Source organism: Anas acuta, chromosome 11, assembly GCF_963932015.1.
Source record: "Anas acuta chromosome 11, bAnaAcu1.1, whole genome shotgun sequence".
Taxonomy (NCBI): domain Eukaryota; kingdom Metazoa; phylum Chordata; class Aves; order Anseriformes; family Anatidae; genus Anas; species Anas acuta.
The window spans coordinates 11621857-12193270 of NC_088989.1; the positions used below are offsets into that span (position 1 = coordinate 11621857).

Below are 571414 nucleotides of genomic sequence, written 5' to 3' on the forward strand. Positions count from 1 at the left end.
CATGGTCAAACAAACAGTGGAGATGGCACCTTCCCACGGAACAGCTCGCAGGCGCTGTGTGTTGACAGACTCGTCTGCTCGGGGTGACACTGAGCTGTTCTCTCTTGCTGTGGGCAGCCTGCTGAAGCCTGTCGCAGCTCGGGGAGCTGGATTGTGTCTGGGCTCGGTTTTTAAGGATGAGCGGCTCCTGCTGGGGCTGGCGGCGGAAAGCGAAGGCTTGGCTTGGTTCTCTGCTCGCGGGGTGTGTTGGCAGAGCCGGTTTTTATTTTACCTTCTAAGCTAAAACAGATTTGACATAACAAATTTATTAAGATAAGAGAGGCCACGGTGGCAAGCCATTTGTCATAGTTGGGGCCTGTTTGGAATAAAGGTGGCGGGGCTGCGTGCCTTGAAGAAGCACCAGGGGAGGAGGGCAGTGAACTCCTCCGGGGTTACGGATGTTTTGGGGGTTTCAGGTTGGAAATTGGCAGGGGGTTACTGCCAATAACCAAGGCGAGGTTGCCTCTGCAGGGAGGCAAGCTTAAAGCTAAGTGTGATTGGCGTCTGGGGAAGGCGTGTACGTGCCTTCCGCTTTTCCTGGCCGTGGTTAACTTCGTAAGCCCGCAGGTTTCAGGCGAGGTTTGAAGGGCACTTCAGGAGACGAAAGCAAGCCTTTGGAAGAGGATCAGTACCATGCAAAGAGCTAACCCTGGTCTCGAGGGTCTGGTTGCTCAGTTCCCAAAATAAGTTCTGAGAAATGAGTGTGAGAGCTTTCCTCTCCCTCCTCCTGTTGCTGGCAGAGCAAGCTCGAGGGGAAAGAGAGCGGGATTGGAAAATGCCATCTGCTCCAGGGCTGCTCCCTCCTGACTGCAGCTTGTGTGGTTTTCTGACAAATCGTCCCGGGGGGCCTGCTTTGCTCCCTGCTCTCTTTGCTGGTGTGGCAAGACATGAGGCCATCGCTTTGGCACGGTGTGGTAAGCAAGAGGAAAATTGGGGAACGCTGTGGCAGGGCCAGATGTGCTGGTTCGTGGGCTCGGGTGGAGCTGGCTTCTTTTTAAGGAAAGCCAGAGCAGTGATGTAGCTTTCCTGTGGAAAGAAACTGAGCTGGTCTGTGTTGTGCTGGTGTCATTACAACCCTGGTAGGAAGAAATGCCTCCCTCTTTAATCTTTTGTCCTGTTGCTTCTTTGCTAGCCGGGGTCATCCCAACACCATTCGTGCGAGGCTGTGACAGTGATGAATTGTGCAGGGCTGTGCTGAGACCTGCTCTAGAGGGAAGGAAAGTAAATACGTTAGTTACCACTCCTTGAGATATGCTTTTGGAGATGAAGGCTGATCTTTCATATCAAGGCTAAGATGACATTATATCTCTCCCTTCTGCTCAGAAGGTTTTATGCTAACACATTCTTGGCACGGCACAGCAGAACCACCAATATTTCTATGAATTTTATTAAGCTTGCTTCCATAACGGGAGCCAGCAATCTGCTCTCTCTAACTCCTTCCACCCTCCTCCTCCCTGGAAGTAAAACTGAACTTTTATCCAGGAGTTTTTAAACCAAGTTTGTTGGCGGCAAGTTCAACCTCTTTCAAATTCCCCAAAGCTCTTGTTAAGAAGCTGGGAATGCCTCGGGCAAATTGTCCAGAAAGATTTTCCTTCCGAGATGCTTCCCCTTGAGCGTGGCATCTTCACAGCCATTCAGGGCATGGGCTCTGTCCTGCTCCTCCTGGGGTGACTGCTCCTTCCCTCCCCGATGCCTGGAGGAGATGGCGTTTCTTTATTCCCAATGTTACTTCTGATCACGCATGCAATCCGACAGCCTTTTCGGTCTGCAGGCACACAAGTGGAAAGTGTTTCTCTTGCTCTGCTGGCTGGAGGACTTTCACTGTGCTAAGAGGGCAGCCCAGGCGTGCGTGCAAACTTTTGGCATTCTCTGGGGGCCGGGGGCTTGCCAGTCACGCGAGTGCCCCCGTGCTGGGTTAGGATGCAGTGGGGGACGCGCACGCGCTCGGCACGGGAATAGTGGGCTTGGTGTTCGAAGTGCATGGGCTGGAAGCTGGAAGCTGGGCTCTGCTGGCGCTTTTGATGTGGCCAGCACAAGGGCAGCCCTGTGCTGCGGGCAGGATGCTTGTCGCCTTCGCTCCAGCACAAAGCTGACCCCGCAACCCATGGTGAGGGAACATCCTTGTTTTTGCTCTGGATTGGGAAGCAGAGCTGTCTGCATCCAGCCCGTGCACCCCGCCAGCTTCAGGGTTTGTTTTGCTGGCCTGAGCAGAGCTCTGCTGGTGCTGCCAGTGTGTTTTTTGTTGAGATAAAGACAAGGCTGTGGAAGGAGAGCTGCTGGCCTTGGGAAGGCTGGAGAGCTCTGCTTTTCCTGGGGCTCTGCCCTGCGGTCAGCCAGGGGATGGCTGTGGGCCCTTCCTATGCTGCTGCAGGAAAGGTACCACTCATCCTTCCCACCTGAGCTCCACTGCTTCCCCTCTGTGTGTTATCTCTCAGGACAGCACAAATGTTTTCCATGCTGGACATCCTGTCCTCCCCTCCGCTCCACCCCAGGCCAGGCAGGTCCCTCTGCCAAGTTTCCCTTGCTCACACATCAGCGCGACCCATCCCAGCTCCTCATTGATCCCATAGGAATTGTTTTGCATCCAAATTCCTGGAGTGCTTCCAGGCACTGAAGAGCTTCCCCTGCTTGCCCTGGTCCATGCAGGGCAGGGATGGGCTCTGCTGTCCCCCTTTCCTGCGGGGTCACAGCAGAGGCTGGGGGACGCCTGCCCAGCCCGGAGAGGAGCCGCCAGCTCAGGGCAGCACAAGGCCTGGCACGGGCTGGGGGAACAGGAGCAAAGCCTCAGCCTCCTGCTGGCCTGTGGGGTCGGGCCACGAGCACGTGCTAAAAACAGCAAGGCCACCCACGGCCGTGACAGATCGCTGCGCCCCGGGTGGTCGTGTGGAAACGCTGGGTAAGACGCACTGCCAGAAAGGAGGATGAGGATGATGAAGGGCGATGGACTGGGCACCAGTACCTGCAGGGAGAGGATTCCTGCACCAGGGCACCCTGAATGCACCAAACTGAAGCTGGGCTGGCCAAGCTCTCACCCGCTCTGGGCACTGCCTGGTAGCTGGCGAGGGGCTGGCCCCGCTCCCCGGCCCTCTTTGGACTCACAGCCGGGGACACGAGGTGGCATTTACCCTGCTGCTCCGCCTGGCCGCGGTGCACATGCCTCCTGTTCCAACTGGGCACATTTCAGGACAGAAATAATATTTTAACGGGCTTGTGGAAGTGTGGGAGCAGGTCTCAAAGCAGGCTGAGCTTGTCTGACATCGCAGGCTCTTCCGTCAGCTCCGGACCCCTGTCCCATGTGGGGCAGGAGAAGCACACAAGGAAGCACTGCTGCAGTGCCCTGGTGGCTCCTGTTGGGCTGCTCCGGGCTACAGCAAACAGCAGCACAGGGCTTCCAAAAAAAACAACTTTCGAGCAGAAAGGCAACCTCTGACCCAGACCCCCTGGTCCATGGTGGCTGGGGAGCAAGCACCGGCCACAGCGGCAATGCCCAGGGGCTGCAGGTGCCCCTCCACAAGCTGGGTTTAATATCTCTGTGCCTCTCCCTTCTCACCCTCCAGAGACACGGTGGTTATAAATGATGCTCTCAAACACGCTCCGCTCAGAAAACATAACTTTATTATTAGTTGCAATATACCTTGTATTCCTTTAAGAATTCTAAACTCGTATATGGTTTCCCACTGAAAATACGTGTATGTATATACGCTTTTATATATGTATATATATATATATAAATGTATTTTATTGAACTGGGACACAACGGAACAAGAGAGACAAGCTTGGAAATTACTTGGAAAAATAAATGTGATCTCCATGGATTTGTGCTGGCAGTGTGCTAAGGTAAGTGGTGTAAAAAGAACAGGCGAAATAGGAAATGTGATGGGTTGGGCGGAGGGGAATGGTCTCCCAGTGCTACAGGAGGTGGGTGACACAGGTGGGAGTTGCACGGTGCTATTGCTCGGTCACGGGTGCCACCGATTCTCCAAGGCAGACCAGTTTCCAGCACGTCTCTGCACAGCAATGCTCGTGAGGCCGGCCGTGCTCCCTGCAAACAGTACCTGCCGCTTGGAAATGGAGTTTAATTACATTTCCCCTGGCAGCAGCTCTGCTCATTACTAATCTGGTCAGCAAAGGGAGGAGGGTTCCTCCGGGGCACGGTGAAACCAAACTGGGTCAATGTAAAGTAGTTTATGGGCAGGGGAAGGGAGCAGCAGGGAGCTGGAGTGTGCGGGCTGAGAGCTGCAGCTGGTGCAAACCAGCCTCAGCTGATCCACGTGCATCTGCTCCTGACTCCCTCTGGCCCTACTGGCTTCCCCACCCGAAAATCTCCACTCACCGACCTGCCTGGAGGCAGGCAACATTGGGGCTTTTTGGGGTAGGTTTCCCCGTGTTAATTCCTTCAGAAGATAATTCAGCAAAGTGGCCGAGGGTAGCAGCGATACCTGCTGTGCCAAGGTTTGGGGCTAGTTTGGCTTTTTGTTGTTCGTTTTTAACCAAGCTACGGTTTTGTTTGCTGACCTGATTTTCAATTGCAGCTTCCCCCGGCCGCTGTCACTGAGCTTAGCCAGACAGAGGGACAAGTCTTCCCTAGATGCAGATAATTGCCTGCCTTTTATTTCTTCTGGGCTGCAGATGTGTCGTGGGCGGAAGACGCGCTCTGCCAAGGCACTGCCCGCAGCCCCAAGCCAGGCTGGAGGGAGCAGACGGGCTCTGACCTTCCTGCTGCAGGGTCACTTCCCTCCGCCCCGCAAAGTGCTTGTCAATTTGGGATGAAATGAATGTGGGCATCGATCTGCTCCTCCTGACTTCCTCGGGAAAAGTGCTTTCGAAAAATCCCATCCTCAAGTCCTCGTCTTGCTCCGACCCCCGCAACATCTGTCACCGCCGCATCACGCCCACTTGATTCCTGCTCGGGCTGAAGAAGCAGGTGAGCCTCGTCACCGCTGCAGCGCTTCAGTTCTTGCTCTCCTTCCCCAACAGCATCTGGCAAGGAGGGACCTCGCTCGGGGAAAGAAGTTGCAACGAGGCAGGCTGCTGGAAGGCGCAGAGCGGGCACCCTGCGCGTCGCCTCATTCCCGGTGCTGCTGCAGGTTTAGCAGGGGTGGGTGGGAGCACTTGATTGCATGGGAATAATGTTTTAAGCAGAAGCTGGGAGAAGCCCAGCCGGTTCCTCTTTTTCAAGGCAGGAAAAAAAAAGTGGAAAAGTGCCTGCATCAAATTCAATAAAAGAGCTTTCCTGACTTGGGCCCCTTAGGGCAATTGCAAGGACCCAACCTGCACCCACAGGGCCTTCATCCCTGCACGCTGATGGTGTCGGGCCCTGGTTCTGGCTGCTATTGCACAGAGGTCCCTTTCCTGAATGTTGCCAGAAGTGGCTCCGAAGGCAGGAGAGGTGGGGGAGACCCCGGGGCTGCCACGGGCAGGATCCAGCCCCGGGGGCAGCAGCGCACAGGGCAGCTGCTGCCAGGGAGGGCAGTGGGGTTTGTCCCCATGGGAGATGCCCCGTTATCTCCTCCTGGAGCATTTGCAGGCTGCTGCAGCACTGCAGGGAGAGGGTTGGGTTAAAGCCCTTCCCTTTGGCTGCTGCCAAGAGGCATGTCAGTAATTAGGGCTATCTCCCTGGACAAACTGACCCACACGGCCATGCTGTGATCGCTGCACTGCTTCTGCTGTCTCGATACGATTCCTCTGCTCCATGTTGGGGTCTGAAGCCTTTCTTCCCTCCCTGCTGCTACCAGAGACCCAGACAGCTCTGGGGTTTGGCTTATCTGCACCACTGGAGCGCTTCGCAAGCTGCTCCCTGGATGCTGGATGTACGATTGCACCCTGTCCTCTGCCCTCGCTCCCCACCTTGTCCCCAGGGGTGAGCTCTTCCCCGGTGTCCTGTGGGCCCCAGAGGTGGCTGTGCTGCTCAGGAGGAGATGGGCAAGAGCTTGGCCGGGATCTCTGCTCACGCTGTGGGTCTCCTGCCAAACCGGTGGACCATGAGGACACCCGCTGCTAATCCCCACCCACCAGATGCTCTGCGCTTCTCTCGAGCATTCTTTTCAGGACATTTTCCAACTGATGAAGGAAAACAACAGATTATGACTGTAAAGTTATGGTGAGAGGACTGGATCCTGGTAGGACAACATTACTCCTTGCCAAGAGAATTAACCCTTCTTTAGACTCTCTTCCCATTTCTTCCCTAGCTCCCAGCCACCTCTATATACATCATATATTATATTACTATATTCTCATATAACTCTGACTTTACTTTTTCAGTTTCAGTAGCGCAAGTGATTAACTCCAAGAGGAAAAAAAAAAAAAAAAGAAGGAAAAAAAGCAGCCCCTAGGAATATTTACAGAATAGTTCATCTTGGAGAGGAGAAGGGGGTTTGGCCTTGGGAATAGCATGGTTTGTGAATGTGCTACGTGGGCTTGAATCTACATTCGTCCTCTCCCCTTTGGGATTCTGCTCTGGTGGTGATGACATCTGAAGGTTTGCTCAGCATGCCTTCCCCCAGCGCAGACTCACGGGAGACTCTTTATTCTCCCCCTGGGCCCGACCTGCTATCAGAGGTAGCAGCCAAAGGGGTCTGACCTCAAAAACCAGCCTTTTGCTTCCGAGCCAGAGCCTCTTCCCACCGCCCCCATCAGCTCCATCTTTGGCCTCTCCTCGTTACCCAGCACCTTCATTACCGCTCACCTCTCGGGGCCCAGGCTGTAAAGGGACCGGATGCTGGGGACAGGGAGGGGACTGTATGCACCTGGAATCAAAACTGTAAAGTGGAAGATACTGACTTTTCTAACATACCAAAAATTATTGCAGTATAAATAAACCCCCGTCACCCCGGCAAAAGCAGAGAAGAGGAAGTGATGGAGGAAGCTCGTTGGCTGAGGGACATCTCGGCAACATCATCGGACCTGGAAAGCTTTGACGGCTGCTCCCACAGCTATCAATGCTTTCTCAGGTTATGGCAACGGCCATTTACATCACCAAGTAACACCCCACTCTGTGCCTCTTCCCCCACCCTCCCTTACACTGTGCATGGCAAAATATCCCACGAGCCCCTCCACGTTAGATCTTTTCCAGAGAGACTTCTATTAAGAAAAGCGTCTATTCCCAGAAACCCCCAGTAAGAGCTGCAAAAACATCTGCTCTTAGGTATGGCTGGTTTCTCCAGCTGCTGAGACCTTCTGGCCAACCCACGTAAGTATTTCCGTGAAGACGGAGGTAGTGACCTCGGGCAGCTCTTTGTGGAGGGCATGGTAGGCTTCCTCATACACCTGCAACCAGGGAGAGAGAGGAGATTAGCACAGAAAAAAAACATCCTCGCGAACAGAGCCTTCAGTCGCCTCTTGTCAACACCCACAGGTCCAACGCGTCCTGCCCACACCTTGTCAGGTTTTTCTCCTAGATGTGGCAGGTTATCAAATCGAGCTAGGTTACCAAGAGATGCCATCGGCATTGGCAGGCCCTTCTTCAAAAAGGGATCCCACTGCCCACTGCCAGCTTCTGTGCTGACAGACGCAGCTCTGGGTTCTGCTGCTGCTGCTTCTCTTCCACCCTCCCACCTTCCCCACACACTGCCCTGTCCTCTCCCTGCCGCTGCCCCTCCGCAAGCAGGAAGGTGTTGGCACTGCAGCTCGACCCGAGCACCCTGCTGCACGTGAGGAAGACGACACATGTCCCAACATCAGGCATTTCTCTCCTTCTCCCAGTAAGAACAGGGAAATGCTTATCGTGCCCCTGGAGGCTAAAGGCCAATGGGGGATGTTCCCGTCATGCCTTGTGCAGTTTTACTCCTTTCATGCCCAGGCTACCCAGTTATTTTTCTGCTGACAAAAGCTTTTCCTTGGTCTCCCTGTCTCTCTTTCAGGCTCGTTCATGTGCTAACAATCGGTTAATCAGCTGTGGCTCTCTTGAAATGAGCAGATGTGAAGTGGCTTTTGTTGTGCAGCGCTTTGGGAAGGCCCCCCCCTGTACCCTTATGGGCTGGGGCGTGAGGTGGGCTCGGCACTGACATGGTTGGCGTTGTTCAGAAGAGTTTCAGGGTCACCACTTCACCTGGTTATGAGCCTCAGTGCGCTTGTATGGCAAGCAGCTTCATGTCCAAGTGGCCCAGGGGGTGTACAGCCACCCAGGGTAAGGCCTTGAGGTCAGCCACCACACCCCTCACAGAGGCCACTCAGGCCAACGCTGACAGGCCAATACCCTAAAAACCAAGAAAATAAGCTGACCTTGAGGGTTTTGTCCTGACTCTGCACTGTATCCATCAGTAAATGGGACCCTCTGATATCACAGAGCTTGTCGGAAGAGCCGTGTAGCACCAGGATGGGTAAAGTCAGCTTGGGCAGAGCTCGCTCAATTCTGGCAATGGCGTTCATCAGCTGGATGACGAAGGACACCTTCATGCCACCGTGGTAGACCAGGGGATCGGATGTGTAGGACTCCATCTGGCAGGAAGAAAGAGGTAATTTAAGGTTAGCAGTATTTCATGCAGAAAAGACAAAGCAGGTGGGCTGGGCAGTGAGGAGTCTCTTCCCTTGGCTCGTGCGTGTATTTCCTACTCAGTCAGGATTTCCTGCTGTCAGAGTCAAGGTCGAGGCCTTCACTGTGGCTCCCCAGAATTGCTCACACAACACATCTTGCTCCATGCTGTGTTTTTCTCTCTTCCACCACTAGAAAATATTCAAGCCAAAGCTCTGTCTGCAGGCGAACAACCAGCACAGGACAAAGGCTGTTCCTGGGGGGCACCTGCTTGCATTTTTCTGCTCTGCCATGTCCCTCTGTCACTCAAAGGTGACAGTCTCCTCTGCAAAGTGTTCTTTAACCTGTGTTACTTCACGGCTGGTATTGTCCAGGTCCTTATCCTGCTCTGCTGAGGGCTCAGGTGTTTTTCTCTCTTTCATCTTCCCTCTCTGAGGATGAAGACCATGCCCTACACCTACAGGCAGCTGACACATCCAGCTCCAAAGCACTCTTACACTGAGGGTCTGTTCCAGGTGAAAAGGGTGCAGAGAGAAGGCAGCAAAAGATGATATTAGGTGGTAGGCAAAAAAAAATCAACAATTTGCTCAGCCAGACTGTGAAAGGATAAAAACGCACAAGAGCTGGTGCAGAAAGTCTCTAGGAATGAGTAGTTACTGCAGCAGGCAAATCTACAGTAAATATTTGTATACTGTACATGGAGACGGCCCACACAGCCGCTGCCATCTCAATATTTGCCAGAACGCTTTGATTACGGCCTGGTCTCTGGCACAGCCTCCAGTTCCTCCCAACCCTGGCAGATGTTTATAGAAACGACGATTATTTATAGGTTAGCCAAAAACAGCCTCCTCCTCTCATCACGAGCGTGGAGGTCTGCTCAAATTCTCATTCTGCAGAAAGGTGAGGTTATGCTGTTTCTGCATGTACCTGCACTGAGGGCCATGGGCGGGAGATAACCCACGAGGCCACCCCAGGGACCTGCAGCTTTGTGGAGGTGAAGGCACAGCCTGCCTGTACCCCACCGAGGTGTCAGAATGTCTTTGGAGGGGGTTCTGCTCCCATCTCTCCATAAAATGAGATTATCAGTGGCCGGAGGACACCTGTGGTGGGGCTTTCCCAGCTGAGGGGAATTAATTCGTTAGAGGGAAGTGTAGCTGGCTTCCTGGGGAGCTGGCTTCCTTCCTTGTTGTCTGCAATGTGTTGGGGCACAATGCATTAGAAATGGAGCTGGCAAGAAGGCATGGTGGTGCACAGAACTCTTTCTCTATCACCTTCTTCCTTTATGGTGTTTTGTCAGCATTTTGAGCAAATCCACCAAGCTGCACTACTTGCTTCAGCTGAATCCAGATCTGTGTCAGTGCTGCGCTAAAGCAATGCAGCTTTGAGGTATTTTATTTTTTTCTTTTTCTTTTCTTTTTTCTTTTTTTTTTTTCTTTTTAATTGAAGGCAACACTTGAAGGACCTTGGGGGTGCTGGAATCAGGAGAGGTAGGTGGATGGATTGACTGAAGTTCATTTCCCATGGAGTAAAACAATGTTGATGAATTCACGTGTGCTGGCCCCCTCCCCAGCACCATAAATGCTAGGAGAATGACCTAATGGGTTTCATTCTCTTGTTCTCTTCTTGTAGAATAGGGATTTTTTTAGGTACTGAGCAACCAATAAATATTTTTGTATAGATGATGGGAGGAGAAAAAATAATAGCTTAATCCCAACCTAAATTGATCAGCAGTGAGTGGGAGGATCCTCTTGCTGGTGAATGAGCAAAATCTTTGTCAGAAAGTTAATGCTCAGAGCATGGGGTGAGGGCAAAGCAGAAGCTCATGGGGGAAAAGAGGAAGATAAAGGGAATGGATTTTATATTCCAGTGGGAGGTGACACCAACAGGAAAGACTTGTGCAGTGGAGCAGCTTTGGATGGGGAAAAAAAAAAAAAAGATTAAAGAACTGTTATCTGCATCATTTGCTGTGTTAAGCTAGCTGTAGGGAAGGCTCAGTGAACACAAGGGTGACCCACAGCACCCTGCAGGCCTTCCCATTTCCCTGTCTCCTGTTACTAGACCTCTTCCCGATCTACCTTTCTGTGCAGTCCACTTTGCCTCTGGGTGCAAGATACAACCATCAGGGCTCCTGCTTCCAGCTTAGAATTTTGTATTTTCCTATTGCAGAACAATAAATTCTTTGTAAGGCATATTTCTTTGCATGCACATATGAAAAAAAAAAAAAAAAAAAAAACACCCAAAAACTAAAACAAAAAATTTTGCATCTTCCTTTTGCGTTTTGCAGAATAAATTCTTTATAAGGTAATTACAGTCCCATTCCCTGTGCACTCTACAGGAGCAAGAGTAAAGTCAGTGGGACTATTCAACCAAATTCAATGGCAGCTAACAAAGATTTACGGGGTAAAAGAGCCTGCCCCTGTGATGTTATTCACCTTGTAAGCAGGAGTGGGTTTTTGAGGTTACATCTTGCTCTCTTTTGTGTCTCTTGCATTTGATATAGCAAGCAGATCAAATAAGCATCTCCATGCCCTCCTGTGTTTCAGTCCCTCCACCCTGAGGACAGCCTGCTGGGAACACAAGCTCATCAGGAAACTCTTGGATGACGTCCCAAAAACATTTCTAGAGAATAGAAAAGTTGGTCTGGCAGAAGAATATGTTTAACATATAAATAATGGATGTTTCCAGCACATTGTGTGCTGCGAAGCTCTGCGTCTTGAGTCCAAAAGGAGGATGGAGTGTGCGGTGGTGGCAGCCAGAGGACTGAGATGCTGTGTCATTTTTGGTAAGTGCCTGGAGCCTCAAAGGCTGGTGTCTGAAGCTGGTCAGGAAAGCACTTCATGTTGCAGTCCACAGCTGCTATATCAGCTGTGTGTTCATCTGCAGGTGCACAGGCAGCAGAGTAAGGAGGGGGTGATTGTCTCTTACTGAAGACTACTCCATTAAGAGCAGCCTCTAATGACGCAGACCTACATTTTCATCCACTGCCAAAGGCTTTCCCTTCCTCCACGGAAAGGGCAGAGGAAGAACACCACCCACAGGAAGCTCTGGAGATTTGGAACATCACAGGGCAATGGGAGTGGCAGCAAATATTTGGGTAGAAACAAAACCCACAATAGCATTTTTTATAAGCTATGCCCAGGGAATATGGAAATAACCGGATAATATTGTGCAGCCAGTTAAGGGAGTTCCACTGGCGCTTCTATAAATGTGTTACAGTCAGGACTTCTCCCATCAGCGCTTTTCTCTTGTAATGCTATTTAGTGCAGCACTGGTGCCTTCCAGCTGTTGGAAGCAGGTGTGTTTAAAAATGCCATCCTTAAAGAGTGCCACATAATGAACAAGTGCAGGGCCTGGCAGAGACCCACGTCTTCCAGCCACACTCACTGCTCGGGTAGGGGCTAACATCAAATTCCCCTCCTCCTCCATGACACTGACTGCTTTCATCCTCCAGATACAAATGCAGAATTGAAAACTTTCCTCCATGTGATTTTAGTGAATTAGTTCTTTAATTTAAACCTTTTCTCTGAACTACATGCAGCATGTTGGCAGCTGAGTGTAATTAGGAACAGGTTTCTACAGCTGGACTGGAATCAGCCTTTCTCAAGCATGTGTTTTGAGCAGCCTCACACTGTACTTTGGGACTCATGTCGTATGGTGCATCAGTGCACAGCAGATGCCCATTAACTCGCCTCATGCTAGTCCCAACAGATTCCTACAACTTGCTTTGTCTTTCTTTTCTCATCTCCTTGAATCTTCCTGCTTTCAGTCCAGGGAAATGCTATGCTTGCTTCACAGGTAAGTAAACTGAAAATCATTTGATCAAAACACTCTTTGGCAGGGGCAAAACCCACCCTGAAAACCTCGTGGCTATTCCACGAGTCTCCTTTGCTTTGCAGTTTCCTAGGTGGGTGAGACAAGAGAAGGAATATTCTGAGGCTGATGGCATTGCCCTCGCACAACCACTGGTATTGTCTTTGCTCCTGATCCTCTCAGCTTCAGTTCTAACACTGGTCAAGCTGCCTCCCTAGAGGAAGGCAATTTATTAGCTTCTATTAAGATAGGAAGCATTGCATGAATAGCAGAAGTGACAGCATCTGTCAGTGGGATGTGAGCTGACACAGGAGCAGGGAAACAACTGGCTGCTACAGCAGTGAGCTCTCCTGCTTTGCAGACGCCCTTGGGTACCGTGTTCTGTCTTTCAAGCTGCTTCCTGAAATGCACCAGGATCTGGGTCGTTCCTCTCCCCAAACCAAGCGACTTCACTCACAGACTGTGCCTCCTTCCTTTCACTCCTCCTGCCTCTCTGAGAAGCAAAACACCTTGTGGTGTGTTGCAGCAGCGGTTGCAAGAGCACCTGGCTTTGCCAGTGATGGCACGAACAGGCTGCAACGGTTATTACTGGGAGTGGGTATGAATGGGAGAAGAGGCTCAAACTATGGCAACATTGACAAAAATTCACCCTGGAACCGCTCCATTCACAGTCACGGTGGTGGAGCTGGAATTAGGTTGTTACAAAGGCTGCTTCAATTGCAGCTCATTTAAGTATTATTCTCAGGCCCAGAAAGAATACATCATTTGTTCGGAAAGGCTGTAGCAGAGCCAGCGTGTAATCCAGGAGACCTTGTAGCAAGGTCTTTGGGGCAAGCATGCTCTTCCCCTGGCTGAATGCGATCAGCACAATGCCATCCTGGTTTGTGAGCAGGAATACCAGCCTGCGGGACTGTAGCATTTTGCACTGCTTCACTGCAAAGAGCACAGCTGGAAAAGGAGACTTCAGCAGCATTTGCAACCTGCCTGAGCTGGTTTTGCCACTGTAGTGAGATGCAGGGCTGCGGCAGAGACCTGTGTGTTCTCCACCCCAGCTGTAGCACCGGGCTCTGCTACGCCTGGTACCCAGAGCAGCTGCGGGTGCAAGAGGCACGCAGGGATGAGGAGCTGGTTTCCCACGGTGAGCTGTGTTTTCTGCTCTGTGTAAGAGGGCACAGTTCCACTGACCTCAGGGATGCCTCAGCCTTTTACACCAGCATAAATCTTGCCCTAGCGATTTAGCTATTTATTTATTTAAGAAAGAAATGACAGGATTGGGACAAGATACCGGCTATGCAATGACTTTAAATGGCATTAAGGTTCTCACCTCTTTCTTGTTCCGGGAAACTGCATTTGGATCTATCGATCCCAGTGACAGGTTTGGGAGAACGAGGTTGAGCACTTTTGCTGCAAAAACCTGCGGGAGAGGAAAATAAGTAGTTAAAGAGATAGTTGGAGCAAGAGAGAATATAGAGGACCGAATCCTTAGCTGGTGGGAACCAGCACAGAAGTTAAACAGTAGAGAAATGTCAGCTGACACTGGAGAAAGATCTGTCCTATATTTAAAACATCTTTCTTAAAGGGAAAATGTTCAAACTGCTCCTGGGATTGGGGTGTGCTGGTCTGAAGTGCATTGGCTGTCTGTCTACAACATCACAACTTTGTCATCTATTCCCTTTTTCTCACTCTCAAGTTAATTTACAAAAAAGGCCTCAGGAAAAATGCCTTGATAGGAAAAAGCTGTTTCCATTCGACGGTGGAGCTGTTTTTTTGTGGTTGCTACTGCCCTTTCCTGCTGCCACAGCTCCGATTTCAGGCTGCAGTGCATACGTGATATTCTGTGCAATTTGCACTAGTTGCCTAGGCTGCACTCTTTCTGATAAGCAGATTCTCAGGGGAAGCTGTAAATAAACAACAGCAAAATGTGCATGCATTGGCTAAGGAAATCTATTGCTCACTTGTCTCCTGGGAATGCAACACAAAAGCATTCAGCAGCCCAGGCTTGAAACCACTGGCAGAAGAAAGGGTAATATCTTTCGTTTGAGTTGTGCTCTGATCTTTGATAGCCGTCCTTAATTAAGTGATTGCCACTTAAGTCAGAAAATACACCATTAGTGTTTGCTGGTCTATTTATGGCCCTTCTGTGTCCACAGCTGATAGCTGCGGGTGGGCTGTCACCTATGTTCTCTGTGCTTATATTTAATCACTTCTGAAGCACTCTCTGACATTTCAGATCACGGATGATACATGACAGAGTAATTATGGTATTAGAGGAATAACGCAAGGTTGAAGTCAAAGTCATCCAAGAGTGACAAGTAGTCAAGACTCACAGCAGATCTGAGAATACCTGAGTACTTTGGGATGGATATGACTAGGAAACAGCATCACCATTTACTCATACGTTGAGTGTCTCACTGGCTATGGCATTGTGTCAGCAAAATTTACTTCTACTGGGGTCTCTGGAGTTGGACCACTAAAAAATACCTCCACGCAGATACAAGTGTAAGCTTATGATGCTAATGAGCGGGAATGGGGTTGTCTTTTGTGTTAATCCCAGGCTGTGATGATTTGAGGAAAAACACCTTCATGAATTCTAGGCAAGACTACGGACTGTGTGTACTGACAATGTGATAACAGTTTTGCTTCTCTCAAGCCACTTATGTTGACCCAGATATATGTCAAGTAACTGTAGATACCTAGCTGAGGTATTTAATTTAGAAATGTAATTGTCCAAGGCTTTCTTTACAGAGTAAGGAGAGTGAGGGGAAAAAGAAAAAGCAATAACAAAAACAACAAAACACATTTGAGATCTGAATAATGGTTTGCAAGTGCCTGTCTCTGAACATCATCGTGATAACCTAAGGCAATTAGGCTGCCCTAAAACTGGAGCCTGAGTTAAGTGCTAGAGTGAGTTCCTATCGTTAATGATTGCTTAGTTGAGAGGAAAGTCCTTGGCATAAGAAGTTTGTTGATGCTCTCTCCAGATCTATTTAGAATACTGTCCACAAGATGCAGCTATTATTAAGGCCGTAGATATTAAGGTCCAAGTCTGCATATAAAAGAGAGAAAGGGGAACTCTCCTCAGCGTTAAAAGGAAGTTAGTTGATGTCCTCTAAAATTACTGAAGAAGCTGTTCTTTTTATGGGGATACTTGTTTGTGTCTGCTTGTACATGTAAATATTTATGTTCCCAAGGAAAAGCAACAGGGTTTTTCCAGAAGGAGCGTAAATTCAAATCTTCCCCTCACATGAGCAAAAATGCACCAGCCCGGTGACATTTGGCAGGCAAGGAAGGTATGACAAGGTGTAGGAGAACTACACACACCCCTTGCTCTCAGGCTGTGCCTTGCTGGTGACAAGCTAAACATGCTTTTGTCATATTCAGTATGGGCATTTTCTGTTCTAATGACCCTGCTCATCTTCACAGCCCCACCGCCTGCCAATGACCTCGCCTCTGTGACGTGCTTTGGAAATGTTCTTGAAGTTTCTGTGCGTATCCGGAGTTTTGCCAAATGGAGTCGTGAGCTGCCTGCTGCACTGCTACGAAACGCGGCTGGCTCCTGGCCCCAAGGACAGCAGCACCTACCAGCCGGTAAGTGGTGTCAGCGCGGTCATTTCTGGTGTTCAGCTGCACAGGGGAAGTACCAGACCCTGCAGATGACATGTCAGATGTACCTACACATACATGTATGCTCACTGTGTGCGTAAGAACTCTTATTTACACATAAGCAGAACCAATCTTGGTCTAAAGGAGTCATTGGGAAAGGGCTCTGCCACTGACCTTTGAAGGGTCTTCTGATCTGCAGGAGGCACTTCGTTTCCTCCAGCGTGTAATACACCCTTAAAATTTGGATGTAATTTTGATGATTCTTGGAGTCAAGACAAGCCAGCAGAGAAATCAAGTTTTGTGTTATAATCAAAAAGTCAGAGGGCTCCCCTGGGCCTTCAGCGAGTTTGTGAGCACAGTCATACAGTCTGTGACAAGCTGGACTTTAATTAAAAGCCATCCTGTTGAAGGGCTGGCTGGGTTTGATACATGAAGAGCTTACATCCCTGTTGGTTTGGTGTGGCAATGTTAGTTCTTGAGAGAAAGCTCCCAAATGACCAAGAATGGGTACAGCAATGAGGGGGATATTACTGGCTGGGCTGAGGATGACACTGTGGAGCTGTGGTTATTTGAGCTGCTCAAGGCCACTGCAAGTGTATGAAATACTAATGCTGAGAAATATCTCAGAATAAGATTGAAATAGATGGTTCTTGGCCATCTTAGACAATCTTGGACATCAATAGACAGTGCCTCTTGGCTGAAGTGTGACTCAAAGCTGTTTTTGTCATTTTGCATTGGTTTAACTGCATGGATGCTTTGTAATGTAGACACTTCTGAGTGGAGCAATTCCTGTTCCCTGCATACCTCTACATGCTTATTTCTCTCTCCCATGATCTCTGCTTGTCACACTGCTTGTGTGAATGCTTTTTAGTTCATTTCAGCTACAAAAGAGACAGACAAACAAAACAGTGCTGTATGAGCTCTATATACTAGCCAGGCTCATTTGGCTGAGCAGAAAACTCTCTGGAAGAGACACTGTGATGAGCTACCAAGATCAGGCTGAAAGCAACTGGAACAGTGCTGTCAGGGAGATGTGCCATCAGGGATATGACATGATATATGATCAAGGAGATATCAGATCTGGTATCTCAGATCTGACACCAAACGGAAAACACAAAGAGGATGTGGTGTACTGAGCCTGTAAGGGATAGGCTGGAGGGTACCTTACAATTAGTTGTTAGGGATTATTTTCTAAGAGATTGTGCTGCCCACCCTATTTCACATCATTCAACAGCAGACATTTAGTGGGATATACTCTCTTACTCTGCTCTTTGTCAACGTGTGATTCCTGTCTCTTTGCGTCCTTTGAAATTTTGGAGGCTCAGAGCCGAGTTTGGTCCAAATGAACTAAGAAGGGAAAAGCTGCAAGATCCAGCTTTCCTCACTGGGTGTGGAACTGGTAGGTAGGTTTCTATCAGGAGACAGAATTTACAGGGCACTGATAAAATTGTGTTTCTGTAAAGAGCAGAATTTGATTCTCCTGTGTGGAGCCTGCAAATGCACTGGGTTTTTCCTGACACCAACTAAAGGACCCAGCACGTCCTCTGGGCTGCTATTGTTGCTGCCTTGAGCCCTCATTTGTTTAACCAAGGTAAATTCTTGCTCAACTGGAAACTGCCCCAGCAAAGGGATGAATGCAGTGGTCCCTGGGAAATGGCTCAGGGCCTGGAAATCACACCAGTTCCAGGGGAAAACGGAAGCCTTTGTGCCACAGGGGCACTGGCACCAATGCAACGTCTTTTGACAATCAGAGGAAAAAAAGCACACAAGAGTTTTCAGCTCAGCTTTCTGGGAAATTGCAGCTTTTGCATGAGTACTCTGATTGCTTTCACTCCTTCCTTTTGTGAATATCTTTTTAGAGATATTTCAGAAATAATTATTTTCTGTCCATTTGGAGAAGCAACAATAGATTTGAAAGGGAAAGAAACCCACTGTAAACTTATTATTGCATTCAAGGCACTATCTAGGAATGAGACCCTATAAACACCTCTGCACCACTTTAGTTAAGAGGTTAGGATTTCCTGCACTGATATAAGCAACTATCTGCTACTGACATGCAAGAAACCAGGCTACAGTAACTAGTTTCCACAGAGCTGGTTTGTCCTTATTTCAGAAAGGATTCAACACCTAGGAAAATGTGTAGTTCTAGAAGAAAGAAAAACATTCTGTATTTTCCTTGAATCGTCTAGAAATAGAAGGCTAACAGTGTGTCTCAGACCCTATGCTATTTTTTAAATATTTATTCCTTTTCCCTCTCCAAAGAAAGAAAAGACAGGAGCACTGATGCCCAAGGGACCTTCATGGTATTTCAGATATTGCCTCACCTGTGAGGAATTGGCTACCAGACTCCTAAATGCACCCTTTGTTGCTCTGACTCGTATTTAAATAAATTTTCCTAGTCTAGAGTTCAGGATTCACTTCCCTTCCGAAAAGCAGGTGGGACTGTGGGGGAGGCACTCAGAAGAGCAGCACCGACTGGCGTCCAGGTGGTGCAGCTCTCAGCAGGGTTTTGCATTTTAGGGCTGAAGGTCTCAATATGTTTCTGTCTATGGAAGAGCAAGGTGGTTAACAATCACCCTGTGGTGCCTGTAATCTTGTTTTGTGGGGTCAGTAGATGGCTAAGGTACAGGAGATGGTGTGACAGGATTATACTGAAAGCTGAGGCAATCTGTTTCCTTTCTCTCAGGAGGAAAAAAAAAAAAAAAGAGGAATAGCTTAGAAGTAGATTAAAATGAGAAGTTAGCCCTAGGAGAAGAGTCTAGGGAGAAAGATTAAAGGAACAAGGACTGTGGGAATTAGATGTTCTGTCATTCCTGCTGGCTTAGCTGGTCCTTCCCTTTGCTTATGGCTTCTCAGAGGGTTGTTATTTATTCTTTGAAACATTCAGAACGGAGGGGAGAGCGGAGAGTTGGCTGCCTCGCAAAGCCTCCCTGGGGAAGGGCAGGTCGGGCAGTGCAAATTAGGGTCAGAAATAACTCAGGGAGGGAGACATGAACGGGACAGGGTGAAGCCTAACTGCAGACTGAAGGAGATGTTTGTCTGGACAAGAACCAGCCGAGGTACCAAGCCAAACGGGCTGCTGCTGGGGCAGTGATGCTTTAGCTGAAAGCCTTCGCTGAGGCTCATGGACTCCTCGGAGTCATGAGCTCTAGGTTTGTTTAGACATCGGTCATCCCCCAGTCATCAAAAATAACCCTGGCCCAACTTAGCCAGCAGCCTGTGTTGCAACCATACCAGACTCTGCATGAGTCAGGGAGAAAACTGTAAGAGAGGAAGGGAAAGGACGGCGCTGCGTGGGCTGCCGCAGGGCGTGGTGAAGGAAGCACAGCCTGCTGCCACCTCCCAAGGTAGCATCGCTCTCTGGCTCTCATCTAAATCAGTTTTTCTGGACGAGTGCAGGATTCACTTCCCCTCTGGAAAGTGTGTGGGACTGTGGGGGAGGCACTCCTGAGATGAGCATTGACTGTCACGCAGGTGGTGTGGATCTCAGCAGGGCTTTGCATTTAAAGGCTGGAGGTCTCAAGGCATTTCCTTCAATAAGCAGGAGGTGACCAGGTGCAACACGTGTTTGCTCTTACCTTGATGGGGGTGGCGACTTCTGGGCTGGCCACCACTAAAGGAGAGATTAACACCATGCCCGAAAAGTCACCGAGTCTCTCGCTAGCTGTCAGAATGGAGATGGCTCCCCCCTGCAACGCAAAATAACATCCCACAGCTTAATACAGAGGTCAACGTCTCATTCACATAGTAATCCTATTGCTGGAAGGGGTTTAGGCCAAACAAGCAAACAATTTCTGCCCCAGCAAGAGTGCATTGTGGTCAGCAAGGAAGGCTGGAGGCGTGAGTTACTGCAAGTGGCTGATTTTTGTCTTTCTGCTCTCATGCTGCAGACCCTCACATCGCACTGAACTCAGCCCTCTGTGCCACGGCAGCCAGCTCGCTGGGATGCCTTATGTCCTCCTCAGTTAAAATGACTAAGAAGGAAATACCTGACTTCTGGTAGTTTGGGTGGGACTTGAGAAGTGAGTTGGGGCTCTGTAAACGTGGCAGACTGGTGCTGCATGGAGAAAGGGAAGGGAAACCAGGCGGGCTCCGTGCTCGTGGCACTGGTAACCCGGGTAACAGGGATGCTGTCAGCTGGCACACAAAAATCTTCATTAATTACTGGAAGTTAAATATTCTCCTCTTCAGTGCCGCTGTCCCCTCCAGCCCCACAACCTGGTGGCTGACACCTGGCGCTTCGTTTTGAGCTGAACACCGGCCAGGCTGAGCCCTCCTGCACGAGGACAGCGGCTGATGGCGAGAGGGGTGGGGGACAGAGGGACTTGGCTGGCTTGCTCGGGAAAGTTCGCAGAGGATTAGTTGCCAAGGGAAATATTTGGTGAACTTCCATGCTGCCGGAGAAGCAGGGGCTTGTTAAATGGAGCAGCAGCGAGAAGCATCTCAAAGACCTCACTGGGAAATTAGCTCCTTGTTAAAGCAGCTTTGGAGCGCAGCGAGCACTTCAGAGCATGCCATGCGTTCTTATGCAAGAACACTCGTTTATCTGAGCATGGGCTGAATCCCAAAGTACTTATTCATTTTTCTCTCCTCCGGGAAGGCAGGGGGAGAAGATCAATGACATCAATGGGAATATTGCTAGCTTGAATAACGGGATTTGGCCCGTGCTGTCAGGACCAGACTTCAGATCTGTTCACCAAATCAGCGCCTTTGTTTTTGCAGCCCTAATCCTTGGTACATTTTCCTGTAAGGTTGTTTAACAGAATGAGGCTACAGGGTGTTTTCGTGCTTCATCCCCTAGCTGCTCACAAAGCTTTGGAGGGCTTAACCGCCTGGTTACTGGGTAAAATGAAAGGAGAAGCCCAGTGCAGCAGGGAGGTGGTGGGATTTATCAGCTACCCGGTGTGCTGGAATGGTCCCAGTAACAAATAGGCCCATTGTTGTAAATGGCACCAATTAGAGCCATGATCCAGGTGGAAAAGTTAAGGACTGACTATATTCGAGGCAGATCTGGTGGGGTAAGGCATGCTGGCAATCAGTCAGTGAATGAAATGGAAGGGATGCTCGCACGTAGTTGTGTTTCTCCCGCTGTGGGCTGAGTTATTTCCCGCTGCCTGCAGTTTTACCCCCGTGCTGCAGCACACACCCTGGACACTGCCAGGAGGGAAAGGGGATGATGCTTACCATGGAATGTCCCAGGATGAAAACGGGCAGCCCGGGGTGATCTTTCTTCATGAGATCAATGTGCTGCAAGCTGTCCCTGATGAAGACGTGGAAATCTGAGACAACCATACGATCCCCCTCGCTCTGCCCATGGCCAACTGTAGAGGAAAAAGAGAGCATGTGTCCAAGTCATTCACAGCAAGGGTTGCAGTCCAGAAAGGCTTCATCAGAAACAAGCCTGTTGGGCTGTTGCTGTCCTAACCTAACCTCCTGCAGTCAATTAGAGAGGCTGTGAAGATCTCCCTCCTTGGAGATCTTCAAAAACTGCCTGGACGTAGTTCTGGGCAACCTGCTCTAGGTGTCTCTGCTTGAGCAGGAGAGTTGAACCAGATGGGCTGCAGAGATCCCTTCCAGCCTCAACCACTCTGTGATTCAGTGATCTTTCAACAGAAGGGGTGCTGCAGACATACAAAGGAAGCTACACAAGAACAGTTTAATAAGTGTTGTATTTTTCGTGACCTGGCTAAAAGAATGCTATATTCCTCTGTGTTTTTACATGCTCTGCAAAACTGCACCCTGGGAAATTGTTGTTTGCCCTAGAGGTCATAGCTGCTGGAGTCTGATAGTAGAGCAAGAACTGCTGTGTGTGGAGTCTTGCCAAGAAATGGAAAAAATCCTGAAGGCTGGATATGGTCGTTATAAACTTAATGGGCCTTGGATGTAGCCTTTTCCAATGCGTGGCTGTGTATGAGCTATGCATGAGCTTTGCAGAGTCCTGCTTTCCTCTGGGCTGCCCGGGAGCAGTAGGTGAGCTGGAAACCTTCCCTGCTATGAGTTGTAGAGCTCTTTGTGGAGAGAAAAAGTGATGGTGGTGGCGACAGCCCCCAGTGGGAATGTCTCGAGTGGCGTGCTCCTCCCAAACACATGCTCGTGCAAACTGTGCTGCACCTGGCTGCCTCAGCTCTTTCCATATCTGGGAAATATCTTGTCTGATCAAAGGGAAGGGAATGGCTAAAACTGGAGATGATGAGTTGCTATGGAAACAGGGGATCCCTGGCAGAGGTGGAGCCAGCAGACCCATGAACGTGGTCCCAGGCAATTCGGAGCCTGCAGAGGCTTGAAATTATTGCCACCCAGGGAAGCGGTTTCAAGTCTGCCTGACCACACAGACATGTTGGTACCCATCAAGGAGACGAATCTTCCTTAAAAACAGTTTCCTCTTTATTTCTACTCCATGCACATTGGTAAGGAAAACAGAAGGGAAAAACACTACGCAAAACACTTCTGTATGGATAAGGGGTAGGGAATCTCAAACACAGCTCCCTCCTCCCCTGGGCCTTCCCCAGTGGGACCAGACAGCAGGGAGAGAAATTGCAAGGCACAAAGGGCAGTGACTTGTCAAAGGATGTTAAGTGCCTGCTAATTGTTTACATGCTGGATGGCACCCCCTATAGTGATCACCAAAGAGAGGCATTGCCTACCCAGCCTGAAAGGTGAATCTGCTGGTGAAAGTCATACCAGAAGAAATCAGCATGTCTGAATTGACTTTCTGGCAAACCATCCAGAAAATCACCTCCCAAATGAAGCAATACTTCTAATAAAGAGCTGGACTAAATACACCCCGTCTAAGAAAACCTGAGCTCCAAACTTGCTCTTCTTTTACCCTCCCAGGTGGTCTCCAGAGCTGGGCCTCATGGCAGTGAGTTACTGGTGATGCTTTCCATGCACACACTCCAAGTCCTGCCAAAACACGATACTGCAAGCATTTACCATGGATCATTGACCAAAAACAGATCAAAGAGCCAATTAAGAGATCCAATAATCTACAGACAAGAAGTGGGTCTAGTGGATCCATTTAAAATGATTTTTATTGCAGATAGAAAGTGATCTTTTCCCAGCCTTTATACACAGAGCTTCACCACTTTGTGGAGCTCTAATGTGTTCTCTGCCTAATAATCAAACCGCAGATTTAGCAAGTTAATATGAGTTGAGCAGTCCAGGGAGAGGAACTTTTTCTCCCAGCAGAGCTCTGCACTTCTTTTTCCTCTGGTGCTGCCTGCACTTGCTTCTGGTATCTCTTTCTCTGCAGAGCCTGTGTAAGACAGCTGAGCAAGCAGAAATAGCAAAATCCCCATGGCCCAGGTCTGTGTATGGGCCGTGACTCTCTGTTGTGGGGCTGTGAGGCTTTGCTCTATTTTTGGATAGACAGAGGCAGGTCTGGAAGGTTTCCTTCATCACTGGTCCCACTGCAAAACGCTGATACTGCTCATAGCAGTGAGAGTTGTGATTGTGAGAAGCCAAGAAATGCCTGTGCAAGCACGTCACTGGAGTTCTCCAGGTTTGTGTTTCTTTTTTTTTTTAATTATTTTTATTGATTACTTAATGAACCTGCCATTTGAACCTAATTTCAACTACTAAACTACCGTTCCCCACTGAGATGGCACAGCAGTGCTCGGGGCGCTGTCTGGCTGCCTGTATGGTAAAGGAAGGCCATGCAAGTCTGCATCAATGCCCTCCCTGCCCCTTGCTCAGGGTTACCTGATGGCATTGCTAGGTTGCCTTCTTTTATTTTATTCCTTTACTCTCTTCACCTCCAAGAAACCAAACTCGTTCCTCCAGAGCATGAGTTTATTGAAAGTTCAAATATCCCAGCTGAGAAAGCTTCAGGGCGAGGAACTAAAATGAAAGGCATGTGTACAACCAAACATCAATACAGTCAAGAGTATTGACATATTCTTCTCTGATCTTTTGCCTTTGGAGCTATTAAGAATGAAAGGTCAGGTTCATCCTTGATGTGAAGGTATTTGCTTTGGGTTTTGCTGGGAAAGAACCTGACACAGTGGTTCCACAGTGCCTGTGGCAAGGCACTCAGTGCAGGAGGAGGGGACCTGTCCGCAGCTGGGAACTGGAACTAACCAGGGGCTGCTCAGCACCCACGTGAGACAACAGCTGGCCAGAAAAGTGTCACGGGAGTCTCAGCTCTGTGAGTTCCCACCACAAATCTCCTCCTTGGGTTTCAGAGGGATGTCTTAACCAGCTTTTTTGAGACGCGCATCTCCAAAGAGTTGTAATTGCCCATGCACTTCTGCATGGCACACTGGGCTTCAAAACCTTTCAAATAGGTTTCAGGTTTTCATACCCAACTTGCATGGCTCACTGCTGATATCGTTAATCTGCAGTAGCTCTGTGACTGACTATTTCAGGTGGCAGGCACTGAGGTAGTTGTGGGTACCCTTGCCTAAATACGGGCTTTTAAAAAAAGAATCCACAACTTGTTTTCAAATTGGCAATCTAGGATTAGGTCTAAGCCTCCATTTCCAACCAAACTCCTCACTGCAAAATAGCTTACTTTGCTCAAAGTCCGAATAAAGGCTGCAGTGATGTAATAGATATATAATAGATATTAAGGTCTGCCCTCTGTATTTTCTGTAAAAGCTTGTTCAGGCTGCAGCTCTGCCACCACAGGGACAAGAACAGCGACTCGTGACAGTCATCAATCAAGTCTGAAACCATGACCTCAGACCGTGATTTCTCCTATGGCTATGGATCCTCCAAAGCTCCACACCTCTCCGGGTGGATCAGCAATGGAATATTTGATGGTGGATGGTGTAAGGGCTCTGGGGACTGAGTTATCACTGCATAGGTATCGCTGCCTGCATGGAGGAACCTCTCGGGCTGGATAGGCTCAGCAGCATTGCTCATCTCAAAAAGAGCTGGAGCCTCACCCAGGGTGAAAGCAAGGGAGAAGCTGCTGAGCAGCTCCTCTGCTGAGAGAAAAACAGAGGGGCCTTTTTTTCAGATCGCAAAATTAGGTGGCAGCACAAACAAGATGGTGCTTTGACAACTTGTGTCTTCTCAGCATCACACTGCATTCCCTCTGGAGTGGGAGGGAGCTTCAGATCCTCATCAAATCACACTGAGCAGTGATGATCCCCTCCGGGCACCCCACTGCATCACACCTTAGCAGAGACTTGTCCTCAGGCTTTTATGTAAGCTACAGGCTATTGGTATTTCTTTCTCCTTTTAGTGCCAGAGCCTCACAACAAAGGCCCAGCCCAACCCTGTGTGCTCAGGTGTGGCACGAACTTCTCAAAGCTCCAGCTGGAATGTTTGGCTGCAGAAGATGAGGTGACACAGAAAATGCAGGGTCAAATGCTGATTCCAGCTATGCTGCTGTAAATTTACTGATTTCGGTGGTGTCCCTTAAAGCATACAGTCATGGGAGAGTAGAAATTATGGTCTACGTTGTTTTTTCAGCCTTTGCTCCCTATTTATTATGGAAAAGACATAAAACACAGAGAGAGGACATGAGAAATCTGCCTGGGGAGCAGTAATTCTCCAGGCAGAATCTGGATCTTGACTTTCTGCATATTTGGAGGCTTCCAACTTAGGGGGAAAGGGAATGGTTTGGATCCATTGTTATTGTAGTGAGGACAGCACCACAGGCATCAGCGAGGTGAAATGCTATCTCTTGCCAGCTGAAGATAGAAACAATGAGGAGGAACTCATGGCTTGACCCCTGCCTCAGGATCTATCACACCGTGTGTTTGTTTTCCTCTCTAGAAGCCTAACTCCAAGATTATAAAGAGGGAGAGCCACTGACAGAGGGCTGGGAGAGGTTTGGGCATCCCAGACTTGCTGCTTTCAGAGTATAAACACATTTCACATTGCACTGGCACTAACAAAGGAGCGCGGATGCAGGAGATCTCAGCAGCAGCTAAATGCGAGACCTGCCACCACCGAGACGTCAGTGATTAACCAGCCCCAGCTGAGGAGCTGCTCCTGCACTGCAGAATCCCACACCGAAAGGACACTTCCTAATTATGTCAGAGGGGGCCATCAGCAAAGCTTGGTGCTGATTTAATAAGCCGGAGCACGGATGTGATTCCATTCCCAACGAGGCCTTTGGAGGCCAGAAAAGGTGATCTTACTGCTCCAGCACTGGCTCGGCAGCAGCAGCACGTTTCAGCACACCCACCGCTGTGCTGGGCAGCAGTAAAGGCAGGATTTCTGCAAGAGCCCCTCTTCTTTCACTGCCTCCTTGATCAGTAAGCATTTTGGAGTAATCTGGAGACTGACAAGTCCATTTGAAACAAAAGCCTAAATGACTTTTGGAGGAGGCATTTAGATGAGCATTTTGTGCTTATGAACTTTATCAAAGATTTGCTTTATTCTTGAAGGCCTCAGGTTTCTGCCCCAAAATGGAGTAGAGATGGGCTTCTTGCTGGTGTATGTGGTTCTGGACACTGCAGCACATGAAAGGGTGGTGTGATTTTTAGATTTTAAAAAAATTGGTTTTGAATTAATGATAACAAAGAGATCCTACAGATGCTTTGACTCTGGTGGCCTAAACAGACCTGGAGCCTGTGAGAGGCAGAAGCTGATGACAGCCATTTGGATGGCTCTTTCTGTGTCCAAGGAGAAAATGTTCCAACTTCATCCTCTGCTGCAACCCTTCTGAGCAGCACCACGTGGCAGCTGGCTCAGGTGGGGCCGTCCTGTGAGCAGCCCTGCGATCCTGCTGCTGTGGAGGGGACTCCTTGTGATATCCAGCCCCCTGGCTGGGGGACAGCAGCCCTGCCAGCCTCTGCCTTCCTCTCTGCCCCACACAAAATGCATTCAGAACTGGAGGTAAAAGCAGTCACGTTGGCCCTGCATCGATACAACTGTAATGCCATGGACCTACTAGGATGCCGTGATTTAGCCAGTGCTTACAGTTAAGGTATAAAATGAAGCAGATGAGGTTTTCAGGAGCGTTCCAGTTTTGGAAGTCAGTCTAGCAGTTAATTAAGTGGTGTCACAAGGCACTACGGCTGATGCCTGTATTTATGAGATCTATTTAAACTCGTCTGAGCAAGGACTGCTTTTTGGTGCACTTGTACAGCACCCAGCACTGTGGGGCATCATCACAGACCTTGGTCCAAGATACTCCAAGATCTTAATGTAATAATTAACTCTAATCCTGAATTCTAAGGCAGCACATTTTTGCAGAGGAGGAGATGGGAGGAAGCACATAGATGGAGAATGTGGGTGATACAATACACAAAACGACACTAATAATGGGTGTGCGTAGCAAATGTTGTATGAAGCCTTGATTTTCTGCTTGGGTGTTTTTTCAAGGTTTAATGAAAAAAATATTAATGAACTAGTAAACACTTCAAATTGTCAGAACAGTTCACTACTGAACAAACTATACTTGTTTTGTAATGAATCAAGTACACATCTTTTTCATCAAGCGAGCAAAGCTCATTAATTAGACATGCTGGGTTTCAAAGCTCTCAATGTTTAATTATTTGTTTAACAAGCACTACATCTAACCCACCGTTCAGACACACAAACAACTAAAGCAACAGGAAGAAGCTTCAAAGCAGGACAATCAACATCTGGAAAAGTCAACAGACTGTTCCTTTATTGTCAGGAACATGTAAAGCAAATGTTCCACTCGCAGAACAAATACACACAGGAAGCACCTCAGATTCCATCAGAAAGATTCCTACTCAACAAAGCAGCTTCCTTGCCCTGAGAACACCCTTGTCACAGCGAGGGAGCTGGTTCTGCTCCCCCGTGCAACCTTTTTCAATTTCCTAACCAAACAAAGTCTGAGGCACAGAGGGCACTCAGTGGTGTCTGCCCACCACGCACCCATACTCTTCATTTTGTGTGAGAGGCAGGATGGAGACACCTGAGCCAGCCAAGAAGCACCGTAAGCTGTACCAGGATGTGCCATGCTACCATGCCTCTGCTCAAGTTGCCACAGGTCAGCTGGTGTGCTGCAGTGCATTTTGTAGGTAAACTTTTGTAGGTGAGCTTTTCAACATTAGTCTGACCAAGCTTTAGCTGTGCACCACCTTATCCTCTTCCACAGCCCTGGCTTCCCCAAGAAGAAAAAGGTTAGACTGCAAGGGAGCTATGGAGGGCTCCAGCTCAGCCACCTGGACCACCAGGAGCCAGGACCTTGGGGCACACTGCAAAGTAAGCCTGCTCTGCAGAACTGACGAGCTTCAGACTGACAGTGTTTGCCACAAGCCTACTATCTAAGACTTTCCCAGGAGGGCTACAGATGGGAAGCATTAGGGACTAAAAGGAAAAGGGCTCACCCTAACCACTGGTTCCGTCTTTATCTCAAGGATCTGAAATATATTTCGACACATGCTTATCGTTAGTAACTTTCATCCACTCTACTCTGTCTTGGCAGCCCTCAGCATCCCTTCTTTTGTATGACCTGCATAGATGCAGTGAACACGCTGGGTTTCCCGTGACAATAGCCACATTATAAAACCATTAGTTATGGTGCCCAGCAGTATCTCTACACCCTTGGTGTTTTACGTGTTGAGCATTTACCTGAGAATTACAGATGGATTCTGCTGCTCTCTTATCAAAGGGGAGTCTTACCCTCAATAGGCAAGTGCAGCATCTTCCCTTTTCCTTCTCAAGATTAGGAAAATCATTTTTCTTTCAGCCTTTGCTGGATACTTTTTATTCACTTGCCTCACACAAAGAGTGCAGCAAACTGAAAGCCTTCTCCTCCCACATCAGAGACACATTTGCAGAGCCGAGATATTTTTAGAATAGTGCACACACAGAGTTATATTGTTTGTTGTCTTGGTTAGGGGAAAAAAAAAAGAAACAGGCAATTTTCTATACTAAAATTATTTGTGCCTTATTGCTGGGGAGTAGAGAACTAGTCATCTTGCTGAAGCCATTTCAAATCTTTTCTGCACTCTAAAGATGACAAACAAAATGACCTGGAACATATCAGAGCAGTCATTAATTCTGTCCAACAAGGCAAACTGTTTCTGCCAATGTTAAGAGCCAATTCATCTCTAATGGATACAGGCACGGTTCTTTCAGCTTTCGAAGACTTGCCCATTTCTTATGCTGTTGCAGAGTTTGGCTCTGAATTGCACTTTCTTAAAAGTCTTCCTGGAACATCACGCTGCTCATGAAAACATGCTGAAAAAAAAAAAAAATCTGAGTGTTTGTGTTACAAAATAAGAAGTCAGTGTGGCCAGACTGGAGATACAAGCATCTCTCGGGATGTCAAGTAACAAAGGGAGGTGAGACAGGCTGAAAGCCTGCTCACACCACAGCCAGCTCCTGCACAGCCAGGACTTGGGCAGCTTTGTCACTCCTGCCACAAATACAGGACGCTGGTGAGGTAAGGCCCAGGGAAGAGGAATGCAGAGCCCATTCTCTTTTTCATGAAGCTCATACGCAGCAAGATCCTACTTTATTCTTTAGCCCCTTCTGTGATGCCACCTCCTCAAGAATACTAAAGCAAAGGAGAGGTGAAGCGAATGTCCTTCTCGACCATGCGACTGGGACCCATGATTGGAAAATGCTGCACAAAGCTGATGTGGATGGTTGAGCAGCTTTTTGAGTTCCACTGCAAAAGGAGTTTCTCATGGTGATGGGTGAAGCGGGTTCTATCTTGTCTCTTTTCCCATGGGATGAAAATCCCAATACAAATATAAGGCATACAATTAGCGAGGCATACCATATGCTTTTTATAACCAGGCAATTAGTGGTTTTACTTAAGTCCCTATAATAATTTCTAATTGTTATTCTTGTAGTGTTGCACTGAGATTTCTCTCTCTTTCCTGACGAGCAGATCATTTACAGATGTATAGAAGGGGTGACTATTTAACAACAGATTTGGTCCTCCGAGACTTATTCTGGGGTGACATAAAACCAGTATCAGCTCTCAGGTATTGCAGAAAAAATCCATGGACTTTGCTGGAGCTAATCTAGGCTCTCATTGCTTCATTTGATTACTATGCCACTGGTCTTTGTTGTAGGGCCTCTGTTCTGCTCTTCACATATGACTCAGGATACACTAATGGTAGCCAGAGTTCCACACTCACTGGGCAAGGAGGAACCACCTTTGTAGCAGCCAAGGAAAATCTTTCTGCTATTTTAAGTTAATTTTTAAAGCATTTATCTATCTATTTATTTATTCTTTTGCTTTAGTGCCATAAAATCCAATAAAGGGTGCAAACTTTATTTCCAGATGACAAGAAGGCTGCAAGTCCACTTTCCTTTACTTTCTGATCCAATTTCCAGCTTTAAGATGCTCTAAAATAGCTGGGGCACCAATTCAAAATGTCAGGGTGTTCAATGAAAAAGCCGGTGCTGCGGTGGAACTGCACACTCCCCTTCCCATTCCCTGCCCATTTATTCCAGAGCACTGCTGGCATGTGGGCTGGCTCTCCAACACGCACATGCTATTAAGTCCTAAATGACAGCTTGTTTAACTAGAAAACATTTCCATTTTTTCCTTAACAAAGGCCATTCATTTCTTGCTCTTCTATTTGCTTAAAGACGGTTTCATTTGCCCTGCCTGAGAGTTTGCACAGCCCTCCTGATTGTTCCCCTCCAAATAGCGCTGCAAGTTAATGACCCACCTCTTGATCCCTGAGCAGGGAGCCCTGCCCAGCACGCTGCGGGCGCATCAGCCTGCTACTCACATTGAAAACCCATACGTGTGCCTCGAATATTTTTATGCTTGAGAAAACAATCAAATCAATTCATCTCAGGGAAGACAGTCCTAATTCTTCCCTGCTAACACTAGATTAAACATCGAGAAGAAAAAGAGATGAAAGCTGGAACATGCAGTAACTCCCTCCGTGCTGCTGACTGATGTCTTGGGGGACAGGCACGGCTTCCTTTCAAGCCGTCTTCAAAAGGTTGCCCTCCATACAGACCACCCATAGGGAACCCACATCAATAACAACAACAAAAAAAAAAGAATGTAAAAGAGCCATTTTTCACCCAATTTATTTACATGTTAAAATAAACACGAGTTCCCATATAGAACAAGGGCTCCCGGTGGGTTCTGTTTAGTCTGTGAGATTCCTGGCACTGGAGTACAGCATTTCTTAGTCCAAAGCAATCTTGGCATAGCTAGTTGGTTATATAATTATTTTTTTTCAGCAACTGGCAAATGGGTAATAACAAAAGTGCCTCTTAAAACTGGAAATTGTGTTTGAAGACACCAGCAAGGTGCTGCACCAATTCATCTGCCAGAAGGTTGTTTGCAAACCAGAGCTCCCAAATTCTTGTGTTCAGGATCTGTTCTCCCCACAGCCGACCTGGCTGAAGGGGGCTTGGAACAACATCAGTTCCGCAGCGTTAGGGAGGTTTTTGCTTTTTGCTTCGCTCCTCTGCACTGCCACACAGCCGCAGTTTCACGGCCAGGCAGTGCCACCCTCATTAGGCTGGATTTGTCCCCGTTTCTGACAAGGCATGAAGGAAATAGTACTCTTCCAGCACTGGCAGTTTTTTGTATCCACTTTGCATAAGCTCAGTGATTATACCATGTGAGCAGCAGGTGGATTATTTGAAATAAGGACAGCCTTTGTTTGTGGATTTTTTTTTTTTTAGTTTTTTATTTTTTTTTTAACAGTGTACATCCACACAGAGCTAGAGCTGACCCAAACCCTACCAGACCTGACTGCAACCCACTTTTCCCATTCACACAATTAAGAAAAGCCCTTCTGATTAAGCAGGTCTGCTGGGGAGCGTGCGGACAGCCCTGCCCAGTGTGCCAGGACAGTCCCAGGGGTGCCAGCTGGCTGCAGGCTGCCTGGTGGTGAGATGGTGCATGGGGAAAGTAGCATGGCAGAAAATAATGCTACTAAATTCATCTTGCAGCAAAACTGCTGTCCTTTCTTGGTACGGGCTGATTTCAGTGTGGTTGCTTCAGCTGCTTTTTGGCAGCCAATACCCTTTCCTCTGTAACTCTCCTCCCTGAAACTCCGAAATCCTCACCACCTATATATTTACCAAGCAGGTCAGGATCAAACAGGCAGGTTGTTGCTTTCTGTGCTCTGTTGCTCATTTCAAACCACGCTTGGCTGACAGCAGACAATGAATACTAGCTGGCAGCCTGCACTTCGGTCACCAACACACCAGTGCAAATGTTGAGCTACTGAAGACTGGGAACCTGTATGCTGCTTCTGGGCCATGCAAGGTACTTTTCAACCAGTCAGTGCATGAAAATAGCAGGTAGGATCAGAAGGACTCAGTTCAGAAAAGCCCCAGCCTCCTCTCCCTGCTGCCTGCTGTTGCTGAACTGAACATAAGCTCAGCAACACCAGGCTGCAGACTCCTTAGCTTGAGATAAATTACCAGGGTCTCCCAGCAAGTCTTGCCTTTGATAAATTCAGAACCGGAAAATAAATGTGGTGTGGAGAATGGCAGTTTTAAGGGATTTGGGTTGGGAGCATTATTCTTTGTACCATCTACAATTCAGCATTTTATTTATTTTTTAAGCTGAACAAGGATTCTCAAACTAGGGAGAACTGCCAAGCCTTGAATAAATCTCAGCATTAGAGATGCTGTGGGTATAACAGCTTTCCCCATGAACCAAGTCTGCAGACAGTACCTTTGGAGAGATTAACCCTTGAGTGCCACAAGACAGGCTCTCAGTTTTGATGCACAAAGAAATCTCACCTAGGGAGACTTAAAGCAGGTTATTCCCACTCGTGGGGCAATACTGAAGGAGGGTGGAGTACAGCATAGGCTTTTCTGCTTTGTTTGTGAAGTGGTCAAGTTTCCAGACCCAATTCTGAACACAAATTCAGCCAAAGATTGTGTAACTACCAAAATAGTCAACCAGCATGTATCTATCTGATGTACAATTATTTCCTCTTACCCTGCGACCAGAACTAAAGCTATGTGAAATCAGCAGAATGCTGAGCAAAAAAGCTTTTCTGTTCGGGTCACTAAAATGAATTTGGCCACAGCTGGCACAGACCAAAACCTGTTACCATCCGAGGAAAGGCTGTTGCTTACAGAAATGGGTTGGACTTGTTCTGGTTTGATGTCTTGGTGAACAGATTGGTGCATTACAAAACCAAAACACCTCCACTGTAACCGGCTCCCTGACCGCCAGCCTGCACAGAAGACTTCACAGTGGGTGCACACACCTTCAGATAAGACTATTTCCAGATGGCCATAGGTTCTGTGAGATCTTTTGCAATACTCGTTTTGTTTTTATAATGAAAATGCTCAAGGCTGAAAGGAATGTTACTGTGGTGCTGGAAAATCTCATCTGGGTTGGAAAGTGAACCAGAGGCTAACCAGATGTTCTACTCCGCTTTGCTAATGGGCTAAGAAACAAAGAGGATAACACTGCCAGAGGCTTTCAATTATGATGATTATTTTTTTTAAATTCTGAAATAGTTTTCCTGAATGACCAACCGTGTTTGTCACAGTTCCCTGTACATCTCTTTATCAGCTAAAACAATATTTTATTCTCTGAAATAATAGCCCAAGAAGTATTAGCTTCTCACTAAAATAGCAAAAACAACCTTAAAACTCATGAGTCAAGTCTTGGCCCCAGTGAAGTTAGTGACATTTAGCTACAGCCTTCAGAGAGTGCAAGTGTGTACTCTGTGTGTAGAGACACAGAGCTCAAGCAATTAAGAAATAACTCCTTCCAAACCATGTAAGAATCACATTAGGAATGTGGCTTTAAATTGTAGGCATTCTGAAATTAAAAAGAAGCTGCAGTGCTGAACTGGGACCATTCCTACCAGAGCAAGAGGCGATGCCGAGGGCATCTGGCATGTACAAGGTCTCCCCAGTGCCCCAGAGAAGGAAGGAAAGGCAGAACCAGGAAAAGTCCAAGGGTTATGTGGTACAGCAGGGAGAGACATCAGTCAATGCTAATGCAATGCCAGGCCCTGCAGATAAGGTGTGAGACCGTAAGAGATGTGCTCTTAACAAACATGTTGTGGGTAAGTAACAGATGGAGAAGAGAGAAAAATATTGGCACTGAAATACGTAGCCCTAAAGTGGGCAGAAAGACACTGAGACAAAAAGTGAGAAGTGCATTTCGGAGAGTCAGAGGTCCAAGAGCCTGGAGCAGCCTGCTCAGTAGGAGCAGTGTTTGCTAACAACCAAACTTGGTTAAAACCCGAGCTTTGACCATATGTGAGAAAGACGCGGGGATGCTATCTGCAGGAACAAAACACTAAGTGATCCAGGGAGTGTCTTCCTGTCTGTGCTCCTAATAAGAGCATGTTTTAATAAACAAAGAAATGTTTTTTCTGTTTCACATTCAAAATGGATGTGCAATAGGAGGAACATGATTCACTGAAAGCACTAAGCACTGTAACAAAATATGTTTCTCTGCAACACTCAGACTAATTAAAAAGGGAAGAATCTGAAGATGTGAATCTAAAAAGGATGAAATTTCCCTTCTTTCTTTGTCTATTTTGCTTCTGGGGCTTGTTGCTGCAATATTCAATGTCTTGTTTGCAGCCACTGGTAGAGAACATTTTGGTTTTAAAAAAAAGTTTCTGTATCTTTTTTAAAAAAGAAAAATATCAGTTTTAGAACTTGTGAGAACAGTTGGTTAAAAGGGCTCGTGGTCTGTAACAAACAAAGCTACTCCCAGGAAAATCAACACTGCTAGTTAGTTATGGGGAAGATCCACCCATTTGACACAGGCCTATGAGCAAAGTCTGAGAAGGTGCAGGGAACTGTTGCCTAATTTGTTTATACCCTGTTATTTAGTCATTTGCAAAATAGGTAGGGTACAATTAGGATGTAATTAAGATGAAAATGCAGCTATAGACCATTAAGATGAAATGGCAGCTATAAACCATTCATCGACTGGTAATACTTTTTACTTCGTAAAGCTACCCGTCCCTCACCTTTGTTCAGTGCAAATAAGAGCTTTCTCTGAGTACTAAACTCCCTAATAATCCTGTTCCTACAGGTTAGCACTGAGCCAGACACCAGTCTTAGATGGACCGTGCTCCCTTGAGTGCTGTTATCTGTCTAAACAGGGACTGAAGGAAGTCAGACTGTTTTAATCCAACAGGAGTTATACACACAAAATACCTTTTCTTCTGTACTTTTCCAATGGTGTTCAGTAACTTAGAACAGCTATTTGTATCTCAATAGGATAACAAACTCCACATTTGCATGAGAATACATTTATAGGTGAGGAATCGTCAGTGATTAGCTTCTGAAACAACCTCCTCCAAATTAGATACATCTGACAAACAATAGAAAAGTTAGTCACGTTAATGAAATGCTGTTGCTATGGAACAAAAGTGTCCCTGTAAAGGTGAAAATAAACACATGCTTCCTTTTACTCGTGAAAAGTCATCAAGAAGCATCTCCCTGAAGCTAAAGCTGTTCCTAACTGTCAAAGTGTGCTTTTAAATGTGCCATTTCTTCCCATTTCCAAAACCTCCTGTGCTGTAACTTTGGAAGAAGCATCCCAAATGCTATCAGTTAGGATGTTCTTTAGCTCATAAGGTCATAGACTTACTGAGATTGTCTAGTTCAAGGCCCTGCTGAATGTGCTTCCTATTAGATCAGGTTGTTCAGGGCCTTGTCAACTTGAACTTTAAATATCTCCAGGGCTAGGGATTGCCTCACTTCTCTGGGTCCTGCTCCAGCATTTGACTGCCCTCATGGTGAAAACATTTTTCCTTCTATCCAGTTGGAATTTCTCGAGCTGTGACTTGTGTCAGTTCCCTCATCCCATCACCATGCACTTCCAAGAAGAGTCTGGTTCTGCTGTCTCCATGCCCTCACTCTGGGTACTCATAGAGAGCAATAAGATCTCCTCACGGCCTTCTTTTCTAAAGCCAAACAAACCCATTTTTATCAGCCTCTCCTTGTACGTCTTGTTCTCCAGTACCCTAATTGTTTTGACAGCCTTCCACTGGCCTTGCTCCAGTATGTTAATGTTTTCCTTGTACTGGGGAGCAAATTGGACCCAGTGCTTCAGATGTGGTCCCAAAAATGCTCAGTGAAAGAGACTAATCACTTCTCCCGAGTTGCTGGCTTTAATCTTTCCAATACAGCCCAGTGTGTGGTGGCCTTCTTCACTACAGGGTCACACTGTTGACCCATGTTCAACTTGTCTGCAAGGATCTCCAAGTCCTTTGCTTCAAAGCTGCTTTCTATTCACTCAGTGCCTAACCTTTCCTGCTGCATGGGGTTATTCCACCCCAGATGCAGGACCTCACAAGTGCCTTTGTTGAAACTCCACGAGGTTCCTGCCAGTTCATTTCTTCAGCCTGTCAAGGTCCCTGTAAATAGCAGCCTTCCAGCATATGCTTGCTTTCCGCAACTTGGTATCCCTGTACACTTGCTGTAAGTGCTTTCTATCCCATCATCCACATCTTTAATGAGAAAGTTCCACTGAGGGTTTATGCAACATCTATTTATTATTTTTCCTCTGTAAGACATAGATTATTCCAAATAGCTTCTTGAGGCCAATGTTCTTGCTGATATGAACTAATGTCCTGCCATGGAAGTCAGTAAATGAAATGATCCCTGGAATAAATTCTGAAGCATGTCTGATGTCTGTCCAATAGCTCCAGATAGCAGACATAGCTCATAGCAAGAAATGATCTGTTCTCTTAGCTTAAGCTCTTTAATAAACATCTGGTCCTTCTCCTTTCACCCTCAACCATCTTGCACACAGACGTACTCCTACAGCTAGCGAAGCTGGTTATGGGAGGGCAAGAAAGCTGTTGAAAACATTACGAGAGGTTGTCAACTTTCCTTCACTAATAGGAAATGTCGTTACAAGTTACATGCCTGAACCTGCTTTCTGGCACAGTGACAGAGTTATCCTGAAGCTCCCTGAGCAGATGTGAAAGCAGAATTTGACCCGTATTGGGAGGATTGATTTATATATGTAAAGACTGAGTACAGATGACAATTCCACAGATCTTTGAGACTGCAGAAGCTAGAAAATACGTTGAAAAACAAAACGAGCTAATTCAGTCAAGGCTGTTTCCTCTTCAGTTTCCATTATTGACCGCAGTGAGCCATGTGTCTGAATAAACGATGTGCTATTCCTGAGTATCAGGACCACTTGTCTAAAACTCCTCTCACTCGGTGCCAGCATTATCTGCACTCCACACAAATTTAAGGGTCCACTCCTCTTTATCACAAAGGGTAATCACAGAAGGCAAGCCAGAAGGACTTAACCTTCGGAGGAAGAAGGAAGCCTTTTAACTTTGCTGAATGAACGACAAGTCTTTCCTCCATCACACAGCCCGCCTGTTAGCAGTTAACAGTGGCAGGTTGAGGAGCAGGGCCTGGAAGGTGGCCAGTGCCGACAGCTCCACGCTCAGAGTTGTTGTGGTAAAAAGGGAGCATTCTGTTCTCTCTATCACTGTTTCCCCTCGCACTAGGGCCCGTTGTTACAGCCTCACGCCTCCTTGTGTGAAGGCCAACAGCGAGGCTTTGTTCAAGAAGCAGCTGCGGAGAAGATGTACTATCTCAGGGAATGACCTACTGACATTGCTCCCTCTGCTCATTAGTAAGCAGGGAATAATTAGGAGAACTGGGGCAGACCGCATGGCCTGCTTCTTTCGGAGTAAGAAGCCAGCTCCTCAGATCCCAGTGTGTCCCAAAAGGGATTCCCTCATACCGTGGGCTTGCTGCAAGGCCAGGGGAGCTGGCTCTGCATCACCTCCTTCTCATCACCAGGCTGTGTGAGGGAAGAACAGGTCGTGCTTGAAGCTGGACAGGGCAAGGCAGTAGCACGGGGTGTTCCAGCTCCGGGCAGGCTCGGAGCTCAGATCCACACCTCCCCCTGTTCACCTCAGCTGCATCAAGAGCAAACTCGGCTCAGCCAGGAACCGAGCCAAGGATCCTGCTCAACTGGGTGCAATGTTGTTGTTTATTCAGTAATCCATCATTACAGGGTGGATCTACAGCAGTGAGGAAATGTCTGAGCGGTTGGAAGTAGCAGAGTAACTGGGGGAAGATAGAAAGCCATGCCTACTCTTTTGCAATCTTACTGCAATCCAACATGATCAGCTAGTGATGTGCACATCCAGGGGCAATGAGGAAGTTTTATCTGCATTGCCTTCCCCCCAGCCCAAATAATGCCTGGATCCAGCTCTGAGCTATCACATGGAAATTGTCTGCCTGCTTTCTGTCAGTGTTTAAAATCACAATTAAATCTGACTTTAAAAAAAATGGTCAGATAAACGAATAGATTGGTTTGAGCCACCCAGGTTTGGTTTGGCATGTTTTCAGAGCACACATTAGATGACACTGCACATCTAATTTCAGGTGCTCAGCTCTCACTTGTGTCTGTACTAAAGGTGCATCCAGTCCTCACAATTTCCCAACTTCCTTGACTAAAAGACAGAGTCAAGTTTTCCCTACATTTACATCAGCATGGCTCCCGCATTACTCTCAGTAAGTCCATGACACACAGAAAGTCTCAGCCCCAGAGTGGAGGGGAAATATCTCTGCATATCCCTTGTTTCTTCCCAAACCCAAATATTTTAAGCAAAACGTTTCACTGTGGCTGATGTGTGCACTGCCTGACACACTAGCCACACACAGCCTCATTGTCTCCTTATTTTTATTTTGCTGTGGTCTAGCTGCTTCCTGGCTTGACAATGTTGTTTCATCTGCCTTCACAAGACAAACAAAAGCTGTGCTTCCATTTCCAAGTTTCAGCCTGTGGCCTTCTCTAGAGTGTGAGACACTGTAGGTATTTGCTTTCATGATCCACCTAGTGTTTTCTTGCTGTTGTGTAGTTGCTCTCCTCAAACAAAACCACTGCTCACTGCCCAGAAAGATGCCATGTGGTGCAGGCAGAGATGTGGGACTGCATGATCCCAATGTGAATGCAGGGCTAGCACTGAAGTGACAGGATTGCTCCTGGGATGGCTTCACCAGAGCAAGACTGGGCTGCAGATGTCTGTAACAAGCTGCTTAAAGATAACAATAGTAGTGTGACGTTTCTGTTCAATAAAACCCATCTCAAAGTCTTTATAATTGCCTGTTACACCTCAGGAGGCTGGGCTACCCTGTATCCTGGTACAATTTCTGCATCCCTGTACTGTAAGAGGTGTATACAGAGCACTTTTTTTCCTCTGGGACTATCCCTGCCACCAAGAGAGCCCACCTCCATGCAGCAGTCTGGGAGAAAGCAAGAGAAAATAAACTATCCCTTTGAAAGAGTGCATTCAAGAGCATGGAGAAAGTTGGACCTGTTAGCAGCGTGAATCATTTTGCCTGCAATTTCAAAGAGGCTCAGACTGAATGACCTTAACAAGCTGTCACTGCTGCTTCGAGATGCAGGGCTACAAGAGCAGTGGTCAATTGCCAGAAGAGCTGGAGGTGAGGAGCAGCTGCTTTCACTTTGGCTGGAGCTCACTGGTGGCAGGCAGACCGTCCTCCCTGTTCGTCTTGAGTTAATCTTGCTTTTTGTTTGGCAGCTTTCTAGTACATCTGTGTTGGGTGAAGTGCACATGGTAACTCCCTCTATGAGGGTCATTATCCACTTCACATGAGCATCCCCACAGCCAAAACAGAGTTAGAAAAGGCTGGCAGGAATAAGTTTACTCATTAGCTGCTTGTTTTATAGGAAGACTTTGCTCCAGGTTCTTACAGAGTTTTCTCATGGTCTAAAGAATTACGTGGTGTACTGCAGTATCTGACCTCTCACCCTGTATTGAGCCCTGTGGTTTTACCTCCTGTGTGCCCTGTGCGTGCTAAGCATTCCTCACTGCTGCCCTGGGGGGCAGATAAGCCTGACTGCTATCTTCCTTCAACATCTGAGAAGGGAAGGCGAGGGAGAGCTAGTCAGGCTTGGGTCTGTACCGAATCAAGAGTCAAAACAGGGATGAAATGTCTCTGTCTGTAATGTGCCAGCTGAGCCAAACAGCCATCCTTCTTAGGCTCCTGTTAACTTACAGAGGATGGATGCCTGAAAGAGAAAAGCTGAGTGGTGGGGCAGGCTGGCGTGGCTCTTCCCTGGTATATCCCCTGCTATCTCTGCCCACGTGCCACGCAGCAGACATTATTGCCTGCTTTTCACGTCACAGCAGTGTTTATGACTCAATCATCCCCCGGGTTAAAAGGGGAGAACAGATGAGTCCAGCAGGGTCCATATGACACTTAAGGTGGATCAAGGGTCAAAGAATCATTTAAGAGTTCTCTTATATTCCTGTTAGTCTTGCTCCGTCATGAGCTTTTGGTCTGGCTGTTTTCAGGGCAATATGCACAAAGATTTATGTCCACACACTTGTATCATGGCAGGACAGATTAATCACCCCTTAGCAGCTCCCTCTCCAATCCAAACGAATGATCCTAAAATACTGAAAGATGGACAAGTAGAGATAATTTGAAGAACAAAAGGGCTAATTTCCCCATAGGGAATGTACTTGCAAAATTTAATCTGAAGGTCTGAAGAATTTTGTTTTACTTCTTTGCTTGGCAATTTTAAGGAGCTAACAGCAGCAAAAGTCCCTGCAGCAGTCCTTATCTGACAAACAAGGATGCGCTAGGAACCTTCAGTTTGGGACCATTAGTAAAAATATTAAAAGAAAAAGCTTTCAAGATTTGTGAAGAGCGGGGCTTTATGCAGAAGAAATACACAGGAAGGGAGGGGAGCTCACCCTGGCAGCTGTGCTCTCCTGCCCCTGCAATCACCACCCCAGCCTGTGAACTCTAACAGTTTCTACCCCTCTGTGACACTTCTCTGTGGGAAACACTCTGGCTTTGCAGAACTGCAGAGCTCATTTCCTCCCAGCCATGTTAGCCTACAGCAGGAGCTCTGCCTAGGGTAGGTGTAGGAACCCTGTGTTCACACACGGAGCTGGACAGCACTGTGAATTTCTCCTAGGTGAACAACTGTCATGAATTCGGAAGAAGCTCAAAAGAGGATGTGACAATATAGTTACACAGCTAGTGCTATGCTCTTTTTCCTAGCCAGGGAGCATCTGTCTAAGGATGGGCACATCAGTAGCAGCCCAGCTGCTCAGAGCACCGCTGCTGCTGTACCTCAGGTAGTGCAACTTGGCAGTGCAAGTAAATCCCAATTCTTTGTTGAGAGTCTTCCTGCTGAGCGGAGCACAAATGGGATCAGGATTCATAGGGAGAACAGTCATTTTGTACTCCTGCAAGTGCTAATGTTTCCAGACCCATGGTTATTTCCAGTAGTGCCTATGGAAGATTTTATTTCCCAGCTATGTTCAAATATCATGCTGAAGGCTGGGAGACCTTCTCTGAAAAAAATTAAATGCCCACAACCCATTCTACACCTCCTGTCAAAAGAGATACAAACAATGTGTGCCACTCTTTCCTATATCTCTGCAGAAAAGCAGTTACACTTTTTCTGCTCTGGTGAGATAGGCTCACTGGGAGGAAGCAGAAAGAGAACAGATTGCTGTTGATAACTGGGCCCTCACCCAGCCTCGCTCATCCTCACCAAGGAGCAGTTGTGCTGCTCTGTGCTCAGCCAGCCCCACACAAAGCTTGCCAGGGCTTTCCTAACTCCATCCCTGGAGATCCCCCCAAAGCCTGCCTGATCACAGCGTTGGGGAGCACTGCTCTCCAGGGGCATTCCCTCGCTCTGGTGTGCATGATCTCTTCTTCTCACTCATGGTTCTATCCTAATTCTTATTAATGTTCTTATTAATGCTGACATTCGTAGTCATTTCCCCCCTCCCAGTTTGTCTGTGTTTAGTTCTTTTTAACCTTTCTGTGTTGATCAATCCTTCCCAGTCCTATGAATAAATAAAAGCCTTCTGTTCTCATCAACAAAATGGTCTTTTAACGGTTGCAAGAACAACACAGCAATCACTTGAAAAAAAAACAACAACCAATATTTGAAGCATTTAAGAACCTCCAGCTCCAGCTATTTTCTACCTTTTAAAAATGAGTGCTTTGTTAAATAGAGAAAACATAATGAAATTAATGGGGGGCACAAGCAGCAGTAGGTGTCTGAGAGGGACCTGCTAACCCATCAGAAATGCTCACCACACACAAAGTAGCAGTGGGACTAAAAAGCAAAGCTGAACTTCAGTTAGAAACATCTAAGGAATATGAATCAGCTGTTAAAGCTGCAGCCTTTCCCTTTGCTTTGATCTGATGTCACACGTAACTTATGAGTTGGAAATTGAACAGCTTCAAAGACTGTAAGAGAGTCAGGGCTCTCCATGCACAGGGACAGGTAGAGGTTTGATTCTGCATGGAGAGAGAAGGTATTTTGATGGGCTGTCCTCAAACAAGTGCGAGGTCTTGGAACTACTGACTGGTTAGGGCAAGGTAATTCACATTCCTCATCTTCTCTTCAGATGGCCACATTACCCATAAGTAGCACCAGCACGTCTGAGTGAAAAAGACAGCCTGTGCCACTATCGTTAAAAAGTCTAAGAGATAAGCTAATACATTTTTGTGGCCCTTGGATCTTGGAAATGCTTTTGTAACTGATGTACTTTTGAAGGTGAAACTGTGGTTGTTCTGGGCTCAGGCCACGTAATGAAACCATAGAAAATAAGATCTCAGCAAATGAGATGTTATAAGAAGTGAGATGAGGAAAGCTGGAACATTATGTGCTTTACCAACTGGAAATGCTTGGTATGAGAAAACAAAGCCACATTTTCTGTCTTTTATTCTCATTTTCCTTGGCTCTCAGCTTTACAGTTCCCTAAAAATACTGCATTATAGCTAAAGGAGCTGCAATCTGTCTGCAGCTTAATGAAGAATTACAATATCACTCCAGTTTGATGAATCTCCCACGAGTATTCCTTCTAAGAGGGCTTTCCTAAATTGATTGCCAATAACCTGTTTGTCTCTTTTTCTGTCATCAGAATGTTGACATAATAAAATAATACTAATATAGGAAGGAAATTGAAAAGTGAAATTTCATTTCAACAAAGCTAAAGCTTACAGACATACATAGCAAGGTCATCCTGGCAGCCTTAACTCTGCCTTCATGAAGCTGCACTCCGAGTATGCTCAGAAATCATGGGAAACTGTTACCTGCCTATTAAAAACACGAGAGACCACAGAACCAAATGTGACTTTACAAAGAAAAAAACCATTTTCCTCTTCCATGAGATTGATATGAAACAATGTTAGGTGTAAAGGAGAGCTAAAAGGTCTTCTGGAATTAAATTTTCACCACCACCCTGGACAGTTTCTAATACATAGCTCTGAGGTAGAGCAGTCTTGAGGTTGCTATGAAATACCTGAAAGAGCAAATGCACAAATAATATATCCTGAGACACTGAGAGAGCTGGCCAGTGCTAGCTCTCCATCGTCAGTAGGAAGTCACAAATTTGGGTGAACACTGTTACACTGAGAAGTGCCATCTTTTTTTGCTGCAGCCTCTCATAACATGAAACAGTGCAAAGCAGCCTTCAGCAAGATTTAGAGCTCATGTATAAGCTCTTACAGAATCAGCAGTATAAATGGAAATTATTTTTCCTTCTTTTGACTGAAGGTTAGACACCATATAAATCAGTCAAGTCACACATACTAGAGCCCTACCAACTTCCCAACTCATCTGGGAAATCATGCTAGCCACACTGTGGAACTGCATTAATAATTTCATGCCTGAAATGGGAAACGTATCCATGAGTATTCCAGAACAAGAATAAATGTCCAGGTCAGGAAATTATGCCAAACTCATAAGATTTACTGTAAGACATGAGGAAGAGAAAGCAATTATTTTGCTAATGCAGTTGAATAATTAATATTACACAAAGATATCCAAAGGATGGGACACAAACAGGGAACACACTGGTGAGGTGATTTGGAATAGGCAAAATGGTAGGGGAAAGCTATAAAACTCCGTTTAGCTTGGGCAGTTTTGGCAAGGGAGAAAAGTATGCCCTTCAGCTCTCACTGGTGTCTACTCAGGCTGTAACCTGTATTCTGCCAGACAAGGTCTGTCCTCACTGCTCGGCACTTTAGGTGCAATGATTATTTTACAGAGCCTAAAATATGTTAATTGTCTTTGTGGCTTAGTGAATCTAGTCTCATTTAGATTAGCTCTTTGAGTAACACAATTGCGTGCCCAGTGTTCTGCTTTCAGGTTCCTCTTTGCTTCTCCCCTTTGCTGATGAAGAAAACCAAAAGGAGTTTACAAAGATTCCTGTAGGCCTGACAGGGAGCATGAACTCTTAAAGCAGCCTGAGCAACCAGAAATGCGTTAAATGAAGTAAACTGATCAATTCAGCAACATCCATCTATAGGGGAAAACACAAACATGTCTATGCTTCTCTAGACAAAAAGAAATTAAAGAAAAAAGAGAGAAAATAACTGTACGATAAACACCTGTCGGGGTCTTCACTTCCAAAGCCCTGTTCCATCTACAGAAAAGCCATTCTGTGTATCAAATCCATGCAATAAGTACAATGCTTTATCACTGCTTCTAGGTTCGTTGCTTCAAATATTGCTATTTTAACTCTACTTCTTAAAACCACTATCAGGTTTTAAAAGAATGAGGAACTAAGGCCCGCTCAGCATGCACAGTGAGAAACCACAGGCCTGCAGCGCTGGGCTCTGGCATTTAACACATCACTTGTGTGTCCTGGAGTTCACTAACTTTCTGTATACGGTGTCTGTGATCTACTAACAGCAGCTGCAGGGTGGACAACACGTGGTCTGTCCCATCTCCTTTCTCATGAACTTTGTGCCACATAGATAACGAAAGAGGAATGGGGACAATTTCTGCTGGTTTTACTGCACGTTCCCACTACCTTGTGTCTAAATCATTAGGAAGTAGATTGAAGTGAATGAGCCCTCACTTACAAATTTTGTGCCTGCATAAGGAGAAACATGCCCCTGGGGTCAGCAACGATACTTTTGCACAGGTTGACTGTCTTTGTAAATGCCAGTATATGGCATGTGGTCAGCTGTTTGGAAAATCACGCTTTTTATTTATTTTCATTGTGAGCTGTTCTGAGGGCTGGATATTCTCTTTGTCAAGGAAAATATCGGGTTAATTTCTGCACACCCAGTGCAGTGCTGTGAGTGAAAAGGAGTCATGAGAGCAGAAGCAAGGGGAAGCTTTGGTTACTTGGGTTTGGTAAGGCTTTGCTTTTCCTCTTGCAGACTAAATGGTGCAATGTCTCACATGCTCTAAATTCTACAGCTTTAGCAAGTTCAAATTCAGCATCCCTGCCTTTGAGGAGATCTAGAGTCTCAGTTTCAGCCAAGTACATTGCAGTACACTTTCCATTGCACTGTGGTATACTTTGCAATGTCAATGGCAGATCTGCCAGAAGGAGATCAGAATAACACTGAGATTCATCCCATTTCAGCTATCAGCTCAGAATTTGGCCTTGCTTTTTGTCTACTGCCATTATTAACCACATTGATCCGTTTTACTCATGTCTAGAGTGATTCTTGCTGGGATGCAGCAATCTGCAAGGATTTTAAAAAAAAAACAAAAAACAAAAAAAAAAGATTTCCTGGCACAAGGCAGTCATGAAGCTGCAAGGCTCAGGTGTGAGAGGATGCTACCAAAAGAGCACAACGGGTGATTCAGATATGTTCACAGTATGTCCCAACTGATTTGCTTCAGGAGATCTGTTGACACCCAGCATATCTATGTCATGGAATGGAGCAGAGCAGAGATCCTCAAGGCAGAAGAGGCAGGGACAGTAAGTCTACATGGCACAGCATTGCCCAGGTGTCTGCAGCCAGCCCTGATGTTTCTGCAGGGCTGTCGAGGTGTGTCTGAACAAACCTCTGTGATGTCTCCATGCCTGTCCATGGCCCAGGGGTGCAGCTGTCTGGTTGTACTGGTGTATGAAAGCTGTGCTGTCATTTCATTCTCTCCCCCCGGATTATTTAGGACAAGTATGAATCCAGCAAAAATGGCACCTAGTCCTACTCTCATGGTGGACAATCCCTCCTCACACCCCAAGAGGCAGGTGAAAGAGAAATAGTCCCTTACATAGAGATTAAAAGACCATCAGCAGTAATGTCAATGGCAAGGTTGAGGAAAAGTCTCAGTAATGGGGTCGCTGTCTTATAGATTCAACATGCAGATCTTTACAAAGCTTCAGATAGCCCTTTTCTCATTTACACTGATGTGTAAATATTTTATTGACTTTTCTCTCACTGCTGAGTAGCTTTAATGGCATTTGCCTCAGTAAAGTCCTGAGCTGCTGTAAATCAAATACTGTTCAAGGCTACTCACCATGGTCATGGGCAAATACAAACAAGTTAAGTTCTGTCAGCCTCTGGGCCAAGTCATCGTAACGGCCGCAGTGTTCCCCAGCGCCGTGAGCGATAAACACGAGGGCCCTAAATGGAGCATTAAGGTATAAATCATTAACTTGGCAATCAGCGCACAAAGGCTTCAGAGCTGCAAGCAACAATGGCACATTCAATTTAGCAACAGCATTTCAGGCATCAGCAAGTACAAGGCAAGCAAATAATGGCTGCGGTGGGTTTTAACATGGGAAAGCAGCTTGCTACCCTGACCTACCATCGACCTGATCTTCACCAGGTTGTAGCAGGACAGTCCACATGGAGGTCAGCTGCACATGGGACAAACTTACTGATTTGTTTGCCACCGTGGTCTTCTACAGGTTGGAGATGCAGATGTCTAACGCTACTGAACCCTCCTAAAGATGAAATTATAGCTAAACAAGTCTCAAGCAGAGCCCAGAACTCTGGTTAGAGTTTGGGATTTTATCTTTTGACCCCAATTCTGGTAATCTTACCATTGCAGTTTCTACCCCAAAACAGTTACTTCACTTTTGCAATTAAAGTGACCTTTACATAGCCACTGTACGACTACAGCCAGGGATCAAGAAAATAACCAGTCTAATAGACATTTATTTTTGAAAGATGCTATACAAATATTTATCTTCAAATATTCCAGTTGTACCAGTGATGCTTTATTTTCACTGGAATGGCATCAAATGTGACTAAAGTTGAACGAACCTTCCCAGTGTTTTTAATGGGCAAAGTTTGTGCGGAGTTGGACTAAAAATACAGCAGAAGTAGCAATGTGATTACATAAGTTTTTGTTGAATTTGACAAGTGACTTTCCAAAATCTGGCTTTAGCAACATAAACAGAACTTGTTCGTTTACAAGTACTGCCTGTCACTGGAACATCAGCAACCACTAAACAGTCTGAGGGCTACAGGTTAGACATTTTCAGTACATTAATAGAGAAGCATTAGACGAACTGACAACACAAAGCAATGACAGCAGTTTACAGCTAGTGAATTCCACAACTTTATTTTGATTGAGGTTTTGAATACATTTTTAGACAGTGTATTCACTGCAATAAGCTGCTTTGATCTTTATATATTTAAACTTTAAAAAGATGTGAGTGATGTAGAAACTCCAGCTCTAGCTCTTTGATTAGCACCTGCTTCAAAGTATTTTCTCATGCTAGACAACTTGAAAGCACCCATCGAAACCAAAAGAATTTTTACAGAGCAAACCTGCTAACACCAAAAAAAGCAATGCAATGATGCTCTGGTATCTAACAGTAATTAGCAAGGGTGGGGTTAGGCCGTGTAGCATATTTAACTTCCTGTGCCTTACAAATGTTCTTTAGTGTCACTGAAGGTTTCAAAACAATTAGTGTGGAGCAGTCATTTTGTCCCCTGTCACCCTCCCTTGTCAATAGATTTGTCAAGTTATCAATGGACTTGCCAGGCAGACTGATTTTCAGAGTGCAACACCTGTAGTTATAGAACCAAACGCCGAAGAGATGGAAAGACTGCTCCTTCCACAGTGAAGAATACTAACTTTCTGCAGCAGAGGCATCATAGCTTTATATGTCTCATCTCTCCTAGACACAGGAAGCCCAGCAGAGACTCCCGCCAGTGCTGGGACAGTGAATCACTATTCTATATGTGTCCCTGAAAATTGCAGTCCCCGTTTAAATGCTTCTGCCTCCACCTAGGCATAAAGGTCTGAGATCTCAGCTCTGGTTCTGGGTGACCTGAAGAGACCGCACACCACAGACCCCATGTCTGGGGCTGACGGATCTGTCAGACATTCAGGAGCAGAGCAGCAAAGCATGAAGCAAAGCTGGGCTGATAACCTGCATGCTCTGGGCTCTGCAATACGACAAGCAATGGCACTGCATGCCCAGGACTCTGATGGAGAAATTAAGGAAATGTGAGAGAAGATTCTTATATACCCATCACTTCGACATCCAACAGAATCAGTCAGGCTAAGTCTCTTTGCTGTGTATCTCCTGCTACCTGGCTCTTGGCAGCTTTTCTCCTCAGGGTTTTATTTAAGCCCTCTGTTACTCTTTACAGGATCTACTTTTTTTTTTTTTCTTTTTTTTCTTTTTTTTTTTTTTTCTGCTGACTAGGCACAGGGAGTAAGGTGCAGCTTGGCTGAGTTCGTATGGCCCTTCATTTCTCAGAGAAATATGATTTGAATATATGCACTGAAATGCATCAAGTGAATGAAACCTAATGGGAAGCTGGTGAAAAGAACTCTGCCAGGGAATGCTTTCTGCTATTTCATCACCCTGACAGCAAAGCCCTAATTTTGCTCTCATTCACACTGCTGCAGCACCACGACTTTGCCTGACAGCATCCTGCTAAGATGCTCAGCCCCCTCATCTTCTGTGAGAAAAGAAAGAACTCCATTCCTCAAAGCAGCAAGGTGTTCCTGCAACCTCTCCTCTCATTCCAGCATGAAAAATGTCAGGCATTACAGAATTGAGCAAAATACTGAATAAAATTCCTGAGATTGCCTGTGCCTTAAGATCCCTAATGGCAGAAGCTGTCAAGATGACTTAGGTGCTTTTAAAAGTTTTATCCTATGAAAACGTGGTGTCATAAATGTGGAGTGAAATTTCCAAACTGTTATGTCCACACAGACGTAGCTTGTTTTGCTGGTGTGTAATGAAAAGTAGGAGATGTACTGACTAAAACCCAGGTTACTTCTACACAGGTCTCTGGGGCCAGCTTCAGGGTCTATGTGCACAGGGGTCATGCATTTTACACAGTGACCTGGAAAACTGAAGTTAGTCTGAGCATCATCAGAGCCAGGATTGTAGGATTTAGCTCTTTCCCCTAATCTTCCATTTTCCATTGCAAAACAAGTCTAGATTTGGCAGAGAATACCTGAAGGCAGTATAACAAATACGTGGTGCACATATTTTCACTGGCAAGCTGGCATGGAAATACAGCGAGTGATTAGTTTGACTGACAGCAGTTCTTTACTGTATGTAAACATTTTTGCAGACACCCCTGCTCTTGAATCGCAGTGTGCTCCTTCCTTTTGCAATGGCTGGGAAGAAAGAAACACGAAATATCAGAGATTGCTTTCAGCAGAGGTGTTTCTGCAAGTCATTTAAAATTAATATAGAAACCCAGCAGGTTTTAAGGTGTGGTGTGGCTTTGTTGTTGTTGTTTGTTTTGTTTTGTGTTTTTTTTTTTTTTGTGACTGCAGTGCCTTTGTAAGTTTTGTTTAAGCAAGGCTTGTGTGTTGGTCTTGTATCAAATTGATCCCAGGGAGAAATTTCTTCACCTCCAGCTCTTGCAATTTCACCAGTGAAATCCTTGCAAACACACACATCTCAGGTAGAAAACATCGTTCACACTCTGCGATTCTTGTAAAGACTGACCTGTGCCTGAACCCATGAATTCGTCTCTAACCGCAGGCAGGGCCACCTGACACATCTTTGGATGCTCCAGCTGGCTTTGGCTGAGGGAACTGAATTCCTAAATATCTCAAAATGCTGCCAAAACATTGTTTTGAATTCTGCTCATGAAAGCACCTAGTGTGCACCTGATCACACAAGAGCACAATTTCCCCACACTCCACAGGTGTGTCTTCACACAAAGCCAAGGTGTAACCTGGAGCATGAGTAAGCATTCGTGTTGCAGTAAGCAACCAGTGGAGTAGCAATTATGGATATTAAACGAAACCAGCTTTATTGACTGTTTGCAAAAGCAACCTTTTTCACAGATCCCTGCCCTTCCCATAGCCTCCTTCTCCTAGCTCAGGAGGAGGAAACCTGCAAGTTTCTGTCTCCTGGTACCGCACAGCTTGGCAAACAGATGTGGTTACTTAGCACAACAAGCAGGCAGGATGATATTTGTCTTTTTTCACCATTCAGTTCAATTACGGGCTGTGTTTATTGATCTTCCATCAGGGGGTAATGGTGTATACCAGAGACCAGCCCCTGCTCCCACATCTCCACTGGGCCAGTCATGCACCACTGCTATCAGTCCTCCTGTGCTGCAGCAGCTCCTTGCTGAGCAAGCAGCACCCAGAGGTGCCCTGTGTGCAGGACACATGCAGACACACTTTGCTGCACCAGGGAGGAAAGTAGAAAGTAGCAGTGGTAGAGCTCAGGCTATGGCACAAAGAAAGGCAGTGTGAGCAGCATCAGAGGAATGCATTGTTTTTCCATCTTGCTTCTCAGAGAGGTCACCAGCTGATCTGAGCTTTAAGCTGCTTTTGATCCTTGTGAATTTATCACTGTTACCACACACCTTCCAATATTTGCCTTCTTGCGTGGGGAGCAGCCCTTGCAGGGCAGGGATTCAGGCATAGGTGCAAGAGCAGAACCAGTTGTAGTGGATCCCACCTTTACTGCTGGGCACGTTGCCACCTCTGCTTAGCCCTGTTGCAACAGTACAAATGTTTATAGATGTAATTCCACAGTCAATTGCAGAAGAAGAATTGAGAGAAAAACAAATGGTGGCACAGAGCTTACACAACTGAGCAAGAGCTCTCTTAAAGCAGGGCTCAATAGAGAAAACAAAACTTAAAACTAAACTCAGACAGCTGATGTGCTATGGCATCTGTGGGCCATGAACAAAACTCAGGGCTGGGGTCCTGCTAGGGTGCAAGACACACGTTCTTGCTTATTCTTGGTTGAGACAGGGCCACAAAAATGGTGTGGAAGCTAAACTAGATATGGAAGGTTGTGAGCAGGATGCTATGATCTTAACATCGTGTCCTCTGGGGACCGAAACATTTCTGTGGGACCCCACGAATGCTCCTTTATTGCCAGAAAATAACCCAGAACACTGAGACTAGACCAAAGAAATGAAGACAAGCTTCCTGTGACTGCATATAGAAAAAATTCAATCTTTTCCACCCCATTCCAAAACATCCCTCTTCAGAACAATATTTAAGTACTTTCTTAACCTCAGGAAACTCCCTTCGACTCATGAAAGTCAGTGGGACTTACAACGTACAAGATTGAACTTTAAAAAAAGGATTTATAAATGCTGTTCTGAGTTAGGACTGATTTAGTCACATGCGGAAGTGATTTCCTGAACCAGGCCCTCACAACCTAACCTAATACCATGTTATTCTATGTAAGGCAACCATGCATTCATTTGATATTATGTATGTTTTTGCTAGAAGCAGATCAACTCTAACAAAGAACATCTGATATTTACAGTTTTGAATACTTGACACCAAATTCCTAAAGTAATTTTTTTTTTTTTAAATTAACTGATAGGAAAGCTCTGAGTCAGTGAGGCTGCCAGAAAATCACTGGCTTACTGAAAGTGAGCATTAGGTTTGGTTGTCTTGTTCCAACTGATTTATTAGCTCCCTTGTAGCCAGCATCAGCCTGAGTCTTAGAAATACGGCAAACAATGAACACTTATTTATCAAAAACATTTCACTGGTGACATTTTTGGACAAGGGACAGAATAGTTGATCACAAACCTTTTAAAGTTATTAAAAATTTAGTGTTGTTTATGTTGATTTTGCTTCTACAGGATATTGTCAAGAAAATCTATTATAGGTATGCACACTTGTGTTAGCTGGGTTAGTAGTCCTCACTGATTATGAAGATTTATATATATATAAATCCTTTCCTTTTCCGTCCCTATAATAGAATTATGCACTCAGCAGATTGCAATTTTGTCAAGATTTAACCGTAATTCCAATTTTCTACCCTTGGTATTCAGTTAAAGATGACCTCTTTCTTGGAAACTTCCAGCTAATCATTTCCAAGAACATGTAATGAAGAATGAATTTCGTTCACTGGAAAAGACATGGGTCATCTCTCCTCTGGAGGTCTCTAGAGCCTCTTGCTTTGGGTGTAGACCTGAAGTCTCTGTCATTTTAGTCAGCTTTTGCACCTTTTTTTTTTTCCTTTTTTTTTTTCTTTTTTTTTTTTTTTTTTTCCCCCCTGAGGTGATCTGCAGCCCTACGAGACCCTGGCAGAACTTGGCAGTGGGCAGGGGTTACAAAAAGTTATGGGAGTTTCTCTCATATTGTGCGCACTTGTGACCTACACAGTTAGCCAAATATTCAGGCTGGTGACTCTGGTTAGACAGGAAAATTTATGTTGGAGTCAGGTGTGTCCCTTCTTGCTGTTCTTCTGTCTCCAGGAAACTCGCTGAGTTATGTCCCTCTGAAGGCACAAGAGGCAATGACCTTGCTCCTAATTCCAGCCCATGTTTCAAGGAGGCATGTTTCATTAAGCTCAAGTGCTTTGCTTGCTCTTTTGCTCAACTTTTTAGAGAAACACGTTCTTAGCCTTTGCTCTGCTGGCCTACATAGGTCCATGATCTGGGCAGTCACCTCTTTTCAGCTGTCATTGGAGTTTAATGATGTTACCTTACACTAGCAGTTCTACTGGTACTTTTCCCACCTCAAGAAAAGAAGAAAAAAAAAAAAAAAAGCAAGTCAGAATAGCAATAGTCTGGAGTCAAGCCCACATTGACCTTCTCTAAATACCACAGACATTGTAGCATGACTGGAGTCTCCCTCTTTGGAGATCTTCAAAAGCCATCTGTGATCAGCACAGATACCTCCCCGGGATCTAAATTTGGAGGAACCTTTGCCTCTTCCAGACAGACTGAGGCAAGCAGTAGCTCAAGACTGTAGCAGTTCAGCCTGTGAAACACCTCCAAGTGCCAGAGGCTGTGTTGAAGGACTGTGTGCTGTGGTTGCACTACAACGTTTCTGCTTGATTTTGTAGGGCTTGTGGGGATTTAGGATTCTGCACATTTCTGTTTGATGTACTTTGACTTAGTCTAGTAGAATCAGTGGCTTCACTCCAGTCCAGATCCTAAACAGACAATTTAAAAATAGACCCCTCCAGCAAACTACCTCCTCCCGTTCCCCCATTTACCCAGGCTTGGGAGTTCCCATTCAAGCCTGCCCAGAGGTGCTGCTGTTAGTTTGGGCAGCATCCTACTGCTTAACATCATGGAGACTCACGGCTCAGTCTTAACATCTGTGCCTGCTTCCGTGAGCAACGCTCTTGCCTTCAGCAGCTGTTCACATGCATGTCTGCAAGCCAGGCTCACAATGCAGTTCAAAATCACAACAATGGGGTTAGGAGGAGATTTGAGAACTGCCATGACCTCCAGGAGAAGTACCATGGCTATTCAACAAAGAGCAGAAAGTATAGATACCATAAATCAAGAGAGAAGAGACAGAACCGGTCAGTACAGACATATTTCAAAACAAAAGGCTCAACAGGATCTAGCCAGAGCCAGCACAAAACAATGTGGAGAAACAGCTTATGCTGATTTATTGGAGCTCCTTGAAAAGCACGCCCCTGCCGCAAATAACTCATGAATGGTCTAATATAGGGAAAAGAGATGAAGGAAACTTCAGGAGAGGTGGGAAGGAATTATTTGAACCTTACAACTGCATAGCTCCGGACAGATCTCTGCAAAGTTAACATTTCTGACCAGCTGCATTCTGTTTCAAGGAAGCTTTGAAGTAGTATTTTAGGGTACACAAGGCTGAGATCAGAGATGAAGTGTGTGGTGTGTAATTTGAAATTCATAGGCAGGATCTTCCCACCCCTTTTTGAATAAAACCGAAGTGAATGGATCCTAGGTTTATGGGGATTGCCTCAGGGGGACACTCCCCCGCTTTGATATCAGAGATGGGATTGTTCCTGGCAGACCCGCTGCTCTGAGTGTGTGAGACAGGCAAGCACTCTGGTCTGGAGCTGCGCTTTCCTCCTGCTGCTGCCCTTCTACAGAGTGCAGGAATCCTTGAAAGATGAATTAGGCCTTCTATTTCCAAAGAGTCATGTGAGCGATGCCTTCACTTGTCTGAGGCAGGGATCACTTGAGGTGAGCCCTGGCACAACTGCTGCTGGGCCTGGCTGGGAGAAAGGCTGGGATCAGACAGCCCAGTGCTGTACTTCGCTCTGCTTCAGCCCGTCTGCAGTGCAAAGGGTAGCCCCATGCACGTCCTTGTGCACAGGGGAGATAAAATGGAGGTCATATCTTCCAAGGGGAGCTACAAGGATGAATGCACAAAGTATTCGGTGTCTTGCTCAGAAGACTCTGCAAAGCATTATTCAAAGTGGAGACATCAGCTGCAAAATTCAAGTCAATCTGAAGTCACACCTGGAATATATAGATGACTTTTAAGGTGTGAATGGGGAATATTTCCTGGGCTTGCACTGAGCCTCTACTGATTTGCAAAGGGACAAAAATTACAGTTTAGCCAGTCTTGTGCAAGTTTCTTGTTGAAATCAAAATGCTTGGTGATATGAACCCTTGGAAAAAGAAAGGCTTGTGTAATTAAGCAGACTGTCCTTCCAAAGCACAAGAGCTGCAATTAAAGGCCAGAAGATTCCTACTGCGCACTTGCTACTGCTTAAACTCAGCTCCACTCACCACTTGAGCACTAAACTTGTTCACTGAACAAAAAGGTTTTTCTGTATAAAGGTATGACTGGCTCAGAGTAGCTGTGTAGAAACTGTTCTTTGTTACTGAGCTCACTTAGAGTTGGGGCATATCCAAAGCACTGGTCCAACAGTTCCAGTGGCAGTGCAAGTCGCTCCTTACTGATGCTCTGAGCTTGTAGCTTGACACATCCTACTCAACCCGGAAAGACAAAGCAGGCTTTCTAGAAGGAAAGGTGTGCTTAATTAAGACATCAATTCAGGCCGTGCAAGAATGTTCTTGATGTTACAACCAAGCCTGACAATTTAATCTCACCTTTTTACGTAAGCACAGGAGATAGGGTTAGATTGCAGTATTCCTGTATCAAGGTGAGGGCTTCTGGTTGAGCCAGGAGTTGGACATCATTTGTGGTCTGAACCTGGGCTCATGTGAGCAAGGGGCTCTTCATTGCCAGTCTCCCCACAGAATCAGTGGCTCTTAAAAATGGGATCATCCATGTCTAAGACTCTAGCCGTAGCTCTAATCATCTCTCGTCTCAAACTGTTATTTCAGGGAGTGGATGGAGCAGAAAACTCATGACAAATAATAATGAAACAGTTATTAGAGGAAGGATTCAGGTCATTACACTGGCACCTGTACAGGGAAGAAACAGAAAAGTGCACACTTGGCACAAGAGGATCAGAGTGTTTCCAAGCCACTTCTTGTAACAAAAACTGCACACACAAAGTACTTTGATTGGGTATTTTGGGCTTACTTGGGTAAATCTTCCACTAGCTTTGAAGAAATCTGTGAATAAGTAGGGAGCAAGAAAGGCGATGAGACTGTAGCTGTCCTGTGACCCTGAGACAGCGTGCTATTATTACTTTCTAATAAAGCCCTGACTGTACAAATCCCACATGTGGCCATGGTCTAAAGCAAAATGTAAAACTTCAGTTCCCTGAAATGCTTAGACCTGATAGCATGGCTTGTACCAGGCAATACCACCATAATGTGCTCAGGAGCTCTTGATTACTTCCTGCACACTTACAAAATTCCAGTTTGGATGTCAGAGATAACATGAGTCTCCAAATAACCAGCTGTTTTCTGTGTGATTTTCCAAAAGTCAGCGTGGAATTAGCCCATAAACTCAGAGACAGAAACTCAAGGATTGATTTCTTAATCAGAAAGCAGTTACATATATTTTAGCATACTTTGAGATTAAGCACATTAATTTCCAATGAATAATCCTCTCTCAGCACATCCCAGAGCTGCACTCCAGCCCTGCCAAGCTATGAGAAGAACCTTTGCAGAGAGAGGTTTTACAGGCTCTGTCAAAATCAATATCAGGAACTATTCCTCTGGGAAATTAGCAATGTCACAGGCAAAGCGTTTGCCAAGGCTTTGAGCATGTTCCAATTAATTTAGTATTCCACATTTGCCGTAGACCTGAGGTATGAAAGAAAGTTGAAAGTAAACAGCTAAACGTGACACACAGTAATCCTGCTAAGGCAGTGATTGCTGGAACATGTGCTTTAAAAGCCGAAACATTTATTCATGCCTCGAACCAATGTAAATTTGAAACGCAGCTGAGGTGCAATGGTTTACCTACGGATGATTTACAAGCTAACAAACGGAAAGAAACTTCTGCCTACAGTTGCCAAATCCAGGTCTGTGTTATTTCTTGGTCATACAGAGCTAACATGTTTGTCCAAAGAATTTAGTTATGTTAGGTTTGTTTTCTGAAGTGCTCTTTTGTTTCCAGCTCCCAGGCAGTGTCCCTATGGCAGGGAGGGCTGCCACACCAATGTAGATAAGGAACTGCTTGCCACCAGATCTAAATATTGTCTTGTTGATTTGCTCTCAAAAAGTAGCCAGACGTAATAGCTTTAAACTCCAGAAGTTGAAGAAGGACCTGGACAACTTGGGGTGCAACTGCTGAAATAAGGATGACTGATAACACTGAAATGAAGAGGTATTTAGTCAGATATATCCTTGGCTGCAATCGCTTTAGGTAGAGGCAAAGAAAGCTAAAGGCATGTGGGATGCCTTTTCTGCAGAAAAGCTTAAAATAGAAAAGGAAATCAATACTCATTTACAGTATCTGGCAGTCACTGAACCAAAACATACATGTACACCTACAGCAAAGCAGAAATAACAACATTTATTTAAACCACAAGCTGTTATTCTGCTGTGGGAACGCTCTGTTTTCTGTGGATGGCTTCACCAGAAACAGAAAAGTACCACGTATTTGGGACCATTTCTTGAAAGCCTCAACAATACCAAGACCAAACACTGTTAACACCAGAATTATTAACCCAACACTGCTAGTCTGGCTCCATCTCCTCTGGATTGCTGGCAAAGGAAGAAACAGAGGTGATGGGGGAGAGAACAGCAGGGAAAGTGCTCTGTCTTCTCCCCTGAGCTTCCCTTCTGCCAACTTCCAAGCCACCATTTGTGGGATCACAAGGCGTGCATCTGCTCCAGTCTGCAGCGGGACCAGGCAGAGCTTTATCAGCTGCATCACCACAGGTGTGAGAGACGTGGGGTCTCAGATGAGGGTCAAGCTTTTGCATGTGGGGTCATGGCAAGGGAGGGAGACCTCAGCTCCGTTCAGGTGGGTTCTCCAACTACCCGTGTGGCTGGGGAGGGCAGGAAAATAACGGGCATGTCTGAAAACCTTTGGAGTTTAGCAAAACTCAAACAAGACCTGATGTTACGTTTAGGTGTGCTGAGTGATGGGATCACCTCTCCTAAAGCATCAGGAAAATGCACAGACCAAGAAGCAAAGCTTTGAAGGTCAGAACCCTTACAAAAGAGACATGGATACTAATGCCTAGGAGTGATGCAATGTTTCTACAGGCTGAGGAAAACTAGGGGCTTTAGGGGAAGGAGTAGTGTTTAGCAAATTAACATTCTCCAAACACAGAAAGTGAAATTGAATATAAACAAAGTGAATCTGCTGATTGATTTTTTTTTTCCATCCCTCAGCTCAGAGAAATGTGACCAGTAAATAAACAGCATAAATAATAACAACAGCTGGCTTTTGTACAACACTCCTCATTCATAAAACCCAGAATTCTTTACAAAGGGTGCAGCTATGCCTGTTGTAGAGCCATGTAACGCTGTGTTGAACGGGACCCTCCAGAGGTCCTCTCGCCTGCAACCCTGCCCCAAGCAAGGGCCGACCCTTCCTACCAAGTGCCACGTAAACCGAGCACAAGAGGTGAAAAGCCTTGCTCACAGCAACACAGCATGCCAGAGCAGGGATGGGCACACTGTGTGTCAAAACCTGACCCTACAGCAGTCAGTGGGAACTCAGCAGCAGAGCCAAAGTGTTCCCATGCTTTCCCTGACCCCCAGTCCTGTGCTACACGCCCAACAACATGGTGAACCTGGAAGGAGATCGACAATTTTAAAAAAGCTTTCTGTCCTAATGAACCTGTGGGCAGATAATCATGTCAGAAAGACGATCTGTGCATTTTCAGGTCAGCCTGGTTTTAGATGCTTGGTGCTCCTCCCTAAAACCATTTGGAGAGGGCCAGATGATGACTGAAGGCTGACCCTTGACTATCCTTTTAATAAAATGAGATTATGAATGCTGCTTGTGCTGCTCAGAACACAGTTTTTATTACTCCAAGTATTGTGGACTAGCTCTCCCACAAAACTAAAAAAAAAAAAAAAAAGAAGAAAAAGCTTAACCATTAAGTCAGCTAGATGTTATCACCAACGCAATTTAATTACTTACTGCTTCCTCATCACTCCTCGCTCCTTTAGCCCAGCAAATTAAGCTACTGCAGATTTCTGGATTTTGACAAGTGAATTTGAAACCTCGCTGAGATTGTTTTGAATAAGAAAAGTAAAAAATATGTTGGAGAATAATAAAAATAAACCCGTCTTTCTGGCTGGTGAACTAGCTAACCTGCTGTCACTTAGAGAAAATTTAACCAACTTTCTGCTCTATAAAGGGCCAAAGGTTTAATTTTTTTTTCCCTCACTCTGCAGTCCTCAAGCTTGAACAAGGAAGAGACAAAAAATACAGAGCAAACTCTTTTTAGCATAGGACACATATGTGGCTGAAAAAGCTCAGTAATCTTTCTCGTTTATTAACTCTATAGTAGTTTGTGCATTTTCTCCTTGCCTATCTATACACGATATTGCAGCAAGTGATCACTACCTTGTTACCACTGAATGGCTGGCTCTAGACCAGTTGTCAATATTTTGTTCCTTTTTTTTTTTTTTTTTTTCCCTCACTTGTCTCACTTGTCTTTTTTTTTAGTGGATTGCTGCTGAGGCAATTTAGTCGTAGCTGAAAAGCCGAGAACAACTAATGCATCACTTAGTAGACTTTTTAAATCTCTTTTCAAACATCAATCACTCTTCAACCACCAAACCTCAATGAATAATCTACTCTCTCTAGCACCAATCTGTCACCTTGCTTACATCATTAACCTGTATGACTATACCCAATTTTAGATGAGGAAATGAAAGCACAGAGAAATTAAGAGTCCAATTATTTAAATTTATGGTCATTGTGCCATTGGCAATTGAGAGTCTTGACTGTGTTTTTTGCCTGTTCTCTGCTCCTCGTTGACTTCTGTATTCTGTTTTCTGATACTAAATTTTCTAGGTCCAGCAATCTGCCTTTGCCATCACTTTCAGATTCAGAGGATTCAGAGTCTCGCTCCCATCATCAAGTGAGGGTATGCCACGCAGAAATGAAGACAGATCCTGATTGGAGAGCAAATGCCTATTATGCAGAAGGGGAATCTCTGTCATTCCAGTGTAAGTACTCTAGAAGTATGGTTTTACTCGAGGTATTAATATCATCAGAAAATTTAGCCTGGTGCTGGTAATTTCCTCCCTGTAGGTTAATAAACCGTACAGATAGAGTGTCACAGCATTGGTGCTGGCAGAGTAGGGGCAGGGATGTATGGGTATAGTCAAGGGTGTAACTCTGGGTTGTGAGGAGGCAAGGGATCAGCCTAATCATAACTTAAGGAATCTATGAGTAGGATGGAACAGTGTTTCTTTGGATACTTTAGGGTAAGGAGAATCAGCCATTTGCTGTCAGAGTTTTGTCACATCTTTTGGATAAGCAACAATGGAAGGTTGTTAAACACTAATGGCTCCATTCAAGTGAAAACACATTAGGACAATGGGATGCCTGGACCTAGGAAGGCAACTCAGCCAAATGTGTCTGCAGGGACAGCTCTTAGAACAATGCAATTTCCCTAGAAGAACAAAAAGATCAGATGCTGGCTCTGAAAAGCACAAAGGCACCGCAGCTTGAAGGGAACTTCCAAGGAGACACAGCCAACTCCTCTGCAACTGGCATCCAGAAAAATACCCTCTTCTAGCCAATACATCTCTACCAGCCAACTCTTGTAGATGTGTTTGTGATGATCTAGAAAAGCTGCTTTGTGTTCCCAAGGGATGTTCAAGAGTACTGAAGAAATTGAGGCAAGGAACTGTGTGCAACTGCCTGTATTACTTTATCTAAACCTATATATTTCGTGGGCTCTTGCATCTGGAAGCCTGATAGAGTTGATGAGTTTGTCAAGTTCGACTATGGCACCACCCTTAAAACTTAACTGGCTTAAAGTGCTCCCAGTTTGATGCCATGAAGGAAATTTATGCAACAGAGGCTAAGCAGAGAGCCAGTGCAGGGCCTGGCCTGCTTGGGCTAGAGACCTGGAGGGACAGGTAGGGCATCTATTGGGTCATAGTACAAAGCCAGTACTGGTCACCACACTCGTAATCCAATTTAAATGAATTTAATTACTTGCACCAGAGGAGCAACATTTGCTCAGACTTCAGTGCCTGGCAGAATAATGAGCAGAAAGTTAGGTTCTCAGCACAATCTCAAGATCATTTTTCTTCTTTTCCTCTACCTCTACATCTGACATTGGATGTGTTGGATAGCACAGTTTCCAAGGATTCATCAGGTTAGTGGCAGAGAGAACCAGAATTGTTGTGTCAGGAACAGGATGACATTTTAATGAAATTTTAGAGATTCACCACAAGGAACTCCTAAAGTCACCTTGTTCCCACACACCAGCATGCAAGTAGTTGCACTGTACTGCAGGAAGTTGCACATTTGTGCTTAGAAACTGATCCTAACAGTGCAATGACTAAAAGTGGCAGTTTAATAACCACTGTTATTCTCTTTGTTATTTGCCTTTTTCCTTGGATTCCATGGAAAAAACAAAAGCAGATTTGCTTCTGTCAGATATTCCTGTAGGGACTGAAAAAAACCTATCCTATTAAGAAAAGCTGCTGGAAGCACCCACAGCAAGAACCAGAGCTGCTCTCCTACCTGTCAAAGCGTCCCTCTTAGGCAAAGCTGGTTTATTAATTTGCCCACCCCCTGGAAATGGACAAGAAATCATGAAAGCTTGCCCCCATTCACAGTGAATAAGACAGTCATATAGAGCAAAGAGAACATAAGAATTTAAGGAACACATAGAGCTGATGAATTGGAAAAGGGAGGCTTTAGAAACTCAGGCGATTGCAATATAGCACAAAAAGCCTGGAATGTTGGTTCGACAATGATAATCGTTAAGCAAAAAGCTCTTATTTCCCCTGAGCACTGTGTATGATGTGATCAGACACACAGAGAGCTCGATTCATCCTACGATAGATGATGCTGACATCAGTCACTTTGCACCACACAAATTTGGCCCTTATGCATTAGTTTGAAGTTGACCTCATTAGCAGAAACAAAAGTGTTCTTCCAGAGTGGCACTGAATTAGAAATTCCCGCAAGTATTTCTAGAGACTAGCACAGTATAATTAGAGACATTACAATTAGTGACTCCGTTTCCTTTGCTTTGACTTCACTTCAGTTTATTTATTTCTTTAGTCATTTTGGAAGGGTCTGAAAGTCAAATTCAGCCTTGTCATCTGCTCATGCTGGGAGCAGTGCTGTTCTTCTGGAAATGCCATGGAAATGCTGATAACGAGGTGCCAAAATCAGCAAGCAATATTCCCAATTTAAGGGCCAGTTCAGATATAAAGGCAGTTTGTATTTCTGCACCACAGGCACTTCTGCAAAGTCCTTCGGGAAGAGAGAAATATATTTTCTCCTTATTGGCTTGCTCTTTTATTGCTAGCAAGTCGAAAGAATGACAGGCATTTCTGAGAGGAAAAAAAAAAAAAAAAAGCAGATAGAAAAGAGGGTGGTTTTTGTTTGTTTCATTTTGTGTTTTTAATCACACTTTGCATGTTTAGAACTGAGATAACTCCAACAAATACAGTGTTTAGTCCAACAATTACACTCCATCCACCTAAACCATGGTCACAATGTCTAAGGTTGAGCCACAGCATTTCACTGTACATTAACAATCAGCCAGGAAAACATATGTGGCCTGCACATGTGTCTCGGCTTCAGGCAGCCTCCTCGGGCAGTGTACTTCAATTGCCAGCAATCATCTAAGTGCACCCGGAGACCCCTACGTGGGGAGGCACACAAGCATCGCGCTAACTAGCCAGATAATGATTTCTGTTTGACTGATGAGGAAGCTCAGATACGAGGATGTCTGGATATTGAGGATATCTTCTAACTGTAAGCACCTCAAGCATCGAGCATCCAACCTAGAGCAACTGGTTTGTGCTTATTTATAGGGTGAGCACTGAGCATCGCTGTCTCTGCTTGAAGTCAACGGTGGCTGCAGGCTATCAGCACCTTTCAAAAACTAAGCTGGGTCAACAAATCTCACAGGGTTTATTTGAGGTCACACAGAGGGGCTGATAGTGCCCCAGCACAAACTGTTTATACTTATCTAGGCAGCGATTCAGCTGAAGCATCCAGACAAGGCTACGAGGATACAGAGCAGAGAGGAAAAGATGGTCATCTCTGACCTTCTCCAAGCCCTTCTGGGGCCTCAAAGGAAATATCTTGACTTCTCCTGACTTTCCTTCCCCTTCCTCATCCCACCTCTATTCTTAGCAGCTTTGTCTGAGAGCTGGGAACAGAGCGCGGTTCTTAATTCCTCACCTCCTCTTACCTCATGTTTTGACTCAGATGGCTCAGGGTGGTGGCAGGGGTTTTAACCTTGCATGGAGCTGTTGTTTTTGTTTACACAAAAACGTGTTTCCATTAAGTAGGATTTCCTCAGCAACCGGGACACGCCACAGGCATGAGATCAGCCTGTTTTGGTACCACCGATTTAGTTCCTCCAAACAGCATTACACGGTCCTGAAAACTTTCTGCCTCCCCAGACCCTAAGCTCTGCCTCACCAGTGAGCACCAGTTACCTGCTGTCATGCTCCACAAACCTTGCTCTTGGCACAACTGAAGAAAACTACACCAGAACATAACCACATATTCCTCCCGGCCGCATTCAGCATGACCACTTAATTACATTTTCGGCTGAAACTGGCCCAACAAGAAGGGTAGCTTGCAGGGCTGCTGGCCAGGGAAGCTGCACCTGCATTGCCGCCAGCAAGCAGTACAAGACACCCTGTCCGTGGCTCTCCTCTTGGGAGTGACTTCCCACCCCAAAAAGAAGTAAAAACACTGTCGCTCCCCTTCCTTAGTCCCATTAATATCTACTCTATCTACCCCATCTAATCACTGTGACATCTGAGTGCCTTTGTGTGTCAGCTTCCTGCGAAGTAATCACCTAAATCCCCCTCTGAAACAAAGCAGACCCTGCTGAGGAACTCACAATAGGTGCCTTTCACACACACCACAACCTTGGCCTCGGTGGCACTTACAACAAAGCATCCATATGTGCACCAGCATGGGCTGATCAGTCGGATCAACACCACGCAGGATCAGAGCCTGGATATTTGTGCCCACGAAGCAAAAGAGCCTTACAAAATTTCCCATCTTCCTGACAAACCTTTTTTTTTTTTTTTTTTTTCCTTTAAAGCACATTAGTCCGGCACAGCCTTTATCCACCTTTGTGTGCCCGTTTGAGGAGATAAAAGAGAAGCACCAGCTCTGAAGGGCAATGTCTGCTGGCTGGCCCCACTCTCAGAGAGCATCTAGCCATTGTTTGCTCTTCAACCCCAGGCTAGTGCTACTTTTTAATTTTTCCTTTGGCAGATATCCCGTTTTTTTTTTCTCCCCGGGGGGTGGATCAAGGATGGTAAGTTCTGTTCTAATTGAAGCCAAGTCAATGATAACCTTTGGGCATCTGCAGTGAAAAGGTATTTCTGCAGCCCTGGCTGGGACTAGATGCATAATGGATCAATGCAAGATCCCACCGTTTGACTGCTATAGCATCATTCATTAGTGTTAAGATTTCAACCCGAATCAACAATTGAGTTAGAAGATTGAAAGAATTACCTTCAGTATTTGAAATAGAATAATTGTAACAGGCCAGTAAAAGTCCCCTGAGGTGTCTCTCTCTCCCTCTACATATATATAGATCATTTTTGCTGAACATTTAAAATTAGATGAAAGTTGCCAAGCTTCTACATATGAAGCAGAAAAAAAGCTGAGCTGCTTCTCAAAAGTGAGAGGGAAAAAATGTATTTTTGGTTTGCCTATCAAAGCACTTCGGGAGCATTCTTGACTGTAGAATCCAGGCACTAACTTGCTGCTCAGTCACTTCCAATCTCTCTCGTACATAACAATGCCAAAAGAGCTAATAATAAACAGCACGCCTCCTCCTTAAACACAAACACGCAAACACACACAGACACACACACATACATGCACTTAGGAACCACTTGTAAATGAGCAACACTGATCCCATCTACTTTTGTTGTTACAAAACTAGGGCAGGCTCTCTCAATTAACTGCTTGGTGCACAGAGCCCTAAAAAAATTAACTACCCAGAGGACTTAGACACCAAGTTTTAACTCTCAGTTCTTTATCAGCCTTTCATTTCTTGATCAAAGACCCCTCCACTCACTACTAATTTGCTAAGAAATTAAACATGAAAAGAGAAAGCAATTCCACTACTGGGTGAAGAACATTGTGGGCAGTTAATGATTAATTAGCATTACAATATGAGACAGCCTGATTTCACAGTAGAAGCTTGTTTTGATAGCTTTTTTTTTTTTTTTTCCTCTCTAGTAGAGGAAATCTTCAGGCTGGTGCAAAGGATATGTAAAACACCAGTGCCAAAAACTTTCCTCTCTGTTTCTGAAAGGCAGTGATTAGAGGTTACTATAAAATGCATTGTGGACCTGATGATCTTAAGCCAAGTCCCATGTCCTAAAGCCCAAGAAGTGCAACAAGAGCTACAGGGGGGTGGCTGCACAGTGCTGCTCCCTGGGGACAAGGTGGCAGCGTACACTGCTTAGGTGCTCGCCACCACCCATCTGTAAGCCACTCATGTTGCCCCTTCGGTTGGCAGGCACAAGTTGTCTGACTTACTGGGTGGTCAAGGAAAAGGTGGGACTCCTGAACCGCTTGAACCACTTTTCCTGCAACTGTTTATTAGTTGTTTAAACTTAAATTTAAAAAGATCAACATAGCTTTTCCTGTTGGCCTGAACTAAAAGAAAACAATAAAACAACATCCAGACTTTTATAAAGTAGCTACCTATACAACTAGTGGTAGTAAAACACACGTCAAGCAGATACTGGCAGAAAGAGGAACGATCATAAATAACTATGGGAGAAACACAAATAGCTTTCTATAGCAGACCACAATCAGCATGTAATAAGCACAGAAAGCCATTACAGTAAGGGGATTATGTAAATTATGAAAAAAAGACATTATTTACATTTCTCTATCTCAGTCCTTGTCTATGTTTATTACTGAGTTTAGTTTTGAAATCACAGACAGTTTCCAGTGAGAGGTCCTTAAATCATTCGTTAACCATAAATTAAAAAAAAAGAAAAAAAAGCAGTCAAGAAGCAGTGTAGTCAAACCAAATCCTGCCTGTTGCTCTGAGATTTGTGCTATTACTGTTCAAACTGAAGTCAGATGCTGCTGTTTTATTTGTTGACAGTAAGAAAATTAAGAAGAGTAGACATCAGTAAGCCATCATCTCATCCCTCCCTGATTGCCTGTGCTATTAGTTTGGAGACACTTGTTCATTGCTGGTAGGCACCAGCCACCTGCGTGTGCCACCCGGTAGCATACTGAAGCTGCCAACCAAGCCAGCTGTGCTCAAGTAACTCTAGTTCACATCTGTAGGGCAAACTTGAGGGAGTAAAGGTTTGGGGAATACACTCATCACAGCAGGAGCTCTCTCAGATGAGAGGCATCTCTTCTCAGCGGCTCTGTAAAGCTCTATGCACACAGCCCTGGCATGCCAGCCAAGCTAAAAATAATAATCACATGAAGAGAGGCTTATTTACTGATAGTCAAAAAGGGCATTTGCTTGGAAGTGCTCACCTGGCAGCTGTTGCTGGCTTCCAGTACCTGCAGAAGAGATGCTGCCCGTCAGCATTGATGATGTGGGGCAGGTCTTTGTACGGGATGTTTTGAGGACTCCGCTTTGGCGAACTTTCCTCTGGCATTCTGGAGGAATGACCTGCAAGGTGTTAGAAGAAACAAGAGAGACTTTAAGACAGGTGAAGGCAAGACAGAGGCTGATGGGCTTGGTAGCCACGGACATTCAGGAAAGTAAGGCAAGCACCACTGTTGGAAGTCTTCCTCCAAAGCCCCATCCGGACAGCCCCCCAAATCTTTCCTGCTTTAAACTGAAACAGAGCATTTTTGTTCAGAAAATTTGGGGGGGGGAGGACACTGAAGGGAGGGGGGGAAAGAAGGAAGATCAATCCACCATTACTACTTCAGTACAGCTTTCCCTCTCCCACTTCTCCCATCTGTGTTTATTTGTGAAACGGATCTTAAAAAGAATATTTTAGCTGCAATCAAGTGCAGATTGTACGGCAACCGCCACAGCTATGAAAAGACAGCTGCATAAAAGATTTATCTCTGTCTCAACATCTCCGAAGAAGAGCGGAGGGCTCGCAGCAGCAGAGGGCTCTGCTTCATCATGAAGATCTTCTCCGGCATCTCCAACAGCAAGGTGGTGGCGGTGGGGAGCGCAACATTTCCCAACAGAAATGGAAACGAACCTGTTTTCATCCTGTGCAAGGCTTGGCATTCTAGTGGGAAGCCGGCATGGCGAGGCAAACAGCTGAGGCTTTTCGCATCTCGCTGCGGAGCCGCTCTCACAGCCCCCCGAGCACGCAGCCCCCCCCGGGGGGCTCCGGTGCCGGGCGGGCTGCTCGGGGCTCGCCGCCGCTCCTCTCGCCGCTTTGCTCTCTCTCTTTGAGAAAAGTCGCTTGGGTAATTTCACCACTTCTTGTTCATTTCATCACTTTTTTTTTTTTTTTTTTTTCCTCTCCCTCTTCCCCCCCCCCCTCCCCTTCCCCTCCCCTCCCCTCCCCTTCAAACAAATCGCGTGTGCGGGCTGAAGTGGCGGCTGAAGTGGGAGGGGAAGGGTGGGGAGAGGGAGGGCTGGCGGGTGGGAAAAGCTGCAGCCCGCTTTCCAGAAGCTGCTGCACACATCAAAGGCACCTTGAACGCACGCAGCTGGAGCAGCGCGCAAAGTTCCTGCGGCCGCAGGTTGTTTGCAACTTTCCTGCCTGCTGCCGCCGGCGGGGTCGCGGCCCCGGCGGCGGGGGGAGCCGAGGGATGGAGGGACGGGGGTTTAGGGGGGGGGGAATCCTTTTATCCCGGCGAGCCCCGCCGCCAAGCAGCCTCGGGTGCAGCCCAACTTGCCCACAGGGAGGGAGGAGGAGGAGGAGGAGGAAGGGGAGAGGAGGAGGAGAAGAAAGAGGAGGAGGAAGAAAGGGGAGGAGGAGAAAAGGAGGAGGAGGAGGAGGAGGAAGGATTCGAGCACCCACTCCAGCTCAGGTCTTTCTCGTCTCGGCTCGCTGCCCTAGCACCCCACCAGGAGCGGAGCAGCACGATGGGCACCGGTGGCTGTACCCCGCTTTCCCCCCCTTTTTCCATTCCCTCGGTTTCCCCCCCGGCTCCCCAGGGGCTGCCCAGCCCGGGGGGCTCCTCACCGGCTCGGCCTCCCCCGCCGGGGCTCCTCCTGCCCCTGCCCCTCCCGGGCATCCCCAGCCCGGACCTCCCTTTGTGGTCCCCAAGCCAAATTTTGGGGTCAGATGGGACACGCAGGGAAGCTCGGGTCTTCCAGGCTCGGAGGAGCACCCCAGCACCTTGGTTTGCACCCTTGGTGCTTAAAAGTGATTTAACAATCCAACATTTACCCAGATGTAGTGCGGGTAATTACCAGAGCTCATACTCAATACATATGTTACAGCTGTATAATTGGAGATATATTTTATGGCACATGACATTTGCTTATGAAAATTGTCGCAGCAAGGTTCCCCGCAGTTGAAATAGCTTCCCAGCCCAAAGGCATCCAGATACTGAGTTTTGTCATTTAATACTGGTAAGTGCTTAGCGTTTATTGAGTGCTTTCAATTTGTTTGTATTAAGAGCACAGATTCAGGCCTTTTATGTTTCATCACGCTAATAATATAAACTTTAATTTTTAGATGCCTACATATAATTACAGGTCTCAGGGCTTTTTAAGAAGAGGCAGCTCTTTGCAATATTTCTTAAAGCTAGGCAATGTGCTCAGTAAGTCCAAACCTCTGAACAAAGGCTGAGGGAAGGAAAGAAATATATGCAAACAATAATAACAATAAATGCAAAACCTCTGAGATGACCATACAAAAAAATAAAAAGGAAATCAAAAGCAGATTTTTTCCTCTTTCAGTGTCATTTATATTAAATGCCCTAGAGGGGGCTTTAGTTATAAACTGCAAAAGAAAAATTACATATTCCTGTAAGTGCCATTGTTTAACAAAAAACGTTTATGGCTGCTTATAATGAGCAAGATTTAGGTCAGATGGGGTCTTGGCCAGAGTCCTGGGTGCTGTACTTGGAGGTGTATAATTTGCTAGGCCAGCTACCGGCTGCGCAGGGGTGGGTGGTATTAAAGAGCTATCGCCAGTCAGCTCCAGAGCTGGGAGAATCAAGGGCACGTTTGTTTATTTAAAGGAGGCAGATCAGATAATAACTGGATTAAAAAGAGAAGAAAGAAGGGAAGACCCCTCTTCCCCAGCTCACACAGTTTATCAGCCAGGAACACTTTATGCTTCCCTACAGCGGTCCGTGAAACCTGATTCGAGGGGCAGGCTCCTCTCCCGCTGTGGTGCTGGGAATATCCGAGTTCCCAGGGCCACAGAGAGGTGGGGGAGACGAGGAAAAATCTCTGCCCATAATTCAAGATAAAAATAGCATCTGAAAGCAAATGACCTTTGCTGGGACACGAGGATGGGATACTGCCTTTGAGAGCCTGCCCTGGTCAGCCCGGATGCGTGACCCGCTTGCCATGCAGCCAGCCTCTGCGTAATGGCAGCAGGGCTGTGGTCCAGCCTGCGCTCTCTGCCAGGCCCAGGGTCTCACTGTCACACAGGAGTGGACGAGTGGAGCATGAACCAACCCATCCGTTCCTTCTCTCCATCCTTCTTGAGCCCACAGGAATCTGGGGACATTTCTTTGCACAGATAGCACACACCTCCCTCCCGTCTTGTGATAACATCATAAAAATGAATGAGATGCAAGCGACGACTACGTGCATTCTATTCATGGGGAGTTTAAGCTGTGAATGAAAATCCACCTGAGAAAACTGTATTGAATCTGAAGGATTCACCCAGCAGATATCAAAACAATACACAAGGCTTGAGCAGGGCGTTTATTGCATACTGGGATCCTGGTGAGAAATCAAAGGAATGTGTGAGCATGCAGTATTTAAGAGCCTATAACAACTTCTCTTGTCTCTGTGGAGTGAAATACATTTTGGAAATACAGTTTAAGCTAAACCAACTTCTTAATAAAAAGTAGAAACACACTTGGTGAATCTTTACACTAACTCAGTAATCACACTTTGAAGAGAAAGGTGTTTGTTTTATTAAAGACTGAACCCTGCTTAATTTAAGCAAATCCATTGATGTCTAAGGAGTACAAAGAAAAAGATTAGGCCTTCAAATGAGGCAAATTTTAGGAAAAGAATCAGTTTATGGAAAGATAGGGAAAAAAAAAACTGTCATGAGAAGATTTTATGACAACAAGGGGAGACAGAAGAAAGGGGAGCCCTGGATGGATGGGAGACATCATGGAGGGCTGGAATTTAATTCTGATTGTGGGGCAGGGGAATGAGAGAGAATTTTGTCATTAGGCTTTCATTCACAAAATGGGTCATAACTTGTTGGAATGCAGAGGTAAGTAGACTTCATGAGTTCCCTCTGCTTTGGTTGACAGTATCACACTCCTAAATTGTGAAGGAATATTGCCTGTGAGGGGGATTTGATGGTGTGCGGGTGCTACACCATGTGTGATTCTGCTGAACAGTACCTCAAGGAGAACTTTTGATGATGAAAAGGAGTAAAAAAATAATAGAGGAAGATGCAATGACAAAATACCTAAGTAGTACATGGTTGTGGAAGAATCCCCTCCAACAGAAAAATGCTTGAATTTACAGTAAGCAGGGAGCAGCTGGAGAGCAGCAGACAGCACAAGAGGGAGCACATGGGAAACAGGGAGAGATGAAGCATGAAGAGGAAGAATTCAAATCAAGTGAAAAGCAAAGAACCCGATGTCACTAAAGCTGTCAGTGCAGTCATTCTTCTGGTTTTGCCCTTCTTTTTGGCTATTTGTTTTATTTATCCCTAGACAGAGTCCAGTCAGTCATCTTTACTTACTGGTGCGATCTGCCTTGGCTTGCCTGTTGGTATCCCGAGTAAGACATACATGTATCCAGGAGTGGGCATTGAAACCAACTCTTTCTGTTTTCCTATAAAATATCTATTTTAATGCATCGAGGCCAAAAACTAAACTTGGTGTCAGGCAAACCAGACTGAGGAAGAAAATGTTAAAGGACAGTGTTTTATTGATCAAGTTGAGCTTAATGATATCAACAGAAATTATAATGAGCCTGGCATTGGTCTGCAATTCTACAGTGCCATGTACCTCTTCCCAAACTATTGCTAAGTGAGATGGAGAAAGGTTGAAGGGTTAGCACGGGAATATGTGAGTACCACAGAGACAGCTTGCAGGCTTCCATCAGTTTGTTGCTTATCAGTAATTTCTTTTTCTGTTTTCATTTGCTCTAATCACAGAGGGAATAGAATTATTAGAGGAAGCTGCAAGTGGTTTAATACCTCTAGATGCTAACTACAGTGAAGTAATAAAGTATTTTTATCATGTAAATGAAAATAATTAGAGATAAATATAGCACTAATTTTTTGTAGGTAATAGAGGTAATAAAAATACTGCAAATCCTGCTGTCATTAGAAGTCACTTATAAATTTGTGACTGCAAACAGTAGCTATATGAGTGAAGTGATTGGTATTCTGCCTGTGCTACTAATTTGACAGGACCAAAAATATCCACTTAAAAATACACTGCTTGGATATAGGTTTCAGTCCTTTAAACTGATGTATAGAGAATGACCCATCCTACATACATGCTAATTTCAGAGCCAGTTGCTTTTAATTACAGAAGCAATACATGTTCTGTTTGGTGGTTGATTTGTTGATTTTTTAATTAAAAAACAAACAAACAAAGCCCACCAAGAATATTAATACCAGATTCTGAGACATTCTTAGTAAGAAAAAAATTAACAGGCATCCTCCAAAGGTAGCAAATTCAAAATGAAAGGGTGAAACTCACCCTAAAGTTTTGTCTGTAGAGGGAAAATCACCAGAGTTATTCTAGCAACTCTCTGCTTGAGTATAAGTATGATTTTTTTGTTTGTTTGTTTGCTTGTTTTTTAAATTCTCGTGTAACCTCAGCGGTGCCCCAAGGGAAAGGGCCTGGGTAGGTGCTGCAGATAAGAGCTCCCTGCTCCGATTTCCCGGTGCTGAAGCCCGGGGCTGTGCAGGCGTTGCAGCGAGGAGTGCAGCTCGCCGGCACTAGAGGGCACAGCAACAGCTCCTCTGGAGCCCCTGGACACGCTAACCCTAACAAATCCGGCTCCCTAATTAGTGTGGGTGAGTTTTTAAAGCTTTTTTTTTTTTTTTTTTTTTTTTTTTTTTTTTTTTTTTTTCACTTTATCATTAGAGGGTTTACTCTAAAACATATATCCCTTTTTATCTCTCTGGCCCGGTGGAGGTTTCTAAATAAAAGTTTCCTGTAAAGAAACACAATTACTCATTTTCCCTCTGGATTTACACACATCAGGAGAATAAACTCCAGTGTCTGATACCCTAGACAAGCACACTGCTGCAACACTTGAAGGGAAATCCTGTCCTTGTCATGGTGAGGACAGAGAGATTAACGAGTCTGCTACGGGATGGCATTTCCTATTTTACTGCATGTAGCCATGTTACTGCTGATACAGTGTTGGTCACCTCTATAGGACGAGGATTTTATGACAGAAAATATAATTAAAAGGTGTTCTAAAGGAAAATACTCTTAACTTTGAATTTTAATATGCATAAAAATCAGCTCTAAAATAATCTTGTATTTTTTCTACTGCTGGAATTTTGGGAAGTACCTGCCCATTCCTTTTCTCATTTCCATGACAAACGATGGCTGCATATTCCACTTTACCAACCCAACATCATTGTATCAGGACAAAATAATACAGCAAAAAGCTACAGCTATTCTGTCGTGGTTAGAGTGGTGCTTTATTTTGGTAGCCAAACTGGAAGCACTGACTGGAGAAGAGTTATTATTGTGCCGCCTGGTTTTCTTGCTGCTTTGCAATTGACAAAGCATCATTTATCATGCTTTGCATTCCAATTTTTCTTTGCATGTTTTCCAGCTCATCATAACATAATTATGTTTCTGTTTCTTCCAGCCAGGGGCCGATACTTTCTTTTACTAAGACAACAGCTGCACTGCACAACCTTGATGAATCCCCATAAGGGTAAATGTGTCTGTGGTGCTTGTTTCTGCCTTGGCAACCCAAATGTTCAAGATCTTTTTTATGACAAATGTTGTTTTAAAAAAGCACCCAACGCTGGTGCTTTCATAGCATTTTTCAAAGTTAGGTTTTATGTTGTAATTTAGATTTGAAATATTAAATGTCCTGGCGGGTTTGCAATTTTAAGGCTTCTCTTCTAACATTTCTTTTTTGTAGCGTATAGATTTGTAAATGCTGAGATGGAATTTTATAGGGCCATAATAATTGATATGAAATTTATTTTTTGAATGCAACTGATTTTATGTGTGAGTATCAGCACAACATAGAGGTATGTGTTACGCTCCTAAAAGGCATCGTAAGGCAGCTGTGGTGGTACAGGTGAGTCATGTCCTACCTTGGCCTCCGTTGCTCCAGCCACACTGAAAGGTAAGGGTAAATATATCAGCCTGGTTTATGAACTGCATTAACTACTAGTGTGGAAAATGTCATGGAAGGCATGGTGGTTTTATTATTACTTATTGAGATATATTATTTATCTCTAATTTGGTGCATTGTACCTGAGATTTCGAAGTGATTTCAAAAGGAAGGATATTTTTATTTTGCAAGGGAGAAATCAGAACAGAGACAAATAGGGCTCAATACTGGAGGTCAGCCAAGGGCTGAATCCATTCTTAATGGCTCCCAATTTTGTTTACTCAATTATACAATTACTATTTCCAACCTCATCTCAAAATACAGCATCAGAGTCCCAGGAACAACTCAAGCAGTAACTTTTCAGTCATTAAGGATTCCCTAGATTTACAAGTACAGGGAATACTGTGCCCTGGACAATGTCACGGGACACATGTCTGGACAACTGCATTCTTCAGGGCAAAGTGTTCCCTCCAATTTTGCTTTCTATGCTAATGTCTTGGGTGTTATTACTGCTGCCACCACTGTTTGAAGTTTAACTATATTTCAGGGGTAAAATTACAAACATTTTATACATGAAGGCAAGAGTTTTAGCTTATGATCACTCTTAGTTACATCTTTGTGCTCAGTAAGCTAAGGATGCTTTGGGATGTGTAAGCACAAAAGCATAGGTAGGAATGTTTCAGTTCTGTCCAGCACATTGATTACTGGTGTAATTGGCTGAAGGGCTCTTTGGTGTTGATAGGAAATGTACCTGCTTAGTCAGGGCTAAATTTATCTTCCATCCACAAATCGTGAGTTTTGGCTGTTGCCAGAGAAGGTAGCAGGCTTATTGTTTTGGATATACATTGAACTTATGGATGATGAGAAGAGTTTGCTTTGTGTTATTTCTTCCTTATAACCCCATGGCAAATTCTGGCAGATTCTGCCCATGTATTTTATATATATATATATGTATGTATGTATATTTTCTCATTTATCCTTGGTTTCTCTACTCTGGCCACTCACACACAGTCAACGTAAGGCTGTGTAAGATGTGCATTTTCTTTCTGATTCATGTACAGTAATTACTTCCTAACATCTGCCTAACAGATTTTGTAAGAAAAGTAACTCTGCAAATATTAAAAAAAAAAAAAAATTAATGTATGAAATCTTTGAAATCTCTATTACTGGGTTTTGTTATCCACAGCTGACTGGATTCATTCCCAGCCAGGAAGCTGGTTCAGCAAAACAGCTGCATTAGTTATTTAACTGGAGGCCTGATTCTGCTCTTGCTCACCCTGATGTAAATCAGAAGTAGTACTGGAGAAAGTGAAGAATATCCATCAAGCAAAGAGCATATCAGAGGAGTAGTCAGCATTATGGTATGGAACAACCAGGGGAACTCTAGCATTTATTCTGCTTTCCTGGTACAGGAACTGCATAGTGTCCTACAACAACCTTCCACCAAGCACACAGCTCACTCCTGGCACTATTCTCGTGTACATGCACTGCGGTAGCACCAAGCAGACAAAAAAATAAGGCCATGTTGTGCTCAGTGTTGCAACTCAATACCACAAATTCACATGTAACTTACTCTGTAGTAAACACCATGTTCACTACTGTTTGCATCTGGTTCTTAATTGTTCCCTCTCAGTTATTTGATTTTTACAGTATCTGCTACAAATTACTTTACAGCTCCTAGTGCAGGAAAATATGCTCATTGGTTTTCCTCCTAGGCTGAACTGATGCATACAAAGATTAACCCAAAAGCACACTTTGGGAAAGAGGATGTCAAATGAGAAGCAATACAGTAAAAAAGAGGATAGAACATCCATAAGTACCTGAAGTATTTCATACAATATTGTATCTCAAGACAGCAAAAGATTGGTACCAGAGCCTCATGTGCTTTGGAGATGGACATCTTCAATCCTCCAGGCCTTTAACAGCCTGCCTATTTGATTGTATTGCAAAGTTACAGCATGTGCTGGTAATAACATCCAAAGCTACCGTATTTCGGTGTTCTTCCCCCAGTCCTCAGCCTGCTTCCCCCAGCACAAGATATTTGTAATATCTTGGATACAACCTTTGATTCTCTTGTTTGTTTCTCTTGGTTTTGTTTGTGCTTTGGAGTCCCAAGCATCTGCAGTGGCTGTGGGCTGGTAATATCAGTGCAAATACCCTATGCAGACCTATCAGCAGGGTTCCCTGAACTCCTGTACATAGGAATCTTATAGTTCCCAGCAGTCTGCTTTGACACCAGCACCTGTATTGATTTTACTTGTTGAATTTTCCTGGTACATTACTGAATCTTCTCTGGAGTTACAGCAACTGCCTTTTGTAGAAATCTAAGGTTTGGAGATGCTACCCTTCCAGGCAGGAAGGAAGCACTCGGCTTCTATATGAAGGCACATGCATTAAACACCCTAATTCCCAAACCTTGGAACATTTTGAGGAAGAGGACAGCAGAAGAAAAGCCACAACATGTAGCACCTGAGCCACACCTGTGCCATGATGCCTTTATGAGACATGCTGGGCAAGGCACGTGTCCTGAGTCCCATCCTGAGATCCATACCCAGCACCTGAGCTCCTGCAGTCACGTAGTTACAGCAGTTTAAAACAAGGATAAACTTCCAACCTTTGATGTTGTGGGACTCAGTCTGAAATGTGACAAGGGGAAACCAAGCCAGTGATATCAGCCTGAGACCAAGGTCTCCCTCTTCAGGCAAGTCTCTGCTGTGGCTCTTCTGTTTCCACTTTTGCCCTCCAGTTTCAAGGTTCTCCAGCAATATGTTCTGCAACCAACTGGGATTTCGGGGCAAATTCAGTAAGATTAGAAGTATATCCTGCTGCTGCTTTGCGATCTGTCAACATGAATGATTCATTCAACACTGAACCCCTTGGCCATTCATATCTATATGATGATCAAATATATTTTTAATTATCAATCTGAGGTAATTTTTTTTCTTCATACTAGACAATACCCAACTGTATTGTAAGAGCTGTTGGGAGCAAGCCAGAGAATTTGGCAGCAAGACATGGAACATTTGGGCTTTCGACACTTAGGAGCATATGGAAAGAGGTTTGGAAAGGTGCCACATGGGGTGTTACTTGGAAGATGCTACATTTCTTCATCGTTTTTTGTGGACAGAAGAAATTTCACTTTTTTGAAGGATCCTAATTCCTGTTCGTTTTCTATGATGTACTGCTGCTCTGGAACTAACCACTACGTTCAGTAGCAAATCAGCTGCATGTTTATGGGCAGCTGCAGATGGGTAATTATACAGGTGACAGTATTACAGATCTTCCCAAGTTCTTACCTCCAAATTCATGAGATCCCTCACAGCTGAACACAAAAGGCTACAGTCTGGTGACTCAGACTACGGAGGGAATGAGGATGCGTGGTTCCTGGCCTGAGCCAGGATGTGTGCCTCTTGCTGAGGACAAGGCCCTGTGAGGTGGTCCATTATTCCTGCTCCCCCTGCGGCCAGCTGTCCCCCCATCACCACAACACCCATGGACAGATGGGCACTTTGGGCTGTCCTCCTTTGGCACGTACTTTCATCAGGTGGGAATGGGAGAGAGGAGCCACCTCCAGATGAATGTTGAGGAGTGGACATCCAAGTAGCAGCAGCATCTTTGGGCCACGTTAGGGACAAATGTCTCATGCCTATGACAGGAGAAGTCCACTTCTCTCAGAGTTATTGCCTCTGTTTGTCAGAAAAGCCATGCATACTTTCCTTCATATGTTGGTAATTCATTTGCCATAACTGCTGCTTAGGAACATGTTTTCATGCATTTTTTTGTGGCATAATTGTGCATTAGGTATGGGGCTGAAGCAAAGGCAGAATTTATTGGAATACGCAAACCTACATATGTTGTCTTAATTTGCGCTATTGGCACATGAGCCCTGCAGCTCAATGAATTAATCTCTCCAACTGGTAGGAAAGCTCCATCATCATCTTGGTTCAGCAATGAGGGACAAAGGCCAAGAGATCTGCAGGGGCTTTTAAGAAGTGATAAAGTAACAGCAGTAAGAACTATGGTCCCTGTTTGTGTCCTGAGCAATAAAGCACCCAGCTCTGCCGGGACTACATCTGGACAGCAGGACGGAGGCTCTTCAGGGTTTTTCCCTCAATGCTTGTCCACTGTAGCTCAGACCAGGGCAGGCCACATCTCTTTTTTCCCCGTGTGTGCTCTTGTTTCCTTCCTGGTGCAGGTGTAAGGGTGGTGGGAGGAGGTGTGTGCCCAGCTCCCCTCCAGCCTGGGTGTGTGCTCATATCGGGGAGCTGGGAGCTGCCCTCAGACCCTGAGCTTTGGTTCCAAACTGAGTGTTTCTTGCCCACGTGGCCACTGGTGCTTTTTCACTTGCATTTTCATGTCACAGTTCATTTCAACACAGGACAAGTTCCTGTTATTTCTTTGCTAAAGGCATGCTGGGAGTCACTACAGTATCTCCAGGCTATGAAAGGGATGAGCGAAGGCTAAGAAAGTGACATCCAGGAGCAGGGGCTGAGAGCACGAAGGAATTGGTGACCAGATGGAGGAAGGAGCATTTCCTCTGAAGGAATTCAAAGCCCTGTGGCAATAGCTCTTGAGGATTGACCGTGCAGGTCAGGAGAGCAAAAAAGACAGGAAAAAGCTGAATCATCTGAATGGGATTTATTTTAGAATGAAACCCCTGCATTCCTGAATAAAAGCTGGGACCAATCTGGTGAGTTGGGAGCATTTTTTTAGCCACGTATCCTGTGGCCGTGGCATTTCTGAACCAGCTAAATTCTAACTTACAAGGTTTTTAGTATTTTATTTCTTCTTATAGGACATGTAAGCCTGACAAACATTACAGTTATTTTTTTCTACTCTGTGTGGCCACAATGGCTTCATGTCCTGCTATTCTGGGTATGCAGTTCCCTTCCTGAGTTTCAATTTTTATCTCCATTTAGAAATCTTCTTTTTGACCCTAACATGGTTATGTCCATAATTTTCTTAGCGACACTAAAAGCCTATAAACTAATGTACAGAACAGCATTTCCACAACCCCCATCCAGTTACATGCTTCTTTGCATCTGCATTCCCATCTCTACAGATCTAAGAGAAGAACAAATTCTCTCCTATCAGCCCATTCCTTCTGTCTGATTAACTGGCTGCTATCAGGGGTTTTCCTTTGCACTGCTACAGCTTCATTTCCAGAGAAAGAAACCCGGTGGATGTTAAGCTCCCGGACTGTGGCACCACTGAAAAAAAAAATAAATAATCATCTTTCTGTTTCTACCAAAGGGCTGGCAGTGCGTTCTCAGTCAGGCTGCTCTGAAAATCAGCAGCTATTTGCCTGAAGGCATCAGGCAGTGCAGTGTAACTCAGCAATAACTGCTTGTCGGGGGATCAGGAGGGAAGCCCCACAAGAAAGGCTGTAGGTGCAGGAGCACTGGTGAGCAGTTCAATTCGGGGGCTTTCTGTGGCCTTTTGTTTTTTAAGGTTGCCTGAATTTGTTGAAGGCTCTTTCATTTAGGCGACAGAAAGGCCTACAAATTAAGCAACATCTAGCTCCTAATGTGTGAAACTGCAATTTGCATACATCACGGCAGCTGCTGAGTCGGCCCTTATTACCTCCGCTGGAGTGTTAATTTAGCCTCAACTTTCTCATTTATTTAAATGAGAAAGCAGCGGGTGGCTGGCATGCCACATTATCCATGAGGCAACCTGGGATTCAGGTTGACAGAGCCAGGAAGAGCTTTCAATTCAGAGGGCCTGCAGGGGTGCTGCTCCCTGGGCTGGTGGACACAGGCAAGCCCGGGGTTGCCCTTGCTCTGCTCTAAAGGTCAGCACTAGTCCTAAGGAAAAAATAAATCAGTGTTGTGTTTGGACTGAAAAAAAGAGATAATAGGATTAAAATGGATTCTCTGGTCAAGTAAATCTGTTTTCCCTGTATATATGTATTCAAACTGAGATGGTGTATGTGGATATGATAACCAACACACCATAACTGGCTGTAGCAGAAGGCACACACAACAACCTCCACTTGCAGAGCACCTTGTGAAATGAGGTTCAGCACGGTGATCAGGACCTGAATGCACCCCAGCTCCTCGCCCAGCTTGGAGGATTTTGGAGCCCTCCCTGCCCACCGGGAGGAGGCAGCAGCTGTGTCCCCGAGGTGCCATGGCCAGCCTGCAGGCACTCAGTGCACGGCTGGCACAAGTGGATGAGCTGACATCACAGGACTACTCGCGTGCTGAAAGTAAAGCAAGATACCAGTCCCTGAGTCAGAGGCTGTCTTACACTCCAGGAAAAGAAAATACGTTCTGCACCAGGAAGGAGAGGATTAAGTCCTAGAAACAAGAAATTGGCCATTCCCAACTAATTCTAGGAACAAATGTAAATGTTGGAGCAATATAGAGCTTCTTACTGCCTCACCAGGGGGGGTTGCTGGCTCAATGCCGACATTTTTCCATTTTGCTTGGCACTGAACCCTCCCCAGCCTTGTGCCCATGTGCCTGACACAAGCGCAGGGCTGAGGCACCTGGGGGTGTGGAGAAATGGCTGTGCTGGGGAACACCCACAGGCACAGAGCCATGTGCAAGGGAATGGTTTTGCACCACTGGTTAATGAAGCATCTGTATGCATTTGTCAGCAGAGCCAGGGCAAAATTACAGAACCATGGCGAGAGAGAAAGAGGAGATAAGCTCAGCTCCATGCGTTGGTTGCAGCATTTCAGTCACAACAAAGGAAAACGGTGCCCCGAGCTTAACCAAGCTGATGTAGATCTCTTCTAAAGCTCAGCTCTAATTGACTGTGTCTTGTGTGCCCACACACTGCTAGCCACGATGCAGCCTCGCCTATGGACAATTTGCATGCACACCACATAATTACCCATCAAAACAGGTTTTCTCCTTTTGGATGAGCTGTAAAGGCCATGTATCTGTTCCCAAAATCAAAGCACACCCTTGGAAACTGGCGGGACTTTTGCCTAGCAAGGCAGTGTTTTTCCAGTAGGTTAATTACAGGATGTTGAGATTCAGAATGGGATTTCTTTGTTCATGCAGCTCCAGAAGGTACGGCACGGCTGGTGCCACGCAAAACTTGTTCTAAGACGTTAAGTTCAACATATATTTCCAAAACACCGATATAGTCACATCAAACGTCTCTCACACCTACTTCTTATCATTGTTTTAAAATTTGCTGTTAAAAGATCATGAGTTTGTTGTATTGCCACAGATATTTTCCATTTGCCATTAGCTTAACCTCGTTCAGCAAAACTTTTGTCTTCGCCCACTTCTCAGCCATTCATTTTTGTAAATCAAAATCACCATGACAACAGATAATGATATTAGAACAAAGGGATTGTGACTTAATTACATGAAGAAGGTGGAAACGGGGTTGGCTTACAGCAGAGAAAGCTTCTATTTCCATCAGACCTAGCCCAAGCCTGATTCACCGCTGCGTTACTCCACTTGTGCAGTCAGAAATTGCTCCTGGCAGTGGAGGGTCCCAGGCTGGCTCAGGGCTGCCCATTAATTCAGGGAATTAACAAGAGGAATGTTCAAAGTTTTGTGAACAATAAAAAGGAATTTGTCTTCAAAAGTGCTAGTTAGCATTTTTGTGAAGCAGGCTCATTACATTAGCTGAAGAAATGTACTCATAAAAGAAACATCGTTATTATTATGGTAGCAGAGTGGTTTCGTATAAATAAAATTTATTACATATATGTTCCACGTGAACCATCGTGGTGCTATAAATTGTTCCACCTAACAGGAGAACAATGCAATTTAGGGGATATGGTTCATTTTTATCATAGTTGTGGCATTTCATCAGTTCACTGTTCCACCCTGGCTTCTGTGAAAACTATAGTATCAGATTGGGCATTTTTATTTCTAAGATAAAGCTGAACATTTAATAAGAACAATCTGGGAGTTTAGGCAGTATATATCTTTGTAATCTGATCTATTGAGTTTTCTGACATGAGTAAAGTTTAATCATGTTGATTTTTTCCTTTGTTTTGTAAACAATTTATGTGAAATAGGCTTTTTAAAACAATGTATATCTTAATTTTCACCCTAAAACAAACTAATTGCTCTTAACAATTGAACATTACTGAACACTCCTCTCACCACTTTTGAAAAAGCCCTATAATAAAACCATCAGACTAAAAATCTAGATAAGGAAATACATTTCATTTTCAATTTTCTCAGAAGCTATTATGATCAATCAACCAATTAGTTCAGTGAATAAATAAATTAATGCCATTTAAAAAAGAACATTCTGAAAACCCCTTAATGTCTTTCTCAACTAAAAGTATAGGCTCAACATCAATCAATTTTATAACCCTAATTTTTGCTTAATCTTTTTTCCATCTTTGCTTAAACATATGGAGATATAAATAGTTTATTATGGCCCTCTTGATTCCCCTTTAATTTACGGAGTACAACACTATCGGAAGAGATCTGCAGCTGATGTAAATCAGCGCAGCCCCATTATTCTGGACCAATTTGGTGGGTCTGTTTCTGATTTACATCAGCATAAACAAGAAGACACTCAGGCCTTACGTCTGATTAAAAATATGTAGATAACACTTCTATGCAGTCAGGAATCCTTTCTCCAAAAGCTGTCAGCCTTTGTAGAAAGAAATGCTTGTTTCCCTTGAAAAGTGACATTTTACAAGCAATTCCAGCTCTTAACGAGGAGAAGAAAGTTTGGGGAAAATCCCAGCTGTAGAGATAGTGGTCTTGATTTTGAGTGTGGCTTAAATGGGGTGAGCTAGCAATTTGGTACCCCAAATTCAGCAGTGAACTTGGAGTCACCCTGGCCATTGCCTGTGCTGGCACTGCTCCCTGTACCACGATCAGCTGTGGCACAGCACTGTGCCTGGTGTGGGGATGGGGATAGCATGCAGCAACAAGGAGGATCAGGAGAAGAGAGGAACAGAGCAGGGCTACCAGGCCTACAGGAGCCTCCATGTCTGCAACATCAGCACTGTGAAGGGAGAGGTTTCTTCTCTCAACCTGTGCTGAGTACAAAGAGCCAGATCTCCAATGGATGGATCCCAGGTATATCTGAGGGGGGAATTTAAACTTTCCATATTGTGGGTAAAAAATTGCCTAGATCCAAATAAGGATCTAGGTCTGGGAGGAATCCTGCCCTCTCTCAGTAATGGTAAAGCCCCCCTTTGTGTGTTTTCCTCCAGGGAAGGCTGGGAGAATGGGATAGGTCCACATCCACCACCTGGTCTTCACCATCATCTTCTGCCCCTGCGGCAGGGCAGGAGCTGTACCATTGCACAAGGACCCCTCAGTCTGAGATTGCTGAGTCTGGCCAGCAGCCATCCAGCCAGCACAGGGGCAGGAGAGCAGCATCAGTGCCAGTCGGCTGAGTCCCTGCATGCCCCCGCGCATGACATTTGAGCAGCTCCATGTCCCAGCCAGGAGCCCAGCTCGGTCTATTCATAGCCCCAGCACCTCGCCGTGCACCAGCAGCCCTGCTGCTATGTGCGATTTGTTTCCCTCCCTTTTGAGCCCTGTCTCGCCCACGCAGCCTCACAGACACCTGCCGCTGCCGGCGTCAGAAAGGTACGTGTTAAATCTTTCCCCAGCTCGGAGCAGGATGGAGAAGGAAGCTCGATGCTGATCAGGGTGGGCACCATGGCAATGCCAGGGCTGCTTTGGGCTGCTGGGTGCGTGGGCACTTTGTGGGCAGGAGTGTCTGGGTGTAGGGCTGGGGAAACACATGAGAATGTCAAGTGATGGAGCCTCTGCACAGCAATGCAGGGTCTGCTGCAGGCAGTTGTGTGGCAGGGAGGATGTAGGACCCATTGCTTACTGTCTGGTGGTTCCAGAACTGAAGCCCTCAAAGTATTTTACACCTGCCATCCAGGTCAAAAAGGAGACACGAGATTAAATACAAACAAGGTTAGGATGGGAGCCCACAATCAACATGGGGTGTGCTTGCAGCTAGAAGGGGTTTGCCAGCAGGGTGGAAATAGGGTGCAGGGATCCTGGTCTGTGTCTGGGGTGCTTTGTGCCCCCAAAAGGCTGCAGGCATCTGCCCTTGCTTCCAATAGGAAGCATGGAGAAGGTCCTACCTCTCCCATCACCATATCTATATGTGTCTGGGATTTATCCTTACATCAAGAAGTTGAAAATGTTTCAGAGGGGACTGCAGATTTAGCACGTATCAGATATGTGTGAGTCCAGGGGCCATTTTGGGTCTGTTGCTCCCTTCTTCCCATGGGTTTGCTGTGAACTTTCTTTTCTGTGGGAAAGGACGTACCCAGATACTGGCTTGGTAGTGACTGAAACTGAAACTAGAGAAATTTATGGGAAAGGCTGGATTTGAACAGTAAATAAAGCAGTGCTGATGTCAAGCTCTAAGGGTTTACAACACATAATTTATTTTAATTTCACTATTCAGTGACAGGGATACTAAGGTTTCACATGCTAGTATTTGCTAACTAAACAGACACAAACTTTGGAATTTTATGTAAATATTGGCGATTACAGTTCACAATTTTTCTGCTGTAAAAATACAGATAGAGTTTAGTCTGCACTACATGGTTAAAACGTTTCTTTTAATTGTAATATAGTCCAATCATAAAAGCACAGTATGATGTAATTGTTCCAGAAAGTAAGCCTTTCCTATACTCTCCAGTACGGTTAGAATAAATCAAAGTGAGAAACTTCTAAGACCAGTGCCAGGCTCCTGAAAGAGCTAATAAAATATATTTTAGAAATACATTTCCCTCCTGCTGACCTCTATCATTGAATGCATAAAAAGCTTGTGCATCCTCCTTCTGTGAATGAGCACTGTGCCATTTCAATTAGTTTTGATGTGTAAGAAAATGATTTGCTCATACAAACTCTAAAAGGAAAGGGCCCTATATGTACGTATTTAGTTTCTATTCTTCTTGTGCAATTAATGCACATAATTGCCTCAGGCTGGGGTTTGTTTGTAGGGAGTTGTTTGTGGACAGAGCCACATCCATTTTCTACTTGGATCATGGGATTCTTTTGACTGACTTCACTGAGCTTAGAATCAGATGAAAATTAAGGTCAGGTGAAGGTATATTTGAAAAGATGGCCCATGGGGTCTTTCATTTTCAGCTTCTTTGATTATTATTTTTATATGAATCTACAATGGCTTAAGGAAAAAAAAGCCTAGTATTTGCAAAGATAAGATCAATATTAATCCAATCCCACATCTAGGCCTCTGTCTTGGCAGTAAACGGAGCTCAAATTGACAAATCCTTCTAGAACCATAAACTACACAAGCACTTTGAAAGTTGATCAAAGCATCTTCAGGTCTCTGATGGTCAAACCCACTCCCAAAGAGTATCAGAAGCTTTGCAGGCTGCCTAAAATCTCATTGCTCGGTGTCCAGCCTCTTCTAGCCTGGTGACACTTAAGTCACATTTTATTTTTATTTTAAATGAAGAGCATCAAAATGAGGAAGAAAAGATATAAACTACTGAGAAAAGACCAAGTTGTGTCAGATGTGGCAATGTGAACAGAGATGACTTCAAGTCTGCTGACAGTGGGATGCCTACAGAGCACAGGCACACACCCATGGAACACCACCCTTGCACAACTGTCTGTCTTTGCTGCTCTGAAGTCAGCAGCTTTTCTGCACTGAGAGCTCCCACCTGCAGCACTTGCACACTGTAACCTGCTAGGAAAGCTCTTGCGGGCATGCCCAGCACTGAATTCTTCAGCAGGAGCTGGCTCGTGCTTGGCTATCATAAGACTTCTGATGGCCTTGGCTCAGGCTCCTCTGTATCAGATGGGATGTGAAAACAAATAAGGTGCCACAGGGTCTGAAGGAGAAAAATAGTTAAAATCTCTCTCAGGAGTACTGCCATACTTCATCTCATGAAGGCCAATGGCATGATTTGATCTGCAGTGTTCACGGTTTCAAACCCTTACAGTTCCTTTTTCCCTTCCAGCAATAAATCAGATCAGATTATCTGAAACACACTTGCTATAGGGCTGATCCTGGGAGATGGACAGGGCTGAGCAAAGAGAGTTATTTTTCTGTTATCAGTGGGAAGGAGATCACGTCATCTGGCAAACATTTTCAAGCAAGTTTGGGCTGAAGTTCTCCCATTAAAAATGATGCAGATGCTTTAGTTACGAAATTACAGTGAACTTAAATGGGACTTGGACTTTTAAATTCCTTGGATGCCTTTGAAAACATGGAAATCCTAAATCTCTAGGCAACTAGTGACTAGTAGAATACTGAAAACTTCAGAGAAGGTATCCTGGCTGATGGTAGTTATGGTGGTGTATGAGATGCCTCTAAACACTGTATGCCTAATTGTCACAGGGAAACATTTATTAAGAAATATGTGCCTGTATACGCTCTCAAAAAATATAGACAAATTCTATAAAAAGAATTGGATGTTTTCCCACTTAAATGCTCTTCTACAAGTTCCTATATTTTTATCTGGCCAGAATGGATGGAAATCATTGAAGAAATAATATATAAGTCAAAGCAAGTAGTAAGTGTTCCCTGAAACTGTGAGAGACCTTTTCAGGACAGCTCTCTTGCTATATTTCCCAGTTTGACCACCAATAACGATTATTTAAATGTGCTTTTTCAGCCAGTTGGGCATCTAACTTGCATTGATTTAGTCAGTTGATTTAATCACAATTTGTTTCTAATGATATCATGTGGGATCGTATCAGTAACTTCACTCAAGACAAAGTATCTAATTAATTCTCTATTATCACTAAAAAAAAATAAAAAAAAAATGAAGAAAATAAGATTGGACTGACATAATTTGCTCCTGATAAATAGGTGCTATAGCTGCTTTTATCACCTTATTGCCCTCTGATTGCCTTCTTATAATTCAATTTCTTCCGGCATCTTCCCAGGTATCAGAAATAGGCAAGTTGGTTTATAATTCCCCAGAATCCTCCTTTCAGTGGCTTATTCTTTTTATATATTTTCCCTGTATCAAGATTAGCGTTATTATTTGCTCTTCCTGAGTACTGGGAGGTCTTTTGTGTGGTTCAAAATCTCAATCTTAAATGCCAGCACAGCCTTCACAATTAAGCACCCAGATTATAACATGATTATCATCTGGGTGTTGATTTCTGCCTGGCTGTGGCTGTCAGCCAAATGTCATAATGCACACAATTAGCAGATTTGCTTCCCGGCTCACCGATAACAAAGGAAGCACAAATAATTCATAGGCAGAGGCACCGGTTCTTTGATGTGACTGAACTCTGATCCGCTCAGCACCTGAAGGGAGGCAGGCTGAAGACAGGGCAGCCTCATTAAAGCGGAAAATAATGAAAAAAGGCAAGGAGGAAGAGGAGGAGGCGGGAGTGCCCCATGCCGGGCGCTGTGACCTCTCCTGGGCTGGGTCCCGCAGCTCCCACCCTCCTGCCACGGCATGGGGACAAGCAGATTCCTGGGCACAGAGGGAGAGGCAAGGAAAATCTATGTCCCAGACCAAACCACAGACAAAATAATGTCTCTAATTACAAGGTAGCTTTTTTTTTTTTTTCTTTTTTTTCTTCCCAGAGGTTAAGGGAAATTCCTGATGAGACGCTTCCATCTGGTTTACAGTCCCCTTGCACTGGGGCAGTTCAAAGAGGCTGCAGTGTAACTGAGAATCGAGGACAGCGTTTATTTATAGTCTGATGGCCTCATAAAAGCTGTAGAGCGGAGCTCACAGCAGTGTACTTATTTATGTTTTAAACTACTCATGCAGCACCCTACTGCCTGGCAAAACGCGTGCTGTAGCTCCTGCATAAAATTATATATGGCTCTTTATAAGGTTCATGATATAAAGGTAAAAAAAAAAAAAAAGTGATATTAGACTAACATGAAAATAAAAGTAGCAGCCAGAAGTGGAGGAAAATTAACAGCATGGCTCTAAAGTAAAGTAACATTAAATGAAGATTTGCACCTGAATCCATTTTTCAAAATAGAAGAAAGAAATATCCAAAAACTCTGAAGAAGGCAATAACTCTGTTTTTAGCTCCTGGTGACATTACAAAGGATCTGAGCCTTGCACTGGGGTTGTTATAATGACAACCCAGCCTCTGGCACAATCTCTGTATAGTGTTTCACTGCAAATTATATTTGTATCACATTTATCCTTTCTTTTAATATCAATGTACCATCTCTTTGCTCTGTAACCCAGAGGGGAAAGCAAAGCAGCACCGTTTCATTATTACCCTTTAATAGTCTTTCCAGTGATATACGGGAGAATATTAATATCTTTCCAGTGACCTCACCTAAACACTGCTAAAAGCCAGGAAGGGAGTGACAAGTTTGCAGCTAATGCAGGGGGATGAAATTCTGGTTGATGAAAGGATTTCACCCCTGGGTTTTAATCCTGGTTTCTTTTTAACCTTTTAGCTCCAGTTTCCTCAGGGTGGAGGCTCCTTGCAGCACTCAGCCCAGGGAGGAGGTGGTGGGCACGGGTCAGCCCCAGGAGAGAGGAGGCACAGCAACAACCACACACAGGCTGCATGGGGAGGATGCTTGGGCTCTGCTCCCTCCAGCAGCTTCATGGGCGGTAGAGGAGAGCACCCCGCACCAGGTGCAATGCCCACAGTCACCTGGTGATGGATGTAGGCTTTCTGCCTTATGTAAGCTGTGCCTGAAGTCGTACATGAATGGTGCGAGCTACCCTGTGCTTAAAGACTCCTTTTACTGCTGCCTTACTGGAGGAAGTAATGAGAAAAAAGCTGTAAGCCTGTTGTGCTAGATATCCAAATCACTGTTAAACGAGCACATACAAGTCATAAATCTGCTAAACTGTGTAATCAAAGACAGTGTTGCTCTTAAGAAAGCTAAATTAATGGTGAAAGAAAATTCAAAGTTGACCAGCAAAGGAAGCGAAATTTTAACTCAGTTCTACCCGCTGCTTCTTCCTGATATGTATAAAAGTCTGGAAAAGATGGTGATGATTAATCATCTTCCTTGTTCTTCACATTAGAAATGCACATTTTGTCCATTACAGAGAAGCTGGAGGATGTGTGAAGTTATGGCATCACAAAAGAGAAAGAAGAGAACTTGATCAGTTTGGAGGAAAAAGCTTGGTTAGTTCAGATTGCTAAATCTGATTGGAGTCTTGTCTGTAGTTAACTCTTCAATTGAGTTATAGAATTAATACCCTGGTTAAAACACTACAGCTCATTAGCTTGAGATATGTGTGTTCATGACACATGATCTTTGAGACACAGTGTAGTTTCTTTATCAAAATACAGTGAAAATAAAACACTGCAAAATAATAAAACAGCAAGAGGGGAAAACAACAAAGTGGTCATCTGATTACCACAAAGGATTAAAAACAGAACAGTTTCTGTTTCAGAAAAGGCTTCTATTGACTGTAAAACAAAACACATTCTACATTTTGGAGGTACCATCACTCTATTTTTGTACTAAACTTATTGTCTTTGATTGATTTTAAAGAATACCATAAGAAGAGCTTAGAGCTTGGCCCACATTCAAACCATAAAGTTTGTATTTTGTCTTCCAAAACCATTTTTTAAAGTCTGGTAATATCCCAGATTCATTTCTCAGATGTGTTGCTTCTAGTTCCAAATTTGGAATATGGAAAGAAAAGATAAAATCAAGGAAATGTTAGTCATTAAGCATGCCTGGCTTTTAATTTAGCATTCAAAGTGAGGAATCTATTTAATTTGATAAAACAGAATGATCACTACTTCCAAAAACAACTGAACATCTAAAAGACTAGGTCTGAGATTGATAATATAGCCGCAGATTTCCTTTTCACCTGGAAAATAACTATAATACTTAGGTCTGTAGAAAAAAACGGGACTGCTTGAGAGGTAGATTTCAAAGAATTTCATATAATTATTTTTTATGTTGAATGCATATATCTTTAATAAAAATAAGACTGATCTTTGTGTTTTCAGGATTTGAGAAAGCCAGTTCAACCTGTCGTACGCGATCCTGATCCTGCAAACATCTAAGCTGGTGAGGAATGTTACTCGTTTGAGTGGTCCTATTAGGCGATTCAGACCATGTTGCAAATGTGTTTCAAACATGGTTATACCATGGCTTTAGGACATATCTGTGGGGCAGTGATTCATGACATGGTTCCTTAATGCATTTCTGCAACAGAACTGTCTCATTACCACATTAGAGACAAAAACTGCTAAGGACTGTTATCCCTGAAGTGATGGGTAAGCATTATTCTCTTATTGACAGCTTTACCGCTGCAGCCAGCTAATCTGAAAGCTCATGAGGTTCACTAAAGGGCCCCAAATCCCCGACAGAAATAGGACCGTGAACTTCCTTCTGTTTTCCCCAGTAAATAAAAATAGAGGGAGTATGTAAATAACTGCAATCCAAATAAAATCCCATTTAAGGTTACAGTAAGTGAAACCCAAACTCAGTGAATGTGCAGCACTTCAGCATCCCACTGAAAGACAGGAGAACAGCTGGAAAGCTGGTCCCTGTTTACTGATCCTTTATTTATCCCAAAGCAAGCCAGTAGCAACTCTGTAGAAACCAGTGACCTACACCTTGAGGTGAAAGAGTAACCAACCTGGCTATTTATTTAGATCAAATGGCTTCCTGCCCATCATTCTCCCATATTTCAGGTGTGGAAGCTCTCTGCCCACAACACCTTCTTGACCAAGGTCCTTTCTTGTCTTTAAGGCTGGGGAGGAAGCTACCAGTAAAGCAGGGAGCAATGAGGCGGCTTTGCAGGGCTGTAAGCACCGGGCATTTGAATCAAAACCATTCTGCCCCTGTAAAACTCCAGTGAACTGGGTTGCACTATAGTGGCTTTATTTCCCACCCACTTTGCAGCAATGTAAATGACTGTAAAAAGTATGAGAAAAGTCTAAAGTTCTGGCTTCCTAGTCTTGTAAAAGCCTTTCTTAAAGTCTCAGTTCAGGAAAAACTCCTAATTTGAGAGTAGCTAAACTGAAGAGGCACTGCTTCATTCTCCTGTTGAACCTGAGGGGGATGATGAAAATGTAAGGTACTTGCAGCATCTAACCTGTGGGCTAATTTCTGTCAGGTGCGTGTGAGAATACACAAAAGCTTGAATATCCGAGAGACTGGGGCATGGGGAGAGGGAATATTGAATATTAAAGATAATTTGGAGTACTGATTATTTATTTATTTTTGTCCTGGAGATATTGAGCATGAATTTTTACCATAATTTAACTTACTCTTGTGTATTACTGATTTATGTCACACACCACAGAATGACTTATCTTTAGATATGAACAGCAATATTCTTTTGCGCAAGAATTTGTTGAATAACAGTGCTATTCCTCTAACTCTAGAAACATTCCTGATGAAGGTCCTGGATTCCAAGGAGATTTAAAAAAAAGAGACTTTTGAGATCAACCATGGATTGTAAGACGGAGGAGAAGAGAAAGCAGCACCATAGCTTGACTTTGTTGGAACAAGTAAAGAGAATGAAGGAATCAACAGAGATAGTTGATGTGGTGCTAGTTGCAGAAGGTGAGAAATTCCCCTGCCATAAGGTGGTCCTGGCTGCCTTCAGTCCTTATTTCAAAGCCATGTTTACCTGTGGCTTGGCTGAGTGCACCCAAAGAGAAGTGGTGCTGTATGACATCTCTGCAGAGAGCGTGTCCGTGATACTCCACTACATGTACAGCGCGGATTTGCACCTCACTAACCAGAACGTGCAGACTGTTGCCCTGGCTGCGTATTTCATGCAGATGGAAGAGGTTTGCAATGTGTGTCAGAAGTACATGATGGACCACATGGACGCTTCCAACTGTGTGGGCATCTACTACTTCGCAAATCACATTGGGGCAGAAGATTTATGTGATCAGGCGAAGAAATACCTGTATCAGCACTTTGCTGAGGTGAGCTTACAGGAAGAAATATTAGAGATTGAAGTCCAGCAGCTGTTGTCTCTCATAAAATCAGATGACCTGAATGTTTCCAGGGAGGAGAGCATTCTGGACCTTGTCATTAGATGGGTAAACCACAGCAGAAAGTCACGGGTAGAGTACCTTATCGAGCTCCTGAAACAAGTGAGACTGGTGCTTGTCAGCCCATCCTTTCTCGTGGAAGCCCGCAAAAGGAACACCATGATCCTGTGCAATTCAGAATGTAATGATATGTTTGAGGAAGCGCTGAAAACCATCAAGCTAGTCAGCCAACCTTCTCTCAGCCTGCGATATGGCATGGAGACGACTGATCTCTTACTCTGCATCGGCAACAATTCCCTTGGCATTAGGTCAAGGCATGGGAGCTACGCAGATGCCAGTTTTTGTTATGCTCCTGCAACAAAAAAGACTTATTTCATTTCCTCTCCAAAGTACGGAGAGGGTTTAGGAAGTGTTTGCACTGGTGTTGTCACTGAGAATAATGATATTATTGTGGCAGGAGAGGCCAGCGCCGCCAAAATGTCTAGACAAAAAAACAGGAACATCGAAATTTATAGGTGTGTACCCTCTGTCAGAGAATTTCCCTAAGATTTATAAATTTTATATTGAGCTGATGTTTCTGAGATCAAGAAAAGACCATTAGACAAAATGTTCATTACCTGAAAGTTTTCCCAGAGATTTTGGATACTTTAAGCAATTTGTCACAACTGATCTTCACGGTACAAGGAATTATATATATACAACCAAGTCTTCATGCTTTTTCTCCTGGAAGGAGGAGGGTTTACTGCAGTGGCATCTCTGTGCAAATAGCCTTGATTAGATCCTTCTTCGATGTACATGGATCTTATATTCTCTAACTTAAATCTCAACATTTTCCTAGGATTTTCTTTTCATGGTCATTAGTGGGGGTAAATGAGTCAAGCAAAAGTCCCAAGGAGTCCAGTAAGCTGAAGATAACACTCTTCTCTAAAAATGCCACACCAATGAAAGCTCAGAGATGAAAAGATAATAATCAATAATTTAAAGTTCATTGTATTTTACTCATGTCTTTTTCAGGTTAGCCCATTTTAAAGAAAACCAGAGCTTTTCTGGATTAAAGACAAAATTAAAAAATAACATTTTCAAATATAGGTATCTAAATTTAAGGAAAAAAATCCCTACCAAGATAGACAAAGTGGCCTTATTTTCAGCAGTGTTGAACTCTCACTCTTCCCATCAACTTCAATGGAAATGGTGACTGAACAACACATGCAGAAATAAGGGACTCCTTACCTTAATTAGGGTCAAATATCTTTCAAAAGATGTGTAAAATTAGGATCCCTAATACTAAAGACACTTGATCTTGCAAATATTGGTCTCAGTTCTATAACATGTCTGTGAAGGAGAAAGCTCCTCTTGTAATCATAACACTAAATAAACTTTGGAGGTTGAAGGGGATAACGTTTGAAACAAGCTGGTGGGACATCGATGAGCCAGGGCATTTACAGCTTTGGATTTCCCTACAGATACCACCAGCGAGGAAACCAGTTTTGGCACAGCCTGTGCAGTGCTCAGCTCCGTGAACTCTACGCATTGGGTACTGTCCATAACGATCTCTATGTAATTGGAGGGCAAATGAAAATGAAAAATCAATACCAGGTCACCAACTGTGTGGAGAAATATTCCATGGAGAAAGGTACCTGGAGAAGCACAGCACCTCTGCCGGTACCATTAGCCTGCCATGTGGTGGTGACAATGAAGAATAAGCTGTACGTGCTGGGTGGCTGGACACCACAGGTTAAGAAAAGTGCCTGTTATGTTGCTTTCTTTATGTAATAATGAGCAGAACTATGTTTCCTTTATGTGATGTGTAATTTTATGCTGCTTCTTGCATAGGAGAAGAATAAATCACTCGCGTTCTTTCCATATCTTTTGTAGGAAAACCAAACAGGGTAAAGGGTAAAAATATCCATATTGAGCCATCTTCATCACAGATAATTTCAGGATGGGCAGTTCTTTCATGGAGGTGTGCACAGTGAGCAAGTTTAAAATATATCTTTTGGGTCAATATGAGTTGAACATAGTTTAAATAGCTACTAGGTTAAACACCTAATTTTTGCGAAAATTTGAAATAATTAGGATGATATTTATTTGGCATAATTTGTCATCGTAGGCTATGAAAAATGGATTAATTTCAGACTTTCTTCTCCTTATATACTGTTCTCTACATTTTAAAAGTATCCTTAAATAATGGTGTTTAAATAACACAGAGACTTTTAACTGAGCCTCATCTTCAGAAAACATATACACAGCTAAACTGATTTACATCTGAAATTTAAATTTCACCTCCGTTTCCCAGGAAACTTTCTTGATTAATGTTCATTCATTTATTTTTTATCACATTTTAAATGAAAAGGTGAAACATTCTCTGGAAAAGAGATTCCTGTAATCAGTCCATTTTTTGGTTTCAGTTGCATTGCTTGGCCATGTGAAGTTTTAATGGGAATTTTCAACAAGACCACAACTACCATTTTCAGTAGTACAGTGAATATACAGAATTATGCCATGAGGCAGATGGATGTCAGAAACAGTGCTCGCTCTCTCTACTTGCTCCCAGTGTGAAAAGATCTTTTTTAAGACTGTAGCCTATTCTTATTTACTGCTCAATGCAGTTTAATTTTGGGTATTCAAGAAAGAGCCCCACATTTACTTGACAATCATGTAGAACACCTGTAATCATTATTGCCAGCTACAATATTTTCAGTCTGTCATCACATCTCGTTAGTTTGTGATCCCTTGAAATACTTTGCTGGTTGAAGTGCTTAAGCAAGATTTATTCAGCAAACAGGATTTCCACCTCTTTGGATAATTTGAGTGCAGAAGTCCCCAAAGAAGGCAACAGAAAGATCAGAGAGCATTTCTGATGCTAAAACGGCTGAACAAGGATACCTTGCTATTTAAAGAAATGAATTGTGAGAACACACTGTAGAAAAAATCTGTCCATAGAAAACAAACAAACCAAAAAACTGCAAATATAAGATGTAACAAAATAAATGCAGAAGTCAGACAACGAGCTTCGACCTTCTTCAGTGCTGCAGAGGGTGCTTATTCCTATGGTATCTATCATCTCCTTGCTCCTACCTGCCAGGCGGGTGGTGGTGGATGCGGCTGCCCCAGCTGCACTGCGGGCAAGGAGCCGCCTTTGTGCTCAGGCAGCACTGAATGTTCCCTCAGTCCCTAACAAACACTAACCACACAGCACTGATGGAGTGCTGTGAATGTGTGTGTCCGTTACGGGACACAGATAAATACATGTTCCCTTCCCACTCAGACTTTGCAAGGGGAACAATGCAAGACAAAGTCAAGCCAGGACATGAAGGGACAGCTTGGGAAGGCAAGAAAGAGCTTGACTCGCTGCAGCATCGCTCCATTTCAGCATGGGTCTGTACTCACTCAAATGCAAGGGGATCAAGCTGGGGTAGCTGGAGGCTCTTAAATTGGAAGCAAGCACTGGTGGAAGTCTGAGAGGAAGGATTCAGTCCCGTGGGACAGAGAGTAGGGGCACTGGATGTTATGTTTTCTGTGCATGAAGAGCACAGCGTGTGCTCTGAGGTGGTTCATGTGCACACCACCACAAAGAAAATGAAGTAGGATGTGAATTTAAAGCATGTCAGATGGTGTCTGCTCTTAAGTGCATGCTTATTCTGTATTGAAAATATGCAGTTACCCCCCTCTCAGTGAATAAATCAGTATTTCACACCTATCATGGAGAAAAACGCATTCTCCCAGGCACTTGAATGCAGTAACCGAGGGGTTATTTATCTGTCTAAATTTAATTTGTTTTCTAATATTTAGTCCATTATATCAGTGCTGTAAAGGTCTTTTTGGAAAGTAAAATAGCAAGCAAAGCAAGAACACCTATGCCAACTTTATGAGTATGGAGAGTAGCTCTTTCCTTCTCCTTCTCTCCAAGTGAAACCTTTCATCCTGAAATATTTCAGAATCCTCTCCACACAGCCTACAGCTTACATCCAAAGTGCTGTACCCATAAAACATAATCTGAGCTTCCTGTGTTATACCAGAGGGGGAGAGAAGGGAGAAGAAGATTAGGAAGAACAAGATGAGTAGGAGTGAGTATAAAAAGAATATTGTGGCAGCAAAAGTATAGCAGGGTGTTAGGAGCTTGTCATTAAAAGTATTGAAGGAGAAGTTACTGCAGTCGAACAACTTTACTCTGGCTAGGCTGACTAAATAAATGTACATATGACTTGAGGCTAAGTTTTGTATATAAATAGGCCTGAGCACAGTCAGCTAAGTACCTCACTGGGACTCACAGTATAGTCTGAATAACAGTGGAAGCAAAAATTCAACCGTTAGCAGGGAGAAAAAATATTTTATAGCAAGGTTTTCCTTTTTACCATCATTAGGACTTCACAGCAGCCTTGCAAAAGAGGTTCATTCTGCCAGAACTGGGCCCATGAATGTACTGTTATTACACAAATCCCCATCTTTACTGCTACAGAATATAAATGCTCTCTTATTCATTTGCCTTCTACAACGCACTCCCAGCCACAAGTCATGGATGCTGTTAAGCCGTGGTGTGTGTGCATCACTTCGCAGCTATAATTGATGTGTTTATGTTATTTATCTGCTCCGCTGTCTGCTGTGATTAATTGCATGCAGGCATGTGCGGAGGGCTCCAAATGTTGTATTATTATATGGCTGTCATATTTCATACAGATGGATCTGCCTGACGATGAGCCGGATCGATTAAGTAACAGAACGTTTCAGTACGACCCAGGCCAAGACAAATGGACAGAGCGCGCACCAATGAAGTACTCCAAATACCGCTTCAGCGCTGCCGTGGTCAACAGTGAGATTTATGTCCTGGGTAAGAGGAAACAGATTTTTAACAGATAGCACCATGACTTTGTCTTTTTTCCAGCAATTTGCTTCTGTGAAGTGAAATATCTCACCCTTTGCTAGGTACTGTAGGACAACGTATGTTGGACTGAATGGATAGTTATTTTCAGGATCTATTTTTTCCCCGCATAATTTCTTCCTTCCTTAATTCATGTAGATTAAATTAGGTGAATGTTTAGTGCTCTGGATTAATATAACAAAGATACTTTGCTTTTTAAACTGCTTTTCTTTGGACTACTGGTGTGTGCTATAAATAATAATGAGCTTTAAAAGATGGGTAGAGAAACCTTGTTAGCATCATTTCACAGGTGTACAGTAGGAAGCTAAGTAACATGCTCAGTGCCATGAAGGAAAGGCACAGGGAAAAATAGAATATGGATGTCCTGGACAAAACCAACATTATTTGTGGATTCTGATGAAATTCAGTAAATCATGCTCTTCCATCCAACACAACGCAGTGCATTTTTTGGAAAGCCTGTATCTTTCACTTTGTCATTTTTTAAATTACACTTCTCATTTTTTTGCTTTCAAAACAGTAGTTTGACCAAAAGTTTTAAGAGTTGTGTGGAAGAGTTCAGTAGTCTCCTCCCCCCAGTCTGTTGTCCCCAAACAATCCCTGTCCATATCCCTCATTCTGCAGTTCAGGCATGGGACATTCAGTGAAGGGACAACTCAGAAGTGTGCTCCATAGCAATGCTTGGATTCCCACAAGCATCACTCACTTTTGATATAAAACTTGTCCCTTAAGTAGAGCACCATCTCCAAGGGTTTCCTGCAGTCTGCTCCCATCTAAGAAGATCTGCTGAGGGCAGAGGAAGGAGGGGAAGGAAGGCAAGGTGGAAACAGGGAAATGCAAGATAATATCTTGCAAGGACCAAGCCTTGCTTCCAAAGCTTTACATTTCAAAAAAAAAAAAAAAAAAAAAAGTAATATAGCTTTAGCTGGGTACATAAAGTAGTGCTGCATGTAGATATGACTTATTTCAAGCAACTCTTGGCACATATTTTTAAACTAAGTAAGTTTGTCAGCTCTTTCAGGCAGGATCTCTGTCTTCCTGTACAGTTTGTACAGGTCTCAGCACATTCAGGATTAGGTGGGACTTCAGAACATAAATGAAAAATCACTGCGCAAAGTGTTAATCCTCTCTAATGTCTCTGAGGTATGAATCCAAGTTCTATAATAAATATGAAGCAAAAATCATAGATGAAACACTAGCTGTGAATGACATACAGTGACAGCCTCCTTGGTATACGAGCGTAATGCTAGCTCTCATCCATGTAGGTGTAAATCTGTAGTAAGTAGTCTGCTGATTTCAATTGTGTTGTGTCAGACACGTTTTTTCCCAACCCAGATCAGAATGTGATGCTTAGCCTTTGAAGTGTTAATTTTTGGAAAGTCCTGTTGGCTCAGAACATAGAGTACACAGTCACTGTCCAAAAACCCTTCCCAGCCTAATTGCCAGCTCCAGCGTGTAAAACCCTAATGACTTAAATAGAATTATTCTAGAGTCACACTGATGGAAGGAAAATGAGAAATAGATTAGAGTTTTTTGTCTGAGTAATAGCATTGTTCAGGAATCTGTATCACGTGTCTTAATCAGCAACCCTGCAAGATAATTGTCTGTTTGTTGTGTAATGTTCCTAGAGAATCTTATGCTATTTATATCATGTACATAAACCTTAAAAGCAAATGAACAGCATCTCCTAAGGCTCAAAATCCTTTCTCCTATTCATCCCATTTGACTGGTCTTAGCTCTTTCTCTCCATATTTTCCCAGGAACATAACTATATTCATTGGGAAGCCCAAGAAAGAGCAGTATTGTGTTCTTAATGACAGAGGCAATTGAGATACTTTTGGAAGAAAACCAAATGGGAGGGCTCTATTTAAGGTCATGCATTTTAATCTCTTGCTTAAAAAAATATCCTTTGCTGCTAAGACTCTGAAAACTCATTGCAGCCAATGGATAAATTAGGAAGATTTATATAAATTAATCCATTTGAATTCCATGTTCACTATCGTATAATAAAATGTACTCAGTAGAACGACTGTCTCTAAAATACAGGTCACTGGTAAGAAAATATTGTATCACCATGACAGCTTTAACGACGTGTTGCTTTTATGTTATGTAATTCCTGCTTTATAAATAAGAAATATAGAAGGATTTAAATGAGAAATCCTATTAGTGAAGATTTAAGAATCAAAGAATTTTTGTTTATCTTCTTTAGCCTAGCACCCCATCTCCTTAAAACTTTTTTTTTCTTTGAGTTCTTGCTGAGAGCTTCTTTTAAATGTTTTAAGCAATTAAATGAGGTTCAATTAAACACTGTAGGTCTTAATCACAAAATACTGATTTGAATATGTACTTTGGGGTCTCCCTGGAAAGGAAAGCTTGTGTAGGAGTGACTGGAAGGAGACGTTTTAGCTTTCATGCTTGAGTATTAACCATGCACTTGAATAACACCTTCTTCTAAAATAAACATGTCTATTTATAAATATGCTTTGGACTTCTGACAAGCAGCAGATTATGGGCCTGATTCTGCTCTGTTGTACCTGTGCCACAGTCTCTGAAGTGCCTGTATGTAGGGAGGAATGAAAAAAGCAAAAACTGGTCTGATATATGAGAGGAGAAATGCTCCGTACTCACTTAAGAATTATCAAGAAAATGAGAAAAAGGCTTTAAAGGACCTGAAACCGAAGTGTTGACCATGTTTTGACCATGTTTAGGAAGACAATTGTCTGTCTTTTTTTTTTTTTCAGCCCTGCTTCTAATCCATCTTATTTCCTTGTGTCTTCTACAAACTGCATTACATCATCTGCTTTGCTCTGCGTTAGTAAAAAATGACAGTGCTTCTCATCTTTGGAAGTGCCTGCCAGGGCTAGCTTTATTGCTCCCTTATTTCTCCACGAAACCAGCTATGCAGCCCTGCTCTGCAGAGTGAGAGAGCAGCATAAGTGCTAAGACTCTCAGCTTGAGTGCTGTTAAAGAGTAATGAAGGGAAATGTTACATAAGAGATTAGCGCTATTAAATCCATTGTGCTTTTCAGAGATCAATTTAATAGTGAATTATTTTACATGAGGCAAAGGAGAGCATGAGCTTAGATTTGACTTGCTTGTTGGAGAATTACTGCTTTTTTCACCCATTTCCCACTTTCCTTTGATAAAAATTCACGGAGATGGTAGTAAGAATGAATATTACTCAATATTGTCATCTGAGGACTTAATTATACAGCAAAGAACTCCAGTGGCAGTACCCTGAGGTCTTCATCAGCTTGACCAGCCTCACCTGGGGCTTCTACCTCACCCTCTCTGCCCATAGGTCCACGAGCAGCATTTAAGCCCAGAGCGGGTGTCTCAGCCCCTTCTCATCATCTTCTCCTTGCTTGATGACTGCTGGGCTGTTGGTGGGATACTCTGCAACTGCCTGCTTCTGGGGTCATAGAGCTGTTCCCTGCCGGTGAGCTTATTGCCTGGGACACCTTCCCCTTGGGAACAGCCCTGCTCTTGTTGCTCTGAGGAGTTGATGTGGCTGAGGAATTGTAGGTCTTGTCTAATTTAAACCCCACTCTAAGTAGGGGAGCCAAATTAAATCGTGTAAACTCTGACATTCAGAGGTCCCCAGCTCTTTTCAGACCTACCTAAACCACCATCCACCTTACAGGTGTCACTTAAGTAAGCTGTCCTGTATGTGCACTGAATGATCTAGGTTTGGATCTGGGCAGCTATCCTGGGAAAGAAAACTTGTCCAGGTTGGAGTCAGGCAAATTCAGCTGTATAGGAGCTTAGCGTGAGTGCCTGTTTTTACATGTGCCAATTCTAGTGTCATGGGTGAAATCACTGGGAACTTAACCATGTGTCAGTCTTGCTCTTATAGATATACATAGATGTATATAAGGTATTTATTTCCTTTGCATCTTCAGAACTAATTATTGCTAGTGACTCTCTATCTCACAGCCGTTCCCCCTCGTGCACTGGGAGGGTGTTCTGTTATTAGAACTGATGTGATTCAAATTGCACGCAGCCTTCTCAGATGAGAATGGGACAAGAGGGAGGCAGCTGACCTTAAGCAAGGCAAAATGCTTTGCCTTCAGCCAGCTACGAGCAGTGTGTGGGTACAGTAAGGCACAAAACTGCACCTCATTGAAATTCTAGGGATGTTCTAATCACATCACCTACCCCTGTTTTGCTTTCTTCATCAAAGGCTTGTCTTTTCTGTCATGATTTCTTAATAAAGGTTATGTATCTTATTTGTATATTTATTTTACTAATGGTACTTCATGTTAAATTTAAAGTCCATTATAACCACTGCTTACAGAGTGCCCTTGAAAGTATGTTTGATTGCAGAATCATCCAAGCGTGATATGGAAAGCTCTCAAGCATTAATGGGTTTGGGAACACAAAGGTGGCTTCACTGGCTTTTTTTAGTCCTTCAGTGGCATCTGAAATATCTCCTAGGGAAAGTGAATAATGTAAAAAGCCTAACATGTTGAAAGGGTGTATTTGTAAGGGGTGGGAGGGGTAGGGCTGAGTTCTGGGATTAAATCCTCTTGTGTGATGAATGTGAAAATGACAGAAATGTTCAGATCTCCCGGTGAGAAATCCATCTCTCCCTGCACAAAGGACATGTAATTGGGCTTTATGCAGGGAACTAAGCCAGGTGGTGTTGAATTCACCTGCTCTGTGGTGAGAGGTGAGTGTGGGTTACTGACCCACCCTCTCTAGCATCCACCCCAGTCCGTAGGCATGGCAGTAGCACTTGCTGCCCTTTGGTACACCTGTGGGAACCCCTGTGAGGCTGTGACCACAGCATGGGCTGGTTTAAGGTACAATCACATGTACAGACTTCCAAATACACAGAAATGGCCCCCAGTACCTCAAGCTGCTGCCAGGCCTCTTGTCACAAACCTCCCCGAAGTGACCTACAGCCCTCTGCCCCTATTGCTGCTTGCCCTTACCCTCCTCAAGGGTACCTCCACCTCATGTAGAGGCCCCTATAGGAATCAAACATAAACTCATCTGTTCAGTTCAGCCTTCCTGGTCTTCCTGGTACTGCAATTCCATATGTCTCCACTTGCACTCCTAATGGTTTCATAAATCTGAATGAAGAAGGCAGCAGGACAGGATGATCTGGGGTTGAGTGACTGAGCGTAAAGCAGCATGAATTGCCTGACACAGCAAGTTTATTTTTTTTTTCTGCCCATTTGAAGTCTTTCATGGGATACACATTGTAGGTGATGGATAGCCTGGTTAACATGAGATGCCTCCGCTTGTTTGCAGATGTGGTTTGATTTCACTTTGAGGAATTTCCTTGCTGATTTGTGCATTTAGTTATTTGGGAAGAGACCTGAGACATCAGTGTCTGCAGAGGAAAGACTGCTGTCTCACAAGAGTATTGCTGAACTACCACATCTGGGAAAGGCAAAGCAGTGCTGGTGGAATCTAATATCCTCATATCCCTTTGTTAGCAATATTTCAGAATTAACATTGCTTCAAGAGAAGGTTGTAATTCTTCTGAGTTTGACTTGTTGTTGTTTTTTTTTTTTTAAGCTTGAAAATTAAACTTTATTTATCTCTGATTTTCCTTCTCATTTTCTACTTGCTGAGAACTTAGCTTTGTCCTTGCTATAAATTGAACATGAAATTGGATCTAACTGAAATGGCAAAGGATGTAAATTGGAGATATCTTGTACCTTCAGGACTGTGTCAGGTTATAAGAGGATTAAAGGAGGTCAAATTTAAGTTACCTAAATTGCCTAATGAAGGTTTTTTAAGTGCTTAAAAAATGTGGTACCTCTCAAACTTTTGAAGAGATGCTCTAATAGGCCACTAAATATTACCTCTCTAATAATTATTCAGGGAAAATGCTTGGAGGCTGATGCCCTGAGTTGGCAGCTGATTGTCTTCATTAACTGATAGTGGTTGTGACTTCTTGCAAAAGTCACTGACTGTGCTGTACCTCATTATTTCTGTTGTTTCTAAAGTTACCATGCCCCACAGTTACTGAATTTGGCAGTGACAATAACAATGCACTAAGAAATCAGCGAACAGCAATTATGTTTCTAGAAATGTTCTAGGCACGTGGGGCACTGACCCCCCCAAGAAATGCTGAAGCAATCAAAAATGCTATTCAGTTCTGTGAGTCTGATATGCCCAATGCATGGCCTAACTGGTATCATTTGTCCCTCTGAACAAGATGCTCTTTCATTCCTCAGATGAAGACTTTTCCTGTGGGTGAGTGTCTGTTCTTCAGTGTAGTACCAGTACCACCTGTGCAATTTTAAAACTAGCTTGGAAACCAGCTGCAGTCTCTGGCATCATGAAACTACCTCTTGAACAGATCAGATTAGTCTGTGGGGACCTTTACTATTATTGGGTACCAGTGAAAACTTTCTTGGGCATCTGTGCTACACTGTACTCCATAGACTGTACATATCCTGTTAGCAGTTTCTTGCATGCTGCAGTCTGTGATCCTACCAAAGGATGCTATAGAGTCAGAAATGTTGGTAAGCTATCAACTAAATAATAGCCTTATATGAAAACCTCGTCTGATTAGCCCTTGCCACTTCCCTTGATTAAATTTAGGGGAATATGGAACATTTCTGAAAAGCCTTTAAAGAGCAGTGAAGAATACTGCACAGATGAGGACAATGTTCCTGACATTAGGAACAATATGATAAGTGAATGTTTGAATTTTGAAACTTGTTCGAAGCTCTCTTGTTTCCAGATAGTCCTAAGGAATAGCTCAGACTGAACTATGAGAGTGGCTCAGCATGATGATGTATAGAAGTCCCTTTTTGGATGTGATTAGCCAAATCACTCTCCTGCTCTCTTGGGTTCCTCCTCTGAGGCTTGATTCACTTAGACATTAGTTGTTAGCTTTTCACTGATAAATAAAGCTGTCATCTATCAGAGTTGCTGACAGTAGATGTTGAAGTAAGCACAATATGTACGCACTAGTGCCTGAAAAATTCAAATGTTGGATTGAATCAAGCACTGCAAGTTCAGCTGGAGGAAAACTTGTATAAAGGACACTGAATTTGGTTCTCATTTTGTTGCTCTGATGCAGGCATAAATTATCTTGACTCTGAAATGCTGATCAGGAATATATCGGGTACAAATTTGGAGAACTATGGTCCCCACTTGTGTTCTCTTGGAAATATCTTTGGAGAGTGTTCAAAATGTTGGAAAATATAGCACAGTCCATATGAAGAGGTAGATGGAAAACCATATGCAGGTAAAACTTTGAGCACGAGGGGCTCCTTTCTTCAACAGACAATCTTAGCACTGGCAGGGCAATACGTTTAAAGGCAGCTTCAGTAACCTTGCACAGGTTGTACTTGCAGTCATTCCCCTTTGCAATTATGCAAGGGCATAATTACATGCCATGCCATCCATTTTGGATGCGCACAATTAAATGATCCTATAAGAGTATCTGGAAAGCTAGCCCTTCATGTGGAAATTGCATGCATATTGCAGCCATTTTGTATTTAAAAGTGGTCGCACACACCACATGCACAAAAGAACTGCTTTAGCATGCCATCAGTGCTCATTACGGGGTATTGTGTCCATTGGCACAGATGGAAAACCTGTGAGGGTACGTCAGCATATTAATAGTGGAAAACTGAAGGCTGTGAATTCAAAATCTGGATTTGATCACTGGAAAAGATGTGGAAAGCGTGTGTTTACTCTGTGCTTTCAGTGTACAGTGTTTGCACTGTGCACTGAGATCTTGTATGTGCCTGTAGCCTGTTGCAGTGTGTTCCAGCAAAAGAAAACTGGGATCTCCTTCAATCCTGCACACTGACTTCAGGCATTGTAATTAACTTTTCAACACTCAGGCTTGTCACAAATGACCCCGTTGGTACTTCTGCATATTGAATGTTTTGGTTTTTGAAGCTTGCTTCCATTCAGAAATGAGTATGAACTTTCTCTTACTGAGACAAACCCAAATGACTGTTGGTTAGCAAGTGAGTGTCAAATACACTAAGAGTAATTGCAAAATAATTTTCGATCCACCATGATTTAATGATAGTGATTTGCCCAGCACACAAAACAAGTAATTATGACTGTTTCTACTACATATACAGAAAACAAAATACCTTTGCCTTTTGAAGACATGTTTCTTGTCCTTCCTTTGTTACCAGCCCTCAGAAAGGATCTTGCTTGGATGTCCGTAGATGATGTGTGGTGGCTTCTGCCTTGAGTTTACTTTCTAATGAACTTCTGGAGCTGCAAAAGGGAAAGGAAAAAAGACAGATATGAGGACATGTAAACAAAAGATGACGCAACCAGCCACGTATTTCTCAGCAGAACCTGGGACTGCTATATTTGACCTATGTATTCTTTTTCTGCAGGAGGAATTGGATGCCTTGGTCGTGACAGGGGGCAGACACGGAACTGCCTTGATGCAGTGGAGATTTATAACCCTGATGGAGACTTCTGGAGGGATGGACCTCCTATGCCTTCTCCCCTCCTCTCCTTACGAACAAACTCTAGCTGTGCAGGCTCAGTGGAAGGGAAGCTGTACCTCTGTGGAGGATTTCATGGAGCAGGTACTCAAATGAGTCTAAAATTCTTTGCGTATTTGAAATCAGTTTCACTGTATGCAGCCTGACTTGACTGAATAACTCTGTGAAGTGGCACTGGCATGCCCTGGAACAACAGAGCTGATCCAGCCCTTTGGACTGCTGACTCCTAATGTCAATATGAATGGTGTTCTGTTTGTTCTTTGTTTTTTTTCCTCAAAGCATGAAAAATTAAGGACGTTTCTGATCTGCACTGAACTGTTCCAAACCTGTGCGGAATTCTCCTTGATATACATACAGAGCTACTGAGATCAGGATCTTAATGTATGTTATGGGCATTACAGAACTTGAACATATTTGTTGAAGGTTTAGGCACTATTGATCCGTCTGTAGTTGTGGTAGCTAGCTCTGTTTACTTACGTGATTTCATTTTCAGTGTTGAAAAACCTTGTGTATTTAATGAGTACTCTGGTTAGGGAGGTCAAATTCCAGATCTGGTGATGTGAAATAATCCTAGTCCCATAGCCTAGCCACCTTTCTCCTTTTAAGTCTTCCTTCCGCCAGCTGTGCTTGACTATCTCCAGTACTGCTACTCATTAATTTTAATTATAAATGCAGAATCTCTCAAAACATGCACAGTTCTCCTGCTATAGAGCAGCTGCTACCCCAATCTCATTTCTAGGAGAAAGCAGTAGTACAGATGCACCACTCACTGCTACTAAATGTCGTGTCAGGCTCACTGTTGCCCAGTAACGTCCATATGGTATCACTGGGTCATGTCCTTCATGCCACACTAATAAAGGCTGCATTGGCTTTTACTTGTATTATGAGCTCTAAACTTAGAGCTGCTCTGTTTCAGAATGGTTTTCATCCTTTAGTTCACAACTTACCTTCCCTTCACTTGCTGCTGTCTGAAGAAGCTGCTTTGTGAAAACATTTGTATGGCAGCTCTAACAGGCGTGTTCTTGTGCCACACCTGATGGAAATTGTGACCTCAGAATGATTTTGATTATGATTCCATATGATTTCCAGTGTTTCCATAGGAAATGTGCCATCATTTTTGTCCTCAGCAGTGTAAGGAAAGCCTAAAGTTAGTGGGTACAAACCTCAAAAGGATGATCATCTGCACCAGCACGTGAAGCAGTTACGTTCAAGATGACTAACAGATTAGCATGAAACCTTCTGAATAACTCTGTAAAAAAAAGCCCCGCATTCTGTCACTGAGTTGCATTAGGAGTGGCAGCACAGGGAAAGGTTGAAAGCTCCCCTTTGGGTTTCAAGCTGGCCATCTTTTGTATGCTTGTATAATGCCAGCTCAATGGGGTCCTGACTCCTGAATGTATTATTGCAATCTAGATAATTATGTATAGAGTTCTCCTACGCTAAGTGTTGTTTAGATGGGGAAACAAGGAGTGGAAGTTAGAAAATGCCAGTATTGCGGTTACCTGTGCAACCTGGATTTTGATGCCCTCCATGTGTGCACTTTGTATACCAGAGAAATAGTATGTGATTGTGCTGTTAGCATAATGCCTATTAACAGGGGAGCCAAAATAAGATTCGCAGTCAATTTTAAATCTGATATATCCAAATGTCTGAGGAGTTGAGAGGAAGCTGTGTCTTAAGATAGACTTATTAATGACTTTAAAGTTATTAGAGGGAAAGGTTTTTGTTTGTTTGTTTTTTTGTTTTTTGTTTTTTTTTTTTTATATCTTCATAATAACTTCCAGCTACCACCATCAAGGAATAGATGACTGGAGTCCATTTGCAGAACCTGGAAGTTATGTCACTGGTTTCTCTCCCTGTCCCTGTCTTCTCTGCACACTGGGAAGAGTGCTGCTCTTTGGGGTGAAGGCTGGAGTAAGGGACAGAGGGTTATTACTGTCATGTGGGATCTTGGAGAGAGTGGCTTGACTTTGCTCTTTCACAATTACAGCTGCTCAGCAGATTCAGGATATTCACAGAACAGCATGTGCTGCTGCTGCTTTAGTAGCAGATAGGGTTATTTTAGAATGTGCTTGTTTGGCTTTAGTCTTTTGGGTTTCTTGGCATGCCACTTCAGTTTTTGTGAGGGATGCAACCAAGAGAGGATATTCCAATTTTACAAAACATTGTAATTTAGTTTCAACTGAGTGGAGTTTTTGGAACAAGCTGGTGGCACAGCTGTAGTCTCTGGGTTTTCTGCCTGCTGAACTCTAAAAGGCTGTTGTGAACACTCGAGTACAAGTGCTTCTCAAAAAAAAAAAAGGCAAAGACATTGGCTAAGGCTCTCCAGAGCAGCAATATATATAAGCAGCCAGATATAGGGACTCCCTATATGCAGGAGACTTGTCCCTGACTCCTAGTCTCAACTTGCCTTTGCATTCATTTACATTCTTGATCCAGCAGTAGGAAAGCTGGTGACATAAGGATATTTTTGCATCTTAATTTTGTTTATGCACCATGCTCTGTGTGCCTTTCTGTGTAAGCATAGACCTAAGTGGTTAATCAGAGGCCAGAGATGCTGTACACAAAGCTCAGAAACAGCTGTCAAATGCCCAAAGGGCCTTAATTTTGGATCAAAAGACATTGCCCTTTCAACTGCCATCACTTCTGTGTCCTTTATTACACTCCTTGAAGTTTCCTGATAACAGGATGCCCATCTGATATGTACTGCCTCTAAACCTCTGCTTGGAGAAGGACAAGGACAAGTGGAGTAGCACTTAACAGCATCCCCAGGAGCAGAAGAAGAGAAATTGCAGCTACTTGGTCTCCAGAAGGAAGTCTGTTTGGGCAGCTGGGAGTATCATTTGAGCAATGCAGAATAAAGCCTCTCTAAAGGATGAGTGTACTCCAAAGTGTCCAAACTTCAAGAGAAAGCTTCCCCTGTACTGCAGGAAATGCTGTTTCAAGTTAAGCTATTGGTGTACACTGCTTGTAAGACTTTTCCTGCTGAGGCTTCCTCAGATTAGAAGCTTGTTCAGGGACTGGCTATGAGAGGGGATTAATTCAGCAGAAGTTTAGACTTAACTGAGGGGCCTACATTAAGACCATAGTGACCCTAGACTCCATGCAGCATATGGAGAAGCACAGACTTCCAGAGGGACATTCAGGTCCTTGGTGCTTGAAATTTTCTCTGACAGACCAGAAGGCAATTCAGAACCCTGAGAACCTCTTATCTGTTAATGCTCCGTGTTTCTACCAGGATATGAGCAATCCAGACTTGGCTTACTGAAGGCAAAACTGCCAGGAGCCTGGTGTCTGTGGCTAGATGGTAGAAGCCACTCTGAGACCTCTTATCACTTGGCAACAAATGATGTGCCTTATGATCATAAGTACCCAAAAAATAATTTCTACTTTGAATTCCAGTTTCCTGCTTTAGAATGACTTGCCAGACTTCATCTGCTAGCCCATAGTTTATCCAAATTAGTTCATTTTCTGCTAAAACTATTATTGCAAATAGGAGCCATTAATCTGCTCATCTGACACCCAGCTCCAGCTCACATCGCCTACTGCCATGAGTGTTGCCTGCCTTTTGCCAGCAATGTTACAGCATTCAGCAAGATATTTAGAAATACTTCAAATCCTTGGTTTTATCCATTAGTTTGTAGTTCTGCACAGAGAACACCAGTCATAGTATGAATATTCAGAAGGACCCAATGTGCAGAAGCCAACCAGCTTTCCACTAACTGCTCTAATGTTGCCGCATTTAGTGCTGTAGCTACAGATTTTAAAGCAGCCTTTGTGGATCAAGTGTACAATATTCTTGTTGACACACCTTATTTCCTTTGCCTAGTATTAAACCTGACACCTGCGCAGGCTGACAGCTATTAATGTTAGCCTGGGCATGGCAGGAGTAGGCTCATTAGAGTGCCTTGCTCAAGGAGGGGTGAGCAACCCTTCAGGTATGCAGCACTATACAATTATGAGTGCCTGCCAACTGGGTTCCCTGTTTATTTTCCAGTGAAAATAATGCTATGAAGCAACCAAAAGTATTTATAACAAAGACAAGTGTGCATGCCTTTTTGCTGGGACTTCCCAGCTCATGGAGGCACACATTCATTAACTTTGCTTAGTTGCTTCAAACAAATCTTGCAGCACGTCCCTGGGGGCTGGCGCTGTGGGAACAGTCAGTGGGGGGCTGTTCTCCTGATCTGTGGCTGCGTTTTTAGATTATAGGTGTTGGTCCAACTGTCTGCCTCTGATTTGAATTAATTCAAATTCGGATTTGATTTTTTTAACTTGATTATAATTAGAATGCCATCATTATTGTACACCCATGTGATATTAGCTGATGTGCAAAGTAATCGGGCAACTGCCTCAATTCAAAGAATAAGATACTTAATAGGTCTCCTACTAGCAGCACATCACTTAAAATATTGTGTGATTTTTATCAGCTATTGCACTTGATGTTGAACTGTCATTCTCTGAACTGGCAGTTGTGCCATCTTTCTCCAACACAGTTTACAGCAGAGAAGATAAATTTGCTGCTTTCCTACTATATATATGAAAAAAAAATCTAATATTTAGCATCATGTATGAGATCTGAGCTATTCAACCCAGATCTGTTTACTTATCATCGATATCAAATAGAAATTCATTTTTACTCAAGGGGCACTACTGGCAGTGGGAGAGTCAGAGGAAGGGAGAAGGGAAGAAATGCCTCTGGACTTGGAGCACCCAAATCTAAATTTTGTCTGTAGCTGTTAGCCACGATAGGTGATACAGTAACATTCAGTCCACTAACCATGTAGCTGCTTCTACAGGAAAAAAAAAAAATTGCACACTTACCCCAGGTGCATTTTCTGGACGCTTCTTCCTCATTTGCATAAATTGTAATCCATACATTGGAACAGCAGCAGCACTGCTTGCGGCAGTGCAGAGCCGTGTAGTAATTACTGTATTCCAACTGAGCTAATGAGTTTGTATCTCCACGCCACCCTCTCCTGACAGCGGACTAGCTTAATAGTTATTTATTTTGACTAATCTCCCATAAATGCTGTTCCCCTCAGCCTCATCCATTATGTGATTTAGATGGGGAATCGTTGTAATGCTTGTTTTTTATTATAGTGGTTATGGTACATTACTGGAATCAAATTAAATTTAGATGTATTAAGGAGTCTGGCACAGTAAATACTACACTTGTGAAGTTTGGGGGATGAGGGATCGGAATGAAAGCTGTTTCTCCAGCACCTTCCCATGTTCTCAGCTAAATAAAGCAGAGGGGCAAACCCCGGGCTGCCTATCTGCAGCACTGCTTGTTTCCCTCGGTTAGAATTTACCAGGCAGTGATGAATAATTGAAGTTCTCCTGCCCACAGTTGTTATCGTTTGAATAAATATCCCCACCCATGAAACGGATCCTGGGTCCCTGTCTTGCTCAGCATAGCAGTCTGCCACAGATGCTGCCACATTGCTCCAACCAGCACACCAGGTCCACCCCGAAAAATGCTGCTTAACTTTTTGCCTGTTCCCTGGAAAGCTGCTCTTGGAGACACCTCGCTGGTGTGCTCCCTTCCTCAGGAGGGCTGCCCGCCTGCCCCGTGCTCATTAGCTAGAAACTCAGTGCTGTAAATAAGGCCAGTGCAGGTCAGGGAATCGCTGGTGAGCAGCACCTGCTTGTTTCAGATCTAAATTCAACCCGGTGTCTGACTGTGTTAGTAATCTGGTCATGCCTCTGACTAAGGTTCATTTATAGTTTATAAAGGGTTAATAAATGATTAATAGATATTTTAATGCATTTTAATTAATTGCTAAAGAGGTCAATAGGTTGTTTAGAAACATGGCTTAGAGCCATGTATGACATCTTCTATTGTGTTCATAACTGCCTGTCATGCATACAGTCTAAACATGCTTTATATCATCTATTAATAATGTATTAACCCACTGCAAAGCATTTAGGAACAGTATCCTAGCATGGTCTGAGACCAGTAATTGCCATCCTGCTCTTCCAGCTTTTACTCCCGTGCATGGTGCATTGACTTCAAGAGCACTGATCCTGCTGCTGCTGTAGTTTGTGATCCTGCTATCACCTGCAGCACAAGCAGGATCCGTGCTTGTAAGACTGGAAGAGGCCTTGCCTATGAACAACAGACAACTGGAAAGAGTTAAAATGCTGCAGCAGCTAGATCAATCCCAAGAAAATCAGTTGAAATAACGGAATGAGCAGTTCCTTCCTGTAGACCATTCTTCATACATACATATTTTAATTTTAATACACATTGATTTGTGAGGGAATGAGTGGATCACAAAGTTATGGTTCTGAAGAATTACACAGCAGAGTGGGAGGATAGAAGTCTTGTCTATGAGAGCGAATAGCTTACCTTACTCCATGCAGGTGCTCTGAAAACAATAAGCTGCCACAGCTGTAAAATGAAGCCCCAACCTGCCTCCCAGCTTTCACTGTGTCTGGTGGGAAGCACTGCCTTGGTACTTAACATCCTGAAGGCTGGCCAGCATGTTAAACAGCCAGGCCAAGTTCCCTCTCCTGTGTATTCTGCTTCTGCCCACAGGCACAGATGATGGATGTGCTTGACCCCACGAGGGGTGTTGGCTCTGTTGTCCTAGCGAGGCTGGTGGAGTTAGGGGCAGCTCACATATGCAAATGGGATTGAAGGCCACAGACTTGATGAACTTATTCTGTTTCCTGCCGCACATCAGGAACCAGTACATCTGGTGATAATGATCTAAATGCACTTCCATCCCATTGCAACACAAACGTGAATTCCCAAGTCACTGAACTCTACATCATGTAATTACGAAAGCAGCTATTAGTGGTGAGGAAGATAAGTAGCAGAGGCTAATCCCTTATGTTTAAAGTCATTGTCTGCTCTCTAGTGCAGATAATGGCATGCAAAACCAGTTACAAACTAGCACTGGAGACTGAGCTGCCTCAAGACAGCTCTGGGGTGGCTGTTAGGTGACAAGGATGTGAGAAGCTTGAGCAAGAACCCCCCTGAGTAATGAGTTCTGGGGACTGGCAAGCACCTCGTGATGTTTAAGTGCCTTTTCTTTGGAAAGAACAGGCAGTTAACAGCTCAACCACTAGAGGTTTGGTGGCTTTTTTTCTATATATTGATTAATGGCCAGAGAAGGTGGAGCATGTTAGGGAACTGTGCCAACAGGAAAGGAAAAGGTGCTGTGACAACCTGAGAAGTGCCAGGACTGATCTCAGCAGGAGCTCAGGAAAGTACGGGTGAGGATGTCCCAGGGCAGATGAGGTTCTGTGCTCAGGCACCTGGCCCTGCTCTGAATGAGCCTGCTTGGGTACTGCTGGCAATGTGGCTGTGGCACAGATAAGATGCTGGTGAGCTTATCCAAAGCTACTTTGGATATCTCTGCCCTGCACTGAGTAGGCAGAGGCGTTGCAGTTTATGGAGATACTGAGAGCACGTGCCATAATGCAGCTTTCTTCCTCCATAAGATGGAGGCAAACAGACTGGCTGATGTCAATGGGTTGCTGTAAGAAATTAAGTTCTTGACCACATTTCAGCAAACTTCCATAGGTTTGACTCCAATGAGCTAAAATTCGGCATTTGGGAGGTCAGTGCTCTGGACTCTAAAGCCATGGAGTGAATTTCTTGGTATCATCTTTAGCAACATAACAGCTGTATGGTTAATAGTTCTGTATGAGCTATAGATTTTCTACTTGTTAAGCATATTGCTCAATTCTTCTGTGTCTGCATCCCTTTAACACCTTCCCCCATCCTCCAAATAATAATATTGGAATGCTCGGTTCCAAATAGGAAAGACAAAGCAAAATCAAAAAAGATCAGAAGTGCTATAAATACTGCACTTACAAGGGAAGGTGTCCTTCCTCCTAATATTAAATTACAAGTGGAATGCAGTTTAGAAAAAAAAAGAGGGGGGGGAGACAAAAGCAGATCAAATATTTATAATATTGCCTGCAGTCATACTGTAGGTCTTTCCAAGTATGGTGCATCTTGATTTATGGTCTCTCCTCATTCAAATGACATGACAAAGCATACAATATAAAATGAAGTCTGGCCGTATTTGGGGAGTGGAGTATATCTGAAAATAAACCTGCTGTAGAGAAAACATGATTGTGTCCATGGGGTGCAGGCAATCACTGAAAAACTAATGCTTTTGTGGGGTTTATCTGCATATGTAAAGGAAAACTTCATATCAAAAATTTTGGGACAGTTTTATTCACAGATGAATGCAGAAACTTACTCATTTTGCTTTCAGCCTACTATAATTGAAATATGACTCTAACAATTTTTTTGGTTATAAATCAAGTTCTTTATTACTGGAAAAATATACGTTTGTAGGTTCAGTGTTGGCCTTCAGCCTGCATTTGAATGACAAAAAACAAAACAAAAAAAAAACAACGTAACTGTACCAAGAGTTCTGTGACTTTCTTCTGAAGTACTACAACTTCTAGTGTGGATAAGCTTACGCTAGAATGGATGTTTCTTATGCTGGTTTAGCCCTTTCCTAGATAAGAAAAACACACTGCAGTAAACACTGTACTGCTTTAAAAGTATCTGCATTAGGGTTAGGTTTGTATTACCTGAATGATCCTAATACAAAGGGGTTTAAGGCCCATGTACAAAAATATAAAGCAAGTTTCTTAAGATCTCCTCATGGTTAAACAATGATGTGCAGAATAATACTGCCTCATTTTGTAGGGGAAAAAGCATTTGGAAGGGAGTGAATTCCTTTCATTAGGTGAGGCGTCTGTCTGGTAAATGATGCAGAATAATGCTATGTGCGACAGGGAACTCTGTGCATTGACTTCTTAAAAGGATAATCTGTGTAATACAACCTATTTCTTTCTGTAGACATCTTTATTCTACTTTAAGAAAAATTGACTGCTAAGGTATTGCCTTAAAAGATAACAAAAAAAAAAAAAGATAAACCAATGAGGCAGAATCTGGAATTACTTGCACTGAGGTAAATGTTAGGCTTTAAACATTTTTGGGGGGATTAAAGTCCAAATGAAGAGTAGGGTCTAGAATCCAAAGAGACAAACTGACAAACTTCCAGATTTTTTAACAAACATTACTTTTTCTATTGTCCATACCAGAGGGTGGGTGGGTGCGTCTTCAGAGTTCAGTTGTTTTAACTCATTTCAAAACAAAGGGGGGATGTCATTTTTTGAAGCATAACTACATTGTGAGCAGTGCTTTTCCTCATATGAACTCTCATCCAAAGCATGCTGTTTCCTTTCATATTAAATAAGACAAGACTGGAGAAGTGATTGCTTCCTTTATTTCAACAACAAACCCTTTTTATCTCCCAAGGGTTAAGAGTTAACCAACAGTCCGCGTGCTCGAAAGCAGAATTTGTGGAGTGGAACAAAACCAGCTACATCATCACACAAAAAGGGAAACAAGGGACACCGAAGGTTGTGAGTCACCAGGGTCAGGATAAAACACAGAAAGGCTGGCGAGGAAGGGTGGCTGAATCTGCCTTTGATGTTTTAATTATGATTTTTTCTGAAGTGTTACAGTTGCCCACAGAACATTTCAGACAGTCCCAGTGTTTGATTTTTTCCTCTGATTGTCTCACTTTTGTCATGATCTATGCCAAAGAAAATCCAGGCATAAAAATTTATTGCATAAAGGAGATGATCTAATAATAAATCCAGGGGCTGGAGCCTCCCATGTCACAGCTCAGGTCTGTTTGTCTTCATATTTGTATCTTAGGGAAAACCTGCTCGCTCTTGCAGGGTCATACAAAAGTGAGCTCTTTGGTACTGGCATGTGCTACTTGTTCACAGGTTCAGTTGTGCCTTCTCTTCACAGGTCACTGGGTATTTTAGCAGTTTGTTGTCTTGTCTCATGGATGGTTGTTGCTTGCCTATTATTCTCCTGTACTTAATGAACTACCGAAGTCCAATAAATGAGCCATCAAAACTATCCTTCTCTTTTCTGAGAACAGAGTAAAGGAACAGAACAAGAACTATGCAGATGAGGCCAAATCCTGAAATATTAATTACACTCAAGCTCACAGAGATGTGTGAAGCTCCCATTATCTAGGGCTTGGACCAAGAAAAATGTTTCTTGTACAGCTGAGGGGAAAATGACTATGGGCTGTGGGGTGGAAACATTGTGCTGTTCTCTGGTGAGAGAGGGGTCAGAGATGGTGAATGGTTGGTGAGCTGTTTTCTTAAGTAAATACTTTATAAAAACATGAAAATATTTCCATAAAGCTAAGACTTCCACAATGTGCAGGACCTGCAGTAATAAAGAAGTGCCTCTAAATAGTGCAGTGAGGAAATTGATCCCAAGGGTGGAAGAAGCCTCTTTTCATGTGACCTCCTTGCATCCTGAAGCTATTTGTAGAGGAGCCCCAGGGATGTTTAAATCCCATGGCACTACATCATTGTAACATGGACACAAACTTTCCTCAGTGCCTAAACCACAATAACACTATCTGGGGGGTAGCAAAACCCCAAAGTTGCTGTTTTCTGGAGGAATTTTTGGTCTGTTTCTAATGCAAGAAAATATATGCCTCCAGATGTTCTTTTGTATTTCACTCTTTCCCTTTTTTCAGTACTTCGCTGTTGGCTCCACAGAAGGGCAGTGTCCAAACATGAGATTCAGTTGCTAGACATGAAGGATTGTTTCTGAGGTGACATTAAAAAATAAAATATTACAGAAGAGCTGAATGGGAACCTCAGTCCAGACCCTGTAAAGTTTATCATGTCACGAGTCTTTCAGGAGTCAGAACAGAGATGAGTACTTGTTGTTTCTTGCTGTGATGGCTCTTACCTTCATACCTGTGAAGTGTCTGTGCTTGGCAGTCTTTGAGACCTGACTCCTAATAAATCTACCCAGAGATTCATCAGAAAGAAGGGAAGGAAGCTGACAGCAAAGCACATGCACATCCTCATCTCAAAGTAAGAGTTTAGACTAAGGTTACTGTGAGAAAGCAGCTTTAACATGAAAGAGTGAGCAAAAATGAAAGATGGTTTTTATTTTTAGGAAATAACTTGGCTTTGAGTAATGAAATTGCTGGAGAGTTCAGGCCTTTTGTTAGCAAAGAAAGGCTTTACCTTTTCATGAGAAGTTTAATTCAGCACTGCTGGTTGACAATTGCAGTTCTCTGCTGTGTGGTGATTCTTTCATTATTTTTTGTTAGTCTCAGTAAAAAGCTGTTTGTCTTCAGATTGGCTGTGATTTATTGGCTTTCTTCTGACCCAACTATTCAAGACAAATTCCTCAGTATAAAGTATATTTCAAGCCCTGGAGGTTTCTCTATCTTTATTTGCTATAGTATTGGAGTGCTTCCAGGGGCCTGAGAGCTACAGTTTAGTCTGGGGGAAAGAAAAGACAAGGCAGTGCATGTAGGCCTGCTCATTAGCTCTGTCTCAAAATGAGCATTTGACATTTTGATCGTGTGATGAAATGCCACCTGCATGCTTGTACTGAGGTGGAGTGCTTCATGTTTTTATCTCTGCTGTTCAGAGGTGAGGACTGAATGTCCTGTACAGGTCTCCATCTGCACCAATTAGTTCTCTGTGTGTCGACAAACTTGCGTGCTCCTCAGCGTAGCTGTTGGTACTACAGAAAGCACCTTTTCATTGCTACCTTACAGTAGGCTAGTAACAATGCCTTTGATCCTGTTTGGCTTCACTTCTGGTTCTTCTGTTGCTTCTGTTTTTCAGCTCGTCACGAAGTCATCACCAAGGAGATCCTCGAGCTCGACACGTGGGAGAACCAGTGGAACGTGGTGGCCATCAATGTCCTCATGCACGACAGCTACGATGTCTGCCTCGTTGCAAGGCTGAACCCACGGGATCTTATCCCTCCTCCCCCCGACTTAGTGGACCAATAGAAGTTCAGTGACTCTCTGCATCCAGATTCTGCAGAAATTGAAGAATTTGGAGAGACAAATCGTGTTGGCTCTGGATGACAGCTGAGCCCCATGGAGAGAAGCCTGCAACACATGCTTAGGGACAGAGATGCCTTTGAACTACGCTTCTTGGACAATGCTTAATTTGCGAGTACTTGTACTTGTTGGTGGTGTTTTTGTGATTGAAAGCTGAGGTTGCCATCCTCTGTGTGTCACTTGGGCACACTGTCTCTTGGTCTTCCATTTGGCTGTGCAAGCTGCAGTGTTTGGTGCAGCCTGGGCTTCTGGGACCTCTGCCTTGCCAGCAAGGGGGCAGCCCAGGGCTCACATCATAGCAGAGCACCCCATAGGAAGGAGAGCTCTAGCCAGGGAAAACCCTCTTTTGTTGTTCAACCCACCAAGTTCTTCTGAGCTACCGAGGGGACTAAGAAATATCTGAAGTCAGCTGGCAAAAAAAAAAAAAAAAAAAAAAAAAAACAGTTCAGCTGTACCTCAGTAACAGGCTATTTGGCTGATGTAGGAGTGGAGGGAAGACAGAAAAGGGCATTTGGTTGTTTAAACAAGTAAAAGCATTAGTCAAGGTTTGTAAGCCAAGTACATCAGCTACTGCAAACATTATCTAAACTGCAGCCAGGACAGTCAAGTCATCCTTTCTTTGTCAACAGAGCTGAGTCTGTGCTGGCAGAAAACTGGTCTTCTGGCAACAAGTCACAAATGAGTCTTTCAAAAGAGATGGCCAACTTTTGTACCAAAGAAGAAGAATCCTAAATTTCTGCATAGATTCTACCTGTCATGAGGCAGGACCACCTGGTCTTGTGTGACCAGGACCTTAAAGCTAGAAACCCCTAGCTTTAGCAAGTGCTAAAAGAGTGAACAATAAAATTGCACAAGAATGATCACTGTCAGCAAGAAAGTGCTTTTAAGGTTGTAAAAGCAGTGACAAAACTGGAAGGAAATAATTGGCAAAGAAATGAAGGAATCCATCAGGTAGTTCATCTGTAGTTACTAGCGTGTTTTGCAATTCAGAGCAACTCCATTTTCTTTTTCAATCATTTATTTATTAGGCTGAAACAAAACACTTTTGGTGGTGGTTTTTTTTTGTTTTTTGTTTTTTGTTTTTTTTTGGGGGGGGTGGGGGGGGGGGTTGGTTTTTTGCTTGTAATTCATATGGCAGAGAGGGATGGAGAGGACAGCCCCAAAGCACTTCCTTAGTTCTGACTTTTCTATTCCTGACCTGTTCCCTAGGATATCCAGTGGGAATATTAAACTGCTGTATAAAAACAATTAGCAGGAAGGTCACTAAAGTTTACCTGATAACTGCAGTCCCTTGCTGAGGATTGCCCACACAATAAGGGAGGTAGTGAGGGGGGGGACTAAGGAAAACATGCAGAAAAGGAGTGATCTGTGAGCTGAAAAACTGATCTCTTCTCTCCCTACATGTATTTTACAGGCAGAATGAGTGTCACAGCCTAAATGCATACTCTTCTGTTCATATCAGTTCTGTATTGTGCGGGGTTTTGGTTTTTTCTTCCTTTGATATGTGGGTTGTCATCTGTCTATTGGAGAGTTGTGACAAGCAAGAGCTGAGTGGTGCTCATCAGTGACCAGTTCTTAATCTTAACCTCTCTGGTCACAGAACACTATTGTAGGTGTAAGACTAAGGAGGTGACAATTTTTTTTTTTAAGCAAAACCAGTAGATTGTTTTCCAATTAACCGTGCAACATCAAAAACTCTTTTTTTTAACTTTTAGTTGTTACTGCGAACTAAAGGTAATCCTGTAATTTCTCTGCAGAGCTCTCAAGTCAGCAGGAAGCAATGCTCTTGAGAGGCCGCTCTCAGCTCAGCCAAACTGCTGTTTCCTTCTGATTACTTCAAATTCTGCAATGCATCTACTGATTTTTCTATCACCGTTTTTGTTTTAAGGGAGAATGTTTTAAGGGGTGGGTTTTTTTTTTTGTCTTTGGTCTCTGCTCTGTGTCTATGCCTGATGATTCAAATCCTCCATGGTTCAAAGCCTGAATTAATCTGCTGGATTTCACACTCTGGGTAGTTCAAGTGGGGAAGGAGGCTTTTGCATACTTTCATTTGATGTATTTGAATGTATATGTGGAATACAGCTGAGACTCCTCTGTTAAACCATTATTCCAGTAGTGAGCTGGCCGTTTCCCTCATGCTTGGTATGCTTTGTTTTTAGGGACAATCAGTGAGCAGAGTGAAAAGCATATTCCTCAAAGTCATCTCTCTTGATCACCAAGGAAAGTAATCGCATATGTTTATACGCGGGCATTGCAATCAGATATCTTGAGCCATAGTGGACAATTAATAGATTTTTCTTCACGTGCCACTGGAAAGCTACCTGCTCTTGCTTGCATGGAGCATTGTTTTTCTTGTGTCCATGTGGCCTGGCTCTTAACAGGAACTCTGGTGTGTCCCTCTGTTTCTGTCCATGTCCAGCAGACAGCAGGGCATTGTTTTCTTCTGGATTAAATATCTAGAACGGGGGCAAAGGCAGACTAATTTAGGTTCCAACTTTAAAATTTTGTGAGGGCCCCATTTAGTTCATTGTTTTTCCCTGGGGTGACTACAATTTCTAAGCTAATACTTGGAAATGAAAGCTTGAGGAAAGGAAGGAAGAAGTAGAAAGCATGCTTATTGAGAGGTACAGATCTGAGCCAAAATCCTTCCAAGAGTATGTGAATGTGTCAGCATGTCTGATATGTTCATGGGTAATCTCACATAGCTGGGAAAGTCCTTAAGAGTTTTAATTTCTTCTATTACAAATCCTGATGCAAGCAAATTACAGAATATGCATTCTCCAAGCTTGTGAGCTTTACTGAAATAATAGTTTACTTCAGCCACTTTCTGGCTGAGCCATAGTTAGCTGAGTGTTTAATCAAGGCTGCCTTGACATCGTCCATAATTCTAAAATGTGAACAAAGCAGTGCTGACAAGCTATGGACTATTTAAATGAATGGGGGGATTATTAAGCAAAGGCATGCACTTCAGTTTCACTTGAAGCACTGAAGTACATCAAGAGTTGCCAAATATGAAGAAAAATGTTGGAGAGGTAACTGGTCATGTGGCCCACAGGGAATAAAAAAATAATGAAATGCTCTGAAAAGCTAATTGAGGCTCTTCGTTTTATCCCCAGTTAGCGTTCTATTCTGAAATTGTCCATGCATAACTGATTTCACAAGGATCCCTGTGGATGTCTAATCTGTTTTCATCCGTGTGGTCACAGGAACTGCTCATGTGTGTAAACCATCAGGCACTTGACTACCCATTCTACTATGGTGGCTTGTGGCTCAGTCTCTGCTCATTCCAGGCAAACACACAATTTCCATGTGTGCAATACCGAAATGCAGGGGGCAGTTGCTGGATTGTGTTCCAGCTGTATTCTGCCATTCAGGATTCCTTGACTTGCCAGCAGGAAATCTCCTTGGTGTATATAAAGCTGTCGGATGGCTCCCCCACCAGCACTCCCGGGTATGTTCCAGGCAAGAGGCTGAGGTAGCATCAAAACTGAGACACCAGTAACAAAACTTAGAGCTTCCCAGAATGTTACAATGCACAGAGGAGCCTAGTGAGGCAGAATGATGCTCACATCTCTTCCTAGAGCAAGTTTAATATGTAAAAGGATTGCACCCTAGATGTTAATCATAGTTTTCCTCTACTCAAAGGGTGCGTTGATACCCTTGATCACCTGAAAAGCAACAAAAACAAATGCTAGTGTGTGTATATATATCATTTTAAAATATATTTATGAAGATCTGATTGTTTCTCTGCTGATCTGGAAAATGACATTATTTTAATATGGATTTCCCTAGTGAATGCTGTCTTAGCTACAGGGACGGTCTCTCTCACAGGCTGTTCTCCTAATGGCTTATGTAGTACCTTTAAAAAATTTGTTTCATGAATCATAACTCTTTGAATCACCAGGTCAGAATTTCAGCTGCTCTATTGCACATTTCTGTGACTCTTCCTACAGCTTTTCAAGTGGACTCTAGCTGTAGCTTCAAAGCAAAGCTATTTCACCCCCATTTGTGCTCAGCTGGAACTAGTACATTTGCAATTTACAATAATTTGACATGTTGAGGTTGAAAGCAAAGGAAATATTGGAAAATGGAGAAAATATACACAGGACTTACACAGAGAATGCTTTCCTTCTTTTTCCCTGTGTTTACTGCCCTGCCTGGGTGTCTGATGGAATGATTTAATAACAACCCATGATTGCAGCCATGGCAAAGGCCACGCTGGGACTACATTTGTGCTGCTGGAGCAGAGAACCAGCACGGAGCAGGGATGTGGCTCCTGGCAGACTTGCCTGCCTCGCTAGGAGAAATTACCTTCAAAAAAAAAAAAAAAAATGCATTTAAGTGTTCCAGGATGTATGGTTGTATGTGTTTTATATACATATGTATAACATTATTTTTAGAAGTTCTTTACTGACAGCAGTAGGATCCCTTTTTAACACATACCTGGCAACTCTGTCTTCTGCATATCTCATCAAGTATTTCAAATAAAGTGCTGTTCTTTAAATACATGGAACTCTTCCAGCCTTCAATTCAAAACTAAGCTTAAGTTCCTTGCTGAGTTAAGGGACAACTGGGGAAATCTTTTTGACCTGGCCTATGCCTCCTTCCTTCTCCAAGTCTTTTGCTGGCTCTAGCTCTCCCCTCAGCAGCTCAGAGTCCTCTTCAAGTTTGCACAGGTTTGTTCTGTTTCTTTTTCCCTACTCCTGCCTCAGCCCACTTGCCTAATCAGCCTGTTCACTTCTTCGTCTCCCCAGAAGATGGGAACAGCTACTCAAGGTGTTCACCAGGCTCCAGACTGCTCAGGTGCCTGATGCTCCAGAAAAGAATCAGCTTTGAAGGACTGAGGACAGCCATACCAGCTTCCTGGATTTGAGGACATGTCTCTGAGCAGGTTCAGGTCCCAGACCAAATTCTACTTTTTCTGCTGTGTCACTGGCCTTTTGGCCATGAGCTGGGAGGCAAGGCAAGTGACCCGTGCTCTTCTTACTCTTGCCACTGTCTCGCTGCATGATGCTGTTAAGTTTGATGCTAAATGCCTTGCATACTGTGCGTGCCATAGCTGTAATGATTGCAGGCAGAAGCCATTATCATTATCTCTGACTCTTGAACACTAGTTGCTACAAAAGCTGTCTGAAACACAGAGGGAGGCATCTTCATTATTGCATTATAGATCACGTCTTCAAGCTAGATTTTGTCCTGAAGTTTCAGTCAGGCCAGGTTTCCCTAGAGAACCTCGTCTCTAAGTTATCATATTGAGTATTGTTTTGCTTTATTTTTCTTTGTTTTATCCTTTTCTAATCATTCTTTGCAATAATGTAAGTGACTTCACCAGCTTTTCTATGAAATGCATTAGCCAAACCAGCCTCCTGAGGCCGCTGGCTTTTCATCACCAGGGTCGAAGTACAGTCACTGCAATGACAGTCAGCTGCACTACTTTATTTTCTCATTCAGCATCTTCGTAGTAGAGGAAATGTATTTCATCCATACATACGGTAATGTGAGAGGAAACCACTTCCCACATACACAAATCCCTGACTCATTCTTTTCAGACGTGGCTGAAACAACTGCAAAATCCTAACATAAAAAGCTATGATACCCATTCAGTAGGCTCTCAGGCTTTTCAGCATCAGGAGGAGGAGCACAGGGAGGCGTTGGTTTGTAACTAGAGCACAGATCTGAAATCTGAACCTCTGGGCTTTGTTTCTAGTTCAGTCATTAGACTTGGGCATCTGGTCTCTGTGCCTAGGCTCATCCATGTAAAAATACTTATACCAATACATCCCTACTCATTTTGTGGGACTGCTTTATTGTGTTTTTAGAGGGGGTGATGTCTGTAATGTTATGCTGAGATCCAGAGATCGCAGAATGTTATACAGTGGTAGAATAATAGTGTTATTGCACCTCTGCCATCTCCCTGGTTTTGGTAACACGGTTGTACACACCAATCAAAGCCTTCCTGGGAAAGGAGAGACTGGGTGTCTGCAGCTAATGGTATTTTGTTCATCCCTTCCCTGGAAAACAAAGAGGGATGTTAAACAGTGTAATACATTTAGTAGAAGAAATCTAAGGCTGAGTGCATGTGCCTTCACAGCCAGTCACACTTCTATATAGGCAGAACTAATCTCATAAAATTAAGAGGTCACTAATTGAGGCTGAATTCGAACAGTAGTAATTAGAAGAATGAGTGAACTGTATGTTTCTTAAAGCAGACCTGATTTAATAAATTATGCAGTTTAGATGGACACAATTGCTATCAAGCAGAAAAAAAAGGTGGTTTACAGAAGTGTATCAGATTTACTGGGTAACTGAGACCTGAATTACCTGAATTGATATGAAGGCAGCTGCCTTTAGTCCCTGGGGGTTTCCATAACAAATCTGTAATGCATTTAACTGGCCACTAAAAGGTACTGTTGAATGTAAGAAATTGCCTACAGAATATGCATAAGAGGGTTTTAGGATCTTGTTAATGTGTAAACAATGTGACATCTACTTGCTGACTTACAGAATTTTTACTGGGGATTATGCAGCCCACCAGTGTGCACAAGTAAAAAATCTTAGCTGAATTGACAGGTAATTTATAATACATGAGACCTGAGATTCTAAAAATCTTTCACGTTAAGACAAGTTTTGCAGGGTACGGAACATTTGTTACAAACATTGTTAGTAACAAACAGGGAGATTCACTGGCATTTCCCTGAAGTTAAAAAGCCTCAGCAAAGCAAATAAATAAATGTGGTTATTTTGTTGGACAAGACTGATCAGAAAGCTGCCTAAATGCTTTGTTTTCTTATAGTACACTAGGCTGGAAACCCACTGATTTTTTTTTTTTCTATACAGGGGAGACTGATCTTTCTCCCTACAGGGAGAAACCCTGTGCTTAATCTGGTTCTCAAATGTCATATTGGACATTTCAGTGTCTATCACTTGTCTGCATTTTTCTAAATTCATCCAGAATGACAGGCTAGATGCTCAGACTGATATATCTGTAAGGTAAGCTCTCTCTGAGTAAGGTATTTGACTTCTACTCTTGATTACAATGATAGTCACCCACAACAAGACAGCACCTATAACCATGTCTCCCATAATATATACCCTTCGCATTTCATAGAAGGCAAACCAATGGAAGGACTGATTTTGCTATTATATGCAGAGATGGTTATCGCTGCTCTAATATATACAAAAATAATATCTCTAGTCCTCTTAAATAGCTGAGATTAAAATTGCAGCAGTGACTATTGTACTCTGTGACAGTTTGTGGCGTGGTCTCTGTCTCCCTTTTCTTCATTTAAGAAGGATCACAGCCAATGTCTCTACGTGGACCATGTCCCAGGGAGTCATGCTAAATGGTGTGCTGTTCATAGGATAGGTCTTTCCAGATTGCAGTTAAGTTTAAATTCCAGCTAATAGAATATACAAAGGTTTAAGGATTCTTAACTTCCTTATTCCTTCCAGCATCCCTCAGTAACAATGTTTTAAGGACAAATACCTACTGGAATCAATGGCAAAATTCCTATTGACCACAGTATAACTCATTTTTGTATTCAAGACGTCTGTAATGTTCACGTAATAATTACTTTGAGCTGTGAGATGTGACTTTAAGCTTAATAGATAATGTACACAAGCCAGACGCAATGATTTGCAGTGAAGACTGACCGTCGACCCTAGCAGTTTTGTGATCTCGGGCTGGCTAGAGCAGCCCAGGCTGCGGTGTGCTCACTGCTCTCATTGCTTAGCAGTCTCAGCCGAAGCTAAGATACTTACTCGTGATGCAATTAGAACTCCTAAATGCATATAAAAGAAGCTAAATCTGTAGTTCAGCTGCAGAACTTGAAAAAGTCTTTTGCAGCCAGATCATTTCATAGTCCATGTTGCCATGAAGCTACAAAATTGCCTATACTGGCACAGCACAAAGAGGCATAGAGACGGGAACAAGTGCCTGCTAATGGGCATTTGGTATGGCAGCTGCTTGTGCCAGCACCACCACCACTTGAAAATTCTCTTATCAAACTGTGCCTTAACGCACCAGCATTCACTTCAGCCCTGGAGCTGGCCCTCTGTAAAGCTTGCTCTTTGGAGTGCTTTAAGGGGACAAATAGCCAAAGACCATACAAAGATTGATAATTGCTGCAGAGCCTTGTCATGACGCAGACATTAATAGCTTACTGCTTGATGCCTCATGATCTTGTACAAAGAGGCCAAACAGCATATGAACAAAACCAGAGGATAGGAGGCTCACCCCTTTTCAAGTATTTGTACGTAAAACCTTCCTAAAGGTTTTCGCTCAAGTACATTTCAAAATGAATTAGGAATCCACCCCTGCTCAGCACGGCAGCTTGGAGCAGCCATCTGATGCAGAAAATAGTAGTTATCTTGCCAGGAAGTTTGCTGTACTGGTGTTGCTCTCCTAAGCAGCTCAATCTTTAATCTGATTTATTTGTGCCTTGTTTCAGGTAAGCCAGTGTAACAGAAAGGTTCAGTGAAAACTACTAAGCCACTAGGCAAGTCTATAACACTGGCATATTAACAGTTCTCTTTCTCTTTGCAGTTGGCCATGGTCCTGCTCACTTGCATTTAAGGAGGACTTTAATGTGCTTGTACTAATGCTATTGCACCGATCAGCTTGTAGTTACTGCTTTATTTTCTTAGCTGAGCTGGATAAATCTTGATAAAGACTTTTACGGGTTATTTTTATAAGGAAAGTAAATCTTTATAAACACAAATTCAAAGTGAAGCTGCAGCTTGCTTTTTTTGGAACCATCTGTGCACTGTGTATTTAAATCATATTTCTGTTGTTATTGGATTTACTGGGTACATTTTATAAAGTGCATTAGAAGATCCACAGGGATGTGATCCACTCAGAGGATGTGACCCAGAAGGATTTTTGGCCCATGATTGTAATAGAAGCAGGATCAAACTGACACTGACATCCTGTTAACACTTACAAAAGGTTTCTCTGAGATCAAGAAAAACAGTAATCAAAAGGCAATTAGAAAAAGTGATATGGAATGAGTAATTTATATCGTTTGGTTCCAAACTGCAATGTTTTAAAAGGAAAGATAGTATAAAGAAAACACTTCATACAGCCAATTATGATCCTGAAATTATCCAGCTGCTGAAAGTTACAGTTGTTCCACTGAAAATTAAAGGTGGCTCAATTCTAGAGGAGGAACCAACTACTGGGAATGACATTAAATCCACTGTTGAACCATCCACAAAAACACCTACCTTATTTAAATTATAGTGGTATTTGGAGACGCATTTTTAACAATCGTATAACAAATCTGATGTCAAAAAAAAAAAAAAGTCAAGACAAAGCTAAAGTCAAAGAACAGTGGAAATACAGTTGCCTTAGAACTGCCTACAGTCAAAATGCAGAAGTGCTGGTCACTGGGTTAATGACAGTGAATCCTGTTCATGGTACAGGGAAAGAAAGCCATTAGAAAAACCTACAGAGACATCTAGCTCTATTACCTGACATCTGCAGCTGCCTGCCATACAGTGGTATATTATGGAGATAAGCAAGCATGATAAAAATGTTATAATAACCTTTGAAAATGGAAGACTGGAAATAGAATGCTGGTTTTAATTGCAAAGTGTTTCTTGTGCAAGTGTCCCTGGGAGATGTTTTATAATAAAGTTTGAATGAAATACAATAAAAATCAAATCAAAGCTCATTCATTGCATACCAAATAAAACAGCTCAGGTTTCAGCTTTGGTCTTAAAGCCAGGAAGAGAACTCACTTGATAAATTTCTGCTGCTACTCAGAATTTCAAAAATGAAAAAAAAAAAATCTGAAAAGGTAACTTACAGTTTGGATTTAAAAGCTGACGTTATCAAGAGAGCAAAGCTGAAAGATTCAAAGAATTAGTCGGCAAAATGCAAATATCCATAAAATAAAGAGAATTCAGTCCTGTTCTAGGATGAAAGCCATAATCTTACATGTACAGAGTTTGCTTTTCATGTATGCGTGTGAGAAATACTGCATGCAAAAATATTCATGTATTACATGTTTCTTTTGCATGAAAAAGTTAGGAAATGGAAGCAAAGCGCAGTTACCACTTTCATGCTCCATAACACTGCACATTCATGTGCATATTAAGAGCATAGCTCTCATTGTATGCATGAGGTTCTTCAAATTCAATGTGCAATCATTAATTTGAAAAACAACAGACCACGCAGATGCAGAAGCCCAATGTCCATGTTGTTAGATTTTTTTTTACTACTGTCAGAACATACAAGCTGGAGTAAAGGGATCTAGTATATCCTAAGGTTTGACTTGAAAACCAGACAGCCTCCTCTTATGTGTATTCTCCAGTCCCAAATATAGGTCCAATGTATTTTCAGCATGAAAGGTGTTTTTGTTAATGCCTCACAACATTCTAGAGAAAATTCATGCTCTGTGCCAAGAGCTGTATCTGCAAAGGTGTAAAGGGTCTCTCAGAGGGTTGATTGTGATGATTTCTAGTCCTGGCCAACTTGCATATGGTGACTGTTACAATCAAGCTGGCAATGATTTTTATGTAAATGAGTCAATTATCAGAACTATATGTATCCGGTTATTAGGTTATAGGCACTTGGGGGAAATTCGCATCAATATTTGCAAGACAAGCACTTTTTTTCCTTAATGTTCCAAACATTTATTTTCTCTCTTTTTTTTTTTCTTTTTCTTTTTTTTTTTTTTCTCTCTAAATAATGATTTTAGGTCACCAGTTTGATGATTAAAAAACAGATCATATAAACGAAAGCTCATTCTTAATCCCTAGAAATACGAACGTTTGGGGTAATTAGCTGTATTATAATTTTTTACAGAATCCAGTTAGAGAAGCCACAGTAAAACAAGATGAACATGAAAAATAGCCTAGAGACTTCAGAAACCTTAGAGAAGGCCAGAAAAGAAGATGTGGGAAGCACGTAGATGTTAAAAAGATAGTTTAACCTTGTATGAAGTAGGTCTTTGAAATAATTGTGTTTGTACTATGCTGCGGGCCTTCCAGTCTTGCTGAAATATCCACTTTTTGGTTCAATTTGGAGGCTGTCAGTGGAGAACCAGCCACTATCCGCCCAGTCTGGAGTTCTGTGGCCAGCTGTCACAATGCATGGCCCAATGTCACATCCCTCAGTAAGGATGTAGAACTGCTTCTCGCATGTGTCTAAACGGCCCTTGCTGCGTGTACTGACAGTGGCAAGAATCTGCCTGACCTTGTTTGCTGATCCACATAATTTTAGCATAATTTGTCATAATTTGATTCTTTCATGGCACATTTTAGCAAATAGGCAGTAGCTCTATTACAGAACTTTTTCTGAATCAGTAGCACTGCTATCACTACAAAGCTGCATGTTATGTTTTGTTTCTACTTGAAATATAGAGGTGTCACTTGAAGACAGGATGAAATGCTGTCCCCACTGACGTTTTGTTGTTGGTCTTTGACAAGATCAGGGTTTAGCCATTGTTTTTTTGTGTTACACACAGTGCACATTATATAGAAGTTCTGACTTGCCACAGCCAGAAATCAGGATCCTGGTTATTGGGAAAGCACGGCTATAATAATGCTAGCTAGGAGCACAGGTGATTAAAGTTCCAGTATTATGAAGCATTTTAGATACCTGATTAAGTGTTGCCATAAATGCAGGGAGTAAAATGATGTTCTAAGACTGCCTGGGTGAACAACTTGGAGAAATAAGGTTGTGAGTCATGAGTTCAGGATTAAAAACATTTCATGAAAATGAGTGCAAAGACATACAAGTTAACCTCTCGTGTCCTGATAATGATGTTGGAAATTATTTTGTGCATTGTGGTATTGGACTTATGAGTGATGGGGAAGTACACTTGTACTTCTTTTGATGTACCTAGGGCAACTCTATTTAAACAGTGGTTTGGGTATCATGTTTTAGGTATCTAAATTGGATATTTTTTTATTCTAATAACCACAATTTTATGATCTTCAGGATAGGATCAGATTTTGCATTTCTTATCTTTCTATATTCAGAAGAGAATCTGAATTTCATTCATTATAGAAATGCAGGTTTTATCTTTTAGAATGCATTTCTGTAACTGGAAATCAGCTGGGTTAGAAGGAATTTACATTTTTATAGCTTTTTTTTTTTTTTTAATGAAATAGAGGGTTTTATTGGATAGGGGAAAAAAAAAAAAAGTTTACTAATTTCTTTGTTTCAATTAAGCAGAAAGATCTCTTCACACAGCATCCTCCATTGCCCTGTAATAAAGTGCAAGCTCAAATTTATGTAAGAAAATGTTACTCCACTATTCTTCAACCAGAAATGTGGCTCTCAGCATCCCACCTAGGAAGATTTCTGTCTGCCTCTTGGCATGCTGGTTCGCAGGCAAGCTTGGGAAAAACTCTGCTGAGTGAAGACTCCAAGGGAAACTCTGTTCTGTTGCAATGAATGGAGTTTGGCAGTTGGCCTTAAAGGAGCAAGCAATTAACTCTCCTTTCAGCAGGATAGTAAACAATTTGTTTTAGAAGTGTTGTCTGCTCATGGTTCCCTGAAGGTCTCCCTTACGTCCATACTCACCTGCCACTCAGACCACGAATGCCACTTATGATCTGAATTGTTTCATGCATGCTACAACCTCTGCAACCTGTAACGTATCTATTAAATAATGGTAATAAAACTTGCCTACAGAGTTGTGTGTACTTCATGCAAGCTGAGTTGGCATCATAAGTAAAGCAGTTCTTCCACCTTGTGGTTAAATAGACTACTACTGGCAGCATTTGTGTGTCAAAAATCAGGGACTGCATATGAATATGGCTGTTAAACTGACCCATGCACAAAGCCCTACTCTTACCACATGATCCCTGTGGCAGACCAATGCTATGGATATTAACTAACCCTATTTTGTAAGGTGAATGTCCACATACATGTGTGTGTACACATATATATATATATATATATAAACACGTATGAACAAATAGATTTGATTGCCCTCTAGCGATCTCAGCCCACAGATGCTCTGAAACCTGGTGTAACAACAAAGAGTGTCTCTTTTAGTTTGCTGGGTTTAAAAAGATAACAATAAAAAGCATATTCAAAATAACATGCAAGCTTTGTCACATTGATAACAAGTACTGACATGGGAACAGAGGGTGAGCATGTCACAGATACAAAAAATTGGATCTATTCAAGTAGAGTTTGTGGCCAGTTTCTGCAAGCAATGCTGCTAGAACTAAAAGGAACTCTTTGGAGGCAGTGGAAAATTAATCTATGCTTCTTTCCCTATTTCTACTTTCCACACCTATTTTCTGCTTTTTACCTCTGGCTATTGAAGCAATCATATAGTCTTTGTTGTTTGCATCAGGGTACAATTCAGCATGATTGAGCCCAGCGTCCATAGTCAGTCAGCACACAGTGCACACTGATTTCAAAAGCAGTAATTAAATGTCAATTTTGTACTAATGCAATAGAGATATATTGAGATATATAATTTTGCAGTAAACGCTGAAGATTTGCACTGTGTGAAACAGTGGAACACACTGGCTAACAAACTTCAAAGCCAGTAAGTGAATATTAATGTTTTTAATGGTCCTAAATCACACTATTTCTAAAGCAGGATTAGCTTGATTATATAAGAGCGACTGATTTGGTTCAAAAAGGAATAGCAAGGCATGAAAAGAACAAGCTGTTTAATATCTATGTCTGCTTCTCAGATACTGCTGTTCTCTGAAGAGCTATTTATTAATTATATGCCATCCTCCTCCTCATTCCAGTTGTGCCAGCTGGCACAATTCTAAACTGAGCCCTCTGTAGTAGTAGGTGCATCTCCAAAAGTGTAAAAATCAACCCTAGCGTACCAGATTCAAATTTTGTCACTTAGTTTGTGATTGGCTGCCAAAATAGTTACCAAGATAAACTGTCAAAGTCATATCAGGCTGAAATTTGACCCAGTGTCTCACATAGCATCACAGTAATCATTCTGCAACAACTGTATCTTCGGCTTCTTTTGGTCTTCTGTTCTGCTGAGTGACAGCTGATTATACAAAGAAGCTGACCTTATGTTCTCTCTATTTTCGGTTGTTATTTGTTTTTACGTTAGGTGACAAAAAAGGGGCTTTTCACTGTAGCTTTCTAAGAAAACTAGTTTTCATAAACTATTTATTATACCCAGAATTGAACTGCAGTGGCCAATTTCAGCTGTAGGACTGTATCCTCATATCCCTAATGCAAAATCGTTCAGATCCAGAATGGATAAAATATAGAGAGGTAAGCAAAAACTACTGAGTTTTCAGCTTCCATGTGTAAATAGACAATTCTCTATCTAATTACAAGGTTTATTTTCTTACAGTAGCAAACCAAATTACATTATTGCCTAAAATTATTCTTAAAAATGACAGGAAATCCAGATGCCTGATAGATGGCCCATGCAAATAATCACGTCTTTTTTTTAAAATCTATTTTTATGTTACGGATTTAAAAAAAAAAAAAAAAAAAAAGGCATAATAAACAGGTGTGACTTTGTATCCTGAGAAGCCAATTTTTAAGTACAGAATTAACACTGTGGAGGGGAAATAGAGTGAGACCCTAGAGTCTGACATTATCTATTTGTCAAAAGAGCAATTACAATAGAAGCAGTAGATTGACAAGCTTCCCCTCAGATTCTTTCAAAAATGCCCAAGCTTGATTTGGAGATAACACCTTTGAGAAGACATCTTACACAGATGTGTAAGATAAGTGGAGTCAACATTTCTCCAAAAGTGCTCATCAGCATCTCCGTTGAGCATGGAGTCTAGACAACTACCTAGACATCTGACTTCTAAATGGCTAAAAGCAGATGAGCTGTTTAGATAAGGACAAAGCCATGTTATCCTTTCTAATTTAACAGTGATCTGGCATAGCGATGCTATCAGCATCTCTCACAACAGTTTCCCTTATTTTCATAAATTTGGCAAAATTCTGGCATTTCACTGTTTGCTTCTACCATCAATCCACTGAATCCCTCTTGCTGATTCCTTGCTCAGACTTCCACGAAATTACTGCTAATTCTTCCCTCTCTTCCTCCAGACTTTGGCGAATCAAGTCACTGCCCCTGTAGTAAGCCAAGAAGATCTCACTAAAACAACTCCACATAGAATCATACAATCATTTAGGTTGGAAAAGACCTCTAAGATGACTGAGTCCAACCATTAACAGCAAAAACAGTTGCTTTCTCATTAATTGGAAATGGGCGGGTTAAAACCAGCTTAGATGAACTGGATGTTTTAAAATAAGCTCCATCGGACAAGAACTGACTAAAACATTCTCAGTGCCATCGGTAGATGTCTTTGATAACTCTTAGTAGAGATGCACAGCTCAGAAGCCTTGATCTGGGCAAAGATAATGTTGGGAGGGGGGGAGGAGGGAGCAGGAAAGCAGGAAATGGGTGTGGAAATGGGAATTAGGCCTAGTTATTTTAAAGTTAATCTCAGGAAAGAGGGGATTGACTAATCAAACAAACCATACCTAAGTGCCTGGAAAATAACAAGATTTGTGGAAGCCACTGTGGGTTTCACACTTTATACACTAATTGCTTTGTATCGGTACGTCTATTGGTTTTTCTCTTTCCTCGAACTTCTGTTTACCCTTAGTCTTCAGACAAGGGATAAGTTCCTCTATAAATGCAAATCAGACAAGACAGTATGTTACTATCAGAAACATCTTCAGCAGCAAGTCAATGTGACCGCTTTTCACTTGTTGGCACTCCTGTGTGGCATAGAAGCGCGCTAATGTGCCAGGGCTTCGTGGACATATGGCATGATGTCGCACATTTTTACCAGTGAATTTATATTTTATTAGAGTCCCAGGTTGGCCTGGCTGTGTTAGATCCAGCCTCAGGTGCGCAGCACTGTGTGACACCGCTGGCTGCCATTTTGTGCGGGGGTGCGTGGGGAGTTTCTTAATGCAGGAAAAGGTCTAAAAAAATTATTTTCTGAAGATGTAAAAGCACAAAACACATGAAAAGAGTTTATTCGTGTATTTATTTATCTCTTGGAATCTCTTAAACCAAAGCCAGGATCCCTGGCTGCTGAAACATGCGGTCTTCAACACAACTTGCGACCCCGACGCCTCGCCTCCTACGCGCCACTCTCACACCTCATTAAGATGGCGGCCGGCAGCCGCGAGACTACAACTCCCATCCATCCGCGCGCCCCGCCTCCACCACCCGATTGGTTGCATTGACTTGAAAGGCCCCAATGAGCACCCGCGTTAGCTGGCGGGCAGCTGTACCCCCCGAGCGGTGCATGCTGGGACTTGTAGTCTCCTCGCCGCAGGGTGTGCGGCGGCGCTGTGGGACGCGGCGCGTGGCAGGAAGCGGAAGGGGCAGGGGGCGGCCGGGCTCAGTCCTGACGTGTCCCTGCCGGGCCGCCGCCACCGCGCTCCTCGCTCCCGACCGGGGCCGCCATGGGCAGTGAGTGCCGGGGGTGGGGGCTCGGGGGCAGAGGGATGAGGGGATGAGGGGCTGGGAGGCTCGGGGGTGCGGGCTGAGGGGGCGCAGCGCTGCCCCCGCCAGCCCCCAGGCCGCTGGGCCCGCGGCCAGGCCTCGCTGCCCCGCTCTGGGGGTGCCCCTTGGCTTGGTGGGTTTCTCCTCAGGGGATTTCGCGTTTTCTTCGCTCTCCGGAGTGCCCCGTGCTGCACAGCCTGGCTCTGGCTGGCACAGAGAGGCAGGGATGGGCTGTCAGGTGGGGGCTGGTCATGGTGGTGAGGCCAAGGAGCGGTGCTGTTGTGAGTAGGCAGTCGGGGAGGAAACCCAGGGAATTGAGCTCTGCACCTCTCCTACGAAGAAAGGCTGAGAGAGCTGGGGCTGTGCAGCTATAGAAGGGAAGGCTCCAGAGGGACTTCATTGTGACCTTTCAGTACTTGAAGGGGACTCAAAAAAGACAGAGAGCGACTCTTTTATTAATCGGGTACTGACATGACAATGGGAATGGTTTAAAACTAAAAGAGAGGAGATTTAGATCAGAGGTAGGAGGACATTCCTCACTCAGAGAGGAGTGAGGCACTGGAACAGGTTGTCTGGGAGGTTATGGATGCCCCATCCTTGGAGGTGTTCAAGGCCAGGCTGGATGAGGCCCTGGGCAGCCTGATCTAGTGGCAGGTGTCCCTGCCTATGGCAGGGGGTTGGAACTGGGTGATCTTTGAGGCCCCTTCCAACCCAGGCCATTCTATGAAAGTCTTCCTAGGCTTGTAAGCATGAGGAGGAACATGCTAGCCTCTTGAAAAGCATCTTAAGCAATCTTTATTTATCTGAGGTGTAGGAGAGGCTCACAGCATGGTTAAGGTTTAAAACCACAATCTGGTGTACCTTCTTCAGGCCAGTAATAGTTTGAAATTAAGAAATGCTAAACTTGCTGCCTTCCACAAATAACTAGAAGGTTATTGGTAGTTTCAGTTCCTCTGCGTTGTCTTAAGTGTTTTAATTCAGTCCAAAATGTATGTGCCGTCTTAGGTTTGCCTTGAGAAGTTTAGCATTAACTGTTACGAATCATATCGGAATGCTCGTAGGTGAACTTCTGACATTGCAGATACTGTTCTTTTGTGGTTTGTTGTTTTTTTTTTTTTCTAAGACTGAGACAGATAGCTTTTAGTCTTCTGTTGTAGGAGTATGTCCTTTTAACTAGGAGGAGGTCAGTGCATGTGAACTTCTTGAAAGTAACTGTTACACGTGAACAGTATGTGGGAATTCTTCAGCTGTATGCCCCAAAAATAACCCCTGAATTGAAGCTGTCTCAGGTTTTGTATTTCTCAAATACCAGGGTAGTTGAGAACCTAGTATGAAATGAAAGTTCAAGGGTATTGATAAACGTGTGCAAAAAAAAAGTTTTCTGCTTTTTTCAGCCTACTCAACAAAAGGACAAAACTTTTTTTTTCCTATTTCCAACCCATATTGTACTTATACAGAGGTACAGTTAGTGAAGTATACATGTAGAAAATAAAGTAAGAGATCATTTAAAAACAAACAAACAAAAAAAAGCTTCGTTTGTAACTGCAAGTTTTAACACAGAAAGAATCCAAATTCAGTTTTATTTGAGCTTTTCCCAATGTTCTTTTATCTGTGTATTTATTTTGTCTTTTAACTAATTTCTTTACAGTAAAATTTCTGGAAGTAATCAAGCCCTTCTGTGTTATCCTCCCTGAAATCCAAAAGCCAGAACGGAAGGTAAGTCGGTAACATTTTATTTATAGGTTTCTAATTGTGTAATATAAAATGCTTACAGCTTAGTTTGCTTTTTTTTTTTTTTAACCTGTGGGAAGAATGGCAATTGTAGGTAAAGTTATTCTTAGTGCAGTGCTTGTGCTTGTCACCCTGTACTGTGGATGCTTTTGTGCAGATTTGGTTTTGCCATAGCAGTGAGATGTTGAAAGCAGCGAAGCAGCGTGTATTGGAGCGCAAACTTGAGTCACTTAAAATAGCAACCTGAAAAGCTTTACTCCTTGAGTTCTAATCTAAGATTATTTGTTAAGACAAATTTCTCTATATAGGCATGTTCCCCACCCCAGCCCCTCTCTAGAAGCTCTTTCTTGTGAGAATGTAGGACTTGTGTCTCTCGAAGTACTAGAATTACCTTTCATTTAGATTAAAACTTCGGTAAAGCTTTGGGTTTCTGTAGTGTAAAAGGGATGAACCATTAGTTATTTTATTCAGAAGGCCCTGTACTTTGTCCATTCACAAGAAAATCTTTAATATTTAGTATAATGGTATGAAATACTTAAGTATATTGGTATGAAAGTTTACTGATTGACTAGACCTTGTCATATCAACAGTTATCTTCTTTTTTTTTCCTTTAGATTCAGTTTAAGGAAAAGGTGCTATGGACCGCTATCACACTCTTCATCTTCTTAGTATGCTGTCAGGTATGCCTCTTTCCTGTGGTTTTCAAAAAGAGCTGAAATGTTTAATGGGTGTTATGAGCGCTCTCAATTTAATCCTGTTTTCTTCTGTTGTCTGGTTATTCAGATTCCTTTATTTGGCATCATGTCATCAGACTCAGCAGATCCCTTCTACTGGATGAGAGTGATTTTGGCTTCGAATAGAGGTATGGTCAGTCTTTCTGGAGGGCATTTTTGTAATGTGAACCAAAATGTTTTTGGACTTGTTCTTAATTTGTGGTCTTTTCTAATGATGATGAAAAATGGAACAAAGAGGAAAAAGTTGTTCTGTGTATTATTGTATGAGATTATAAACCACTGTGGCATTGCACAAAGTTGTGCCTTTCCACAAAATGGATTTATGTCTGGCTATATACAATCTATTAAGTGCAAAAACTAAGGACCATTTTGTGGGGAGAATGGGTTAGCAGGGAGACAGTTCTAATTACCTGCATTGCTGCTGGTAATGTTTTCCATGTATCTTCTAAGCTTTTTGAATCATATTTCAAACTGTATTTGCTTGTGTTGTGGTTTTCTGGGTGACGTCCTTGGGTCTGCCTCACAAAATATTAAAATTCTTACCACTTGAATTTATCATAGGGGCCTTTTAATGTGGGTGTTAATTAAGTGTTATAATGAAATGTGTGTATAAGTATGTAACTACAAGCACTCCTGGAAAAAAAAATCTTTTGTGTTTAAAGTTATAAATAAAAAAGTGACTGATCGTCAAAGACAGAAAGCAAATTCCTACCTTCTCTTATTAACAGGAAAGCTGTTCCTGACAGCAGATGTCTTTTTCAGTGAATATAGTTCTTAAAGTACTGAGAAGGACTGCGTTACTTAGCAGTCTGACATTTAACCTGGTTCTGTTATCACTGAAACCTCTTACATTTATGGAGATTTGGAGTTCTATATTGTCTTCATCACGATGCAAGGGGTGGAAAGTCAAACTTTACAAGTAAATATTGGGGTGCACCATCTCCAGGCATCTCTGAAGTTCATTGTGCTGCTTGTGTCTGGCAGGTACGTTGATGGAGCTGGGGATTTCACCTATTGTCACTTCTGGGCTCATCATGCAGCTCTTGGCAGGTGCCAAGATAATTGAAGTTGGTGACACTCCAAAAGACAGAGCTCTCTTCAACGGAGCACAGAAATGTAAGTAACAGCTAGTAGGCCAAGGCAAAATGTTGTAGAGTATCTAACCCTAACAACAGAAACTGCAAACTTAACCTGTGGTGAGCCTGTAGTTAGATGTTTGGGCTTCTGTCATGCTGCGTGTTCACGTTGTGCTACTAATTTATTTATTTCAGCAGTTGTTTATGGGCTGCTGTTTGGCTCGTTAGCTTTTATGTTTCCTTTACAAACCTATTTGAAGCTTATATGTGCAACTGGCACTGGTACTGTAATCTCATAAGCAATATATAGACTGTGTGGACCCAAACTTTGAATCATGTTGGTCAACATTAATAGTAATTTTTTTTAGGTTAAGATGGTAGTTGTAGTTGTTACCTTGCAGTTTCAAGCATGGTTCTTCTTTAGCAATAAGAGAGAAACAGCTTTTAGATAAACATGAATATTCTCTAGCTATTTTGTGTGGCACCACACCTCTTACTGAGCTGTTTACTGGAAAAAAGAATCATAAATAGTAATTTATAGTAGTAATATAGTAATAGTAATAGGTAATGTCTTAATGTTCTCAGAGTTTTCAATAGCTAAAGCCACTTTTAGCAACTTAAAATATTTGCTTCTAAATGTATTTGCTTTTGAAGTCTTTGCGTATTTGTATTTTCAGATATATAGATTTCAGACAAGAAACTTAATTTGCCCTTGAAATCAAATGTCCAGTGACTTATGTATTCCTTCCCAACTTCCACTACTAAGAATTGATTTATATCCCTGGGCAATTAGAGAAATATAAAATCTCCAGGACAAATGCATACTTTCTTTTTTTGTGTTCTACAGTGTTTGGAATGATCATTACCATCGGTCAGTCTATTGTCTATGTAATGACTGGAATGTATGGAGACCCATCTGAGATGGGTGCTGGTATCTGCTTGCTTATCACAATTCAGGTAATTTCTAGTCCTCTTTCCTCTAGTTCTTAGTTTCTTAACAAACAAATAAAATGGGAATGTGAATAATGCTGCTTTGTCATTTTGTTTTTGTGCTGTAGCTTTTTGTTGCTGGATTGATAGTTCTGCTCTTGGATGAGCTCCTGCAGAAAGGATATGGGCTCGGTTCTGGCATCTCCCTCTTCATTGCCACCAATATCTGTGAGACTATTGTGTGGAAAGCATTCAGCCCCACCACCGTGAACACAGGACGAGGTAATATGGCATAGTCTTTTCTTTATTTACATTAGAGTTTAATTATTATATGAAACATAATAAACCAAGTTACTTTCCGCTCTAGTCTTTTAAAATTCCAACTCTATACATTATATAGTATAGTACGGTGGAAAAAAAAACTTTCTTTGAAACAACTTTGTAAATGTCAATATTTTTAGAGAGCTGTAAAATTATCCCATTTGGTCCTTTGATAGCGATTAGTTTCTAGGCTGCTACAGGGGGATTTCCAAAAATTCTTGGAAAGAATACAACTGATGTGAAGAATGACAGTTCCAAAACTCTGTGTCCTCAAGGTGAAAAAGCTTGGGGAAATTAAATTCCACTATCAATCCTGTATTTTGGAAGGATGTCTACTGGGACAAAACGCTGAAGTCTGGAGATAAACCAAGCACGTGTAACTTGATTTTTCTTTTTCTTTCTAAGGCATGGAATTTGAGGGTGCCATCATCGCTCTGTTCCATCTTCTGGCTACTCGTACAGACAAAGTCAGAGCTCTCCGTGAGGCCTTTTACCGTCAGAATCTCCCCAACCTTATGAATCTGATTGCCACCATCTTTGTGTTTGCTATCGTAATTTACTTCCAGGTCAGTTGGAATAAAGAGGACTGTAAAACTGTTTGTATGGGAAAAGATCTGTAACCTGCTTCTTGTTACAAGAAGTTATATTTTCACTTTCAGAAGATTCATTTTTATGTCTGCAACATCTACATGTTCATTTAATAGTACCTTATTTTAATCAGTTTCCATGATTACTGTAGTCATTTGAAAAATGTGAGAGCTGCTGGGGGTGGTGGTAAATGTGTGTGTGTAATGTAGCCTAATGAAACTGCTGTTGCTTTTTTGCTGGAAAATGCTTTGAAGTCTTTAAGTCTGTGTATCAGTTACTTGTTTGTTGCAGGGAGCTACTGGAGAACATCAAAAGTTTTGAGTAGTTTTATGTTTCTTTTCCTTGGCACTATGTTCCATCTTCTTGCAACTTTAGATCTCTTCTGACATCAGTCTTTCATATCTTGTATGAATTTAGACAACCTTGCAGGCTTTCAGGCCCCTTGCAAAAGTGTTTTCACAGATAGCCGTGTGGATAGACTATGTGTACTTGCAAAAACTGATTGCATGTTGTTTTCTATTGCTATCAAAGCTTTGCACAAGCAATTCATCACCTGCAGAATAGGTTCATGTCATCAAGGTATAATGTGGGACTTTCCTTTGGAAACTTTTCAGGGCTTCAGAGTGGATCTTCCTATCAAATCTGCTCGCTACCGTGGCCAGTACAACACGTACCCTATCAAGTTGTTCTATACTTCCAACATTCCCATTATTCTTCAGTCTGCTCTGGTGTCAAACTTGTACGTCATCTCCCAGATGCTTTCTGCACGCTTCAGTGGCAACTTACTGGTTAGCCTGCTGGGCACTTGGTCTGTGAGTATTATTCCTTTTAATCTTGCATACAGCTCTGTAAGAGTGCCGTTAACATGCGTAATTGAAGGGATGGTCTCTGTAAAGATAAAGGCACATTTCTACAGGTGTCATGTACACTGAAGCTCCTAGATAAGTAATTTGTTTAAATTGGTGGAATATGAGACTTGCTGTGATGAGTGTAGATGTTAAGTTTCCATTTAATTAGGGTGGGTATTTTTACTGTTCCTTATTGTTTTGTTTCCACATTGGAAACTGCTTATGGTAGTAAAGGTTTATCGTTGTGTGCTGCTGTAAAGACAGTGATACACAGTGACATGAAGGTGATACATAACTCCAGTCTTAGCTTAATTGCTAAGAAATAGTGAGAAAACTGACTGCTTGCTTCCTTCTTCTAGGACACGTCATCTGGCGGCCCTGCTCGTGCTTATCCTGTTGGTGGACTTTGTTATTATTTGTCACCTCCAGAGTCCTTTTCTTCAGTGTTAGAAGACCCTGTCCATGCAGTTGTTTATATTGTATTTATGTTGGGCTCCTGTGCTTTCTTCTCTAAAACATGGATCGAAGTCTCTGGCTCCTCTGCCAAAGACGTAAGTTTAAAATGACAAATGATGTAAGCCTACATGATGCAAACAGAGAGGCTGTTGTAAAATAAGTGCTGACTTTCTCCTGAAAGAGCTGTTAGGCTGGTAATCACCTTAGTAATATTTATTATTTATATATATAGTGAATTTGATTCTGGATCAGAAAGGGCTTTTTTTTTTTTTAAGTGGGGACGATGGAGGTAGAATGCAGATATTTTTTCCCCCATTTTCTTTACTGTTTTTTTTTTTTCAAAAGCAACAACAGCAATAGACAAATAGTTGTTTTTATTGGCACTAGGAAACTTCTGAGATTGCTTCGTGAATCTGATCAGTGTGAGGAGAGGCCAGGTAACACAGAGACTGAAAACTCTTTAGTGCCAAATGACAGCTGCACTGTGTGCAAGGCAGCTGCCACTTATGGATATTTAAGTTTTACCTGCAAGTTCCTGTCTGGCATGAAAAGTTCTCCATTTGTTTTGGGGAAGGTTAACTGGAAGTTGCTCTTTTTAACTAGAGGGACCTGATAAGACAATGTAGTGCAGGGTACTAATGTACCTGTGACTAGCTTTATAAATTTCCATTTGGTACAAGATATTCAATACTCAGCAACTATATCAGTCAAATTGGATAACAAGATGGGAAATAGTTGTCATCATAGTATGCTTGTATTATGGTTTGGGGTAGGAGATCAAGTTTGACAGCCAGATGGAATGGTTTAATCTATTCTTTAAGAAATATGTGATAGTTGTATAGCTACTGTTAGCAGTATGAATACTCACTCAGCCTTGCATCCAGCTGCTTGTTATCAGATGTGTAGGGAAGCACTCATGGGTAAGTATAGCTAGATTTTCTTTCAGCTTAAACCGGCATACAACTTATAACACTTCAGTATACTTTCTGGGTACAGGAGAAAAGTTATAAACAACATCAAAAATAAAAATTGATAAATCATTACCTACAATTGCAGAAATACAGTTAAAGATTGATGTGCCAAGAAGGGATTCTTTCTCAGTCACTTCATTTCTAATCTGGTCCCACAAATAAATAGTTAGCTCAACTGATTGTGGGAAACTGAACTGTAAGAATGGACACTTCATGGAATGTTTTTACTAACGTCCACTAAATCCTAACTGGGAGATGGTAGGTAGCAAAACAGGAACTGAATTACATGTAGGATAGCCTATTAGTTTCTGCATTTTCCTTTTTTCAATAGGACTAGAATTACCCAAAAAGCGTTGCATAATTGACATCATGGAGAAGTGTCTGTGACTGCAGTCTATCCAAAGTTAAAATACTGGGTATTTTTTAAGTCAGACCAACAATATACAGTAAGATAACGAAAACACCATTTACTTGAAATGTCTTGCTTCTGGTGTCTCATAATATTAGATTCTGTGGCTCTGGCAAATGGCACTAAAGTAACTCATTCTGTTTCTTGATTCAATACAGGTTGCCAAACAATTGAAAGAACAACAAATGGTAATGCGAGGCCACAGAGAAACTTCAATGGTACATGAACTAAACAGGTAAGCTATGCATTTCATTGGTTATTTATGCAAAGCGTTACAGGAAAGCACACTGAAAATTTTGCTTTGAGTTCTGTTTTCTGGACCCCAGAGCATGGCTATTCTTCAAGCTTTGTTGCATGCATGAGACACAGAATACAGCCTCATTAATAGCTGGATTTGCACAACATGCAGCCTTTCAGTTAGAAAATGTGCATGAATAGTGAGGGTTTGTCTATACTGCTTCAAACTGATGAATGGTATTTTGAATGTAATTGTTAATGTCTTGAGGGTACTTTTTTCAGAGTAATCATTTTTAAAATTAGTAGCTACTTAAATACAGTAACTGTAAAAGTAGGCAGTGGTTGATCGCTAGCTTTTTTGATTACAGGGTGGGACCTGTGTGCCCTTCATGTTACAGAAATGTTATTGCAACTTTACCTTTCAGTCATCTGCAAGTGACTTGAAGATCTAGTAGCCATAAATTTATGCTTAATTGTTAGGTAGAATGGAATGCTTTCTTGTCTTAGCTTAGCATGTTTCTCCCTTCCAGTCAGGTTGAATTTTCCTAGTACACTATTGCATGTGCCTTATCTTGGATTGGTGGACCTAGAACAGTAAAGAATATCCTGCCATTGTATTTTTTTCACTTGTCTAATTTGTCTTTTTAAAGCACCTGATTTAGATTATCTATGCAGTCATTTCTCTGTGGGATTGTTTATTTTATGGGAAAAACTAGCCCCTGATTTAGATACCTCCCATAGGATTAGCAGTATATGGAAACTATTACATGTGAAATATCCCGAGCAAGCTCTAAGGGTACCTTTTCTATTCCCACCTTGTTTTACAGGTACATCCCTACAGCTGCTGCATTTGGTGGTCTCTGTATTGGCGCCCTCTCTGTGTTGGCAGACTTCCTTGGGGCAATTGGGTCTGGAACTGGAATCTTGCTCGCTGTCACTATCATTTATCAGTACTTTGAAATTTTTGTAAAGGAACAGAGTGAAGTTGGCAGTATGGGAGCTCTTCTTTTCTAAACCTAGCTTCTCATGGACCCAGGAAAGGGGAGAAACACTCAAAATGTAAACTTGATAATGTCATTCTATAGGAACACGTATTTTAATAATGTTTCCAAAGCGCATTCCCTTATGTTCAAACTTTTCTAGCATACTGTTTGCATTTTATAGATTGCTGGGGGGAAATGTGCAAAAAAATTTTTTTTAAGAAAATTGTTTTTTTAATTATGTATTAAGAGAATCAGCTTTCTGAATTGGATTTCGTTCAATGACTCTTGAATTTTTTCATCCCTTTGAAAATTAGTATACCTGAAGCCTTTTCAGGTTTTAATAAATGATTGTGGGGAGGGTTGAATGTTTGGAAAAGATTTTTTTTTTTTTCCCCCATTAAACATGTATTTGTAGCTCCTTTGCAGTAGTGGTGAGAAATCTCTCCCCCTAATGCTTGAGTTCCATAATTATGGTTGTAAGCACAAACAGTGTTTAAAATGTTCAGTTTTGTGGGGTCTTTTTTGTTCAAATATGGCAGATTTGGGAGGCAGTTGTTTCTTTTCACTAAATGTTATCTGTAATTCCAAATGTCTTGTTGTATAATTACTGAGCTAGACCTTGACAGATGTTGAATATTGGCTTGAGATTGTTGTCAAGTTTTGGTAAGAGATAGGAATGTCATCTTTCTTGTCACCCCTCCTCCATAAGCAGAAAACTCAGGTGAATCGGGATTCTGCCAGAGTCTGTGCCTAGGAGTTGCACCTTTTGAAACTTGGTAATACCGGCAGCTTTGTAAAAACCTTTTAATTAGTTCTCCTTACCATTAACTGTAGTCCTAGTTCTGATGGTAGCTGAAAGAAATGGACGTTATGGCTGATTAGATGCGTATCTGCTTGTACCCTTTGCAAAAGGTAGTTTTCATCGATTTAAATGAAAAAAAAAATGGTCTTGTAGCAATCAGGACATTGATTACTCATATCTAGTGAATTTGGAGTCTCACTCATATCACATAGTGTGAAAGAATGTATGTACTTGTCTCCTTTTTCTATAGTCACATAGGAGGCTTTTCCATCCTATAATCTCATGGACTTGAATGGTACATAAAAAAAATACTTTTTCAGAAGGTATTGGGACTCTGTTCAACATCATACCTTCAAAATGGAGAACTTTATAAAAAGGCTTCAATGGACCAGAATAATCCTTAAGTTTCAATTTTTTTTTTTAGTTTGTCAATACTAATTAGGTGGCTAGGACCAAATGGTAATATTCATGTATGAGTCTTGTAAATATAATTCTCCATCAGTATTGGACAACACAGAAACCAGAGTAAGTTGCAATGTTGGAATGTTTCTCAACACTGCATCCTTCCATGCATAGTTGCATGTTGTGCTGACTGACAGCACATGAATTACTTTTTCTGCTCGGAGTGATGGGACTACTCGGCTATGTACCCAAGGAGCACGGATGACACCTAGAAACCCTTGTTAATGCACTGAGCTCAGATACCAAATGCATGAGAATTCTGCAAATGCAGATGAGATGCACTTCTATGGATAGGTTTAAGTCCTGGGGAAAGGATCACAATTGGAAAAGGAACAGAAGTATTGAGATAAAAATATCTGTGAAATGCTTACTGCCAACTGTTCATTATTAATTCACACTACGTTCTGTAATTTTCCTGTATTTTATAAAATACTGGCGTGCCACAGCACAATTTCAATGTGAAGTCGGGGACAGTTCAAAAGTGGCTTTAAAGGGAGAGGGAGGGAGTATGGTGTGGTTCTTTTTTTTTTTTTTTTTTCAGGAAGCCCAATGTGATTTTTTTGTTGTTGTTATAAAAAGGACTCCACTTCTGGGTATGCAGTTCTGGCTGGGCTGGAGCTGTAGTTATATTTTTGGTCATATCATCTGTTTGAACTGGTTGCAGTTTAGACCATCAGCTCTTGAGTGTCTAAGCAGCACTTGTTCTATGCATCTGTGTTTTTGTTGTCTTGTGCTGGAGTCTTTGTTATCAAGCAGCTATGTCCTCAAAGCAGGACCTGCTGATCATACAGTGGATGTTCACAAAAAGAAATAATGCCTAAACAATCTGCTTTATACTGAAATAAAGTACATCTTTGGAGCTAATGCTTGGCTTTTAGTGCTTTGAATACCCTTACAATTCTAGGAATTGTTGAATGCTGTTACCTGCCCAAAATACCATGAAAGCGATCCCTCTCAAAACCGCTGTTTAGAGTGTCCGTGTAACATAAAGAAAGTTTGTACTTGCTCCAAGACCTTCTCTTAACAATAGCTTGCCAAAATAACAAAGCCTTACGCATTCCTCTGGGCATTCCTGTTCCTGAAGAGAGACATTTCAAAAAGTGCTTCACAAGTAAATAGCAGGAGAGCAAAAAAGGGTACATCGGTTAGCAAGCTCTTTTCGTATCAAACATAGTACCTGTCCTTTTTTTTATATGACATTAATACTAGGGTATTAATTGCAACAAAACTTGAGGGCTGATGATACCTCGGTATTGTTTTGCCCTCTGAGTTTTTGAACTGAAGTTGGAGTAAGTATTAAACAATCAAACACAACAACAACTTCCTGAAGTAGATACCTAAGCTAATTTAAATACCATTTGCAAGAAATGCAGATAAGATTTTGGTCACTTTTGAAGTCATTTTAAACAGTACGTGGGTTTCTCCCATGCTGTTTTTCTATGAAAGTTGCATTAATAACCTGCAAGAATATTATGTGATCACATCTATGATCACAGAAGTAAATGAAGTTAGTGCAGAGGTGATGAGTTACCCACAAGAGAGCTAGTTGAAATACTAATGCTAAAGCAAAATTTGAAATCCTTTCTGCTGGCAGCATTTTAAGTGAAATTCTTTGTGTAGCTTTTTGTTCTTCACAGCAGGTTTCATGTGAAAGATCGTAAAGCTTGTGCTGCTACGTAAGCGATGGATGTTTGATTTCTGTCGCTGTTATTTAGGAAGTTTTAAAAATACTCCAGATTCTTTAGCAGTTCACCTGTTCCTAAGGCCTCTCTCCATGTAGTTTTGAGGCAGGAAAAGGTCCCATTGTTTATCAAGCTCAACTGTTTTTTTGTTGTGGGATTTTTTTTAATCCTTTTTGCTGCAACTGTTAAAGTTGTTGCTTTACTTTGTGGAAGGTTCCATGACTGCATTCCCTAGATTTCTTCCAAGGATAGCCCTGTTCATACACTATATACGTGTGATCATTTGTGAAAATAGATTTAGCAACAAGCTTTCAGTAAAGGAGGAGGCAGAGTAACTTTTTCCCTAATTGTTCTTCATTGCAGCAAAGAATACCAAGCCTTAGGTTGCCTTGATTATTTTTTTTGCTGATTTTTGGGGAGCTTCTCACAAGTTTTTGTAAAGCTACTATGTGCTTACTGACATTGTGTGATATAAATGATGTATCCTGACTGCCCCAAATGCTAAAACACATGTATCCTTGTGTGCTGGCTGAGCTGCTGCGTCATTCCTGCAGCTCGTGCACATCTCCCCAAATGCATGCTGGCTGCTGGGTGTTCTCCCCAACAAAGAAGGGGCTTTCAGAAGAAGTGGCTGGGGAGGGAGACCACTGACATCTCTGAAACTTCTGTTTGGTATGTGGCTCGGATGGCCTGCTGTCTCGGTTTTTCTCTCGCTGTTCTCTCTGCCAGCTTTCTGACATGAAACTCCAGCCTTCGCCTGCTTCCTGCCTGGAAAGGTCACGGTTTGAACCGCGGCCAGCAGCGAGCGGCGGTGCTGGCACCCTCCCAGCTGCACAGGGAGATGTGCAGGTGTTCAAACAATGCCTGCTTGTTAGGGGGGCTCGGGCCTGTGAAACCCGGGCCCCTCCAGCTTCATCAAGCCTCCCTGAAGGACGGGTGCTGGCATGCTGAAGGGGAGCGTTTGCCCGCCTGGTGGCAATGTTACACTGCAATTCAAGGCACCGGGTTCTGCGATTTAGAAGAGAGCAGTAAAATAAGCATTAAATCTGTACCGAATATGTGTTCTCTCTCTCTCTTTTTTTTTTTCCACTTTGCTGCGATGCTGATGGGTGTCATACAGTGTAAAAAGTTTGGGAATAGAGTTCACCAATGTATCTTTGTAGGTTCTAGAATCAGGGCCAAGCTTAAGGTGGTTTTAATCTGAAATGCTAAAAACGATCTCTTCCTTTTACAGCGTTTATAGATACTTAGAATATTGTCTAATATTTTTCAAGCCTTCTAAGTGTCGAAGAGGCGGTGTGTTACAGCTACTTAGTCTGCTCAATATTGCTATACAATTTAAGCCTAGATTGAGACGGTCAATGGGATTGGAAAGAAGGCAAGAAAAGAAGCATTTAAAAACAAAATCAATATTCTAAGCTGGGGACCTAATTAGTCAGCTAGACTTTAAGCTGCTGTTTTATAGCACGCGACTGCATGGATCTGCTAAAATTGAAACTCTTCAGCGGGCCAGGTTCTAACAATCCTCTGGCTATTGCTGATGTGATGCTGGCCAAGCTGGCAGCACTTGGCAGAAAGGAAATACCCTGACAATTGGCACCTCCTTTGGCAGTTGTATGAGAGGGGCTGGAGGCTGAATGAGCACAGACATGATATACTTTGTCATTGCAGAACGGGCTGTCAGAGATGGGATGCCTACTCAGATATTTCTTGTTGGAGAACAAGACGACTGGGCCAGTCAATCTAGCAGCAATATGAATACCTGAGAGCTTACAATAGGAGCAAATAAAACAGAAGAACAGTTAGGATATCATTTTTTTTAAAGCTATATTTCAGATCTTTTTGCATTGCCTTAGAGAAAATCAGGATGCATGGCACATGTATCAGCCCGGATTCCTCTTCTCATAGATTAAGGCTAAGGTAGATGCTTCCAAAACCAGTGTGAGCACTGCTGCAGGAGTATTAGCCATCTGAGATGGCTCTTACCCACTTTAATCCTCAGCATGCCTTTAGCCAGTTGATGTTCTTACAGCTTTGGTGGGTCACTTTTGCATACCTGTGGTGTGAAGCTGTATAAAAGAAAAAGGCAGCTCCAGGCATTCAGAAGCAGGAATCTTAGTGAGAAGAATATTTTACACGATTAGCATCATGATTTAAGTGTGGGTTGTCTTTTTGTTTAAATTGCTTTTTTTTTTTTTTTTTTTTTTGCCAGCAGAACAAGGAATTGCTGCTGCTGGATTCCAAAGGGCTGCAGAGCCGTGCCTGATGCAGCTAGTGCAAAGGCTCACCCTGGCCACAGGTGTAGTCATTTTTATGATGATTTGGGACTGCAGAGCTCAGCTGTGGGGAGCAGGTGGTGCAAGCGGGGTGAGAAGTGATAGCAATGTGAAGGAGCTGTTGGGAGAAGTAACACAGGGACTAAAGCGGTGAGGAGAGAAGATGTGAGGCTGATTTGTGTTGGTGTGATGTCTCTACACGTAGGAGGAGCACCACTAAGAATACTCCTGAGCCCCAGGATTTTGCTGGCAACAAACTGTGAGTGCCTTACGGTGACGAGGGTTAAGGTCATAAAGAGGCATCTGCCTGTTGGATTTCCTCAGTAAGAGAAAGCCATGAATACCTGTGTGCTGTAGAAATTGATGTTTTTTTATTGTTGGTATCCTAGACTGGACTGCTATTTCCTTTCCCATGTAGAAAGTTGTCTTTACTTTCTGTGGCTGTAGAGCTTGTGAGATATGGATATTTATTAAAAACATTCAGAAAACAACTTAATTCTCTAAGGCTTCTCAAGGACAGAGTTTGAACTGGTGATTTTTTTTTTCTCTTAAAAAAAATAACACAAATTTGTGTTACAATTTAATCAGGCCACTCTTGCTCTGCATAGTCCTTGGCTAGAAGAGAGATTTAGAAAGGGCACATTTTGACTTTCTTGGGTAGGTAGATAAAGAACTGTATTTTATTAGCTCAGTTCCTCCTGTTTCTTGAGTAGTATGGGCTGGTGGAAGCAAGCCAATGTTTGGGTGACATCTTACCTCATTTAATGATGATGCCTAAGCCTAACACAACTTTCTCTAAGTGCTGCGGTGCTGCTATTCTTATTTAGTTTTAAACACTTGCATCTGTCCTTCTGTAGTGGATAGTAGGAAGTTTGCATGATCCTTTAAACTGTAATGGCAAAAGGTATCTCATTCCAGTTGTATGGCAAATATACCAAAGGGTTTCTGGTTTTACGAAGTGGATTCTCAGTTGTTTGCATTGAGAGTTGCTTATTCTGCATGGGAGTACACATTTTGTTGGGTGGTGGTTGTAATTACAGCATGAGAGAAATTTTGGCTCTGAAGATTTCAGTCTGAATTTAAAAAAAAATAAAACAAAAAAGTAGGTATGGAAATCAAGTAGTGGTGCAGAGAATGAAGGCTAGAACTTGTCTCTGGTCAGCCAGCTGATTCCTGTAAGAGTCCTGACTCAAATGTGTGTCTGTGCCGTGCTGTTCCTGTACTTGGCTTCCCTTTTCCATTGATGTTGTCCCTCCTTGAAGCACGTGGAAGAAACGCCAACTCTGTAGAAATTGAAACACAGATCCAAACTGCACACATGTATGCATATAGAATAGGTGTCTTTTAAACATAACCATGAGCTTCTAATTAATGAAATAGTGCGCTTCATTGTGTCCTTAAGCCGAAAATCAGTGTGTCAGCAGCGAGCTCAAGCCTGTAGTAAGAAGAGGGTCAGAGAATCAAGTGGTCCGTGTGCCAGCGTGGTCATGCTTTTCTTTGTTCCTGGGGAATTGCTGAGAGATCACAGCCTTGATGTTATTTCATCCTTGTAGAATATCTGTACTTCTCCAGAGAGCGTTTCCGTTATGCATAGTTCATTAAGCAATGGTCAGAGCTTTGAGTGCCTGCAATTCATCAAGTTTAACACTTCACGTTTACTATAAGAGAAGGCAAGACTGTGTTTCTCTGTGTTCTCAGTTCTTAAAAGTACTTACTATAAAATCAACTGGAATCTGTGCCCTCTGGCTAAGCAGAGGTGACAGATTGATGCTGGTGGAGTTCTCAAAGGTGTCATCAAAGAAATAATGAAGTTGCCTGTTCTTGGCTCAATAAACCTGAAGGCTGTTACGTTGCTGCAGCCCTGGGAGCTTTGTATGAGTATAATGAAGTAAAAACGTCCTCTAGGAACAAGCAGGAGTTACGATTCTTTAGTCTGGGCTTCAGCCTATAACTTGAAAATCCCAGGTAAAAGCCTCTGTCCTACTTCAGGCTTTTTATGTGACCAAAGGTAGGTCTGTAGTGGGAGATGCTTGTGTGAAAGGAATTGGTTTTGCATCTCTACACTAACAGAGTTGTGAGGGGATTGGCACAGGGAGATGGGCAAGGATGCGCTCTGTCTCTGCAGTCTCTGCATTGCCCTGTGGTTAGCTATCAGTTATCTCCCTCTGGGTGCCTGCTTACTTTATTTTTCTCATAGTGGGATGGGGGATTTGTTAATGGTAATGATCTGAAGCATTTGCATGGGGAAAAATCCTCACAGAAGAGCAGTGCAGTACACAATGAATCAATCCTATGGATTTTGCCTTTCCTTTCGCTGAGTGTTATTAATAACACTCCTCAAGCTGTCTGCTACCTCGAGTGCTGGGTAGTTTTCTGCTGGCCCATGTGTTTCCTGTGAAATGTTTCACAGATTCATTGGGAACACCCAACCGGATCCAAACTGCCTGTGCTGTGTGCTGAGCGCAGCCCAGGTGTGCTTACAGGAGGCCATACTACAGCATGCAGCCTGCACCCTGCTTTCAAAATGCAACCTGCAGGCCTGTGAGAGTCGAGCACAAGCCTGCAAAAGGCTGGGGGCCTGCACAGAGCTGTCTCTTCACGCTCTCCATCCACCAGCACACACTGGCAGGCAGGCACCCCAGGTTGGTGACACCAGGCTCCGGGAGGGTGCTGCCTCGTGCCTTTATCCTGCAGCTCTGACAGGGCGGCTTTGCCTTTCTCTTGTAAAATCCCCTGGCAGGAGACTGGTGAGGTTCTTGCCAAACGCCTCTGTGAGTGGGAGGAGAGCCCAAGGGGTTTTGTGAACAGGATGGGGAGGTTCTGCTCTGCTTGTAGGTGAGGAAGAGTGTCCAGTATTCCTAAAAACTATTGATGTGTCTGAATACTGCTGGAAAGACCTTGCTTTCTGGATTAGACAAAGTAAATTCATCCTCTGAAAAATCTATCCAGAAGGACAGGGCCCTTTAGGAATATACAGTTATCGGTCTCTCTAATCTTAGGTGCCTATCACCTGTATCCAAGTTAGTGCAATATAGATGTCCAGGGGGGCCGGAGCCGTTCAATAACGCCGCTGCTATGGTTCGTTACATTAATACTGAGCTGGAGCACATCACTCCTGCGGTCAGTGGTCTGGAAACCCATGCGCAGCTCTCGGACTTAGCAAGTGTTGGGGATGATAAAAGAAGGGAGAGGCTGAAGCAGAGCTTGGCATCACCACTTGGGACCCGGAGAGGTGTCTGGTGCTGGGGGATCATCCTGGGCCTCTATGCAGTTAGCGTGGTAGGTCTCAATATCTACCTAAAATGTTTTGGGTTGTTGCTGCTTCTATTCTTTGTGATAAAGAGTTGGGCAAAAGTCCATTGATCAGGCAGTGCTTGCTGTCTGTCTCTGTCTGCCCCTCAAGGGCTTGTGGCTGCAGCGACAGGGCAAAGCTGCTTCATACACCGCACTGGTGCTTTGTGGGAGGGAAAAAGGTGTGATAGCAGCGAGTACAGGCCCTTTTTCCCTTCTTGCTGCATGAATATGCGAATTGCTGTGTGGATGTGGGGAGATGTGTGATGGACTCAGCTGCCTCCCTCCGCTCAAGGGAGCAGCCGTTCAGGCTTGACAGCACGTGGCGTTCAAGCCCAGCATGGGAGGTGGTGACAAGGAAGGTGCTGAATTTAAAAATAAATGTAATAATATTAATAACGGAAAAAAAAAAAAATAAGCCAATGAAGAGTGGAAGGAATCTCATTTTTAGGAGAAAGCTCCTGAGTTTCTCAGGAAAAGTGAAATACCTTCCAGAGCTGTTGCTTGAGCTAAACTGTCTTGGTTTCCTAATGATGAGAAACAGTGGTAGGTGTAATTACAGAGCATAAGGAGAATTGTTATATTTATGAAATAATATTTCTTTTACTGTATTGTATTAAAAATATGGACTGCATTAGAAGTGAAAATGCATTTCATGCAAAGATTCTTGCGCCACAGGAGAAAAGAAATACATTTATCCAGGAGGGAGTAAGATACTGAAAATAAGAAGCATCAATATTGGTAACATGCATACAGAGAAGGTTATATCTTATGGCTCTGAAATAGAATTTAAATATAGACCTAATAGTGCAGATACACACAACTTTGCTTTAGGAGAACTAGCTGTGAAGAAAATGCTGTGAGATTTCGATATAGGCTTATTGAAATTTTGTTAGCAGTGCAGTATTAAAGACTAAGTAAAATTGGCTGGCAATAAGCAGGAATTACAGCTGCCTAGTGTTTTAATGTAAATAATGCAGATTGGAATATTTTAGGGAAAGCTTTTTTCAAATAATGGAATACAGAAGTAATGTGGCTGCTTCAAAATGTAACATGTGTAAAAGCATTTTACAGTGCTTTCCTGAGTACTGTGTCTTAATTTTGCCTTCCCAGCTTCTGGCAACCCTATTCCCACTGCTATGGGGTCTCCTGGCTGGGAGGAGCTGTGGCTGTGCTGGGGAGCTGAGGGAAGAGGGGTGTGAGCGGTGTCCTGGGGCTGGTCACGGGGATGGTCACGGCTAGGATGGGAGCGGGAGCACAAGCCCGTGCCTCCCTGAGATCTCTGCAGGCTTTGGGCACGTCTGCCGCGCATATGCGAGACTCATCAGCCAGCCCGTTGCGTGTGGAAGTCATTAACTTCGCCCAGATGGAAAAGCTGCCTCGTGCTCCCGCTCCAAAGGGAGCCTCCGATGGCTTCCTCCTCATGACGAGCGCACGCGGCGGTGGCCCTACCTGCTGGCCTTCTGCCGCTTCCTCCCCGTCTCCGCTCGGCCCTGCCCCGCTGCTCCCCTCTGTCAGCTCCCATTTGCCATCCCTCACATCTGTGCAGGCCGGGCGCCGGCCCCGTCTGACGGCTCTCACCGTCGGGACGATCAAGGGGAGCTCCGACAATGGGGACGTTGTGGTGCCGAGGGCCCGGAGCCCTCCCGCCCTCTTCCCCGTAGCGGGAGGCCCGTCCATGCTGCCTGGTGGTCGTGGGCCGGGTGATGAGGGTCTGGTGCCGTGGCTGAGGTGTAGGGGAGGCTGTGGTGGGCTGGGTTGTGAGGGGTGTTGGTTAGCGAGGTGACGGAGGGAAGTGCAGCTGCTTGAGGATACGACGGGATAAAAGGGGTGCAGGGTTTGAGGTCCCGTGAGCGTGCTGGTTCGGAAAGCGTGTGGCTGTGGAGGTGTCTCTAATACAAATTGAATGCATGATTTAATTCACAACGTGAAGTAAAACCTCCGTCTGGGATTTTGATGGATTTGCTTCTGTACTCAAACACTTCTTTTCTTTTCTTTTTTTTTTTCTTTTGCTGGCATCAGCTTCCTAGGAAGAGTATTGCCGGGCAGCCTGCTGTGCCCTCTGGGAGTTGCTTGTCTGTCTGGTGCCTTTTCACCTTTCTTCTCTTCCTCTTCATCTCTCTCTGCCTCCTCTGTTCTCTCATAATACACAGCCTTCTGCTAAATGCCATGTCTCTCTTCTGGTTCCCCTCTCTCTTTCTTTGGGATTGCTTCCAGTATACACAGGGATTATTCTCCTCTCTGGTTGTGCTTTCTGCTGCCTTTTGTTAGATTATTTCTGCCTTTCACTTCCCCGTTGTCTAGATTTTCCTTCCTTAAACCTTTTATTTTTTTCTTTCTTTGGTGTGGATTTTCTCTTCTATTCTCTTCCTCCTCTTCTACATGAGATGTCTCTCCTTTATTCATTTAAATATCCTCAGCCTTGCCTTTATGTAAGGTAAGGCTTGGGCTGCTGTTGCCCTGTGAGATGCTGGGTGCTTGGACTGCAGGTTATGAATCGAGGGATTTGGGTAGTACCCAAAGCAAGTCCACATGGGTGGTATCTCAACAGGCAGCTGGAGGTCCTGCCCAGCATCATGGGCAAATAGTGTAATGCCCAGCTCCGAGAGTTGGGCTGCTGACTTTGTATGCCACAAAAGGCCAAATACAGTGTGTTGGCTTTCTCATCTCCCCTCCGAATGGACAGAATGAGTTACACATGAGGTCGCTGGAAATGAAGTCTGCTTTTCCAGCTCTCTCCTTGCACTGGTAGAGGTGGGATGGTGTCTGCTGACACCAACCTGCCCTGCCAGTTCAGAAGAAGCAATGTTAAACTCTGCTCATGCAGCTGTGGTGAAAGCAGGGATGTGGTTTATTTCGCTGGGTGCTCTGTGGTACTTGCACCTATTCCTGTGACCCAGGCAGAGCTCAGCATGCAAGAAATGGTGATGTTCAAGGAAAGATTGCTGCAGGTGCAGGGGTTCTATAGTGGCTTTGCTGAGGACAATCTTCCTTGTCATAAGAAGTGGGAAATGCTCTGGTGTAGCAGTAAGAGCGTAGTGTTGCAAGAGGTGTCGTGGCTATGCCGGGATCCCAAATCGTGGCACTCACAGCCCCGCACATCCTGGTGCTGCTCACTGCAGAGCAAGCCTCCTGAGGGAACACCATTCTTGGCCTTTCAAGCCCAGCACTGGTGGTTCAGGAAGATCTCCACCTTCTGTTCCAGGCTGTATTTTTTTCTGACCTGAGGGGCATTGCCATGCTCCGCAGCCAGCTGTGTCCCCCCAGAGGTGGCGGTGTCCCAGTGACAGCCGGAGCAGAGCAGTTGAAGCACTACGAGGCTGGGCCGCTGTAAAATACTCTTTATCAAAAACAAGCGCTGTGAAGTGCTGTAATTCTTTTGACCCCCTCCCTTTTTGTTTTTCCTTCCCCCCCCAGTAGGAATATATCCGCTATTTAATTAATTTTTTTTAATATCTCTCTTTCCAGACTTTTTATTCCAGCCCCACTGCCTGCGATCCCTGCGGGGCGAGGGGGGGCTGAGTGACAGGCTAATAACCTGCTCCGGCTCCCGCTCCGAGCCCAGTGGCAGGTGTCCCGGCGCCCCTATTGAATGCCACCATCCAAAAAAAAAAAAATTATCAACAATCTTCCTTCAACAATGATTTATTATTGCCATAATTTGCCTTGGTACAATGAGCTGCGGAGCGTATTTCTGCACCCGGCTGACAGGGGTTTGATGGCTCCAGGTTCCTATTTTATTTAGTCTTGAGCCTAATATGATTTGGTTACCCTCGCCCCCTCCCTCTCGTCCCTCTCCTCCCTCCCCACCCAACCTTTTCTCATTTTGTTTTGTTTTCTCCGAGTGTGTGTTTCGCATAACCCTGGGCCGGCTGACAGCGCTTGTAAAAACCAGAAGTCGATCTCGCGGTGGCTTTTCACCATTAATCAAGCTGCCTGGAATTGGAAAGTAACACTGACAGGCTTTTATCTTGGCGAGAAGGAGGATGGCAGATGTATTTTATGGTGGATGAGCCTTCACGGCTTCTATTAGACGGGGACTTCAGCGGTACAAGGTGGTGCTTTGGGGGAGGAGGAGAGGCTGGGGGAAGGAGGGGAGCGAGGGGGAGGAGAAGGCGAGGAGCAGCCTATAGATAAATAGATCCGTCAGTCAGGCGATGTGGGGGTCTCCAGGCGGCCAGCCATTGTAGGTGACAGAAAAGGCAATCAAAGACAAAACAAATCAAAAGGTACATCTTATCAGCAGCAGGCCAGCTGGACTTCCACCGCACTCGGAGGCCCCGCGGAGGGCAGGAGAAATTAATCGTGCTGTCGAGGCCAGAGAAATTGTCGCCGCGGAAGGTCCAAGTTCAGGCGAGCGGAGGTGGCCGGCGTGAAAGGGAGAGGGAGAGCGGGGGGAGAGGAGCGAGGACGCGAGTGCCGCCGTCCCGCCGCGCTCCCCCGGCCGCCGCTGCGGCTCCTGACAAGCGCATTCATCGTGCGATGATAGCTCGGCACCTATGATTGGTACCTTTAATAATATAGCCCTCGCTCAGCTGTCACCCTGAAAGAACAATTTTTTTTTTTTCCTTCCCTCCCGCTCTCCCCGATGCAAAGATACATCCGTAATGAGAAGGGTGACGGAAAGTGGGAGCGCGGGGAGCCGGGGAAAGTTTGGAAGAACATTAATCACAAAGTGAAGCTGGAGGTGATGCCGGCCGTGCTGGCAGGAGATGGGATTGTGCTGCGGGTCTGGAGCTCCTTCGTGTTCCTCACCTTCTTCTGAGCATCTCAGGGGATGGGGAGACCCCTCCCAGCCTGGAGAGGAGCAGCTTTAGGATCCCCTTCCTCCTGTGCAGCAGGGCAGGGGGAGCCGGGAGGCAGCCCTACAGGGAGTCCTTGATGTAAAACCAGCACAGCTCTTATGTGCGATGGATTTGCATCAGAGTGAGAGCAGAGGAGCAGCCTTTTTGCCTCCTCAGCCCACAGAAGGAAACGTGGTTACAAGTCCTGAGAGTTTCCTTGCAGCAGAGATCCTGCTCCGGGCAGTGTGGCTCCAGCCTTTGGATCCAGCCAGCCCCATCCCCTTCCTCAGCAGCACTGTGCAGCCTCGTTCCCCAGAGGAGTTTTGCTTTCCTGGGCACGATGCCCTCCTCTCCAGTGTGTGGTGCTGCCCATCATGTGCTTATTGCTCCCTTTGCATGAAAGATACCTGTGTGTTAGCCCAAAGCCCCAGGTATGGGCTCAGTGGCAGCATGGAAATGCTCCCACGTAGGCACCTGATCTGCATCAGGGGCAGGAGATGTCCTGGGGCTCCTGCATAGCAGAGAAATCACCCCATTATTACTCTTCCCTTTCCTCTGCAGCTCTCAGTGCCATCACTTGGGGATCAACCCCCACTGAGCATCCACACTGGGGAAACGTGGGGCATGCAGCATCTCCCACCCTGCTGCAGATGCTGGTGGCCCGGTGTCCATGGGCTGGGGAGAGCAGCAGGTACGAGGTCTGGGGGAGGTGTGGAGGGGGCTCTGCTCCATCGCATTTAAGGAACACATCTATTTTAATTGAAGGGATAAGCAGCGACGTCCTTGAGTGCAGTTTTCTCCTGTGGTTTCCAGCAGCTTTCCAGGCTGCCTGGCTCCGCGCTGCGGTTGTCTGTCCCTCCCTCAGACAAAGCCCTTGGGCTTGAATTCTTTAGCATTAGCATTTGGCAGTTGGTTCTCTTATTCTGCATATTTGCTCCCTTGTACCTACAACTGATTTGCTAATCTGCATCTGTTTTTGTTTTTATCCTAATAAAAGCGGGGATTATGAGTAAATCTGGATCAAAGGGGTTTGTCTGTAAAAGCGGGGAGTGCCGGTCTCTGCGGCCCGTCATCCCGAGCCCCGTAGGATGAGGAGGAAAGCAGGGAGGGTTAGACAGTGTCTTGGTAAGAAGTATTTTGTTCTGGATGGCTTTCAAAAATTGAATGGTGATTGCTTTCTGCCTTCTCCGTGAAAGCAGATAACTTCTGCAGACAGTAGTTGGCGGCGGCGCAAACCATGTGGCTGTGATAAACGTTGATAATAAGTGGTGGTGAGACCGGTCCTTGAGGAATGGTGCCCTCATCCTCCCAGAAAAGTTGAGCCCGGCAAGCGTAAGGATGGTTCAGCAGGGGGACAGAGCCCTGTCTCCGTGCAGATCTTAGCGAGAAGGCACAGAGGAAGAAATGAGGGCTGGGCGGCTGGCTTGGACCCAGGACATCCAGAGCCCTGCACTTAAAGGATGAACCCATTGTGTGTCCACCGCAAAGATGGCACAGATGCGGTTTTCTGTGCTCAAATGATGAAATAAAGCCTTTCTTGCAGCACTCTCTGAAGTCTCTAGGTGGCATCTCCACAGCCCGGGACTTCTGGAACTCCAATACTGTGTCCATGTTGAAAGCTAAACAGCCCCAGCCTGGGCTTTGTTGAGGCTTGGGCTCCTTCTAGGCACTGTCTTGCCTCGGGAAAACACATACCCAACATCTAAATTCCTTAATTTCTGCTAATCCTACCAATCTCAGCATGGTAATCTGTACATCTGAGGCTTTGTTTTTGCAGTGGTATTGGATGTGTCTTCATTGTAACGTGCCTGTGATACCTGAAACAGTTTCCTAGAATCCATTATTTTGCACAACTTTAACTTAACAGAGTGAGGTAAGGGAGACTGCAGCTTTTCTATGAATAAGCCTCAAAACTGAGGTTCTCGAACACACGGTGGTGCTGACGTGTGATGTAATCGAAGTGCAGGGAAGCTGGGTTTAACACTGTAACATGCTACTTGTAGCTTGGGCAGGTGGAGTGGTGGGGATGCCCAGTGGTCTGAGGCAAAAACGGACAAAATGAAGTTACACCAAGTCCATCCTTCAACCTGTGTAGATCTGCAGCAGCCTCACGACAAGCGAAGCCTGTGTTCACTTAGTAATGCAAATCTGGTCAGTTGTAAACCAAAACAGGTTTCCAAGAGCTTTCTGGGACTGCGGCTGGTCTCTTGCTAACTGTGACTGAAGTACCGCACTGAGGAATTGGGCACGGCACCAAGTCCAAGCAGGGAGGTTGTCACCCTTGCCAAGGCACTTTTAAACATGAGATGAGGTCATGTTTGCATCGTATTTATGGTTATGGCAGAGCACAGATATGTTGCAGTGTTTTGATTGCTTTTGCAGATGGGATCAAATTGTTCCTTAATCGCATTAAAGAAATCAGGTTATGAGCTGGCTGCTGTAGCGCCATTCCACTAAGATGATTATGAACAATTTGGTCCTGTCTGCAAACATCTTAATGAAATGGGGAAACTACTCAACACAGTTGATTTTTGCAGTGTAGAAATGACTCAGTCTTTGCACTTACCACCAGACAACGCTAATCTTCCGGCTCTTACAGCTTCTCAGAGCACTGAGGGTCACAGTACATCAAAACCCTTCCACTCGTGCCATGTGCTGATGCACACCAAGCTCTTCCTCTAACTATGAAACTAACCAAGAAAAAGGCTGGGCTGGACGCAAGGTTACTAGATGGCCTTATTTTTTTCCCACATGCTTCATCTTATCACAGTGCTCTGGGGCTCAAATCATTTCCTACATGTAGGTGATGAGGTTAGGTATGTCACTAGGCCAAATATAATCTGTTGTATGTTCTGAGATGACAACGTGCTTGATACTTGCTGGTTTCACCATTGCTTTCAAGGGGGAATAATAACACAGGACAGAAGTAGCATGATGGGCAGCCGGGGACTAATTACTGCCCCCGAGCACAGCCGTGATGGCCACAAGCCTGCAGCACCCTGTCAGGAGGAGCTGGTGGTGCCCGGGGAGGTCAGCGTGCTGCAGAATTAGCAGCTGCAGGGACAGTGCCTGGGTCCAGGAACTGGGGACAGGCTGGGGACGCTGCTTTTGTCCCTGCTGATGCTGGCTTGACAGAGGTCCTTGCCAGGCAAGTGGCTTCTCCTTCAGGGAGCATGGGCCCCCCTTCCCACTGCATGCAGAACTGGGGCTAAAATCTCAGCTTGTGCCATTCGCTGCTTTTCAGTGCAGGCTCGGGAACGTGAGTTTTTGTTTCCTTAGAAAAGAGAAGGCGCGCGTCATCTGCAGATGCGGAGGCAGATGTGAGCGTGCCGTTTGCTTCCTTGCCTGAATCCAAAATGTGCTGCAGTCACTCCTCTTTCTCTTTGTTGGGCTGGTGTCCCACCAGAAATCTGTTGAGCTCTGTGCTGGCTGCTGGGGCTGGGCTGGGACTGCTGGGCAGAGAGGGGACGGGTCAGGTGAGCAGCGTTAGGGCCTCTCCTCTTGGAAATCTCCAATTGGCACCCTAAAAACAAACACTTGAAGGTTGTTGAAAATGTTACTTGCAATGAAAATAAATTAGTTCTTAGTTTTTGTTGCTTAAAGGGGGGAAAAAAAGTCTGCTCCTTCCCTGGCCTGCTCACTCGATCATATTTTTTCCCAGTCAGTGAATCCTGCCCTTGTAACCTTGTCTGCCCCCAGGTCTCTTTGCTGGGTGTTAGAATACACGTGGTGATGCACGGGCTGTGGAGCCATCACTCAGCAGCTGATACAGCAGTAGTGAACAGAGAGCCCAGGTTGTGTTATACCCAGCTCCTCGAACCAATGCAGAGCTGAGCACTTGCATTTGTTCTCTTTAAATACAAGATGTTAGGCAGGAAAAGCTTGCGTTTGCTTCTGGGCTGTGAGGCTGGACAAGAACAGTGAACCCAAAGTGGTGTTTCCTGCCCCGATTCAGGAGCTGGCGGGGCACAGCAATCCTTCACGGCTGCCTCAGTTTGTCCACGTGTGGACACCCGAGCAGCATGCAGATCACACCAGGACATGCAAGGACTGATGTCTGAACGTCCCCTTCCCTTCCTCCTCTTGTTGGGAGCATCTCCAGCTCCAGACAAGAGATGTTTGGTGCAGCTCTTTGAAGGGGCGCCTGCAGTCTGGGTGCTGGGTAGGTGACGCTGGGTTTTAGTGGCTGTGCTCTGCCCTTCCTGCAAATTTGGGCTTTGTTCTGTGATCACAAAAACAAGCAAACAATCCCCCTGTAACAAAACCAAAGGAAATGCAAATTTAACTTAATTTTGAACTAATTTTTCAAATTTTCCATCGAGGCAGCTTGAACCAGTTTTTGAGATGGAAAGGTTTTAGATAAAGGTTTTAGGATGTGGGGGGTCTTGTTTTGTCTTAACATCAGTGGTCTCCTAGCCAGGTCAGGTCTGCTCGCAGAGCATCTCCTGTTTTCTCATAAAGGTTAAGTGCCTTTGAGATGCTTTTAGCCACAGAGAAACTAAAGACACGACAGTGCCTGACCTCGATATATAACAGAGAGGGGGAATCAACTTTCAGTCTCTAACACACCGTGGCATCTGCATAGGAGGCACGTATACTGGATTTATGGGTGTCCACAGTCTCAGAGCAGGATCTGAGCGTGGCACTACTCCATGGCTGAGAGGAAATCGCAGCTTATAATATTCAACTGGTTACTATAACCCCCACCCAGCCCAGGTTTAATATTAGAACTATTTTTCACGTTGAAACCGAAATAGTACAAAATATGGGCTTGCTGTAATTGTTGTTAGATTATGTGTCACCCTGATAAGATGTAACAAATATTTTCCTACACAGCAAGGCCCGTTTCCCTGCGTGTAATGGATGGAGAAACTTCTCATAGTGTGCAGGCAATCGGTCGTAAAAACTTCGCTTAGAAGATTAATGCAAGAAGTGCAACCTTTGTGGAAAATAGGAAGAAAGGAATTAAAATAATGGTTTGTCTTTTCGCATTTAATATTAATACCCAAACTTCTTTGGTGGGAATGTTTCTTGCCGTATGCGCCTTCCCACTCCGAGGGGCAGCTCTGTCAAATAAGTATTTCTATTTTTTCTCATGATCCTTCATCAATAGCTGTTGTATATGGTGTAGTGATTCTTTCAACAGAACTATTTTTATCAGTAATATGAAAGACTATTTTCATGGGCAAAGCTTTGACACCAATAAGTCAGCTGGACGTCACTTAATAGGCTAGATAAACATTCGCTCACCATTTAGGGTAGAAGGATTTTCCCTTTATATCACAGCTTTATGTCTTTGGTAGACACTTAATGGCTGTTAGAGAGATGGCACGCTCGGGAGAGTCCTCCAGAGCCGGTGTAGAGGCGAGGTAGGGGCTTTCTTGCTGCTCTACAAACACTAACACAAGCAGAAGTGAAAAAGCAGGCCCTCCTCACAACCTGATTTGCACCAAGTCCTTCAGTAGCAGTACTGCGAGTATAAGGAGCACACCAGTGGGTTTGTCCCCTTCTGGGCACACCGTTAGGAGGGCTCCTGCTCCGTTCTGCAGGGCGTTTGATGGGCGTTAAAGACAGCTGAACAGTTGGGAAAAATCCCAATTTAGATTCATTGCTGCTGCTTTTTTATATATATATATTATCTTCCCTATGTGTATTTTGAGATTTATTTTTTTTTTTCTGGCAAAAGTACACTTCTGTTCCTGCAGCTGGTCTCAAGTGACAGGTACCATCAGTCATGGAAGTCAGCTATCAAATTAGGGTCGGATGGCAACTGCTAATTTTCAGTATGTGGCGCAAGGTTCACTTCTTGGGTCTTTGCTTGATACCTGAGGTCTGGTAGGCTATCCAGCTCGAGTTCTACAGAGGCTCCCTTGTTCTACTGCTTGTGAGAACTGATGTTTCCTGCCAGCTTTACAGAGCTTGAATTTTTATAATGAACGTTTTGTGAGCAAAGATATAAGGGGTTTGCCAAAGGAGAAACAGTTTCTGCACTCTCCTGCTGCTGGTTGGCAGGGGGAACAGTGGTCTTAAGGTTTTGGTACTCTGGGAAGCACCACCCTTCACTACCCCAAGGTCTTCTGCTGCCGTGCAAGCAGAGCCCAGAATTTATCAGTGAAAGAGCCAATGCCATCAGACTCTGATTGAGACTTTGAACAGCTCTGTCATTCAGCGTTATTCAGGGCTCAGTCAAACCTCTTTCTAAATTTATCAGTTAGATACTTCAGGAAAAAAATGAAAGAAAAATGGTGCTCATAGCCTTAAATAACAACATCCATCACTGCCAAGAAGGACTTTCAAACTGCAAAAGAAAAAAGTTCACTTTCGACCATGCAGCAGCTTAATCCACTGGGTTTCCTCCGAATGTGCCATAGCAAAAAAAAAAAACAGAACACGTCATCCTGCTGCAATAGAAAGATATTGTAGAAACACTGGAAATTAGTGTGGTGGTGTATTTCCAATCTTTATTCATTTGGACTCAGTAAGAGAGAGGTCTTTTTAGGTGTGAAAGCAGGATTGTTCCTTGGCCAAAAATATTCGCAGATAAACAAAAAAAAACATTCATTAAATATCTCTGTCACTGCTGTTTAGTTGCAGATGTAGAGAAAGGAGTAGATAAGATTATTTAAAGTGCAAAAGCTAATTAGGGTTGGCTGACAGAGTACTGAATTTCACTTTGAAGAATGGGACAGGTTTTTACATGACTGAGATAGCAGAATGTGATCAAAACATTATTAAATCCAAATTATTCAGCTTCTTTCCACTTTTTTTTTTTCCCCAGAAGTCTCTGCTGTCCAGTCCATGGTGGTGTTGTTTTTTTTCTTGCTTTTTAGAACTGAAAAATCATCAACCATTTCAACAAACAGCAATTCAGCACAAGGAAGAGAGAAGCTGCTAGAGCATATGGGAGTGAGGTCAGAGGTTTTTAGCAGCTAGATTCCTTCCATAAAGACAATGAGTTTATGCATTGGTTTTAGAAGGCAGAATACTAAGACTTAACCAGGAAGCTTTGTTATATTTGATACGCTGGAATTAAGCTATGTAAATGAAATGTATACAAACGCGTACCATGGTTGTCATTGTAACATCTCTAACTAACTATCAGGAACTCTTAAAAAAAAAAAACTCTTTGGAAAGCAAGAGCAATAGAGGTGTTTTTTAATTGAAGAGAAAAATGCAATAGCCAGTGCCTGCCTAATGCACTACTACTGAGAGTCGACCAGTGTGAGAAAGGAATGATTTTCTGTGAAGGATTTGTGGAAGGTTTAGTAGCCGTATGCTGGATTTTTGTCAGAGTGCTTCTCATTTAGGAATGTGGATTACATTTTTGATGAACAAGAAGTGTTAACAGAAAATTTATCAAGTTTGCAGTTGCTAAAAAGGAAAAACATTTAAAACTGGGTGCCTGTGGCAAGCTATTATTCCCTCCTCCCCTCTTACCCTAAGAACTACACTTACTTAAATAAGTGTACATAAAATAGTTTAAATCACTAAAGTTTCTAAAAAGAATGTGAGGTTAGTCATGTTACACACATGTATTCATGTTTTCAGAGAAGGAAGCATGCTTCGTGAACAAGAGGCTGTGGTGAGGTTCATAAAAAGTCTGTAGAACAATTTCAAAACTTCAATTGACTATTATTTTCACTCTCTGCTAAATTTCATGTTTATTATACATGAATATTAATGTTCTTAGTCTGCAAATTGTTTTTGATTGTACTTGAGCAAGAAAGTGAAGAAAGAACATAATGCTTCTGTCTTGTTTAACTGTATTTTTCTTTTTTTTTTCAATCTGCTTTAAGAAAACTCAAAGAAAGGATAAGGTACTCCAGAAGAAATGCTTTAAGTTAAGGCCAAGGTAGTAATTATTCTATATTTATGCATTTTCCAAAACAGTCTTCAGAGAATAAAAAAACAAGACCTAGAAAAAGGTCCTTAAAAAGGATACCTTAAGAAAGGTTCTTTTACTGCATCTTTCATCTGCTGTAAGTCTATTTTTGTTGCAGATCCACTTTACCCATATTTCGCTTTAGTGAATTCTAGATTTTTTTTATTTCAACTGTTTCTTTAGGTAGGTGAGCATGCAGGACAAACACAAGCAAACTTCCACTATTCATGAAATATTTTATTATAAATCACTTCAGACAAATTTTTCAAAAAAAACTGTTCATATCTGTAAAAGGAAACTATTTCAAAACAACATCCCTAAAGAAAATACTGTTCTTAAGCATCAACTTCAGTCAGAGCTCTTCTGTAACAAAATCTAACAAACAAAACCGATGGGTCAAGAGCTATTCGTTTCAGATGTACTCATAAAAGGGAGACTAAGATGTTGCACAAATCACAGAGAATCTTTTTGTTGACAATGAAATAGGAACATTTGCTAGTTAATTCTGGCCTGACAAAGCAGCCCAATATTTAAATATTTTCCAGTCCCAAAAGAGACAAACCATTAACATTTCTTATTAATTAAGCCAGTCCTGGGTAAGGGTTAAAGCCACTTCAAAGCATCTAACATAAGCTCTTCATTTCATGTACTTCTCTTGTTGATCAGCCAAGATTTTTGCTGAGGATTTGGCATCATAGAAAAGTTCATTTATTTCTTCAATATGCTCCTTCTCAATGCTGTCTTTCCCATTAATCTTGGCAAGCAGGTTAGCTGGGGTCAGTAACTGCACAGCGTACCTGTGATCAAACAGAGATGGATGAATAATTACAATTCAGTTCATCCCAGTGAATTAAATGTACGTATGGGTGGGAAATTTGTTAGGAAACACACAGCTCCCTCAGCAGTATTTAAAAAAAAAAAAAATCTTTTAGATCCTCTAGCATGTACACTCGTTAAACAAGGGAACAGGAGGATTACCAATCTTTCGTAACATCAACACTGTTCTGAATAAACTGCGTGTTATTGTATGGGAGAGGGCTATCTCACTTCAAAGAGATAATTATCCTACATTGTTTTTAAACCCAGTCATACATAAGATGTAGCAGAAAATCACACTGTGTTCATCTTACCTTAAGGTTGTCTTGGTACCAATTTCCCCTAAATGGTTTAGAGCTTCTTCACTAATATTTATTCCTTCTGTTTGAGCACGAAGTTTTATGATCTGTTGGGATGAACAATTAAGTCAGGTAACAGCCCAGACTATTAGCATGCTATGCTAGCTTAGTTTCTAGAAACCCTGTCAGCTTAGAGATGGGATGTGCTATAAAATGAGATGGTATGGAGTTATCCTCGTGTAATTTACCACAGAACTAGAACAGATTTGTGGAATTCTAAGTCTTTGAATAAGTAAATACAATGTTGAAAAACTTATAAAAAGGCAGGTAAAATAACATATCTGGACTATTTCTTGATAATTTTGTCTGGTTAGCAAGATATAAACTGTGCTTTTCATTCATAGATAAGAACTTAAACAAGGAAAGTGGAAAAGTATGCAGGAAGTAGCAGTGACAGCTAGAGTCTTGTGGACAGCTACATCTGTTCCCAAATTTTGTAGCGTATTGCTGCTGCTACACAGCAGAGCTCTCCTGCAAGCCCTACAAAAAATACACTCTTCCCTTAGGAACTCACAACACACTTTTTATTCAACTGACATTAAGATAGTAAAATAAATCAAAAAGTTACTTTCTAAGATTCACCTATTACTGCAAGAAGAAAAAAATCACTAAGAAGAATCTAATCTTTCAAGAACAGTCTCAGCTCGTACCAGTTTGAAGATCTTTACAAAGTTGGAGAGCAAGATATCACCAATAAGCCTGAGCATATAAAGCTGTAACAAAAGTGGCACAAGTCTCTCGGTAGTCCGTATTACCAGCTGAGTGATAAGGGGCAGACTGGATAATGATGTTGTGTTGTAGTGCTGAGATAACTCTGGAACTGCAAGCCTCATATAATACAGGTATTTTTCACTTTGGCAGCTTTGTAAACAAGATATCAAGAAGCACTCGTTTAAATTAAAGCCATAAAAATGCGCCAGGAGAGTCAGGGTAGGGAACAGAGTAAAAGAGTGGTTTGAAATGGTAGGAAGTTGCGCTAAGATATTAACACTGAATATCAGAAATGCTACTGCAAATTGCAATTTCAAATTGAAGACCTTTTCCATCTTATAGATCACCCAAATATCACTTTCTGTTCACTGAAATACTGCTACTTTATTCTTCTGCTAGAAACAAGACACCTTAAATGCCACGTCTCTAAGAACAACTATTTTAAAAAAAACTTTTTGTCTAGCAACTCTGCAGAATCTTACTGAAGGATCAGGGTCTAAGGCATTAACCCAGCAAATACATATATAAACAAGCTGCTGTGAAATAGGAAAAGTGTTTACCAGGTGAAATACATTATGAACAGAATGTGCCAGTTATTACCTCTATCTGATACAAAGGCAAAACAAAAAAAGATTACCACAATGTCTGACTAGAATATTCTTACAACAGTGAATTTCCTAGGACCATTTTCTCCCTGTTTTGGTTACACTAAGGTAACTGGGTCTTGCTCTCTCACAGCAGAGCTATACAATGGAATTTCTACTGGTTAGGAACAAACTTTTCAGTACAAGGACAATTCTTGCACTGATAAGCACATCAGTTGTGATAAGGCAAGGAGTCTCGCACAGAAACACAACCAGGGAAAACTTCTTCCTAGCATGAAAGAAAAATGGGAGCAAAAATAGAGAAATAAATGGACCTCTTATTTTTACTGTCCTCCCTTACCCGTCCCCCCCCCCCCCGCCTCTCAATTGTATTTAGTTACATTCAAGGGTAATAAACAGCTCCTCCTTCTCTCCCAGGAGAAGTCATTCAAAAGCCTTAATTTAAGGGAAAATGAGATTATCTGACTATGGGAACATGATTTATGAAAAAAGGCTGTATGTATTTTTAGCTTTAGGAAAAGCTACTGTAAACACTTTTTCCCTCATCCCTGCGGAGGGTGGAAACCACAGCGCTTAGCCAGCTCTTCTGAAAAATCAGCAGTTCAGACAATAGCTCTTTAACAGTGTATTATCTGCATGATAATATAGCACACTAGATAAGTATTACTTATACATACTCCTTTCTGTTAAACATGCTATATATAGCTCAGAGTGCATATTCTTGCTACCCTAATTGCACAAAATTCACATACAATACAGGGAAGTTAAGACAACTGTCTTTAACATCTCCAGACTAAGCAGAAATCACGCTTTAATACCTGTTTTGTATGCAGAAAATACATAATCGTGTTATTGAAATCACTGGGCTGCTTCTACTATTATCTGTACTTTAAAGAATTAAAGTATCCTTTTAGGCACAAAAAATCATCCAGAGCATGGTTCAGCTGTACGTGAAAAGCTCCTCAAACCAAATGAAGTGAAGCTTTGCCTCTACGTTTATATTCGATAAATGCCTCAGCTTCACCTTGGCACTTATCCAGCAGCAGGAGACTATTATCTCGTGACAACGCTCTCCTCCATTGACACTATCTCTTAAATAATACAAAGAATTGACATGATAAACTGTAATGTCTTCTGCATTGTGTCACTTCACAGCATTGAGACGCTAATGAGGGGGATCTTTGACACGGTGCATCATAATGGAACCCAAGCATTATAATCGATACACAATACGTTGTGATGGTCCCACAGGAAAGGTTCCAGGCATTCAGAAGCGTATCTCTGCAACATTTACTGTGCTTACATTTCCAAACTTGACTAGGAGCATAAAACTCCTTCCAGTTTCAGGAAACTACTCCAGAAGATTAAAGCTATAGTACAGAGCATGGAGGCAGAAATGCAGTGCATGAAGTTGCGTTCTGTAATCTCTCTCATCTCTCGTGTGGAGGAACAGCCTGAGGAGTGGGACCATTGGTCCTAAAATCTAACACTTCCCCTTGTAACACACAGAAAAAGAGCTACCTCCTGGAACCTGCAAACTCTATGGAAAGCACAGCGGTGCAAGAGAGGTGGTCAGCTAACAATTCATGGCATTTCACGCAAGTGAGATGTCACTTTCAGCTCTAGATGTGTTTACCAATAAAACTCATCAGTGGATGGAAATCCAACAAAAAAGTGCAGGCAGAACCTTAACTGGCTTATTCTCAATGGTTACAGAAGCAGCATGCATTTAGGAAGTGGTAAGCTTTCTGGCACAAACCCTGCTGACCATACAGTTTCAAATAGCTCTATAGCAACAGAAATATACAGAGACATAGCAGTTATCCCAAGAGACTAGAATTCCAGGGACTTTTTAGAAGCTCTTTAAAATGTTTATACCTGCTTCATTTCTTGGGGTGTATACAGCATGGTTCGGATAATCATCACTCTGTCCAGCAGGTCCAGTGGTATTCCATGAGGAGACACTACATCCTCTGTGCCTCTGAAGGAGAAAGCAAACAGAAATGGATCAACTACTGCTCTGAGTTCAGTACCTTGATTTGACTAAAATCAGTAATAGGTGACTACACATCTACTGCTTTACAATTCTTATGTCTTCCCCATACAGGCATGTTCCCCAGACACAGACAGGAAATGGTCTAGTTCATACTGGACAGCCTGAAGGAAACAAATACTATTTCTGGAACTCTTAAAACATCACTCAGAAATAGTTGGTGGTGATGCTTTTTTTCATGTTTCTCTTCGTTGCATCTTATACAATACAGCCTTAGCTAATGTTCCGAAGTATCTTCCAGAAAGGAACAACTCATTCTTACTAAGTTGTTCACCAATGTCAGTAGAAATGATATCCACTACCATTAATTGGGAGAACGTTTTCTCTTGCTCAACAAGCCATTACTTAGTTCAATATTTCCCTCACCCGTACAGCCACCACAGTGGTTTTACATTACATGCTTGCAATCCAGCAAATTGTAAGCAGAGTTGGAGATCTGTGCATGAAGGATAGAGAAGGATCTAGACCCTCAACCATTTTATTTGTTTGGCATAAAGCAGCCAACAGCAAAATCACAGGCACATCTACTCTGTTCTTCCAAGACAACCATGAGTTGCTGTGAAGTCAAGAATGAAAGAGAGCCACATTTCATGAGACCTATGGAGATCACAAGTGAAAATGGTAAAGTGCAACTACATTTCCAATTTCTGTGCCAGCCTTTAAGTATTTCACCTTTTGTTGCAGTCCTCTGTGGGAGACAAATCAAAATGCCCTGCAATCATTTCCTGCTGTACTCTTGAGTAGATGGTGTTGTTTCCTCTGAATCAGTTAATTCTCTTATGATTTAAAAACTCAGCTACAATTAATTTTTTCTTTTTAAGAGCCACCACTAGGTGAATTAGAGCTTCACCAACTATGTGAGATAACAGTATACAGTAAAGACCTTGCTTTTAAGGGATTTAGTTTACCAATACTTGATACAACTATTATATGGAAAACTTCCTTTCTTAAATCACGTGTTCCTGTCAGTCCATGCTGACAGTGCTGTTTGTTCTATTTTTACGAGACAGCCTTTTTATGCCTTTGTAAAAAGAGCACTGCAACATCTACCTCAAACATTTTTGAAGAGCTTATCACCTTAACTTCTAAGTAATGCAAACAAAGAAAGATTAATACCAGATGAGCCAGTAAGAGTGAAAGGAATAGCTGGTTACACAGCTGAATTAAATCAATTTAGAGAGTAGCAATCATTGCTAATGACAGCTTGTTTAGACATAATTTGACCTAGACCACAAATTAGCAGTAAAAGTTCAGGAAGAATCTGAAAGAAGAGCACACTTTTACTGAAAATGCGAAGAATGTGTTGTGTGGGTGCAAAATACTGAAGTAGAGGCACGAACTGGAGTGGAGATGAAAAATAAGTTAGTTGGCAAAGCTGGAGAAACAAAAAAATCCAGCCTAATATAGTAGGAAAGAATGGAGAATGGGGACAGGCTGAACTGTGATATGCTTTAACAGTAAGAACAGGAAGCTGAAGTCTGATGCAAGAAGGATAGCAGTGAAGTTATCCAGAAGGAGGAAACCATGATATTAGAGATTTGTAGCTCTGGTGCTCTGGAAGTCCCTAATGCACAAGCAAGAGATGTGTTAAGGTATCCAAAGAGAAAGGTAAGTGTAATAGAACACCCAGGAAACAGACAATTCAGAGGCTGTTAGAGAAAATGAAGAATTCCATTCTGCTTTAATTCAGTCAGTCTGGCATGAAGTGCTTTTCCCTTCATGAGGCTCATGAGCAGTTCTGGAGCACTAGTGGAGCTTGCAACTCAACTAATGAAACTTGAAAATTCAACTTTAGACATACCTGATAACACAATTTCCTCGATTGGAAGCAAAGATGACAATGGGGGAAATGGAAGACTCCAGTGCTCGGTGCAGGTATGTGAAACATTCAATATCCAGCATGTGAACCTCATCTACAAACAGCACACCCGGGACCAGCTCTGCAATGCCTTGATCAATGTATTTATTTACCACTTTATTTATTTCTCCTCTAAGTTTATCTACAAGAACCAAAAGAAACGGTTAGTTATTCTGCTAGTGAGCTGTATGTCTCTATGAAAGACTTAGAGTAACATTCCCCTTGAAATTTTCATGGGTTGGTTTTTTACTGCCACAAGGTAAATCTTTATGACATCAAAATGATGTGGCATTTAAAACTAAACTAAGATCTGTGATTTCACTGCTATATTGCAGAAACACCTGTGCATCAAACTATTCCTAAACTGAACTTCTGGCACTGAACTGAAGCAGTCTGTTCTCTCTCTCTTACCTTGTGAAACACTACATCAGAGGAAGAAAAGACAGTCAGCTAAACATCGGTTTAAAACATGAAGCTTAACCGAGTTTCCAAGCACGGGTGAAGAGAACATTACGAAAGAATAAAATATTCCTACTGCATTTCAGCAAGGCAGTTCTTTTAACCAATTATATGTGCATGTACATTATATATATGGGGCTATATAAAAATTCTGTCAACATTTGGATCTCAAAGTCATGCAAGATGTTATATGGATAAATCTGACTTCAAAATATGCAAAGTGACCTCTGGAACAGAAGAAAAACTTCAAAAGAGCACCATTCCGGTTAAATACTGAAGACGACTTTGATCTAAATTTAGATAGTCACTTACTGAAACATTTCTTTCAAAGCAAAAAACAGAATAGATCTTTCTGTAGATCTTTTTTCCTTCCATGATCTGTAGGTAGGAAAGCAGCAGTGCACTTAGACCATCAAGTCAAAATGCAGCTGCTATAGAATTGTCAAAACCAAATCAAGGTCTACAGAAGCCTTTTTTCTGCTCCACAGAAATACCGCATAGTTGCTTCATGTAAGAAATAGTCTAAGGTTTTTAGATCTTGGGGGGGAGGGGGGGTCAGTTTGGATCTCAGTGTGGCTGTAGAAAAATATGAACTATGCACTTTCTGGTAGCAGTGTTTTGAGAAGGGGTATGGCACTACCTTTCTGACCTCTTTCTCTCTGAGAAGATGGGTAGAGTACAGTATGTAGTTTGAAACCATCTGTGTGAACCAATAACATGTTGGTACTCTTTCCAGCTATTACAATTGTGGCAGTTTTATCACTGCTCTCTGAAATCTGAACGTTTTTGAGTAAATATTATGAAGGCATTCATTAGAGATGTCACATGAATAACATGATTTTTAATTCTTCTCTAACTAGCAAACATATGGGTTATGTTGGTCAGAAATATGATGAAGGATTCATACCAGTAATTTCAGTTTTCTTAGGCTTCATCAATTGTCCCATCATAGAAAGGATGTCTTGCCCACCCTAGGAAAAGAAAGTTACAGATCAACTATTAAGTCTTCTAGTGAACACATACAAGGAGAATTTTAAAAACTGGGAAGTGGTTAAAGAAGTTGTTTCTTACACTTAACTCAATGCTTTATTTCATCAGTGGTTGGTAACTTGCCAAAGGGTAGGCAACTTTACCACAGTGGTATCCTAATAGATTAATTATCCATGCCCACACTCATTCTTTAGCCTTGCTCATTTGGAGTGCGTAAAATATCAAAATGAGATACCCTCTTTTAAAAACTGTAAAAGAAGCTAATTAAGAACTGAAAACATCATCAAGGAACAGAGACTTGGGATGGCCTGTGCACACTGTAACTGTTCAACCTATCAACACAATTATGCTGAGTTTTAACACTTTTTAATTCCTCAATTTTATCATGTAAATGATTTTGCTGGGAAAAAAAGTATGTTTATTAAAAAACATACTTTTAAAACATACTTTAAAAAAATTAATATACTTTATTAAAAAATATATTATTTTTATTATAGGTTAAGTGGTTGTAGTATCACAGTGTAGGAGTGGCAGCCTTTAAACATGGATACTGTATTGTCAGTGGCTTTTGTTTATGACAGAGATGGAGTTTCCTCAATACTCAGTTTATGTTAAGATACAGTAAAGAGTGTTGTGTTTTTGTTTTTTTTGCTGAAATGCATTCAGAACTCTAGTGAAAGGAAGTTCAACGAGAAGTTATGATATATTTCTGAAGGAAGCAGGGACATTAACAGAATCTACAGCAAAGTCAAAAATACTTTGTGATCATTTATCATAGTGCTTGCAATTTCTATTTCATGGCCACAAAGCCATAGCTACAGAGAAGAAATTAATCTGTGTTCATGACTTTCAATAAAAAAATTATGCAGATCTGGCTGCTGCTACCTCACATCTTTCCTTACAGAGAGAAAGATGTAATCTTTTTCTCTGGTCAAGAGGAGCAGCCCACTCAGCTTTTTCTGCAGTGGATGGGGCACACCAGTATGTGGAAGGAGGGAGGCAGGTCTACATTATGCTTTTACTGTGAAGGTAGCAGATCCCACATGTCCATGTGGAAGTTCCTCTGACAAATATTTGTAAGTGAATCCTATCCAAGCAACCACCTGTTTGACCTGGACAGGAGGGCCAAAGAGGCAGCCAACTACGGTAGGACCTCCCTGCAGAGAGGAGAGGTAGAGTGGCCTTCAAGGTAAGACATGCTGCTCTTCCTATTGAAGGTAATTTAGGATATCTCAAAGCTTTTTGCATCTCCTTGATTATTTTAAAAGCTATCACATCCATGTAAAGTAATTTTCTTGTAAAGACTTCATCTGTGGAGTCAGGTACCTGAGGGCGAGCGTTGGCCACATCCAAGTCATGCAGGGTGACATCCTGAATAATTTCCTTTTTCTTGTGCACATCACCCTTCGGCAAGGGAACGTATTCTTCAGCTTCAAGGTCGAATTCTGTAGCATAGGTATCACACCTGCCTTGCCTCTGGAGAAAGGCAAAGAAGAAAAGCCCAGGTATAGAATTGGTTTCAGTGCCAAAACTTGAGTGACATAAACTTGATAAAGGGCTTGGTTCACAATTACAGTACTGAAAAGCTTCAGTCTGACAATTCAGACACCCCCCTCCCTGACTTAGCAACAGGCATATTGTATCTACTGATCAAAGCTCAAAAACTCTGGTGAAATGCACCTGATATTTTAGCAGTAAGAATATTCCACTTTTCTCTCTCTCCCTTCCCTCTTCTTTTAACTGTATGCAATTCTTGCTAAAGGACAAATCCAGCAGATTAGCTAGAGATTGGGAGAACTGTTCAAGACTCCTTTGTAGGTGGGTGATTTATTATATGATACAAAATATTATGCTCATCCATTAAACAGCAAGTATCGCTGTACACTACTTTCTGAATCAGATATGAAAAGAATGCTAACTAATGCAGTATTCCCTTCTACATGTATATATCTTGTGGAGAAAATACCAGAGCGATAAAAGAAAGATTAAATACACTGCACATGTCAGCCTGAAAATGACTAAAGTTGCTTGGTTTTCTCCCCCCTTCCCTTAAAGATGTTTTGATCTTACAGAAAATAAAGCTCATCCAGGCAGCATCAGTGATAGCTTCCTTGCCAGATGACCTCAATTGTGAACCAGATGACCATGCTCTTTCAGTGCAAGAGATATTTTTCTTTATAGATAAGGAAAACACTAGGCTCTTATTAAAACTTTCACGTAACCATTTCACATCAATTAAGCTTAACAAATTGGAGAGCTTTTTAACAAAGGCAGAGAAAGACCTGCAAGAATACATCCACCTGCATAAAAATGCAGAACTTTTATCTTACCTTGACGGCTCCGCTGTTCGCTTCAATATAAATAACATCTCCAGTTTCCACTCGTTCCTTCTGCAAGCTTTCAAATATGCTTGGGTCCAGCTGGAGACAAACAAACATCACGGTTGGTCAAAACAGTTCCATATTATTATAGTAATGGAGGAAGAGAAGCTTAGACTAAAGCTCACTCCTATCAGGCAAAATTAAACTGTAACCTCCCCCCCCCCCCCCCCAAATACCTTGTAGGATTTTATGAAGCTGTAAGACCTGGAGTACTGGTAGAGTACAACCTTAGTCTCTATTGTAAAATCTGAAAGAAGATGCACAAAACTTACTTCCTTACATAAAAATAACTGTCTGAAGAAAGTGACATTAAGAGCCAAAAACATAATGATTGCAGTAAGAAAGTATACCTTTGTGCAAAGTGACAATATGTTTATACCTAGGATGTGGTGCTTTGTTTGCTTTCTAGCAAAACTTGCACAAAAAAAACTGGCTATTGCACTGGCTTATGCTACTTGATCTCTTGAGTCTGCATACTCTGTGGAGCTGGGTGAAGGAGAGTGGATATGGAATATGTTAGATGCTATTGTTTCTCTTAGTACATATTTATTCATTTTTGCTCTACATTTTCTTGTTTTCAGAGTGAACAAACTGAAGATGATGCTTAACAACAGAGACAGCATTCAGTTCCTTCACACTAACTGACAGGGAAATTAAACAATATGGACAGAGACTTGTACAAGAAAACAAAGGGAAAGTGGGTCTGAGCTGGCAACCTACCAGCTCAATTTCTAGTTCTCTATCACATCTCCACACATAGAAAGAAGGGATGTGACAGAAAGAACGATTTATACTGAAGCAGGCAAAATTTCCCAAAACCATACTCAAAAATTCAATTCCGTATCAGGAAAACAAAAAAAACCATACAAACAAACGAGCTTTCTTGTACATTCGCTGTCATGACCACAAAGTTACAACTGCAATCAGTGTGAGCACATCATAGTCTGAGGCAGGTTGTAGCTCAGATTCTCAGCTAAGCCCATTTTTTCTGTGATGCTAGTAAGGCTGTAAAACTGCATCAGAATCTCTTCCTGTTTAAACTCTCCTTTAGCTCGCTTGAATGTGCATGAGTGTGTGTTGCCAGACAGAAAAATAACAGGAACTGTTGACTGAGTGATAGGATTACCCCTCATTTCAATGGGTAGGAGAAAAGACTAACATCTAAATAATCTCTACAAAAAGCAGATAAACATACATCCTCAGGAGTAGGAAAAAGTTTTCTAGCAAAAATGTCTCCTGGCATTGCTATGCTACACAACTGGGGATCGAGAGCTTAAAATGGAAATAAGAAGTGCTAAAAACAGAAGTTGTAGATATGAAATTGTTAAGGAAATTTTTGAGACTCTACCATCCATACCTTCAACTGTTTGGTTCCCTTTGCAGTTTTGAGTCCTATAATTACATGGCTGATGGTTTTGCCGTAACCCCCCATAGGATTTTCAGTCTCACATGGAGTTAGTTCTGTAACCTCTCCTTCATAAACCTCCTTGGTCTCTTTAATCCTCAATCCTGCAAGAAATTGTTTGGAATAGTACACAAATCAATGGCCATAAACTTGCATAAATTGATTAACAGGTATGTTAGAATCTCATAAAATTAATAAAAGCTTAATGTATCATGTAAAATATTTATCAAGTTAATAGCAAAAGGTGAGCTAGACAAAATTTAACAGAGTTTGCTATGATGCAAACTTAAAACTATTCCAAAAGAGGTGACATTGACATCCTTACTTTGCTGTTTTTCAGATAGTTCAGAAATCATCACGGTATCTGAGTATCTTGTATTCTTGTCACAACTATTGTAATGGACTAACAGTTGTTATAAACAGATAAATAATATGGAGCTGAGGAGTTTTACGGTTAGGCTGTCCCCAAGAAAAAGCACTATCATCACCACCACTACAATTATGCAGATGTTCTAACTACATAAAAGTTCAAAGAGCCCACATCTGAAGAGACTCTATAAAGCATTTTATGAGACACATATGCTGTACCAAAAATAATGAATGGGCTGTAACAAGATATAAGGAAGTCATCCTGCCCAGTCTGAGGCTATTAGGACTTTATAAAACTTTCCTTGTTCCTCAACTTTTCATTTTACTTTGAAATAGATCAGACACTTCACCAGTAATCTTGAGTTGTTGATAGGGAAATAGAAAGAACTGACAAATATGAGTCTGTCTCCCTCTACTGGACCCAAATCAAGAGTAGGATTTGAAATGTGAGAAATAGGTTATTTGTGGACAACGTGATTTCTTGGTACGAAGTATTTGTTTTCTCTTATTTAGCACTATATAAGAAGTTCTATATGAAGTTAATTTTTAACATGTTTTTCTGGTATGCCAAACCATCACATAAAAAAATATTGAACCTTTGAGTTATAAAATTGTCCTAGACAAGGCTGTATCCCATAGGTTACATACGCAAGGAATATGTAGTAATACGGGAAACTGTACTGCAAAACTGTCGGTGGTAAGAAATGGACATTCACAGGCTTGTTTTTCCTTTTTGCTTTGTTTTTAAACTTTCAGCACAAGCACTGCTCTGCTCCCACAAATTGCAAGACATTCATGCTTGCGGTAAGTTTTGTATGTTCCTAAAGTACGTCTTCCAGTTTCACTCTTCTGAAAAGTAGCAGATTCACATGATCAGAATCTGCTCCACAGCACAAACCAGAGCTTGAGCCAGCAAGGATAACCCAGAGACTTGCTTCAAAAGCATGCCTCTAACTTAAACTGATGTGTTCACATAGGTATGTCCATAGAAAATATTTACAGTTTAGCATAATCTGAGCAAAGGTAATCATGTTCTGAATTTGCTGATTATTTTTTGTTTTCAAATCAACCTGCATTTATCAGCTATGAATTTCACTCTTAAATGAGCTCTAATTTAAACAGAGACATCTACTTACAAATTAGAAGCATGAATCTAAGAAAGTTGTAGAATGGTTCATGTTTGGGCTCAGTAGCACTATACGTATGAACTTAGACAATGCTTATTTGATTTACTGGCAGTTACAATTTGGAGATACAGGGAATGGACATGCTGTTCAAGGGGCTATTCTAGTAGTAATTTGTTACTGCGACTGAGCTTGTAACATTAGCTACTGTCATCATCCGTGCCAGCTGCTAATAAGCTCTATACGATATTAATCCCTCTCATCTGAAGTGTTTTTTGTTTTTAAAACCTGTACAATTCCATCTTCTCATTTCCCACTCCATGTTTTTATGTTTCTTACATCTACCTGCTATACACTAGATAGTGCCTGGCCAGTAGAGAATGTCAAGTCTGTTATTAAAAGACTCAACAAAAATTCTGAAAACTCTGAATTGCCCTCTTCCTCGTACAGCAATGTGTTTGAACGTGTCAGATTCTCTTGTTTCCAAGGGAAAAAAAAAAAAAAGGAAAAAAGAAGAAACTGATGTTAACATCCCTGATAATTTTTATAAATAATATAGATGATATATATAGAACCTGCTGGTAAGGTATCATACAAAAAAAAAAATCAGGTATTGATTGACGTAAATTCATTTTTTTTTCTTGCAACCAGTCACAGCAAACAGTGCGTTGTGCATACAAAATCATTTTTTAGAACATGCACCCTTTTAAAGTATTTATTTACCCAGCAGGGGATCTAAAACCTAACTGAGATTTAAACATGATTGGAAAGTGTTCCATTTTGAAAAACAAGGGATACTAGTCCTTTAAAATATTTTTTTACACTGATAAAAACATTCAATAAAGGTTGTGTTATGAAAATGTGACAGAGAATTCAACACAAAGGAATAAAAGAGGTTCCATCTTTCATTAACACCAATATTTGTTTAGAAGTGTCTCTCTACTGCCATTCAGGGAATGCAGGGGACTGACAATGTATCTGGCTGTTAACCTGAGAGAGTTAAAATACTGCTATCTCTGCAACTGACAACACGGATGGCAGAAGTTTCATCTCTTGGTTCAAGTTTCCAAATCTCTGACAGGGAACTTCATCACATCAAGGAAATATTGCAGACTACTCACTCTCTGGCTTCCCTCCCCCAGGCCCTGCCAGACTCATGGTAACTAGAAGACCACAGACTACTGAAAGTTGCTTTCTTATAAAAGTCAATGGACTGCGTTTGTTTGGTTGCAGAGTTGAGAGACATCTTCACTGCCATCAAATACTCTGATGAAGTCAGAGGGGAAACATGGTACAGAAACCAGGAAAATTAACTGTTAGTATGTCCAGTGTTTGGGTTAGGCTATCTTCAGGCAATCCTCAGACAAACAAGGGCCACTTTAACTGCATTTATCAGCTGTCAGCAAAGATCACCTAAGAGATTTTAGATACTTAGTAAGGTTGTATTGTAAATTGGTTAAATTTGCATTGAGCTTGTACAAGCACTCTGGAATTGAGAAGAAAATTGAGGAAGGTATTAAGTTAAGGTATTTATTTTGCTGGCACAGAATCTTCCTCTGGGCTCACTGTTACACTAAATCACGCTAACACTGCCATTTGGGAGTCCCCGAAGAAGGCTGTTTGCTTAATAGCATAAAATCACATAAAAAAAAAAAAAAAGGAGAGACCATTTTGCTGTCTGAAAGTATTTCTGCTAATGTAAGAAACTAAAAATAGGTTTTCTTTTGTATTTATGCAGTCAAAAGCAAAAGGAGATGGACCTGGAGGTTCAGAAGAGACTCTGGGGAAGCAGAGTAAACCAAAAATAACTGTGGGATATAACCATTATATTATGGTTTATGTCCAGAGGGCCTTACCGACTCCACTAAGTATGGGAAGAGATTCACCAAACTAAGATAAACCCAAAAAAAAAAAGAACATACACTGTGATCTCGAAACCACCATGACCACTGAAAAAATCTTCCTTTTCAGATGACTGGAAAAAAACCAACAAAGTAAGTATCATGCAAATACTTAATTATTCTGCTTTTTTGAAACTTACCAATTGCCCGTCGGAAGTTTTCCATTAGAACTTCTGTTTTCTTGATCTCAGTGGAATAGACTTCACTTCCAACCATAGGACAAAAGGGAACTTTACTGCCTAGTTCCTGAGCAATAGCTAAAGCCAAAGCAGTCTTAAAAATAGAAAAATAGAAAAAGACATTATGCATTTAATTTGTTTAGGATTCTTTCTGCACAGAGTTAACTTTCCTTATCTTATCGCTTTCCATCTGTCAACTACCAATTTAATATTAGATCCATTCTGTCTGACAGATATGTCTCACACATAGCAAGCCCCCTCCTCCACAAAACAAATTAGACATTAAGTGACTTTTACCAAAGATACATAGAACACCTTAACAGAACAATACTGGACACTTGAATTTAACATCTGATCTATTTCAGGCTAGTTGCCTGAAATAGCAGGAGGGCAAAAATAAAAGCAAAAACTATCTAGGATGTTATATTAAAATTAATTTTGAAGCCTCTTCTTAAGAAACCACACCACCTATGTGTTTATAATCTACACATGATGTCTTTACGCTAATGATGCCTGAACATACCACTGGATACAGCCAACGTTAATGACATGGCAAAAATCAAAACATAAAGCGGGGAAACACATCAATACCGTAATGAAAAAGAAAATCCGGTAGATGAAAACAATATGTAACCACTACGCCAAAATGGTTTGGGCAAGAAATAAAATGAAAATAGCTCTTGGAATACTTTATAAATAAGGAAAATAATACCTTGCCAGTTCCAGGAGGTCCTGCCAACAGTACAGCTCTACCAGCCATTTTCTTGCTTTTGATTAATTCCACTATAATCCCGCAAGCCTATAAATTAAATAAATATTTACATTGTTAACAATAGTATTGCTGTAATATTTTTCATTCCAGTAACAGTAGACATGTCAAGAAAAATTAGGTCATGTGAACCCACTAAAATAAAGAGGATTACAATTTTATGCATATAAAATAGATGCAAGATCAGAAAAAAAAAATACTTCCCACAATTACTTTATCTAGCACGCTGAAAAAAATTAATCAAATACAGCAAAACTCAAACGTCAGAGCACAGCATCCTTTCCCTCTCTCCGAGCAACAGACATGTATCAGGGTATAAAAATAAAGCAAGAAGCGCGGTTTGGGCCTTCAGAACGACAATTCGCTGAAGCACTCCCCGCGGGCCGGATGCAGGGCTGAAAAGGAAGCCCCAAACCCCACCTGCAGCGCATCTCTGCCTGTTGGCGGCTTTTTGCTGCCTCTGGCACCTTAGTTCTTAAACTCAAGGCGCAGAACAACGCAGCCACTGCGGGGCGAACGAGAAGGAGCCCGGAGCCACAAGCCCAGAGCTACGGGGCCACAAAACCCGGGGGCTGCCGCCCGGCCTCCCCTCACCTCAGGAGGGGCCAGGATCGGGGCCAGGATCGGGGCCAGGATCGGGGCCTTCCCCCCCCCCCCCCCCCCCCAATCTCACCTCCCTCGCGTTCTCCTGTCCCACCAGCCCGGCCCCCGCCGGCTTGGCGGTGCCGCTCTCGTCCAGCCCCAGCCCCTTGACATGGCTGTGGGCGGCGATGCGCTGTGTTTTGGACGTGCTCTTCACCTCCTCGATCTTCATGGCGGCCCCGCTCCCCTCCGCGCCTCACGCGGCCCGCCCGTTGCCAAGGCGCCCGCCCGCCTCGGCTCGGCCCGCCCCCCGGCCGTCGCTATTGGTCCGCCTGCCGCCCGCTCTCGGTGCTGATTGGCTGAGGCGCCTGCCCGTCGCAGTCAGGGGGTGCGTTGGGGTTTAGCGTCCGGCTCGGCGCTTCCCGGTGCGCCGCTCTGAGGGGCCGGCGGCGAGCGGGGGCTGCGGGGAGGGGGGGGCCGGGGGTGAGGCGGCTTCACCTCACCCCGGGGGTTGTGGCCAGGGGGTGGCTGAGGGCTGGGGGCACTGCTTCTCCCCTCGCCACAGGGGGCTCCGGTTTGCTCCCGGTGGTCTCCTGCCCCCGCTGGCAGTGGGTGCAGCTCACAGCTTCTAGCTATTGGTCATGGAAGTAGCAAGGGCAGGCTTGTACCCCCGAGTGTGTCTTCCTAAATTCTTCCAGTTACCTGTGTGACAGCTAAATAACGCCATTTTGTATGTCTAAGGTACTTACGTAAGCACCTGAGGCGTTAATTTGTCTTCCAGTACGCTGTATGTATGATCTAATAGCTTCCTCCTGAGCTTGGGGCTACCAAATTGAGGAATAAACTTCATCTCCTCAGCATCCAGCTTCGTGCCCTCACAGAACTCACCCATGGCTCTCACACCTGTGCCATCCCGTGGCTTGTGGTTCACCTGTTGCATCTTCTGTATGGTGTTTAAATGCTTGAGACGGAGACGTGTGAAATCTCAGAGCACCTCAGAGGTGCCTGTTCCCCTGACTTGTCCTTGCAGATACAGGGATTACTCTCCAAAATGAGAGGACTCTTCCCACTAATGCATCGTGTCTGATAATAAAGCTGTGGCTACGTGTGTGATGCCACAAGGTTAATGGACTAACAGCATGATGCAGGCCTGTTTGTTCAAGGGGATGCTGCTGTCTCAGCTCTGCTACTGCTTGCCAGGCAGAATTACAAAGGTAGTTGTGTGATGACACAAAATAGAGGGGAGCTTTTGGGAAGGGTGGGTGTAGTGGCTGGGGCTGCAGAAGCTTGGTGGGCACGATACGTGCTGTTTGTTCCCTTTTTGTCCAACAGCTTCCGTTAGTTTTGATATGTGTCATTCAGCAAAGACTTGGCTATTTGTTTTTTTCTTTTTCTGCTAACTTGTTCTGTCAGTTTATATTTACATAATCTAGTTTAGAATTGCAATTACAATATAATTGCGCACACATGTAGTTCAACACCTTTGTAAGGGTATCCACTTAGACAACTGTTTTAGCTAAGAATTTTTGAATCCAATAAACACAAGCTATCCCTTAAATAATTAAAAAAGCATGTATACTATTGGATTCTATACGTCCTTTCAGGGTCATATTAGTCACAGAATACAAATGCCTAATATGTACTGAGCTGTAGACATTTTTTGGTAAAAGAGCAAATATACAACTTTGATTTCTCTAGTGTATTGGGCTGCTGCAAGTGTTGTGGGTATGTCTGGTCAGAGTTCAAGTTTCTGCCAGTTCTGAAGGAATAATTAGCAAGTCTTCGAAGAGCTCTGGAGGCAGCGATGTTGTTAGCAATAAGTTCAGGCCAGCTATGGCACTCTTTTAATAAGAGCTAGCAATGGGTGAAATATGTAGTCTTTTGTTAACTTTACTGAAATCTGTCCATATGCTCCGTGTTATCTTGTTTGAAATTGCAGCCAGGCACTTTTTTTTTTTTTAAACTATGGCATTTCAAAGTCTATTTATTAATATTTCCTTATTTTCTTTTGTGAAAGGGTATAGGAACATACACTGAGACAGAAAAATAGAGAATTGCTGTTAATGTTCATTATAATTTAAAGGAAATGTAAAGATTAGCTATACTACATAAGAAATAGTAATTTAACTAGAGATTTTCTGATAAAAATGGGTAGCACATATTTAATGAGAGGAAACAAAACCAGAAGGTTTTTAACTTTTGTATCTACAGCAATAGAACAGAAAAATTCTCAAAAAGTCTCAAAAATAGAATTGGACTGAAACCTAAAACTTCAGGCCGCTAGGAATCATCTCTAGTCAGTACATAAAATCTACTGCCGTGATGAAGGTACAATTTTAGCACTAACCTGCAGAATTCATTATGAAAATGGCTTGGGTTTGTATTTGCAGTAGAAGAGGGTATTCAGTATTAAAAAAAATCCACTAAACAATTGTTTACTTGATGGATGTGAGACTGGTTTCTCCCTCTTACTTGATCAAATGAGCATCACTTAAGGAGTTTTACTGTTACCCTTCAGCTTTGAACGGTTTGGCACATCTCATTGTAAAAAAAAAACTGATCGTTTCACTCATTCCATATGCTTGTAGAGCATCGTACTGAAATTGCAGTTAGAGGGGGGAAAAAGTACATTTGGGTGAAGGAAAACAAACAATAATCCTTTAGACCACACAGGATTAATTGTTTATTTGTCAGAAAGAGAGGAGTATGAGAAGAACTACCGTAAAGTTTATGACTGAACTCAAATAGCTTAGAAGATCTATAATAATTGATGTCTGATGTGATATGATGCATCAGCATGAGGAAATATTGAACCTCAACCTTAACATGGTTTTTGTGGTCTTGGATAGTTAATGCATCCATTAAAGAGGGAGAGTAAAATAATTTTGTTGCAAAGCTTGAGTCTCCTTTGTCCATTCCATGAGATTTAAGTCAGTGTTAGGCCATTCTGCCCATCTCATGTTATAGGTGCTCCGAGTATAATTTAATATTTCACTAGCCAGTTAACCAGAAAAAATAATACCTGTCACTAACGGTCTGAACTGTTATTCCCCAGGTTTAATCAACTCATTTTACCAACATTTCTTTTGCCCCCCTGTTTGAGGTCTCCTGTTTGGCACAGACGTCATGTGATACCCGATGTGGGAGCTGGAGACTTGAGAGCTGTTTTCCTAGACTAAATGTTTGAGGTTACAGGACGTGGCCTAGTTTCACATAAGCTTTCAAATTTCAGTGGGACATGCTGAATCCTGAAACTGTCAAATAGTGTATTATTTTTGGAGTGAGAGAGAGTACGTGTGTGTGAGTGTGTGAATGACCTTTACATTTTTACTCTATCCTGAAAGTCTGACTTCCTGCCCTTTCTCCCATGAGTCCATAAACTTTAGCAATTAAACTGAACACTTTTTAAGGAAGAAATTCAGTACAGAAGAGAAGAACTGGAAAGGGGAATGGTGTATTGAGGACAAAGCAAGGAGAACAGCTAAATGCTATAAACTGGTTGCTTTGTGATGGATGTAGAAAAATATGGAGAAGCTGGGATTCTTTCATTTTGCCATGTTTGCCTCTCCATCTTAGTAAGGTCAAGACCTGTGTGTGTTTTTTGTTTTCTTTCCTGCAAAAGAAGCTGAAAGGTTTTTCCTACTTGTCATCAAAGCAGTAGGAGTGATGACTCGTAACAAATGCCATCGCTTTATTCCCAAATCCTTAATTCTTCAAACTTTGTGAGCAACTACAAAGAACCTCTCTTAATGCTGAATAAAATTGTCCACATGTTTATCAAATATCTCCTCCTTGTTATCAGTGACAAAGTGTATTCATGATACTGCTACCACATGTCCCCCAGTCTTGCAAAAAGCTGTGCATTCAGGTGATACATAGCAAAATCTAATCCACAGGCTATAAATTCCTGTATACAGAGGTATCTGCTGAGTGGTAACAACAGAACTGTGGATGCCGCAGCAAACTTGTATTTTTTTCCCACTGAAGTGCAAGTTGTTTACAAATATTTTCCCTTCTATACGAGGATAAATGCCTTCTCTATCTAGAGAGTTGGAAGTCTTTCCTATGTCTAAAGGAAATAGAATAAGCCCAAGTTCCTACCTAATATCCCCCCTCCTTGTGGGTCATTTAAGAGTATAGCGCTATAAAGGAAATGCCACCATTTGTATGGGATCAGTAGGATTAAATCCATTTCGCTATAGATTTTTATCTTCCTCATTACATCACCTTAGCAAAACCAATTCTTCCCCCCGAGTTCTGTGCAGTATCTCTCTAGTTACGGTCACTGCTCTTTGTTTCATTGGTAAGTTGGCAGTCCAAGCAAAATGGATCACACCTGAGCTCTTGCTGTAGCCTGTTAGGCTGTGTAGGCCATTGAAATGGATGTTTCCTTTATCTCATTGCCAATTTTTACAAGAACTGTAGAAACTTTAAGACCTCTATACCCTGTCAAAGCTTGCTGACAGTGGTGGGTATTTTAGGTGTCTGGAGGACTGTTGGATAATGCCTCTGCTGGTTGGGAATCAGACCTTTTTTCACCTTTCCTTCTGAAGCTGTCTAATAATTAATGTTAAAAGAATTAAATGGTATGTAATACGATGCAGTGATATCTGTGGATTATGATATTGTAGGGCCTTTTCTTGTGGGAATTCAAGTATACTTTCCATTAACTTTGCAAGTATGTATTGATATAACAGATTGAGACGTTCAGGGCAGTGAAATGCACATGAGCTATGAAGCCTTATGATTTCACAGGAAACTATTCAAAGCCTGGGAACTTGGTCTGAAAAGTGACATTATGCTTAATTCAGCTCCCATGACAGAGCTCCCATCAAGCTGAACTATTCTGCTGAAGAAACCTATTAACCAGGCTAGCTCAGTGCATTGGCAGTACTCCTCGTGAGTTTCTTTCTTTCCTTTAGGGATGTAGTTTTCTTTCAAATAGCACTGCATGCTAGGAATGTCTGCTTTTTTTTTTTTTTTTTTTTTTTCTCTTGTGCTACTGACTCATTGACTCTGGCATCTTGACTTCTGCATTTTTTTGGCTAGGAGGGAGGGGTAATTTGTACCCAGATTTAAAGCTCTGTAAACCCTTTCATATTGAAAAGATATGAAGCAACTTTCTTTGTAAGAAAGCCCGGTGTTTAGAGTCTAAAATAAATCCATGATGCTGAAAATAACCTCAGGCAAGTCATCTTACCCTTCTGGCCCAATTTTATGATTAGTTACTGAGCTGTGAATGCTAAATGCTATTAGCAATATATATTATTGTATAAGGTGAGCAAGAGCATTGCTCTCAAAAAAAAAAAATCTGTATAGTGCAGGTCTAGTCTACTTGCACACCTGTGTATGGCCTAAAACAGTTCCAGTATTGTTTTCTTGGCTTGTAAACAGCTGTTATCAGTTGAAATAGTACTTAGGACTACTTAGTAGATGTTACTGAAAATGCAGAGCACATGTCTTCATGCTTGTGTTAAGTGTTGTGACCAGCATTTGGCCCTGTGTGCCTCCTGGGATATCAATAAAGGGATATCAGTAAAGCCAGGTGACTTAAACGAGTGAAATGTGCTCCTGCCCTTATCCTGTTACATGCTCCCAGGCTGCAGATGATTGTCTACCTGGTTGGTGGTGGTTGGTGTTGGTTTGCCAGAGAGCTGTTCAGTACTTGGTTGATTGATCTTGATTATTCTTAATCTCTTCAAGGTATGATTTTTAGGAAGTATCCTACACAAAGGAAGTATACTTGCAGGAGAAGGAATTATGCAACCTCAGAAATCAGTGAATAAAAGTAAAATGAATGATTTTTTTTTTTTTTAAGTGAATTTACAATGTCTATGCAATGTAAACCAAATTTCAGCACCAGACGATGCCCAGGTATCCTTGCAGGCAGGACAAAGTTGTGCTGTGACAGCGAGTGGGCCAGGCTGAGTGGCCCTACAGTGACTAGTTAGCGTGGGCGAGACAGCGGGCAGGGACAATTAGGGAAACCCATCCCCAAGGCCTTCAGCAGGTGCTCATGGCTCCCTCCAGCTGTGGCTAGGCCTGGCCCTGATGAGCCCCAGGCCACCTGAAAAGGGGCCACCAGCTGTTGGGTGTGTGAAGTTATTGGGTTTAATTGCTGCCCCTAGATAAGGAGACACTAGAAGGGGTTGTGGGGTAGCTGTCTGTGGGGTGCCACGAGGTGAGTTAGGGGCTTTTGTTAGGATTTGGGGTGGTTTTCATTGGTATGGGTGTAGTTGGGAGTGGTGGTGCCGTGAGGTGAGTTGGGGTTTTTTGGTGGGATTTGGGTGGCTTTCATCACTTGTGGATGTGGTTGTGACCTATCACGATGCATGCGGCTGCTTCATTGCCTCTCCGGGCCACCCTTTGGCGTGTGTACCACAACCACGACGCCCTCTCAGCTCTTTTACACCACTTTTACTTCACTCCACAGCGGAGGAAGGCTCCCAGCCCGCGCCGGGAGCTGGCTGCGCCTCTCCCCTCTCCGCGTCCACCTCAGCCACCGCGGGGCCGGGCCGGGCTCCGGCCGCGGCTCTCCCCGGGCCGGAGGCCGCGGAACGGCGGCGGCGGTGCCGGCGTTGCCGCAGGGGCGCTGTTGGGACGGACCCTGCCGGCTGCGGAGCCGCCATGGCCGCTTTGCCCCGCGTCCTCAACGTTAACGTGGGCGTCCTGGGCCACATCGACAGCGGCAAGACGGCGCTGGCCAGGGCGCTCAGCACCACCGGCTCCACCGCCGCCTTCGACCGGGCTCCGCAGAGCCGGGCGCGGGGCATCACGTTGGATCTGGGCTTCTCCTGCTTTCGCACCGCCCTGCCTCCTCAGCTCGGCCCGGGGCCCGGAGAGCTCCAGTTCACCCTGGTCGACTGCCCGGGGCACGCCTCCCTCATCCGCACCATCATCGGCGGTAAGGGGCAGCGGGGGCGGCCGCCCCTCCCCGGCCCGGTGCGGCGGGGCTCGGGCTTGGGCTCGGGTCGGGGCTGGCACAGGTTTGGTGGCCTCGGCACCCAGCCCCGGGATCCCTCCAGCACCAGCTCTGTGCTCCGAGGGAGGCTGGCTGGAAAGGGGAGTGGTCCGGTGGTCTTGGCGCAGGCCTGGCCGGTTTGCTTGCAAGCCCTCGGAGAAAAGTTTTTGTTGTGTACAAAGAGTGTTTGTGGTGTGGAAGTGTAATGGTAGCTTGGTTTTCCCCCCTGGTTGAAGCTGCCAGGTTGGTATCCCCGGTGCTGGGAGCTGTGGTGCACCTGGTGGGTGTGCATGTGTGGCAGACCCTGCTGGTGTGGAGGCCGAGGGCTTCTCATGAAAATTGTATGGTTAGAAAGCATCAAGTGGGTTTTGGTCATCTTCCGTTTTAGTCTTCGTTGAGGATACACGGAGATTCATCTGGCTGGCTTTAGAGATCATTTTAGGTTAGCTCACCTTGTTCTGTGAGGAACAGCACCTCCTGCTTCTGACTCTTAAAGTTGAGAGCCTGTTGGTGCCTGACAGGGATTGTGGCAGCAGGCACTGCAAAGTAGTCCCAGGCTGATAAACTGAAGCTATAGGGGCTTCAGAAAATCCAGTTCCCCTGTATTTGCTGTGCTAGTGCCTCCTCAGTGTCTAGGAGGTGGTAGTTTTGTAATGTGATGTACGCGTCCTGGCAGCTATGCTGAGGTTCAGGCCAACTTACTCTTCACGATGTACAAGTTAACCCCCATTTTGAGCAGTCATAATACATGTAAGTGGTATTAGCAGTAATAACATTGTACTGCTTGCATTTCTTTTGGGTAGAATAATAAATACTTCACTTCTTGATTTCTGCAGCACTGTCAGTGCGCGCTCAATAGCTGCAAGAGAGGAGTGGCTGTGTGCCGAATCCCTGAAATCTGTGGTCTTTGAGTCTTTTGTGCTTTACAGTCTGTTACTGGGCTTAAGTAATTGTAAGCACCTGATTATCTTCTGAAGAGCCAAGTTTATTTTGGCAAATGGTAGCTTTTCTTGGACGGGCTGTAGAGTGACTTGCAGATAGACACTCCTTTCTTTAGGAAACAACTAATCTGAGCGGGGTGAGCTTTCTCTGAAGAGGACTCAGGAAGGCCTGGAAAAATAGCTTTTGTTATCACTTATATTGGAGTGGTTATTTGATACATAAACTTCTTATTGCTTCCTACTTACTGCTCTTATGAAGAACTTCACAGCATTTAGTCCCAGCTGTCTAAGTTGGTTGAATAAGTTAATCAAAAAACATTACTGATGGGCCATGCTGGGAGAAGAAAGGATGTGGATTAGACTGGGTGAATGATAATTTTTCTTCCCAGCAAGCATGGTTCTGTACAGGTACCAATTCCGGCACATAAGCTTGTCAAACTCGCTTAGTCCCAATTATACCAGATTACATATTTTAGTGAAAATTTTGATTCGTATGACTTACTGCAATCCTATATATTAAACAGAATTGCAAAGAAAATGCAGTATTGTGTTAATACTCAGAGCTAGAAATTTCATCTGCGTGCTTGATAGCATACACATAAATCTTGGTATGGGATGCTTATTTGTTTTTACTACCAGGTTTAAAAAGTGAGACCTTGTTGTTAAAACCTGATCTATGCTGCTGGGACTATTCAGGGCACTCGCAATTTTAGTATGTTTTGGTGAAACTGAAATATATTGTGTGTAATAGGATACATCCTTCAGTATTTTGATATTGCCACCATTTCCAGTTTTTTGGAAGTGGAAAGCCAGGCCTCCCAGATCACGGTACTTTAAAATTTAGATCTTCATCTTCTTTCTCAGCATAAGCGTTCAGGGTTTGCCATTCCAAGCATTTTCACTGAAAGCAAGAAGGCTACTGCTCTTTTTTAGATGCTATGATTTTCTTCTTACGTTTTCTATTTTTAAGGCTTCTAAATAAAATATCAGAGCAAAATGTTCTATCTTCCTATGTTAATTCTGCACATCAGAGTTCCCCCAGGTCTTGAAAATACCGCTCTCCTGAAATTAAGGCCTGAGATTTCTGCAGCTTGAGTTAACCTACAGAAAAATGGGAGGTGGAGGGGCTCCAATAAAGGGAGCAGGATGTGAGGATTTGGAAGGGGGGTGAGAAGAGGGCAGCTTTCTCTTCTGTGTTATCCTCATCCACGTGCAGCTTTTGCTGTTGGGGCTACAGGTGTGAAAATATGCTGCTGCATGCTCTTGTTTGAAGCTCTTTCATTGAAGGTTGTGTAAACTGGTTGGATCCCCTTTGAATGCCCTGTTGGGGGTTGCTGTCTGCTGTGGCTGGGTAGCAGTGGCTTTATTCAGTTTGCTAAATCTGCCACTGGGCAACTAGCTCAAGAGGCTCCTTCTCAGGAGCTTTTTACTAGCTTCACAAGAGCAATCAGCAGCCTGTCATCCTTTCTAACCAGCATCTTTTCTGTGTTTCCAGAATACTCTAAGGGTTAATTCCTCTCCAGTGCAAGGCTGATAAACCAACTTGCAGATCAGCTGAAACTATTTACTGTTCTCTAACATATTTTTGAATCTGGCTAATTCTTGAAGGGCATTTTTCATGGCTGAATGTAGTATTGCATTTTTGTCATGCTACGCTAGGTAGCACTTGACCTTGCAAATACTTTTCACAGTCACTCACAGGATGCTTATTTAGAGACAATACCTTAGGATTAAGTGAATGCAGAATATTTGAGCAGTAAGCAAATGGAATGGAAAATGAAAGTCATATTTCATTCTCTGTGGCTACATTTTTCTTACAAAGCTTGTCCTTGAAAAGAAAACCTATCGAATGCTAAATCAAGTGTGTTTTGTTTTTTTCTAACCTGCATGCTAGGAATTGGAAATGTTGTGGACAGTTCCACCCAAGTTGCTTTCTTAAAGTTTTATCTGGAAGGTGATAGTCAAGCCTGGAATGGAATAAGTGATGGGCACTTGACTTAGTACATCGTGTTTTCTGTGTGTATTTAAACCATGCTGGTTTATTCTTCTACCACAGACTTCTGTGTCTGATGTCGCAAGAAGGTATTAAGTTACTTTGGATAGTTGCATGGTTCGGACTCTGCTGTGTACTTCATTTATTTGCACTATTCTGAATGGCAGGAACAGAACTTTTTTCCTAGTACTTGATATGAGTTTCAAGACTTCACTTGGCAGTAGCAGGAGGTAGTCTTTCATACAACAAGTGCTGTTTGTATTTACGGCTGTTTGTAGTCAAATTGATAAACAGAAAACAAATCTGAATAACTGATTTTTAATGGTAAATTCTTAGCTTGTCACAAGAAGCACTCCTATCAGCTGTGCTTGCCTTTTGCACTGAATGAATGAGTGCAGAGTGCAGTGCTGCTTTCCTCCATTGCTAGGAGTTAAGAGGTGTCTTGTCAAAATTGCACACGCACTGAGATGAAGTAGTCTCTGTCAGTGCTGTTTTTTTTTTTTTTTTTTTTTTTTTTTTAGCTGCCATCCTTGTATTAGATCTCAGCTCTCCAGGCTTCGGCAAAACTGATGTTAACCAAATCGAAGTAAAACAAGAGTTGCTTTTAGGTTTGTGTGTCACAGACGGTGCATCCAGAATGGTGTCTCCGATGAGTTCAGCAGCAGGGGATGCCTGCAGAGAGGTTATACGAGTTAATCTTCCAGAAGAAATTCAATCCCCATATTTCATTTTAAGACCACTTTGCGTAGCAAAGTAGTCTAACCAGTAGCAGATTTTTTACTTGCTGATGGTTAATTTCATGCCCTACAAAGGGTCAGCACACTAATACAGAAGAACATGATTACCTCACCCCAGCTTCCCCCACACACATGCAGCGAGGGGATCCTGCGGGGTTTGTTTTAGGTGAGCTGTTGTCAGATGCTTTTTCTGTTCAGCTCTGGGATGGGTTCTCAAAAGAGCTTCTACAGAAGAAAGTTATCTTTCTTTTACCCCGTGAAGTTCAAAGGACGGGATAGCCTTATAGGGTTTTAATTGGAAAGCTACTGCTTGACCCTGGTTGTCTAAACCTGTGGGGGAATTCTGGCGAACTTGTAGTTTTGTAATCCTTGTGCCTTGCTGAACCTTTGACCTCTTTACTTTATAACCAGAGCTTCATTGTCACCATTTGTCCCTGCAGTTCCTTTCAAAGAAAACTGCCTTGCAAGTGTCTGTTTCCACTTTGCTGCTGTGTTCCGTTAAGGAAGGGTATTAATTCATACCTGATACATCGGAGGGGCCAAGACTTTTGAACTTGCACAAGAGCTTGGGGAGGGGGAAATGAGCATAGCGAAAGCATGTCTTGCTGATGCAAATGAGTACAATGAAAACAGTCTTGGGAGATCAAGGGGAATGTGGGCTTGCTACCAGCATTCAAAGGCGGTCAGATGCAGATTATTTGTAAGATTAACACAGCGCCAAAAGAAGGTACTTTTATCGCAGATTTGTTGTTTTGATGAAGTTGTTGTAAGGTTTTAAGAGAACTTGTAAACTCAGGGTTACCTTTACATTACTGTCAAGAAAATATACTGCCATCAGTGCCAACCTTTGCTTGTTGACACCTTTGTGAAGATACGACAGTTCTTGTTTTTTTTCTTTTTTTTTTTTAATCCCAGGTGAGAAAGAGCTCTGTACAGTTTTAGAGTGGTATATACATCTTACATTATATATAGGGATTATTGTGAATTTTCATGGAGGCCTCTTGATGTTGGTTGTTGAAGGGAAGCCTGTTTTCTGGAGTACGGAGTGCTTTGTGGTGTTCAACAGCTACTCATCTGGTTAGGAAGGTCACTGGAGGGTTTTGAGGCTTTGCCTGCCATCCTGAAGTGAGAATAACCTAACAAACAACCTCATTTTGCTGAAAATATTAAACTACGAGTCCCATGTAATGTAACTTTTCTTTTTGAGGTTTGATGCAGTGAAAATGCTCACGAGTCAAGAGTTCACCATTTCCAGCTAGCACTCTCTAAACCCTAGTAAACTTGTTGGGTTCATGGTTCAATGTCAGCAATTTCGATTGCTGACATTGCTTTGTGTTAAAAATGCAAATAAACTTTATTTCTGTGAATGAAAAGCCTTTCTCTTGAAATTGCGTGCTGTTTTTAAATTTACGTCAAGGAATTTGCTTGGAGCCTGCTACTTGTGAGACAAAGGACTATTTTTATTGAAATTAACCCCCCTTTTTTTTAATATTAAGTAACTATGTCTAAAGAAGAGGCAGCTGGTATAAAAGCAGTAATGCTCTAAAAAGCCCTCTCCCCAACCCCGTGAAATGCAGCTGTGTCTACAGGACATTTCAGCGCACAAGAGGGCAGTGTTTGCTTGCGATGTAGGATCTCAGTGATAAGTATGTAGGGTAACAGGTCAGCAGGGATGGGGTGACCTTACTTGGAAATGAAACAAAATCAAGTAGAAGATTTAGAACTCAACTGTGGCTTAACTTTCTCCTTCCTAAAGAAAACGACCCCTGTCTTTTAAGGAAGGTTAGTCTGACTTCATTTACAATTTGAATAGCGTTTTTATACCTTAAGCAGTAAAAATGCATAGGGTGTCGTCGTCTATATTTCATGACAGAGGCAGGTAACCCAGATGAGATGAAACAACTGGTTTTCATTGAAGTTGCATGTGGGGGGGATGACACTTCATCCACATAAAGGGTCATTTTTTTTTTTTTAAATTTTATTTTACAACTCTGGAAGATTAGCTAATTTAACCTGTAAAGCAATTGGAAATGCGGGAACCATGAAACTCAGTACACAACTCCTTTATTTTCTTCCCTGTTTTCCCGTGTCATTTAACCCTGTAAAAGCAAGGCAGTTGTACTAAATCCACTCTGAATTGTTTCTGTGCTGTGTAGGGCTGCTTGTACATTAGGAGTAGAATGGAACTTGTTTTTAGGTGTGTGTAGCAGATACTTTAAAACAGAATAGCAGTCTTCGTGGAATTTTAATCTATCCATATTGTAACTTAAATTGTTCTACTCTTCCATTACTTTTCCGTTCCTTCTTATTTTTGTGCATATTAATGCTTTTTTGAGTGTAGTAACAGGCTAATTTACTTGCCTGATATAATTTCTATTTTATGCTCTTCTCTGCTTTTTTTTTTTTAACTTGAAGCTGACTTCCCTATTAGTTGCACAGGTTCAATGTGCTCCTAAAGTACGCATCAACTGTTCAGTAACATCAGAGAGAAAATCAGGAAGAGCCTTTTTGTTCTATGGGTTTAACAGCAAGCCATCATCTTCTGATCTCAAAAGTTATATTGAATAATTACATTCTCTTCTACTCTCTTCAGAGTTCTGTCAAGTTTCTAGTATTCAATTTTTAAAAAGAGTATGTTGTCTGAAGATGTGATTTATAATTTAATTCTCCATCTTAAATGTAGATTGTAAATGAGTGGCTTTATTGAACCGTGTTTGAAAGTTAAATTCTTTTGCTAATATGGGATAATTTTTCTGCAAAGCTTGTGAATGGTTATGTGTGCATACTTACATGCAACAAAATTGTGCTAATTCGCACTTCATTATTTGACATAAAAACTTGACAGCTTCTCAGGAAAACATAATAACCAAGCGCTGTTATGGTGCTGAGTAACTCTGTTTGATCGCTCTCCCTATTGATGTAAAAACAGAATTTCTTTGTTCCATCATACTGTGTGCTAGCATTCATCAAATAACTGCATGCCTTTTCATTTCATTTTTGCGTCATGTTTCTTCTTGCCTGAGATTTTGTAAGCTCTCTGGGAGAGTGGTTGAGCTTTATTAGTCTTTTTTTAGGAGATTTTAAATATTAGATAATACGAAGTCTTAGAATAAATTTTACTCAGGTATTTATAACTTACTGTAAAATGTGAAGCATCTTTATAATTAATTTAGTTTGACAACAGCAATTTTTAAAGCCGACTTTTCCAAGTAGTATTTTTACTGATGATGGATCTTTTTGCTTGCTAAATAGTCCAATTTAGCAATTCACAGTGGTCTACTTATTAAAGCAGTTTGATTAGGTTCTACGGTATTTGTTCTACAGCTTGCTTTGGAAGCTGTCTTCAATTACTAGATGCAAGTTGAATGATATATTGCTTATGTATAAAACTCACTTTTAAAAACTAGTTCAGCTTGATGGAGCCATGAACTTTGCTTCCTTAATAGGTCTGGGGGTTTTTGTGTGTTTTTTACCAGTAGTAATAGCGCATGTTCTTGAATGGCTGTAGTGGTGTTCTTCAAAGCCCTTAGAAAAACAAAATGCAGATGGAAAAATCTAGGGTACGATGCTAAAGCAGACATGCAGCAGATCTTCCAGCTACGAGAGCAAGCCAAATCTGCACATTGTCATTGTTACCGTCCATAAGTGGAATAAATAGCTGTTCCTGCGGTGTGGCAGCTAGTTGTTTTCTGTCTGGGAACCCTGAGGTTGGCCTGGCAAGCAGAAGAGCAAGGACAGATGTTCAGTGGTGGTGACTTCCAGATGGATTCTTGAACACGTTGTATTCTGTGGGTCACAGCTCGTAACAGAGCAAAACTGAGCATGAGCTCCAGCAAAGAAAGACTCGAACAGCTCGTACGATAGCCATGATCGCAAAGATACTGTTCATTCAGTGAGAACGTATTCCCAGTGCTATCTGTACAATTCAGATTAAATAGCCATTCTGAAGTGCTTCCTTTAAACTGTTTGCTTCCAAAAGCGTTGCAGGCTAAGTAAATACCAATAATTCTTACTTCCCATCTCCTTATCAGTTATTCTACCAAAATGTTCTTGCACAGCCTATCTAATCACTTCCAAGTGAACATGAAATGGTTAGTGTTGGCTTCCAATTTGAATTACAATCTCTGTTTCAAACTTAAGCTGATTAATTTTACATTAGATCGTAATTATCAGCTTTACCAGCGCTAGGGGTGGTTGCAGCCAGACTCCGTGTATGAGGAATGTGATCAAGTTGGTGAGTAGTGGAAGAAGAGGAAATAAGAGAGTTTAAACAAAAATGAACTGGTTGTGTTCAGCAGCACTGCAAGGGTAAAGGATGACATGGGAGAGATTAAAAAAAATAATAATCCAAGTTTGGGTTTTGAGATTTATAGAATTTGACCTAGGTGAGAAACCAGGCCGCTCACCCCAGCCTTGAGAGAAGAGATGATTCATTTGGACTTAATGTTTTGTTTGCTTAAAAACTTCTTATTTTCTTTCAATTCTTGCCATAAAAGGATCATGAATGTTGTTTTGTTGACTGTAGCTCTGCTTTTTCTGCAGTGCCAGACAAGTGAATTTAATCCAGTCCCCTGAAGCGTTTTTTTGTCTTCTGTGCCAAAGCTTTCCTTTGTTTTATGTCTTCTTTGGCATGCAACATGTGGTTGGCACGTAGCAGTAGTTGGTGCTCTTAGATCTTGGGCACTCTTCTTAATTGTGGAACTGCACCTCAATTTGTTGTGCAAAGCTTCAACCGTCTTTTATTTCCACTAAATGTATTGTAGAGCAGGTGGGCATATTTTAGAGATGTTTCCTCTATCTGTAAAATTTGAGATGGTCTTTGAGAACCTGTTGGTTAAAGAAAGCTGTAGGAATACTAGAGAATTGTTGATGGTACTGTCCAGTTATATTAACCAGGGTAGGCAAGGGAAAACGTCTTTTGTTGCAGGCGTTTATTCATACTTAAATCTACTTTGGTTATATTAAACACTTCCCTTCCAGCGTTATTGCTTTGGAGAAGAAAGTTTCCAAAGTATGCAAAAGCTGCATTTGGAGAAAGAAACAAAATTATTGTATTTTCTTTTTTTTGGGATCAAGAGGGGGAGGGAAAATGGTTTCCTTGTATTTAACCGTGCCGTTGGATGGAAGACAAAGCTCAGTCTCTCTTGCTGACTAATGTCATCATCGAGGCATTTTTTTCTCCCACGGAGCAATTTTGTCTCCATTGAGACCCCCACAGCCATTGGCAAGACCGTGGCCCGAGATTAAATCTCATGCTTGGGTGAAATTCTAATGACTGTAATTGTTTCCTCTTTTCAAGTCTGTGGTCCCTTCATCAAAGAGTGGTGCGGAAATTATGCATTTATGTTGTGAAAGGGGAGGTCATGATTACCTGAACCTGTGGTTGACTTTGGGGGATTCTGTGTCGTGTTCTGGCAGTGGTTATCCACGCTGACATTCCAGTATGAGAAATGATTTAAAGCGTGGCTTAGACTGTGCGTGTAAATGAACGGGGACAGGTCTCAGCCCTCCGTGGGTTTGGGATGCTCTTGCTTGCTGCCATGCGGGTTGCAACCACTCCAGCAGCAGCGGTGGCAGCTCTGGTGTCTTTTTATCTCAACAGGAGTGAAGGAAAAACAGCATGGCTTGGGGGAGCTTTCTGCACCTGATCCCCTGCAATTCCCAGCGTATTATAGCCATGAAATTGTGCTGGGCTTGTGTCCCCCAAACAGGAGGGCTCCAAACTTAGCAGCTGGGTCACTGTTAACCCTCGTGCTTGGGTAGTCAGTGATGGTATCCAAACCCTTCAGCGTGGGTATGGAGGCTCAGCAGATAAACGTGGGAGTGAGGATACGAGATCATTCCGTGCAGTTTTATAGAGGTGGCTTGCCCAATGCTGCAGGGCTGGAACGTGCACACGTCTGTGTCACAGGATGCTGGAAGGGTTCAGAGAAGTGTCTGTGTTGCCTGACCTTACCATGCAGTTCTACATGTACACAATTTTGGAACCACAGCATCCCTGAACTTCTCTGAAGATTTATGGAAAAAAATCCTATACCGTGCATTAAGCACAAACTTTTGGAGTTTGTACTTAAATAGTTTATGAAGCAGCCTTTAAAGTTTTTTAGAAGAGCTGACCAAGAGATATTTTCTTAGGGAATAAAGAAAATAGTTCAAATGCCATTTAATTTTTTCTAGGCTTCTATCAGAGACTAAAGAAACCCCCGAACATAAAGTCACTTTAAAAAGCATTCAGAATCTTTATGATCTCAGTGAAATTATTCAAAAGCACAACAACAAATCCCACATGCTACCAGTACTGGTCACAGAGGTGACCAGCTTCAGGCATATGACATCAAAACTTCGGCCTGTGTTTGGTGATATTACAACTGGTGATTTTTACTTCTGTCTGGTGATGTAAGGAAAAAAAACAACTGCTTACCATCTTTTCTCCTCTCGTATATATATTAAAAAAAAAAACCACTCCTTAATGCCTGAAAAAAAAATTTAGACCAAAAAGGTGTGTAAATGCGCACACGTATACACACACAATGCACTAAAAAAATGAAGTTTTGCTGATGATATTTATTCTTGCATGTGACATACTTGATATTTCTAAATATTCAAAAGCCATGAATTGGGCATCCCAAAGGAAATTGTTCTGTTCTTTCTGTTTGCTTACTTCATACATTTTACACCTTATGGTGAGGGACCACTATTGCTTGTCCTGAGTGGGCTTTTCACCTACAGCTGAGATCCTCCCATGTTTTCAGGCCTTCTGATGAAGCTGTGTGGTGGTTGGTGATGTTCACCCATGTCTTACGGAGCTTGCCCTTTAGTCTGTGCTGTGTATTAGGACATCCAGTAGTGCTGTCTTCTGTCCAAAGCTGCTTTTTTAACTGGGATCTCTTGTGGAAGAGATACCCTTGTCAGTTTGGAGTGCTCTATTTTACATATAGAGGCAATAAAAAAAATACATTTGGGTTAAATTGACATGTGCCAAACCTTGCGTAGAGAAAGGACTCAAAGGTGAAGGGTAGGAAAGACTTCTGAACTGAAACATATATATTGATTGGTGACTGAAAGTCCAGGTTTCATTAAAATTTCATCTTAAGATGCATGCTTTTGTTACCAAACTGTATTGGCTAACAAGTATTTTTTTCATTTTCTAAATTTTTTAAATTTTATTTGCTGTGTGAAGGACTTGGTTATTCTCGTAATCGCCAGCTCTGAGTTAAGGTGTTAATGGTTTCTTCATTTGTTGTAACTTAAAGCCACTCAAGTCAAACATGAAGATACATTTAACTTTTGTTTCTAAACACAAGCTCCGTTGTCCTTTTCCTAACCCACCCATGCACCAAGAAACCACCGTGTTTATTTTAAAAGAATGTTTTTTAGGAATGTATTCAAATTGATGCAGTGGTTGAATGCTATTTTAATTAACGTGCTTGTTTCTTTTTTCCTTTGAATTTTATTTTTTTTTATTTGTCCTTTTTAAGAGGACTGTAAACCTTAGCTAGGAAAACTGTGGAGCATGTTTAAAGTGATATCAGGTGTATGGAATTTTTTTCCTGTTTTCTTGCATATAATTGAGTCAATCCGAGGTAAATACACAACTGACTAATGTGAAATTTAAATTAGTTGATGGTGTCCTTTCAAAGCTTGCGCATACTGTTTTAAGCCTTCTTGCAATAGCTTATGGGCTCATACGAGAGCAGTTGGAACAAAAAGGGCTATAGGAATGTTTGAGGTTAAGCTGTATATTTATTCTAGCAGTGTATGATAGTATTTCAGCAGCATTTTTGCTTTGTACTGGAGAGCTAACAACTTTGTAGCATCTGAAATGCAGCAATTTTTGCAGTGTTTATTGGATTCTGAAAACTTCCAGGAAACAGAACTGAAACCATCATCTCAAGATGCACGCATTTTGGGGACAGCAACATTCTGTGTGCTGCTGCTGTGCTTTCTGTGAAAGATTTTGTCTTTTTGTCCCAGTCTGTGCAAGCTCCCCTCAATGCGCTGCTTGTTTAGAAGTGGGTTTCTGTTAAGAGGATGCTGAAGCAGGGTTAGATATTGTCCCCTTTCTGCCCTATTTTTTTTTAAGGAGTCAGATGCATAGTACGGCATAGACATGGCAAAAGTAGCCAAGATAGCTCAGCTGAAGTGCTGCATTTGGGAGAACAACTCACAAGAAGCAGAGCACTGCGTAGCACCAGACACGACTGAAATATAGGATGCCTGAGCCGTGGTCTAAAGTTGGCAAACAAGACTTTGTACGAGGTCAGCAAAACACCCCATCACGCTAGTTTTCCAAAATCATGTATATTCTGGTCTGCTGCTAAGTGGTAATGATCATTACAAAATATTCTAAATGCCTGAGCTGCGCTATCTCTACTTCTGTTAGTTCTGAGGAGCCAAAAAAATCGGGTTTTAATCACCAAGGTTGTACTCTTTCTTGTGCTTTCAGCATTTCATTAAGCAGTGATTAGTACTCTTTAATTATGCATTACTTTATCTTAGTGATGCATTGTTGGTTTATTGAATCTGGCTGATGCCTGGCAATTTCAGCAGATTTTTTTTCTTGCTGTGGAAGAACATCTAAGTAAGCAGTAGAGGTGTTTATAGTCTAGGCTCTGTTTTTAATGATAATGTTACCTGTTTTTTGAAGAGAAGTGGAAAACATGAGTTTTTTTTTTTTTTCCTTTTAAGCCTCTCTCAGATGGTGGGGAATAAACCATAGCGGGCTGATCTTGAAGCTTGTAGTTGGAAAGGATTTTTCTCTATGTATATGAGTTGGGCACTTCAACACAAGAATAATGATAAAAAATAAAAAATTAAATGGTGCTGGAGAGGAAAGGGGAAAAGAGGAGGGTCAATGCAGTAGACAATAGCTGAAAAGCAATTTCTTTATACTAATGTCTTTTCCTATAAGAGGAAGAGATGAGAAAAGGATGTCAATACTGTTAAAAACTGGCCTTGTTTGCTTTGTCGTAACTTGGATAAGGAATAAATTTAGGTGGGCACTGGTGGGCTGTCAGGGAGAATGCTTTTTGATAGGGGGTAGGGTTGCTGATATCTCACCCTTGCTATACTTGTGTTTGTTTTATGTTGTCTGTGTGTTTAAAAATGATTACATATTCAGTTTGCTTCCAGGTTTAACAGTATAGAAGCTTGAGTCCTAGTTCAGCAATGCTGCTGAAAAGAAGTGGGCTTCTTCGCCTGCCCAGTGCCACTGCAGAGGGGATAGATTGTCGCTGCTATCTCTTAGTACTGAAAATTTCAAAGCTTTCATTTTGCTGGTAAATCCCTTCCCACAATGCGTGTACTCCGAGATGTTGTGGTTTATTTTTTTCGTGGACGAGCATAACTTTAACTCTTCAGTAAAGAGCAAATTTTCTCATTGTATATTTAACTCCTGTTTTTTCTAAGCTGTGGAGATCATTGCTTGTTTAAAACATGGTGACTACCAGATGAGCAAATGTTTTTACTCCCCCCCCCCCCCCCCCCCCCCATGGTCTAACAGCTTTTCCCCCATAACGTGAATCTAGCTTAACAAGTATTCTACCATTACTTTAGTAAGGGAGAAAAAAAAAAAACAAATGCCTATCTGTGGTGCTTATCTGATTTATTTTTTTTTAATTCCATGTGGACCAGTCATTAAAAACCATTTGACTTGTATTTTTACCTAGATCACTTCTTTTTCTCTTCATACACTATTTCAACTTTATGTTTTTACAATGTAGCAAGGTAATTTTTCCTCGAAGGTAGACAAAATGTGGCGTTTGAAATATAATAAAAAAATTTATTGGGAATACTTTCATGAACTCTTTTAACAAAAATTAATTTTGAAATCTACAGTAAGTTGTCAGTGAAAATATACTGAATAAAGTTTCTTTGTATTTTTATTCTTTTATTATTATGTAGTTCTTCACCAGGACTTGTCTTCACCGTTTGATAGGAATGCCAAAGGGATTAGATAAGAAAAGAAGCATATTTACTTAAGTTAATTTGTAGTTCAACTTGCATGCTGGGTCCTCCATTCCTTGTTCTGTTAATCTGGTTTCTGTTGTCAGGATTGAATTTGGAATCTGTGGTTCTAGAAGACTTGCATGTTAAACAAGGCAAGACCTAATAGATTGTAGAAAGTAGCAATAACATACAAAACCTTGTACAAGGCAGAAGCAGCTAAGCATGGCTCCCTGCAAGGGGAGGAGTGTGAAATCTTTGGGAATTCTTGCTCTGCTTCTGACACTGGTTGGTACCAATTCCTGCTTAGGAATTGCTTCTCTTAATCACCTGAGGACTTGTATCGTGGAGGTGAACTTCTTGAGTGCAGGTGGTTTAGCTGGACTTCTGGGCACTTGATTTCTAGAATCCAGTCCAAGCTCGGTTGTGGTGGCTCCGTGCCTGCAGTTGCTGCTCTTGGAGTTGTTGGTGTGACCAGTGGGGTCTTGAAATGTGCTGGTTACCTCGATCCATTTAAAAACAACTCAAATGTAAATTTACAGGTACAGCATACTCCGGAGTGGAAGCATTACTGCTTTGCAGTCCGTGCTATTTTCTTGTTTATCTAGGATTGTTAGTCCCTTGGGTATTTGCATTAAATACCTCGAGCGGTGCCAGCATTCCAGGGAGGCGGTCACATGAGCAGTGAGTATTCTGAGCAGACGTTGTTTTCTGTAGCCTTTCTTCCCACTTTCTTGGGGATGTTTCCAGCCTCTGTTCTAGCTTTAAAATTTAGTTTGGGGAGAGAAGTCCTTAATTACCAAGTGAAACATAAGAGGGAGAGTGCTTGTGGGGATGAAGAGCTGGGAGACCTGCTGTACTGTTCTGCTGATGGCTGTTCTGGGTCTCAGAAACACAACTGTGGCCTTTTGTAGAAGTTCTGATCTTGATTAGTATTTTACTTAACCGACAGATGTTACTGCTTACAGATGTCACTTACACAAACTGCCACTGCTGCTAGTAAAGTGCCTATATCCTGAGTAAATAATTGGGTTTTATTCAGTTCCCTCATCCCAGAGAAAATGCTGGGGAGGTTGTGCTGAATTATTCTCAAGTATCTATGATATCTTGGTGTGTTCTGTATAGTATTTGAATTGGACTGTAAAATCACTGTGCAGGACTGTGTTGAACCATAGAACCCTTCAAGATTATTCAAAATACATGTACTTGAAATAAAACCTCTTTAATCATGAATTTCTGAGAGATAAGAGGACCTTTTTTGTAAGTTGATGGCTTTAGTATGTTCACCTGACAAGGTAAATGCTTTCCTAGGTATAAAACGTGAAGCAATACAATTCTAAATTTGGTAAGTGTTGTCTAGTTTTATTTACTAATTAAACTTGACTGCTTTCCTCCTTCACAGTGACTATCACCTCCATTATTGCAGTGGATTTTTATGAATTATATGGATGATGCTTTAATGTGAAACAAATGGCATGCAACTTGCAATATCTGGATTGCTTTGTAGTATTGGCAGTTCAGACAGCATATCCAGCGTGAGACTGTAGCTGGGACAAAACAAACAGGGGTGTGAGATTTATGTGACCTTTGGTCACGTGGGACTATTCTGAATGGAGATGTAGATTTCATGCAATCCTTGTCAGAGAAACTTTGATTAAAAATACATACACTGGCAAAAGCATTTCTCCATGACAGAAAGTGTGAAATAGTACCTTATACTTGATAATGGCTTTTTTTTTTTTTTTGAGAAGATCCTCTGGTGCAATCTGATGTGATTTCATGGAATGGCAAGCTATATAGGTCATTAGTGCTCATGATTTGGTACTGAACTGTCAGGCAGGGCCTAATGTCTACCATGGACCAAAGGCCAGAGAGCTGAGCATGGAATAAATCTTTTGTAGGATTTGAGTGTTAAGTCAGAGCCATCTTCTGAAACAAACAGGAGTTTGAGCTTTCGTGAATGTTGAAAACCTTGTTAAGGGAACTCTCTAATAGACCACTGCTTTGAGTTTGTTTTCAAGTGTTGTAAATTCTGAGGTAGTTTTGCAAATAAAACTTACTTGATAATGCAGTATTAACTCTTAAAACATTAGCAAGAGCAATATAAGCTCTTCAACCGCTAGTCTCATCTGAATTTTGTAGTTTGGAAGTGGGGAAAAAAAGCACCTAATATCCAGCATTTCAGCAGGGCTGGTTAAATGACTGCTTACTAGACTATCCAGAAAAATTTAGGTCTTCCAAAATATTTTGTTCACTTTGGCTCTGATTATGTGCACAGTGTAGAGAAGGAAATGATCCTTTTTCCTAAGAATTGGCTTCATTAATTTCTTTGGGACTGATTTGTTTTAAAGACTTATTTCTTCCCATGTGCTATATTACTATGGCTGTGTAGTAATGCAGGTGCTTGAAATAAAACTTAAGTGTGTCTTTCTTGAGGAGCACCCTTTCTATATGAAATTGTTTCTTGATCCAGCTCTGCTGTTCTTGAAAGGGATGTGATTTTGTTGGTATTTGGAGATGGTGAAGGTTTGGAAATGAGTGTTAGCATTAGAAGTCTTATATAATTGTATATCATGAAATTGAATGAATTTCCTGGTTCATGTATTTACGGGGTTGTATGTTGAAGTATGACATAAAGGGTAATAAACCTATTATTTTATTTTTATTTGTTCTATTTGCTAACAAACTAGCTGCAGAAGGGATTCTGACACATCAGTTTTGTGTGTTACTGTTAGAGAAATTAGCATTAAAATAGGGGGTTCACCATGTTCCAAGGTACAGAAGAATCTGAAGACTAAATGAAATACAGTCCTGGGAACTTGAGGTAGCCTTCTTTCTTGCTGTTCTAATTTCCCATTAGATGTCGGTAGCTCTTACAATAATTCTAGATTGAGCTGCTTGACAGAGAGGAGAAGCTTTGCTTAAATGTGAGATGACTGCGTAGGGAATTTAAACTGGAACAGGCACGTTGTATTACCAGGAGTTGTTGAGGGTCTTTTCTTTGTTCCTAGTTTCCCTTCTACATTTAATTCTTAATCATAATGAGATTTGCCCTTCCTCAACTGACATGTTCGCATCGTGTCTGCCCACAGCGTGCCGTCGGAGCCGACGATGCCTGTTCGTAGCCCTGTGGCCTTGCTGTTGTTCCCCTGTGGTGAGCGTGCGGCTCGCTCCGTCGGCTGGGCACAGCATGTGGCTCCTGGTCAAGGCTGGGGTTCCCTTCGAGAAGAACTTCTTGACCCTTTGTATTTCTTTGTACAGGATCCGCCTCGCAGGCGGACTCAAGCCATTGTTTGGAATGCGTATCTAATGCGTTCCACTTGGACCCTCCGTTCCATTCCATAATGTTAGCTTTAATTGGCTGTTTTTAAACTTTCATGTACAATTTGGTTGTACACGGTAAATTACCACCCTCTTCGCCTTCTCCTAAGAGCAAGAAACTAGAATCCAGACCGTGCTTTCCCTTGCTGTCTTTTACTGTTGCCCTTGAGCTCTTTTAGAGGCAGCCCTGGTGGGTAGTGTTTCTGTCAGAGGACAGACCTCTTTTGCTAGTGTTTTTTCCCCTAATCTCCCAAAGACTGTATTTTCAAATGTTATCTTGTGGTTTTGGACCAACTTCTATTTTTAAAAACGTGAAGAATTGCCGCTTTTGTCCAAAGAAGCATCTTCAGTTTAGTAACTCTTCCCAACTCTGCTGAGCGTGGCTAGATATTTAGCATGTCCTCCAAGTTATTTTTTTTAAATACATATTTTAATTTGTTTATTTGTTTCAGTGCAGTATCAGTCATATTTCCAAGGCTTGTGCTTACTATACAAAAATATCTTGCATGCTTCTGAAGTGTCAGAACATCTAGCAGTGGCAGGATGATGATCTATTACATGGGTTTTCATCTGTGCTTAAATACTTGATCTGAGCATCAGCCAAAGCTATTTTTGAGAAAGAGGGATAATTTAGTTATCTGAGGGGGGGAAGTTGGTAGTACTGCATACAAAACAACTCTTGCAGTTGAAGCTCAAAACAGTGATGAGTCTCTTGCTCGTACTTGGTTTGAGCGGGGTAAAACAAAGCCTGCCTTTATCCTCCATCGCTGGCTTATGAGCTCATGTTTCGGCTTTTCCTTTCCCCTCCCTTTCTGACATGGACTCCCTGTTTTTGTCTTTGCTAAACAGACAGTAGCTCTGCACAATATTTTTAATCTCAACAAGACGTCCAGTGGCTGATGATGCTGAAGTGTTGCCTCAACAAGGAGGGATGGCAGCGGGAGCATTCCAGGTCTGGCTTTGGCCAGGGAGCCGCGCAGTGTGGCCACCGATTCCTCCCTGCACAGCATGCTCGCTTGGGGCAGGCGGCTGCGATTCATTGACTCCTGTTGTGTGCCTCCCCGTGCCTTATTTTAGGCTTCCCCCAAAAGTTATGACTGGAGTCTTACGGTTTTAGATGAAAGAGCCTGTTGTCTTGTTGAATTATCTCCTTTCTCCCTGTATGTAAAGCAAAGCTGGCAGGTAAAAAATGATATAATAGAACAAAAGCTCCGTTATAGTAACAACTAAAGCTAGATTAGAATAAAACTGAAAGGATCATCTACTGCAGTGTGTCTTTTCTTTAAAGACTAGTGGCTTACCTGTTGTCCATTGCCCACCTAGCAGTGGAACTGCCCTCAGGTGAGCTCCTGAGCATTCCCACACTGAAATCAATTCATGGAAATTAATCATACGAGATTTCCCCTTTACATACTAAGAATGTCCTTGTACAAAATGCATTTTATGGAATTTTAAAATAATTTGTGTGCAACCGTGGAAATTGAGTAGCCATCAGGATCTTGTACTCCTAGATTTTAAGAGAAAAGAGTTTTAAAATCTTAAAATGGGAAGATATTCAGGTTTTTAATACTCTAACATGTTAAGTTATTGATTTTGTGTAGTTCCTGAAGTGGATATAACTCATGAACTTGTTTGCTGAAAGTATAGCTGCTGGACACTTTTTTCAGCTGGGTTTAAAAACTTTCCCCGTGACAGCTGAACTTCTTGAATCAATACAGAAATCTGCTTAGGTCACATACTTTAGTCTTGCAGCATTGGTTTTATTGTGCAAATAAACGATCAGATACCGATTTATAGGCTAGCTGTGTTTCATAGACGTGCCGATTTGTTATGTACGAGTGTTCCTGTAGCAGTCTGTATCCCTTCACAGCATAAAGCCGACAGATCTCCTCAGTCGTGTCCGTGTGGCTCTTACAACCAGGTACTTCTTTCCATCATGATATTTCCCAATTTAATAAAGGGAAGGTGGGGTAACTTGCCGATTTCTACCTGAATGCATCATTAAACACCGCAAGAGGGGAAATTAGGGCATGGGGGTGGTGTCTTTTCCCCCTTCTTTTGGTAAATCTTATTTTTGATGCAAAGGCAGTTCTGTCGCCAGCCAGTCCAGCGTGCGCAGCCTCTCCCCCCTGCCATAAAACAATGAGCACATTCAGGCAGAACTCGTGTTTTCAGTTATTAAAAAACGGAGCCGTCTGTCTCTGCCTGTGACTTTAATCTTTAAGCCTTTATTCCCTGTACCCCACCCCCTCTTTCTTTCCCCAACCTTTTGTTTGTGAAGTGCAGGGCTACAGGATATGTGGGCCTGGAGTTTCTGAGCGTATTGTACATTCCCTTGGCAATTACAGATGTTTATAACCCTGACTGATGTTATTTCAGTATTGTGGAGGGTGAAGAGAAAATTAAAGAATGCTTTTTTTCTTTGCCCCTAGCAGTCTTTAATTTTTTTTGGGAAAAAAAAAAAAGGAAAAGAAAATGTAAACTCTCTAATTTCTTTTCTTTAAAAAAAAATCTTGTTCAGCAACCTCGGATGAAAAATGCTTGAGAGCTGCGCATGAATCTTCCAGTAGCCTACCATAACTCTCCTGCGGGTACAGCGTGTTTCGGGCTGTGTTGTTATAAGTAGATGGTACTGGATTTTAGTACAAAACAAGCTCCTTGGTGTGGGGTCCGTGACCTCTGGGGTACTTTATTTCAAAGACGGAGACAAGGCAGCTTAGGACTTGAAATACTTTGTTAGAATCACATTAATTTATTCCCAGCTTTACTGGAAAGCAGTTTTGTGTTTGTTTTTAATAGAATGATTTAGAATCTTTGGAGTTAATGGTTGTCTCTTGGACTGGTGACTTGCAGAATTGTTCAAGAAAACTTATTTTTTATTAGTCTCATAGAAATATGCTCTTGATCTGTAAGAGGTCTAAAATCCATTTCTTACTGTTATTTTTTAAACTACCCAAAGCTGCAGGTGCACTGTAAGACAGATGTCCTTGAATTAACAGAGGTGGAGAGAGAGAATCCAGTAACAAGTTTTTGACCGAAATGTTAGATTTGCACATTTCTTGGGGATCCCTGTGCATTTCATGACTTTGAGGGTAGCTGGCCTAAAGTCTTGAATTTTAGAAGAGAACAGTTTATAGGGATTGTGAATTTTTGAGGTTCCTCCTCAGAACCTTAGAGGTGTAGCTTTCATATTGGTGTCTGCTTTCCCACTGCATACAAATTACCATTTATACCTAGTACAACTGCAGAGTTCAGCATAAAAATGTTTACTTGGGTCTGTCTGTGTAGCTCCAGGTAGTGCGTGATGGTAATTCTTACTTTGTGACTGCTGCACAAAGCTGCTGGTTACACTGAGCTTCCAAAGGTGTGGCGGAAGGATGAAGAAATCACAGTGAGGATAGGTGGGACTTTAAGAAGTTATCACTAAAGGTAAAGAAGTCTTACTGTCACCTAATGCTGAGAGTAAGACTTTAGATAAAGTGACTAAAATACGTTTAAAAATTCCAAGAGACGTTTGGAGATGTTCATAATTTAGTAATACTCTTAAGTGCCCAGAGGGAGGCAATAGATGTTCTATGGTAACGATTCTCCAGTCCTTTGGGGGGAAAATATAGTTGGTAATTAACCATAATACATTCTCTTTATCCAAAGATAATCAGGTATTTAAGTTGTGTATTGCTTGTGTAAGGAGTTCTGAAATGTGCTCTTTCTTTTTGCATTGAAACACAGGCACAGATGTGATTGAATCCTAGATATGCTAATGTAACGGTATCATCTTGTAAGAATTCTTAAAGAACTTGAAAAGATGAAGAGCTGAGTATAAAACATTACTGATATGGAATATGACGTACAGAAAACGTATAGGTGCTGTGCAGGTGTCTGGTTTTCCCCTCAGTTCAGTGGTGGGCATGTGTATAATAGTGCATTCAAATGCCTATAGAGAGATGAATAGTTTAAAAAAAAAAAAGATAAAAAGGTTTATTTGTGCTGCTCATGGAAATATTAAAGGTGAAAATAAAATAATTGCCAGAAGCAGCTAACAGGTTTGAAAGAACATGGATGCACGTGAGCAGTGTTTGCCACCTCTCTTCTCCCTTCTGTACAAACTCAGGTTTGTGACTTGTAACTCACAAATGAGGATGCCATACCTTGCTGTAGGCTGAAGCCTTTGGCTCCTGTGGTATCCAGGAGGCAGCAGGTAAACCATGACCTGGAGATTTCCAGGACTGTAGGTGCCACCGAGGCTTTCACACACTGCATCTTCCCACTCCAGCATTTATTGTATTAGTGAAGCATCTCAAAATCCTTGGTGCAACATTTCTGAAACTGGGCACGGAGTTGTGGCCTTGTTCTGGTGGTTTCAGTGATTCTGTAACTCTTCTGGACTTCTAACACCTTTTCTACTCTTTTGCCACTGTTTTCTGTTTTTGATCTTAGAAATAACCTCAAAGGCTCTCTCCTCTCTTGGAGTGAGGGAGTGGGTAGAATGGTCACACCTTTTAGTAATCCCCCCTGTGATACCTTTATGAGATTTTAATATATTTACCTCTTTTTTTCTTTGAAACTTGGTTGGAAATCTTGTAGAGAGCATGCATTAAAGCTGGTATGAGTCAAGACTATAAAAATGCTATTTTTTAATCTCTCTTCCCTCCTGTTCGCTTTTCAGCTTTTACTTTAAAAACTTTATGGCCTATCAGGGACCATTTATGATCAGCTGTGTAAGGCCCAAGGGTGATGTTACGTTATGTTTAATTCACAGAGCCGTCCAAAACCGTGTATGGCCTTGATACCAAAGCAAAATATCTCTAAGAAGTCTGAAACCTGAACTAATCGTTCATCAGGTCACAGAAAAGCTGACTAGGACCCTGAGCACCCACTATCTCCGAGAAGGTTAAAGTGGCGTTTTGAATATTTTTCCCTACACCTTCCTTTTCCACCAAATTATGAATATAGCATTTGCTGTGCAACTTATTGCCACAGTGTTTCAGAGACCTTGTTTCAGGAACTCAGTAACACTGCAGAATAAGCAGCACCTCCTTGCAAACCTCTACCTTTGAGCCTGTGATATCAATCATTGGAATTACAGGTGCCATTTTCTTATGTCACTGGGGGACCCAGAAATCCGACACGACTTTTTCTTGTAGAGATGTTTTATATCCTGGATGCCAAATTAAAGAACTGAACCTTTTTGTACTCTGTGTAATACAAATGCATAGCACCAAAAAAGGTTGCAACGCAAATGGTAACAACCCAATTGCTTTCTTCTCCTGCGCTTTGTTTTGCTTTCAAGTGTTAAGAAATAGCCTTTTTTTTTTTTCCTAGTATATGTCATGGATTGTACTCCAGGAATGATGAGCTGTATAATGGCATTTCGTCTGAAATGTTAGCAAACTTTTACTCTAGTTTTATGCAGTATCATGAATATTTAACTTTCCAGCTTTATTGGTATCTGCATTTGCATATACACATGTATGAATGACACTTTAAAAAGTTAATGTTTGCTAACTAATTCACAATTTATGCACTTCCTTCCTCAAGCCAAGAAAAATTAATGCAGCTGAAATACCACGGTGTTGTGTAATTCAGCAAATGCTAACTTTTTTTGTAGCGGTCATCTGTGTCTACTCAGAATGATTTGTTGGATTTTAAGGTAGGTAGGCTTTTTTTTTTTTTTTTTAACCCACTCCACAGCTGATGTTTTCAGCCTTAAAGTAATAGAGGTCCTTCCTGGTCTCTATCCAGGTTGTGTCTTGCTTGTCAATACAGAAATTCCAATTTGTTAATGTGTTATTACAGAAAAGGACTTTGCTATGTATGGAAGAAGGATGAGGTTTTCTCTCACATGGCTATTTACCTCTGTTTTTATGTGTGCTGCATATTATGGTATTTTTCATTATAATGCAATATTAATGTACTTTCCTGTAGACAGTGTGGGGAGAACATTCATTTGTGATGATTTTGTATTTTTTTCAGTCACTGAAACTTTGAACAGGAATTGAAATGTCAGACCCTAATAGTTACTCATCTAATTTACTACGTTTTCTTTGGATATGGTGAAAGTTTCAGGGGGTCAAAGCAAACAAGTCAATGATAGAATGAAGCGTCCTTTGCTTTAAACTTCATCCTAATGCCTTTTACATGAGATAAAATCAAGCTGTATGTAGCTTAAATCTTAGCTGTGTAAATATCAAATCTGTCTTTTCGTTTGTCTTGAGGCCAAGTGGTACCTACCAGTGCTGAGTCTGAGATTGTGACTTCCCATTGTATAACCGATGGTTCATTCTTAGAGGGGTTTTATTTTCCTCCTCTTACTCAACTTTGTGTGCTTTTGTCATTGTGTGCTGTTAATGTGGATTTTTCTTTGTAAAAAGTTGAGGTACTTACTGCATTTGTCTTGTTTCCTGTTTTTGTTGCCACTTTTATCTTTCAGATTCCTTTTTCAGAAAGGGGCTAGATCTGAGCATAGTATTCAATATTACATTCCTCATGTAGTCTAATACTTCACCATTTTCCACTGCTTCTAAAAATAAAAACAATTTTGCATTGTACAGCATGCGATGTGCCTCAGCAGCTTTCTAAAATACCAGCACTTGTTTTCTGTAAATACATGCACATTCGCTGATGACTTTCTCCAACGCTTCCTTACAACACACTGAGCTTCGAGTTTCCCTGAAGTTCCCCAGGCTGCTGCGTTGTGAACAGCTTGGCTTGCAGCAGCATCCCATCCCTAGTGGCAAGCAGCTTGCCTGTTCCTCTGCTTCTGTCCCCTGTGCTGCTTCTGGCTGCCTGGTCCTGCTGCCTGCAGCTCTCCCCGGATCCCTTCCTGAGCTGGGGCTCTGCTGTTTATCCCCCTCTGAATAAGCAAAGCGCTGGGGAGGTGTTGCTGGAAGCAGGAATTTCTCAGCTCACAGAACTGCAGCTGCTGTGGCCGGGATGTGCTGGAGCGGATGGATGGACGGACGGATGGATGGATGGATGACTTCTCGGTGTGCCCCACGTCACTGATGGCTGTCTGAGTAGCTGACTGTATGCGGATGGAGCAGTGTATTAATGCAATAACTAAATAAAGTATGTGCTTGTCCCAGCCTGAACCTGTGTGTGTAGAAATGCCTTTTGGATTTGTATGCTTTATCTTTTCAATACAAGTAAAGGGAGAAAACTCCTCTTGTGTTTCTAAAGTATGCTTAAAGTCGAGAGGAGCCCTTGCTTGTCTCGAGAATTGTGTATCCTCAGCTGCAGCAGTTCACTGCTTTTGTGTGTATCCTGAGGAAAAGTTAGGTGTGCTTGGCTTCTGTTATGTTGCAGAAGGGAGAAGAAGTGTAGGAAATGATTCCATGTAAACCAAATTAAAAAGATCCGCAGTGATCTCTTTTTTGGTAGTGATTTCTGTTTGGGAGCCTTTGGAGGAAAAACTAAATGTCTCTGTGTGTATGGTGTTTGTTGTTGTATGTGTATGGCATTTTTTGTTGTTTTTTCAAAGCTACATCAAATTTTAATGTTTGGTCAATGAATTTTATCTGGATCATAATGAGAGCTTCCTGTACTTGCCTTGTTTTGGAATGGTCCTTCTTCTATTATAAGCAAACTCCTTTTTACAGAAAACTTTTTTCCTTTATCAGGAGATTAAAAAACAAACCAAAAACACAACCAAAACATTTCAAAATAGCAATTAAAGAAATCTTTCCTTTCTTGAAAGTCTGTTTGCGTTTTATTTTTTTTGACCTTGAATGTTTTTCTTCATTTTGTGCTGCCCTTGACCTCTGTAGCACAGGTCACAGAAAAGGAATGCGGCGTTCAGGAGGTGCTCCAATGCTCTGGTGTTCAGACACTTCTCAGACTGATGCTTTTGATCTCCCTCAGCCAAAGAAAGAAGAGCAAAGAGCTCTGAATCCATCTTCTCTCTAACCACCGCTGCTGGCTGCGCAGTGCGAGCCCATACTGTTTTCTGAATAATTGAGTCACTGAAAGAAATACATAGAGAGATGTCAGGTCAGCAGCTCAATGCTAAACTTCTGTCTGTGTTATGGGGTCAAGTGTACCTTTATCTCTGTTTGCTTTCCAAGTACCTTGCTTTTCAGCTCCTGAGCCTCCTGCACCTGCCTGTTGTGGGCTGAATGCCCTGGCGCTGCCTGTGCCCTGTGGCTCCCAGCTGAAGTCTGGCAGAGTTCAGATGCCCTGTGTGGGACCAGAGTGGGTGCAGTGAGAAAGCTTGTTCAATTTTTTAGTAAGCGTACAACACCCAGAGAGGAGGAGCAAATGGTCTTTAAAGTAATCAGTTCGTAAGTTTCAGGCAGAACAAGTGAGCATATCTTCCTGTAATAATGAATTACTTAGGGCTGGGATCTCCAAACGTCCCTAAAAAATGCATCTGTGTAAGTCTCTTGTTCTATGCTTCTCTTTTTTTTGCCTCCTGTTTTCCACTTCTAGATTTGTTTCCTAATAGAAACCTAATTCAGATGGAAAGGGACCTCCTGAGGTCCTCTGGTTTTGCTCCTGCTCAAAGGTGAGCCAGCTGCCTTCAAGTTGTCCTTCAAGTTGTCACTGTGTCTGGGGTCTGGGGCTACCCGGGTGGCCCAACCTGCAACACTTCCCCGAAGAGGCTGAAGGCAACATGAGACTCCTTACTTTCCATGGAAAGTCTTGCAAAATATCTTGACCTTCTTTCAGCCTGTACTGTAACGCCTCTTTGAGGCTGCCTTCCCTTGCAGTTGTTGTTTCCCAACGCAAGTAATCTGCTTAAAATAAGATTCATATGCACGGTATTGCAACAGCAGGGCCTGTATGTAATCATAAATGGTTAGATGATGTCTCTCAATCCTTCTCATAATTTTCATGGAGAGGTTACTGCTTGTGTTCATGCCTCCTCAGCATGGTCAATCAAGCCTATTGACTTGTTCTAATTCTGTTACTTCCTCCCTTTGGAGAACACAGACGTGTTTCTGACCTGTCAGAGAATATTCAAGCAAGAAAGACCCTTGGCTGATGTGACAAAGAAAAGATTAAGGCTCATGTGCCTTTTAACAGCTTTAGGACAGTGTTGCGCAGTGGTTCATCTGGGAGATGAAATATAAAGTATATTCAGAGTGTATTCTTTTGTTACTTTCTAGCAAAAGAATCCTTGTATTCATTAGTAGCAATTCTCTTCCATTACTTTTTATTGTTGAGTTGAATGTGGATTACAAATAAATAACCAAAAGGTTATTTGGCATATCAGAAATGGACTTCCTAGGAATAGGCTCTTGTGGTCATCCTGCCTTTTTCTTTGTAGCTCTCAGTTTAGGAAAGAGCTTAGTGGCTGGTTTTCATTTAAGGGGGAATTTGTGCAACCAGCGGTTTCTTTATTGTTCAAAAAAAAAAAAAACAAATATGCGTATAATTCTAAGCTTTACTGTGTATTCGGAGAGAAGGCTTGTGGGTTGCTGGTCTGACCCTTGCTATCGGAGATATTCCAAGCTACCCAGAGTTTGAAGCTGCGCAGCTCCCTGTTTGTGTTTCCAGCTGCTGAAGCACTGAGGAATGACGTGCCTGGGAAGTGGTGCTGGGACACTTGAACTCCATGAGTTCCTGTGCTTTTCAAAGTGTTTCCTAACGAAAGTTATGGTATCGGTTTTGATCCGTGATTTGCATCGCTTTACAGAGGGTTTCTTCATGTGTAATTCATGCGCTCCAGTTGCGTGCATGTCTCTCTCCCCCTCAAACCCCCTTTTTCTGTTTAAGTTTTAGAAGATCTCATATCCTGAACAACATCTTCCTTATTCATCACAATGCCTCCCCCAAGGTAACTGGTGAGATCCTGTACAACTTGTAGCATCTCCCAAGCTGTTACTGTATAAGAAAGCAGAGAATAACTTAGTAGTTTCTGAATAAGATCCTTAATAAAAAGGGGGGGCTGGGAAGGGGGAAGTTTAATGCTCACTGCATGATATAGACAATATTTCCTGCGACAGGAGATACTAACCTCAAAGAATTTAAAATAAAACATTGATTTTTTTTTTCTTCTTTTTAAAGGAGAGTAGGGGAGGCAAAAATGGTAGAATAGTCGGTCTTTTTATTCGATGTGCAGATGAAATTGATTAAACCTTAAAAACTCGCCTCAGTCCACCCGGTTTATTAATTGAAGAATTTCCTCTTCCCCAGAATGGGAAGTGCACATTAAAACAGAGCTTTGCCCCTGAGTAGCAATGATACTTGAGAACAGCACGTTTTCTACAATCCTATTTTCTCTTCAGCACTAGAGGAAATCCTAACATGGTAAAAAGCATATTTAAGAAAAAAAAAAAGTATGTTTAAGGAAGTCCTCTTTCATTTCCTTGTAAAGCATGAAATCAAATTACAGCCCATGGCCCACAATTATTTTATTTTTACATTTCAAATTCCATTTTCTGCTTCCTTTCGGTGCCTGTGAACAGGAGTTGTGCTGTTTGTGCAAATTCAGCTAAAAAGATTACCGCAGACAGAGGAGGACACAGTAGCTTAAAGAAGCCCCCAGCCAGTCTGTGCTCATTCTGGGATGGATGTGGAACCTCGCACGATTCACACGGGGACCCCACCTCCTCTTCTTCGTCCCTCCGCTCGCCCAGGTCTTGCTGCGGAGCCACGTCAGCTTTAGATGGCTGGGTTAGGGAACGTAATGCAATACTGAGCTTATGCTTGCCAAAGGAGTAGTAGTTTAAAGTGCTTTAATGTTTTTAATCTGCATTTGTGGAACAGAAAACCATTCAGATTGTCTGTTCATTGAAAATGTCCTTTGGTTCCTCTTTTCAGTGATGCTGAAATTGCCAGGTAGTTTAGTGCTTGCAGTTCATAACATTATTGTTCTGAGAATGGGCACTGTGTGCACGTGTAATAGTGATAAGCTTTTGGAGCTGATAGAATAAAATGAGAGGCTGAAATTGTTTTTTTGGGGAGAGAGAGATGACGTGTGTATGGTTTTTTGATTTTTTTTTTCCTTTCCCCTAGGCCTAATAATAATTTACTTGCAGTAACTGTGCTTTGCAGCATAGGTCCATCTCTGCACAACTCAATGTAGGAGTTTGGGTGTAATTTACAGGTATGCAACAGGTTGCACAAACAGAAGGGGTTGAGTTTATGGACATCCAGAACTGCCCCTGCTTTTGTGATGGAGGTTAACAGTGATTTGCTGTAGGATGTAATAATGTTCTGTCCCAAAATAAACACAGCAGTGACAGGCTGTATTTTTCAAAACGGCAGAGCATTAGGGATTTGGCACTCCTGTGGTGTTTCCCTGTGAATACTGGTAGAACAGATCTAGATTTACTCCCTGTGTCCTTTTGTGTAAAGATAAGAGAGCAACATGTAGAAATTGCAGAGTACTTCAACCTCTACTTCAAAACTTCACAGAATCACAGAATTTCTAGGTTGGAAGAGACCTCAAGATCATCGAGTCCAACCTCTAGCCTAACACTAACAGTCCCCCCCACTTCATCTAGTGTAGTCAGTAACGGCTACTTGGAAAACACTCATGTTTTGGCCTTCAGAACCAGTAAGCTGTTCAAATTGTGCAAACCTTCTTAGGAGTCCACTATGCATGGCCAGACAAGAATGCAGCCTAGTTTGGGGTGTGTGCCTGCAGTCCTCATAGTGTGGATCCTATTCGATCTGCAGGCAGTGGCAGTAAGTTACATCCCTGATGACTGGCCGCAGTCAGATATGCCCAGAATTCAGTACCGAGAGTGGATTGGTCTTGAATATTCAAAGCAGGGATAGACATTTTCTTTCTCTCGTCTGAAAATATTTTCTTAATGTCTCTAAGTTCTGTGATCCTTGCCCCTTTTGTTGGTACGGATGAGTGCTACAGCCCCCAGGTTCAGCTGGCACGCTTGTTTGCAGTCATCCTTCTGATGCTGTGCTGCCGGTCTTGCTGCCTTTCTCCCGTATCTGGCTGTCATCCAGATTCTCACTGTTCATGTGTTATCTTTTGTTTGTTTTTCCTCACTCAGTAGACTGTCTTCTTCTTTACTTTGTTTTTCACTGTGGTTTAGCTTCTTTTCGTGCAATATAATTCCTCTCTCTTCCCTCCCTACCACCTCCCTTGTGTTTTTGGATGATGACTGGTTTGTTTCATTTGCTTTTTACAGGGCTGTAACAGAGCTGTGTGCCATCACAGGAAGGATACCCTGATTATTGGTGATTTTCAGGCTAAGTGAGAAATCCCACTTCAGGAGGACTCTTTCTTGGTGTTCTTGAGCACCTCTTTCATAGAGGAAATAGCTGTAAAAAGATTACACGACTGTTCTTTTTTTTCTGTAGGGGAAATAATTTGGATACCTTAGGTTAGTGTTTTTTCTGGATTGCTGTTTTTTTACATGCAAAGGACAGGTCTGCATATGTGTCTGCTTCATTCAGGTTTGTTTCAAGCTCTGCTGGCCTGCTTTGAGAGCTTGAGTAACATGGAAGAGATGAGTGTTCCTCATCTTGACTGTGTAGGACAATGTCCTGTCCTGTTCTGAGACGAAAAAGTGCTTCATTTCCTTTATTCCATGTCTCAGAAGAGCCTATGGCAGGCCTTCTCTGGTCAAATAGTGCAGGTTTATAGCACTTTTTATTGTCATTCTTGGAGTTTCTGCTTATATAATCCATCCTTACTTCAGCTTTTCTTAGTTAAATCTTATTTTGCCGTAGAAAATTCTTCAGGAACATTGTTCCTTCTGGTGACTGGAATCTAGCATGGTAGTGAGTTGACTAATAACCTGATAGAGATTATTTAAATTGCAAATGTGAAGTAAAACACATTGCAGCTCTTGTAGGGGAAAAACTGCTTGGAAGATGTTTTGTGCTCTGGGGAGGCTATGTGTGTGGGGAAGGCTATGGTTTAGTCCCCTTCTTGCAGGTGACTTGCTCGCTGTCCTGATGAGGAGCTTTTCCCTTGGAATCGCTGCATGCTTGGCTCTGGTCTCCCTGCGTGACTTCACCATGGTGTTAAGGAACTGTTATGTGTGGGTGAAGGGCAACTAAGGAAGTTGGTTATGGAATAAAACAATTTAAAATTTGGCAGAAGATCAAGAGATTTGGAGGGAGAATTGTCAAAGAAGTTTTGTTTAAATATCTCAGAATATTGAGGAACTAATTCTGTGGTGGTTTTCTTGTCTTGTTGCTTGAGGGACCTGTGAACTTGAGCGCTCACCTCTTGCTATGTGTGAGTAGACAAGTACAAAACATCCTCATGCCCTGAGCAGAACACGGTTGAAGTATTTCCATTGCCAGTGTCCTAATCTTTCTATTTGTTTCACCATTTTGTTAAAGCACAGCAGCTTCCTACCCTGTGCAGGTGCCTGCTCTGCCTTTGTGGGTGACGATGCCACAGTGCCCTCTGTGCACCCACAGCATCCCTGTGGCCAGTTAGTTGATGAAGGATTTGGAGGAGGCACAGCAGCTGTACTAAGCCACATTCATTAACTTGAGTGTGTTGTCATTTCCTTGGCTGTAATATATTTTTATCTGTAGTGTTTCGATACATTTTCTGGTGTTTTTGGAGTTTTCCCATGGACTGTACAGTTATTTTTCTTATGTTCATCTTTTCTTTGCTATGAAATGCCCCAAGGTAGGCATTCTTAACCTTCTAGCAACTAAGCTGGTGAGTTTTATGGCTCTTTAAAGGGTTCCTAATAGATTTATAAATACAGCAATTACAAGTGTTTGCTTTATAACAAATGTGTTCAAAGCAGTTAATTTAGCATTTCAAGATAAAGTGGCCCTTGTACTGAAACTTCACATAACTGCTTTGCTGCAGATTTTGTCTCCAGTTGGAGGGAGGAGATGGATACTTAAAGCATCAAATCCGCCACCCTTTTCAAGTCCTGGTTCATCAGATCTGGTTACTTGGGCTTGATTACAGAGCACAGCGATTGCCATCCTCTAGTCGTAACAGACTTAGCTAAAACTTAGGCTGCAAAGTCTACAATGTTATTTCACTGAATGCATGACCCATTTTTTTTTATGGTATTAACAATCGTGTTTAACTTTGTGGTTTTGTTTTAATTATTAATTCCCATTCAATTTAAGGGTGTCATTTGTGTAGTAAGAATTACTGCGTGGTGTAGTTTAATACAAAACCTGGGTGTTAAGTTTTATTTTAAAACAAGACAAACCCTGCTGTATACGTTCACAAAAGTACATGTGTTTTGATTGTTTGATGTGTTGTCCTAGAACAATTTTCGTGCTGTTCACTTGTTGCTGTTCATGCTTCCTGGTCTTTATATATGCGCTGTTGTGTGGTGTCTGAGTCTTTTGTGCAGTCCTAGCGTTGCTTATGCTATAAACAAGTTCTAAATTAATGTAATTCTTGAAACAATAAAAGTTAAAAATACTTTTGGGGACAGAGCCTATCTCTAATTTGTCTTGGAGCATTTTTTGAAATGGCTGGAGAAAAGTCTGCAGGAGCTCTGCAAATGTCATAATTACCCAGCTAGCTTTCTGAAGCATTCATTATTTACATTTAGCATTCATTATTACAAGATGAAAGCATTGGTAGGTTGAAAATAGTCATTTGTAACCATAATTTTTTCTTGTTGTAGTTCCCACCCACTCATTCACCCATGCACTTCAGCCTCAGAATGATTTCCTATCCTGAGAGTTCATGGGAACTATGAACAAGGGTAGCTGTTGTGATAGCAATTATAAAGACTAAAAAAAAAAAAGTGGGTTGGAGAGAGCAAAAGAACAAGGAACAGTTGCATCGATTTCATGTTCTTCTGATCAAAAGCCTAGAGACAGATATTAAAAACTCTTAAATCTGGAATGCTGCAATTTTGCATGTTTTCTTCTTACATCTCTTCTACATTTCTTAAAATGTGTTTTTCCAACATCATTTTCTGCTAGTTCAGCTTTGGATTTGTTTTTCTTATTCATATTTAAGCTTTTTTATTTATTTATTTATTTTAACATTAAACTTTGTTGAACTCTGCCTTTTTGGTATTCAAAGTATTTCGGTTACCTGGAATGAGGCAGGAAAATTCTGAATGTAATTAGTGGAAGGCCCAACATTCATGAAAAGCTTCCTGGAAAATTAAGTTAAATCCATGGAATTAAAGTTGCTTCAGTCAGAGGATTAAGAGCTCGTTGCAACAATGCTTCAAAAAATAAAAATAATTTTATAAAGTTACATCATGAGCGCAATAAGTAGCCTAAAATTTAGGAACCTTTTTATGAAGATCTAAATCTGATCTATTTATGGCTGTGATATGAAGTATACGTTTGAGTAATGTAGATCTGAATTGGAAATGAACATTGCAGGATTTAAATCAGCTTTTCCTCCTGTAGAGAGGCTCTAAGGATTTCTTCAGATTTGTGGTAAACCTGACTCTTATTTTTAAATGCAGTGATAACGTCCTTACACTGTTAATATGGAGGAACATGTAAACAGTCATAGGTTTGCATATTTTTCTATGAACTGATGGGCATGCATAATAGCTTAAACTCAATAAATCGTATTTTTTCAAAAAGCCAGGCATTCCTCTGTTGCTTATGCTGTTTTGTGCTTTGTTCATATTTCTGGACATGTGTACACATACATACAGTTTTTATGGAAGCTATTTGAGAAAATGTTCCTTAATCTCTTTATGCTGCTACAATACTGACTGTGAATTCTTTTCCAGGTGCGCAGATTATTGATTTGATGATGCTCGTAATCGATGTGACAAAAGGGATGCAGACGCAGTCAGCAGAGTGCTTGGTAATTGGGCAAATTGCCTGCCAGAAGATGGTGGTAGTTCTGAACAAAATAGATCTCCTTCCAGAGGGGAAGAGGCAAAGTGCCATTGAGAAGATGACTAAGAAAATGCAGAAGACCTTGGAAAATACAAAGTAAGTTAACAGTAACATTAACAGCTAGCGTGTAACAAAAATACTGCCCACATTTCACTTTCAACATGTTTCTAAATGCAGCTAATCTCATCCCTGCTGGATGAGATATTCACACAGATATAGCTTGCCATGATGATGAGAAGAAAATGGAAAGATTACCAGAAATTCAAATTCAGTTCTGCATTTGCATCTGCAAGTATCGTGTATGGAGAAATATTTGAGTGTAATGAAACTTCTCAGTTTAAAGGACTGCTTTGAGTTCTGATTGAATAAAACAAAGCAAGAAAGGCTGGGTGAAGAACCTTTTTTTGTAACTTTTCTTGTGATCCAGATGTGTTCTATTTCTCTTTTTTTAACTAAAGAAGAAAGAGGACTTCTCCATAACTGAGAGCGAAAGATGTGATCGCCCTAAGTAGGGTGATAAAGCTGCCTTGTAGTTATCTGTGTATGGGACTGATCAGTATTGCCAAGAATCTAATTGATGATGTTCCTGAAGTTTCTGTAATACGATGTGACTCTGTCTAGGCTGGTGTTTGTCAGGCATGTTCTGTTTAATTGACAAAAATGATGGGTGAATGAAAACGTGGCTGTTAGGAGGTGGAAAGATGTGATACAGACACCACACTCCCTCAGTGGTTACAGAAATTGACACACTGCTTATTTTGCCTAGTATTGTACAGGGATGTTGACTCCCGTATTTATAGCTGTTGGGTCACATTTTGATTCTGAGAATCGAAGAAATAAGGTCCAGCGTACAGAGGAGAGAACTTGATGAGGGACAAAAGAGCAAAGCATGGCTGGATATGGCTGTTCTTGCTTAGCTTATTTGTGATGGTAGGGGAATGTCCCTCTTCAACTATGCAACTGCTGCCGTAGAGACTCTGGAGATCTTGCTGTCTTTCCAGCTCATCAGTAACGTGGGTTTGTTTGTTTTACTTGGAATAGTACAGAGGTCACTAAGAATGTCAAATTTCCTCTTGTGAACCTAGTCAGGATTCTACAGCTTTCAATTCTCTCCAGCAGTTGATTTGAGGACAAACAGATAGAGGTGGCTTGTTTTTCCTCTGTGGGTTGTTACATCTTATTTCAGGGGAGGTAGAGGAGAGGGAGGTACCTGCAATATGAAAAACTTTTGGGCATTTTGGAACAACAGTCTTGTATAGGTGTATTTGATCAAGTTCACAGGTAATCCCAGTGGAGAGAGCATTGAGATAATTATCTCTAAAGTTTTCATAACTATGTTACCAAATAAACTTATTATGCCTTTGTGTGGACCGTGAATTAAGTAGCATTGCAATTAATAGTTATTTTGTTTTTCTCATCTAAAATAACCACAGTCTATGCCAAGGAGTTAAAGATTTTGTAATAACTGAGCTTATCTTCATATTCTACTGATTTATTTTGTCCTCCTTTTAAAATTTGTATCTGCATGGCAGTAATTGCTGCTGGAGGTGATACTTCAGTCTTGATTTAGTCCAAGATTGTATTCCATATGTTAAAGGAAAACACTGCTTTTCGAGTTGCATGTTTGTAAAGGGAATACTTAATCTTTGTAAGGAAACTGGTGCTCAGTAATACTTATGTAAGCTGCCTGAATTACACCTTTTCTTTATATCCTGGAGTACAGGTGGAGTACAAGTATGTCTTACAAATTAGCATACTTCCTCAAAACTGAGGGGGAAATGTTTTTGAAACACAGGCCATGTTAGCTGTGAGGTCCTTTCCTGCAGCCTCTTTTTAAAACAAGGATGTGCATCAGCTGATCACAACAGCCCTAAGACCACATGGAGAGAATGGGTCTGTCATAATGTTTTAATTATTCAGTTGAACTCTGGATCCTAGAAATGCTCTTTCATCAGATGTCTGTGTGTTGTTCCCGTAACAAAAATTCCTTTTTTTTTTTTTTTTTTTGCAAGTGTAGTCTGTGCTTTACGATGCTTTGAAAGCTTTGCTGGCCTGGGCTGATTGTAAAGTGCATGTCCCATTGTATGTCAGGCAAGCGTTTTTTCTTCAGTCTTTTCCCACTTGACTTTAAATTTCCAAATGCATGCTTCGTAACTGTTTTTATGTTTCTAAGCTACTTTTATTAAACTACTTTTATTAGCAGGGCATGTGCTGAGTCCATCTGACAGCTGCCTCAGACAATTGTCAATGAGGTGTTTCCCAAGACTAGTTTACTCGCTGAGTATTTCTTTACACACACGTGCATGCACAATACCCTAATACTAAGAAAAAGTGAAGTCTGCTGCAGCTGTAGAGTAGATGTTAACCAGTTTTCAGAGGGAATTCTTGTGGTGTTGTCAGGAGATTCCACAGAGGGTGAAAAAATAGGCAGAGAAAAGCAACTGTTGTATTTGCCTAGATTGACACCTGTAAATTTGACCTAATCAAAACTTGCTTGTTCCACTGATTGATACTGCAAGTAAAAGCAAACTGTCTCAATGTCTCTATTTCTATTGTCATATTTTTTTACACATGCCAGCTTTTATCTTTGCCCAGCAGGGTCTAAATTCTGACAATTAGCATGGTGGAGTAACAGTTTTAATAGGGCCAAATCATGTTTGGAAGTAGCTCCAGTGGCATTGTATGATTACTCTAGTTTGTTCTGGCATATGGGAAAAGGAGTAAGGCATTTGGTTCAGCATGAACTTGAAGTTATTTTAATACATTGCCCTAAAGGGCTTGTGTGAAAATAAACTTCCAAGAGTTTCATGGTTAATCACAGAAATTTTCAGGGCACATTTTTATTACCCTTTGTTCCTAGATGCCTCAGACTTACGGCATATAAACAGAAAAAAAATCTTACGTACTGAATTACAGTTCCATCACTAAATGAGCTCCCTCTACAGAATCTAGCATATTTTTCTTTATCATGGTACTGTCCTTTTTCCTCCACTTCGTTCCCTTTTTGAGATAAAAATCTATGGTTTTGCTGTGGGGAGTCACAAGGATGGCAGCAGTCATGACTTTGCCTGAATCAATTGTGTAAGAATCAAGGATCTGTGAGAACCAACCAGTTATTAGTTTTACTGCTGATTATTATTCCATTGCTTCACGTATATGAATTAACATGGTTAATCCTGAATTTTGCAAAAATGCAGTAACTTGACTTATCTAATTTCCCTTTCTAAAATGTAGGCAAAGCAAGCTATCAGATGAGGTGAACAATAGGTTGTGTTTTAGGGAGCAAATGGTACAAATTCAATCAAGAGGCTTAAAAAAAAGCTGCTGAATAATAAGGGCTTGGAGAATAAAATTCACTGAAAGAGAAAAAGCTAAACTGGGGTCAGAAAAGCTAAACTGGGGTCAGCTGTGGAAGTACTGCTGTTCTCAGAAGCTTTACATGTTTGAGATTTGTTTCATAAATTTTTATTTTAGTCGAATTAGATCTTTCTGCTGTCTGCAGATCTTACAGGCTGTCTGCAGACACAGGCAGATATCATGTGCCATCATACATTTGGCTTCTGTTTTATGGATTATGACTACAGCTAGGATTGTAATTGTTTTAATGAAAGTTAAAACCTGTTAGTCTCCAGGTAAAATGCAAAGTCACTGTGATAAGCCTGAGTAATGGTCCTTGTTTCTGAAATGAAGTCTTACTTTTGACTGCCACTGAAAGTTGAATCTGGCTAATGCTGAACAGCCCGAAAAATTTTATAGGGAAGTCTAATAGTACAAATGACAGTAACTCCAGAAAAAAAATTGTCATCTGTTCACCATGGGGGAAGAACAGAAATCAGAATCTGAGGCAGATTCCCTGCTTTCATTGCCAGGTGAGTCTAATTTACATGTGTAGGAGATCTAACAGTGGGAGTCTTTCTCTTTCAGGTTCTGTGGGTGTCCTATCGTTGCTGTCGCAGCAAAGCCTGGCGGACCAGAAGCCCCAGAGTCTGAGAATCCACTAGGTGTTTCTGAATTAATTGAGGTACCTGCTGAACAAACAATCATGTAAAATCAGCTTGAGCATCTTCAAATCTTTTGGGTTGTAGTGTTAGTATTGAGAGATGAGGAACTCCTGCCTTACTCTCAGCTTTATGTCACCTAATTCTTTGGGGATTTCTTCCAGGGAAAGGAGAAGCTGAGGATGTGTGCCCCAAAAGTGGTTCTCCTTTTTCAACTGCTAGGCTTCAAAGCCTTTGAGTAGCTGTCTTCAGAAACAACTATTACACGTGGTAAAATTTGTTCTGAAGTTGTCAGGAATTACAAAGCATAACAAATAAAAATAACTTCAAAATTCTGCCAAATCATTGGTAGGTGTTAATTACACTGCAGTTAAGAAAACAGTGAAGCTGTGAAGTCAGGCACTCAGATTATGCATATGTGAATGTCTCCTTCATTATGATACAGTGCTTAAATGCGTGATTCTTTATTCTAAATAACCCTTGCCTCCTTCTATGCGCAGGATGCACAAAGCTCAATTACTGAGCAGGCAGTCAGTATTTTGTTTTAATTCTCATTATTCTGTGTGGCCTCATGACTCCATTCAAATACTGCTCTGTGCTCAGAATGATTAATTTCCTCCTGGACTTTTCTTTGGCACTCATCGCTGGACTTGAACACTTGGCAAACAATTAATTTACTTCGAAAAGACCTATAGGAAGTGTAGAGGTGACTTATCCCATATTTAGATTGGGAAGCTGTGGCACAAAGGAGTTAAGTCCAATGAGTTTACTAATTTTGGATGCCACATTTAAGGAAACTAGGAATTCTTCTGGGACACACTTGTTTTCAAATCAGAGTACCTGCCAATTTTGTTTGCAATTGTGAGTGCTTAGCACTCTGTTTATCAAGCTTTGTGGTTTCTGTTTGGACACTCCGAAGTATACAGTCAGTGATTACCTGTGGAAAGTTCCATGCATCATCATTCTCTTAAAAAAAAAAAAAAAAAAGTTCTTGCATAAAGCATATAATCTGTTCTTTAGAGCAACACCAACCTGCCTTCACAATGAATCCATCTTTCTCTGATAGTCTGCCTTGTTTACTGCGTGTCTTGCACTTCTGCTATAGATAAAATGCTTAGCTTGGATTTATCCTGTGCCCTGAATGAGGTCAGGTTTGGAAAAAGCTCAGTGATGGTATATTGGATAATTACATCAAACACGTATGAACAAGAGAAGTGTTAAAGCAAACTAATGCTTCAGAGGTATCCCTAGTTTTAGCTATGCTCAATTTTTATTTTTTTTTGTAAGTAAACTGAGCTTGACGAAAATTAGTTATACGGTAAAAGAAAATGAGCTATATGGTAAGTTATATGGTACAATGCTTAAACTGTGAAGGGCAGGGCACTTAGGATGGCTGTTTGAGATAGATGGCATGTACCAGATTGTCACCCCTGTGAGTAAACATTAGGGAAGAGTGTAGCATGTCTTTGCCCTGGAGGGGTGCTGCAGCTATTTGCAGGCAGCAGATGGGGTCCTAAAACAAAGGCATCATCTTGCCAACATCTGATACGGATCTGTTGGATGCTGCCACCTTTAAAATAAAGGGTAAATTCCTGCAAGCACGAAACTTCGGGTTTCACCAGAAACTTAGGGTTGTCTTGCCTGCAGCAGGTTGGCTGAAAACAGACTCTGCAATATCTAGAGAGCTGGAGATAGGCAAGTCTTTAGTTTTGCCTTCATTAGGTCCAGGTAGATTTACAGGGCCATTCCCCAGGTTTAAAACCTTTGGAGGAAATACCAAGTTGCAGCTATTTGTCAACTCAGAGACATAGTGTTTAGCAGAGCTGGCAAATGCTGTGAGAGCCCTGCCCCTGAGCATTACCCTCTCTCTCCTTGGTAAGAGGCGCCCTCTCCGTTGTTCTGCCATTATGACTTGGGCTTAACCTCCAGTTTTTGACCTTAAAAGCAGATGCTAAAGGCATTGCCAAGTTAATATGCTGATATTGTAACAAAGACAAAGATCAAAAGTGATTTGAGATGGGTGAACCAGTTCCTCTGAACCACTGCTGGGTATGTGACTGCAGTTTTATAATTAGTCTTCTGCCTATGATGATGTGTTTTAAGAAGCATAGTTATTTGTCAGCAAAACAGAAATCCTAAACTTTGATATTTTCTCTAGAAAATGATACTTGCATAGCTATTTTTCTTAGTGGCTTGATCCTCCAAGAAGTGTTAACGTAAATCTGAAGGGGAAGTTGACTTTGAAACTTATCCCGGTGTAATAGTTTTTCTGGGAGGGAGGCAGGGATGGGGCTAATATCTTTATGTAAGTTAATTTGCACTAAATCAAAAAGAGCTGAAGTAGCAAAATACACTGTAAGACTGTACTTTGAGGGTGGGGAGGAGGGGGGAGACGGGTGCAGGATTTTTTTTTCATTTGCTTTGCTACAGTGTTTATATTGAGTTTGGCAGCAACTTTATTGCCAGTGCAGTTCTGCTAACCAAGCTAAATGTGCAGCACCAAATCTTTCTAAGGCAGAAAATCGAACTGTTCCTGCTGCTAAGTGTGCATCTCCTCTATGGCACGCACAGTTAATTTGACATTGGTGCGTTCTAAGCTCGCTGGGAGATGCCTGAAATCAGTAAAACTGCAAGCCTGTTCAATCAATCATCCGCTTGCCTTCCTTTTGCTGTATGGCTGTCATGACTTTTCACCCAGGCATGGTTCTGCTTTTATCTTTCTTTTCTCAGGTCCTGAAGTCTCAGGCGTACCTGCCATCAAGAGACCCCTCGGGAAACTTCCTTATGGCAGTCGACCACTGTTTCTCTATCAAGGGTCAAGGCACGGTGATGACAGGGACTATTCTTTCTGGCTCTGTTAGCCTTGGTGACAATGTGGAGATTCCTGCCCTGAAGGTGAGTCTCTCATTTTCACTCCCCCCAGTTTTCCTGATAGAAAGAGACATTCAACAAAGAAGAGTGTGTTCTGCAGTCTGAAATCGTTCCATTATTTTCAGTGTCATTGCTTTTCTGATACTCTAGTATAAGCTACATTTATAATAGGGAGAAAGAGATTAAGTAACACAGCCAGTAAAGTTACCTGCTCCATTTTAGTTGAATGAAGAAGAGGGAAGGCTGACCTAGATGAGTGTGTTAGATTTTCAACTTCAGAAAAGCAAGGTGGGCATGCTTCCAAAACAGGACATGCCTAAGGAGTGAACAAGGTTTGAGTGAGGTTACTGTTGTTTGAGACATTCTGCCTCAGCAAGAAGGCTTGTAAAAGAATCTGACCCAGGTAGGCTTCCTGAGATGTCTGGAAGTGGAAAGAAGAGTGCGTGGAAATGGCAATAAGAGGACATGGAAATGCTTGATGCACATTATCATTGTTAGCCAGGGGTTTAATTGATGTCAGCATGTTCTGGAAGAGCTGCTGGAATGCGGTGTCTGGCTTGCTGCGGTTGGGATTTTTAGAGAGCCTGTAGAAAGTCAAGAGGACTTTCAGTGGGCTTTGAACTGCTTATCTGGTGCTCCTATTTTATTTACAGAGAAGTGAAAGACCAAGGTAGCAGATAAACAGACATTGACAAAGAGAAGCCAAATCACTTGGCTTTTATGGCATTAACAGTTACCCGCAAAGTTCGTTATTTTCAGTTGCTGTTAATGAACTAGTCCTTCCACAGCCTTCTGTGAGACAGCAGGCATGCCATAGCTCGGAGTGGTAATAGTTGTGAGCAGCATTTTGCTCTTTGCCACGAGCAGCCTGTGAATGTGACTGCTCATAGTGTACAGGTAACCACGGCACGGTTAAAAGGAAGCAACCTTTGTAAGTTTGAATTGTGTGTTGTCCTTACCCCTGCTAGCATCATGCAGAGTTGGGTTAGGATACCTATAAAAGGTCAAACCTTTCTCAGGCCTACAAGGTAATGGAGGAAGCACATTTCACAACACATTGTGGTTTATGACTCTCTCTGACCTTTTTTTGCCCTGACCCTATGGTAACTGAGATTGACAGCTGGTGCCCACTGGGCATTTAGGGACATTACAAACCAGCTGCTTTTTAAATTTGAGGAACCCTCTCACCAAATGAAGTGGCATCACCTTCCAGTTCTACTAATGGACTTCGACATCTTTGACCGCTTGAACCTGCACAAAGGAGGGACACAGCAATTAAAAATAAACAGTGACATTGTCAAACGTCCATGCTTGCTCTGATTGGGGCTGAGAGCACCAGCAGTGCATGGATTCCTTTATGCTGTTGCCTATGTAAATTGCCATCTGGGGTTGATTATCCATACAGCAAAAAGAAAAATTATATATATGTTTTTGGCAAAAAGCTTTGACACAGCAAACAGTTCACTATCCGATTGAGTTAGTACTATTTGCTCACTAGCACTTGAAATCCACCTTGAAGAGCATGAACGTAGGATTTCTGCAGCAAAAACATAGTGTTGGCAGAATTCTGAATGTCCATTAAGATTACTTCGGTGGTCTTTCAATCTCTACAGTCTTCCAGTTTATAAACTGTAACAACTTGTGACATTTTTATTTCTGCTTTATAAAAGTTCCTGGAGTGAAATAGTAAGGATTTTTTTCCCCAGTATAGATTGACTTTACGGTTAAGTTTGGTCCTAATCATTTCAAAATACTGGTCTAAGTACATTATGTTTAGTGACTTTAGTTTGTGAGCATTTCAAATTGTAGAGCTGTTTTTTATAGCATTATTTAATTGAAAAGGGTAAGTTTTTTCAGTGGGGGAGAAGTATCTTTGCCTTCCTTACACAGGTGAAAAGAAAAATAATAGCTTAAGAACAGCATCTACTTACGAAGCCAACACAAAATAGGCAAGAACCATGAATTTTGTTCTTGCTGGTGGTCTTAACGCAAAGAAACAAAGTCCTGTGTGAGAAGTAATGTTAAATGCAGTGTGGAATGTTGTCTTCCTTCTGCCCAGGATTAGTGATTCTGGCTCCGGATTGCACAGTTGCAGACACACTAGAAGTATGGGAAGATTGTATAAAACAGTGATCTGTTAGTATTCCTTTAAAGAGAAGATGTTTTCAGGCACAAAAAGTGTTCCAGGTTAGCTAATAAGAATCACTCTGACTTAAGAGTTGTGAGAGTTCATGGAAGAGGTCATGTTGAACTGAGTCAGGGGGCAGAGACAGATGTTCACTGTAAATGGATATTAAGCCAGGGAGGTAGGCTGAAGTCACTTCGTAGGTATGCTTGTTTCAAAGCAAAGCAGTCGCACCTTGATCTGTCAGTAACATATCTGGTCATCCCCAGAGTGTTAATCCAGCACTGCCTTAGCTGTGAGCAACTGCTGCAGGCATACAGCAGCCACAAAGCATGTTTGTGGCAGCAGGTACAAACACCACTTTTTTCTTTCAGGATTTCCAAGCAGTAAAAATTAACTTGTGCTTTATATTCCCAATCCTAGCTGTTTTTTGTGATGTAGTTACTGATGAATGTTAGAGTAAGCTGATTGCCTGGTGTTTTTTTTCAGCTTATTTTTGCTGTGTGCTGGAGTGGAATAAAGCACTGCTGTAATATAATACGAAGTTTTCTTGTGTAATAAACAAATTCTGGACACCCAGTGATTGGACTGCCCTTGGGAGGTGCCTCTTAGATGTCAGATTTTTTTATCTGCAAGGCACAATTGAGCTGTTATCATCAAAGGGGAAGAGGAATGTTCATACCAAGTCCAGCCCTCATTGTCACTGTTGTTTGTGCAATTTCTGTTACTAATACCAAATGCATCAGTCTCAAAAGTTGCAAGAAGGTTTATGAACTGCTTCTCTTGTAGCTGGAGAACACTCATCCAGGTGCTTTAGTACTTTGGTATACTTTTAAGAGGTCCCCTGAGACATCAAGTATGGAGGAGAAAAATGAGAAACTTTCTTCTGTTTATCTAGTCAAGTCTCTTAGTAAATTAATACCAGTTTAAACCAGTAGTAGTTTTTGTCTTGGCAAGGGCCTATTTGCTATCAAACTACATTGCCTTTATGAACTTGTAAGAAGTGTGTTACACTTACTTTTAAGTGTAACACTTAAAATAGCTTCATGGCTTCATATGCTTCCACCATATGGAAAGAGATCTTTTTTAGCTACCTTGTTGGCTAAATAACCTTGGTCTGTTTTCTGGCCGACATTCTGTAGCCTTTAAGATTCATTGAACAAAGAAGTCCTCCAGTGTCTGATAAAATGGCCTTACAAATACTATTTGGGTTATTACCTTCAAACCACTGTAGCTATTTGAACTCTAACATAGTTCTGCTTGTTCCTGCATGACTGCTTCAATCTATTTGACATGCCAAGACCTCTGATCAGTGAGCTTTAGTATATAAATGTAATAACTAATTCCAATGTATTTCAGGACTTCTAGCAAGATCATATGGAGTTGCACTATTGAAGAGGACATAAATTATGTCAGAGGATGTAAATTTCTGTATTTAAATCTCAGAAAACAAAGTTGGTTAACAAATCCACTGAGTCATATCACAAAGCAACTTGTACGTGGAATTTCATGGTGAAATTTTAATGTTTACTACTTTTCATTTTCCATTTCTTGTTCCTCAAAGTATACCTCTTCCAAAATTCAGGAGATCTTGACAGTATTTTGCTTTGCACTGCAAGTAGAGCCAATGCTAAATTTTCTGAAAGGATACCTGACTGCTGCTTCTGTACCTGTTTTTTCAAGGCTTCTTGGATGCTCCTTACCCAATGGTGCTAAAGCAGCAGTTCAAATACTACAGTTCATTTGCTGGGGAAAGAAGCCTGGCTCACCTAGAACATGGCTTGTTTGTGAAATCTTTTGTTCCCCTTCCTAGGGGTATGTGATAGAAAGATACCTTGTCACTGAGTACAACTTGCTGTGTTAGCAGTTATGTCAAACAATACTACAGAAAGTTACTAAGATTCATTTAAAACTGACCATTTTGTCCCACTGTTCTTCTTGGGAGACTATTTCAGAAGCTAATTTCTGTGATGGCTAGGAATGTCTCAATTTCCACCTTGCTTTTTCCTTTGAAGCCTGGCTGTAACTTACTGTATCGGTACTTCCTTGTTATGATAAACTTTTCAGCCAACTTTTCTTTTCATTGATATGCTGTGAAGAAGGCAGTTCAAAAAGTGTGTGTGGGGGGGGAATAAATTAAATGTAACTGGTAAAATTGTTTCCCGGTGGGAAGACAGTTCATAATACATATTAAAATATGTGGGTAATAAAATATGAGTGTTAAATCCTAAATCAATAAATTAAACGTCCGCATAATGTTATACATGCAGTTTAATTCAGAACAAGTATTAAACTGTTTCTTTAATTGTCTGCCACTTCTAAAGCATGGGTTGTATTTTTTGGAGATTTTCTCCTTTCCTAGAAAACATCAGAGTGAATCCTACTGGTTTTGTATCTGCTGTGGCATTTACTTAAAAGCAAACCATGCAGGATTTGGCTTATATTGGAAAGTATTCTTTCAACATTTGGGGATATTATCAGTTGTTTTGGAAGAATTAAACTCCTCAGCACAGTTCTTTGTGGTTAAGTGAAGGATTAAAGACCTGATCCAGTGCCCATGGAATAAAATTTAGATCTGGCAATAAAAACTTCTCAAATCTTTTTGGCTCGGTCTCTTAAGAGACTAGGAACAGCAGATGCTGAGCTCTTTTAAAGATCAGTTCCCTCGTTTTCAGTGTGTACTTCTGTAACTTCTTACCATTTATCACTCCTTAACGAAAAAGACCACAAAGGAAAGGAATCCATTTTAATTTTGGAAGAAAAAAAATCTAATTAAATTCAGACTTTAAAAAGACTCGTGAGTTCTGTACGCTGCTATTTTTTAGCTACCCGCTACTGATGTACAGTAGCTATAGGTTTGTATCACTTGCCATTTTTATTAAGCATCGTACAGGTAGAGTAAAAAGAGGGAGCAAGATCAGGACTTGCTGTATTAAGCCATATTCTATTCAGGACCAGGGATAAGACATAACAGAGGGAGCTGGATGCTTATCATGGGGTTTTAAGTTTTTCTTTTAGTTCAGAGCAAAAGGGAAGAAAGCCAGGGGGAGAGCAGCCAACGTGAGCGGTGCTAATCCAAACCATGCGCTGTATTTTTGGAGCTTGTATGTCTAATGTGATATTGTAGGCAGAAAAGTGGCCTGGTCAGTGCTGGCTAATTAACTCTTCAAATATTAAGTAAATTGATCTGCATCTTTCTTGAGGATCTAGATTGTACCCTGTGCTCCCTGACAGCTAGCTACGGTTTGGATTCAGATTGCCTTCTAATATATGAGGAAGAATTATCCAAGAAGCCGTACATGTTTCTTCCTACAATGGATCAGAAAAGTAAGGGATTTGTGCTGCATCTGTCCACTTAAGACATCTTTAAATGACTGATGCATGAGAAAGTGCAGCCTTGTTGGTAACTATGATGTTCTCCACGATAGACTTTAACTTCTATGGCATGTCTGTAGTGCTGATTGTTCAAGTTCATCTGCAGCTTTGACTGGTTGTGGTTAATACGTGAGATGACTTAAAATACATTTTTTGTACTACTGCCACAGATAATTTTGTCTTGATAGTTAGAAAGTGCAGAGAGCTATTATTGCCTTAGAGTTGGTACTCTGTTCGGTGGGGTTGAAAATGAAAAAAATGGGGTATCATCTTGACTGTGTCTGAGCAGATGAAATTACATTGAGAGATGAACTTTGTGGTTTTTCCTCAATGTAATGACTGATTTTCTTGGATGAGTGAAATTATATTTCTTCTGTTCAGATTTTAGTAGATCATTTGTCTCATGAGAATTGTTTAAAAAAAAAAAATGGAGAAAGTTGTTACAGAAATACAAGGCAGGAAGGAAACTGAGCTGAAGAAGAGGGAACCCATGGACTGTCAGGAAAATGATACGTGCGGGGCTTTTCTGAGATTGGTCTTGGCACTGAAGTGCAATAGTTTCATTAGTGATTGTTATGGACACAGCTGGTTGCTGTGTTGTCTGTGTTGCTCAGTATTCTGTATCTCCCTGGGGATATCAAGGTACTGGGTTGCTGGATCTGCGGCAAAAGCTCAGTGTCCAAATACGAAAGTGCCACAACTGCAGAAATGGAATATGTTCCTGTACACTGTTAGAGAGAGAGCCAGCTTCAGTACAGCTAGATATGTAACTAATGGGCAGGTTTGTGACAACAGAACAAAGTTGAAAACCAAGCGTCTAAGCTTTTAAGATGATACCTGACATTTAGATTTATCTTTATTGCTTTAACCTCCCTCATGTGCTCATTCCTCTCTTCTTCTGTTTCCATCTCACTTTGTCTCTAGCTGCTTTTCCAGGCTCAAAGTTTGCTCTTCAAGGTGACTGATCTTTTCCACTTTCACCATAGCTTGCTTGAAGAAACTTTCGTTCTCTGTCCTTTTTCTCAGCTGCTGTTGTTGCAGTCTTGGCTTCAAACCTCTGTTTGAAGCCAAGTACCAATCAAGGTCAGATGAGAAACCTTGGGATGGCATTTTTTAACTCCATCGGCTGAAGCTAGAGCAGGTCTGATGAGACAAAGGGGAGAGAAAGGAAAAGACACGATAAATGCTGAATGGTGGTGTCCTCCAAAGGGCACTTTCTGATGATGGATAAGCAGGTTCCGATACCTCCTCTAAAGGATATGCCAGCTATTGATTTCCTAGGGCTGAATGTCTTGCGTTTACTGTTAAAAAGGAGCCATGCAGGTATCCAAAATGGGTACTCTAAGCAACACATATAAGTTCCATACAGGAGGAGAAAAGTCGTAAGATGACTTGAAGCATTGCTTAGATGGAAGTTAGCAAAACCTGCCTGTTATCCTGGGACTTACTAGGTAATGTTTCCTGTAGAACAGTTGCTGGTCCAGTAGTCAAGTGTTGCATCCTTGTGATTTACACTGGGGTTCAAGATGAGTTTGAAACTAAGTCAATGGACGTTGATATAGTAATCACAGACTTCCATACAAATGCCTTTTTGTTTAAACTTTGGTAACTTTGTAAAGCAGAGGATGACTGTTTTGTGTTTGCATAACTTGTTTGCTTAAGCATTGCTGCTGCCAGGTCATTAACTTTACTTTTATTTCTTTTAATTTACCAGGTAGAATTGTTATCAATCCAGTTGAATTGAAAACAGACCCACATGCACGTACACATACCGTTTGAGCAGGAATCTTATTGGAATGCTTGAATAGTAATTGGAAAGGTAACCTCTTGTATGGTAAACATAGCTTTCACATCGCATTCCTGCTGTGAATGTAACTTAGTATGAGCAGGCTTAGTTAGGTCACTGAGTAACTATCATGTTTTAAATATTTAAGTTCAAGTGCTGGAGGCTTTGGCAAAATGTCAGTAACCAGAATGAAGGCAGGGAATGTTGCTTTTTGTTCTTCCTTGGTCATCCATATACAGTACAATTCCACATTTGATCAGGCTGTTAAGAAGTAGAACTGTTCAGCAAGCACAGCGTTAACTAAGCCGTGGTCTGTAAACTATAAAGTTCTGATCAGATACATGCAGTGGGAAAAAAATGGATTTGTGCTTTGGAAATCTTACTTAACCAAGGCTTTGAAGGTGACCTTCTAGATTTGACCAAAAGATAGACCAGTATGGGCTAGTACATAAGTACCTAGGAATCTAAAATCGCTCTCACTGTCGTGCTTTCTTGAAGAAGTGCTGTGGTTTAACCTGGCAGACAGCCTCTTGCTTACTCCCCAGGTGGGATGGGAGAGAGAATAGGAAAGGTGGAAGTGCGAGAAATCACGGGTTAAGATAAAGACAGTTTACTAGGTAGAGCAAAAGCCTTGCACGCAAGCAAAGCAAGGAATTCGTTCAGTACTTAACAGCAGGCGGGTGTCCAGCCACTTCCAGGAAAGCAGGACTCATCATGCGTAACAGTTTCTTGGGAAGATGAAAGCCATCAGCCTGAATGTCCGTCCTCCCGCCCCCACCTTTCTCCTTTCCACTATCTTCTGATGCTGAACATGTCATGTGCTATGGGACATCCCTTTGGCCAGGCTGGCTGTGTCCCCTCCCAGCTCCTCATGCACCCCCAGCCTGCTCGCTGGCAGAGCAATAGAAGCTGAACAGACCTTGGCTCTGTGCAAGCACTGCTCTGCAACAGCTAAAACGTCGGTGTGTTATCACTGCTGTTTTCATCCGAAACCCAAAACAGCATCGTATTAGCCTCCCCAAAGAAGATTAACTCTGTTGCAGCCAAAACCATGAAATGAAATGTTACAACACCATAGGAAGTCCTGTGGATTTCATGCCTTTTCCTGTGTCTTCCCGGGACACCATCCCCCCCATTCATAAAACTAAACTTTATGCTGTTATTGCTGTGAAAATTGCGTGAGAACTGCTATTTTAAAAGTATTCAGCTCATCACCTGAATCTGTTGTTGTATGCCTGTGACAATAACAGGTATTGTTTAAAGTAAATTTAGACACATCTATTCAGCATTCCCATAATACTACATTATAGTAGTTGGTGCACTTTGAAATGAAAGAAAAAGTAATACTGGAGAAAGACAATATTTACAGTATCTGCTGGAATGATATAATTAGGGAAGCTGCACAGATAGTACTGTGATGAACAAGATACAAATGCCTAGATACAGATTTTCATTTGCAGCTGGCTGAAATGAAAACTCTAAACTCCCAGGCTCTTCGTGGTTTTAAATATTAGCTTGAAAGCATATGGTATAAACTAGCTTCTTCTTTTCTCTTTTAATAAATAATCAAGAATAAATGTTTCACACTTTGCAAATCATAACAAAAAGGTCAGCCTTTTTAATGAGTCACTAATAGATCTTTAAATGCTTAACTGTAGACTGAAGTTTTCACAAAGGTCTTACAGTTTAGATCTAGTAGTTGACCTGTTTTCTATCTAGACAACCTGTGTTGTGTTGTTTTTTTTTTTTTGTTTGTTTGTTTTTTTTAACATTCTATAAATAGGGCACATAATAGATTCTGGAAAAAAAAAAAAAATAAGGGGCAGAGATGACCTTACTGCTTGTTCAGTTCAGGTAGCAGAAATCAGCAATGAAAACAGATTAACTCATTGGAAACAAGGATCTTGTTATATGTGAAGACATGGACATCTTTTTCTTCAGTGGAAAAGAGAGGTACTGAAAATGATGCTGAAGTTTACTTGTTCGGTGTAAGGCTTCAGAACCTCTTGAAGTTCTTCTGCTCTTTTCTCAGTCTTGATCTGACCACTTCGTTTTTGTTTTTCAGTTCAGTTGGTATTTGCTTTTTCTTAACGTGTTTACTGTATAAGAAATTTGAATAGACTTCTGTGGTAACCATTCCTAGAAGAGTTTTTTGTCTGATGTGCAATGCCTGGTATTGGTATACTGAACTGCAATAAGTTAAATGGTGGTTTTTGGGGAAAAAAAAAAATTGGTTTGATTTTGAGACATAGGGGTTGTTCACATGATACTTGCTTTGTCTACTAGAAGACACAGATCATGCTTGTGGAGATCAACTGACAATACTCTGAAGTCTTTAGGGAATGAGGAATGTGCAGGTATACCACAAACACGCAAAATGTTTTCTGTGGTTTCCACAGGAAAGAGGATTGTAAGGGGAAACTTGAAAATATGTGTTTTTATTAAAGGACTGGAATAGCCCAATAAGACTAAAAGTGTCCAGTTTGTCATTGAATCAACAGAAACCAAAGCCAGTTAGTTTAATCTAAATGCAAAATAGTATACAAATCTTTGTAAAACAATATCCTACAGAATCCTACCCTGCACTATTGTGCACAACGTTCTAGTCGAGAATTGGAGGCAGGTGGTGATTGACTGGGAATGATGTTTTGTACAATCTAATAGTGGTGCTATTTCAAATATTTCTTCTGTTGTTGACATGATGCTTGTTTGAGGAGAGATTAGGTAAAGACCCTGAAATTAGTGCTTCATTCTAGTCTTGTCAAATGCCACTTGATTGTTTAGGCCGTAGAGGAGCCTTTTAAGTGTGCACATGCCCTGTGTGGCATCCGTTGTCTTTAGTTTGCTATGAGTAGAGGAAAGGCTCTGATGTGGTGGGCTCCTAGCTTGCTCTGAGCCCTTCTGAGAGGCTTACTCTGAGCCTGAGATGCTACATAGGAAGAAAGTTTGATTTATTCTGATGTATTAATATTTATTAATATTTCTTAGGCATGCAGTTTCCTAAATAGGGGGAAAATGATGGAGATGTTCAAGCTGGTAGAAGTCATGTCTGTTCTTCCTTCATGTAGTAGAAGTGAAAAGATTAGTGAAGAGTTTTAAGATAACTCCGTAGTCATTCTGAACAGTACAAACAAATTGAGATCTTTCAAGACTTTCCTACTAGTAGTGTCCCTGCTTTTTCTTCTTTGCTTACACCACCCACCTATCCTTTCTGCCTGGATTGTTAAACTTGTGTTTTTTCAACTCCACTTCGCAGATATGTGATACATTCAGTGCATTCAGATTGCAGATAAATAATTGTCTTCTGTGAGATCACAGGCTTTTTCCCCACTTTTAGAGAAGTTGTCAAAGATTTCAAAATCTCTGAAAATATATTTGATGCAAGCTTCAGGTTGGCTGCTTAGAACAGTAGAAACCAGAGGTAATAGGAATAATAAGAAGGAAAGGGAAGACAACTGTGGCTTGAGTTGTCTCTGTTAATCTATAATCTCTAAAACATGTATAGGCTGAATACTTTTCACTTGGTGGATTACCAGAAGCATTAAGCATGTTTCCATCAACATGGTACTCTCTGGCTTCCTGTACTTTTTTCTTTAAAAGAGGGATATTATTGGGAAGAAGCTAAATATTTTTTTTAACAATGCTCACTCTTTAGTAACATCACACAAACAGGAGTGTGAAGGTAAGGGTTCTGTTCACAGGGGTTGCTGTTTGTTTGTGTGGTATTAGAACATAAGCTTCTTGTGTTAATTTCGATTGGAAAAAGCAAAAGCATGATCAATTTCTTTATTTTTCTGAAGGTCAATTCCAGTTCTCATCCATCAGGTTGCACATAAACTAATTAATACTGTTGATGTTTTAAAGGTTTTTTATGTAGGAAAAGATGGGCAAAGCAATTCATTTTTGTCAGGCTTCAATGAGGGGGAAGCATAAAGAAAAGTTAACACTTAGGCCTAGCTTTGTGGTTATGGTGTGGCTTGCAGGAGAGACCTAGGCCATCTGATACATATGGTAAAAATATATGGTAGTTATTCACAGTATGTAGTGGGCTGAGTTAATATTTGTTTGAGTCCATAATGCTCACGTTACCTGGCACAGTGAGTGTAACTCCGTGAGTCGTTATTGCTTTTTGATTTTTCATTTTATTGTTTCCCTGGTGGACAAGGTGCTTCTGGACTGCTCAGCAGTGAAGTTTTAATCCTGCCTTTCCTTTGTTCACTTCCATCTATTTACAGTGTCTCCAAGCAGTGCTTTTTCCTTGAGTCAGGATTTAGGTAGATTTCATTGGAGAATACAGTGATGTGATACAATTTTTTATAGTTATGCACAGTACTTTAATGTATGCATACTTGTGTTCTTGATGTTTTCCTGTACACAGAAAATTAAAGAAAGATAGATGTGTTAAAATGTGATTTATATTTTAAAGTTTTCCTTGATGTGTCTAAATCTCAAGTTGTGTGGTAGTAATTTTCCCTAAGCAAGCCTTTTTTGAATAGATATATTTTTTGACTCTATTGGGCCTATGCCTGTATTTGAGCATGGCTATGTAAAAATGACTCTTGTATCTTCCTAATATTTCATACAATATTAAAGTTTCTTGAGAGCTTTTATTCATAATTTTAGTTCATTTGATTTGTTTTCAGTTTTTAAAAATAATGGCACTTGTAATGGATACCATAGCTTCAGTCTTAGTCCTGGTGGGAAAACTGCAAACTTTAAATAGCTTTAAAAGGAGCTTGTTGGAAGCTACAGTACCTGTGGTATGTATGCTATGTGAAAAGTGGCTTTTTATATTTTAATTTCAGAAACAGCATACATTAAACATGAATATATATACATTATTATAAATATTATAAAAATGGATATGTGTGTATATATTGAAAAAAGCTATGAAGATGGGCTTTCTTCACTCCTTTGTGTTAAAAAAATGAGCTTTAGGGTCTGGTTCAGATTGTGAGTTAAAGCAGTTAATTTCATTCTGTGTTAAGACTCCCACCCCTCCTAGCAAAGGTAATGGATTCCACCTAATGTTTTTAACCTGTCTGTAAATGAAATGTTAAGTTTTTGGTTGCCTGACACAGAAGCTATGAATGACATGTTAAAAAAAATCTTTACCATTTTTAAAAAGTGGGATTTGTAATGAGAGGCTGACCATGTCTCCCTCATTAATAATTGCTTCTTCAGAGAGCAAGGAAGTATTGAATGTTGGGAGAGTGGTGTTATTGCTTGTTTTGTTTTGGTCAGATTCTCGTTTCCAATATGGGTACTTAGAGTTAGGGTCATAAAGGAAAAAGAGATTCTCACATGAGGAGAGCTCAGTTCCTCTAAATTAGGCTGCTTTTGTTTAATGATTAATTTAGTTTAACCGTTAAATAGACATTTTTAACAGTTAAACTATGAAGTACTGAATCACTGGTTTTATATTTATGCTGTTTAAATGGGTCTGTATTTGATACTTGTTGAAACATTCCCCACCCCCTGATTTAAAATTGAATCTGACTTCTAGGATCTGACTTCTACCTTCTATATTTAAAGAGCACGTTAAATCTATTTCTTGTACATTTTTTTTGTGTGGAAATTCTGTCTAGTTTGAGTCTGTAACATGCTGATAATGATCAGAATTCTGCAATAATGAAAAAAATACATCAGTGCTGCAACAGGCAAGTATTGGGGCTTTTGAACCTTCAGAGCAATTTTTTATCATATTTTTTATTTGTAAATACAAGCTTTAGTTTCTGTGAAGCAGGCGGCTCAGTGAAAATGGGAGAAGCTGAAATCAGCACAGGCAGGTGTTGAGCAAGTGTTTCCAGTGAGCTCTCACAAGGGTAGTGGTATGGATCTTTATTCATTTTATTAGTCTGCACGGAATCTCACTTCTCAGAATTGGACTCAATTGCCGGGTGATTCTGTCACAAACACCCAGATATATACCTGTTGCTTAAAACCAATTGCAGCCAGTCTTCCAAATAACATTTGTTTACCTCTTGTGCATCCCAGGCTCACCCAGGTACCTTCTCAGAGGTGGTTCATTGTTGCTTCTAGATCTTTAACTGATAAAAATACCAGACCAAACAGTTGGATTGTCTAGTTATGCCTTTAGGACCAGACTTAGGAGAATGTGGAAGACATAAATATTTCGAAAGTGTGAACGTTTTCAGGCTCATCAATTATTTTTAATATTAAAAGTCAGCAGATGGAGCCAAAGGCTTGTAGAAAAATTACTTGTTCTGATTAAACCACAAAGCCCACGAAGTTTAATAATGCTTCTGCTTAAACTACAACAGCAAAAATATTTGCTGCTAAACTTCATCATAGTAGCATCCCTTTTTCATAGCCTTGTCTCTGTGCAGAGTGAGAGAGATCTCACTCCTTCAAATACTGGGAAATGGAATGAGACTGAAAAGAGTCGAGTTTCGGAACCTGATTTTCTTTGTAGAGTTACGTCTGTGCAAGGTTTTCTGCAGCATTGTTCACCAGTTAATCAGAAAAATGGTATTATATTTTGTCAATATTTTTACTTCTCCTCTGAGCACAGTAATTGGAATCCACTATTGAGGGTTAGACTGGAATTCATTACAACCTCATTTTCATTATTGCGCAGTTGGTAAGGTACTGAGGTTTCATGTTTTTCCTCTGAAGCAACTGAAATAAGCCTTTGCCTTTACGATAACATGTCAGACTTGATATTCTAATAGGCTAACCCTATGCTTTTGGTAAATGTTAACATCCTTTTGGGGTTTTAAATAGTATCTTTAGAAAAATAAGGGGTTGAAATATTTTCCAAACAGTGTGTAATTTATCCCACTTCAATAAAATAAAAAAACAAAGGCAGTAAGTGGTACCTACCTTTTTCAAGAGAAGAGCAGAAAAAAAGTGATGCAGTTATAAAAGGATATCCAAAGGGAATGGAAGAAACAATGACACTGACTGAACAGAATAATCCAGTGGCTCAGTATTGTTTCACTTTTTAGTAAAAATGGAAAAATGATTATTTTTAGTGACTAATGGCAGCAGTTTCATCAACCTATTAAATTTAATTTCTAAAATTCTTTGTATCCCCAATCTGCTCTTTTGAGAGATTATGAAGTGTACAAATGCTATGCAGAATATAGAGTAAATGGGGATGTAGAAGTATGCTTAAGTACTGTATGTACTTTATTATCTTCATTTGCTGATCCTGGAAGCTAGGTCTCTAGAGTAAGCAGTGACTTTGGAATCTTGGCTTATTCAGAGCATCGTAGAATAGCAGCCAAGTTAACAAAGCTCATCTGTGCGTAAATTACGCTTCTCCCACTCCTTCTGTTGCGACAGAGGGATGAAACTTAAACCGGCTGTACCCACTTGCTGACTTAATTTTCAAATCAACGTTGGCTCTAATAGCAGGAGTTCCTAGCATTGATGTTTTTCTTTTTGAATGATGTGATCAGTTCTTAGTTTCAGATTTGATCCTGACTGTCTATTTCTTTCAGATATCTACCTATGTAGTGTGTGTATGGGGTTGTTCTTGGGCATTCCTCAAACATTTTAAATTGAAATAGTGCATACAATTACGACGTATGTAGTATGTCAAGAGGAAAAGCAATGATGCAGTTTTGCAGTATTTAGGAATTATAATCTCAAAGTTTTGGACTATGTGAGCTGCGAGAGCTCATAACTACAGTGGGGGAAAAACTACAGATGAGGAGATGTGATTATGGAGGAATAATTGTAAATATCTGGAATTTTTAAAACTACACTGGCAAAAATAATATAGTGAATAAGTGACAAAATTGAACTAGTGGATAGGCCAGATAAGCTTTCTTTGGACTGGATCCAGTTTGTCAAATAATTTCTTGTGGCCTGCACATTTTGGATCATACATAATTTCAGCTTTAATTTGAAAAGAAGAGGTTCGTGCTTTCAAGACCGAGGGAGTGACAGTTGCAGCATTACAGCCCCAGCTCTGCAGACGGACGTGCAAAATCTTCTATCTTGGAATGTTCGTTCTGAAGCCTGGTTGTGGTGCTTTGAAATGTCATCGGCCATTTCACTTCAGGTTGTCTTAGCAGGGCGTGGAACAGATGTGAAACCCAAAGGAGAGGAAGAGAGGTTTTGCAAGGAAAGAAGTCTAGCAGAAGAGATGTGCATAGATAGAAAACAGAAACAAAAACGCCATAAAAGCTGGTTTTGTTGTGCCACAATACTGTATAAAGTGCTAAAAGGTTTTTCTTTCCTCTGTGAAATACCTCTACATGCCACGATTGACAATTCCCTCTTTCATAGGCTTTGCTTTGCTCTCTTTGCTCTTACCAAACTTTTTTGACAGTCTGCTTTCAGGTATTTCTGCGCAATGGCTATGGGGACATCTCTGTTACCTGTGCGTGTTGTCACCTCAGGGAGCCTGTTTTTCAGGTCACTTCATGGTCCACATTTTGCTTCTTTTTAAAAGACCCATAATGGATTAAAACAATTTATAAACTTTCATCTGTTTTCTTTCTTCTGACTGATGACCATTTCCTTATCATTGATATGTAAACTCCCAGAGCAGTTATTCCTTGATTTTTTTTAAAAATATTCTAACTGGGTGAACCTATGAAACAAATTAATACAATTAACAACAAAAACAATCCCGTTTTGTTCATAGTCAATGCTGAGCGTTTTGGTAAACATGACATTATCCAGGAAAATCCTGTTGTATGTTCACCCACCATGCCTCGGTGGTATCACTCATCTCTGTGCCAAGTGCTTGTTTCCCCTCTGGGTTGCAACAGTCTTCTTGTGCCTGGGTTTGTTACAGGCACTGGTCGGCCTTGTTCTCCACTACCAAGTATACTTGTTTTGGAAAAAGAAAGTAATCTGCACAGGTGTTTGGAAATAGCAAAATGTGTTGGGGTTAGTTCTGACTTGTTTGGATCTTGAAGGTTTAAAAATCATGTCAGTAGGGCTGCTGCTGCAGAAATGGCTGTGTGTGTGTGTGTAAAACGTAGATGTATTTGTTCACCTCAGACAGCTGAAAGGCTTAGGTAAGTAGAAAGCGTGTTTAAAAGATAATAGTTTGGAGTTCTATTATTTGAATACAGCTCCAGGCTGTCATTGTCAGAATATACTAAGTGTGTTTTACAGTACGTATCAGGACTTCTTTTATACTCCGAGGTTTTTTCAGGTTGGACAGCTCTCCTACAGGAAGTTAACAAATCCTTGCGAGGCAAAGAAGTCACAACTCTACGTCTATTGTAAATGCTTGTCGTATCAGAGGTGAGGGACCCTTTTCAGGAGTTAATCAAAAAGATCTATGCAAACAAGCAAAAGGATTTTTGTCCTCAGTTACAGAGCCTGACATTGTTCGGTGAACCTTCGTGATCTCATAGGCTACTGCGTGCTCTTGTGTGCCAGACCCCTCTTAATAAAAACGTGGGGCACTGGCTACACAAATTCATAGCAGCTGTCACAGCTGGGCTGTGGTGAAGTTTGGTCAAGACCCTTTGAACTTTTTATTTCAAGCTAATCCCATTTAGTGTGATCAATATACAGACCTCCAGCTCCTAGGTCTGTTAATTAGGTGTCAAGTGTTGGGTTGGCTGGTGTCAGGCTGTAAAATACAAACACAGAAGAGACGATCAGTAGGGAAGTGAAGTGTTTATTGTCTAAGAGCCATTGGTCCTGAAAAGTTGCCTTCCTAGTCTGAGATGTCTTTAGGGCTCTTTAGAGTCTTTTGCTTCTCTCAGGTAAATGGATAATTAAGCATTTTACCGAAAATATAGTGATGCTGAGTGTTGTTTAAAAAAATAAATAAAAAATCCAATTGCAATAATTGTGCAGTAAAAAGACCCAATTCTAATAAAGTGGATGTTAGGATAGGAAAAATGAAAGGGGAGGCAAAGGACTTCTTTTTTTGCCTGCTAATAAAAATACCTAATTGCTCTGGTAGCTATTTGCTTTGAGTTGTTTAAGATGGGAGACCTTTCTTCTTTTGTGTAGGTACATCTAAAATGAAGCTTCTCTCAAGACTTCACCAATATTTATTTTAACTCGTGCTTTGTGGCATCCAGGGAATAGGCAGGATAACTTAGATCTTCATTTCCCCACCTCAAAGCGTCTTGGGAGTTTTTTGAACTCCCCCATCTTTTGCTCTCCTTCGTTCAGGGAAGGGTAAATATGTAGAATGATATTTCAGCTTTTGTACATTTTTGGGTTCCTTTATTTCAGTCTTCCAGTGACAGAAAGTACCGGGGAGTTGTGAGCAGTTTGTTTCATCTCCTTTGAAGAAAAACTTAAATTTATATTCCCAGATCAGACCTTACCTATAACTCATGCAACTCATCCTGTTAACTGTTTTAATATATAGCACCACTATTTCATTAAACAACATCCAGGAATAATTAGTTCAGCAACGATGCCTCGGAACAAAAGCCCTTGATTTCGTTTAACTTTATAAGTTGGTCTCTTTTGATCTGCAAGAACACATCTGGGGCCTTTAAGAAGGCAGAAAGAAAAATATTAAATGTTTAGTAAGGCCATTGGTAAAGGTTTCAAAGCACAGTAACCCTTTGGTACCAGCATGTAGCTCAGAGGCACAAAAAAAAAAAAAGAGTGAATTTCTTATTTCTTAAGATAGCATGTGGCACTTCTATGTGGTAGATTCTGGCTTGGCTAGAAAATGACCACTACATTTTGGCTTTATTTCCAATGTCATAAGATAATCTCTTCATTCCTTTCCTCCCCCTGCTGCCTTTTTACCCCTCCTTTTTTCTGCCCTTCTGTCCTCTTTTTTCGCTTAACTGCATATGAATGGATTCATCAGAACCAGTGCTATAAACCTGACTTCTTACAACTTGTATCTGTACATTAAGATTCAGTTTTGCTATATCAGACTTTGCACTGTACTACTTTGTTCCTTTAATACTTTAGAATTATTTGCCAAGGTGGTAAGGATAAATCTGTTTGTTCTTTACTCAACTGCTCAGATTTTGAAAATATGCAATAGAGAGTATATTAATTTACTTGTCAATTTTAATCACTGTTACTGACTGACTTGGACTAAAAATTGCTTTCCAGTCCAACTCTTGAAAATTTACCACCAAAAATTCCTACCTCAAGGAAAAGCGGTAAAGATTTTGTATACCAATCCTTTATAATTTCATAAACTAAAAAGGATTATTTGCAAAAAAACACTTGTATGAATAGTAATTAATCATTTTTTCCTCTCATAGCAGAGGTAGCCTTTGTTTTGTTTGTAGCTAGTACAAGGAATTCACTAGCAGTAGTACCATGTCATTTGATTTGTACTGATGTGCATGCTTGTGTTGCTTCTTGCTGCATTGCACTAGAGTGCTGTTTATATTCCAAGTATTTCATAGAAAATATACAAATCATCACAGTTACTGTTAACATTTGCCACGGCTAATGAAGCCTACTAGATCTCTTAGTAATTACTCATCACTTTTGTTACGTTTTGTGTAAATCATCTTCTATTAATGAGCTTATGTTAGAGGAAGGACAGGAGAATTTTGTTCACGAGAAAGGACTTTGCTCTGTTTTTTCTCACTTGACCTGTCAAAATAGAAGTGAAAAGACCTGAAAATATTATTTTTCATTACAGGTTTTATTTTTAAATGCAGTTTTATGTTCACTCTGTGTTTGTTTTCTTTAGTGAGCCTTTAACTCCAAGGTTATGACCTAATAATGACCTCCTCTTTCCACTCGCAATTGCTTTTGACCTACTCCATTAAGTAAAAAGAAATAACCTAACAGAAGGGTAACCAGATCACTGCTACCACACCAAGGAAACAGGCAGGCTTTGGGATGCTCTTCTTTAATCTCTCTATCCACAGAGCCTTCATTTTAATTTGCAAAATTGAACCCAGATCGAGAGCAGTAAAGCCTGAATACGGTAAATATTCATGCCTCAGTGATCTAGAGTGGCTCCATTACATTTCAGAGATTGGGAGAATTACCTTTTGGATTATGTATATTCATGGGCTGATTTTTATTTGAGATATAATATTACTCACATTGGGCTACATGTCGCACATTCTACCAAAACCAGCCTTCTCACAAAGCTCCAAATGTTCCTTACATGTAAAAGTTTTACTTGTTTAGCCTATAGCTTCCCCCTTTTATGCTTTTCAAAGACTGGTAGTAAACAAATTTCTTTTAAAGAAGAAGGGAAAAAATCCCAGTAGAAGTACTTCCATAAAACCTTCAACCCTGTGTTTACTGTGATATATTCTTTTGCATGTGACTTTGAAGTCTTCAGATAAAAGTATTATTATTGTTCTAAACCTAAATCTATTTGGAGGGGAAAAAAAAAGAATTCAGTTCATTTTGTTGGAAGAAAATTCCAGGCAGCCTTTCTTTAACCTATCATTTTGCACTGGTTTTGAGTTCTTCTTGGATTTTTTTCTTTGAAAAATATTTATTGAAATATATTTTGATAAGTTGCAGAAATTTTAATTGGTATGTAAATTTTAAGCTAATTCCGTGCCATAGTTTTACTGTGGGTCTGATGTTCTCTGTCTAGATACTTAATGGCTAAATTCATTAGTGTTATGTATGCTTTTAAAATTCATACTTTGCCATTTGATTGACAGACAGCACAAGTAGTATCACTTGCACTTAAGGTTACCTGACATCTTAAGACTTCGTTTTTGGATAGAAGAAAACATGAAGAGCTCTTATGTCCTTTCATCTCAAAATGACTACTAGGTGTCTGACTCCTGCTATCTACAGCCCTGCGCATTCAACATGAACAGCTGTTAGGCTCAAGGAATAAAAGGGGTCTGCCTTTCGTTCTTGCTTTTTCTGTCTGCTGGAGTGAACAGGGTACAGAATAGATTGACCCAGATCTAGAGGAGGCAATGCAGAGACAAAATAAAGGCACGGTGGGTCTTGGTGCCCCAGAGCAGAGCGAGTACTGAGGTCTGTAATTGCTGTTACTTTTGTGAAGTTGTGCATGGCATCAGTATTGCCTAATTCAGCTTCTGGTGGTTCCCTTCTGAATCCCAGATGAAGGAGAGGATCTAAGGGATGAAATGAGAAGAACACGAAATCGCTGAGAAATTCTGCAAGGGTTGGTCATGCTTGACCAGCCTGATTGCTTTCCGTGACAAAGTTTAGATATGGAAGAGGCGTGACTTTGAGAGGGATTTTGGGATGGGAGCTGTGGGTTGGGTTTAGCGGTTTCGGCCAAAGTGCGTGAGGTAAATGGGAGCTTTGCTCCCAGCGAATAAAATTGCAATGAAATAATTAAGTACTCTGAAAAATCAGCATTTCACTTTCAAAAACCAAAAAACAGACACTGTGGTATTTCTTGAAGTTGGATCTAATCAAATTATGCAGTCAAACTTCCTATCCGTGGCAGTGAGGAATAATACCACGTTACATCAGAAGGGTGACAAATTCACTGAACTTCACCACGTAACCAAAAATTCCAAAAAATTAGTATACGTGCAATACATGCACTACCGTGTGGGCTTGACGTTTTACTGTAAAGAACAAATTCCCCAGTTCAGTCAGAGGACAAGAAGTAGGGGATAGGTTTTTTTTGTTCAGTGAGGTTTGTTCAGCCTGTGTGTTGGATGGATCAGGCTCTGCTGAAAAAGTTTGAGATTATGTACTTAAGGATTACAGGAGAATGCCTAGGCACAAAAGGTCACTTAACATTATGTGCCAAATCTTAATCTTAACACTTGCTAATTTTTGATTTGTGGTTGTATGCATGAATATAACATGCATGTAATTTAAATTAAAATTATAACATTAAAGCAGAGCAGCATGAGAGTAAGATCACTGACCTGCTTCTTTATTTACTGGGTGCATAGACATATTTTAGATGCTGTGAAAGGAATTAAGCTAAGGGGATTTTCATATCCTCTTTTATATTGCTTTATTCCAATGCTGCAGTGCAGGCTACTCAGGCTATGGTGTTATTTTAACAGGAGGAGGAGTAGATTAAATAAAATCTGATAGCATGTGTGTGGCATTACATAAGTACCACAGCGGTCACATAGTGATGCACTTAAAAGCTTCAGTTAAAAATTAAGGTAAAGGAACCATTCTATGTGAAATATTTTTTCTTCCACATGCTGTATATTCCTTTTCTGTCTGGAAACAAAGTGAGGCGTTGGTCACATAGCAAATTCTATAAATATTCAAGATATTTTAGAAACCTGTCACAGCATCTTGGTGACATAATCAAACTTCTAATTATTTCTCTTTGAGGCTTTTCCTGTTTGTTGTTGGTTCTAGCTGCCCTTGGGATGTTGACTCTGAAGAGATGACTTTCCACACCTTGAGCGTTGGGCAAAATTTCTGTTCAACGATGTGTTATTCCTATTTCATGCTTTTCTGAAGTCCTGGTTGAAGATTTGTGGAACTCTTGTTGTGAGATGTAACATCATAAAATTGCTTAGGTTGGAAGGGACCTTAAAGACCATCTTGTTCCAACCCTCTGCCATAGGTAGGGATGCCACCCATTAGATCAGGTTGACCAGGGTCTTGTCCAACGTGGTCTTGAACACCTTCAGGGGTGGGGCAGCCACAGCTTCTATGGACAACCTGTTCCAGGCTCAGAAAGTTAAGATATTCCATATTGTACCTTTTCAAATAAATGTTGTTGTGGTGGAGGGTATGGATGGAGTAGGGTAAGAGCCTTGACTTGTGATTTCTGAATTCTCATTGTTGTTGTCTTGTCTGTTCACAGCCTTTTGAAGCTTCTTGAGCAGAGTGATTTGTCTTCACTAAAATACTGCTTGCTCTTCTATAGGACTTTGCTTGTAAATGGTCTTCCTTCATTTATGTAGTAATAAATTTAGTATGCTTCATACTTACAATGATAAAACAATCTTTTCAAACCTAAGAACAATCCTGTGCCTGAATTATAGTTTTTACTTAGTTTCAGTACACAGGCTTAGACAGGGATTGGCTGAAAACAAAGTTGTGGTAGCCTTTAGGACAGGTGGGCTGTGTTTTTGACAGTGCAAGGTGATGTCCTGTGACCACCGAGAGATTACCTTTGGGGCAGGAAGGTGAGTGTCTTATTCTTTAGTTGGAGTTGCAGTAGTGCAGTAGGGAGGAAGGCAGTCCTTGCTTTCAAAAGTAGCAGATACAGGATGCATTGTGGTGATTCAGCTGGGCTTTAGGTTCACAGCTTCTCTTCAGGTGCAACCAGGCGCTTTTATTGGATGATATGAAGGTGTTGTCTCTTGTTTTTAGCACCTTATTCAGATGCAAGGTCTCTTTATACCTCTTGAGCTATTACTTTTCTTCACTCTGATTTGAGTCAGGCTTATTCTTGGATTTCTGATCCTGAACCTCAGGAGTGAACCTTTTCATCATTTGAGTTCCTTTCCCCTCTCAGCCATAAGTTTGAAGATGCAGATCTTAGCACTTAGACGCTTAGATGTGACCTTGATTTTAAACTGGTTGGGAGTTGTCTGCTCTTGAAGTGGGGTCCATTTTTGTAATACATGTGTAATACTCCTATAAATGCTGCATTTATAATCCGGTCTTTTTCTCTATTAGATTATCAATGCTAATTATTGTAACTTTGCACTTTCTCATCAGCATTATGTTGAAGTACTGTTACTGTATCTTTCATATCAGAAAGATGCACTTGCAGCATTGGGAGAGGCAGCAGGATGGCTAGGTTCTTATCTAAAGAAGCTATGAGCAATGGCATATGGCTGATAACTTAATGGAACTTGGATAAATAAAGGAAAAGAAGCTCTGACATATCAGGGGAAAAAAGTCATTAATGATCTTTTTCTATATCCTGTTTTCTATTAGTCTGTACTAAACTGCTTTGAAAATCTTGGTGAGCTTTTGCTTTGGTCTTCAAATAACAGGTTCTCTTATACTGCATACGTTTGTTTATCTCAAGGGCTGAACTGTTTGGGTACTTTTGATTTCTGTTTTGCATGTTTTTTATTTAGTGCTCATTTCAAGACAAATTTTCTTCTCACCATTTTTACAGGCCATTACATAATGCTTTAGGAACATTATTGTGATTACAAAAATTTAAAAACAACAACAAAAACCAGTAAACTAAATCCTGTTGCACATGGAAGATTTCAACACGTGGTTCTTGATTTATATGATGATATAATCGATTCCTTCATTCTATTATTAGCAAGCAAAAAGAATGTAGCATGTCGGTGGCATGTTTTACAATGGTGTCCAAATTTTCCATGTTTACCCATTTGTCTGTGTGAAACGTCTGGCATTTTAAAGTTACACTCAGTATCGTTCACTTTCTTCTTGTTTCTAAATGCCTGGACTCCCTGAAAGAGTAAAATAAGTCTCTGTTGAGTGGGTTGTTAGAATGGTCCTTGCTTTATTTTCATAGATGAGGTGGTGTTTTTACAGAGAACGTTTTGCGAACATAAATTGAGTACTTGAAATAAATGTGAAGAAAAGCTGGAGATACTGGTCAGAATTGGTTTAACTTCTGAGTTCCTATTGCTCAGGCCAGAATGCTCCTGAGTAAGTATTTAACTTCAGTCTGTTGGTAGGTGGGTGCATTGAGCGATCTAGCCCCAACCCCTACTAGCAGTTTCTGTTGCTGTAAAGCAAAAGAAAATGTGAAAGTTTAGGGTTGTGTTATAACTTGTGGGTGTGCCTTACATGGGGAAACTAGATACGCATAAGAGAAACAAATCTAATACTCAGGGCCTGTTGCATCCTTCTCAGGTTTGTATTTTAAAGGCCAGACAAAACAAAGATGAATTTTGGTTGTATACTTCAGTGTATTGAAAGAAAAAAAAAAAAGAACAGTAAGCTATGGACGAATGTTTTTGTCAGTTGAATTCAGAGAGAAATCAAGTAAAATACTGTACTGATGTCCATAGTCTGCTCAGAAAACAGGAAGTTAGTGATTTAGAGCTACTTTGGCTCTCGTTATTTGATCCAGTGGGTGCTTATCAGCTCACTGATTCACTTTTCTGCTGGTCCTGTCTGACCTTTTGAAGATGCAATTCCAACTCAGCTCTTGTGTGATCTAATTCCCCTCTCCCCAGTCAGCTCGGCACTGCCCAGCGTTGTTTTGCTTAGGTTTTAATTCCTGCGGGCATTATACTCTTGGAACAGAAGTTATGGTCAGTTAAGGTACTGTGCTGTATAATCCTTTTGCAGTAGATTCCAGTACTGAGAACATGTAGGAAATAAAGGAAAGGAGTTGAACGTGTTCTTGCAGTTCTCTTTTCCTATGACCTCTGATGTGTCTCTAGGAACTTCAGGCACAAGAGCAGAAACCATTGAATATGAGGGGAAAAGTTGTTTGCATGTAACAACAAATATAGATGGGATGATTAAATAGGATGCAAGGTACTAGGTATAGGTCATTGTGAGGTGCTGATTTTCAGTAGGTTGAGTAATGCAGTACTTTTCCCTTTGCATGTCAGAGGATAACCAGAGCTGTCTGAAAACCGGACTCAGCTACAAAGAAACGAGATGGGGGTGAAAGTTTTGGGTGAGCCCAGCAAGGGTGGGGAGCTTGCTTCCCGTGTTGGGAGCAGCACAGATAACCTGTTTGGGTTGGGGTAGAAAAGCTTTGCTTTACATTCTTCTGCAATTTCTCAGTGATTTTTAACTAGGATGCTGTTCTCTGAAAGAGACCCTGAAAGAGAATTATTCACGATCTAAGACTTTTCTCGATCTTGGGTTGGACGCTGGGCTGTCAGCATATGTATTAAGGGAACCGTACTGTTAAATCTCATACAACACTGGAAAATATTCATGTATTGATAGTCCACTGCAAAGTTTCTCCTACATCCAGGAATTGCAGCAAATGTTTGTCATTGAAGTGATATTCAATAAATGTATTTTCCTTTTAATGTAGCTCAGCACTGAAATATCAAAGAAGGCAGCCCGTATTCCGATACAAGCCAGCTTTCTATGCCACAGTTGAGAACTGCAAATGTTATTGGAAAGGGTTAATCACGTGAAATGAATGTTCTAAAAGTACTAATTAATTCTTTCCAGTCATTGTTTATAAGCTGCATGTCAAATACATCTATCCTAAACATTTGAGTTAATTTAGGGGAGCATTTTAACTAGTCATCTGAGTGTTACAATATTTTTAAAAAATACTATAAACCAGAAGATTCATAATAAAATAAAAACCTGTGTGTCTGCATAGATAACTTGTGCATATTTCAATTCCTTTAAGAGGTATAGAAGCTGCTGTAGTTCTTGTTTGTTTATTGTTCACTGTGCATGGTTGTAGAAGACTTAATTATCACGTATTACATCATAGTCTTTCAAATAATCTCTGATACCTTTCATATGGCAATTTCTTTCCTGTTATGCTTGCTTCTTTCTTTGAAACATACTTAGAAAAACTTCTTTAAACAAGTCCTTAACCATTATTTGTGGTATCACCAGTGCTGCAACTGTTGCAGTGTTTGAAACTGAAGAGGGAGAGGCAGGTTATAGTGAAAGAAGGGTGAAAGGGTTTGATTCAACCCCTGACACTTCGAGCCTTCAAAACTACAAGGCTCTAAGTGAACAGAGTGGTAGAGGTGAAAATTGTGAAATTTTCTCTTCTGTCCATGTAGAGAAGGAAGTACTGTCTCAGGTGTTTTTCCAAAGGAATAATGAATATATGCTTGAATATAAAAACATTGAACTAAAATTCTCATAAATACTTAAAATGGCCTCTAAATTCTGTTTTGACATTAGTTAAGATCACACCAAAGTGTTTTGGTCCCGGGTTTCTTCTTGTACATACGCCTAGCTCTTGCTCTCTCTGTTCTTATAATGTCTGTTGGATACCTGGAGAATACACAGGCATCAATGTGATGCTTGATCTGAAAAGTGTTACAATAATTAGCTTGTTATAGTCTGGAAAAGGGTGGGTGTATCTTTTGATTTTGGTTAGCAGCTAGAGATGCAGGGAACCCAAACAGTCTTTGTAGGAGCCATTGTTGTCTGTATAATTACACTTTCAAGAAAAAATGTAGGATTTTTGTTCTTTTCCAGAAGCTGTGTATCTGCTAGTTAGTTTTTTTTTTCTTTTTCTTTTTCAAAGGACCTTTCTGTATATTTCCTGTGATTTTTTTTTTTCCTGGCTTATTTGGAGAGCTTTTATATTTCACCTACTAAAGGTTTTCGTTCAGCTAATAAACTTTTTGCCTAATCTATTCTGATTTAAGTTTCTACAACTTGTTCTCCTATGAGTCTTTTTCTGTCGTATTTTCTACAGTCTTCTCTTAGTATTGCTTATGTTGGTGGTGTTGAGAAGTCGCACAAAGATTTGTATGGAGTCAGGTATTACGCCCTTCAAATAGAGTTGGCAGGCTTTGTAGAAAAGGAAAAGGTGAAAAAAAAAACCACACACTTTATTTTCACTTATGCATTGCATCCAAGGTGCAGGAAAAAAAAGCAGAAATTTTCAGTGCTATTGTGCAAGTAAATAATTCTGGGATTAATAGGGTTAACTTCTCTAGACTGCTCTGAGTAGTCTAACCTAAATGATGTGCTCTAAGTTGTGTGACATACTGAGAATGAACCTCTGATCTGCTGAGTCTGATCGTAACATGCTTGATTTGGGATTCTCTTCATCACTGCTTGTGCATTTTGAGTTCTTACTTTCAGGAATGGAAGATACGATAGGCAAGGATTAGAAGATGGGTTGCTAAAGTATGTGCAGTGGTGGAGGATTAATTTGAGAATAGTTGCAGCTGAGTAAGACATAATAATGGCGTGAATGCTGAAAATTGCACGGTAGCATTTGGCATGAACCTTTTCTTAGTACCAGTTCCACAGCTATCAAAAAGGGAAGAGAGCAGAAAAGAAAATGATACAGAGTGGAGGTCTGCTACTGATTTTATTCTGCGTACGTTCCACAGTATAATCCATTGTATATTGATGAAAACATACTCAAGAAATGATCTCTGGAAAAGCACTTTCCCATGGAGCGTTTGGTTCTTGGATGTGAATTCTGAGGTTTCAGACTTTCAAGAATGTGTGTAAGTTTTCTGTACTGAGGACTCTTGTCCAAATACTTAATATTTATTTAGGAGAGGTATTTTTTGTTGCCAAAAACATCATTTCAGTATTAAAAGCATGGTATCTAATGTAGGTACTTCAGGCAGAGTGGTCAACTATCCAATGCCCATTAGAATAAATGCAACAGGTGGTAACATAAACATATTATCAGAAAAAACTTTTGGTTACACGCAAACCAGAAAAATCTTATTGAAAGATGGTTTACAGAACTGAAAGAAAAGCCAAAATGAAACCTTGTTAAACTAAATTGGCTTGGTCTGACCAAGCAGAGCCAAGACCAATCTTTAAAAGCTTATTTCACTCTTCTCTTTTGCTGAAGAACTCCTTCAAATAAGTAAAAGAACGGCAACCTTATTAAATTTTAATATAGACATATTTTAATAGATTTTAATTTGTGGACAATGCTCTACTTTTCATGTGATAATCATTAACAGGTGGAACCCACAAATTTTAGTGGTGGTGATGCTAGCATACAAATATTTGTAAGCATAAAAATATTTGCAGTAAAAGACTCCGAAGATTTTTTTTCTTCTGTAATATGTAGAATGGAATAGGCTCTGCAATCTTCGTTTTTGGTATTATCAATTAATTTGATGTGATAGTTTAAAAGACTGCATTGTGCTTGGTGTTGTACAAATGCATTATAAGGAAAGAAATACTGTTCTGAACACTTTACAGTTGAGTTTAACCAAGTCAAAAAAGTGAATGAAGAAGTCAGTGAAAGGAGGTGGAAAATCGGTGAGGCAGGTGCATGGATGGATATTGTACTATTACATTTCTGTTGGTACAGGTGCTTGGAGGAGAGTACGTTGAATAAGCTATTCCATGGTGTGGGTATATCTGATTTGTAGATAGTAGGAAGGTATTGCAGCAGAGATGGAGCAAATATCAACGTAATTCTGGCCATGGAAATGCTACAGTTTCATGAACAGAAATAGAACAAGGTAAAACTCAAACCTGCGCTAATTTTAAATGATAGCATCAGGTTCTTAGTCTCTTCACTTTCTGGTTTCTGAATTGTGGACTCTTCTAGAACATCAGCCTCCTTAGAAGTGAGAAGGGTTTGATGTGGCTTTATGCTCGTGACGTGCTTGTGTGCAATTAATTTTTTCCTTTCTTGCTCTTTCATCAATAGGTGACAAAGAAAGTCAAGTCTATGCAGATGTTCCACACTCCTGTGACTTACGCTATGCAGGGTGACAGAGTAGGCATCTGTGTGACGCAGTTTGATCCCAAGCTACTGGAACGAGGGCTGGTTTGTACCCCAGAATCACTTCACACCATCCATGCTGCAATAATTTCCCTGAAGAAAATCCAGTATTTTCGAGGAGCTCTTCAGACCAAGGCTAAGTTCCATATCACCGTTGGTCATGAAACAGTCATGGGAAGAGTGATGTTTTTCAGTCCAGCTCCTGCTGACTTCAATGAAGAAATTCAAGAGAATGCTTTTGATTTTGAAAAAGATTATCTTTATCAAGAAGAATATTTGTCCAAGGACTCAAAATCTTCAGAGGAGAACAAAGAAAATGACCAATCTGGAGAAGTCCAGCTACCAAGACAACAGTGGGCTTTGCTGGAGTTTGAAAAACCCGTCACCTGCCCTAAACTGTGCCTTGTGATCGGCTCCAAGCTGGATACAGATATTCACGCAAACACCTGCAGATTGGCATTCCATGGGGTACTGCTTCAAGGCATGGAAGACAAGAACTACATAGAGACTTTCCTTCCAAAGCTGAAAGTGTACAAGCTGAAGCACAAAGAAGGACAAGTGGAAAGGGTAAGCTGTTTTTTTGATGCTTTACATGGGAGAGGGGAAATCTTTGTTCTGAGTTGCATATATTGGTGTGCAACAGAATTTTCACCACTATATTCCAGAGTCCTTCATATACATTTTCTTATGTTTGTATACTTAATATATTATATATTTCCTGTTTGCGATGAGTCAGAGATGATTGCTTAAAAGTGACAAGTTTATTTAGGTCAATACAGTGTTAAGTAACTCGATACTGTTTTTTCATTGATCCTTTTGATGGTCTAGCCATTGTGTTCTTCCTGCAAACTTGCCTTGTTTGTGTGCCTTCCTAAGTGGGTCATCTGTTCTTTTCAACATAACATATATAGCGGTTGACAAAACTTCCAGCTTTCCACTGATGTGTTTAACACAGTCTGCAGTACATTAAGATGTAAAGATGTATGTCTTCAGATAGAGATGTATGATATATAAATTGAATTGCTTACCCCTAAATGTGCATAGTTGAAAATTTTAGTAAGTGTTTACTTGATAAGTTGGTGTGCTAGGTGTTTTATGAACATCTGGGTAAAGAACTATTAATTTTTATTTTCCTAATCCAAAAGTTGGTTTATTTGAACAAAACATTTAGCATTTTTGCTGCTGCTTCTCAGAATTCCATTGAAGCTGTTTTGAGTACTGAATAAGGTCTCTACTTACTTCACTACAGGAGACTAAACACTCGTCAACATAGCTCGCTGTGTTTGCAATTTATAGTGTAGGCTTCTTGAGTACTTCGATGTTTGTTTTACTAACTTAATAGTAAAAAATAAATGAAGTTCCTTCCAAGGGCATGATTATGCATTAGTGAGATTCCTTTTCCTAAATGCCTCGCTGTATTAATGAAATAGGCAATTCATATTTCTGCCCCTTTCTCTCAGAGGCTTCTGTGTTGGTTTTGCTTTTCCAGAGTTTCTCCTTTGTGTTTCCACTAATGACTTCAGAGGCCATTCTTTGCAAAGGAACTAGAGGACTTTGTGGTGGTGTTTGCTGGTTGTTTTTATGCAAATTATGTCAGTAGGAAGGTAGTGAACAAGAGGGTATCTAACCTTCTGAAAAACTTGTCTTTATGATGAGTCAACAGTCACTCTTCAGAACTGTTAGAAGGTGTCTTGTGTCTTTCCTTTGTTTGAAATGGTCGGCTACCTTTCTTTTTGCCTGATGGTGATGTCAAACTACAATATGGAGTCCAAAATAGTTTGTCTTCTAATCTGCAGAGAAGGTTAGACCAGAAGTGGATGTCTGGATACCAATTCTGCTCATTTTCATCTTCTCACATTTTATTCTTCTGATGCTCTAATGCTATCCAAACTCATTAAACATTTGCCGTTACCTCCACTAAAAATTTACTTGCTTGTGCAGGGCCCATGCTGCTAAAATCCCAAGATGCCTGGCTTACTAAGTCCTTTTGTTTCTTTGTGGCTGTTAGGAATATGAATGAGAACAAAAGGTTTTGTGACCCCCAGAGATGCGTGGCGTTTGATTTTTTGTTTAACTGAAATGAACTGGTCTCAGCTTCTCTCTTTATTTTTGCTCCAATGCATGGCACTTGCGTATGGGCGTTGAAAACTTGCAGAGTGCCAAGTGTGAGAATGTAAATTGTCTGACTGAAGTAACTGGCTCTGCAGAGAGCCTTGGCCATTATTTTATTTTTTTTTAATTTTTATTTAATGGTATTTTTAAGTGCTTTGCTGGTTTACTTGTTCTGCTATTGATTTTACTGTGTAAATAACAGAATAACGTTAATCATATTACTCATATTTGAATTTCTTGTACAGAAAATAACCAATGAATGTAGGGTATTTAATATTTGGCCAGTGCAGTAATTTGCTAGGGTTATATATCAGTGACCTGTTCAGATATAAATCCCAAGCTGGGGAGTTTGTGACATTTGAAGAAGGGATAACAGCGTGCCCCATATATTGGCCTTGATCACTGTCTGTATGAATAGTAATTGGCCCTGTAAATGAACATTTGCCACTGAACCATCAGCCTATCTACGGATTAGGCTTGTCCTCAGGTTCTGGCTCCTGCAGTGATGCAGATGCTCGGAGTTGGTGTTTTCCCTGATGCCTGCCAAAAGGACAGCGGAGCAAACGCTGCCGCAGCACAAGCTCCTGCTGTGAAGTCAGAGGGGCATGCAGGGACTCGGGAGGGCTGGTGGGAAGAGGATTGGTGCCAGTTAGAGGCCTGCTGGGGAAGTACTTAGGGCATTTGTTGAGGTAGCTACTACCAAGCCTGTGCTTTCGCAGAGCGGAGAGCAGCAGGAACAATTGGGTGGTACAGCGACTTTTTTTAGTACACAAAGTCACTGGCTAATAGAAAATCTGAATCAGCTGGACCCACCCTGCTGCTGATGGATGGCTGGAGATTAGGATCGCTGAATTTAGGGTGTCTATTCTTGGCACCGATACAGGAAAATTTCATTCTCTCTGTTGAGCAAGGAAGCTCCCCCCACCTCACCTTCCCTGGGGAGGCATTAAGAATAAATAAAAAATCCGAATTACCTTCATGAGAAGTGAACTTTTCTCCCAGAGAATACTGATGGGGAAAATCAGCTTCAGAGCTTCCTGAGAGGCTGGGAGAGAGGAGGCCGGGTGTGTAACGTCTGCCCACCCTGCTGCGGTGGAGTTGGGCCATAGCAGGCTGTGAAGTGCTGCAGCCCATCGGCTGGGGGCTCTCCCAAACCCCCGTTTGTCGCTAGAATTGGAATAAATTCCCTGCAGTTTAACCACTGGTTTGCCCAGGAGAAATCAGGCATTTACGGTTTGGCTTTTTGTTTCTGTTGGGATTAATTTCAGAGCAATGATGGAGCAGTAAGAATCATGAATTCATTAAGTTTCGGCTTCACAGTGCTTTTTGTGTCTCCTGTGCACAGCACCCCCTAGGTTTTAAGGTTTATTTTCTTAATAAAAGAAGGATATTTATTTCCAAAGATGTTTTTTGGGTCCTCTAAGAGCAACTTTGACATTGCTGTTGTTTCAAATGGAATTCAGATCCATGAACTAGATAAACACCATATTTTTAAAAAGTCCAAATCATACATAAACTAGCCAATGGCCTTGAATTAGTACATTTTATTGGAAACATATGCAGAAGCTCCCTGGATTTTCTTATCTGCTCCACTGGTGGCAAATGTTCTACAAAAATGAAAGTACCCTTCCACTTCTTTTGCACTGCTCCCTTGCCTTTTCGTATCTTGCCTCTCTAACACTGAGCACTGGGACAGAAAGTATGACAGCCCACGGGGATCTTGAAATCTACCTCTTTGCAGCGTATCCTTGAGCCTCCCTCTCACATTTTTGTTCATTTTTGCACTAACTGAAGGGTTTTTAGGTATTTTACTGTAGTATCGGAGAATATTGGCTTCAAAATATTTATTGTTAGTGCTGTCTGAGGCCTTGCATGGTGTAGAAAGCATGCTCTAACCAAGACAGGGCATTTTTGGGGTCTGCACCCATGCTGGAATTACATTTTGGTTATGAAGGAGTCATGCAATTCAAACTAGGGTTGTGATTGTGCTTGATGCAATTAAACTGTTGCAGAAATGTGTGGATGGTTGTGTTTTGCTTTAATACAGATTTGTTTTGGGGTCAGAGTAAATCTTTAGGGATTAGCATTAAGGAAAATCAGAAGAGGGCCTTTGCAAAGGTTCATATTTGCTTAACTTGATTTTAAAATTATATGAAACACTAGTCCAGCTTGCTCATGCAGAGAGGACTTGAGAGGGAAGAAGTACAGTGGAAGGAAGTTTCTGTCAAGAGTGCTTTCTTGCATGGTTATGTGGAGGCAGGCTGTGGCCCTCTGGGTACTTTCTTTTGCAAAACCTTGGCTGCCTGACAAATGTATTTTAAATAGGAAAAAGTGCTAGGCTGGCAACAAGTGGCTTGTACTGATTTAGAAAAAAAAAAAAAAGTGAAAGCAGAGCTGGGAGTGCTATTGTGAACACCAGCGTTGCTTTAAGGATAGTGATGTGGGAGTCTTGGCGGAAAAAATGCAGCAAATGAGATGCTGTGAAGAAAGTTTGGCCACGGAATGGTGGTCGTGAGGGTGGGCTTGCTAAGCTGTAGCAGGTCAGCAGCCCCCGGAGTCAGACAAGCAAATTATGAAGATAAACAGTGTCTGTTGTCCTTGGTCGTGTGCCTCTGGAGACAGGCTGCTCACGTACCAGCCCTGGTCTGTTTTGCGGGGGAGACTTGTGTTAATCCCAACCATCTCTCAAACATCTTCCTCTGATTTTTTCTTTTACTTTTTTACCTCGAAGCAGCATCACAGCTTAATTCCAGCGTGACTCACGAAGCAGTTACTCAGTTCCTGGGATAAATCCTTTATGTTTATCATATTATTTGCTCTCTGGCTTCCATGGACATGCAGGTTGAATGCAGTGAATTTCAACTGAAAAGTGAGCTGTACAAGTGCATCATGCTTTCCTGCATGACTCAGAGATTCTGCCTGTTTTGAGAAGTGTTTGCACAAGCAGGATTTATCTTAGGATGGTTGTTGCAGGGTCCTATTGTTAAGGATGCTCGTAAATCAGTAGTTCTTGGGGAGAAACAAAAAGAGAAGGAAAACTCTGCCTTGTTTGCAGAGCACAAGCTGCACCTTATGCACTTCCAAGCTTGTTAAGTGAAAATAAATGCAAACCTCAATTGTGATTTTTTCCCATTTCAAGCATAACAATGTTTTCTTCTACTAGAATGGGCTTGTCCTTCCTAAAGATGTTTTTTTCTATATTCATCTGACATTAAGAAGAATGAATTCTCTGTGTACTTCACTGTTCTCATGTATTTTCTTCACTATTTGCCTTGCTTTTAGGCTGTGCTTACTTGATGGTAATCAAGTTGCACTTTGTTTCTTCAGCAGTTTCCTTTCATGTGTCATGGCCATGGGCTGTCCTAGTTCTTATTCACAGCCGCGCTGTTCCTGAGTTTTGTGGGTTGCTGGACAGTGAATTTTCTTATTTTCTTCTCATGGGGACTGGGGCCATCCTGTAGCTAGCATGCTCGGTTTCCAGAGGATCACTTATTGCCTAATAACGAGATGTTACTGATTGTTTGAATATTGGTGTGATCTAAGTGTCCCCAAGGAGAAAAGTATTGTTGCAGGAGCAAGATGTGAAAGCAGGGTAAGTTATCAAGATCTTTATCAGAGAGGCAGAGCATCTGAATGGAAGATAAAAAGCTTATCTTTCAGCATCTTTTAAATGTTGCTTGTTTTTTTTTTTTCTCTCACAGTAGGCTAACCAGAGTTGTGTCAGAGCAAATGCATTTCTTGAGTGGCCAAATGAAAGATCTTTGTCACCACCACTTAACAGATCCTTCTGGCCTTTCTGAAGAGGGGATGAGATGAGTAATCGTAAGCAGCTGCAGGAAACTTGTGAGGAAAATATTATTTAAATTTGTTGACTACCAGCCTATGGTATACCCGAACTATGCTTTAGCAAGTTGATGTTTCTGAGCAGACATTTTGAAGTAAAGTGGTTGTGAAAATGACATTTAAAAACTTGAATGGTTATCACCCATATTTTCTTACAGCTCCGTACAGCTTTTTTATGACTGAAAATGCCAACATATAATTTACAGAGTGCATGTCAAGTTCATAATAACTCAGCCACACACTAAACCAAACGGCTGAAGGAGGAAAAATGAATTTGCCCATGAACGAAGGGGGTACATCCAACATGGTTCACGTGAGGCATGAGGCCTAGCTTTGGGGAAGGTTGCTTTTGCTTGGCGATAAAGAAAATTCCTGAGGAGAGGGTCACGTGAGAGCAATTTTGGTGTATTTTTCACTGAATTCTTTCCAGATATCAGTAATACCAGAACTTGTTTCACAGAGTTGTGCCCGTGCACCGCATGTAAACTATTTGTCATGGAAATGCTGTTCCTTGCATTTTCTGTTGCATGGTTGTGGTGCTGCTAGGAACGAGAAATACATTTTATTGGCTCAGGTAGTCGGATTCTTCCATCCGACTTCTAGATAAGGGATGTTTCATTGGCTTACTGGCGCTAATGCTTTGCTGTTTACTTATAGCTGCATGGTAATTCCAGCAGGATAGCAAGTAAAACACTGCATCAGCCAGGCAATGACACTTTGTGCCACAAAATCTGTGTGACTGATGCGGTGTGTGGAGTCATGCAGGCACAGGCAGGCCCGAAGACCAAACCGAACAGTGAAAACTGAAGGAGTGCTGCCTGCAGGCACTGGCAGTGACCTGGGCTGTCCGCAGCACCCCTGTGGCTGTGGCTGGGAGAAGTGGTGGATGTCACCCCATCTACTGTAAACACGCAGACGCCACAATTAATATTTTTCCTGCTTTGAAGTCTGAACGTGAGTTTGTTTGGTTCTGCTTGGCTGCTGATGGTATGCTAAATACAGTAATAATACAGAGATGAAGGCAATCAGGTGAATAAAAGCGCACAGCACATTCACTAGTTAAAATGCACTGTAAAATAGGAATATAAAAGATGCATTTATTTATTGGCTCTTGTTCTGTTTCTGAGTAAGAGGTTTTGTGAAGGAAGCTTAGTGGGGGAAGGGAGGCCTGTATGCTCATTAAACAGAAATACCATTTTTGTTAAACAGCACTAAGAAGAGTGCTGATTTTTACTGACTGACACAACATATGGATTAACAGAGTATAATAAATTTGTCAAAAAAGTGTACCAGCTAAGTCTCAGAATCTGCTTACTCATATGAAAAGCGTGATATTTTGTTCACTCACCAACAAAAGAATGGCATGCTTCACATGACTGGGTAGTAGAGTTTTGCAAGGTTTGAGTAACACCTATGGTTATTATTTATATTATTAAATTTAAAATGCAGACATGCTTTTGGGTCTTACAAGTGTATGGACAGCTGGTCTTGATTTTTCTGAGGTTGTGTAAGAGTCACCTGTGGGGGAATCGGTTTGTCAGCAAGGCAACCAATACACCATTTTATTTATTGGATACAAAAATAAATTAAGAATGTTACTTAGGTTGCAAAATCAAGTACTTGAAAGTTAGGAAATACCAGATTTACAGTTGCCTATGCAACATTAATTCTGTTCCCCTGTGCCTCTGCTCTGTGCACTTAATAAGGCAGGGTTCCTGTGAAATTTTTTTGGATGTGGTCATGTAAAGACTATATCATGGGGCATATCAAAGAGGGACAGGAATAAGGTTGTATGGACATCTGGCATTTCTTAACTTCTTAAGTGCTCAATTCTGCAACTTAAATAACTGAGGTTTTATATAAATGTAATTTCCTAGGCATTTTTAAAGTACAAAGGTAAAGTGAAACTAAAAACACACATTACTGAACTGTAACCATCCCTCTACTCTATGCCTTCGCTAGGATTTGAGTTACAAATGTTCACCAGCGTAGCACAGACTTGTCTGGCTCGATATCGCGAGCTGTGTTAACCAGGCATCGGAAGGAAGCTGCTGTCCAAGAGCAATGACAGGCTGCTGGGCTTGGGGTGGAGGGTCCACGTGCTGGTGGAGCTGCAGAACATCAGGGGAGGGGACAGACTTGGTGTTTGTATGTCCGTGTAGAGTCTTCAGAGCAGGATACGAGCCTGTTGAGTTGGCCCTCTCATCTCTATCACTGCTAATTGCTCTGAGCGACCCTTTGCTGGCCTGTCTTCATTCCCTGCTTAATTTTCTGCGAGGATTTTGTAAGCCTCTGTTCTTTATTCCTCTCTGACCTCCCCAGGTTATATCTGGGCAGTTTTCTGTAGAAACAAATTACTATCACTGTGCTTGTTAACTTATTGCTATGCACCCATTAGGCACTGTCCAAAATGAACTTTACGTTGTCTTGCTGATATTTCCTTTTGAGTCTCTAAAACATCAGAGCCTGAGATGGAAATATTTTAATACAGCAAAGTGGTTGAAGAAAATGTGTCAGTGTTTTTCAGTCATGGAGATACAACCAGAGTCTTTGCGGTTGATCAGAACCATGGCCCAGGAGCCCTCTTCAGTTTGGGAGTCTTCTCTGCATCTTTCCCTCAAGGCCAGGTTGAATTTTAAAAGCTACACAGCAGTCAGTGTTGATGTCTCCAGGCATGCACGGGGTACAAACAGAGCAGTAACATCCTCATATACCTTTACAGTGCATGTTTCCTTCACCTCTTTTTAAATTCAGTCAGGTCTGGTGCGCAGCTGTTACTCCCTTATGGCCAGACTCAGTAATAAAGGCTCCTCTTCCACTACTGCACTGGTTTTAACCAGGTTATGGTGATGGCAGAATGCTCAGGGAAGGGAAGGGTGTTTATGGCTGCCTGTCAGAGATTCTCAAATGAAATTGCACCTTTACAGGGAAAGGAGGCAAAAGGCAAAGAAAGGAAGAGGTTTTTTTGATGTGAGAAAGGCGGGTTGGGGAGAGATGTGGCCATCTGAAAGCCAAAGTCAGTGGATATGTGGAGGTGTCCTTGTGCTGGGTTCTTGCTCTATTAGAAAAGCAGTAATGAGACATGAAGTACGTAAGGAGATGAACTTCTCATCTGTCCTGGGTGGATCTTCAAAGGTAGAAGTGTAGTCTGTTTGCTTGGAAGATGATGAGAAGGTTTTTAGAGCCCAGCATGTAACTAGAAGCTCCTAGTGCTGGAGGGAATTCCAGGAAGAAAACCCTCTAATACTGCTACATTGATGTAAGCTCTTAAGGAAAAGATGTAGCTGACCAAATTTTTCTGTGTACCAAGTCCTTCACCTGTAGGTCTTGGTAATAAACCAAAAACTAGAACAGCTGTTGGAGAATCAAACTGCAAACCCCATTGAAAGTAAACTCCTGTCAGTTGCTTTCTACTTGTGTCGTCATGTACAGCTGTTTTCTAAATTCACAAACCCTTTTTTAAAAGAAGAGTAGGAGTTTGCAGCCTTCAAAATATTCCCATTTCTGACAGAAATGGAAACTGTTCTGAAACTTTTTCTGGAAACAAATGAGCTGTTACTGATCATGATGATGTCTCAAGTGTATTTTTTTAAAGTACAGTAAGGTAATAAAAATACTTACTATTTTCAGTTTTAGTCTTATGTTCTTTTTGTTCCTTCCCCCTCCTATTTTCTGCTTTGATTTCAATGGATTTTTTTTGTTTGCTGAAGATATTCCTCAGGCATGTTTATCACTTTTTAAAATCTTTTTTGCTAATTGAAAACCATCCATAAGTTGAATCAGAAAAGGTTGTTCACTTCTGTCTTTCTAGTATTCAATATTTACATTTTATTACATTTTAATATGACTTAATATTTTACTTTCTCTGAAATCTTATATTTCCCATCTTATTGTAGCGCTGGCTTGTTTGATCTGCAGTTGCGTGCTTCGATTCTGATCCCCATATTTCTTTCCAAAGTAGTGTTAAGATAGGGAGTTATTTGCCCTGAAAATGTGTGATAGATTGTTTGAGAGGATGTTCAGATGACAGTATTTTCTAAGCTTGCTTAAAAATGAGGGTGTTTAACAGGGGAGGCAGCATAGCTTGCTATCCCTGCTCACAGGGAAATCCCACAGTCCTTCCTTGGTGTTATACTGTGGTTTGCACTTGGTGTAACTGCAGTTTTGTGAGCAATGTACTGTATACTAAGCACTGCTGAGTTGGGGAGTGCGAGGAGCTTTATATTTTTCTGTGAACTTCGTGGTATTAGCACAAGTGTTATTTGCCAGAGATGGACGTGCTTCACCTATGGTTATAAAGTGCTATTTACTTTTTTCCCTGCAAACACAAAAGCCAAGTGGGAAGGGATATTTCATAAACTCGGTGCTATTGTGTCCTCTGGTCTAAGCCATAAAACAAGAGTAACAGAGACGTTCCCTTTGAACTTGAAATCCCTTTCTAAGCTGCTGATCTAACCCAAGTGAGAGGGGGAGACTATACCAGCCAGAAATTTCTCTTCTGAGTATTTCTCCCCCTCCCGCCCCCTTTTCTTTTTTAAAGTCCTTAAGTGAGTTTGATGCTGCACCTCTGCCCATAAATTTAAAAAAATATTATCGTAATGTAGGTCAGTGAACTGAAACGCCACTGTACACCATGGGGGATTAAAGTCAGAGAGGCAGCCCTCTCCCACTCCCACTAGGTCATATGACAATATAAACAAGAAATGCAAGGAGCCTTCAGCTTTTTCTTGCCCTAATCCTTTGTTTATGCAGCACTTAAACTGACTTTTGGGGTCGTCTCTGTCTGGCATTAAAGCCCTAAAGCTTTTTGAAGTTTCCCTGAAGTTAATAAAATTAGTCTGCCCTCGTTGCTAGGCCCCTTGCTGCTGCTTCAGAGCAGACTGCGCGTATCCCTTACTGTCTTTGCGGCATTTGGCTTTTTAAGTTAATAATATTTTATAACAAAAAGAAGTGTTTGAGAGAAAAGCAGAGAGATCTCCCAAAAGGCTATTCAGCTAATAGGCAAAGCGATTGCCATTGTAGATGTTCTGAGAACTCAGAGGGGATTAACTTAAAATCCAGCGATTGGAGGTAAATTACTGGTAAAGTAATTGGAAGTGTTGAGTTTCAGTCGGCAAGAACAACACGCGTTTCTGTGGCTTTTTGCAAACAAAGACTAAAAAGTCTATTTTTTCCTGTTATTTTTTATGAAATTGTCTTAAAGCCGAGAAAATGACTTTGCTTTGTAGCAATTATCTCCAGGCTCTACCTCTTCGATTTATTTTCCTGCAGAGAGCGATCAGTTACCTTAGTTCTTGTTCCAGCAGCCATCTCTTGTTATTTAGTCGTCTTCAGGGGTAAACTGGTCATAGGCCGATTTGGGGTGAAGAGATATTATTAAACATATAATAATATCTAGTGCAGGGGACTGAGACCTCAGGATATAAGGGTTTTATTTCCAACAGGCATGCAGGCAAGTTGCTGAGTGCTTTCTATCTCAGCACTGCTAAAGCCCTTGTTTTTCTAATGGCATATAATAAATATAAGGAATAATGGAGGTATGGGCATGATAGTAATGATTGGCTAAAGGAGGGATTGTTTTTGTTTCTGTTATATAATCGTGCATATATTAACTGTAGTTGTCATTACTGGTTTACTCAGAGGTACGTGATGCCTGTAGCATCCACATCCAAAAATCCAGGGGAGGCTGAACTGAGCCGTGCTGGCAGAGTACGGTTGTTCACCCTGCAATGCACTTTTTAATTAAGTTAAATTTAACTTTGAAGCACTCTTGGAAAAATAAAAGATGTTTGTATTGTCTGAAGTTGGCCTCCTGGGCCGTTTTGGGGGATAGCTACAAAAAGCATATATATGGAGGAGCCTCGCTGGAGTGCAAGAGACTGTTTCAGACACAAGGGAAGAAGCGCGTAGCCTGCAGTGGAGGGGAGGGGGTGTTCAGGTCTGAAATTCTTGTTTTAGGCATAAAAGATTTATAGGAAAAAGTAATATTTTTATTTGACCACCTCATACAATTGGAAAAATGATGAATGTTTTGAGAACGTAAGTGCAGCTTCAGGTTGGAATTAACAGCTTCTTTTTCTGATAGTCTGCTACTTCAGACCCAAAGAAAGGCAAGTGTGCCTGAAAGCTTATCTACCCCCCACCTGTATCAGCCGCTTCAGTAAAAAGACATTATTCGGTTTTAAATTTAAGCCAGGGCTTGCCAAGCAGTGATACTACCATTATGGGTTCACAAGCTGCTTTGACGCAGTTTGGTGGTGCGGGGAGAAAGACGGGAAAAAAACAAAGGGAAAAAAATCCCGAACCTTTTGGTAAAAGTCTAGGAGCAGATATTCAGGCAGTGAATGTTGTTGAGGCGTCTGAATGCCTCTGCCTACAGCTTTGACTCCGCTGCCAGTGGAGCTAGTGGGGCTGCTGTTATCTCCAAGTGAAGGAAGGGCTGCAGGCATCTCCATCCTACATGTGCACGGGGTCTGGGGCATGGTGAGGTGCTGCCAGTGCACATTGCAAAGCCATTTCGGGGCTGGTTATGGCTGAGCAAGTAAACCCCATTTCAAACAAAACAAAAATCAAATTTTAGTTTCAGGGTGATATGATGAGCTGAGGTTGTTTGGCATTAACATAAAGGCATACGTATGTAACAATGATATTAATCAAGAAGTACTAGGGGTTTGAATCTGTGTATGCACTCCTGCTTGAGGAATAGGTTTCCAGGGAAGGAGAGTAGCTTAATAAGCCTGCAACACTTGGAGTTGTCATTTAAACAGAATAAAGGGAATGTTCAAAGTCAGATATGATTTTTGACCATTCTAAGTTACTTTAAAATGTTCTGTGTTTAACTAAAAAATTGCTCTCGAGATACGAGGAGCAGCAACTTCTGCCACAAAAAAAAAATCACAGGAAGGTTTAAGTAATACCCGCTTATTTCTTTTGATAAGTAAATAAATGCTCTTGCTGTGGCTATGAGGTAGAGTAACTGCAGACATTAGGTATACAAGGATATTCACACCTACCGGATTAGGCTCACTTGACTGCACCTTATACTTTGTAATGCCTGAGGGAGGGTTGTTTATCTTGCCTTACCCGCCAACCTTGCTGCTTCATGTTCCTGATAGCTTAATTAAGAATCCAGGCTTGGAATGGTTCTTCCCACTGGGTTACAAACCTTGAAATTAAAATTGGATACAATGGTCACAAGGCTTTTAGTTTAACAAATCAGTGTGTATGTAAAGGTGAATATTTAAAAGGCTGCATTTAGAAACTCTGAGAAATTGTCATTTCTTTTAAAGTGTAGCTATTGGAGTGCGGTTCTGGAACTACGAGACAGAAATGTTTATGTTGGAGATAATGTACTTAGCTGTAGGATAAGTAATGGAATAAACTTTGTGAGCATAGGTACTTAAGTGACTTTCATGGAGAGGTTTCAAAGCAGAAAAGAGATCTTTATTAACTGATCTTTGCAGTGGGTTCAGATGCAGGGTTTAGTCTCTCTGTATTAAATGAAAGGAGGTGAAATAAGAAATGTATTAATTCATAGTCTTCTGTAGATTTGGACACTGCCTTAAGTTCAGCAGTTTGGATGACTAATCTAGAGGTTTTTTGTTCATTTGGGGATAAATGGTTTTCCAAGGGCAGGGTGATAGAAGTCACCAGTGTATCTCAGGTATAATTTTTCTTGTGAGGTTGTAGATTGATAGTGCCCTATTTCTTTTGCAGGTCATGGATGATTACAGCGTGATTGGTCGTTCATTGTTTAAAAAGGAAACGAACATCCAGATTTTCGTGGGCCTAAAAGTCAAACTATCTACAGGAGAAGATGGACTAATAGACAGTGGTTTTGGACAAAGTGGCAAATTTAAAATCCGAATTCCAGGTGGGTGCTCAACAGCTGACATATTCTAACCTGTGTTAAGTATAGAAGATCTTTCTATATTGCCAGTCTAAATGTCTCCAAAAATTTCCTGAAGTTTGTGGCACCAGATCCAAACAAGTTGGACCAATTTGGTGGATTTTACTTTTAAGTAAATGATGGTAATTGACTTGCATTATGAGACTTAATGGCCTGAAACCACATCCCCTGTGTTTGAGCAGACTGAGGTCTCAAAATGACTTTTTAAGTGTCAGTACCATAGAAATCATGCACTGCCCAGAAAGGGTTGTGGAAATCTCTCCTCTCAATGTATCTATGGTTTTCTCCAGAACCCTTCTGATCAGAGGAAAACAAACCTGCAATCATTTTTACCTGTAGCTACTTATGAAACAGCAAATACTGGATGCAAGTTCCTTAACTTTTCTCTGTTCTGCATGTTACAACCTATATTGCCTTCAAGCAAAAACTGTAAGCACTTTGATAAATGAGTTCTTAGAGATACTGAGAGGGTTTTTCATTGCTTCTCATCTGGTTTTATGATACTATATAGTACTGTATTTTTCATCCTTGGTGAGTTACACCAAGGATTTATGCCTCCTTAGCTTAGAGCATGGGGAATGATGGGTGCTAGAGTTTATAAGTGTCATTACTATTGCTTTTTTTTTAAAGTAGAAAAGTAGTTCAGAGCCTTTTCAACAGGCAATAATAGGTGCTGCATTTAGCTCAAATCCATGGGCTGAGATTTTAAAGATACTAGTAGTATTTTGTTTCTCTAGTGTTTTCAGCCCATTTGTCACTAGTTAATCCTCAGCCCTTTTTAGGGAGATGAGGATGATGATTCTATTGTACAAGTGGAAAAAAAGTTGTGATGTTTTATGACATGAAAAAGTCACATAAGAAGTGATCTACAGAGTAAACTGCAACGTACTGATTTCTTGCCAAAGATTGACTATTTTTGACTATTTTCAGTTTAACATGATGCACATGCACTAATCTTGACCCCCAGCAAATATCCTTTCGTTTGCCTTGGAACACTTCTGATAAGGCAAAAAAGACTCCCATTTTCTATCCTATCTCTAATTCCAATTTTATCACCAAATGCTAGACTTTGCAAATAGCAATCATGGTGCATATTTAAAGATGTTACGCATGGTGTATATATGCCTAGAGTTTTCTATTCTGGAAAAGCTTTTATGCATTCACTGAAATGGATGCTTTCAGGTAGGTGGTGAAATGATGTATAGATGACCTTAACACTGAAAAGGGTTCAAGTTGAAAACCGAGACGAAAGCTTGCTTAAAAATGTAGTGGTTTTGGTAGCTTTTCCCCCTAAAGGCATAAATATGATGAAAGGGAAGAATAACAGGAGGATGCCATTTACGTTGGCATTTCTACATATTGGATGGAGGAAGCTGTTCTTCATGAGACAAGAGAAGCCTGAGTCTGTTCATCTTTCTGGATGGTAAACAGGAGCTATGGTTGTGAATCAACATTCATGTAAAGAAAATCATACACAGATTTAGAAAGTTACCTTTTGCTGTGCATATTGAGTTAATGTAGGAAGATATGATACCTTTCATCAAGGTATTCATAATCTAATCTTGGTTATACTTTTCTGATGTTTAACAGTAGACTATGAAACAGAGGGCTCTTTATTGTTCTTTCAGTAAGAATATGTGAGCAAAATAGTAGCATTTAGCACCTCTGTAAACAATTGGAATAATTTAGCTTGCTTTTCTTTAGCCTGGGTCAAATATGGATACTGTTGATATCTGGAAAGAGGAAGCAATAAGCGAAATCAGCGCAACCTGAGTATCTCACAAAGTGTGGCTACCACAGAAGAAAACACAGAATTTGGAGGGGTCTAAACTGTTTCTTTAAGAGTTGCAGAGATGTGTGTGTAGGGGGAGGGCTATTGCAGTGATGCTGTTTAAGTCAACTGCAGTTCACATTCCATTGTTAGGTCAGTGTTGCTTTTTTAATGTGTCTGCATCCTGTTTGTGGGTTTTCTAGTCCTTTATTAAATTTAAATGGTCCAATTCTTCTCTCCTTTCTCCCCCATTCTTCAGCTATGCCTCCACTCATATAGTCTGTTACAGTTATATTTTTCAAAGAGCTCCTTTTAATTTTTCTGAAGTTATTTCTCCGTGAAATAACTCTTCTCTTCACAAATGCATCAGGGAGTGGGAGGGAAGGGAAGGAAACGTGCAAGTTGGAAACTGCCTTGAATTGCCTCAGCCTGGCAGTCGGTCAGTCTTGTCTTTAAAACCAGTCTTAACCTCTGGAATTGAACAACTTGTTCAAGGAGTTAACCTTGTGATAGCTGAGGGCTGCCTTTAGAAACAAACCTCTACAAAGCAATAAAAATCAAGTAGATGTATCAGAAACCTGTATCCTGATGGCTTGGGGTAAAAGCAAAGCATGGCACCTTGCAGTGCACTGCATGGACTGCTCTGGTCCTGCTGGTGCCCATGGCCACTAGCACCGTGCCTGCTCATGCAGAGAGGCATTGGGCTCTTCAGACATTGTTTCTTGTCACTTGGAAATGGCTCGCATTCACCTATAGATCACAGCTTGGGAATGTTGTGTTACATCGTCCATGGGCTGAAACTTGGCAGACCTCGCAGCTGGGAATGGCAGAACGTTGATCTGTTTCTTATTCTGGCACCACTTGTGCGTAGCAATAATTAAGATACTTCTATCTGCTTTTCTGTAAAATGGGGATAATTATTATCTATTCTATTAGAAAAAAAAATGAAATCTGATTTAGATTTATTCCAGAATTGAAGCATTAATATTTCTTGAAAAGGCTTAATTATCTTACTTTAGAGCACAAAAAGCACATCTAGAGTACAGTGTTTGCAATTGGAAGTTCCTCAGTCGCTGAAAGATGTCAGCAGTTTGGAAGAAATTCAGGGAAGAACAGCAAGAATGCTGAAGAGGCTGAAGGAATTGATTTATGAGGGAAAGAAGATGAAAAGAAATGCATGAAACTTGGCTAAATGATGTCTAAGTGGGAGATATGATTATCTGCAAGTATTTGAAGAACTTAATGAAGAAGAATCCCTTAGGGTGGTCCAAGAAGGCAGAAGTAAAGCAAGTAACATGAAATAAAGCAAAGCGAGGAGTAACTTGACTATTGAGAGATGTTAGTTGGCAGCTATTTCTTATCCTGCCAAATCATCTTTGTAGGAGAAGGTGATGTAGTTACATTTGGAGAATACACGTGTGTAGATAAGCCTAGCTGTTTGCTAGTGCCTGTTCCAGGTTAAAACAGACAAACAACAAGATGGTGGGAAGTAGCAGGACAATTAGTTTCTCATCTAGTTTCTGTTTTTATCGTTAAGCACACTACTGTTGCCTAAATGACAAGATATAACCTACTTTCTGGACTGCAGTGGTATCTAGTTGGTTGACTTGTGGGTGTTTTGGCTCTTGTGGTTTATTTCTTGTTTGCTTGTTTGTTTTCTTATGATCTTGTTATTTTATCATCCCCCGCGTTTGATGGCAGACCCTCCTGTTCTGGAGGGGTTGGTTGTAGAGCTATTTGTGTTTTAACTGTAAAAAGTTTCAAGGTGTGTTAATCAGTAAGGTGACAATCACACAACCAGTCTTGAAAGTAATCGAGTACCTAAAGAAGAGGAGACTTGTTTAGAGGGAAAGGATTTTTAATCTCGTTAGAGTTTTGTCTAGTTTAACAAGCTGCTTAAAAAGAAGCTGCTTAAAAAGAGGAATTTAAAAGCAAGTTTAAAGTACTGTGCTTTGTAAGTAAAGCAAGAAAGTGTGTGTGTGTGAATGTATGAGTGATCTATTGATGAGGTGCTTCTTGCTGAGGTGGGTGAAGAGTGGCAGCTGTTTTATTTGTTAAGTGGAACACTTATATAGTCAGGGTAAATGAGTGAAAAGTGTTGTTCACTTTTGAAATCAAGAACAAGTTTGGGGAGGCAGGAACTATGTGTTTAAATGCCTTATTCTAAGGAATACAAAAAGCTAACAATGACAGTCTTTGGAAAATGCGTATTTCAACGTACATTGCACCTAGGAATGTCGTGCCAGTCGGTAAGAAATTCAGAGGAAAGTTCAGTGAATCGTTTGAATAACTTATTGCTAATTGTGGATTTTGTTTAACTGTCTCTCACCCAGGAACTGACCCTGTAAAGCTCTACTTGGTTTGCAAAATCATAATGCGGTTTGATAAGTCTCATGACACCTTTTAAGAGATTGTCTCTAGATATGCCCATTTTGTTGGTTCTGACACGTTGTGTTTGTCTTGCTTAATTATTGTGAAATACGGCGACTTCTTGAATCTAATTGGAATGCTGATATCTGTGGCATAGTTCACTTTCCTTTCTGTCTCTCTTGACTGTCTAGTTGCTACTAAAGCGTTCATCTTCTCTGATGCACTGCAGTGTGTTTGACTACAGTTCTTCTCTCTTTGACTCAATACAGTAAAAAGGGCTCTACATGAGATGAATTAAAAGCCACGTTATTTCTTAATGCAAGAGAAGCAGTGCATATCTAAGAAATTCCTAACAGCTGAACACACTTCTGAATTGAGCAAATTTCAGTATAATAAAATGCGTACTCTTCATAAGAAGAGATACAAATGAGAAAATGAGAATACAAGCTTTTTTATTTTGGTGTTCTTTGTACCTGTACCTGATAATGGTAGTTTTAAACCTCTTATAACAGGTAAAGACAAACTTATTTGTGATCATGCCTTTTGTTACCAGTAACTTTTTCTGCCTTTCGTTTTTAAATGTTATTGTATATGAGAGCAAGTCGGTTTTCAGTGTTTCTACTGCTTGCCTCGATAGAAGAGTTGAATGTACCTGAAAATCCTCTCTGAAGTGATAGTATGGATGTGCTCCTTGGTTCAGGAGGCACAATGGCTCTGGGATCCTGCAGTGTTGGTATAAGATGACAAAAAGTGGTAAGAACTAACCAGTGTGCTTTATTCTTGAGAATCACTCATGCTCTTATATGTGAAAGTTAGGGTAGAAATGCTAAATATGTTTCCTCCTTAGTGTATAGTGGAGAATGGTATGCCTTTGTAGTTTGGTGTTTTTATATTTTGCTGCATACTTTGTCTGTTGGATAGGATCCCACTCTGGCTTACCATGTAGTTAAAGCCAACTGGAAAGTCTTGATATAAGAACAGTAGGTGAACAGCAGTGCTCCTCTGCATAATTTTGATTCCTGTTAAAAAGTAGTGTGGGTTTAGAAGTTGGATTGAAGACAGTTATTTTTCATATTCCACTTAAGCAGGGCAATCAGGTAGAGGCTAAATAATATTGGGAAATTGGAATTATGCAAAGATGGAAAAAATACAATAGGAAAATACATAGCACTTGATTTCCCATAATTTCATCTAAATTTTGTTGTGCTTTTATTTTTTATTGAGGTGACGTCTTGCTGTCTTCAGGTAGCTCTCAGCACACCAATGCAGCTGGCACTTGTGGAGCATTAGTTCCAGTTTCTTTTTAAACAGCTGTTGGGGAGGAGTATTAAATAGTCAGCTGTAAATAAATGTCATATTCCCAGCTTTGTAATTTGGAGGGCAGTCCTTACTGACATCAGGGGGAACAGGGCAGGCTAAACCTTTCAATTGTACTGAAAATAATTAAACATCCTGTCACTAAGCAGCATACTTCTTGTGGGAGATCTTGACATTTGGAATTCTTTGCTTGTGTTGCATTAAAATAGGATAATCTTCTCTTAGGCCAAATGAAATTTAGGCACATTTAATGTCCATGTTTGCCCAGCCTGGCTCCTCTTTTAATAAAAGAAAATAAAAAATTGTTGGCTGCAAGGGTCTGGTGGGTTGCCATCCCTGTCAGTATCAGGTGAGGCTGAGCAGGATTTCAGTCAAGAGGAAAAACAAAAGCCCAAGGGCAAAGAAATCTGTGTAGCTGTGTTTTATTTAAAAGCTGGAGATTAGCTCTGCTTGTTCTTTCACAGTCTCTCTTCCCCTACCCTCTAAAACAAACAAAACCTAAAATCCTTGAGGGGTACTTCAAGCATAAATCTCCTTCTTTCCTTTCTGTGGAAGTTGGCTAGTGCAGCATGGACAGAGGCTGCGAGAGGCTTGCTGCCAGGGAAGCATCACTTCCCTCTATGATCCTCTCTTGAGCGGATTAAACTGTAGCAATGTAAAAGTCTTGGTGACCACATAGGAACTGGGAGTTTGTGTTGTGTTTATATAAAAAAAAAAAAAAAAAGTTGGCTTGATGGAATGAAACCTACCTTTTAAGTGGCGACATCCTGCAAAGCCCGTATTGACCTTTGGAGCCGAATATCCAGATTTATTGACCTTTGAGTGTTTTGTGCCGAATCAAAGTCAAGATTTGCACACATTCCTTCAGAATGAAAACAGAAGTCAAGGAAGTGTTAATTTATTAACTGGCTGCCTGCCTCATTGATGTAGTATCAGGAGATCTTGGTCTTGGCTGTAATGACTGAATTTTAGGACCACGTCTCTCATCATAGAGCTTTAAAAGGTGATGTGTTGATTGTAATATCGGTTTGTAGTGTAGTTAGTAATCTATACTAGTATAGATAGGGCACCCAGGGGAGATTAAGACTCATCTTTGAATATCAAATTGCCAGCAGAGTGTTTATTTATCAGGTTGCTCTTCTGGGATCATGCAGACGCTGGTGATGGAGGTATCAGGTACCTGGTGAAATAGCGTGAGTGCTTCTGGGGAAGAAAAAGGTCCAACTCCTGTGTAAGCCGTTGTGCTGGGTATGGTATACGCTACACAACTGTAATATATTTTCCTATCAAATAATTCTACCGCCTGTTTCAAGCTGTGGTGTGCGAGGTAGAGGAGATTAGTTTCTGACTTCTGGATGCTCTGGTGCTGTTACTGGAAAAAATCAGTCCAGCTCTGTGCTCAAGGTTGCCCTCTGCAGATGGAGGCTGTAGAAATATAGCTGCCAAAAATCTTTTCTAAGGGCATGCTCACTGATGTTTTCCTCTATTTTTTTCCTCCTTAAGAATAGCATAGACAGATATAATATCCTAAAATTAAATTTCAGGTCCCTGTTGCAAAGTAGAAAGATGCTACAGTTAGAATTTGTTTATCTTAATTTGAGGATAAAATGTAGATCAGATAATGCGGTCAGAGCTTGGGAGACAATTGTGGGTTTTTACAAGTATTTTGAAACTGAGCAGTTGTTATTTCAGTTGGCAATGACATTGGTAGTCAGCTGTCCAAAGTACTCATAATGGTAAGCCCCCAAAGAATGACTTAAAAAAAAAGAAGAAAAGAAAGAAAAAATTAGGAAAAGATTGACCCAAGTTTATCTAAGAAAAGAAACATATATATGTATAAGATTCTCCTAAGCCACAATAGTTAGATACATAACTTAAACTGAGATTTGCACTCAGTTGCATGTTTTTTAGGATCTGGGATTTCAAAAGAAGTGCACTTATCTGGAGATTTGTGGTAAAACTGAGAGCTGGTAATGCTGCTGCTTATAATAACCCTACTTCTGTGTAAGGTCTCCTGTGGTCACAAGTCTACCCGCTTAATCCAGGCTTTGTTATTTTGGGGGAAAGTAGCTATTGTGAAAAGTTGCACTCCCTAAGAGAAAAGAAGTGCCTTGCATATTTAGGCCTGCTGCTTTGCTGATCTTTGAGTAATTACAACTACTCCTACAAGCTACTTGGACCCTGTTGCGTAGTGTAGATCGTTGGCAGGCTGCTGAGCTCGTGTTTGCCACCATATCACCGCTAACCTAACCGGTGACCTTTCCCAGATTATCTAATATCGTTCTGCTTCATATTGCTGCTGTATAAACTACTACTATCAAACTATCGTACTCTCATGAGCCTTGCCTAGAGTGCTGAGGAAACTCTGTTAAATGGAGTGGGGTTGGCTTTTTTTTTTTTTTTTTTTTTTTTTTTGCTATGGGTTACCTTTTTCAAGGAAAAAAGTGTGGGGGGGGAGAGAACATGTTTCGGGGTGGCAAAATTAAATATTCAAAATCAGAAAATGAACAGGTTTATTTCCCCTGTAAAAGTAATCCTGGCCTATTTTGCTTGTGTAATAGTTGCAAAGTTCCATAAATGGCCAACTACAAAATAAAACTATATTCAAGTTTGAAAACTTGCTGCATTGCTGTTTGAGATACGGTACGCCTTAAGTGGAGAAGCCTTGCTAAAGTAACTGCAGACCAAATATCCTGTTCTTATAGATCAAATTCTGCACTTAATTTTGACCTGGCTGGGTTTAAGCTGCCGAAATTGCAAACAGTTTGTATTAGAACATGGCGTGGAACGTGATCACTCTTATTTCATGAAACACTACAGACGGTTGGTTGTGTACTAGGCACGTAAGCAAGATGCATGTGCTACCTTCTGTTTGTGTTTTTGTTGTCATTTCTAGGTGTTTCATTTTGCAAATTCAATACTCTTTTACTACAATCTCAAGTGCAAAAATATTTTTTTCCTTAGGAATATAGCTAACTTTTTATTATGTGTCTGTACAACTTAGCTAGGCAACCTTGGAGCACCAAAAAATTAAAAATAAAAAGCAATCCTGTAATGTCTTATCTCCTACAGCAAATTAGAGGATCCATTTTATTGTTTAATTTTCATCTAGTTCAACATAAAGAGCCTAATACTTTCCACTACAGGTTTGGGATGCTTCAATGTGTACCTTGGAAAAAGTGCTGAAGGAACCAGGCACAGTTTCTTCAGAAGTGTAACTGAACATGCATGTCTGTTAGAAGTGAAATCGGCATTTCTATTAATTTTGATGGAAGTGCACTGCCACTCAGTGAAGTGTTGTCATTTTGGGAGAGAAAACTCCTTTTCTTGCTCAGTGGATGCCAGTACAGCTAAATGTGAGGGATTCAGAGAATCCCTCTGGATTCAGTTACAAGACTAGTGTCCAGACAGAGGACTGCCAAAAAAACAAGACTTTAAGTGGTTGTTAAACATATCAGATAACATGCGTAGGACTTGCATATTTTGCAATTGCTGCCTCTACTTCTTTAGATGTCTAACGTGAAGTTTTATTTTGAAGGGTTGTGTGTCCTAGTTGAGAGATGACTGTGCAGCACTCCGTGCCGAGGCAGAGCATGGGATTTTGTGGCGAGCTGCTCATAAGGAACTCATTCTGTGCTACCTCAGTTGGCTGAGTTTCCTTGAGACCTTCCTGCTTGCTTACCCAAAGTAAGGAAGTGGAATCCATGAGATCTAGATTGCAATCCCAGGTCTGTAGTTTGTTTATATATGACCAAAGAGGGAATTATTTCCCTCACCTTCTGCTTTCTTGTGTGCAAGATGGGATGCTACCATCTCTGGGCGTTACAGTCCTCACTCGTGGCTTTGCAGTATTTGGGTGGAAAATACTTATATTCCCAATGTTTACATAATTTAACTTTGATCCTGTTAAATATCTCCACAAGGATAGATCACGCATTCAGATTGCTGTCTTACAATGAAATTTCTCTCCTGTTCTGTAAAGTGTTTGTGCTTATTTACTTGATTTTGATCGTTCATCCCTTGGGCCTTTCACCTTCCCTTTCCACCAGTGTTTGTTCTGATATCTTTTTGAAGTCTGAGTAAAAACATGCACCACGAGGGCTTCCTGGAGGCGCAGAGCTTTGTGGTTTGCAGATTGCAGGCTATTTGAAGTATCGACTTGGAACAGTGGCCAGTGCTTAGTGGATTTGAGAACTGGCATGTGACAAGGATGCTAACCTTGAGAGGCTGATCTGTGTTTTGAGTTTGGGGACAAGAAATAGCTTTTCTTAATAGCGTGCATTGATTTCAAGGAAGTCTGTGTAAAGCAGCCTTTGGTTTGTGTTTTCACAAAGGGTTTTCAGTGTTTAATAAAGAGTAGGAAATAACTGGAGCTTCAATAGACCTGCTTTGATAGGGGGTCTGCTGTAACATGATTTTGTGTAATATTGTGCATAAGCGACAAAAGCATTTCCTGCTTCCAGCTACAGTATTATTCTGTTTTTTAAAAAGCCGAAGAAAGTCCTTAATAGCTGGAGTAAAAGGTATATGTAAAGTAGAAAAAAAACGTCATCCTGCCTAGAAAAGATTTTCTCCTAATATCTGAGGTTGTAACTTCAATCACAAAAATTCCATGTTGCGTATATTTGAGCTGGGGGTTTTATCACTTTTTTTTTTTAAACCTCTGAGCCCTCAAATCACCCCACCCCTCTCCCGCTTGTCTTCCCACCTCTTCCAGGTTAGAAAATTAAGATAGTTTGCTAATTCAAAGAACCTTTTCTTCCCTGTTCTAGCTGATAAGCTTCCCAGTTTCGTTTTTCTGATGTTACCCTAATCTCTGTACTTGCTCTCTCTTCCACTCAGTTCCTTCTCCGTTTGGCCACTTACCTCTTCTTACTCCCGTGGTCCCTTCCTGTGCCAACCATCCTTGTCCACACAACGCAGAGCAGCCTCAGCTGCTCTTTGTTTTCATGAAGTAAATATATTAACAACTACAGAACCCTGAACCAAGAAAATGGACCTGTGCCATCCCCTCAATTACTTTGCTGTTTCATCCAAAATTGTCTGTCTTTGTATATAAATGAAGAACGTTGTTTGTATGGTGCAGTCTTCTGCTTGCACCTAAGGATTTCTAATTTAATACTTGGCTTTGCTGCCAGCTATATATTTACTTCTGAACGCATTTGTTTACTTTCTCAGTTTTCAGTCTGAAATAAGAATAACATTCCTTTTTTCTCTTTTGACCAGTTAATGTATGGATGTGTTAGGCTAGGGACTGTTTGTCTGTATAATCCTGAAGTATCAGCTCATCAGGATTGGTATTATAATATGAATGCAATGTGAAGAATATGCATTTGTTTTTCTGATTGCTATGAATTATCTTTTCAAGCGAGCATAATGGTAACATGGGCTACGCCAAGTGGTGTGTGCCATGGAGCACAACTAGCACGAGAGAAAGAAGACATTTTCAAGGACTGAAAATGTGCTAAAGAATGAAAGTTCCTGCTGACAGAAGCAGGCTGTATATCACGAACTGGGGATTTTCTTTTCATGGCTCATTACGATTGACTGTTCTCACAAGTACCTCCTGAGAAGATGTACGGAGATTATAGTCCCTGTGGACTTTGTGTGGAAACTGATGCCTCGTTCCCCAGTCCCTGACTTTTTTCCATGATTTTTCTTGATGTTTTCCTTGTTATGCTCTAAGTAAATATTTTGAGGACATAATGTAATTGGTTTTAGTTGTGTGGTGTTTTTTTTTGTTTTTGTTTTTTTTCTTTTTCTGTCTTGGAAGTTGTGCACATTCAGAGCAGGACTGAAATTCTGCTTGATGGAAAGAAAGGGATTAACAACTGTTACTCCATGGCTGTTCAGAGAGACAAAAGTTTATAAATCAAGCAAAAATAAATAAATAAATAAATAGGCCCACCAGAAAGGCAAATTCATTTATTTCCTGATTTGTCAACAAACTCACATTAATTAAATAAGGTGTTTCTAAGGGGTATGCATAAGGGGAAGCTGCCTTTATGGCAAAGACCAATTTTAAATAGACACAGCTCTTCTCAGCTCTGCTTTCTGTCCTTCAGCACACATATTCCACGCTCTGGATCTTGGCTGTGTGCACTTGTGAGACTGAAAACAGTGTTATGAGACCTGTTTTTGAACAAGGCATTGAGTGACCACAGTGCGCCAGTGCAGCCTTATTGTAAAAGGAAAGTTTTAGGAGTATTTTAGCTGCATCTTTGGATTTTGCCTGGCTAAAGCTGTACAGATGGTGCGTTTGCTGGTGCAGAAGATGCAGCATGGCCTTGGAAAAACTAAACTCCTTCAGTAAATTATTGGTGTTTGTATTTGTTACTTTAAGTGAAACTCAAGCTTGGGTTTAATGACTCAGCCTGTCTTTCTGATTCTCTTTTGCTTTAAAAAAAATTGGAATATTTTAGGAACTTTTTTCCATTGACTCAGCTATGACGAAGGCCAGATAGAAATAAGTTTTTGGAGAGAATACTAAGATATTTATATGTTTTAATACTTGCCAGTTAGTTCCTTTGAAAAAGCAAATGAATTTCTCACACCTGTGAAAATAGAATACCTTGACTATTTCTGTTCACTTGATCATCATGAATTTCACTAGTACTTGCTCTTAAATATATGATTAGGTTTCAGAGTAAACATGCAGGAACAAAAGCAAGAGTGATTCTCATTTAGAACTTGTTTCTTAAAAGTTAGGGGGAAAAATCCATTTTATTTGACATTTGGAAAAAATTTTCAGGTAGATTAACAACAGATTTTAAGTGTCTTTAATAAAGCTCAAAAATCTTAAATAATATTGGTATTCATAAGGAGTTTATGCTATTGACTTTTCTGTTTTGCAAATGAATTTGGTTGAATAACTTTCTCTAATTTTCATGAGGAAAGGAGGAATGTGTAACATACGCAAATGATGACTTCTAGGATGTGGTTAAAGAGACAATTTGTAAGCTTGTGGGGGGGGAGGGTCTGCGTTCAGAATCTGAAATTTTCTGTTTTTGCTTGCTGATGGTTGGGAATCTCCTGTTCGAGACATCTTTGACTCTCTGTACCTTAAGCTTTTATGCATATATTATGTAGATGTGATTTTGACTTCAGGACACACATACATATGAATTATACATAGAGTAAGTAGAAGCATGTTATGTATTCCCTACTGCTTTCACTGAACCAGGTAGTTAAAAGTGTTTTGAGATGGAAAAGGAGAAGATCAGCTGTAAGCAAACTGAAGTCGGGTATTTCAGTCCACCCCTGTTGATTATTTCTAATTGAAATTGTCTGAGCCAGTCTTAATACAATTTAGTTATCGCCAGCCAGAAGGATTTTATTTATGGAACGGGGCCTGTTGGAACTTCCTCCGACCCCGGCGAAGCTGTGAACGGGAGAGGGCTGATCAAGCAGGCATGCCTGGCTAGCGTATGCATTTCTTTAATAAGGCAGGGATTGATGTCTTTTGCAGTTCAGGGGTTAGGTAAACAGCAGTCCCTCAGTTCAAGGCTCTCCATGTTCAGTTGTTTGTTTATACGGATCTCAGAAGGTTAGGTTAGCCTTCTTGATATCTCAGGGGAGCTTTCTTGACCATGGTATAACCTCATCTGCTCCAGAGTTGTACAGGAGGTGTTGCATCCCTTTTTAGGCAAGGTAGGGGCTGAATGGAGCATCTGTATCTGGTACCTGGTCTCTGGGAAAGGTGGATGTAATCAGACGGGATGGAACACTGTGAGTCTGTCTTCAGTGATTCAGAAATACTTTGCACATGTAGTATATGCAACTAATTAGTGTGCTTACATACTCAGGCTTGACTTTTGCACACAGAGATGAGTAGGATGTGTAACTCAGGTTCTTACAGAATTGCAGTTTTGAAAATCAGTACATGACTAATTTCAGCAGAACTTTGAGGTGAATTCTAACTAATTTGTGCTGCTTTTGACTTGGCAGTGGTAGTCCATTAAATCAAATAGGATAAATCCTGAATAAATGAGTAACAATGTTATTTTTTTATTTAAAAATTAGTGATGGTTACATGTTGAACAATGCTGTGAGTTAACGTTTGTCTCGTGGAGTCCATTTCAGTGGCTGTTGCATCTCAGCCTTCCTCTTCCACAGACACTGGTGAGGGTTGCAGGAGAAGTGAGAAGGGAACAGTGCAGATTGATCTGGGTTCTGATGTGTAGAGCTGTTCTGGAATTTGAGAACGACTTTGCTCAGGGTCAGAGGTATGCTTTGTCATGTATGTGACTGGCTGCTTTTAAAATGTGACATGTTATGAAGTTGTCTTAAATCCCTGAATTTGTTGTCTTTGCTGATTTGGTGTCTGGCAGTTTGTACTTCATTTTTCTGCAGCGCTTCCAGTCTAGCCATGAAGGACCCAAATGGGCACCAATAAACTAGCCTCGGTGCTTTTAAATGATTTTTGCATGCGGATTGGGGAAACTGAGGCACAAATGTGTGCTGTGAGTTGCCACTGAATGTTTCTGAGATTTGTACTGGCTGTTCCCATCTCATAATCCCCAGAGTCGTGCTGGTGGACCTGCAGTGTCATTTTTCTTAGGAGAGGTTTGTACCAGACCTAGGGCTTCTCCGGAAACTTGAACTTTGTCCAGTGATCTCAAATAGGAAGGCACTACTAAACTATCCTGTCATGTAAAAATCCATATGGGTGGCATTCTGGCTTAAAGGTGATGTCTTTAGGGTGGGAGGGGGAGGCCATTTCCACACTGGCTGAGGTTTTCAAAGCGCCAAAATATGAACATCTTGTCACTTTTAAATAATGTGTGGGGTCTGACTTAAACGTTGGGTTTCGTATTTAATCAGTATTAATATGATAACAGGAATGTGACAACTGAAGCGAACACAAAGAGATTATCTTCTTAGCCAAATGCATCCATTAGCTAGGAAATATAGGTTTCTATTAAATGAAGCAGACAGATGGGCGATTGGAGGTGACTGAGAACAGGAGGGGGTGGGGGCTAAGAGGTGAAAGTTGAGGTTTAGAAAATCTCTATAAAAATAAAAACAAACCATCCGTCTTGAGGGTTGGCGTTTTACCCTCCCGTTGCACTTTAGGGATGGTGCTCCGATTCCTATCGAGAACATTATGCTGAAACTTAATCTAACAGAGCACTTACTCCTGCCAAACTCTGGCTCAGCGGCTGCTCCGCTCCCCCAGAAAGCAGTGGCCAACGAGGCTTCAAGTGCAGGTCGGTGCTGTGCCACCGTGAGGAACGCTGCTGCCTGGAGATCCCAGGGGAAGGCAGATTGCATCTTCTCGGTCTGGTCTCTTTTTTTTTTCCTTTTTGGTAGAGAAGTAATTTGGGAAAACAAAATCGTGTTACAGTATTTCAAAGCAGTTGTAAAGTAAATTGTGTCTGTGTGCATATATGGATGTGTATGTTATGTATATTAATCCCTATCTAATAACTGTTGCAACAATGTTTATAACCGATGTTTGAAACCCAGATGATAATACTATAAATAATTTTAGATAATGCAGATAACAAGGAGCATAATTAAAAGAATTTTACAAGATGGGCAATTCGCTAAGATGGATGGAGTTACACAATACATAAAAATCTAACGTAATGCAAACATGACACTGGTGACAGGAAACATCTGGCTTGCCAACCATCCCCTGGACTGTCCACAGCCACATGTCTCCACCGCCAGCCTGGGGTTGCGTGTGCTCTGTTGCCTACGTGAACGTCAGACCTCCGCCTTCAGGGTGGCTGGCTCTGCTCTGCCACAAGGTTGGCGTGGTTTTGTTTGTTTGGTTTATTTTTGTTTGCTTTTTTTTTTTTTCTTGGTTTTGTTTTTGTTGCGAGTCTGCATACATTTTACTTGAGAAAGAAATGATACGTTTGGGATGCCTGTGCCTAAGAAGAGTAGAATAACCGGAGAAATTGAAGTTCATTTTTCTGGAAGTTGTTACTAATAAAAGAACCTGGTTATCGTGGAAGCAATTTTGAATGTGTGTGGTGAGGGTCTGGCTGGCTGGAAACAGCCTTTCGTTGGTCACTGGCTCTTATCTTGCATCCTATTTTGATTTAGCTGCCTATGATCATTCTCCCTTGGATTTTTGAGGAAGATGCCAAGCTGCTTCTGGCCTAGCTTTGTGTGTGATTTTAGATTTGGTGATGGTGAGGAGATTGGAAAGGAAAAAATGTGTGGCAGGAGGGAGAAGCATCATCCCTCTTCTGTCTGGAATTGCCAGGCTTCACACAGAGTTTAACAAATGAATTATGTTCTTAAACAAATTCAGTGTCTTTATCTGCATTACCTCAGCTTAATTTTTTTTCCTTCTTCACTGTACAGTCTAAGCATTAACAAAAAAATGGGATGTGTGGAAGCCCAAAGTGCTCTTTTCTTGTTCTTTCACCCTTGTCCTGCTGACCATCTCCCTAAGGCCACCTGAGGGGTGCAAACCCTCTGCTCTTACCACCTCTGGACACCAGGTGTGCTTAGAAATGCTGATTTTACAAGCAGATTTCCTTCCCATTTCCCCATGGTATCCCATATTTACGTATACCGACTTCCCCCACCACTTCCCCAGCAGGTGATAGTTAGAGGGAAGGAGAAGAAGGTCTCGGAGAGGACCAGGAGACGGCTCCCAGAGAATCCCACTCCCTGCTGAGGCGGAGGCCGTGCTGGAGGCAGCAGGGCCTGGAGGCCTGCGTGCCCCGCGAGCCTCAATGAGGGGGCGTGGGAGGCCCAGGGCCATTTTTCAGGCTGCCCTGTCATCCCCGCTCGGGAACCTGACACACGGGCCCGCTTTCTTGCACGTGTTGTTTTTTAGGAGGGAGGGAGGTGACTGAGCGGCTAGCCCCTTGACAGGGCAGTTTTAAAACATTCATAAAACTTTTATTGGGCTGCCACCCTTCCAGATAAATATTTTCTGAGTTTATGGGCTTATTTTAAGGATTGAAGCTTAATAGCAGCTTTGTAGCCCTATCCGTCCCCAAAATAGCCTTTTGGCAAACCCCATCTCAGGAGGCTGCCATGCTTTTCTAGGTCTTTGGAGTTCCTTCATCGCTAAATTATTGCCCTTTTGCCTCCTTCCAGCTCTGTATAACTAAATGGGACCAACTGTTAAATGAGTCTTTTCCCTTCCCCCAGCCTTGCACAGAGCTGAAAGCTGATCTGGTGCACCGTGTTTGGTCATCGTGAAAGGAGAGAGATTGCAGTAGTTATAATTTTATTTCCTTTATTAAATCGGGTTCGTTAGACCTGTTTTATTCCTGTCTTAATGATCAATCTTTCCTTAATGTGGCATGTGATGTGTGGATGTGATTTTAAGATGGCACGGGCTGGTGGCATTTCAGGCATGTGCTGGCACTTTGCAGGCAGTTCCTCAATGTGCTTCCACAAATATAAAAGCTTTACAGTGCGTCTCTGCATTCAGTGGTGAAACCAGTGGGCTTGCAGCCAAGGTTATACAAAGGAATGCTGTATGTAGTGCTCAGAGGAAGATGGAGCTGCAATTTGAACATCCGTGCCTTTTGATTTCACTGCTTTGTGTCCAAAGAGGTTTCATGAATTTCAGTGTGGGCTTTTGTTAAATACTGACCCAAGACTCTGTGTGTGCGTTTTGGCTGCACTTGGGAGAGCTGCGTATGATCCTCATATTTTCCAGATACCGAAAAGTGGTTTTGTTGTTTTTTTGTTTGTTTAGCACCTGACACAGTATTCCATGTTCCTGGCTCTTTTCATCCCTGTGCAGTTGCTCATTTCCCCTGTTTTCTTACCAGGCATGCTTATAATACTTAGAAGGAAAGTGTAGTGTGTTTTTTATTTGCCCAGCTGTGCATTATGATGTTACTTTTGACCACTCATTTCCCAAACAGCAGACTTATGACATATGGGCTTGTACATGGCAACTTCTGTCTCACCCAGGTTTTTCAGGGGCTGAGGCTCTTTCTGAGCAGTGCACAGTGCAGGAACGACTTTCCCAGTATGTGTGAGTGCTGGCCTTGTGGATGTACTCAGGAGAAAATATGGTAGGAAATAAAGCTTTGGAGATTCTTGGGAAAGACTAAACTGTATAAGTGACTAAGATGAAACAGATCTTCAGTAAAACATAAGAGAGTAGAATAAGCTAATTCCTTTAACAGGGTCATTTGGTCCTAACAGATTTTAAAAACAACCAAGCCTGTTTTTCTTTATTTTGGGTGAGGTTCACGAGTCTTTCATAGTCTGGGAACTCCCTTTTCCAGACCAGTCACAGTTTAGCAATACATATGCTGGTTTGTTTTTAGTCCTAAAAATAGAAATATCTATTTTGGTACAAAACAATGCCCTGAGACTTTTGTTTCTGTATTTCCATGACTTCTGTCATTTTTGTCAGAGTGTTTTGGGGCTTGTTCTAAAAATGGAGCTGACGTAATCATCATGGCTCTCTAGACATTTAGATCCTCACTCCTCATGGCTATCTACTTTTTTGTTCGGATGAGGAGATGAATTCTGTGGAACAACTTCTGCAAATGTTATATTGATTTAGAAAAACAAACAACAAGGGTGGCAAAACTGATAATTCTGGACTGTTTTAATTCATTCTTACATTGATGCTTAAATAACTTACCAAGGTCTGTGATTATGCCAGCACAAGGCAAACAAGGTGAAGCTTGGCTTTTTGCAGAAGACTGGCAAAATCTGGAGTTGCATGTAGAGTTCTTGTTTGATATGAGTCTGGGCAAAGCTGGACAGGTTGAAATTTTCTATATTCATATATGAATTTTATTACTCTATTCATTATGAAACAGTTACTATCCATTATATTAATATTTATAAGTCCTTTTTCCAGATATTTTGTAGTGCTCATCTTCTGCTAGTGCCTGAATGTTTCACAAGCAGATGTAGTTTATCCTCTTATTTTTACCCCAGTGAAGGAAGATACTACCTATGTTCCAAGGAGGCAGAGTAGAGATTAAGTAAGTTGCCAGCGGGTTTGTTGCAGTGCAGTGAAGAGCAATGTGGTGTTCTGTTTCACCACTGGTACAAGCTAATCTCCTGGAGCTTTTGCAGTCTGTCTGATTTTAGGTTAGTTATCAGGAAAGCCAGTTAGATGATGGGCCAATGGCCTGTTGTCATTGACTGTTGATAAATAAAGTTTGTCACAGTAGTGTGGTTTGATCCACTGCATTTAGTGTTTGTTGGGGATTCATCTTTGGAAGAAAACTGGTGGTCACGTAAGACTTGGGAAACAGTCTGGTAATGTAACTTGAAATGTACTTTCAGGAAATACCCCATAATATATTGAGATGTTCTCCAGATGACCTAATTCTCCTTAATTTCTGGCAACTCCCAATTGTAGGGGCATGGAAAGATCAAAGTTTTAGCAAACTTAGGTTTTGTTTTTGCTCTCTTTCTGGTAGTTCTTAAGCATGATGTCACGGGACTTTTCCCATTTCAAAGAACTTGATACACATCGGTGTTCCTGCCACAGCAAGGTAATGCAGCTGGCAAAGTTCCACGAGCTATTCTTCATTGCCGTTAGTGATGTTGAGTCTTTGGCTGTAAAGTAGGAGTATCTCACAGGATTGTACTAAGGAAGATGTTCTGTAGAATGTCCTATCATTAATATGTCTATGCATAGCTTGTGCTTGCTTTTCAAGTATCCTGATAGGAAACTTGCATGCTGTCCTGCACTGTATGCTGCTTCCATTTCTCAGGTGCTTCCTAACAGGAGTAGAGCTTGCTCCAGCCATCGGAGGTGCTGTAAAGGTCCACGGCTTCATGGCAGCAAGGTGTAAAGCTGAGGGGCTGTCTGCTCTGATCTGGCAGCTTCATCACTTGCTCCTGTGCTGCAAGTGATGGTTGTGTGGTGATAGTTGGCTTTGGTTTTGTCGTTTTTGGTTAAAAGCCTAAAAGATCAATTCTAACATTTCATGCAATGGAAGTGGCAGTGGTTGACTCCTGTCTCTCATCATTTTATATTGATACTTCTTCCAAAACTAGATGTAATAAGAACGTGGGTACATAAATTGGTTCTAGACATTACTCTTATTTTTTGAAAATATGAAGAATTGTTTTTTAACCAATGACCTTGCAAGAACCACAGTCTAGTGAAGTTGAGAGATGTTTCTGATTTGTAACTGGCTTTTGAACTCCTCTGTTTTCTTTCATTGTAGTTTAAATTTGGCATTGATGGTAAGTTAGTGCTGAAGGTAAGTTACACGCTTGACTCTTGATGGTGTACGGGTGGATTAAGCACTGTGGTTCTGATGGGAAAACTTGAACTGCAGACATGAATTCATAGTCTGAGAGCCGAGAACTTTTCTGAAACAATGAACAAATACGGCTCTAGGGAAGAAAATACACTTCTCGAGTTTTTGTTGTAAAATAATTAGCCTTCTGTGGTAGGCATGGAGGCTGTAGAAAACGGACAGGAGTTGCTTAGTTGCCTGCGATTTGACTTAGTTTATGACCTTGAGTAATGTGCCTGTTCAACAGCACTTAACAAAAGCATATTTGATGAAACATTAAACTCATGAATTACATCTCCAAGAGAAGTCTTTTTTTTTTTTTTTGTAAATTTGAAAAATTGAAAATAAATCACAATCTTCAGACCTCAGTGGAGTTGTTTAAACGTGAAATTAAAAGGAACAGGCTGTTTCATCAACAGTGCTACTTTGTAAACTTAATATATAGCCTTTCTTTACATAAAAAAGGGCTGTATATTTCAAGGCATTGTATAAAGGATTGTTGCTTTCTTAATCTCATAAGTAGGGAGACTGAGACAGATGGAATAATACTGTGAACTAAGTCAAACAAAACTTGCTAGGCCTGTGTTTCTTAATTCCCAACCCAAGCATCTATCCCTTAGGCTATAATATCCCGAGAGCAATGTATCTTTCAGTTTTTGGGCATCAGTAAGGCAGTATTTGTTCTTCAGTTTTCACTGAAATAAGCAACAGTTACTAGTTGAATTGTATTCTCATTTCAGTCATTGAATGTCTAGAGTCCCTCCAGATTTATACACAAAAACAAGTAGGATCCAGTTTACTTATGAGAGAATAAATGTGCTGTCCATGCCACGCGCAGCAGCAAGCGGTGGCATCCCTTGTATAGAGCTGTCAGCCCCAGGGCTGTGTGCAGCATTGGAGAGCCGCCTCTTCCCTCATTGTCCTTTTATTGCTCAATGAACTTTATTTCATTTCTCTGCTTTGGTAAAACATTAAAATCGTTATTTTTTGTTTTAAAAAGTAATTGTTACTCTATGCTAAAACTATAATAGTTCACAAGCAGTTCATTTGTACTAGATGTGACTACCGTATAACAAGAAAAGTAAAATTTTTGCCATCTTGGAGGGTTTTACCATTATTTTTCACCATTGGGGGAATCAGATACGATGTTAATGTAATGGATAAAACATTTTTGTTGAAAACTGGAAATTTCCCTGGAAAGCTGTACAGGTTTTTGGGTCGTAAGAAAGTTTGACATGCACAATGGCTCTGATCATTAACTTTTCACTTCTTGTCCCTGGGATTTTTGAAGAGAGACTTGCATTTTTTTGGCATTGGTCAAGTAGTCTGGTCTTCATAGACTTGCTGTCTGTAGTGTCTTTGTGCTAAGTGTTCCCCCTGGGGCACCTTCTTATGTTTTAATTTGCAGTTTCAGTTGCTGATGTATGGGCTCTTCTGTTAAGTAACTTTTATTTTCTGTGTCATTATGCCTACAGACTTTATTTGATTTGTGTTGCACACCAAGTGTTTTTCCCGTGTTGTATTTGGAGCTGGTTTGTCATAGAGAGTTACTGTTGTAACTGAGTTAATTCCGACTGAAAATTACAACTTTATCAACAAACACAAAGTGCTTGTTTCATTTGAAAATTCTCCCGTCATGAACTATTTATCCATTGTGTGTGGTGTTTTTATCTTTTAAATAAAACAAACCACTACTTCATACATGCTGCGCATTACGAATTATTAGAGATTCAGTGGTATGTAGAGCACTTACTGCTATCAACACAAGTGAAGAGCTTCTGTAAACAATTGATTCAAGATTTCAGAATAACACAAGTGCTGAGAAAACTATTGCTCTCAATTATACTGTCACATTTTCATGGATTAATGAGTTGCTGCTTATCTCGTTGATAGTCACTGAATGCTCAAACCCCATCACAAATGAACTATATGTTCACAATCTCAGATCTCTCTTTAAAATCCCAGTGAGTTCTGTTGTGCATATGATGTACTGAGGAGTGTATTCAGTTACCGAAGCTCAGCTGTTATGCACTAACTTGCTTCTGTGGCTGAGCTCTGAAATGACAAATGGCTGAAAAATATATCCTTTGTGGCAAGATCAGGGATTTCTGCCTCCAGTTGTTGAGTGCTTTAGAGCAATTCAAGGAAATATTCAGATGTCACCTGCATAATACATTAAAACTTCTGACATCTGACTATTCTACCAGTCTGTGACTGTCCCTTTGTCACTAATACTAACAATCTTAGTGTTTTCAGACTTTCAGAGACTCCCTGTGCTCTCTAGTCTCCCAGCCTCTCTTACTCCAATCCAGCTTCACTTGCATCTTCAGTTTGGAGTCACTGTGACATACAACAATATGAAGATAATTCTTGGGCCATTGTATCCTTTACTCAGGTGTACCTGTAGTAAGCATGTAAGTGACATTAATTTGGCTGGGCTTGCAAATTTGGTTGTTGTATTTTCTATGAAGCATGTTGAAACCAGGTAGGTAGCATTGCATTAGCAAATTCTTTTATTAATGTGTTCTTTTGAAAATAAGCCAATCAATTCCAGAAGCCTACTGAATTTTAAAATGCAAGCTGTCCACATTTGGCTTGGTAAGGCTGAAAGCTCCTTCAGTGCATATGAATCCACTGTATGCTAGATAATGTTACGATATTTTGAAATATGTAATGTGCTTTGCGTGCAAAACCATACACATCAGCACTCGCACACTGTGTATATTGTGGCTGCACATCTTCAGCTTGTGTGGTATGATGTACACACTTGTGCACGCCTACACACTAAACCTTTGCAGGTCAAAAAGTGAGGATAAACTTTTGAACCCAGCTGCTTCCAAATTAAGTACATGTGCAGGGACCACCAGAGCTGGGGTTACCGTATTCCAGAAAAGTGCCGGACACTGACACCCACATATTGTACTGCAGGAGACTTCTTGTTCTTCCTTTAGAGCCTGAAGGATGACGCCGTGAAAACACTCTGTCCTCTTTGCCCTTTCCTTGTCACCAGAAAGGACAGGCAGCAGTTTGGTGACTTCTCCCTTCGTTATGGAAATGGGACTGATACAGTAATCAGGATGCCACATATGGAGCTTTTTAAATTACTGCTCTTCAGTCTTTTGTTAGCCTTCATTATTCCTGAAGATTTTTTTTTTCAAGTCACAAAAATGACATTTTTAATATGCAGAATTAAAAAAAGGCAATATGAAGAATACGTTTTTGTCAATAAGCTTTTACCTTTTAAACCAGTTATCTAAGTTTCTGCTCTAGGTATTTTAATTGAAGATTAACTACTGTTAAAGAGTATACAAATTTAGGTAGTATATATTTGGAGTAGTAAAATAGGACTGAATAGAAGGTGGGAATAGAGTGGTCTATCCATTATAATTTTAGATTGCAGAGCACAAACTAACTTTCATTAGAAGTCAGCACAGCCGACTGCAAGGTTCTTCTAATGTTATGGCTATTATTTTTTTTTTTATTTTTTGTTCCAATGAAATTAACTAAAAGTATACTTTGGAGCTGCAAGTTGAGCAGGTCTCACTTGGATATTTCTAATCTCTGGTGTCTTTTTTAGTGAAACATTGTTAGCAGGTCTAAGATGATGCATGTATATGTGAAACATAATCCTAAAAGTATAGTTGCTCTATACTAACCACTTGCTGCAGAAATGATACCAGTGTGCTTTTTACTCAGTTTGTGTTTTTTTGCCCAATACAGGAAATAAGATTGATTCACTCCTTTTTGCAACTGAAGATTTTTATTGCACATAGAGCAGAATGTGGGTATCACACTGGTTGTATTGAATATGTTAGTTTAAGACATGAGGGCTGATTTTTTTTTTTCTTGGGATGGAGTTAAGATGCTGCCCTGATTCTAACCTCTTGCATGATTCTCAGGCAAGGTATCCACTTTCCTTCCAAGAGTCAGACTTGTCTTCCCCAGGTCTCCCATACAGTATTTCTTCAGAAGAAAAAAGTACAACTGTCCTGAGGAAAATCTTGCTAAGACGTATTGTTTAAACCTATTTGGAAGGGAGTGCATCTGTTTTATTTTGTAAAGATTCAGCTTTTCACTTAAGCTTTTCCTTTTATCACATAATTTTTAACTAGAGCTTGAGTTTTAGCAGTTAAAGCATTAATGTAAACTTACTGGAGATCTGTAGCCATGATGAACTGCATGTAAAACATGTTCTCATGTTGTCAATATGCAGGATGAGGAAATGCTGCTGCTGCTTCTGTTTTCATCTGTGATGGCAGAACTAGCACAACAAAGCGTGTGCAGGGGGATTGGCACGTTAACCCTCACGGAGATGTGCTTCCTCGTGGGACCACTTCTTTGGGCATTACCTGAGGTAGCTCTACCCCTCAGGTGCTGCTGTCTGCAGGGAAAGTAGGTCTTTAAAAGGAGAATGTGACTTAATGTTGTAGTGCACTGTAGAGTTCCTTGTCCTCCAATATCCACTGATAAGGAAGGAACCTGAGTAAGGTAGGACCTCAGGCTTGGTGTAACATGGTATAATAGTTCCTATGCTGCTAGTGTTTTGTGAATCAAAACGATTATCAGATCAGGCTGTGTCCTTTATCCATGTGACTTTCCCAGTCTTTCCCTTTTCTTTTTCTTTTTGTTTGTTCTTGTTGTTTTCCTCCTCCTCATGAGGAGGGAGAGTCTGAACCACAGATTTGCCATGATTGTGCTGCAAAATCAGTAACAGCTGTTGGAATTGTAAATGGCTTCTTGGTTGCAGTCACAGAACCTGCAGTTGATCAGCTCTGCCCTGAACAATAAGTGGAGACATCAGGACCACTGAGGCTAACTAGAGAGTAAGGGAGGATGGAATTAAAACCCCGAGGCAGGGGTCTAAATAGAGAACACAGTCACAGATGGGTATTCGAGGGGACACTGTTTCCTTTTGTTGGATGTCTTTGTAGACGTTGCGAAGTGCAGAGTTGACTGGAGCAGTATCATAATGTGAGCAAGGGGAGCTAGTAGGAAAATGGAGAATAAATTTCAGATAAAATGTAATTTGAATGTGAATGTCTTATTTCCTCTCTGTTCCCCTTCAAGAAGTCCAATATTCTAGCAACTCTTTGTCAGGGCAAGCAGGCAAAAGATATTCCATACTTTGGTAGGGTCATTTGCGGGTTACTTAGGTTGATAAGCTAAACTATATTCCTGTGTTGTCTTTGAGTAGGTTAGGATATCACAAACGTTAATATGTTAGCACAAGGAAAATGTTTAACAGCTATTTGTCAAGAAAAATAAATCTTGAGATGTGGGAAATCCTGCTCCTAAAATGGACTGTACTGGAACCCAAACGTAATGAAATCAGCAGTCATCGCACAAGATGCTGCCTTTGTGGTTTTGGTAATGGGGCTAATTTATTTTTAACTTGTTTGTATGTTTTGGCTGGTTATATTATGTCTTTTATAATCTAATTTTCCTCTCCTTCAGTGCTGCCTTTTACTGCACTCCCTGGAAACACTATTTTTTGGGGGAAGGAGTGGGTGTGGGTTTTGCAATGCAAGTCAAGACAAGTTGGGGTTTTTGGAAATGTACAGTAACTCTTCAGATAGGAGGTCAGTATTCCATAGAGCTGAGCTGACTGTCATTAACATCCTTGAAATACTGTAGTTGTGAACCTTTTTCCCTCTCACTACTGGATTTGGATGCAGGCACTGAAGCAGGTTGGCACTGGTAGTAGAAGCCTTCAAAGTTAGGCTTCTGGAACTTGTTCTCTTCCAGCCAGTCACCTGGCATTAGTATGCTTGTTACTGATTTCTGCTTCTGAGCCTTGTGAATTGCCTACATCTTATTCCCAAACATCTGTGGCTGGAAATCTCAGAAAGAAGAGGGGAGTCTTTGAGGGGATGGCTCAGGAAGGCTAATCTGCTTCAAGCTTAAAATCAACTTCCCGTGGACTTGGACAGAAGGTGTACCTGCATTTTCCGATATTTTACTTGACTAGCTTTTAGAACAGCCTGTGCCCCGGGAAGAGTGCGATGAGGAAGGAAACCCAGCCCTTGGGTGCTTGCCTAGAAAAATGGAAGTATCGCTGTGGCATGGGTAGGTGTATGGAGTTCTTAGTATGTGCTCAATCTGCCATTGTCTTGGTACTGCAACTTGGGCAATCTTGATTAAAGTCTTAGTATGTCTGCCCCTTTGTAAGCATCTCACCATGTGGCTGTGTTAGTCTTTGCTGTTTATTTGGAGCCCAAGTATTTGTAAAATAGCTATTAGAAAACATCAGCTGTGGATTCAAAGGCTTATTTCCAGGCTTTGTGATTTGTAAAGAAAAAACATTAAAATGCTGAACTGAAAATCTTGATTTTGAAGAGGTAAATATGAATAACAATTATGCCTTTAAAAAGAATATCCATTTTAAATGTATGAATTTGGAGGACAGAGTGACTTCTAACATTTTTAATATTTTCTGTTAGCTGCTTCAGCATCATTAGAGTTCCTGTTCTGCAAATCTTTTCCACCTGTCCTAATTTCCAGCATCTTCGGCAGATTCATATATGTAAAAGCACTTTAAAATAGTAGCAGTTAAATAACACAAAGAGAATCAGTTAAGGCTCTGGTGCTCAACCAGCATGTGCTGAATGGGGAGAGGCATAGTGTCTTAATTAGAACAAATGCAGCAGACGTAGTTATTGCAAAGTGTTTTTCACTGCTAGAGGATTTGTGGGTAAGTAAGAAATGTATAGACTTGAGTTTTCTGTTAAATAAAAAACAGATACATGTCTTCATCCTTTGCTGGCTTGTTGACTCAATTTACTTGGGTGGAATCTTTCAACATTTAAAACAAATTAAAATTCATGAATCATTTCTGCTTAAAGGCACAAACTTTCATAGATACAACAGTTAAGGCTTCTAACTAGTTGCATACTGTTTTGCACATGCAAATTACGTGCTTGCTTACAAAAAATGCAGAGGAAAGTTTTTAAGTGGAATACAGTAGGCATTACTGGATAAAAGGTTAATATTGTGCTGCAATTCTTTCCCATTTTAGCGTTGCTTTGTCTCTCAGCACCATTTGCTGCAAAAGCAGTGATTTGCTCTAGGACAGATGTGAAGACGACACAGTACCATGGCAGAGGGTGACGACGCACAGCTTTGTGGTTTATGAAGCTGTTCTGCGCTGCCTCGGATGGTCTGCAGTTTCTCAGTACTTGTTGGGAAAGCTCCCTCAGTTTTGTTGTAGTGATCCATATACGCTCTTAAGCTGTGTTAGTTAGGTTGTGATGCTTCTGTGCTTGTATGGTGTGACCCTGTTCAGGAGGGGGAGGTGTCATTTCACCCGGGGTGCACTCAGATTAAGATCAGCATTGTTTTACTTTATAGTAAAGGCAGCACAGTGTGTTTTTTTAATTGTTTTAATTATTGTGGCCAGTTGGATGCTGGTACAGCTAAGTGAGCTGTTTTCACGAGCGCTTTGTAAATGTGGCAGGCATTCTCATGAGGCTTTAATTTGAACTTGCTGGAAGTTTGCTTAAAAAGGAAGAGAGGTGAGCAGTCCATGGAAGTTAACAGAAAATAACAATAATTCCAGATGAAAATATATATTCTTTTTCAAATCTGCTATTTCAAGAATAGTTCAGGTGATTTGATAAAGTTCAGGACTGGCTTAGGATGCTCATGTCTCCACTGCCGCGATATGTGCACATGTACGTAAAGAACTAAAGTTGCATTAGGTCATCAAATTAAAAAGAAGGGAAATTGGGATGCAAAGCAAGAATATGCTTGTCTGGATGTTCCCTGCTGAGGGTGATTAATGCTGTAGTGGACTTTCACTGAAAGCTGTGTTCATTTGCTGCAGACGGTCTTTTTAAGAATATTGCAGTATTTGAGAGTGGATTTCATTCCATGGTCCAAATATTTTGTGTTTGAAGCTTAAGCAGGCTGAGCATCCTGTAACAATAACTGGAAAACATAGTGCCTGCAAAAACAAACCCATCCAGTCACGTCCCCTGGGTGGCCTCTCCTGTACTTTTTATTACACACCCCTTGCCTTTCTCATGCATCCTGCCTCCTGTTTGACTGAGATCCCACCTGGGTATGGCGTTTCAGTCTGGGAACCTCACCCAGGGACCGCACACCCCACGAAGCTGCTACAGCTGGGGGTGTTGGAGCGCTCCATTGCTGTGCTCACCGGTTTCGGTGCGTGCTGTTGGTCTTGGCAGGCTGTGAGAGACGGTTGGAGGGAAATACACTGTGGAGCTGTGAACCTGGAGAGCCATTTTAGGGAAGAAGTCTGTGAATAATAGAAAAACTGGCAAACATTTGAATTAGCCTCGGTAAAATAAAATTACACAAATTTCCAGAGTCCTTTTTTTGTAGAAAGTCATAGAGATGGAATTTATAGGTTATTAAAAGACTGAAAACTTCATAGTAACCCAAGATTCTCATACTGCTTCTTCTACTCCACCTCCCACAACATTATATTTCCCTTGTAGTAATTAGTTTGAACTTTCATCTGTTTCTGTGGATCAAGTAATTTTCGTACAACTTCAGGATTTTTCTCTATACTTTAAATCTTTCTTCTAAATGATGTTTTTTCATAACAAGAAAAAAAAGCCATGAATACATTATAATTTCAATTTTCATGGTGTGTGAAAGATTTCTGCACTAGGTCTTTATTGTTTTTGAAGAATTCATCACCCTAGTTAAGAAGCTTAATATAAATTAAAGAAGGTATTAAGGAACATTAAGACATCAAAATGTGGAGCGTTCTTTTCCTTTCGATTGCTCCAAATGCAAACAAGTTGAATAAAATGCAATCAAAGGGCCTGTTTGGAGAACATTGAGTGGCTTTACAGCTGTGCTGTAGAGAACCTCTGGTAAGAGCATAATTCAAATAAAAAGGCCTTTCTTTCCTCCTCCTAATTCTCTTTGTTGTGGTGACAACAGAGTACAAGCCCGATAAAAATTTAATCACCTTATCTTTTTAAAGCAAATTGCATATTTGTTTACACACAATATACATAACATAAAAAAGAAAAAGCTGCTATCCAATTCCCCTCCCCCTTCTAATCGCATTAAAGGCCCTTGCCTAGAAGTTAATTTTTTTTAAAATGTTTTATTCTTTATTCTGAAGTCCCATTGTTCAGGATTTCTTTATAAAGGCAGCCCAGGGGAAGATGAATATCGCCAAACTTAAACTCTGGACCAGCACTGAGCAGCAGATGCCTGGGATAAGTCAGCAGTGTTGGTCCAGCTTAACTGGCTTCTATGGTGCCTACTCCACATCAAGAGTTGCAAGCAAGATGGGAGGATTACAGACAGGCCTGTGGATCCAGCACTTTGATTTGAAGCTGCTTTGTAATGAATTGCCTTTGATTCTGTGGCAGATCTGCGAACCTGAACTTTTTCCGCATTGTGTGCATTTTTGAAAGGCTGCCGTAGGAGAGATTGTATATTGGTACTGTTTGTTATTGTCGCTGCCTTTTCACTAGGCTGGAGAAATTTTAGTGCCTTTTGTTGAATTCAAAACATGTTTAGTTGCTTCAGAGCATAAGCATGGTTCGTTTAGTTTACCTTCTCTTTCATAGGAACTGACAATAAATCAGTATCTTCCGTGCACTGCTGCATGGCTCTGACCTGACAACTCCCATGCCCGAGTTAAATTTAGTCCCGCCTTGGTAGTCTATGGGGCTCAGAATTATGAAAGTTCCTTTACTCAGTTGTTCCTTGAACTATTTCTAGATAATGTAGCTATATTCTTTGGGACATTTTGATTATTTTCTCCCACTTGATTTGAGGATTTAATTAGCGAGGACCGTGACTATAGTAAAACTTGTGCAAGTGCCTTGGACAGCAGCTGTCTGAGACTCTCCAAGATTTCACTTCCGTTGATGTCTGCATGTTTCTTTCCTTCTCTTGCATCCTGGAAGAGTACTTGTTACAGGTCCAGTAACACAGACGTGCCTGGTTTCCCAGACCAGTAGTAGAAGCCATGTGATGAGAATGAACAGTGCTGGTGAGGTTGTATGTATCCGGGCTCTCGCAAGTGCAACTGGTTAGAGGGCCTGATGAAACAGGGGCTTTTGTCAAGCTGGCTACATGTATGTAGAAGTCTTATGAGAAGTCATGGTTTTATACCATTTTATACTGAGTTCTCCCACCAGGACTCCTGCAAGGGAATGCAAAGTTGTGTGCGAGTACAGAAATGCACTGCAGTGAAGGTCAAGTTTTGGCTCTGTGTAGCCATTTAGCTGTCAATATTTATTGTGCTAATGAAGTCATGTAGGACTGTGATTCTGCAAAAGAGAGGATGGATTTCTTTAAAAGAGAATCTGTCATAAGATCAGCTTCACTTTAGCAGAGTCCTGATCCCCAGGCAGCCTGCGGAGCAGCAAATGTCTGTCATTGCTAGAGATGATGATCAGTTCCAAAAATAAGCAACCATCCTCCCCTCCCGGTCCAAATAACTGATTTTAAGACACTGTTCTGTCTTTGAGTGTTCTGAATAGTCTCGGATGTTTCATGCTGACCTGCCTGTAATTTTTCTATTGTTGAATTGTAATGAGCTACAATTGTCTACACTCCCAGGCTTCCAACTATATTGATGAGAGATCAAGCACATATTGATGATGAGAGAATCGAGTATAGCACTTGGGTGTGATCTCAGTGACTGCAGGCACTTTGAGTGACCATCAAGAGAAAACAGTTTATGAATAATTGCTGGTATAGTAATTCAGCTGGCATAATTGCAGCTGTGTTAAAGCACTGAAAACACATACATAGCCAGTGCAAAAATTACTCTGAAAATCCTTTGAGGCTAATGGGCCGGTGTTGGGTTAGAAGACAAAGATTACATTAGTTGCTGTCTTCTAGCTCTGCAAGTTGATTTATTGTATTGTGTATGCATGTAATTTGTTTAGCTAAAAACCTGTAATCACGGTGCCCTGGAGTCTCTGTAACCTGTGTTAGTGCTTGGCATCAGAAACAAAACTGAGAAGCATACAAGCCATAGCTATGTTCCAGGAGTACAAAGGATGAAGACTTCTTCAGAAGAGTTGCCCTAGAAGAGCTTAGCCAACAGATGGTTGTGGCACTTGATGTAACTACCAGCAGCTGAAATACAGATTGACCTCTAAGATAAGGGCAGGTTTGGTACTCCACCTATGTGTACTGCCAAGTAGCCAAGAAATTCCAATGTCAAGTATCACTTCATTTCAGAGCTGTTATTTGGGGCTTTTGGGTTTGGGTATGTTGGGTTAAGATGTGTTTTGGAAAACCCACAGCAGGAACTGCAAATATCCTGAAGTGTTGAGGGGGTTTGTGTGGTTTACTCAATGAAGAGCAGTGGCACCAGACCGTGGAGATCTGTCAGGTGCAGAAATCTGTCCTGCTACATGGCTTCTGATAACTGTAATCCATTTGTATCTGGTGTTGGATTTTAGTTATAACAAAAAAAAAGAGGTTAAAATGTGGTTACATAATGTAGCTTTTGGAAATCAAGTAACGTATCCTGAGCGTCTTGCTGGAAATGGAGAAATATAAAACTAAATGAATGGCACACGCTCAATGCGATGTGGTATGCTGAGTGTCCTCCACCTAGATGGCAAGTTTAGGACTATGGAGAGGGAGGGATGGGCAAGGCGTGTATAGGGACGTATGGTATTGATAACCATTCAGCTGCTAATAGATTTCGTGTGATACTGGAGCCCGAGCTCCACTTAGCAATATGAAAAATATCAGACTGAAAATCAAGACGCTGACTTCATGCAGGGGGTATGGCAGACTAATTAAACAAAAAAGTCTGTACCAATTGAGCCTATAAAACTCTTCCTGACCTTGAGAAAAGTCCCAGAGAGCTGTGGGAAACTCCAAACCGTCCCCTCTGAACTTTTTTGTGTTGTTGTTTAAATATAGTAACTGCTTTTTTAATTAAAAAGAAAAATTAGATGGCATTTCAAATTGTGTCCATGGTGCCTTGGGGACCTATTACAGTACAAATTACCCTACGCTATTTAGTGAGGGCTTGTTTACTATTGTGTGAAGCAAGGGTTACCAGCGTAAGGATGTAGGACAAGAAGGGCCCTTCTTTGAAAGTCTGGCTCTGCACATGAAAGTGACGCCAGCAATTGGAAGCAATTTGTGGAATTGTTTGATTATATTAATTATGGCACCAGCAAACAGTGCTTGGGAAACAGTTTTGTTTTCTTGCATTCTTTCTTGATTGCTTGCAGCAAAAGCCAAGATACAAAATGTGCCTTTAAGGGCTGCCGGAGAGTGCTGTTCAAGCCATTGTGTAGAGTTGGCACTGAGCTTGAAAGGGTTGTGTCCAGCTTGACGTGAGAGCTTTCCAAATACAGCTTTGGCCCCGACTTCACCTAGGTCAGCCTCTTGAATTAAAACGGCTTCTGTCTTCCTCATCAAGGAAGATTAGCTCTTTCTCTGCTAAGTGGGAGCCCGTAATGAAATCCATGTTATTTCCAGCATTACCACCTCTTGTAATAATGCCTTTCAGTCTGGAAGCCTGTATAAACTTAACAAATTGATACACAAGACTCAGTTCAGTTCACCACTGAACTGCGGCCCTCTGTGATGTGGTGCGGGGCAGCTGTTCCCCAATTTATGGGAAAATGTTTTAGTAGTTAGGGATTTCCAACCAGAGCCTACCAAGCCGGAGTTGCAGGAGCAGCTCTGCAGGCTGGCTGTCACGGTAGCGTTTGGTCAAGGCATGCGGCGGTCTACTTCTGCTCAAAGTGGCTGTAAGATTTATTTTTTTTTCTGGTCTTTGTCATCAAACAATGAATTATGGATATTTTGTATAGATCCCAAGTGCTATGCCGAGGCATTAGTGTAATTCTCATTTGGAAGGAAGGAGTCCACTTCCCGGTCTCCTTGGAGGCTGATTGCTCTCGCTGGCCAACTTCATGCTGTACTTCTATTAATATTCACGAGCCAGGCGAGGTGATAATAGCAGATCTTGTACCAGCCAGAAGGGAAAAATGAATCTACTCTGGAGTTGGAAAATCAGCAGAATATTTCTGAAGAGAGCTGACAAGAGATGTGGGAAAAGGTGGTGGTGTGAATTCAAAATAGAATTAGTGGAGAATTGTGAAGGGATTTACATAAGTAAAGTTCATTGCCTGATCTCTGAAAGTAATTGAAGCTCAAATCCTGAGCTCCTGGGGGTGGCAGCAGCAGGAGTATCCCTTGTTTCTTGAGTGAATCTCTGGTCAACTTTTACATTGAAATTGTCTAGGTAATTACATTAGGCTTGTTATCGTGGTGATGAAGGCCAGGAGTGGAGTAGATCAGCTCCAGTAGGAGCACCGTGCTTAAGTCTTTTGGCTAGAAGGGCTTGTGGTGTAGACCCTGATGTCAGGTAGGGAATTCCTACTTGATCCCAGACTCTAGTTCAGGACCCAGTCTTCATCCCTGCTCTTTCTGAAGCATGATGTATTAACGACAGGCAGATGGGATGCCAAGTTAGATAGGGCCAGCAGTCATCTAGTCCGCTAGCTGTGATATGGAATATCTGATGTTCTCAATACAGGATTTATGGGAAGAGTAATACAGCACTGTTGTTCTTGGAAGGCTTAGAAAGATAGCCTTTTGCTGATCAGCTTGGGTTTACTTTGCTGGGTGTTTGAGGAGAGAAATGACCACCTTAGCTGCAATAAAATCAAAAGTTAAAATTCTGGATATATCTTTAGCAGAGAAGCAGAGTTGCTGCCCAGTAGCACAGTATAAAGAATTCAGGCAGCAGGATGTTACGTTTTCTGTTCTTTCAGGTGTTATGCTGAACTACTGGATTCTGAAGTCCTGCAGTAGCAGCAAGTGCCAGGCATTGCAATAAGCTTTATGAGTGGTGCAGTCTTTTCTCCACTCTGACACAGGCACCCAGCACCAGACTGGGGTGGATGTCTCCATGTGGGGCTCTACTTGCTTCTGATTTTCAGGTCAGCTGGGTTTTGTACTCTGTTAGCTGGAGTGTTGATGCAGGCACACACTCTGTAACTGTGTAATGAGGGTTCAGGCTCTAAGGGTTCAATTTAAGGAAATCCTGAAATTGTGAAAAACAGCTGTTACGAATAATCCATTGTGAGTAAGGATTATCCCCAAACCTTTGCCTCTTTCAAGTTTTGCTCTTTTCTTTCCTTGCCTCAGGAAGAAAGAAAAATGTCTGTCATACTAAAAGGTTACGTTTACCTAGGATAAAAAATATTTTTGACATCAAATGTGCTATGTTAACTTGTTCTCTGATGTTCCATCAATTTTTAACATTTAAATGTTGACAGGTAACAAGAAATTGCAGGTTGTTGAGTCTTTTATCTGCAGCAGTCAAAGGAAGTAAATAGAATATTTAGAGAAGGGAGAAAAGTTCAGTTTCCCATTGAATCTCAGTTCACAAATTCCTGAGTGGAATGGCAGGTTTGGAAACAATATCAGCAGGTCAAGAATAGTTTAGGAATCGAGTGCAAAAAGGAGTGTTTTCTATTCCACTGACTGCTACTGGTGTAGCCTCAATCTTTTTTTCCTAAAAGTGTGACCAACTTGAGCCTTCTCTGGGCCAACGCTTTCTCTGCAAACTGCTGGCACTTGCTGAAGTACATTTACTGGTTTTCTGTTGCTGCTGATAGGATGGAATTGTAATTTTGATCTGGAAGTCAAGTTCTCGTGAACCAAAAATCTTGAAATCTTGTAATTTTCATGCCATTACAATGCTAAACACTGTAAGGAAAATCTGTAATCATCTATGCTAAGTAGTACCTTCATGTTCATCAGCACTACTAGCATGCTTAGCATTTTTTTCTACATGTGTGCATATGAGAAAGGAAGTTGTTGAAGTTCGGCAAAATAAATGATTCTCCTTGGCTGTGCTGGAGAGCATGCCCGGGACCTATATTATTACACCTGTTTTCACTGAAGTGTTTATCAGTTGCTTAAAAATTACTCCCATCTCTGCCTGGGCTACAAGGAGATATTTTATTATCTGGCTTCTCATCTACAATGTGTCTAGCATTCAGTCTTTAAAATCTTCCATTTAAATGTTTCATTATCTTTAAAGGAGATAGGGCTATTCTTAAATATTGGAGAGGAGATGATCTGTAGAAGTAGGAAATAATTTGGAAACAGAAAGTCGGAAAATTGAAGTTGGAAAAGAAAAGAGACAACTGCTGAAATGCAGAATAGCAAGTGGAATTGGGAGTCGGGGAAGAAGGAGCTGGATTTTAGGAGAAATAGCAGAGGCCACCCTTGGCAAACCTTTCAAGGAGCAGAAGCAGCAAAAAAAAAGCCAACAAAGATGACACTTATAAGGAATGACAACATGATGTGAAGTAGAGAAATAATGTAAAATGTAAACTATTACTAAACTTACATTTTTATTTAATCTGTTACCTGTATGTGTGGGGAGGGGGAAGCACAGCAATAGTTTGTCATCCTGCAGTTGGACTAGAAAAAGGAATTAGAAGAAAAGATACTGCACTGGCTTTCTTCCTCTTTCCAGCTGACGTAGTAGTCGTAAAAACAAAACACAAGCAAACCCTGCTGGTTATGGACATTTATGTGCTGTATGTGCGTGTTGTGATTTGTGTTCTGGCTGCCACTTGCCAGCAGTCTGGTATGGAGACGATCCCCTGGGCCTGATGTGGAGACCTCGGCGGTCAGCAGGGGAATGTGTAACACCAGGCTCTGCTGGGACCCTGCTGCAGGGACCCCTGATTGACTTCATCATAGGAAGAACATGGAACATTAGAGAAACCTTAAAACTTGCATAGATTCGCATATCTTCATTTAAGAGAAAAGGGGAAAGCAGTAAAATACAAATTGTTTTCCTGTATTTATACCCAAGAACTCCACAATGTGCAATTTCCATACCAAGCTGCTGGAACGTGCGTGTTTCCATGTAAACTGAACTGGACTTTTTTATGAGTAATTGTAAAACTGCTGGACACAACAATGCCTTCAAATCTGAGATACTGCAAATCATTGAGAAGCTTGACTTATTTGTAAAAGCTGTATAAAATACTGCATTTATCTTGTATTTTGTGTATGTGAAACTGTTCTTAAACTTAGAAAATATTTTTTTCCTGATGATGTATTGCTTTTCATTTGAGTTTGCAAGTTGGCAGGTTTTATTTTTGCATTTCTTAATGACTGTTTGAATTAATCCTTGAGACTGTGATGAGACTGAGAGCCTATATTCTTATTTGGTAATTAGTAGTAGTAATTGAAACTAAAAGAATGAAGTAGATTGAACTGTTTTACTACTAGATTTCCATACATAATATGTGTTAGTATATACAAGTATATTTTACACAAGACCTGGGTGCTTCTTGTTACAGGCATGGTTATGATGGGTGGGAATGAATTTGCTAAGCTTTCAGATCTCTTCTATGCCTCTGAGGACTGCCCATTAATAATATTAATATATAGGTATTTCTCCCTGTTGTATGCAAGGCATTTCTGAGAACTTTGAAGCTAAAGTCTTTTTTAACACACGGACCTTTTCAATTTAATCCATTAGCAACTTGGAAAAATAAAGTAATTGTCCAACAGAGGAAGAAAAAAAAATCTATTAACATTTGCTACAAATCCGAGTAGTACAGGCAGCACTTAATTAATGGAACAGATTTCTCACTATGTATTCAAGCTAACATAGCTATTGTTCAGGAGAGATTAGACCCTTAATGTAAGTAAGTTAAACTAGACCTCCATCTAAAAATATCCGTCATTTCAGCTATTAAAGGTCTGATGTCTTCTTTGGTGACAGATATATTTCCCTTCATTTCCTTGGTTTTGTAAAATGCAAAGCATGCATTGTGTGTAACGCGAGAAATCCGCGGAGGTAGATGAAACCCCGATTATGCCTCCCGCCTGTCTCTCCCTGCCTGCTCCTTTGTGCCGCTCCGTATCGCAGAGCCTCTTCAGCCCTTAGACCTCCTGGCACCAGAGCAGAAAAACAGAAAATGCCATTTGTTAGGGTACGATGCCAGCCACCTAATCTGTTTGCAGAATGAGGGCCGTGGGATCTGATTAGGTAATTTAGATACCTTGTGAATTTAATAATACCTGGGCTGCCTTTGGCTGTCGGCCCATAATTTCACATGTAGGAGCTACCGCATTCTCCCATTTCTGTAAACTTCTTACCAAAGATGCCTTATTTGAATCCAAATGGATGTTTACAGCTGCAGGTGAGGCGTTTTTACTCCCCTGTGTTAGGAAGTGGAACTGATAGGTTGGAGGAGGTGAGATTTGCTTGGTTTTAAGTGTTTTCCCCCATTCACTTCCATGTGCAGTATACGCTATTTTTCTTGAAAAAGACATTTTTTAAGCATTTGTTTAGACACCTAAGAGGATATACTGAGTGTTGGGGCATAATGTTCAAACCACCGGGCAGTCCGAGTGCTCCTTGGCTTCCCTGGAAGCTTTTCAAGCTCAGTTTTATTAGAGGCTCAGTTTTATTATTTCATCCTCGTGGCTGGGACTTTGCCCCCATACTGATGCAGCCCTGGCATGGGGGCATCAGTGCCCGGCAGCCCTACAGCCTGCACGGGAGGATTGCACAGCAGCAGCCGTCTGCTGAGCTCCGGAGACCCACAAGGGAAAACTCTGGCTGCAGTTTTAATGTCACACCTCCTCCCTTCCTCCCTCCTTTCCGTCAATTAGCATTTTTTGAAATTAGTCTCGCGAAGCCTGCTAACGTAAATAGAAGTGTTTTAGGATTTGTTTGCTTTAATTAATTTAAAGTGTGTCTTTCTGAGAGGATTTGGAGTTAAACATCTTTCTTAAACAGCAATGTGCCAGTAACAGCAACGTAGCAGTAGTGATAAGAGCGAGAAAGGGAAACCAAGTAGCGAGCAAAATAAAATGTTTCTTTGTCCAGAGAAGTAAATGGTCTTCCCAGGAAAGTGGAGGAAACACTGTTCAGGGACACTTACAATTAGGTTGGTCAAAACAGTAGAAAGCATACAATAGGAAATAAATCCTGCAAAGGTAGAGAGCAGGGCTGCGTAAGGTCACTCTTTTTTTCTGTTTTTATTTTGGTTTCCTCACTTTTGTCTGTTGTTGTTTTTTCTAGCAGCACCCAAGATGATCTTGGAGCTTTCCAAATAGGAAATAAGTTGCTTTTCATGTAATGGTAAATTATTTTGCATAATGAAGATGGAGTGATTGTAATACTAATGATATTAATGGGTTTGTATGAAAGTGTCCAATTAAAAAAAAAAAAGCTGCATCAAACATGACTGTAAAATGTAATAAAACCATATAATAAGTATGTGGTCAGGCCACACCATATTATCTAGTTTGATTAATTGAACCTTACATGTGCAAAGATAGTCATTATCAGACTTCTCAGCCGTCAAGGAAAAACGCTCTCAATTATTTCCACAATGAAATAATCATTGCTTTCTTGTGTTCGATCTGAAAAGAGAAATCTGCTGCTGCCGTGACTGCGAAACACGAAATCTGCAGAACTCCCCAAATTTGATTCTGCCTTAGGCTGGACTTGTGCGGCCTTGGTGTGAGATAGAGTTGGTTTAGTTATTTCAGTTATATGTGTTGGGTTGTTTTCCTCTCGTGCTCTTGCACGTCTTGCAAGCAGCGAGACCCCTCTGTCTGTGAAAGTCCCCGCACTGCTGTGCTGCAGGGCAAGGCACGAGGGCTGCTGGAAGAAGCTCTGGTTATGCAATGGCAGATGGGCACTTTCCAAGTCTTGCTTCAACACTTCCCTGTTTCCTGCCTTCCCTTCGTGTGGGGCTCGGAACAATTTGCTCCTTGACACAGCAGGACAAGCAGGTGGGCTCTGGTGCCACGTCCCCGTGCAATCAGCTGAAAGTGCTCTCTGGATGTGTCTGGAACAGAGCAAATCACCTGCGCCTGTAGACCTCCTGTCTCCAGTAAATCATAAGCATCTCAATCTTTTTGTCAGGCTGTGATATGAGAATCCACAGCTGAATTTCAATATGAGGGGGGAGAAGCTGATTAAGTGTTTGAGATAAGGTTATGTGACACCGCAGGTTAAAAATACCTGAACTGAATTTGGCCAAGTGCCTGAGAACCACGTTTCAGTGTATTCAGGTGGTGCTGAATAAGCTTCCAAGGAGATTGCTGTCTTCTGCTTTAAGAAAGCAATTCTTCAGGAGTGGCCTTTTAGGAGCTGCATCTCTCCTGTTTTACGGTATTTCTTTGGACTTTGCTATCTTGCATTTCTTCTCTAAAGTGTCACCAATGTGTCAAGTCAAAATAAAATCAGAAAGTTTAAGCGAATTTTATCCATTTAGGAAGAAAAGGGCTGTTTTTTCTGTCTGGGCACAAATATCTGGAGAAAAAATTCAAGTTGGTTTAGATCCCCAGAGTCATACATAGGTTAATTCTGGTTCCCTTAGCAATGAGTTGTAACAGTTAGCTGTGTTTTAGCCCAAAATAAAAATAAAAAAGGGCTGTATCATTTGCTAAAACTAAGCAGTGTGTTTATGGCAAGCCTAGGAGATAGACTATTAGATATTCAAGAACCTTCTCTTTGTATAGGGCTCTATACAATTTCAGTACTTTAGCACTTGTTATTTTTTATTCATGACCTATATTTTTATAAATGCTCTCACTGATGCGAAGAAACTGGGAAATGTGTGTAAATAATAGGAAAGGTCTGCTGAGTAAAAGACCTAGGCTAGGCAAGTTGGCCTGGCTTGTTTAAATTTTTGTCTGCATTTAATAGTTTAAAAGCTGTAGAGAGATGCAGCTTAGGGAAGTCTGTTGCAGGGTGTGCCGGGGAATCGGTCTGGGAATGATCATGTAGGAGACTGCACTGGATTTGGGGTATTGCTGTTGTGAACTATTTCTGAAGGCTTGTCTTACTTTTCACGTAATTTACTGTAGTCCAGAAGTGATACAGAAATGTAACTTTCCTGATGTACTTTACTTCCTTTGGTAGATCGCAGAAGTAAAGTTGCCTATTCATTTTTTCCAGACACACTGAAATATGATGTTGAGCCGTTTTGTCATGCATGTTCTTGGTTTTTACAGATGGGCTGAAGCCAGAAACCAAGACGCTTCTCACTGCTGCCTCCAAGAAAAAATCTAAGGCAGGGAAGGGAGATGCAAACAAAGAGGACGAAAGCAGCAAGAATGATTCAGCCCAACCTGTTACCATCACTCTTCTCTTTAAAAGATACGTCTTTGACACGCAGAAGAAAATGATTCAGTCCTGAGAAAGCAAAGAGGCCTCTGATCGCACTGGAAAGCCCAGACTCTGAATGAATTCGGGTGGAATGTGTTTCTTGCCTGAATGCATTAGACCTGTTCCTTTCTCGCAGGCTGAGCCTGGAAGCTCCTGCTGACTACGTGCCACCTGAAATCTCTGCAGTCTGGTTTTACTCTGTTAGAAGGTGCTTACCTTGTCATCTTTGCAATGTGAATCTTTACGGCCTCTTGGAGAGTGTCACGTGCTGAATGGGGGCATTTGGGTGTGCGTTCTGATAGTGGTGTTCTTCTGGAGAATTGTTTCACATAATTTAAGTTTGCCACCAATATTGATTTAAATGCAGTCAAGATGTGCATTTCATGTGATCTACAAAGTGAAGCTGATTTGTTTAGGTTTACTTCCCAAGCAAAGTATGGGACAAAAAGCACACAATAATAGGTGAAACCTTAAATGAATATTTCACATTCCTTCAGCTGTGACTATGTAAGATGCTATCTAAGAGGTGGTATGGATCTTTGTTATAAATGATTTCTATCTAGAAATGTTTTTCATATTAAACATAATGATGCGTGTAACTGAGAGTCTTAATTGTTCTGTTTGCTGTTCCAAAGTTTCAGAACCTATCTTTGGTAACATTTAATATAGCTTTTCTGAATTTCCTGCTGGTTCTGTGTTGAATCCTATTCCAGAATTGTTTTCTTTTTTTTTTGTAACCGAAATGCCTTTTGTGTTTGAAAGAAAAAGTTGCCTCTGGAAATAGAGGCTTTATTTCATTAAAATAATGATAGAAGATTGCAGCATAAGCCTTGTAAAATGAATATCTCCAAGATGCTTTAGAAACCATTAGTTGTTTAATGGGGATTTCATGGCTGCTTTAGTTCTTCCTCTCAATTTCATGTTCGAGGCTCATAAAAAGGAGGGCATTGGCAGTATCCCTTTTTTGTTATTTACAAAACATAGAACGCCATAACATAAAAGCTATCACTAATTCCACAGGTACGGAAGCTGCAGTCTTGAAGAGAAATCAGGTTTGATAGCATGAAAAGTGTTAGTTCGTGCCTTTTGAATAAAATAAGTACTTCTACTTACTGATGTTAAATTGGAGCCTGCGATACATTCGGTGGAGCCAGCCATGGAAATAACGTAAGTGTGTTAGTTGCACGCAGAAGTAAGTGCAATAGATCACTGTACTCATTTACCAAAGTGTTATTCAAACGTCCATTAATAGGTGTGAATCCATCGTGCTAACATAATCCTGTTTTTTTCCCATTTTTTTCATTTCCTTTTAATTTCCAGGTATTCAAAGTGGACATGAATGGCAAAAATATCAGCTATTGAGAAGATGTTTACAGCTGGACAGTCTTGAGACAGGCATCTTGTGTCTAACTGAGTTGATGGTGTCCCTTTAAATTAGAACAGAATTAGTGCTTTGTGGAATAATCCCAAACAGTTTCTGCTGAGTGAGTCCCAGCAAAGCTTTAGCACATCCCATAAGATTATGGGGTATGCTTTCAGTGTGATCCCAGAGGAATTAGGCAGGCAACTTCAGCTGTGGCTTAATGTGACTTGTGCTGCCAGCCTTGCTGGAAAACGTATCCTTCTATAATGAAAAAAGATGCATTTCACACCTCTGTCACCTCTCCTCCCCTATTACTCTTCTCTTCCCAGACACCCCTAAAGGCAGTCTTTGGAAAGAATATTTATTATGTTATCTTTCTTTTAAGCCTTTATCAAATCCAGTTTTGTATCCTGCACTGTTACCTCTGCTTAAGATACTGCAGTGATGGAAGCTAGAGAAACAAATGACATAGGAGGAATGCCATTATTACCACACCAGGTTAGTCTAAGAATTACTGGTATAAAAAAAAAAACACTCTCATTATAAACAAAAAATCAAAATGAATTATTAAGGATCTGACATTTTTATCTCTATAGTTCTAATGTCCTTGCCAAAATTTAAATGGGTGACTAAAATTCTGCCAACTCTGCTTAGAGTTTTGGAAAGAAAAGGGCACTAATGCTGAAGGGTATCATGCTGTAGGATGTTGTTGGCCGCTCCACAGTTGTGAGCCTTGCACTTGCAGGTCTTTGTCTTTCTTGTTTGAAAGGCATTTTTGAATAGTTCTGGAGAGGAGTCAGTATGTCCTATAAATGTAAATAGTGGTAGCTATTTTTACAAAGCATTATCTGATTAATATTTTTCCTCTCCATTGCTGCCTGCCTGTAGCAGCCTCAGTGACTCAGTTGTTACGGAACTCGATCCATTTGGAAACTCTTTAGTGCTGAACTCTAACAGCTCTGCAGGCCTGTGCTTGGCTGAAAAGTCATCTGGTGTGGAGGGTCCCACAGTTTGTTTGCTTGGGGTACTCCAAGGGAGGAAGCAACAACAGCTTCCGGAGTTGTACCTCCATCCCTTTCTCATCCAGTCTCCTGTAATACCCTTTTTAGTCTTTCCCCCTATTTTTTATATCTTCTTTAGCCTAGAACATGAACTCACCATTGCTCTTCCATCCCCTCGGTCCAAGACCTAACTTTCTTCCCAGTGCTCCCATTTCCCACCTTTGCTTTCTGCTTATCGGTGTTGTGGCTCTGCTCCTGTCTCTGGAGTAGGAGATCTAAATGTGGGTGCTGTCAGGGCTGCCCCAGCAGGCGTTGTGAGCCCAGCCTGGCGAGGAAGGCTCCTATCCTGCAGTTTATCCCACTCCTGTGTGGGGTGAGTAACTGTTCAGGCACTTGGGCTTGGGGCAGAGGTCTTGTGGGCAGTTACTGCTGACCCAGGAGCAGCACACATCCCATATTTCATGACTGCCTTCACCCACCACCGTTTTCTGCCCCAGTGCTTTGTTGTCCTCTGTGTAAAGCCCCTGTTGCAAAGCCCCATCCTTTCATTTTGCTCCCCTCACAGAGATTTGTGTGGGACAGACAGCTGGAGAGGTATCTGTTGAAGGCTGTTTTGTTTTTTCCCCCAATTTTAATTCCAAAAGGAGAACTTAAGTGTGCCCAAGAACTTTGATTATAATGTGCTATTACTGCAGATCTCTGGCTGCTGTCCTGAGGCTGTTGGATACACACTCGAAAAAGGGTGAAATGGTGGAACAAAATGATTATGGGAAAATCAAAGCTTTTAAAGACATTTGTAGGATGAACAGATGTTCAAACATTCTTTTATTTGGTTTCCAGACAGACGTGGAGACTTTCCTTTCATCCTTGTAATCAGTGCATTATGCTGTAATTTGTAAAAATGGCATTAAAAAAATATTAACAGGGTCATATTGTGATCTACTGACTCTGTGTCATTAAGCCGTGAAGTTAAGAACAGCAACTGGGAACAGGGGTTAAATGTTGCAGAATGTAATGTACTAGCAGATATTGTCAGGCTGTGTTATAATGAATCCAAAATGGAATAAAGATGTAAGGAGTTTTTTTAATACTACTAAGGTTGTCAGTGTTGCAAAATTAGAAATTATTATGGTTGTGCAGATGTTCAGTGAGTAATACATCTCTGGGTTGTGGGGAGAGTAGCATTGAGAAAAGCTTTGTTTTTCCAAGCCTGTTTTCTGCTTTTCCTTGGAGCTTATTTTGGTACTGCAGTCTGGCTTGCGATCCTGCCAGAGGTCTTGAGCTGCGAGGGTCAAGGCGTGCAATCATGGTAGCAAGGATTCAGTAGGTGGCATCCTTTGCTTGGAATCAAAGCTAAATCTCCCCACCTAAAAACGGGGCATGTGCTGGCATTGGTAATGAGGACTTGAGATGAAACTTGCAACCCACCTTTCAAAGAAGAGTTTCTACGAAGAGCTGCAGGACATTTAATGGCTGGGGTCGAGCCATTAACTCTGGGCTGTGGACCAAATCCTGAAGCAGAAATGTCCTCTCCTGGTGTGTTTCTTGGTGACCCTCAGCTGAAAGCAGCTCTTCTCCTCACTTTCCACCACTTTTATTAATTCATTGCAAGTACCTCACTACAGAAAAAAATGAGCTAGCTGCTCTGGCAGAGTTCTTGGAGTGTGTAAGGCATCTTTCTGTGGGCAGTAGGCGTTTGACACGCTTGAGCTGTGCAGTCGAACAGCCACAGGGTGGCAGAGCACAAGTGAAAGCCCAGCATGATGAGATAGGAGTTGGAGTGATGCAGTCATGTCCTAGAGCAGCCATGTTTCATCCCAGGACTGTCTGCATGTCACTGCTGGGACAGCAGGCTGTATATTTACATTTGTAAAGAGCCCTGGGATCTTGTGAAACGAAGGATGAAAGGCAGCAGAGGAATGATAGTTATTAGCAGTTTTAAAAACTCTGCGTGTTTTCCTTTTAGTTTAATATCCCCAGTGAGCTGAAAAGCTCTTTATTTACAAACATAAGAGTTTTTAACAAACTCACTAACTGAGTATATAAACAAAATAATTTTAAAATAAAGCCTAGCGTAGGGAGCTAACCTGCTGAGAGAAGGGGAAGAACTGTAGGATTACATGCTGTAGCAAAGTCTTGCTAGATGATGGACGTCCAGAAGAAACTCAAGGGTTTGAGGAGGCTGTGTTTAAAAAAGAGACTGGAAAAGGGGAGTAGCCTACTGCGATTCAAACTCTGCTGTTCTGTACAAAAATAGGTTACAAGAATTGTTTGAGTAGGGTTGTAGCTCCACCATAGGTACTAGATATGAGGACAAAGAGTATGGTGGGTCTGCTAATTTCTTGGTACCAGTGCCAGAATAGGGACTGTCCCACATCTGCTGTGCATGTAGTGCTGTTTATAGTTCCAGTCGTTAGTGGCTTTAGAGTTTAGGATAGTATGGGTTTTCCATTTCTCAGTAAGCATTACAGTTCTTATTTTAATGCCTGAATAAATCTCTTTCCAGGATCAAGGATCAAATCATGTTTTCCCCCCATCAAGATGACTGTAGCTTGTCAAAGATGAAAGCTAGAAGGGACTTCTGTTTCAGAAAGCTACATCTCTTTAATACATTTGTTAGTCTTTGCTAATAAAGGAGAAGAGAGGGACTCACATCTCCTTCTTTTTGGAGCTTGTGCTCAGGATCTGTTATGAGAGGAGCTCATCAAACAGAATTAAAACAAACAAACAACATCAAGATCGCTGGTAAACCTCAGCCTGTTCTTCACTCCAAGGCTCACTCTTCAGGATCTCACTCTTTTGATTATTGAGTTTTTGCTCGGTCCTGTCAGGTATTTGGTTCTAGTCTGTTTATTAACCAGAAGATAATTTGAGGTCTGGATGGAGAGCTGCTAAACAACCCTTGCAGTGACTGAGGTGCTCACTGGCAACATAATGTTGGCATTTTGGCTAAAGCGATCTGACTATTGATGATCTTTTAAGAAATCTAGGCTGTTCATTAGTTCTAGAAAGTTCCGTTTAGGTCAATTTCTTCTTGTTTTCTTTGACTGAAAGTCATGCAGTCATTTTTTGTGTTTTGGTTGCTCATTCTTAGGTTTCTCAAGGGCCTCATTCATGTCAATCAGAGATTCCATCCTCCTTGGACTGCAAAAATTGCATGGCCCCCATTCAGACATGTAGGAACCAGTTCTCTTATACTACTTGTCAGTGAAAACTGATATTTTAGTGCCAATAACTTCAGCCTGACAGTTAGGAGCACTCCATGCCCTTACGGTGAATTCATTCTCAAAACAACATTGTATAAGGATAAGCTGAAACTTACACCCCACATGGTGTTTTTGCCTAAATGTCTTCATTTTAACTAAAACAAGCAACCCATCATGTAGTTCTTAGCTTTGGTTAAAGTTAAGCCTAACCTAGATTCTGCACCCTGTGAGAATATTGTCTCATTGCCCGGAAAGACCAAAGTCTTTTAGAAGCTCTTCCAGGCAGTGTCAAGTTACTCAAAGATTATCTGTGTGTGCCCACCTGCTTCTTCTAGCAAATGTTACTTGAAACGTTACTTTTCTCAGTTTGCTAAAATGGGCACAAGGGTACTCATGGTAGCTTTGTTCAGAATTGATTTGCTTAAAATACTAACATTCATATGATCTATGAAAGAGCAACGGCGACCATCTTCCATTTGTACATAAGGCTTGCTAATCTACAATGTTAGTTTTGCTAGTTAGTGTGTTTTTCCCCCCTTAATTAGAAATTTTAATTACTGCATGCTGTGTATTAAGATGTTAAAGCTTTGACTGGCAGTTTGGAATTGCAGAAGGATCAGCTGTCTCTGTAGGGCTGTAGCACAACAGGGATTAGCTTGCACCCTTCTGCCTGCAGGTGTATTTTGCTTCTTGAGTCGGATCATCAGAAAATGTTCTTCAAGGTAGCATTCATCTTCCCGATCAGACGTTGTGTGTTCCAAGGGACCTGAGTTTAGAGGAGATTTACAGATCCGCTGATCGTGCATAGGGTGATCAAAACTGAATGACAAGTGAATTGCTGGACTGTTTCACCGTGGCATTGGATCAGCCTTGCGTGTTTGCTCCATGTGTGATGCTGCCAGTGTAGGGAGGGTTCTCTGTACCTGTCTTTGGAGATCAGTTACCACATCTGGGCTTTCTGCAGCTCTTGGTTTCAGTCCCATTCAGTAACGTAAAAGGGAGATGTAAAAAATGTAAAAAAAAAAAAAAAAAAAAAAAAAAAAAAAAATGTAAAAAACAGATGTAAAAGGAGTTTTCACCACCTTTTATCTGCAAATGTCAACTGTCTAACACATTATATACAACATATTGCTGAACATGAAGGAACCTTGAGGGCAGACGTGCTTTGTGTTCCTCAAGCTCCCTTACCTCATTTTTCTTCCCTCCTGGTTTAGAGCAGATTCCTGGGAAGATGGGGATAGATTCTAAAACGTGTTTCCAGCATCACACTCCTGGAAAATACAAAAACTTCTGCCGTGGATAATTGTGGAATAACCTGCTTGTAAGGGAACTGTTTTCCCAGACTCCTCACATTTGGTGGATATCTTATGTCCCTTAAGCCTAAAGATTTGTATTTTCATTCTGTCTAGTTTAAGCGTGGGTTTTTCTGTTTCCAGACAAATACCCAATCATTTAAAAAATTGCTGAAACACGTTTTCCAAGATATCTTGTGGCACTATAATCCACAAACTAATTATGAACCTGCAATTTTAATTTATTTTCAGTTAATTTTTTATTCTGCTGGATCAGAAGTATGTGATTTTTCTTTCCTTCCATACTGCTAGTATGTTTACCTTTTTCAGATCTCATCTTACTCATCTGTCTTCAGAAGTGCAAATCTTTGGAGCCTCTGTTGGTATAGAAAGTTATCCATGCTTCAAATGGCTTTATCAAATCAATGTGCTCTTCAAAATGAAGATTGATCAGTGGCATTTTAATAATTTCTGTAATACCTGTCTCTTTTCTAAAGCATCTTAATTCCTGCATCCCCCAGAGCCCCTGCTATGCAGGGTTCATGTTCTATTAAGCTGGTCACAGATGCCCAGATCTTTTATCTTGGATGTTTCTGTTAATATATCAGTGTAGTTCAATTTATTCTTTCTTTGTGGTTACTTTTCACTTGTCAATACTCAATTTCAGCCCAGCTTTTGGTGGTACTTAAGTTCTCCCTCCTCTTCCTACCTGCTAAATTCACTTTGGGCTGTTTGCAAGTCTCACCAAGGTATTGTTCTTTTTTTTTTTTTTTTTTTTAGCACTCTGTTAATCTTTCATTTAGTTAAAGCCTGACTTTTTTTTTTTATCTGTTTCTGGTTTATGACATGATTTCCTTCTCTTCCTGAGCTATAAGGTTTCCACCTTAACATCTTGTGGAGGTCTTCATACACTTCAAGACAGATGGTCCTTGGTAAGCCAGTGGTTTGTGAATATGTGTGGATAATTCCAGTAGAGTAGAGATGCATGATTTTTCTTTGCTTTTTTGAGGCTTAATGTATCTCACCAGGATGGTTAGGCAGCCTGGTTTTGATTGATGCCTCACCAGTTTACCTCATGTTGAACTCAGTTCATTGGTCTGTAATCCCAGGAGATTTTTTTTGGTAGTTGGTTGTAGCAAAGACATGTATTTCTGTTAGCATGCTGCTCTTAATAATATTGTTAGTATTGCAGCTAAGCATTGTAACAGCTGTCTTATGATTGTCCAATTGCTTAGTGGACTTGACCGTATTTATACTAACTGATAGAAGTCAATAAAGATACCCTGCCTGCCTACTTTTAAAACAAACAAAAACTGCTAAAGAGGAAAAAGAATCTTAATATAGTTCAGAAGCATGTTCCTTGTTACTTGCCATAGAGTACTAGATTAACTAGAAACAGCAGTTGGTAATTAGTGGATGCCATCAAGGTTCTCCTCTTTGAGCAGTGCTAGTCCAAAGCTGCTCAGAGAGTTGGCACAAGCATCAGCACAAATTCTTATGTTTTTCACCTGGTTGTGAAAGCATCTTCTGTTTTACATGTGGAAAACTGAAGGTTTCATTATATGTTTGAACTTTAAGCTAGCGCTTTCAGAAAGCACTGTGGAGTAAGTTTTTGCTGGAAGGACTTTTGCAAGTATCACGCAGCTTGAGCCAGGCAACCTTTGAGGAGCAGTTGAGTAAACCCAGCATACCATTCTGCACTACGCTACACCAAGCTTCTTCTGTCCATTGCAGTAACATCTGAGTCCAGCACTTCAATGTTTTGAAAAAGGAACACTGGGAGAGGCTTTGCAGCAAGTAGAAAATGAGCAGTGATGTAGAAAACAGGCCATGATTGAAAAAAGACTGATTTAATTAAATGTTTATGGCTGGGACACTCTGATGTAAACAGCCTGTGGCTCCTGCCTTGCAAATTAGGTGTCTTTCTCTATGGCTAATGTAGCTGTTTGTGCTTGCAGTACCAGAGTTTCTAATCACTCTGAACTCAGAATATCAAATTCAGGTAAGCAACTGTGCACTGTGATGTAGGAGAATTTTTTTGCTTCACCCACAGGTGTGCAGCCTCTTAGAGGGATGGCCAGCACCAGCACACCAAGTTGCAGAGCAGCGTTGCCTCAACCATCCTAGCTTGTGGCACTTCTGTGTTAAGAGGAGGAGCTCTGTTTCATGTGTAATTTGGAAGACAATATGGTAGTGTCTCGTTCTAAGATTGCACCACATCAGATGGCAAGGTTTGAGCATCCAGTGTGTTTATTTGCCTTGAAATCTTATAGCTTTGTCACATCAACTTAGCAGCGATGCTCAAAACAGGAACAGTTACTTTAAAACCAAAAACTTCTCAGTGAATTTTGGGGGGATTGTGTCCAATTAGGATCGCTGTAAAAATATTAAGAAACCATATCCTCTTGTTTTATCTTATGGTGAGATCTCTACTGAGTCTGTCTTTGATAAGTATCTCTTTGTGCCTTCACAGTAAAGAGTTGTCATGTGTTAGATTTATGTAGAATGATGGGCCTAGCACTGCTTGATGGGAAACCAAATGTATGTTGTTATTCTCAGTGTCCAGCTAAGTTTTCTTGGAGATTTTGTCACTGTTACATTGCTTTACTGTTGCTAGGATTGTAAATTTGTGGGAGAAAGAGGATAGGTTCATTTCTTCCAGTATGTTACTTGAATCTTTCAAGTTGCAACGTAAGCCTTTTATTTATTTATTATCCCTATCCACTGTGACACAGAAAAGACTGCCAGTTTTCTCTTTGCAGTGCTCTTTTATGTATCTGAAGACAGATCACATCCATGCTTATCCTCTTTCCTCTGGACTGAATGTTCTTAAGTCTGCGAAGTCTCTCCCCTTTGGGGTTGTGTTTCATAGATCTGGAGTTGTGCCTGTCTTCCTGAGTTTCTCCAAATGGTCCATGTCTCTCCTGAAGTGCATTTCTTTCAGCTAGGTAGTTCTCTAGCTAAGGCCTCGTGAGTACTGAATGGAAGAAGTAGGGTTTTAACTTTGGTTTTGTCTCATGCCATCGTCTTAGTTATGCTTCCCTGTCTGCTAGTTTTGCAGAATCAGGGGGTTTGGTAACTGTGATGTGTGACTCAAGTGTCACAACGCCTCTCTGCAGGTCTGTTGTACGAGCTTTTGTTTTTCCATTCTGCACTTACACATTTCTGTGTAGTATATTACTGCATTCCCTCTTAAATAGCTTCCTATTTTTTCAGACTACTTGCATACTAATTTGTCAGGATGACTTAAATTCCAGTCCTTTCCTCCAGCATGCTTATTTACGCCTGATCTAGCCAGTCCTCAAGACCATTAATGAAAATATCGAACAGTGTTAGCTTGAAGGAAGATGTCTGTGAACCGTGCTTTTAATATATCCACCCAAACAGAGGACCACTGATAACTGCTCTCTTAATGTTCTCTGCACAGCGTCGTGTTCTGGCTGTGATAAGTTTCTCTAGGTCTTTTTTTCCTAGCTAGCTTATGTGAATGTCTTGAAGTTTTTCTAAATCAAGCTATATACAGCTATATTCTGTGTGAGTTTTTTTGCCAATTTTCACTTTGCTTTTACCTGTGTGAAGTTTGCTGTCCAAAAGGCAAGTGGTTTTGGTTTTTATTAGAATCGATTTTTCATAGAAAAGTCAAAGATGGTTTTTTTTGTGCAAAAGGATGCTTGGGCATGTGGACTGCTTTGGTGCAAAATATTGCTATAGGTGGGCATTACATAAGTTTTCCTGCTTTTGTAGGTGCTTCTCAGTCTTGACTTGGAAGACTGTCTTTCACAGCATTGAATTCCTAATTAAAGGATACTGTAGTCAAAACCCTAAATCAGACCTGTCATCAAACACTCAGGTGCCTAGCATCTAAACCCAGACTGGACTGCAGCTTTTCTCTCTCATGTCTAAATTGAGCAAACTTGTGCATATATTTTAGTGCTAAGAAACAGCATATTTTGCAGGTGAATTGAACAATAGCTTGGTGACAGGGATGAATATGAATCCAAAAAGAGTCTGAAGAGTCCTTCAAAGTTGTTTTCATGTAGGAACTGGGAATTTGAGTTGCAGGTGAGTATACTGTGTTGTTTCCAGGTGTGATTAAAATGGTTTTGTTAATATTTAATAATCAAAGAAGACTTTTGACAGTAAATCTTCCTCCTTTACTGGTCTTGTAATAAGCATGTAATAAATTCAACAGCTAATGTCATGAGGAGCTGTTGGATTTAAGCCCATCTGAGCATGTAGATATTAGGACACCTTCTGCACTTTTGTGTGTAACAAATGAATCTCATTTATAAAGTGCAGAACAGCTTCACCCATGTGCGGTGTTAGACAAACAATCCCCAGCAAAAAATGTTTGCTATTGCCTAAGCCCTGGGAAGTGCTCTTTTACTCCATTAGCCTTGCTGCACTTGCTCATTTTTTTCCCCTGCTAACTGAAAAGAGGAGGGAAATGTATCTTTGCAACCACGCAAGCAAGAATTAGCCCGACTGTATTTTACAGGTAAACTAACAAATAAGAGGAGAATCTGAGCAGCCCTCAGGGACCTGAATTTGTTTGCCACTGGGCTGTTCTATCTGCAGCTGGCATCGGCGGAAACCTGAGTGCTCCATTAAAAGTCGACAACCTCTGTTTGCTGGGGCATGGGGCAAACAGAGCCAGCCTGTTCTGCAGACAGACTGACGGCCTTTATCTCCCCTTCCACCCAGCTCGCGATGGGAAATGATGAGACTCTGAAACAAAAAGCTTGAAACTAGGACTCTGTGCTCTTACCCTGCAGCTGTTGTACCAAGGAGCAACGGCAGTTGTTTTTCAGGGGCAATGTGGGAAGCACTGAATACAACACACCAAGTGAGGACTGGGGCTCAGTTGCCCGTACTAAGAGGAATGGAGAATACATAGTGCTGGTGTGCACCCTGTGTAGTAACCAGGGATGTGCACATCTGAAAATCTTTGTCTTGAAATGTCAAGGATTGATCTCAAGTCTTACCCATGCATTCTCAAAGGTAATGGGGGCTCTTTTACAGCATCCATCCTTTCCACTGTGCCTGTGGGTTAAGGACCTAAGCAACTGCTTAGTACTTGCTCACCCACCCTAGGGGGCCCAAGGCAGTGCTCTCCTACAGAATTACCTTGTAGTAAACATGACTGCTAAAATGATGCCTTGATGCTCTGGCTGCTCAGAAAGCAGCAGTACATGTTTGTGTCTCCATGGTGCAACAAGATTAAATTGTACCTGGAACACTTCGGATAATTGATGTCAAAATACATAGAATTAGATGTTTTTGTCTTTTGAAAAGACAACACAACAGCCAAGGGACAGTTTAGCGCACAGGAAGTACACTGAGCTTGATGGTATCATAGCCTGAAGGGAAATTGATGATAGCACTCCAAATGCAAGGGAAGTGGTCTTTCCACTTTGAGTTTGCAGATATTTGAATGGTAGATTCATCAGTTCTCCTGTGCAAGAGAATATACCCTTCCCCTGTCCTTGCTGCTGTCTGTCCCTCGGTTCCATCTACTGGTTTCATCAATAGGGCTCTTTGGTGCGGCCAGGCGGTTGCTATTTCTCTTAGGCTCGAAGGCAGTTTTGTTATTAAATGCTGTCGTTTTGTTACTTGCTGTTTTCTTTTGGAGTCTGGGTTTGCGAACCATTCAGAAGTAACACTGGTGTTTTGGGGTTGTTGAGAGTTTGTGCATAATCCTGCTATCCTTTTACGTTTTATAATGCTGTCTGATTGAAGTAGCTCGTGTAAAGGGAGAGTTCCCCTAGCCAGCTGCCTTTTGTTCATCTTGATCTCTAGTCAGTGTGTGACCTCTTGATAACAATCAAGATAGTAGTTTGTGCTCTAAAAGCTTGAACATAGAAACGAACACCACAAATATCCTTTTGCTCTTAGCTTTTTACCTTGTGCTAGGTCCATAGGTTGAAGCATTTTTCTAATTACATTTTGAAGTTATAGGTGGTATCCCATGAATGGGATTTTTAAGAGCAGTAGCCCCAACCCTACTCTAGTAAAAGTCAAAGTGAGTTTTATGGCTGACTTCAGTTGAATGGGCATGCCCACAATATCCCACTACATTGTATGGCTGCGTGTGAGTGACCTTGCTGATCTCTAGAAGAGTTCTTCCCTGCGCCACGTGGATGTGCCTAGAATTAGGGCATTTTCCCCTGGGCTACAGGGATTTAACCTATTTCTTGGGCATAGTCTAATGCCAGTATAATTATCCCTAAACCTATCCTCACATACACAGTAAGGAAGAAAAAAGGAAGGCAAAATGGCTGATGTGGGTAGCACGTGAGCACGGGCTGTTAAATGCATTTGGATATTGTGTTTTGGTTGTTACAGTGTGTGAAACGTAAGGAAGGATAATCCACTGCAAAAACATGGCAAGGATGACTCCACAGAAAAACAAAACAAAAACCTCCTGGCTCAGAGCTTGTGACCCTGTTTTATGTCAATTTGGCCATGGTGTTGCACTGTATCAAAGAATAATCCAAAGCAGTTGTGTGTTGAATGAAGCAGTACAAGATCTTGCTAGAAGGGATTTGTGGATGTGCTTTACTGGTATGCATCAGTTAATGCAGAAGTCCTAAAATTTTCCGTGTCCTCCCAAGGCTTTCTGGCTAGCCTGAAGTACAAGGATATGCTTGAGGTCCTACCTTTTTCATAGATGCTTGTGGAATCTGCATGAAGAATACAAGCGAAGGTTTGTGGAGATGGAGTGTTTGGTAGGAATAGGGTACAGCAAAGCCGTGCAGGTGCTTTTGGTTGATTTGTGATTAGCTTTTGAGGCCCTCTCCCTACATCATGCGTAGGTCCAAGTCTACTGCATGGCTTCTGAGATTCCAGAGGTGTTGGAGTGGGGAAGAAGGCCAACGATCTGAACATTAACAGGGATTTCACAGCTCTGCAGTCCCCTTAGCAAGTCTTTCAGGCATACATATTGAATGTTGTCTGTCAGGTAAGTGGATCTTTCTTTTTCGTCTTAGCTCTGCCTACTTCGTATCTGTCATTTTCAGACAAGGAAAATCACACTGGGTGCATCAAGAGAGGCAGCTGGACTTGCCATTGGACTTGATGATCTTTGTAGGTCCCTTCCAACTGAACTGTTCTAAGGGTACCTAAGTGTTTTGGGAGATGCATTTGGTTTGCACTGTCCTTTGCCTCCTGATTCATGACCAATTCTCTCTCTCCCTTCGCTGTTTTCTCTGACATTCTTCTGGTCAAGAGCGCACGAAGAGCAGAGTTAAAGGCGGAAGCAATGCAAAGCTCAGATATGTCCCCATCTCTCTTCAATCTGTTTATCTTCCGCAAAGGCCAGATAGTGAATGACATTCATATAAACAGTGGGTAAAAGACCTGATGTGCACAGTTCAAACATCCTGTCATGATCTGGGCACATGTACTTGATTGAAAAATAAACACCTAACATGCAGAAACATCTGATGTGTTTTCCTGGTTAAATTTCATGTCCCTGTGCTGCATTTTTGTTTTAAGACCTACAGTTTATCCCTTCATTTTCCCACCATCCATAAAATATAACCTGCTTTTAATTCTACTTTGAGATGCTGGCTGTGACTTTGGTTTCTTCTATGGACAAGTTTACCTGAATGCAAGTTTGTGATATAATAAATAGTATGTCAGGGAAATACTTAGATGCTTTTCTCTTTCCAGTAGTGACCTATTAAAACATTTTACAGAATTTAACCTTGTACAGCCTCCCTCCACCCTGGTGCACTTGCGGGAAAGGACAGCATTTTTATTTAGAAAGCCATGTAGGTAGGACCAGGCTAAATTTTAGAAGCTCCATTCTTGGAAACTTTCCAAGACTCAACTGGACAAAGCCCTGAGCAACCAGGTCTGAAATAAGCAACAACCCTGGTTTCAGCAGAGATTGGTGCTAGATGGTCTCCCAAGAACTTTTGCAACCGGAGTTTATGAATCCGTGTCAGATTTTGTGCAGCCATCGTTGAGATCAGATGTTTTCATGCTGAAATTAGTGTAGCCTGGAAGAAACGCAGGAGCTCACCTTACCTCGGTGGAGTAGCAAGACAACATCCCAAAGCCGTGTTTCCAGAAAGGAGACATTCCCATGCCAAGGGGTATGTGCTTGCCCAAGTTACTCAGGACACAGTCCTTGTGGCAAACGCCTTGAAACCTTTTGCTTTCGCTTACAGCTGGGAAAGCTGATGGCAAACCCAGTTCAGGAGGTGCTGATGTTAGAGGAGATGAGGCTTTTTGAGCCTGAAGATCCTTAGTGGCAACCATTTTAGCTTGTAGAAAAGCCTGGTAAAATCCCTACTAGAGGTTTACATGTACAGCTGATAGTTCTGTCCATGAGAATAGTTTGTTTTTACTACGAGACGTATTGTGCGTGTTGTTCATCCCTCGCTGTCTCTCTGCCCTCCCGCTATCCTCAGCTCTTTTCAGAAACCTTAGATTTATCGCTCTTGGATCGTCTGCCTTGTTCTGGCTTTTAAAAATAAAAGCTTTTCAAAGGGCCCTTGGAACAGACTGTGTTATTTTTGGCTCGGGCTCTTAGTGACACTCACTGCAGAATTAAAACTTCTAATTAGAAAGAAAAAAAAAGACACACACACAAGGGAAGGAGAACACATTGCTGCAGAATTAAGGTGGATATTTCAGTTGCTCCAAAGATGTGGAATTCAGGTCCAATGCAAGGTTTGCTGTGCCCCCAAAGGTCAGTATAGAAAACAATCGCTGCTTTCCATATGTAATCTAGAACCTTTTAATTTTAAAACCTCCACTTAGCATTTCTGCCAAGACACTTGGATGCTGCCTCAGTTGATGGAAACATTCTAATAAGAACCATTTAAAACTTACACAGATGATGTGGAGAGGACCAGATACCAGGAGAAAGCGGTAGTTCAGGATGGCAAGGTTATAATGAAATAGGTGCAATGGAATTAGGGATGCAGGTGACCTCCCTGACCTTGGGTTAGACGTCCTCTGTGGGCCTTGGATTTTTTGAGCGGTTTGTTTCCCCCACAAACCTTATTAAAAATTGCTTTGAGATCATCTGCAAAAAGAGTCTGTGCTGTAGAAGATGGTTTGTATCTAGAAGTTCGTATGGACTTCTTCCTGGATGGAGCAAGTGCTGCTTGACACTGCTCTCTTTTCCTTAATGTTGGTACATGCTTGGCCTTGGCCAAACCCTCAGAGCCAGTGCTCACCTTTCTGTGGTACCCCTCACTAGAGAGGGAGGAGGAGGCCTCCTTGTGCTTGTTTGCATGCATTTGGTTCTTCCTGAACCCCTCTGAGATCCCAGTCGTGCTCTCTGCAAAGCTGCTTTGAGAAGAGGGGTGAAAGAAACAGAGAAAAGGAGATGATTGACAGTGGCCCTTTAGATTTCTGTTCTTAATGCACCAGTAATAAGATAAGCCTTATCTTTAAATGTTCATGGAATCAAGACTTTGATGGAAACAGGCTTTTGGGTTAATATATTTCTGATAGATAAAGCAGAATAAAGTGGAAAGACCAGGGGAGCCTACAGTATATGGGGACGTACTTTTCTTTTTCTAAATCTTTCTCCTCACATGCTGCCTGTGAGTGCACATGCAAATGGTGTGTTTGTAAACACGATCTGTGTGGTTTTGGGGGGAAAAAAGGACCTAGAGGGGACGCTTTTCATGTAAGAGGCAGCTAAAGGGAGACTGCAGGCAGCAGCAGACTTCAGTCGAAATGAGGAATCTTTCCCTTCCTCCTCCTACTCCCATCCAAGCCCAACTGACTTTGTCAGGTGGGCAGATGGGGGCAGGTAAGAGGCTGGAGTCTGGCATGGATTTTGCTGTCCTTCTGCCGTGGAAAAGGAGTTGCATGCCGGCTCCCCGGAGGAGTTTGGGCAGCAGAGTTCTGCTGGTTGAGCTGCACAGAAAGGGGGGGGGTGGGACGTTACAGTCATGCAATGGGCTTCAACTGAAATGCATTAATGATCTGTTTTGCATATTTACACATTTGGATAAAATTATCTCGCAACTGTGGGTAGTACAGTGCCTGGGAAGGCCACGCTGATGGGGTACAGTCTCCTTGGTGCAGTCTCCTTGCAGCGAAGAGCAGGAGACCTGGATCACAGATTTTGGTCGCTGTTTTTTCAGTTGCATATCTAAATCACAGTTGTTAAATTTCATCTGTCCAGCCTCCCCCTCTCTTCTGTACCCCTTCCATAAGGAGTCGTCGTTCCCTGCTCTTATCTCCCTGCCCAGGAACCCCAGTGCTCCGGCCACCTGAGCTATGGAAGTGGATACGGCAGGGAGGCAGAGAAAGGCAGATGAAGTCTTGTCATGCTGCAGGGCTAATCTCGAGAAGAAAACAGAGAGGAAACTTCTAATACCACAGTAAGGCTCTGTGCTGACATACAAAGTTTGCTTTAGCTTCCAGGCAGGGAGGCAACCTTGCCTTGTAGCTGTAAGGGAAGGAATAAGGGAAAGCCAGGTGACTCCAAATGATCGCTCCCTCTCAGGGATGCACTTGAAAAACCCTCAGCATCTTACTTTATCTGACAAAACATTGCCATAAATTGCTGCTAGCGTGTCGTGCTGGTAAATGTGGCTTGGCAAGTGAGGGGCACTGCTTGGGGGAGGGCTTTGGAGGCAGGCAAAAGAATCAGTGGGCCTGAAAACCTCTGATGCTGGTCAACCTGGGAGAGCAAGAGAAACAAGTTTTCATTTGATTTCACCAAATCTTTAGGGTGACAGTGCCAAATTAGGGTTTTGACTTCTCTTATTGTAGTAAGATTTCTTGAGGTTGGTTTGGGGTTTTGCTTGTTTTTGGGAAGTTATGAAGTTGATCTCTGAAAAGGAAATTAATGGGGCAAATGCTTAGGCTCTTTCTGAAATTGGTGACAGGAGCCTGACTTAACTCAGCTAGGGCTAGAATCAGAGTCAGGCAAATAACATTTCAAGGAGTAATTTATCTCTGTTCATGCAACAGGCTACAGATGTAGTGGAGTACAAATTCCGTATGTATTCATCACTTATTTCACTGGCTGTTAGGGTCTCTCTTCTCACTTCTTGAGCTGTGGTAACACCGGTGATGCTTCTGCTCTTGAGTGAGTGCATCAGTGCTCGTGAGCACGAGTCACGGATGCCAGTATTTGCACCATCCTGAAATTAGCTTCCTTTGAACACGTTTCACTGGCAAAGCTGGCCATTAGGAACCTAATGCATTTTAGATGCCTGTGTGTGCGTTGGTTGCAATGTATTTGTGTAACTCATGGACCTCTATATTTAATTAACGTAAAACAACTGTCTTGAATCTAAGAAGTTATCTAGTTGCAATTAGTTCTTGTTTGCTAATTAATTACCAATGAATGATTAAAGACTTGTTTACTGAGGTTTAGCAGCTATCAAAGACGCTCATCTAGTACTCAGGGGATTTACTATGCAGTAACTGGATTGTTGAATTAAATCCTTATTGGACACCTTTAAACTGTGACCAAAGAAAGCTGCTCTCCAGCTGCTGGGGTTTCCTCCAGCAGCTTGCCCATGTCCACCTGGCTCACCCGCTGCCATGGGTAGTGTTGCTTCTAATAGGAGAGGCTGTGTGGATTCTTCTAGCTTATTACAACGAGTAACTTGTTCCCTCCTGCAGATTCAAGGTAAGGAAAATCAGGTTCTCAGATTTTAGCTGTGTTGGTAGATCAGCTTTGTTCACGTGCACTTTCCAGTACTGTCTGTCTAACCTGACAGTTGTCTCATCTCTCCCTTCACTGATGCTCATTGCTTGTCTAACTCCAAATAGACTGCCATGAATGGAGTCTTTCTTCCTTTTTCTGTTGGGATTTGTTTGCAAACTGGCTCTTGCTTCTGTATACAGGTTTCTTTTTTTTTTTTTTTCTTTTTAACAATTTGCTGGGTGGTTTTGTTGAATCGTTTTCAGTCTGTGGGTTTGTTTGCAGATTTAGTCTCTGTGTTTATGGTCTCCCTGGTCACCAAAACCCAAGTTTCTGCTTACCACTTGATGAATGAGAACAAGATTTATGGTGGTAATTAGTGGTTTTTACGGGTAACCAGCTTAAAGAGGCTTGAGAAAGTGGTGCGTTAGCTGCTTGCTCAAAGCCAAGCTCTTTAGGTGTCTGGAGATGTGCAACCAACGTTGCTTGCTGCTTTTGACAGCCTTGCCCTGCACGTTGCGGACAGACAGGAAAGTTAAACGTGTATTCACGTACAAGCTCTTGGTTTACCAGCAGAGAGTTGTTTCCTATAGACTGGTGTGAACAAAAGCCATTCGTGCAGATGTTGGTGAATAATAAGGGACAGAAATGTGGTTTATGAGAGCAGTTTAGAGTTTTAAGGGATGTTTTTAAAACCTGTCTTGCAGGATCTTTTGGCCTCTGATTTATCTGTCAAGGACTGCTCTGCGTTTTATTTTTTAGTGTATGGGTCACAAAGAGGCAGGAGACCAGGAAGGGTGCTGGGAATTACTGCATGGAGAGAAGTCTGGTAGCATTTCATGGAAAGATTTCACCCGTTCTTTCATTTTCTCTTCTGCTTTCCTTATTTATAAGCCTGAGGTTTGGATTGCTTTTCTACTGGCCTCCCTCACTAAGCAGAGCTGGCAGGAAAAAAAAAAAAAGAGAGAGAATGAGCAACTGCAGCAGAAAAGTGATTAAAAAGAATAATTAGCATTTGCCCCCGATAAATGAGCAAAGCCATTAATTAGACTGATTTACTCCTGGCTTTTTTTTTCCTTCTCCCTTTCCTCTCTGTATTTTTTTTTCTCTTTATCAAATGGCAGCGCCGTGACTGCCCCTTTGGTACGTTTTCATCAGCTTTTCACCAGTTGTCAGAGCTAACACCCTCCTTTCCTGGAGCCCAAGCAGCCTCTTGTAGCTAATGGATATGGAATGCAGCCAGAGCTGATAGCTGCTAGATCTCCGCTGGCTTACAGGTGTTTCCATCATTACTGGCGCATTATCTGCCACTGGGTCTCCTTCCTCCTCCTTCTCCTCCTCCTCCTCTTCTCTTTTCTATTTCCCCCCCCTTCTTTGCAGCATTCTAGAAGTAATTACAGTTTAAAAAAAAAAAAAAAAGAAAAAAAAACTCTGGCAGATTTTTAAGAATTTTATTTAATGCAACACGATGTCCCGGTGATCAAATCAATTTCTTTTTTTGGCATGGTGACAAGCAGCGATGCTGCTGCTGTCGCCTGTTTGAATGTAATTACCAGGATGAAAGGGAGAATTTTAATTAAGACAATTTCCCCCACGCACCTTCTTCCCTCCCCCTTATTCAAATCATGAGCTGGGGGCTGTGTTGTTTTTTTTTTTTTGTTTTGTTTTCATTTAGTTTTATATATATATTTTTTTATTAAGAAATATTAGCAATCATCAGGCTGTTGCTTATTATATCATGAGTGTGTCCTCCCCTCTGCTCCCACCCTGCTGAGAGCTGGCAAAAGGCGTGGGTCTGTGCAGAATGGGGGAACGATATGTGTGTTGTCTCCAATGGGGGCTTGGCAGTTTACAAGCAAATACAAGCATAAAAGTCCTTGTTTCAATTCCGAATGGTGCAAATGTGTTCACTGGCATATATGGTGCTTGGAGCCTTTTGTGATTAATTACTATGTGCATTCCTGTAATGCCCAGAGGCCAAATTTTTCATGCAGTTTAGGGTATTTGAAGCAGAGACAGACCCAAATCAGTGCCTTGGAGCCAAAAACCATAGAAACATTGTGAAATCTGGATTTGACCTTCACTCCTCAGGCCTACCTCTAATTTCAGGTAAGCATTTGTATTGTGTGCTCCAAGAGAGGTAAGAGAAGGTGCTTTGGAGGTAGAATGAGGAAGAAAAGCGCTGGCAAAAGGGAAACATGAAGTCAAATGGGAGAAGAATATGCTTGGGTTGGGTGGAAGGAGCTGGTAGGAAGCTGTGTAAAAATAAATGGGAGCTTGGAAATCGAGGCCTTCTGTGGAATGAGCTTTGCTTTTAAGGCTTAAGCAAATACAAATGGATATTTCTTATGAATCTCTGGAACCGAGATGTGTTGGCTAGAGATTTTAAAAGTAAAGACTGAATTAGGGTTTTGCAGAGAGGATGTGAGGTGCTGAGCTAAAGATTTTGGGGGTTAGTTAACCAAATTCTCCGGTTGTTCAGGCCAGTGTTTCGATTTTTATCTTGAAGTGCTTGCATGCTGGAGATCATTTTAACTGGCTGTAGTCTGGGAGGAGCGTGTTGTCCTGCACCTCTGCCGTCTCTCTGCTCCCAAATCCCACCACCGTTGGCAACACCCGTACAAAGGGCAAGCTCCTTGCCTTTGGGAGTGCTGTGACACAAAGGGGGCATCTAGGGAAGGAGCACAGAGAGGAGCTTTCCTCATTCTTTTTGGAAAAACAGGGGACGTCTTCCCAGTCCTGCTGAGATTTGTCGGTATCTGCTTTTATCCCATAACCTGCATCACAAAACCTCTGTGCTCCCAGGCATGGGAAGGGCACGCTCTGCAGCCTGGCCACGCAAGTCTGTTAACAATCCAGAGAGGCTGGTGCAGGGTAATTCCAGCTGCCTCTTCCCCCAGGGCTGCCTCCAAAATATGCTATTTAACCTGCAGTTTTGGGACCAGGGCAGAACTATTATTTGGGACTGAAATTAGGTCTTCAAAGGGTCGCTGTTTGGGGGGAAACGTTCATTTCCCAGCTGCGTTTTTGAAGCGTGTCTCATGTCAGCAGAAGGCAATTTAGATCAATGTGGATCCTCAATTTCCCAGAACAACTGCAAGGTGATGTGCAAGTGCCTTAGCTGTGCACCTTGTGGTGGGTTCCTGAGCAGGGTTAGTCCCCAGGCTCCCCACGTTTTTGCCCTGCTTGCATGGGATTCGCTTCCAGCAGGGCTTGGTAATTGCTGGACAAATGGAAAAACCTGCGGAGCAAGGTAGGTGGCTGCTGAAAATGAGGAAAGCAAGCTCTGGTTTAGTCTTTCACTTGTGTGGTGGTATTCAGAGGGGTTAAACCTCTGCCTCCTGCCTTGCCTGGCGTTCTGGCAGCTGTGCAGCAGCAGGGCTGGTGGAAACAGCTGAAACAAGGGAGCTGGTGGGACTGGAACCTCAGCTGAGTGGCTGTCCTTGTCCTACGCAGAGAAACTGTTCCTGCTGGTAAAAATTCCTGTGTTTACACCTGTCCTTCCGAGTCCAAAGTGGAAAACATCTTGCTCTAAGTCATTTCTGAGCAAGTCAGGTGGAAGTTGAGCTGTGGTGGGCTGTACCTGCTGAGGTCGTGGGGTAGAGGAGGTTTGAGGGGTCTGGGTGAGGGTCAAAGCCAAAGACAACTTCCTAAAATCGGAGGAGAGGCTACAGCGTGGTGCCTTCAAAGGCCTTGGGCTCTGCAGGATCCTCAACCTGACAGAGCCCTTTGCAGGCTGGCTGCCACCACCACGATGGGCAGTTGTGTTGGAAGAGGCATTTTCCTTTGGATGCCAGCCCTCGAGGGTTTGGCAGAGCTTGGATGCCCTGGGTGAGGGAGCAAGGATTGGTATGCACACCCCAGCCACACACAAACAGATGCAAGTAATCCGAATTATTCGTGTGCAACCCAGGTCCCTGGCTTGCTCAATCCATGAGTGGAAATTGCGCCCGAGGTTAATGCACTGCAAAGAATGTACGGGAAATGTTTTGCATTTTAAACAAATAAAAATCAGTGCGTATTTTTTTAACGCTTGCTGACCAGCTCTTCACATCCTGTTAAGCTAAATATTTGCACGGCAGTAGTGCAAAGAGGGCCGAGCAAGGAGCCCGTGTGTTTCGTTTGGGTGGCTGTATATTGCGATCAGCTGCTCTTTCCTCTTCTGTCTGTTTTTCTTAGCAGGGTCAGGACGAGTTTCACAGTCCGAATGGTTCACTGCAATTCTCTACAGGATATCCTCATTTTACTTTAATGGGGAGGAAATTAATGAAACATACAGGCCCTGGGGCTTCGAATACTATACATTAATATTATCCCAACGCATTGTGGTATGTGCGCGCTCTCAGACTAAACTTTACACTGGACAGAGGAAGTTGTGATCAGATTCAGGTGCCTGTGAAATTTAAGTGGTGGGGGGTAGAGGGGAAAAAAAATAAAGGCAAAGAGAAGCTTGAAGCAGTTTCCTTCCGTTTCAGCCCCTGATCAGTGTGAGAACAGGGATGTTCAAATGGGATCAGGTCAGTACAAACCAAACAATCCCAGCTCCTAGGACAGGACTGTTTGGCTGTGTTTGTGTATCTGGGAAGTTTGTTCTGATTTGTCCGCTACTTTCTTTGGAGAGGGAAGTCTTCCATCTTCTGTGGGTAGAGCAGCGGTGGTCTTTGCAGAAGGTGTGCTGCAGGAGGCTTGCAAATCTTCCTACCTTCCACTTCTCCCAATGAAAAACACCGCAAATGCTTTCCAACACATGCATGCAGGAGGGCAATAAAATGGGAGAATATCGAAATAGTAAAGGAAAATTAAGCTCAGCTTCAGGTTTTCTTGGTGGTAGCTGAGAACAATGAGAAAATGAGGCTGAGAATGAAGCCGTTACCCCTTGTGCAAACCACCTTACAGGGCAGCAGTTTTCATGTGCCCTGTGCGTGCTGGCTGCATCCTAGCCCCTGACCGAAGGGCCAACGGTGCTTTGCCCCAGCAGTGGCCCTACAGGCTAGGAAGCCTCTTAAAAAGACTAAAAATCTTTGGCCTTTGGTTGGAACAGCTTAGCTCCAGGGCTTTCTGCTGCCATCCTGGTGTTGCTCCTAGCTGCTTCAATCTAGCCCCTGTCCTGGTAGCTGCTCCGTGGCTGGAAGGGGTCAATAACGCTGGGCTGGGTCAGGCCCACTACTCAGAAAGCTGCTGACAGTGGATTCTGGTTTTCCATCTGGGATTTTTGTTTTGTTTTCTTTCCCCTCGTGGTGCAATTTCCTCATGTTACAGCAACTGGCACTGTCTATGCATCAAAAGGAACAGAGTCCTTCGCATTTTTGGTGGAAGAATGTGGAGGAGAGGACCTTATTTGGGGAAATTGGCTGCATCGAGGAAAAATAAGAAGTTAAAAGGTCATCATGGTTTTGGGCTCTCGGGGGGTACCGAGGCATTTTTGCTTTCTTTCTTAAAAATACTCTAAAATGCCAGAAATTTTCTATGGGCTGAAGAAGGAAGTGACCCCCTCCTATTCCCAAACTCTGCATCGCCAACTCTGTCCATTTGATTTTAAATGTTGCTGAACCGCTTGCCTGGTGGAGAAAACCACAACTTGAATATTACCACATTGTGCAAACTGAAGGCTCTGCCTTGGGATACAGGGACAATTTATTAGTGGAAATATCTTTAATTAATTTGTGCACAAGTTCGTGTTTTTCTTTAATTCTTCTCCCCAGGCACTTGACCCATAGTAATGAAATCCGAGAGCCTTTTTCAGAAAATGACTTTCTCAGCATTTTTGTTCCTTTTAAAGTTAAGTGTATCGCATAATGACCATGAAATGTTATCCTTTATTAGGAACACACTTTTCACTGAGAGTCTTCAAATAGACTTTATTACCAAGAACTCTGTGGTAAGCTGCCATCCGCTGCCTTCCAGTCAGACAGGCCTGGCTTTGAACTCTGCGTGCGGGTATCTTCGAGGACAAGTGCTCTGCTCTGACGGCTCCGTCAGGACTGACCGTGGATGGAAGTAGGTGGGTCCTTGCTTGGGTTCCAGCCTCAAAGAATGGAAACGTAAATTTTAAAAAAGTAATTTTGACCATGAGAAGCCAAAAGCCAGCTGAGGGGCACCTGCGAACCAGTCATGCGTGACTCCAGAATGAATGTAACCAATGGACACTGGTGTTTGGGGGCCTCACGTGTGACTGGATCCCCCTTAGGCAGGTTTAGGTTCCTCCAAATGTTGCAGCTGGAAATGCAAACCTTTTTACTAGGTCTGAGTGGGCACTGTGGCAGGTATGGCTTGTGCTGGCCTAGTCCTGGCCAGTATAGTTTTGGGGTGGCAATATCCCAAAGGCTTTCTTTTCTCTGGTTTCCCCCAGGGAAAGTTTTCCAGCTCAGAAAATTAGGACATGCCTCTAGCGAAGCTTTGGTGTCTTAGATACACTTTTGCTTCTCACTGCAAACAGTCCTTACGGACTGAACGGTTTCCTTTTGCACAAAGATGGATCAACAGTCCCCTGTGGTTTGGCGTGTGGGAACGTTAGCACTGACACAACAGACACGCTGGTGATTGAGGGCTTGTTTGGAGGTAAAGCTGCCAAAGCAGAATGGGATTTTTCAGTTTTTTTGCAACTGAGAAAGATGGGAGGGGGGTGCTTAACAACAACAGGCGATGAGCAGTTCTGATTTATAACCCATCTGAAATGTGTTATCTCCCCACCCCACCTCCTGCCCCGTAACTGCCACTCTGAAAGCCTGGCACCTTCTGATGCAACATTTAGGGTGCTGATTCAGGATGGATTCAGAGGACACAGTGTCGTTGCTGACTATTTCTTAGAAAATCTCTCATTCAGATACTAACTGGGCTTTTATTCTGCTGGGCATGTGCTAGGGGAAGCCACCATGCTGTAACATGACCACGTTGTCCTGGAACGGGACAGAGCTGCACAAAGTCACCTACACACCTTCAGCTGCAGGTCAGAATCCTTTTTTCTGGGGCAGTAGCACAGGGCATTTGCTTCTCCTCTCTGTCTCTGTTTCATGCCCAGTCCAAGTAGATTCAGACCCCAGGGGTTGGGGTCAGCTCCCTGATCCCAATTCACATCATGCCTCAGCGATTTGTCGTATTGCAAAGATATTATTAGCGTTTAGAAACCCTGTCACCAGCAACAGAAAGGGCTGCTTCACAAAGGGTCTGTCCCTATTGTTTTGAGGTCATCCATCTCCCTGTCCTGGTCCCGTTTTCACTCTAATTTGTTTAGACCGCAGAATGGGCGCGTGAACAACTCGTTTTGTTTTTGTTTTTGACGGGCGACCACAAGAACATTGGCTGCATGTGCTTTTCGTTTGGTTGCAGTTGAACAGCTGTTCCCTTTGAAATAACCCTGTTTCTGCTGGCTTTATTTCTTGGTTGCTCTTACCCAACTTTTCCGACCAGTAAGCTCGCTCCCTCCTCCCCACCCACCTGGCCCTGTTCCCTGCCCTCCCCACCGCTACTCTAGGAACCCTTTTGGTTATTTCAACCTCTGTGATTAAACTGGCCCCCAATTGTTATCAAGAAGATTCAGGAAGGAGGATGAAAAAAGGAAACATAATCTTATCTGAGAATAGAAAATATGATAAGGGCCCCCTATCTGGAGGCTGCAGTGTCCCTCGTGGTGGGGCTGCAGCAGTTCCTTTGAAAATAATCACCGACACCATCTCTGCTAAATCACCTTTCACACAGCTCAGGCCTTTGATACAAAGGCCTCTGGCAAAATTAGAGCAGGATTGTGTAGACCCCAGAGCAAACGCATTAAATGCTCAGGAGATCAGAATTAGGGGGCACCCAGCTCTAATTGCAGAGGAGGAGCTGTTGCGGGCAGAGGATGGCGTGCCTGTTTGTGTACATGTCTGTGCGTTTCTGTGCCCCTCTGGTTGCTACCAGACGATGAACACAGGTTATAAGGTGTGACACGCCATGCTAATTAAACGGCCTTTGTACCTTTTCATCATCTGCATAGGAGAGGAATTAAAGCTGGACCAAATGCAGTGTATGATTGCGAGTGCTCAGCTCCTACAAAGCACTGGCAGAGCAGTCCTGTGCATGTTGTGTGTGAGCAGCGAGACCAAGCAAGGCTTTCTTGGTTTAGTTTTTCCTTTTTTATCCCCCTTTTTCCCTGCTCTCTCTCTTCTCCCCCCCCCCCCCCCCCTTTTTTTTTCTCTGCCTCTTTTACTGTCAGAAGCCTCAGGGTTAAACATCTCTTGTTTAATTTCAGCTGAAATGAATTTCATAGTCTTGTATGCTAATAGACCCTACTGGGCACATTGCTGGGGGGGGAATGGAAGAATGGGACAGGACAAAACCAACCAAACAAAACCCAACAGCAGTGCATCGCTCCCAACAATTTGGCAGATGCTTGCATTACATATACCTGACCTGAAAGAGTTTTGGCGTAGTGAGAGGGGGCTGTTGGGGCTGGGAGAGTGAAATGGGGCCAAGGTGCTTTGGGTGAATGTGTAGAGTCTCAGGAAATGCAGATATATGTCCCATAAATAATATTATTTTAAAAAGTAAAACAATCTTCCCTGTGATCTTCTTGTAACGACTGGCTTTCTAAGCAGGGCCTAGTGGTTTGGGGTGCTGGGTCTTTGGCATGAGGTGCCTTGCGGACAGCGTTATAAAATGTCCCTTTCTAAAACAATGACGTTTTTCCAAAAAGTCTGAGATTAGTCACCTAAACAAGGAGGTTCCCCGGGTCCCAGCTTTCTTCTGATGATTGTACATTGCTAATTGGCTTCATTCGTCTGTGGTGGCCATGTCTTATATCTTTTAGGAGCTTAAACTGAAACTGGAAAAAATCTCCCAGGAACAACCCTGTTTTGCAGGTGTTAGCCATCAGCCAGATTGCCCATTTCCAAGACACTTTGAGACAAAACTAAAAGTGTGTTGGGGGTATGTGTATTAAAAAGACTCCACTCTCCTGTGAATTTTGTGAATATCAGGTTCGGAAGTTTTGCTTAGGGCATAGAAAGTGCTGAAATTGTCACATCTTGTGAAATAATTTCAGTAAAGAATCCAAGCTGAATTTGGCAAAGCTCAAACTGTAACGGAGCTCCTTTGCAACATACTCATCTGAAATTAATTCCCTTTTTCCTGTGACAGAACTTCATTTTTTCTCATACTTTTGTGAGGGGATGCTGCAACAAAAGGGAAGGACATTATAGCGTTGTCACCTGGTGTCTCAAGGCGAGGTGCAGACTCCAGGACTACATTGCTATTTTAAGGTAAAAAGTTTAAAGTAACGAAATGTTAAGTGTTGGCTTGGAAGCAAACTGCAGTGGTGGGAAATTGGCACAAGGAGTGACAGATAAGCTCAGCAACCCTTGTCTTTCTGCTGATCTGGTTTTCAGGGGCTGGCACTTGTGAATGCAGCCCATTGAAAAGGAGAGCTATAGCGGGTTGGTCTGTAACAGAGAAGCGGTCCGTGTGGGATAGGGTTGTGGATGACTGGCAGAAACTTGTGTCCAATTTTTTCCAGATACACAAAATATGCCCTTTAGGTCTTTTCCTCCTATTCTTTCCTCCCGACAGCGAGAGTTATGGATGGAGGTGCCAGCCTCAACTTTAAATTTCCTGTCGCATGTTGATTTGTGGGATATTCATGCAAGTGAAAAACACATTGATTTGTGGAGCCTTCACAGAGGGCTGAGCAGTGACTTTGAGCATAAATCCACGTTACCTTTCAGAGATGGGTGGAATCCTTTCCTTCACTTCTATAGCTGTCTATGAACTGCACCTCTTCCAAACCCTAAGGTCTCCTTGACGCTTGTGGGAAGCTCAACTCTGAGATGTCCCAGAAGGAGCTAAGCTAAAATCATAGGTTCATCAAGATGGCTATTTTAAGTATGTTTTTTTGTGTGTGTTTTTTTTTTTCTTTTTGCTTTTTACAATTGGACTTAATTGCTGACTCAGAGATGCTATGCTCTGATTTGCTTGCAGAGAACGAAGCAAGGTGCAGGCCAGCTGAGGCAAGCTGTCACTTCAGCTGCAAAACTGCTCCTTGGAGTCATGGTCTGGAGGCATTTGCATCCTGCAGCACCCCTCTTGTTTCAGTGACCCTGCAGGTTTGTAAGGTGATGCAATGAAATGTCTCAGGGCACTGATATGGCTGCAGGAGAAAGAAACCCTGCTGTACAGTCGTGCATGTTTCTTGTGAAAGTGGATCAATCCCCATGCCAGGCTGATGTCACGCACGGCTGCAGCAGCACCGCAAAGGGATTCATGTGCTGTAGGGCAGAGACAGTCAGGAGGGAATCCCTTAAACCCATACTGCTGGAGAGCTTGTAATGTGAAACCCAGCAAAGCAGGAGAGTACAAGTGTGTCAACAGTTAAAAAGAAAGAAAAAGGCAGGGAAGACTGAATGCTAATTTAAAACTTTTTTTTTTCTCTTAAACAACTTAAAGTTGTTTCTGACCCCAAAGTGTTGAGGGGGCTGTTCCAGCAAGCTTGCAATGCAGAAAGGGGAGAGTGGAGAGAAAACAAGCAGCACCAACAAGTAAGTGCACGGTCAGTGAGACTCAAAACTCCTTGTCTGAGTTTTCACAGCAGAAGGAAACGTCAGCCACTGTAAGGGGAGAGCTTTCCCATGCCGTGTCTGACCCCGGCCTCCTCCTCTGTGCCTGTAGAAGGGGTTGCGTGCAGGGCTGGCGTCCTGCTCCAGTTTGCAGGCCCTTTTAATGGTTGCACCTTTTAAAAAGGGGTTCCCAGGCATTGCTCAATCTGTAACCTTTGTGCACTTCCTGCGGAGCGCACTCTTAAATTATTTTTTATCAAAAAGGCCCAGAAATTTGATAGGGGAGATGAGAAGATGGGCACAACCAGGGAGGATAATAAAGAAGAACTGTCACTTCCCCGGCTGGAGCTTTGTTGGCCCTCCTGCTTTCTGAGATAAAGACACAGCGGCTGGTCTGGGTTCTATATCAAAAGGCTGATTTGGCTGCTTGATTATATATGAAATATAGATTTAAAGCTTAACTTATGTTACCAAAAGCGAATCAATCGCAGAGTAAAGCCTGACACATTTGTTATGATCGCTAAAGAGCTTTGCTGGGCTTGTTGATGCTCGTAGTGGCTGGAGGGGCTTTAAAAAGCTGTTTGGATCCAGTTTACTGAGATCTTACCTGTTCAGAATACGTTATTTATTAATAACAGCTTGGGGTGGGAATATTTTTCTCTTTGCTATCCTTCTGCCCTGAGTTTCAGGAACCACCTCCGAAGGAGGAGTTAAACATCCTTTCAGCAGGCAGAAAGGGAAAAAGGAAGGCAGAAAGGGAGAGAAAGGCAAACTTCCAGAGCCATGGTCCAGAATGGCTGTGATCTGGCCAAGTCCTTAAGTTCTGAAGATGACCTTGCACAACCCCCTGGACAAATGCTTTGCTGGATCTGCTGCTTTAGGCTTTGTTCCTGGAAAGCAGAGTGTGTTAGACACAGGGAAAAGCCATCCTAACGTGACTAAATGGCTTGTGGTACCCATGTGAGCTCTCCCAGAACAGCCCAGCGCGTATCTGTGGGTACCGGAGGAAGAAACACCTCTCGGGGGCCGTGGCTCTCTGCCAGGCTCACCTCCCTCCCAGCGCCGACAAGTGCACAGCCAGAAGGTCAGGGCTGCAGCGGGGATTTGCCAGAAGCCGTGGTTGGAGCCTCCCTGCCTTGGCTGACAGGCCTCTGGGGCTTGTCTTGTCACAAATGACACACACATGCATGCACAAATAAAACCCTGGCAATCTCTTTCTGCAAGAGCCTCGCTGCTTCCAGGGGGAAGGAGTGCAAAGTAATTTGATGCCTTCATTATCTTCATAACACGAAGCAATTTGTCAGCAAACTACTGTGCGGCCTGATTCCTGATTGCAGAGAAAACCAGGCTGGGAGAGAGCACTGTTATTTGCAACTAGTTTAAGCATTGTTCTTTTCAGAGGAATATAAATATACTGTGTAGAGCTGGCTCATTAGACACTTATCCGTTTGTATTTATGGTTTAATTAAATAACTGCACAGGAGGACCTTGGTTTCTAATCATAATAACAATAACAGTTTTGCCCTCCTTATGACAGTTTCTTTCTGGGGAAGGCTTTGTAGGCATGAGTGCATTTAATCTGTCAGCTCCCGTCCCTTGAAGGAAAGAAAGAAGAAAAATATTTTATCCCTCATTGTACAGGTAGGGTACTGAAGGGTGAGGAGCCTCAGTGACCAGCCACAGGTTGCCCGGGCCTCTAGCTCCTGATGGGAACACTGTTTTCTGCCTGAAACACAGGGTAAGGTTGTTCGTTTGGGTAGTTAATTGCTCTTTTCATCTTAAGAGATGGGGACCCCATGGAGCTTCATTCACGTCCCTTCTTGTTTTCTCACATATTGCAGGCTAAGGCCAGCTTTCCAGTCCTCCCAAGTCTTGCTTTTGGATGAGTTCTGTTTGAGCTGCAGATTTGGAAGAAAAAATTGCTTGTTGTGCCTCTAATTGTAACCCAGAGCAGGAAGGATTCACGTCCTGGATACGATCCCTATGCAGGGGGACCTGAGCCGCTCCCCATCCTGGAGGGGAGCCCCTTAGGGCAAGAGCACAGGTGAGGATATGCAGGACAGGGGCAGGAGCTGCCTTCTACTGTGGGCATAGCATGGATGTAAAATGGATTACAAACCACCAGAAAAGCTGCAGCCCAGTTAAGCAGCCCTCTGTCTGTCTCTGAAGGTGGTCCCTAGCCTGATATTTATTCCTTTTTGTTCTAGTCTGCGTGTGCACTGTTGCCTTCACACCTACCAAAACACTGTCGGTTTCTTGTCATCCCATATTTCCTATAAAAACAAATCCACGGAAGATTTGCCTTGAGTTTTTGATGTGAGAGACTGTCACAGCTCTGGCATGGGGGCTGGGTGAATGTAAAGCTACTTCTAGGTAAAAGCAGACTTTCTGCATCCACCTACCCCTTTACTTCCTTGCTCTCGCTCCCCTCTGTGATCTCGAGCTGGGACAGAGGACAGAAAGGTCACGAGACCTGATCAGGCATGCATCTTCAGGCAGTGCTTTGACTTTGAGGCTGTATTTTCTCTCTGAAAAGTCAGGGGAAATCTAAAGGAGCTGCCTGTTGCTTAGAGAATAGAGAGGAAGAAAGCTTTGACATCATATTTTGTTGTTCGTAATCCCTATGGTAGCTGCTCTGTTTTTTTTTATTATTATTTTTTTCACTCTTCTATGTTTAATATTGTCCCTTAAATTGCTTAAGCTTCTTTTTCATTTCTTCAACTCAGTTAAATCAGATTCCCCGGTACCCTGAAATATAAAATACATGGAGGTTTTCTCTAAAGCATAGTTTATGCAAATAATTCCCTCTCTGCATTCCTGTGCTAGAGTCAAGCACTGCATATCTGATTGGGCTCTTAATGACTTTTGGGAATCATTTAAATATCTAGCTGACTAGCCCAGTTAATAATCAAAGCTGCAGCTCCTTGAAGCAGGAGTGACTCATGGAAGAAGAAGAAAGCTTCTGGTTATTTCTAAGCCGTGCTCCTGCCCCTTCACCGACATGCAGCCTCTGAAGGGCACGGCGTTATCAGATGTTCCCAGGCAATGTGCATCCTCTCTGTCTTGCTCCCAATCACACGTTCAGGTGATACAAACTGCCAACTCGGTTTCTGAACATCTGTTGCCTGTGCATCCCGTTGCAGAGAGATCACTGAAGCTTGCAGATTAAGCAGTTCAGGGGCAAATTTAGTGTTTGAATTGCAGATTTTTCGAGGGGGGAAACCCTTAGAAGTTGCAGAGGGGATAATGGTTGGGAGGTGACTGCCTTTTACTCTTGTGTGCTTAAGTGTGCCCTGATGCTGCTAGTACCAGCTGTGAATGAATCAGAAAACAGGGAACGTTGGGATTTTACTTTGGAATTACTCATCTAATTCAGGATGTCCTTTTCCAAACAAGTGTTACTGTACTCTGATGCTTGTCCCAGTTTTTAAAGTATTTTCAGACTATCTCACTTAATGGCTTCTGAAGTTTGTGAATAGAATCTCTATTTTTGTTTTCTGTTCTAGCGTGTCATGGATCATTGTCATGTGCTGTTACTGCTGGTGGCATGGCAGCCAGACAAAACTACGCTTTGGAGATGGAAATGTTTTAATGGAAAAACAATAATCACTGTAAGTTTCCCCTTCTCCTCCCCCGCTGAAATACCCTCCCAAGCTCTAATGTGATGTTAGGACTACCTTTTGGCATCTCTGTATCCTCTGTTGTGTCCTGGATGGCAGCATTCACCAGGACGTGCTGCTTCTCTGATTTATGAATCAAGATATATTCCACCAGAGAGAATGAGTGCCTGGGGGAGGAGAGCAGGGCTTTGATCTCGCTGTGCATTTGAAATATGACTGTAAAATCTGAATTAGATTGTAATCTCTTTGGGGCAGGGACATCTTTGTTTGCCTTGTACAGTGCCTAACATGCTTTGGGTGCTACATTATCAACAGCAGAGGGTGAGAAATGAGCAAGGAGCTGTTCTATTCTTGTCCTATAACTATTAGTATGTTTTCTTTCCCCTGCTCCCTGTCTCCATAGTAGCGTGACTTTGCTGAGCTCTGTGATCATAGCTGTGTTGGGATGGATCCACAGCTCGGCCGTCACACAGGGCTTGGGGCTCTGCTGTGCAATTCTGGCCTTTGCAGGTAGTGGGGAAGAAAAAGAGGGCAGGGAATGACTGGTGCTGAGCCTCTTGTGTGCATTGGGTGGCGCTACACTAAAAAAATAGCTGGAAAAGTGCTTTGGGATCACTTCTGGGAATGTTTTCCCAGGCATTGCAGGAAGCAGCCATGGTGCTGGCTCTCCACCTGCCCCCAGCCCTGCGCTGCAGGCAGTGCAATGACAATGTGCAGTGAGATCCTGTGGCTAACCTGTAATGCCCAACTATCCGTGGTTGGCCTCAAGCAACCCTCTGTGGCCTCAGGAAATCTTGAAATGGCAAAGAAAATCATGGGGTGTGTTTGTGTCTGAGAGGAGGCCAGCAGCCTGTTGGCCCAGGGTTTTTATTGCTCACAGACTGTCCTAGCGAACAGCTCAACCACTGGGCATGCTGCTTTTTCTGGTTTGATGTAAAGGGTTGCAAAAAGCAACCTGTGCATTTGTTGTTCTAGATGTTTTCTTACAAATAAGTTCTTAAAAGCCACTGAGAGCCCCTTTGTTGCCCTTTGGAACAAAGTCCCAGTTTTTAAAAAGGGTCTGTGACTTTACTTGTCAAATACATGAGCAACTGAGGGTGGCAGTGCCCATCTTTCCTTCTGGAAAGCAGAATCTGCTGATGAGAATCCCAGAGACACCCCTGCAATGGGCTTCTGGGGCCAGTCACAGACTTTTTCCCTCCACCAGTGTGAGCACAGAGGTGCAATTTGAGGGCTGATAGACATGGCTTTCTCTTGATTTGAGGTTTTGGAGTAGGTGCACAAAGACTGGGGGATTTAGTCACCAGGCTGAATTGCCCTAAACCCACAAAAATCTCTCTTCAAGTTTCCTCTCCTTCCCTGCCTTCTTGGGATTTGCTTTTGAAACAGTTGTGATAAACGATGTATGTGGCTCTGATTTTTAGGCAAAAGATTGGGTTTCTATCCATCTGCTCCTCCTGGCTGGGATGTGGGGACAGTAGTTCCCACAGTCTTCTCAGTACTTGGAGACTTGGAGTTGTACAGCTTTGGGATAGAGGGCTGTCCCTCTCCGGGATGCCCTTTTGCAGTGGGGAGGATGTTGACCTGATGGCAAGAGGGGAGAGCAGGATGGGCTCTGAGATTCTTAGGACTGAGCTGGCTGAGGGAGTAGATTGTGGTTCAGAGAGAGACAGGAAAGATGCCTTTCCTGAGACCCATCAAACTGCCAGACTTAAAGCTGATACAGGTAGGTGATGTCTCCAGATGCCCACAGGTACGTTGTTCTAAAATGGCACGTGTTGTACCTCACTTTGTATGGGCTAGTGAGCTGTGTCCTTAAACACTCACCTAATTGTCTTAGTTCTTCAGCTACAAAGATTCATTAGCGGAGGCTGAAATTTCTTCCATCCCCAGCCAAGAACAAAAAGGCAAAGGACCTGTGAAAGGGAGGGGGAATTGCTCAGAAGGAGATGTTGCTGGCAGATGACTACAGCGAATCTCACGGCCCCTTTTAGCGCATCAGTCTCTCCAGAGCAGTTGATGGCATATGCAAAATGCAGCAAGTCCTTGGGCTATTGTGTAACTTGGGGGATGCATGCAGCCTCTGTTCATAATTAATCATTTAAGCAGCAGTAAAATCAAGTGACTTTACTGACAGTATCCAAACTGCTGACCTCAATGCATTTTAAAAGTTCGCTGGATACTGAACCTCGAATGACCCATGGATGGATCTGGAATAATAATTTTCATAATCCTCAAGTCATTATCTTAAGAGGGAACGTATTGTTCTCCTAATTAAGTCCGTCCACACGCTGTGCATCTTCCCATGCAAATGCACTGTGCATAAACTAATTAAAAGAAATATACAGCCACAAGGACTTAAACTGTCTTTTATGCAATCTCTTTAAATTATAAGGAGCCTCCCTCCTCCCCCTTCGCACACAGTCTAACAAGGGATTCAGCACCATATTCAGCAGGGAAAACCACTGAGTAGTTTTGGATCAGAATGTGGAATTCCCTAAAATTTATTAGAAAGCCTTTGCTTTATGACATTTTTGTGAGTCCCCTGGATGTGTAGAAGACCTTAATTAAGAGAGAGTTATGATAGCTTAATAAGAGACAGTCCCTGCCCTGAAGAGCTTACAGTCTAAACAGACAAGACAGCCAAAAGCTGAAAGAGCTTCATTTTGCTGTTAAACAGTTCAGCCATTGAAGAGTTGAATGACTTTTTCAAGGTCATACATACAGAGCTGGAAATGGGAGCCAGTCTTCCTCCAGCACTGCAAATACACGATTCTCTCACCTTTAGCAGTAGACCGAAAAGACACGATGCATAAAAACCTATTTGATGCAACAGCACCAGAAAGCAATATCGCAGAAACTTGCTGGTGTTGGGTTAGATGAGAAATGGCTGCAAGCCTTCTCGTCTGTTTTCGGTAGCTGCTTCAAGTTCTCTGGTGGGGTGAAGGCTGTCCCTCAGAAATGCCATTTATTAAGGACAGGTGATCATCTTAAAATATTTCTTGTTATCTCTTCCCACTTACGTCTCAGCAGCACTGCACGGATATAGCAGAAGTGTCACACGCACCATGCCAGCAGTGTGTGTGCTCGTGTTGTCTCCGTGCCTCACACATAGGTCCATGATCCTGATGAACCCCAGGCTGGCATCTGTACTTGGTTGTGGCAGGGACATGAACGAGGCAGGCTGAAACATTGTCAGGGGCAGCCTTTTTGTTGTAATCTCCCTTGGGACTGCTGCTGACATTGCTTTCACAGCAGGAGCAGAGCAGAAGCTCTGACTGTGTCCTGCTTGCTATTTTTCGCTCCTCTTGTAGGATGTGTCAGTACCTGGTGCCTCCACATCTGCCAGAGCCCTGTGACATTACTGCTTGCTCTCCTGTAAGAAATCAAGAGCAGTTAAGTACTTTGTCCAATATGCCATCATGGTCTCCGTGGGTGCAGGAAGGGGTGTCTGTGCATACTGATATGCTAAATTGTTAAACTACTGACAGCAAAATAATTTGGATTTTGTCTTGCTCATTTTCTCCCACAAACTTTTCTTAGCTTCTGAGGCTCTGGGATAGCACGGATTAAATCTGGGGCCCCTGGGCTGCAGAACTATGTTGTAAACAGAGTCTGAGTATAAGATCATCTCAGTGTTTTCACTGGTCTGAATGGTCTTCAGTGGGTTTGGTGACAGAGATTCTGGCATTTGCAAATATCACATGGATGACTGTGGACCAGCTCTTCACAAAGGTGGTAAGTGACAGGTCATGGTAAATGGGACAGTCAGCAAAGGAATGGTTCGTGGGAACACTAAAGCAATCTTTGTGCAAATCAGCTGCTCTGAGCCAAGTGGAAGAGCGTCTGCATAGCACACAGTGCTGCACAAGTCCTGAGTTCTGCCAGATGGCCATTAGTTGGTGCATGCAGCTTCTGAACAAGTGATATCTGCAACGCTTGAAACAATGGAGGTACAAATTTCAGGAGCAGCCCATCAGCATGCATGAATGCCTTCCGCAACAGGACTAGCTTGGGAAACTGTCAGTCAAGCCTTCAAGAGCCCAGGCATGGTTGTTAGCTGGGGAGTGACAAGTTCCATCTTCCAGAGGGAGTCTGTCATTGCAGAAATGGGAACGGGCTGGATTTGTATTGTCTCCTAAGGTACACAGCTTTTGAGAAAATGCAGGGAGATTCCTTGCTCCTTTTTTTTTTTTTGTACTATGTGTTTAGAAATGCAAAGTGAAAGATCTAATTTCCTGAGGCTGTTCTTGATCGCTGCTTCGTTCCTTGCAAGTGACAGGTTTCCTTACAGCATCCCTACCAATGCAGCAGGCAGCTGGAGAAGGAGGGTGAGGAAGAGCCTGGTTCTGCAGCTGGGAGGCCCCGACAGCGCAGCATCAGAACTGGAGCGAGCAGGCAGTTCTCTTATCTGATGTAGCCTGGAGACCAGACAGATAGGACTGCAGCAATCAGTATGATGGGAATGTGGTGGGTGGACTCTACCAAGAGAAAAGAAACCCTCCCCTCTATGGATGAGCCTTCATCTCTCTGAGATGTTCCCCCCTCTCGAGTCCTCATTCCGGTAAGAGGGAGGATCTTTTCCCCATCCAGCCATGAGATGAAAGAGTGCCCCCCATTTGACACTTCATGAGTTGGCTGAACCCTACAAAATGATCTTCATAAAATCCTGATTCCAGAGCATCAAAGCCTTTTCCTGACTGGTAAAAACCCTAAAAATTCCTGGAAGAACTGCCAAAGGGCAACGGGGCTGATTCTGTCAACTGCCTTTGGTTAGAGCTGGGTTTGGTTATTTATGGGGGCCGGGGGAGGCAAGAACTTTCCAGATGGGCGGCTGAACCAAATATAACAATGATAAAAATCAATGCAGTTATGTGAAGGAAAAAGAATGCCTGCGCCGAAGGCCTGCATGAGGCACACTTCTCTGTGCTGAAACATCCCTCAGCACGGTGCTGCTCTTGGCATCTCACCCCACGGTGTTTCATCCCCATGCGTTGCACAGGCACCTCCTGTGTGTCTGCTGAAATGTGGCTTTAGCTGAGGGTATCCTAGCTAAGCTGAATGGTACCTAACAAGACTATGCACTGATTGAGGTGTAAATACCAATTTCTGCTAAAAACACGGCCAGAGGAGTGATCAGCCAAGTGCTGTGATTCCTACCCCAGTGAGCTGACAGTAGGGCTGCTCGCAGCCCCTGCAAGAAGCCAACAAGTGATTAGCAGCATGATTTTTGCCTCCTCTGAAAGGTAACAGTGATTCGGTGTTCAGGTCATGCTGGGACTCCAAGGAAAGGTGCTTCTTGCTGAAACACTGTGACGTTCCCATCTTTTGTCGAGTGGTACCTCACACAGAACTGGTGCACGAGGGATGGAGGTTGGTGCATAGGGTATTAAGCGGGTTGCGTGGAAGCCTTGGGTGAAAGGCAAAATGTAAATATGGATGTTTTCTGTCTGAAACGCCTGGAGAAAGTTGCAGTTGTGGTATGACGGTGTGCAGGAACTGAGCAAGCAGGGGGACAACCTTCAAACTCCTCTGGGTTCTTAAGTCACCTTGAAATATTAATTCTGATCGCTTAGAGCGCTGTTTATCTGCGTGGCACTCACTGCGTGCTTCCAGGTCAGGCAAAATACTGTCTCTTCTCCAAAGGCTTCGCAGTCTGGGAGCACAAGGGAAGAGAAAACAGAAGAAAAGGCAGAACATATGGGACTGGGACTGATTGTTATGTCTTTGTATGCATCCCAAAATAGAGGATGAAGATTTATTAATTCAGTCAAGAAGAAGCTTGCTTGCCATCTACTTTGGGAGGAAGCATGCTGAGTATCTGGTATAAGTGGGGAGATGGCTAGGAGTCAGGACTGAGAGGGAGAAATGAAATGTCTGGTGAGAAGGGAAGCTTCCTGGGGAGAGTTGGAGTTGGAGAGACTGCAGACTGCCTCTCGCTGAGTGTAGCCTTGAGTTTCTTGCATTAGTGCAGGTTTGGATGCCTTGCATGGGTGTTTAATAGCCACACAATTATCTGGTTCAGTGTCAACAACGTCCTAGTCTTTTTTGGAGGTATCCTTTGGTGGAAAGCCTTCAGTATTGTCATGGAAAGTATATGCAAGCTCTACATTCTCCCTTGAGCAATTACATTTTTCCAAAGTCCTCTTGTACTTGTTTTGGTCTGGTATTTGCACTTCTTGGCCTCATCTGCTGAGCAACTGATGTTTGCACTGCTGAAGAGGTGTTGAGGCTCAGCCTGCGAAGGTTGCTGTTCATCACTGTGCAGGGAGTTCCAGCTCTAGGTAAGTCAAATGAAATGGGAAACAACTTACCCAACAGGCAGCCTCATCCAGTTGTCTTGTTGGCGGTTGTTTTTTTTTGTTTGTTTGCTTTGGTCTTTTTTTTTTTTTAATATTTTTTTTCTTGTTTAGGTCAGGCTCTCCATCTGTGTTCATGGTCCTGCCATCAGGTTTCACCAGACTGCTGTTTTGTGGAAGCCCAGCCCTGGTCACAGCCATCAGTCAGCTGAGGTACTTGCTCCTCTCTCTGCTCCTTACTCACAAGCAGACCCTGCTTGCAGCACTTGAGCAATTTGGCAAGGAGAGAGCCAGGATGAGGTGAGTGATTTGTTCACTAGCGCGATGGCAGGACCCCTGGTTCTTGTTAAAGGCACGGGAGATAAGAGATACTGTTGATGTTTTAAGGTGTTCTTATCATAGACTTGAGCCCCAAATGGCACTTCATCCACACTTTCTCTCCAGCTTGTTGACAAAAATGGAGCACTTTCTCCCGCTGTCTCCAGTCTCTGGAAAGCCCCTAGACAAAAGAATAATTTTTCAGACACATCATTTCCTTTTGTGAATCAAACTCTAACCCCTTAATGTTCAGCAAATAATTTGTTCCAAAGGGACTGTGTTGTATGTGATCGTAATTACATTTGGTTTTTAATAATCATAAACACTCTTATTTTCTAAGAACCAGCAAAACTGATTTCCAAATCATTTAATTTGAATGGCATGTTTTGTGTTTGTGTAGCATCTTCTCCCCCCATACACACTTCTAAAGAAAAACAAACAATGTATTAAAAAAAAAAAAAAAGGCAAGTGTGGGGGGAAAAACCTTGGAGAACTTTAAAAGACTCTAAACCTGAAAAGGGAGGGTGGGATCAGCTAATTTGTCCCTCTTTTGTGTCGTTTATTAAGCCTTTTGTTCTGGAACGCATGGGTTCAGTGGGAAAGCGGTTTTTGATATATAATGTATTTACTTTTGCTAATTAATTAAAGCAGTATTCATATGAAAATGCCGACTGATAATGGCTTTCACAGCAACAACTGTGTTTTTTAAAGTAGCAACTTTTAATTACAAATTGACTGGCAGAAATATATAAACCCAAATATTGTTCCACTGATTTCCTTTTAACTGTGTTACTCTTGCTTGATTTATCGGATTAGGGCTTTTCACACATAGTGCGTACAAGATATTGTTTTTAATGAGAAATTAAAAGATTACCAACAATACCCATAAACCATTAAAAACACAAACTCTAGATGAATGGTAATTAGACAGAATGATTTGAGGCTGATAAATTGAAAGCAATTAATGTATTTGTTTGGGATTCTGAAGATAGCTGTGTTCCAGAAAGCACTGAAGGGTTCAGATTTGGTGCTGGATTGCGTGCGGAGATACTTGCACAGCTTCAGGTGTCCAAGGTACCAGTAAAGCACCAGTGGAGAAGATGCTGAGGGGGCTTCTCTGGCCTTTGAGAAGGGGGAGAGGTGAGAAGTTGTATGAAGGGGCTTTGTGGGGAGGGCTGAAGGGATACATCAGAGCAGGGCTGCCTTGGATCAAGCCTTTTCTGTGTTTTGTTGTTATCTGTGACATAATGTAAGGGGAAACTTGAGGAGGTAAGAGGGGGGTAAGTCCTGAGGACAAGAGTAAAGGTTCCTTATCTGTGCTGTGGTTTATCAGTATTGAGTCTTCTGCTTAACTCGAGCAGTCCTGAGTCAATGAGCCTGTGTGAGAAGCTGAGGAAGTGCTTGCATTTGGAAATGGTGGATCATAACCCCAGCAAGATCATCCTGTTCCTATTCCTGCTCATGCTCTTGGCAAAGCAAATGTTTCAGGATGGTATTTCATCAAAAGGGAGAACTGTTGGGTGGTGATGCTTTTGGATTTTGTGTCCCTTCTACTTAGGTCTAGAACAGAGCTTACCGTGATTTCCTATCTCAGAAGAAATTTTTAGGACATAAAAAATGGCAAAAATCAAGTAACCTCCTAAATCAGGATTGAAATGTCTCTTCTCAAAAATATCAAAATAGTCCTTCACCCCAAAACAGAAAGCCCCAGACGACACATGATCTGAACAAGCGAAATATCTCATTTAATGTTTACTTTTCTTATTTTCAAATCTTTTCCAAATGTAAATTAAACATTGAAATGAAGAGTCATGGCAAACAAAAACTTCAAATGTTTTCTCATTTTCCCTGAGTGAGAAATATTCATCAGAATCAGCCCTTTCTTATGTACAGTGTTTTGCTTATGATAATTTGGCATTTCTGATTGGGGGGGATGGAAGGGGGGTCATAAAAAAAAAATTCTTGACATGGAACTGTGCAAGTGGAACTCCCTTCTTCTCCACCATCAGCTTATCTCTCTATTCCAATCCCTCCTTTAGATGTATTTCTTCCATGAGGCTTTTCAGCACTTATCCGCTGTAGAAAGAAATGCATTATTTAACAAGGCAAGAGCCAAGAGAACAGTGCCTGCCCTTCACGTTTAACCATCAGCTGCTGGTATCTTGTTCAGGGAAGCAGGTTTTCAAAGGAGCTCAAGCTCTTGCAAGCCCTTAGGAGAATGGATGCTGGTGGGAGCTCAGCTCTTTTGACAACCTGACCATCAGGTTCCTAGTGGGAACTGTTGGACTCAACCAGATATTTTTTTAGGTTTTGCTCTTTAAAAAAAAATGTTCTCTGGAAACTGGCTGGAGCAGGAGCCCTATCCTCTGTTCCTCTCATGCTTTCTGCTGTGTCTCCATCCCTTCACAAAACAAGGATGTTGGCTCTCCTCCATCCCGCTGGAGTCACGGTTGGTTGCAGAGGAAGGCAGGTGTGTTAGCAAAGAGTTTCTTGCTTCCAGGGATGAACTGGACAAGGTACAGCTTAACCCACAGGGCTTACTCTAGGGAACATTCGCTGGGTTGTTGCCACTGCTGTAAAGTAGCATCTCGGGCATTTCATTAACTATTTTTCATTCCTCGTACACCAGTTCAGCCATCAAATTAGCAAATAAGGTTCCTGGAGGAGCCACCTGGGAGCTATTGCAAAAGCTGGATGCCAGTAAAATCCAGTTGCATGTTGCAAAAGGGAAAAGACCAATAAGGAAACAATAACAGAAAAGCTCTATTAAAAAGGCATATGGATACAATGTTGCTGGCCCAGTTAATGAACCTGTTATATTCAGTAGTGCAATAAAATCCAAAGTAATTGCAAATGAAACTTAATGCCTTGTAAAAGAGTTCAGCTCCTTTCTTCCATGGCTACAGCTTTTTGAAATAAAGGCCTGATCCAGCAGGAGGTGTATGTGTGCTGCATAGCTTAAACGGTGTTTTAGGAAACATCTGATTAGCCGAGGACAATGTTGAGGTTGTTTCTAAAGTTCCTGCTTTTTAGGCCAGCCCAGCCTTCTGCAGGAGAATGTGGAGCAGGGCAGCACGTGGAGAATGTGACCTCGACCCTGTGCATGTGGGATCCTGCATGTTCTGGTCTTCCCTGCAGTCTCAGGCGTCGCTTCAGACTGGTGCGACCAGGAAGCTGTTGAAGTGATGGTTACTTTTTCCCCATTTCTCAAATTCCTGTGTTTTGCCATTGTTCTGACTACCCTGGTGAGCTCAAAAGCCCTGTGAAAAGCAAGGCAGAGGAGTCCCCCTAGCCTTCCCTGCATATGTATTCGTTCTGGGCTTCAGCCCAGACTTCTTCCTGACTTTTTCATGACCCGTGATTCCTACCTGCTTCAAACTCCTTTCATTTAGGGAAAATAGACTGAGCCTCATGATTTTTCTTTTATGGACTTCAGACAGTAACAGTTTCTGTATGTCATAAGGCTAAATCCTGGTAGTCTTCGCTTGGTTCTCAGGTCAAACTTCCTTCGTGTCAATAAGAAATATATAGAAGGGAGAGGATGTGCAGCACCACCATTTTCTAGTGAGGCTATTGATTTTATTTTTGGTGATTTAGTACCCGATCCCTGGGGATTAAATAGCTGCTTGATAGTTTTAGCTTCATTTTAAAAGCATGTTTCCAGTCCTTATGTTTGCGTAAACTCCATCCCCTCCCCACATAATTTGAAAATGTGACTTGGTTATGCCTGAAAGACTAAGGATCCAGAAGGCAGAGAAAAATAACCCAAAGCTGATTGTTATTAAAAACCACCCCCTCCCTGAACTGATGGTATTTGAATTCCTGGGTTTGCATTGCTGATTTGGGGCCAGGAGAACTGAAGGCAGGTACAAGCCTGACTTGCATTAGATTAGAAGCTGGGACCTGGCAGTCTGCTTGAAAATGGCCTGAGCCTCGTGAACGACCACCTCAAAATGGGGTGAGCAAGGACAGAACGAGAGTCACAGAGGGAAATATGAGCCCTCAGAGAATCCTTCCTAATTCCACCTATAAAATATCATTTTTCAGGAGAGATGTATCAGTCCTACAAAGGGTACTGAACCTTTCTTTTCCTTACTAATCATTTTTATGTTTAATTTGCAATGCTTCGTTTCCCCACACGAATTGACTATCGCTGGTAGATAAAGCTGCGAACAGCCCTTTTAAGTTCAAATGATGGTTCCAGTTGCACATTCCTCAGTTAAAAATGTGCAGTGTCCTTCTTTCCTGGCATGTGCTAGCAGAAGTCATGGGGCGCAGTCTGAGAAATAGCCTGTGCTTGCTTTATTGTTGTTCTTTCCTTCCTCTGATGGCATGAGTCAGGGATACTGTTAGTCTCTGAAATGACAGTGTCTCCATTTCAGCAGTTACTCTGTCCATTTCATTGTTTTACTGAGCTCTGGCAGGCTATAAAGTTTATCTCAAGTCTGTGTAGTTGACAATAAAGGGGCAAATTTCTGAAACTCTAGTGGGATTTCTAGAGAAAGCTCCTTCCCGCTTTCCTCCTTGAAAGGAAGCAACCTCCTGCAACCTCACCAGCCCAGTCCTTTCCTCACTGGGCTGGGGCTGGACTCCTTTATTGGTTTCCTGTGTAAACGTGGGTTTGACTTGGCTTCTATCAAGGTTCTTGCTGAAATGGGTCCAATGCTTTATCCTCACGGCCACCCACGCACGTGAATTCCTGGGTATCATAAATCGGTTAAGATCCATGCAAGTCATGGCACCTCTCCCTCCTCACCCCTTTGTCCACCCCTGGGGAATTGTGCAGTGTTGTAAATGGGGGTAAATGCAGATAGATTTAAGGTGGGGAGCTTTTGTTCTCTGCAGCTAAGAGATGGCAGAGACATAGTCTGTTGAAGGGCATTAGGGATCTTCGATAATTAAAAGCAAGGCTGTCCTTTAAAGCTGGATATGAAGTCTGCTGAAGTCAAAGGAGAGATTTCTATTGATGTCAGTGAACTCTGGATCAGTCCCTTCCAAAGCAGCAAGGAATATGGTCCTAATCAGATGATGCAATTGTGGCTAATTACTCATATATTGGCAGCTGGATACTATAGAGGCTAAAAATAGGCTTAGCATCTATGCAGGACCCTAAACAAGACTTCACATCTTTCAGGAGTGCTCATTAGGAAAAGGGACAGATCCTGTACTTGGGAGGGTATTACAGCAGAGGCCAGTGGGTATTGTGTCCTTTGGCAGCTCAGCTCCTTTGTATGGTTAAATGAGAACACCACGTATTTTTGGATTTGGCTCCACTTGTAGGTGTTGAAAGCTTGAAAGCCTATATCTGAACAAATTTTAAAGACTGCCTCCCCTTCCATTTCAAAACTGCATTTTGCAAGGTGTTATGTTCCTTCAGCTGCTTTTGATAGCACTGAGACAGCACGATACCTTTTAGGGCTATGCGTATAGATAGTCAAAGACTTTAGGAAGACCAACATTGGATTTGGTTATTTAGATCAAGGATACATTTGAGAGCACTTCAGAAACAGCAGGCCAGTCAGCAATTTCATGTGTAGCTCTAGGTTTGAACTTTGAAACCCCAGCAAAGCTGGGGTATGTGATCCCAAGACTGGGCTTGTCTAAACACAGAAATCGCACAGAACTCCAGGCAGAAAAAAGCAAACATAAAAACACTGAACAAATGCGGTGGTCATGGGTAGCTAATCGTCCCACTCAGGAGCCCTGGTGTTCTCAGGACACAACCGTTATCACCTAAAATACTACCTGTCCCATTGCAGCCTGGGTTTGGTCTCCTTGCCTGTGGATTAGGCATAAGGAATATAAAACAAAATACATGCACAAAACCCTTGTGTTTCCTTTGCAAAATCAGGCTGTGCACATAGCTAATTCTTTTCATGTTAATCTACACTTACAACCCGATAACAAGCTAGAGCTTTCTTCTTAACCAGGCTTGATTAAATTTGGAAGATTTCTTCCCAACAGGAGAACCCTTTCTGCTTTCATGCAGTAAACATGATTTTGTGCTTTCTGTATTTCCCTTTTTTATTTTTATTTCAGGAATTCTTTTATTATTATTATTATTATTATGAATAAGCTAGTTTTAAATCAATTTCAACAGCTGGAATTAATTTTCCTGTTACTGACTCTTCACTTGGGCCTGTCACAGAGCGGGAGGCTTTCTATTAGCATAAACATAACTGAAAGCTCTGGAATTTGCATTAATGTACTTTTAACAAGTTGACAGTCTTTTGGCACACGCTCCTGAGATCTGAGAAGCAAGGGAAAAAAAGACTGTATTATACCTTACACTGGCTGGATTGTAAGAAGCTGTCAGGTAAAACCTCAGGTTTCTTTTCCTACTGCAAAAATATGGGACAAAATACCCACTCATAAGCAGGTGCATACATCTGACAATTTTGCAAAGTCCTTATGGCTTGCTCCTGGCCTCTGACAGAGCACGCTCACAACTCTGGAGTGAGCTGTTTTATTGTTATTTAATGGATGGAGAACTCAAACGAGGGCTGGAGGTGCTGAGGTGCAAAATACTTTACAAAGTTTTTAGCGGGTCACAGGAAATGTATAGTTTAGTGAAAAGGGCTATGGACCCTTTGAGAAGCGATCCAAACCCTGCTAAATAAATTGGAAAGTGTCAAATACAGAGGTGGGCCCACAAGCCCCTTATTACCTCAAGGCAGGGAATTTAAGAGGGCTCAACATGGCAGTTTTGCCAGCAGGTGACAAAATCATAAGTTAAGACCCAAAGACCGAGGCAATGGTTTTATACAACTGTTGTTAAACCCAGTAATTACAGCGAGGGTCTTGCCATCTCCTTCCACCTCCTAACCGGTAAGTGAACCTTGCCTTCATTAGCCACAGGCCCAGAAGCCAATTTCTGGATAAACAGAAGCTGGCAAATGATGTGGCAAGGCCTTGAAGTAGGATGCAGAGGTGTCTGTGTTCATGGGTGCTGTCATTGCTGGAAGCTACGAGTTAATTGAGCCCCTGCACTGCAGGCAGCAGCTGTGCAGATAGCAAGCTTTGGGGGGCTCTGGACCCCTCAGCTATGTAGATGATTTGCCTGCATATCAGTGGGGTTTGATATGTGTAATTAAGAAAGAAATACCTTTTTGACTACTACTTGGGATAATGGTGTTAGAGTACTTGTGAAAAATGTACGAGCCTACATCAAATTTGTATGTATATTTATGTGTGTATTTCTAGTAACACTAGAAAAGTAGGCAGGAAAAAATATTTGGACTGCAGTTCAGGCTTGTATCAATTGCCACGGGAATAAAAGCAATACAGAGAATTGAGGGAATCCTTTAAACTACAGGATTTCTTAAATTGACTTCTTATTTGACTGTTTATTTAGGCCCTACATTAAGACAAAAATGTGTGCTTAGCCAGCTCCTCCTGCTGGATCCAGAGCAACTATTAGAGCTTATTTCCGCAAAGATATTGCTGATGCTGGCTCCAGAACAGAGAGGAGAGGGAGGCCTGGGAGAGCCTCTTGGTGCGCTGGTGCTCAGCTCGCCCTGCAGCCAGGGCCTTGTGCTGCTCCCCCCGGCTCGGCACGCGGGGGCTGTCGTTTTGCTCACATAGTGGAGCTGCTGCCAGCGGTTTGGAAGGGCTGTGGTATTTATCAGCTTCAGGCTTTGTTCCTGGGTTTGCCTCTTTGAGTTTGGACAGGCCAAAATGGTACCCACTTGGGCTGGAAACTATGAGTCGATCTCCTGGCCTGCGCTGGAGCAACGTGACGCTGCTTACAGTCAGCCGTGTGGCAGTGGGCTCGCTGCTGGGAAGTGTCACCGAAAGGTCTGCTAGTTAACAGCAAAGGAATTGTAAATAGCTGAAACCTGACTGAATTCCTCTGTCAGCTCATGACAGGATCCTTCTGCCACTCCTCTTCCTGCCTCTTCGCTCTTGAACCACAATCAGTTGTTTGGGAGAGAACGTCTGCTCTCATGTGTGCGGTTCCAGTTGCTATCATCACACTCACTGGGGCTGTTATTTGTCACCTCTAACAGGGGGAGAGCAACTTAGAGCTGTGGAAGAGCAGTATCCTACCAGTCCCTTCCATGTCCTTTGTAGTTTTTCCCTTTCCCCGGTGCTTCAAGGCCCCAGAAACACTAGCAGGGGGCAGAGGCAGCCTGTCCAGCGCCTCTTAGCTCAAGGGCTGCTGTCCTCTGTTGTGTGGACTGATGAAAAGCACCCGAGGTGCGTCTGCCAGCTGTGACAATCACACCAGCTTTCCTAAGATAACTTTAAACCTAGGTCTGGCACCTCTGCTGGTGTACTTCTGGCTGCAACCATCTCTGTGCAGGTTTCTGATCCAGCCAAGGACCACACGTAAGTGCACAGCCCGTGTGGGGCTGGCTGGCTTAGAGCTACCTTGGGAAGACTCAGGTTGCAGTGTATGAGGCAGAGAATGGCAAATGCACAGGAGCTTCACCCATCTGACAGCTACATGCCCTCCTTAGACAAAAAGGAGATGTTTTTCCTCTTTCACAAAAGATGAGATTTTTCCCTACCTGCCAGCCCAACCCCTTCAATTCCTGTGAGCCCAGAAATCATCCCAAATGCCGGAAAGGGGAAAGGATGACTGTAGTGCTAGAAGCAGGGGCCAGCAACTGCTCTTGTGGCAAGCGAAGTGATCTGAAGCTGAGGGCCTGGCTGCCTATGCCAGCGTTGACTTCAGCAGCGCCAACAGCGGGTGTTGCGTGAGCCAACGCTGACAGCGCCGGGCCCACGGCCAGGGGACGTGTGTGAGCGGTGGGCAAAGGAGCCGCGGGCCAACAGGGCCTTGTGGTGATGGGAAGAGGAGTGTGGGAGGGGAAGGGGGCAGAGGAGGTTGGTTTAGAGATACTGTCCACAGCGCTGATTCACCGGGCTAATCGGATCTCGGTGGCCTTTTTCCTCTGGTATCTGCTCTGGGCGTCTGTCACTGTTTTTGAGAATTTATCTTTCTCATCAGAGCTTGGTGTATTTTTTTTTTTAGTGTTTTTTTCCTCTTCATTCAATGCGTGTAAGAGGAAAACATCTGAAAACAAAATGTCCTTTTCTCAGAGCTCTGCTCAGTAGGCCTGTGATGAAGTTTCTCCTTGTGCTGAGGAGCGGGGGTGCCCTGCGGCAGTGGGCAGTCAGGGCTACCTACAGCCTCTGCTGAATTTTTCCTTTTTTTTTTTTTTTTTTTTTTTTTTTTTTGGTGAGAGTTCTCAGTTACCCTCCATGCTCAAAACAGTACATCAAGGCCAGTAGTTCCTTTCTTCTGCAGAAAATGTTGCTCATACATTCATTGTCATCGAAACACTCACTACAGCATAGACCCTGTGGGTGAATGTCTGGTGCCTTTCCTTTGGTCACCTTGTTTCACACAAGCTTTAGAAATGCCAGACCGATTTAAAACGGCAATCTTAATGTGCAATTTTCTTGTCTAGTGGAAAGCTTTTAGTATAGCTCAAGTTGTGGTACTGTTACCAGAGCAAACTGTGGAGCTCCATTGTGTCCTGTGCCCTCTGACTCGCTTGGTGTGAGGTGAAGCCATGAGCTAGGTGGAGCTCATGATGATCAGCACGCCAAACCTCCAGCCTCTGCAGCACGGAAAGAGGGGTTCAAGTATTAGTTATCTGTCAGCTGAAACCTCCGCTCTGACCCTGCCTTATCTGTTAAGCTGAACACAGCACGAGAGGGGGGCTAGTTGGGGAGCATCTGATAAAGGAACGTTAGCTGTACAAAGCTACTTTGGTGAGACCTCTCTGTAAACATCATCTGTTGCTGATTTAGCCTTGCATGTTTACAGGCAGACGTTTGTTGATTATTTCTGCTTTCTAGAGGAAATATTTTTTAAATATGGAAATGCGTGGAGATATTTGAACGACCACTTAGCATCTATTTTGTATTACCTAGAGACCTTGTAATAGGGCTTCACCGAACAAGACACAGAATATGCTTAGGGGAGATACACCGTGCTGTAAGTAGGTCGAGGCAGCTCTGGCCAGGGCAAACAGCTGGGGAAGGGGAGAGCAAGCACAAGGGGCAAGGTGTCCACTCAGGGCTGTGAGCAGGAAGGTTGGGAACAGAGCTGGGCAAGGCTGCAGGTCTTCTGGCTCTGCCCAGCCCTTAAATAAACTGCTGTCACACCAAGCTTAGGTGGGCAAGTGATAAATTAGATTAACTGTGTTAACCATGAAGGCAAATGGTATAATATTGCAGTCTCTGCAGCGTTTTTGCCTTCTCATGATGTCTGGCCTAAGATCCTGAGCTTTTAATGGGAGAGGTGCTGGTTTTCTTGAGAATAAAGCATGATGCTAATTTTGCTCTTTTTCTGCATGCAAAGCGTCAGAGACAGGAAAAGACGTTCCTGCCGTTTAAATATCAACATTCAAAGAGTGTACTTGAGTGTGTCTATTGGTTTACAGGTCTGTATAAATCAATATATTTGCTTGTCTAAATTTGAGAACTTGGGATGAGGCAATAAAAGTAGATTACATGCAATTATAAGTGGAGACAGACTGTTCTGACCTGTTTTAAGCTACTTTGGTTCAGAATTTGTGTGTGACTGAGAGTCAGAATCTTCCTTGACGTTTGTGTTCTGTGCATTTCAATTTCCCCTATCCTGAACATGAGAATCTCAGGAGATCAGCTGAAGGCTATACCATCACAACTGCAACCCAAACAGGGCTGCTGTTGGATCCTACCCCAGCCTATTTCCTGAAAACAAGTTCTGACCTAGAGATCTAAGTTATTTCCACATACCAAAAATGTAGAAATGCCAGTTGGCCGGTGTGTTCCACTACCATGGATTGACTTATGATACCTCTGTTATGGCTGATTGGCTGCTGCAATGTAAGAAGTCTCATATGGGCTTCCAGAGACTATTCTTGAAGTAAAACATGGTTTGCTTGGAGTGTCTTGTCCTGTCTAAGCTATTGCTCTTGTCCTTCCTGCTCACTGGTTGCTTTGACCTGATCCTTACACTCCAGAGCTGAGTATTTCCATGCTTGTTCATTTTGTACTTTAGTGAAGGATTTTCAGAAGAATTCAGGGTTGACCAAACTCTGTTCCTACTGAACCCAAAAGATGTTTTCCCTCTGTCTTCAGTGGGAGCTGTACAGCAGGGCTTGGTGATGTTGGAAAGCCCATGCCAACTGACTGTGCAGGTGGAGCAGATGCTGTGGGCTCAAAGAACCGCATGTTTCATGGCAGCAGCAGTATTTTGGAAGACTGTTGAGGAAACTGGCATGAGAGGTTGCCTTGTCTAGGAGTGTTGTGCAGGGTGTAGGAAAGACAGCCCAATGCAATTAGAAGAAGTGGAGGAGTCAGTGGGTAAATATGGGGAGCATTTGTTCCTGTAAAGAGCTTGTTTCCTTCTGCTCAGTCTAAAACATGTCTCGTTCCTCTAATTAACTTTTTTTTTCTGTTTATCCCTGCAGGCTATACTGAATCTCCTCTTCATGCTGCAACGTCCCTACTCTTGAATGTGTTGTCCTTAACTCATTCCCACAACTGCACCAGCCATGAGGGGACTGGGAATGCACTGCAATGCTCAGGGGCATGTGCCAAGTCCATATTTTTCTGGGACCAGCGGTAGGCCACCACCAAGAGCCTTCTCCCACCAGAAGGTACGTGCCTCTTGTTGATGCAGCCAGCGTATTAGTGGCAAGAGCTCAAACTGAGCTTGGAGTGCATGGGGAGGCTGTAGAGAGGAAGCCCAGGTTAGTGGGACTTCAAGGAAACCTGTCCACAGCCTCTGTTTCATTGTCATCACCTAACGCTTGAGAACCTTCCTGTGATACCAGGATGGCCATTTGTTACGGTTATCACAACGGTAAAATTGTCATGGGTAAAAACATCCCATTGTCCAGAAATACAAGACAATAGTGTCGGCAAAGAGGGCCCATCCTCCACACCCCCTTCCCCTCACAACTCCTCCACACTCAGGAAGTGGCAAGGCTGTACTGTGTGGCCAAAAACAAGGCAGCAAAACTCTAGTGAAAAAGGGGAGTTAGAGCTGATCGGTAAGCCAGGCATGGGCACTGAACATCTCTCAAGAGATAAGTTTCTGATGCTTGATTCTTTTCAGTCCTTTTGGAGACCGTGATAAGGAGGCGGCAGTTGCTTTGTCAGGGTTGCTCACGCTCTTTTGTGCAGTGTTCAGTCACTGAACTTGCTCAGATAAGACAAACATCTAAACTCCATTTCCGGAGACACATACCAGGCTTTGCACTCAGGCAATGGTTATACCAGCAGTGGGCTACTAGAGGCAAAACTGATCTCGAAAGGCTGTGAGAAGGATTCTCTATAGCAGCTGGTGCTTCTGCATCTCTTGTGCTCCAAAACTGGAATCCAGGCTTTCGAAGGGGCCCAAAAACGCTGGGGTATTTGGCAAAGGTGGCCACTGATATCCCACTGGGAGCAGTGGTGGGGTGAAGGACTTCTGAAAAACTGATCCAAATTCTGGGTGCTCTGGGCTTTGCAAAGCTGGGCTCTCACAGAGTCTAGTCCCAGGCATGTATCCTCTTCACTGGATTTGTGAGTTCTCGGTTGTCAGAAGCAAACTTGTGGTAGGTAGCAAGAGCTTTGGTTGCTGCTGAAAAGCGGCCTCAAGAGAATAGAAATGTGATTGATTAAAGCAACCCAAGTCTGGACACAATTGTTTAGTACAGACAGTGAAGGAAAATGTACAGGGAAATGTAAATCTGAAGGGAGTTTTGTAAGGTGTCAGGAGGTGATAAATGGCTGAGTTAGAAACCAGTTGGCATGCTGCTGCATGAGGGGATGGGGCAGCCCTTGTACCTGTGCTTGGCTAGAGTTTCTGGCTAAAGTCTTACATAAAGGGATGTGTTTTGGGGATCATTCCCAACTGGAAGGAAGGAGCACTCCCTGTTCAGTTGCCCTACCTTCATCTTCGAGGTTTTCTGTAGAGGGATTCCAAGTAACTACTGTGCTTGATTTAACTTCTGAGCTCAGAGAAGTCTTTGCCAAGTCTTTGCTTGGTATGGGCAGATATATGTCAAATGGCTACAGCTGTACCTGCTTCCGTAGAAGAAGCAAACCTGTGGGTCTCAGACATTTTGTAATATATCTGAATACATATTCCTTGAATGATTTCTGGCACCTGACAGCCTGGCCATGAGTACTCAAGCTTTTGCTTTCTGGCTGGGTAGGGAAGTAAATGAATCTAACAAACCTTTGCACCCCAGAAAAGACTCAGTTCCTCAGCAAGGGGACAATTCCCCAAAATGAATAGTAGCAACTTGCAAAATGCTTGCTTTGTTCTCCTAGACCTGGGATGAAGCATGTCCTCACTGTGTGCAACCAACTGTGAGTGACCTTCTGAGGTCTCCGGTCCACATAAAAATTCCATTTTTGAAGTGTTGGTTTTAGTGGTGTAGCTTTGTGCTTAGCCTAATGGGAGGCTGACCCAGTTAGCCTTAGAGGACATGGGAAAGTACATCAGGAGTGGAAGGAAGGGACTTTTGGGACAAAGCATTGTTTGAATTTTGTGTGAGGGAGTTCCTTTATTTTCATCCTGGAAGAAAAAAAAAAAAAGTGGGATTAATTTTAATTTACATGATGATGTGGGTCCCTGCCCATTAACTCAGGGCTGGCCCCTGTCAGCCTTGAGACTTGGCCTTGGTGGAGCTGCGCATGCAGCCACTTGGTCCCCAGGACGCACTGAGAGTGTTGTCACCATGTCCCTGGGAGATGTTCCTCCCGGTGACCCTGCACTGTGCTCAGCTTAACCCTCTGCTGAGCAGCAGTTGCATCACTTAGGCACCTAATCCCATTTATAAACCAAGATACCAATTATAAGATGTCAATAAATTTTCAGAACCCTACAGTGGAAAGGCCTATTATTAGGTCATCTAGGATATAGTTCCGTCAGTGCAGGGTTATTCAATTAACTGGAATACAAGTCATTAGTATGGGCTTTTCTTCCTTTTTTTTTTTTTTTTTTTTTTTAATTGCTACTACCAGAGCAATGATTTAAGGCATTTCTGAATTTCATTGGCACTTCCTTTCACTGCTCATGGTCAAATACTAGGCCTCAGGCATGTGATGGTGTCCTCCTGCTATCTGCAGCAGCATCAAATCCTGTCCTGAGAGCCTGTTTCTGGGAGGAATAAACGCACACAGACCTCCTCTCCTTTCTTGTGCTGTGTTGCATTGTTACAGGTAGCTCGGAAGTGCTGTGTAATGGTGTGGATTTCCCAGTTTTTCCACTGTGTTTTTCTCCAACGCATGGGAGCTGTTTCGGAAAGCAGTGACCTAGTCACGGTGCCAGGGCCTCAGTGAATTCACGACCTCGTGCCTCTCAGTTTTTCCTGTTTTCTGCTGATGTGCTGTGGAAGTTGGAATAATGTGTTCAGCCTGCAGGCAAAACCTTCCAGCCCTGCTGTCTTACAGCGGTGTTTCACAGATGGAAACGTTTCTCCTACTTTATCTGAATATACCTGCCAGCCTGTGAGGTGTAGGATGTGCCTGGTGTGTTATGTGCCTGATGGGTGAATACTCACCCCATGTGCCCATCCGTTCTGGTGCCTTCGGCTTCCCCCAGGCTTTCATTTCACTCCTGCTCTTCCCATTCTCCTTCCCTAGGCTGGCTGCCTGCCCTTTGGGAAAACCTACGTGTCCCTTGGTGTGGCAGGCGGCTCGCTGTGTCGGGGGAGCTCCAAGAGCTGCCCGAGTCCTGAGCAGTGAAACTTTGTTGTTTCAAAGTCACATTGACCTGAGTGCTGCAGCAAACGTGTATGGTGTCTGCTGCCGTTGTTTCGCATGAGGGAGCTGCAGTCAAATATTAAAAAGGCAGCAAGAGCATTAAATTATTCGGCAATGGAACATTGTCATTCCTCCATAAAACTATTTTGACCTGTAGTTTTCTATGGAGTCCATTGCTCTTAAATGTGCAATGAGAAAGGAAATTAAAAATTAATCTTTATTTCCATCTCAGAAGAAAACCTTAATTCTCTGCATTGAAATTATACTCGTAATCCAGGGTAATAAATTATAGTTTTTAATTGCAGCTAGTCACAGCCAATCAAACGGAGACGTCTCTCTTTCTCTCGCTTGCTTTAACTTTGCTATGCAGAAGATTTCTTGGAGTGCTGGGAAAAAAAATCACGTACATTGACCCAGGCTCTTAATATCATGCAGAATAAGCCCTGGACATGCTACAGCAATAAGGCTCTGCTCTTTTCTGGCACCCTTGAGCCAATGACCCGAAAGTACCTTATGGGCAGTGATTGCGCCATACAGCCAGGCACAGGGAAATGGGCAAATTCTGCCATGTCCCCGTGGAGAAGGTGGTGTAGCATCTTGTTCAAGGTTACGTACCATGAGTCAGGGTTGAGCTAGGAACAAAATTTAGATCCTGGTTCAACTGTTTTTGACTATCAGACACCACTCCTCCTCTGAGCAGGGACTAGGAGCCAGCGTGCCCTGCTCTGGCCCACTGCCCAAGCAGCTGAGCTCTGATACCTCTTCTAACAAAAAGAACAGGTAGGTAAAGCAGGTGTTTATGCTTGGTGTCTCCTGCAGGTAACCTCTGTGTTCTTTCACATTACAGTACGTTGTAGGCAAGCAAAATGTTTCTTGGCGTTTGACATTGCCGTACTGTGAATGATGAAAGCTACCATGGAAATGGTCTTGCTAAGGTATGGCATGCTTTTAGCACAGCAAAGGAGGTTTGTTTGTTCCCAAATAACTGATGCTTTGCATGTGCCATGTTCTTCTATTGCTATCCTTCAATGTTTGTCTGAGTACTTGCATACCTTCCGTTCTTGCTAGATCATCCAGGCTGTCATCTAACCACTGGTATGGTGGCACTTAGCCAGGGGTTGTTGTCTCCAAGAGCAGCCCATAAAGTGTTCGAATACCTATGTAGTGTACCTGAATTCTTCTGTAGTACCTTTGTCCAAGCAATTCAGCCTTGGCTTTTTTTTTTTTTTCTTAGCCACATCATATCCAAACAATGAACCAGACTTGTATGTAACAGGGAGGATTTTAAAGGTGTCTTAATACTTCCAGGCTCAGCTAGGAAAAGAGAGTCAACAGGAATGGAATCTAGTTGGAGGGAGAAATAGTGGTGGTAAGAATCTACAGTTTTAATAATAGCTGCTAAGTCTTTTTCCTAGCTTTTTCTTAATTGCATCAGTATGTGGAATAGCGTACAAGAGAAAAAGGACAGCAAAGTGGCAAAGAAAAAAAAACTCAGACAGCTGTGGGAATGTGGTCCACCTGACATAAAAAGCCTTCTACAGTTGCACGGTGTTATCAATATATTCACAGCAAAGGTGTTTGTTACTAATCAGGATTAGTCTAGCACATCTGTAGTCTTTGATTTGGAAAAGACTGTAAAATCTCTGCCGTCAGGGTCTCCAGGCTGTGACCACTCCTCCTCATGAGCTCAGTATGACTATTAGCAATGAGAAGTATGGTGAAATCCTTACTCCAGGATGCATAAAAAAGTGCAGACAATAAATCTAGCAATGTTTTTGACTAAGAGCACTTATATTCGTGATGATTAGTCCCAAGATTCCAGATATGATGTTTATGGAGTCTTATTCTCCACTGGTAGTTTAATAGAGAGCTTTAGCTGGGCAAAAGAAAACAGTGTTGGCAAAACATCCCTCTGTCATAGCTGATGTTCAGGCCCTCACAAATTCTGCTGCCCACCCCACATCACTGATGGTAATCTGTCGTGCTCATCAGCCAGGGCTGCTGTCTATGGAGGACCTCTGAACCCCGCACTAGCTGGGATATCCCATGTGTATGTCCCACAAAGGACCCTTGTGCAATTAGAGAACCCAAACCATGCACGTGCTCTGCTGCCCCAGCCCTCGGGCAGCCTTGGAAGTAAAATAGAAGATTGCAAGGAGATAAATTTCAGTATCCTGAAGTTCTTCTGCCACCTTTGGGCATCTCAGCTTTTTTCATTACACAGAGTTGTCCTAGGAATGATGGTGGCGTGCGGATCAGCAAGGGCTACTTCTGGCTGAAGTCACAGGGATGTAGCTGAGCAGCTTGCCCTGATGTATTTGCCTACATTTTGCTGCTAACAGTGTGCAAGTTTTAGCCTAGATTAAAGGTGCCTTATTTTTGCTTACATACACTGATTGCATCTCAATTGTTTTGTCTGAGCTGCTTTAAATGTGAACTCTACCACTTTTCTAGGCAGTATTCACCATGCCACAACAAGTTGGATTGCTTGGAGACTTTTCCTGGTGGTCCAGTTGAATTTTGCAGTTAAATTGCTTCCTTTTCCTTTCATTCTGCTTCTGCCAATTGTATTTACCTATAAATAATTCTTTGCCTTTTTGGGGAGCATTTAAGGATGAGTCAAAGCTGTTTAGTTTCTCCTCTCCTTTACTGTTCCACCCCCCAAATCAGTTGAATCAGTGTTTGGTTGTTTTTACTATCTTTTTATTCCCTATTTTCTCTTTTAGGTATCTACTCATAATGCAGTGTAAAACAATTGCTGAGCCTGTTCTCCTAGCTGTTGATACTGCAGAACAGCATATTCAGCCTGCTGCTGAGGTAAGTAACAAACATATCCTCCTCTGGATCATGAAAAAGATTCTTAAATTTTGAATGAGGCATCTTTGTGGTGCAGCAAGCAGAGACTGCCAGTACCATACTCACCCAAAACCTCTGCTTCCCAACCGGGAGCAATCAGTGAGAACAGAGAGCACCCAGCGGGCTATAACTTGTGTCTATATACAAACAAGGCTCCTTCTGGAAATTAAATGGTTTATCTAAAGTTATTGGACTGCTGACTGCTCTTTGAGAGGTACTCCAGGGCTGGGGAAATAACTGCAGTCCTGCTTGTCAAATCCAAAGGAAGAATGATCCTGGAATTTATTGTCCTGTATGCGTAATTTTTGTATCTAGCAAAAGAAGGATTTATGGACTAAACAAACATGTTTCCGGAAGACGATGGCAGCTGTATGCCTTTAGCAGTAGTGGCGGCATGGTGAATGTATCTCATCAGAAAATCTTTATATTTTATAGGACAATAAAATTAGTGAATGAAAGCAAAAAGGGAGGTATAATGGATCTGGATTTTAACAAGCATATGAATCAATATCTCATGAGATCTTGCCTGAAAAAATGTAATTGTGCTGCAGTGAGCAAGGACATGCAAAGAATAAGGGAAGAGAAGCAGCAGGGTAGTCTTGTGACCATGGTTGGAGATTTGACCAGGACAGGATGGCCTGGCTTTCAGGGCTTAACCAGTGGGTTTAATTCCTTGCTCTGCCAAGAACTTTGCAAGGGCACGTCGCTACTTTTCTCTGTTTTGGTTTGCCATCATTCAATGAAGGCAGTTCCATTGCCTGCTTGCTTGTGAGAAAGATGGCATTTCGAATCGAGACGTGCCATGAACCGTGGCAGTGGAGACCGCACAACAATGTCAGATGTTCCACCCCATCATATGAGCAATTATAAGAAATTATCAATTTCTCATCATTTCATGCTTCATGCACAAAGGGAGAGACTCTGGTTCCTATTGGAATTGTCGCATTTCGTACACGTTTTCCATCAGTGTGGTTATTGATGCAAGCTGCGGAAATGAGGAGAAATCAGGCAAAAGGTCTTTGTGATTATTGGGTTAAGCTCCTCTCCCCAAATTACTGTTACTCACCTCTTATAGGCTGATTATTTTTTTTTCTTTGACTTAGGGTTGTGTGGGAAGAGCAAAAAGATTTATCTGGCATTTAGAAACATCCTGTAGTGACAGCAGGAGCGAAGAAATGTCTTTGCTTTTCCTCTGTCCTGGCAATATGTAGGAAGAGGTCTTTGGGGCTGCACAGTGATCCTTCAGGCTTATGGCCATGTCACTTGGTGTTAGTTTGGCTTCCTGGTGCTTGGGAAGGAAGAGCCTTGGCTGTTGCCCACCCCCCGAACACGTGCGCTATCCGGAGAGATTGTCTCCGGCGAATGCTGAGCAGCTCTTCTGTATCAAACACTTCCCACCTTGAAAACTTCCGTGGTTAACTGCTCATTTCAAAATCATTATTAACGTATTTGCACAGGGATTTTAGAATTTAATTAGCCTCTTTTGAACTGCTCTTAGTGTGTTTGTCTAGAGAAACAGAAAATCCCTCCATGACTTGTTTGCTTTCTTCCTTCGCTGGTTTTCACTGGAAGGGAAAGATACCGATGGGCTTTGCGAGGCTGCATCCTCCTGGTGTGACTGGTGCTGCATCTGGGGAGGAGCTGCGGGGCTCTGCAAAAGGTGCTGCTGCTTCTGCAGTGCATCAAGGCCCCCCCATGCCATCGAGGGTGTGTGAACATCGGCACAGGTCAGGCTGCTGAGCTCAGGAGGGCTTGGTCCACTGGTGACAAGGCACTCCCTTTCCATTTGGAGGCTTCCTTCGAGTTTTTTTCCTTTTGTCCCATCCTGCTTTGAAAAACGAGGCTGGGCAGAGCGGGGTTTCTGGTGTTCCCTGCCTGTGCAGGAGCACACGCATGCGCGCTCTTTCTCTCTAGCAAACCACAGTGGTTATGACCACTGCCTCTGGTACTGCTGTATTGGTCCCAAATTGAGGAAGGATGACTAACTTAATCACTTGATAGTTTTGATTTCTAAAATTAAACAGCCTGCCATATGTGCAGCACTGTTACTATATTTATGCCAGCAGTTAGCAGACAGCGTTGGCCAAGTGAGAGGGGCTTCACAGCTGCAGCCTGTGCCTGCACTGCTCTTGTATGCACACAGATGTTTCTCCCCCCTTCTCCTAACTGCAGCCCTGTAGACATTTCTCCAGGAGCAACAGCACTCGTGCTCATAGAGCTTTCTGGACAAACTGTAAGCCATTGCTCCGTAAAGGTGTCCTGATGCACCTTGGTGCATCTCAGCTCCAAAGAAAGGGTGGAAGAGCCCACAAGGCTCCAGCTCCATCAGCAAAAGCAGCTCTCTGACATAGCAGGGAGAGCAAACGAGATCCAGAAAGGCTGCCCTGGGGAAACGGTGGGTGCTGTCCCCAGCAAGTCCCTCGGAGGGCTGTGTGTGGCCCTGGGGGATGCGTGGCAGCATTCTGTCCCGAGCTGTCTGAGCCGCTGGGTGAACGAGGGGCTGAGATGCTTTTCTCTCACCTTCGGCTCTGTAGGAGCTCAGTTAGCGCCATGCGGATTTATTTGGATTCTAGGGGAGAGGAAATAAGAGGAATAAGCACTGGATAAAAGCCAAGGTGAAACGTACAGAGGTGGAAGGAGCAGGGCCTCGTTCTTTGGAGGAGGACAGACTGAGGGATGAGATGTTAGTTATTATTTTGGTTCGGGCACCATTCCTCTGATCTCAGACATGTTACTCAGCTTTGTTTTCTAGCAGGAAATCTGGCTCGCTTGGCAGGAGGATTAAGAGATGGAACTAATATTTAGCACTACCCAGCTAAGAGTGTTTGGGTGAAGCTGAAATATTTTGACATGTTAGATATGATTTTACTGACTGACTTGGTGACTCATGGGTGCTTTTGTTTGGTGTTAAGCAGGTGTTGCTGCAAAGCATCGGCAGCAGCGTGCTTTGGTAGGGTTGTGTGCTTGCTGAGGAGGTGGCGGGGAGAGGGTTTGGTTTTCATTTGCTTAGGCTTCTTATTTGAAACAATTGGTACCCGTGGGGATTCCTTCCTTGTGGAATGGAGCTGCATGGATCTGGCAAGTGTATTTAAGGGGAACAGAGAGCATCCCAGTCCCTTAGGACTGTGTCAAATTAAGAAATCCATCTACGTTACGTCAGAAAAAAGCAAATTATAGACAAGTTTCTGTCAGCAATGCAACGCTGCACGCTCTCCTCTAAGGATGCATGAACAATCCTGGGGTACGGGGACACCCCAGAGCACCAAGGGGTTACCCAACACTTTGCAGCCCGGTGCACCAACCTTTCACTTGTCCCTGCAGCTTCCAGAGGTCACCTTCAGCACCTTCTGTCCAGCTAGAGATTAACACTCAAACAAGAACTGCCTATGGACAAAGTTGTATGAGATTTACATACAACATACATACAGTCTCCCCACAAAGTGCAAATTATTTCAAATTTTATTGATGTACAGGGACAAATTTAAGCACTGAAAGGTGGTGTTTGGTTTCTTTTTTTTGGGGTTTTGTTTTTAATAAAATCTTCCCTCTGGTATTTGGGGTATTTTTTTGTCTGATTGTTTTCCTTCTGTTCCTTGTTTATTGGGAGTCAAGGAGGCGGTAGGCTGGGCTGTTTGCTGTTGTTTATTAAGTTTCTTTTAGGAAGATTTTGAAGTCTGCTGTGGCCAAGGTGTTGAAGTACCTGCATGTGCACCACCTCTGCTCACGGGGCAAGAATCTGACACACACACACAAAAAAAAAAACAACCAACCTTAGGAATAACCCTTTTTTTAAAAAGAGACGCATCTCTCGCAGCATTTGAATTTTTTAGCTGAAACCAGGGATTTGCATTTCCATGGACTCACACAATTGCTTTTGCTCCTTAAAACAACACTTACCTTTGGGTGCTCAGTCTCCCTCTGCTCAATTTCTGCATCTGAGCAGACCCGTTTACCTGCATTGTTAGTAATGGTACACGGTGAATTATTAGCGTTTGGAAAAGGCTTGAATTTATGTACAGAGAATGCTCTGGGAACGCAAGGATGACTACTAAATTTTCCTTCATTTAGTTAACTAAGTTCGAGTCCATATTTGGATGCATATTTTAAATGGTAAAATCGCAGCATAAAGGAACTTGCTGTTTATGCCAGCAGGGTATTTGGCTCTCTCCTTCTTGCTGTGCTCTCTCTGCCTCCCATCTGAAAGGGAACGCACAATATATTGATCCTAGCTTTTAGGAGTCGTTCTATTTATGAACCCAAATTGCAGTATGAAGGTACAAAGAGCAATTGAAAAGGGAAGATCTATATTAGGATGACAAAGAGAATAAATTAAGGCAGCCTCCCCTCTCTAATGGCCTGCCAGGCTGCTGGTAGTGGAGGGAATGCCCCTGTGCTGTCTACCTGAGTGATGCTCCAGCATCAGGGGATTTTCTTGAGCACGGTATTGATTTTTGTTACTACATTAAGCTTTTAACTTTGCAAATGGTTTTCTTTTAAGTCATTAATGCTGATGCGTAGCATGAGGGGTGAAATAGCTCCGCTGCCACGGTGTGGGTAGTCTGGGATCACTTCCTTCTTCCCTTTCTTGTTGAAGCCCCATTCAGCTGATGTGCCTCGAGGAGAGCAAGGAGAAAAGGAAGTAAATCTGCAAGGCAGGATGGCCTCGGAACTGGGTGAGGAAGACCAATTTTTCAACAAATTGGAGGCAATGGTTTAAGCTTGCTTAGCAGCCGTGAGTCTGGGGTGGGGAGGGTCTGAGCACAGCCTGGTGGTAGGGGTCCTCTGGGAGGGATGTGTGGGTGTGCGGTGTCTCAGTGGGGGCTGAGAGCTGCAGTCAGCATTATTTATTCCTGCCTGAATGATGAATCGGAAATAAGCTCAGCTATCAGGTGAACTCGGAGTGCCCTCACTCAGGACTGAAGATAAAGGTAGGTGGTGACAGGGCAGGTGTGGAGGGCTGCTATTGTGGAGGTTTAGACCAGGTCCCAGGTTTGTTCCCTTTAAGCAGAGATTAACGCAGACGGAACACAAATCAGTACATCCAAATGGTTGTGGTTGTTTCAAATCTATCCGGCTTCCCCTGTCAGACAGGAGCTGCTCGCAGACAGGAGCGTGTTACTGCAGACTCAGCTTTGCTGTTTGCAGCAGCTAATTCTCTTCCATCCCTGTCTCCTCCCTCTATCACTCCCTTCCCAACAGTCAGCCGCGGATCAGCCGGGCTCCCTGGTCCTCAGGGTCTGCGTGCATGAGCCCAGCGACCTGGGTCCTTCAAATCTAATAATATTGTTTTGTTTCAGGACAGGGTAAGGAGCTTTCTGCCCTTAACAATCCTGACTTCACTCCTCTGGTGGGCTCTTGGGAGATGTGAAGGTGTTAGAGGCGAGAATACCCTGTTACGGAAAGGAGAGAGATGATGTGATGTGGGCACAGAAATGATGAATGCCCTAGTGGCCCCTGTGTCATCTGGCCCCCACAGTTATTTTGATGTCAGTCCTTCATGGGAAGGAGAGACGGAAGGAACCAGGAGAAATTGTCTAGTCCTTTCCACTGCCCCAGGACGGAGTCAACTCACTTAAAGATTTGTTTTGCTGCAGTATGTAGCAAAACATGCTCTCTGCTTGCCTGACCAGCTCTGTCTGTGTTCAACCTTTGGGCAACCCTTTGCAATGAAGGTGGATGCTGCTCAGGTACGAAACTGCAGTGCCTCTGCACTGCGTGGTGGTTTCAGACAACGCTACTCAGCCAGTGCCGTTTCTTTGCAGTGGCAATTAAAGGCATCCCCTTCTCATTCCTTGGGAGGCACAGTATTTAGTCTTGTGTTGCCACCCTTTACCTAAAACTGTAGCTTATACACACAAACGGTGTATGTGATGCTGGAGGATTAGTAACATCTCTATTTGTACTGTGGTTTAGTTTTTAATGTTTTGTTCTCTATCACGTCTCCATGCAGACAGCTCAAATAAGAGGTGGTCCATCTCATGGCTGGAAAGCATTTTCCAGTTTTGCTGATAGCACATGTGCTTGGGGAAGTGACAAGCCTCCCACCTTAGCAAGCAGCAGAGAATTTTTCTCTTCTGCAATCTTCCCCCCCTCCCCCAGTCCACTACTGTGTCAAAACCTTGAGTTTTGTGTAAAGTTGTTAAATAAGCTTCTAGGCAAAATAAAAGATCAAAAGGGGTCTAATTAGCTGCAGTCTGCTTAGGAATTGTGGATGTTCACCTAGTTTTATAAATTGACACTTTTAGCATTAAAACTCAAAGCAAAAAACGATGTAATTATTCCCTTTTTTTTGAAGCTTAGGTTTAATGTCTTTATTGAAAATTGGGTACTTCTTTGGCATCTCAAGATGCTTTATTCTATCAAATCTGGAGCAAGTCATTTTTCATTTTGGATTGTAATGTGGTATAAATGATAAGGGCCTGATTCAGAAAGCCTTTTTTTTTTCCTCCCCACTGGCAGCCTGACGAGAAAACTTCATAGTCACATCACAATAACCCTGAAGATAATCTGTGGTTGGAGTCTTTGTGAAACTGCTTGCTTTAATACAAGGGGAAGAGTGAGATTTTGAGCTCTTAGTTAGGGTTCCTGAACCTTACTTGTCATCACAGGATTTTTAGTTCTTTCTATTTGTATATCTTTTACCAGATGTAGGATGCTAAGGGACAAGTAGATATCTGCTACGACCTTTCTGTGATGTGATCATGGCTCTGGGAGTATTTTGAGTCTAGTTTAAACTCAGAGGAGGTAACAGGTAGTTGAATGGAGTGATTAAAGAAAAGGTGGAATGAGAGTTACGACTTTTGGGGGTTTTGTTTCCTTATGACCTGATCATGTGTCTTGCTTCCCGGTCTTTGGTCATTTGGACATACCGTGTATGATTCACTTTCACATGTCAAATCTCACTGAATTTGATCTCAATAACCTGGAGTAGTGTGGAGAGAGGAGGGGAGGATTATCATGAAGTCATGTGTTAGAGCTGGATGGGTTACGAATAATATTTACACTGTGGCAGGACACACACTCTGCATTTAGAACCAGAGGCTGATGGTGCTGGCCTTTTACTAATGCATAGGAAGCCCTGGTGCCTGCCCCAAAGACCTTACCACCCGTAAAGACAACTGGCAAAAGGATTTGCACGAAGGTGGCTGCAGAAAAGGGTTAGTCCTGTAGTGAACTTTAAACTTTTTTTGGATGTTTATCTAAAAGTTCGTGCAAATGGAGGTGGGTTTCTTTGATCTGGGGTTCTTATGGGAACTGTCTTTTGTAATTCCAACTGCTCCCTGGCTTGTGTCAGAAGTGCTCTGAGTGGGCTCTCCCCTGGGATTTGGCACAGGCCAGGTTTTAACTGGGCTGGAAGGAAAGTGGGGCAAGATTTATGCGTCAGAACAGGGCTTGCAGAAAAGAATTTTTTATTGGCATCTTTTATATTGTCCCAAATTCAAAAGTTTCAATTCCTGATGATCATTCTGGGCAAAGGTTCAAGGTTTCATTTGTGCTTGGCTCAGCTTAAATGCTGGAGGAAGGTCCCATGATGGGAGACAGATCCTTTCCCTGCAAAAACAGAGCTTCTCATTTGATGCTAACGTTCGGATTAGAGCCTAGTTTAAGAATCCAGTGGGGATTTGCTTGAATTCTTCCAACTCCGCTACTCTGATCCAGTGTGGTGATTAGAGGAGAGCTTTGGAGGTGTTGCTGCGAGAGTCTGAGAGCAGTCTGGCTACTTGCTCCTGTGGATTTTTTCAGTAATTAGAGGTCTCTGAATAGAATGCTGGGTACATCCACATATTATTAATTCATAAAGGTTTTCCTGAAAGAATGGGTGTTCATTCTTTATTCCTTCTAAATTGTCTTATTGCCTAACTAGTGAACAGGCGTTGCTTTCAAACACCTTTCAACTACTTTCTGGAAAAGATGCAATTATTCTTTCTTTGCACATGCTCTATATGGACATAGATAACATAAGGTGTGTGTATGGTCCAAGCCTTTTCATGTTTGCTGCACAAGTTGCCTACTGGTTTCACTGGGAAGAGGCAGAGCCCAGAAGCAGCTCTGGGAGCTGCTGCAGTTTGGTGCGATGACCGGCTGATGTTAGAGGAGCCACTAACATAAGGCTGGTTTTGTTCAGGAGTTAACAGAGTGTCAGTCCCTCCATCCCACCCAGAACAAGAGGAGATGTGTGTTCTGCTTGGCTGTACGTCGGGCCAAGGACTCGACCTCCAGTGAGCAGACTGGTGCTGCTGAGCTGCTCCGTGCTGCTGGGAGGGTTTGTGTCGTGCAGAGCATCACTCCGGGGAAGCCAAGCTTGGACAGCACAGAGCAGCTTCCATCTGGCTCTCATATTGCCGTAATGGTCATTAACTAACACTTTAATGTTTTACAGCTTAATGTTTTCGTTTTAATATTAAACAAAGATTTTCTTTTAAGGGAATTTAGCTTAATCGTCTGGTTGCATGGCTGACCTGAGTAGGAGCACCGAAAGTCTGCAAAATTCCCCAAATGCACCAGAGAATGGAAGTCCTTATGATTTAATAAACTGTACAAGATGAAGTAAGTGGACTAATAGGTCTGTGATTTGCAACTGAGGGATGTGGATGTGTGCACATATGAGAGGAAGGAAAACATCACTTCTTCCATCAGATACACAGCTGCTACTTAAGGTTAAATGAACATACTCTGGTCTTTGCTTCACCTTTCCTAGGTTGCTAGTACCAACCTGCCTATTGGAAGATGGTCATTTACATGTGTGTGAATTTGCCTTTTTTTTCTCCTCGCTTCTCAGGAACCTGCAGGTTTTGTAAATTCCAATTATCATTTAACCTTTTAGAAAGTCACCAAAGTTGGCAGATGCACCTTACTGATGCCATCAAATCTACTATGCTGCTTCTAGCTAATGCTGGTGCTTCAGTGCCTGTCCAAAAATACCCAGTGTACGTTGCTAGTTGGGTAACAAAGAGAAATTCTTAATTTGAATGCAGGGTTACAACCACAAAATAAAGAGTTGGATTAGATGGGTTGTTATATCTAGTAGTAGTAATACTACTAGATTTTGTCTACCTACAAGCTAGGGCATTAAACAGGTAATGCAGTTATTTTTGATTACCTGAAAATGCTCCCTCTTGAGATGGTCATTTCAGATTTGATCTCTCCTTGTCAGAATTGACTTTGCAGCTGCTCAGTGTGATTTCTTAATTGTGTTGCAACTGAGTTATCATCACTAGTTTTATTGAATGCATCCAAAACCAAGGGTAACCTTTTTTGCTTTCTCTAAAGCAAGCTGTCATGGGTGCTGATGTCTCCCTCTCCTAGAGAAGACAATGAGGTGTTGGTCCTAAAGCTCACTTCCAATGGTTTTGGCTCTTGAGAATTTCTTATGAGTTCTCAAGCCTCTTGAGAGACATACATCATATTAAAAAAAAAAAAAAGTCCTTTGTAAAAGTAATATTAATTTATATTTATATAATTGCTTATAATTTCTTGTCATTTATAAACTTCATTCAAATTTCTCTTTTGACCATTTTGATTTTGGAAGCCTTCATCAGAGCGTTGTGTTTTCATTTCACTTTAACTGACAAATATTGGAATCAGACAACAGAATCACAGAATCACAGAATTTCTAGGTTGGAAGAGACCTCAAGATCATCGAGTCCAACCTCTAACCTAACACTAACAGTCCCCACTAAACCATATCCCTAAGCTCTACGTCTACATGCATCTCTGCTTTCTGCTGGACAAGGCCTGCAGGTAGAGATGGTATTTCAGACAAATTATGATGGCCAGAAAGCTTAGGCAAGCTGAGAGGCATTGAGCCCTTCAGGTCTGAAACAGAAGCTTTTGATACTTAGAGAGCAGGTGCTCAGGGCGTAGTTAGATACTTGTCAATTGTATCTTCAAGGGGGAAAAAAAGTAAGTATTGGTATCTCTAGGTCATAACAGCTCCTGTAAAATATTGCTGGATTACTTGTAAGCATTGTTTGGGACACACAAAGGGTGGACAAATTTTATGAGGTAGTCTTTTTGTACCTTAGGTGTGGGAAAGATTTGTTTCTTTTGAATGACGAAATAAGAAAATATAAACATGAAAGCCCTTAGTGTATACTTAAGAGTGTGCATCCCCCAGAACTGACTCAAATGTGCTTCAGATTATCTTTCCTTTCAGTTTCTGAAGGCTCTTTTGGGAAATTCAGAAAGTAGCTTTTACATTTACAGCCTTTCTTGCTCTGACACAGGCAGAGCAATCTTCAACGTGGAAGCTGAAGCCCTGTCCCTGGGGTAGTGAGTCCATGCAGAAGGTCACATCTGACTGACAGTGCTGAGCCGCTGAGATCTGCTGTTCTGCTTTTGTCAATGATTACCCTGGCCTGACAAAGGTTCTACCATGAGCATTGTGGTAACTTCTTGAAGTTGATTGGGAGCTATTAAAGAGTGATAAAAATCAGGTATTTCTGACCATGGTGATCAAAGGAGGAATTCAGTGATACTACAATAGGTGCTTGGAGTTCTCCGGGCATTGCCATCAGTATTGTTTAATGACCCAAGTGCTATGGCTATGTTGGGTAAATAGCAGCTTTGGCAGCTATATAGAAGTTTTTAGGGGACAGGGATTTCAGAGCGACACCATAACTCACTTGCAAACTGTCCGCTTTCCTTGAACGCTGCCAGTTGTCATATTGCGACTGTCAGCCAGGAGGTTGACCCCACTTCCAGAATCCTGATTTATTCACAAACCTGCAGATTTCAAGCATGGTCTACAGGCAACGGTTCCACCAGCTGAGCTGCTGAAGGTTTCTTTCTGGCTGAGGTTACAAGCACACGTGTTAAAAGCTGGTATCAAGTGAATGTTACCTAATAGGATTATGAAGTTTTCCTCCCCCTTTCAGAATGAGGGTAATTGAATACTCCTGCCCTACCTATAGAAATATGCTGTTTTGGGAACACAGATCCTCCACTCACTACACTGAAAGCTTTAGCAGCCTGTGCTAAGAAGTTGGGAGGCTCAGTAATGGTAAATGTTATGCTGAGAGTAGCCACCAAGTCCTCTGGCAACCCCAAATTATCTTTCCCCAGTTGTCTTTCACCCAAAACTTGTGGACATCCCCTTCCTGCTTGGTGCTTGGAGCAGTGACTGGGGGGAAGTTGTTGGCTGTATCTTAGGCCTTGCATGTGTGAATCCCCAAATTGCTTGAGCCCGCCGCGCTTTGGAGCTGTGCAAATCTCCTTCTTGTTCCTGCTCACCGGCAGCCAGCAGTTTCCCAGGCACTGAGTATATGTGTGTGTAGTAATGAGTCATTTCTTTGGGGCTATTGTTTAAGTCTTCAAACCATGGAAGGAAACCAGGAGCCTGTTGGATGTCACTAAAGGTCACTGGCTATTTTTATAGATTACATTAAAGAACACCAAAACTGCACAAAAAGAACATTCAGGTTATGAAGTCAGGACTTTGAAAAATATTTTAGCTGCCAAACTGTCGCAAATCGCTATGGAGCATGTGCAACCGGTGATTTTTCAGGGGCTCACAGTTTGGCCAAAGGTGTGTGACTCCCCTAAATGCTGTACGGACATAATTCCCTTGCATTGTTGTGACGTTCCTGCCAAATTTTAAATCAATGCTGCGACCTGTAGTGCTGAGACTGTTTGACCAAATGCTTGTAAGGAATATCAGTTTTATTTTTTATTTTTTAACTGGGGTAAAAAGTTTTCCTCTAGTGGATGAACTGCGTTAGCTGAAATTTTCACCCTAAATTCCAGCTGGGGCAGACAACCCGCATGGAAAGCTTTAATTCAGAAGATTAAAGTCTGGCAAAATTCTGAGCAACCGGAGCCTTCTAATAGCAAGTTCTGTACAACGTGGTCAGCCTATCAAAGGGAAATCATTTTTTCTGTCTGTTTTGGTTTTGATGTCATTCCATCAAACATTTAATTGGGAGACACAGCATTAGCTTCAAACTCATTTTGAGGCAATGAACATTAGTCAGACATAAACAAATGGGCTGGGGGCAAACTACACAACTGCCAAGTGGTGGGAGAGATTTTAACGAGGGGCCTTGCAAGCTGCTTCCCCGAGCGAAGGAAATTGCTGCGGAGCAGAAAGCAGAGCCCTGATGGGAGGAAGCAGGGCTTGTTCAGCAGAGGGGAGGCACCTAAAGGGCACGATCCTGAGCGAGGTATGCGAGTGCTCAGGTTGGGGACACAGACCTTGTGTCCAGGTGCTGGGCTTGGGCAAGGTGGTGCAGCTGAGTGGTGGCTTGATCCGGGAGCCTGCCTGGGGAGGGGGCAGCAGGGTAATCTCCTGGCGTTTCAGAGGCAATTTAGGAGGTTAAACTGGAGGGTTATGAGGTTAGATTAGTCCCATGCAAATGTGGATCGAAATGCTAATATGTACATATACAAAAACCGTGCAGGCAGCCAGCTTCTGGAAAGACCAACCCTGCAGTGACCAGACCTCGGGGAGCAGAAAATAAGGAGTGACCTTTGCTAATTCTCAGCCATGGCCAGCGCAGGGCATTGCAGATGAGGGACCCAGGCTGGAGTGACTTACTTGAGGTCGCATCTCAAGTCTGAGCACAGCTGAAGGTTTATTCGAAGGTCCCTGGTCTCCCTGCTGGGACAGGCTGCCCAGAATCCCTGGGAATAGTTTTGCTTTTAATCTTTGTGCTGGTCTGCTTGCTGAGGTGCCTGGAATTTGTCTCCCAAATATCTCGGAGGGGAAACGCGATCATAAAGCTAGAGCTTTGGGCTATGCATACTTTGTTTCGGGGCCATGCCGTCTTTGATGGGGGTGAGTGTTGCTAACCTGCGCCTTTGTTTTCTGACAAGGCGAGTAATTTCCAAAATAACATTTTAATCCCTTATGCTGTGGGTCCGGGTCAGCTCTAGCTTAACTCAGGCCACATTTCGGGAACTTTGGGAGGTGTTTTACTTTCAGTGAAGTAGATTTTGTTCTTTTATTGCTCTTCTGACACGATCACTAACTGGGACCAGAGCCTTGTCACGGCTGGCACGTACAGTAGGTAGCAGAGCCCCTTTCTCAAGGTGCAAATGAGAGAAAGCCGCTCAGCAGAGCAAACTTTGTGCCCGGCCTTATGCAGACAAGCTGAGCCTTCAGTTCCTGTCCAGCTCCTTACACAAAGCCCCGTGCTTCCTCTCCAGCATCTCTGGAGCCTCGTAAGACCCTTCCTCTTCCCAGCAGATCGAATTGCAGCTGTCTCGAGCTGGCTGGCAGCGAATCGCCACGGCTGGAGCTGGCCTTGTTTTTCCAGAGCGAAAAAAAAGGAAGAGGTTCCTGGTCCCTGCAGATGTCATCCAACCGTCCCAGCCAGCTCATTTCTGCCCTGTTGAGAGACGCCTGCGGGGGGAGAGCGTGAAGGGGGCCGAGGAGCGCGGAGTCGGGCGGGCACCATGCCTGCCTGCCTGCCCCCGGCTGATGGGAACAGGCAGGGACAAAGGTAAAGCTGGCGGCATGAAAAGGCCGCTTGTTGCAGCGTTTCATGGCCAGTGAGCGTGACCAGCCTTCAGGGCTAATTACCAGAGGAGAGAGAAGTATGTTCTTGTCAGCAGACCTACAGGGTTACTATTTAATGAAGCAGATATGCAGGTAGCTTGTTCAGTGGCACGGGCGAGTGACTGACTTGTGTCCACAAGGATGTAGGTGTGCGGGGCGGGCTCCTGCGGGTGGCTTTTGGCCCCGGTCTTCTGCTGAAGTGTACAACTCCTCCTGCTGAAGGGTGCAGCTCCTTCTCTTGGCACTGGTGACCTGCAGCTGCTTTCCCCTTCCCCAGTTTTTCTTCTTTCCCTGTATATTCCCAGTCCTCTTTTTCCCTTTTTTTTCTTTCCCATTTCCCCCTTCTTCTTACCCCAGCACATCGTATTTATTCCATCCTGTCCTTCCCCAGCTTCTCCCCTTATTTCTCCTCTTTTCCAGTTGCTGATGCTGAATGGTATTGAACAGTGGTTTCATCACGATCTGATCAGGCCTGCCCCAGTTCCCTGGTAGTGGTTTGTGGAGCACATGTGAGCAGGGAACAGCCGGTACCCGCCGTGTGCTCACATCAGGGCCTCCCGCAGCTCCCCCTTGCTCAGCAGATCTGATGAGCATTACTCGTGCCTTGCTCGGGACTGCCCGTGGAGGTGTGCAGGGGGCTAGGGAGCTGTGCCAAGCCCCTGTGTTGTGCTGGCTGGGTTACAGTGGGCGTGCAAGTGCTTCTATGCTATAGGAATCCTTCTATAGGGCTGTGTGATCATATGCCCAAAAATTGATGTCTGCTGGTCTCCATGTGGGAGAAGGGACAAAACACAGGGGAGTGAATCAATTGGTGAATCTTTGCCCAAACTGGTGGGTATGGACGAGCCTGGTGGCTATTTCTGACTCCTCATCTCATGCTCTGAATTCATAAAACTTGCTCCGCCTGGTATCACTTCCTAGGCTTGTTCTTCTGGGCTGGAGTAGGCATTGCTAAGGAGGAGCAGCATCTGCAGTATGACTCCTCAAACTCTGTTGAGATAACTACTTGTTAACATCACTCCTATCTGTCTTTAGGCTTGACAGCAGGGCTATGTTTGTCAGGGGACCTCTCTAATACAAAAGTTGACTGATACATATATCAGACAAGGGTATGGATCTCCTCTACCAGTGTCCCGAGTGTATTTGATCATCAAAATTTCACCCATCTGAGCTGATGGTCGTCCCATGGTATTGGGACAAAACATCCCAATTTGGGACTCAGAGTCACAGCAGAGATTCTGAAGCAGAGCAGCCGGGCTGCATACGGAGTGCACAGACTGCAGCAGTAAGGATGCTGCAGGTCAGAAGTGAGGTGTGTCAGCAGAAATTTGGGAGAAGGTGCACCGTGTCTGACTGACTTGAGCCTGCTATTTCCTGCTTCTGGGGTTGTCCTTTGGATTCTTCTCACAGAAGGTTCATGAGGGTATGACAGTTTGAAAAAAAAATTGTTTAAATTGTATGTTCCCTGGAATTTGTGCTCTGTTTTCTCTGTTAGAGAAAACGTTTGTTTTTTGTTTTTTTTTTTTGTTTGTTTGTTTTTTGTTTTTTTCTGGGATATTAAGCAAACATCTCTTGGGAAACAGCCAGCTTTCCCTTTATTCTCCTCTCTGTCTATGATTGCTATACAAACCACCCAATATATGAAGGTCTGGAGATGTTTTGGTGTGCAGTTGTGTCCTTGGCCTTGGTTCAGGCCACAGAAGTGGCTGCCACCCACAGGAGAGCGCGATGCTGGGATGCGAGAGTCGCAGCTGCTCTACCCAGTGAGTGCGCAGGGTCTTGGGCTCTCACTCATTGTCTGCACAGAAAGGCCAGGTTGTTGAAAGGCAGCCCCAGGTGGCTCCTTCAGCCCCAGGTCCTGCCACTGCTCCCCTGGTAATGGTTCTAAGAAAAGCACTTGTTCATAGCCGTGCTGCTTCACTCTCCGCATTTCTTCCGACAGGATCCCGGGCAGCTCTCCGACTCCACGTGGCTGTGCCATCCCCTGGGATGGGATCTCCTGCTGCCCTGGCCACTGGGGACCTTGCAGGGGACATGGAGGCGCTGGCTGTCACGGCACCAGAAGCAGCACAGAAGGATGCAGCAGCATCACAAGCAGAGGTGGATGCCTTAAAAGCAGCAGTGGCAGTAAGAGGGGAGATGGAAAGTCCAAAGGGAAGCCCCGGTGGAAACGTGGTCAACCCTGATGGAGCAGCAGCGGAAGGATCAGAAAACCCAGAGGCAGACAGAGTCGCCGAAGCATTTGCCCAAGCAGTAGAAAGAATAGCGAAAGCAGAAGTAACCAAGGTGTTGCAATCAGCAATAGCTGAGGTAGAGACCCTGGCAGCCTCAGGTGTCCACTGGGGTGAGCGGGACGTGGGTGCGTGCTCCCTGGGTTAGGCTCACACACACCTGGTGGTACAGGGTGCTGCAGCTCTGCAGCCAAAGCGACATCTGGCCTTTAGCCTTGCCCTCCGAGTGCCTCAGGTGGAAGGGACAATATTTCTTCTTAGCCTTGAGCTATGGGAGAGAGCGTTATTTTGGAGAAATTGGAAACAATCAAAAAAAAAAAAAAAAAAAAGCAAAAATCCTTAAAATCCCTGCCGAGAGTTTGTGCTCTTTTCCCATCTGGTTTCCCTCTGTCTTTCAGATGAGCTTTTTTTTCATGATAGCGGGTACTTTATCACGCCTGGTAGAGTTAAGGATACAAAGCACTCTCCATTACAGCCCCGCTGGCCACATGCTCATCCTGTTCTAAAGCATTCATATTGGGGGATCAAAAAAGGTCCACGCGTGGTGTTTACTCAGCCGAGAATTTTTATTTGACGTTTGAGCAATTATGCCTTGTGTTGTTCGTGAGTTTGCGGAGGGTGATAAATGCACTTTTCCCATTTGAAAAACCTGTCTTTTAACATTGACGATGTGGTGACAGATTTTCAGCAGGGCTGGGAGTCAGATTTGCCAGGGCTCAGTGCCCGCTCTGAGAGCCAGATTTTCAGATGTGTTCGGCACCCAGCAGCTCCTCGTTGGGTGTGAGGCCTTTGGACATGTTTGTTCCCATGTGTGGAGCTCATATGAAAAGCTGGCTGCTTGCAGCACCGCTGAGCATCCACCTTCAGCTCACAGGACTGCACACAGGAAAATCTGGATCTCATCTCCCCAGTCTCTGATTTCGTTGGGGCTTTGTAGGGTCAGCTTGCTGCTGTCGCTCTTTCCTGGGCCTCAGAGCTGTCTTGAGTGCATGTCTTTTCTGGAGGATATCTTCCTTTAATTTATCTCTTGGTTTGGGCAAGACACTTCACTCAGGATGGGTGCCTCAATGTGTGTCTTTTTGTCTCGTGGAATCAGCTGGACTTAATGCTGAAACCGTTCCTTAAATCAGACTGTGAATAAGGACCTTTAAGTGCCAGCAGTATACTTTCCAGTGACTTTTCTGGTGTTCATGTGTTTACTCTTGACTTTTCAGCTCAAAGAAAAGAAGAGGAGCGTGTGGCTAAAGCAGAGGAACACCATCCAAACGGAGGAGGAGGACTGGGTAAAAGAGGGGGAGATGATATGAGGTGGTGGAGAGGTGGCATTGTGGGTTGTACCCAAAGGGGGGCTGGTGCCCTGATACCGAGTGCTATGGTCACTCCTGGAATGCAGGAGGGCTGTCCATTATGTCTTCTTTGTGAGTGTCCATACTATTAAAAAATAAAGAGATGCCATATTTGAAGCCCCTTGTCTCCTGGCTTTGTGAAATAACGGCTCCCCACCAATTCCTTAACAATGAGGGAGAGCAAATAGCAGTTCATGATGGAAGATGTGTTGCTGCCATGAAATGATATTTTAAATATATGTATATATACTAAACGTGGGGTTGAGTTTTCATGCCCTGTAGGCCAGAGATGGTCTGTGGGAGCACCACTAACGTGAAATAGTTTCACATCCAAACAGAGCAGGTGTAATTTCTAGCAGTCTATCCAGCTTGCTCCAGCTCTGAACTGTTTCTCATCTAGGTGGCACTGGTAAGTATGATCTTTTTTTTCTAACTTTGGTTATTTATCTGGTGAAAGTAATGGGAAAGGCCTCTCCACCAGATTGATAAAGGTCAAATGTGGCACAGAAGAAGTCCACAAGAAAGTCAAATTGGAAACAAAATCTTCAGCACAGTGTTGGATTTGTCAGCATGTATGACGTGCTCTCCAGGCAGTGCAGATTGATCGTTAAAAGTGGCTTCTCATTTTTGAGAGGGAAACATATTATTTTAAGATTTTCTCATTTGCTAAGGTATAGGTAAGTTTGGGTGATGGGCTGTTCATGATAGGGAGTGACTGGTGATAAGGTGTTACAGAGTATGGGACTAGAACAAAAGTCTTGGTGTGCATCTCCCAGGTTTTCCTATGAAGGATGATCACAGCTCAGGAGCACCTGATGCCTTCGGTAAGAGGCTGCTTCATGAATTTCTTCCTGATACTTCCTGCTTTGCAGCTCCAGGCCGTGTTTAGCTGCTGGAGGAGATGGAGGCAAATTGGATAGGAAATTTCTGAGCCAAACGCATGCGATAGCGTGAGTGCCTGCCTGTGGTTTGCTGCTGCGCTGCAGGTGGGCTGTCTGGGCGATGCCACCACATACTCCAGGTGAAGGAGAAAACAGCTCCCTGACCACAAATCCTCGTGAGAGGAGCTGTAGCACTTCTGGTAAGAGTAGAGTGTGCAGCTCTGGATTCTGCTCCCAGATCCACGTGAGTATTCACAACCCACCTCTGACCTCTGCGTGGCTGCAGCTGGCCGCGATGCTCTCCACAAACCTCACCACTACTTAATGCTCCCAGTGGGGTGTCTGTGGGGAAACAAGTGCTTATCTGGTGCGTGCAACGAGTGGCAGCACGTTGGTAACTGCGACGGCGTATGGAGCTGCTCCCTGCGTGGAACGGGTCTGCTGGAGCGGACCCCGGTACAACACGAAGGCAGCAGGGAGCTGCGGCCACCCTGGGCTGCCTCTGGCAATGGAGATGTTTCTACCTCCTTCTCAGAAGCGTGCCCTTGTACTGCAGCAAGGCTGAGGGGTTTTGGTACCTCTGCAGTGCACCCAACACCCAGCGCAGCTCCTCTGCCTTCGCTCTGGTGCAGTGACAGGCTGGGGAGGAGCGGGGAGGGGAGAACAGCAGCCTCTGATTAAAACTCAGCCCCCCTGGCCCTAGATCTGAGGAGACAGAGCCCGCCCTCCCTTCCCTTACAATAATTTTATTTTATTACAAAAAGAGCCCATATTAAAAAAGCTCATGATTGTGTTTTCTGTTCACCAAGACTTTTCCTGTATTCGACCTTTGGATAACCTCCAAGGCTTGCAAACATTTGAAAGGAGTAAAGGAGCTCGTTTTATTGCAGGGCCTCAGCATACATTCTTTCCAGCCTATCTTTAACATCAGTTGACAAGAATTATATAATTGCAGTCTGTGATCCCTTTAAGGCTAAAACGTATTCGTTTTCCCTCAAAGAACACTTCAGGTTTCAGAGTTAAATGTATACATTTTTTTCCATCTGGGTTATTCTGTAAAAAGCCGTTTTCTCTTAAACTGGCAAGTCTCATTCTACGAAGTTGCATGGATTTATTTTTTACTGCGGTTTTGAGCTCACATGTTAACAAGTCGAAGAAACAGCCTCCAAATCCCAACCTGTGTTTCCCATTCCATTGGAAAATTAGTGGGTTACAGAGACCACGCAGGGGGAATTATACTCCTTAGGTGGAACCAAATAAAATTTCAACATACTGATTTAATCAAATTAGTGTCTAATGCTAATTGATAGGCAGTCTGGAGATGGACAGGTAGCTGGACTGGATTTGATCTCGCATTTCAGAGGCATGACGCAATCCTCTGGGTCAGGAAGGAATTTCTGCTTCCCTATCAGAATGGCATCTGCCACCATGTCGTAGGAAGCCGTGGACATCGGATACTTGGATAGGAGCTGGGGCATGATGCCAAAAAAAAAAAAAAAAAAAAAAAAAAAGTCAGGTCTAAAGACATTACCTGGAATTTAAAAAATGAGTTAGCCATAGCCACGATGGCATTCTGTTTGTGTACGTTCCCCATGGGTCAGGTTTTCACTGGTGTTGGTGAAAAAGCACGTAAAGACGTGGGTGCTGCTGGAAGCTGTGATGGTTGTGGCTGTGTGGCGGGGCCGGCAGCATTTGGATCATCTCTCTGGGGAGCCAAAGTGATGTCCCAGGGGTGCCGAGTGAGAAGTTGAAGGAGACTGCAAGAAAGCTCGCTCCTCGGAAAATGTTCGAGCTATGAGAAATGGAGGGAGCCGCAGCCTGGTATCTGCGTGCAGAAAGGGAGGTTAAATTTATCTGGTAAATTAGCCATTAGGAGCGATTTAGCTGGGTGAAACCGGGGCTCAATGGGCCAATTGTCTGTCCTGGTACAGCCAAGGGGGCTCAAGGGGTCACGTAGGGGTTGAGAGGGGTTGAAAGGAGAAGGTTTGGGTGGTGGCTCTCTGTTTTGCCATGGACTTACCCAAATCTTGGAGTTCTTACCTGTCAGAGGAGGACAGTGCCAGCCAACGTGCCTTACTTCATCCTCCTTTATCTAAGCACTTTAGGAAGTGCAAGCTTTTATTCCAAATAGTGTTTGCTAGTAAAAATGGCTCCCTTCTTCAAATATTTAGTTAATCTAATGCTGATTGCCCCCATTCCCTTAGGGGAGGGGGGCAGGGGCAGCATTCCTGGTTTTATAGAGGGGCAGGTTTGAGAGGGCTGTAAATGCACGTCGCGGGGGTTGGATACAATAACCTGCGAGAAAGGAACCGGTAACAGAATCCTTTTAATGAACTACAAGCGCACAGTTTATAAACTTGGACACAGATTACGCTCCTGCCTACTGTATAAAAATAACCGCATTTGGATTTCTTTGTGGCCAAAGGATCTTATAAGATCTTATAACCTGTTAAGTTTTCACCGCACGTTTTTCTAACCGAGACAGGTCCTGTGTAATACCCCGTGTCGTGCTGAAAGGAAAATCTCAGGTCTGTTAAGCTGTTCCCTGCTTTTGGTAGCCTCTCTGTATCAGGATTCACATTCTTGTTTCCGTTTCAAACAGGAGACTAGTTTACAAGGCAAGTTCCTCCTTGGAGATCACAAGAGGCTTTCTTTCCCTTTTCTTTTTCTGAGAGGAAGGATTAGGTCACCAGTAATACCGTTTGCTTTTTATTTTTTCTCCTTTGGCTAATCTGCTCTCCAAGATGTCCATGTTACAAGAGAAATAAAAGGCTTTAAGTGAGCGCGGGATTTTTTCCCCCTCACCTCAGCTCTCCAGCCGAGAGGGGTGATTTACAGGAATCGCTGCATGGAAAAGCGTTAAAACAGAATTTCAGATGCTTGTAAGACAAAGCAGAAAGATAGTAGAGCATCAGGTGCTCCAAAGGCGTTCGGTGGCTGGTGATTACAAGCCTGTCTGCACCGTGTCCGGGCGTACTGTTCTCGCAGTTACAGCTTTGTCAGGAGAGCTCCTGTAGCCACTCACCTGCAATCAGCAGGCTTATCATTATCCAAAGGCCTTTATTTTCTATTATCTTTGTGCGTTTTTACATGGCGCAGACGTTAATGGTCCCCCAGCGATTTTGAAGATGTGCTCCTGGAGCCTGGCACCCTTCCCACCGGCGGCACGCAGCGTGCCGGGCACCGGCTGGCTTCACCCGCGGGAGGACGCGTGTTAACGCCAGTGCTCATGTGTGGAAAGTTTGGGGACCCAGAGCAAGATGATTCTGGTCAGAGAGTGCTGAGCACAAGCAGGTTATTGCTTTGCGAAAGCCGTATTATTCTTGTTCAGTACCGAGTGCTGGTACCGGTTTGTGCTGAGGCCGTAAACGTTTTGCAGCAATAGCTCTGAGGCTGCATTGGGTGCTTTGTACCTCGCGTAGTACAGCGTGTTCGCTCCGGTCACGTCATGCTTAGCAAACTCTGTTTAAAGGGCCAGGTCGGACTGGATTTACATCAGCACAGCTCTGCCAAACTCCGTGCCAGCTTCCAATAACCGAAGCTCCGGCTCTCAAATGTTTTCAGCTTTTTTTTCAGTCCTTTCTGAAGAGTTTTAAAAAATGCAATTAAATGGACAGTAACACTCAGCAGCTAAGCATGAAAAGCTGTTTATCTAAGGATATCTAAGTACTTGACAAAGGTGGGTAATTCTCACAGTGCCCTTTTTCGCAGGGCGGGATGCTGGCATGCGGAGACAGCGAGCGGTTTATCTGAGTAACGGAGTCGGTAGCAGAGGTAGTAATTAAAACTCTGGTCTCATGACACCCAACTCTGTACTGTAACCACTAGACAAACTGCCTCCTGGAACCGTATCTCATCTCTATCTCCCTACATATGCACAATAAAGCCTTTGTAGTATATGCTGTACACTTGCTATTGATAGTTGTATCAGCTGAAAGATAATGCTTGCTCTTCTAACTGGCTGCGAGTGTGCTCCGTGCAACCTCAATTATCTGAGCATAATGGGGAGCGGTGGAGAATTTGGGATAATCAGGGTTTCAAATGATGGAGGGAGGGTTTGGTGTAATTAACAGGCATGGTGGGACGCGGCGTGTTTGGGAGAGCAGGTTCGGATGGCTGGCGTGGAGCTGCGCAGCCGGTTAACAGCCCCCGTGCTGCAGTTTGGGATGTGTTTTTGGTTTTCTTTTTTTTCTTAAAGGAGGTGTGTCTCTTCCTCGCTTTGTTTCAGAGAAAAAAAAGGACAAATGCGTTTCAAACATGTTGCTGGTATCCCTTTAAGATCGGTGAAGGCCGACAGCAGTTATTAATGTAAAACCTCTACTATATGGGGGCAGTTTAAAAATGCAGATCGATAGGCGCTGTGCACCCAGACCACGGTGGATGGAGGCTATGTGGGTGGCTCGGAGCCTCTGCAGAGGAGTAGGACCAGAGAGCATCTGAAAAATAATTTCCCCTGCATATGCCGTAAGCTGTGGGATTTTGAGTGTGACCCAGCCGTTAATGAGCTCCATACAGGCAAACGGACACAGTTACTGTAGGGATGCATTTGTTTATAAAGATAAAATGCAGGAGCCGGTAGCTGCTCACGTAGCATCTTTATGCTGCATGTGCTGACCTCCTTGTGACGGAGATCTTTACTAATGTGACTTAAAATACATTTCACCGGGCCGTTTCGGCAAGCCTCACATCCCTGCTTGCTATCCGTAAGAGCTAATCTGTCTCTAAAAGCAACAGAGTAAAAAGATGGGATAAAGTTTGCAAAGTATGGCACCGAGAGAGACTGACTGCTCAGCTCTCACTGCGCTGTGTGCTCTCAGCACAGCCGGCTTTGGAGCCAGCCCTGTCCTCTGCCTCACACCAGCCGCAGAAATTAAGAGCAGCCTTCACTCTTGGAGCTCTTATGAACCAACAGATGGGTGCAGGTAAGGCTGAAAGACCTTCAGGAAGGAATTAACTTGGTTTGTTTTTATTAAAAATAGTGTCAGATAGAGGATGGCTATTCAGCACTGAGCAGCCTCAGAGTTCATCTCGAAGCATTAATCTGCTCTGAGACCGTGGTGTTACGTGGCCCCTGCCAGAAACACGCGGGCGAACTGATTAGGACCAGAAACACGACTTGGTTTGTGTTTTTTTTTTTTTTTCCTCAGCTGTTACCTGAGAGCCGGGGTCCATTGACATCTGGGAGCTGATGTCTGGCTTCTTTTCTGAAAAAGTCACTCCACTCTTAGGTGCTTTAAATTATAATCTGTACTTTTCCCCCGTAGTGTACGGTGGCTGGAAGTCATGATCTCATCAGTGAGTTTAAATGCCTTAAAAAAAAAAAATTTAAAAAAAAAAAAAAAAATATATATATATATATATATACACATATATATATTATTTTATTTTTTTTCTTATGTGCTTCAGTGCTTACCCCAACATGCATGTTTGTGCAGGGAGAGCGTGCATATTTATTATCTTTAATGCAGTCTGCATATACACACACATGTATGTAATTCTCTTTCTATTTAGACACCAATCTGTAGATGTGTATTTATGAGGGCTTGACATAGACTTCAGTGGAAACAGGACTGACCCCAACATTTTATGTTATTAGGAGGAACAACTGTTCACCCTTTAAAATGCCTATATTTGGAAATCTGATTCCAAACTCACACTGGTTTAACTTAATTTTGTGGCGTTTCTCCAGATTTTCATAACCAGTGGAAGCGAGGACAGGACCGAGAGGAACGTTCGTGCTCCATGAAGGTGAGCGCCCGTCCCGGCACGCTCATGCCTCGGCTGTCCCAAGGGATGGGGCAAGCATGCAGCTTTGGCCCTGGTGCTGTGGATGCCCTCGTGGTCCTTCTGCCTCTGGATTTGGTGCCTTTTCTTCTCATCTTTTTCTTTTTCTTCCTCACTGCTTTGATCGTTGCAAGTCCCATCTATCTTATTTAATTTTTTTTCAATATCTGGTCAGCTGCTTTTGTGGGAATCTCGTGCTGCCTCTTTTTTTTTTTTTCTTTCCTGGGTTGTCTCGATCACTTTGGGGATCATTTTGTAGCGCATAAAGCAGCGAGATAAAGCACAAAGGGCCCTTGATAAAGGCCGAGTTTTGTTTAACAGTTCAGATAGTGAAAGTTTACAAGAGCTGTACTGGGAAAGCTATGCTGTGAATAGAGCTATTATTGCCATTATCACATTGTTTAGACTGGTGGGCCAAAACACAGGCATTTCGTATTTGTTTAACAGCTTCATCAAGCTGTATATTTGTATTGTCCTTTGGGCTGTGTTGTCAGAGGGTTGCAAGCGGCATAAGAAGAAGTATCAGCCGTTCCTTGGGGGATTTGGCGGTCCAAGAAGTCATTAATTATCGAAGAGTGGAGACGAGGCGCAGAGGCAGGGCTTGGCTCTCCCAAATTTGCCGGAGCTGGGCTGTGGGGGCCGATAGAGGGCAGCAACCTCCTGCCGCTGCCGCTCGCCCAGCGCCGGGGGCCCCCGGCCGCCTCCGTGCGGGGCTGGGGAGGGGGTCGGAGGGGGTCCCGTGGTGCCAAGGGGGGGGCTTTTGGATGGGGGCAGCCTCGTTGCCTTCCCCCCGAAGTAAAAAGCAATAATAACGATCTAGAAATAGTCGCACTCATAATCTAGAAATAATTTCTGAGGTTGCGACGAAGAACGGCCAAGTCAAGGTGCGCGTCGTGTCTGTAGGTTCCCGGAGAAGCAGCTTTTTATTTGTGTATATTTATGTATATACATGTGAAAACGAGGATGATGTATCATGTTATGCCTGGATCTTGAGACAAACATACAGCTTAAATTGCACGATTGATTCTATGGGTTATTTCAGCACTAAGTATTCTCCCATTTTCAGCACACACGGCTATGATTAAAAGCTAATACTAAATATTAATAGTAGCAGCTAGTATTAAAAGCTAATGGTTATTACTTTTTTTCCTCTTTGCCTGCTTATACAGTCCTTCAAAAAGAAACAACAAAAACACACACACAAAACAACCCCACCCCACCCTTGTATATCCCGTGTGGACTCGTTGTGCTGATTTTGGTACCGTCGGGTCTTTAGGGGCCAGCATGAAGGTGAGCAGCTCGCCCTGCAGCGTCCGTGCTCTCACCGGGGCTGTGCAGGCACTGCGAGGTGAGCAGCAGAGAGCACGGAGCAGATGGTTACAAACGGGTGCTGCTCCTCACTTCCATGGTTTGCTGCATAAATGTGCTTTATTGCACCTTTTCTGCAGTTCGTTGCGAGGACAGTCGCACTCCTAATCCTTATCCGACACAGGAATCCCCTCCTGGCTTGCAGCTTGAAGCCATGGCCGGCGTTGTGCTGCTCTGATTTGTTGACTTTGATATTTTTTAATTACGCTTCGTATTAGTTCTTGTCCGAGTTGCTGGTGCGGCTTACTTCTGACCACCACCCGAGACCGAGTGACGGTCGCTATAGCGTAGTCTCGGCGTTTTCCATGGCTATATTGTTTTCAGGGCTCACCATCTCAGCAGAACGTGCGCCTTATTTCAGCGGGGCTCTCACGCTGCGCGGCAGCCGTGAATTCAGTGAGGAACCCACAGAGAGCCTGTGTGCTGGGGGGGTTAGATGCAGGCATGCTCCTTAATGCACTGAGAGCATTAGTTCTGATCTGCGGTGCTCTGGAAGCTTTTTCGAGCTCTTTTTTGATGATGGCTTGAACTATTCCTCAAACTGAAAGTGGCTGCTGTTCCTATATTTTGACAGCAGCTTCTAATACATGGAAGCCCTTCCTGGTATTTAAAAAATCAATGTATTGCATACGTGCTGAGGAGCGAGCGTGATTCTTTTTGAAGTTCTTCTGTATTGTGCAGTAACAATGTTTTATACGTGAAAAACAGTACAAGCAATTCCTCATAACTAACACGTTTGCTTTAAACAATGAAGCCTTCACTCAGGCTCGGTCCGGTGTTCGTTAGCGAGTGAGCGCAGCGCTGGCCCCAGTCAATAAAAGAAGTTTGCTGGTGGCAGGACTGCAGAAGAGGGAAGTCCATGTAAGTATTTGATGCTTGTTCTGGTTTTTATTTGCTTGCTGTGGGGCAAAATATTGTCCCTTAGAGCAAGTAATTTTTATTTTATTTATTTTTAAAAGGATCTAGCCGTGCAAGCAACACTGAAAACTTAGTGCTGAGCCTTGATCTTACCGGAGTCATTCCCATCAACCTCACTGTCTCCGTTCACGGGAGTAAAGGCCACGGGAGAAATCCCACACAGGAAAACGTATTCTTTGCCCTGAAAACCTCGTTATCTTATACGATCCAGGTATAAACAGTTGGTTCATTCCCGAACCGCAAAGGGCGAAATCCTGCCTTGCTTACTCCAGCGAGGTTTTGCCAGGGCAAATGCGCTCCTGGCTGACACCTCCGGTGAGCTCAGCGTGCACAAACCCCGGCCCTTCAGCCCTGATGGAGCCCGTTTGATCTGCTCGTTTATTGCCAAGTGGTATCAGCAAGGGAGCCGAGCGCAGAAACGTGACCACACTGAGTGCTATTTGTTGCGCTGCATTATCTGCAGTGCCCGTGTTATTCTAGAAACTTTTTTTTTCCTGCCTGGAACATTTTGCTTCAGCAAATGAAGAAGGGAGGAAAAAAAAATTGAAGAGACCTTCATTTGGTGGCATAGAAAATTTGCATAAAATATCGCTCTAAGCATTGAAGGATCTTATTACATAGGGTTTTGATGATAATCTTTGTTGAAATAATATTTAACACATGCTGCACTTTTAATTAAGTATCTGAATAATCTCAAATTAATACCAGAGGTTTAAAAATAAGTTTTCATTTTAGTGAACTGTAACATAATAGCAAGCTGCACGGCAACCCCCTCCTTTACCCTTTGATTTAATTAAATGCCCTTCTGTGTGCTTCTTCTCACTTCAGAAACGCACAGGAAGAAAGCAGCCCCAGACGTTTTAGTTAGCATTTTACCACTTTGCTTCTCCCTCCATCTCCCCTCCAGTACTTGCCCTGCTCCCCACAGGGCTTTGGTTAAGGTGTTTCTTCGGGGGTCAGCTCGTCTGGGGCTTGGCGACTGGCCTGGGTGCTCGGGAAGGGCAATTACATGGGGTTGCCTTGGTGCTGGTGTTTCGGTGCCGACACGGGGGTCCCTGCCGGGAGCAGCAGCCCGTGGTGGGGGGAAGCGTTGGGTTTTGTCCGTGCTCACGGTGGGGAGGATGCATCCTGCGAAACCCTGGGGTGGCTCCGCGCCGAGCACTCCGCTCCCGGAGTTTGTAAGGTAAAAAGGAGCTTAGCGGTGTCATGGTTTCCGAGAGCAATCAAGCCATTGCAAATAAATTCGCGTTTATTCTATTTATTTTTTCAAATTAAAAAGGCCTGATCCAGCCAATTTGTTTGCCTTCCAGTTAGGCGGCTGTGACAGTCACCGCTTCATTATTCCATCTTAAGAAATCCCATTAACCAAAGGAGAGAAAAAAAAGAAAAAAAAAAAAAAAAAAAAAGACCTCACTTAGATTCGTGTCAGCGAAATTGTTTTGCCGACGCTACCTCGCTGCGAGAGCGTGCGCCCAGCCGGAGCGCGGCCGTTTGCTGCTGCTCTGAACACACACTCGCAATTTGGGAGCGGGAGGATGTGAAGCAGGCTGGCTTTTGAAGGCTTTCTGTTAGATTTCCCCTTTATCCCTTACCATCTATCATTGTAAAGGAGACATATATAACTGCCGCGCTTTGTATATTAAGGGGAGCTGCCTGCTTTTTCCCTCTGCGGAGATAATGACGCCGAGGGTTGTTGACTGCTGTTATCTCTGATGACAGCCTTATCTGCATGGCTCTGATTCCCGCTCCCGGAGTCGCAGATACATCCAGTCCTTCGCAAACTGACCACTGCTCCGATTACGCCTGGGCACCGAGCTGCTCGGCGGCAGGCTGGAAAGCCAATATTCGCGGGCAGTGTCGTTTTTAACCAGTTGTGTCGCTTGCTGTGCTCCCCTCACACCTCCAAACGCAAACCTTTGGGGGGAAATGCTGGGGGTAAGGAGGAATGGGAGCCTCTAAAGAAGGTCAGCTCCAAGGCAAATGCCCCCCTGCCCTCGCCAGCAGCCTCTGCGGGTGCAGGAGGGCGATGAGCAGTTGTTGAGCGGTGCTGGTGCTGCCTCTGCGCGGGGAGCCCCCCTTGCTGATGCACCCAGGAATGCTATTTGCGTGCTGCACCCCTCCCAGCTACAGCGACTAGGAATCCAGGAGTTTATTTTAATTCCTCTAAACATAATAATCTGCAGTTAATTGGCTAACATTCACCATGCCTCGAAGGTGCGGCACGCTGCAGTTGTTTGGCAGGCTGAATTCCTGTCCCTCAGAGATCTCAAAGCAAATTTCAAATATTTATGAATTTAGCCTCTTAACGCTCTTGAGAAACAGCCTCGTTTTACTGCTGCAGAAAGTGAGATTCGGAGATAGCGAGCACGCTTGGCTGGGCTCACCCGGAGCCTGCAGTGCCGCCAGCCACGAAACCCAGGTCTCCCAGCACCCCCAGCTCATCGTACCCAACAGGTCACCTGTGTTTTACCCTGCGATCCTCAAAAATAACATTCTCCACGACGTGGGTTTCTGCAAATCCTGCCTGGAGCTGCACAAGGTTGTGTCACACATGGAGCACTTGCCCCGTGCTCTGCACACAGCCGGATTTCTGCTTATGAGATTGTCTGCTCTTTCTCAAATATAGGGCACTTTTTGTCTTCTCCCTGTCATACCTTATATGTTTCAATCTGAACACTTAGACCAATTTTACTGATACATGATCCAGCCTGTCTTTTCCAGCCTGCACCTCTTACTTCAGTGCTCTTCGTTCTGGGCTTGTCTGCGTTGCAGTTCGAGGCTACCACGGTTAACTACAAAGAAAAGTGTTACTGGAAATGTGCATCGCTGAAGTATGCCGATGCTTTTTTCCCCTTCTTAAAAATACGTTTTACTGGAAACCATGGCAAGGGGAAGATACTCATTTTGCCCTAAAAGTTTTCAGGGATGTTTATTTTTCCAATGCTTCAGAAGAAGGCAAAGCCAGACATTTTTTTTCAGTGCTGAAGAACAATTATTGATTAAAAACCATAATTCATCCTGAAAAATCACTCTAATTTTCATTTCTGGTTGAAAAGGCAGCAATGTATGACTGAAAAGTTTTGGTTTGAACATCATTTTGGTTTGAGAAGCTGTTTTTGTCACGTAAGAAGTTTTTGCCCTGCTCCCGTGGGCGCGATGTGCGGGCACCGAGGGCTCGTCCTGCACCGCTCTGGTGGTCGACCCAAGGGGCTCTCTGCTTGAGACACGTAAACCAGCCTACGAGGAACGTTGAATTAAGATTGTAGAACTGTTTAGGATGGCATTCAGGAAATTCAGTTGCAGACCACAGCATGGAATATTCTTATGCGTTTTGAAGAGGAGTTTGGGTATTAATAACGTGTCTGTTTTTTTCCACTCCAGTGCTTCCAGCTGGTCTAACAGGAGCGAATGCCTCAGCCCGGAGCTGTTGCCTTGCTGTTGTACGTGAGGACAGAGCAGGTCACATGCATAATGCTTGTTTTCCGAACCTGTGGGGGACTGGAAGGGGTTGGGGTGGGCAGCATTACCTCGTCTCGCTGTGGTTGTACCACTCCTATAGCGTTCCTTGTGCCAAACTCTGAGTGCAGCGTAGGTGTTAGTGCTTGGGGCATGCCCTTGGGCACTGTTAGTCCCCATGCTAGAGGACAGGGAAGCTTAGAGAAGCAGCCAGACTTCCCCCAGTGGGGTTACAAACTGCTTTGTAATGGACTCTTGCCCATTACCCTTCTTTCTGGGTGGGTCTGGGGTTCTGGCTCAAACCCGCTGCCGTGGGCAGCCTCAAAGACGGCCCCAGCAGCAGATCAGGCTGTGGGTGTGCTGGCTGCTGGCTCCTTGCTTGTGCCACCGGAGGCAGATCCATCCTTACCGGAGTCTTGCCAGCGAGGGTGGCACCGTGTGGTGGTCCCTGCCTGGGCTGAGCCGTGCCCTGTGGGATGCAAAGCCCCCTGCTAAAGCCAGGCACCCTCTCTGCAGGGCTGCAGTGCCTCAGCTTGCAAACCAAACAGCAATGTCAGCACTTGGAGTGTGCTGTTCTGTTCATAAGGGTGGTTAAATCCCTGTCTTTCCAGGATAAAAACTTTTTCCCTAATGATTTCTGTTGTGATCCCCACGTGAGCTATCTCTGGCCACAAACACGGTCCTTTCTCTGTATCACTTCCAAACATCACCACGGATGTCCGTCCCGTGACACAGTGATGGGAGGACACTCGTGCCCTCAGGATGGTGATGGCAGCAGCTTGTGTGTGGTGGCCAGACCCTGCAGCTGTGTGTCCTGCCAGAAGCCCTTCTCTCCCCAGCAGGAGTTACCCAGGCCTGTGTGCTCCTGTTCCCAGCCGTGACGTGGAGAGAGGCTGCGTAACCCACACCATCGCTGTACTTCACTGCAGCTCGCAGCGTGCTTCTGTGTCTGCTGACAGGTGATTAATAAGGAGGTTAGTAATCAATGTTCTGGGTCAAATCCTGCTCCAGTTCCCCAGTTCATGCCTGACACAGAGGTCGCTGCCGGGAACAACTCCCCGTGTGGCTGCGAGCTGGGCTGGGCGCTTGGATGTAAAGTCAGGACAGGCAAAAATGAGGTTGGATAGATTTGACCTTCACCTGGTAGAAACATTTCTGAGGTCATGAGGTGCGCTCCATGGCATTGCAGAGGTATAAAATCATCTCCAGGTGAGTGATGAGTGGTCCCACAGACTGATGAGGTTTTGCAAGCTGTTCAGTCCAAACCTTGGTTTTGTTATTTGAGTGAGGTGCTGCTGAGACACTTGGACAAAATCCCTGAGCCTCTGATGGTGTCGGGCAGGCAGTAAATGCCCGCTCGCTGCAGGGAGAAAGCAGCACTCCTCGGAAGCGTGGTTTCCATTTAAACTTTCGGAGGGCTCCCAGCTCTGGCCTGGCAGTGTTTATCTGCGCCGAGTGTGAATGGGAATTGGAAAAGAGGAAAGAGAGAATGGCTGCTTTTTAAAAAGCTAATTTAAAAGCAGGCGCAGTCTTCTGTAAAGATGATTCTGATTGTCCAGAGCTCTTTTAAAGGGACAAGGTTAAATGCATTTGTATTGGGAATGTGGGATTAGGCACACACACAAAATGAACAACATCTTCTTTATTTATTTCATACTTAAATGGCCAAGAGTGTAAGTCAGTCAATTCCTGATGATTTGGGAATGCAAGGGGATTTTCTGTATTGTTTTTTTTTTATGTCATAAAGCTTTTTATCTCCGGCTTTGTATATTAGCTATTTCTACATTGCCACCAACCTCCTCTTCCGTCCACCATCCTTCTGTAGCCAAGGGGGCTGAAATTATGCGTTGTCTGGTACGTGGCACAATGGCTTGGAAGCTACAGGTAAAATACTTGAGTCTGTTCCCATGTGCCTCAATTTAGCAGTATAAAGCTGCTTCGCGTGGGAAAGGCTGATATTCATACTGCTATTCTACACCCGAGCTGAAATGACCGAGGGTTTAAAACAACCCTGTGAAGCAGGGAATTGCAGTATTATTTACAAAGTGCTGATGCTTTGGCAAAAAAACATGAGCAGACCCAGTTCAAACTGATTACAGTCTCTGTTCAGTGCTGTCTGGAGCAGGACTGCCTTTTCTTGTATATTTTTACTGTGTGATTTTAATCTTGGCTGTGTCTGTTCATTGCTATTGTAAAAGGGAAGGAATCGTAATAATTTGAAGAAAAAGCCTGGGGAAGTGGGAGTTTCTTTATTGACAGCTTTATAGCTGGAGAAACTGAGGCATGGAGAGGCCCTGGAGGTTCATGGGTGCAGAAAGCTGGCAAAAAGCGGTGTAGGAGCTGGGGAGGGCACCCAGAAAATCTTCAGCTGATGGAGTTTGCCCCACACAGCAGCAGCACTTCTGGCCAGGGGGCTACGGGCTGGAAGGGGACTGTGTGTGCCTCACGAGTTAAGGTTTGGTAGCTTGGTCTCTGGTGGCACAGGGCGAGGAGACGCCGCTGGTCGTTTTGCAGAAAATCTTTTTGGAAGCAGCTCAGCTTAATGCTCCCTCTGCATGAGCACAGCCAAAGGACTTCAAGGGCTCTTCACGTGGCCTCCAAGAAAGGGAACTCTGGTCTCGGGCTGCACACCAGTGTCCAGATATTTCCCGTCAGTGGACTCTTTTCCTTTTAAAAATACATAGATATTAATTCCAGCTTGTCATGCACTGTCTGCCTTCTCTCAACAGTCTGGCTTCGCCCTCCCACCCTTGCTGTGGTAGTGTAGCTCTCCAGATCCTATCTTACCTTTCTGGAGCAAACATCCTCTCCTCCTTGTGCAGGCCGGGCCAGGAGCTGTGCTGCAGAAAAGCCGCGCGTGTCACTGCGCTCAGATGAGCTCTGAGCGATGCCAGCTGAGGATCCCACTGGTTGGATTCACTGCTGAGGAAAGGCCGAGAGCTGAGTACCCAGCACAAGGAGGGTTCTGTCTTACAGTGCCCGGTAGGCTCGATCAGCACACAGATTGTGCTCTGCTGTTTCTTAAACCCAAACCACTAAAACAGATGATGTAAAGGAGCGGGGCAGGAACGCTGTGTTCGTGGCTTGTTGGTGTTTGTATAGCACCAAAGTTGGGCAAGGCACTTTAAAAACAGGCCTGATGGCGTGAAGTATTGGCCCTAATTAAGCCAGACAGTTTTGGTGCTGATATTAGGGGAATCGAGATTGCCCTTTCACAAGAAGTTCCTGCTTTGAGTTTAAATATTACCTCAAACAGAGCTTCAGCAGGAAGGGGATGGACCCTCTGGGCAGGATTTGGGGCTGGAGGAACCCCCAAATGTTCAGGATGGGCCCTAAGCACTGCAAAACTGTGCTGCTTGGGGAGCTCTCTGTTTAGCAGAGCCATGTCCCAGCAGACCTATGACTCTTCAAACACTCTGGTTAAACACTTGTTATCCATACAGATGGAAATACCATAATAAAAATAGTTTTTTGCAACCAGGACCTACATTTTCTGTACACTCGTGCTCATTTCTTTGTTCCAGGTTTATTCTTGGCAGCGAATATTCCCCGATTCCTGTTCAGAGTAGAGCGGGCTATGCTTTCCCCAAATCCTTGGGTTGAATCACAAAAAATGTGTTATTTCCTTGCTGCGGTGTTGTCCAAGATTTAGGGGTCATGATCTAACACACCAGCCAAAACAATGACCTTGGCTTGAAAATGAGGAGGCTTTTTTGAAGGGTTGATTGAATTGTTGGAGTTTTTTGCCGGCTGTGTCTGAAACCTTTAGGATACTTTTACATTTTCAGGCTTTCCCCAGAGCTATTCACTTTTCCAGCTGAGGAACGTGGGACTGTTTGTGCTGCACACCTTTATGGCACTTGTTTGAGGTGCCTGAGTGGTGAAGATCCTCTTCCAAATTGCAGCATTTTGCCGGAAGGAGCTTTTGGAGCCCAGCCTCCTGAAGCTGGGCACCCAGGTCAGTTTGTGAGCACCCCTCACATCCCTCATCAGTTGTCGCTGGGAGCTAAATCTGAAGCTATATGGGGTGAGGGGGGGGTGATTATATTTTAAGCTTCATGATACCAACGTGAGCTGATAGCATGGGATGTGCTGTCGGGCCAGCTGTTAAAACCCAGGTATGAGGAGAGGTCCCAGCAGAGCTGTTCCTGGAACATGGGAAATGCTGCAGCAAAAAGCTCTAGGACTGGAAATTTGATTTTTACACCAACCCCTCTGGCTGCATTCTCGCCCTCATCTGGTTCCCATGTCTGTCTGTGCCAATTTCTCTGGCATTTGCTGTTGGTACCAAGTAGCTTTGATGTGGGTGAGCATCCCCCCTTACCCCAAAACGGAGAGAGAGCTGCTGATCCAGCTGAGGAGCCAAATCCCGTGCCTGCATTGCCCCCAGTCCTAGAGAAGCAGTAGCCACAAAGTGAGCAAGGGTAGGAAACAGCCTTAAACAAATTTGAGAGAACCACATTTTGCTCATAGTTGCTCCACAGCCATAACAGGTGGTGAGAGCTGTTGCAGCAACTACTGCTCCCAAGCTGTTCAGCCCACTCGTGCGCTCCACGACCAAAACGAACACACCTGCTGGCCTCGGAGGCTGCAGATCCTGAGCAGTTTCAGAGCACGTGTGGGAAGGTGTCCTGTGCAAAGATCGCCCTTATGCACCATTCCTCAGCCCCAGCTGGCCATTTATGGTGCTTAGTATTTGCCAAACATAAACTGAAATAGGCCTTGAACAATTACGTTGGCATTAGTGTGTTTTTCCCCGGCCAAGCAGCAAAGGCACCACGGCTCCTGTTGCGGAGCATGCCAGCGCTTGGAATGCACTCCTGCCAGTATCCCAAATAAATCACTCCTTATCCAGCCCTCCTCAGTCCTTCTGGAGGCTGCAACCCTGAAATCCCATCTAGTCCTTTGGTTGTCCAGGTAGTTCGTTGCTTGCTCTGAGGCAGGACGTGTCCCAGAGCCTTTCTGCTCCAAGGACTTTGTTGCCAATGACACGTCAGGGGTCTGTTCTTCCTCGGAGCCTTGCCTAGCAGACAGAGCACGTTGCGTGGGTTTGTGACTCCTAATCTTAGCCCTCTAACCTTTTGGGTCTGAAGAGCCCTTGTTCCTACAAGGAGTAGCCACGCAGGAGGTAAAGCTGAAAGGAGATGGGGCTTTGGGGAGCCTGTCCTCTACCTCCAGCACTGCCATACTGCAATAGGAGAACTTGACCAAATTTCCTTGGCTGTTTGAGTCTGAGAGCTGGGAGTTACCCAACTAATTTAATTTGGCTGAGGAGCACGTCATTGCTGTCCCCAGTGATTTCCAGCATGTGGGAAAGCTTCTAAAGAAGGCCTGAGGACTATGCAGAGGCTCTAAGAGAAGACTTTCTCCCTCTCCATGGGCTTTCACTTCTCCGCAGGGAGAGAGCAGAGCAGCGGGCACGAACTGCAGGGGCTCAGGGCTCTGGGAAGCCGCTGAGAAAGGAGGATTTGGTCGTGGCACCCCTGGGTGAGGGATACATCGTTCAGGGCTCACAGGCTCCTCATTGTCCCAGGAGGATAAAGCAGGGTGGCAGCAGGGGCTGCGGGTGGCTCCAGCCTGTCCCAGCAGGAGCTCAGCCAGCCCCGCAGCCCGGGCCTCCCGGCCACGCGTCCCTCCTCGCTTTGAAGCCCGGGTGCTGCGCGAGGGATGCTCGCTGTGCCTCCTGCCTGCTGATGATCCCTAAATTAAGAAATGCAAATCTATTCAGGGCCGATTCCTTTTCCAAAGGCAACTTGCCTCAGTTGCTAATTCCCCGCGTGGCTTCTATACAGACCCCTCGCAAGCACCTGCAGCTTTTTTTTTTTTTATTTTTTCTCTCCCTTTTCCCCCTTTTTTCCAGGGAGGGGGGTGGCGATGGGGGAGTTATTGAAAATCTTTGTTTTCGCTGGTGCGATGAAACTTGCTTTGCTCTTTTGCCTCCTTTTCTTTCCCCTTTCAACAGAATAAATACAGCTGATCCAGCCCCAGCCCCTCCGCACGTGCCAGAAGAATAAATCGCCCGGCTCACCCCCAGCACCCCCCGTTAATTCTTTCCCCTGCTGCTGTGTTTGCTTATTCTCACTGCAGCTGTAGTGCTGGTCGCAGGCGTGAGCTGACCTATTGCTGGCTTGTTTGGCACCGGCTCTGCAGAGCCACCCCCCGAAAAAGACTTTGAAATCAACTGTTGGAGCCTTCCCTAGGCTTCTTTCCCCCCTAATTTTCTGATTCTCATGGCACTTGGCTTTGTTGCCGTGCAAACACACACACGCACACGCGTGCGGAGCAAAGCGGAGGGGAGCAGAGCCCCAGAAATATTGCGCTGCCCAAAGTCCACGGGTTAAAACAAACATCAACACTGCGTCAAATAGTTTGCCCGTAAGAGCCTTTTGTTATGAAGATAAGCTTGTTATCTCTTTCATTCAGATTTTAATCTGACAGGTCATTTGCATACTGCCAGCCGACTTCAGGGTGTGCATTAGATCCACTTTGCATTTAAATCCTCTGTCACTCAGGCAAATAAAAAAGGGAGGGGGGGGAGGCTGGGGGAGCACCGAAGGACCTCTTTCAGATCCTCCCAGTTATCGCTATTACTTTTTTTTTGTTGATTGTTGGTGGAATTGGGGGCAGAAAAGTTATATCCTGGCTCTTGGGGCTCTGTTTGGGTTTGGGGCATCGGATACCCCCAGGCTGTGAGCTGCATGTGTGGGGTCAACCCTTTGCGAAAGGGACTACTCAAATGCATCTTCAGGTCCTAATAGTGCAAAGTCTTTGCCCACAGAGGTCAGTTTGGGGAGCTTAAAACCTAGGGCTGCTCAGTGCTCAGTCCTGCCCTCAGTCAAGCCGATCCTCCAGGGTCGCATGAGATGGGATCAAGGCCTGATAAGAACAGGACAAGGAACAGTGAGCGCCCTGGCCACACTGCAGCAAGGCACCTGCTTACCAGCCATGTAAACATTTCCTTAGTTATTCCACTTGTTAATGCCTCTCTCTTTATTCTCCATCTGAAGCCTGGTCCTGCACCCTCACTCCTCAAGCGATGCTGTGTGTGCTGGAGGGATCCCCAGGACAAGGCTGCTCGTACAGGTAACGGGGAGGGGTTGTGTAGCCGAAGGATATGGCCTGTGGGGTGCAAGTCACCCCTGGTGCAAATGGAGGTTGATCGGGTTGCGTGTCTCTGTGGGCATGGAGAGGTGCAATGATTTTCTGGCATCTATGAGGTACTGTGGGCATTTAAAACAAAAACAATAAACAAAAACAGTTGGTGAAGGTGTTATCAAAATGCCTGGATCTGTGGTTCTTGCCCCAATCCCACAGCCTTGCACCTGCCCTTTCCCATAGGGCAGGTGCCCGGAGGGTCCCAGCCCAGGACCCACTGTTAGCATGCTCTGGGGTCCTGGCTCCCTGCAGGGACATTGCGTTGCTCTGTGAGGGAGCACAGACAAGGATTTCAGTGTCATGATTTGTTCCCTCATGCATGTCCTGTGCTCAGGTGTATTGCCCAGGCTCCCTTTTGCCCGGTAGGAGCAGCACCGAGCCCAGAAAAGCAGAAAAGTGCCCGATCCTGCTTGCTCCTGCCTGCACCTCCCCAAGATGCTGGAACAATGACCCAGGACAAGACCAAACCTGGCATGGTTCTCCTCCTATGGCTCTGTTGAAGACCACAGGAATTACCCCAGGGTAAGTGAAAGGCAAAACTGTGAGTCTCCTCCTCCAAATACAATGGAGAGCCCACGAGATAAGGCCACGGTCCCCCTACAGAGAGCAGGTCGGCATCCCCAGGATCGTGTCCCAAGCCACGGCACACAGAGCCCCAGGAGAATGTTTCCTTCAGCCCCAACGGGGTTAAAGATTGGATCTGGGGCAATTAGTGTATCCAAAAGCAGGGCAGTGAATAGCTGCAGGGCATTTATTCAGCTCTAATGTGACAAGTTTAATTCTTCTGTTCAGAGCCGGTTATTTTCTTACATATATTAATTATTTGAAATAATTCTCTGAATAACATCTAGAAATAATTCAGGCAATATATCTTGATAATGAACCCGTTGCTACTGAATGGTTGAAATTTCAGCTGTGCTGGTGACTTTGGCTTGGGTGAATGTTCACACGGCATTGTTTCTTCTCTTAAATAGTAGTACGTGACTTTCAGATCCAGATTCTGGTCTGAATTGCTGTGTTTATGAGGTCTCTATTATTTGCCATTTCTGTAAATGTTCCTGACAGTAAATGCCTTTGTTAGAATATTATTGGTAAAGTAAACATAAAAAGCGTGTGAATGAAGCCAGGGCAAATCGAAGCTATTTGTTTGAATGGGCAGTTAGGGGAAACAGCTTCCACAACAGGTAGCCACCTCCGAGCCTTCAGTGGAGCTGCTGGGAACAGGGTCTCTCTGCCCAGCTGACATCAGATTTTCCAATTTCTTGTCAAGCTTTCTTAGGGTGTTCTAAAACATGTCTATTTTTGTTGCTTGCAACCCACAGTAGCAAATCTTAATAGGCAATATGCCACATAAAGCCACACACAGCACTGTAAGAGCAGCGGTGCTCATGCTGCAGGCTGCCTTTGCTCCACGGTGTTTGTGGTGGGGCAGGTGCATCCTGAGCACCGTATGGTATGGGCAGGGTGTGCTGCTTCTGCCGGAGGCGTTGTCTTTGGAGATGACAAGGACAGAGCGATTGAGATGCCCGATATGTTTGGGGGCTCCCAGGTGAGTGAGCGATGCTTTCAGTTATTTATCACCCAGTGGTGCCACCAGGATTGTGGTGACTGCCGTGTCCTGGAGGAGCTGGCTGATCAGTAGAGCTCTCCTGGAGCCGGAGTGCAGCGGTGAGCACTGGCCGGGTGCTGCAGGCACGGCCGTGCTGCCAGAATGGGGCCAGCCGCCGCTCCTGCCCCTGCCAGCCAGGGCCAAGTCCTCCCAAACGCGGGAGCACTGGAGTTCTGGAGGGCTTTCCTATCCAAATTCCAGGCCGCTTGGCCAAGGCTGAAGTGGAAGGGAATGGCAGAGATTCCTGTATGCAAATAGGGAAGAGCTGCTTTTGCGGTCCAGTTTCTCACTCGTGCCCTAAAACTGACGACACTTAAGACCCCTGGACTAAGGGCAATGAATGCAAAATGAGAGCTCTGCAAAATCCCCTGGTTCCGGGCCAGCTCTCTTGCTTCGCTTTGCTGCTCCTTGGCATCAGCCTTTCAGCCAAGTGAGCAAGTCAATGGCTAGCTTCGTTGCCAAAAAAATCTTCCTCACTGTTTCCCGTATAGCTAATGAGAATGCAAATAGGCTGGTTTTCCAGGCTTGCTTGCAGCCTCCATTGCCTCCTTTCTCTGCATGGTACCTAGGTGCTTTTCCTTCTGCCATGAGATCTGAGCGTGTTGAGATCTTTTGGGTTGTCCTCAGAGCAGAGGAGACACAGGGTGTTTGGGTGGCAGAGCTGGGGAGGTGTAGCAAAGGAGGAACCAGAAACTCTCAAACACCTGCTCCACGTGGTCCTTCTGCGTGCCCTCCCTTAAAGACAGACCAGGTTAGAATTAGAAAACCAGGACAGAAGCAGCTCTGTCTTTGAGTTAGACACCATCAGAGCAGAAGTCATGTATTTTTCGTGCTGCATGCAGCAACCAGCCCATGGCTGGGCAGTGTAGGGTGCCTTAGCTGGCTCTTCTCTTCCAGACTTGCATCAATAGTGTTGCTTTTCTATACCTTAAAAAAAAAAAAAAATTGGTTTTCCATCAGGCTCGCCATGCGTTATCGTTTACAGCTTTGAACCCTGCAGAAACAGAGTGGGGATTCTGTCTGCACCTTTCTCTGTGTTTCCATACCGAACAGTAGAGCCTCTCCTGCCCAAACCCTCCTGCTGCAGCTCTGCCTGGGCTTTCCCTGGGGATGGTGTCACACACCATTACAAAACCAGCCCTGGGTGCTTTCCAGCTAGCCGAGCCTGGCCAGAGTCCAGTCAGTGTCCCCAGCCCTGGCTCCCAGGGACAAGTTCCTCGCCTGGCTCCCTTTCTGGGGATGTTGGACCAGAGATGAGAGCTCGGTAGCTTATGGGCATTGTCGCATCGTCTGTCCTGATGGGCACTCTGGACTCTTCAGGGACCATGGGACAATTCAATAAAGGGACACAGCGCTGGAATTTTTTCCACACAGACACACGCTCTTCATCCCTAGACAATGCACGAGCACTGCAGAGCGAGGCAAAGCCTCCTGAGCATTGCCCTTTTCTCTGCTCCCCCATCTGGAGAATGTCTCCGGATTCGCCTCGAGTCCTTCGGGGAGCCCAGGTTCCTCTGGCTGCTCCTTCCCACCCCAGCCACCAAAGGGCTTCCTCTGCCTGGAGAACACAGTCTTTTTTAAAAGCAGTCTGACATCTTTCCTTTGTTCCTGGCTTTCCACTAGGATTTTCCATGATGCAATCCCGTATGGGGTTACTGGCACAGAGCTGTTAAAAGTCAGTAGCTGCGCCTGGAGCAAACCCATTGTTCTGCCAGCACAGAGCCCTTCAATGCCGCTGACTCCTGCGTGGCCTCGCTCCTGCTACCCGGCACCGCCGCGCTCGCTGCCAGAGGGACGTCCTAATCCACACCGAGGGCTGCAGCCGCCAGCGCCAGGCACAGCGCGAGGAGCCTGTCATAATTAGATGCAGGCACGGCCACCAAAGTGTCACACCTACCGGTGGCACCAGGCTCACCACGGCTGAAGACCGAGCTGGGGCTCACCCGATGTGCCTTGCTTCCTTCGCGGGCCGCTGCTCCAGCAGAGAAGGGCTCCTTTGGGAAGGGAAGCGAGAGGCTGTAGCTTTTATCCTTTTGGAGGAGCAATTTGCAAGGAAAACAATGCAGGATTCTCTGGAATAAGGAGTATTAGCTGCATCATCTTTTAAAAATAATTTAGTCAAGCGAATGTTGGCCGGGGATTAGCACCCTCGCAGGCACTTGGTTTGTAGCAAGGGGATGCTTGCTGAGATTTATTGATGTTGGGGATTGTTTCAAATGCATAGGTGACATCTAATGCCAGAGCAGCTCTCGGGCTCGCTAATGAGATAAGTCAAAGGCTCTGCAAAGTTTTCAGCAGTGTAGCCATTAACCCCGAGATTATGATATCCTTTGTGTTTTTCCAGCATGTCCTGCCAAGTCTTCGCCTTAAGCAGAGGAAGGATGAAAAATGCAGGGCCAGAGATTCTCTTACAGCTGAAAACCACTGTCTGCTGCGCTGCTCCCTGGGACAGCGAAGAGCCTGTGTATAGTAAGCAGGGAAACATCTCTACCACCCAGCACAACCCTTTTCTTCAGGAGGGGAAACACAGTCCCTGTCTGGGGAGATGCAGTCTTGTCTCCCACCCTCCTCTGCTTTTCATTCCTGGATGTAAGGGACTGGGAAATTTAAACTTGAAAAGGGCTTTTTAGGTAGTCACATTGGATGCCTCTTTCTTCCAAGTAGGTCGTATATGGGAATTATTTTTGTGGTAGTAGTGAGGTTATCATCTCTACTCTAGGCAGCTGCTCTTAACTGAGGATTGCACAACAAAAAGAGACAGCTCCAGTAGTATTTCTCCAGGACTGGAGATCACAAAAAATCCCCTAGCTAAAACACTTGTAGCAAATAAACAAATGCAGTATAAGTGATGCTGAAATGCTTAGTGACCTCATCTCTGAACTATTGCATGGAAAGAACCTCACAGTGTATTTTCTGTCCTTCTCCTACACAATATGAAACATTTTTTTTTCTAGAAATTTCATTTAGCTTTAATTAAATAACTAAAAATAAAATAAATAGTACCTCCCTCAAAAGATTGTCTTGAGTTGAACAAAACCTCTTGTTCTACTCCAGATTTTTAAGAAATACTGACTACATCAAAATGTTTTGGATATTTGAAGAAAAATTCCTGTTTCCTTTTATTATCTGTGGTTCCTTAATGAAGAAATTACTTCCACTTGAGAGACTTGGACTATGATTTGTAGATTAAAAAAAAAAAAAATCATGGTGCTAGAGGTTCCAGTATCAGGGCAGGTGCTGTAGGACTGCCCTCTAAACTTCACTTGGAAAGCTGAAATAACCAAGGCATTGACTCATGGGGGAGTGAGTGAAATTAATTCCAACTTTCAAGGAACAGAACCAAATATCTGTGATAGCAAGATAATATCCACTGTTATTGCTAGAAGCATGCTTCAGTCTCATCTGCATACGGAATAAACAGCTTTGGCCTTCTTGCAATGATCTAAGCACTTTGTATCACCCATTTGCTCATGAAAAAAAGACTGTCCTGATCTCTTCTTTTTTTTTTTTTCCTCAGAAGGTGGCTGCAGCATGGACCTCAGGGGTATTGCAAAGACAGGTGATGGCTGATTCCCCTGTCAGCCAGAGCTGCTCTTCACATCCCTCCTTTAGTGCCTGAGACAGGAGCAGCTAATCTGCCTCTCCAGCCCTTTAGAAGAGGCAAAACCTTCAGCAGGACTATGGCTGTTTCAGTGGTCCCCATTCTGTGCTACCTTGTGCCTGCCCCCATCTCCAGCTTTGGGTTTTGGGGTATGCCTGTTCCCACAGTGCTCCCAATCATGCTCTGTGGCCAAAGACGAGTCAGAGAGATGCTGCTTGTGGTATGCTTCGTGGTACAAGTTAGTCCTTGTTCGTGGGAGTCCATGAGCAATTAAAGGAGGAAAATTGTAATTAATGCCAATCAGCATGAGTTCCTGGAAAACAGAACGTGATGTCTCACTTTGGTTTAGTTGATACAAGTGATAGTAGTGTACAAGGGTTCTGTGAGACATTTGACTGGGTACCACATGACATTTTGATTAAGGATCTAGAGCAGTATAAAATCAAGAGGGTGTGCATTAAATGGATTAAAACCTGGCTCCCTGACAGGTCTCCAAATGTAACTGTAAATCATCTGCCAGCTGTGTTTGTAGCAAGGTCCCTCCAGTATTCGTGCATTTAATATCTTTATCAATGACATGGAAGAAAATGTAAAATCACCACTGATGTGGTCTACTGATGGTGTAACAAGCCAGTAAGCAGTAAATAAAGAGGAGGAAAGGTCACTGATATGGAGGAATACGGAGAGCTTGGGGAGCCAGGCTTAAGCAAACAACAAACGTGGTGATGCAGGTGTATGCAAGAACAAAGGATAAAAGCTGTGCTTCTGGGACAGGGGGCTCCGGGATTGCAGGATGCTGAAGAAGCTTTTGGGGACGTGGGCCAAAGTCACCTGGTGAAGGGATGCTCCTGATGGTGGGCTGTGTCTGAGCGGGTTATGTGGTACATCTGCTCCTGGTGTCAGTGCTGCTGCGGTGAGTTAAAATGTCAGTGCTTTGGAGAGGGTTCAGGGAAGGGCTAGAGAGGTGTCTTGAAAGGGTGGCAAAGCCCTGTGTGACCCTATTTGTTGATCCACCAGAGCAAAGAGTAGAGATGGTTCCAGTTTGTAGATGTGGAGAGCGAAGCAGGTGAGAGGATTTTGTCTAGATCAGTGCACAGCAACTGGAAACTGAGTGTGGAGGCATTCAGATGGGGGGGAGTAAGGCTTCAGCTTAAGGCTTCAGGGAACATACTTCAGGACTTAAGTTATGTCATCCAGGAGCTTTGGCCAGGCTTGGTAACTTCTGGCACGCCTCCTTATGGAGCACCAGCATCTCAGCAGGGCTGAACCTGTATTGCTACAGTGGCATAGCTGGATTGGTGATGGACGCCTGCACGTAAGTAAAAGCTGGGGTCCTGCTCACATTGAGGTCATTATCAAAAATGCCAGCACTTTTGGGGAGGTGCGATTTTCCCTGGAGTTCTTAGGTACCTTTTGTCCTGGTCTGCACGCAATGGTGAAATAAGCCAAAAGTGATTTTTAGACCAGTGTAATATACCTTCCTGGATGCACAGTTCAAAATTAATTTAAAATAAAAGTGCTGTAGGGCATGTTGGGTGTGACTCCAAGGCTCTAGATAGGCATTCACCCTGCAGCAGCTGTGCTGGCTGAAGCATTCCCTTACCCACAGACTTCCCAGCCATGTGGTTCTTGTCCATCTCAACTTGGAAGGGCTTATAGCCACCAGGGTTTGTGGGGTGGCAGCCTTCCCAACAAGCTGGCAATGCACACCTCATGGTCACAGCATCACCCAGCACAGCAAGATCTGGAGGAGACGGATGTCCACAACAACCTGTATTCCCAGCGTGTACTTAAGATTGGACAGGGCATGTTTGCATTGGTGTTTCTGCGTGTTAAAGTTGTTTGTTAAACAAGATTTAAAGCAGTTCAAGATTTGTTGAAAAGAATAGGCTGTTGCCAGCGATGCCCCTACTGCATCTTGACAGTAGCTTAGGCTGATGAGTTTCATTTTGCAGGATCAGGCATGGGGAATGCATTGACAAATGGTAGCTCAGTTATTGCTGACCGTTTATATCCTGTAGAGAAATAGAGATTCATTTGGATGTTCTTATACCAATATAATGTGGTTTCAGGGAATCTACAACTGACAAAATTTCCACAGTATAGGGTTAGAAGGCATTGAAAGCTGTATTCCAGAGGGACGTGTTTGAGCTTACATTTGCTTATAAGGCTGTTGGGGGATATTTCATGTTTTGTTTCATTCATCCAGCTGGGCACTGCATCCAAAAGGGGCAGCATCACTCTTCCTTGTCTTCCCATCTTGTCTCTGGTGTTGGATGGAGTGACCATGCAACCAGCTGGTAGCTGGAAGTGCAGGGACTCAGGCAGGCTCTGTTTTGGTGAGCTGGTTTCTGCTCGGATCCTGACCTGATGTGACTTGCAGAGAGGCGTACCAGTAACCACAGTCGGTGAGCGTGAGCAGGATTTCTGTGGCAGCCATCAGAAGAGAGGAAGCCTTTCATAACATTGGGCTCTGGGTTGCTTTTCTTGCTTGGGTTCCTTGAAGTGGGAGCTGTGTGATGTTAAATCCCCCTGCACACCAACAAAGCAGGGTAACAGCATGCTCGCGAAACCCCGATGAGCTAAATTATGCAGGAAAGCAGCATGCAAATGTAGTGGCCAGGTTACATATGAGCAGAGTTAGGCTAAGCACAGAAGGCAAGTCTAGGCTGAAATAACATCTCACAGTGCTGTGCAGGGCGGAAAGTCACTGTTTCAGGCACGGCTGCAGTTCAGCTATCAGCCTGGCCCGTGGTGACACTGGAAGAGCCGTCATTTGCCTCTTCAATAATCTGTCACCCATCGCTGCTGCCTGGAGCAGGGGAAGTTTAATTTCCTGCGAGTCACGGCGTCATTTGCAAGGTTTATTCCTACCTCTTTCCAAGCCTCTGTTGACAAAATAGTTGAGAACAAGTCTGTTGCGGCGTCCCTGCCTGCTTAGCTGCTGTTGGGAGTTGTCCTCTGGCCGGCTGTGTCTCCATCAGCTTCAGGCTCACCTGCTGGGCTCCTGCAGCATCCCAGGTCGGTGGATTGGAGATGTTGGGAGAAGATTTGCTTGAGTTAAACACCAGCGTCTGATGTCAGGGGATTCCTGCCAGGCATTGTTCTGCTGCCTATGTGGAAACAGGCTGAACTCTGCGGTTTTGCTATGTAACATTCTTATGTAGCTGGCCGAGTCGCCAACATGATAAATGCAATTATTTTTTCCAATTGTTATTTTTGCCTAAAGCATGCAATTGACACTGAAGTCTGCTGGGCAGGATGGGAATGCAGCGGCCGCTCACATCCCCGCGGCGGCGCGATGATGTGAAGGCATGAATCGCGGCGGTGGGAAGCAAAGGCTGCCCCGCGGCCTCAGCTGGGGGCAGGCACCAGCCCGTGTCCCCGTTGGTCCCACCCATGGGTGCTGGTGCTTGGGGACAACCTGCTTTCTTGGTGCAATGGTTAGGGAAAGGCCTGGGCTTTCTAGGGCAGCTGTAGCCCCTTTATTTCTCTTGTGAAGGGGGCAGCTGTCCCTGCGTGGCTTGGGCCATCAGCACCGCGGCCTACCCAGTCGCCAAGGGGCCAGGCCGGCCGAGCTCCCACCGTGGTGGTTAAAGTTTGTTTTAGCCGCCTTATCTAATCTCCCTCCCAACTTTTGCTGGGGGAAAGCGTTTATTGCTTGTATCGTGTTACTCCACGAGCACTCGCTGGCCGCGGCTGTTTGCGTGTGTGCATGTAGATGTGAAGGCAGATAACTCCAGGCCTCGCAGTTTTATGGGTCAGTCAATCCCGACTGCTTCCACCGGCAGATGTGGGGATGTGCCGCCTTCGTTACCTGTGGGCCGTGCGCTATCAGGGCGTAAATCAGCAAAACAGGGCTCTGTTTATACACATAAATTGCCCCAATCTGACAGCTTAATACCCTTTTGACTTTTTACCCTCTGCGGGGGAGAGCCTGCCATGTCTTACGGCCCCGGCGGTGACGGCAGCGTGGGGAGGCAGCCCTGTTATAAAAGCAGGGAGAGTGTTTGGCTCCTGCACCTCCAGGCTTGGCCACCCCGGAGGGGATGGACCCTTGCAGCAGACCAGTCCGGCAGGAAATTATCTGCTCTCCCTTTGCTAAATTACCCGCTGGGCAGCCAGTCACAGGGGCCCGAAAATGCCAGCTCCATCTGTTCCCTTCGGGACATGATTCTCAGGCACGCAAGACCCTGCACCCGTGGCTTGGTCGCCGAGGGGCGAAGCCACCCATCCATATCCCCCGCAGCGCCTTGCGCAAGGCTGCGTTTCTTCGCCTCTGTGGGCACGCAGTCCTGACCTGCCGAAGGTCAGCCGGGGGAATTTTCCCTGAGAAATGGCATGGGAAAGCCTGCCGGGCTGCCTTCGAGGTGTTGTGTTGCTCCAGGAGACTCTGTTTTATGATGTATTTTAGTGGGTGTTTCTGATGAGATAGCAAGGGGTTGATGAGAAGGGATGGGGAAGTGCCGGGACATTACAGTGAAGTGGGTGATTCTGATGTTTGGAGGAGATTCCCAAATTTAAAAGAAGTGGAATGAGGAGCAAGACTTTTGAAACTGAGACACTCCCCTTTGAAATGTCCTTTTATCTGCTTGCTCCTCTGTCTACTTCCCTGGCTCGGACAGCAGGCACTCATTGCCACAGCCAAACCCTTGATAGCTCCCTTGGCTTCTTTTTCCCTTTCACTTAGTGCATCCTAAATGTGCCTGCACTAAACCCAACCTTTAAAAAAAAAAAAAAAAAAAAAAAAAAAAAAAAAAAAGACTCTTAATCAGAAAATTTTCCCTTGTGCTTGCACTGTTAATTCACCCCTTGTGCTCCCTGGCACCTCCTGTCTGCTGGCACCCCAGCTCAGTAGGAGCGGGGCAGGAGCATCCCCGGGCAGCTGCAGAAGAAAGAGGTGCTGGCAGCTGGCCATTCCCAAAGAGATGTTAAAGTACAAGTGAGGGCTGAAAACTGATGCTGTAGGAGACTGACCTCATGGGAGCATCCATCCCACCGGCTGATCCTGGGTCAGGAGTAGTCAGTTTACAAGTTGCTGACTCCCACAGTAGCTGGGCTCCTCCATGCCCAAGCAGGGCACGAGCCAGGGTGCTGCGAGAAGTAGGGGTTGTCCCTAGGTGCACGGGGGGTGACTTTGGTGCAGGACAGGTCAAGGACCAGCTTGGGTATCTGGAGAGCTGGTGCTGGTTCCAGTGCAGCCCTATGGCTGCAAATGCTTCATTTCACCCTGCTCGCACTGCTCCCCTTGCTATTTATTGGCATTTCTCAGGAGCAGGGGATATCAGTTGCCACACGTGCTAAATTCTCAGTGCAAAGCAGCTCGGCTGCTGCTGCTCCTATAGCGCGCTGAGCTGGGGTAATTCAGGGAAGCTCAGCCTCCTGTGGAGAGACATATAAGATGGCTCAAGGTTGGATGCTCTGGTGTTTAATATCAAACAAGCGCATGCTGCAGCCTTTCTCTCAGCATGGGCTCGCCTTTCCCTTGTCTGCCCAGCCCCGGGAAGGCTCGTAAGCAGTGAGTTTCTTTGAGGACTCTGCCCTTCTGGCAAACTTGGTTGAAATTGGCCAGCGAGTTCAGAAATTTTATTAGGGACAGAAAGACAGACACACCCACGGCGCGATCACAAAAGAGTTGTTTCTCTAGGAAACCAGACTGAAAAAAAAAAAAAAAGTGGTTGTTTAAATAAGCAAATACGTTTCTTGGAGACAGCAGGGCAGGGAGGTGGTAGGGGAAGCGCCGTGTGTTTCTGCACCTATCAGCCTAATCTCTTAAGCATTAGCGTTTCTCGTTTTAAATCTCTTTATCCCTGTTTATGCCCGTTTTGTGGTTGGGTTCTCAGGACTTGCTCTGCCCCGTGCTGCAGCCTCGCCTCGCAAGCTCCCATTTTGCTGCAGGGCTCCATGGGGCACGTTCCCGAGAGCAGAACAATCTTGTCCCTGCAAACAATGAACGTGGCGAGGGAGCGGCTGGGCCCCGCGAAGGCGAGGCATGGACGTGAGCAACACGCAGCGGTAGCTCAAGCTCTCCTATAAAGCTCCCATTTGGGGATTTGCAAACCGCCCGTATCAGCACCAAAGCATCAGAGCTTCTAACCCCAGGGCAGTGAAAGCCCTTTTGGTCTGAGCTGTCAGCCAAAAATTCAAGAGCCCGCGAGTCATTCTAGTTTTGCTGAGAACTGGTGCAGCGGTCAGGTGTTCTTTGAGGTGCTCCTGTTTATTTACAAAGAGCCTGAAAAGTCCCATTCCCCTGAAAGGTGGCGGAGACAGAGCTTGGTGCCTTGTCCTTCCTGCCTAGGCTGACCCCGGGCACAGGGCTGTCTCAGCACCCACCCGTCCTCTCACCTTCCACCCCTGGGTGCCTGTGGGACTCTCCCTGTCTCCATTTCACTTTCCTCCTGGCCAGCTCAAGGCAGGAAATCTGGCTGATTTAAAAAAAAAAAAAAAAAAAAAACATATTAAAAAAATAGCTGAAAAATGCGTTTCTTTAAAAAGAAGGGGGAAAAAAATTAAAGATCATTTTAATTAGGTTTGAAAAATCTACGGCCAAGCTGACAGGCCAGCTGACAGGGCTCCCTTTCACCGGATCACCCGGCTCGGGGCTTTTCATCTCGCGTGCAGAATATTTTGACATTCCTGCTTTCTTGGCTCCGTGTGTAGAGCCCAGTGGAACCTGCAGCCTAATTAAATGTAACAATTCCTGAAAACGAGGGTTGTTGTTTTTTTTTTTTTTCCTCAGGATAATAATAGAGGTTTTATTTAAAAAAGAGCTAATCTATTTACTCTAGGCTGCCTGCTTCCTGACCTGGCCTCAGCACCTGAGGGGACGGGAACAGAGCGGATTAGGCAGGGACTTAGTCACTGGAAAAGCTGAGGGCGTTGGTGCGTGCGCGCATGTGTCCCGCGTGCGCCACTCGAAGAGCTGAGAGGCAGAAGGTTAGGAGGCCGTGATTTTCCCTGGCAGCTGGCTTTTTTTCCTCATTTCTGCAGTTTGGGGCTGTTATGTGCAGCACGGGCCCTTCCAGTCCTCCCTCCTCTTCAGTCACCAGTCTGCGAGCACGGCGAGCCAGCAGCTTTCCAAACGTGGGGCCATGAGAGCCAACGGGTGATGACAGAGTCATTGTACCGGGAGCTTCGCTAAGCAGGGTGGGAAAGGAGAAGGAAATACGGGTCAGGGTTGCCAAAGTTTGGATGTGCCAAATGTGCTCCAGCAGTGTTCAGCATTTGGTGCCCAGAGCTTTCCTTCCGGAGCTTTTACCGCGCCATTTCATTTTAGCCACGGAGTCAGTGGGCCCTCAAGCAAACCCCTTCAACCCCGTGGCTGAACTCCAGGACAAAGTTAGGTCACCGCTGCACCCAGAGGTGACAAGGCAGGGCATGAGCAATGCAAACCACTCTGGGGCTGTCCCTTTCCCCATTTCCTCCTCCCCATCTCAACCTGCTCCCCTCTGGCACCAGAAATGAAAGCCCTGGGGGCTGCCTGCCCCGGCTGGCCGTGGTGGGCCCGCCAACCGTGCCCAGCGCCTTTCCCAGCCGGCAGCCTGATGGCAGCAATGAATCAGCAGCCGGTGGACTTGTCAAAGGCATTCCTCCACTTTAATCCTATTGACAGGGACTACTGCCTGGAACAGGAACTGCGGGGTGAGCCATGTCAACAGCAGATTCTTATTACAGATAATATTGATGGGGCCTTTACTTGAATAATGAAGGGAAGAGCCCTCTGCTTTGACGTTTGTCTCCAAAACCTAGAATTACTAAGAGTTTAACCATCGGAAGGGAGCTTAAGATAGTTGCATCTTAAAGGATCTGCTTTCTTGTCGCATTCAAGGCTGGGGAAAGGAGTTTAGCCCATACGCTGGGAGCTCCGTGCTGACCTTTTCATTGCTCTTAATAAATGTTACAGTTAAATAAAGTCGGATGGATTTTTCTATCTACTGTAGTGTGTTATCCACTTTCTGGGAAAAAAAAAAAAAAGGCAGAAACCCCCAAATCCCTGTTTAATATCACTGTTACTCATTATCTTTGCTAGCTGCAGGGCGAAAGGCAAGTAGGAAGGGCAGGGGCAGGACAATCCCGGCTGTATTATCAGGGTAATTCCGGCCATCGCACATGATTAGGTGTCTGTCTCTGCACAGGTGAATCAGGGCTGTGTAAATCGGTTGTGATCTTACGGCCAAAGCTCAAACCAGAGTCAAGAGGTTATTTTGTCATTGGGGGTGACGGGTGTATTTGTTTTTTATACATACTATTCTTATTATTTTATTTTCTGTTGCTTAAAAAGAGAAAAAACCTCTGCCAGGTCTGTATCTCTTGGTTCCCTACAGGAGCGGAGCCGCCAGAGCTGCAGGGGAGAGGCGGTCTGGGAAGTTAAATGAGGGCAGAAGGCATCAGCTGTTCCAGGAAAGAACCTGTCCTTGTGCATTTCCTCGTGTCTGGGCTTCGATAGCGTGATAGCAAGCACGTGGCGAGAGAAGGGAAGGAAGGCAGGGCGGAGTGGTGGAATCCCCACGCTTGGATTTTTAAATGCAACCAGGAGCCCAAAGGTGTCCCTCTGAAGCCTTGTTCTAGGGCCATCCCAAAATAGGGTTTGGACCTCTGGCTCCTACTTGGACAGATGAGGAAGAGAGCAGGCAAATTTGGCTTTCAGCCACACTTATACCTCCCAGATCCCAGTGCTGGCCCAGGACTGAACCGGCAGGTGGTTTAAGTTAGAGCAGCCACGGGGCTGCTCTAACTTAAGCCAGCTGGAATCTCTTCTGGGGCCGGTTCTACCAGCCAAGGTTTGCTGGATTACAGCAGGGCCCCGAAAAGCTCCAGCCCACCCCTACATGGCCTACACAAGAGGACCAGGGAGCAGATGACATGAAAATGTCAGGGCAGATCCCAGCTTGTGCTTTTAGGACGACTTTAATTCCTTCACAGTGCTGCAGTAAATTAGTATCTGGTCCAAGGGAGCCTGTTCTCATGGTATTTTTAGTCTGATTTTGAAGACCCTAGGAGTTTTGGATTGCCCTTGAGTCTCTGAATTTTGGGTTTTCTGACTTGAACTGTTAAATATTTTCCATATATAAGCAACAGCCGCAATATTTCAGGTTGGATGACTTGCGTTTTAAATTTATTTATTTTTTCTAAAGGCCAAAACAAGACAGAAGAAAAGTAAAATCTCCAACTGATCCAAAGTTACTGTCCTCATCCGAGCATGCCTCTGACACAGGTTCCTGGTTCTTGAAAGTGCAAAGGGGAGACTCAGCAAGCGTGATCAAGCCCCATCCTTGGGGTCAGCGAAGGATCCCCCACCACGTGGGAGGGAGGCGTGAAAAGGCACTCACGTTCTCGCTGTGTGCACCACATAGCTTTGAGCATCTGTATCTACAGACAGCGTCCCGACCTCCCCAAATCTTCTGTTTTACTGAGAAATCCACATGGTGCACTCGTTTCCCTGCAAGGACAGACCCTCTGGCACCGTCTCATAGCACAGCTTCCAAAACCCGCTGAACTGCAAGCCGCCTTCTCTCCCAGCTGAGATTTATGCCCCTCTGCTTCCTGATGGCCGAGGTGTGGTGCAGACACAGCCCTGCTCCTAACGCCGGGGACAAGCAGCCAGGCCAGGCTTGGCTTCAGGCAATGCTGTTGCACCAGGAGCCTTTCCCAGGACAAACAGTGGTGACTGCTGGGGACACCTGCAGCTCTGGGCACCCTGTGCCAAGCAGGAAGCAGAGCAGACATGGAGCCAGGCGGGGGAGAGAGCATGGAAAGGAGGGTAAAAATGCCCGTGGACGCGTGGCGTGCTGCCAGCCAGCCTGACATTCGCTGCAGGGTGTGTGTGTGGTAGGGGGGTGTTTAGAGCAGGATGGTGCTGAGCTATATGGGATGTGTGCTGGTGCTCCAAAATCAATTAATTTGGTTTGTGCTTGCTTTGCAAGGTTTTCCAGACTGGTAGAGGCTTGCAGCGAGGAGGGGATGTGGGTGTCCCCTGGAGGTGCTGATTCAGCAGGTAGGTCTGTCCCAGAGCCCTGATCCTTTCTGTATCAACCAGGTGCCTATGAGATCCCTCACACCATGGTGGGGGTCTCTGCAGCACACACATACCCCACCGTGGGCTCAAAAGTCTGTTGGGTCTTTCAGGACAAGGAATGGATTAAAACCATTATTTTTTTTAATTTATTTTTTTTTTAAGGAAATGAACTAAAATATTTGGTTCCCCAGTGCCTGCTTTTTGGGTTTAGGGGGTGCTTTGGTGTGCAATGGGGTTGCGTTTCTCAGCTTTTCTCTGGGACCTGGAAGCCTATGAACTGGTTGTTCCTTTTCTCCTCTTTTTAAAATGAAATCTGAGATTTTTGCATAATACATCGGAGCAAGAAGCTGGGGAGGGGGTGAAGAAAAACATCAAGTACTGTGGGACTGAAATTGCAAGAGTTGGCAACACTGATATTTTTTGTTTTTCTTTCCTTTTTCCAGAGAAAAAGAAAACACCCCCCATTTTGCTGAGCCCCAGCAGGGTGAACAGAGGGAAAAGGTGCTCCAGGGCAGGAAGAAACTGTGAAGAAATAGGTTTGCAAACTCCATTTATACTGGATTGTTTGAAAATTGTCCTGTGAGCTGCCTTCTGGGGACAGCTGTCCCGCTCTGAAGGAGGGAGAGCAGAGATGTGTGTGGGGAGAAGCTGCGTGTGGGGCTCTCAGGGCTGGGCCAGGACTCAGGTTGCAATCGCCTCTGGTTGCTCTCGGGCATGGGGAGGGCAGGGAGAGGCTGGGCATGTGGGAGAAAGACTCCACGAAACTCTTCTTCCCTGTAGGAGCTACATCTCCCTCTTAAAAAAAAAAAATAAAAATAAAAATCTCAGTTGAGCAGAACCAGCTCTGGCAGGCGGAGAGGTGGAAAAGGGCTGGTGACCAGCACTGCTACGTGTGGGTCCCCTCCCTGTTGCCAACTGAAGTCACAGCAGTGCTGCAGTGCCCCTGTGCTCAGGGAGGACATGGAAAAAGGTGATGTGCGTGGGATGGTGGTACCCAACCCCAGCTCTGGTGCCTGTAGGACTCCCACGCTGCCAGCAGCTGCAGGAATTGAAAAATGGAGGCTCAGCAAAGCAGGGTGCTGCCCTTAACCTGGTGCATCCCGAGGGACCTTGTCCTTGGTGGAGGGAGGAGCGCTGGTGCGGGTCTCTGCTAACGCAACCACAGCCGGTATCTGGTCTGGGCTGCTCGGCAGCAGAAACGAACACATCTATCTCGCCTTGGCTGCACGTGGCATGCACAGGGGGACTGTTACTTATTAGCACTCGCAGTCATTGGCAAGAGCTGCTGGAACGGAGGTTGAGCTCCAACTGCTATTCCTGCCTGTCCTCCTTCACTTGTGCTTGTATCTTTCTCAAACTCATTCCTTTTGGGTCGAAATTTTCCATGCTTCATCCCAGCCCCGTGACACGTTTTTGCTGAAGGTGTGGACTGCGCTGGTTGGAGTTGCCTTTGTAGAGCTCCTTGGTAATCTCTGCCCCATGGTGAAAGTCCATCTTTCGTGTCCAAGGAGATGTCAAGTTGAAAGTCTTAAGAGGATGGATTCTGATTTATTTACTTGTTTGTTTGTTTTGAAAAGTGACTTAAAAGTTTACGTTTCAGTCAACTGGAACTTAAAAGGAAATCTTTTATTTAGATCTTCCCCAGTGGAAAGCTGCACAGCTCTGGCAAAATTGAAGTTTTTCCATGGAACATTCAGATTTTGTGAAAACTGCACTTTCTATTGAAAAAACATATTTTGATCATTAGTTTTTAATCTTCTCTACTTTTTAAGAATGATTCAAAAACATAAAGGCAAACATGTCTACTTCCAGTGTCTAATATATCAACATTTTTTTAGCATGACTTCAATTCATCTCCTTAGTGAGAAGGCTAGAAAAATTATTCAGCTTAAGGAAAAGCATTTTATCAGTTAGAAAGCTGTGGCAATTTCAAGTGGGTATCTTAGTGCATGTATTGGATTTCTAGCTTGCCTTTCTTCCTATCTGGGTCAAGGATGCCGGACTTAAAAACCCAGTGTTAACTTAGTTATGAGTGTCGCTAGTAGGAGGCTTTTGGTTTGTTGGTGGTTTGTTGGGTTTAGTTGTGTTGTTTTTTCTTTCTTTCTTGTTAAAGGACAGCTCAAATACAGAAAAATCTGTTTAGAACTGAAGCAGCAAAAATTATGTCTTGGCACTGAGAAACCTCCATTCATGATGTTTCTCTAACAGCAATTCCAGGATTGAATTTATCATTTACAGGAGTCTTGTGGTTTAATGCACATTTTTTCCTCTGGATTTTCAAACTTAAAGATTGTTTTCCTTTGACAGCCTTCTTTTTCTTAGAAAGTCAGGATAACCAAATAGTAAGCCTAACTAATTAAATCTTCAAAAGTTAGCAAACACCAGGCCAAGGATTTGTGGCATTACGAAGTTAATACAAGGTCATTGCACAAATGTAGAATTTTCTCCACTCCCTTCTCTACTCCATTGTGACAGGACAACTCCTTGAACGTCTGGAGATTGTCTCCACAAGAATATGAATGGAAACATTAATTTGTTACTTTCAGACATGCACATATATGTATGAAATTGATGTAGTGTACGACCCGAACACACGTGAAGTAGTTCCTTGAATGTGCAGTGCGTTCCAAATGGCTAATTTACAGAATTTCCAGAATGCATCGTGGTGGATGACTTGATTTGAAACATTAAAATAGCTGGTGAGAAGTTCATGCAATCAAATCATTTATATATATTGCAAATTGCTCTCAGTTAAACGGGAAAAAATCTTTGTACTTAACACAGCAGATAAGAACAACTGTGACACTTTATGTAAATGCGATGTATTTGATTTTGAAGTAGGGTTTAAGATTCTGAGGATGTGTTCAAGAGAGGGAAGATGTGCTCAGAGTTAAAAATGAAGAGATGCTGTAGATCATCTTAAGACATTAAGTGACCTCACACAACTCCCTTATTGCTCATCACCTTCTGCTTGGAGCTTACTAGGAGATGGGAGTGTGTCTAATCAAAAGAAAACTGGCAAAAGGGAGGCACTGCAAGTAACTTGGGCTTCTTTTCCATGACAAGAGCCATGCAAGGAGAAGGCATCCAAAGAGCTAGCTGTGGGTGAAGTAACTCTGGAGGAATACTACCTCTTTGCAGATCTTAAAGGAAAAATATAGGGTGGAGGTCACTGTAGTGTAGATGTTGGACATAATGGTTGTGTTGATCACTGGATGGAGACTTGTTAGCCAGTTCAATGGACAGTTCTGCTTAGTTTTAGGACGTGTGACTTTAGGTCCTGTGCTGGGCTAAGTTCCTACAACTCTACTGCAGATCAGTGGGCAGGAGCTAGAGGTGGACAGTTGTATGGCAGAAAAGGTAATGGGCATTTCCTGCCAGCACCTTTATCTGCAGAGTTCATCACTATAAAGAACTTAAAAAACAAACAAAACAAAAAAAAAATGATTTCCATGGCACTTTCTTCTCATTTCTTAACTGTTGCTCAGGCAAAGCTGTTATTAATTCAGGAGGAGTCTGCCTGAGCAAGAACTCTCCAGAGTCCAAAATATTTTGCAGAGAGTAAATATAAGAATTATTCACCTACCACAGAACAGCATCAGCCTCTGGGTGGAATGCAGGAGCAGTTTAACAGTGCGCATAAATGTTTCCCCACAGGTTTGGACAAGAGTTGAAGGATTGTATGCCCAATTGAACCTACTACTGAAAGCAATGAGCTGGATGAGCCCTCTCCCTCGCCTTGCTATATAGGATGGGCGAGCAACACCTACCCGAGTACCACACGGCTTCCTCCAGGAGGCTGGGAGCTGTGCTGGAGCTCGCCCATCTGACCCAGTCCTCCACATGAGATCTGGCAAGATAATCGCTCCAAGCGTCTGGGTAAGTACTGCAAAATGCTTCAAATAAATGAATAGAAATCATCTGCTTCATAAATGCCAAGGGCTTTCAACATGTCGTTTCTTGGTAAACAAAGAATTTCAGCACGACAATATCTTAGGACGTTATTGGCCATATTTGTTCCCTCGTGCATATTGAAGCGAACGCGAACACAGTCGCACAGCTATCCTTTACGTCCTCCTCCAGCTCGGAGATTTTCTCCCCACTGTGGAGGAGGTGAGGGTGAGGGGGGTGCTCAGTCTACCCCTGGACAGTCCAGACCCACGTGCCCCCAGCCCTCAAAACTCTTATTTTTGTGATGGCGAAGGGCAGGTGGAAGTTCTGCTGTTGCTTGGTTTTGCATGAAGTGCCATATACTATGAGTAGAAAACAAAACAAAACAAGTCTCTTTTTTTTTTTTTGTGGACATTAGAATGCAATAAAAATGTGTGCTTCCCTCCCACCCCCCAGCTAAATTGATTACATCTGGTGGCATGAAAAAAAATAGCCAAAATGTCAGACTGAGTCACACAGCCCCCTTGGGTGGTTATATTTATTTCAGGGTTGGAGCACTCATCAAAACAATTTATCCTTGGCTCTCCCTCTCTGCCTTCCCATCTCTTTGCTTACAAACTCTGCTCTGTTCCCTAACACTTGTATTTAGCCCCCAGCCCACTCCTTCCCCGGACTTTTCTTTCTTTCTCTCTGTATCTTTTCCCTCTCCAGCCTGGCTCTGTCTCCCTCCTTCCCCTTTGCTAAATCAACCCCAACAAACCCCGTAGCTGTAATTCTCCGCTGGGAATAACAGCAGAGGAAGCTGGAGCACAGACAAAGCTTGATGTTTCTGAGGCTGTGTCACCTATTTAGTGTCTTGTTTCACATTGCTTGGGGTGAAGGGACATAGTAAAAATGTGTGAGTGAGCTCCCTGCTGTGGTTTCCATCGTTGCAGCCACCGGTGGGGCAGCCAGGGTGGGACTGCGATTGCTGTGGCTCCGTCTCCAGCCTCGCCTGCTCTCCCTCGGCTGCCCTGGCCGCTGCAGTGCTGGAGGTGGGTCTGCCAGGTCTCTTTTGGTGGATTTTCCAGCCTCAGCTCATCTGTGTTCTGTCAGGGAGCAGCACCAGAAGCAAATGTAATGTGAAGGGAGGCTGTGCTGCAGCAGGTGGGGAGGACTTCATCTCCAAAACCACAGAACCTTTTTATACCCCTCTTCCCAACACCATCCTTCTGTCCAAACTGCAAGGATAAGAGCCACATCCTCCTGGCTCCCTGGGGACACCCTGTACATCTCGGTCCATAAATCCTGCTGTGATCTGCTGCCGGGTTGTGCCTGCTCTCATGTATTGTGCCAGCCATGGTTGCAGAAGTCTGGGTGTTCTAGGATCTGTGTGGATGGGAATGGCTGCAGAAATGCATTCCTGCATTGCTGAAAGGTCCTGGGCTGGCAGGAATAGGGGCTGAAAGGTTGCCTTGTGCACTGCTCTTCCCATAGAAAGAACACCTTGCTTTCCCTACTGCTCCTGAAGGAATCAAGGACAAATGATGGAGACAGAGTTGCTCACCACCATCTTGGCTGGAGAAGACACAGGAAACTCTTGGCACAACCACCTCTGAACCTGTGCGCTCTGCCCTGTCTCTTATGCCTCCTGCTCCCAGCCTGGACATGGGCTCCTGTTATACAGTATGCCACATTTATTTCCTGCATTAAATCAGAGCCCCCTGGGATCTGGTATTGTGCTTTTTTTTTTTTTTTTTTTTTTTTCCCCAGGTATTTTTGTCTGTGAACCACAGAAAGCTGAATAGCAGGAAATGAAGTGCAGATTGAGAACATGGTTGAGTGCACTTGCTAAAATAAAACATTGGGGGGGGGGGAGGGAAAGATTCTTTTATAAATAGAAAATGAAGTGTGTTTATTTTTTATTGATGAAGCATTTAATTGCTCTGAGGGTTTGAGAGATGTTCATAGCAGCATCTTGGGCTGTGCATTGACTAGAAGTGCCAGTTGGTCTTTGGTACAAATACCCTGCTAGGTCAAGCTCACCTGCTTTGTGGCTGGGAAGGGATCAGGGGATGTCAGGACCTCTTGGTGATCTCTGACATGTTCCAAATCTGCCAGCAGGGTCAGAGAAATCCACTGGTTTCTTCTCACACTGGACTACGTTGTAGGAAGACCCAAAGGCTTGCTGATCGGATGTGTTTGGCAGCAGCAAGAAAGTCTCTGGCCAGTGCACTTGAACTTTGGCCAGGCAGGCTTACCCAAGCAGTGATTTTGGACTGTGTTCAGGCTTTGGTATCTAAACGGAGTCCACCAGCAAAGCAGAGCATGCCAGAGAGCATCTGCCAAGGTGGTACAACATATAAAGATACCTGAGCTAGTAGTGAAATAGCCCTGCTCAGGAAGGTAGATAGCCCTCACATCACCAGGCTGTTTCTGGGGATGCTTCCCAAGCTCATCTGCTGAGCTCTGCATGGCATTATGTTGTGTCACAGAGCTGTGCCACGGAGCCCTAGAGCCTGCTCTCGGTTATGCCTCTATTTTTTATTTTATTTTTTTCAATAGCCATGCAAGTAACACATGCGAGTGGAGGATGTGGAGATAAGACTGTGACCTTTTAGATTATTCTGTTGCTCTACTACAAATGCTGGATGGGTACAGCCTGGCAGCTGGGCTCTTTTGTGAGGTTAAATTAATCTCATTAATTCAGCTGTCTAAAAGTAGCAACCTTTAGTCGTTGGTGACCTGGACCGCTTTCTTCTGGGGGTGGTGGTGGGGTAAATCTCCGCAGTCTATCTCTCATCTCTGGAGCCGTCCTGCTCTCCCTGTGACTCCTATTCACTGCCTGAAAGATTGCACTTTTATGTTGTTTGCTTAGATCCAGTGAAGGTTTATGAGGATTCAAAGGCAGAGGAGGCTGGGGCGCTTGGAGCCTCCATGACGGGTCTGTGCACCTTGGCAGGAATCATGGGTGTAAGAGAAAGGTGAATTAAATGGGGCTGCTTTTGTTTAGGGTTTTGTTTGGTCTTAGCTATGCGAAGGGAAGCTTTTAGGCATGTGCTGAAGTCAGTGGGAGTCAACCATCTTTATCAAAGCTTGCCTGAATCAGATCCTAAATGTACAGAACTTGGACACCCTGGCTGCGTTTTGGAGGGGTAGTTATCGATTAGCCAAATGTCTGTGGAGCAAAACCATTATGAAGGAGCAACAGGCGAGTGTCCCTATCTTAACCAGCCTTCACCCCTTTCCAGCTGCACCCAGGTAGGGAAAGCCATTGTTCCCTTTGGCCATCAGAGCCTGCAGTGCCACTAGCTCATACCTCTGCTTCCAGGCCAGGTAGGAGCTGGGGACCTGATGGGAATGACACTTACACCGCCTTCTCTGCGGGGTCTGTGGCACAAGTTGACATGTTTTGTTCAAGTTCTTTCACCTGCCATGGAGTAGTGCCAGTAGAGGTGATCCAAGCCTCTTTGTCTTATCTGTCTTATTTACACCAAGTCATTATTTCCAAAAGTCCTGTCTTGACCATGCCTTCACTGAGGAAAATGCCCAGTTACGCAGCCTCCAGATGGAACCCACCAGCCCAGCGGAGGAGACCTCATCTGTGAGTGCACTGCAAGTTCATTTGCCTTTCTTGGGGATAAAAACCTCTCGGCAGCTCGTGAGCTCCCACCAGAAGAGCTGAAACCCATTTCATGGGAGTGGGTAGTCCCTGTGCTGGCTGGCATGCCTGCAGAAAGTGGAAGGGGGGTTCAGGCAGAGGAGAAATTCTAGAGGGGAGAAAATTCCTAGGAATGTTACAGAAATCAACATCCCCCCCCTCTGCTCCTTCCAAACCAACCCACCTAAAAAATGCCGTTTTGTGGGCTATTTTGGAAAGGAGTCCATGCCTGGGGAATTTTTGGCTGATGCTTATGGCTTTTAGAAGTTTCTGGGAGATCAGACGAATAGAAACAGGAACCAGATGGGACTTCTAGCTGCTGGAAAGAAAGGAAGAAAAAAGAAGTTTAAAAAAAAAAATCCATCCCTTGTTTAAAATGTGAAGAGCACTTGTTCACTTTTGGGGAGTTTCCCCTTCACCCTGGATTTCTTATTTTAGAGTAATTTACCCCAGTTCCATTGTATTCTCCTAGGACATTTATCTCTTTTGTTGTTGTTGCTAGGAATTTTTCTTTCTTTTGCAATAAAAGCCAGTTTATTCTTAGGAGAATTTAAGCCTTTGCCTTACTAGATAAAAAGAAAGTCAGCGGTTGGTTTTGTTCTTGCAGCAGCCTCAACATCCCTTGGCCATTTACTCACTGAGTTTATCTCTGTGTGGCTGCAAAGAAAAATTAAATAAGACAGTGGTAGTGAAGAGACGAGCAAAGTCAGAGATGGCTCTGAGCTAGCAAAACTGAGCATGCGTACGTCCTATTTTAGGTAAATGACCATAAAAGGGAGAGTTGCACCATACTGGAATGTGAGAAAGACCCAAACGTGGAGCCCGGATGCCTGGTGCCTGCAGTGACCCAACTTGTCAAGCTTGGTGTTGGATTTGTGGTGTCTTGACTGTTGGGTTTTTGGGGTTACGCATCCAAAAAAACTGCCTGGTCCAGTCCCAGGCTCCATTTTATCAGGCCTTGGCTCTGGAGCTGGTTCATTTCTGGAAAACATCCCAGAGGCTGAATAGGGGCCAAGGAGCATTTTCCAGCTCCTGGGTCCAAGCTGGACTCCGTGCTGGGAGTCGCAGTCCAGCCGTGATCTGATGCTGTGCTGGGACCGGGCTCGGTTGTGTGTCGTCCTTGCAGCTTTTCCTTCCCAAACTGATGGGCCATGGGGGATCAGTGCTGCGGGGTGTGTCGTGTAGTGCCCCTGCTCTGCTGGGGAGAGCCACAAGATCTTATTCCCGGCTGGTAGGAAGGAAGAAAAGTTGATAGCAGCTCATAAGCGAGGGTGATATCTGGTTTATTACTGTGCTTGCGAGCTTTGCCACTGATCTACTTTTAAGTGGTCTTTTAGTGGTTAATTAGTTTTGTTCTTTTTTTTTTTTTCTTCATTATTTTCCAGGTATTTACTGCTTCCTGGAGGGGAAAAAAAAAAAAAAAAAAAAAAAGCGTTGTTCCCAGGTTCCTGCCTTGTTTCAGTCTTCCTCTCTTAACATCATTTCATACTATTTCTCGTGCTCTCTAATCTGCATCCATTCCCAAGACAGGGTCATCAGCACGAGGCAATGACCCCTGATAAACCTTCACCCGTGGTTTGTATGTCAGTATGAGAGGAAATCCGTCCCTGGGACTTAATAAATGTGTAAACTGTATTTCTAGGGATCTGATTGGAGGCGCCACAAACAATATTACGACTATACAGTGTGCTATGATACTCATTAGTGGTGATGCACAAAGTCAACAGTAGATATTTTAAGACACAATAGTTGATCTTTTGTTCACATTTTCAAATGTGCGTGCATCTGAACACATGGCTTTGGTTCCAAGGTTTGTCACAGATGGACCTAACTAAGCCAGCTGCTTGAACCCTCTGTTATGGTGACCAATTGATTAGATTAGTTTAAATGAAAAAAATGCCCCCAAATGTAAGGGTTTGGGTTTGTATGTCCAATTTGAGTTCTGATTTTTGTGGCTTTCTTTTTTCTTTTGGCTCTGGCTGGTCCGGCAGGATGTCCCATATTAGAATGCTGCTCAGTTGTTGTTGTTCTTTGTGGTTCCAGTGAGCTGTTTTTTTAGAAATGTCTGGAAGGAAAGAGACAGAGGGGACTTGGTTCACGGAGTTTGTACAAAAGCTTTTATTTTCTCTTTTTTTTACCCTCCTTTTTACTTCTCATGGATCTGATGTGCAAGTGCTCTCAGGAGTGACATGCTGAGATTTTTAAAGCAAAGTGTTTATCACATGACTCAGGTGACTGCTGTTGCAGTTGAAGCAGTATCATCCTAGGAATTTTGTTTGAATTTAGCTGCCAGCTCAAACAAAAGTCATCTGAGTAGGCAAGCTTTTACTGGTTTCACTTTGGCTTCCCACATCGGTTTAATTTGGCCCATGCTTGCTCGAAATGTCTCCAGCTGTCTAGAAACTTGTTCCTAGCTTGCTGGAACACTCACAACCCTTTTGGCCAGTGTGACCTTAGTTGTAAAGGCTTGATGTTGTTTATTTCAGATCGTTTTTACTAGCTCTATTATATATAAGGCAGCTCACATAATTGAAAGAGACAGATGGGTTGGTTGCTGTCCTTGAGTTCGCAGGTTATAAGTTACTGCTGTCCGCAACGCTCAGGCATGAGATCTGCCAGAGAACACCACCTCATTTTGTTCCATGGGAGTTTTTGCTAGTATCTTCTTTTATACTATCACTCTTGTTGTTCCTCTGTTGGAAACCTTCCATGCGCTTCACACTGAGGACCAAAGTGTCAGAAGATTAAAGGACTGTCTTTCTGCCCAGTTAATATGAACTGAATGCCGAATGAATTGGATGCCGATCTGTGCGCTACTCAGAAAACGAAGCACCTTCTAAAGTAGTGAGTGGCTGGAAGGGGAGGCAGTGAAAATCCATCAGATTTGCATGACTAATTAGCTTATCCACTAGTTATTATCCTTGTGTTTACTTGTAATGAGAATCTTCAAAGATTATTCTATATTGGACATGTAGCTTTTTTTAATTTTTTTCCTTACATAATTCTTACCATACCCAGATATGCTGCAATGGTTGCTCTACCTCAACATAATTAATTCTTTCTTAGATCAGGTGTAAGTCCGTCCTCTGGGGGGTGTTGATCCTGCATCCATCAGTAGGGCACCATGGATGAGTTTTGCAGAGCTCAGAATCTGCTTAAGACCTTTCCTCTTTCCCCTGAAATTGGGTCTGATTTTCTGAACTTCCTTTTACCAGAGCTCAGCCTTGTTTCATGAGATGCTAGTGACTCTCGAAGTCACATCCCAGACTTCAGTAGAGTACCTCAAGTTTTCCAGCTCCTCGGTTCTTACATAAGTGCTTCTTTTGCAGAAGTCATTAATGTATAAATGTAGGGAGACATTTTCTCTTCATGCCTTTTTGAATTATCTCACTATACTGTATGACTTCATAAGAGAAGTGTGACCTCTGTGGTTGTTATTTTTCCAATCTTTCTTACTCATAAAGGTTGAGAGGGTATGTGTTGTCTTCTTTAAAAAAATATATAAAGGTCACCTTTAAATAGCTTGCAAAGTTTCTGCATATCCTACAACTAATTACACTTAATTACCGTTGGAGCAGGGATTAATTTTTGTATGCCCAAAGCAGGGTACAGGAAATATGTTACCTTGGTTTTTTTGAAGCATTGTGACTGAAAGGCAAAATTTTTAGGTTTTTTTTTTTTTTTTGGCTTTGTTTTTGTTTTGAAGTGTCTGCTGTGTCCTTCTCTGAAAAGGGTGAGTAGAACTGAAAAGGGGGGATTGCTGTAATAAAACTGACTTTTGACAGATCTTTCCGAAGGACTGAATTTGGCACCGTTCTTTTCCTGTGCAAGCAGGTCGGTTTCATTTCCTGTTTTCTGGCATTCACAAACTTCCACTGGATACACAAAACTTTACATTTACCACAAAAAGTCACCAAACTTAAATAAATAAATGTCTTTTGAGCCCTGATGAGGCCTCTATCTTTATAAGGAACAAATAAAATCTGTGTTTGTGACCTAACTTCTCAGCTTCCTTTTAAGAAGCCTTATGTCTGAGCCTGATGTAATTGCAGAAGCTGGTTTTGCCAGCTCAGTGATAATTTTCTTTTGTATAAGAGTTGTCAGAATTGGAAACTGAACCCACAGGGGCACGCAAGGTGTGCTTTGCCCCACATCAAAGTTCCTGATGTGTTTGGGGCTTTTATCTTCACCTGCTCCTCCTTCGGACTGAACCTGCTGTTCTCTCCAAGCATTCGTCCATCATTTCTGTAAATTTCTTATAGGGCTTCTAGGAAATATTATGTCTGTTGCCTGGAGCCTGTCCAAACCATCTGCCTTCTGCTGCCTGGACCATGGAAAGAGGGACGTTATATCCTTTGAATTGCCTAAATTTCTGCAACCCTCTCCATGCCTTGTGTCTCACAGGTTCCCAAGCTGCCGTTTCACGATGAGGACATTCACCAGCGGGAACACCGCGGGGTGCGACCCCCACGGGAATAGAAAATTGCTGAAGCTGGAAGCGGGCCCAGCCCCGGGTAAGCCAGGACAGCCCTGATTCAGCAGAGCCCACCCGTGCTCACCTCCAAGCACACCAAGAGCCCCGCCACCCTCGCTGGGACGAGCCGCGTCCCCACAGCGTGCGCTAAGTGCTTTGCTGAACGGGGTCCAAGGTCCGGCCTGGAGCCACCCTGCTCCCGCCGACTCCCTCTTTGGCGCCGCACCGTGGAGTTGGCCCTCGTCTTGTGCTGGAGGACGTTACGAAATCCTGGCCCTGACAGAGAGCAGATGCATTATTGGGAAGCCCTCGGGTCATGAGAGGGCTAATAGTCACATTCCTGGCTGGGATGGCGAAAGATTTACGCTGGGCGCTCGCTCGCCTCGCCCTGCACCAGGCCGGCTCCCTACTTCACCAGCCCCCTCGGCTTTAATTGTTGTGTTAATGGCCCTTTTATTTGAAGCAGATCCCCTGGCTTACAGAGGAGAATGTCATTATGTCGTATTTTAGATGTATTTACATTCTCCTTGCCACAGGGATAACGTTCTAATTATTTTCTATAGCTGACAGCACCAGCGTCTGTGGTATTAGGGACCCCTTAGACCTGATTACATGGTCTGTTTTTCTTCAAATCACCCACAAATGACAGTGTGGAGCAGGTTTATTATCAATTGACGTACCTTTGCTTAACGCAACTCGCTCCTGAAACAAATGTCCTGAAAAGATAATACACGTTTAGAGCTTGTCTCTTTGCTTGCGTGGAGGCAGATGGGCTTAGGAGGTCAAGCCAAGGGTTGACCTCTCCTGACTCCTCAGACCCCGCTGCACACCCCTGACACGGGTGCACGGAGGCAGCACGATGCTGGGCCACGTTTCCCATGCTAACAGTATCCAAAGGCCATCGGAAAGGACTGCTGTAAATTATATGGCTACTGTGTCAAACCAAGAGCACGGGAAGGGAAAGGAAGAAGTGGACTCTGGGTTGGGTTTGCAGTGAGGTGCAGAGACTGGTCTAGATGGTGGGGTTGTGCCTGTGTGAGAAATTGCCTTTTTTTTTTCCTTTTTTTTTTTTTTTTTTTTTTTTAAGAGGAGAAGAGGAATGGAGAGCTGAAAGGAGCCAGGGCTTCTCACTGGAGAGAGCTGTGCAACGTGCAGTGGCCTTGATGGAAAGGGTGGTGAGAGGAGACGTCTGGCAGCTGGGTGTGCGGGACTGTGGACAGAGGCTGGGAACCGAATGGAGAAAAGAGTTGCAATAGAAGACAAGGCAGGAGTAGCCTGACAGCTTCATGAGAGGAGGTGGGTCAGGGATTGTCACCGGGCTGGGACAAACACTGGAGACGGGTGGAAAGGATGGCTGCAGGGCAGGGGCAATGCCCAGGATTTGGCCATGGAGGCGTGGGGGCATGCAGAAGTAGGGACAGCAATCAAGATAAGGAGAGTGAGAGACACAGTTATTAGAACAGAATGATTTGATTTATCCCAAGTCATTTATTCACCAAATTTTCCCCCTGAGATCTTAAACAGACTGAAGTGGTTTCAAATGTTGTCATTATTTAGAACAATTCAACAAAATGTTTGTTGCTTTGAAAAAAAGGGAGGGGTGAGAAATGGAGAAAAGAAAGAAAGAAAGGAAAAATAAAAGCCTGGATGGTCTGGTTTGCCACATTTGAATTTTATTGCCGAATTGGGATGGGTCAAGAAAATCACTCTTTCTGTTCTCTGAGCAGGCGAGTTTCACTTACAAAGCTGCTTCTGATGTGAATGCTTACCCAAGCTCAGATGCAGTCTCCATGTGTATTCAAACACGAAATGACAAAAAGCAAGTATTTGTCCTAGCGAAACCCTGTCGAGGAAATGTTTGTGCACCAGGACATCTCAACACGGAGACAATTTCATTACAAAATTCAGGCGCGTCTTTGTGGAGACTTTTCTCCTTGCAGCACTAGAGATTATTTTATACTTGGAGCTGCTGGGCATGCAGGGCATTTTTAAAAGCAAATAGAAAGGCAAATATGCTGCCCCAAGGGAGTTACAATTTAAGTCAGACTAAAGCAGAATGAAAATACTGGCTGCATGGTATTAAAAAACAGAAGGTGGGCACTTTTAGTTGGAAATCTAAGGCTTCCATTAAGTTATTTTGTTTTTCTGTCTACATTATATGGCTTCTGTATGTTTTTAGCTTCAGCTCAAAAGAAATGGGCCTCGCTTCTTCCCCCAGTAACTTTGGAGCCAAACTGCAAGGTTCAATGAAAAGTGACAGGAGGGTGGACGTTTCAAAGGTACCACAATCCTGTTACATTTGGTGAAAATAAAAAGCCAGGTGGAGGAGAGACAACCAAATCATTATTTCAACTGAAATAAAAGCTTCTCCATGTGTAGAAGCAGTCTTACTGATCTTCCAAAAAATCTGAGAGAAAGAAAGGGATAGATATTTTCTTGCAGACATTGTGGCTGCAGCCAACTGGAGAAATTTCCATCACAGCATGTGCATAACAGTTGTACCCTTCAAGAGGCAGGATAATTCAGCCATGGGAACACAAAGTCCAGGAAAACAGGACACTTACTTCCGCTTCTTCAAGTGTCTTGTTTTTAATTTACTTACATGGATTTTGTGGATGGCAGTTTGGGGAGACTTCTTTTGGCTCAAAGAACGTGAATGAGCACAGCATCCCCCCCTTCTGCTGGAGAGCATTTTGGGGGTGGAGGTGCCAATGGGTCATCATCCAGTTGGCTATGGTGTGAACAGGAGAATGAGAGAGGATGAGTTACAATTTTCCTACCACTGTTCTTGTGTTGGACTGAGTAATAGAACTGAATATCTGCTGCCCTGGCTTGATTTGATTAATCTGTTGGTCTTGATATGGGACAAAGACTGACAAAGTGGGACTGGGTTTGTACCGATGTCTGTTTGAGGAGTTTCACTCGAAAATATTCAAGTACGTGTGTCCTGTGTAGGTTTGTTGCCATGTGAATGCTTGAGTCATAATGCATACTAGTGGGAGCAAAAGTTTAATTAGCTCTGCTGTTTCCATACTTTTCTAAATTACATTTCAAACCATATATTTAGTTGTGAAATCAGTCCTCAATGCTATATTTGACAGTTAACAGAGTTTGGGTGGTTTTTCTTAAATTTGTTTCATGGGAGCCCCGATCACTTGGCTTAATTTTCAGAACGCCGCACAAAAGAATAAATTGCAAGTTTTCATTGCAAGTACTCTGTGAATTATTAAAGGAAAATATTATGAATAACTTAGAAGAGGAAATGCGTGCAGGAATTTTGTGTCATGCTGGCTAATTGTCCAGTAACAGAAGGGAAAAGAAAGGCTAAATCCATTAGTTCAGATTATTTGTTAAAAGTTGTTTGCTGATAACTTTTGGGTAGTTGTGCTTGGCAAACCCAATGTTAATGTGAAGAACATTCCAGAGATTTAGGGCTTTGGTTTATTTTTTTAAATAAAAGTGATTGGATCACAGAACTAATTGACAGAAAAACAACATCGTATGCTTCTGTAGAGTTTTTCTCTAAGCGTGAGTCACAAGCTATACTGATACAATGCTCTTCCAAAGTGGTCAATATGTAGCACAACAGAAAGATAAAAGAAGGGCTGCCGTTTTGCCAGGAGCACTGAAAGGCTCTGTACACGCACACCAGGCATGCTGGAGCAAAACTCTAGAAAAGTTTAGGGTCTATAAATCACTTCTGATAGAGCCCAAGAGTGAGAGCAGCAGCAGGAGCCATGGCGTGGACAAAGTCGGAACGCTACGCCTCCTCTGCATAACGAATCCTCTTCTGTGCTGTAGGCACCACCGTCGTTATCTCAGCTCCAGTGGGGTCTTGCTGGTGGAGATTCACAAGTCACACTTCTGCATGGAGCTCACTTTATCTTCATCAGGAGGTTGGAGGGCTGAGTCAGCCCTGCTGGGGTTTGCACCAGTGGTTCCAGGATGTCTGGGTATTTCAAACCTAAGGCTTAGACCTCTAATCATCCTCTTATCTAAACTGCCTAACATCTGAGTCTGCAAAATTGGGTTGGAAATCTCACACAAACATGCTTTCCCCAGCGGCATTTCTGCGTTTATTTGCCAGTGGAGCCCGGGACTACAGATGGGCACAGAAGATTCAGCTTGGAAGCCAAAGGTTTAATCAAAGTGTTGCGTGGAAGGTCCAGTCCTTGATTGATTGATTGGCTTGCTTGCTGACAGCTGGAGAAGTTCAACCTTTGGGGCAGAAACCCAGAGGTAACGCTTTGCGAGGCAAGTGTTGACCCTCTTGGGCCATAAGATTAGAGGAACGCAGCTCTTTTAAATTAATGTTTACGTGCACTGGAGATGGAAGGAAGGGGGTGGTTGCTGTCTTGTACCTTACAAAGCAATAGCCTAATCCCCGACACCCCACTGCTTGATTCATGCAGAAATTATTTAAATTACCTAAGGTGTTGTGTTTTTTTCAACAGAAAAAAAACAAAAGACAAATGGTGTGAGGTCCTACATCAGCCCAGCATCTCTCTGAATCCTTCCCCAAGTAACTTTTTCAATGGCACTTGGCCACAAAGTCTAGAGAGCTCGGAGATACAAAATTCTTACAGGTTTTATGAGAGTAGATGGTTGAACGGAGATGACAGACTGAATTAGCACCTCTATTACAAAAAGTTTGTAGTGTTAATTCATTCCTTACCAAACAGCAGAGGACGATCCTCAGCGGAGGCTGGGTCAAGGGGAGGCAAAGGGCTTTCTGATCTCCCCCAGCTGTGGAAAAACTCCAGTCAAAACTCTCACTTTATCAACCATCTCATTGTGCAGTGGCACCTTGAAAAACAAACAAACTGGCTTTTTGTTCCCCATCTCTCAGAGCTGCTTGCTTATGTGACATCTTCATTGATAACTTATGTCCATATGGAAGCTCTTCTTTATCTCCTCTTTAGGCCTGTTACTGAAGGAAAGGAGTGTCCCCTGGCTTGCTGCCACGTTGGATGAGGTGATACAACAGAGAGGAAACTTTCCAGTTTTGTCCTCTAGTCAAGAAAGAGGGCTGGTGTAAATAATTCCTCACGAGTGAGTGCTTTGATATGTTTGGCTTCTCTCAGAGTATCTAGGAGTAGATGCATGATAAATTTTTCATTTTAACTGATGTAGCAAATCTCTGGAGAAACCGACTGCTGTTTGCTGCACATCTATAGCAGTTAAGCCAGATTCCTCTGTTCTGATTTGTCAGATAGAGTGACTGATGATGTTTGTAAATGTAAATTTTAAGTTTCCTCAAATTCTAGTGTGTAAAGCTTCAAAACAGTCATTTTCTATAAACATTGTTGCTTGAAAAAGTCCTGCCACTTGAATATCTGGTGAAGATGAATGCACATTGCATGCGGAGTTGGCAACGAAGCACCCATCTATAAACATACAGTTACTATTCATGGAGATTTCTTTTATCCTCTTTCCAGTTGTACAAACACACCACCACCACCACCCCCGGCAATATTGCATTGTAAATTACCTTCCTTTTAAAAGCCCTCTCCCCTTAGTGCTTTTCATTCAGGAGATGGGAGACAGCCTTGGGCTTGTTGTCTTCAGATCAAATACAAGCTGCAGACTCTGGGTATTCACCTGAATTATATGAACCTCTGTGCCGTAGCTATTTACTTGTTGTGATACATTTCCTTTTCTTGATTAACTAAGCTCTGAAAGGACACATCTGCTTCAGCATTGCCCCCTCAAGGCAGTCCATCACTGCTCTGTAGCATCTTTTTCTCCCACCTTTTCCTCACCTTACCCTCTGCGGTTTGTTATATTTTTTGTCTTGTGTGCTAGACTGTGGAGTACTGGAGCAGAGAGTATGTTGTGGTGGCTGTGTGTGACAGGCTTCTATTGTGCGATGGATGTGAGAAATATTTAGAAATATTTAGGGAGATGCAAGTGCTGCAGTCCATTCTGGGGGGGCTGTAGCCCCAGTGGCTGGGAGGGTGGTTGTTTATAATTAGCTCCATAGTGCCTATGTATAGCCTGCTGTAATGCTCCAAGGTCTGAGTACTCTCAGTTTTTTAATTTCACCGTTGTTCAGCATCCTGGGCACTAGGAGGTCTGGTCCCTGATAACATGCTGATGTGCCAGGACCCTTTAGCTACTTAAATACATGTACTGAGCGCTACTTTTAATAGAAACTGAACAGCACCCTGATTGCAGTTAAAACAAATGCAAAGTAGTTTATTAGATTGTACTGTTGGAGTCGCAGCCTCTGCAGGACATTTCCCTCCGTTACACCATCCAAGCACCAGAGGTGTTTACTGCACGGCTTACTACGGGGCATCCAAACCCCCCTCCATAAATAGCTGTTGATTTGCACCTAGGATCCGCGTGAGGGGGGAAAGGAGAGCTGGAGCCTTAGGCTGTCTCTTTGATCATGGGGCCCCCAGGAAGGGCACCGTCTCCCCTCCACCCTGGGCTGAACCCAGCACCCCTGCCACGGCCCATCCCTGGGGTCCTCTCCTCTCCACGGCGCAAGCGGCGAGGGGCTCGCCCGGCGGTGGTGGCAGCTGCCGCTGTGTTCTGCTCTCCGGCCCCTCTCGCCCTTTGAAGATTCCCCATTGTTTGGGCTATTAACATACTTTCGGGGTGGATGTTTATCTTTTTTGAAACTTTTACGGCAGGCGCATTGTTAAAGAAAACCCCGAGAAGCTCTTTGCAAGCGAGCGCCACCGGCGCCCTTTGGTGAGCGTAATGCAGCTCCGAGCAGCTCTTCCCTTTATTTGATCAGCTTCTAATACCTAACAGTTCTGTAAGTAAACATTTATAGATCAAATCAAAAGCTCGCAAAAGGAAGCACTCTCGATAGATTAGAAGCTAAACTGATCTAAATTAGAAGAGATGCAGAGATAACCTTGCCTGGCTAAAAAGCATATACTATCGGTTGCACGCAGATAATTAAATGAATGAGCCCCTTTCTATTGAACAACTGATGTGCAATTGATAAACTTAATTAATAATTAACTTTTTAATTAAATATCAATTTAAAACAAGTGTGGTAATATGCCACTTGCATTTAATTTTGCTGCCTTTTCTTCATTAAAGAAGCATCACTGGAGTTACAGGTATCTGTTTGAGATGCCTCTGTGCACTGCACAGGGAATAAATGGGTCCACTGGGCACTTGCCAGTGAAGGGATGGTAATAAACAACAGCAACCAGAGACAAGGCCAGCATGCAGCTTCTGAGAGGCAGAAGGAGCTGCAGATAAAAGGCACGTCTCCTACCATGGCTTTCTTAGCAGCAGAAGGCCTTCCTGGGTTTCTGAATTTGTTTGCGTAAAAGAGGCTGCGGTGGATATGGAAGAGCTGAGCCCTTGTAGCAGCTCGTTGGGAGGAAGATCCCTCCATGGCTTTATGAATGAAGTGGCTGGATGAAGCCAAGACTGAACATCCAGTTCCATCAGTTATTGCCTTGTTTCAGCAAAACAATCCCTAATAAGCAAGGGAAAGCTGCGATCTTTTTGCATGAGTCTTCTCACGTGATGCCTTAGTGTAATTCCTATTAGTGCTAATGGGGTAATTGGCTCCCCTCAATGTGAACTCCCTATAATGCATCCACGTAACTTGATTTGAGAGTGTAAATCCCATTAGCCTGAACGGCGATCTTTTCTGCCTCTAATTTACCCATTTGATCCTGCGAGCACTAACAGCCGATCTCGCCTCCCTTTGAAAGCGATAAATAGTCATCCGACTTCCGCTAAATGCTGTTTGCAAACGTGCAGGGCAGTATCACACCTCCGGCATGGTGCCCCTCTCCGTGCCCCCCCTTGCAAACATCTGTGCTCAAGGGACGCCGCTGCGGGGCCGCCGGCGAGCGCCTGCTTTTCGTCTGGCTCCCCGGGCAGCCCCGGCTCTCAGCCACCTTCGGGATGGTTCCTTCCACCTTCCTAGCAAGCGTTTGCAAGGAGCAAGGCAATATGCAGACAGCAGGAAATTGGGTTTGCAAACTGGGGGGGAAAAAAAGGTGAAAGGCTGCAAGAAGCATTTCCACCACCCCTGTGCCCACTAGCAACAGGGAGAAATATTTGAGCACCTCGCTGAGGATGTAAGGAAATCTTTCCGCTGCAGTGGAGGATCTGGGTGAAGATTAAGGGTAGCTATTTTTTCAGTTCACGTCTTGATTTGTTTCCAACTGAAATAAGTAGGGGAGAGGATAAGCCAATGGGCTTTACACTGTCTGTCTGCAGCGTGGGGCTTGAAGCCAATTGGAAATGACTCCTCAGAAGGTACCATCTTGGACACCAGACACCTATCCGGTCGGAATACACCGCCGATGAGAGGATGATTTCTTTTCCTGCTCTGCCTCATAAGAGGATATTCTCGCTTCTCCACATGTGAAGGGAAGATGGGTCCCTCCCGTGGGGAATGTTACTGCTGGCCACCACTTCCTTTCTGAAAGCCCCATTTGAAAAGGAGGAAATAGTTGGTGGAGGAAGTTCCTGAAAAGGAATCTTTCAAATCCTTATTTTTGTCAGGTTTTTTTCAGGGGACACCCAATATGATGGAAATAATTGGTGTGGCTGCCTCAAGTGATGGAAAAATTGCAGAAAACTGCAAAGGGTGTGACAGCAAGAAAACCGGCTTATTCTCCATTTATTGTACAATATTTATCATCAACCCATTTTGTATATTTTGCTTTCTTTTGTGTAATCTTATCATCACTGGGGTTGAAAACGATGTGATTTTTGCTCCTTTGAGTAGTTGCCAAAAAAGCACTTACATCGGAGTATTAGTGTATCATTTGGCTAGCACATCACATAATGGTTTTTTTACAGCAAGTATTTAACCGTGTTTTCATCCTGTGGGAAAGAATGATGGGTCTGTTTTGTAAAAATAAGACCTTGTGGCAATGTGGACATGCAAGAGATAGAAACATAATGCAACAAATTAGTTTCAACACACAGAAATGAAGTAGTCCAGGCTCCATATACATTCAGCAGTGCTGGTTTCTCTCTCTCTCTCTCTTTTGTCTCTCCTTTTGTCTCTTGTTTTGAAATATAATGTTGGATTTTATGGGAAAACTTTGCAAGCAGAGCCTATAAGAATTCAACAAACCACCTACTTGGTTTGGGCATGCAAGATGATGTTGTACGCATACGTATGTTTCTGTATATGTATGCACACATATAGTTAAAATACTATTTGCTGGTATGTAAGAGAAGGGATAGTTATGGGTGCTATGCAGATACGATCAAATTCATCCATTTTGTACAACTCGGTGCAAGCTCATGGTGTTATATCAGGAACCAAATTAGCTTTATTGTAGGCTTAGAAGATGCTTCAGTTTTTAGCAACAGACACGGTATTGTGAAGTGGGAGAAATCTGATCGTCATAATGTCATCACAGAAAATGAAGACCTAGAGCAAAAAATAATTTGTCTTTAGGCACTTCAGAAATAATCAAACAGTTCATCATTACAGTTTCAAGTGATCCCACCAAATCTCTTCCAAATAGCAGCTAAGTGAATCTCTATTATAACTTGAAACCCGCCATTAACTTGAAAACCATTCATGCTGTGATCTACATCTTCACAATCTGTGTTTTATAACCTGTGCAAAATAATGGTCATGCCCGCCATTGTCAGAAGGGCGGGGGAGGAGGGGAAGTTGCTTTTATAAAGTTCTCTCATTTCTAAGCTTTATTCTATTTAATAAAATGTCCCAGTGAGTTGTGACTAAGATTTCATTTTCTTTTTATGTAAAAATTCATCAAACGCTCTCTCAGCTTTTACCAAGCAACTCTATAATACATTTGATGTCCATCTTCCTTCTTCCTACCAGCCACTTACCCTTTTGTGCACTTGCATGCGCATTTGTATTTTGTCATGTCTGAATTCAGACCCTGGGTCTGGAAATGCCAAGTACGTGCCTAACTTTACTGAGTGAGAAGGAGTGGAGTTGAGCATATGGCTACGTGATTTCTATGTTAAAAAAAAAAAATGCCATTCAGCAAATTTATTAGGGCTTTATAATGAGTTATCATCAGTAGTTGCAGTAAAATACAACTCAAAAAAAAAAAAAGAGTCTATACCAGAGACTTTGTGATGGAGCGGGCTTTTTGTGTGTCCTTTGCTTGCTATTTTACAACATTCCGTAATTCTGGCACTTCCAGAAACATCTACAGCTTGTTCTCCAAAAGCCTTTCATCATGGAAGGTGCTGGACAGCCACAGTGCTTGATGCGAGCCAGGGTGCTCAAAGCCTGCCCTTTGGGCGTGTGGGTAGTTCCTTTGAACCAGCGGGGTTTTATAGCATGAGCATGCCTAGGGAGGGTTTCTCCAGGCTGCATTAGTACTTCAGGACAGGGACTATCCTGTTTTGAAAAACAGGAAAGCCCCTTTTTTATAATGCCACCCTGTTGCACAACAATAACGAGCCATTAGAAAAATGAAGTGGGAGAGGGGATGAAGACTGTCCGGTCCCACTGAGGAGGATGTGTGAGCTACGGCTTTCACAAGGAAGAAGTGCCCAATGGCCCAGCAGTGTTTTCCTAATCAGTTTGCTCTCCTAACCAATTTTGCTCCAGTTGTGAGTAGATCTTCACCTTTCCCATGCTGTAAGAAGAGTGATTAAAGGCAACCGAGAGAAGGTGAGTCAACAGTGACTAAAGACCATGCATAAATTCCTAACAAATGGCTAGCAGGGGAGATAAATAGCAGAAACATGAAGCAGCCTGACTTTACTTTGAGTAACACTTTATCTTCGCAGAGACGTCACTGCTGTGTTATATCATTTCCTCTCCAGATATGGCAGTGGAGGAGCAAGACCTTCCCATAATGGGGCAGCGCAAGGTGATTGGGATGTTTTTCATGGCTGCCTTGGGAGTGCCATCGGCCATACCAGAGCAAAGACTTGGGGCAGGAAAAAATACAGGGAGAAGAGCTAATAAATGACCTTTGCAATAGTGCGATCAAGTCAAGCCCACCAAAAATGGTAGGTGAGGTAAGTGTTTGCTCAGGAGCGGTGTCCTGCCCGCAAGGCATAACCAGGCAGTCAGCTAGATAGGAGCAAACTTGCAACACTGGATTTTTTTGGAGGGCTTGTGTTATCCCTGATAAAAATCTTGTTGGTATTTGGGGCAGAATGGCGCTGCTGGACACTTTGGCTGACTTTCCCTATGCCTTTCCATTACCACTCTGACAAAATCACGGTGTTTAGTTATTCTTGCTTCAAATAAAATGCTCTAGCCCGGGTACATGTCCTTGAACTTGTGGGTGTCCTTCTCTTTTGCAGGGTCAGATCCCAAACAACCCCCAAATGCATGTGCCACAAACGCAGCAGTGAGCATTGCCACAGGGCTGTGCGTGTGTAGTGCTCCTTGTAAACGTCTCCAAAATAGATGTCTTGTGCAGAAAGAAGTTTAAACAAAATGAGCTTCTAGAAGAAAATCTGCCTATTTGATTTTTTAATATTTTTTTTATTTTTTTTTTTGGAGAAACACCCTCCCTGTCCCAATGAATTCACACTGATTTGGGGGAAATATGTTCTTTTGCAAGATGGCAAGAGCCAAAGGACGGTGTGGAGCCTTGTGTTCCATCAGAGTTCAAAAAGGTGAGTTCCCATGAGATGGAAAGATTGGTTTTCTTGTTTAATGTGGTCTTTTCTTTGAAGTTAAGGATTTGAATGGCCCATTTCTCATGTTTTCTTTGTTTTGTTTTTCCCCCTAAATATGTTTTTGTTATTGGTTGAAATATTTTGTTGGCTTTGCTTATTTATGCCTGTAGAGGGTATCATTTAGGTAAGTTCTTATTTCTTGCATTTTCCACCTACAATTATGAACACGTAAGAGGAGGAACACGCCTTGTCATAAAATAGTTATCTAACATGAAGTGACAGTAAATGTGTTTGCTTTGCCTGTTTCTTCTTTGTGCCGACTTTCCATGAATATTCTGGTACATGCACAAAATTGTGTGTGTACATATTTATTTGTGTATATATATACACACACACACAGGGACATGGGTGGCAGCAGCTACAATCAGTTAATGGTAGAAAATGTTAAGGGATAGGGGGTCAGTTTTAATCTCTTTTTAGTGTGTTTCTCTAAAATTTTGACCAACTAAATGCGTGTAAGCAACCCCAGGACAGGTAATTTCACTCAGATGAAGGATTTAATTTCCAGTTTTCAGATGACAAATGCTCAGATGAAGGATTTAATTTCCAGTTTTCAGATGACAAATGCTGCAATGAGTGATGCCAGTAACAAAAATTAGTTGCAGAAAATTTAAAAGAAAAAAAAAAAGCGTACCCAAACCATTGCAGACTTCTTATTGGCTGTTTGCAGCGTAAAAGCAAATTCATTAAATAAATAATTTGATCCAAATGATTTGTCCAGTTGTTGATGGAGCTAACAGGGTGTCTGGACTTGTCTAGTGGTTTGGTTAGAGCAATAGTGATGAGGAGAGCGATGTAGAAAAGCTGTTTATTTAGAAAGCAGTCTCCCAAGATGCTATTTTCTTTCCTCAAAATTTCTGAGCCAGCACAGCCAAGCATGGAGCTGACATTCAGTGGAGAACAACTAAACAACTACGGCCGATGGGTGCGGTGGAGCACAATGTGCCACCAAGTGGCATCAAGGCTCTGCACATCCCCTGTGAGGGTGTCAGGAGAGCTCCACGCTATCTATCCCCTCTGCTGTGGTACAACACACTGGTTCCCCAGAGGGAAAGGGGATCGTGGATGGTGCTCAGAGGGTTGGTTTGGTGCTGCATAGTACGTGAGCCTCCAGGGATAGCCGTGCGCTCCTGGTGCTCTGGGGACTCCAACCTCACCACCTGTGCTGGTGAGAAAAGACTTTTCCTATCTGAAAATAACCAGCTGGTGTCTAGAATCTGCTCATGGGAGCATGTGTCTGATGTGTAATTTGAACTTGATTGTGAGAGCCTTGTAACCTCTCCTGGAGCCAGGGTTGCCTTCCTGGAGCCGGCTCCAGGTGACTGGGCGGTTGCACAGCTGGGCACTGGTGTGCCTTGGACCTGCACCAGGTATGCTCCAGCCTCCCTCCAGGGAGTTATCAGGCAGAGGTGACTCCTGGGGCATCATCCTCTTCTATGGTTCTCCCTTGATGCCTTGCATCAAGCTGCTTACACCCGTTTGCTCAACAACAGCTGAAACTTGACACTGACTAGGATGAGCACGGAAGGGAGAAACCTGTTGTCTCTAAGGCTGAATCTGCCTTGCAAAGCTTGATGCTCACTGCAGAGCCCCTTGGGAACTTGGTGGTGTCTTGGGATGTTGCTTTTGTGAATGGGGCAAGCCTGGAAATTTGTTTGTGGATGTTTTCTTCCATGCTTTGGAAATATTTGGGTCTGCAGTGCTTGGTCAAAGAATGGCAAGGAGAAATTATTCCTTGTCTGCCACTTACATGTGGTGTGTCATGAGACTTTTTCTAGTCCAGGCTTTGAATGCAGTCATTGAGTTAGAAGAATAGTAGTACTAACAGGGAGGTTGGCTAATGCGTTTTGGTGTTGATGCCATCACCAAAATGCTGAAGCACGAGTCGGATTGTAACTGTGTTTGTGGGACTGGCTGAGAAGCATTTCCACACAGCTCCGATGAACTATGTTCGTCTTTGGTCCCACTTTATAACACGGAAATCAGAGTGGTTTTGGCGTGTGCATTTGGAAAACCAGGTGCAGCACTGATCCAGTTTTCATTTCATCCAAATAACCAGAACTCAGAGAGAGAGGACTTAGCAGAAATGGGTTTGGCTGACAACGAGAGGAACCCAGTAAAATTTCTGCAGCACCAACAAACTTCCCTGGCCTTACACACAGTTCAGAACCATCTCCCAAACTCAGGGACCCCCTTGGCTATGGGTTTTATGTGTCACAAAGGCTGGCTCTGACAAACATTTTTAGAATCACCATCTGTCAGCTTTTCCTTCAGGGATCCCCATTTACAATAGCTTGTATCCAGGCCATGTGCAAATCCCACTGGGCTGAAACTTGGCCCTGCACTAGGTTGGCCTGGATGCAATTAACAAACACAAAATTTATTCAATTTAGTTTGGCCAAAAATATAAGATTCTTTTGTTTGCAGATGCTGAAGTTTAGATGCCTTTCCAAACTTATCAAGGACAAGGGAACTACTTTGGAGAAAATAACAGCCAACCCCAAAGTCATCCTAGAATTCAAATTGAACCAGAAACCTAAGCACTGAGTCGTTCGTGGAGCTCAGGAATACAGTCCATTTTTTGATTACGGTACTTTTCAGTGCTGTCTCTGAACTTCATTGTTCTATCTGGGCTTCAGACAGAAACATCGGAAGAAGACACCCAGCATTTGCAGCATCGGGGTGGGGGGGCCAGCAGGAAGCATCAGATATCGCCAGGGAATTCTTCAGTTCCAGGAGGTTTGGAGAAATGTCTGACCAAAATCGCAGAGCGTGGAGGCCAGGACTGTCATGGGAGCATGTCTGAATTGCTTTGGTCTGGAGGTCTGTCTGAAAATGTTGTAAGATCAGGATCTGTCCCTCTTGATTGTCCATCCAGGCTCTCCATTTTTTAGGTCTTATCTGCCAGACTCGAGCATGATAAACCTTATGGAGCCTGATTTGTCTGCCTCGGAAAGATGAAGGGCTGATTCAATCCTTCTGCTTTCACATCTTTGTTTCCCAGCTTCCACAAAAGCACCAGACCACTTAATTTATTCCCATCATCTGTGCAGGTACACTGTGATTATCAAGCAAAATTCATGCCTAGGATGCGGGCCTTCTTTGAGCACTGTTAACCCCTCACCACCCATCTCCCCCAGTGACCCCTGGTCCAGGGAGGGAGCAGAGCCTCTAGCTGGGCTGAGTGGTGGGATGAGAATCTAAAGGAGAGTTTCCCTGCGCGTACCTGGTGGCAAGCAGGCCTGCTGCCAGCAGCTAGCGCAGCACAAGAAGGGTTTCACGTAAGCACTGATCAGCACGGAGTAAAATCTTCGCGTGTATTACCTCCCCCAGGTAGCTTCGCTCCAAGAGATAACACGGGAACATTTCACAAAGACCTTCTTTTTTTCCTAATTAAGGAGAATGTACCCCAAACATCTCCACCAAAGCAAAGACCCGGAGGTGCTGGGGACATCTGGTCACCTCCCAACCACCCCGGCCACGCCGCAGGAGGGGGAGCAGGCGGGGTGCCACGCAGCCACCCAGCGCCCGCCGCTGCCGGGTTAGTTAGTATGCTGGGGCTGTGCGGTTCCTCTGCCATCTTCATTCACCTTAGAAATGTGGAGTTTGAATGGTTTATCTCTATTAATCACCAGCTCAAAAAGCTTTGTGCACCAAGGGCCGCAGATAATTAACTTCACTATACTGCTTGTCTTATCAGTATCAACCTCTTGTCCTCCTGTGAAATAGTTAAAACCATCAGCCCCTTTTTACTTTTCCATTTAACTCTAATGCTTTAACACTGATGTTCTAAATGGCCCCGCGATTCATACTTATTAGACAAACCTTTCTTTCTGCATCTCTTATATTTTTTGATAATTGGCCATGTACGTTTCTAAGGGGCTCAACAGCTTTTCATGCCACTATACTAATAATTAAAGGTTTCTCGCAGCCTTTCAGATTTCTCTTTACCTTTTTTTCTTTGATAAGTATAATTTGCTGTTTAATTTGGGGGCGGGGTGGGGAGGAAGAAAAGTAGTAGTGAGAGGCCGGCTGAATAGGAAAAGGTTTTGTTTAACAAAATTCACTGACTTTAAACAAATCTGCACCGCTTCCCCATTTTTGTCCCTCCTCTCACTGGAGCTGTGCTGCTAAGAGAGGAGAGGGGGAGGCAAGGTGTGGTGGAGGCAGGAGATGGGGGTTTGGTTCCTTCGGAGCTGCTTGGTTTAGCCCTTTGCTGTACTCACGTCCTTCTCCCCACCAGCTCCCCAGGAGCTGATGTGGGACCAGGCCCCTGCTCCACTGGGGACAGTGGCAATTGGGCTGCCTGGCCGTGCCAAGGGAGGCTACGGTACACGATCCCTCACACTGTGCTGTTTAATCTCCGTGTCCCAGGTTGTTTTTAAGGGACCTTTCCTCCCAGAGGCTGTTTTTCTTAGCTCCATCAATCTGCTGTCCAACTCCTCTGTCCTACCTAGCTCTCAGGGGCTGAATCTGGGTGTTTATGCACCTGATGCTCATGCTATCCAGAAGGATTGATCCATTTTGTGTGGTTTTGTCTCCTGCCTGTCTCTCCCACAAACCCTTCCTGTTCTAGAGTACTCTTTTCCCTCTCCCCCTTGCATTATTTGAGTTTTTCCCTTTTGTGTCACTTGGTTTTGTGTTTGTATTATTTTTAATCCAGGTTCTCCAGTGCCTTCTCTCCTCCTGTTTTTGGGTTCTTCCCATCTCAGCTCATTTCTACCATTGTTCCTGCTCTGGGACCCTGCTGGGGGATGACTGAGCTGGGGGCTACCCGTGGTCCAAGCAACAGAGCCATCCCATGTGGAGAACAAGCCTGAAGGGTTCCCCAGGGGCATTGCCCTACATCCATGGAGAACACAAGGACGCTTTTGGCCACACTGCTGGATCTTCTCTCAGCACCAGCCCTAGGTGAGTACCACCATGCAAACAGAGGGGAGACACCGCATCTGGGGGAGCCCCATTGCTGCCATGGCCAGCTCTGCTTCCCCAGGTGCTGCCTGGCTTGGGAGAAGTGTTTGGGGGCTCTTGGAGGCAGGGGCATGGGCAAGGATGGGATCTGGGAAGAGAAACTGCTGCTATGACAGCCTGTCGGGCTGTGTTCGTGCAGGCGAGGCCACTTGAGCTGAGAGGACCCAGAGTCTATGTTCTTCACTAAAACTGCTATGACAAATGTTACTCAATAGCTCCCATTCTAATTTTTAAATTAATTCTCTCCAGCCCCCTACCTCTTTCCATGCACATAGGCTCAGCAAACATTATTGCTTGTGCTAGGGTACACTGCTAAACCCCAGCTCCTGGAGTCGTGCAATGGGAGGCCCTTTAGCCCCTTCAAAAGAAAACATTTCCAAGGTTTTGCAGAGAAGGATACGCGTGTGACCCCAGTGAGCACTCTGGAGTGCTCACGCAGAGACAAACACCCAACACTCTGTTTTAAGACCTGCAATTTTTACACCATCTCTCGATGTGGGGAGGAGGTGGGAGCAGAGGGAAGAGCTGATCATAAATTTTTTCCTGTCAGAGATGGGCAGCGTGGGGTTGTGCTCCTCCAGCCAACACACAGCGGCCGTTTCTTATCAGCCCCAGTGCTGAATTACAAAACAAGTTCATGCAGAAGTCACTCAGGTTGTTGTGCGTGGGTTTTGTTGTTGATGTTGTTGGGTTTTGGTTTGTTTTGTTTGTTTGGTTTTTTTTGTTTGTTTGTTTGACTTTGTTTTTTAAGCAAAGAATTCATACAACCTGTAATCTATTTGGGGTTTGTTCTCCAGTATGGGAGGAAGAAAAAGGCCAGTGATGCTTCTGTAGAGAATAATTCATCCCGTCCTACTTGCATGGGTGCTAAGTGACCCCTTCGCTCAGCTCCTGCTTGGGCTGGGGAGGCGAGCGGGCTGCCTCCCGTATCTCCGTTAGCTGCTGGGGGTTAATAGGGGCACTCGACACACACAGGCAGGCTCTAAGCAGGGTCAGGGGGCAGCCAGCACATTGCGACCTGAAATCTGACGGCTTTTACTCATTCCAGGTTAGCTGACCCCATTTCTCCCTGGGTAACCGCCTTGCCCCGTGCCCACCCTGGAGCACACGGTGCTGCAGGAGGCTGGCCTGTCCCCGCTGAGCACCGGGGACAGCAGTGACCCCCCTGCACGGATGCGCTCTTCGCCCTCATATTCCGTACCCCAAGTCACTAACCAGTATCACAAGGGGAAATAGAAAGCAGCAGCGGTTGTTTAACATCCAGCCCCTGCCCCTCTGCCATCTCAAGCAGGACAGCTCAAAGCTGCTCAGCTCCGGATGATTTATTTGTATTTATACCCGCCAGGCCCGGTGCTAAGGAGCAGCGCGACCACGGGGACCTGGCAGTGTCTGGGGTGCTGCGGAGCAGGACCTGACCCTGACGTCCCCCTGTGTCACCACCCATCCCATCCAGAGGTTTATTTTCAGCAACTTTGCAATGCAAACAGCGGTAAGATCTCTTCCTGAGCTCCAACCACCAACCCTGGCCGTTCTCACTGATGCTTCAGTTTTCTCCCTTTCCCCTGAGCCCAGGCTCCGAGGGCAATTCCCTTATCTCTGCCTGTTTTGTTTTGGTATCTCACACAGCAGAGTGTCTCGAGGTGTCTCTCCTCCTTCCTCCTTTCCAGCTGTCTGTCTCCCTCCATCACTTTGTCACCCTCAGCTGCTTGTTAGTCTCTGCTTCCCTCCTCCTTCTCCCTAGTTGGTCCATTCGTCATTTTTCCTCAGTAGTCCTGGCTCCTTTCTCTCCCACTTCTTCTGTCTCTTGTTTCTCCCTCCTTTCTCTCGTTCGTTTTTCCCCCCTAGTGTTGGAACTTCTTTCTTTGATTCCCCCCGCCTCCACCTCCCACCCTTTATAGTGCTGTTATCTGTGATTTTGGCAAAGAGCACATTTATTGGGGAGGAATATCCCCATGGCAACGCAGCAGATGGTGACTTTTGATTAGCTTGGCTTTTTTTTTTTTTTCCCCCGACTGCCAAATCACAATCCGTCTTTGAAATTAAATCAGGCTGTGATAGCATCAGTTGTTCTGGAGAGGGGACGAGAGAGAAACAAGACTGAAGTATTACAGCGGGAGCCAGGATGTAATGCAAATTCGTGTTTTTTAACCCCAGCAATAAAACCCCCCTGTTCATTCCGGGAGCAGGAGGAACCACAAGAGAGGGAATAATAAAACTGGAAAAAAAAAAAAAAAAAGATTTTGGGAAAAAAAATCATCACCCCACATGGGCTCCTCACTCCGAGCATGCTGGTGTTTGTCTCTGTAGGGCTGATGTCGCCCCTCACCAAGTCACCAGTGCTGCCAGGCCCAATCCTGCAGCTGTTTGAGCACTGCCGAGGGTTTTTCTCTTGTAATGGATGGTGGGAAGAGGCCAGGTTCTCAGCTGAGCGATTGGAGCAGCTATTTATTAATGGGGTGCGGCATCCGAAGCAGGAGGAAAACACGAGCAAGTGGCTTCTGGAGGGAGACGAGGGGAGTTTCAGGGTAAAGCAGGGAGGCAGAGGAGCTGGAGGGGGTGGCTGGCATCGGCGAGCCAAGATGCCGAGGGATGGAGGGCATGGGAAAGCGAGGAGCTGTCTGTAAGGGCACTGGGGAGGTCTGCGCCTGGGGAAGGAAGGGCACAAAGCTGTGCCATGAAGAGCGAGTTGCAGGGCATAGCCCCGTGGAAGATGGGGAAGCAGATACCGGCGCCAGACAGTGCAGAACTTTCTTGAACTGCCTCAGAAGTGGGTGGTATTCGAGTCCCACGAGCTCTTTTGCCTGGTGCCTTCTGGAGGGTGACCAAAGGTGAATGCAATTGAGCGCTAATCATAGCTGAAGATAAAGGAGGGCTTGAAAATGAAAGCTGTGGAGAGGAGATGACTAATGGCCCGGCCATTTCGTGGGAACTGACGCGTCGGCCCAGGCTGCGAGTCTGCCGGGCTGCTATCTCCAATTACTCATGTTCCCCACGCAGGAGTTCAGCAAGCAGTTGTCTGGTCTCCGTGCTGACTCCTTTGGACGCAATGAGGTTAGAAGATACGGCTGAAGGTAAATAAAGAGTCACGTCCAGTCTTGGTGAGGCTCAGCTGAGGATGGAGGGGTTTCATCAGAAGCTCTGCCCTTGTGGCCCGCAAAATCTTTGAACATATGGGGTCATCTTGTTCTTTATAACAAATAACTGAGGTGTTCCCACTACACTTCCTGGTACGTAGTCCATGCTCTCCCGCTTGCTTGGAGCTATGGGCCTCCACTGCGACTCTCCCACTGCATTTTTAGTCAAACCAGTGCCTTTTCCTGCTATTGCTCCAGGGGACTCTGCAGGCTGTCTTAAGTTCTTCCAAGACAAGCTCTCTGGCCAACAGATAAAATTTTGCTGCAGATGTTGTTGCTTCTGTTGGAGAGCTCAGTTTGGGAGCATTTTGTGTACGCCTGGTGTTAGATCTGATGTTCTTTGAGAAGAGACGATTTGGGTGCAGGGGATGAGTCAGGTAGGGATGGCACTGCAGCTTAATTGCCAGGGGATATCCCAGGGCCTGATTCTTCCCTGTGAGTTGATGGCACGAGGGAGAGCTCCAGTCTGCAGCGGCTCATGTGTCAGAGGACAGCATGGGAGAAACATTTCATGAGCTCCGTGGGATCTACACCTCCTACCAGATCTCAGGTGGCTACACAGGGGAGGTTAACCCATGGTCCAGTCTGTTTACATGGTAAATCCTAGTTTAGACGAGAGTTTGTAGCTGCTGGGCATTGCTTGCCTTGCGTTGGTCAGATGGCTGCTGCCCAAATGGCTGAGCTCCTTGCCCTGGGCACCCTGCCAGTGTCTGCCTGCCCTTAAATCTCTCCCCCAGCCATCTTCCCTCGCAAGCACCTTGCAGACGTGCTCTTCTCTTCCCTCCCACACACCCCCAGCAGAAAAACATCATCTGTAGGAGCCGTGCGTGCTGTGCCTGCGTGCTCTGCCCCGCGGTGCTGCCCTGCCCGAGCCGGTGACCCCCGGCAGGGTGCAGGAGCTGCTGGTGGCTGCGAGCCCGCGCTGCCCTGCATCCCGCCGGCACGGCGTGCGTGTCCCGAGCGGTCCCAGCACGAGCCTGGCATCCGCAGGGCTGCGATCCAGGCCAGAGAAGCTGCACAAAACAAACCGGCTGTGACACCGCGGCAGCGTGCTCCAGCCTCTCCGGCTTGACACCGCATCGTTGTATATTGATGCCATGACACCAGCGCTCAAAATAGCACCGGGACAATTTGATTTCCTGCAGATCTCAGGATGGGGTCATAAAAACGGAGACTGTTCTGGAGAAATGGGATAGGGTGGAAATGTTTGTAGTGACATCACAGCCGCTTCCATGCCAATGGCCTCCTACTGCTGCAAACATGTGATTGTGATTTTGTTGCACGCTCCATCAGAAGAGAGCCAGGCTGGCCGGGGAGGGAGAGGGAGGAGAAGGGACGGAAATATTCAGTTCTTGTATCTTGATTCAAATATCTGACAATAGCCTTGCAGCCTGGGGTGCTGAGTGATCGGGAGCGGGGCTGTGGGGCTGCTGCCAGATCAGGGGAATCCAGGGGTTTGCAAAGCCCAACTGGGGGCTGGGTAAGGACCCTTGGCTTTGTGGTGGAGGATGCTGCTCTGCATTGGGGTGCTTCGTTGGAGAGTTGGGTGGTCTCCTCGTGCTCGCTCTTCCTCACTGGTCCCAGTTGCATTTAACGTCACTCTTCTTGGCAAAAACAACCTCCAGGCCTGAAATATGGCTGCAAAAGCCACCATGTAGCTGCTGTCTTTTTGGGGTTCCTGCTACAGAGGGGAACAGATCTCAGTCTCGGAGCTTCACCCGCAAAGCAGGGAGCAGCAGTGAGGGGTTTAAGTAGCCGAAGGTGGAGAAGGGAAAAAGGGAGCAAAGAGATGGGAAGAGGAGAGAAACAGAAGTCAGCCCAAAAGGCAAAACTGGTCTGTGTCTGAAGGAGCTCGCAGGAGGAAACCTCGCTTTCATTGCCCCCACAAAGGGCTCTGGTGGCTGCCGAGCCCAGCTCGGAGCAGTATTTGCAGGGGGATGGGGCAGTGAAGGGATCTGGTTAATGCACCCCTCCATCCGATTAGGCTGTCAGAAAACCAAACCGCTTCCATCAGTGTCTGAGGAGAGACCCACTCCTTGCTTAATGTGCTCGTGGTCCCGTCATTGCCACTCCAGGGAGTGGGGCCACCGCCACCGCAGTGTGCAGCAGGCTGTGAGTTTAAAATCCTATTAGGCAGAGACTAACAGTTGCAAAAAGAAAGCAGGTATCCCCTAGTGGGGATTTAAAGATGTTTAGACATAATTGGATTTTCCAAGCAGATGTCATTATTGTTAAACCGTTGCCCACTTGATATGTTCAAGTTGTTGGCTGTAATTGCTAAAATTAGCAGGTCTGTATAGAGCAAAGGTCAGTCGGTTAATATTGTGATTTAGTATTTTATGAAGTAATTCCAAATGCTTTTATGTATGTTTTTGTTTTTGCAGCCTAAGCCCACATTAAAGTAGTTGTGGGGCCTGCTAATAAAATAATGACTCAGTCTCTCCGAGCCGGCTGCCGGCCGGGCTCGAGCCGCCTCCGCTGCGCGCTCCTGCTGCTGCTGCCAGGGCTGGGCGCCTGGGGCTAGGGCTGCCCTCGGGCAGGAGCCCTCCAAGTGGCTCCAACCCGCTCCCTTCAAGCAGAGCTGGTGCTTGAAACCAACCCCTTACAGCCTGCGGTGGCTGAGAAAAAGTTCTGCCACCAGAGCCTCTGGTCCTCCTGGTGGATCAGCTGTGCCTGTGAGCACCTTCGGTGAATGCCCCTGAAGGACGCACTGCTGGCCTCGCAGGTCCCAAAACACAGCTTTTTTTACAGGGAAGGTGTATTTCTGGAAGAGCCTGTCCTGGGACAGGCAAGGGTTTACTTCCAAGGCTATATTGAAAGGTTTGCTGAGGTTAATTTATTTTTGTAACACGGGCATAACCCATTTCCATGGATGGTTTGGGTACACCTGGCAGATTTTCTGCTATGGCAGGAATGCAGAACTTTGATAATGCAGTCTGACCTGCTTTCTTACCACCAGCCCTTTATGGTTCTCTTTTTTTCCCCTTTTTTCTTTCCTTTTTTTTTTTTTTTTTTTTTTAATCTATAATCTTTTGCTTGCAGGAAGTGCTGAGAGGTGTTTTGTGGCCTGCAGTGCACAGGGAGATGTGGAAGAAGAGACCTGCAGGACCCAACACTTACTGGGTGAGCAAGCTTGGGTCTCTTCCTGACCCCTGTTCCCATATTCCTAACAGCAAGTTTTGGTGTGTGCAGTTGCCAGGGCTGCCACAGGAGCTCTGTGCTGCTGCAAGAGGTTGTGGAAGCGATCTGAGCAAGGGATGAGAAAAGGAAGTGTTCACTCTTAGATGCTGCCTTACATACTGCTGCAAGGGAGGGAATTGATGACCCAATCAGGCCAGGTCTAAGATGTATCTTAGATGTATCTGCGTATCTTGATCACAGATCAGAAATCTTGGATGTGCACAAAAATATCCCATTAGTGGGTGAGATTGAAGCGAAGCTTCAGCCCTAGCAAGCTGAAAAGGTTGTGGAGCTGGGAATTCAACTCTGGTCCAGATTTCAAAACATGCTATTTTGATCAAAGACCGTTTCAGCTTCCGATCCAAAATGTGCATTTTTTTTAAACCTTGAACTTCCTCCAAAGTAATGTAAGGTAAATTCAAATGGCCACCACACACAAGCACAGTGTCCACATAGGGAATGTTGGTAGAAGTGTTTACTTGTTTGCTCTGACCAAAATCATCATCTGCCTGCACCAAACCCAGAAATTCTTTGTGAACCCCAGGGTCCCAGTGCCTGCAGGGCTCCTTACAGCTCTCAGACCATGGAGGAGCAGACATGGATCACCCCGCTGGCTGTCCCTGCTCCCATCACTGCTGGCTTCCCTCTGTGAACCCACCGTGTCCTCAGGCTTCTTGCCTCTCAGTGCTGTGCCCTTTTCTCATGGGAGAGGGTCTCACAGGGACTTAACAGTCCTTGATATAACAAATGCAGTTTTGTTATGTTTTTTTTTTTTTTTTTTCAGCTGAACATGGCATCAGTTTGCTAAGGAAGGCAATTTGTGCTATGTTTTTCTTTTCAAAAGTAAAAGGTTTCGATAAAGTATTCTGGCAAATTTAACTTAGTGTTGGGAGTCCTTTATGAATATCCCTACCTCACAGTCCCCTTCAAAGCACGGGAGTCTGTTATTCCCATTTTACAGCAGAGGAAACAGATGCAAAGACCTGCCCAAACACAGGCAGCAATTGCAATCTGGATTACAGTGAAAATGTCCCTGAAAGCTAGTTCTGCTCTCCAGGGAGACATCAATGGGCAGGACAAGCTGGGAAACTCAAGGGGACGTAGCGTGGGACCAAAAATGAGAGGCGTGTAGGATTTTAAACGCCTAAGGTGATCTGGCCAAGCAAGAAACAAGGCTCAGTGGTTCATGTCAGCACAGGGGAGGGCGGAAACGTGGGGAGCGCGTTCCTCAGCTCAGTGGAGGATGAAAGCAGCATGCTGCCAGGCTGTGCAAGAAATGCATTGTGAGCTGGCTCTTGCAGCTGTGAGCAAGACAATGAGGATGGTAAAGTACCATCTAACTCCCCGCATCCAGCTTTGCACAAAGAGGGAGCTAAATTGAGCCCCCTGGAATCTGTTTGCTCATGGTTTGAATTTAGCTGGCTTTGTCTGAACAACTCCAAGCAGAAAGGGACCATAGGTTGTCCCAGTCCAAGACCCAAATTCACCTTCTCCCTGCTCGCTTTCAGCCTCTGAGCTACACAGGGGTCTCCAGTCGTAATTTGCAGGGCGTTCTCAAGAAACACATCATTTTCTTTTATGGTCGTTAAGGAACAACATTTTCTTCCTCCTCTTCCTCACTGAAGTCTTCCTTTGTTTTATTTTTCCTGTGGCAGTCCCTCTCTGCTGGACTCTGCCTGACCCACTGAGCCTCCCCCATTTCCTTGCCCGTATACAAAATCTGTTGCCAATGAGTACGGCCCTTGTGTGCCAGTGCCCAAAGGCAGGGCAGCCTTCACTCAGCCTCAGGGCTGTGCATGAGGGTCAGACAAGAGTCTTTATTCTTCCAGCCAGCAGACTTCAACATTGGCAAAAGGGTCCGCTTCAAGGGGTGGGAAGAGAGCCTGTAGACTGCAACAGAGCTCCCTTACCTGTTCACCAACCAGCCCATCTCTACTAGCTAACTTGGTCTATTTGGCAAACCAGCAAGGTTCTTTTGTTTGTATTTACTGTACCTACTTAGTGAACAAGCAGTGTGTATCGCCTTACACCGGGTTAGTACAGCCCCCCTCCTTAGTTTAGCATAACTTCTTATCTTTACCTGTCAGGTCACTGCACCGAGCCTGACTGAATTTAAGAAGAGATTGGACTGTGCACTTAGTCACATGGTCTGAACTTTTGGGTAGACCTGTGCGGTGTCAAGAGTTGGACTTGATGATCCTTAAGGGTCCCTTCCAACTCAGGATATTCTATGATTCTATGATAAGTATTTGTTCCAGGCCATTGAGAAGCTGGCACCGGTTGTGTCATGAATTCAGCATTTATTAATACTGCTCAGAGTAGATCCCATCCGCTGAGCAATGAGGGCATGTCCCACAGCTTGCAGTTGATGCACGTGCTGGGGGACGTTATAATTTCAGGTGTTCTCTTCCATTTATCGTCACAGACCTCAAATGGCCATCTTCTTCCACTTCTATTGTCTCCTGCCCGTTCTCGATGATTTTCCGGGTGGTGATCGCCCCGCCATTTGCCGAGGCGATCGGCTCCGGGGCAGACGCGTTCTGCAGCGGAGCGGGGGATCGGGCCGGGCAGGGCCCATTTTCCGGCATCGAGCCTACTTCAGGGAGCCACCAGGACCCGGCAGCCCTCGTGAGGGAGGCTGACGAGGCGAAGGCGGAGCCAGCAGCGCCCCCTCCCCGGCCGTTCAAAAGCTGCCCCTAGGGAGCGCGGCGAACAGAGCGGGCAAACAGGGCGAGGCGCGTCAGAAGGGAGTGGCGCGGCAGTTACTGTGGCAGTTCGCGCAGGCAGGGCGAGCAGGAAGGGCGGAGAGCAACCCCTGCCCACACGAACACCTCTTCACGACAGTCGATAGCTAGGTGATAATGGTCTTTCAGGCTGGTAGCGATGAAGTAGCAACGAGAAGCCCGAAGGCGCTCAAAAGAGACTTTAGGGATTTGGGGCGACTACTTAGAGGATCAGGCGCGCAGGTTGTGTTTGCCTCTGTCCTTCCGATAGGGGGGATTGAAGCTGAAAGGTGTGCTGTTCACATAAACTCGTGGCTTCGAGACTGGTGTGACCGGCAGAACTTTGGGTTCTTTGATCACGGGAAGGTCTATGCTACACCTGATGGCACCAGATGGGATGCGCCTCTCTCGGAGAGGGGTAAGGATCTTTGGTCAGGAGTTGGCAGGGCTGATAGATAGGGCTTTAAACTAGAGTCGAAGGGGGAAGGGGCTAAAACCAGGCACGCCGGTGAAGACCTAAGGGATGGTACGCTAGAATCAGAGGGGCTGTGTGCCAGTGAGGTCCTTTGGTTAGATCCACAAGGTGCTGAGTGCAAGGAGACGCACCTGAAGTGCTTCTACACGAACGCACGCAGTATGAGGAATAAAATGGATGAGCTCGAAGTCCTGGCCCAGTCCCGCAACTACGACATCATCGGCATAAGCAAAACGTGGTGGGATGAGTCCTGTGACTGGGGTGTTGCTGGTCTGTGAGTCCTGTGACTGGTCTGGTGGGAGATGTGGTGATTGGTGGCCGCCTCGGTCATAGTGACCATGAAGTGGTTGAGTTCAAAATTTACGGTGACAGAAGGAAAAGTGCCACCAAAACCTCATCCCTAGATATGGGGAAGGCGGACTTCAGGCTGCTCGGGGAACTAGTCAGCAAGGTCCCCTGGGAAGCTGCTCTTGAAGGCCTTGATGTCCACCAGTGCTGGTCATTCTTTAAGCGATGCCTCCTAGAAGCACAAGATCAGGCAATTCCTAAATATCGCAAGTCAGGCAGGCGCGGCAGGAGGCCGGCGTGGCTGACCAGGAACATTCTTATGGAGATTAGGCGGAAACAGAGAGTGTTTCGCTACTGGAAGGAGGGCCAGGTGACATGGAAAGAATACAGGGATGCTGTTCATGTTTATAGGAAGAAAATTCGTGTGGCTAAAGCACACCTAGAGTTGAAGCTAGCTGTGTCTGTGAGAGAAAATAAAAAGGGTTTTTTTAGATATGTGAATGGAAAAAGGAGAACGAAAGAATACATAGGGCCGCTCCTTGATAGGGAAGGTCTCCTCACAGACGATGACATAGGCAAAGCAGAGACGCTTAACGCCTTCTTTGCCTCTGTCTTCAATGCCAATGATGGGCTTCAGGACCCAGGGTGCCCTGAGCTGGAGGACCGGGACAGTGGGGATGACAAACTCCCAACCGACCCTGAACGTGTGCGGGATTTGCTACTCCACCTGGATCCCTACAAGTCCATGGGTCCGGATGGGATTCATCCCCGGGTGCTGAAGGAGCTGGCGGACGTCATCGCGGAACCTCTCTCAATTATTTTTCAACGATCCTGGGAGTCTGGAGAGGTCCCGGTAGACTGGAAGCTGGCAAACGTTGTGCCGATTTTCAAGGGTCAGAAAGAAGACCCTAGCAATTACAGGCCTGTCAGTCTCACGTCAGTGCCTGGTAAAATCATGGAGAAGATGGTTCTCGAACGTATTGAGGCGCACCTGGGGGACAAAGCAGTCATTGGTCCCAGCCAGCATGGGTTTGTGAAGGGTAGGTCCTGCCTAACTAACCTGATTTCCTTTTATGATAAGATATAATTTCAGGTGTTCTCTTCCATTAATCGTCACAGACCTCAAATGGCCATCTTCTTCCACTTCTATTGTCTCCTGCCCGTTCTCAATGATTTTCCGGGTGGTGACCTTCTTGCCGTTGATCCCTTCAGTAGTGGTCAAGACTGATCTGAAACTGTGTGGCTCAGCCATGTCCTCAGCAAAGGAGAATGTGGGCTGCTCACTGGGGCTGAATGGATTAAATGGCATGAAAGACTGCACGAAGTCAGAAAACAAACTGGAGCAGCTTCCTCTTCCACTTGGACCCTGCTTGTTTTCATCACCATTCCTGAGGTTGCCAAATGGGTCCCAGAAAGCATGCACAAAGGGATCCATCCCTCCAAAGAAATCCCTCAAGATCTCATTGGGGTCTTGGAATACATAAGTGGCGTCAAAAAAGCTGTTATGGGCCATCGAGGGACTTCTTGCTCTGTGGGAAATGCTCTCCTTAACAGACCTGTCATAGAGCGACCATTTCTGAGGGTCAGACAAAACCTCGTATGCCTCAGCGACAGCTTTGAATTTCTTTTCGGCTTCCTCCTTGTTGCTGGGATTCTTATCAGGATGCCATTGTAGTGCCAGCCTGCGGTAGGATTTCCTAATGTCATCCTGGGAGGCGTTTTTTTGCAGTCCAAGGGCTTTGTAGTAGTCCACCATCTCAGAAGTGAGGTGAGGCTGTTTGGAAGTCGCCTGGTGCCTCTCTCCCACTGAGGATTTGAAGCCTGGGGGTGTCCAGCTTCCAGACACAACTGGACACCCGCTGCCACTGTGTGCCTCGGGGACAGGCGGGCACTTGGATCACCAGAGTCAGAGCTTGACTGACTGCTCACCTCCGAGTCCCGGTACCCTCCCATCGAGTTTGGGCCCCGCCCCTGCGGGCAGGCCGCTCTCTGCCTCGTGGCTCGCCCCGCCGCCATCTCAGCGAGGCGTTTGCGCCACAGGAGCGTTTTCTCCGATGGCCGTCCCGATCGGCTCTCTGCCCCTCTCTCACGCTTCTACCTCCTCCCCGGTCGTCCCCGCAACCGTTCTCTTTCTCACATTTCCACGTGTTAGTAAAACCTAGCACTTCATCCCCGTTCCTGCCAGAGGCTTCTTCACCCGACTCTTCGTCTTCTAGTTCAGCACCGTACTGGGGTGCACATGGCCGTGGTCTCTCCCAGATTTCCTCAGGCTCTGGTTCCCCACCGGCACCCCTGGCTTCCTCAGCTGAACCACCCCATAGCTTCCACAATTTTGATACGACCTTCACAAGGGTTTCCATCTTCCTTGTTGGTCCGGGAGCGTCCTCCCCACCGGGCTGGTCCCGCCGCTCCGGCCGCCGTTCACCCAAATCCAGGAGTTTTCCCGGGTTTCGGCACCACTTGTTGCCTTCAGGAGGCAGTGGCGACCTGGTTCAGGAACGGCACGGTGACCAACCCCAGGCCACTCGGTCCATCGGCTCACAGACACCAATGTGGTGGATGGCAAATGGCGTTTATTGTCGAGTCCCATGGGGTTATCTACCCGAGGCCCATAGTGTCACTTCTGCTTGCTTACAGCACAGGCCACACGCTGCTGTCCATCAAGGGAGGGGCTCCACCTTTCCGTACAGCGCCACATCTTCCGGCTGCCAGACCCTAACTACCCACAATCACCCCTTGCTCCGCTCCGTCCTGTGCTGTTACAGGAGGCAAGCCCCGTAAAAATAGCCTTTTTTTGAAGCCTGTTGTTCCCAAGTCATGGGATTATGAACTCAGAGGGGGCTCAGCCAACCACTGCTCGGCTGATCTGACTTCATTCTAGGGTGGAATGGGTTGTCACCGGCCTTGCGTTTTCAAGCAGATGTTGTACATGTGTTGTAGTCACCCCATGGGACTGTGGTATGGCAGCTGTGATGTATGGCCTCATCAGCTCGGTTTCTGCCTGTACCTGCCCAAAGGTGGGATTTTCAGACACGTGCTGTGCTTTCGTGTGCCATCCAGGGAAGCGTTGTGCAGTCAGGTCATCTTATATCCATACGGTGTTTCCTATGGCAGCAGCCATAGGAAAGCTGTTTGCAGTTTGGCTTCCCACAGTTGGGGAAGAGTGTTGATAAGTTGGACCAGGCTCAGGGAAGATCCGTAAAATGTAATTAAGGATTTGGAAAACATGCTCTGGAGTGATATATTCAGGGAATGTTTCTCGGTATTAAGAGGAAGTTCAACACCAGCTTCATCGTAGCCTCTGAGAACATGAATGGGAACAGACCTTCAGTGGTACAGGGATCTTCAGACTCTCAGGGAAGGAAGCTGGAAGGTGGCACTAGCAAATTCTAACTCCAAAAATGTTGCACGTCCTTCCGCGTGAAGGTAGTAAATCACTGAAACATTCCTCATGTGGCCATTTTTAAACCCAGAGTGGACCTTTTACCTATAATCCTGATTAGATTACCATTATGGCCTCTTCTGAATTTACAGCCAAGCCTAATGCTTCGTGAAGAGCTTCACTTCCCTGTTAGTACCAAAATAAATGCCAAGGATGAAGATCTTTGACAACCTCAGCCTCTTTTCTATGTGCTTTTTGGGTATTGACCTCAGGTACATGCACATATACAGGGATGCTCAGTGCAGACAGGTTCAGCCTGAGGAGTTGGGCTTTGCCGATCGAGTGTTTGGCTATCCTGCATCCGTTTCTGTTCCCTGCATTTTCCATTCCTGTGGGAAATAACAGATCTGCACAGGGAGTCGTTGCAGGAAGGAGGTCTCCAAGGAGGTGCCAGTAACAAGAACTCGGCTGTCTGTAACCCTGTCATAAACACCTACTGGTGGCAGCATGTGTTGCAGATCACTGCCCTCGTTTCCATCATCCAGCACTTGGGGAAAGAGTTGAGAGCTGCCCATGTGAAAGACCATGTGTGCGGCGTACGAGCTGGCTGCTTTGCTTGAAATCTTCACCAAGGGGCTCATTCATTTTGTCTGGTGGACTTTTTTATGACCGTCTATGGGACTTGAGGGCGATTTGAGCTTGCCACCAAAATGTGCAGCAGCTCCTAGCCAGTGCCACCACGGTCTGTTTGCAGATGCTTGGCAGACATTTCGAGAGCAATTGCTGTTCCTGTTGTCTGCTACCCAGAAGGAAAAATGGGACACGAGAGGCAGGTGGGAGAGGCCTGCTGGAGGGTCCCAGGCCAGTTATCTGCTGCAGGGAGTGGGGCTGTGCACAGAAGGGAGGAGGCAACTCTGTCTTGGGCTGTCTCTTTGCAAAGCATCTCCTCCCTGAGCTGCTTTTGATGATGAGTGCCCATCTCAGACTGGCTGGCGCACCGGATTATCTGTCTTGGATTTAGCGCATCCTACCCATCTGAAACATGGGGAATGGTTTTTCTCCTGTCATCCCAGGGCGGGGGACTCTCGCTGCCTGTCTGTCTGCTGCCTGCAGCAGGCGTCAGACGTTAGCAGCCATTCGACAGGGGCCACTGCTGTGAGCCAAAAGAGTTTGCGAGGAAGAGAGAAAGGGTTGAGGAGAGATGGGGAGAAAGGGAAATGAGAGAGACGTGCACACTTAAGTAACTAGACCCAAACTAGCCTGGCAGCCCCATCCCTAGAAACCAAGGCTTTGAAATGAGAAATGTTTTTCGTATCTTAAATCTCAAGTACAAACAATAAAAACCAGCCTAGACTGTGTTCTTTGAAGAGAAAGTACGAGTGACCTGAACAGTGGTTATCAGCAGCGTCATTAAGATAAACCCTTAACATGATTTAAAGCATCCGAAACTGAAGGCAGCACTTTCAGATACTAACAAAATGGTCTGACATTGGGGATGAAAATCAATAGTAATCTGATGTCACTAAAAATACTCAAAAGTGTCCCATGGCTGATGGAGGTGAGATTAGTGTAAATATTTGTATTCTAATCAGTGGCACGCGAGGGCTGGAGGCGGCCTTTCTGTCTATTTAATTAATGGAGTGGCTTTTTAAAAGGATCCTAATCATATGTGATTGTATCTGCTTATCAACATTTTTGCTAATTAGATGATATGGAGGCAGTCACTCTGCTAATTCCCTCATCCAAACAGCATATCCTGCACAGATAAAGTACAGTCTCTTTTTAATAAGAAACAATCATGAGACAGACTAACCTTAATGGTGCTTATTATCCGAGGATCTTTGGGATTTTCTCTTCTACCCACCCCCTCCTTCCTTTTCCTCCGGTCGCTGCTTCAGTATGCCAGATGGATGCGGATGTGGTGGTCCCTGTCCCCCCGTGCTCCAGGCACCACCACATCCCCCTCTTCCCTCCCAGTCAGGCGTCGGGCTGGCGTCAGGCTGCGAGGGCAGGGGTGGTGAGCAGGTGGGGATGGGGAACAGAACAATGGGCACCCAGGGATGAAACGCCCCGAGATTTTGGTACCTGGACCACTGGTGACCCCACGTTTGTGGCCTCCATCACTAATCTTGCTCCTGACACCCTAAAATGTCCTGGTCCAGAAAGAAGTGAGCATCTCTGAGATGTGGGCATTTTCTTCTATTTTTGTTGTTGCTCTTGTTATAGTTTTTCCTGTTTTAAAAGGGACAGGGGATGAAGGGAGGTCTCCCTGAGTATTTTCTTGCCAGCCCCGTTGATCCCGTGACAAGCCTGGGTTTCTTTTATCTAAAACATGAGCCGGAGACATTTGTTCCAAGTCCTTTGGCTATCCAAACAAACACAGGTCACACTTTGCCCCGCCAGTCGGGCTGTCATCGGCTGCCTGCCCCCAGGGCAGCTCCGCTCACCCCCTGCCTGCTCCCAAAGTCTGGCCAGGACGGGCACGTGAGCCTGACCTGGTGGGGGGACAGAGGGACCTGCTTGTCTTCAGGAAGAAGATCGGGACTGAAATTCTGTCAACCCAAGAGCATCTGGGCACACTGGAGGAAAGAAGGGGGTAGGTGGCTGGTGTTTAATTTGGGGAGGTTGTTTGCTGTGTTTGCAGCTGTGGGTGTTGGGCAGAAAATGATAAAATGGTGTGGATTCCTGCCTCTGCAGGCTGGAGGGAGGGCCAGCGTGTCCTCAGTGCGGAGGCTGGCGGCAGGATGGGACGTGGGATGGGTCTGGGGAGCGCTGCCTGGGAGAGATTCCTGGGGGCTGGAAGACAGAGCTGAAGGAGGACTGAGAGAACTGGGTCTGGATCCAGCTTTTCTGAGCCTTGAGGCTAAACCAAGGTTTGGGCAAGAGGACACAGATTCTGGGTGGTGGTTAAGGGCAGGAACCTCCCCAAAACTGCCATTTTTTGAGATAAGAATCCAAAGGGGAGGCCTGATCCTACTTATTGGAGTCAAGGGGCCTGGCATGTTTTTGATGTTACATCATGCCCAGGGCAAGACCTTACTCCAGTCTTGGAAAGCACGAGCAGTGATGTAACTTGTCTCCACGGACTCTGATCCCAGCAGAATTCAGAGCACTTCAGTTTCATTGCCTGGGTCATCTCCATGTGTCATCTACAATATTCTCACCCAGGCGTGGCTCCGCTGAGGTTGCACTCAGCGGTAGGGTTGGCCGGTCCCTCTGCTATTCCTGCTCTTTGGCACGGTCCCGAACCTCCCTTCCTCTCCATTCCACACTCAGGAATTCGTGCAACATTGACCGCCTTCCCGGAGCCGGTTCCCCTTGCCAGTTCCGAGGCTGAGGTCTACAGCTCGAAAAGAGGTGGGTCCTCTGGGCCAAGGGTTGCATCGCGAGCCGTTGAGTCCTGGGGCTTAACGAGGCACAGATAAGCAGCGTGCTTATCAGGAGCCCGCCGCCGGGGTACCTGCTCCAGCCCCATCGTGAGAGAACATGTTTTTACCACCCAGCTGCAGGGAGCCGGGAGCGCGCGCGCGGCCGGGCAGCGCGGCTCAGCCGGTGCGTGGTAACTCGTGAAGCCGCAGCGACTTTATCACTTCACAACATCCATACATAGCCACAGCCTCGAGTCTTCTCAGGGGAAGAAAGGATGATGAGTTACTGTCCTGGGATTTTCGCTCTGTCTCCAGTCAGTGGGAAGTGGTATGCGGAGCATTCATTTAATAAACCAGAGGGGAAAAGCTGTAGATCAGCTTCTCATTATTTCAGTGCTGGCTCACGCCATCGCTTGGGCTTGTGCCTGACAGTTCAGTGTGTTATTTGAGGCCACTCGAGCATTCTGCAGAAATGATGCCACCCTCTTCTGAAAGCGTGGGGTTCGTCCAAGCAGGGAGGGCCTGCCTCCCTTAGTAGTTTTATCGGTGCCAATTCCATCTCAGTTTTAGGTCTCGGTGTGCAAGGAGGTGCCCACTTTGGAGATCGGTTCCTGCTGAGAGACACTGCTCCAGCAGGAAACCTTCTGGAGATGGTTCTTCTGGTCTAGTCCTCTGGAGTAAAGCAACTCTAGGTGGGTAAAAATGCACCCCTGGGGCTGGTTTGCAGGAGGTGGGGGGTCCCAAGTGGTGCAGGATTTAAATGGTGATGTGCACGTAGACCTGGTGCCCATCATTAAGGAAAGCAGCCCCCTCCTCTAGAAGATAGCAGAGATTGTAGGGGATCATTGCAAGTGTTTGCCCCATGGTATTTGTGGATGTCTTATAACTGTGTCCAGGAAGGGGGCCTTGGCAATCAAGGTGGCAAGTAGGGGACCAGTTGGTTACCAGTGGCTTTACTGGGAGTGGGGAACAGGAGGAGAGCCTACAATGAAGCTGTCAGGCGACAAGTTCTGGTTCTGGCTCTGCCTATGGGCTCCTCTTAGACAGGGTTGTGGGGAACAGTGAAATTTCCACACTGCCTCAGCAAAGGTTTAGTCCAAGTTTATTGCCGAGATTAAAAGACTGGAGAATATAAATTGTAAATGTGATGACTTAAGAGCTCATAAATTCAGTATACAGCCCCATTCCAGAGAGCTCGAGAGCAGTGCAGACACGCTGCCTTGGGCTCACAAGTTCCTTGCTCCCGGTGCCCAAACCCATGTTCTCTGAAGAGCCCTTCTGCCCTGGCCGGGCTCCCAGGCACATGTGCTTGTGAACACTCCTTCACACTGCCTATCCTCTCTGTGCACACTGGGGTTTTGCTGCCTACCTGCTGCTTCAGGCACCAGTGGCCGTGCTGGAGCAGCATTTGCCCCGTCTGCAGTCATGCAGCAAGCAGAGGTCTTGAAGGGGATGTCAAATCCCCCTGGAGGAGGGGTGGTCACCTCTCTCTGGAGACCCATTCGTGTTTACCTGGGGCCCAAGTGTCCTTGCCTACTGCTTGCAAGGTAGCTCCATGGTCTCACCCATGTTCTCCTGAGTGGGCAGTGTGAAATGGTCTCGTGCACAGAGTCTGTTGAAGCAGCATTGCCTGTTTGAGCTGCCAGAGTGGGAAAGATGAAGGTTTCTACTAATCCACAGGTCCTTCCACCAGCTTTCTGCAAAGTGCTGGGTGGCCCCTGTGAGCAGAAGGCTGAGGAGAGCTCTGGGGAAGAGCAGTGAACATGCTGGGCTGTTTCTGGGGTGAGTTGTGATGAGGTTCCTACAGCTGGGTCATGGTTGTCACCGAATTTGTCCAGTGCAGATTTCATTGAATAACTTGTTTGGGTGTAAACACCTTTAGCATGATGTCTTTTCCCTGCTTTTCCAAGAACGAGGGAGAGTTAGAAACTGTCCTGCTTCTAGGATTGTTCCAGAGCGTGCTTTTGGGCTGCAAGCCCTACCCAGAGCTGAGGTGGGGATGCAGCACCCTGTGCCGACCTGCTGTCCTGCTGGAGCAGAGCTTGTGAGCAAGAACAGATAGGCAACAAATCCTGGGGGCACACCAGAAGATGCCATGGGATGCCCTTCTCCCCAGTCAAGCAGCAGATCAAGCAGCTGGCACTCAGTAAGTGTGAGGGGACGAGCTCAGCACGTGGTTGCCGTAGACCTTTCGGTCCCCATCCTTGCACAAGCAGACCCTGACTGTGGTGGCACATGTGAGTTGGTGCCTTGCACTCGGTTTTGGAGTACTGCTGGTGTGTGTTCATCTTGCAGACCCTCTCTTATCTTATAAGCAACTGGGAAGGGGGAGGTTTTGTTATTTAACTTACTCTTAATTGCTGTAAAAACTACACTCCTACCCTGGCTGAAGTCCACCTGGCAGTGTTTGGGTTTGAGACCTTCTCCTCCTGCTTTCCTCCACCCAGACCCTTGCAAGCTTTGCAAATTTACCCAAAACATTTGCCACTCCTCAGCACCGTGGTCCTGGTTCGTGTGACCCACAACGACTGCCCTTTCACAGACCTGGGTTCGGAATGAGAGGAGGAGAGAGAACACGTAACAGGCAAGAGCAGATGAAACGGAGATGAAGGAACAAGGGGGAGGAGGAATGCAGAGGTATGTGGCTGCGTGTGGTGCTGTGTTTATGCACAAACAGGCACGCTTATCGACACCCAGATGTAAGCCTCTGCGCGTGGTGGTGTCTCCCGAGACAACAGGCGCCCCTCGGATGCTGCAGCGTTATCAGGTTGCAGCAGGCGTTCCTGTCCCATTGGGATCGCAGCCCCCAAGCCCACATGAGGCTCTCAGAGCCTCTCCCCCTGCCTCCTCGTCACGGAGGGCAAGGGGGGACGCAGGTGTCACCCACTGGGGGCATGGGAGCTGTCATTGTCCCTGCTCTATGGTGGAGACAACAGCAGGGTGATGGAGGCCTGGTCTCCCTGAGCACCCGCCTGGTTAAACGTGGGGCAGATGATGCAGAATGGGCCAAAATGGTCATTTCACCCCATGAATTGGGCTGGACCTGGGCTGCAGCACATGGGGGACACAGCACTGGCAGCCAGGGGCCTCCTCTCTTTCATTTTCTCCTGTGTTTTTAAGGAAGGCTCCAAGAGAAGAGAAAAAAAAAGGAAAAAAAAAAAGGCATTTTAAATACCTTCTTCCTACGTCCACTTCCCAGCACCGAAACGCAATGACCACTAATCTTAACGTGGCTCATAACTGCAAATAGCTCTGGAACTAATTAATTTGACGGTGCCGCGGCTGCCTGCCTCTTTCACCAAAATCAATTAAGGGGAGCGCACGTTTCCCCTTCTCCTCCCTCCCCGCTCGGTTTTGCAGAGGGGAGATGGGGCAGTGGGGACCGGCGCCGCTTTCCCAGGGCTCCCGAGGGGTGGGAGCACAGGGAAGGGGGATTAGTGAGGTGGAGGGAGAGACGCCGCTTCTGCAAACAGGAGCGGGGACGCTCCCCAGGGGCAGGCGGCGGTGGGAAAGCTTGATTGCCACATGCAGCCACGCAGCACCGCGCTCCTCCCTCCCTCCGTCCCCGCTCCCCAAAGACCCCCCGTGAATTGTTGTTGCCTGCCGGTGCAGGGGGGGAGATCGGCCTTTGGGGTATTTTTGTATTTTTTTATTTGCGTGGGTCGTGAGCCCCCTCCAGAAGGGGCTGCGAGGGAGAGGCGGGTGGGAATTTTGGTGCCGTTGCCTTGCCAAGCGAGGGGAGAGGTGTTGCTTAAAGAGGAGCCAGCGAGGAATTTCAGGAGGTGAATTTTGTGTTTTGTGGGAGACAGTGGTTGGAATCGGAGCAGGTCCAATGCGGTTTTGGAGGCTCCTGGCCTTGGAGGCACAAAACCAGGCTGGGGAACGGAGCCAGCGGGGCTGTGGCTGCCCTGGGCTGGGGGCACAGTGTGAGGCTCTGTAACAGCACCACACCATTTCCCCCAAAAAACAGCAAGGGCAGGATCCCCAGACAAACACCTTCCATCCATGCTCATTCTTCTGTCTCCATTTCTGGGTCTGGGGGAGGTGGGTCAAGCGGTGGCAGGGCTCTGCGAGCGTGCAGCTCCCCAGAAAGACCCGTTCTGGAATGGGAGGCAACCATCCCCAGGACACAGTGCTGAGACACCTGGGCAAACCGGGTAGAACCTCCCGAGCATTATTTCTGTAAAAGCCTCCATTTGGCCTGTATCACCTCCTCAGATCTCTATTGAAATGCCCTTCTATTAATAAATAACTCTATTCTCCATTACCCCACGTCCACTGCTCACGTTGAAGCAACTGGGAATTTGGGTTTGGTTTTTATAGGCATCAGAAATAGATTTTTATCTTTGTCCAGGGCTCTCCCTCCACCTCCCCAACCTTTGTTCTATTACACTGAGCACAGCAGCGGCTGGAAGCATCTCTCCCTGGCGTTGGGCAAGGGAGGACGGGTGTCCAAAGAGCCAGGTCCTTCCCTGTGTGCTGGTGATCTGCGAGCACGTCTCCGTAACATGGTGTAAAGCACACGAGAACACGGGGAAGAAATTTTGAATGAGGTATATTTAAGAAATTCTGTATCTGAAGTGGTTGGTTCTCAAGGCTTTTTTGGCTTGTTTTTTCTGTAAGAGGAAAGTGGTTTGGCTTGGGAAATACCTATAAGGAAACTTCCTTGAATGCAGCCATGATACCGAGCCACCGCATGAGTGTGGGGAAGGTTTTCTTTTTTTAAACTGCGGGTTGCAAACATTCCCTGGAAAATATTTGAGTTTTGAAGTGCATGGGTTGGTCGTGATTGGGAAGGAAAGTCACAGGGCAGTGTTTCTATCCCCGGGTTGGATGGGAGCGCAGTTTCTGGCAGGGAAATCGGTGCATGTAAATTAGGGTTGTGGTTTCCATGAATACTATCATATATGGATTTGAGGCTGATTTTCCAAGAGCAGTCATGCCAGGAAAACTTGCGCTCTCACATCACCCCAGGCAGCAAACACAAGTGACACAAACATGGTGAGGACGAGTTCCTTTACAACTGCAACTGCTAAAGAAAAAAAAAAAAGTATTCATAAAATCTGCTTTCCCTGCTGTTCCTCCTCCCCTCCCAAATATGCCAGAGAGAGCTTCGAGGTTTGGCACCCGTCAGCGTGCGGCAGCACGGCACCGAGGGGATCGGCGCCGCGGCCGGCGTGCACCTGGGCGCAGGTAAGGCTGCGGCAGGGTGGGGGCTGGATTCCTTCCCGGCCCCTCTCAGCAAACAGCTCCTGCCCCGCAGCCCTGCGTGCCTTCGCCCTTATCTCCCCACGCGAGGCACTGTGATAAGTGTTGTTGGCCGGGAGTTATGCATCCCCTTCGAAGGCGCGCGCATGCAAAATATGCTCCTCTGCTCGAAATGGGAGACCTCTTGCTACAGGGCTTAAAGATATTTCTTCAAGAAAAAAAAGAAAATAAATCTATAAGAAAGTAGAAGTGTGTTAACAAATAGTGATGATAATAGTAGTGCTGGTTCTGCATGGACCTTGTCTACGTTACCACAAGCAACTAACCACAGTTGGTTTCTTAAGAGGCAAATATAATTTTCTCCCTGTGGGGATGGCTAAACCAAGGCACACAGCAGTGACCCTCTGCAGTCAGCAGAGGAGAAAATATCTGGAAAAGTGATACACGGGGAGCTCCAGCTGTAGACACATGGCCTCTGGAGCACAGCCTCCACCATGGGCACGACTCGGCCCCCTGGTCCCTTGCTGTCCTTGTCCCAACAGCAGCCTCCAACCCCATGGGATGCAGCATTGGTCCAACCCGAACAGCATACGGCAGCAATCAGCTGGGATCAGGCTTTCAGAGCTCAGAAGATGCCACGACCTCCTTCCGGGTGTTCACCAAACCCCTTCTGGTTCACCGCTGCTTTTTAAACCCATTTCTTTCCAAGGAATGACTCAGCTCCAGAAAGGAAGGCAGTTATTTTATTTTCTGGGCTCGCAAGGAAAATCTGATGATATATAAAGGGATAAGAGCTCCGTTGTATCTCCCTGACCTCCAGTGCTGGAAGAAGCAATTCCCCCAGCTGTGGCACGTCTCCTGTTTTATTAGGCTTGCACATGGGCTAGCTCACTGCATCGGCCATCCCATTTTCCACCCGTGCTCTTAGTGGTCCAGACTAAACCTCTGCAAAGCGCCCAGCCAGCTGGACGTGGAAACCTCCGGACCCAGGCAGTGCTTTCCCATCTCTGTGCCCTGTCTCCATCTGCCCCCCCAAGGGGCCATGGGACAGGGGTTTTTGGGGGAAGCGAACCCCAGCTTCTGTCCCGCATTTCAACTTCCGCGGCCGACATCAAACACATCGCTGCAGCCTGAGCCCCCACGGGCCTGATGGAGGAGCAAAAAGAGAGGGCTGGAGGCAGCAGATCCTAATCTTTATTAAATAAGAACAAAGCTTATGCCGGCTAATGAGAAAAACAAACCGATGAAAGATCCGGCGAGCTCCTCAGAAGGACACAAAGAAATTCTCTCTGAACGAGAGCATGCTAAAAATATTCCCGAATATTTATTTTGCTGTCGGTGGCTTCACAGGCTCCAAATTTGATGCTGCTGCTTCAGGGATTGACATGGCCATGACAGCGATTTTGGAGCAGGGTGCTCCACAACATGCAGCATCGGCAGGGACAGCCGGGATGTGATGGCAGTCGGTCCCTGCGTGCCACCGTTCCTGCGAGGACAACGGGGTGTTACCATCATTTTGTGTTCACCGTCCTCTTTGGGGCCCCTGTAAGGGGCAGAGAGGCTACGGGCAATTTCTCCACTCTTGCTCCCTTTCTAGATATGGGTCCCTGAGCATGGGGTGCTGAGGTGCACGCTGATGCTGAACACCCTCTGCGTCCCAGTAGCAGGGACAGCTGGCACAAACTGGGAGCACTGGTGGCCTTGTGCAGCTGGAGCCCATGATGTGCCCCAGAGCATCCCATGACTGCGGGGCCTTGGCAGCTCCGTCTCGCCCCACAGCCTGTGCAGAGGCTGCAATCAAACCCCAAACCGCATGGAGTTGGCTGGATAGCACATGTACCATAATGCTGGGGGGCAGCTGTGGGGGCTGCTTAGAAATTCCTCACACACCTCACAACCAGCCCCCAACCCCATCTGGGCTGAGCCCCACACCTCGGCCCTGCCCGCCCCTTAATTTGGCTGAAAACATCGCTTCTGAAAGCAAAAGCGAGGCAGCGATGAGGCCTGCTCTTCTGCCTCTGCCATCGCAGGCCGTGAAACCTCAGCCTCTGCTCTTTTAATGTCCTGTGGCTGAACTTGCTGCCAGCGGGTCAAGGGGAACGTAATTCACTCAGGCTTTGATGCATTTGATACAGTTCGGTGCGAGAAGTGAGGGGGGCGAGGAGGGAAGGACGGGATGAGCAGGGCGATGCCGGAGCCTTCTGCAAGCCTGGGGGGCTCAGCCACAACCAGGGGGTCTCTGGCTGGAGGGGGAGCTCCGCACCCTGGGATCTGTGTGGGCGTTTGTCTGCAGGCCCTGTCTTATCTCCTCCTGTGATGAGCAGATCGGGGAGGGGAGAGCAGCGTGTGTGCTCTGCATTGCCTGGAGAGGCCTCCTAATGCTCAGGCAGGGCCAGGGCAGGGGCACAGCTCCCTTCTCCTGGCAGCTCTCATCCTATTTGCATTTCCCCAACGCCCTCCTTGTCTCTAAGCTGCGTCCCGAGCCCTCCCTGCAGGCCTTTCCCACAGGAAGGGGGCAGCTGGATGAGCCCACCTTGTACCATGGGGGCTTTTTTTGGCACAAGAAAGCTGAGGGTACCGATGGCCCGGCTGGCACCAGAGCATGGGGATGGGCTAGTTGTACAAACCCCATAACGCTGTAACCCCTCCGCCTACCCCTTCCTGTAAAAGTGACCAGAGGCAGCTGGGGCCCACGTGCCTTTCCGTGTGGGTTTTCTATAGGTACCGGGGTCGTGTGGTGGGCACTGAGGTAAAGCAGGAGCCGGCAGCTTTTGCAAACAGCCCCTCCTGATGGCAAGGCTTTTGGGCTGCATCCTGCACCTCGCTGCAAGCGCTGGGCCAGAGACTGATGCTTCCCAGCACAGGTTGTTTTCCCCCCTTGTGTTTTTTATTTGTTTGTTGGGTTTTGTGATTCATTTATCAGGGAGGGGAAACAGAGGAAAAGGGCAACATCCCCTTGTGAGAACCAAGGTGCTCCAGGTTTTGTCTTGTTGACCGGCTGGTGTTTACCAGGAGGAAGCGAAGCGATGTGGCTGCTGCGGTTTCGGTTCTCACTCCACCTCGCTGCTGAGAAACCGGACCCGTGGTTTGCTTGCGGTAGAGGGGCGAGGAAAGGTGGTCCTTGGAGCCGACCTGCCCCAGGGGGGCTCTCCCTGCCCTGCAGGGGGGCTGGCAGCGCTGCAGGGGGCTTGGGAAGCAAGGAGGGAAAACCAGGACAGCCCTGCAAGCCCCGCTCCGGTGCATTAATATTCAGCGCAGAGCAAGGGGTGTAAATTCACTGCTATCTCTTCAGAGTTTGCCGTTTATGCCGTTCATTTCACATAGATGTCACTACTGCCTTATGAGCACTCCTCCGAGCCAGCCGCTTAAATGGACCCAGTGCATTATAGTAATGGAGTAACTGTATAAAAACAATGAAATCCAATCTCTTTAAACTGATTTGATGTCTGCCTGAACCACAACATTTCCTGCTAATGGCTTCCTTCATTTTGTAACCGTGATCTCCACCTGATCAGATTACAGCTGTTTTTAATTACAAAGCTAATAGAGTTTGTAGGCAGTGTCGGGCAGACGGCGCATGCCCGGGGCGGAGGGGAGCTGGTGGGGGCTCGGGGTGGCCGTGCTGACACGCTCAGCCCCTCGAGCCGACTGTCACAACACGGGGAGTGGGGGGCAGCCCAGAGGGATGGCGAGAGGTTTCAGCATGGAGCCAGCTCTGTGCGACAGCAGGCAGCCAGGGCTGAGCTCCTGCTCGATGCTCAGGGTGCCCGGGAGATTTGTGGTGCTCCAAGGTTGTGGGCAAAGGTTGTAGGAGAAGGGCAGAGCCAGTTTTTTGTGATGATGTGGTGTGAAAAGAGCAAGGAAAGAGGGAAAAAAAAAACGTAAAGAAAAGAACAAAAAGCAAAATAGGGATGTTGGTGCTCTGCAACTGATGGGGCAGGAAAGAGCATTGCGAATGACTGACAGTGGAAAAAGCCCTCGAGATTGATGTCTTTCTTATGGGATGGTGCAGTCAGCTGCAGGGTCGGCTTCATCTGCCTCAGCCCGGGCAGCGAAGCCCCGGAGAGCATCTGCATGGCTCAGCTCAGTCCCTGTGGCCTTGTTTTGTCCAGCGGTTCGTTTGAGTATTGATTGCTCCATCTCCTTGGATTAGGGGCATGGATCACAGTAGCTGTGGGGAGAGCTGTTCCCAAGTGATGCTGGCCAGGGACTTCTGATGCCAAGGAGAAAAAAAACAAAACAACAGTGATGTGTTAGAGATGGTGGTGGGATGGTGGGAAGCTTGTGCCCCTGCGTGCTGCTCACTTCGCCCTACTACTGAGGATGCTCATCCCCTGCTGTCACAACACCAGAGCCTTGCCAGGTGAGGCACCTCCTTGTAAATGATTCGGAGTCCACATCAAGAGCACATCAATTATGTACCCTGAGACCTAATTATTTAGCTTGACAGGAGTCTCTCGCCTTAATTTCATTGTCTTTTCAGTCTCCCCTTTCACAACAGAGCTGGGGATGATCTGCTAGGCATGGTGCATCATCATGTGTTTCTACTCCTTCCCGGTATCACTCAAGCTCAGCTGTTTTCCCCTTTCCCTTGATGAATGAGGAAAACAAGCCCCAGATGTGATGCTGGGGCCTGGTGAGGATTGGGGCTGTGTGCCTGCTGCCATGCTCTGCCCTCGGTTGTGCTGGGCACTGCACTCTACTTCTGGCCTGGCACTGTGTGAACCTGGGGAGCTTTGGGGGATGTATTGTAGTGAGCTGGGGTGAGCATTTGTGGCATATGGTCTTTTTTTCCACCTGGTCACCCACCAGCAGCCTGGCTCGGGATGATGCTGAAAGCCCTCACCAGCCTTGCCAGCACTTCTCCCCTTTCCCCCCTTCTCCTCCTTCCACCTCTTCCTTCATCTGAACTTTTCAACCCTGTGCCTGGTGAAGATTTTTACAGTAACTTAAGCCTTTGAAAACTCTTAATGCTGTGCCGTTTTCACAGAGACACAGACGGGCACTGCCAAAATGCTGAGCACCCAGAGCCAGACGCACATGGACGTGACCACGCCATGGGCAGAGCACGGGCAAGGCTCGCGCTCGGCAGGATTTCCTCTCCGTGCTATCTCCTCGCTGTGTCTTGGTATGTCTTTGAATTTATTTATTTTTCAAGCCTTAAAACTACCTTTTCCTAAAATAAATAAATGGATCTAATACCAGGAGCCTAGGATTTTAAAGCAACCCTACAATAACAAAGCGGGGCGTGCAGATCAGTTGTCACCAGCAACCGTGCAATAACAAAATAACACACGCAGCCCCACGCAACGGTAAGGCAACCACCGTGTGCTTGGGAGGGAGGAAATATATTTTTCCAGTGCCGAGCTTAACAAGACATTGTCAGGCTTAACAGAACAAGACGTTGTTGTGCAGTAAATTTGGGGGTCAGGAGGGGGCTGTAGGAACTAAAACACCTTGAGCAACGTGACTTTGGTGTCACGCACGAGGCGGGGTCGTTGGCCACGCAGCAAACGCTGCTTCATCAGCACGGTTTTAATAGCTTGGCAGAGGAAAAGAAAGCGAGGTTTTGTGATGAAACAGGAAGCTTCCTTGAGTCCTGGAGCCTTTGAAGAATTGTCAAAGGAATGAGAAGGCTGGATGTTTGAAATGGCTCCGGGTTGTGGGGCCGGAGGGGGCAGGGGGACACGGGAGAGAGGCAGTGAGCCCAGACCTTCCCAAGTCCCACACTCTTATCTTTGTTCCCCTTTTTTTTAATTATTTGAGGCTTTTTCGTTGCCTTTTTTTTTCTTCTTCTTCTTTGGACACACACACACGCGCTCTCTGAGGTTAGCAGGAGTTTTCTCAACACAAGCCCCAGTCCTTGTCGGCAGGACCCGCCTGCGGAGCGGCGGCAGGAGCAGCCCTGCCATCCAGGCTCTGCTCGCGCCTGATGCAAAACCACGTGTTTGAGGAAGTGTTTCTGGAGTTTTGAAAAGGTCTGGTTAGGTTTTTTTTTTTTTAAGATTTTTTTTTTTAATTTATTTCTGCCCCTTCTATTTTTTGTGCACGGCACTGCTGAGTGGCTGCAGGAGCAGCTGGGTGATGCCTCCTGGTCCTCGGTCAGCTGAGAGTCACCAAAGGCAATCCCCGTATGATTTCTGACCCATTTTCTCAGCATTTAAAATACAAACATGCCAAAAAAGCATGGTTCAGTGGTTTAGCTGTATAACTGGAGGGAATCAGGTTGCCACAAAACTACCAAAGAGAGGCTGGTGAGGGCTGAGCTCAGAGGCACGTTGCGTGGCTCTCAAGGGGACCAGCCAGGAGACCAGGACCAGCCTCAAGCCAGCTGAAGGCAGGAGCTGGGGAGGATGCCCAAATTTATGACAGCATCACAGGGATGCCTGCGGACATCAGGGGATGAGGCTCATTTCCTTGCAAAATCCAGAGCGGGGAGGACCAGCTCCATGGGAAGGGGGCTCTGCCCTTCCCTAGGCGAAAGCTGCTGGTGATGGGCTGCCTTCCCCCTCGCAGGGTGCCCTTCCCAGTGCCCAGAAATGGCAAGGCGTGAGCGCAGGGCGGCCGAGAGGGAGCACCCAGCTGCCTGGCACAGAGGGCGAGCCTGGCTAAGGGAGCCCGCAGGAAGAGCCAAGAGACTGTCATGACACTGAGCTCTCCTCCGTGCTAATTGTACGCTTGGGACCAAATTTAGCCTGGTGCAACTCTGCTGAAGTCACCAGGGATTAATTTGGCCTCTGGTGGCTCCATTGTTTTAGCTAAATGAGTCAGAAGAAGCAGCCTATTCTTATCTGTGCACAGTGGGGCGGTGACAGTAATGGCTCGGCGAGGCAGACCCCAAAAGCAGCGCGGCTCGGACCTGGGATCGGGGCTACCATGAGCCGAATGGGGCTGCAAGAGGAAATGTTTTGACGTTTGGGTTATAGATGGAGGCAGGCTCGGTGTGGGCGCGCTGGTGGCGCTCACCGCCGCTGCAGGCGGAGGGGAAGGAGGCTGTCAGGTTCCCTGAATATTCGGCGGTGCCGGTTGGAGTTCCTCAATTCTTCGGCTGCCGGAGAGGGAAGCTGTGGCTCTGGAAGGGGCATGTGGTGTCGAAGGGGACTTCACACTGCTTCCCAGCCCAGCAAGAAAGGGAGCCCTGGGCTGGAAACAGCCAAAAAGCACCGGCTGCATCCCTTGGCTGCCCGTGCATCCGCTGGGTACAGGGCTCACACAGAGCTGGAGGAGTCCTGAGCAAAAGTGTCAGCTGCTGGCCCAAGGTTTGGTGTGTTTCTGAGCTCCCTCAATTTCTGAAAAATTCAAGAGGAGTTGGGAAGTTGTGATTTTTATTTTTTTTTCTGCACCATGTAGGGTGCAAGCTGTTTGCAAGCAGAGAGGGATTTCCTGGATGTGCTGCAGGGGCCGCAGGCCTTGGGCAGCTGACATCCAGCCTTGCAGGAGGCTTTGGAGAGGGAAGGTGGCGCAGAGCAGGGCATGGCAGTGGGGCTGCAGACCCCTGCCCGTGCCCCACCTCCCCATTCTGTGCTGTGCCCCCTCAGCACATAACCACAAAGCCTTCAGTCTCTTTGGCCGTCAACCCAACCATGGCTGAATATGCTTTAAAATGAGCCCAAAATGACACCAGGTGGAAAGCGGGGTGCTGCAATGGGTGCATCCCCAGGGCTGTGCAGGGAGCGGGGCCGCGGCGCTATGCAGGAGGCTCTGACCCTGCCCAGGTAACTACATAATGAGCCTCTTGGAATTGCTCCCATCCCTGCCAAAGGGGTGGGCTCGGGGGATGCTTTTGTTTGCAGTAATGAACCTGTAATTATGCTGCATTTCTTGGTTTTAGCCGCATTTTTTGCGTGTGTGCTGTTCTCTTTGTATTGACAGATTTATGGCCGGGATACCCCGCTGCACCCCGGCCGCGCGGCACTCGGCGGAGACCGGCTGACTGTCGTCTCAGCCAGGCACAGGGTGGGGGCACGGGGCCCTTGCACTGCCTCAGCCCCCGAAGGGTTAAATAAATACGTTAGAATTAATAAAAACGGCAGAGGCGCCACCTCTCCCAAAGCCATTGCTTTCAACAAGGTTAGGGGAAAAAAAAATCTTTTGAGCTCCAGGTGAATTAAGGAAAGAAGGGGAGGGGGGAAAAGTAGGGAACGATTAAAGTGCATAAATAAATAAATAACATACACCAGATTTCAGCTCCGAGGCGCTCAATAAAATTACACTTTGAAATGCAAGGATTAAGCAGGGTAGGTGACAAGGTAACTTTGTTAACAGGCTAATCTCTCGCCTTAACAGAGACAGGGGATTTACATGTGACTGCACAAAACTGCTTTATGGTCTCTTTTTCCAGCTGGAGATGGTAGGAAGGGGGCAGGATGAGATGGGACAGGGCTGGATGCCATTTGTAAGATGGGTTTAAACTGCCTTTTTTTTTTTCTTCTTCTTCTTTAAAGCGAGTCTGCAAGGAAATGTGTCGCCAATAATCAGCTGTCTCCAAACAGTTCAGGTAGGCAGTGCTGAAGATGTCACGGGATGATGAATAACTGGCTAAAAGCATTGGTGGTGCCATTTTGTCCTGGATGGTTTTATCTGCCTTCTTAAAAAAAAAAAAAAAAAAAAAAAAAAAAAAAAAAACCAGCAGCATGGGCTACTCAGTACATTATATCAGGACTTCTTTTGCCAACAGCCTCCCTTCTAAATTTCAGCATTTCTTCACCCAGAGATGTATGAAATCAAAATCAAAATCCAGGTGACTTTTTTTTTTTTTCCCGAATGGCCCCTCTGTTCTTTGTGTGAAAAGGGAAAAAAAAAAAAAGTGCTTGGTTTCTTTAAATTTATGCCCATTACTAAAATGTGACAGTGGTGGGAGGATGATCCTGACATGAGACCTGGGTCTACCAGCATGGGTTTCTTCACCCAAACCCCACAGTGCCCACCCCAGTGTGCCAAGGTCCTGCTTCCCCTCCGCGCCAGGCACTGAGCCCCTTGCTTTGCCTTTTTGCTCTCTGAGCATCAGCATGGCTCTCCAGCACCGACTGTTAAACCACCCATGGTGAAGCAGGGGGAGATGGGGGGAGCCGTCAGAAGTTCAGACCTTCTCCAGGCTTCTTTGTCTCTGGATAAAAATGACAATGCGAAAGCCATCTCCTCCATAATCTTCATTTGAAATCCAACAGAAAGCAGCAGGACGAGCATGTTCTCTGGTTTTAAATAGCTCTGGTGAAAGTATTTATCATGCTGTTTTCATTGCAGCATTGCTGGGGCGTTTGTGCTGGCTGCGGGTGGAAGGACTGATCTTGGAAGGAAACTCCATGTGAAATCCCCAGCCTGCTCTGCAGACGCACGTGCTGGGCTATTTCTGGACCAGCTTTCAGCTGCCACAGGTGGGTGAAGGTGGTCTCGGCCAGGAGGGCACGGGGACTGAGGTTTCAGTGTGGGAAACTGTGCTCCCCCCAAACAGAGAGCGATGCCTCTCTGGATGTCTGTTTGCCTGTGCAGCAGGGGAAAGGTGTTTTCACCCACCAGGGCTGTGCACCTCAACCAAGTGTGACTTTTTAAACATTTTCCAAACCATCAGTCCAAAGAGTCTTCTAACACTGCAAAAAAAAAAAAAAAAAAGATGTGGTCGAGCATTTCCCCTCCGCCTCCCAACCTCAGGGTTATGGCCGTTCCCATGCTTCGAGCCACCTTTGCAGCAAGGCGTTGTGTAAAGGCTCGGCAGCGTGTGTCCCCAAAATGTCCCACAGGGCAGCTTGTGGGTGACACAAAAACGTGTCCCCTCGCTGCTGCCACGGGGCCGCGTGGCTGCCGTGTGCCAGGGCTCCTCCGAGGTGCCCTCTGTAAATACGGGCAGGCTGCTGGCTCCGAGCACCCCGAGCACTTTCCCAGCCACAAATGAAACAGAAAGCATGAACCGCCCGCTCTAAACATCACGCACAGTCCCAGCTCTGAAGTTTCTCCATCGTTTGGGCATTAAGACCTATTCAAACCCAGCAGCAGACACTTATTCTGTGCAGGAATCTGACCAATTGTTTCTCTTCCCTCTCTTGTCCTTATACCTTAAATCATTTTGACCTTTAATTGGCCCTAATTTGCCCACAGACGGCCCTGGGACCCTTCAACACATTTGCTTGTAATTGGGTCCCTTTGTTATTTTTCCAGAGAGCCGCTGCTGGTTGTTTCTTTTTGAAAACACTGCGGCGTGTCATTGAGAGCGGGGCCGCTTTTAAATGAGCCCTGCTGGGGGCCAGGAGAGCCCTGTGAAAAGCCCAGCAGAGAGAGACAGGGCTATCTAAACGCAATTATCATATCACTGTGAAAACGTGAGACCAGCCCCAGCTTAAGCAAACACCGCCCGCCCCTCGGCTGCCATCCCACCAGGCCGGGATGTGGCTCGGCGGCGGTGCCTTGGCTTTGGTGGTGCTTTGGCTTTGGCCATTCTGCTTAAATCCACCTCGTTTCGGGGCAAGCATGTCACTCTGGTGCAGATCTAGGGAGAATGGGAAATCTGGGAGAGTCTGGGAGAAAAGCTGGAAAAAAAATCAGCTCTGCTGGCGAGCAAATGAACCAGCGCGTCCCGGCTCAGGCCCTGCGCGCTATTAATCCGGCTGTGGCCACAGCTTGCCCCTAGCCCCGCTCATAATGTCATCAAGATCTTAACTGTCCAAAGTGAAGTTATAACAGCGAGGGATAATACCGCAGCCAGATAGCATCTGCACTGCCTCCTGCGCTAATGGACGGTTGTTCTGTAACCGAGCCTCCCAGCTCCGCCAGCCCTGCAGCACGGAGACCTCGCTTTAATATTCGCTCCATGCAGACCTTAAAATCGAGTTAAGTTGCAGTGCTGTCAAACCTCTGACCACGGGCTGCTGTGCTGACGGTCTTCGTGTCACCAGCTGAGATCGAAGCTGGTGCCCAAGCAGCCAGGAGCTGCCGTGTGAAATCATTTTTAGTACCAGATCCCAAATAAGTTTGCTTTCCGTGGCTTAAAGCATCCATGCGGACAGCACCCATGGACTGGGTTAGCAAATTACATCTTGCATTGTACAGAAAATTGAGTGAGCACGGGCTAGCAAAAGCTAAGGCTGTGTTTCTGCCCTGCAGAGGGGAGATTTGTACCAGCTCAGCCTGTGTGCAGCTCCAGCAAGGAAAAGATGCTGGTCTCCGTGAGTGTGTTCAGACACACGATCCTTCCCCTCCAGCTCTGAGTGCCCAGGATTCTTGCATATGTAAATGTTTGTAGAGTCAGGGCTTTGTTTGTATTGCCTGTTTACTAATCTAAGTTTATATTTAAGCTTCTGATTTTTGGTTCATTTTTTTTTTAATGGTTCATTTCTTTTAATCCATCCACAGTTTTAAGGAAAGGTTTTTCATTTTGTTTTTAGGCAGATACCTGAAATGTTCCTTGTGAGTTCAGTGGTCAGGCTTAGGGTCTCCAGTTTTGAGCAGTGATGGAGAATGAGAGCTGTGCTGTACACAGACTTATCCACCCATCCTTGCTCCTGACACTCCTTTGTCCCAAGTGCTGCCAGGACATGCTGCCTCTATCTCAGCATCCCCTGTGCCAGACTGTTTTATAGGTCTGTGCTCGGTGCTGACTCTGCAAGCTGAGCCTCTGCCCTGCCTTCAAACAGGGCAAGCGCAACAGGGCACACCTGCATCTTCCAGCAATTCCTCCAAGCCCCAAAGCCTTCCTGGAGGCTTGGACAGAACCAAAGCATCATATTGGGATAGTAGGCTCTAGGAAGGGGATGTCTGTACCTTGGAAGCCCTCTGACAGCACTGCCTTGGTGTGATCCGGGTTACCCTCACTGATAGGGCATGGCAGCATGGGATTTTGTTTCTCTATGCTCTGGCTGCTGTGTGTGGAGGAGCAGAAGCCATTGAGTCTCAAGGCTGTCAGTCTAAAAAACTCTTTCAACAATGCCCTTTTTTATATTAAAAAAAAAAAAAAAATCTTATTTTTTCCAGAATACTCAGTGATGAATTTGGGGAAGCTGGTGGGAGGCCAAGGAGCTCCAGCAGAGTGGAAGTTGGGTGACATTCCCGGGAGTGACCAGGGACGCTTTCAAAGCCATCCCCCCATCCCTCCCAGCTGCCAGAGCAGAGCCAGAGCCTTGGCGGGCAGGGGAGCCGCTGCCTCCTTTCCTTGCAGCCAGATAAAGAGGACAGACTCTCCTTTTTCAGCCCATTCTGCTCACACAATGGGAGAAGGGGATCAGCGCCAAAATTACAAGTGTGAGCCCTTAATGCATCAGGTTGAACAATGGGCCTCGGAGGCGTCTGCCCTGTCGGAGGAGCAGTACAGCTAGTTCTGACTACCCAGGCCATGGAAAAAAACCTCATTGTCCCGGCGAAACGCTCCCCAGAATGAAAACACCCTCCCCCTCTTTCTTCAGCTTCCTAATGGGAAGCAAAATAACAAACCGGGCCCACAATTAAACAAACATGCCACTAACCGAGCAGAGCTCAAGTGTAACAGATGTTGTTGCAGTTGGACCAGGCTGGGGGCCGGCAGCAAGCCGTGCTGGCTGTGGTTCCCAGGACGTGGTGGCTGCAGGGGTTTCGATGCCGTGCCACAGCCTTCTCCATCCATTGATCTTTCCTCCTTTTCCTCCAGTGCACCTTTTCCTCGCTCTCCTCCTCCTCTCGGCGCATCCCTTCTGCTCATCCTGCCCGGCCGCCCCAGTTTCAGCTTCATGTCTTGTTCATTGCAGATGACGATTTGCTTTCCTTTTTTTTTTTAACACTCAAAAACACAAATGGGATTTTGGAATATCTCAAGAGAGAGGGCAAAGGCACTTCAGTGGTCTTGTTAGGTCATCTGAGTAGGGGAGAAGGTAATTATTTTTCTACAATTATCTTTTCTTGTACTGCAGGCCAGCTCTGTCCCCTCACTGGCACGCTGTCCCCACGAGGATGCTTGCTGCCACCTCCCAGGTCCCTGCATCCTTCCAAGCCCAGCAGCTGACTCAGGTTTTGCTGCAGGACTGGAGCTGGGCACATGTGGGATCCCCCCTGGAGCATTGCTGCTAGGCACAGGAGGGAGCAGGAATGCACCTGTACCTGCAGACCTGGCCTTTTGCCCCTCAGTTTTCCAGTTAAAAACCTATTCCACCTAATTTGCCAGTGCTGGTTTTGCTGGGCTAGCAAGTTTTCCTCCCCAAAATCATGGGCATCTCTGTAATTGTAATGTACAAGAGATTTAGTGTTGCAGAGGTGAGAGATGGCTGAAGAAGGGCAAGTAAAAGGGAAGCTGTATCCTTCTTTCTGTATTTAGCTGAATCCATCTTCTCTGTGGTTTCACAGCTCCATGATGGGCTCTCTGAGGATTAAGGTCCCAAAATCCCCACTTGGCATCAATTGATGCTTCCTCTGCTTTTCTGGGAACTCTTTCCTCGAACTCCATAGCAAAGGGGCCAAAATAATTTGGGACCTCCTGGAGCCAGAGTCTGGTTGGCCTTGCTTGCTGCACTGCAGAGCTGTGACAGCAGGGCCATACGCCGCTGGAGGAACCAAAGGGACTTGGTTCAGAGAAGAGAGCCCTGCAGGGTTGGGTACAGTCTGTGGGTCAAGTCTTTGGGTCAATCGCTGGACCAAAAGCATTAGGTCCAGAGATCCTGACCACACCAACCTCCTTCTTGCATCTGGGAGCCGTGGTCACCACCACCTGGCTTGTTTGGAAGAGGCACACCGTGCTGCGATTTGGGTCACCTACGTACGTGCACGTTTATGGCTTATCTTTTGTTCTGCTTGCTCCTGCCAGCACAAGGACCTGTGCAGCAGGGTTTTGCCTTGCCTTGGACTGTTGTAGCACAGCGACTTCTGCAACTATTATTAGAAGCTTGGAGACATAAAAGTTACTTCTCTTTCTCCTTCAAGCAGGGGAGCTGGAAGAAGTGGGGAGAGCCCAGAAATCCTGCCTGAGCTGTCTCAGAAGGACTGGACTAGCCTGAAGGCCACCAAAAGGCACAGCCCAGCAGCACAATTTGGGACACAGGTATCCCACACCCAGCATCCAGCAGTGCTGGGGGGGTAGATCCAGGTAAGCAGCTCAGTGGGAAGCCTCACTCGGCTCAGGTTTACCCGTTTTGCTAGGTGAAAAAAACAAGGTCAATGTCCTGGTGCTTCAGCCCATGGAGGCACGGAAGGAAAATCACAGCAAAGCCAGCCAGCCACATATCGGTTTACTTTTCACTTAAGATTTGCTTCTTTTATACTGCTTAGTGAGGCAAAGCACCTCAGATGAAAAATTTTATCAGGGTATTGGTTTGGACTTCCTTTTTCACAGTCGATACAAGCAATGTATGCACATATGTGAGTGCACATTTGATAAATACAGGAGCAGTTTTACAGGGTTGGCTCCATTAGAACAGTTGATGACATGAGCTAAAATGACCAGGAATTAACATCCAGAAGTGGATGTAAAATTATCAGACTTCAAGAAACTCCGGAGAAATCCTGTCCTATAAAACACTGGTGCATTGTTCAAAAAAAGGCATCTCTTTTCTCACCACCCTTCATTCTTCACCCCACCCCCTTCTCTCTCTCATTTGAAACTCAAATTTACCTCTGTTCAATTCCTGCTCTGTTGCCCACAGCATCTTTTATTTTCAGAGCAGCTCGCCAATGCAGATTTTGAGACTAAGACCTAGAAAGACACACCTTGTTATAATAATGTTATCGGGCTGCGGCTAGCTGGACCCTGCTCAGAGCCTGCTCAGGATGCTCAGCAGCAAAAAGAAATAAAATTTTAAAAGGTATTTCTGGTTGGGTTAGCTTTATGCCAGCTCCACTCATTGAGGCAATTCTCTGCACAGTCAGGTGAGAAATGGCGTGGAAAGAGAGACCTTGGAGGAAAGTTTGTTAATGTTTATATATATATATATATATATATATATATACGATTTTATATATTTGTCCTGGTTCTTGCTCAAGGCATTGACCTGAACATGCTGTTTAACAACAGTTCTCCACTTAGTCCTATCCCAGCAAAGACCCATGGGGTTCTGTATTTTAAAGCCCATTTAATTCAGGTCTTCTCTAAGCAGGACTACTTTGATGGAGCTGGGGAAGTGACGACACAAATATTTATGCTGGCAGATGAGTAGAGGTGGCAACCTCTGGATGGGAGCCATGATCAGCAGATGTGGACAAGCTCCTCGCACCTCTTCATGGAGCTGAAAACAGGAGGCACAGCCTAGGGCTTCAGTCACCATCTCGCTAGGTCGAAGGAAGGGGCACAGGGAATCAGTCAGGAGCAAATTAAAACTATTCTCAATGTCTGCTCATAAAACCAATGGGAGATTTATTTTTTTTTTTCTGAGATTTGAAAAGATTTGGCTAATCTTCCACCATTCTGTTATTTCTATTGTCGATCTAGTGCCTGGTTTAATTCCCATCCCAGACAAAAGCAGAAATACCAGGATACCACAAGTAGCTGCTGGTCTGCGTAGCTTTTCAGGCCAGGTAGAAGCAGAAGTAGAGGGGATTTCTCATGAATTTTCCACTCCATTTCTAAAAGTGTGTCTGTACAGTTGTGTGAGCGTCTCAGCCTTGGATGCTGTAAGGCACGAGCAATAGCAGTGTTTCAGGCTGTGATTTGGCTGCAACATCTCAGATGCCTCGGATGCCACGAGCTCTTGAGGGACAGAGCCTCTGTGCGTTGCTCCGGGTCTGACAGCATTTACTGGAAAGAGAAGGTAAAGCAAAGGGGGAACACCCTGTGTAACTGAGAGCAAGGCAGGACGGAGCGAGGCCAAACGATGCTGCAGGACAGCAATTCCCAGCCATTGTAGCAGCCCTCAGGAGAGCTGCTACAGACTCCAATAGTTTGCAACAGCCCTAAGGGATGAGGGCCAGAGCGAGGGAGATATCAGCCAGCTTTGTCCCCCTCGCAGGGCTGAAGCTCAGCATGACTTGGAAAGCAGAGGATTTATATTTTCTCTCTGGGAAATGGGGATGTAAGGATGCCAGCTGATTAGGGCTCCTCTGATGGGAAGTGCAAAATGAAAGGATCGCATAACCCCGCTATCTGCTTGCCCTTAATCCAGTGATAGCTTCTGCTCCTTCTTCTGCCCCTCCTGGATGGGAGCTCTCACTTTTACAGGGCACTGGCAATGTGGCAGCACATTCATGCAGAGCTGGAGCAGCAGAAGGGGCTCTCCCTGCTGCCAGAGCAGCCCCAGAGGAGCCCGGAGCCCCCAGGCCATTGTTGAGAGGCTGCCCGTGGCCCACCTAGGCCCACAGGCACCAGGGACGTCTCTTTGATGCAAAGCCCCTTTGGCCCCGTGCTGCCAGGGGGGAGGCAGCCTCCCTGCTCTTTGCATTTCAATCGCCTGCATCTAAATCCAATCGTCGGGGGGAATCTTATCGTGACTTATCGTAAAGAAGCCCTCTCTGCCCCGTAATTACAGGGGCCAAACGGAGCGGGTCCTTAAACGCTTTGTGAGTCAGCTGATGGGGACGTGGCCTCGGGTACCAAACCCCCCAGCAACGCAGGCCATCGTCATTAGCTAACCTCCTTCAGGGGCCGTATGTGGCAAGCGCTGGAATTCGCCACTTTTCTTCGTCAGCTTTTGACAACTACTTGCTTGATATAATTACTTTCGGTGTTATTTAAGGCTCTGACTAATCGCACGGCAATGGCCAGGTTTATAATGCAACAGTGTGTAGCCTGGAGCAAATTCTGACATAATTACACTGTATAAATTCCCCCATTAGAAATGACACTGCATTGGCATTGTGTACAAAGCAGCCATGGTCCAGTCAACTGGCTCTGTGAAAATCTGTCTGACAATTGTTTACCCTGTTGGTATCTTATTGACACTTTGCACAATGATGAAACTGTTACATGACAGGGGATGGGAGCCAGAGGCCGGGCCCAGGCTCTCGTCTCCTCTCTCTCTCTCTTCAAGTGTGGTCGTTTCCTTGCCTGGTTTTCTCTGGATGAAGCCTTGTTCGTTTCTGATGGCTCTGAAACAGAAAGGAAAACCTACAATTGTGGCACAAATTCCAACAACCCATAGAAATCCTGCTTGGGGTTGCACTGCCTGCCCCAAGGAGCGACTGCTCCCCAGGCCCTTCCCCTGCAGGGTACTTAGGAGGATTTCAGTCTCCCTCTGGTCTCGGACACCTGAGAGCATTTGAAGTGTTGGGAATGGGATCTAGGGCCTTTCCAGATCTTTAATTTCAAGCTGGCTCTGGAAATCTCCAACACAGGCAGACATAGAGAAGCCAAACATAGAGTTTTATGGCTTATAGCTGAAGAATTGGAAGAAGCTGCACACCTGTGTCCCTGTTGATGAAGGATTGTTTATCACACTATGTAGACTATAGCAGTTGATTTATGAAATCCCAAAGGACTGAGCTTCCTCATTTCCCAGTGGAATAGACTATACTTTAAAGGAGCTATTGTCATGTCCATTTGGAAACCACTGGGGGTTTTGTACAGAATAAGTAACGCTGGAAGCACTCGTCCATTTTCACTAAGAGACAAACCCATTAACCACCCCTCAAAACCTGGAGCAATAACCCATGTCTTTTTTGTTTGTTTTCAGTGTCACCAGGAAAGCCGTGACCTCAAGCCACACAGGCTCCTTCCTGTGCAGTAAGTAATGCCCCTAAGAAAGAGAAGTTTTCCGAGGGTCCTCAGAGGCTGGAGCAAAGTCCTGAGCTGCTGCCACATGTATGGGAACAGCAGTGAGGCCCCTGCGTGTGCTCCCAAACCCCAGCGTCCCCGAACTGAGCGGGTCCCTATGGGAACACAGTGTTTTTCCCAATCCCACCAGCAGCACAGTGGGACCCAAGCAGCTCCCCCTCCCAGGGCTGCACGTCCTTTTCGGGGCGAGGAGCAGCACAGAAGAAGTGAACGCTGCCATGGCACACCAAGCTGTGGCTGAAGGAGTATTCGGATACCCTGGGCTGCCAATTCAGAACTTTCCTAAAACCAGCAGTAAAATTCGCCTCCGATTCCTTTTTAGGAAAAGAAGGCTGTAGTATAAAGTCCCATTTTCTAGGCATTAAAAGTTTACAGTCTGCACCATTAAAAGCAGCATTCTGTGTCAAACTTTAATGTTTGGTCTTCAGGAACAGCTATGAGGTAAAGAGAAGGTTCCCTGTTTGTTCTACAAAACAGGAAAGTGCTTGCTTTCTATACTGTAAATATGCATTAGGGAAGCTCTTATAGGCTCGTGCTGGGGATTTGATGTTTTTAACTGACTACATTCCTTACATTTTTGTATAACTGCCAAGAAAGCTAAATAAAATGGCTTTTTTAGTGTTTTCTCTAAGAATAGCCCTGCTTCTTTGTAAATATAGCAAAGGAATTGTTGATAATAATTCTTTGGGAGAATAACTGGTGTTATTGATGTTACAAGTAGAAAGATTGCTGTTTCTCTGTCTCAGAAACACAGCTAACCAAGTGGGCTGGGACTTCAGAAAGCCTGAGCATTCCTTAGCCAGTTACTGAGATTAGACTGGTTTAATTCCTGTGCCAGAAGGTGTAGAAATCAGAGAGAGAAGACTGGCACTGAAGTTTAAAAAAAAAAAAAAGATTTGCATTTTCTTTCATAATGCAAAATTGAACTTTATTCCTCCTTGTTTGCATTTCTCAGTTTGCAGATAGTTCTGCCTTCTGCCAACTTGCCCAGAAAAGCTGAGGGTTAATCAGCTCAGCCTGACTCAAATATGCACAATCAATACCTGGGCACCCCGAAACTTCTCTGATATTGGGTCTGATCCCATCCTACTGAGACACTAGAAGGCCAAGCCAGTTCTTCTCATCTAGAGGTTGATAGATTGCGCCAAATTTAGACCACTGACCCCTAGATGTTGCTGGTTAGAAGCCCTCCATGTGCCAAGCCCTTAGAAGGTCTTTGTAAAGCCATATGATGACGAGCTGTAAAATCAGGATTGTGGCATGAGAACTTGAACCAGCCTATGCCATGCTTACTGCAGCCATCCAGGATTGCCAGAAGGTGAAAGTCTCAAAACCCACTTGTATGTCATGTCTAGGAAACAAAAAGGCTAAAAATATTTTTTTAGTGTTGATTGAAAGCATCCATCTTTCTTACAGCCGAGGGAACCTCTCACAAAGGTGCCCTGTCACCAACCAGACCTGCACTTCAGACAAGCGTGCAGAGATTTGGTGCTTGTTCAAGCGGGCCTCATCAGGGCTGGTAGCCCTTGTTAGGATTATTTTTCAAAACAGAGACTCAGCGGGGCCAGGCTGCGGTATATGCTGCCCAGCTTCTGTCTTCTGTTTGCTCCAGCGCTTCCTCCTCCTTGTTTCCCCAGCCACTCCCTGTCTCTGCTGGAAAAGGCAGTAAATGGTTGCTCCTGGTTCACCTTTGCAGCGTCACTCAGCATTTATAGATCTCTGTTATGTTCTCTCAGTTGTTTTCTTCCCGTCCTGAAGTGTCACAGTCTCTAATCGTGTTCCTCATAGAGATATAGTAGGTAGAAATGGGATCGTGTTGGGAAAAGATCAGTCGTGTCATGCTTTTTTCTTTCTCTGTTGTCAGTTTGGTTGCATGGTCTCCTTGTCAGTAAGAGTTCCTCTGTGCCAGATGGTGTTTGTGGCCATGCATCTTGGCATCTTCTGAGCCAAAGAAATTGTTCTGTGTTTCACCTTCAAGCCTGTGCGTGTACCAAAGCTTTGACAAGGTTTTCTGCTCAAAGTTCTTGTTATCTAGAATGGCAGTAAGACTCAGGGAGGCCAAAAGGGAAATGTGCCTCATCATCTGTGTGAGCGACTTGGGAATGTGAGGTGAAGAAGGGTGGAAGGCAGAGTTCCTACCCAGGAAGAGTTTTCAAGATCTAAAAAAAATCAAAACAGCCTCCAGTGCTCCCCTTATCTATCAACTAAAATAAAATCGGGTTCTTTTTATCGAGATGGAGAGATGCCACGCTGACTGATTGCAGTATTTGTGAGGTTATCTGTGGTTTGGGGAATCCAGATTTAGATGCTTCACCTGTCATCTTCAGTATGCGTCTGGGCTGTTGGCTGCTCTGCTTGTATTCCTGGATCTCTTGTTGTCACTATTAGCTCTGAATTCAGGTTGAATCTCACACAGGTTGGACATTGTTCAGGTCCAAATACCAGCCAACTTATCAGAGAGGAGCCAGGCTGACAGAACTTCAACCCGGAATGAGGACCAAATGATGAGAATTGCTTGTCCTGTGAGGTTTCTGTCATTCAAAGCCAAATCCACATGCTAAACCTGGTTTGTCTATTCCTTTCACTGCTCGCTGGAAAAGTCTGAGTACTCTGATAAAGAGTGTGTGGAGTACAGTGAGAAAAGAACAGGTTAAATGTTGCATGTCTGCTCAAATCACGGCTGGGGGAGAACACAAGAGCAGAAGTGTCAGGGATTCAAATTCTGTGACTTGTGCAAAGCTGGAGAACAGGCCCCAAGAGATCTTGTTCTTCCTATGGGATTACCATGTGCCTAAGACGTGATGTCTTAGGGGATGTGAGGACTGTTCCTGGGGTGGGTGCTGGGAGCACAGTGTGAGAGCGTGCGATGCCGTGCAGAAACACAGCTTAAGGTCAGACTCAGCTCTAAAGCTTCCCCAGAATCCCAAATCCTCTTTTTATATGAGTTTCACTCAAACACAAACAATTAAAGAATTTCATCTTCTCCTACTACGGTGGAAAAGCCTGGATGCTTCTCTAAACTTTATTAAATAGCTCCAGAGAGTGCCCTTGATGAGGGTCCTGCTTGGCTTCTGACAACCCATATCTTTGTCTTTGGTGCAAATAAATCGGTCACCGATGCCAGTTGGCAGCAGGGAAGAGAAATAACACAGCCTGTTGAAAAGAAGAGGGGAAAAAAAAAAAAAAAGGCAGCTCTAAGCCTCGTGTCTGCTTGTATGACCAGAGACATTTGACAAAGACCCCGGTCAATGGCAGCTTTTCAGAGATGTCTGCGTGGGCTATTGCACATCCCTGCTATCTGCCTCCACTTATGTTTCCTCTCCAAAGGACGACCCCCGTTCCAGCTTTCGAGCTTAATCGCCATGCGTTCTGATGCCTGCCTGGAGCACAGGAGATGCATTTTGTAGTTTTAATTTTGGAATTCACCCCGCTAGTGGCAGCGGTCTGGTGGGCCAGGGGGAAACCTTCCCCTGGGCCGGATCTCTCTGGAGGCCAGCGGCTCTCTCATCGCCAGGGGTTTGTCAGAGCGTGCAGTATGCTAACATCCTGCCAGCTCACCTTTCGTAAGCTGAGTCGAAAGCATTATTCCCACCAGTGCAAACAAGGCGTCTGCCACATGTCTGCTGGTTTCTCCCTGGTGCACTGAGGCAAAGCAGCCCTTCCTTGTCAGTCATTGACCAAAGCTGTTGACTCTGGAACGGCTGACTGTGCTGGTTGTAAAGGGATGCCAAAACCTCCTGAAAGCTGGGAGGCAAAGGTGTTTTCTTTTTAAATGAACTAAGCTGTAGAAGGAATTTCCCTGAGAGCTTGTTTGATATCTGGAATAGAAATGGCTTTCCTTCTCCATCTCCACCTCCACAATGCTCAGTCGCACCCAGAGAGCCTTCAGACACATCTCTCCTCTCCAGGCTGCCCTGAATCGGAGCACCTCTGCGTTTTGCTGACAGCTGACAAATACTCCAGGTGAGCCTGTCTCGAATGTGCTTGCTGGGTTATTGTAATGGCCTTAGTTTAGCCTAGGCAGAACATGGCAGTCGTGGAGCTCATTTTTTGTTGTATTCAGGCATTTCCGACAGGGCTGAGCTGGAGGAGGAGCTTTGGTCCAGTTGGGTTTAAACCACAGCCAGTTTGAGTTGTCCATTAACGCTCAGGTGTGGTACACCCCGTGTTACAAACGTGCTCTGTGCTTCCACAAGGAGCCACCCTGCTCAGTTCATCAGGAAGCTTTCCCCTTCCCCTTCTGACCCTGCAGTGTGAGAGGCATTGTGCAGATGGACACACAGCAGAGCAACCCCACAGTACAAGTGGCTTTTAAAAGCAAGCCTTGTTGAGAGGAGTGGTAAAGCAGCCCTGCCTAAAGACGCAGACAGCACCTGGTGGCACCAATAACGCGCTGGAGCTGTGAGCCTAATGCCCTTTGGCTCCCACAGGAAACAGGACCTCGACCAGCATCCGTAAATAAATATCCCCCTGCGCCTTTATACACTTAAATACCTTTCCAAACCTGGCTCCTTGCCTGTTTCCCGTACTCTGCTGTGGCTCCTTTACTTCTGCACAGCAGCGGGAGCAAGGAGCACGGCTGTACAGAGGTTGTGTTGTGCTAAGTGCTGTGCAGGCACTGAACTAAAGCCCTCCGACCACTTCCCAGCACCTAGCTGCTGCTGTTTTAAAAGCAACCCTCCCTGGCTCTTTTCTTCTGTCTTTTATTCACTGTTTTCTTGCTTCCTTTATACACCTAAATAAAATCCTAGCCTTCCAGCTAGAATACCATTGCGGTGCTCCTGTGTGAGCCAGGCCATGCTGGTCACACAGCAAGGAAGATTTACCTGCGCCCAACCTATCTGCAAGCGGTAAGTGTGGCTGGGCTGAAGCTGTGATGCTTGAAACAAGGGTGCTAGGGGTAATGCAGCGCCACAAACATAGCGTGTCAGGGTTCCCACTGGGACTGGGGAACGTCAACACCACTGGGGAATAGAAAATGCAAGAGTTTAGCCCGTGGAGAACCGAGCAAATGCAAATATGTGACACAACCAAAAAGCTGTGCTCCGAGAGAGGCAAATCTACCCCAGCTGTGCCTGGTGCGGGTGGGTTGTGCTACTCCCCTGCCTCGGCTGTTTGTTTGACAGCAGCTACCACAATGGGATTGCGTCCAGGTTTGTGTCAAGGAGCTTCGTTACTTGCATCTTGAAGCTCATCTAGGTAAAAATGGTTGTATTAACAATCAGCTGACCTTGGGTTCGAGCTCTGAGTAGCAATTTCAATCCGTCCCCGAGTTACATAAATCTAAGCCACCATATTTTAAAGAAAAAGGTCTTGAGCTGGTGTTTCTTGTGAAATCCCAAGAGGAGAAGTGTGTTTTCTAGGTGCTCTGGTGCATTTCAGGTTCATTTTGGGGCTCGGCACTTCATGGCAGCTGGTTCTCTGATTATTTTATATTAAGGACCAACTTCCAGTAACATCAGTGGGAGCAGGATTTTAGCTCTAAAGCTATTATTAACTAATACAGCACAACAATGCCTGGCTTTCGTTCTGTTTTGTTTTCTCCCAGGGTCGGAACGTGTGTGTATCCCATTAACTCTGTCCTCGCTGCTCTCAAGATGTTCCGCACAAATGATTTTATTTTTTTTGTAAGAAAATATATTTTACTAGGCAGTTTTATGAGAGCTGACAAAATGCCTCGTAAATAACCCAGCAGGAAATATGGGGTAAATAAAATTTTTTACAACTTTATCATAAACCTGAGAAGTCTTTGGTTCCTTTTCGAATGGAATGAGCAAGGTATTTCATTAAAGGAAAAGACATGCTCTCTAAAGCCCAACAATTACAGACACAATGCCTTTTTAACCTGCAATTCAGTCAAACAGGTTTGGTGGCAGTGGAAAATGTAAAAGGCCCTGTTTTGACACTTTGGGTCATGCTCCCCACAGATAAACTTGTGCTGTGGGTTCCCTGCACGGCAAATCTGGAGAACTGGTGTGCGCCTGACCTGCCCTGCATTACCCAGGACCTCCAAGGAACCACATATCTGGGGGAACATGCCCGGGACGGGCTGCGGTTTCGTGTTGCCTTTGTAAAACTCCTAGCACGGGGGGCTGTGGTTGGGTCCCTGAGTGCAAGGGGAATGCAAACAAATATGGTCCTCAGGTCTTCGGCACAGGCCTGAAATGTGATGATTTGGTCAAAGACCAAGCGTCTGAAATAGAAACGCTTGGAACAAGCCTCGGGCCTTGAACTTTGCGTGAAGGGGGAATTCAGCTCTCAGTGCGAGGATCTTTGACGTGTGATATTTTGGTACTGTGGGAAGATGGGAGGGGGTGTCTCTTTTAAGTCCCTAGCACTGGTATAAATTCATATTGATATCCATGGCTATTTTCTACATAATGGTGAAAATAAACCTGGCAAAACACAACCTGTTCCTGGCTGCGCAAGAGGTATGGAAACCACCTTCAAAAGGGATAAAATGCCATTGTATGCCTACTTGATCTGATGAACTACAAGAAAATAATCTGGAGCGAAGGTCTTCACCATTTCTAACACTTCTAGTTCTCCTTGGATCCACCCTCCTTGCAATTCTGGGTTGGCTGAAATGGAGAAAGGCCCAGTGGTGGGAAGGCTGAGCTTCACGGAGCTGCAATGTTCAGGTATGCACATTATCGTCCCTGCACTGGGAACAGGGCTCCCCAGCTCATCAGGGGAAGACTGGAGTGGGCTCCACCACCGTGGTGTCACCTTGCTGGCACCACAGGTTGTACTGCACAGCAATGGCCCCCACCTCTCCTCCAGGGCATTGTTGCATAAAGCCCCACCACCTTCCCCTCCAGGCACTGTTGCATTCCCCTGCCCTGGCTCCCATCCCTCCAGGCTACGGAGCCCTTCTCCACCCAGCAGATCACACAGGTCCTTAGGACATCTCCAGCAACTTCCTAGGGGAACGTTACATCAGGGAAATATTTAAAGCCTTTGTAGCTCTAATGCCTTGTAAATAGGAGGTAAGCCCACCCCACCCCACCATTTCTGAGCACTTTTGATGTTGGTTTCTTCTGCACTTTGGGAATGGGGCACCTTTGGGAGGGCTGGGTCCCTGCCCCAACAGGTCTGCAGTCCCACAGCCTGATCCCACACCAGCACTCGGAGCCCCAGCTGACATTGAAGCCAAGTCAGGGTGTCCCTGGGAGCTTTGCTTGTATAAGGGCTCCAGCCTCTGGTACATTGTCTGGAAAGCGCTGAGTAAATAGGAGAGACAATTATTGTCGCCCTTTCCCGAAAGGAAATTCCATATTGGCACCAACCGGTGCGCTGTATGGCAGAGCACAGCCCTGACGGAGCAGGCTTCCCCAGCAGCAACTGACAGCATGTGGAGGGAAATTGGCTTTTCAGTGGGACATGTGCTTCAGTGAAAGCCCATATGTTAGGGAATTATCTGTTGTGAGTCCCCCAGCATTATCCCCATGCCTCTGTCACCGCCCCTCTGCCCTCCCCTCAAGCCCCCACCCCGACGCAGAGGTTAAATAAAATATCATTTCCTCCTGATTTAGCCTTTGTCTTCGGCAATCAAAATGCCCTTCAGGCCCCTGTGGAGTCAACCTTCCAGGTCAGGGTAGGACATGGGAAACCCCTTCCCAGACATTTCTCTGCAGATAATGTCATGGCTGATTCATGAGATCATTCAAAGTGCTGCCTTCCGCCACGGCTGCTTCTTTTGGTGCTGATGCTTCTTGGCTTGGGTTCCCTCTCCTTTTCCCTCCCTGTGACAACACCTCTCCTGCTGGCTGGGTTTTACAAACTGGTTCCTGTGCAGCTGGGAGAGATAGGAGGTGTGCTCAGAAGGAGGAGAGGAATAAAGGGGATTAAGTCAGCTGCAGCAAGGCTCTGTACAGGGCAGGAACAGACTGGGAGCCTGCCCTGCTCCAGGAAGGGACAAGGAAGGGGGAAATGTGAATACTTGCCTACATCAGCTGTGTGTCATTCCTCAGCTTCAGGGTGCAATACCAAATGAAGGCATAGATTTGTATTTATTATACTTCCTCTGATTTCCTGCTTGGCATCTCCCTGGAGAGCCCCGCTAACATTAACGCCCAATAGAGATCATGCTAGTAAAAGCACCAGTGGTGGAAAGGGAAGACCTATAAAGGTCAATATATTCCCTTTCTTTTAGTGTGGCCTGCCGTTATTTTAACCTCCCCTTGTGCAGTTTTACATACTTAGGATGAAAGTGTAAAGAGGCAGCAGGGAGATGGAGAGCACTGACTTCACCCTGAAATATGCAACACAGGTAAAATGAGGGGTGGGTGGGGGTGTTTTTGTCATTGGTGGGGACTTCAAGGTCAGTAGGGTGAATGCAGAAGGTATCTCCAGGGTCAGTATCCATCCTACAGCTGCTGAGCTGGCTGGGTTTGTCCATTTAAGTGTACAAATGCGTGTGTGTGACGGGACACGCTGCTGTTCAGCGCCATGCAGGGATACATCTTGGGAGGAAATCATGCTGGTGCAAACTGAGAGTTGCCAGCCGTCATCCCCCAAGCAGTGTTTGTTGGCATGGCTCAGTTACTGAGCTAACTGCCAGGCCTGTCCTAGGACTTGGCGCTGAGCATCCCCTCGCTGCCTGCTCTCTGCAGGAGACGTGGTAGGGAGGCAGGAAAAGGCAGGCACTGAGTAAAGGACAAGGTACGGGTTGTATATGTGCATCTACCTTACCACGGGGTGATCCATGGGCCAAAGCACCCTGTATCTGTGGTGGATAGAGCTTGTAGGGAGTCAGCGCACAGGAATTTGGGCATTAAGGCTGTTCCCTGCGTTCCCTTGCAGAAACAGAGCCTTATTTTAAAATGTAAAAAAATTTTATTCTCTAGTCAACAGCCTGCTAACTAAGCACCTAAAGCTTTTCAAAAAAAAAAAAGGCTCAAAAATCAGAGGGAGACAGCCCAAGTGGCGGAAGGGAGGGGAAAGCGCCTGAGAGCCGGGAATGGAGGACAAATGGCCCCCGCCCAGCGATGGTCCCAGCCCCCCATTCGCACCCAGCTAACATCCCTCCCTTTGGTAAACAGAGACAGGCAGGTTGGCACCTTGTCTCCTGCCACAAAGGCGCTGGCCCTTTGTTTCCCTGCGTGACTCCCTGGCAGATGGGGGCTGGAGGGTGCCTGAGGGGTCTGGTTCCAGGAAAGCCTCCAGTATGCAAAGCGTGCCCACAGGCAGGCAGGCAGGAGACTGATGGAGTTCCCCCTGCGAAAGAGCAGGGCGAAATAGTTTCTATCTCTTCTGACAGCTTTTTTTTTTTTTTTTTTTTTTTTTTTTTGACTTTGAGAAAACATAATTACTCTGTAGTTTTCCTAACTGAGCCTCCTGTTTGTATAGGAACTGAGAGGGAAACCTGGGATTTGGAGCCAAACTTTTATTTCTGGAGTGGTAGAAAGCCAAAATCCCGATGGCAGGAATGTGTGCATATCTGAAATACTTACAACCCTTGCGCAAACTTTCTTAAAAGGTTAGAATTTGGCTCAGGAGTCAGTGAAATGCAAGTTTTACAGACTCCTAATGCATGCCGATCCCTGCTTCCAGCCCCAAGGGATTTGTTGGGTGTTACTCTGTGTCTTTGGGGGGAGTGGGGGAGTGTTGACCATGGCAGACAAGGAGGAAATAACCTAGCTAAGGCCACAAGAGTCAATGAAAAGGCCGTAGTTAGCTGGTCAGACTATCTATCATCCACTGGGGTGTTTTAGCAGGGCCACTGCACCATGTACGCAGCCTAACCCTGGTGCAAGTGCTGCCTCCAGCCTCCTACACCACAAAAAGCCAGGCAGTTTCTCTTCCATCATCCCCCGCTGTTTTACTGTATCAGCCCAGCTTAGCTCAGGCAATTAAATCACTGAAAATATTCACATTGATTTCTGCCGGGAAGGTGTCAGGTGCTGCGTGGGGAGGTTCGTGGCAGATTTCCACACCCAGCTCAGATGTGTTCTTGTGGCTGGGGTGTCTCTGCGCTGAAACCTGCCTCGGCCAACAGAGACCTGTCACGCTGGTGTGGAGGTCTCTGGCCAGCTGCTAACAGGAAGATGCCCATGCTGCTGTTGGCATGATTTGTCCCCTTGTTTCATTATTTTCCTTCCCTACTCTGACCTATTATTAACGGACCCACCTTCTACCTAGTGTTTCTGTTTCCCCTGATATATTTGTAAAGGCCTCTTATTCTCCTTAATCCCTTTGGCTATAATTAACTCATTCTGCATTTTTGCTGCCCTTATCTTTTCCCTGCAAGCCTTAACTGACTGAATATTCTTGTTTGGTTGCCTCCCTGTTTTCCATTTCCACTAAAGGTTTTCTTTTTAATCCTTAGATCTCTGAGTGGGCTTTGCACACTCTTATTTCTTGCATGTTTCTTCTTTATTTACTCTTCTTTTTCTCTCTCACTTTAGTTTTTGCGCCATGTAAGAATCCCATCTTCCATACACCCAGATAGATTTCAGGACGGTCTCATGTGGCACGTTACTTGCTCTATTTCTTAATTCCTCTCAATGTATTCGCCTTTTTCCTTTGGCACTACACCATTCTTTTGCAATATTGAATTTGTCCTTCTCACTCTGGAGATTCCCACATTCTCAAGCAGTTCCCTTCTTTCACCCAACACCTTTTGTTCTACAGGAAATGTGGAAAGTAAAAATTACGTCTCGTTTTATTTTGTGTAAGGTTTATTTTTGACCCAGTAGTGCCCCAAAATTAGTAGGACTGAACGTGGGCTCTGCTCTATAAGGAAGGTGATCTCAAATCTCAGTGCCAAAACTGCCTGTAGAGTTTGGGTCTTTATAACATCCCAGTTTTTCTTCCTCTGTGGGAGGAGGAAATGTGCAGCACATGGTGCAGTTCCAGTGTATTTACCTCAGGGAAAGGTGCCAGAGAGGTGAGAGAGCGCACAGGGGATGGTGGAGGCCTGTCTGCCATCACAGGCCTGAGGCAGCCTACTCTAGCCACCATTTTAGGCTGGAGAAGAAGAGGACCTTGGCCACGCTCTTGCTGCTTGACCCACTCCTATCCCCTGCATCAGGAATGAGCATGGTGAGAGGAAAGCTTTGCTGCTAACAAAGAGCCATAAACAGAAGTAATGCCTGCAGCCGTGCTTTTCCTCCTGCAAACCCCACGTGGGCACCCTGAGGAGCAGCTGCCAGCCATGCAGGTACGCTGTGTGCAATTTGGTGGCTGGGAATGGTGGTGGACAGTCCTTCTTTTGTCACCCTTTTTGTGGAAATGGGGTATAAAAGAGACCCCTTGGCAGAGAGTTGCAGGTGAACTTGTCCCAAATGGCGGGACATGCCTCATCCAGAGTGGGCAACCAGCTAATTGTGGTTTGATGAGGGAAGAAGGAAAACCAAACTGACCGTTTTTACCCCGCTACCAGCTCCCTTTGTCCTCCCTGACATCTTCCCATGGCCTGAGCCTCCATGGAGGCAAAGGCCATGCTGCTTGGACAGCAGGATGGCAGCAGGGAGAAAGGAGTTTCATGAGGGGCAGTGGGCGGCTGCCCTTTTCCTGAGGGTCTCCCTCCCTGGTGTCAGGCAAGTCCCAAAGGAGATAGGGAACAGCTGCCTGCCTATGCTAAGTCCATTTTATGGTCTACGCCTTGGCCCCCAGCATCACTCTTGGCAGCAGCCACCTATGTTATTAGCACCCTTTGCTCTCCTCCAGCCTCAGGTTCTGCTGCTCTGACACTGCGGTTCAGCAGGGCAGGGCATGGGAGGAAAGGAGGAAGAACTGGGGGGGCTGCTTTACAGGGAGGAGAAAAAAAAAAAGAAAAAAGAGAAAAGGCAGTCATTTGGGGCCTGGGCATGGTGGTGGTTTCACCGCTTCCGTTGCCTGATCCACCTTGTCAGACACGCATGAGGAGACTTCTGAGAAACAGCCCTGGGCCGGCCCCGAGCACTTCAGCATAACTGTGCACACGTGTGTGCAAACACCCCTGCACGCATGCTCCCATGCTGGAAGGAGCCCACAAGGCCAGGCTGCTCCCCAGCACACGCACACGCCTGCACACCTACCACCCTCCTTCCACAAAAGAGGTTTCTTTCATTTCCTGCGAGAGGAGGAGGTGGGAGAAAGGGAACTCGAAGGCTGCAAATTCCTCAGCCACATATCTCGCCTCCCTCTCCTTCCTTATGCTGCCTGCCAGCTCCATGTCCAGGCTCCGAGGCTCCCGCTTCCCATACAAATAGGCAAGGGTGGACAACTGTGGTGTGTTTTGTGTGTGTGTGTGTGTGTGTGTGTTGTGAGAAGTTTCTGTTGCTTAGGGAGGTAGTAGGGTGTAGTTGAAACATTTATGTGCTTTTTCTTTTTTTTTTTTTCCCCTCTGTCAGAGCCACCTCAGGACTGCTCTAGTTCTATAGGACTAAACTGCTGTTTGCCTGGTTTTGATGGGCATGCCTTATGCTGTGCTTATAGTATTTTTTCCCCTACACTGTCCCCTTCTTGTCCCTGGCCAACACCAGGAGGCTTGTCTTCATGCATATTGACAATTACCTTGTGCTAGAGCAAGTCTTTTCCAAACCCTCAGATACCCAAATGTGGCATTTCAAAGGGCTGTTGCTGTCAAGCACCCAGCTTGTCACAAAACTGTGAGCTAGGGCCGCTAAAGCAGCAGGGGGTACCCAGGTGTGTTAGGTTCATCCTCAACTCTCCTGAACCTGAATTACTTTCCCTTGTGAGTAATGAAGACAAGCATGCAGGAGACAGAATGTAGCCCTGATGGTTTCACAGTTATTTGGTGCTTGCAGGCTTTCCCTTATTTCTACAGGGGAGGTAGTATTGCTTCTCCTGTGTCATAGGTGATGACATTAAGGTATAGTGGGTAAGGTCTTAACTTTTTCCAGAGCTGCAACAAAGCAACTTATTTCAGCCAGCCCAGGGCTTCCAGGGCCTGTTCAGAGCATCTCGGTGCTGTGGTTCAGGTAGAGGTGCTGATGGTGTAGGAGGGAGTCCGGCTGGCACTCCTATTTCTTTGCCTGACACTGCCTGCATAAACAAATAGTATCAATCAGAAACTCTGCCTGAAAGGCAAGTAGGTTTGGTCTTCATCTAAGTAGGGGAAATCCTGTGCACAGAGATTTCAGGACCTGGTGGCTGGAGTGCAGAACACATGGAGAGAAAGTCCGCTTTTGCAGAATGTTTCCCAAGGCATCCAAGGACTCTCACAAAGCCACAAAGCTTGCCCTAAAACCACAGCTGCATCAAAAGAGGAAGAGTCCACAGCAGAACTCGGAGCATATTAAACCTTGCAAAATAGGTCTCTTTCTGTGGTGGGAGGTATGTGTATAAATACATACGTAGACATACATGAAGGAAAGAGCTGGGTTTGTTCAGCACTGCAGCTAAAAGTGAAAGCAGCCTGCAGGAACGCTAGGCAGGGCGGTGATTTCAGGCAGGGTTGGGTTGTGCAGCAGAGTAGCCCACCTTGATGGCTCCACAAGGAGAATGACCAGTCTCCCCAGGCCCTCTACACACTGTCATGCAGCAGAAGTAAGGGAATATGTCTGGTTTGTGAGCCACAGAGGCACATTCAGCAAGAACGTAAATGCAGGAGTGAGACATTGCTAAGAGTGCATCAAGAAGGAGGGTACAAATGAAGAGATGTCCAACTGGTGCAGCACGCGTAGGCCAAAAGGGACATAATTGCCATGAGGCACCAAGGAAGAACACAAGGTTAAAAAAAAAAATAAAAGGAGACTTAAAATGGGAGCCTCTCTAGCACACTGGTACAATCTCCATTCCTGTCAGTCCTTACACAACAGAGTGCAGTTGCTGTTGAGTTCGGAGTTGTGCAGGCTCCCATGAAGGCAGTGTTCAAGGCTGGCCCCGGTGAGACTTCACCTGAGGTGGCTGCATTCCTGTGCATTGAGTCAGGAGCTCATGGTTAACTCTTTCGAGGTTGCAGGACATTTGCCGAGCAGATGTGGGTCCCTCACGGACAGCTTTGCTGCAGCTGGAATGACACTGACCAAAAGGATCTCACCAAGGTGAGGAAATTCAAGGAGCTTGTGCCTGGACTGAATGCAGTGAGAGATGTTCCTTCATTTGGACAAACCTCTGGCCCGCAGTGTTGGTGCATTCTTTGTGAACGTGCCTGTGGCATGGTTTGCAGTCACAGCTGCATATTTTGGCTGCTGCACGTACCCAACCTCAAGCTTTCATTCTTCACCCCATTGCCACGACCCTCTGCAGGGGTGGTAAATCCTGCCTTAGCAGAGTGCACTGACCCACCTGGATAAGCAGGTGTACAGCCCATTCGAGGTCTCAGGACTCTGCACCTCCCAGGCCAGCAGAGTTATGTCCCGTGTCACTTCAGAAAGCACAGAAAAAGGAAATGCACTGGAGATCCCCACTGGTATTGTCTCAATTCTTGTGAGCACAAGGTCAGCAGAAGAAAGGCCACTCCGTGCTATGTGTGGACTGCAGGCAGACAGGCTCTGCTGGGCAAGTCACAAACCTCATTCCCCGGTCATCCAGGCCAAGGTTGTGGTTGGAGCTCCCTAACCTCCTTTAGCCTGCACACCCACTCTTTGTTCCCAGGGAGTCAGGACAGGGCTGGTGCAATCCTCAAGATGGAAGGACCGAGGGGTAGCTGAGACCAGGAGTTACAGTAAGTAGTGTTTCCTTCCCTGAGATTATTTGTGTCTCACCCTCCACTGGAGCAAAATTCACGTTCATATCCCTCGAAGTCAGCCTGCTGTGGAAGTGATGGAGAAAGAGATTAAAACAAGCAGATAATGCAGTGGGGAAGCATTTCTTTGCATCCTTCTGGGTAGAATCATTGTCTCTGTTCCCATCACTAGCAGGGACCAGCTGTGGTTTCTGGCAATGCCAGACACAGACATTGCCCCACAGGTTCCTTTCCCTTTCATTGTCCCTGTGGAGAACAGGACTCTTGTTAAAAAGCCTGTATGTATCATTGGGAGCCAGCTCTATTATCTTTCAGCCAGTGAAGCAAGATAGGCATACTCTCCCACAACCTAGGGATGCCCTATTATGATCTCTGACCAATGGGAGTATCTTTAATGGGATCAGAGCCTGCCCTTTTCCATATCCCAGTGGGACAACACCTGCCCACAAGAGAACAAAGAGGAAACCTGTTGTGATGGGAAAAAAAAACGTCATTTTCCCCAGAGAGGCAGCGAGGCTGTTTGATTAAGAGCATCTTTCTCCCACCAGCTGGTTTGTTAGCAAAGCAACCTTTATGCAAGAGAGAAAATCTTTGTGAAGCAAATGCCACGAGTCCAGTGTTATTCTCCCATATACATAATGAGAAATCTTGGTAAATCATTGCAGAAAAAAAAATGTAGAACCAAGTGGAAAAATATTTCTGCTTAAAATTTATATTTAAAATAGATTTTTTACAGGTAAATTCACAGCAATGTTTGAAATGTTGCAGCAAAGAAATCTTACTAGAAGCTTCATCTCTAGCTCATCCTTCTCAAAAGACCCACCAGTCACCCACTTCCATATATTTCTCTCCAGCCCCTGTGGAGACCCTGTCCCATGTGTGCACGGTGTCCCAGCAGTGCCTTTCATCTGCAGCAGTCCCAGACCTGGGTCAAGGAACCGGGATGGGACAAATGCAACCCACATTGCCACAGTGGTGCCTTCTTTTTTTCTGCACCTTCTTTTTCTCTGCCCATTTCTCAAATCAGAGACCATAGGGCTTGGGTGCTGGTGCTTATCTCATGATCTGCCCTGAGCAAAACTGGCTTGTGAGCATAGTTGCAGGCTCTAAGGGAGTCTGAAGAAAGTTATCTATGGCCCAGGGACCACTCTGTGTCCCGTGGTTCATTAGTTCTACCCAGAGTTGGAGTGGAAAGACTCGGGCATGGCTGGATGTGTTTGTGCATTGTAGTTTATTTGGGGTTTGGGGGAGTCTGGCAGAGGTGTAAACGTGAGCCAAACTTTATTCCAGTGGATGCGGCACGTAACAAGAAGTTCACCTTCAGTTAGAGAGGATCTTAATATGACCTTCTGTAAAAAAAAAAAAAAAAAAAAACGGGCATTGTTTTGAATTGTTAAACAGCTGCTGTGTTCCACCCCGCTAATGGTTGCAATTCAGTGGTGAATAGTATAAGCCTGAGATAAACAGCCGGTAAAATAATTTGGGATCTTTCCTTAGGGGGGGGCGGGGAAGCAGGCAAGTTACTCTACAAAAATAAATTATTATTCTCTCTTCCTAGGAAATGAAGTGTTCTCCTTTTCATCACCAAGTGGGCTGTCGCACAAGATCTCTTCCCGCCCTTCTGTGCTGGAAACAGCCCAACGCTGTTTGCGCCGCTCTTTTGCCACCTTCACCTTCCTAGGCAGCAAGAGGCAGTTTCCATTTGGGTTCGTGCATCTTCTCGATTCCCTCCAACCACCCCGGGCTTTTTCTCCATCTCATCCCACGTCTTCTTCAAAACAACCCTTCCCAAGCTGCTCATCCAGTGTTGTGCACAGGCACAGACACCGTCCCCTTTCTCCAAACAGCCGCGACTTGCCCAAAAGAGAAGCAAAACTTTTGCTAAACCACTCCCTCCCGCTGAACGCCGGGCGCCCACTCGGTACACGCTGTGTCTGCCTTTGCAGGGGCAGGACTGAAAAGCGCCGGGCCTTGGGTCTTGGCCTCCATCGGATGAACAATTTCCCGTTGAAGGTTACTCACTTCCTGTTTTCCGTATTTAGACAATCTGGGCCTATAGGGAGGCTTTGATTTGTTGTAAGCTTCAGCTGGTTTAAACGTTAAGTCGCAGGAGACCGAGGCGGGAGGAGGAGGGGAAAGGCCTGGAGACAAATTAGGGCCATTTAATACCATGACTGTGTTCTCTCACAGTTTTCTAGTGACCATTAGAGCATGTGAAAGGAAGGTCAGGGGCTGACAGCATGGGAGATGGAGTCAGGGCTGCTTCACAATGGGCTGGGGCGAGCGGCAGTGTGTGCGTGGGGCTGCGTAGCCGTCGGGAGCAGCTGGGCCACGCACGCCAATGACTAATTTCTCCAGTGTGTCACTTTTGCCACACACAGCTGTATGGAGAGGCCAGCAGCACTCCGACAACGACAGGGAGGAGCCTCTAACCTGCAGAGGAGAGCGCTGTGCCCTTTCTGGGTGCCTATCAGCACACACCACGTGCCGATGTTTGCTCAAACTTGCCCAGAAGTCTGCTAGGCTGGAGCGAGTCAGCACTCGTAGGCAGCTGACAGGGGCAGGTCACGTTTTTTTGGGGCCTGTTTTGCAGAGGGGAAACTGAGGCACGGAGTTCTGCAGCTTTGCTCGTTATCTGAAAGTGAGCATGGGAGGGATGGTGGTGAGTCCTGGTGGCAGCCGAGCAGCGGTCTGTCTCCTGAGATGTGCTTCGTCCTAATGAACGTGTTCCTGTGCTGGTGGGGTTTGTGCTCGGATAAAGAAAAACTCAGATAAAGGAAAAAAAAAAAAAAAGGACTGAAATGCAATGGGAAACGGTGAATGAATGTGAATTTTACGGCAAAATCCTACAGGGATTTTCAGGGGTACCTGGAAATCACTCCAGTGTATAACCTGCTGCTAAAAGCCAATGTGGGCAAGTGGGATTGAGTGAAAGAACCAGAGATAAATAGTCACAACCAAAATGCCAACCAAAAGAAGAACATAATGTTCTTCTGCTCTTGTGTCCCAAGGGAAGAAATCTGCCACATCCTCTCTGCCTGACAGAAAATGGGCGGGAGGACTTGAGCTCCAGAGGAAAATAGAATCAGTGAGGAAGACTCAGGTGAAGCACTGAAGAGTTATAGAGAAACAAGAGTCCACGTTCACACTCTGGTGTTGATAGGCCCAACTTCAAATGATTTACATGTGCCTTCGACCCTCCTGAGCCAGAGCCAGCTTTCCTCCAAGTAACTCCCCGCAGCCCTGAGTGCAGAACCACACAGAGAGATGTGGCATGTAGGCAGGTAGCTGTTTTCTCCTTGGCATTGCTGCATAGGCTGGGTTAACATTATACTTCCCTGATTCAGTTTTTATAGACCGAACAGTAGCAGTTCCCTCCCTCGGTGGTATGTAGAAGCCTTTCCCTTTCCCTGAAGGAGGGGTTAGTTCTCTATTGTGTTACTACCTGGTGGCTGCTTTTTTTTTTTTTTACTTTCTTTTTCTTTCAGTTTTTTCTTTTTTTTTTTTCCCTGTATCTCCTACCCTGCTACTGCATTTTGCTCAGCCAAGCTTTTGGCGTTCGGAAATGCAGCTGAGCGCAAATGCAGTGTAGTTCTTCCCGCAGCATCTCCCAAAAGTTTCATCTGGTGGGGCCCTCAACCTCCCAGCAGCACTTGGGTGCAATCTGAGCCCTGGGCTGAGGACAGCGCTGTGTCTTACCGGGACACATCAGATTGAATCAGGATTGACTGCAAAGCTGACACCACGGAGAATTGCACTCAACGCCATTCAAGCAAATGGTGCTTCTGAATCGGCACCGGCCGGCTGCCCCGATGCTGAGGTTTTGATCTGTTAGATCCAGAGCAGCCTGGTTTGCACTCATATCACCACGCTTAAAGAACAGTCACTTAATCTCACTTAGAAATGTTTACTCGTGAGGACCAGATGGCCCAGGGAGTTGGGCTAAACAAAGCATTTTACTTCTAGGTCACGCATTCTAATCCAGTCCAGGTTGGCAATAAATGAACATATTCACCTGATAGCCGCTTTTGGCTTAATTTTTGGTGTTTTTCAGGCTGGTTTCCAAGGGGAGATGTCACACCACAAAATCTCCCTCCGTGCCCTGCCACAGTTGGTCCTGATTTGACTGTCTCTGTGGAGAAGCTGAGGATCAAATGCTCCGTGGCGCCAGAGTGTTTTCTTTTGCAGCCTGCAGGTAAGGGGAAGTTGTCCTGTGTCTGGCTGTGTCGTGCCTGCTCTGCGGATGGGCAGGATTTCAGTTTGCAAAGCTGCCAATCCAATCCCCTCCACCACCATGAAATTCGTTTTAAAAATAGGGAAATGTTTAATTGCAGTTGACATACGGGCACTCTCTGCTATGAACTTTACACACAATTGCAGATAACAGTATCAAAATTAATGCCTGCTTCCCACTTGTCCTGCTATAAGCAATAAACGTTTGGCAAGTCAGTAAATAACAAAATTCTCATGTGGCCATCTACAGGTCACCAAGATACTTAAGAAGTTTGCGTTAATTATACCATGTTTGCCATCAAAGAGGGTCTATTAACCCTTTGAGCTGTTGTAGGAAAGCCGTGGAGTCATTTGGAAGTAAATAAATGAAATCTTGTCACTAAAAGTGCAATCTTTGCAAAAAAAACAAAAGGGTTTGAGGCAAAAACCTCACTAGACATCATGGAAAATAGGCTACCTTTTCAGCTTTCCTTTTATTTATTTTGTATTTTGACATCAAACACTCCCTGTAACCTAATCTTCTTGGCTTTTGATGTGGCTGTGGAGACATGACAATTAAGCACGGCTTAAAACAATAATCCCAACAACGGGAACCAAAGGCAAGTAATGTCAGGGTCCCCCCCTCACAGAAAGCCTGTTCCCCCTGTATCTGGTGGTAGTGAAAGGACCGTAAATCCCAATTTGTTGCCTCGGTATCTGCTGTGTGCTTACACTTTGCGTTGAACTTTACACACTTGCTCCATTTCCATTCCCTGCTGTTTGTTTTTCTTCCGCTATGCAAAATGTCTGGAGACAAACACGATACACACGTCGCAGAGAGATGGTTTGATCTTTCGCAGATTAGTGCCACCTGACAAACACGGGATTATTTGTTATCTGTGTTGCAGGAACCGCAGCTGACCCTGGTCAGAGGAGGCACGCTGCTCCCTGCGCTGGGGGGCTGCAGCACCCCCCCTGCCAAGCTGATGGATTGCGGCCCCGATTCTGTGAGCGGATCGAACTGACCCCATGAAAAGCCTGCAGAGGAGCAACTCCAAGGTAAACCCTACTCAAAGCCCGTACATGTAACGTGCAACCAAAGCAAATGGCTTAATTATTCTAAATTATTTGAAAATGGTGTGGTTAGTTCTCCGGTTCTCTCCTCCAAAAACTGACTCAGTCCGAGTTTAGTTATAACCCTGTTTTAAACCTGTCTGAGGATGAACATGTTTCTTCTTAAAGGAAGCTTGCACGGTATGCCATAAACTCTTTTCTTTTCTTTTTTTTTTTTTTTTTTTTAAAGGGTGTTTGCACTAAGCCTTGCTAAACAAGTTAGAGAGATGATTAACTCGTCTGAAATGATGGAGGAAGGTCTCATCCCGGCTGTGTGTGCTTTCTTCAACACATCTAGAGCTGCTGCAACTCCTTGTCATTTGCTAGCAGGGCTTGCAAAAAGGGCTGAAGAGGAGGCTGCACAGCCCTGTTTGCAAGAAGCAAAGAGAAGCAGTTCGAGAAAGGGCTGGAATTTGTACGTATTCGCTGAAAAAGGAACTATTTTTTTTTTTAAATGAGTAAGGAGTTATCCCCAGGCTGGCTTCCACAGAAGTGAGATGCAACTCCCACCGTGTCAAAGGAGGAAACCCGAGGTTCATTAGCAGTTTTCTAGAAAATATTGTTCTAGTAGCAGTGGTGCTCACCCCCGTGCATGGCAGCACAACTTGCAAGTCTCTTTCACTTTGCAAGGCCCCAAAGAGTTCCTCGCGTGGGTCACGCTTGGCCATGTGTTGAAAGCAACCACCAAGTTTTGGTCTTGGGAGCCCTGCCTGGTAAACCCTGCTCTCTGTCCTCATGTGCCAGACCGCACACACAGCCCCCACGTCTACACCCATCATCCCATTTCCAGAACAGCACAGGGCGGCTCCGGGCTGGCTGTCCCTCTTGCTCCTTTCGTGCCACGGATGATGCCAAATGGTAAGAAACAAGTTTTTAGGTTCATGATGTTGCCTCTTACGCTAGTGCAAGAGCCTACAGAGAACTTTGCCCAGTCTAACAAAGCTCAGGCTTGAAACCGATTAGGCAGCTGGATGCTTTTCCGTGCTTTTAAAAAATGTTTTTAATTGAAAAGTATTCCTCCAAGCACTTTAAAATAATGACAATAAAAACCTGTAGTCCAGCATCTGCAAAGTTGCTGCTGCCTTACGTTTTAAAACTGGTTTAGAAACTTCAGCGCTCTTAACTGCACGACCTCGTCACCCCAGAACAACACCAGAGAATGAGCTTTTGTACCTGGGCGTTTTATACTAAATCATTCACCAACCACTTTTTTGTCCTACCCTGCTAGGTTTCTGAAATAGCAATAGCCCACTCTATGACATAAAGTTTAAGCTAATAATTCTACTAGCAACAATGACGACAATAATTTTTCCTCTCCTAGTTAAAAGCAGCCTTTAGGACATGAAGCTGGGCACAAGTAGTTTCACAAAAAAAGGTATTTTATTATTCTTAGCAATATTCACCTTGAAGGAATATGAGGAAAGCATACACTTTTTACAGACAATATATAAACATGTTGTACATAATTAACAATAACTTAGTTCACTAATCCAAAAATAAGCAAAATAAAAAAATTAAAATAAAAACAGAAAATACTGCAGATTTTTTTTATGCTGATACAAGTACAAAATAATTTAAATCTCAACTGCCGTTGTCTATGCTGCAGTGACTGACAATATATTGCACTTTGTCAACTGTATCAGTAATCCCTGTCTTCCACCCACATCCCTTCCCCACCCCCCTGCCCAAATCCTACAGAAATTTGAGTCGGGTACAAATAATGTACAACTGTACCATTGTAAAAGGTAAAAAGTAAAAAGGATCCAAATTTTTACCTCAGTAGATTAAAAAGCCTTATGATTTTTCTTAACAGATTTTGTTTCCTGTTTATTTCCACTTTTATACAAAGTGCACCTATATGCCTACGCAGACCAGAAAAAGGGCGAAAGCAGGATTTTCCAGGTCTGCTTGGTTCTTAAATTCATTATCAAATATTTGAATTACATGTTTAGAAAAAAAAAAAAAACATTTTTATTGGTTTCGTTGTTTGTTTTGTTTAAAGCAGGACTTTTGCAGTAAAGATACAATTGGCTTGATCCAAAAAAAAAAAAAAAAAAAAAGAAAACAAAAAAACAAAACCCAACAACAAAAAAGTTAAAAGTTAAAAAATAAAAATAAAAAGCTTGTCACAGAGTTAAGCTTACGTGGTTTACATTATCAAACCCCTCTGCTCATTGGGGCATTTTCATCAGAAGTATAGCTAAATATGTACATTGTATGTTATACTGGAGCTTGTGTTCACGAGAGGCATCAGATCATTACAATCAATAGAATACACTTCACATTGGCAATAGCTTTTTTTTTCGGTCATTTACGTACAACGTGGTTTAATAATGGGAGATTTAATTTTTCTTTTTTTTTTAATTTTTTTTTTTTTATTTTCTTATAAAATGCACTACGGAAAACGGCCGTTCCCCTTAGAACGGTGCTTTCCCTCGTCTCATCAGCTGTCGCTGCGTCTGGGATTTGACGGATGTGTGAAGCTCAAACTGATTGTCTCTCTCTTTCCCCTCTCCAGTGATCTCAACCTCATTTCTGCCCTTCCTCCCTGTGAAGTCCACCGGGGCCTGGGTGCCTGAGACAGCACACGCGCTGGCTGGCTGCGTGTGGACACGGTGGCCACACTGCCGTAAGTTTACCCGAGCAGCTAATCTGCATTTTTAAGCAACAGCTGCCAACACAACAGAACAAAATGCTTCAACCTCTGTAGTCTGTGAGTTGGATGATTTTATGCCCTGCGATGCTTTTTGCTGTGCTGCAAGCTAGCTGCGACAGTTTCGTAAATGCCTGTATTTTACCCCTTGCTAGTGCAGGACTGCCTTCCCAAAAGTATCTTCCCAACGTTTTGTCTGACATAGCTATCTGTTTTGAGGAATAATAGGGTAGCCGGGAAGGGGGCTGTTGTTTTTTATTATTATTATCGTTTAATTTTTCACGTTAGAGAAAAGAATTAAGAAATTGTGTCAAATCTAGTCACCATCTTGGGCACATTGAAATCCCGCATTACGGCTGCAACTTTGCTTACCCCTTTCTTTTCCCCCTTCCTGGCAGCTATTTTGATATGGAAGATAAATGGAGCTAATCCAGGGGGCTGCTGAATATTGTCCCTCCCCCGCTTAGTTATGAAGGCAGATTTTCTTACAGGGTAGCCATTGCAAACAACAGCACAAAAACATGCAGTCAGAGGGGTTGAGGCTTTTTGTGGAAAACAAGAACAAAATAAATATGACTTTTTGTCTGATTTCATTTTAAAAATTAAGTTTTTATAAAGATGTCTTTTTTTCTTTTTCCCTCCCCAAAGTCCACGATAGAAATCCAGCATGTGTGGCTTCCAGTGAGCCGATTCCATCCCGGGAGGCTGCTTGCATCTCTTTACAATATTCACAGTAATAACAAAGAGAGAAAGGAAAGCCAGTTCCAGCCTCTTCCTTCTGCTTCTGCCATCTTTTGCTTTCTGCTGGACCACTGAATATCGAACAGGTGAGTTCTTCTTTTTCCTTATACCTGAGGGGGCAAAGTGCATTACAGGCACCACTACGCGTTTCTGCAGAAGACCCATCATTTGCAAGGTTTTAGTCCAGCGTTAAAGAGTTAAACCACACGGGAGCAAAGATCCCCTTTTTGCCATCCCTACATTCTCTTCTTGGCAGAACATTTTCTTACTTGGTGTCATCTTAGGCAAAGCCCCATGTTCTTAATCTCTGGGTGGGTCTCTTGGTCATCAGATTTTATCCCATGGCTGTAACCATGCTGGATGGGTGTGGATGTCCAAATGAGATGCTGGAAGATGGGTGGATGGGGGTGGGTGTTGGTAGGATGTGTCCAGAGTGGCTGAAAGGTGGCAAATGCCCCATGGGAGCCATGTGGCTAGCAAGGGCAGCAGCGCTGAAAGGAGACGATTTCTCTTGCATGCACTTGGACAGTTCCTCAAAACACTCGGAGCCTTTCTTGCTTTTCTTTGATTTGTTGGACATTTTCCTATTCCTGGTCTGAATTCCTTCCTTTTTCATGGTCAGAGGCCTGTTCACCTGCAAGAAATGAGAAAATCAGGCTCATGCAGACAAAATGACCTTATTGTGCAAAAATGAAAATATTTGGACAGCCCCCGTGTGTTTTTCCTGGACGTAGACCTTTTTCTGGCCAAAAAAAAAAAAAAAAAAAAGGTGTTTCTCTCTGCAGAACTTGTTTATGTTGATGTGTTTAATAAAACCACAAACACAAAAAAAACTAGACATGAAAAACAAATTGAACCGAATTTGGCATCTGATGACTCCCTTTCCCGTAGGCTTACCCTCAGTCCTCATTCATTTCCTAATTGAAAAGATCAAACTAGGAGGCACATGGTGACCCAAATTCAGTCCTAAGACATGAACAATCTTGTACCAATAACCTCTGTTACTTAAGGTTTAAATAACTTTCTAACATAAGTGATTCCTGCTTGAAATTATTTTCTTAAAAAATATATATAAGACAAAGCTTTAGTTACAATTGTAGGGGTTTTGGTGGTGTGTTGTTGTGGGGTTTTTTGTTTTAAATCAAAACGAGCAGGCCCCATTGAGATTAATTTCTGCACGGAGCCCATCCCGAATGGCCCCTCTGTTTCTGGAGGGAGAGGGCACACAAAACATGCTTAGTTAAAACCAAGTGTTGTAACTCTATTTTGCCTGATTTGCCCAAGCGTTAGAAGCCAAGCTAATACATTGTAATGTCACTGAACTTAGCATCACTATGCCGACAAAGAATGGCTGTCACTTCCCAGGGGAACCTTAGAGACGGGGGGAAGGAATAAAACAACAACCAAAACCCTGAAACCAATAAAAGCCTAGTGTACACCACGCAGTTAAGACATCAATCCCAGCTAGGCAAGCAGCGACACATGAGATGAGCAAATACTCACATTGTGCAATTTATAGTAGAGTCCGCAGGCATTACAAACTGGGTCCCCGTTTGCATTACGTCGCCATAAGGTCGTGGTGGTGGTCTGACAGTTGGCACAACAAGTCCCTGCTCTCCTAGCCGCTGACTAACCAAAAGAAAAAGAAAATTAAAAAATGTGTCAGCGGGAGGAGGGAGATCATGAGAAAGGTCAAGTTAGGCTCAATATTTAGGTCGGGCAGAATTAATAACAAAATTGTACACAGCATCAGGTCCTAAGGAAAGCTCCTGGCAGTTTTGCATTCTGTGGCATTGGGTTTTTGTTTAAATGCAAGTATTCTCCTTTGCAGACCGCAGCTTCCAGCCCTGTGGCACCACGTGTGCGGGGGAAGTAAGGAGGGAAGCAATACATCTCTAACTCTCCAAAGACAAAAATTTTAGGAGGGGGACATGGTGTTTGATTTGTTCAAAGTTCCCCTTTATAGGATTCTAGAATGCATCACAAAAATGTATTTTTTTCATTTTTCACTTTTTTTTTTTTCAGTGACCAATTTAGTGAGTGCCAATGTTGGGACTGGGTTTCACAAGAGGTAATGATCTTAAAGAATGTGATTTTTTTTTTTTTTTACCACTACTCTGTCTCTTTAAAGATGGCTACAAAAGAAAACCAACCACATTACTTAACTGGGTGCAGTATTTATCAGAGCCATCACTGAAAATTCAGTTTCCATTTACAAGTGAAAGGGAGAAAACAAAACCGGCTCCAACTTTCTTTAAATATTTAGCAAACCAAATTTCATGCCTTGCAGCAATGATTCTGCTGACCCGTCTGCCGCCTCTGTCCCTACTCACAGTTCCTTAGCTGACAAGCCCTCAAACAACCATCTTTAAAAAAAAAAAAAAAAAGAAAGAAAAAAAAGAAAAAAAAGAAAAGGATCTTTTTAAACCATATTGTTCTGCTAAAACCAAGGTGGGGGGGCAGAAAAATACCCCAGCCGTTCACCCAGCTCCCAGAACAAGAACAGGAAAAGCAGAACAGCAGGTAACCAGTCATTTCTGGATGGGCCCTTCTCTGGCAGACCCCACAATATAATACACTCCTTGTGCAAGCACGGTATTGTTGAAAGTATTGTGGACAAGCTAATTGCACCCCGTATTTGGGGAAAGAATTTCTCATTAGAAAGCTTCAGCCCTGCCTCTGGGAACGGTCAAAATACAATCCATTTTGCGCGATCAGATTAATGTAGAGGACTCAATTTTTTTTCTCCCCTTAAATTAGCACAGTTTTACTTTCTACCACCACCAATCAATTGTACTGAATTTCCCCGGGGCCTTGCTCTCGGGGTATTTTTGCAATTAGCCACGAGAACCATCGGGTGAAGCAGCAGCAGCGAGGCTCACACTAAGCGCTGGGCACCCCGGAGAGGTGACAGCGGAGTCCCGGAGCAGCGGGGTTCCCAAAAAGAGAGCCCGCTGCACTTCCTTGCCTGCCGGCCCCACTGGGAGCTGGCAAGGCATTTGCAAAGCCCAGACTGACCCGGCTCGCAAACGGGGAGCACCAGGTTCTGTTCACACTTGCTGCTGATTTACGCCACGGCCCTGTAACTTTCCCAAAGCTGACGGACGACGGCTCAGCAGCTTAGAGCAAGAATCAGGCCCTCTGAGACTCGTATATTTCAGTCCCTTACTCGCTTGCGAGAACAGGCCACAGGCAGAAAGAAGGGGTACCCCCTACTGCCAGTACACTCATGCAACCCAAACACAATTAATGCCAGACCTCCAAACACTGACATTATTAATACGATCGCTTTGCTATTGCATATGAGATGAACAAATTTCCCAAAGATGGCCATCTCCTCTCCCCTGCAAACAAGCAAACTACAGTGGAAAAAAAAGGGGCAATAAACAAAGCTGTAAATCAATTTTAAAAAACACCAACAACCACCACCATTAAAACAACTAAACGAAAAGAAAACCCCTCCAGTTCCCCCCAGATCCCTCGCAGGGAGCTGAGTATAACAGTCTCCCAAGGCAGGGGAAGGTGGAGACCTCTGTTTGCATATTTGAGATGGCTTTACTGATATTCACCCGTGCTGCTTAACTCCGCGGCCTGTCCCATTCAGGCTGCAAAGCACTTGAGCCTGAGAGACGATAATGTTACACTGTTGTCTTAACATTTTTCTATATGTCAGTCACTTTAGAAGGCAAGTCATTAAGAAGCTTGCATAGTTGAAATTCTGACTCGGGACAGAAATCTTCTGTATCCCATCCCAGTGTTAGAGCAGTAACGCCAATTTTTCTGCTCTCCGCTGGTCTCCAGACCTCATTTAAATGTGTCCACGAATAGCTAAGAGTCTTAGGCACCATAAATCACAAAGCTCCAAAAAAATATATTTATTATTCTTAGCATTTTACACATTATTTGTGGAATAGAGTGTATTAGAAATTTCAAAACAGCAAGCATGACTGGCAAGGCTTGCCTATAGAAACTCTCTAAAGCTTTTAGAGTCAGGAAACAGATACACAAAGTTTCCTTATCTTTAACGTACAGATATCCGGATAGGAAACTACTACCAGGAGCTTAGAAAGGACATTTTTTTTAAATCACTCAAATGAAAATACAAAGTATAGGTGACTCCATGGAAAAATAATCGGACTTTTTTTTAAACAGTAGGGGATTGTCTGGGGAGGGAACCAATATTAATATTGCCAGAGAATATAAGAGTGAAAATTACTTCATGGCTTTTATACAAATAATTATTAAGTAGGGAGCAGTAGCTTTGACTCATCTGATTTGTTTTGCTTTTTTAGAGCTGGAACTTTTTTTTTTTTTAGTCCACAGTGGAGGACATTCACGCTCATAACCCTTTCGCTCCCAGTACGCTCCCCAAAACGTCCCAAGAGGCCAAATAAATGAGGAATTAAATTAAAAGCTGTCATCCGAGGATAAACGGGGAGATGGATACGCGATACCCCGCGTGCATTTGGTGCGGCGGGGAGGCTGGGGAAGGAGGCACGCTCGCCGGGCTGCGGCGGCAGGGATGGCCCGGCCGGGGCTGCGTGCGGGGGATCTGCCCCGAGGCACGGCAGTGACCCCGGCGTGACTGAGTCCCATCCGCACAGGGGCTGAGCAGCACCGAGACTCGTTTGCCTCGTGCCTGCGTGTGGTCCCTTTAGCCCGATTTCTCCCCAAACCCAGGAAAGATAGAGACACCTACCAGCCTCCGCTTAGGTTTAATGAGAGGTCGGTTTTGACCGTTCATTTTGTGGTAGAGCCCGCAGGCGTTACACAGGTAATGCCCGGTGCCGTCTCTTCTCCAGAGAGGGGTAGCAGTTGCTCCACAGTTCACACACTCTCTGCCTTCTAAATGGAAACACGAAGAAACCGGATTTCTTTCTTTAAAAACAAATTCACAAAAGCTTTTTGCATTGTCCTTTAGGCATTTTCCACAAGTCAAAACAGCGTGTTAATTCAAGCACAGTCAGACAGCAGTGACATCTACAGCACATGCAGCAAGGACCTCAGCGTTTCGAGAACGCCCAGACGCCGGTAAGTATTTTATGTCACGAGCAGAAATAGGCAGCTCATGCTCTGCACAAGGTGAGAAAGAATGACACTCTTATTGTGTCAGATGGAAGTTATCATTTCGGTAATGAGAACTCCCTTAATCTGCAGCGGGCACCGCTCCCCTCCCGTATCTATTGCACGGCAGTGGTTAGATTGCGTGTTCCCCTGCCATGAATACACACACACGTGTACACAAACACACACCTGCAAGCTCACAAGATATTAAAAAATAAAATAAAATGGAAAAGAAAAAAAAACTGAAGAGAGGGGCTTTCTAGAGTTAAATCTAAGCAAAAGGACCTCCTTTGCTGTGCTTTCTTTTTTTGTTGCGAGCACTACCGGGTAGGAAAGTAAAGCCGAGCAGACTGGGAATAGATACACAATGCCAAAGGCTCAGTTAGGATTTTTGTGCTAAAGGCAGAAAGCCGCTGTTAATGCTGATCTTTAAGAAAGTTCAGTTTCAGCAAGCACTCTGGAAATTACTGTAAAAAAGAAGCTGTGAGTTCTTTTCTGTTCCTGCGACTTTTCAACAATGCAGTTTGGATTTGGTAGGGAACAGTTCACCGTGTTACTGCTTTATTAGTAGTTTTAGTAGCACAACAACATGGGAAACAGCATTGTAGAATGGCTCTATTAAACCCAGCATGCAACTCCTAGATATGTTTCTGCCTCAGAAAGCCCTCTGCTAAAAGTTCATTTGCCTCTGATGGTTCGAAGGCAGGTCTGCTTAATATAGAAATCTCTCTTAATATAGTTTATGCAAATCCTAAAGTATTTAACTGGAAAGGAAATTCTCTTTTTGCTAATAACTGAAGCAGGCCACGTTGAGTTCAGCAGGGTTGTGTCTCCTTTAATCTAGGGAGTGGGTGGCTTTTAAACAACACAGTCTACAGTGAAAAATGAGGGGAGCTCTGCGGCGCTGCATTTGTAGCTTTTGTCCCTCCTAGGGCAGGAAGCTGCAGGAGTCGTTGTGTCGTGAGTCTTAGTTTTCCTACAAAAACACTGAGTGGTCACGAACTTTCCCCAGTTCCTTGCACAGGGGGCTCCCTTACAGAAAAAAAAAAAAAAAAAGCACACACACAAAAAGTTCCCCTAATTTCTCCCATTTAATAAAATCATCGGCAACTGCAGGATGAAAATAAAAAAGCTACTTGAGATCCCTTTATCTTCAGAGACCTGGGTCTTGAATTTACTTCCAAAATCAGGAGACTCAGGCTGCTAATTTCCTTTACTTACTAGTTTCTACAGTACTAAAAAATACATACACATAATGGTAAATAATGGAATGTGTGTAAATAATGGAAGGGGAGAGTTTTTCCTCTCAGAGTAGCCATTTGAAACAGATCTGATGAGATTGTAAAATATGAGTTTTGCAACAAAAACATCAGATAAGAGATCACATTTCTAAATAAGTCTGCTTTAAAAATAAATGCATGTGGTCTACTCATAAGCCGATGTATGCAATGATATGTAAGAATTCACACACCGGCACAGATAGCCACTGATTTTTAAAGGGCTGTCTCAATTCGGTACCAATACACATTCTTTCATTTCCTTCTGTTGCTGAGGATGTTTTCACCAGGAAGGTTAGTGGACTCAGACAAATTTCCTTAATTCATCTGTCTGGTTGTACAACTAATGTGATTTCAAAGTGGGATCAGAATTTCATCCATCACCTAATTTGCTAATTTGGAACTGCACTTTTAGGCAGAAATGCGAGGCAGGGCTGTGGGTATGGGAAAGGTCTGCAGTCAGTTATTAGGAAGCAGAGAGATGTCTGGTTCAGGAAAAGAGGAGGATTTTCTGGATTTAGCCTGGCGTAAGTTAGCGATGACTGGACACCTTAGTCTTTTGCACTGGTATGTAAACTATATTTGAACTTTTGTTCCTCTAAATTGTGAAGGAAATCAGGCCCTCCGCGATCTGAAGCGGACCGGCCGGGTAAGTTTCGCTTTCATCCTGCGCTGGGGCCTTCTTTCGTATTAACGAAGGGACGTGAAAATTACTGCAGGAGAAATATCTACGGGCAGAAAGTCCCCACGTGGAATCTGGGGGGGAGGTTCAACCACTTTGGGAGGGCAGGATCAGGCCTGAACCCCTCGGGGGGCTGCAGCCTGCCAGGGGCTGCTTTTACATTTTTTCCTCGTATAAATCCCTCTTTGTACGATTCAGGCTGCCAGCTCACACTGTGCCGGCTCCCGTGTCCCTCGGCCCAATCTGAGCGCCCTGAGGCCAGCAGCCACTACACCAAGACGATGGCACCCTGGTACAACCCCAATTTCCTACTTTAAAAACCCAGAAAAGCGGGACCGAGCAGTCACCTGCCCTCCTATCCCAAATAAAGCTGACACAAACACCCGGCCCCGCAGCTGCCTGCGCCTCCAGCCCCAAACATCCAGCCAAGCCACCCCCAACATGCACTCCCACACCCGGCAGAGCGGCCCTAACCTCTCTCCTTCCACCCCAATGTGTGGCGGGGCAGCCCGCGGGAGGCAACGCTTACCCGAGCAGGATCTGGCCTTGCTTCGTGGCTTGGGGGTGAAGCTGGACGCAGGGCCCCCCAGGAAGCTGCCCGGGTGGAAGAGGCTGCTGCTGTAGTCGTGGGCAGCCGGCACGTAGGAGGGGTAGGTGGGGATGGGGTGGTGGGTGGAGGGCTGGGCCCCCATGCTGGTGAGGCTGCTTCTGAGCGGGCTGGCGCTCTCCATTTTCATCCCTTCCGACAGCGACACTTGGTACTTGATGCTGTCTTTGTCCTCCTGCCGGGCCCCAGCGGAGGACGAAGGGGAGGCAGCGCTGGTGGAGTTGGGGTCCGGGGACACTTCCTTGGGAGGGGTTGGGGGGAAGCCGAAGAGGTGGGAGCCGGAGTGCGAGGCCGGGGTGAGCGAAGACACGGAAGCGGTGCTGGACGTGCTGCTGCCGGGGTACACCGAGATGGCCCCGGGCGCGCCGGCCGCCGAGGGGTGCAGGGGTGTCTTGGTGAAGGGGTTGACGGTCCAGGGGTTGTGGTGGTGGGCAGACAGTGCCGCCTTGCTGCTGTCCAACCAAGGGATCCCGGGGCTGTGGATAAGATGAGGCCGGCACATTTGACTCCCGGTCAGGCGGGCTGTAGGAACACAAGAGCGATGGGGATCAGCGTGGGGCAGCTCAGCCCGGAACAGCTTTGGGAAATCTCCCAGCCCCCAGCCCGGGGAGCTCCCTGCTCTGCAGGCAGCCAGAGGGGAGCCGGGCATTGGGGAGAGGTTTCACAACCCAGGGAAGAGCAGCCAGCCTGGTGCAACAGCCCCCGCTCCCAGACCCCTCCGAGGGGGACACCGGACAGCCCAGGAAAGCTTGGTGAGAAAGAGCTGGGCAGCAGCACAAGGGGCAGGAGGAAGGCACCCCCTCTCCTCCCGCCCCACCCTGGCAATAATTAGCAAACCCCCTTCTGCTCTGTCTTCCGAACCGCTGCAGCGCTCCCTCTTCGGCTCCTAAAACCACCCCCGATTAAAATCCATCGCCGATTCAAATTGGTTTGTATTTTGCATCCGGGAAGTAGCCGTGTCTGCGAAGTTTTACCCTGTGTGCGCGCACTATTTCCCCTTCCTCTCTCGCCCTCCCCTTCTTTCCCTCCCCTCCGCCAATAGCTTGGTCATCGCCGGGGTTAAAATCCACCCGTGCCTCCCTTTCTATCCTGTTTTCTTCGAGCTCCTTTCCCCCCGGCCCCGACGCACCAGAGCGGCCCCCGGGTGCAACTCCTCGCCTCCACGTAGGACATCCGCCGGCCCGCACGGAAGAGCCCGGGGAGCGCAGGCAGAGGAGGGTGGGGAAGGGGCTGGGGGTGCAGAGGAGGGCGGCGAGGGCTCATTTACCGTGTGCCTGGCTGTAGGAGACCCTGGCCCGGGCATGGGCGGAATTGGCGTAGTAGGGGTTGCCCTGGGAGTCCAGGTGGTTGAAGAAGACGTCGACTTCGTCCGGAGGTAGGAGCTGCGCTGGTTCCATGTAGTTGTGAGCCAGTCCGGGGTGATGGCTCTCGGGGTGCTGCCCGTTGAGCACGGCGTGGTGGGTCATCCAGCGAGGCTGGTCCGTGGCCACCTCCATGGCCTCGGGCCTCCCCTCCCAGCCACCCCCGAAACCGGGAGCGAGCGGCGCTCGGGGCAGGGGGCTGCTGCCCACGGCTGGCTGGCGGAGCTACCGGTGGCTCTTAGGAGGTGGGGATGGCTTTTCTGGAAAGAACGCCGTCGGGGGGCTGGAGGGTGCCCTCGGAGGGATGATGGGGGGAGACCCCCGGAGCTGGCGTGGCCCTCTGGCAGCGGGCAGGTCGCGGAGGCAGGTCCGGGGACAGCACCTGTAGGGAGACACGGCCGGGTGAGCGGCTCAGCAGCCCCGAGGTGCGCTGCTGGTCCCGGCGGTAAAAGGATGGGGAGGGGGAAGCGGAGCCCCTCCTCCCTCCCCAAAATATCCTCTTCCCCCCCCCCCCCCAAAAGTCCTCGCCTTGCGCCCTCCCTTCCCATTGCCCCGCAAAATAAACACAGATCCCGTTTCAAACTTTACCAAGAAAAAAAAAGGGGGAAAAAGCAAGAAAAATCTTCCTTTTTTTTTTTTTTTTTTTTTTCCCTTTCCCCCCCGCTCTCGCTACAAACGTCAACAGGAGTTTTTCCAGCTGGCTTCAAAAGGGGAGGGGGGGGGGGAAGGAAGAAGGGCAGATCTACCACGGCGGAGTTCTAGCGAGAACTTCGCCTGACACAAAAGGAAAATTGGAGGGGGGGAAAAAGAGAAACGGGAGCGTGGGGGGGGGGAAAAGGGTGTTTAGAGAAAGCAGCGAGCGCGCCCTGGCAGCGGCACGGCGGCCCCCCCGCGCCCCACACTTACCCGGTGCGGGAGGCAGGGTGCCCCCGCGGGGTGGGTGCCGACGGCTGCCTGCCTGGAGGGATGCGAGCGAGGCGGAGAGGGGAGGAAAAAAAAAAAATAGGGGGAAAGAGGGGGGGGGGGGAGAGAAAAAGAAGAGAAGGAGCCGGAGAGCGGAGAGCAGGGGGGGCTCGGGGGGGAGCAGAGCGAGCGCGGGAGGAGGAGAGGAGGCTGGCTGGAGGGTGTTACTCAGATGGCAAAGCCGCTGCTCTGGCCGGCTCGGTCCCATCCCCGCGCATCCTATATGAGCGCTGGCGCCAGCTGGCCGCGGCGCCGCAGACGGGCCGGGGCGCGCAGGGCCGGCGGCCGGGCCAGCCAATCCCGCCGCCCCACACCGCCCCCAACCGCACCCCCGGCCCCAAAAGGAGCCGGCCCGGAGGGGGGGGAGAAGGGGGAGCGAGGCGCAGACCCCCCCTCTCCCTCCTCCTCCTCCTCCTCCTCCTCCTCCTCCTCCTTCTTCTTCTTCTTTCTCCCCTCTGCCCCCGCCCGCAGCATCCTCGCCCGGCAGCGCCGTGGGGGCTTTCCCCGCCCGGGCTCTGCACGCCCCTCTAGGGCGGGGACGGTGAAATTAGGGGGGGGGTCCAGGAGGGGTGTGAGGGATTATGGGGGGGGTTGGGGATGGAGTGCGGGAAGGGCTGGAGGAGGGGGGTGGCTCCGTCGGGGGCTGCCCCGGAGCGGTGCTGTAAGGATGCCCGGGGCTGGGGATGGAGTGAGGGGGGGGGGTGAAATCGGCACCGAGGGGACAAACCCCAGCCCCCCCCGCGGGATAAACCCCGGAGCGCTCGTTGCCATCCCGTCCCTTGGAAAGAAGCGGCGGAATCGGCTAAAAAACTAAAAAAATCAAAAAATAAACGCCAGGCTCCACGCCGGCTCGGGGGAGCCTCCTCGACCCCGGGCAGCGGGGTCACTGCGGTGCCCCCCCCCGGGCCCAGATCGTGCCCCCCCCCCTGCCCGGCCTGCGGAGCTGGGGGCTGGCAGGAGGCTGCTGCAGCCCCCACCGGGCCCGGCGAGCCGAGCCGGGCCGTGCCGGGCCAGGAGCAGGGCGCCCGGCAACCGCAGCATCTCCCGATGGTTTTATTTTCCTCTCCCCCTCGCTTCTTTTTATTTTTTATTTTTTATTTTTTATTTTTTATTTTATTTTCTGGTAGTGGTTTTACGATTTGCAGTGACTGGCAGGCTTTTCAGCGGGCAGGGAGCGGCGCAGCCCGGCTCAGAGCGAGTTTGCTGCGGAGTTTGGGGCTGCAGCCCCCGGCGGGGCTCGGGTTCTGCTTCGGCCCCATGAACCCGTCCGCTTTGGGGGCAAAAAGGGGAAAAAAAAAAATAAAAAATCCACCAACAAATAAAAAAAAAAGGGAAAGTCACAACCAAACCCCTGCAGCGCCATGGGCGCCGCTGCAGGTCGTTTCCCGGGGGCTCCCCTCCCGTTCCTCAAACCTCTGCTTTTTGGGGAAAAGGGGAGCGATCACTGCAGCCCCCAAAACCTCCGAGCCGGGGGGGGTGGCAGCAGGGCCAGGACCCCCCCCCGTTTTGCAGGGGGGCGGCTGGGAGCACAGCCCCTGCTCGACGGGGCGGCCGGGCCGGGAGCCGCTCGGTGCCGGCCGGGCGGTGCCGGGCCCCTCGGGGGGTGCCCGGGGGGGGGCTTTTAGGGTCGGACCCCCCCCGGCATGGGGGCAGCGCTGGGGGCCGGGGGCCGGGAGCCTCAGCCGGCCTCCCCCCGGCCCGGCCGCCCCAGTCACTACGACGCCGGGGCTCTGACGTCACCCGCCGCTGCCAAATTCGCCAGGAAATGAACTTTTTTTTTGGTGTGTTTTTTAAATAATAATAATAATAATAATGAGGATGATGACGGTAATAATAATAATAAACTCCCCTTCCTCGCTGCGGAGCACGTCTGGCCGGAGAGACGCGGGGCTCCCTCCCGTACCGCTGTCCCCCCCTTGCACTCGCCGTGTCCCCCCTTAGCCCACCCCTTGTCCCCCCCCCCCGGGGACCCTCCAGGGCAGCCCGGCGGGGTGGGGGTGCGGGAGGCTGGGGAAAGGGGACCCGGCACCGCTCCCCCCACCCCGCAGCCTTCCCTCCGCGGGTGTCCCGCACCCCACAGCGGGGTCACCCCTTAAGGGGGGGGACACGGCGGAGCCCCTCGCCCTCTCCTGCCGCCGGGGGGGGTCGCAAGCGGCGGGCGGGCGGCGGCTCCTCCGCCGGCTGCAGGGCACGGAAGGGGCGGCGGAGCCGGCTTGGCTTGGCCCGGGCCGGGTTGGTTGGGCCGGGAAGGGCCGGGAGAGGAGACGGGAGCTGGGCCGGGCTCGGGGGGAGAGGGGTCGGGGAGGGCGAGTGCCCCCCGCGCTGCTCTGCTGCGGAGCGCGCTCGGGGAGCCTTAGGCCGGAGGTGCCAGGGAGGAAAGGGAAACAAAGCGAGGAAAAAAAAAAAAAAAAAAAAAAAAAGTTAAAAGGCAGAGCGAGAAGCAAGCGAGCTTTCTAAAAATCCGGCTTCTCCTTCCACGTCCGAAGCCATTCGCTTTCCACACGCAAAGAGCAACCCACCAAAGGCAGCCGAGTATTTCCCCCAAACGGATTCTTTCTTTCTGTCTCCTTTCTTTTTTTTTTCTTTTCTTTATTTTTTAAAGAGGGGTGAGTATAAAATAAACCCAGGTAGGTCCCGCGGCTCCCTGCTCTGACCGCAGCCGGGCCGAGCCGTGCCCGCCGCCCCCGGCCCGGGCCACCGGGCATCTCCCGGGCAGCTGCTCCCTTATTAATTCCTGGGGATGTTTTAATTATAATTACTGCCCGGCTGCCAGCAGCACGGGGCCGCGGTTCTTTTTCTTTTTCTTTTTCTTTTTTTTTTTTTTTGGAGGGGGGGAAAGATGGGGGGGCTAGGGGGTGGGCTGTTTGTTTTAGGCAGGTGATAAAATCGCAGTTAACGAGCTGATAATTCGTTCGTGTTTGTTTTAAAAGACAAATTGTAAAGATTAATCAGGCGGCTTGATTTATGGCGAGGCAGACCCCGGAGCTGCCCGGCAAGGGCTCCCTGAAGCCCCCGGCTCGGGTTACCCGGGGGCCGGCAGGAGAAGCAAAAACAAAAGGGGCGAGCGGGCAGCGCCGGCTCCGGCTCCGGGCCCCCCCCCCGCCTCGGTCGCCGGCCGCCGGGGGGGGTCCGGCCGCCCCCGAGCTGGTGGCACCGCGGCCGGCGCCTGTCGTCGTGCTCCCGAGCCCCTTTGCAAAACCACTGACCCCTCCGGCAGGGAGAAGCGATTCCTGCCGAAGCAGCGGCTCGGTTCCCGCAGCTCAGCCCGGAGCTCGCCTCCCGAGATTTGCTTTTATTTAAATTTATTTATTTTATTTTTTTATTTTTTTTTAAATCTTTTTCCCCCCGCCGTGTCCCATCCCCGCCGTTGGCGAGCGGCGGTGCCCGGCTCTGAGCTGGGCTGGGGCTTTTAATTGAATTAATTCCCCCGCCGGGAGCAGCAGCAAGCCCAGCAGCTTAGCTCCGCTCCGCAGCCCGCTTCACACGGCTGCCCGGGCGGCTCTCGGGCAATTTGCTGCAGCCCCCCCGGGAGCGGGGCCCCGCAGCCGGGACGAGCCCAGGGTGCCCCCACCACTTCCAACCCCCCTCCTTTTTTTTTTTTTTACTTTTTCTCATTTTTTTTTATTCCTCGGTTTTAGTAACTTTATTTTGTTATCGGCGTTGCTATTTTTTTTTTTTTTTAAGTAAGAGATTTCCCACATCTGGCAGCACAACTGGTTATTTTGATTTGATTGACAAGTGATGTCATATCGCAGAGGGGGGGGGACGACAACATGTTTTAGCAGCACTTAGTAGCGCCTTGTGATGGAGTTGACACCTATGCCCGGGCAGACGCGAAGGCAGAAAACAAATATCCCCAGCCGTACACGCACGCTATTTATTTACACGCCTGGAGTGGGGTTTGTTTCTTTTTCCTTTTTTTTTTTTTCCCCTCTTTTTTTTTTTTTTTCTTCTTTTCCTTTTTTCCCTGACCCTGGGAGCTCGGATCAAGGGAAAAAAAAAAAAAGTGTACCTGAGTCGACGGGGCTGGGGCCGGCAGGATGGGACCCGGGGGCGCTCCCCTCCATCAGCCCCTTCTCGGGGTGCCCCCGGCAGGCCCCCCGGGGCCCCCACTGCCTCCTGCCCACCCATTTAACGCACCCCAAGGGGACGAAACCTTCCCGAAACCTTCCGGGGCGACCGCGCATCCCCCCCCGCCACCCCTCCACCGCCTTTCCTCGAAGCGCAACCCCCGGCGGCCGCAAGCAGGGAGGGAAGCAAAAAAAAAAATAACAAAAACCTGATCCAAATAACCCCCAACCTTAGCGAAAAGGAAGCAAAAGAGGCAGAAAAGCGCTCGGCCACGGGACCGGGCCGCGGTACTCACGGCAGCCTGGTGCCGCCGGTGCCGGCGGGCGGTGTGCGAGCCCCGGGGCGGGCCGGGGAAGGCGGCTGCCCCCGGCGGGGAGGGGGCTGGCAGGGCCGCCAGTGGGCGTAGCGCCGACCCCCCCGCCCGCCGGGGGCAGGTAGAGGAGCAGCCAGCCGGGGGCCGGCTCCCACCGCCCGCCTCCCCCAGGTACGAGCCCCCCCGGGCGGCCGGGAGCCCCGCACGGCCCGGCTGCAGCCCCCCCGGCGGGTTTTATTTCTTTGGGGTTGTTTTATTTTTTTTTTCTGGAGAGGGCAACTTCTTGCTTTCTGCCTTTATTTTCAATTATTTCTCCATTTTTTTTTCTCCCTCCGGTCTTGTCTCCGCGTTGCTTTCCCCCCAGCCCAGCCCACCCACCTCCGTCCTGCGTTAGCAGCACATATTATGGCCGCTAATAGGGTCAGAAAACGACACTGGTACCTCTTAACCACAGGACCCTATTTAGGCTGCATTAAAAAAAAAAAAAAAAAAAGTCTCGGGGAATAAATCACGGAATACTTTTTTTTTTTTTTTTGGTAAATCCTCTAAAAGCCTCCTCGCTGTCCCCTACCCGCAGAAAATTTGTCCCCAGAAAATTGTCCCCCAGCGTGGGAGCCCCCGGTGCCACCCTGCGTCCCGGTGCCACTCCTCCTTCACCTCCTTCACCTGCGCTTTGTCCGCAAGCCACCGGGTGCCCCCCCCGCACACTGGCGCAGCCCCCCCCGGCTGCCACAAAGCGGAGAAAAAGCCCCAGGTTCTCCACGACACCTCTTTACACCTCCTTTTTTTTTTTTTTTTTTTTTTTTTTACAAGTTCCCAAAGAAAAACTCGTGCGGGAGGCTTGCGCACGCACCCGTTTGTCCAGAGGAAGGTATAAATCTGATTTTCAGGCGCTGCCACGGAAGATTTCGTTCGCGGGAACTCGCCGCACTTTGTATTTTATTTTATTTTTTTAAGGTTATTTCGGACGCAGCTGTTTGAGGAGCGGGGACAGAGGCCGGGCCCGCAGGTTGCGATTGTTTCTCCGCAGGCAAAACTTGGCTGGGGCGCGGGCTCGGCTCGCACCGGGCACCGGCACCGGCACCGCCCGCGGCTGCCCCCGCCGCCCCCGGCCGCCTTTCCCCGGGGCTTGAACCAGGCCGGGGTTTTTACACTTCCGACAGTTTAAAAACCGAAAAAAAAAAAAAAAAAAAAAAAAAAAGCTTTTAATTAATAAAGATGCTCTCGGGAAGAACAATCCCCGAGACCAAAACCCGCACCCCTCTTATTGAAATCGCTTTTCTTATTGAAATCGCCTCAAATCCAGGCAGGCTCCGCTCCTGGTGGATTTTTTTTTTTTTTTTTTTTCCTCTCTTTGCCTTCCAGCTTCTGCACCCCAAAGCAAAAGGAGGATAAAGAGGGGAACTTTGCACATACAAAAACAAACAAAAAAAAAAGAAAAAAAAAAAAAAAAGGGAGAGAGAGGGAGGGCGCTGGAGGAGCCAGCAGAGAGGAGCGGCCGGGTCCCCGATGTGGCTGGGTAGTTTTAAATCATGCAAAGCCCCGTAAAGCTGCCGCACGGGACTGGGACGGGAGGACTCCCCGGCAGGCAGGTGCAGGGGGAGAGCGGCCGGGCCCTGCCGAGCCGCGGCTTTCGAGAGCAGAACAAACCCTCGCGTTTTTTTTTTTTTTTTTCTCTATTTTTTTTTTTTATACCCAAATCTGCCAACAATGGGAGCGAGGAGATAGGATGTGGCTGCGGGGAGGGGGCTTTGCACACCCTTTCTCCGGGATGCGTCTGCCCGGGCCGCCCTGGGTGAAATGCAACTTTCAAAGGTGGAGATTTAAATAATTATCCTGATGACAATGAAGGGGGAGAAAAAAAAAAATAAAAAAATAAAAAAAAAGCGACACCAAGGACCGCGGCCCGGTGGCCCCGCTCTCCGCAGGGTGCCGGTGCGCCCCGGCAAAGCCCCCGCGGCTCCGCCGTGCCTGGAACCGGCCCCGCGGGAGGGGGCTGCCGGGGGGGTGCAGGGCTTCAGGGCTTTTTTTTTTTTTTTAGGGGGGGGGTCTTTTTTCGTTCTATACAAAACTCCACCACTTTGTCCCCGGTGCCGGGGGGGAAACCGCCCGGAGCGCTGCGCTCCGGCGGCGGGACCCCGGTGCCCCCCACCCGCCCGCCCGCCCCCGGGGCCGCGCAGAGCCGCGCAGCCGCATCCCCTTACCTTGCCTTTCTCCCGTCCGGGGTTTTTCTTTCAGTTTTCTGCCCGGTGCCTGGAAAGCCCCTGCTCTCCCCTGCCGAGGGCTGGGGAGGGGGCGCCGGCCGCGGGGAGCCTCCCCCGGCTGCCCGCTCCGGGAGCGCGGCCGTGCCCCGGCGGTGGGAGCGCGCAGCCCTGCGGAGGGGCTGCCCGAGGTGCGCTCTGCTTAAAACTGGCAGCAGTTTTCGAGCTGAGCCCTTTTTTTTTTTTTTTTCTTCCTCTCTCTCTCTCTCTCTTCTCCCTCCTTCCCCCCTTCCCTTCCTCCCTCCCTCCCTCTCTTTTCCTCTCTCCCTTCTTTCCCTCCCCTTCTCTCTCTCCCTCTCCTGCATTCAAGGATGGCACAGCGAGCCACTGTGTATTTATGTACATAATAAGGCAGCTCGTCCCCTCCACTTCATTTGCATCATTACAATATCGGTACAAGCACATCACATTGTCTGTTGCTTGCACCTTTTGTTACGGTTGCTGTCACAGTCTACGCGACTTGACTTTCATATTTTAAATGAATTGATATTACACCAACAACACGCTCACATCCCAGGCGCTGGGAAGCCGGGCTCCAGCACACCGGGCGCCGCAGCCCCGAGCCGCTCGCTTCTGCCTCTGGATCCCAGGGAAGGTGGGGTGGGGGGAGCCGCTTTGTACTATCAATTATGGCTATAAAATATTACTATTCGTATTAATTTAGTAAATTTTAATTTACCACTCCCTGGTGACGGGGGTGATTCTTTTTTTTTTGTATTGTCCAGCCTGTTTTTTTATTTTTTTGGTGTAACCTCGCGTCTCTTCTCCCCGCTCTCCCTTCCCAAACTCGGTCTTTCGTGCTATGCACCTGCACCTAAGAGAGGCAGCGGGGGAGCTGGAAGAGGCACGAGCAGATAGCACACGACGGAGTCAATTTATAGGTAGAAAAGGAACGGTCAAAACACACATTTCGCAGCCCACCAAGGCGATTCAGCCAAAACGAACGGTTTGGGAAACGTTTGCTCGCCCCAGCCGCGTCTTGGGCATTCCTCACCTGCTGTGCCTTTTCCTCCTGCTGCCCGTGTGTGTGTGTGTGTGTGTGTGCGGGGCCGGGGGGGGGTCCCCTCGCCAAGCCCCCGGAGGCTGGATGGGGTCGCGGGCGCCGGGGTCGCGCCGCGGGGGTCGCGCCGCGGGGGGCAGCGGGGGCAGCGGCGGGGCGCTGCGGGGCGCGGCGCGATTCTCCGGGAGGGGGCGGCGAGCCCCCCGCCCCAAGGCTGCGGGCAAAGCGTATTAATGCAGAGACAAAAGGCCGGACCGTCCGGCGGGGGCCCTGCGGGAGCGGGGGAACGAAATACGGTTCGGGAAGGGAAGGAGAAAAAGTTTCGCGGGAGAGGAATTATCATCATAATGGAGGTAAAAATGTGAGCAGGGGAGGGGTAGGGGGGAATCCTATTCTGCTGGCATTTTCTGTCTGTCTTTGTGATATGGTTCGGGGGAAAAAGGGTCCTTGATATGCGGCAGATAATTCTTATCAGCCCCACGCAGCCCATTTCTAAAGTAAGTGTTTTAATTACTCCTCCTGTATTACCCTTCATCCTCTGAGAGGAGATACATCCCCAGATTTATGCAGGGGAAAAAAATACAAAAGAATGTGCTATTAAAATATACACATCTGTACAGATCCCCTTCTTTTTTCCCTTGCGCCCAGGAAGAGGGAGACGGTGCCGCCAGCCGCGTCCTGGGATCGCCCCGGCACGGAACGACTCCAAAACGAGGGAGCATCGCCCCGGCGGAAAAACTACGGGAAAAACGGGGTTCGAAGCCTGCAGATTTCCCCCTAAGCGGGGACAGAGGGGGTGTCCGAGCAGAGGGCTCAGGGGGGTGAGAGACCCGCGGAGGAGCCGGGCTGCGCAGCCCAGGCTCTTGGCGCTGCTGTCCCGGGTTGTCCCGGGGCCACCCCCGAGTGGCAGCGGCGACACTGGGGGCAGGAGGAGGGGTGCTGCTTCCCCTTCATGCCCGCTGGAAGAGAAGGCTGTTTTCCTCTGCCGTTTAGCTTCTGTACTAAAGATGTCATCTGAAAGTCTGGGAGGAAGGGGGGACCGCGCTCAGCTCTCTTCCACGGTAACAACCATATTCTGCAGAGGAAAAATATGATAGACAGCAAGGAAAGCGCTTTTTTTTTCCTTAAAAAAAAAAAAAAAAAAGGAAAAAGGAAAGAAAAAAAAAAAAAGAACCAACCTTTTCAATATTTATTCAAAAAAAAAAAAAAAGAGAGGGAGAGAATTTAAAAAAGAGAAGAAGCAGCACCAGCAGCAGGGAGAATATAGGCTCAGCAACTCTCCAGGTTCGCTTCCTTATTATTACTATCCAGGGGTAATTTTTCATCTCTGCTAGCTAATCTTTGTTCCTTGTGAAGATAATGAATAGCCCAATCCTTATCTCCTGGGCTCCTGGAGGCTGCTGGAGAATGGGGTTGAACAGGGTTGAAAATTGGTTCCAAAGTGCTGCTGAATAAATGGTGTTCCTTATCTCTCGCTTCCAGATTATCGGAACCCTTTCAAAACTCACACAACAAATACAGCCACCACATCTAATGCATCATTTACCAGAGCAGATCTCCGCGTTTGATCGGCAGATAGGCAAAATCTATGTGTTCCTTGCCTTGCTTAGTATGCACGGACGCCGGGCTGCGGTGCGTGCGGGGTGCCCCCGCCGGGCCTGGGACACCCCCGGGGCTCTCAGCACACGCAGCCCTGAGCTGGGGCGAGGAGAGCGTCCCCAGCCCGTCCCCGAGCCGGGGGAGCGGGGTGGGATGGCAAAACCTCCTCGCAAGGTGCCCATCTTCGATATTTGGCTGTGCTGCGCTGGGGAGCCCCGGGGAGGGGAGCGGAGGACCCCAAAATGGGGAGCCCCCCTCCAGCCGCGGGCATCCTGAGCCTGGGGAGCAAGCGGTGAGCACGGGGGAGGAAAGAAAACCCCACAAAAAGGGAGTCCTTCTCCCTCCTGGAGTCACCGCGAAGTCTGCTCAGGGCAGCATCAGCCTTTTTTCTTTCTGGCTTTGTTTTTCTTTTTTTTTCTTCCCTTTCTGTTTTCCTTTTATTCTTCTTTTTCTTTCCTTTTTTTTTTTTCTTTTTTTTTTTTCTCCTCATTTTTTTCCAGGTTTTCTTGTTTCTCCTCTTCCTTTTTATTTTTTAATTTTATTTTTATTTTTGAAAATGCCAACGGAACAACCACCACCTCGCAGCCCGCCCGCCTCCAGGGCAGGTGATTCTGAGCCGGGGGCAGACGTCCCCGCAGCTCCCTCTTTCCCTGGCATCCTCTGACCAGTGCCCGGTCACGGCACAAGGCAGCATTTTATTCTGCACACCTCTGTCCCCAGCACTGCCCCGTTAGGAACTGGATGTCCCCAGTGCCCCAGTCCCTTCTGCCCATCTGGCAAGGGCAGAGGGGTGCCTGGCTTCTGCGGTGGGCGAGGAGGGCTCGTCTGACCCCTTCCTTCTCCTGGAAAAGGAGAGAAACTTTTGTGGGAAGTTCTGGGCGAGCAGCAGCCCCATCCAGCCCCTGCCCGTGCTCAAGAGTTTTGCAAATGTTCAACTTGTACTATTTTTTTTTATGGCTGTATTCACAGTTGTTCCCCATAAAAAATGGACCTGTGTTAGTTTATTAATAACCTAAACATTACGTATTAAAGACCTATGAGTGACACAAGATGACAAAAAGCTGTATTTTTCCAATATACACAAGCACACATTTAATAACCTTCTATTGCATCTCAGCTAGGCCTTCTCTCTGATGGTTCCCATGGCAACTGAGATAAAAAAGCAGCCATTTTCCATATCTCTATGAAAGTCTATTATATTGCAGGATTAGTTCATCTTCTGCTAAGGTCAAACACAAAGTCATACAACCTGAAATATTTAGAATCCATGTACATTCATTTTTTTATATGCCCTTTCATTTTCCACAAAAGGCTGGGCTCCTCTGAGGTTTTATTCCCCAGAAAATGCTAAGCAAAGCAATAAAAAAATCATGATTAGCAGCTGATGAAAAGTTCAATTGTTTTTTTTTTTTTTTTTTTAAAAAAAAAAAAAGTTTTTTTTTCCTTTTCCCCACCCTTTAAGGAAAAAAAAAAAAAAAAAAAAGAAGCCACCACCGCTATTGTCGCGCAGACAGCGCCTTCCCCATTTATCTCTATCAGCAGCCGTGATTGCAGCCGATAGCGGCCGCCTAATTGGGCTGGCAGCAATTTGCGGGCGGACGGCGTCACCTTCTGGCTGAGCGGGGCGAGGCAGCGGCTGGGCAGGGGCAGCCCTGGGGGGGGGGGGGGACCGGACCCCCCCCAGCATCTCCCGGGGACGCGCAGCGCGGCCCCGCTCCGCCGGCGGCCGGAGTCCGGGGTGGGGGCGCACAGGGGGGAGAACCGGGGGGCACCCGGAGCGCTTGGTGAAAATTTCGGGGGGGTCGCAGGTGCGGTGATGAAACGCACCCGATTTAGGGGTCGGGGATGTTGTCCCGCTGAGGGGCTCGGAGCCTTTCACCTGCTGGTTTCAGCGGTTTCACGAAAAAAAATTAAAAAAAAATAAAAAATAAGATAAAGTGGAGAGGTCTAAGCACCGGTCTCCAGCCTGCTGCGGAGACGTAAAGCAAAGTCACTTTTTTCTCCCCCCTTTTTTATTTTATTTATTTATTTTATGATGGAGTTGGCAGAGTAATTCAGCTGGGTTTTGGTGACACCCAGGAACGCAATAAAGTAAAACCTGGGCAGCCTTCAGACAGCCCGCACGGTGACAAACGGGTTATCACCCTCGACATGAAGAACTACGGCTCTTCCTTTTTTCTTTTTTTTTCCAAGGTCACTCCTGAAAACCTGGAAAATTGAGGGAGGGAACCTGTGCCCGTGGCCGTCCACACCTGTGGTTGTGTTCACAGCCTTTGCTTCCCCACCTGCCTCACTCACCGGGGACACCTGCGCACCTATAAAAGCCCCCACCTGGGCTCTCCCCTCCCTTTGGTCTCTGCCCCTCTCAGAGGAGGGCAGGGAGCTGTGTTTTTAGGGCTAAAGCTTTGTGGTTTTAGCTCTGGATCCTGGGACTGGATGCCTTACCTGCCTTTGGAAAGAAGGCGGCTGTGTTCCTGCTGTTCCTGCTCTTGGGGTTTTTTTATTAAAAGGAAGAAGCCTGGAAACATGCCCTGAGCTGAAAGTTTGAAGAGGAGTACAGAGTGTCCCCGAATGTAGGTGGTTTTCTTTTTTTAAGCCTTGTGGTTTCTTTTCTTCCCTACTGCATCCTCCTCGCCCTGGGCAGCGGCTGACGTGGTGTTTGCGTGCCTGGGGTCTGCAACCCTGAAAGTCCCCCCTAGAAATCTGTCCATAATCACACCCTCCACCCAAAATAGGGTGGTTCAACAGCTCCTCTGCTCCCTGGGGTGGTGACATTGGACACCTCAGTGGCTCTGGCCTTCCTGCGAGGTCTGCTGCTGGTGGCCAGCAGCACAGGGGGCTGAGCACAAGGGTCTGAGTCCCAGAGGGGTCGGGGAGCTGCTCGGTGGCACGGCCACCCCCTTGTCCCCAAGGAGCAGGGAGCTGGGCACTGGCTGGGGGTGATGCTACTGGGAGAGCTGGGGCAGAGGAGATCCTTCACCCCGTTCCTGAGCACAGCAAGGACCAGGGGGTGTTACTCACCCCCTACACACACACCTCAGGCAGCTCGGTGCGGTTTGGGATTGGGGGCAGTGGCAAAACGCCCCAGTTTGGCCCCCGGTTGTTTTTCTGTCTCTCGTTGACATCTGGCACATTGCTGCGAGTTCCCAGAAAGAGGCCCTGATGGAGGATGTCGGGGTAGGAAGAAAGGAGCTGACCTTGCTATTAAAAAGCAACATAAATGGAATTGTTTCAGACTGCTTCCAGCAGACGTCTCCGGGAAGAAAATCTCCTTGTTCTGCTCTGCTCCCTCAGGCCCTCGTGGGCAGCTCGGTCTGCTCATTGCTCGCTTCGTGCCACGCTGGAGGTGTTGGTTTGTCCTCGCTCCCCTGGCTGTCTGAAGTGATCTTGTGGAGTTTGAGGAGGATTTAAACCCTGCTGATCCCTCATGGCTCCCCTGATCTCATGGAGATGCCAACAGCCCCAATGCGCTTAGACCAAAGCCGCTCATCTCGAGCAGGGAGCTTGAGTCCGGGGCCCGATCCTCCTGAATCCAGCCCCGCATCCCCAGCACCGCCTCTCAAAAGGGAGGAAACCTCTCGCGAATCTCCGAGCCCAGCTCTGAGCAGGGTCCCGTGGAGGAAGGAAACCTTCACGCCGCCTGGCTGCTTTTCGTGCTGGGGAAGAAGCGGAGCAATTATCTGATTAGCGAGAACCGGCCGCGCTTGCAGCTCGAGATGAATGAACGTTTGAAGCCCTCTTGGCTTTTTGGTTGTGATCAAACGTGGCATCAGTTTAACATCCGTACCCTTTATCTGGGGAGGGGGAAGGCTAACCTGTCGTGACACGGGGCACGAACTTGATTTAGAAGGGCTCTCCTTCGATATTTCTGTCTGTGCTGTGCGATGCTGCGGGGCGCATGGGGCTGCTTTGCCTGCCCGGAGGAGGGCAGGGTGAGGGCAGTGTGTGAGGCTGTGCTGGAAATTTGGAGAACGATGAGAGGAGCACGTGTGAAGTGCAGCTCGGGGTGGACCCGTGTGCTTGAGGGTGGTGTGGGCACGCTGATAGCAGGCAGCTGTAGGGATTGAGACGTAGGGATGGTCCCCGCTCACCGCAGGGCGGTCGGCTCCCCCGGCTTTGTCTCCTCCGAGCCGGGGCTGACAGCACGTCTTGAAAAACCCTGAACAATGCATCTGCTGCGGAGGCATAAATCATCCCAGGTCCTGCTACCTGTGTCCTGGGCTTTGTGCTGGCAGTGCGGGGCTGACAGCCGGTGGTAGCCCCGTGGGGTGGTACAGGGGTGCAGGGGGCTTGTCAGCAGCCGTGGAGCTTTTTAAATGATGAGCACGAGGAGCTATCAACTCCAGCCCAGGTGCCCCCTTTGTTGGGGCAGGTTGTTCTCCAGCTGCGGAGGTGCCACTGTTCCAGGTGAGGGCTGTGGGCAGAGACAGCCAAAGGCTTTCCAGGCTTTGTCTTGAGATCCCCTACCAGCCACCCCAGCCTGGCTTTTTGGTGGCAGAGCTTTTCACCGCCTTGGGACCTGTTTGAAAAAAAGCCTGGGCTGGCCCTGCCTGCCCTCGCCAAGTGAGCCTCGTGCGTGCTGGAAGGAGGCTTTGGATGTTGGGCCAGGGAAAGCGAAACACAATCTGAGAACGGGGCCGGAGCCCAGCTCACCCATTACGCTCTGGCAAGCGGTGTACGGGGCAGCAGAGCTGCATCCTGCACCCTGCTCCTCGCAGCAGCCCTGCAGCATGTGCTGGGTGGGTGCGATGCCCGTGCATGGGGGTCTCCAGGAGGGTCCTCTGCCCTTCGGAGGCCAGAATAGCCAGTGCTGGGCAGCAGAGCAGGCTGTGTTTGGCTGCTGCAGGCTCTTTACACCTCTCACGGCATCTGGCTGAGCTGCTGTCGGGGACAGGATATTGCAGCCGGGATATCGGAGCCGCTGCGCCGGCCGGTTCCTGCACTGTAGATGTGTAACGCACACCGCCGGGCGGGCAGCGTGTGGCTGTGGGCGCAGTGTTTATTTAGGTGTTGAGGGAGAAATGAATCTCGGCTGCTTCCCACTTCGGCTGAATCTTTACCTGCTCCCGCAGCTGAGAGCCGCTGACGCTGCTGCAGAGCCCAGCACCCTGCTCCCAGCACAGATAATTCTCATAATTTTGGGGGAAAGCCCTTTCCCCTCCACTCCTAGTGAATCTCCCACTCCCCTTACCCATGAAGGATTTTGCCTTCACCCCCAAAAGCTGGTCAGGCTGTGCTGCGCTGCCCTTCCCCTTGTTTTTCCCAGCTCTGTTTTGGAGACAAGCGAGTGACTTTGGGCAGAAACCTGCCCAGCCCACAGAACCATGGCAATGCTTCCTATGGGACTGATAAAAGCTTTTTTTTTTTTTTCCCCCTCTGGAACCCAAAATAGCAATTTCCAGTGCACCAAGCACATCAGCACAGGAGCTGAGCATCCTGCCCAGGCACATCCACGGCTCCCTGGATGCAGGTGAATCGGGAGCAGCGCTGGGAGCATCCCTCGGGGCAGTGCTTTCCTTAACCTGGGGATTTTGACCCTTTTCTGCTGGGCTCTTTTCAAGGCTCCTAAACAAAGACCATCCTTCATTTGGTAATGCGGCTGCATTTCTTGGACGAAAGGATGGATTTCTCCATAAATCCTTTTTTTTTTTTCATCAAATTAAGAGGGAAGAGAAGGGAAGGAAGGGAAAACCCCCAGCCCTTGTCTTGGTGGCATGTCATGCTTGCCTTTAATTGACAGACCTTGTTATTAATGTTTTCCAGCCGCCTCTCATCCAGGACTCAAAACTCCCTTTTAAAGCCCTGTCATGTTAAAAATTGACGTGTGTTGACTTTGGCCTGGGAGAAGCTGGGCCCTGGCTGTAGGTAGGAACTGCATGTGTTTAGTCTGGCTTACGTTTTATTTTCCCCTTTCATCAAATTAGTTCAGCTGTATTTTTTTCTTTTTTTTTTTTTTCCTTCAGGAAAAAAAAAAAATAAAAGAAAAACTGTTTGACAGTCCGAGGCTCTGGGTTAGAATCGCAGCGTCGCGTTAAACCAACAAAAAACAGCTCACAGACGTGGGCCGAGGTGGGGACGGGGCTGCAGGGGCAGGAAAAGCTGCTGTGAGTAAACACGGTCCCTGGGGAGGCGCACGGAGATGCCTCCTGCAACCCCCCAACCCGGCTGTTTGTTTGTTTAAAGTGGTCCAGTTGGGGTAATTGTGTTCAGGCTTGCTAAAATTAGTGCTGTCCTGTGCTGGGCTGTCCCCACTGCGTGGGGTTTTGCCCTCCTTGCCTGCCCTGCAGCAGCCTTGCTATGGGCACCTGTGTTTGGAGGTTGGACCTGGTCCCTGCGGGACTTGCGAAGGCTCTGCCTTGTGCTGGGGGTGAGTAGCCTTGTTTTGGCTTTTTTTGAGCTTCCCATCTGAGCACATTCACCAGTGAAGTCTTATCCCATCCATTTGTCATTTTTTTTTTATCTTCACACTGTGCTGTATCTGCCTGTGCTCACAGTTGGGCAGCACCAGGACATGCCCCGTGGCATCCACTAACTCCTGTTATCGGGCTGAGACTTTTTGGGAGCGAGCTGTGAGCCCAGCAGGATGCCCACCAGGCTGAACCGGGACTGGGAAGCACCAGGAAGGTCAGTGGGGTGCAATTAATGCTAGGTGGACTCCCTCCAACCCCAAATTACCAAAGGTCAGGGAAATGCCAGCTGCTGTTTTGGTGGAAATAAATTGATGAAACCTTTTGGGTTTTTGGCCTTAAAAAGGGCTTGAATAGGTCTCATCTGTGATGGCAGCTGTCCCACAGGTGTCATTGCAAACCTGGGGGGCTCCTGGCTCCCCAACAGACCCAAAATGAAGCCCTTGCACCGAGAGATGTGGGGGGAGACCGGGCACCACAGCCCCCCAGCCATCGTCCCTCTCGCAAGGGTCCGGCCCCGCACAGGGGGGCTGAAATATTTCCTAACAGCTACTTCTGTAACATTAGTGAAATCAAAGCAAAACGTGTCAAAATTCCCATTAAGACACATTTAACTTCCCTTGTTCCAGGACAAAGTGCCTCTGCCTGGAGGCAGGTTTCGGGTTCGCTGCGGCAGCCGTGGGAGACTATTGGATTACAGGGCAGCCCGGAGCCAGGTTTTGCTCTCTTCAGGGTAAAGGCTTTTTCTAATCAGGATCAGTTTAATTCTGTCATCTGAATTATTAGCTTGGCTCCGCTTCTGGCCCGTGCAGGAAGGAGACGAGGGGAAGGAGCCCGCTGCTGTGGGAGGGAAGGGGAGAAGGGAGCCCCAAAGGGCAGCTGCCTGGGACCTGCTCTTTGCACCCCAAAAAACCCTGTGGTCACCTCTGAGATGCTGATGATGGATGGAGGAAGGTGTGCAGGCCTCCCAGGGCTTTGTGGCAACAGATGAAGCTCTGCCATTGATGAGCTATCCTCATTTACAGGTGGGGAAACTGAGGCAGGGGCTGCCTGCCAGTGAGGGAGGTGAGCGCATGCGGCACTGCCAACGCCTGCCCAGAGCTAGGATGGATTAAATCCTCGTTAGCCAGAGGAGATGGTAAAATCCTTCCTTTCCTCCTGGAAAAGCCAGAGTATCCGCATCCTGGCTCGTGTGTCAGGGAGGCTGTCAGGCCCTCACCACATCCTTGCTCTGAAAGGGATATTTTTGTTCCTCTTCCTATTTTTTATTTTTTTTCCAAGAGTGAAGGTTGGAAATGGGAAAGTTGTTTTCCCTGTTATTCCTCCACATCCTTGCTCCCCATGCCATGGGCAGCATCTGTGGCAGCGTTTGGTTTATTTAACCTCCCCAGCAGGCATTAGGCAGCAGCAGTGATAAATAATAATTAACGATTAGTGGGTATTGCTGACAGCATCGTTAGGTGAGCACGGTGGGTGGTTATTGCAGTTGGCTGTGGGTGAAGGGGCTGGCAGAGCGTGCCTGGCAGCCAGTGACCGATGTTTGGTCCATCAGTGTCTCAATGTGACCAAATCTGGCTGGATTTAAGGCATCGGAGGGAATTCGGTGCTTCCTGGGGTGTCTGGGTGCTCCCAGGTGGATTCCCAAAATGAGGCAGGGTTGGTAACACCGGGATCACCACGCTCTTGTTCTATCCCTGCAGCTCAGGACAGAGGGGAGTTGGATGCCTGCCTGCCAAAGCTGGCACCAAGACACCCAAAATGAGGTGGACAGTGCTGGAGAGATCTAGCTGGTATGTGAAGTGTCACCAGCCCTCTGGGTTCGGGGATAAAAGCAAAAACCCAGCACGGGGCAGCGGGATGACACAGCACCACGCCTGGCTCACTGCTGTTGGGTAACCCATGGCTGGCCCCGTATCAGCCAGCTTTTTGGGATCTCCCACATGGCAGCGCTCAGCTCCGAGCAGACGGAGCCTGACGTGATGTTTTTGGCTCGGTTCGTTGCTGGCACCATCAATCTTCCACAAGAGATGCTCTCCGCTCAGCATCTCTGATCTTATCACATCCCCACTGTCAAGTGCAGGCTGAAAAAGTGTCCCAGCGCTTTCATTTTCAGCCACTTAAGCCCTGAGCACCTCCAAAGCCTTGGCTCCGCGCTTCCTTCTGCATCCTCACCTCCTCGCTGAGGAGCAACCTCATGCAGGGACCAGCCAACACCTCGGGTGCCCTGCCTGCAACATCTCAGGTCCTCTGTGATGGAGATTGTCCCTCCTCATAAATCAGGGGCTGATGGCTGCATGTGAATCTGAGAACACAGAAGTCCTGGAGTCTCCTTTCCTTGACCTCCTTCATCTGATGGAGTCAACAGGATGGCTCTTTGACCGAGCCCAAAACCTTTCCAAGGAATGCAGTTTTATGGGGCTGCTACTTTGGGATGTGCTAGTTTGCATGCATTTGGGGCTGTGCTGTGTATTTGAGGGTGGAAAGGTGCAGTGCTAATATCTGGGTTGATGCTGAGAGCCAGCAGGGGTTTGGGGCGCTGCTGTCCAGGACACGAGGCATCAGCTGGGCTGGTGCCTTCACCAACATCCCTAGCCTTGTCCATGTGTCTTGGGTTCTTTTTTCTGTCTTTTAGAGAGAGGCTGAGGGGATGGGAGATGGCATGAGCCAGCAGGACAGGGACAGCGCTTCCCAGAGCCACCAGCTGGGACAGCCCGGAGCTGGCCAACACCTCCACCGAGCTTCAGCAGCACTTCTTCCCTGGGGAGCTCACACCTGCGGCTGCTCTCGGTGAGCTTTGGCCATCCCACAGCCCTGGCTGAGCATTTTGGGGCACCCTGCCACCCATCCGTGGGAGAGGTCTTCTCCTGGCTGCTGCTGTGGGGCTTCCACGGCTCCGAGCTGGCTGGTGCCCGCTCCCCTCACCCCAGGGTGCCTCACCAAAATAGCTGCTATGGAAAGGGGTTTGTTGACTATTTTTTTTATTTTATTTTCCTTTCCTTTTTCTTTCTTTTTTTTTTTTTTCTTCCTGTGCTCAGACTTCCCCGGGCCTCCTCAGAAGGCTCTGGCATATCATCCTACAGATGTGGCACAAAAGGCCCTGGTTGCAAAATATATCCGGCATGGCAGTTGGTAGTGTTGTGCAATCTCCATCAACTTACGGAAACCACCGTGAGATACTATTAAAGAGAGGCTCCGGGCCCATCCATCACTCCAGCCGCAGTCACATGCCGCTGTCAGGCAGCGCGGGGGGACCCAAGGCACCGGGAGCTTTTCCTCCCCGTGGCTGCTCCACCACAGGGATGGGCAGGATGGGACCTCTCTGCTGGCACCCAGCAGCTCGGAGCAGATCCGATGTGTTGCCAGTGGTGTCCTGCCATTGCACGTTGCTCTCCAGCATCTGGTGGTGCTGTTGTTTTAGTGCTACAGGTCAAAATCCGGGTGGTTTTGTGAGCGGTCATGCGAAAGGTGATGGGTAAGGCAGCAAAGGAGCAGATGTGGGTGAGATCATGCGAGGCACTGCTCAGATCTCAGCATGTTTCCTTTTTCCAAACCTTGCGGAGACCTTCCCTGGGGAGCAAGGGACAGCCCAGCCCATGGCACCGTGTCCGTGTTTGAGCAGGAGCTGCGGCAGCGGACCCCAGGGAGGCTGTGGGTCAGGGGATGCTGCAGGGGCTCCAGGCTGGAGGAGGGAAGGGGATTGCAGGTGGCTATGGGGACGAGGGCATCCAGGCTGTTCCTACACACCTGGCTGGCTTGCTTCACCTCCAGGGAGCCCGTGGGATGGGGGCAGGATGCCACAAGCTCAGCTCCCATGTGCATGGAGGTGACATCAGGGCTGCCGCTGGGGCATCCCCCTTTGGGCTCCATGGCTCTTGCTAGTCCCAAACACGTGGGATCTTGGCTGCAAGGGGGCTCTTTTGTGACAACCTGGGTCAGCAATCACATCAAGGGCTGTGGGGAGAGGCTGGCAGCCTTTAGCCATGGGCAGATCTGGGACAGAGGACGTGGGTGTCCCCAGTGCCATCCAACCCTGTCCTTGGGCACCTTCCCCACCAGCCCCAGTGCCCAACTGGGAAGGGACTTGAGCCAATGAACCCGCTCAGCCCAGCAGGCTCATTATCACCCTGGTTTTTATTGCACCTCCAGGCCCGGTCACCCTCTCCCCTCAGTCACGTCTCGCTCTCCGCAGCATATTAAATCCCCGAGGGCTGCCCGGGCAAAATTGCCGCTGCTCCATTACTCTGCTGTCAGCATCCGCCACCCTCGTGAGAATCAGGCTCCGCATCAGAAAATAATAAAGGCGATGTTATGAGCAGAGGGGAGAGGAGATTAAAAACCTGTTTGAAGAGCCTGCCGGTCCCTGGCTGTTTATTGCACGTCGTGGCTCTGCGTTATTTTTGTTGTCACCGAAGTTGGACTTTTAATTTTCCCCTGATCGTGAAGTGACTGCCTTGTAATCTCCCTATGGCTCTGGGGATTACAAAATGTGGTGGTTTAAAGTACCTGTTGCTCCCCAGGATCAGCTGGGGATGCTTTCACTGCATGTTGAAGGGCTAATTAAAGCCTTTATTCCCCCAGAGGTGGCGAGCACCGGGCTCAACCCCGGGGCTGAGCAGCTCGGGGGGGGCTTTGTGCACCAGCACCGGGCCGGCTCCGCGTTCCCTGGGACCTGGCCATGATACATGCATTTATCCAGGACCTTTTTTTTTTTAAGATGTGATTTACTTTCCAGAGCATTTTGGTCAATTTTCACCCTTAATGCCTTTGGCTAATGAGCCTGCTGCATTTCACAAAATGGTTTTCATGCACTGACACGCTCGTGCTGTGGGTTGGCAGCACTATAAAGGAAGGTATTTGGGTCCTGCAGCCAAAACTGCCGTGTCCTCCATCCCCATGCCAAACATTTTCTGTGAATTGTTGTTTTCCTCGGTGGTGGTTTATGTTAATTAACAGGCAGCTTGTGTCGTTGCAGAGCTGCCCAGGGATTTACCCCGTTGGGGTGATGCCAAACCAAGGGTCAGCTCCTGGTGGTCTCCAGGTTGGGCCAGCAGGATGGTCACTGGTGCTGGGTTGTCCCAGCTCTGGTTTTGCCCAGTAACATCCTGCAAACCTCCATGGATGGGGCTCTCCAGCAGGAGAGCAGGGCTCTGCCTTGCCTCCGGTCCATCCCTCTCCCTTTAGGTCTCAGGGAGCCAGGTTTGGGACTGCCCCACCAAGAGTTCACATCGGCACCTAAAAATAAAAATAAGAAAATCAAAATCCACTTGTTTCTAAAAGAAAACTCCAGGCTGAGCTTTCCCAGCTGGAGGGTAGGGGACGGTTGCTTTGTAATCGCTCCCGGCTTACTGTTGAAAACATCTTGGTCAGATTTTTATCAGCGCCTGAACAGGAACAGCCCCAAGGACTGGCTCTGGGGAGATTAGGGGGCTGCTGGTGCAGCACGAGGCGCTCCCGCCCGGCTGGGATGCGCTGTACGGGACACTGATTTGGTGTCTGCCCGGGGTGCTGGGGATGCTCACGAGGGAGCTGGGATGAGTTTTCTTGTCCTCAGAGTGGTGTGGAAGGAATAAGGAGGCTTGGGGCTGCCTCGTGGGGCAGCACCGGTGTCGGGGTTGAGGTTCGAGCTGCGAAAAGGGGATCTGATGGGGTTGGGGAGTGATGAGGTGGGGTGCGGGGAGCTGGAAGGGGTGATCCGTGATCCGTGGTGTTTTCTGAGCAGTTTGGGGTTAAGGTGGGTTCTTATAGCATCCCGCAGGGAAGGTGTCTGGGGCTGGGAGAGGAACCTGTGCATGAGGAGGTGATGCTGAAGAGCAAGAAACCGTGAATCCGGGCTGGGCTGGCTGTGCAACAGGCAGGGAGGAGCTGGGGCCTGGCAGCGAGCCTGGATGTGGGGCTGGGAGAGAGCACGGAGGGGAAGGGGAAAGAGGAGCCCTCCAGGCACTCAGTGCTGCTCAGGGAGCCCAAACCCTGGAGGGACAAGCCCAATATTGCCCACTGGCTTCTCCATCCTTCCAGAAGGAAGACAAGCCCTGCTCCCGCAGGAGCACGGGCCAGAGGGGAAGGAGGATGGTGAGGCCGGGCCTTGCAGCAGCCCTGTGCCACCTGGAAATGCTGGCGGCCGTGCTGGGCAGTGCTGGGGGTTTCCAGTAAGGCCGGGGTTGGGGCAGGAAGCGTGCCGTGGGTGGCAGGAAGCTGGCCGCCACGCCGCCCGGCATTCCTGCGCGCTGGAAAGCCGAGTCACGCTTCCTGCAGCATGCCTGGAGCATGCCTCCGCCCCGAGCAGTGCCTGCTGCCCTGCTGGATGTGACCCTGGAGCACTCCTCGTCCTGCTTTTTGGGTCAGGAGCAGAGCGATGCTCGCAGGATTTGGTCCTCGGCATGGGTGTGATGCAGCCCAGGGACGCCCTGGGTGCAGGTTCCAGCCGTGGTCCCTCCGGTGACGGTCACACCGCAGCAGGGAGGTGGTCACAGTGAGGTGAGGTGATGGCAAACTGCAAATACAGCATGTGTGTGTCCTGGGTGACCTCAGTGTGGGATGGGATGGGTCACAGGGCAGTGCCCCATCCCTCCTCTCCCACCGCAGGCTCATCCCGGAGCATCTCCCCCATGCCACGCACCCACACTGCCCTCATGGTCCTGTCTCCTCGTGCATCTCCTCTCTGCAGCTCCCTTGTCTTGGCCCTGGGGAAACCCAAGCCACCACAAACCACAGCAGTTGGCAGTGGACCTGTCCGCATGGGATGGCATTAATTTTCCTCTCCTCCATCAGCGGGGTCATGGCCAAGGAGTCAGCCCCTCACCGTGCCCCCCCCAGTGGGACTGCTCCATCTCCAGGCAGGTAGATGAGGCCCTGGGGTCTTCTAAAACCTCCTCCATACTCATGCTTTGGGTTATTTTCTTTAAGGTGCTTGTGCTTTAGCTGGTAAGATCTCAGCCGGCTCCTCACTGTGGTTTCTGTTTGCTTTCCTCTTAGATCTCTTCAATCCCCCTTTGCTTTGTTCTCCTCCCATAGCCCACCAGGTGACCCCAGTCCCCTGCAGTTCCAGATGTCTAAGTTTCTTCATGTTATTGTTCTAGTTTGTCACTTTATTGTTTGCTTTCATTGTATTTATATCGTGTGTCATTGGCTTGCATGGGGAAGCCCATCCATGGTCATATCCCCGCATTGCTGGGTAGCAAAATGGCCCAGGAGCTCCTGTCTGAAGCTGGCACGTGCCTTTAGCTGGGCAAAATCTCATTCTCAACCAGCATTGCTGGGCCATTACAGAGCTCCTTGTAGGCCCAGAAAACTGATTTTTCTGCTCTTTCTCATTCTGGTATGAGTTTAACTGCCGGCGTAACCTGGCCCACCAGCAACCCCTTCACAGAGCACTTGGAAGCATCCTGACCCCATTTGAGACCCCATCCCCGCCTGCGAGCTTCCCCAAGCCCATCAAATGCCATCACGGGCGTCAACATCTCCAAAGCAGCTCACGGCGAGCCCATATTAGTGACACCAGCATCCCTACCCCGTGCGGCAGCGACCCCAATGTGCCCCCCAAAAAAAACCCTATGGAGGGGTCAGCCCCGGCTGTGGGAAGCGGCTGGTGGCTGTGGATCCCAACCGGGCTGGCGAGGTGGCAGTGATGGGTTATCCATCCCTCCAAGCCCGCGGCAGCAGAGCAGAGCCAGCGGGGCTTCCAGGGAAGGAAATCCCAGCGCTCGGAGAGCTGCAAATAATCGCGGGCGGCTGAGGGGCAGGAAGCGCTTGTTAGGAAGGAGCGAGGAAACGGAGCCGCTGCCTCGAGCCGAGCAGGCTTTTCAGGACCGGAAAGTGGGAGTAGGAAGGCGTAAAAACGCTTTGAGCTTTGGCAGGGGATCGCAGAGGGCAAGGGGTGAGGGGACAGGGACAAACAGCGGCGCGGAGCTCAGGGAGGGGGCAGCCCAGCCCGCGTGTGCGTGCCGTGGAGGGGACTTCACGGTGGAGCTGCTAATTAGCTAAGAAAGGCTCGTCTCCACGCCTGTTAGGTTAACTCAGCGGGGATATTGCAAAAGCAAATTCCTCCCAGCAAGTGTAATTAGGGGGCCGGAATTCCTCTGGTTCCTTGTCCTTGCTGCGAATCCTGCTAAAGCCATCAGGTGAGGACACGGGGTGAGGGGGCGAGGGGGAACACGCAAGCCCTTTGCAATAACAACCCCCCTTCCCGGCGTGGCAAGGATTTCGCATCAAGGCTCGACGTTTTTCTGGCTGATTATTGCGGGCTGGAAAATACACGTTGGATTAAACCAGCGGGGTCGCAGGGCTGCTTCCCCCCCCGGGCAGCGTGCTGGTGTTAGAGGTGGAAAGAAGACAGTGAGGGGTCTGGGCAGGGCAGTGGCAGGATTTGGGAGGTGCCCACACACGGCACAGCAACCCTGGATGGTGCAGGGGAAGGCTGCTGGCCCGCCAGCATCCGGCCCCATCCACCCAGCCGAGAGGTGCCGGGCTCAGAGCGCCCCAGCCCTGCACATCACCGCAGCGGGGTGCTTCAGGGCTCCCCGGGTACTTTGGGCACCCTGTGCTTGTGCCACCGCTGCCTCTGCAGGAGGGGAAGGTGCTCGTGGGGTGCGTGAAGATGTGCCTTGTCTGGGATGCCAGGTACCTGGGGACGTGGGGACGAGGCAGACGGCGTGGCGTGGGTCAAGGGGAGAGTCTGGGGATGGAGGGCACGGAGGGGGTGGGAGAGGAAACGTGGGGGGAGGAGAAAGGGCGAGCCTGGGACCTTAAAGAGCAATTAGTCAAAGCCGAATTGTTTTTCTAAACTCTTAATGAAAACAAAGAGTGGGGCATGGCCCAGATGGTGCCAGGGGATCAAATAAATGTCGCACTCAGGAAGCAGCTGCTACTGGGAATGTTTCCTGCCAGCCCTGCTGCTGCTCACAGCCACTTTTATTATTTGTTATTTTTCAGGACTGCAGCTGGGGTTTCCCTCCAGCTGTGTGGAAATATGCTTAAGGCTGGTCCACGAAGGGCCCGCGAGGGCTCGTCCCTGCCCGCAGCATCCCTGGGGCGCGGAGCATCCCTGCCCGGTGCCCCCCCAGCCCCCTGCGGTCCTGTCCTCCAGCTCAGGTGCTGTGTGCCTGTGTCCTATGTAGGGTTTTATCCAAGGGTAATGCCCCGTTTCCATGCCCATCCCTAATATCTTCCCATGATGGGTTCAACCTGTCCCTGCTCCAAAATTTTGGCTGATGGGATATGACCAAAGTGAAGAAATTTGTCCAAAAATGAATGTTTTGGGTGGTGTTTTCATCTGTCTGCTGCTTTTGGGGACTTTTTTTTTTTTTTTTTTTTTTCTGTAACCCCATGGGCTAAAAAGTCCTTGCTTTTAGGAAAAAAAAAAAATCATAAACCACAACTAAACCAAAAACTCCTTGACTCCAGCAGCTGAGGATTTAAGGGATCCTGTCCCCATTAGAAATTTAGGAACATTTCTGCCCCTTAGTAGCCAACAGCCTCCAGGTGGGATCCGCACTTTTGTGGCACAAAGCAGTGAGAAACCTGGCTATGCGGGGTAGCTGCTCCCAGACCGATGTGCACACAAGACAGAAGGAGTTTTTATTGGGCTGTATTTTTTTTTCCAAGGACAGCCCAGCTGCAGGGATGTCTTGGATGCCCCCTGAGGAGCTGTGTGCCCATCTCCTGCCACTGGCTTTTTATACATGAAAACCCCCGTACACCCAGCAGGGTAGGACCCTCACCATCCAGCTGTTGTCCTGGGAGTTTTTCTGGAGCCAAACCCTCAGCTCCAGCCGTCGTGGGATTTGGAGGTGCCAGCCTGGGGTTTTGTGTGGGTCGGGTGGGATCGGCTTCCCGGCTGTGCTGGCCGGGGCTTCGCCAGCTCCTGCTGGAGACGCCGCTTCCCCGCCCGTCATCGCGTGCCCCGGGGTTTGCGGTTACGTCCTCGGAGCCGTTTGATCCCTGAAGGTTGCAGCTGATCAAAGGGGCAGCTTACGGGAACGCGCCGCTGGGAGACTTCCTCCGGTGGTGCCAGGGGCAGCGCTGGGGAGGCGAGAGGCGAGGGAAGAGATCTGTTAACTGCTGCGGCTCTGCTGCTCTCACAGCCTGGGCAGGAGCCGGCTGATGGAGAGTTTTGAAGAAAAATAATAATGGGTGGCCTTGAGTTTCCCCTTCTCCACAAAAGCACATTTAAAAAAAATAAAAAATAAAATGAATTCCCACAAAAGCCCAATGCGCTCCTCAGATTTGGGTTTTGCACATCGGTCGGGGAAGGGAAATGACGGCAAAAGCAGGGGGCACTGCCAGCCGGCTGCAATAGCCCCATTCTTGTCCCATGTTTCTTTTGTTTTTTAGCGTACAATTGAGCTATTTTTCATTGTGCAGGGGAAGAAGGAGCTAGCGGTGGTGGCCTTGCCGTGGTGGCCTTGCCGTGGTGGCCACGTGAAGCCCTCCCGTTGGTGCACGGGGAGCACCACCAGCGTGGGAAGAGCTTGTCCCAGGTGGGTGCTGCCAGGCTGCAGGCTCCCCCAAGGTCTCTGTAGGGCTGTACCCCAGGCTGGTGACCCTCCAAATCTTCCTGAGGGGTTTTTTGGCCCTTCTAGTGAATCGGGAGGCTTGTTGGCAAACAGGAACCTACATTGGGCATCGTTTGTGGAAGTTGGAACATCCTTGGGTATGGCTGCACCCAACCGTGTCACCTCGGGAGGGGTGGGATGACCTGTTTGGAGGGACCACCCTTCAAAGTGGGACCTTAGCAGATCCAGAGCATCGAACTGCTGAGCCCCAAACGGGTCCTATGGCCCTGAGCTGGGAGCAGGCTGGCAGGGAGCGGAAAGTCACCAGCATCAGAGCAGGCTGGGAGGCGGGTGGGTGATCCCACCCAGGGTGCTGGAAGGAAAACGCTCCCAGGAAAAGGAGAAGGCTGTCAGGGATGATGCACTCTGCATGTCACTGTGAAATCAGGGAGGCTGTTTATAGGTGGCTAATTGATTAGGGCAGCCACACCGGGAGGAAAGGGCTTTCAGGAGTGACAGCACCCAGGCAGCTTTGGAGAGGCCTCAGGGAGAGCAGGAAGTCCCCAAATGACCGACACGCTTTGGAATGAGGTGTTTCTCTGGGTCAGTGCCTGGCTTTTGGGGGATGGCCTGAAGAGAAGTCATAAGTCTGTGCTGTTCTTTGGGGCCCTTTAGTAGGACAGAGCTGCTGCAGGCCCAGGAAGCCCCATGCAGATGTTGGGGACTGTGCTCTGCACCAAGGCAGGAGATGGCTCTTGGCTCGTGGACTTCCCCCCCAAGGGTCTTTATCATTTCTGAGCTCCAGTTAGGCTTTTATCACAGGAGAGGCTCTCAGATTTAATATGTTGGAGGTTTCAGAGAATCCCTTAAATGTTACACAACCTCCTAGGCAGGATGGTTTTATTCCCTGGCTTCTTGAGCCAAACCTGTTCCCTCCAGCCAAGGGCTGACCTTGCTGCTGGCCATCGGGCTCCTGCAGTCAGTGCCTCAGAGCTCTTCCTTGCAGCCTGGAGGACACCAAGCAGATCTCCAGGCTCAGCGTGGGCAATGCCACGTGCCCGTGGCGGGGAACAACCAGTCCCCCAGAGGTCAGGAGGTGAGATCCCAGCTGGCGTGGATGCGGCTCGCGGATCCAGCCGTGCCCAGGGAGCGTGCTGAGCCGGTGTGAGAGGCAGGCATGCAGTGTCTCGGAGTCTGCTCGTTTAGAAATGGTGCTCTTTTCAACGGTTCTGTTATCAGATGGAGCATTTCCTTCATCAGTGTTAATATCCATGTAGTGAAACAATGAAAGGGCTTCCTATCAGTTCCAAATAGGACGTGAAAAGCTCTCAGCGTTAAGAGTAGAGGATGCTGGAATAGGGCAATGGGAAACGCCTGAGTCACTGAAATGCCTCTTTGATTCCATTAGGCTGATATGTTCAAAAGGGAAGAAGAAAAAAAAAAGAGAGTGAGAGTGGAGCTAGTTAATGATCTGAGAGACAGAGGGCAGGAAGGGCCAGCGCTTGCAGCGTGGTCCCTGCAGGGAGGGAGGGCACGGAGGGATGTGCTGGCACGGGCTCTGGAAAGCGGAGAGCACAGCGGGGAGCTGTGTGCAGTTTGTTTTCGGAGAGAGGGGAGGCTTGGCGGGGGAATACAGAAAGCTTTCACCCCCTGCCCCTTGTCCTACTGCTGGTGTGCTCCGGCTTTGTCCTTTCTTGCCCAGGCACTGCTGTGCCCATGATCATGGGCAGCGCAGCCCGACTTTGCAGCACGGGGCAAGGAAATGGGTTGGGGCGATGTTGCCCAGAAAAAAATGGAAGGGCTGAATGTGTCCCCAGTGCTCTGTGCAAAAGCTGTGTGATGTGGTGCTGTATTTTTTCCACAATTCCTCTTTGCACAGGCAGACCTGGCTGGGGCAAAGTTGCTGGATGGGAGCAGGAGGCTGCCGTTGGGATTTTTTCAACAGCATTGGTAACATCATGACGCTCTCTCAGTTGCAGAAATTGAAAGTGCCCACCCCGTGTGCAGGGGGCTCTGCTGTCAGTCCTGCTCCACTCCGGGCTGATGAACTACAAACGAACCTTTTAAATCACTCTGACTTAAAAATTCCTCCAAGTGCTGCTGTGCACTCAGGAGGGGAGGGAAAAGCTGCTTGGCAAAGCATCCACGGACACCAGCCGCGGCAGGGAGCAGTGACCCTGCCCATCATGAGGATGCATGGCTGCTCGTCCTGGAGCCGTGTTTGCGGGCAGGAGCGAGGGGTTTGCAGAGGCTGGGCAGCACCTGCTGCACTGGGGCAGAGCGAGCAGGATATCCCGAGCCTGCAAAGATCCCTGGCCCGGAGCGGGGCAGGCGGCCAGGGCGGTGTGGTTGCTGGCTGCTCCGCTGCGGGGAGCGAAGGGCTCGCTGCCCGGCCCCGCCAGCCAGGTGTAAACCCCAAGGCCGCTGTACAAACACGCGGGCTCTGACATGTGCCAGGTCAGGGGCTGCGAGCACATATGTTGTTGTTCCAGGAAGAGCTGCGAATATTTTGGCCGTAACCTGTTTTCCCTCAGCCTTGTGAGCCAGCCCCAGGCTCCAGCAGGCAAACACCCCGTGGGGCACAGCAGCAAACGCCCCGCTGTCCTCCCTGCTGCATCCCAGGGGAATTTCCCAGTGAAAGGGGGGTCAAAACTGTGAAGAGAAGGAGCAGGGTGCACCCAATAACCCCTTTCCTGGCTGTACATCCCCGTGCCTGCTCCCCGGGGAGGTGAGCAGCTCTCCGTGCCCGCTTGCCTGGGACCCCCACGGGGCTCCCCAGCACAGGGCTGCCCTTTGTAGCACTGGGAGGCGATGAAAAGCTGGGGAGCCGTGCCAGCGCTGCCAAGAGCCCAGCACCGGGGAGGGCTCGCACACAAAGGGCTGTCCTGTCTTCACACCTGCGGGGAGGCTGGGGTGCTGACAGCCCGGGGACGATGGCAGTGACAGAGGCATGTCACGAGCAGGTAGCGGCAAGGTGCTCGGGATGAAGGCGAGCAGTGAGGTGACAGGAGTGGGACTGGGCTCGGCCACTGCACCTGGGGATGGACCAGAAGGGATGGGGGAGGCCAGGAGGCTGCTTCTCCTCCTGGCCCTGCGGTGTTCAAGGCGAGGCAGACATTTGGGTTTGCTGGGACGCAGCGTGGCCAGGCTGCTTTAAACCACTGCGGGAAGAATCGGTGCAGGTGGTGTGAGAGTGAGCAGGGGCTGGAGGGGCTTGGGTGAAATGCTCGGAGCATTTCTTGGAAAAAATTCCCCTCCATCTCCCCATTCACGGGAAACGCTCAGCATCCCTTCAGTGGGGTCTCTCCGAGACCCGTCTCCAATCCCAGCTAGGAACTGCTGCGGGTTTCCAGCTGCTTTTCCCCCTTTTCAGGCAAAAAGACCCTGTGGTCCTGTGGGATGGGGTTGGGGTTTCAGGTGGGGGGTTCAGCCGTGTTTCCACCCCTCTCCGTGCCTCGGTGGGCTTCGGTAAAGGGGAAAGCTTGGCCGATGGTGCCCTCCTGCGGCGCAGCGCTGTGCGGCAGCTCGGGGGCTGCTGGGGAGCCCCCTGGGCTGGGCATGCGAGGGGTCCCTCCTGTATCCCCCCCCCCTCCAAGCCTGGCAGGCTCTGGGGTGGCCACAGCCCCTTGTCCTGGGGTGGGCAGCGAGGGCACGAAGGGATGGGGTGGTCCCGGGGGAGCCGGTCAGGGTGGGCACCCTGGGGGGGGCTCCGCTCGGACCTCAAGCATGGTCCCCCCCCCTTGTAGCTCGGGCCCCGAGCAGGGGACAGCGTGTCTCTTTCCTGTCCCAGCTGGGAAGGGCTGGGTCCCCGCCAGCTTTCCTGTTTGTGTTCCACCCCGCCGCTCCCCGGCAGCCTGGCCCTCGCCCATCCAAGCCCCGTGAGCCCCATCCTGCCCTGTGGGATGGTGCTGGGCTGGGTGGGCAGCTCGGGACCCCGCTCTTCATGTCCCTTGAGGGCCATGTGAGCAGGAGAAGGGATGGGTGAGTGGCTGGGCTGCCCAGCCCAGCCCTTTGTAGGGTCAGAGGAACCCTTGTGAGCCCCCAAGTCACAGCCTCCGGAGCCCGAAGGGATGTGAGGGGTAGGTCTTTATCCTTTGGCAGGGTTTTGTTGGGGCAGGGGGAGGTGAAGGGCTCTGCAGCCCCTCCGTCAGGCTGTGCCAGCCCCTCCGTGGGCTCGCAGCGGTGAGAGATGGCTCCTGGAGCTGTCAGGGCATGAGGACAGAGGCTTCCAGCCCTGCCCCGCAGATGGGCTGAGGCAGGGCTGCTATCAAAGCAAAGCCCGGGAGCTCCCAGGATTAGGAAGTTAAGGGCTCGCATTGTTTTCCCAGGTCCAGAGGGGGTGGGTACCAGGCAGGATTAGTCTGGCAGAGCTTCCCAACCTGCTCCAAGGGGCACAATAAGACCTTGAGGAGAAGAAGCTGCGCCGATGACGGATGAGAGGCACGTCTCTCAGCAGCCTCTGCCTCCTGCTGTATGCGGGATGTGTTTGGGGCAGGTGCTGCTGCTTCACGGCTCTGTCTCTGCCAGCAAACCCTTCCCCGTGCATCCCAAATGGTGTGCGGGAGGGCTCGGGGGTGCAGGCATCTCTGGGGCACAGGGAGAGGGGGTGGTGGGAGAGATCTGGGTGTCCCTCTGCTGCAGGCAGCCCCCTTGAGTCCCTGCGTGTCCCTAATTTTAAATGGGGCCGAGTCCTTGCCTGCAGGCAGTGCCTGTTCACGGAGCACTAAGGTGCATTTCTTGCAGGCCAGCAGCAGCCTAGGCAGGTTTTTGCTTCTCATGTTATGGATTCTACAAGTGATATTTGGCCTAAGAGGACCTAAATGTCCTGTTGAATGTGGGGGGCTGCGGCAGAAGCCTGGAGGGCAGGGGGAGCTCTGGATGGGATGGGATTTGGAGGAAAGATAAAAAGGTGATATATGCATAGGGGTTATTTTATTTAAATCTTATTTTATCTTATTTTTTTTTTCTTTTTCAAATTGAAGCAATTAGAAGCTAACACCCAAAGCCCCTGCCTTGCCATGTTGCTGCTCCCCAGTCTTCCCCCATCCCTGGAGTCCTGCACCAGCTCTGTGGGGCTGCCGGGTGCTCCGGTGCAGCCGTACATAGTGTGTGGTCACACGAGGTGGCATCTCCTTCCCAAAAATGTGTCCTTTGCGGGTGCTGGGTCAGGGGACAGCAAGCTGGATGCGGTCCTGGCTGCAGGTGCTGCTTCCCCAGAGCACAAAGTGATGCTGTGAGCCCAGGGTCGCTTGCACAGGATTTATCCCAAAGCACTGTGCCTGCTCTCGGTGTCCTGGCACAGAAGGGCGGTGGCAGTGCTGGTGGCAACGGGGTGAGGACGTGCCCCCTGCCACCGGTCCCTGCACAGAAACAGTGCCGGGGGTGACTGGAGCTGCTTTGGAGCCGGTGCTTTCTGTAAAGAGGAAAAGGGGAAGGAGGGAGGAGAGGCCTTTTTGTGTCCCTTCCATCGCTGCAGCAGCCATGCTCCTGCTTCTGATTTTTGCTGAAGCCTGGATCACCAGCAGCCAAATTGAAACAAATAGGTGTACCCGAGTGGAGCTGGGAGGTCAGCCGGGCAGAGCCAGGGGCGTTTGGTGCAGCAAGCTGCAGGGATTGCCCAGCTCCCTGCTGACACCACAGCTTCACCCGGCAGCACGCAGCGCCGGCCTCGTTCCCTCGTGATAGCTCGTGGCTTGTGATAACGCATGAAATGGGGGGGAACATGAGCACGTGCCAGCACCCAGCTCCTCCACCATGGCTCACCCGTGGGCTTAGCACCATCCTGTGTGTAGCTGGGCCCCGTGGGGCAGGCCTGGGCCGGGCTGGGGTGCTCCCAAGCTGCTGGCACAAGGCAGAACGACACCGCAGAGCCTGCCCGAGGCCTCTGCCCTGCCCACAGCTGGCAGCGCCGTGCTGCAAGCCAGGCCGAGAGCTGGAGACACTCAGCACACCTCGAAGCAGGCCGGGATGGGTTGGGGGAGCTTTGGGGGGGCATCTCCCACCCGGCGTGGTCCCGGGGAGCATCCGGAGCATCCGTTAGGCTGCGGGGCCAAGCCCCAGCCCGTGCCGGGTGGCGTGCTGTGTTTGTGAGCCCCCCCCTCGTGCTTGCGGTTGACCAGAGCGCTGAAATAAGCCCGGCCGGAATTGGGGCACGGCTCTGTATCCTGATGTGGTGAGCTGCTCCCACCGGCGAGGGTGCGGGGGGGGGCAGCCCCTCGGGGCGGCTGGTGGCAGCGGGGACGGCGGGGCTTGGCACGAGGAGCGCGGCAGGGCCCCCCGCCAGCGCCCGGAAAGCTCGGGCTGGCACTAACGGAACTGTGATAAAAATGAACGTGAGCAGGACAGCAGCGCCGGGGAGATTAATGCCTGATTGTCAGAGGGGAGGAAACCCGGGCGGACAGCGCTCACCCAGATACTGGAGCGGGCTGGGGGGGGGGGGTTGAGGGGGGCAGGTGCTGCTTTTCCCGGAGTTGCTCCACGTGTAGATCTGCATCCTGCCCTGCGGCCTCCATGGAGGGACGAGGGGATGAAGGGTGTGTGAGTGGCCCTTGTCATCCCCTGTCCATAAATCCCCCACCTCTGCCCCTCCATATGGGCCCAAGCAATATCAGCAATGCTTGCACATCTCTTGCGTCCCTGCCCAGGCCACGTTTGCTGGGTGCTCCCTTGCAGCTGCCCAATTGTTTCCCGTCCCCAAAGCCCTAGGGAAGCTGGAGAAAAGTGTTGGCTGGAGAAAAGTGCAGTAGCAAAGCCCCCTCGTTATTGCCATCAGCTACCCTGGCCTTGCCAGCAGCACCTGCCTGTTCAGCACCTCCTGCAGCTCCTGGTCCCCTGGTGCCACAACAGCTCCTCCCAGACCCCACACCCCCCAGATGCACAGGTAGAGGAGCCCCTTGAGGGCCCTGTTTGCTCCATCACCCCCGGTGATGCTTTTTGTCCCCAGCCCTCCTTTCCCAGCCACTCTCTAGGTGACGGTCACCTCCAACAAGTCCCGCTCTCCATCCCCTCCAACAAGACCACCCGAGCTTCCCCTGGCTTTCAGCTCTGTGCTGACCCAGCCAAGCAAGGAGGTGGCGAAGCCACTTCTGGAGCTGTCCCCACTTGTCCCTTCGTGTCCCTTCGGCGAGCTCCAGCCCTGACAGCGGCAGGGACAAGCGTGGGCTTGCAGGGACACCTGGTGGCTGCCAGCCTCACTGCGTCCCCGAGGCTGGGACAGGGGACCCCGGCGGGGCAGGAGGTCCTCCGGGGGGCTGCAGCACCCTGGGGGCTGCGGGGGCCCGATCCTGTCTCTGGGCAACTCGGTGGGGAGCTGGGGAGACCCTCAGGGTGCGTGCTGCAGAGCTTCACTCGATGGATGGCACCCCCGAGGAGCCACGGCTCCTTTTCTGCTGTAACAAGGGGAAATAAAGGCTTATTAAACCAAGGGAAACAAAGGGAAATGGAAGTCTGCTTGAAAATTATTAGGAAAAAGCAAGGAAGAGAGTTTTGGTGTTGCCCTCTGGTAGATTTGTTGCCTGTTTGTAAAGCTGCTCGGTGGGACAGGGACCTGGTGTCCCAAAGGCACAACGAGCTCCTGTCTGCTCTGCTCCTCCGGCACAGGGATGTCACAGGGCTGAGGCTGCAGCAGCTTTGTGGCTGGCCTGGGGCACTGCCTGGCCTGTGCCAGCAAAGGCAGGGGGCACTGCGGGTGCAGGAACCAGCAGGGACAGGGCGAGGAGGGAGGGCAGGGAGCGAGCAGATCAGTTTGGGTGCACCTGGGACATCCTCCTCCTCCCCTCCTTCTGCTCCTGCCTCCCAGGGATGGAGCTGGTGGCTGCTTGTGCTCTGCCCTCCTGAGGCAATGCTCACCCCTTGTCCCTGCTGCTAACCCAAACCATGTGGCTTCAGTCTTTCAGCACCTCCTCTCTAAATCCTCCTCCTCAGGCCCCTCTGGATGCCCCCAGCTTGTAAGATCTCCCAGAGGTACCAAAGTTTATGAAAAAAATAAAATAAAACGTGCTGACTTTACCAAAGAGATGCTGAGCATCACCTTCTCTCTCCCTGCTCCAAACTGCTGCCACCAAGAGGCTGCTCTGTGAGCACCGAGCATGAGATTTTCACTCTGGCAGCGTATTTGGGGTGCCAAGGTCTCTGGCTGTGGCTCCAAGCCCAGCAGCACATGGACCCCCTCCAGTCTGGACCAGTTCAGAGCCAGAGGGTGAGGAGTACCAGGGTCCCCGCACCCCGACTGGCATCTTCCTCTCTCAGGGAGGACATGCGGCGTGGCTCCTGCTCTCCCCGTGTGCTCACTGCTCCTCTGCTGCCTTTCCCAGTGTGCTGGGAGGCATTAGTGGGGGCTCCTCTCTTTTAAATATCCCACACGACACTGAATATCTCTCTGAGGCTGCTCCTAGCTCGGGGAGGCGTTTTGCAGCCTGCCCTGCACGTGCACAGCACAGCCGCATCCCTGCTGGCCAGGCGATGCTCTGCACCCGCGGCTCTGCCGCACAGCCCACCAACACCAACACACCACCACCAACACACCAACATGGCCTGTGTCCCCACGAGGAGGACACTTCCCATGTCCTTTGGAGTCCCTGGAGCGGCGGTGGCTTTTTGGGAATGTTGGGAGGGGATGGGCACCATGCCAGGCCACGCAAACAGCCTTTGCTGGGGATGTTTCTCAGATGGAGCTGTTGAAGATGGGTTTGTCCCATGATGGCAGGCAAGGCCTGTGCCATCCTGGCTGAGCTCCACAGCCTCCACGTGCACGTTCACAGCCCTCGGGAGGAGGCAGCGCCTCCAAGGCACGACCCAGAGCTTGGCACATGATGGCATCGGGGCCAGCCCAGGGGGCTCAGGGCCGGTGGGGGGTCTGCGGTGTCCCTGGTGGGGTGGGCAGCCTCCAGCAGGTCTGGAGAGCCGAGCAGCCCCGGAGGAGCTCCCGGGGCCGGGGAAGTTTCCTGTTTGCTGCCCGCGCTGAAGCATCGGCCCCGCAACCGCTGCCGGGCTCGCGCTTCCGGCCGGGGCTCCCGCCCGGAGCCCCCCTGCACTATCAGCTCGCCAGATGCCTTTTTCAGGATACTGTGGTAAAACTGTGCCGGGCAGGCGCTGTCATTTGGGGTTTTCTCTCGTGTCAGCCTCGAAGACAAATTGGGCGAGGAGGAGCAAGAGGGGAAAGAAAAAATAAAATTTTCAAAAAAAAAATAAAAATAAAAATAAAAAAATAATAATGATAAATAGAAGAAAGGGAGATGCCGGCTGCCATCCGCCAGTGGTGTGGCGATGGGTCCCCCAAGCGGCGTGGTGGCAGGACGGGGCGGCCGCCATGGCGGCACGGCCTCCCCAGGCACTGTCGGCCCCTAGTGGTGGCGGTGGCCGTGTGGTGTCATGGTGGTGCTGCAGGCCCCACGGGTCCCAGCAGCGCCACAGGGCCTTCTGCCTTCCCTCCTGGTCTGGATGTGGCCTCCGGGTGCTGCCACCTCCAGAACATCATCCTCCGTTGGGGTGTCACCCTCCACCAGGACATCGTCCTCCATCATGATGCCGTCATTCCTCATCCATCACCCTCCAAAGGGACGTGGCCCACCCTGCCGTGACGAGGGGGCAGGAGCACCGTGCACTTGCCCGTCCCCATGTGGCACCCAGCAGCACCCAGACAGGACGGGGTGCCCCAAAGCATCTGCAGTGCCCTCCTGGCTGCTGCTCTGGGGCCGCCTGCTGGTGTTGGGCATCCGCCGTACTGGGCAGACTGGGAGGTAGTGGTGGGAAGGCAGCAGTGACAGTGCAGGGACATCTGTCTGTCCGCTGAGCTGTGTGGGGGGCTGTCAGAGACACCGTGGGGCTGGGGGGCCCACAGCGCTGGCACAAGCATGGTTTCCACCCTGGGAGAGCAGAAAGGGCCTGGGAGAAGATGTCCCTGGGGACCCAGAGGTGCAGAAGTGCCAGTTGTCCCACAGCCGGTGTGAATGGTGGCACTGGGGACAGTGAGGACAGCAGGGACCAGCGGGCAGCACAGGCAGCCGTGCTGAGCCAGAGACCCGAAATCATGGCTGCTCGCTTTCGCCAGCAAATCTTGCATTTGTGTGGTTTCCTTTTCCTTCTCCTACGTACTCCTTTTTCCTTCTCTCTTCATGTTGTTCCCTTTCCCGTGGAGGCGAATTTCAGCCCTTCCAACCTTTGGGTTCCGAACTCTGCGCAAGAGCAAAACTAATCAGGGAGTCCCAGCAGGGCTCAGCGTTAATTACCCGTGAGATGCTAATCTGCTGCAGGGTCTCGAGTGCTCCTTCAGCCAAGCCGTCCTTTTCCTTTTCCTTCTGCTCTGCAATTCCCCTGGCAGCTGCCTGCCGACTCCCCACAGCCTCCCCAGGCAATTTGTGCTGAACAAGATCACGAGCTAAATTCCTAGCCCAGAAAAGCTCCTGTGCAGAGCAGCAGGGACAGAAAAAAAGCCCAGCCTTGCTGCAGCCTCTGTCTGCTTTCAGAGGCAGCAGGAGGATGGGAGTTGTCTTCTCCATCAGCCAGAGCTTCTGCCCCGGATTCCCCATGCCCCCAGGTCCCAGGTTAGATGGCCTGAGTGTAGCTGAAGGAAATAAGACAGGGAATCCTCGTTCCTGGATTCCCCGGTGGCAGTGCCTTCTTGCCTTCCCGGTGCTGGCTGTGACGTTCTGGGAACCTTCCTGGCTCCAATTCCTTGTACTTGATGAACAGCCAGGCCTGGGAAAAAAAAAAAAAAAAAAAGGGATATCCTTGGAAAGCAGCAGCTGGAGTTCAGGTGGATCCCGAAACCAGCCAGAAATGGTGCCAGCGAGGTCAGCCTGTCCTGGCTGGGGGCCTGCTGGGTGGGCAGTGGTGGCAGAGGTGACACTGGCAGGGGCAGAGGTGGCAGTGCTGAAGGATGAAGTGGTTGCAGGAGGAAAGTAAGCGCACCCTGAGCTACCTGGAGTAGAGACTGAGCTCCCCGATGGCTTTGCTGGGGGGGACACTGTGGGGCTGCCCATCCTCAGTGGGACACGTGCCTGGAAGGGGACTGCTTCTCTGCTTGTGGCTGGGGTCTGAGCAGGGAAATCATTTTGAAACCTCCTTGGATGCTTTTAGGGTTTGTCCAACCCAGCTACAAGAGAGAGATTGAAGTCGGATTCTCTTGAGCCCTCAGAGATGAGGGAGAGGACAGAGGGAGCTGGACAAGCTGCCAGGGGAAGCATCCTGCCAGGATCAGGCACAGGCAGAGTGCAGGGACATCCCCCGAAGCCCACCGGCCCCGAGGGATCTGTGTGGTGACAAGCAGCACATGAGGGGCACATGCAGGGGTTTGGAGGGTCACAGGTGCTGAAAGCCCCCCTGCTCATTCACAGACATGGAAATAAAACCCAGCCTGGCTTTTCCAGCCTTAATGGTCCTGATTTCTCAGCAGGACTTGGCAAGGACTAGCCACCGGGGGGTGAGGACCCTGTAGAGCCCCAGCCCTACATGCACTGGGACCATTACAAACCAAATTAGCCCTTTTTCTCCTCCCCCACCCCTTAGGTTGGGGGCTGCAACCTTTAAATTTGGAGGAGGTAAACAGCTGCAGCCCTAATTGGCCTGTTTGCAACCATCAGCTGCTGTTTCTCTGCCTCTCCTCCAGCTCCTGGTAGGTGGTGTGGTATTTTTTCCTATTTTTATAGTGTATTCTCAGGAGTAAATTTGCAGGGATCCAGAAATTGCTCCAGTTTCTGGGTCACTCTGCTGCGGAGTGCTTGTTAAAGGGTTCCCCGGTGTATGTGCTGGTGCAGGCTGTTGTCACAGGCTGTGGAAATTCAGCTGCCCTTCTTGTAGGGCCGTATCCTTGGGGGTACAGGGTGCCTCCTTACTGGGGGTCCCCAGCAGCCACGGAGGCTGCAGGCACAGGGGAGCAGGTACAAAGCCTGGGGACCTCTTGGGAGGATGCAGCTCACCCTGGGAGTGTCACAGCGTGTGTCCCATCCTATTTCACAACCCAGTTGAAAAGTGTGTTGTATTAATGGATGCATCAGCCTGGTTCACCTGGGGGCTGGGTGCAGGAACACAGAGGTACAGCCTGCCTCCCTGGGGTCTTCTAAACACCCCACAAGCCCTCACCGAGCCCCAGAGTGGGGACATCCCGGGCCACCCGCCCTCTGTCACCCTCCCCTATGTGTGAGCAGCTCTGGGGGCACTGAACGGGCCCGAGGAGGGCAGCAGAAAGGAGCTGCAGAGGGAGGAGAGAAGCCTCTCTCCTCACAGCAGCTGCTTTATTTTCAGCCCCTGGAATTGGGGCAGCTCTCCTTGGGGACCGGAGGCCTTTTATTCTGGGGCTGTCTGCGCTCATCCCTATTTATAGCTGGCATCTCTACAGCCGCAGCCTCCGTTAACAAGCAGGATCTGAAGCTGCCCAGCGGGCATGAGGGCTGAGCTGTGGCGTTGATCAAGAAATTGGGAGAGGGACGGAGAGGCATAACATCCCACCGTGCCCCGTTGGTGCTATGGGCCCGAGGAGCTCCCTGTACCCACGGGAGATCAGGCTGCTTGGAAGGCTGCCCTTGAACACCCTGAGGTCACAGAACCTGGGCTGAAGGTGGTGGTGGTCTGAAACCCTCAAAGAACCCTGCTGCAGGGATCTCTCTGCCTGAGGTTTGATCAGCATCCACGGATGCTTTCCAGGGTCCCAGCGATGCCAAAGCCCACTTAGGCTGAGAAGCCCTGAGCCAATACCCTCCTCGTGCCCCTGTCCTGTGTGCCTGGGCTCTGGGGCTGGCCCCAGCCTGGGAATGCCCTGGGGCAGGCGGTGAGGCTTCAGGTAATTAGGGAGGAGGAAGCAGGACTTCAAAGTGGGGCCAGGTGCAGTCACCGTAGGGGTGGTGAGGCCACAGGGTTCTCCTTCTCCCTGCCTTGGCCCCTTCCTGCCCAACATCGTTTAACAAGGGCAGCAGGTAGGTGCTGTTTCTTACGTGACCGAAATCATCAGGGAGTTGCACGTGGTTGTAAACCCTCCCTCCCACTCGGAGGTGAGCAGAGAAGGGCTTCAGTGGTGTTTGATTTGAGGCAGAACCTGTTTGAAATGGCTGCAGGACCAGCTGCACCTCCAAGGCTTCTCCCAAAAAGCTTCCCTAAGCTTCCCCTGCCTTCGAGTTAGCATGAGCATGTTTGGCTGCAGCAGCTAGAGGCAAGGCCCTTGCTTCTGGGAGGATGCGATGAACCTCTGGGGAAAAGCGCAGGATTGATCCTCCTGCTCCTCACTGCAGAGGAAAAGCATCCTGACTGGGAAGTAGGAATGGGCTACAGCTTAATTCTGGTTGCTTCAGGTCTCCTGCACTCCCCTCCTCGTTTAGTAAGTCAGGACAGGAGGAACCACTGATCGAACCCATATTACCTACAAGGAAAGTCACGGCTATTTGGGCAGCAGCCGAAAGGGACAATGTCAAGCAGGACAGGTTTGTACTTTGCATGCTGCCTTCTGTCTGCTTCCTCCATCCCCTGATAGCAGGGAGTGGGGATAAGGGTGGACAGAGAGAACTGCACTGCCCACCCCTCACATAGGACTGAGGTGGTGCAGGACCTGCAAAAGCAATGTGCTTAGTGGATGGTGCAAGGGGAATTCTGTTGGTCTGGATGTGACAGGCACAAGGACGGATCCTGCTACCTGTGAATCCTACACAATTCCTTCTAAATAAGTAAAAGACTGCAGAGGGGCAGGGATGCCCAGCACCTCTGCACCAACCCATCAGCCTCTCCCCCCCACCCCGAGCCCAACATAAAAAGGCGAGGCAGTGGCGGTTTTATTTCAAAGTAGAACAAAGGTGTCTTTAATTCTTTCTGGAGATGCAACATTTGGATTTGCCATGTGTCTGCGCTCAGACTAGCTGTTTGTGTGCGTTTAGTCAGGGCACATCTGTACAGGGAAAACCAAAAGCAGGAGACTATTTTATAACCAGGCCCAGTCTCACCTCTGGTAACGAAACCCTGCTACCCAGCCCAACAGCATGACAGCGTGGTCCCTTGCACAGCAAATGTTGCTGAGCAGATAGCCTCTAGAGAACAAAATCTAAAAATAAAACATACTCGCAGGTATTTTTCACGGCAACTTTTTTTCCCTAATTTTGCTGGGATGGAGTTTTGGCTCAAAGTGTATCCAGTCCCAGGCTTCTCATCTCCCTTCACCCGACAGCTAAACCGGAGCGTTACAGTGCGTCGAGGATGTTGTCAATTTTGGTGACCAGATCCTGGCGCTTGTTGGAATGCATCTTCTCATTCTCAATGTAGGTGTCCTTCTTGAGCTTGCCAGCCACCAGCCGCTCGGCTTCAACTGAGGACTTGAGAACAAGCTCCTTGACCTGGCTGTCCAGCTTCTGAATCTCACTTACCTTATAGGAGTGAGAAAGGAAAGGAATATGAAAGGAGAAAACAACAACAACAAAAAGAAACACACACCCTTAAGTGAAGCTGAAATAGAAGAGATGATTGAGCTGGAGCAAAAGATGAAGTCAGTGCTAAATGGAAATGTCTCCAGTCCCTGAATATTGTCTCCTGAGCTGCTGCCTCTTTCTGCCATCACGTTATGAGGAACAGCTCATGAATGGATAATTAAGCAGCGCAGATAAAGTGGCTCTGAGGACCCAGGAGCCATACTGGCAGGAAACAGATGCAATGACTGTTAAAGAGTGCTTAATGATGGATTTTAAAGGCTTTAAGCTAAATCACAACTATGACAGCTGGAAGATGTGCCCCTGCAGTTAATGTTAATGGTGTGTGAGAAGCAGCGCTATTAAAGACAGAGCTACTCCTGGAGATAACAGATTAAGAAAGGTGTCTGTTGGTTGAATGGACCTTGGAGATTAAAATGTCCCCTGCTTGGGGTTAGGTGGCTGTTCCAGGTAAGTGTTGAAATGCAGTGGATGGAGGAAAGGACAGTGGGTGTGCTCACTCTGTCACAGCTTTCAACACTGTGCAACAAAATACCCCCTGAGGAGCATCGTGTTACTAAAAATCTGTCAGCACCAAATTCACACATGCAAGAAAGTAGGAGATTAGGGAGAAGATTTTGGTTTGGCTGGCGTGAGTAGCAGCGTCAGAACTGATAATGTGTTGATAGTTCCTATTTTTGCCCACGTGTCACTGCCATGAGCTCAATAACAAGCATCAGGACTTTGTTAGAAAAATGTTAACCTGTACCCATGCAGCAGGTTTTAGGGGCTGTTTAAGAAACATTGCGAGCAGCTGTTTCACCAACAGCACTTACAGGGCTGCATAACCAAGATTACTGCAAATAGGAAAAGAAAAAGCTGATCTTCACACCCTCAGGCAGGGATCAAGGTAGTGAGGGGAAGGGCAGAGATACAAGCTGCAGAAATTAAACCTTAAATTACGTTGCCTAGAATATTTAACAGCCAAAAGCAGAAAAACTTGAAAAGAAAAGTAAAATCTTACTTTATCACATAAGTCAGAGCCTTCTGTCTTCAGTTTAGATTGCAGAGCAGCTATTTCATTAGTCAGGGCCTTGTGCTCGGTCTCCAAAGACTTCTTGCCACTGTTCAGGGTGGAGATGTCTCGTGACTGCTTGTATTTATTCACTGCTTCATCGAAATGACGGTACAGCCCGAGCCTCTTGTTCACCAGAGTAAGCACTTGCTCTGTGATGCAGGCAACCTTCATCCTAGCTTCAGCAGCTGGATCCTAGAATAGGACAGAAGAGACCCAAGTAGTAGTATCTTTGATCTGCATCAAGCTGTGCCTGCAATCTGCCACACAACTATTACAGAAACTGCACCCTTTGCAATTTAGTCAACTGACAGCAATTAGGCGAATGGTACAAGGACTGGCTAGGGCAAGTACCTTTCAGAATTCGTCCTAGCCCAACAAATGGCTTGACAAAAGGTAAGTAAAAAACATTGCAGAAAGAGAATTGCAGATGTCCCCGCTTATCAAAGATAAATTCCTTTTTATCTAATTTTATCAAATTAGTCATAGTACACCAATTCAAGCCCTGCATGAGTATCAGCGCTCAGGTAGCATAAAAACTGCGCTCCATTTAATCGTCTAGCAGGGTACCCGATCTGCAGAAATATTCAGGGAGAATTATTGCCATGAAACATCTCCAACCATCAACTGAGTAATCTATTAACATTCCTAAAGGTTCTTCCTCATACTGTACCTTAGTGATGGAGAAATCCAGCCTCACGTAGACAATCACAGTGAAGAACAAGATGTAAAAGGCTCCGACCACCAACAGAGGTTCCTGCAGCATCAGTATTTTATTGAAGGTGTAATGAACCTAGGAGAGAAGTTCAAAGCACTGAGCAGTGATCCATGTTACTACAGGGGAGAAATCCTCAGGCAGCAGCAGAACTGGCTGTGTGGTTCAGGAGGTTTTTATTTCTGAAGCCCAGTGTGGATGTTTTGACCATGATGATGAATGAGGGAGGCCCAACTGGTCACGCTAAGCACGCGGAGAGGCCACACTCACCACTATGTCTTGGATGTGCTGCTCCACCAGGTTGCTCTTGTGTGCCACTATAACCGGGCGTCCAAAAGTGTCCAGGTATGTGTAGTGAAGCTCGTCTGAAGCACGATTGATCTCGTAGGGGCTGTCCACATGGATATTCCTGTGGATAAAGCCAGGCAGCCCTGTATGATTCCACACTGACTGAGGTGATGTAACCTAGCACTTGGCTGGCCAACTGCGGCCTCTAGCACAAGGCCAATTATGTGGTTTGAACACCACTCTAAAAGGAAGCAAAGCTGTGTTCCAAGGTCTCCTCTACGTGCATAGTCACGATGTTGTTTCACTGTCCGCAGGCCACTAGAGCAGGCAGAATTGCCACCAACACAGCATCTTCTGCAGTAACAAGGCAGGAGTAATGACACTTACTTGGCACCTTCTGGCAGGACGATCTTGACAGTCAGAGAGTCCGTAACTTGCTCATCGAATACATGGTCGACAAACCTCATTTTCAGAGCATACTGATCACCTAGGAGAATGAAGACCAGAGGGTGGTTACAATTCCGTGAAGAACAAGGGCAACCTTGAAGCTCAGCTCCTAACAGAAGCAAAAGCAGAATTTGGATGGATACATCGGGCAGCAGGGGGCAGTAGTTCGCTAAACCTGTATTTTAACCAGATGTCTACAAGAACCTTAAAGAAGCACGGAAAAGAGGGATGGATTTCCATATTCTAGAAATAATTCCTAGCAACTGTTGTTGCTAAGGTGCAGTGTACCATGGGTTTGAATTCTTTACTGTACAGCAACCACAGTTAAACACAGAGACAAAGGTTTCTTACTCCCTTCCCCTGTAGCACCCACCGAGATTGTAGAGGTATTCGTAGCTTGGCAGGTTATAGCCGATGATGTAGTGGGTTTTCCACCCCCCAAAAAGAGGGAAGCGGGGACGGATCTCCATCTCTACGGAGTCATCCAGGACAAGGAGGTGGCTGGTGGAGATGTTTCCAATCTCATCTCTGTAATAGACATCCTGAGCAGCAGCCGGGAGAATGGTCTACGAGAGAAGCAACGGTCAGTGCACCACCAAGGAGTTATTTCCACTGGAACTGGCAGAAACCCTAACAGCTGTTAAGCATCAAGAAAACAGTACTGCCACATCAGGGACAACAAAATGGCCATTCAGTTTCACTGAGTGGTAAAATTGTGCTATTACAAGTGACTGGCCACAGAATTGACTGCCAGGACGAAAATCACCTGGCCTCTAAGTGAATGTGGAAAATCAGCACTTTCTCCAGCCCAGTTCCAAATATACCAGACAGCAGGGGATTTCATCTCACCCACCGGGACTGCAATTCTCTTTTCACTCCAGCCCACTGCTCCTAGATCACTGAGCTTGCTGGCTTCACACTCAGCAAAATGAGATTTCTGTTTGGCTGCACCACCTTAGAGAATTACAACAATCAATCCTGGAGGCCTCAAGCAGCGAGGAAGGTTTTGGTTCAGATGGAGACACAAATGCATTTCATACCTGGCTAGCAGAGCCACAGCTTTGTCTTGTTGAGTGCTTCGTGAGCAAGGAATGAATGGGTGAGTTTCCAACGATTACTGTTCAATATGATATGATAGAAAAGGAAACTCTGGAAATATGAGGGTAAGGAAAGGATGAAGGGCCCTTGTAAAGTGGAAACAGAAAAGCAGAGCTGTCAGTACAGAGGACTGAGGAGTTTAAAGAGTCTCCCTGAGACTGGAGAGGTGACAATGTGGTAAAACACTACGTGCCCTGGTATATATGGCTTCTTTGGCCATCAGATGCAGTAAGGCATGTAACTTCCTACTTCTACCTCCAAAAGCCACTTCTGGCTTTTTGGTATGATCTTTCTCTGAAAACAGGTCAGAGCTTTATCTTCCTTTATTACTTAGGTATGGTAGAAGAGAACAACTGTATTCTTATTTTTCTCTTTAATCCTTAAGAAAGGGGGAAGCCATGGTAAAAACATGTAAAATGCCAACCTTAAAAGACTTAACAGAAGAGATCCCGCTGTCTGGCTGTCTCTGGTAGTCGTATCTGGAGAAGGGCCCTTTCAGCACTGCTCCCGTGTGCTTTAAGTCAACCGTCTCTTCAACGGCAATGTTCCCCCAGTGAGACACCTCGATGACTCGGGTCATGCTGGTGATGGTCAGGAATGGACTGTTGTTCTCGTAGTGCACCTTCAGAGTGTCCTAGCAAGGAGAAAAGGTAATTTATTAGCCCCGAAGTAAGGAGCAACCTCCCCTCCCAATTTTGGGTCTCCATGTTCCCGAGAGAAACTTCCCTGACAAACTCTACAGAGAACTCTGCATGGGAAGCCTTGAGCCACCCCAGCCCAATTCACGTAGGACACCAGAGACCATGGTCACAGGTCACATCCTGCACGTCTGGCAGAGCTGTAACGGTGAGGAGGGGAATAGAGATGCATTTCTTCCCCCACTGCAAATACACCCCTGGGAAAACCATGCACAAACCACCTCGGTTTGTTCTGGGGACACCAGGCAGCAGTCAGTACTGTTGGTACTCGAAGCACCTTGTCAGGGCACACGTTCCCAGCCTGAAAATGGGCTGACCCAGACTTATTTGCAATTCTTACAGCAAAGCCTCTGCTTTCCATCCACCAGCCTCCGAGATTCAGGTGTGATGTTTGCGTGACGCTCACTTAAGAGCCACGACCTGTCTGTGTGGACATTTACCTGGCTGTAGGGAGGGATGTCCTTGAAGGGGCCATACTCAATCATGTCTTCAGTGCGGGAAGGGTTGCCCAGCTTGGTGTAGCTCTCCACATTCCTGGAGGCCAGTTTGACCCGGGTTGTTTGGGTCTTGGTGAAGTACGGCGAGTAGAAATAGTGATTTCCTTCAAAGACCACAAACTGCTTCTCGCTTTGGGTGATGTGGGTGGGGTAGGGCTGCAGGACATGCGTGAAAACCATTTCAACAGACACGCGCACCTTGGCTCCTGGTGCCAACGGAGATGGCAGCTTCACAGAGAAGAATTTTCCACTAGAAGAGAGGACAGGTAAGTCAGGTGAGATCTCCCCGAGAGAGCAATCAGGTCCAAACCCTGCGAGATCCCCTGTGGCTGGGAACTCTTCTGGGATTCTGTGTCGTGTATACGGTGTGCGATAGCAGCCATTGCTGTATTTGCTCCTCAGAGGCCTACCAGATGTCTTATCAGAGCGGGTGTGTTTATTCTAGATTGAGGAAGCAGGACAAGAGGCAACACAGGGCGAAATGTGTTCAGGCACAATTACAGCCTTTGCTTCACAAAGACACCTGGGTCCCAGTCCCATTTTGGAAATGGACCGGTGACGTGCTGCCCTCCCTTCTTCTGCATTTATAAAGCATGTTTCAGCAGGGTTTTTCCATTCTTTTTTCAGACGACAAGAGCAATGATTATCAGAGGAAGCATGTGCGAATGTTCAGAAGACAAATCAAACATTTTAAGCACGTGTTCCCACAAAATATGTTTATTCTCAGCTTTTTGCCCACAGGAGCTGAAATTAAGGTACGGTCTGAAAATAAGCACGGCTTTGGACTGAGGTACTACAGAAAGGGCTGAGGTTTTACCAAACCAGTAATTATGCACGAGATGGACCAAGATGATGCAAGCAAAGGACTTCCAAGCCATGCCTGGTTGCCCAGGAGCAGGATCACGTGAAGCCTGGCCCATCTGAGCAAGGTAACTGCACCGTTACATTAACTCCTTAACATTCAGCAGCACCACGCTTCCAAGCCACTTTAAAAGCACCTTTTATTTTTCAGCAGTCATGGCTCATAAATACGTGCCTGCCCAGGCTTACAACATACGCACAGTATCTGAATCTTGGCAGAGCAGAGCCCCAGGCAAAAGCCAGCAAAAGCTGCTCCTGCAGCAGGGACCAGGCCTGTGCTGGGCACAGCACCCAGCACCCCGGGACTCCCTGATATCACGGACTAAGAGCAGTGCTTTGGGGACGCAGCCAAAGAGCACTTATCTCTCTGTCATCATCACTGCCAATCATCTGAGGCCCCAGATGGTAGCAATAAGGAAGAGCATGACTGTAGCTGTAATGCTTCTCTCACCTGCTGTCCCTTAATGAAGGAACAGGACATTACTTAAGGCAGAAAGTGCAAGAGATTGAGCACAGCTGAACCCCCTTAAAGGCAGCTGAGCTGCACTTAAGAGAGGCATTCTGGCCCTTATAGGACTTTCTTCTCACTAGCATCCTTGGGTGGCTGTGGGAAGGAGGTATGTGCTGCTTGTGTTTGGCTCAGTGCATAGATCTAAAGCCACGTGTTACCTCCCAAGGAAAGAGCATCAGAAGGAGGGGAATGAACTCCTAGGGCATTTTGGGCTGCAGGAACTGGGCTTGGCTGCTTGAGTTAACTGTGCACCCTGGCTTTCCTGTGCCCTTGGGTGCAGCCTGAGTACAGACTGATCTTTTCAGGAACAAGGGACTCGAAGGATCTGCAGGTATGCAGGACTACGGAATACTTCTACCCTGCCCTGAGGAAGATGTTGCAACACGGATGCATAACTCCAGGTACTGACCTCAGGGGGTGACACTCACCTTTTGCCTTTAACTTTAGTCTCTCTCACTTCCAAGGTGTTCTCCTCTTCTTCCTCACCCTTTACCTGTTCCAAAACAGATTGATCAGCATGCCACTGTTTAAAAGAGTTAACATGACTAGTGTAACCCCCATATAGCTCCCATCTTCTTTTTAAGGGGATATCCCCACAGAAAGTACAAGCTGCTACAAGTGTGAGTGAGTACAAGTGAGTTTGCAGTACAGATAGATACCTTTTAATTTATTATATAGTGCCTTCATAGCTGTTTTCATTAGTACACTGTGGTGGGACTGCCAGAACTGATGCTGGAGTCTTATACGCTTCTTACATTCCTTGGTCCCCAAGCCAGCACAGTCACTAATTTGTGCAAACGAGCATCTTGGTTAACTGTTTTCTCTGCTTGTCTTGCGTGTTTTTAGGGGATAAGGAGTGAGAAAGCTGTGGGAATCTGTGACCAGCAAGCCAGGAGCCGATGGATGCAACCACTTGTGGGGCTTGTAGTGGAGTCCCTCGGGGCAGGGGCTGCACAGGGCGCTCCGTGGGTGCTCCCTCACCCCTTGGTATCTCCCTCCTCTCCCCCCCAGCCCCAATTGTCCCGTTTAACCCCCAAACCCCACAGTTTCATGGCTCAGGGCCGGCGGGGGAGCGGCAGGGGCGGCAGTGCCGACGTGTCCTGTGCGGGCGGTGCCGGGCCGGCCCGAGCCGTGCCCACGGCACCCCACAGCCCCGGGGGGAGCCCCGGGACCCTCCTGAAGCCTCCCCCCCGTTACCCCTCGATGCCCACCTGCACGCCCAGGTAGGCCAGGCGGGGCTCCAGGCCGGGCTCCAGCGCCAGCAGGAAGGTGGAAGCGGCGGTGCCGGCCGCGTTGGTCAAGCTGAGCTCGGCCGAGACCTTGGCCAGGTGGGTGCTGAGGTCCAGGGTGCGCCGCGCCTCGTCCAGCTGCAGGTCGGCGGCGGCGGCCGCCAGGCAGAGCAGCAGGCGCCACAGCAGCCCCGCCATGGCCGCCTCACGCCGCGGGGAGGGCACAAGATGGCGGCGCCCGCGCTGGGCGGGGAGGGCACAAGATGGCGGCGCCCAGTGCGGGGGGAGGAGGCGCGTGATGGCGGCGCCCAGTGGCGCTTGAGGACCCCCGCCGGGGGAAGGTGGCCGGCGGAGTGCCTGAGTAGAAAGGCGGGGTGGGGAGGGTGGGTTGTGTTTTATTTAGGAAAAGCTGCGTTTTGTCTGGGAGCCAGCAGGGGAGGCTGGAAAATGGCTAAAAGCACCAAAACTCTTTGTTCTCACTCCATGGGCACGGTCCCTAGCCTCGCTGTGCCTCCTGGCAGAGCTATGGAGCTGTTTGTTGGGATGGTTTGTGGTGTTGGCGGGGTGAGGAGGTGGATGCTGCCCTGCTAGGCCAGGTTTAACACCAGTGGGTTTTAAGCTGAGTTCAAATCTTCCCCTAAAAATCATTAATAATACTTACATGAAGCCAGAGCAGGGTGCCACAGGATGCAAAGGCACAGTGGCTCACCCTGAACTGACCTGGGCAGAGAGAGATGGAGAAAGGAAAATGGTGGTGGTTTAACACGGCTGAGGAAGGGGGGGCTGACACTTTGCTCCCGAACATCTGAAGCAGATAAAAGCAAGGATCGGATGTTGTCTGCCACAGAGTGGGGCTGTAGCCTGTGAGCCCTGTGGGACAACAGACTTTTCATGTTTCCCTAATGTGATCCAGGGCTTGGCCTTTCTTTAGTATCTTAATGTGAGTCACAAAGATAATCCTCTGAATTGGCGTGAGGTTGCCAAGTATCAGAAGGGGATTTCCTACACGTCGTGAGTTTGGATCTGGAGTCAAAAAGCCCCTTGGCAAAGGCTAAATAAAATGGGGTGTTTCTTTGTCTTATGTTCCAAACAACATCGCCTTCTAACTGGCCTTCCCGTTCTGCTCTCTGTCCTCCCAAAGTGTGAAGTCTTCTTGACTTCAGTGTCTGCTTATTTAGGCAGTAGACCTGTGAATTTGGCAGCTGGCCCTGTTGGTGTCCTAGTGCAAGAGGGTGGTTTTGTCAACGTGTTTTGGATGACATCTTCCCCCAGCACAGCGGGAGCTGGTTGCAGGGATGGGTGTCCAGCTCCTCTGGCTCATGCTTCCAGCTAGGGAAACATTCCAGGTCCTGCTCTCCAGGAAAAACATCCTTATCTTTGCCATCTTCTCCAAAGAGCCAGGCTTTGGGGCTGCAGGAACTGGGTGGGCAAGTTAGGGGAGAAACAACTGTGAAACATGGATGGCTGAAGCAAGCAGCTGGCTTTAATTTAAGTCTGGCCAGCAGTGCTACATCTGGGGGCTCCCTCCGGTTGTCTGGGTTGGTTTTGCTGTGGAAAGCTCCTCTCCCAGGAACGGCTGTCGCTGTCCTTCCTCCAACCCCAGCCTCCATGTCACAGGGAGTAAATGAACTCCAGACTGCGGCTTTAATAACACACACAGCTCCAGCCTTAATTTCCCCTCTCTCCCTCAGGGAAATTTCTTCTGGCAAAGGGAGGGAAAGAAAGAAATGCACATTCCCCTTGTGTCTGGAGATAATTGGGCTTCAGTTGTTACATCCAGGGCCAAAGGTTGCTCTCTGATGGATTCAGCCCAGATCCTTGATCTGAGCTCGCCAGCAAATGCGACGTTTCAACATCTGACCCATCTCAGACTCTGGCTAGCTCTGAATCAGGCTGTTATATGCTAAACCCGTGCTCAGATCCATTTCTAATTGTGATAATTGAGTCATACTGAGTCTGTATAGTGTCTGTTCCAAGACTTCAGCCCTGCTGTTTAAGTATAAATTTATCTTAAGGTTGAAAAACCATCGCCTTTAGGATTCTTGCTTGTAGGACAAATTTTGCGCTGCAGGCCTCCCTTGCTGCTGTCCTGCATGTTGAAGTTTGCAGACAGCAAGTATGAAATGGTGTCAGGCTATGGCTGCTTGTGTACAGGCTCAGTTAATGTGCTTGCAGAAGGCATCAGAGAAGCAGGCCCCTGGCCGGGTTTGCCGGTTACGTCTGTGAACAGCTCGTGGGCTGCGCCGAGCAGGAAGGGAGAGGCTGGTTTTAAACATGAGAAGTCCTGCAGGGCCCTGGCCAGATGCTGCACTCTAATTGTTCCAGGCTGCGGTGCCGGCGTGGCTCCGGCATCCTTTGCCTCTCGCACCCTGCCCCGACCCTGTCCTCTCGGCCCAGCTGTGGAGGCAGCATGAGGGAGGTGACCAGACCCCTCTGCCACCCACATGTGATACCCCAGCCCCAGATGATGTGCCACAGGGAGAGCATGTCCCCCTCAGGGATACTGAGCATTTGGGAGGGGAATACCCCCAACAGAGCTGGTGCCAGCCAAGCAGTCTGCCAGGGTTGAAGGATGAGAGTAGTCTAATAAATTCCTCTGGCAGGATGAGAAACGTACCCAAGGAAAAACCCTACGCTTTTCAGTTTGTAGAGGGACGATGCCAAAGTCAGAGCTGTGTCATCCTGAAGAGCAATTTGTTCTCAAGGAGGAAAGAAGTGGAAGTTATTTTCCTGAAGGAGCGAGTTTTCTGTGACCACAGGAGCACGCTGCAGCCTGTAGCAGCAGGGAACAGGATTGTTCCCATTGTGAGCCTCATAGCAGCAGGGAGCTTACACCAGGCACATGGGGACCATGGTATAATGGGCTGCTTTCTGAGGAACCCGGGTCAGGAGCAGATGTGAAACAGGGCTGTGCATGGGCCCAGACAGCAGGAGTCATCCTGGCACCACGTGAGCTTGCAGATGTAGTTGCAATACAGATCTGACCGTGATCCTAGAAAATAAATAATAAATAAAACCACAGACATGTGGCTGTTGTGATGACTGGTATAAAACTTGGTGCTTTGGATTTTATTGGTGTTTCACTGTAATACTGTACATGTAAAATCACGGCAGCCTTCTGTCTGCCAGAGGGATGCAGATGGCATTTCTTTTTCTCCCTGCTATCGGTCCCGGACCAGTGAGGTTTTGCATTCCCCAGCCACAAGGGTGCAGGTAAGATCTGTTTGGCTGATGGCAGAGTTTACTTAGCCTTGCTAAGGCCCTTGAAAAACAGTTGGGGAAAAAAAAAAAAAAGCTTTCCAGTTTCATTATTTTTACAACCTCATTTTACAGCTAGTCAGCACGCGCTGAGCCTCTGCCAAGCAAAACATGCCATGATTCTTGGTTTGGGCTCGCCTGTGACTTCCATGGGAGTGGTGGGCCTGGAAGGGGGGCTCTGCTCAACTGCAGTACTGTTCATCTGCCTTGGAAACATGTCCTGCCTTCTCAAAGACAGCGCTGAAGGGTCACTGTCTGCTTGAGCGCTGTTCCTCTGGGGTTTCTTGAAGTTACATCACGGATCTGGAGCGGAGTCTCCTGTAAATGTTTGCCTTTCTTTAAAATTACATCTTCCTGGATTTAAAAAGAAAGCCTGCTTTCTTAGCTGTGTTAGAACATGAGACTCAGAGGAGAAGAGAAAAAAAAACAACAACTGTCTGAGCACAGCAAGCAGAGAAACCAAGTGTATGAGGTGTTGGGAAGCACACAGGAAAGCCTGCCAGAGGAAAATGGGAAAGCATCTGTGAGTTTTGTACGGGGTGAGACAAATATGTTACAGGTATTGTGGCAATAGTGCAAAAAACAATGCTGCAAGGACACTTCATCCATAGGAAATGAATATTTAACTCTGTTTTTTAAATCTTACTAGAAATGTAACTGAAATGGCTACAGACAAGCACTGGTGGGTTGCTAGTAGAAGAAATCTGCTACATGTGTACAGATTTTGTTACAGGATCAGAGCATGTTTTGGATAGAGGGAACTGAACTGGATTAACTGTATCAGAAAATTAGGGTGTGATGCAGCTGCCACTGAAGTACCTCCAGGTGCTGTCAGGGGCTGGGTACAGCACCGCCTTCAAACCAGCCATAAAATGTAATCTGGCCCTTCTGCATCACACCCAGCTCAAAAAAGCCTCTGGCAGCTGGGTTTCTGCGAAGCCGGAGAAGGCGTAAGGAGGACAAGGGCGTGAATCTTGGCTTGAAATGACAAACTCTGCCTTTCACGGGGACCAAGCGGGGCAGGGAATGGGCACGCTCTGAGGCTAGGGGTTGTGGCTGTGGGGTTCTGGCTGGCTTCTGCAGGCAGCAGTGCTGCCATTTATCTCCTCACAGGGAGATATGTCTAGTTCCTAGCCCAAAGAGGTGTCACGGTGCCGTGTGTCCCCCCCAGGCCCCACAACCCCGGGGTGTCCCTCACGCCCCCCGTGTCCCCCTTCCACCACCAGGGGGCGCCCAAGAGCGCGGCGCTGGCGCGGTAGCGTAGCAGCGCCCCTTGGTGAATAGCGGCCGCTACGGCGGTGGCGCAGCGTGAGGGGGCACGGAGCAGGGGATGGGGATGGGGGGGGGGGGGTAGATTTGGGGCTGCCTCCTCCTCCCTCCCCTGCTGCCACCGCCGGCCTGGGCAGCTCCAGCAGCAGTGATAATGGTTGTTAAAAGCGAGGGCCTGGTTGCCTTCCCGCTGAAGTGGTGTCCTGTGGTTATTTGTGAGGGGTAAATGTCACCCTGGTCTGTAGGGTGCGCGTTATGGGGGCTGCACTGTCACGGTGTCATCCCCATCCCGTCCTCTTTCTCAGCTTCTTCTTGGAAAGGAGATGATGGTGTATTTACCTTGGAAGCCCATCACTGACACGGAGCATGCTGAACATGGCTTTGAAGCCCCGGTTTGGCAGGGTCTGCCACAGACGGTGGGAAGCTGAGGATCCCGCTAGCAGCGCCGGGGGCCATCTGCAGCTTGGCAGCTCTCGTCCTGTGTCTCCTGCAGGAACCTCACGTTTGTGCAGTGCTTGCTGTGAGGCAGTGCAGATTTCTTCCCAGGTTATTCAATTTTTGGCATCCACAGTCGGGGACTTCACTGGATTGTGCCTTGCGAATGGGGGTTTGCATTTCTGCAGCAGGGGCAGCCCCGGTCCCACTGCCAGGGTGAATCCAAACCTCTGCCCCACACCTGGTTTTTGGGAACCTCAGGGCAGGTCTGTATGTGGCTGTCCACAGTGGCCCCTTCACCAGAGATGGTCCCAGTGCCCCCTGCCAGGTGGCTGGCAGTGAGCACAGGCTGCTCCATGTGCCACCAAACGGGGAGCTCTAACCCACTGTGAGCAGTGTTGGACCACAGCAATGAATGCAATCATTGCAATGAATGCAATGAATTTTCATGCAATCACTCTTTTCAGACTAGAAAAATGTTGATGATAAGAGGAAAAATAAACCTGCAATTAAAAGATCATTCCTTCTTATTCCTCTTCCATTTTTTCTTCCTGGAGGGTCTCACACACAGCTCCTCACACACAGCTCTCCCTCCTACCTGCCTGCCCAGAAATGCCTGATATGTTTTTTTTGGTGGTGTTTTTCCCTGAGTGGCAGGTACTGCTTAG

The 571414-nt window shown here is 45.1% G+C and overlaps 9 protein-coding genes and 6 long non-coding RNA genes across 31 annotated transcripts; 10 read left to right on the forward strand and 5 right to left on the reverse strand.

The window, feature by feature from the left end:
- Nucleotides 1–3637: 3637 nt before the first annotated feature.
- MGLL (monoglyceride lipase) lies at nucleotides 3638–103611 on the reverse strand. Of its 2 annotated transcripts, none has more exons than XM_068694523.1 (8): nucleotides 103476–103611; nucleotides 65733–65871; nucleotides 46032–46138; nucleotides 21107–21243; nucleotides 19501–19611; nucleotides 13644–13733; nucleotides 8260–8475; nucleotides 3638–7305 (listed from the first exon to the last, which is right to left on the reverse strand). In XM_068694523.1, exons 1-8 carry the CDS (start codon nucleotides 103492–103494, stop codon nucleotides 7180–7182), a joined length of 945 nt encoding a protein of 314 aa, XP_068550624.1. In that variant the 5' UTR covers nucleotides 103495–103611; the 3' UTR covers nucleotides 3638–7179. The 2 variants fall into 2 exon arrangements, with proteins under 2 accessions (XP_068550624.1, XP_068550625.1); XM_068694524.1 differs by lacking the exon at nucleotides 103476–103611 and adding an exon at nucleotides 66422–66642.
- LOC137862442 (uncharacterized) lies at nucleotides 9684–59205 on the forward strand. Of its 6 annotated transcripts, none has more exons than XR_011100277.1 (4): nucleotides 9684–9996; nucleotides 11053–11291; nucleotides 15743–15907; nucleotides 59058–59205. It is a non-coding gene; the product is annotated as an uncharacterized lncRNA (long non-coding RNA). The 6 variants fall into 6 exon arrangements; XR_011100273.1 differs by lacking the exon at nucleotides 59058–59205 and adding an exon at nucleotides 21043–27441; XR_011100274.1 differs by lacking the exon at nucleotides 59058–59205 and adding an exon at nucleotides 24521–27441.
- KBTBD12 (kelch repeat and BTB domain containing 12) lies at nucleotides 81118–122481 on the forward strand. The gene is made up of 8 exons (XM_068694521.1): nucleotides 81118–81668; nucleotides 81806–82187; nucleotides 88512–88572; nucleotides 89898–91033; nucleotides 91982–92252; nucleotides 95196–95346; nucleotides 103731–103928; nucleotides 115512–122481. The coding sequence occupies exons 4-8, from the start codon at nucleotides 89964–89966 to the stop codon at nucleotides 115679–115681; spliced, it is 1860 nt and encodes a 619-aa protein (XP_068550622.1). The 5' UTR covers nucleotides 81118–81668; nucleotides 81806–82187; nucleotides 88512–88572; nucleotides 89898–89963; the 3' UTR covers nucleotides 115682–122481.
- A 9503-nt stretch (nucleotides 122482–131984) lies between these two features.
- On the forward strand, nucleotides 131985–459853 carry SEC61A1 (SEC61 translocon subunit alpha 1). Of its 2 annotated transcripts, XM_068694367.1 has the most exons (13): nucleotides 131985–132138; nucleotides 133820–133887; nucleotides 134517–134582; nucleotides 134686–134764; nucleotides 135621–135752; nucleotides 136560–136669; nucleotides 136771–136924; nucleotides 137369–137529; nucleotides 138166–138363; nucleotides 138759–138950; nucleotides 140394–140470; nucleotides 141300–141525; nucleotides 459841–459853. In XM_068694367.1, exons 1-12 carry the CDS (start codon nucleotides 132132–132134, stop codon nucleotides 141484–141486), a joined length of 1431 nt encoding a protein of 476 aa, XP_068550468.1. In that variant the 5' UTR covers nucleotides 131985–132131; the 3' UTR covers nucleotides 141487–141525; nucleotides 459841–459853. The 2 variants fall into 2 exon arrangements, with proteins under 2 accessions (XP_068550468.1, XP_068550467.1); XM_068694366.1 differs by lacking the exon at nucleotides 459841–459853 and having other exon boundaries at nucleotides 141300–143583.
- Nucleotides 162851–179489, reverse strand: RUVBL1 (RuvB like AAA ATPase 1). Its single transcript, XM_068694368.1, has 11 exons — nucleotides 179287–179489; nucleotides 178557–178643; nucleotides 177806–177938; nucleotides 174224–174375; nucleotides 172816–172905; nucleotides 171812–171961; nucleotides 170403–170466; nucleotides 168980–169178; nucleotides 167004–167106; nucleotides 163765–163856; nucleotides 162851–163431 (listed from the first exon to the last, which is right to left on the reverse strand). The coding sequence occupies exons 1-11, from the start codon at nucleotides 179425–179427 to the stop codon at nucleotides 163272–163274; spliced, it is 1371 nt and encodes a 456-aa protein (XP_068550469.1). The 5' UTR covers nucleotides 179428–179489; the 3' UTR covers nucleotides 162851–163271.
- Nucleotides 180035–308526, forward strand: EEFSEC (eukaryotic elongation factor, selenocysteine-tRNA specific). 4 transcript variants are annotated; one of them, XM_068694365.1, is made up of 7 exons: nucleotides 180035–180409; nucleotides 218708–218915; nucleotides 222744–222840; nucleotides 225548–225712; nucleotides 254096–254737; nucleotides 267842–267998; nucleotides 307689–308526. In XM_068694365.1, the coding sequence occupies exons 2-7, from the start codon at nucleotides 218728–218730 to the stop codon at nucleotides 307871–307873; spliced, it is 1434 nt and encodes a 477-aa protein (XP_068550466.1). In that variant the 5' UTR covers nucleotides 180035–180409; nucleotides 218708–218727; the 3' UTR covers nucleotides 307874–308526. The 4 variants fall into 4 exon arrangements, with proteins under 4 accessions (XP_068550466.1, XP_068550465.1, XP_068550464.1 ...); XM_068694364.1 differs by lacking the exon at nucleotides 180035–180409 and adding an exon at nucleotides 184875–184898; XM_068694363.1 differs by lacking the exon at nucleotides 180035–180409 and adding an exon at nucleotides 185306–185376.
- LOC137862373 (uncharacterized) lies at nucleotides 362453–381859 on the forward strand. The gene is made up of 5 exons (XM_068694372.1): nucleotides 362453–362582; nucleotides 364529–364619; nucleotides 369253–369331; nucleotides 380099–380466; nucleotides 381602–381859. The coding sequence occupies exons 2-5, from the start codon at nucleotides 364542–364544 to the stop codon at nucleotides 381692–381694; spliced, it is 618 nt and encodes a 205-aa protein (XP_068550473.1). The 5' UTR covers nucleotides 362453–362582; nucleotides 364529–364541; the 3' UTR covers nucleotides 381695–381859.
- LOC137862467 (uncharacterized) lies at nucleotides 414566–422120 on the forward strand. The gene is made up of 5 exons (XR_011100308.1): nucleotides 414566–416322; nucleotides 416429–416499; nucleotides 416964–417056; nucleotides 420178–420399; nucleotides 421888–422120. It is a non-coding gene; the product is annotated as an uncharacterized lncRNA (long non-coding RNA).
- Nucleotides 429569–455202, forward strand: LOC137862424 (uncharacterized). Its single transcript, XR_011100264.1, has 6 exons — nucleotides 429569–429821; nucleotides 439287–439484; nucleotides 439978–440093; nucleotides 444820–445067; nucleotides 446473–446616; nucleotides 451304–455202. It is a non-coding gene; the product is annotated as an uncharacterized lncRNA (long non-coding RNA).
- On the reverse strand, nucleotides 455978–457202 carry DNAJB8 (DnaJ heat shock protein family (Hsp40) member B8). Its single transcript, XM_068694371.1, has one exon. It carries the CDS (start codon nucleotides 456681–456683, stop codon nucleotides 455979–455981), a length of 705 nt encoding a protein of 234 aa, XP_068550472.1. The 5' UTR covers nucleotides 456684–457202; the 3' UTR covers nucleotide 455978.
- Nucleotides 459854–505859: 46006 nt separating the features above from the next.
- On the reverse strand, nucleotides 505860–524583 carry GATA2 (GATA binding protein 2). 5 transcript variants are annotated; one of them, XM_068694308.1, is made up of 6 exons: nucleotides 524435–524583; nucleotides 516790–517265; nucleotides 515445–516044; nucleotides 512592–512770; nucleotides 509396–509521; nucleotides 505860–508526 (listed from the first exon to the last, which is right to left on the reverse strand). In XM_068694308.1, the coding sequence occupies exons 2-6, from the start codon at nucleotides 517016–517018 to the stop codon at nucleotides 508227–508229; spliced, it is 1434 nt and encodes a 477-aa protein (XP_068550409.1). In that variant the 5' UTR covers nucleotides 517019–517265; nucleotides 524435–524583; the 3' UTR covers nucleotides 505860–508226. The 5 variants fall into 5 exon arrangements, with proteins under 5 accessions (XP_068550409.1, XP_068550410.1, XP_068550408.1 ...); XM_068694309.1 differs by lacking the exon at nucleotides 524435–524583 and adding an exon at nucleotides 522213–522436; XM_068694307.1 differs by lacking the exon at nucleotides 524435–524583 and adding an exon at nucleotides 517790–518336.
- On the forward strand, nucleotides 516632–526664 carry LOC137862346 (uncharacterized). Its single transcript, XR_011100190.1, has 2 exons — nucleotides 516632–516897; nucleotides 526140–526664. It is a non-coding gene; the product is annotated as an uncharacterized lncRNA (long non-coding RNA).
- A 2585-nt stretch (nucleotides 526665–529249) lies between these two features.
- On the forward strand, nucleotides 529250–536622 carry LOC137862408 (uncharacterized). Its single transcript, XR_011100244.1, has 6 exons — nucleotides 529250–529663; nucleotides 533585–533714; nucleotides 534127–534230; nucleotides 535198–535287; nucleotides 536130–536284; nucleotides 536533–536622. It is a non-coding gene; the product is annotated as an uncharacterized lncRNA (long non-coding RNA).
- Nucleotides 536623–555328: 18706 nt separating this feature from the next.
- On the forward strand, nucleotides 555329–565771 carry LOC137862374 (uncharacterized). Of its 3 annotated transcripts, none has more exons than XR_011100212.1 (3): nucleotides 555329–555598; nucleotides 563925–564112; nucleotides 564861–565382. It is a non-coding gene; the product is annotated as an uncharacterized lncRNA (long non-coding RNA). The 3 variants fall into 3 exon arrangements; XR_011100213.1 differs by lacking the exon at nucleotides 555329–555598 and adding an exon at nucleotides 565402–565771 and having other exon boundaries at nucleotides 563429–564112; nucleotides 564861–564956; XR_011100211.1 differs by lacking the exon at nucleotides 555329–555598 and having other exon boundaries at nucleotides 563429–564112.
- RPN1 (ribophorin I) lies at nucleotides 557740–566040 on the reverse strand. The gene is made up of 10 exons (XM_068694361.1): nucleotides 565767–566040; nucleotides 564984–565048; nucleotides 563127–563433; nucleotides 562413–562622; nucleotides 561264–561456; nucleotides 560831–560930; nucleotides 560426–560564; nucleotides 560114–560233; nucleotides 559390–559635; nucleotides 557740–558326 (listed from the first exon to the last, which is right to left on the reverse strand). The coding sequence occupies exons 1-10, from the start codon at nucleotides 565980–565982 to the stop codon at nucleotides 558144–558146; spliced, it is 1779 nt and encodes a 592-aa protein (XP_068550462.1). The 5' UTR covers nucleotides 565983–566040; the 3' UTR covers nucleotides 557740–558143.
- Between the last annotated feature and the right edge of the window lie 5374 nt (nucleotides 566041–571414).

Excerpts from the sequence above, each read along its gene's own strand:
- KBTBD12 (XM_068694521.1), top strand. The coding sequence starts at position 89,964 with ATGGATTGTAAGACGGAGGAGAAGAGAAAGCAGCACCATAGCTTGACT. Across the intron at positions 92,253-95,195 it reads TGGGTGGCTGGACACCACAG|ATGGATCTGCCTGACGATGA; the intron begins GTTAAGAAAAGT and ends TATTTCATACAG. Across the intron at positions 103,929-115,511 it reads TGGAGGATTTCATGGAGCAG|CTCGTCACGAAGTCATCACC; the intron begins GTACTCAAATGA and ends TCTGTTTTTCAG.
- MGLL (XM_068694523.1), bottom strand. Across the intron at positions 19,612-21,106 it reads TCATCCTGGGACATTCCATG|GGGGGAGCCATCTCCATTCT; the intron begins GTAAGCATCATC and ends TTTGCGTTGCAG. Across the intron at positions 8,476-13,643 it reads TTTCCCGGAACAAGAAAGAG|ATGGAGTCCTACACATCCGA; the intron begins GTGAGAACCTTA and ends TCTTCCTGCCAG.
- SEC61A1 (XM_068694367.1), top strand. Across the intron at positions 136,670-136,770 it reads GCTTGCTTATCACAATTCAG|CTTTTTGTTGCTGGATTGAT; the intron begins GTAATTTCTAGT and ends TTTGTGCTGTAG. Across the intron at positions 138,951-140,393 it reads CTGGCTCCTCTGCCAAAGAC|GTTGCCAAACAATTGAAAGA; the intron begins GTAAGTTTAAAA and ends GATTCAATACAG.
- RUVBL1 (XM_068694368.1), bottom strand. The coding sequence starts at position 179,427 with ATGAAGATCGAGGAGGTGAAGAGCACGTCCAAAACACAGCGCATCGCC. Across the intron at positions 170,467-171,811 it reads TGGCCAACGCTCGCCCTCAG|GGTGGGCAAGACATCCTTTC; the intron begins GTACCTGACTCC and ends TTCTTTTCCTAG. Across the intron at positions 163,857-167,003 it reads CACCCCAAGAAATGAAGCAG|ATCATAAAACTTCGTGCTCA; the intron begins GTATAAACATTT and ends TCATCCCAACAG.
- EEFSEC (XM_068694362.1), top strand. The coding sequence starts at position 185,823 with ATGGCCGCTTTGCCCCGCGTCCTCAACGTTAACGTGGGCGTCCTGGGC. Across the intron at positions 218,916-222,743 it reads AAGACCTTGGAAAATACAAA|GTTCTGTGGGTGTCCTATCG; the intron begins GTAAGTTAACAG and ends TTTCTCTTTCAG. Across the intron at positions 222,841-225,547 it reads GTGTTTCTGAATTAATTGAG|GTCCTGAAGTCTCAGGCGTA; the intron begins GTACCTGCTGAA and ends TTCTTTTCTCAG.
- LOC137862373 (XM_068694372.1), top strand. The coding sequence starts at position 364,542 with ATGCAGTGTAAAACAATTGCTGAGCCTGTTCTCCTAGCTGTTGATACT. Across the intron at positions 369,332-380,098 it reads CAGGATGGCCTCGGAACTGG|GATCCCGGGCAGCTCTCCGA; the intron begins GTGAGGAAGACC and ends TTCTTCCGACAG. Across the intron at positions 380,467-381,601 it reads TGCAATCAGCAATAGCTGAG|CTCAAAGAAAAGAAGAGGAG; the intron begins GTAGAGACCCTG and ends TTGACTTTTCAG.
- DNAJB8 (XM_068694371.1), bottom strand. The coding sequence starts at position 456,683 with ATGGTGGACTACTACAAAGCCCTTGGACTGCAAAAAAACGCCTCCCAG.
- GATA2 (XM_068694308.1), bottom strand. The coding sequence starts at position 517,018 with ATGGAGGTGGCCACGGACCAGCCTCGCTGGATGACCCACCACGCCGTG. Across the intron at positions 509,522-512,591 it reads TTAAACCTAAGCGGAGGCTG|TCAGCGGCTAGGAGAGCAGG; the intron begins GTAGGTGTCTCT and ends TCTTTTGGTTAG. Across the intron at positions 508,527-509,395 it reads TCTACTATAAATTGCACAAT|GTGAACAGGCCTCTGACCAT; the intron begins GTGAGTATTTGC and ends CATTTCTTGCAG.
- RPN1 (XM_068694361.1), bottom strand. The coding sequence starts at position 565,982 with ATGGCGGGGCTGCTGTGGCGCCTGCTGCTCTGCCTGGCGGCCGCCGCC. Across the intron at positions 563,434-564,983 it reads ACTAAAGTTAAAGGCAAAAG|TGGAAAATTCTTCTCTGTGA; the intron begins GTGAGTGTCACC and ends CCTCTCTTCTAG. Across the intron at positions 560,565-560,830 it reads GTCCTGCCAGAAGGTGCCAA|GAATATCCATGTGGACAGCC; the intron begins GTAAGTGTCATT and ends CTTTATCCACAG.